Source organism: Microcaecilia unicolor, chromosome 13 (assembly GCF_901765095.1).
Source record: "Microcaecilia unicolor chromosome 13, aMicUni1.1, whole genome shotgun sequence".
In the NCBI taxonomy this organism is placed as follows: Eukaryota; Metazoa; Chordata; class Amphibia; order Gymnophiona; family Siphonopidae; genus Microcaecilia; species Microcaecilia unicolor.
Window position 1 is genome coordinate 88,648,298 of NC_044043.1, and position 550,803 is coordinate 89,199,100.

Below are 550,803 nucleotides of genomic sequence, written 5' to 3' on the forward strand. Positions count from 1 at the left end.
GGCTACCAGCATCTGCAGCAAGGTGACCGCAGTAAGTCTTATCAAATACCTTTTCCCCTTGCCCCGCCACAGCAAGGGCAAGTTAACCGAACCCCCAAGCCTAGATCTCTAGGCTTAAGTTGACAACAAAAGCCTAACATTCACTGACGGGTGAAAGGTAAGGTCTCCTTCAAGGACCTCCTTGAAGGGCCTAAGCTCCGGTACCCCCCCATGCTGCGACAAACTACTGAGAAAAACACGTATATATATATTTTGGGGGGGGGGGATTTTCTTCCCTCCGCTCAAGCAGGAAGACTTTCTCCACCTCCACGGCTCCGCGACTCTACTTCTTCAACTCCTCCCCTCTCCAAGCAGGAACCGTCACTGATTGTTCAGCGACTCGCACCTAAACGCGTTTAAAAAGCACCAACCAATCAGCCCAGCTCCTAGGAACTCATCATCACTTCCCCTCCCCTGTCTGCCTGACGCCGTGAGTCGCTAACACAGCGCCTGCCACTTCACGTGGGCACATTCAAAAAGGGGATGGCACTCACCTCCTCGTTAAAGGCAGGCTCCGGAAGGAGCGGTTCGCCTTATTTACTTATGGCAGCCTCATTTTTGCAACCTATTAAAAGAACCACAGTAGCTGTGCCTGGAAGGCAGCTGTTTTATAATTTCAAAGGTCACAGGCTGATTGCTATTAATATTAGCATAAAAAGCTAAATTTAACTCAAATCTTGCTGCTGTCCCTTGTGATATTGGGAAAGTCATTTAACCTTTCATTATCTCAGGTACTAACTTAGGCTCCGATGCTCAGAAGTAAACGTGGGCGCGAGAGGCCATTAGCCCCAGACTAGCACCTGTGTTTAATGGCATAGTATGCTGGAAGACCCCTGTCATGGGAAACAAGCGCGGCCAAACAAAAAAAACAGCACCATTTGGATACAGAAAGTGAAAGTGCCTTGGTGCTTTGTAGCTTTTACTATATGAGACGTGGGGTAAGGAATAATATATTGTAGAGGAATATATTCGAGTTATTCCCCAAGTTTTCCACGTCATCACTGTGACCCCTGACGCAGGTGCTAGTCACCGAAACACGGCCTGTGTCGGGTCTTTTTGTCAAGGCTCATTCATTAAAGAACTGTGTTCCATTTTAAAGGCCCGTGGTGCTGTTTTTTTTGTTTGGACTTTAGTTTGTACTTTGTTCCCTCTCTTTTGTTATAAACAACCGCGGCCACCATCTGTGCAAGTAGCATGCAAATGCATGCAAACAGGAGTCATTACCTGTTCACTCCGATGCTCGTACAACCACTGATTCCACAAGCCCGCCCATTCTGCTGCAAATCCTACACTAGCTCGAAGTCAGCGTAAAGGCAGGAGAAGATTCAGATTTTGTGTTGCAGCATACACGGGTGAGCCGGGAGCATCTCCACTAGAGCTGCGGCGAGAAAAGGCTGCTTTGAGTTCAGTCTACCACTGCATTCCCCTCCTGCAAAACCCGGTCCTGGAAGTTTGGGCTTACTTACCACAAACAGCAAAGCTGTGTGTACTTCATCAGCAGTCAGGGATTTCAAAAGGGGCTCCGTATTTCAGCCAGTGGTGCGTGCACGCTCCAGGCACCCTCTCTTCCTTCCCCAGAATTCTGGCACATGTGTTAACGTAATCACCTGGGTCAAAACAGGAACAGGAGAGAGACAGACTCCAGCGCCAGGACCCCCTTAGAGGCTGGGGAGGAGCAGACAGGATTCCAAATTTATTTATTTGTTGCATTTGTACCCTACATTTTCCCACCTATTTGCAGGCTCAATGTGGTTTACATAGTACCGTCAAGGCGTTTGCCCAGTCGGGGGATAACAAATACAAAGTTGTATAGTGATCGTATGAGGTAAAAGCGGAGGGTCGGAATGGATGAAGATTGCGTGATGTCCTGTGCGATCATAGTTATGCTGGGTTGGTAGGTGAAGAGGGTTACGTGGGGTCGTTGGGGTAGGCCTTTTTGAAGAGGTCGGTTTTTAGTGATTTCCTGAAGTTCAAGTGGTCATGGATTGTTTTCACAGCTTTTGGGAGCCCATTCCATAGTTGTGCGCTTATGTAGGAGAAGCCGGCTGCATAAGTTGTGTAAATTGCATTCGGGGGCTCTGGTTTGGCTGGCGGAGGTCCCCAAGCGCCAACTTCCTTCAGCGCTGTTCTTCACCGTATTGCCTGCCCTGCTCTGCTTTCCCTCACGTTACGCATGCTCAGTTTTGATGAAATTGAGCATGCGTGATGTGAGGGGAAGCAACTGCAGGGCAGGCAATGCGGCAGAGAACAGCGCAGGAGGAAGACTTCTGCTGGCGGCAGGGCTGCTGAGAGACTAGGCCGCCTCCTGCCTCCACCCCCCCCCCCCGCCGCTGCCACCTCCTGTTGCTTCCCCCCCTGCTGCCGCCCCCCGTCGCTCCCCCCGCCGTTGCCATCCCTCATCGCTCCCCTCACCGCTGCAGTCCGCGGTCTCACCTGCCTGCCTCCACGGCTCTGGGCCCCCTGCATTCAAGGCAGCAGTTGCAGATCACCTCTCTTCTGGCCTTCCATCCCTGTGTCCTGCCCTCATCTGATGTAACTTCCGGTTTCTGTGAGGGGGACACAGAGAGGGAAGGCCCGAAGGGAGGCGGTCTGTGACTGCCGCTTCGAATGCAGGGGGCCCGGAGCCGAGGAGGCAGGCAGGTGAGACCGGGAACTGCAGCGCCAGCAGCCTGACCCCAGTGCCGGGCCCCCCTTGGAGGCCTGGGGAATTTTGTGCCCCCTGCCCCCCCCCTTTCGGTGGCCCTGGCTGGCGGGGCTTGGGGACCCTGCCAGCCAAGATATGTGGAGTTGTGTGGGGAGCAGGGAGGTAGGGCAACATATACCCCCACACACACTTTGGGCTCCAGCTTCCCCCTCCCCTCCCCAATTTTTGAAGTCTGGCTACTGGGCGTCCTGGGGGGGCAGTGGCTGTCCTGCCCAGGGGGCAGCAGCGGCGGTCCTGTCCCGGGCCCAGCTCAAGCTCTTGCCCGCCCTGGCCAATTCTCTGCACTGATTGGCTTGTTAAACAATTTATTTGCATGCACAACTTTAGAATCTAGGGGTATACATTTACACTGGTCGTGCATGTGCTTGTGATCAGCTTGGCTTTCCTTTCATTCTGCACTGACGTGAGCTTTAGCATTGTCCCATGCTTGATCAGTTGCCATTAGGTGCTTTCTTGGGTGTATATTCCTGCTAAATACCGATTTAAGATTTGGTTTCCTGTAGACGTGTGCTTGGCTAGTCACAGTTAATTCTGTGGTAACTACTTGTGGTTGTATGCTTAGTTGGTTGCAGTCATGTGTGTAAGGCTTTTTTTCTTCTTGGCTCTAGATATGGCTAATTGCACAATGTTTTGTTATGGTGGGTGTTCTCTGTGGACTGTAACTTGAAGTTTATTTGTTCCATTTTGTAACCTCTCACTTGAAAATCCCTGGACATCACGCCCTATTTTTTAAAAATAAAAGTCAACCTAAAGTGTCAAGTTGATATCTTTTTATACTTGCATTTAGCACACGTCTGACCAGTGTTCTAAGAAGCATAACCCCTTTGACATGGCTATTGCAGACCTGCTGTTGCTGACCAGAAGGGAGCTTAGCTCTCAGAAGCTAATCAAAAGTGAAGCAAGTTATTCCAATAAAAAGTTTTCCTCTATAATGTTTTTCATACCTACCATTTCTACATATCCAAGTGCACCAACATGAGTGGAGGAGTAGCCTAATGGTTAGTGCAGCGGACTTTGATCCTGGGAACTGAGTTTGATTCCCACTGTAGCTCCTTGTGACTCTGGGCAAGTCACTTAACCCTCCATTGCCCCTGGTACAAAATAAGTACCTGAACATATGTAAACTGCTTTGAATGTAGGTTGCAAAATACCACAGAAAGGTGGTATATCAAGTCCCCATTTCCATTCCATCAGGCCACTTATAATCACAGGCTTAAGTGATGGGGAATAACTAGACCCACATAGGGGTCAACATTCAAAGTGATTTAAACGACCAGGAAAGAAACCTGGACATTTAAATTCCTTGTCTGGGGATAACCGCAGCTATTCCGCTGTACTTAGGGGTCATTTTACTAAGGTGCGCTGAAAAATGGCCCTGCTAGAGTAGTCGCGTGTTTTGGACACGTGCAGATCCATTTTCAGCGCACCTGTAAGAAATGCCTTATTTTGTGAGGGGGGGGGGGCAAAATGGACATGCAGCAAAATGAAAATTGGCACGCGTCCATTTTGGGTCTGAGACCTTACTGCCACCCCGTTCACATAGCGGTAGGGTCTCACGTGTTAACTGGGCGGTAATCGTCATATGCGCGTACAATGCCAATTACTGCCCACGCACCAGAAAATAAAATATATTTTACGGCGCCTGTTGTGGATGTGTGGTAAAAAATGTAAATTACCGCCCGGGCCACGTGGTAGCCGGGCGGTAGTTCAAAATTGATGCCCGTTGGACGCGCCTAGGCACCTACGTGGCTTAGTAAAAGGGTCCCTGTATTAATTGGCATTTACGTACCTAAAATTTGCACGCCATCTGAAAAAGGGGGTGCAGAAATGGGAGGGTCACGGGTGTGTTTCTAAAATGAATGCATGTTGTTATAGAATAATGGGGATAGACGACTAATGTAGGCACGTCATATTTCAATTGGCGCAAATGGCCACCACGATTCCCGGGTGTATGCGCTATTCTGTATACTGTGCCTAACTTTAAGTGCGGCTTATAGAATAACGCTTTTTTTTTTGCGCCATATCTAGAACCTGGCCCTATGTGGATAACGGTATTGATACTTTAGGTATAGAGATACCCAGTACCATTATCCTGGTATTTGGCATCATTCAGAAACATTACTTGAATTACTATCTGGGTAACTTCACACAGCTTTTTTGTCGTCCTAAGTTAACAGGCCATGAATATGACTGGTATCCAGATAAAAGTTTGCTTTCCCCAGGCTCTGCCCCCACCACTGTACTAGCTGGATAATGCTGAAGAGGTCTGTCAGCATTATCCGGATACTGCCGCTGAAAATCCGAGAATGGCCTCAATGAGTGGGATTCATCCAGGTAGCGGTGGCTGCCTCCCAGGTATGTCCTACTGAATACTGGGCCTGTGGTTAACATACAGAAAAACTTTCATAGAATTAGCCCTTACAAGTGAAACATTTTGAGAAATGATTTTTCAACCCTGTGGAACTTTTTCTTTTCCAGAAGCTACGGGAAATTACGGGCCTGTTTTACAAAGGCATGCTGATGTTTTTAGCACGTGCTAACAGGGTAGATGCTCATAATATTCCTACGGGCGTCTATACGGTTAGCGCGTGCTAAAACGTTAGCGCGCCTTTGTAAACAGGGCCCTCAATCCTCGGACAAAAGATATTTTAAGTGAGCTGGTTTGCAAGTTTTCAATACTTTTGTGCCCAGGACATAAATTTCACCCGTAGGATATTAAAAGTAAATGTCACTCTTACTAATGATGTAAACACTTCATTTTCATTGTCTGGAATCTGCCCAGTATCCCTTAACTTCCAGATTTATTTTCTTAAGTTTGCAACATAACTCTTAGCTTAAAGTAGGATATTTTTTTTCTCTTTGTTTAGGGCCTGTTGTGGGAAGATTTATAATATCATTAATTTTGTATTGAAATATTTTCCATGTTAGTTTTGGCACGGGAAGAAGGCGCCTCGCAAATGGCCTGGTTCCTACAGGTCGAGGCACAACAGTTAGGCTTATTTATTTATTTTATTACTTTGTACCCCGCGCTTCCCACTCATGGCAGGCTCAATGCGGCTACATGGGGCAATGGAGGGTTAAGTGACTTGCCCAGAGTCACAAGGAGCTGCCTATGCTGGGAATCGAACTCAGTTCCTCAGGACCAAAGTCCACCACCCTAACCACTAGGCCACTCCTCCACTGTTGCTACTATTTGAGATTCTACATGGAATGTTGCTATTCCACTAGCAACATTCCATGTAGAAGTCGGCCCTTGCAGATCACCAATGTGGCTGCGCAGGCTTCTGCTTCTGTGAGTCTGACGTCCTGCAGGACGTCAGACTCACAGAAACAGAAGCCTGCCGCAGCCTTCTACATGGAATATTGCTAGTGGAATAGCAACATTCCATGTAGAATCTCCAATAGTAGCAACATTCCATGTAGAATCTCCAATAGTATCTATTTTATTTTTGTTACATTGTACCTGCGCTTTCCCACTCATGGCAGGCTCAATGCGGCTTACATGGGGCAATGGAGGGTTAAGTGACTTGCCCAGAGTCACAAGGAGCTGCCTGTGCCTGAAGTGGGAATGGAACTCAGTTCCCCAGGACCAAAGTCCACCACCCTAACCACTAGGCCACTCCTCCACCCCGCTTCCAAACAGGACTAGATTCTATCTATGGCACAGTTCCTGCAAATCAATTTAGTTGCAGCCATTTATGTCAACTAAAATCTGCTGTAAAAGCACACAACTAATTTACGCCTGGATCGGGCATATTCTATAACACTGTGCATATGTTTTAGGAACGCCCACAACCTGCCCATGCCCCTCCCATGGCCACGCCCCCTTTTGAGATCCATCACTTTCTAGAATACGCTTAGCGAGTTCTGCGCATAAATCCTAATTAGTCCCAATAATTGTTGTTAACATCCAATTATCGGCGTTGATTGGCTTGTTACCAGGTAAGTTCTGCGTGCAAATCGGCTACGCATGCCGATTTGCACGTGGAACTTTAGTCGCTGTTTATAGAATCTGGGATAATGTGTCACAGGAAAAACGTGGCACAGATGTTTGATACCTGCTATTTCACAATAAAATCACCATTGGGTCTATCTGTAGGTCACAACAAAACTGCCTGTATTTTCACAGCCACCATCACTTGTGTGGCATTTGAGACATGTGATAACTCACGGCAACAGTAGTAGGGGTTACCGTGCTTTAGTGAATCAACCAGGGCCACTCAGAGGGGGGCAGAGGGACAAAATTCCCCAGGCCTGGCTTCCAAGGGGGGCCCAGCACCGGACCCCAGGATCTGTCTCTCTCCTGTTCCTATCGGGAACTTGTCCCGGCACACTTGAGCAGGTGAGAGACAGACCGCAGGCCCATGCCCCCTTTGGAGGCTGGGGAAGAGTAGATGCACTGATGTAGGGGGCGGGGGCCACCCACGTCAGTGCGTCTGCTCCTCCATGGCCTCCAAGGGGGGCCCGGCGCTGGGATCTGGTGGCAGTCCGAGTGTGACTGAGGGGCAGCAGCGGCGGCTACGCTCTCGGTTTGTTACCGTGCTTTAGTGAATCAACCAGGGCCAGTCAGAAGGGGGCAGAGGGGACAAAATTCCCCAGGCCTGGCTTCCAAGGGGGGCCCAGCACCGGACCCCAGGGTCTGTCTCTCTCCTGTTCCTATCGGGAACTGGTCCCGGCACACTGGAGCAGGTGAGAGACAGACTGCAGGCCCATGGAGGCTGGGGAGGAGCAGATGCACTGACGTAGGGGGCGGGGGCCACCCATGTCAGTGCGTCTGCTCCTCCATGGCCTCCAAGGGGGGCCCGGCGCTGGGATCTGGTGGCAGTCCGAGTGTGACTGAGGGGCAGCAGCGGCGGCTACGCTCTCGGTTTGTTACCGTGCTTTAGTGAATCAACCAGGGCCAGTCAGAAGGGGGCAGAGGGGACAAAATTCCCCAGGCCTGGCTTCCAAGGGGGGCCCAGCACCGGACCCCAGGGTCTGTCTCTCTCCTGTTCCTATCGGGAACTGGTCCTGGCACACTGGAGCAGGTGAGAGACAGACCGCAGGCCCATGCCCCCCTTGGAGGCTGGGGAGGAGCAGATGCACTGACGTAGGGGGCAGGGGCCATCCATGTCAGTGCGTCTGCTCCTCCATGGCCTCCAAGGGGGGCCCGGCGCTGGGATCTGGTGGCAGTCCGAGTGTGACTGAGGGGCAGCAGCGGCAGCTACGCTCTCGGTTTGTTACCGTGCTTTAGTAAATCAACCAGGGCCAGTCAGAAGGGGGCAGAGGGGACAAAATTCCCCAGGCCTGGCTTCCAAGGGGGCCCAGCACCGGACCCCAGGGTCTGTCTCTCTCCTGTTCCTATCGGGAACTGGTCCCGGCACACTGGAGCAGGTGAGAGACAGACCGCAGGCCCCCCTTGGAGGCTGGGGAGGAACTGATTACCGACGTAGGGGGCGGGGGCCACCCACATCAGTGCGTCTGCTCCTCCATGGCCTCCAAGGGGGGCCCGACGCTGGGATCTGGTGGCAGTCCGAGTGTGACTGAGGGGCAGCAGCGGCGGCTACGTTCTCTGTTTGTTTCAGTATATTACCATGCTTTTATTATGGCTGCAGATTATCACAAAGACTGTCCACCATTCTGACTTCCATGAGAAATTCCTGTTTTAGTATGACAGGATCTTATCTTTTGGAATACACTTTCTTTGGAACTTTGTGCAGACAATCCTTTTAAGAAATTAAGGCCCTCCTTACAGCTCTATATATTCAGGCTTTCTCCCCTTAACCGTAGTACGGATGACAGTCTTCCAAACTGGGCCATATCTTCACCGCTTCACACAGCATACCCTTCGCTTTACAGTTGTTCGCTTTCCACTACCTGCCCTCCTCTTGTATCATGGAGTAATGATTTCCTTTCTTATCTTTTTCCAAATTATACCATTTTAATTGTATTCTAGGTTCCCTGATTTGATATTCCTTTCCAACCCTCTTTTATGATTCTTTTTATTGCAAATTGCTAGTGGTTAGGGTGGTAGACTTTGGTCCTGGGGAACTGAGGAACTGAGTTTGATTCCCACTTCAGGCACAGGCAGCTCCTTGTGACTCTGGGCAAGTCACTTAACCCTCCATTGCCCCATGTAAGCCGCATTGAGCCTGCCATGAGTGGGAAAGCGCAGGGTACAAATGTAACAAAAATAAAATAGATACTATTGGAGATTCTACATGGAATGTTGCTACTATTGGAGATCTACATGGAATGTTGCTATTCCACTAGCAACATTCCATGTAGAAGGCTGCGCAGGCTTCTGTTTCTGTGAGTCTGACGTCCTGCACGTACGTCAGACTCACAGAAGCAGAAGCCTGCGCGGCCACACTGGTGATCTGCAAGGGCCGACTTCTACATGGAATGTTGGAATAGCAACATTCCATGTAGAATCTCAAATAGTAGCAACAGTGGAGGAGTGGCCTAGTGGTTAGGGTGGTGGACTTTGGTCCTGAGGAACTGAGTTTGATTCCCGGCACAGGCAGCTCCTTGTGACTCTGGGCAAGTCACTTAACCCCCCATTGCCCCATGTAAGCCGCATTGAGCCTGCCATGAGTGGAAAAGCGCAGGGTACAAATGTAACAAATAAAAATAAATTATTTGTGGTATATGAATAAAATTGAAATGCAACATGTTGTGAAAGCATCTTTTGCATATCCCAACATTTCTACTTCTTGAAACACCAAGAGGGATATTGAAGATATACCAGATGTGTCTCTGCTTAATGCTAAGGAAAGTGAGCCATCTAGTGGTTGGAGGATTGTTGATTCAGGAGAAGTTTGGGGAATTGAGTTCAGGACATTCCTTCCCCCACCACTTATTCGCTATTTGGCCCTGGCGCAAGACACCTCTGCTTCAGGACTAAAAATAAAACTGGTGGGGCAATTGTATAAGTGGGCGCCTCCTTTTAGATGCTCCTGATGTGGTTGGTGAGAGCATATTCTACAGCTGTATCTGGGCACCCGGATTCTGTTATAGAGGACCATCGAAACCTGGCCCAGAGTTAACCAAAGACAAAGAGTAGGAAGGGCCAGTGGACTTCCACAAAGGAACCCAAACCAGAGGTCATTATTTATGAATTTATTTATTTAGCCCACATTTTCCCACCAATTTGCAGGCTCAATGTGGCTTACATTATGCCGTAATGGCGATCGCCATTTCCGGATAGAGAGTTACAAGTGGTATTGCATTAAGGTGCATAAATGGTAAAGTAGAATACAAAGTGATATTGCATTGAAGTTCCTGAATGATAGAGTGAATTATAAAATAAGTTAGATAATCAACTATAGAAAGTTCATTTCCGGCATGAGAAATAAAGTGGTAGTGCGTATTGCGTAACTTTCATTAGTAGCAACGAAGGTTATCAGTCTAGTGTAAAGAGTTCGATTTTGTCTAGTTCATGTAAAGTCTAGTTGTCTAGTATTTAGGATGGATCGTTATGGTGTGCCTTCTTGAACAGGTTGGTTTTCAGTAGTTTTTGAAAGATTATTAGGTCGTGCGTTGTTTTTATGGCCATTGGTAGTGCGTTCCTTATTTGCGCGCTTATGTAGGAGAAGCTGGATGCATATGTGGATTTATATAATATCCAAGTTTATTGTCCAAAACAATCAGATACAAAAGGACTCTATCTACTTCAGGAGTCGATATATCTGGAACGTGATTAAAACGAACCTGGTAAGAGTCCCTGGAGCCACACAATAGATACGTATGGAGATCCAAAAGTGCAAGATCTGTTCCAATGTAGCGGTGCCATGTGGCCCCAGTGATTCTTATCAGGTTCATTTTAATCACTTTTCAGAGATATCGACTCCTGAAGCAGGCATTGAATTCTGTGTCAAATCTGATTGACTCCTTTTGAATTTGATCATTTTTGGACAATAAAACTTGGATATTATTTTTAATGACCTTCCTAATGATGGTTATCCACTTCTACACTAGCTGAGATAACATTTTATCATCTCTCTGATCTCATGTGCAACTTTCTTTAATCCTCTTTTCTAACCTTACTAGTAAAAGAGGCCCGTTTCTGAGCAAATGAAACGGGCGCTAGCAAGGTTTTCGTCGCCAACACCCCCCCTCCCTCCCTGGCCAACCCCTTCGTTGTTCTGCCATTGCTCCCCCCCCCCCAACGTCATGACGTTGACGCGAGGGCGGGGCCCGGAGCGATTTCCCACCCACCCACCCCCCGCCTCCCTCCCTGGCCAACCCCTTCGTTGTTCTGCCATTGCTCCACCCCCAACGTCATGACGTTTGACGCGAGGGCGGGGCCCGGAGCGATTTCCCACCCACCCCCGCCTCCCTGCCTCCCTCCCTGCCAACCCCTTCGTTGTTCTGCCATTGCTCCGCCCTCGAGGGCAGGGCCCGGAGCGATTTTGGTGGCTTCACCACCACGAACCTTCGAACCTTTTTGAAGGAAGTCAGGGCTTGGCTTCATTGACGTCAGTGTCCTCAGAACGTTGAGGGTGAGTTTTATTATAGTAGATTTTCTAACTCCTCTTACTCTCTTACCTATCTATATGCTCCTTCTTTGCTTACACCTTACACTGTCTATCAAAATGTTCTATTACGTACTGTGTTGGCATGTCAGTAGTATGAGAAGAGAGTATCAATAGATCTACTAAACAACTCTTCACTATACAAGGATCTTGCACTTTTAAACTTAGTAATTCTGCGAGTATCTATTTGAGGAAGGAAACAGCCCGGGAGCCCAGGCCTTACTGATCAGAAATGTCAACCGGCTTATGGGGCAACTACGTCATAGACATAAAAAAAAAAAAACCTTCCACAAAAGTTCAAATACATTCAAACGTGCATACCCGAACACAAGTGAAACAACTGATTTTGCTCAGAATGTGGTCCCACATCTGTGAGTGCAATTTTTGCCACACTCTGAGCACAGATCAGTTGTTTCACTTGTGCTCAGTTATGCGCTTTTGAATGCATTTGAACTTTTGTGATTGCCCCATAAGCCGGTTGACATTTCTGATCAGTAAGGCTGGGCTCTGAGGCTTTTTCCTTCCTCAAATAGATGCTCACAGAATTACTAAGCGTGAAAGACCCTTGGATTTGAACCAGGCATCCCCGAAGTCAAGCGCTGTACCAGTGACGATCCTAGGTCGGCTGCCACCCAGGGCGGATCGCCGCTGTGCACCCCCCGCCCCGGGTGCAGCGCGACACCCCCCCCCCCCGGTGCAATGACACCCCCCCGGCGCATCAACCCCCCCCCCCCCCCCGGGTGCCTTCTTAGCTGCTGGTAGCAGCCCTGCAGCTGTCGGCTCTGCTGGCTCTCTGCTCCCTCTGCCCCGGAACAGGAAGTAACCTGTTCCAGCAGGGCAGAGGGAGCAAGGAACCAGCGGAGCCAACAGGCGTGCGGCCGCTCTCTGCACCCCTCCAGCAGTGTGCACCCGGTGTGGACCGCCCCCACTGCCCCGCCCTCGATACGCCACTGCACTGTAACAACTAGGCTACACCACGGACAGCTAGGTTATTCCTCCACTCCACACGCATGCTCATGTGGTATGTAGATTCAGACACCCAGTTATTGAATTGCCCTTAAAGCAGGGATGGACTGACAGTGATCTGGGCTCCCGGGCAGTAAAGGTCATTGGGGCCCCCTCCCACACACTCCCGAGCCTCAGTGGACCCTTCCCGGTCTTACCTTGAAGAGCCCTGGTGGTCTAGTTTCTTCTGTGAGGGCAGGAAAGAACCCCACTCCAGTGGCGTACCAAGGGGGGGGGGGGGTCCGCCCTGGGTGCACGCCGCTGGAGGGGTACCGCGTGCCTGTCGGCTCCGCTCGTTCTCTGCTTCCTCTGCCTCGCAACAGGTTACTTCCTGTTCCGGGGCAGAGGGAGCAGGGAACGAGCGAAGCGAGCACTCTGCTACAGCATTCACAGGGAACCGGTTCACAATTTTCGCTTTTCAGTTGTCCGTAAGGCTCACCTGGCACATAAGTTAACGGAGAGGAAGCAATGAAATAAGAGGGGAGGGGAGGATTTAGGAATCAACAGGATTCCTTGTTATTTGCTGCTCATTGTGAGCTGGTTATGCCTGCCTGTCCTCTGCTATCTCACATCTTGCGAGACAGCTCTGTGGGTGCTGCACCCCCCCAGCAGGTTAAAAATGCACCCGGGGGGGGGGTGTCCTATTGCCGGGGGGAGGTGTCCTTTCGCCGGGGGGGGGGGGGGGGGCGCATCGGCGATCCGCCCCGGGTGTCAGCCACCCTAGGAACGCCACTGCCCCACTACCATTATTCTGCCCGGTGCTGCCGTGTTTTCAGAATGAGTGCCAAGACTTCCCACGGTACTTGCCAGTGCTGGGGGGAGGGGGAGAAGAGCCTCTGAGTCCCCTAGAGCCTCTGGGCCCTCGGGCACTGCCTGGTTGCCCGAATGGTCAGTCTGCCCCAGCCTTAAAGTGCTTTTTACTCTAGCTTGGCTAGATATTTGTGGGGGTATTTTTTCCAGAGCCTGATGACTCCTTGCCAATATTTGCAGCTCATTGCTCTCAAAGTCATTGTTCTGTCTGGCAGCTGTTAATGGTAACCTGTAATCAGTCAGTTAAGGGTGGTGGAGGAACAGCAAGGTCACACAAACACATCTTTGTGCAAGACCACAATGATGGGGTTAAGAGTGGATTATCCTTATTTCCTCTTGCAACAGCAAAACCGCATTTAAAAAAAAAATTTACTTCATGGTGAAAGTAGTAGGGGGGGGAGCTTAGACTTACATGCCTGGAATGGTCAAGAGCAGAAGCTTCTAGGGGGAAATTATTACCTTCAAGAGGATCAGAATATGCCAAGGCATGGATAAACTGCAGATCGGATTGTCTTTTTCCAATAGTTCTGTGCAATCGATGTTTCATATCTAACGTCTTTTAATTTACAGGTAAATCCTCAGTGGTGCACCTAAGTTAGGAGCATACTTTTAAGCACACCCAGAAAAATGTCATTTTCAAGCAGAAGGTACCCATATAATTTGTTCTTGAATATCAAAGTTTGCCTAGGGCTCAATGCCGGCAAATGACTTCAAGTGATTTAAATGATGGTATAAATTAAAACAAACATGCTGGATTTTCATTTATAATTTTGGATACTGTTATTTTGGTAAGGTCCAGAGGAATTTATTTATTTTAAACAGTTCTAACCCATGTATATACTAAGCACTTTCCATAAAAACATACATATTAAAATGGCAATTGCATCTTAATAAGATTAAGAGTTAGGAGCACCTCAGTTGATTAGAACATACCTTTGAAATGAGTCTAGAAGCAGAAGTGTGGAGGATGAATAATGTGTTGAGTCATTGTACTATGTAGAAAAACATAGCAAATCTGTTCAAAAAATGGCTCTTCAGGGCTTTTTATTTTTGTTACATTTGTACCCTGCGCTTTCCCACTCATGGCAGACTCAATGCAGCTTACATGGGGCAATGGAGGGTTAAGTGACTTGCCCAGAGTCACAAGGAGCTGCCTATGCCGGGAATCGAACTCAGTTCCTCAGGACCAAAGTCCACCACCCTAACCACTAGGCCACTCCTCCACTGTTGCTACTATTTGAGATTCTACATGGAATGTTGCTAGTGGAATAGTAGAAGTCGGCCCTTGCAGATCACCAATGTGGCCGCGCAGGCTTCTGCTTCTGTGAGTCTGACGTCCTGCAGGACGTCAGACTCACAGAAACAGAAGCCTGCCGCAGCCTTCTACATGGAATGTTGCTAGTGGAATAGCAACATTCCATGTAGAATCTCCAATAGTAGCAACATTCCATGTGGAATCTCCAATAGTATCTATTTTATTTTTGTTACATTTGTACCCTGCGCTTTCCCACTCATGGCAGGCTCAATGTGGCTTACATGGGGCAATGGAGGGTTAAGTGACTTGACCAGAGTCACAAGGAGCTGCCTGTGCCGGGAATCGAACTCAGTTCCTCAGGACCAAAGTCCACCACCCTTCTGACCATAGGGCTTATTGACACTTGATCATCTCTACTATCTCATCTCCTGACATTTGTTATATTGACCATGTGCCTATTATCCTTTTTGCTAGCCCCATATCCCTTCCTTTCCATCTTCCTACACCTACCTCCCAACGCTCAATTCCTTCTGCTCTCAGTTTCTCCCATGATTAATTTACTTCCGTTAACCCCATTAATTTCGCATTTACTACAAACTGTATATTCTTCTTACGACTTTGTAATTCTTTATATTGTTACTACGTAAGCCGCATTGAGCCTGCCAAGTGTGGGAAAGCGCGGGGTACAAATGCGATAAATAAATACATTTGAACTGCCAGACCTGTTGACTATTCTTCTAATATCTGGAAATCCCTTCTCACAGTTTCTACTCCCTCCAGGGTATCCACTCTCTTGACTATCTTCATGTCGTTGTTACATTTGTACCCTGCGCTTTCCCACTCATGGCAGGCTCAATGCGGCTTACATGGGACAATGGAGGGTTAAGTGACTTGCCCAGAGTCACAAGGAGCTGTCTGTGCCGGGAATCGAACTCAGTTCCTCAGTTCCCCAGGACCAAAGTCCACCACCCTAACCACTAGGCCACTCCTCCACTGTTGCTACTATTTGAGATTCTACATGGAATGTTGCTATTCCACTAGCAACATTCCATGTAGAAGTCGGCCCTTGCAGATCACCAATGTGGCCGCGCAGGCTTCTACATGGAATGTTGCTAGTGGAATAGTAGCAACATTCCATGTAGAATGTCCAATAGTAGCAACATTCCATGTAGAATCTCCAATAGTATCTATTTTATTTTTGTTACATTTGTACCCTGCGCTTTCCCACTCATGGCAGGCTCAATGTGGCTTACATGGGGCAATGGAGGGTTAAATGACTTGCCCAGAGTCACAAGGAGCTGCCTGTGCCTGAAGTGGGAATCGAACTCAGTTCCTCAGTTCCCCAGGACCAAAGTCCACCACCCTAACCACTAGGCCACTCCTCCACTCCCACAATCACAAAAAGGCAAACTTTTCCTTCTAACCCCTCTGTGCCTCTGTTTAGGGTTGTATTTGCCACTCCGTGCAGGTTCTACCTATCTACGCCCTGGTTAAAGTGCGAAGGTAATTTAAGTTTGCTTTGATTCCATTCTTTTTCTAATGCCTCTAGAGCTCCATTACCTCCCTGGTCCTATAAACCACCAGTACATGGTGGATTATATGAGAGCATTTGTTAGCCTAACATATGGTTTTTCATTGAAGTGACTAAGCCTAAAATTGGCAAGCTGCAGTGAAAGCATTTCAAGAAGTTGAATAGGTTTAGCGTTTTTTTGAGTGCTATCAAGATGCCAACTAGCTGATACTTTTGTTTATCTGGATTAAAGCTCTTTATTTTTTTTCTCAAGAACATAGATGTTAAGTGCAAGAGGTGAGGCCATTTCATTTTCTCCAGAGGGCCAGGCTTTGCTGTATCTTTCAGCCTTGGCCATTTTTGCTTAGGTGTTCAAGTTACACTAAAGAAGCCCGTAGGCAGGACTGGTTTAACTATTAGACAAGCCTAAGGCGGAAGCAAGTAGTAGCTGCAATGTAAGAAAATCCTTACACCACACTAACTCAAAGAACCTGCAGGTAGATGGACCAGGTTTTAAATAGCCCCCATTCACCTAGATAAATGGATTTTGGAAGTTGCCTTCATTACGTGTGATCCCACTTCAGGCACAGGCAGCTCCTTGGGACTCTGGGCAAGTCACTTAACCCTCCATTGCCCCATGTAAGCCGCATTGAGCCTGCCATGAGTGGGAAAGCGCGGGGTACAAATGTAACAAAAATAAAATAAACAAAAAATAAATTGTGTGTATAACTGTACAACTCTATATTTACAGTGAAACATAGCAGCTAGGGCATTGCTCCATTGAAACTGCCTCTCTAGACAGATTAAAAGATATACATACACACACATGAAATGTGTTTCCTGAAAACTTGGATTGCCTAAGGGTGTCCCAAGGACCAGGTTGATAATCTCTGGTCTGTGGTGGTGCTTCTCAATCCAGGACACACTCAGCCAGTCAGGGTTTTCAGGCTATCCACAATGAATACGCACAAGATAGCTTTGCATACCATGCAAAGCTATCTCCTGCACATTCATTGTATTTTTAAAAATCATTGAACATTATCTTTGTTCATATGTATTTATTTATTTGCTACATTTGTACCCCACATTTTCCCACCTTTTTGCAGGCTCAATGTGGCTTACATTATATTGCAAAAGATATAGTTATGAACAGAGTAAGAGGTTTGTTCTAAATTAACATATTACTATGTAAGAATTAAGGAAGATATGCCTGTGGAATAATTTACATAACACATAATGAAAAAGAAAAAAAATATGATAATATGGCTAATATAATCAGTTTAGAGGGATTATTAGGTGGTTGGTTTAGATATAGAATAATCAAGTTCTAAGGAGGATTCTTATGGTACGTTTTTTCAAACAAGCGTGTTTTCAGTAATTTCCTGAAGTTTGTTAAGTTACGTGTTATTGTTATAGTGTTTGGTATCAAATACAACTTTAATAAACATTATTACAAACTTTCATAGAACATGTAACATTAAAATTAAGCGTGATAGGTGTCACGGAGTGAAGGTGATAGACAAAAATATTTATGTTGCATGTAAAGTCGGCTCAAAGCAGATGACCTCGTTAACAACCTAGCACTTCAAAGTTCCTCTCGGTTACTAACAGTTCGCAAATGTCCATGCTGAAAACAAACTGCCATCATTAGAAGTTCTCTGTTTTTATCTTGATTCGTTCTGCCAAAGAAACCTCGACTCTGTGATAATATTGCTGGAACTCACAATATCAAACATATAAACGGCGAGTGACCGAACTCACTTGCAAATGCGCAGTAGAGACTTCCCTCTCTGTCCCGCCCCCACGTCAATACGTGATGACGGGGGCGGGACAGAGAGGGAAACTGCGCTCCCCCCCCCGAGATCGCCGCCACTGGTAAACCCCCCCCCACCCGGGCCCTCTGATCGCAATGAATTCAACTTACATCGCCGCAGCACGCAGATCAGCTGAGCTCCGTTCGGCCTTCCTTCCCTGCCTGTGTCCCGCCCTCGCTGACGGTACGTCACACGAGGGCGGGACACAGGCAGAGAAGGAAGGCCAGGCCGACGGGAGCTCAGCTGATCTGCGTGCTGCGGCGATGTAAGTTGAATTAATAGCAAACAGAGGGGCTGGGCCGGGTAGAGGGGTGGCGGCGGCGGCAACTCCAGGGGGGGGTACCGGTAGCGGCAACCTCGGGGGGGGGGGGGGGGAGGGGGCAGCGGCAACCTCGGGGGGGGGAAACCCTTGGAAAACCCCCATTCCAATAGTAGCCCGTTTTAACGGGCTCAACGGCTAGTCACTTAATAAGGCAAAGGATGCCACACACTGGATGCCACTCAACACTCTTAGCATTCCAGAGTGGGCTGCATTAGTCCCTAAACAACTGTGTGTTTTGCAAAAATATGCGTCATCAGGAGACTAAACCGCTGTACTTATAACCTCAATTGCGACCACCTCAGTAAGGATATTCTACCGGTGGGGCTGGTGCAAGTTTGCTTTTTTCCATCTTATTGGAATTGAGAGCCCCCGAGGCAGCCCTTTGATTGGGCAAAACTTGGGCACAGCTTTCTACCCCTCTACGTCTGTTGCCAATAAAAGTACCATTGAAATTTGATTGGATCTCGTCTACTGGACGGTCTGTTTTTTGGCTGGATCTGTTCTTGATTTTCTGCCATAAAACTTGTAGGATAGGACTTCCATCTATGCACCATCAAGGTCACTAAGATCTCCCCAAGGTGTGTCCCTGACTATGCCCTCTCCAAAGGTCACATGATTTGTCACCCATCAAAAGGCCTTCTCAGGAGTCACCTCCAAAATTCTGGAATGCACTAATGCAAGACTATCAAAACTTCCGGAAGCAGGTGAAAGCCCGGCTCTTCTCCCAAGCCTTTAATGAGAGGCAACCAATGAGCGAGTGCCACAGACAAGGACTAACATTATCTGCGCCTACTGCAGCAGGACTTGTGTATGACACATACACCTCATAGGGGGAAATTTTATAAAGTGTGTAAAAAGTAGACCCCAAATTTCTGCGCACTAAGCAGAAATTTTACAATGGGATCTTGATGTCCAGATTCAGTTACTGAATACAGAACACAGTTGAGTGCCCAAGTAGCATTGTATGTGCAAATTTGTAACAATACACAAACAAAAAAAGCAACACTGGGCCTTCAAGACTGAGGCAACAGGAGTATTTTTATTGACAATTGACCCGACATAGGCCGTGTTTCGGCGTTAAACAATGCCTGCCTCAGGGGTCAGGGTTTTAATTGTAAAATGTATGAAATGTATATAGTTGTCCAATGCCTCTGAGAACGGATGTAGAAAATCTTTGAAATCGAGCGTTCCTTTCGGAAAAGGCAACTGCAATGTGGAAAACGAACTCCTGTATTAGCCTTTTCTTTTGCAAAAACAGATTTTACAAAGAAAAGGCTAATACGGGAGTTTGTTTTCCACATTGCAGTTGCCTTTTCCTGAGGCAGGCGTTGTTTGACCCGTGTTGGGTCAATTGTCAACAAAATACTCCTGTTGCCTCAGTCTTGAAGGCCCAGTGTTGCTTTTTTTGTTTGTGTACTTTCTATGTATGCTGGTTACCCTCTCTGTTTGGCTTGTTCAAATTTGTAGCAATCACATGCATCACACGCATATGTGCTAGTATTCTATAACGAGGGTTTTTTAAAAAAAAACATTTGTACCCCGCGCTTTCCCACTCATGGCAGGCTCAATGCGGCTTACATGGGGCAATGGAGGGTTAAGTGACTTGCCCAGTCACAAGGAGCTGCCTGTGCCTGAAGTGGGAATCCAACTCAGTTCTCCAGGACCAAAGTCCACCACCCTAACCACTAGGCCACTCCTCGTCCAGAAACGGCTCCTGACCGGTGAAATCATTTGTATGGGGCTATCCGCTGGTACTTAGTGGCACTTAAGAAGCAGCTCGGTCTATAGCAGCTTTGTGGCCACAAAGAACAAAGCAAGGAAGTGTTTTAATGAGCAATTCATCTTGTCTTGTTTTATTTAACATCCCCTGTTTTAGTTAGTGTATAAAATGTTTATGGCAGGATATTAAGAAATCTGTTTAATTATTGCATTCATAAGGCGGATAACCTAAGACTGTTTGATCCTTAAACACATAAAAATATTGTGGGTGGGAGAGCTGTAAAAAAAAAACACAAAACCCAACAACATCTTGAATTCCAAGAATACATTAAGATCCATCCCATTTACTCTGCACTGTGTTAACACTCTAATAACAACTTACCTCCATTGTCTTTTTCTTCTGCTAGGTTGGTGCCTTCGATCACTGAAGCATAAAGTCACTGTGACAGCCTTCAACGTATATTACGGGGAAAAACGTAGCCAGCAAACCAAAGAGATATTCTAGAAGGCAGCACTAGAGGGCAGCAAACAACTCAAAATCATAATAAGTGCGGCCGGAGTATTTAACAACTGGTCCATAACTAATTTGCCATTTCTATCAAAACTGACAGAAAGGGTTATTGCAGATCAACTCCCACAATTTCCAGAGGACAGTAAATTCCCTACATCCACACCAAACAAGATTTTGTAAATACCACTGCGAGACCGCTCTCTTAGGCGACCTCTCTTTCATTCAAACCAGCCGAGATCAAGGTAAACCAGTGCACTGGATTTCCTGAGACCTCTCATCTGCCTTCAACCTGGTGGATCATGGCTTATTACTCCAACAACTTCGGGACAGAGATATTGCAGGGACAGTAGTTTCACGGTCTCATTCACGTTTATCCGATAGATAAAACACAGTTCTCAGGGAAAATTCTTCACCCCCAGCTTATTCAAGCACCTTTGGAATTTCTTAAAGACTGATTTTGGTGATAACCTTGTTTAATATTTTTATGGCAACACTGTCCACCTTAATGCAAATATTAGAAATAACCTCTTTCAAATATGCAGATGACATCCAGCTCTTGTGGATCGAAGCCCATTCACAACATCAGGCCATTCCCTCCTTAAACAGCCAGCGTAACAACATAGCATCCTGGTTACCGTCACAAAAAAAAAAAAAAATTAGTAACCCTCTAAGTTTTGCACTTACTACACATTTAACACAAAATTGAACACGTGAAAAGTGCAAAGCCTTTGCGGTAAATGAAGGAGGCATGGCTGCCATTTGCCCTACACATACCACATTAGGAAGAGGGTCATCACCCAGGCACCACGTGTAACGCAGTGTGGGCCCAGAAATCTTAGTGCCATTGAGGGTTGCCCCCCACTCCATTTTCGCGTGTTGCACATCCTTCCACCCTAACTGTGCAAACCCTTCCATTTCCAAAATCCCGCCCCAACAAGATTCCACCTCCAGAACATACCAGGGGGGTCTCATGGTGGAATAGGGGTACCCCAAAAGGCAGTTAAGCCCTTCTGTTCTTGCCTGGGACTGCACCAGGATCCAAAATGGGCACCATAAACCCTAGCAGTCGACTTGCAGCAGGTCAAATGAGAGGCGGCTGTGTCTTATGGAGGGCACCCTCAACAGTTTGGACCCAGTCATAACGGCATTTTTATCTACTTAGAACTAAAATGAAGGTACCCAAATTCACGGATACAAACCCATTTAATCTCTAATGTTGGGAGGTTTCGGGAGTTACAGCTTAAAGGCTGACTGAATTTCAGCTTCATCACCGAAACCAGCCCAAAATTTGGATTCGCGTTTCAGCCAAAATACCAGTGCATTTTTGGCTGAAATCGATACTCCCCCACCCGCTGCCACACACAGCCTCCCTTCCCTCCTCCTGGACCCCACCTGTCAGCCAGTTCCTCTCCTCAGGCAGTCTAGCAGTTCAGGTGGGGCAAGAGCCCCAAGAATCTCTGCTGACAAAATGGCTGCCGTGAGACTGCTGCTGAAGGTCCGGGTGGTCATCCTTTGATTGGAGCCAGTATAGGCAGAAGCAATTTGTTGTTCCTGCCTACAAGATGGCCTCCGAGACCTTTAGCAGCATTGTTGCGAGAGTGCGCTGAAGCTCATGGCAGCCATTTTGGCAGCAGGGATGGCCAGGATGAGAGCGACCGTGAATCGCTCTTGTCCCGGTTAGGCCACTAGACCATCAGGACATCTGAGGGGGGGGGGGGGGGGGGGGAGAGCTGGCTTACAAGTGGGTCCGGAAGGGAGGCTGTGTGATGGCAGCAGAAAAAGAGGCGGGGTGAAGGCTGGCTGTGTGCGGTAGTGGTAGCGGTGGCCTGGCGTTTTGTTTTCAGCTTTGGCAGCAAACAAAGATTCTGGGTTCGGTCGGGCTCTATTACAGCTTCCTTTTCTAACTCAATATTTCAAAATACCAGTTGCTTGCTGGCCGAAAACTGGAGCAGATATAAAATGAGGAAGCAGAGTTTACTGCTAGGGCAATTCAGTGACCCCCCCCAGAACGAGATATAATAAAATGTGAATTTATTATGTGTTCTCTATTGTAACTTAACTTGTAATACATTTGTAAAAAGCTGTAACCGAGCCCTGCTGCTCTCTGGCTCAGGAGTGCTGTTCAGAGGTTTCTCTCTCATCTAAATCCTGCTATGCTTTCAACCACAGCAACGTAAGAACAAGAACTGATTTTATTTGTTATGCTATTGCCTTTTTGAACATTTTCTGGAGGATCAAAGGCTACCTGCAGAGCTTCTGTATTCTTGTTTTACTTAGAACAAAGGTAACCTGGTTGGGAGTAGCAGGTACAATCATAAAACAGAGGCAGAGGGGAGTCGCTGGTACAACTGATGGCTCACGTTGGTCTTTAGCTGCTGTCATTTAGGCTCACGTTGGTCTTTAGCTGTTGTCATTTAGGCTCACGTTGGTCTTTAGCTGCTGTCATTTACATATGCTGCTTATGAAGGTACGGGCGCTTAGCTCCCTATATTAGAGGGCAAGTTGCTTGAATGTTCTGGATCATTTGTGCATAAAAGCCCTTTACTGTACAGTCTGCTCTTGTTCTTGGCCCTCTGTATTTTCTTCTTGGGAAGACCTCAGAGCTTCAAGTTCTCTCTTCTTTCTTTGCCTTTCTGCATTTGTGATGGTCATCGGATGGAATGGGAAAAATCCACAAAAGCCTAAAAGTGAGCAGGATTTTGCAATTAACACAGGTGAAACAAACACACACAAACACGCTGCCACTAACAACAGAGCCAGAGGTGTTTGCCGTTTGCTAAGCAGCAAATATTTCCTTAAAAACACTACCTTCTTCTTGGGGTAAATATTTTCCCCCACTTTCCTGCAGCCTCCCCCTCACAATGTGCAGACTTGGACATTCAAATAGTTCTTTTCTTTCCTCTTTATTCTTTAACAAGCAATTGCACTAATTAAATGTAATTGAACTTTATGCTTAACAGGAGAAGCAGCAGCGGCTGGACAGCGTTACCAGTGACAGCTGTGGGTGGCGAGGGGGGTGATGCGCCGAGGGGGGCAGGGGAGAGAGGAGGGACGCTGCACATGCGTGGCTGCAGGGGGAGAGGATCGATGGACATGGGAGAGAGGAGGGTCGCTGGACATGGGTGGCTGAAGGGGGTCCTGAGACCACTCACTCACTGTCTCTCACATACACTCTCTCTGACACACTATCTCTCTGTCACACACACACAGTCTCTATCTCTCTCTCACACACACAGTCTCACACACACAGACACTCTGTCTCTCACACACTCACTCTGTCTCTCTCTCACACACACACTCCATCTCTCACACACACAAACATACACTTCGAGGAAAACCTTGCTAGCGCCCGTTTCATTTCTGACAGAAACGGGCCTTTTTTACTAGTGTACAATAAAATGGTATTAGCACAAAGCTCATGGTAACCAAAAGAATAAGAAGTACAGACTTTATAGTTAGGTGTTAATCTTGCTTTATAGTTTTTTTTTCCCCAAAAATCTATTTTCAGAATTTAACCTACAAAAACAAATGAGAAAAAAAAAAAAAAAAGGAGAGGAACAGAAAAGAAGCTAAAGCACAGGTTCTTAAAAATAAAAAGCTATTACTCAGAAAGCAGTATGTTAGAAATGTTGTACTTGCAGAGTAATACTTAACTACATAAGTATTGCCATGCTGGGAAAGACCAAAGGTCCATCGAGCCCAGCATCCTGTTTCCAACAGTGGCCAATCTAGGTCACAAATACCTGACAAAATCCCCAAAAAGTACATTTTATGCTACTTATCCCAGAAATAAGCAGTGGATTTTCCCCCAAGTCCATTTTAATAAGGGTCTGGTGACTTTTCCTTTAGGAAGCCGTCCATACCTGTAAGTACATAAGTATTAGTAAATGTAACAGAAACCTTCAAAACTAATTTAAACAAAACTTGTCACTCTCATTATTCATATATGTATAATGTTTTTCTGGAATAAAATCCAATAAAATTGTTTTATATATATATATGTGTATTGTGCTCAGTTTTTGGTGCATTGCTGTGGATTGATAATCCAAGTTTAGCAGGAACACCACCCTTACATCATAGCACATCCTACCTCCATCCTATTACTATTGTTCAATAGATGGGTAAAATTCAAAAAAATGGTAAACTTGATGTTCAAAAAGTATATAAATAGCAGTTACTTAGCTTAAGTAGAGATGTGCTGAAAAAACCTTCTTCCTGCCAAATTCTTGTCCACTGCAATGTTTTTTACAAAAAAATCCCTCCGTGCAAAATATAAGACCATAATGGCTCCTCCCTGGTACTGCTGAATAATCAGTTCCCCTGAAGACGCCATTAGTTTGGCGAAACATGGTCCATGTAGGGAATTGAAACCGCTGAACTGTGACCATTATGGTCTTATATTTTGCACGGAGGTCTTATATTTTGCACGGAGGGATTTTTTTTGTAAAAAACATTGCAGTGGACAAGAATTTGGCAGGAAGAAGGTTTTTTCAGCACATCTCTACTTAAGCTAAGTAACTGCTATTTATATACTTTTTGAACATCAAGTTTACCATTTTTTTGAATTTTACCCATCTATTGAACAATAGTAATAGGATGGAGGTAGGATGTGCTATGATGTAAGGGTGGTGTTCCTGCTAAACTTGGATTATCAATCCACAGCAATGCACCAAAAACTGAGCACAATACACATATATATATATATATAAAACAATTTTATTGGATTTTATTCCAGAAAAACATTATACATATATGAATAATGAGAGTGACAAGTTTTGTTTAAATTAGTTTTGAAGGTTTCTGTTACATTTACTAATTTCATAATTTGAAACCGTTTCTTTAAGAACACCCAGAATTACGTTTGGTATTAGTACATAAGTATTGCCATACTGGGACAGACCAAAGGTCCATCAAGCCCATCCACTACTCAAATCACCACAATATCACCCAAAATAAACTTGATGGAAAATATATATTGAAAGCAAAATTTGTACAAAAAGGTTCAACAGTAGGAATTACCTAAAAGTTTTGCAACCGGCAATGTGGGAATTGCTCCTTTACCAATCCAATGTGCGATCCTCTCAAAGTTCAAGCTGACGAGCTTTTCGTTGTAAATATTTGGCATGGGATCGTAGGAGCCTAGCTGTTCAAAATATTTGCCATCCCGAGCTCGCTTATTGAATGCGGCTACAATGCGATAGAAGGGCCTGTTAGTGCAGCCGCTCAGTGCCATTCGAATAGCGACATGGCCTCCGTAGTATCGCTTCAAAAGGAGAGGCGCTGAAAGAAGGGAAACAGAAAATCAGATGCCAGGAAAGCCTGATTATAGGCAATTTGAACTTTTGGCAGCGTTTCATTTAATGGTTGGAGAGCTTTTGGTTGCATCATTCATAGAAGAAACCAAACACATCTTGACTTGACTATTATCAATTAGTGAGAGCGTGGATGTGAACAAATCAATTAATAATGAATCCTGATCAGACTGCAGTATTATGACTGGGCAGCAACACTCAAGCGATGTCTTCTGAGTGAATTCTGATAGGGGATGTCAGTGTTTCTGTTCCATCCAAAATTAGAAGCTCAGGGGTGATTACTGACTCCTCCCTTCCTCTGGGGGAACAAATTTCAGCTGTGTTTAGAAAGACTTTTGGGAACTGATCTGAGCATTTAGGGCTTTTCTAAGACAGACTGCAGACAAGTTGCAGAAGTACTACTTTCTCACACCTGATAGATTATATATATATATATATATATATATATATATACACACTGTATTTTTCGGACTATAAGACGCACTTTTTCCCCCCCAAAATTTGGGAGGAAAATGGGGGGTGCGTCTTATAGTCCAAAGGTAGAGATTTGGCTGGCTGGCTGGCTGCCCGCCCTCCCTCCGAGTTCAGGATCGCCCACCCCCCGGCCCTGTCACCACTTCTCCCCTTACTCACGCGATCTTCCCTGGTGGTCTAGTGACGTCGGGGCAGGAAAGAGCCCCCTCTTTCCTGCCCAGCGCGCTGCTCTCCATCCTCCTGTATGCAGCCTGACGGTCTCGGCGAGATTCAAAATGGCCGCCGAGACTTCAATTCTCGGCGGCCATTTTGAATCTCGCCGAGACCGTCAGGCAGCAATGCATACAGGAGGATGGAGAGCAGCGCGCTGGGCAGGAAAGAGGGGGCTCTTTCTTGCCCTGAGCTCTTTCTTGCCCTGACATCACTAGACCACCAGGGAAGATTGCGTGAGTAAGGGGAGAGGTGGTGACAGGGCCGGGGAGGGGGGGAGGAGGTAACCCTGAGGGCGATCCCGAACTTGGAGGGAGGGATTCGGACAAGACGCACCTAGGTTTTAGAGGAGGGAAAAAGCAAATTTTTTTTTTCCTATTTTCCTCCTCTAAAACCTAGGTGCGTCTTATAGTCCGAAAAATACCTGATGGTATTCATCCCAGAGTATTAATAGAACTAAAAAATGAACTTGCGGAGCTACTGTTAGAAATATGCAATCTGTCCCTAAAATCGAGTGTAGTACCGGAAGACTGGAGGGTAGCCAATGTTACTCCGATTTTTAAGAAGGGTTCCAGAGGAGATCCGGGAAATTATAGACCGGTGAGTCTGACGTCGGTGCCGGGCAAGATGGTGGAGGCTATTATTAAGAATAAAATTGCAGAGCATATACAAAAACATGGACTGATGAGACAAAGTCAGCACGGATTTAGTGAAGGGAAGTCTTGCCCCACCAATCTAATGCATTTTTTTGAGGGGGTAAGCAAACATGTGGACAATGGGGAGCCGGTTGATATTGTATATCTGGATTTTCAGAAGGCGTTTGACAAAGTGCCGCACGAAAGACTCCTGAAGAAATTGCAGAGTCATGGAATCGGAGGTAGGGTATTATTATGGATTAAGAACTGGTTGAAAGATAGGAAGCAGAGAGTAGGATTGCGTGGCCAGTATTCTCAGTGGAGGAGGGTAGTTAGTGGGGTCCCGCAGGGGTCTGTGCTGGGTCCGTTGCTTTTTAATGTATTTATAAATGACCTAGAGATGGGAATAACTAGTGAGGTAATTAAATTCGCCGATGACACAAAATTATTCAGGGTCGTCAAGTCGCAGGAGGAATGTGAACGATTACAGGAGGACCTTGCGAGACTGGGAGAATGGGCGTGCAAGTGGCAGATGAAGTTCAATGTTGACAAGTGCAAAGTGATGCATGTGGGTAAGAGGAACCCGAATTATAGCTACGTCTTGCAAGGTTCCGCGTTAGGAGTTACGGATCAAGAAAGGGATCTGGGTGTCGTCGTCGATGATACGCTGAAACCTTCTGCTCAGTGTGCTGCTGCGGCGGCTAGGAAAGCGAATAGAATGTTGGGTGTTATTAGGAAGGGTATGGAGTCCAGGTGTGCGGATGTTATAATGCCGTTGTACCGCTCCATGGTGCGACCGCACCTGGAGTATTGTGTTCAGTACTGGTCTCCGTATCTCAAAAAAGATATAGTAGAATTGGAAAAGGTACAGCGAAGGGCGACGAAAATGATAGTGGGGATGGGACGACTTTCCTATGAAGAGAGGCTGAGAAGGCTAGGGCTTTTCAGCTTGGAGAAGAGACGGCTGAGGGGAGATATGATAGAAGTGTATAAAATAATGAGTGGAATGGATCGGGTGGATGTGAAGCGACTGTTCACGCTATCCAAAAATACTAGGACTAGAGGGCATGAGTTGAAGCTACAGTGTGGTAAATTTAAAACGAATCGGAGAAAAGTTTTCTTCACCCAACGTGTAATTAGACTCTGGAATTCGTTGCCGGAGAACGTGGTACGGGCGGTTAGCTTGACGGAGTTTAAAAAGGGGTTAGATAGATTCCTAAAGGACAAGTCCATAGACCGCTATTAAATGGACTTGGAAAAATTCCGCATTTTTAGGTATAACTTGTCTGGAATGTTTTTACGTTTGGGGAGCGTGCCAGGTGCCCTTGACCTGGATTGGCCACTGTCGGTGACAGGATGCTGGGCTAGATGGACCTTTGGTCTTTCCCAGTATGGCACTACTTATGTACTTATGTACTTATGTAAATACGGTATATATATATATATATATATATATATATATATATATATATATATATATGAGACAACAACCACTTTGCGAAATCTATATATATGTATATCTAGATATAGATATATTTCGCAAAGTGGTTGTTGTCTCAATTACAGCTACTGCAAAACATAACAGCGAAGAAAATTTTGGCTGGGAAAAGATAAGAGAGAGCGACATCTTTTTTAATCACTCTGAGGCCCTTTACTAAGCTGCGGTAAAAGAGGGCCTGCGCTAGCGTCAGCGCGTGTTTTTGATGCGCGCCGAGGCCCCCATTTACCAAAGTGGGTAAATGGCTGTCTTTTTTTTGTTTTTTAAAGAAATGGCCATGAAGTAAACCACTCACCGTATGGCCATTTCAAGGGGGAGCACTTAGTGCCACCCATTGAACTCTTACTGCCTACAAGACAGGTGACGGTAAGTGTTCACACAGTAAATTTTGAAAATGGCACAGCCGTTAATGAAATAAATAGAACAAAAAAAAAAAAAAAAGAGGACTGTTTACAGCTAAGGTTAAAATGACCTAACGAGCAAGAAAGACCTGTGTAAATACGACCAGCTTTTACCGCAACTTTGTAAAAGGACCCCTAAATGCCATATAACGAGGTGAAAAATATTCTAAGTACATCTGTGTATATAGAAGAACCTAAATTTAAGAGCAGCCAGCAATCCAGCAAAATTTACCACTATTTCAGTTCACTGAAGAATTCTTCTTACAGTCTGATATTTATATTTGAGGAAATATCTGGGGTGCAACCTTAAGAGAGACCCTAATGATAAAAATAACAGGGTCCTGGTCAAACACAATGTCAAAGAAATTATTGCTTATTACTTAATGTGATCTGACTGCTTTCTGCTTGTATGATCGATCATACTACTACGCGGTTGCTTTACTATGCAGCTGATCAGAAATTTTAAAAAACTTTTTTCAAAGATCTGTAACAGCAGGCTACTCACTGACATGAACCATGTTGCCATCTGCCAAACGAACCTAGAAAACAAAATTAATAATTATAGTTAGGGCTTCTGTTCTTAGATGTTTATAATGTGTACATTTAGGTGTTTTTATTTTCCAGCTACTTAGGAGTTCTTCGAGGTCCCAAAATATGGGGCCCTTTTACAAAGGTGCAGGAGGGCTTACGTGTGGGTAGCACGCGTCCCAATTGGCACTAATGCCGAAGTAGCGCACGACCTGGCAGTAATTCCAATTTTGGTGCGTGCCTAATCCTGCGGTAGAAAATAATTTTCTATTTTCTTCTACGGGGGCATTTCTGGCAGTAACCGGCAGCGCACTAACGTTGGCGCACGCTGCATGGTTACCACACGAGTCCTTACCACTCGTGGCGGTAAGGGCTCAGGCCGTAAATAAGTAAGTGCTAGTTTTAATATTAGCACAGGCCCATTTCCTGACCCATTAAAAAAAAATGGCCTTTTTTCCAGCCATGGTTAAAAAGTGGCCCAGTATGCGGCCAATAGACGCGTCCACACTACCGCGCCTTTGTAAAAGGACACCTTAATGTTTGTTGGTGTTTTCATGCCACAGGTGTTATTGGCAGAGTATCTTTTCTGGAAGAATCCAATATGTATGTTTGTGTCACTTAGGAGTCGTCGGTGCAGAAAAGACAAAAACTGTGTGCAGTATTCAAGACAAGCCGGGGGAGGGGTAACAGAGCTTACAGGAAGTGGTGTTTAATTATGTATTGATAATGAGCGTGACTGCTGGGCAGACTGGATGGACCATTCAGGTCTTTATCTGCCATCAATTACTATGTTAAATCCGTCTATTTTGGGACTCGATATGGAAGCAAATCCAGCGTATTTTACCCGTTACTGAAAATATTGGTTTCCACATAATCACGTTCAGATCTGCTGCTTTAGAAATACCTTTGGATAAATGGAATGCTAAATTATTTGATACACAATTGGCCTTGGATATTCAACTGATTTATGCCAATTGGAAAAATGTCTTAAAATATTAATTTTTGGTGGAATGTGTTTTTTTTGTAATACCACTGTTAATATATATTTCAATCAAAAAATGGAGGTCTAAGAATAGTTTTTAAACCATCAATTCACAGCAAAGCAGCTTTTTCAATATTTAGCTTCAAGGAAATGAATTCATCCAAGCAGAGATTTCAGTCAAAAGATATTGTAACAATTGAGATATCACAGGGTAAATGATTTGTAAGCAATATTGCTGAAGGGCTGTCTGGTAAGGTTTGCCTCTTTGTGGATGATACAAAAATCTGCAATAGGGTAGACAACCCTGATGTGTGGATAACATGAGGAAGGACTTAGCAAAGATAAAGGAATGGTCTGGAATTTGGCCAGCTTAAATTTAATGCTACAAAAATGCAGGGTCATGCATTTGAGCTGCAAAACCCCAAGGGAACAGTACAGTTTAGGAAGTGAAGGACTTTTGTGCACGAAAGAGGAGCGGGACTTGAGTGTGATCATATGTGATGATCTTAAGATGGCCACCAGGTAGAAAAGGTGACAGCAAAAGCTAGAAGGGTGCTTGGGTGCATAGGGAGAGGAATGTTCAGTAGGAAAAAGGAGATAGTGATGCCCCTGTATAAGATTCTGGTATGCACAATTCTGGAGACGGAACCTTCGAAAAGATATAAACAGGATGTAGTCAGTCCAGAGGGCGGCTACTAAAATGGTCAATGGTCTTCAGCATAAAGCATATGGAGACAGACTTAAAAATCTCAATATGTATTATTTGGAAAAAAGGCAGAGAGGGGAGATATGACAGAGTCATTTAAATACCTATGTGGCATAAATGCACAGGAGTCAAGTCTCTTTGAATTGAAAGGAAGCTCTGGAACGAGGGGACATAGCATGAAGGTATAAAGGGGACAGACTCAGAAGTAACCTGAGGAAATACTTCTTCACAGAAAGGGTGGTGAATTTGTGGAACGGCCTCCCAGTAGACACAGTGGAGACAAAAATAATATCTGAATTTAAGAGAGCTTGGGACAAGAACATAAGATCTCTAAGGGAGTGACAGGGAGAGTAGATGGCTTGGAGGGGAAACCTGGATAGGCCATATGATCTTTATCTGCTTACATTTTTCTATGTATCTATGCACGTCATCTGCATAAATGTAACATGATAACCCTAACTTATCTCTGCCGAAAATATTAAGAAAGATATTGAAAAGAACAGGAGACAAAGGGGAAAGTCTGAGAGACACCACAACCCAGTGCCCGACTTTTAGCAATTACTCCTTGGTATGAATTAGGGAAGAGAAGATGCTGGGTTATGGGGGAAGGGCACATGGCTGCAGGCTCATCTCTCTGGGGCATTAGATACCCTTAGGTAGGAATTAGGGAAGAGAAGATGCTGGGTTATGGGGGAAGGGCACATGGCTGCAGGCTCATCTCTCTGGGGCATTAGATACCCTTAGGTTGGACCGGCAACAAGCAAAGCGCTTATGAATGGCTCTCTCATTCTCCCTGTCTCCTCAGCTCAAAACCTTGGGGTCATCTTTGACTCTTCTCTCTCCTTCTCTACTCATATCCAGCAGATCGCCAAGACCTGTCGTTTCTTTCTTTACAACATCTGTAAAATCCGCCCCTTTCTTTCCGAGCACTCTACCAAAACCCTCATCCACACCCTTGTCACCTCTCGTTTGGACTACTGCAATCTGCTTCTTGCTGGCCTCCCACTTAGTCACCTCTCCCCTCTCCAGTCGGTTCAAAACTCTGCTGCCCGTCTCGTCTTCCGCCAGGGTCGCTTTACTCATACTACCCCTCTCCTCAAGTCGCGTCACTGGCTCCCTATCCGTTTTCGCATCCTATTCAAACTTCTTCTACTAACCTATAAATGTACTCACTCTGCTGCTCCCCAGTATCTCTCCACACTCGTCCTTCCCTACACCCCTTCCCATGGATAAATCCTTCTTATCTGTTCCCTTCTCCGCTACTGCCAACTCCAGACTTCGCGCCTTCTGTCTCGCTGCACCCTACGCCTGGAATAGACTTCCTGAGCCCCTACGTCTTGCCCCATCCTTGGCCACCTAGACTGAAAGCCCACCTCTTCAACATTGCTTTGGACTCGTAACCACTTGTATCCACTCGCCTCCACCTACCCTCCTCTCTTCTTTCCTCTACCCATTAATTGATTTGTTTGCTTTATTTTTTGTCAACTAGATTGTAAGCTCTTTGAGCAGGGACTGTCTTTCTTCTATGTTTGTGCAGCGCTGCGTATGCCTTGTAGCGCTATAGAAATGCTAAATAGTAGTAGTGGTAGTAGTCTCTTGTAACCAGAGCTAATAGTGTGATGTCATAATGCCTCAGTCCACCAATAAGAGCCAACCTCATCAGTGATGTCACAATGGCTTGATTGTCCTATACTTGGCTCACTTTTATTACATAGCTCTTTGAGCAGGGACTGTCTTTCTTCTATGTTTGTGCAGCGCTGCGTATGCTTTGTAGCGCTATAGAAATGCTAAATAGTAGTAGTAGTCTCTTGTAATCAGAGGTGATATTGTGATGTCATAATGCCTCAGGCCACCAATAAGAGCCAACCTCATCAGTGATGTCACAATGGCTTGATTGTCCTATACTTGGCTCACTTTTATTACATAGCTCTTTGAGCAGGGACTGTCTTTCTTCTATGTTTGTGCAGCGCTGCGTACGCCTTGTAGCGCTATAGAGATGCTAAATAGTAGTATGAATACACTACAGGAAATCATATTTAAAAAAAAAAAGGAATGCCATTTCCTTTTCTTTAGTGACTTCTTGAAACCGCTGCTTAATAGAGAACAGAAGGCTGCCAGGATAAGAAGTCGCTCCACTGCAACAGACAAGGTCAGCAGCATGCAAGTTGCAACGGCCAAGGTACACTCACTCACCTCAAGAGAGCAGAAGAACAAGCAGACTTCTCCGCAGTGCACGCGCAATCGTCGTCTCACGCTGAGGGCGTCGGCCTTTTACGCAGCCGTCGCAGCTGATTGGCCAACGTCCTTTACGTCACCCAGCTACGCCTCCAGCACCACCCCCCAAGCTGGAGGCGGAAGAGCGTACTGTACCTGGGACTTCATGCCGCCGTCGTGTACAATACGCCCCGTTTTGTCTCCAGGGGCCGCTAGCACAGTTCAGTTTCCTGCTGTTGCCAGAGAGGACTTTCTGCACAGCTGAAGTTTCGATGGTTCCATGTGGCTGTTGCTGCTTCTTCATCACTCCTTGTCCGGAAGAAGGTTAGTGACGTAATGAGAAGGTTTCCCCCAATCCCGGGCTCTTTGGTTTCCCCCTCCCTCACCTCTGCCCTCGATTGTGCGGCGCCCCCGGTGGTTCTGTGAGCATGGAGGAAACAAGCCGCAAGTTCAGGTGAAGTTGCTGTTCCGGCTGTGGCGTGGGAGGTGTTGGCGGAGTCCAGGGCCTCGTACTTGGGAGGAGGTCAGAGTCTGGGGGTGTGGCACTATTTCTGGTTGTGTTGTTTTGGGGGGGGGGGGGGGGGAGATGCTCTTGTGTAGGAGCTGGTGTATCACAGTTGGCTGATAAAGAGTGTTTCTCTTTTAGGTGTTGCTGAGATGACCTGTTTCTTGAGATCCTTCCCCTGACTTCCAGTGTTTGTTTATGACACTAATGTTTTGGTGAGTGCTAGGGCTACAGGTGATAGACGAAAATTTGAGTTGGTAAATTATTGTAATTGATGCTTTTGAATGTTAAGGGAGACATTAATGTACTTCCAGTTTAGGTATATTTACCCGAATAAACATTTTAGGACACAGAGTTTTTTTGCTTATTTCCGATCTGAGGAAGAAGGGCAACCTTCGAAAGCTAATCAAGAAATGTATTAAGTTATGTCCAATAAAAAAGGTATCATCTTATTTTCTTTTCCATGTTTTATTTTGTTTGATTTCTATAGATTCTACATGGAATGTTGCTATTCCACTAGCAACATTCCATGTAGAAGTCGGCCCTTGTAGATCACCAATGTGGCCGCGCAGGCTTCTGCTTCTGTGAGTCTGACGTCCTGCACGTACGTGCAGGACGTCAGACTCACAGAAACAGAAGCCTGCGCAGGAATGTTGCTAGTGGAATAGCAACATTCCATGTAGAATGTCCAATAGTAGCAACATTCTGTGTAGAATCTCCAATAGTATCTATTTTACTGTCATAGTAATGCTTGAATGTTTTCACTTATATACACTGTCAGCTAGCACATTTGCTTATTTCCGATCCGAGGAAGAAGGGCAACCTTCGAAAGCTAATCAAGAAATGTATTAAGTTATGTCCAATAAAAAAGGTATCATCTTATTTTCTTTTCCATGTTTTATTTTGTTTGATTTCTATTGATAACCTTAAGAGTGGACTAACACGGCTACCACACTCCTCTACTTAGGACACAGAGGAAAGCTGGTTATTTAAGCAAGAAAAGAGGGAGAAGCTGGAAAACTTAGTGTACTTTGTCATGGCTCTTTAATTTTGCTAGAATTGTTTTTCCTCTAAAAGTGTTAGTCTGAACTTTGTTTACTTTTTAAATAACATGTTGTGCATTCCGTTTTTAAATGTAAACGTGTTGTATTGATTCATAAAAACAAATGTGTAAAAAGAATTCCCTTATATGATAGGTATTGTTCTTGTCCTGCTTCTTATAATATGCCACTTTATTCACTATACTGTAGTTTGCTAACTACTGTACAGGTAGCATTTCCATCTTCAGTGAAGATCTTTGCTTTTCTTCCTTCAGAATCTCTGCCTAAACTGATTAAAAATTTGACTTTTGCCTTTTGTTTGGCACCAGTAAATTAAAGATCAGCCGATTAATTTCACTTCAGTTGGTTTTTACAGGATCATACTTGGATTAAGGAACTGAGCAAAGCTGTCACTTTTTAAAACATGTTTCTTTTTTTATTATTTTATTTATTAATTTTACATTTTAATTCAAACATAAATCTTGAAGTTAGAAAAAGATGATTTTAAGTCAAAACATTGTCAAAGGAAATAAAAGATATTACATTAATAATCAAAGGATTGATCTATTACTCATCTTTAGTCCAATATCAGGAGGCATTACACAATACTTAAGGAAATTAGAAACTTAGAATAATAGCTTCTAAACTAAGAAAAAGAAAAGGCGGCTGAGAAGAGCTCTCAGGAATAATTACACTTGTTACGGAGTTGAAGTTGTTATAGTCCTTGGATGTAGCATAGGTGACTCAGCCAGTTTAGCTTCCAGTAAAGAGTTTAGCTGTTTTGATTAAAAAAAATAAACAAACGTATTTAACAGAGTTAAGTTTTAAGACACATTTACAGGGAAAGTTCAACCAAAATAAGGCGCCCAATTGCAAAGCTTTCGGGCGAAGTTTAAGAAACTCTTGTCATTTCTTTTGTGTTGTTTTAGAGACATCTGGGTAAATTCTTATTTTCCAGTCCAGGAAAACTTGTTCTCTATGAAGAAAGTATTGTTTAAGTACCCAGTCTAGTACTACTACTACTACTATTAAACATTTCTAAAGCGCTACTAGACTTACGCAGCGCTGTACAAATTACCTTGAAAAGACAGTCCCTGCTCAACAGAACTTACAATCTAAATTGGACAGACGAACAGACAGCTAGGGGTGGGGAAATTGCAGTGGTAGGGGTGATAAGTGAGGGTGTTGAGTAAGAGAGTCATGGTTAGGAGTCGAAAGCAGTAGCAAAGAGGTGGGCTTTAAGCCTAGACTTGAAGACAACCAGAGACTGAGCCTGACGTACTGGCTCAGAGAGTCTATTCCAGGCATAGGGAGCAGCGAGATAAAAGGAACGGAGCCCGGAGTTAGCAGTGGGGGAGAAGGGGAACGACAGGAGACATTTACCCAGCGAACGGAGTTCACGGGGAGGAGTGTAGGGAGAGATGAGAGCGGAAAGGTACTGAGGAGCTGCGGAGTGGATGCACTTGTAGGTCAAAAGGAGAAGTTTGAACCGTATGCGGAAGCGGATAGGGAGCCAGTGAAGCGACTTGAGGAGAGGGCTAACGTGAGTATAGCGACTCTGGCAGAATATAAGACGCGCAGCAGAGTTTTGGACAGATTGAAGGGGAGAGATGGTTGAGCAGGAGACCAGCGAGAAGCAAATTGCAGTAGTCTAGGCGAGAGGTGATAAGGGTGTGGGTAAGGGTTTTGGTAGCGTCCTCGGAGAGGAAAGGGCGAATTTTGTTAATATTATAGAGAAAGAAACGACAGGTTTTGGCAATCTGCTGAATATGAGCAGAGAAGGAGAGAGCGGAGTCAAAGATGACTCCAAGGCTGCGCGCAGACGGGACAGGAAGGATGAGAGTCTAACACAAACATATCAGTGTTGTAGAGCACAATTTTCTCCTTCAGATGATACTGTTCACAAGCTGATTCAGGCAGACTCTTTTTAAATAATTGGCTTTGAACTTTGGTACATTTTACCATTTGCGCTGACAGTGCCAACTTTGAAGAGATCCTGCAGGGCGGTTATAGATGCTGGTTAGTTGCAAATCTGGCAGTATTATGTCCAGCACAAGCATAATGCTTATTCAAAATTTCAAGTCCGCATCTTTGTTTGCATGGAAGTTGTTGCAGTCTGAATATTGGTCCAAATATGTTCCGATGAGTCGCGACCAATTTTGATGCACACTTTGAGTCAACTTGTTTGACTGGATTTTGCATCCATAATGTTAAAATGTATTTCATCGGAATTAGCATCAAAAACTGTACAGGATTTGAATTTTTTAGTCATTCTTGTGTTTGGATTTTATTAGACCCCAAAAATGGCATTTTGGTAAATGTCGCGCGCTCATGGACTGACAACCTTTCAGAAAAGGGGGGGTCTAGATCTGCAACTATTGCAGTTAGAGACCTCAAATTTTGGGAAACTTTGTTTAACACCTGACTCGCGCAACAGATAAAATTTGAACAAAATTGGAGACATGATGGTGGGAACTTTTTTTTAATTTTAGACCACTTGGCATGGAATGACCCTTTAGTTTTAATCACATGATTACTCGTAATTAAAAATTTTAATTGAACTGCAGCCCTACAAATGACCTGAAATAAATAAAGCAAGCACCTCAAAAGTACATGTGATTTCCTGCAAGTATTTTAGGAATGGAGCCTTTTCTAAAATGTTGCTGGAGTTGAGCGTGTCCTGACCTGGACATCTCAATTCTTATCTCTGTGTTCTGTGTACATGGTGTCTGGAAAAAAAACGGGAACCCCACAACATTTCTTCCAAATAACCCCAAACCAAATGTACTATTATTAAAAACAAATATATTACTGTTATTGAGAGGTGTTTCTGCAAGCTGCTGTAAAAAATGGATGATCCCTGTTTTCAAAATGACATCATTCAGGATGTGACCATTAAAATCCTTTTAGCAAAACGTCTTTTAATCAGTGGGGTTGAAGACTTTTTGTGAATGTGTCAAGGATGAAGGCAGACACTTTGAACACAAATTATAAATTGACCAAGAACCCTCCCCTCCCCCCATTATACTAATGTATTTGCAAAAATCATACTATGGCCCTGTTTACTAAGCTGCGCTATAGGCATGCTAGTTAAAAACGCTAGCATACCTTAGTAAACAGGGCAGAGTATTTTGAAACTAAGGAGTCCTGGGGGTTTTTTTTCCTGGACACCATGTATAATGAGCACATTGATCTTAGTTACTTGGCCATTTTTATTGCGTTTAAAGCTAAAGCCGGTATTGTGCTTTTCTTTTGAGAAGCTCTCAGGTTAAAAAGAAAAGATGCTATCTGGTTGTTGAACGAAGTCTCTATTGCTGATGGGTATCTGTGGCACATATGCATTATAGATGACAAACAGAGCTCTGTATCTGTTTGTTCTTAGAGTTCATAAATATAAATAGGAAGGAAAGCGAATAGAATGTTGGGTGTTATTAGGAAGGGTATGGAGTCCAGGTGTGCGGATGTTATAATGCCGTTGTATCGCTCCATGGTGCGACCGCACCTGGAGTATTGTGTTCAGTACTGGTCTCCGTATCTCAAAAAAGATATAGTAGAATTGGAAAAGGTACAGCGAAGGGCGACGAAAATGATAGTGGGGATGGGACGACTTTCCTATGAAGAGAGGCTGAGAAGGCTAGGGCTTTTCAGCTTGGAGAAGAGACGGCTGAGGGGAGATATGATAGAAGTGTATAAAATAATGAGTGGAATGGATCGGGTGGATGTGAAGCGACTGTTCACGCTATCCAAAAATACTAGGACTAGAGGGCATGAGTTGAAGCTACAGTGTGGTAAATTTAAAACGAATCGGAGAAAATTTTTCTTCACCCAACGTGTAATTAGACTCTGGAATTCGTTGCCGGAGAACGTGGTACGGGCGGTTAGCTTGACGGAGTTTAAAAAGGGGTTAGATAGATTCCTAAAGGACAAGTCCATAGACCGCTATTAAATGGACTTGGAAAAATTCCGCATTTTTAGGTATAACTTGTCTGGAATGTTTTTACGTTTGGGGAGCGTGCCAGGTGCCCTTGACCTGGATTGGCCACTGTCGGTGACAGGATGCTGGGCTAGATGGACCTTTGGTCTTTCCCAGTATGGCACTACTTATGTACTTATGTACTTATGTGGTAGCATTTCTCGATAGACTACAGTAAAAGTGACTGTGCATTTTCATCCTGTTGTCCAGAGGATTTACAAGTTGTCAGTGGTACTAAATGGCCAATCTCAGCATAAACCCAGAGAGAATATTACAAAAGAAAAAAAAAAGCAGAGGGTAACTGTTGTGGAGGGGCATAATCGAACGAAAACGTCTATCTCCATGGGCGTTTATCTCCGAGAACGGGTCCGTGAAGGGGCGGACCGAACCGTATTTTCGAAAAAAATAGACGTCCATGTTTTATTCGACAATTTGTGAGCTGGGCGTTTTTGTTTTTCAGTGATAATGGAAAATGAAAGCGCCCAGCTCAAAAACGAATAAATCCAAGGCATTTGTTCATGGGAGGGGCCAGGAGTCGTAGTGCACTGGTCCCCCTCACATGCCAGGACACCAACCGGGCACCCTAGGGGGCACTTTTACAAAAACAAAAAAAAAGGTCAAAGAGCTCCCAGGTGCATAGCACCCTTCCCTTGTGTGTTGAGCCCCCCAAATCCCCCTCAAAATTCACTGCCCACAAGTCTACACCATTACTATAGCCCTAAGGGGTGAAGGGGGGCGCCTACATGTGGGTACAGTGGGTTTGGGGGGGTTGGACGACTAAGCATTAAGCAGTACAATTGTAACAGGTAGGGGGGGATGGGCCTGGGTCCACCTGCCTGAAGTCCACTGCACCCCCTAACAACTGCTCCAGGGACCTGCATACTGCTGCCAGGGAGGTGGGTATGACATTTGAGGGTGAAAATAAAACGTTGTGAAACATCATGTTTTGTGGTGGGAGGGGATTAGTGACCACTGGGGGAGTCAGGGGAGGTCATCCCCGATTCCCTCCGATGGTCATCTGGTCATTTAGAGCACTTTTTTGGGACCTGTTCGTGTGAAAAAAGGGTCCAACAAAAGTGTCCTAAATGTTCGCTAAAAACGCCTTTATTTTTTTTCGATTATCGCCCTAACGCGTACATCTCTCCTCGGCCGATAACCACACCCCAGTTCCACCTTCGCCACACCTCTGACACGCCCCCATCAACTTTGTCCGCATCTGCGACAGAGTGCAGTTGAAAACGTCCAAAATCGGCTTTCGATTATACCAATTTATTCGTTTTTGTGAGATAAACGTCTATCTCCCGATTTGGGTCAAAATCTAGGCGTTTTTCTCTTTCGATTATAAGGTGGTTAGTCTTTGGCAAAAAAGGCTCCTTTGACATTACTTCTAAACAATATTTTCATTGTAAACTCAAGGTAGCCATGCAACTTGAAGATTTTGATACTGACTCCCACTATACAATCTGTAATACTTATTGAATAATAATGATGATCAAAAGCTTAGCTGTCGGAATTAAATCTTCCAAAATCCTGACAGGGACCCCATTTCACTTCACTACTGTTCCAAGGGGATATTTTTGGCCAGTTCTTTTGGACCTAAGGATCCTGCTAAGCCAGATGATTGTCACTGTAGTGGTTGGGCTAGGATAGTGGGGGTCGTGGGCAGAGTTGAAAGGGCATAAAACATGGATAAGTCTCCTGTGGCTGCAAATTAAGTCATATTGGTGATAAATGAAATTGAGTGGCATTGGAGTGGGTTATGATTGGGCTGGAAGAATAAGTATGGAAGAAGTTTGAGTAAAACAAAAAAAAAAAAAGAGAAAATACTTGAAGTTCACCTGACAACAGGTCAACAGATTGTGTAAAGTATGCGCAATGCTGATTCATGTAGCGTTCCTCCTATATTGTATGCTGGAAATGTTGCTTTGCTTTTAATTCTCTTTGTTTTCTCTTGCAATAGAGTTCCAACTATGGTGGAGTGAAAGAACGTAGACCAACAAAGCACAAGCCGCCCGTGCCCCTCATACAGTCATGCTAGAAGGGCTGGTAGCTTGGGTTCTTAACAACTACCTGGGCAAATATGTCAATAACCTGAACACAGACCAACTCTCTGTAGCGCTTCTTAAAGGTAAGATGGGATTATCTATCTTGAACGTTGAAAGACGGATATAGCTTTTTGAAGCCCTGCCCTATTTTAGTCTATTCTAGCACAGAAGTTTTAAAATAACACACAGTACAATGACTTTAATGCTAGATTTTGTTTTCAGGTTAAAAGAATGTAACGGGCCCAGCCCTATGCAGTATACTGCCTTCATGTATCTGTCAAGAACAGCCAAGTCTTTGGTTGGGTGGGGGGGGGGGGGGCACCATGCTCAGTACTAGGAAGGGAAAATGGTTGCCAAAGGAGTAGTACCGAGTCTCAAATAGGGGCCAGTATTTTCAAGGTGGTCAAAGAAGAGGCCAAAAAGACAGCAGTTGGGGACACATGAAGTTCCCAAGTTTTCCAATGAGGTTTTGGGTGCCCATACTCTAGTTACACTGATAAAAGGTTGGTTAAGCTGGTTTTATCAGAGATGAGCCCATATTCCCTTGGTCTAGGTTTGCTCACCCCCCCCCCCCCCTTTCCAACACCTTTTCAGACTCCTTCCTGTTGGTCTCCTCAGAATCTGGATGCAATAAGGTCAACTTTAGACAGGTTACTGTGTCTGGAGGCCATGGTTTGGATACGGCCAGAAGACTGGGGTGTCTCCAGGTACGCCATCTAATTTGAAGTTCCCAAGAAGGAAAGAATGTTTTGTCCAGTATTAGATTTCAAGGAGGTAAACAAGCCTTTACAGGTGCCTAGATTTCAGGGGGAGACCCTGAGGTCTTTGATGATTGTCATCTAGTGAGGGGAATTTCTGATTTCTTAGATTTCACAGATGCCTATCTACAGATCAAGTGTACCTGAATGTAACTCACCTTGAGCTACTACTGAAAAAGGTGTGAGCAAAATCCAAATAAATAAATGCATATTCCAATTCAGGTGGAATAACAAGAGATACTTGCTTTTTGTGGTCTTGGAAGAATACTTTCATTTCAAGGCTCTGTCTTTTGGATTGGCGACCTTACAGAGGATCTTTTCCAAGATAATGGTGATGTTGATGGTGGTTTGTTCAGCTCTGCTTGGACGACTGACTGGTATAGGCAAAGTCCTTCCAAGAGAGCAAAGACTGTAACAGTGTAGATGGTGCATTTCCTGCAGAACTTGGGTTGGGTAATCAATTTTGCCAGTAGCCACCTGATCCCATCTCAGTACATGGAGTAGTTTAGGTGTTTAATTTGACCCCAGTTGGGGAGAATGCCCCTGACTGAGGAGAGTAGTCTGCAATTATGGTTGCAGATCTGGAGCCTTCTTGGGGCGATGCAGGCCTGGGATTATTTCCAGGTTCCAGGATTGATGGTAGCCGCCTTAGACTTGGTTCTGTGGGCTAGAGCTCACTTATACCCATTGCAGAAGACACTCTTAGACCGGTGGTCTGCTCAGTCCTAGAATCTGTATGTGGTTCAGTCCAGTATGTTTTGGTGGTTGATGAAGGAAAATATGTTGCAGTCATTCTGAAGGTGGAGACTGTCTTGGGCCTAGTGGTCTTAGTGGCTCTGGATTGGCCAAGAAGACCTTGGTATGCGGATCCTCTAGATTCAAGGTTCTAAGAGACAATAGGACTCTTGCATCAGGGCTCAATTCTGATTCAGGACATGTCTGCATTTAACACTTGAGAGGGTAAGGCTGAGGAAGAGAAGATACTCCACTTGGACTATTTTGAATCTCTTGCAGTACAGGAGGAGGTCAGCCTCCTTTGTGCACGTGTGGAGGATAGATGAGACCTAGTATCATGACTAGTTGTCAGGCCATTTCAGCTTAATGTAACTGACATTCTAGCTTTTCTTCAGGATCGTCTGGAAAGAGTTTGATCTTGAATTTCTTGTGGTTTCAGGTAACGACCATTGCTTGTTTTAAGGGTCCAGTTCAGGGTTGCACATTTTCATCACGTTGAATATCAGTTGTTTTTTGAGGGGCATTAAGCAACTTTGGCCTCCTTTCCGTCCAGTGGTCCTGCTTTGGTAACTCAACCTCATCCTTTCAAGGTGTCATTTAAGCCTATCTTGGAGGTATCTTTGAAGGATGTAACGCTTAAAGCAGTGTTTCTTATACCAATTTTTTTGGCCAGAAGGATCTCGGAGTAGCAGGCTCTTTCTTGCCAAGAATCTTTCTGGTGGTGTCGAAAGAGTGTGGTGATCTTGACGTTGTCTTCTTTTAAGGCCAAGATCGATTCACATGAAAAAGGGAAACTGTCTCCCTGCTGGTGTTCCGGGATATGGGGGCTTACAGCAGCTTGGCAGCTCTGTGTAGGCTGCATGCTCGACTGGCCTTGTGGACTTATTTGAAGAAGACTAGAGAGTTATGGAAGTCAGGCCAGTTTTTTTCAGTGGGCCTTGGAAAGGGAGGTGGCATCTAAGGTGTTTGTAGCCTGGTGGACTAAGGAGGCAATCATGTCAGTGTAGTTTTTTTGAAAGGTACGAGATGCCTCTTGGTTTGAGTGCTCGTTTGACTAGAGTGCTAACGTCTTGGGCAGAGTATGGTCTGTTGCTGCTGTACGACATCTGTTAAGCAGCCACCTGGGCATCCCTACATATTTTTGCTATACATTTAGGCTCAGCAGACTCATTGGGTTCCTGTTCTTATTAACTACTACTTTGGTACTTCTCTTGCGCCTGGACTGATCTGGAGGGATGAAAAGGAAGGAGAAATTAGATCTCATCTGCTAATGTTCTTCCTTGAGCACCTCCTGACTAGTCTAAGAACCCAGCCTTTGGGGTTTGTGTCCTGCAGGCCTATGAATGTGTGTTAAATGTGTGTGTGTTTGTGAGAGTCTGAATTGATGCAGAAGAGTTGCTTGATAGGTTTAATAAAACTTTTTTTTTTAAACTCCTCTTGGTGGTTTGTATCTGTGGGCTGAATTGGGGCTCAGTTTTCAGTGATTCCATTGCCCTCTTGTTTTTTTGAGGGGAAATGTTTGGTAGTTTGCCTTGTTACATAAATGCTTGAGGGCCATGGTCTGCACTGATCCTTATGTAGGGTGATGTCTTCAAGCCAGTGGTTCTCAGCTTCGATCTAATTGCAAGAGAGTGTAAACCCATGAGCCTGGACTGATCTGGGAGAGACTCAAGGAAAGAAAATTAGAAGGTACGGTCTAATGTTTCTGTACTGTGAATAATGAGATTACACTTTGTAGTAATATAGTTTCTACTCTACCTATATTAGGAGTATAAGCATTCTAGACTAGTATTGGATCCCATGTAGTATTTGTACCATGTTCTGTAGACAATTTTGCCTTACATTTCAACTGATACTTTTTTTTTCTCCTCTCATTTATGGTGTACTGGTTTAAAAATATTAGAAATTATTTTGCCTCTGCTTCAAGTATACTTCCTTTGTCTCGGTGCTGTTGTTCTTCTAATTTTATTCACTATCTTTGCCTTCACAGGTGCTGTTGAGTTGGAAAACTTACCCTTAAAGAAAGATGCTTTGAAGGAACTTGAGTTACCTTTTGAAGTAAAAGCAGGTGTGTGTTTATATGAGAGAGAAACAAAATAGGTCGACATTCAGCTTCCGTAGTCACAGCCAGCAACACCGGTATCTGGCTTGCAGTTGGCGCTGAATATCCTCTTAGTGCGGTCAGTTCCGACGCTCTCCAGATATCTAATCTGATAAAGTTAGGACTTCTTTTGCTATCCTAGCTTTATCCGGATAGTTTTCCAGATAGCAGGTTCAGTTTCTGCACTCTACAGATAACTTCCCAATCCACCCCAACACCGCTCTGTCACTTCTGGATATCTCTGAAGTGGCCTATAAGGATATTTAGTGATAGCCTCTGCAGAGTGACGCTGAATATTCACGGATAACGGCAGCTAAAGGAACTGTCCTGTTATTGGTGGCTGTAATTCAGATATTTACCTTTGAATATTCCCTTGAATGTGTTTTATTACGTTACATAGTAACATAGTAGATGACGGCAGAAAAAGACCTGCACGGTCCATCCAGTCTGCCCAAGAAATGTGCCACTTTTTTGTGTATACCTTACCTTGATTTGTACCTGTCTTTTTCAGGGCACAGACCGTACAAGTCTGCCCAGCACTATCCCCGCCTCCCACCATTGGCTCTGGCACAGACCGTATAAGTCTGCCCGGCACTATCCCCGCCTCCCAACCACCAGCCCCGCCTCCCACTACCTGCTCTGTTATCCAATCTCGGCTTGTAATAATTTGTAGCTTGATACAGGCCTCGGATACTTATTTAGTCTCCATGGAAATAGCCTTAAAACCTCATGCTGTCCAAGGATGATTGACCCATCAATTTAGCTTGTCTTCTTTTTTTCATATGGATCAGCTCTTTCAATGGAAATGGAAGAGTTCAATATCCATACTCCATCCAGTTTCTGGCATCTATAATGACTTTGATAGCAAAGTCTGTAATTCAGTGGTTTTAAGGAATATGGACTGTTTTTTTTATTTTTTTATTATTTATGCATTTACAATTATATCAAAACAAGGTTAAAACACTTGTCAAGAAAATAACTATACTGTTCAGCAATATTATAGCAAGTTACAAACATCAAATAACTAAAAAAAAAAAATTACACAGCAAGTTAATCAAAGTCCTCATTAATAGGATTCAAAATTTACCATTGTGGAAAAAGAAAAGAAAAAAAATTTCTCAAGTAAGCTAAACTAGGCCGGATTTCCATTAGGAAATTCAAAGTGCCCTTACTTCACATAGAGCTCATACTAATTGCTCCCCTGACCTTTTGCAGCCAAGAAGGAGGAGAGCTGAGAAGGATCATAGAAGACATACTTATTAGACTGATATTTAATCAGGCATTTACAGGGGTACTTTAAGAAGAAAGAAGCACCTAACTGAATTACACCTGGATGCATAAGTAAAAATCTTTGTCTCCGTTTTTGAGTTTCTTTAGTCACATCTGGGAAGAGATGCACCTTCAATCCAAGAAAGCTTTTATGCTTATTCTGGAAGAAAAGCCTCATCAGCCAGTTTTTATCTGGTGATAAGGCTACAGTGGCAATTAACGTAGAAGATTTTATTAAATCAGTATCTGAGGATTCCAATATGGACTGCTTTTAACTAAGCGCCAGACTAAAATCACCACATCCAGTTTCTTTTTTTTTTTTTTCTAATTCAGTGTTTTCTCAACCGATGTGTCACAAAAAATGTGGTATAGACAATAGGCCTATTTTTCCTTTATAAAAATCAGTGCCTGCAACTGGGGGAGACCGGTAATCCTTGAGAGTCGAGTCCTTAAAATTCCCATAATTGGTCCCTATTACTGCTTCCCCACTACCCCCAATAATAACTGCTGCCTCCAGCCCCAACCTAAAATATTGCAGGTCTGCTGTCCATAGGTTCTGTTTGCTTCACAGTATCTGGCAGCAGAGGGCTTTTGTGTTGATGTTACTGAGGTGGCACCAGAATGTGAAAATAAGTGTGGGTGTGGTTCGTTGTATAAGTGAGAAATCCTGGAGTAATGTGTTGTTATGGGGTAGGCAGATTCATACTAAACTTAGTCAAACAATGAAATATTTAGGCATGATTTCCTCAGCTGTAAATTTTAGTGTTCCGTGTGTCACATGCATGAATCTTGTCAGTTGTGTCACATCCAGGGTTTTTTTGAGGGGGTACTTGGGGGTACTGAGTACCGGCACCTTTTCCATTGTCTGCTAAAATTGACCTATGGTCCCCTAGTTTTTAGAGCTCAGGCTCTATACACCAATTCTGCCTGGTCATAGATTATGTGACTGGTTGCAGGGGGCCTGTCTGTTGTGGGGTGGGGTCCCTTAGTGATCACCCCACCCCTGAAGGGTGGCCTGACATTTGAGTACTGGCACCTTTTTCGCTAGAAAAAATGCACTGGTCACATCAGAAGAATGGTTGAGAACCACCGTTCTAATTAGATGGTCACAGGCCATTACTGTCTTGGTTTGCTGATTTTCCACCTATTACTATCGGCATCAAAGCAGAATACGATTGTATTGTATCAAAAGTGAATGAATAAATTTTTGCTCTCGTTCCTAGGCTTTATTGGCAAGATAACTCTACAGATACCATTTTATCGGCCACATGTCGATCCTTGGGTGATCTCCATCTCTAAACTTCACTTAATTGGAGTGCCGGAAAAACAAACAGATTTTGATGCGGAGAAAGAGGAACAGTTAGAGAGAAACCATAAGAAAGCTCTCTTAAAAGCGCTGGAAGAAAAATGGAAGGTAAATCTTATTTATTTATTTGTTGCATTGGTATCTCACATTTTCCCACCTATTTGCAGACTCAATGTGGCTTACATTATGCCGTAATCTTGCACCTTATGCTCTATTAAGCAGTTGTGCTTGGGAAAACATTTATATCTTTTGATATGGCACAAAGCAGCTGTTGTTTATCCAAGAAAACACCCCATAGAAGAACAGGCAATCATCCAATTTCCTATATATGAGTGACAGAGAGTGGTATTGGATAAAAAAAAAATCAAAATTCTCAGAACCAAAACCCATACCAAAAAGCCACATTTATATCTAATTTAACATAAATCATATAAGTTAAACAGAAAAGGTTAAAATCTGCAATAAAGTTCAAGTGAAAAAAAAAAAAAGTTAACCTCATAGAACCCACATGTGCAGAGAGGGTCCAGTGGAGTAGGAAAATTGTCTAGAGACAAAATTCTCCAAATACCACTTTAAAAAGGGGAAACATGGGGGAGGGGGCATGCAATGTGGACTCTTTTTAATTTAGTTCTTTGCTTTCCCATGGTGTCTTGCTGAGCTTTGTATGATTTATTTAGCTCATCAGAGGTTTTTCCCACTTCATGCACAAAGTTCTGTAAGTGAGTTTCAGTCAAGAAAAACAGTTTGAGATAAGATGTTCCACAAGAAAACGGGTAATGGTAATGCATTTGATAGAGAAACGGAGAAAAAACGAAGGTAGATAAAGACTATATGGCCTATCCAGTCTGTGTATCCATGCCATATACTATCCCTTCCTCTCCCTTAGAGATCCTATGTACTCGTCCCAAGCTTTCTTAAATTCAGATACAGTTTTCATCTCCACCATCGTCGAGAGCCGGTGGTGGGAGGCGGGGCTGGTGGTTGGGAGGCGGGGATAGTGCTGGGCAGACTTATAATGCATGTTTTGGAGGAGATGACAATGGTAACGGAATTCAAACATGCATGGGTTAAACATAAAGGAATCCTGTTCAGAAGGAAGGGATCCTCAGAAGCTAAGCTGAGATTGGGAGGCGCGGGGCTGGTATTTGGAAGGCTGGGCTAGTGCTGGGCAGACTTCTACGGTCTGTGCCCTGAAAATGGCAGATACAAATCAAGGTAAGATATACACAAAAAGTAGCACATATGAGTTTATCTTGTTGGGCAGACTGGATGGACCGTGCAGGTCTTTTTCTGCCGTCATCTACTATGTTACTATGAGAGGCCATTCCATGAATTTACCACCCTTTCAGTGAAGTATTCTCTGAGGGCAAGCGGGCCAGTTATATTCTCACAGCTGGGTGATGTCAGAGCTCGGTGCGGATGCTGACTAGCGAGATTAATGTAGAATTTTCTAGCAGCATTCCACCACACATGCGCTGGTGCCTTCCTGCCCAATGCTTGAGTGCAGGTCCTTCAGTCTTTGTTTTTCCATGGAGCAGGGAGAATGCATCATCGCGTTTTTGTGTGTTTTTTTTTTCTCTGATTCTCTGTGCCTTCCTATATGGGTACTTTTGTCCCTCGTAATTATTATTATTCTTTCTGCACCCACTAAAACTGCTCCAGGGACCTGCATACTGCTGTCATGGAGCTGCGTATTAAATTTGAGGCTGGCATAAAGGCTGGCAAAAAAATTTTAAGGTTTTTTTTTAGGGTGGGAGGGGGTTGGTGACCACTGGTGGGAGTAAGGGGAGGTCATCCCCTCCGGTGGTCATCTGGTCAGTTCGGGCACCTTTTTGAGGCTTGGTCGCAAGAAAGAAATGGACCAAGTACAGTCGGCCAAGTGCTCGTCAGGGACTCTCTGCCCTGATTGTGTCTGAATAGATTTGGATGGGCTGGAGTGGAACTTTTCAGGAGCTTTGACAACTTCAAAATTTAGAACAAGGGTAGTGCCAGGCAGACTTCTACGGTCTATGCCCTGAAAATGGCAAAGACAAATCAAGATCATATGAAGTATCACATCATAAACTCATTACATATGGTATCTTGTTGGGCAGACTGGATGGACTGTTATCTACTATGTTATTATGACTCTAACTTCACCCAAAATCACAACCCTGGCTATATATTTTTGTTATATTTGTAGAACACTTTTTATTTATTTATTTAAAATACAGCTGTACAGTGTTGAGGTCACTTGATGCACTTTCAGTTTTTATACAAAATACACAATTGTTTTCATGGATTGAAATGGCAATAATTGCTCAGAATTCAAGTCTGCTTTACAATTGCTTGACCATCTGGAAAAGTTCACTCTGGTCATTTTTTTTTTCTTCTCAAGATACCAGAAGAAAGACTGGACTGGTTTGTGAAATGTTCTGTTCTGTAATGGAGGAACTTGTTTCTATACATCGTTATTTTATCAACCTCAGAATTTTGCAGTGTAGAAACTGACCTTTAGCAGCTGCAGTGTGTAATTAGTTATGTGTGTTTGTTTCAGAATGAGCAGCAGCAGAAGGGTGAATCCTACTGGTATTCTGTCACTGCCTCGATTGTCACTCGGATAGTTGACAATATCGAAGTAAGCAAGAAGGTTTATGTGCTGGGGACTTGAGATTGTTTACAAAGTTACCTTCGTCAGTTAAAATATATTTTATTAATAGGGTGTCTAGGTCTGTGTGGTCAGAATCCCTTAGTTTTTAATAAAAGGCTCGCTGTGCACAATTTTTATATTCTAATTTTGAAAAGTAAAAGTTACTGTTTTACTGCAGTGATTAGTGGTGTAAAGCTATGAAAGTTCTAAGGGTTTTTTTTCTTCTGGGCCTGATTATTTTGACAAGTTTTGTGTGACTATGTGCTGTTTTATTATTTCAATAGATAAAGAAATGTGGAAACTCAATTAAAGTAAGCCACTAGGTAAGTAAACTTTAATATAACAGGAGGAAAAACCTCCTGAAGCTAATTAAATCTTAGCGTCTAAAAGTTCATAACATCGCTGATATCCAAATCTAAATCCGATGTTCAGAAAAAAACTTTAGAGTCTCAGCCATTGAAAGCTAAGTGAAGTTTTTTCTGAACATCGGATTTAGATTTGGATATCAGCGATGTTATGAACTTTTAGACGCTAAGATTTAATTAGCTTCAGGAGGTTTTTCCTCCTGTTATATTAAAGTTTACTTACCTAGTGGCTTACTTTAATTGAGTTTCCACATTTCTTTATCTATTGGATTGGCCATATATGGAAACTGATTCCCTGACTGTTTGAGTAGGTTATACTAAATATCTGTTTAATTATTTGCCACACATTTGTACTTTTCTTGTTGAAGTAATTTTATAAAGTTATTTTTGCACACATGTGACCACATATATGAATAAATTCCTTCTTATAAATACCGACCTGTGTAAAAGTATGTGCTTTGACATGATGCTGCGTACTTTGCCATTAAGGAGTAAATGTCTGTGCCTTCAAAGGCTCCCCATGTCTTTATAAAAAAAATTAAAAAAAAACAGCTTTAGAAAGGATATGATGAGGCGGGGGGGGGGGGGGGGGGGGGTTCAAATGTTCAGATTAGGACGTGGAGAACTGCCACGGTATTTTTATAAGAGGCTTAGCCATTGTTGAGTCTCTTCTAAAATAGATCCCGGTCTGCACATGTATGACTCTCCCTGTCCAGTGGGAGCAGCAATTTTTTACTCATGTGAAGCCCCCCCCCCACACACACACACATACGCATGTATGTGGGAGCAGCTTTTTAAAATTACTGCAACCTCCGTCCCCTGATCCCCCCCCCCCCCCCCCCAGCTCTTATTGGGGGTCCTTGGTGTACTGGAAGCAGGAGCAAAACCCATTCACTCCCTCTCCTTGGCCACAGGTCAAAATGGCTGCCATGACCTCTAGTGGTAATCTCATGGTATTTACTAGGGCTGCATTTCGATAAAAGATTTTAATTGCACAATTAAAGGCAGGGCCATAGCCATCTGTTCATTGGGGAGGGGCACACATTCCCTTCCTCCCCCTCTATTAGAAATCATACATTTTCTGGTGGGGATACCGAAGCCCCACCAGTTGAAGAAATCTGTTGCCAAAGCTGTCCCCTTCCTCCACATACTGCCTTATGGTCCAGGAAGTCAGCGGCATACCTCCAGCTGCTGATGCCAGCACATCCCGAGCATGCTCAGTTCATGCACAAATTGGGCATATTTGAAGAGTGCCACTGTCGGCGGCTAGAGGCATACTGCCAATTTTCTTGCTTCTGAGGCAGTACGTGGAGGAAGGGGGGAAGTGGATTTCTTTGGCTGTCAGGGCTTAGGCTACCCCACCAACCGCTGAACCAGGTACTGCAGCTTTGGAGGGGGCCCAGATCCCCAAGGCTGCCACCCCCCACCCATTGAACAAGTACTGCAGCTTTGGAGGGGTCCTGAACCCATAGGAATGGGCCCAGATCCCCAAGGCTGCTGCCGCCCCTTCCCATGGCTACACCACTGATTAAATCTCCCTCTCTTCCCTTCTCTCCCTCCCTGTCTCCTTCCTTCCTCTGTTATGCGTCTTTCCCTTTCTTCCTCTAACCCCCTTCCTCCATTTAGGGTCCGGTAGATCTCCCTTTCCTTCCCGGCCTCACAACGCTCTCGCAATTCCCTTCCTGCCACCCCCCCCCCCCCCCCCCCGGTTGCTATATGTACAAGTCTTTCAATAAAAATGATTTAAACATAAAATCATTTCCAGTCTTCATCTGGCTGCCTGTGGCTTGCACCGTGGCTTTATCTTTGAATCGTCCTGTCCCGTTCTGATGCAACATCCTGTTTTCTGAAGAGCGGGATGGTTCAGAGAGAGAGAGAGCTGTAGTGCAGGCCATAGGCAGCCTATGAATGTCGCTTGCGCTGCTCGGGCAAAGACTGGATTTTTAGGTGTGGGGGGAGGGAGGGAATTGCAAGATCTTTGCGGGGCCGGGAAGGGAGAGATGCCAGACCATGTACAGAGGGTGGGAGGGAGATACAGGTTGGCACCATTAGTTAATTGCGTTTAATAATGCATTAATTTCAGCGTTAATCACGTTTAACATTAAACTCTAGTATTTACCTCTAGAGGTCAGATTTCTGTGGGTGGTTTCTCAGGATCCAAATATGGGGACTGAAGACAGAGCCACTGTTCTTATGCTGCATGACACCTCTTTAGCAGGCATGGAAAAGCCTTTATTAAATTGTTTACTGCTTTGATGAGTGTGTTTCATAACGAAACCAACATGCCTATTGCTATGTCCGTTCCTCTGAGCACATGTATAAGCAACATTCCCAGTTTCTGCTCTGTGATCAGTAAGCAGTTCCCCAACTTGTTTTTGTTGATTAAGGCGTAACCAAACCAGGCATGGTAAAATATTTTGGACAGAAGATTAAATGGCTCTTGAAGTCTATTTTTGAAGCGTTTTTAAGATATGCAGGAGCTTGACTCTGGCTTGGTTCCCAGTGCTGATGGGGGGCATTGCAGGTCACATTATTTCACATTTCACCTTTATTTAATATAAAAGGATTAGCTAAACTGTTTTCAGAGAAAATAGGGGTGAGGAAAGAGCAGGAAAAGGCACAAAATGGGAACCTAGTTTATAATATTGATATAAAATGTACAATATATTTATTCTTTTCTGATACCAGCTGCAGACTGGTGTGTGACTACAGCGTCATACCAGTGCCATTCATGCTGAACACTGACCCCATATCTTTTTATGGGGCTGGTATTTTTATAACTGGATGTCTAGGCAGGATGGTACAGAGGTTAATAGTTTCTTAAAACTTGATATACCGTCAAAGCTGATTCACAGAACTGAGGTGTTTACAAATTAAAAACAAAATAGTAAGAAAGGAACTGCAATAATATGAGAGGAAAGCAAGAGAGTAATCACACCAAGACAGTTATAGCAGCACTACAGAAGGGGGGAAGGAAAATTTGGGAAGAGGAAAGGGAAAAGGCAAGGCAGGGGATGGCGACACTAAATCTGAAACCTCTCCAAAATTCATTGTAAAGAAAAAGCTTGCTTAAAAAGGTGCGTTTTTAAAGCTACCTTAAACATTTTAAAAGACAATTCAGCTCAAAGAGGAAAGGGACAGGGAAAAAGAAAGCACAATGACGTGTATGTTCAAACTGTGCGGCCTTAGGGTTAGGAAGGACTAAGCGATAGTCGTTAGAACGGAGGAGATGAATAGGAAAAAAGGGAGTGGTCAATTTTGTGAGAGACTCTGGAAGACCAGCCCGAAACGCATTGAAGGTAAGGATAAACAGTTTGGAAATGATACGTTGTTCAGTTGGTAGCCAGTGCAGTTTTTGAAAGAGAGGAGAAACATGATCAAATTTATGGGCATGACAGATGAGTTTAATCGCCGTAGTCTATACTGACTGAAGATTTTTTCGGGTTTGAATGGGAACTTCCAAGATAAATAATATTACAATAATCAAGACGATTAATAGTAATGACAAACAAGGGTATGAAAAGTGGATTGATCAAAACACCTACAAAGTGTTCAACTGGCATAAAACAAACTGGCAATTTGTGGGGAAAAAGAGAGTAGGGAATCTAAAATAAACTCCCAGATAATGGCATGAGCTTACCGGGTATGTTTGAATTCCAAAGAGGCGCATATGTTGTTTTTATAAAGGCAGCAATCTTGTGTGACCCAGCGTCTTGTACTTCCAAAAACCAAAATTAAAGGAGGTTTTTTTTTCTTTTTTGGAATAAAAAGTCATAGACCTCAGTGACGACTCATTTCATAAGAGCCAGATCAACTCTTAGCTCGCCTTGCCTCTTCACCGGTCTATAATGACTTTGATTTTAACTCATTTTATTGTGTTGTTATAGCTCTATAATCGAGACGAAGACAACATAAGATAAGTAGATTACAAATACAGTGGTGGAAATAAGTATTTGATCCCTTGCTGATTTTGTAAGTTTGCCCACTGACAAAGACATGAGCAGCCCATAATTGAAGGGTAGGTTATTGGTAACAGTGAGAGATAGCACATCACAAATTAAATCCGGAAAATCACATTGTGGAAAGTATATGAATTTATTTGCATTCTGCAGAGGGAAATAAGTATTTGATCCCCCACCAACCAGTAAGAGATCTGGCCCCTACAGACCAGGTAGATGCTCCAAATCAACTCGTTACCTGCATGACAGACAGCTGTCGGCAATGGTCACCTGTATGAAAGACACCTGTCCACAGACTCAGTGAATCAGTCAGACTCTAACCTCTACAAAATGGCCAAGAGCAAGGAGCTGTCTAAGGATGTCAGGGACAAGATCATACACCTGCACAAGGCTGGAATGGGCTACAAAACCATCAGTAAGACGCTGGGCGAGAAGGAGACAACTGTTGGTGCCATAGTAAGAAAATGGAAGAAGTACAAAATGACTGTCAATCGACAAAGATCTGGGGCTCCACGCAAAATCTCACCTCGTGGGGTATCCTTGATCATGAGGAAGGTTAGAAATCAGCCTACAACTACAAGGGGGGAACTTGTCAATGATCTCAAGGCAGCTGGGACCACTGTCACCACGAAAACCATTGGTAACACATTACGACATAACGGATTGCAATCCTGCAGTGCCCGCAAGGTCCCCCTGCTCCGGAAGGCACATGTGACGGCCCGTCTGAAGTTTGCCAGTGAACACCTGGATGATGCCGAGAGTGATTGGGAGAAGGTGCTGTGGTCAGATGAGACAAAAATTGAGCTCTTTGGCATGAACTCAACTCGCCGTGTTTGGAGGAAGAGAAATGCTGCCTATGACCCAAAGAACACCGTCCCCACTGTCAAGCATGGAGGTGGAAATGTTATGTTTTGGGGGTGTTTCTCTGCTAAGGGCACAGGACTACTTCACCGCATCAATGGGAGAATGGATGGGGCCATGTACCGTACAATTCTGAGTGACAACCTCCTTCCCTCCGCCAGGGCCTTAAAAATGGGTCGTGGCTGGGTCTTCCAGCACGACAATGACCCAAAACATACAGCCAAGGCAACAAAGGAGTGGCTCAGGAAGAAGCACATTAGGGTCATGGAGTGGCCTAGCTAGTCACCAGACCTTAATCCCATTGAAAACTTATGGAGGGAGCTGAAGCTGCGAGTTGCCAAGCGACAGCCCAGAACTCTTAATGATTTAGAGATGATCTGCAAAGAGGAGTGGACCAAAATTCCTCCTGACGTGTGCAAACCTCATCATCAACTACAGAAGACGTCTGACCGCTGTGCTTGCCAACAAGGGTTTTGCCACCAAGTATTAGGTCTTGTTTGCCAGAGGGATTAAATACTTATTTCCCTCTGCAGAATGCAAATAAATTCATATACTTTCCACAATGTGATTTTCCGGATTTAATTTGTGATGTGCTATCTCTCACTGTTACCAATAACCTACCCTTCAATTATGGGCTGCTCATGTCTTTGTCAGTGGGCAAACTTACAAAATCAGCAAGGGATCAAATACTTATTTCCACCACTGTATGTTACCAATTTGTTTAAACAGTGTCCACAATTTTAGTTTCCTGTGGATGTGGACATGCGTTTTGTTACTCTGAGTTTTGAAAGGCTGTTCTTTGCACCCTGATAGAGTGGAGTTTTTTTCAGACCCACCATGGTGAGTCGTGCCTAAGCCTTAAAATTCTGATTGGCTGGGTGGCTGTACTGAGGCCTTTTTTCTCCACTTTTTTGTGAATGCTTGGACATTCTCCTCATTCAGTGTATCTTCGCATGTATTATAGAATTTTTTGTGAGATTTTCAGATTTACACATGTGTGCCATTATTCTAATCATTTATGCATGTGATCAGCCCACTTCATAGGATTACTCCCCCTCCCCCCCCAAATATGTTTCTGTACCTACTTTTATGTGTATAAGCCTTGGGTAGTTTATATCCACACCTCTAGCACTACCCATACTCCAATCCTCTCCCCCACGTCTCTTCCTATTTTCCTACTCTATATAACTGGGTTATCTCTGTGATACTTTGTACCATAGCTTGTAAGCCGCGCTGAACCTGCTATCGAGCAGGAAAGAGCGGGGTATAAATGCAATAAATAAATAAAATAAGAGCATAAAACACTGTTTTGCACATGCAAACCCTTAATAAAATTACCTTCTCAAAGTACAGTTCAGATAGTAATCCATCTTTAATCATACTTTCACTCCCATGTGTTTATATCGGCTTATTAAACTACTCGATTGATAGACTACTCCAAACAAAAAAGTAGAAAATGGAAAAGATCAAGGGGATTGTCACAGAGAACCACAATATGAGGCTACCTACCCAACATCACTTTGTAGTCACTTGATATCATGATTGTCTTAGGTGTTCTTTAGGGAAGGATGGCACATGAGCAGGTCACGTCTGTCCATCTGTGAACTAGTATCAGAAGAGAAAAGAAAGAGGAGGGGGAGGGACTACCATTGGCATTTCAGTGTCTAATTGTGGGAGTTCTCACTGCCAACTTGCTTTCTGTTCAGAATGAAAGTTTAGAGCTCATTTCTTCCCTAACTACTTTCTTGATATTACTGCACAGCAATAATATAGAAATAGCTTTCTGACCCATGAAGTAGTTGCAAGGGGCATTTTCCTATACAGTGACAACAGTGGCGTAGCAAGGGTGGGGCGGAAGGGGCGGTCTGCCCTAGGTGCATGCCGCTGGGGGGGGGGGTGTGTCGGCTCCGCTGGTTCCCTGCTCCCTCTGCCCCGCAACAGTTCCTGTTCCGGGGCAGAGGGAGCAGGGAACCAGCGGAACCGACAGCCGCACGGCTGCTCCCACCTCCCAAGAGGTAAGAATGCACTCTGGGTGGGGGGGGGGGGGGGTTGAAGCGCGGAGGGGGGAGGGTGTCATGCTGCACCCAGGGGAGATGATGCTGCTGCAACCGGGGGGGGTGCGTGCGCGCAACGACGAACTGCCCCGGGTGGCAGCCGCCCTTGCTACGCCACTGAGTGACAATTAAGTGCTTCAGTAACACCAGATGAGGATTGCAAATATTGCTTCTTTGTCACAGGATTGGTATAATTCAGCCTCACTGCAGTGTCTGCTCTGGTACTAGAGTTAATAAAATTATATTTCTGTATTGCCCTGTAGTTAAGAATTCAAGATGTGCATTTGAGGTTTGAAGATGGCATCTCAAATCCTAAACATCCCTTTGCATTTGGTGTATGCATTAAAAATGTGTCCGTTCAAAATGCGGTCAACGAGCCGGTAAGTTCAGTACCATTATGGATTTCTGTAGTGGGGAATCATGTTGTGTTCTTTGCTGTCTCTTGTTTTTGTTTATATTGGGTCCTGAACACGTCTTTAATAATACATGGAAAATGTAATTGGATAGCAACAACCATATAAGAAATGTCTTGCTGAACCTTCTACCTTGGCGGCAGCTATGCATGATTCCCTGAAATGCTCTAACTACCATAAAGCAAATGTCTACTTTCAAGTCTGCAGCAAAATGTTTTTCTGTATTGCAACAGGACTGAATTCCATGTTTTTTCTCCGTTCCCAAGGTGGAGAAGTCAATGCGGAAGAAACAGCTGGAGATTGCTGACTTCCGTATTTATTGGGATGTTGACTGCACATTATTGGGAGATTTGGCTCCTGGGGAATTACAGGTATAAAGTGTGAATTAAAAATAAAACAGAAATATGTATACAGATAGAATTACACATCTAAATTTATGTATGCATTGTAATTAGATTTTTTGCCATCCTGTATAGACTGTCTTTATGCTGATGGGGGAAAAGCTCCTTGCACCGAATGAGGAATTAATACTGCATTTAATTAGATTGCATCTTTGTGGCTTTATTTGTCTGGCACATAGTAACATAGTAGATGACGGCAGAAAAAGACCTGCACGGTCCATTCAGTCTGCCCAACAAGGTAAACTCATATGTGCTTCTTTTTGTATATACCCTACCTTGATTTGTATCTGTCATTTTCAGGGCACAGACCGTAGAAGTCTGCCCAGCACAATCCCCGCCTCCCAACCAGCCCCCCCCCCCCTCCCACCACCGGCTCTGCCACCCAATCTCGGCTAAGCTTCTGAGGATCCATTCCCATACTGCACAGAAATGTAGTTACTGTACTCCTGCCGGAATTCTGCACAAAAAAAAATTAAAATTGTGCGGATAAAGTTTGCAAATTCTGAAAAATTCTGCACACACAATTTTTTGCAGCCCGCTCCCACCCATTGCATCCTTTTTTTTTTTTTTACAGCCCCCTCCCATCCACAACATCCATTTTTTTTAACAGCCACCCACATCATGTTTTTTTTTATTATTATTATTTTTACAGCCGCACCCTCCCTCTAGACACCCCTGCACTCATTTGACGTAGGAGGAGTAGGAGCCGCAGCAGGAGTACTCTTCAGGGGCAGGAAAGAACCCCACTGTTTCCTGCCCCGCTGTCACTACTGTCTTGCTGGTGCCGTGCTTTTTCAAATGGCCACTGAGACTTCAAGCGGTAGTCTCACGAGATTACTGCTTGAAGTCGCGGTTGCCATTTTGAAAAAGCACAGCATTGGCAAGAGAGCAGCGGCAGCGGGGCAGAAAAGACTGGGGTTCTTTCTTGCTCCTGAAGAGGCCATTAGACCACCAGGGAATGCACAGGTAGGCCAGGCGGCAGAAGGTCAGCTGAGCGGCGGAGGGTCACTCCTTTTGCGATTCTGCTTGGAAATGTTGAATTCTGCCTAAATTCTGCGCTCTGCAGTTGCGTAGAATTCTGTCAGGCGTAATAGTTGTGTACAGTGAAAAGTGCCTTACATCAGAAAGTGTTCTTGAATCCAGAAATGGTTTGGGAGTTTTAACTGCTTTTAACTCCTAACCAGTACTCACTTGCCCTGTACCCCCACCTCTTTAATTCCCTTTCCTCTTAATTGTTCTGTCTGTTTACCTGTCTTATTTAGATTGTAAGCTCTTTGAGCAGGGACTATCTTTTTTGTGTATGGTATACAGCGCTGCGTATGCCTTGTAGCGCTATAGAAGTGATAAGTAGTAGTAGTTTTATATAGGATTTCTATGGAGAATCAGAAGTGATAGTACAATTGGAAAAAAAATGTCCTTTTACCTCCTTGTGGTTTTCATGTTTGTCTGTGTGCCACTGCTAGAAGAAATTGCATTGTCTGGGCTGACCTAATGGTTAAGTGGTAGTGCTGTGTTTTGCCATGCGGGAGACACGGGTTCAATTTCTAGGCCTAATTTCCGCTTCTTAGCCTGATCTCGCTTGGCCAGGGCTGACGGATGTTGCCATCACCCAGTGGCAACACATCTTCTGGAAGGAGCTCCGATCTGTGGCCCCCTAGCCCATGGCTGTCGCTGCAGTGACTGAGCTAGATGGCTGAGGGGAAAAAACAAGAACTCTCAAGTCACTGTAGCCGAATAGAAATGGAATCTGATTTAAAGAGGAAGATTAAAAAAAATGAAGAATCCAATTTTAAGAAAATGCAGCAGGAGCAACTGTATTTAAAGCTTTTTTGAGAGAAATATCCCAAAGTTGGGTTTGTAAGTAACCAAGTATAATAGGGAAAGAAGATGAATAACAGTGGTCGGCTATGGTAGTGTGTAAGAGTTGTTGTGAAGTAGCCAAAGGGGGAGGGGGATGATAGAGTAGAAGGAAATCTAGAGAAGGAGACAGAGAAAGATGGAAAGCGAGTGTTTTCTAAGGAAGCATCAACAGAGGAGTATATTTAGTTTGATTTGCAGATGGCTACGTAAGATAATAGCAAGCTCTCTTCCTTGGTGGTTCGAGGAGAGGGACCAGAATCCTGGGGTGCAGGCTTGATTTATAAATGCCATATCTGCATCTGAAAGCCAGGTTTCTGTAAGACTTAAAATGTTGAGTTTATGAGAGAGGGCAGTGTCTCGAATAAGAAATTGTCTACCATGAAGAGAACGAAGGCTGACCAAGCCAAGAGAAATATTAGAGAGAGGAGGTAAAGAAGAGGATGCGGATTGAGGTGGTAACAAAGGAACAGCATACAGATATCTGACCTTTAGAGGAAGTGGCAATGAATTAAATGGCTGTGAACGTCCATAGAACTGGAATAGGTGAGGGAATGGACATAGACCGGGCAAAAGAAGTAATAGAATCAGAAAAAAAAGAAAACTGTAGTAAAAACTGGAATGTAGTGACCGCGTTTGGTGCGCACTTAGGAGCTCCTTAGATGTGCGCCACTAGGGGTTCAAATTATGTGGAATACTAACGCAGGTGTTACTTCCAGTAGGGTTGGGGTGAGGCGGCACTAAGCACAGGAGAAGCAGCTGGAGCCTGGGAGCAAGCCTAAAGAGACAGGAGGTAAAATCAACACAGCAGCAAATAAAACAGAGAAAATGAAAAGGTCCTTCATTGTCCATAGCTGCAGGATAGAGAGAAAAGCAATAAAATGATGCTGAAAGTGTCAGTCTATCTCTGTGGCTGCCACCCACATGAGTTTCAGTCCTTAATAGGGTAACAGTAATCGGGATAGGCCTGTTCAAATAGGTAAGTCTTTAAGGCTGACTTAAATCTCAAAAGGATAATTCAGTCCCATGAGTAAGTGGAAGAGAGTAATGGGGATGAACAAAAGAAGGCCCTTTTGACATGTAGTTTCCAAGTGAGCTAAATGCATCGGTGAAGTGTAAAGATGTCCGTCATGAAGGGCATGTAAAGCTCTCAGCAGGGTATGAGCAATAATGTTTAGGAAAAGCTATGGAGATTAAGCCAATAGGACAGCTACTTCCTGTAACCTCTAGCTGTAATCAGGAAGGAAGCATGGGATGCTGGAAAACATGGAGTGGGCCAGGCTTTGATTGAGTGAGGCATCTTTAAAACAAACGGAATTTCCCTGAAGAACAGAAGTGCGGCCTTCTTAATACAATACCTTGTATCTTAACAGGAAGCTATGGATAAAAGCATGGAGAGCCACGCTCACCAGTACATCTTGGAGCCGGTGTGTACATCAGCCCTTCTGAAAAGAAATTGTTCCAAAGAGCCCCTGAGATCCCGACATGCGCCACGGATTGAATGTGACATCCACTTAGAAACAATACCTTTAAAACTTTCTCAGGTAAGAGAATAATAAGAAAGCCTCAGACATGACTCAGAACATGCTGTACATGTCCTGCTTTTCCTGGCGAAGTCGTAACCGTAGTGCTGTGTGTATAATGAGGACTGTCGGCCTCTTCAGGTTGACCTGGCTAAAATGAAAATTCTAGCTATGTGGCAGTCTTCAATTCAGAATACCAGTCTTAAATATCAAATATTGATACTTTCCGCTAGAGCGCAGAAAGCATGTATTTCCAAGCAGAACACCAAAGTTTTGCACTTTGGTAATCTGCATTGTTTACATATGAGAAGTATGGGGATTGAAATTCAAGTTTTTAAATATTGCCCTGAAATAAAGGGGATGGGACTTGATATACCGCCTTTCTATGCTTACAATCAAAATGATTTGTATATTATATACAGGTACTTATTTTGTACCTGGGGCAATGGAGGGTTAAGTGACTTGCCCAGAGTCACAAAGAGCTGCAGTGGGAATTGAACTCAGTTCCCCAGGATCAAAGTCCACTGCACTAACCACTAGGCTACTCCTCCACTCATTCCACCAATAAGAGCCAACCTCATCAGTGATGTCACAATGGCTTGGCTCACTTCTGATATTGTGATGTCATAAGGGAAAGGGGGAAAGGGAAATGGGACTTGATAGATGGCCTTTCTGAGGTTTTTGCAACTACATTCAAAGCGGTTTACATATATTCAGGTACTTATTTTGTACCTGGGGCAATGGAGGGTTAAGTGACTTGCCCAGAGTCACAAGGAGCTGCAGTGAGAGTCAAACCCAGTTCCCCAGGTTCTGAGCCTGCACTAGGCTACTTCTCCACTCCAAGTAAAGTACTTTGACTCTCTCTTTTAAGTACAGAAATCCTCAGATGCTCACGTCCAAAATCTGAATAGGAAAGAAGGTCATTTTCAAAAAAGAAAAATGTCTTACTTTTTTTTTTTTTTTTTTCAAAAATACTATTTTGAACAAGGTTTTGCAATGTGGACATTTTGTTTTTTGATCCATTTTGGGGGGGAAAAAAAAGTCCAAGTGCAAAACGCACAATATCGAGCCATTGGGATGTAGGAGGAGCCAGCATTTTTAGTAGACTGGTCCCTCAGACATCCCAGGAAAGCAGTAGGGCACCCTGTAGGACACTGCAGTGGATTTCATAAAATGCTCCCAGGTACACATCTCACCACTGCTCCCTTATCTTGTCTGCTGAGCCTCCCCAAAACCCACCACCCCCAACCGTACACCACTACCATTGCCTTTATGGGTGAAGGGGACAATTAAATGTGGGTAAAGTGGGTTTCTGGTAAGTTTTGGAGGGCTCACAGTTTCGTCCACAAGTGTAACAGGTAGGGGGAGGTAGGAGCCTGGGTCCACCTGTCTGCAGTGCACTGCACCCACCACTAGACTACTCCAGGGACCTGCTGAATGCCGTTCTTATGGACCTGAGTATAACATCTGAGGCTGGCAAGTAATGTTTTAAATCACATTTTTGGAGGGTGGAAGGGGGTTAGTGACCACTGCGGGAGTAAAGAGAAGTCATCCCTGATTCCCTCCAGTGGTCGTCTGGTCATTTAGGGAACCTTTATGTGCCTTATTTGTTACAAAAACAGGTCTAGCTCAAAACGTCTTAGTTTTAGTCCTGGACGGTTTTGTTTTATTCCATTATGACTGAAAAACGTCCAAGTGCTAGGAATGCCCCGATCTCACCCTTAACACGCCCTTGACACACCCCCTTATGATTTGAATATATTTCTAACGGACTTCATAGAAAAATGTTTAAAAATTGATTTTGAAAATACCAAGTTGGATGTTTTTGTGAGAAAAACGTCCAAATGCAGGTTTATGCCACTTTTTGGATGTTTTTCTCTTTTGAAAATGAGCCCTTAGTGGTAGAAGCTCTAGTCCCAGTTTCCTAGCAGGATCAACCCTATGGTTCCTATAAGCCTTAATTCTGAAGCATTTGTGTTACAGCATCGATAACTTTACAGCATACTGAAATGTATTCATCTTTTATATCGCATTTTGAGTTTTGTCATTCTTTTTTTTTTTTTTTTTAATTTTAAGGTGCAATATCAACAAATAGTTGGATTTTTAGAAGAACTGGATCGTAAGGAAAGACAACTGAAATTTAGAAAATGGAAACCCAAAGTCACCGTAATAGGAAAGTATGTACTTATTTATTTTAATATAAAATTGTTGACAGGGAAAGCCAAATTCAGACAGATTTCCTTGTTTCCAACTGAATTCTTGAGATGTAGTGAGATGAAGTGACTCACTCAAGGTCACACAATCGAAGTCAGAGGTCATTCTTGCACTCAGGTCCGGGACTAGGGGTGCGAGAGGCAGCCAGGTTTGGGAGAAGAGAGATCAAAATAAAGATTTTGAGGATCGGGAGTAGAGGTGGAGTGGAGTTAGGCGCAGGGATCAGGAAGGGGTGCAAATACGCTTGCCTGCCCCAGGTGCTAACATACCAAGTTATAGCTCTGTTAGGACTCATCCTCAAAGTAAGAAAGGGATCGTTTGTACTGTGACAGCGTGAAAGGGATTGTCTGTATAGTGTGTGGTTATTTCGATTTTCATCTTTGGAGGCTTTTATCGCCTATAGTAAAATTTGATTGCAAGCTGCATCTGGAGTTGTTGTTAGAGCGGACCAGTAGCAGGGATCCACCCAGATTATCCTTTTGTCTGGTACACCAGAAAGAATTATTCAGCTAAATTTGTTTTCACTTCTGTTTTTAGTGTTCTGATCGTTCATGGTGGCACTTTTTGGGTCCTTAGGTTTCAAAGGAATATTGATGCACCGCTTGCTCCTATGGGAGAAGGAAATTGTTGCATTGATTACTACTACTACTACTATTTAGTATTTCTATAGCGGTACAAGGCGTACGCAGCACTGCACAAACATAGAAGAAAGACAGTCCCTGCTCAAAGAGCTTACAATCTAATAGACAAAAAATAAAGTAATCAAATCAATTAATGTGTACAGGAAGGAGGAGAGGAGGGTAGGTGGAGGCGAGTGGTTACGAGTCAAAAGCAATATTAAAGAGGTGGGCTTTCAATCTAGATTTAAAGATGGTCAAGGATGGGGCTAGATGTAGGGACTCAGGAAGTCTATTCCAGGCGTAGGGCGCAGCAAGACAGAAGGAGCGAAGTCTGGAGTTGGCAGTAGCGGAGAAGGGAACAGATAAGAAGGATTTATCCAGGGAACGGAGTGCACGGGAAGGGGTGTAGGGAAGGACGAGTGTGGAGAGATACTGGGGAGCAGCAGAGTGAGTACATTTATAGGTTAGTAGAAGTTTGAACAGGATGCGAAAACGGATAGGGAGCCAGTGAAGCGACTTGAGGAGAGGGGTAGTATGAGTAAAGCGACCCTGGTGGAAGACGAGACGGACAGCAGAGTTTTGAACCGAGGAGAGAGGTGACTAAGTAGGAGGCCAGCAAGAAGCAGATTGCAGTAGTCTAAACGAGAGGTGACAAGGGTGTGGACGAGGGTTTTGGTAGAGTGCTCGGAAAGAAAGGAGCGGATTTTACGGATGTTGTAAAGAAAGAAACGACAGGTCTTGATTACAGAAATGCTAGAGATCTGAAGGTTGTACAGAATCTTATGTAGGGTGATATCAGTGCTCTAGTTCTGTTTTCATCTACAGATAAGTTGACAAAACCCTTTTTTCTGGTCTGGTAAGACTCAAGGAAAGAAAATTAGCAGTTAAGAATAAATTTTTCCATTTGCCATTTCAGCTGTCGAGAGTGGTGGAGCTTTGCCTTAAATGCTAACCTTGCAACAATCAGAGAACAAAGACGGCGCCGGACCTGGGAGTTTGTGTTGCATCGGGCACGTGATGCTGTATTTTACACTGATCAATACTACACTAAACTCAAAGGAACTCAGCTATCGGAGGAGGAGGAGGTGTGTTGACTTTGACATGCCTTACTTAGTTGAAGGGTGTCAGAAGAGAAATTAATTTTGTTTTCACCCTAGTGTATAGAGCTGATATACTTGTGCTTGTCCTAGCTACATGTGGTAGGTTCGATGTTTATTCTGTGAAAATTTGTCTTTATTCACTGCCTTTCAATAAAAAAGTAAAAAATGCTGGTGGAGAGATAGTATTCATAAGTTACCCTGTAAGCGTGTATCCTGCTCAGACTCTGCCCATGGAAATACACATAATTAAGTAGTTTAAATTAGGGTAATGCTTTTTCTGGCCTAACTGAGGGCCCGATGCACAAAGCTAACTGTGCTGGGAATGTTTGCTTTTAGAATGGTTGTACTAATGAGCATTCCGGGCAATGTGCACAGCTCCAGAGCACCTAGCTTTAACAAACTAATTTTACGGCTGTTCTGGAGCTGTTGGAGAGGAGGGAATGGGAAACCTAAACAGGCAGCTGCAAAGTCAGCCTGCTTGCTACCTCTCCCCTCCTGAATCAAACATGTATCACCAATTCAGGGACGGTGAAGAAGGTGTTCAAGAGAAGATTTCTTGTCAATTTTTCACGATGAACTGTGGGTTGTGTCTTTTACGAGTTTTTAGTGCTGATAGTGAGAAACAAACGTGTTCAAGTTGGAGCAAAACGAAACATGAAAGCACGCATCGACATCTGTTTTTCTGCAATTTTTGAAAGGGTCATATTTAAATGTGTAGAAGAACAGTGCCCATGCGTGCTTCAAGGGCATGCACCCAAGAGCTGTGCTTACCGCAAAAACTTTGTGCGCATGTGCCAGGCACAGTCCTCCCTTTACTTTTGGCTTGCTAGTGCAAATTAATTTTGCATATCATTTGCATATTGATTTCTTTTAAGCATTGCTTGTTATTTTTTTGGCATTCCTTTTGTGTTAGGGGCTTTTGCGTTATGCACTTTTGCACCCGGCTTTGATCATTGGCCTCTGGGTTTGTAAACTGAACCCTTCCTACCTAATAACATCTCCAGCTCCAGCTGACCCAGGGAGCAAACAAACCTGAGTCAGAATTTAAATGAAGGACTTTCAGACCTGGCTCTGCCTTTTATATATTTTTTTTACCGGAATGAACGAATGAATGAACTGCGAGCTATTGATTATGTTAATTCTTAGCCATTTATTTGACTGATATTTGGTAACTGGAAAAGAAAGGAGTTATAGAAATGTGGTTGTTAAACAGTTATGTGTGTGGTATATTTTTCCCTATCACAGGCTTTGCACTTTGTTAATGGTTTGCTTTGTTTTGCGTGCACAGGCTGAAATAGATCGCATTGAAGAAGAGCAGACAATCGAAGAGCTGAAGATTTTACAAGACATCGCCCATGACCGATTTCGAAAGCAAGAGGAACTAGCTGAGGTGAGGACCGAAAGACAAGAATGCACGTTATAAAACTTTTGGCAAAGAGTACTCCTGGTGGAATTCTGCGGGACTGCGCAGCGCAGAATTTTAGGGTTTCGCTCAGAGTTTGGCTAGCTGCTGGGATTAAAAAACATAAAAGAAGCTGAGATCTTCATCAGTTCGTTTTTCTGCTTTCCCTAATTTCCTCTCTGACCAGCATCATCTTTTTATTTATTTAACAGTTTATATACCACTCTATCTGATATTCTAGGTAGTTCACAACATCACATCCATAATTTTTATATGTGAAAATAACTGTCATTATAAATTCCTTAAAATATCTAAAATACATTCCATTGCATAAAATCCTTTCCCCCCTCCCTTAAAATTCTTGACATCACAAACCCCAATATTCACTGAACCCAATTTCTGCTGTCACTCATGTTCTAAATCAAAGGCTCTACTAAATAAGGAAGCCTTTACATGCTTACGAAATTGTAAATAATTTTTTTAGATCGCAGATTTTCTAAAGAAGCTGATTCCACATTCTAGTGCCCTCTACCTGAAATATTCTTAACCAATTTTCATTTAAACGGATCAGCTTCACTGATGGAACTTCCAGCAACAATTGCCCACTTGAGCGGAAAGACTACTGTGTACAGTGAATCCTCAACATCGCTGATAAAGTTGGAACTACCTCTCTGTTAATGCATTTATAGATTAGAGTCAGAATCTTAAATCTCAAACGTCACTTTACCGGTAGCCAATGAAACCTCATCAAAACTGGGGTAATATGTTCAAATCTATTTACACCAGATAATACTCTTACCACCGCATTCTGGGCAACCTGGAGAGATTGCATCACATACCCAGGAGCTCCCAGCATCAGGGAAAGGCTCAGATTCAGGCACAGCACGAATCTTGCAGTGTAGTCTCCCTCTAATTCTCACGAGAATTAGTTGGACAATACAGGTACCGTAACGCAGTGAAAGCCATTTAGTGGACTACAAAGAACACGCTACAGTGAGAGGAAAGCAGATGAACTGATGAGGAGCCCAGAGACATTTATACTCCGGTCCTGGCAGTTGGCTGCTTTGGCTAGGAACTGTCTGCTTCTTTAGGTGGGGGCCTTTGGGCACACTGGCTGTCTGCTTGTCAGAAGGTGGAGGAAGGCTCACTGACTGCTTGAGTGGGAGAGCAGGCAGGCTATTTGAGAAAGAAGAAGTGAAGCTGGATGATTGCTTTTGGGTCAGCAGATTACTTTCTGGCTGTATGACCAGTGAGGGGTTGGGGAGAATAGGCTGGCTTGTAGGGGTGACTGCCTGTCTTGACAACCCTACTACCTGACTGGGAAAAAACTGGTGAGGACACAAGTTGAGCATGAAGAGGGAGTGTGTATGGAGGGGGGGGGGCAGAGAGCATGGTATTTAGGGCTTCTGATCTTTTTGGATTTTTATTCATCAATTCATGGAGCCTGAGAGAAGATCTGAGCTGCCACCACCCACTGACTGTGAAAGTACTACCATTGTTTCTGCAAGAATGAGCAACTGCAAGCTTCCCTAAGGCTCTACAGATTGCTAAAGTAAAAGCCCTGAAAAAAAACAGGACCTATAGTTATGGTGTGTGTGATGGATATTCTTAGGGTAATTCTGCCCTAAATCCTTGAAACTCTTGCATATTTGAGAAATAACACTTTTTTTGCTATTGCATTTATATGAATTATGGCTCAAGGATAGTTGGTTATATTGAGTTATTGTGACAAAGAGTTGCAGAATTTTAAAATATTGTGCGCAGAATTTTTGTGTGTGTGTGCGGAATATTGTGTTCAGAATTTTAATTTTTGCGCAGAATTCCTCCAGGAGTAAAAGGAGGATGGGGTTCACAGTGGTGATGGACGATGGATATTCAGGAGCTGCAGTTTGTTTTTAGGTGTTCAGCATTGCAAGTCATTTGGTTCTGTTCATACCATTGATAACAGCTCACACTGGTTACTGTGCTGTCTTTTACTGTCCCATAAAAATAAAAGTATGGTAAAAGATTCTTAATGGGCATTGTAGATGTTGGTACAATGGGAAAGTAAAATTAAGGCTTTAAAATGTTACAATAGTATTATTATTAGATTCTTGATATAAAGCCTTAATGTAGTACAACCAAGGCATCAAATTAAGTGGTGACCTGGACTTCGAAGCCCTTTCCATGGGTAAAATTGTGAATTTCTATGCAATTGTTCGTTTTATGGTGGTAATTTTATTTTAGAGCCAGAAAATAACTTTTTATGTGCAGAAAAGGGCTTTTATAAAGTTGTGTGTGTGTGTTTAAAAATATGAACACAGAAATTGTTCCTCGACTTTTGATGTGGTCTGCACTTAGGCATTCCCAGGGGCTGAGTTTGGGGGAGATTGGAGGTGGAGTTGCGATGTACATGTTTGTATTATAAAATCCGCATGTACCCGTGTAAAATATACTCATACGTTTAGGCCCTTTTCAGAGCAGATGTAAATGTGTGCGTGGGCATTGTGTGCTATTGAGGGTGGCTCTCGGAGCCCGTCTATAAAGGCTTAAAATGTGAGCCTTTTTGGACTTCTCATATAGGCATCCTGTTATAAACTTATCCCCTATATGCATAATAATATTTCATACATACTTTAACTTGCTGTGAGAGTGGTGATAGAGAGGGATTTAGAATTTTTAAAAATATGCGTGTATTTTTTACTCAAAAAGGATCTGTATACGTTTACAGGTATAATTGTGTGGTGTTACTTTACCTGGGATCATTTTCAAGGTGATATATGTGGTTTTACTTTGAAGTTCCTGTAAAGTCTGCAGAGTAAAACATGATACCTGTGTTGTTAAAAATAAGTTACAGAATTACCCCCCACTAGAGATTTTTGCTGGTTTTATTTGTATCTCGTATATAAACTTGAGGGTTCTCGAGCTTTGATCCGTCACACTTCGTTGATGATGTTCACAGTTTTAAAGTGTTTGACCCACTTTGCTGCAACTCCTTATCTTTATTAAAAACAAACAAAAAGGGAGCCTCTTACTATACAAATTTTGCTTTACAAATTAGTTATATATTCATAGATGTTCAGGTGGGGAAAAAGACATTTGGAATTTTGTGACATTTTATTCTTTGTGGTACAGCAGCAGCAATATGCAAATTGAACAAATATGATTAGACCACCCGGTCCTTGATGAGCAGCAGCTCAATCCTCTGCTGGTTTGATTTCTTTACTTTATTCCACCACATTGTGGTTGTAGATAAATGTTAACCATTCCTTTTCTGCTAGTCTTGAGCAGGGGCGTAGCCAGACTTTGGCGGGAGGGGGGGGGGGGTCCAGAGCCCGAGGTGAGGGGGCACATTTTAGCCCCCGGTGCCATTGCCGACCCACCATCGCCGTCTGCGATCTGCAGGGCTTTGTTCTGTTTCTGTGAGGCTGACGGAAACAAAACGAAGGAAGAAGATTTCGGCTGGCGGGGTTTGGGGTCCCCCGCCAGCAAAGGTAGCAGACTGCGACGGCGGGTTGGCGGCGGGAGGGGGGGGGGGTTGAGAGGGTCGTCGGCAGGGGGTCCAGGGCTAAATCTACGGGGTGGCCCCATAGTAGCTACGCCACTGGTCTTGAGAGGGTCCGCTTGATTTTTATTTAAATAAGGCATTGTTATTTATCATCTTTTTTATTTTTTACTGACTAAAATAGATATCTGCTGTTTTGTTTGACTCAGAGCTTGAGAGAGCCATTGTCTGACATCCAGGGCCTTTCTCCAGCTACGAGCCCTGAACACAGCAGTAGCAGCGGCATGCTGCAGTATCTCCAGTCTTGGTTTCCTGGCTGGGGAGGCTGGTACGGATACTGCCAGGCTGGTGAAGGTGAACCAGGAGGAGGACAGCAGCAAGATCCATGGAATCCAGAGGAAATGCTGGGTATGATGGTCCCTTGGACTGAATATGGATTTTTCAGATTTGCTTCTGCGTTATAATTGATTTGAATTTGAAGGGCTTAGGGGGGAAGTTATCAAGGTAATGGTAAAAGATCGCCATTTATTGCCAGGTTCAGCAACTGGGGTTTCCTGTTTTAAAAGCATAACACTACTTGCGAGCCATCTCACAAGCAGTGTTATTCCTGCAGCCAGATGCTCCCAGCCCAGTAGAGCAAAGTGGTTCTCCTCCCCCTCCCCCTCACAGCACAGGCCTATAGGAGCTACCTATCAGTGCGTTAGTGGTCCGGGGTGGTCTTCGGGCAGGAGCAAGGTCCAGTCCAGCAACTTCAAGAAAATAACACCCCTAGCAGTAGTCCTGCACAAGAATACTGCTAGGGGATACCATTTACTGGGCCTTGCTCCTGCATGAAGACCACCCCTGGACTATCGGTGCACTTAAAGGTAGCCCCTGTGGGCCTATGCCCGTGGAGGTTGGGGGGGGGGTCGTGTTTTCAGGGATGGGGGCCTCTGCTCTGCCTGCCCAGGAGCATTAGGCCACAGCTTTGCAGCCCAGTGCTTCCGGGCAGTGAAATCTGAGGTTATTTTATCATGATTTTAGGGTCCTAATGTGACTTGCCAGTGTATTTGCATGCACCTGCTGGCCAAACTAGAGAAATGCACTTCAAGGTTTAATAAAGGCAATTTACAGGCTTAAAACACACTGTTCTGTCACAATTATATACAGGTACTTATTTGTACCTGGGGCAATGGAGAGTTAAGTGACTTGCCCAGATTCACAAGGAGCTGCAATGGGAATGAAACCTAGATCTCCTGTTTCTCCGGCCACTGCACTAACCATTAGGTCTTTTGTATATCAAAAAATGGTGACCAGTTGCATTTCTCCCTCATTTTAACCTTTTTTTTTTATTCTCTTAGGTGCTGATGAATTCTTTGATCCAACAACAGATACGTCCTGGATGAATACGTTTACTAAAAGAGACCATGTCTTTGCTAGATTAAATCTCCAGCTGCAAGGGGGCACCATCACCTTGCTGCATAAGGAGAAAGGGTCTTTGCTTGCAGAAGAGATGGCTTTCATGCAGCTGGAATTCTCAGGTATGATGATCATTTCCAGGGGGTTGTTTCTGATCGTTTTCAATCCTTTGATTTCTTAATACACTGGCAGTGGAAGAATAGATGCTAGTTCAGTAGGAAATGGGTGCGGCAAAGAGAAAAAAAATGTGCCCTGACATCGAAATGATCTTTAAGATGACATTTGGTTTGAAAGTTCACACTCCTTAAATGATGTCTTTGGTTACTCTTATGATGAAGGCCTGTGACAGCATGCTCGGTCCGTCAAATATGAAGATTTGTAAGTGGCTTCATTAAGATTTTATGTTACTGTACATTCATATTTGAATCCTCAGACTGCATCCATATTTTCTTTGCTAGAATTAGAGAGATGTTTGTTTATGAAAAGTTTACTATACCGCCCTCTCTAGACAAGCAGGTCAGGGCATTTTACAATAAAACTAAATGACATAAAAACTGAGGACAGAAAGGAAATTCATTGATAGGAAAGAATCACACAAACGAGAACAAACATACCTTAAATTAAAAAATAATAATAATAAAAAAGTTAGCTGAATGTTGCAGAAATAGCCAATTAATTGCTGGAATGGCTGAAACACGGATCCATGTCGAGTCTTGAATATTTGACTTTTAGAATAAAGAATCTTTGTTTGTGAACAGCTCTATTTCATTGTCGTCCTTCACTGCGTCTGGAAATGTCCTGTTGCACACAATACTCTTCTCTTTTTTTTATTCACGTGTGTAGTGTTTTTTTTTTTTTTTGTAAAAAGTTTGGGACACGGTGCATTACAGGATATCTGTTTAGTCCTTAAAATGAGCCCTTGAGTCTGTGACTATTAATGTCCTTAAAAACTACTGCTGCTCCCTCCCCCCATACCATTGCGCAGTTCTGCATATAGAGGGCAATTTCATAACTTGACACCACAATGGATTGCGCTTAGCGCCAATTCTGTAATGGCTTCATAGTGTGTCTACTCTAAAAGCCGTAATGAAATACTAGCACAAAGTAATGTTGATGCCCCCAGTTACGACAGGTCAGTGGCTGGCGTACCTAGATGCACCTTGCAACATACCAGTGGCTTAGCCATGGGTGGGCCCGGGTGGGCATGGTCCCATCCAGTTTGGGCTCAGGCCCACCCAAAATTCTGGCAACTTTGTTATGGCTGGCAGGGATCCCCAAGCCCTGCCAGCTGGAAGATGTCCTTCAGAGGCAAGAACAGGTCATTCCCCTACTTACTGCAACTGGTGGCACTATCCATGCATTGCAGCCGCACCACCCCCCATCCGCGCATGCTCGGTTTAGTTTTTGTGTATGCATGAAAACTGAGCATGTGCAGGAGGGAAGAGGCCAGTGCAGCAGCAGCACGTGGATAGTGACACTGACTGCAGCAACTAGGGGAATGACGTGTTCTGGCTGCTGGAGGAACTCTTCCAGCTGGTGGGGCTTGGGGATCCCCGCCAGCTCAGGTATTTTATTTGTTGGGGGTCGCTGGTGCAGAGTCAGGGGTGGGGGCTGAAAGTGCAGGGGGAGGGGAAATTGTGTGCCCATGTCCATCCAAGATACCACGTCTGGCTACGCCTCTGCAACATACACAGCTGATAGTGTTCTGTAAATTGCGTATGTTGCTTGGCGACATGTCCACGCTCTGCCCCCGCGAACACCCCTTGCAGTTACGCGCTAAGCAACTTTGGCGCATACTAACGCTTGTAACTGCCAATGATTGGCACCTCTATAGCACACACGCACCCTGGGCGTCTAACATGAAGTGCCAGGTTATAGAATGAGGTGCGGTGCATAGGACCCAAGGCGTAGGTAAAATCTCTTTTCATTAGACGGTAGCTAACAACTTTTATGTGCATTGCACTGGAGCGACTGCCTATTTCAGTTTATTCAGAGTGACTCTTCTCCATTTTTGTTTACTACCCCTTTCAGATTCATATTTTCCTTACAGCTTGTACCAGAAAAGTGTCTCATTGTGCAACTGAGAAAACATGGGGCTAAGGTTGCACGTGAAGATCATAGTCTAAGTTTGTGACTCTATACAAAACCCTCACTGAACTCTTGAGTGGGACCATCATTCTTGTGTCTTTCATGCATCAGTTCTGTCGACATTTTTCTCTCTTATCAGGTGTAAAAATCCAAGTGGAGTCTCTTCCTCGTAGAGATTCGTCGCTGCTCTTGGTACAGCTGGGTGGGCTCTTCCTTCGCGATCTGGCAACACAGGGAACCATCTTTCCTGTCCTCGTCTTCCCAAATCCTGTAGGTACCACTTAAATGTTAGTCTATCAGTATGCAGTTGGTTATCAGAGCCTGTGTTTAATTTCTTAAAATTAATTCAGACAAAATATCAACATTTAGTATTTATTCAGAAGTCTGGTGCTACAGATTTAAGCAGGTTGGGACAACAATATCTCTCTAGAGCATTAAAAAAACCCAAAATGGATGTTTAATTTATCTTATAACTTACAGCATAACTGAAGGATAAAGATCCCGAGACACATGCTGAGAGTTGCACTGTATGCTAGTTTAGCTTGTAGCCCAAAGAGACTTGAAATAGTTATAGAATGGGCTGCAATTAAAAAATTTAGAGGCTATTATTCAGAAACAGCTGAGCTCTTCAGTTTAGTAACCCACGTTAAGTCCCTAAACTAGACACCTATTTTAAGCCAGACTTAGGAGCCTAAGGGGTCCTTTCACTAAGCTGCAGTAAAATTTGCAGTAACTGTAGCTTAACATGGGACACTGCTGTGTGGTAGCTGCAGATTTAATGCAGCATGTGTTTTGGCATTCCCAGCACCTTCTTTTACAGGTTGTGTGTTAATATTCACATTAATACCTGGTACAGTTGGGAAGTAAGGCTGGTGCCGGGCAGAGTTTTTTTTTTTAGGGTCTATGATCCGAAAATAACAAGAACAAATCAACAAGTATTTGTGTTTTATATCACATTCATGTTACATGCTCAGAGTGTAAATCAGAGGTGTGTGTGGGGGGGGGGGGGGGGGGGGGGAGAGACACCTTAAGGTAGAGTTGCATGGAACAGAAATTTCACCTTTCTCTGCCTGTCCCCACTGGAATCTCCGCCTGTCCCCCGTACTAAAATAACTAGTAGCTCATGTTGATAACTGTCCCTCTCGGTTCTTATGGGGATTTCAGTGCCATCAACCATATCCATTAATTTTTTTTAGTGCTTGTCTTTGTGAGACTCGCAATTTCTACAGTGTTTGTTCGCTGTCTTACTCTTGGTTTATGTGCGACCAAAATCAGATGCCCGGTTGTACCCAATTTGCATGATTGACTTTGTATTGTACTTGATTCCTGAGGCAGGCGCCTCATGCGCCTAAGCGTAGGTCTGCGTCAAGTCATTTTTGTCAAAGTTACATGTTAATTGACTGTCAATAAATACCCTTAGTTGGAACTGCATTGATCTAACCCCATCTTTTTGGTGGTTATTTTTAATTTTTGTTTAGTTTTCATTATAATTGCTAAGCTAGCTTAGAAACATTAGGCTGGCCTGGCACTACACTTTGCAGGAACCCCACAGGACCTGCGTCCATCCCCACAAGATCCCTGTGGACCTGGCGGGGATCCCCGTGGAAACCATGGGATTCCCACTAACCCCGTTCTCGTGCAGCTCTCTACCTTAAGATTGACAGCAAGTAAAATGTTGTCAGTTTGCAACATAGTTGTGCAGCTGTGGCCTGCCTTTTTTGGGCAGACTTGATGGGCCATGTGGATCTTTATCTGCCGTCATTTACTATGTTACTTTCTCCTGGTTAACATGGAAGCATTTACCCCCAGATTCTATATAGGACATCTAAAGATCCGCACCGAAATCTAAGCGTATTCTGTAACAATGCGCATAACTTAATTGGCTTAACAAGCTAATCAGCCTTGATAACAGCACTTAATAAGCAATGATGAGCACTAATTGGAAATAATTAGAATTTACGCACACAACTCGCTAAGTGTATTCTGTAGCTCAGTGCACCTAAGTTCTAATGCGCGCAGCCAAAAAGGGGCATGGTTAAAGGCATTTTGTGGAAGTTTCAAAATTTACTCACGTAGTTTTTTATCATCCTCACTTTATTATTCCCTTATCTCTTATTTGTCCTGTTTGTCTGTCCTAATTAGATTGTAAGCTCTGTCGAGCAGGGACTGTCTCTTCATGTTCAAGTGTACAGCGCTGCGTATGTCTAGTAGCGCTTTAGAAATGATAAGTAGTAGTAATAGAATATGGCCCAGTGCGTCTAAATCTGCACATCAGAATTCGTGCCATGTTTTCGTTGATGTAAATGGACGTGCATAGTTTTAAGCACTGGAATATCAACTAAGTGTATTCTATATACCTTGCCTAAATCTAGGCACCGCTTATAGAATACGCTTAGGTGAAAATGTTTTTCACATGGATTTTTTAGGCGCCTTTTATAGAATTCCCCCCCTCCCCCCCCCCCCTTAGCGCTTCCTGTTTGGGAGGCAGTAAGTGGTCCTGCGTTAACTGTGCATTACCATGTGGTAAGTGCAACACTTTTGACTACCTAACGCCTTCTACTTCCACTCTCTGCCCAAGCCACATCCCTGACACAAAAAGTACTGTTCGGTAATAGCTAAATCACCGCAAAGCCCCTCAATGCGGCTCTGCAATAGCAGTTACTGCTGACAAATTGCTCGTTAAACTCAGCTTAATAGAAGGGCCCCTAAGTTTTTGGATGAAAATTCACATACATTTAGAATTCTAAATTTAGACCTGCGATTTGTTTCCCTAGATTTAGAATCCTAAATTAGGTGCCTAGTGCTGAAAATTGGTGCTAACTCGTTTGGAACATTGCCTCACAATTGTCCACAGGGTAAGGATTTAGGGAGGTGGCAAAAAGAGTTATACATTTAAAAGGTGACTGGTAAACTATGGCTGCCAGTTTTCAGAGTCTTGGTATGGGTGGTGCCAATGAAGACTGCTCAAACTGCTTTGTACTAGAAGGGCAACTTTGTAAAGAGCGCTCACTTTAATGGGGACACACCTAAATAGCAGTGTCAAAAAATATGCATATTTATCTTATCTAAATTTACATCTTCCCAACTGTAAAGGAATTAAGTACATCCAACTTCTCCGTTATAGGCAGCCAAATCTGGAACGCCTTACCAAGATCTATTCGAATAGTCAATGACCGCTTACCCTTCCGGAAGCTGCTAAAAACTTACCTCTTCAAGCAAGCCTATACAAATGACTTGACTTAAATTAGGAGTCCATCTGCGCTACCCGGATCAGACTATAAGACAGAACCTGAAATATGCTTCCCTACTTAATCCTTTCTGAATTCATCCCTCTTCCAACCCTCATTATACATTCTTCCTTAATTAACAACACACTATCCCAATATACACCCTCTCCCACTCCCTACCTCTACCACCTTCCTCCCTTACCCATCTTACTTACTCACATCTAATTGCCCAACTCTTTATACACTATATTACAGCTGTTATCCATTCTATGTTATCTTGTAAACCTGTCATATTATGTAAGCCGCATTGAACCTGTTAATAAGTGGGAAAGCGCAGGGTATAAGTGTTACAAGTAAATAAATATTCTATGAAGATTGTTCAGGCAGGCGCACCCTTTACAGAATAGGAGAAGTGTGCCAGTTCAGAGAATTCTGTCATAGTTTGGGTTTGCTGCTGCTCGTGTTCAGGGAAAAGAATGTCTCTGCTGTAGAAACTGAGCTATGGTGGCTGGCTGGTGCCTTCTGTTGCCTCGAAGGGTGTCTTAAAGGTTCTAGTGGCAAAAAATGCTAGGTTTCTGGTGAATTTCAAGTGCATTGGCAGGGCCCTAGATCCTCCTGTAGCTGATTGCACAAGTACACAAAAGTCTCCTTATTCAGTCCTGAACCTGCGCATACGATGCTTCTCTGTCATGTCCATGAAATGCGTTCTGGCCTGTGTAATCGCTGCACAGGGGCTGCTCTTCTTCCATAAGCAAGGGCCCAGAAGAGTAACACTCTGATCTCATAAGAGTACTACTACTATTACTACTACTACTTATATCTACAGCGCTGCCAGACATACACATTTTCCCCCTGATTCTGTAAAGGTCGCCGAAAATTGTGCTCGCAAATTTAGGTGCGGTGCTGATTTGCATGTGCACTTTAATAAGATAATGAGCCAATTAATGCCAATAATTGGCTTTTTAACAAGCAGTTATTAGCACTAATTAGGTTTAATTGGGTGTTTTGCACAAAGTTAGGCGCATGATCTGAGCCTAAAATTTGCGCACGGAAAAGGGACAGTCATGGGTGTGTTGGGACAGAACGGGAGCATGGTGTTGAGTTACGCACGTAATTACAGAGTAAGGGTACTTGGCACGTAAATTTAGGCACAGACTGTTGCACCACGTTTTCGTTGGCGCAAATGGTGGCTTCTAAATGTATGCACAAGCATAATACTTAAGCGCTATTCTATAAACTTTGCCAAACTTTAGGTGCGGCTTCTAGAATAACGCTTAAGCGGGTTTTATATTCTGTCATTTACTGAATCTACCCCTATATGCAGGTGCTTTAATCAAACAGTTATTCTGAGCCTGTTTTACAGCATAAATGAATTTCTTTTGTTTTCTTAGCAGAAGGAGGTTGGCAGTGTTTCTCAGGCTTTTGATGTTCATACATCATCTGACACAGCTAATAGAAATAATGGTAAGTTTGTTTATTGGGTAGAGGAGGTCCAGTGGGGGAATACATAGTAACATAGTAGATGACGGCAAAAAAAGACCTGCACGGTCCATCCAGTCTGCCCAACAAGATAACTCATATTTGCTGCTTTTTGTGTATACCCTACTTTGATTTGGACCTGTGCTCTTCAGGGCACAGACCGTATAAGTCTGCCCAGCACTATCCCCGCCTCCCAAACCCAGCCCCTCCTCCCAACCACCGGCTCTGGCACAGACCGTATAAGTCTGTCCAGCACTATCCCTGCCTCCCAACCACCAGCCCTGCCTCCCAACCACCGGCTCTGGCACAGACCGTACAAGTCTGTCCAGCACTATCCCTGCCTCCCAACCACCAGTCCCGCTTCCCACCACCAGCTCTGGCACAGACCGTATAAGTCTGCCCAGCACTATCCCCGCCTCCCAACCACCAGCCGCACTTCCCACCACCGGCTCTGGCACAGACCGTATAAGTCTGCCCAGCACTATCCCCGCCTCCCAACCACCAGCCCCGCCTCCCACCACCGGCTCTGGCACAGACAGTATAAGTCTGCCCAGCACTATCCCAGACATTTGATATATTGTTGAGGAAGACAGATGCAAAATATTGTGGTTGTCGTATTAGTTTTGATGAACACATAGAAACAAGGGTGAAACAATTCTGCCACTAGCTTTTGAGGGCTATGTTCTGTCTAGCATATGCTCCAAAAATAAGCAATTGGAAAAATCTGTGCAAGAACTACTAGGACATGACCCACAACAATATATGAGCAGGCAACCACAGAAGTGGAGAAACTGGATCCGCTACGAGGGGATATGCGAAGACAAAGGAGTAGCTGACGGTGGTTTTCCTGCTCAGTTCTTATTGGACTCGTTTCTTCTTTAGGTTCCCTTTTGTGTTTTTAGATTTGCCACTTGTGTATTCACCATTCATTAGTCTTTTTAAAGGCTTGATTTGGTTTTCTCACTCTTCAGCTGCATCGCAGGCGTTGTTTGCTGAAACACGGTGCTGTGTCGAGTCTTATCTCTATATATAAAACGCACCTCCAACATTCTAATGAAGCCTCCATAAGTCCCAACATTCTAAATCTGTGGTGGTGTAGATCAAAGTTTGCCCATGAATGTTTGCCCTGTCCTCGCCCGTAAGTGAAGGGATGCTACTTTACGTATCATAACGGGGAGAGGGGGGGGGGCAAAGGGGAAGAGAGGAATAGGGGGGGGGGGGAAACACACTCACTTTCTCACACTCACTGTGTCTCACATACGCACTCACAGTCATTCTGAAACACACACACTCACTCACAGATACACAAGCACACAGACACAATCTCTCTCTGACACACAATCACACAGTCACTCTCTCTTTCTCACACTGTCACACACACACTCACTCAAACATACACACTATGAGGAAAACCTGGCTAGTGCCCGTTTCATTTGTTTCGGAAACGGACCTTTTTTACTAGTATATTTTTAAAGAACAATTTTTCCATCTCTCGTCTCCTTGGTTTTGCTTGGAAGTGTCTTTTAGTTTAGTATATTGTATGATTTATTTAGTGTTTCCTTCTTAGATGGTAAAGAAATGTATTTAACACTCTGTAAGAGCACTCCTTGCTTGTTACCCTAATTACAATAACTGGCTATAAATGAAGAGTTGTCTTAGGGGTGGGCAGGAAGACTAAACTAGATCCTGCAGTGCCTGCTAGATTCTATCTGTTAATGCTGGGTACAAAGTTTTTAAAAGTAAGTGGAAAAGACTATGGAGATCAGTTGATAAAATTTGCTTTTTATATTTTTATTTTGCCTAACACTAACCTACAATTCCTCCTTTAAACCCCAATCTTTAACTTCCCAAAGCACAAAGCAAAGTAGCGTTCACTTACCAGAGAAATGTCCTTTTCTCTCGGAACTTCTCAGAAAGGAACGCCATTATCAATAGGATAGTAAACAGTCACATGGAAGAAGGCCACAAAACTTTAGGGGGGGGGGGGGGTTATTTGTAGAGCCAGACTTCGTGAAAACGGAACCCAGAACTGCAAGTATACAGAATAGTATATCAAACTATTCAGAGTAATGGAACAGTACGACCAAAGGACAAACAAAAAAAATGAGTCTTGAGCAGGGTTTTAAATATGGAAAAGGAGAACTCAGCTGTAATTGTCGGTGGATGGTCATTCCAGGATTTGGAAGCAAGGAAGAAAAAAAAGCAAAGGGCCATGTAGATTATAATGGGCAACACGAAGGAAGTACAAGATGATTGACATCCAAAGATCTGAAAGAACGGCAGTGTACAGAATAACCAGAGATGAAAGATACGTAGGGGAGCCGAGATGTAATGCTTTATATGTAAGGCAGAGTGTTTGAAAATAGATCAATATGAAATAGGAAGCCAATGAAGCTTAAATCATAAGTGGAGTGACACTGTCATACCGGCATGCTCCACAGAGCAGTGGTTCCGCAGAGTTCTGAGTCTAGTGAAAGCTGCATTAGCTTTGCGTGGTTGAGGCATTGAATATTATAATATATTTGATCTAGAATTCAGGACAATTTTGTGACTTTTATTTTTTTTTTTCTTACAGCTGCTGATCCTGACGCTCCAGTGTTTGAAATGCTGTTTGAGAATAATCCAGCACATAGTCACTTTGAGAGACGTCTTGAAGTCAGCACTAGACCTCTTAATATAATCTACAATCCACAGGCCATCACTAAAGTTGCAGATTTTTTCTATAAAGGGAAAGTTCACAGCTCAGGTTTCTTGACTTTTTAAAAATATTTTCTCTCCCTTCTCTTTACCATCAATAACCTCTATTGCAGCCATCATTGCTGGCTTACGCAGAAATCAAAATCAGTCTCTCTGAACCACTATGTTCCGTTATCAGAGAGCATCAGAAGTCCAAAGATTTGGAACTTGGTTTCATAAGAAAAGTATTGCTGGAGCCTGATTTGTTACAGGTTTTCTCCTATTTTATAGCTGTAGGGAAAATATATAAATCAGAAACTGAGTTCCTTGAATGTTTTTCTCTCTTAATAACCCCTCACCCTCATTTGTCTACTTCTGTGCTCGGAGAAGACATACTCTTCAGAATCCAGGTGATTTCTTGTTACTGTTGTTTCTTTTCTTTTTCTTTTAGTAATTTCTTATTTGAAAGGTTTTCTCATCAAAGCTAGTGTCTTGCGTAGAAGCATGGTTTGCCCTGAGAGAGGTATACAGAAGCAAACTTTCTGCAAACCTTGTATAAGAACATAAGAATAGCCATACTGGGTCAGACCAATGGTCCATCTAGCCCAGTATCCTGTTTCCAACAGTGGCCAATCCAGGTCACAAGTACCTGGCGGAAACCCAAATAGTAGCAATATGTGGAGGAGTAGCCTAGTGGTTAGTGCAGTGGACTTTGATCCTGAGGAACTGAGTTCGATTCCCACTGCAGCTCCTTGTGACTCTGGGCAAGTCACTTAACCCTCCATTGCCCCAAGTACAAAATAAGTATCTGAATATACGTAAACCGCTTTGAGTGTAGTTGCAAAAACCTCAGAAAGGTGGTATATCAAGTCCCATTTCCCTTTCCCTATTTCAGATTCTAGATGGAATGTTAATGTTGCTATTCCACTACCAACATTCCATGTAGAATCCTGCCCTTGCAGATCAGCAACGCGGCCGCGTAGGCTTCACATCCTCACAGAAACAGAAGCCTGCGCGGCCGCATTGGTGATGTGCAAGGGCAGGCTTCTACATGGAATGTTGCTAGTGGAGGAATAGCCTAGTGGCCAGTGCAGCGGACTCTGATTCTGGGGAACTGGGTTCAATTCCCACTGCATCTCCTTGTGACTCTGGGCAAGCCACTTAACCCTCCATCACCCCTGGTACAAAATAAGTACCTGAATATATGTAAACCGCTTTGAATGTAGTTGCAAAAACCTCAGAAAGGTGGTATATCAAGTCACATTTCCAATATTCTGTGCTACTAGTCCCAGGGCAACAGTGGCTTCCCCTGTGACATGCTGAAAGGTTATTTTAATCATTAACATCCTTATTTTGTAGGAGGAAGGCCTAACACAGGTTCCGTTCTCTTTGCAGGGTTTGGATATCAGTCTGAGCTGGAGCTCAGGGTGGCAGAAGCTGCTCGGAGACAATATAATAAACTAAAAATGCAAACGAAGGCTGAAATCAGGCAAACCATTGATCGGCTGTTAGTGGGAGATTTCATTGTAAGTCCATGGTCAGGAAAAAAAAAGTTACATTTGTTTTTCATTGGGCAAGCCGTTTTTATAAAAGGGTATCCAGGCAGTCAAGGCACATGGATGTATAATTTGCATCTGGTCTATAAAGGCAACATCTGTATGCTTGTGTGCCTTCAAAGAATTGCCTCCCTGAAAGATTCCAAGCATCTGTTCCAAAGCAAATGTTTGTGCTTGAATGTGCTGATAGGAATAGGTGCATATTTCATAATACACACACACACGTGGCAGTCCTACCCCTGGCCATAAAGTAGGCCTTATTTTATACATGTATACCCCCGGGCAATTGTTATAAATGCCTACCTGAGTGTACAAAATGCTGTTCTACAACCTCAAATCACTTAAATTGTCCCATCAATGTTGACTCATCCTTTTTCATCTATATGAACGTGACATACTTAATTGTTATCTTTAATGGTAAACCACACCTGCAGACTCTCTCAGGTCGCATAATGGAAGAACTGGATTGAGACACAATGGAAACGTTGTATCTGCTGTGCTGTATACTGATTTAAGGGGCCTATATGCTAAGGTGTCCTAAGGCAATAGCCAAGGCAGTCATGCAGTTAACAGAAAAAAAATCCATATTGCTTGCAGCAGTGCATCTACTCCTCTTGGAAATGGGATAATACAGCAGTTAACATATTGAGGAGCAGGTTCAATCAAGTGAGGTGAGGGCAGGGCAGGCCAAATGCAACAAGCCCTGTGTGGCCTACGGCAGTCACCGCTCCTCAGTCAGTGCATCAAGTGGATTAAGTTTCAGTTAGCAGCACTAGAGGGAGCACATGCTGCAGAAGAGGAAGCAGGACTGTGAGACAGATGAAGTGCCTGTTAACAGTGATGGGAGTTTTTGGTGGAAACGTCCACCATTTTGACTTTCCTGGTGGAGGGGCCTCGGGTTGCCAATCCCTGTAGGGGCCCAAGGTACAGCAGTGGTGGATTCCTCATGTGGAGGTCAGTTGTGTACGGTAGAAATCTGATTTTCACCTGAGTTTGTACTGCTAATGCACCAGACTGTCAATTCCTGAGGGACTGTTGGCCAGTAAGAAGCCCAGGAAGAAGAAAATGGAGGATGTGGCCTTTCTAGAGTCGGTGAACTCACTCCAGGCTTTAGAGGAGCCTTCCACAGTGCTGGCAGACCTTGGACATATTCCTTGCTGGGGAGGACACCAGTATAGTTCAAATTTTTCACAGAGGGGATGTCTTTGATATTGCAAGTTCTAGAATTCTTAAAGATCTCAGACTATCGTTCCCTTGCTGTCCGCATTAAGGAGGACCCCTGGCTGAAAGAAATTCTTAAGCCATCCTGAGCTCACCCAGTCTATAGGGTGATCAAGGACTTAATCGTGGCAGAGTGGGATGCTGGTCTGAAGGTAGAGAGGTTTTTGACGAGGCTATTCCTAGTTCCATAGGACGAGAGGTTCTGTTTGCCCACAGTGGACACATTTGTGTCTGCCATCACAAAAAAGACTACAATCCCAGTTGAAGGAGCAGCACTTAAGGATCCACAGAGCTGACAGATGGAAGCATTGCTGAAGAAGTCTTATGAAGTGTCAATGCTGGCCTTACAAACGGCCATTTGTGGTGGTTACGTGGCAAGAGGTTGTTTGAAATGCTCACAGTATCTACATGAGGAATCCTTGGCAGAGTCTTCAGAGGGAAATTCGGATGCCACTCAGAGGCAGGTTCTACATTCTTGGCTGATGGCTTGAATGACTTGATTGAATCATCGGGAAACATGGCAGCAGTGGTGGTGAAGTACCATCATCTTTGGCTGAAGAATTGGTTCATGGGCATAGCATTAAAGCAAGACTTAGCCTCCTGTTAAGGGAAAGTTGCTATTTGGGGGTCCTTTTGAGAAGCTGGTGAAAGTTTAGAGGTGCCCAAATTTCTTAAGCTCCTGGGGGATAAATATTAAAGGTCATTTCTCTTTGACAAGAGGTTGTTTTCAGGACCTCAGGAAGTAATGGGCAGGGAAGGTTTCTCAGTGACACAGGTTTCTTTTAAGAGGGCAGACCTTTCAGAGTGGCAGGATAGAAGGTCAGAAAGGTGGTTTTGGTGGCACAGGTGCTGTCTAGGGTGCCCAATTATTTTTTTTTTTGAAGGGGGGGGGGTAATTCTCCATTATAGTAAGTATGTGGATGTCGGATACATTTTTACTAGAAGTAGAAAATTAATTAATTCAGCCAATAACACCGTGGACCAGTGGGTCCAGGAATGTTATGCTTTCGAAGTAGCATGGCCCTTTTATGACTTTTTATTATTATTATTATGAGTACCCTTGTCATTCTCAGCAAAAGGTGGAAGCAGACAGGGAAATCTCTGGAGAGGCTATTGCTCTTGGGTAATTCAGAAGTGGAAAGGCATTCAGGCCTGGTGATTCTAGTAGCCCCAGATTGTCCAAGGAGACCATGGTATGTGGATTTCGTCCACCTAAATGTGGGGAATCCATTGCCATTTCCTGGTGGAAAGTCTATTACGGGGCCAGTTCATATACTGAATAAATCTCCATTTTATTTTACAGTCTGGCTTTTGAGAGTGAGAGATTGAGAAAGAAAGGTAACTCTAGCTTGGTCATTATAAACCTGTTGCAGTCGAGGAAGAGCTGTACATCACTTCTGTCCGAGTGTGGCAGATTTTTGAGGTGTGGTATGGAGATTGTGATTCATTCCTCTTTGCGGTGGCTTTCCTGGTACTTTTAGTATTGTTACAGGAAGGTCTGGACAAGGGATTGGTTTTGAACTTGCTGGGAATACAAATGGCAGCCATTGCCTATTATAGTGGTCATATCCTGGATCGTTCTGTGTCTATCCATCCAGATGTTGGGCATTTCCTGAGAGGTGTGAAGCATTTGTGTCCTCCACAGTATCCAATGATGCCTCCATGGGGTGTTAACCTCATCCTTTCTTCTTTGGTTAAGGCACCATTTGAGTCATTTTGAAAGGCTACACTCAAGGAAGCAACACTTAAGACATTGTCTTTTAGAGGTATTATGCTCTGCCGGGAGGGTTTCAGAGTTACAATGTTGGGAATCCTTGGTGATGTCTGAAGAGAAGACTATGATCCAGCTGGTTCTTTCATTTTTTTTCCCCAAGATGGTATCATCTTTCCACACGAATCAATTTTATTATCAGTGTTTAATAAGGCAAGAGATAGTTAAGATTCGATGGAATTGCATTGGTTAGATGTGCATAGAGTTCTGTAGAGGTACTGGAGGATAACAAGGGAATTCCACAAGCCCAGATCATCTGTTCGTGCTATTAGTAGAGCTCAGGATGGGTGAGGCTGTTTCTAAATTAACTGTGGTTCACTGGATGAAAGAAGCAGTTGCATCGGCATACATTGCTCAAGATCATGTAGTGCTCTTTGCACTGCAGGACATTCCACCAGGTTGCAGGCATCCTTTTGGAATGAGCATAGTCAGATTCTGCCTCAGCACATTTGTAATGCAGCTACCTGGTCATCCCTGCATGCCTTTATTCATCACTATAAATTGAATATTCAGATGAGACAAGACCTGACCTTTGGAGTGAGAGCATTAGAGGCAGGCTTGTCAAAGTCCCACCCCATGTAATTAATTCTTTGGTACTTCCCATCTGTCTGAGCTGGCCTGATGAGGAAGGAGCAATGAGGACAGACTTGCTAATTTTCTTTCCTTGAATCCCTCCAAACTAGTCCAGAACCCAGTTCCAAAGAGTTCATACATTGCAGTTGGGAGTTAATGATCTAAAGACATAGGTGAGAAGAGACAAAGTGCCCTTCTACTGTTTTCTTTTTAAATTTGCTTCCTTTCCCTTCTTATTCTTGGGGTTAGTTCTGACTTGGTTAACAGTTCTTCCAATATCCTCTTGGTTTTAATTTAGGGAGGCATGTTATTACTTGTCAGTTGCTTTGTTATAGTAATACTGGCTTGCTACCTGCACAGAACCCTTATAGGGTGATCTCATCAAACCAGTGGTTCTCACACTCTTATCTGCTGATAGGAACGTAAAGCCACATATCTGGACTGGACTGGTCTGGAGAGACTCAAGGAAAGAAAATTAGCAGGTAGCCCCAGTTTCTCCTTGGAAGTCAGTGGATTATGATTTTTGTTTTCCCCTGTAAAGTTGACTGTATTTTTCTTGACTTTTGAAACACTGCAGGAAAACAGTAAACGGTGGACTGTGCATCTTGATATTTCAGCACCACAAGTGATTCTGCCAGATGATTTTAAAATCCCAGACCCAATGCTAGTAGTTATTGACTTGGGAAGAATTCTACTCACCAATTCCCAAGGTATGACCTTAGGACCGTTTCTTTGCCTGTCATGTTTTCAAGGATGTCAGCAAACATCTTAGTAAACCAGCATATAGCTTGAAACTGTTTAGCAAAATGGGGTTCAAATATGTGCATTTGTGATGAGAAATAATTTAGGGGCCCTTTACTAAAGCTTAGATGTGGGATTTCCCAGGATTTGGCAATTGATCAAATCATTAATAAACGTAAACATAAGTGCAGCGTGGCCTTTATGTATAAAATAGGATATGCAACATTTAGCACACGCTAAGCTTTAGTAAAAGGGTCCCTTGGTTTTTTGTTCTGCTGTGACATTGCAACTCCACTGTACTGTCTGGGCAGAAAAGATCATTTTCTTGTAAAACATGAATTGTGCTATATAAATACTTTTTTTTAAGCTAAATTATAGACACTTCTGAACATTTTATTTACAAATTTCTAATCGGCCTACAACACATACATATTCATAAAGTGACAACCAAAAGTCACTGATCGTACCCAGTCTGTCACAAAGGTAGCAACCCCATGCTTTCACAAACAGGTTTTCAAACCCTTGGCAAACTGCTCCAGACTTTTGCACAATCTCAGTTAACCGGGTAGAGCATTCCAAATCTGTGGACCATCAATCGAAAAGGAAACTGCGTGTTTGCAGAAAGTAGAATGTTGGTAACATATATATTCAGGTCTGTTTTCTGTGTAGGTAGTGGTGCTGAAAATAGAGATAGGATGTGCTGTCTGTTTAGTTTAAACCTGCTATGCAGTAGGCTGAATATTGGCACTGAGTGGATACATTTTTGGCCTGCCTTCACCCTACTCCAAACCCAGACCACAAACATACGGGCAGTATCTGGTCATTCAGTCAGATATTTGGCCTAATATTGTCTGCATATAGTTAAAATAATAAACAGATTGGTGTTCACTAGCTGCTTGTAAACATATAACTTGCCTTGACTATCAGTCCAAATGATTTTATATGTCTCCTTGAAGAATGAAAGCAATTATTTTTATTCATGAATAAGTGGGAGTGGAGGAGTGGCCTAGTGGTTAGTGCAGTGGAACATGGAATGTTGCTACTATTGGAGATTCTACACGGAACGTTGCCAGTGGAGGAGTGGCCTAGTGGTTAGAGCACCGGTCTTGCAATCCAGAGGTGGCCAGTTCAAATCCCACTGCTGCTCCTTGTGATCTTGGATAAGTCACTTAACCCTCCATTGCCTCAGGTACAGACTTAGATTGTGAGCCCTCCTGGGACAGAGAAATATCCAGTGTACTTGAACGTAACTCACCTTTGAGCTAGTACTGAAAAAGGTGTGATCAAAATCTAAATAAATATTAAATATTTGAGGTTCTACATAGAATGTTAATGTTGCTATTCCACTAGCAGAAAACGAATTCACAATATCAATGTCTCTGGTAACATTCAACAGCTTGTATACACAAACCAGGACTCATAGCCACCAACTTCAAGAAAGTGCTATAAAACAGTTCACACCAGCATGATATAGTAAATATATAATTTGTATGTATAGAGTACCCTCAGATATAAACCACTGTAACTGCAGTCAATAATGCTGCTAAAAAGTGGCATAGCACTTCTTTCATTAGGTAACTCTAACAATTTTTGGGGGAGAGCAACATATGCTCGTTTTTGTATGCGTCCCAATCACCACAGTGCTATAAAATCACTTGTTACTTCTAAAAAATATACTGAGTGAAAACTGTGCACTTATCTCGTAAGTTCTTGCCTCCCAGGCAGAACTATCTTGCCTCGCTGAAACATTTGTCAGTTGCCTTCCCCTGGAACCGCCCGACTCCGCGGGGTTTCAATCACTTTCCTCAGGGACAAGGGTTAAGGCTACATAAATCTTTTCTTCCTCCTTCTTTTTTGCTTTTTTCAATCCACAAAACAAGGCAAAACCTGCTTGTCTCTTGTGGCTTATAAAGCTTATAAAGCTTATGAACAAACATAGACTACATGCTATATTTTTGGATACAGAAATATTTAAGGGCAATGGCAGTTTATATACTACAGTTCACCACAAGCCTACGGACAGAAACACTTTACTGCAGTTCAACAGTCATCATCCGCACAGGTTAAAGTGGTCATTACCAGTGGGTCAGTTCTTACGATTACGGAGAATTTGTACCACAGATATATCTTTTAAACACCAAGCTGCTTTATTAATGGATAAATTACGGATTCGTGGGTATCCTGAGAATTGTATTCGACAAGCGTACAAACGAGCATGGTTTGCTCAGAGATCGCTATTGCTGACAGATAAGCCTAAGGAACCACTAAACAGGATGGTATGCGTGTTAGGCTTCTCTACCATGGCCCCTCAAATTGCCCAAATTATCAACAGTCATTGGCAGGTGTTAACTTTCCACACTATTTTTTCAGAACAGCCATGTATTGCATACACGCGAGGGCAGAATCTTAGGGACCGACTAGTGCACACTTCCACTGGATATACTAATCAAAATAGAGAGGGTGGTATACATCAACCTTGTGGTACTTGTCAATTTTGTAGCCAAACTTACCGTATGACACAGTGGACTCATCAACAAACGTCAAGAACATTTAAATTGAGATACAATACGATGTGTACTACGTCTTTTGTAGTATACATTATTGAGTGCCCCTGTCAATTGTATTATGTAGGGCGCACCATTAGACATATGAGGGTGAGGTTAATACAACATAAAAGCAGATTATCTACAAAAACTATGACAGCTCCTCTGGTTGCCCATTGTGAACAATTCAAACATACATTTGCAGATTTACGGTGGTTCATCATTGATCATGTCCCTGTGTGGACGAACAGCATGGATCGGACCACTGCACTAGCTAGACGTGAGCAGTGGTGGATCTTTACTTTGCAGACAATGAATCCTCAGGGGCTCAATGAAAATGTGGAATGGAATACCATAATCTGATCTGGAGTGGCTCTTAGAGAGGTTGGCTATCTGCTATTTGTTTCTTTCTGTCTGTTTTTGAACAGTTTGCATAAAGTTAGTTCAACATTGTGACGTCATTTCCGACCTTACATGGATGCGGATGCTTTATAAGCCACAAGAGACAAGCAGGTTTTGCCTTGTTTTGTGGATTGAAAAAAGCAAAAAAGAAGGAGGAAGAAAAGATTTATGTAGCCTGTTCAAATTGTGAGTTCAATTGGATAAAATAATAATAAGCATACAAAAGATACAGTAAAAATTTTTCTTTTTATTCAACTGTCACTATTATGACAGTGCTATGTAATCATGTTACATAGGAAGCAAGTATGCATCAAGCACAGAGATGAAGTTGCTTACTGACAGTGTTTCCTATCTTCCTTATATACACAGCATGTCTCTAACTTAAGCTATTCTCAGCTATTTTTCCCTTATCTTTTCCCTTGCCCTTTGCTCTAACCACAAATCAGCAGACCCCAGACATTATCTGTTCTTAAGGTAAGGTTTGTTTTTCTCTTGTTTCTGCACTGTTCAGCCTTCCACTGATCAGCACATTCCTTTGTAAGGTCATTCTCTCAGCTTTTTACAAGCCTTCTGTAGTTTTCCATTCTTTTTCTATACAAACCTCCCTTGAACACTGTTTTACAGTGTTCACAACACTATAGTTCTATTAGCGTGTTTGAGCTAGGTTTAGATGTGGTATGTCTCTTCACTCTATTTCCCTAGGCCGTCATAGCTAAAGAACATTTTCTTTCAAGTGTTTTTATTCCTCGTCCTTCCTTTACTGCATTTGTGGTTAGAAGTTTTAAGCATATTACCTTTCCTTTCTATACTTCCCTTTGTTGTACTCTACTGTACATTACGTTTGTCATGTTGTGCATATTATTAATTTTTATTTCTTTCCTTTTCCATTTTCTACAAGTTAGAAAACATATTACTAGTACTATACTATACTAACTAATAACACTACTAACAATGGGTGTGCTATCCTATTCAGAAATTTATTAGCTGAAGGTAAATGTCCAGTCAGTCATTTATTAAGCTCTCATTTCGCCTTTTCAGGAACTCATTACTTTCAATAGTCTCCTTATTTCTTGTTATTAAACAAATTGTTTGTGGTTTCTGAAAAACTTTCAAATCCTGAGCGGAACATAGTAAATGTACAATAAGTGTTTTCTTTATTTATTATTAAACACTGTTCTCTAATGGTACTCTCTCTTAGACATGCTTTTCCACGGGTGGTTTATCTTGTTGTCTAGTTGTACGGTGGGGTTTTTATTGTCCAACTTCCCACTACCTCATTGCCGTGTCAGTGATGTGGCTGGTGTGTAGGTCCAAACATCATTCATTAACCATAAAATGTACCACGACAATACTCCAGATGAGTGCCTTTTCAATCACTCAGTACCAATGACACGTCTTATGTCGGATAAATGTACACAGGTAGTATGATCACTTAATCGTGCAGCAGTATGGGTGAGTTCTTTTATTTCAAATGGTCCGACGTAGATTGGATCTTTCCAAGTCTTGTGTGTGAAGTTTTTCCTCAAGACTTTCTGACCTATTGAGAACTGAGAACAAAAAGTCATGTTAGGCAGTCGTTTTGAATCTCTTATTGCCATGTCTCTGGTCAAATTTATTATTGGATTAATTTGATTCCAGTAACTTGTCACACCTTCAGTCGATTGATCTATATTTGATACAGGTATCCCTCTGGGATCGCGTCCTGTATGTAACTGAAAAGGTGAAATTTGCAATTTTGAACTTGGATGACTTCTTAATTGTAACAGCGCAATTGGCAATACATCTAACCAGGTGTATTGTTTTTCATTATTTTTATTTAGAGCCTTCAAAAGAACTCTAAGTTTTGTTTTGATCAGACCATTGTAGCGTTCCACTAGGCCATTTGAAGTAGGCCTATATACTGCCACTTGTTTATGCAGTATACCACAAAGTTGAGTCATATCTTTTACCAAAGCATTAACAAAATGACTACCATTGTCCGTGACCAACTTCTTTGGGCACCCGTGTGCTGGTAGAATATGATGTAAAAATGAATCAATTACTACCTGTGCCCACCCATTTTGTAAAGGCATTCACCCATACTAACAGATACCTTTTACTTTTTACCGGTATTACCATATCTGTGAAGTCCAAATGCCATTCTACTCCGGGTCCCGTTGGAATTGGAATGGATCCAGGAGAAATAACTGGACCTCGATGTACTATATTTTTGGAACAAACTAAACAGTTTAATACAATTCTTGTGGCATAAGAAAGCATATTTGGATGCCAAAATGAGACTTCCATAGCTTTACTCATGTCAGACGCTGGTAAGTGCAATGTCACATGCCAATTATACAAATTATTTATCAATTCAGAAATAGAAATACATATCTTTCCACTCGGGTGTATCCATTTAGTTTTTCCTGCATCCATTTTAAATCAAGTAATCAAAACAGGGCCTCTATGTAGGCCTCAGGGCATAAATGATAATGATTCACTCAATATCTGGTCAAACCCTTAACAAAATGCCATTAGCTTACTTCTATACTCAAATTTCATGCTTCTTTTGATAGGTAATACAGAATAAAATGAATTGCTATTCTGACCTATCCCCAAACAGTATAGTCCTGTTGAAACACTACCACATATATTCCCTTCCACAACCCTTCTATCTAACTTACAAGTGTACTTTCGTAGCACATAATCATGTACTCCTGCCATGTGGTTATTCACACTATTCACACAACTTGCACATTGGCAGTATATCTTTTACAAGCTTCAAACATCTCAGTAACCTTTCAATGAATGGGAACTTGCTTCCATCTTCTTCATAATGTGATTCCCTATGATTTAAAACTTACATTTAGATCTTTATCATGGTACACCTCACCTCTCTGGACAACCAGGTTTAAGCGTCCAGCTAAAATCATGACATATGATTTATGGAGAAAAGTTAGAACAAGGATGATGTCAGCACGTAGGCAGGTGCCTAGAAATGTTCTATAGCAGCACAAAGCATTCTCATTCAAGGTACATTAACAACTTCTTAATCTGAGCATTCAGCTAAATTCCTTTACCCTGGAGAGGGCAATATCTCTGGAGTCACAATTGCCTAAAGTAACACAGAGATATATTTATCACAAGCATGATGAATTAAACACATTAAGTAGACAAACGGTTCTTTGCATAAATCACATTATTAAAACAAAAGTCTGTAATTGTGAGTCTTATCTGTCTGCCCTAGTCTAGACCGCAAGCTCCTCTGGGCAGGGACTGTCTTCTTTTTTTTTTTTTTTCTCTTTCTTTCCCAAAGCAACTTGTGCATATAATACACACAAAGATCAGCAGAGGGAGCAAGTCATCAATAAAAGAAAGAAGAGTGACATCATAAGTAAACAACTGAACACAAACAACGAAAATCCACATGAAACCTAAAACTTATCTCTCTGAAATCTCAATTACCTGTGGTACAGAACATACACGTGGAATATGTCACTAGACAAACATTTATTGTACAAATCTTAATGAGGTAGATACAGGGAATAGGCAAGAAATAGTCTGCAAATCTCATGAATAACTTAGGAATTTGCATCCCTCCTCTGCAGTGGAGGAAAACAAATTTAGTGCAATACAATTAAGCAGCTGTGATTTGTACTGCCTACGAGACTCATAAGGTTTGCATAAAAGACAAATGAATCATGGCTACAGGCAGCTGATATGTCCCTGAAGAAAAGCACAAACTGGACCCTCTTTTTTTTTTTTTTCCCGAATGCAGGGTTTGTTTAATGTATCTGTGCAAAAGCGGGGAGGAAACAAGCTGCAACAAGCTCTCTCGGTAACTTTGACATAAGCTACAAATCTGAGTTTTAAAATCCAATGTTTTAGCTTTTGGGGTGTGGGATACCTTCTGTGGTTTTCTTTACATTCTTTAGGGACTATAAATCTCACAGTAAATTACAACAGATGCACCGTGCTTTGAACCCAAGTGCAGCATGGAGCTATAAATTAAATCTAATGTAATAAAAGAGAAACAAAGTGAGGCAACCCAGGCAGTTGCCTAGAAGGGCACTGGGATAGCACAAAATACTATACCCATAAGACTTAAAGAAAAGCATGAATTGTCATACCCTTTTTAACAACCAGATTCAAGAAAGATAAACAACATTATCCCCAGCAACGAAATCCTGGTGCTGCATATACAAAGCTTGTACCGTCTGCTGTAGAAGAGACAGGAACCTCAATATCAATATTAATATTAGCCATTTTACAACAAATACAATAATATTGTAAATAGTAACAAAGAATAAAAAGAAGAAAGAAATGAAAAAGGATCACAACAAACAGGGTCAAAAAATACAGAAAAGTATGCAGTATGACGTCAATATACTCACCACCTAAGCAGATACCTCGGATCAAGTAATTGCAACGAACCTCTCACAAGCTGGCCAGTATTGCAAGACCGGGGCGTTGTTAGTCAATCACCGAAACAGGCATCGGGGGTCCCGCTTTTCTCACAAAAAACCAAGCAGTCCCCGTCTACGAATCAGAAGATTGCAGAGCACCTCTCACGAGCTGATCAGTATCGTAAGACCGATGCACCGTTGATCAATCAACCAAAAACAGATAACTTGTCAGCAGTCCTGCCGCTGACGCCTCACACGGGGCACCAATTTGTTCAAATTGTGAGTTCAATTGGATAAAATAATAATAAGCATACAAAAGATACAGTAAAAATTTTTCTTTTTATTCAACTGTCACTATTATGACAGTGCTATGTAATCATGTTACATAGGAAGCAAGTATGCATCAAGCACAGAGATGAAGTTGCTTACTGACAGTGTTTCCTATCTTCCTTATATACACAGCATGTCTCTAACTTAAGCTATTCTCAGCTATTTTCCCCTTATCTTTTCCCTTGCCCTTTGCTCTAACCACAAATCAGCAGACCCCAGACATTATCTGTTCTTAAGGTAAGGTTTGTTTTTCTCTTGTTTCTGCACTGTTCAGCCTTCCACTGATCAGCACATTCCTTTGTAAGGTCATTCTCTCAGCTTTTTACAAGCCTTCTGTAGTTTTCCATTCTTTTTCTATACAAGCCTTAACCCTTGTCCCTGAGGAAAGTGATTGAAACCCCGCGGAGTCGGGCGGTTCCAGGGGAAGGCAACTGACAAATGTTTCAGCGAGGCAAGATAGTTCTGCCTGGGAGGCAAGAACTTACGAGATAAGTGCACAGTTTTCACTCAGTATATTTTTTAGAAGTAACAAGTGATTTTATAGCACTGTGGTGATTGGGACGCATACAAAAACGAGCATATGTTGCTCTCCCCCAAAAATTGTTAGAGTTACCTAATGAAAGAAGTGCTATGCCACTTTTTAGCAGCATTATTGACTGCAGTTACAGTGGTTTATATCTGAGGGTACTCTATACATACAAATTATATATTTACTATATCATGCTGGTGTGAACTGTTTTATAGCACTTTCTTGAAGTTGGTGGCTATGAGTCCTGGTTTGTGTATACAAGCTATTCCACTAGCAACATTCCATGTAGAAGCCTGCCCTTGCAGGTCAGCAACCCGCGCAGGCTTCTGTTTCTGTGAGTCTGATGTCCTGCACGTACGTGCAGGACGTCAGACTCACAGAAACAGAAGCCTGCGCATCCGCGTTGCTGACCTGCAAGGGCAGGCTTCTACATGGAATGTTGCTAGTGGAGGAGTAGCCTAGTGGTTGGAGCACCGGTCTTGCAATCCAGAGGTGGCCGGTTCAAATCCCACTGCTGCTCCTTGTGATCTTGGATAAGGCACTTAACCCTCCATTGCCTCAGGTACAAACTTAATTGTGAGCCATCCTGGGACACAGAAATATCTAGAGTACCTGAATGTAACTCACCTTGAGCTACTACTGAAAAAGGTGTGAGCAAAATCTAAATAAATATTAAATATTTGAGATTCTACATAGAATGTTAATGTTGCTATTCCACTAGCAACATTCCATGTAGAAGCCTGCCCTTGTAGGTCAGCAACCCGCGCAGGCTTCTGTTTCTGTGAGTCTGACGTCCTGCACATTCGTGCAGGACGTCAGACTCACAGAAACAGAAGCCTGCGCGTCCGCGTTGCTGATCTGGAAGGGCAGGCTTCTACATGGAATGTTGCTAGTGGAGGAGTAGCCTAGTGGTTAGTGCAGTGGAACATGGAATGTTGCTACTATTGGAGATTCTACACGGACTGTTGCCAGTGGAGGAGTGGCCTAGTGGTTAGAGCACCGGTCTTGCAATCCAGAGGTGGCCGGTTCAAATCCCACTGCTGCTCCTTGTGATCTTGGATAAGTCACTTAACCCTCCATTGCCTCAGGTACAGACTTAGATTGTGAGCCCTCCAAGGACAGAGAAATACCCAGTGTACTTGAACGTAACTCACCTTTGAGCTAGTACTGAAAAGGTGTGAGCAAAAGCCAAATAAATAATAATAATATTGGATGCTCAAAAGTGTCTTTTTCTCTCTCCCCCCCCCCAAAAAAAAAAAAAAAAGATACCTTTACTTCTTTACTTGTATCACAGAGATGACGGTGAGGGGAAAGGCAGAGGCAGCAAACATAAAGTGATTTAATTCCAAAATAGCTGCCATGTATGACATGGATTGTGTGGATAGCAAAGTACCAACACCTGCCTTTGTATTTTCAAAAGGCGATTTTCCTGTAACTGGGTTAACTCGGGGGTTGTTGTTGAATTCTTTTTATTAACAACTTAGAAGTCATTCATTAGTACTACATGAGGCTGAAGAAACAAAAGTAATTCTAACCATGTGATTTTTATTTCATTCATAGATGACTCTAAAAGGAAAGATGCAGATGACTTATCAGCAGAAATAAATGATCTGAGTGATGAAGAATATAAAACACCCCTGGCTACTCCTCCCAATACCTCACCTTCGGAGTTCAGTATTAACAGTGACATTAAAGCATCCAATTTTCCTGGAGTGGAATATATTGAACAGTTGGAAGCAGACATATTAAACAATAAAATGTATGAAAAATATTCCTTATCATTTATGGATCTTCAGATCATGGTTGGACGAGTGAAGGATAACTGGAAACATGTACAAGATAGTGATGTTGGACCCACTCATGTGGTTGAAAAATTCAACGTCCATTTACAGTTGGAGCGAAGGTTAATGTATACCTCAGATCCCAAATACCCAGGTGCTATGTTATCTGGGAATTTGCCAGACTTGAAAATACATATTAATGAAGATAAAATATCTGCCCTGAAGAACTGTTTTGCAAGCCTGAGCACATCAGAATCAAAACTGCCAGATAATTTGCCTTTGAGAAAGGAGAAAATTTTCCTGGAGACAGATAGCCGTGGAATGTTGCATGATTCTGTGATGAATTTAACACAGAGTGTTGTGACTCTGGAACAACATACGCGTGAGGTTTTAGTGGAGTCCAAGCTTCTGCTAGCTGACTTCAGAGTTAACTACATGCAGCTTGGTGTTGAGAGCTGTGGTCGGTACATTTCTGTGCTTAAGGTCTTTGGTACCAATGCCCATTTTGTAAAGAGGCCTTATGATGCGGAGGTATCCCTGACAGTTCATGGCTTACTGCTGGTTGACACTATGCAGACCTTTGGCTCTGATTTTGACCTTTTGATGGCTTCTCATAAGAATCTTAGTTTTGACATACCAACAGGCAGCCTCCGTGATAGTAGAACACAGTCCCCTGTGTCTCCGCAGAGCAGTGACAAGCCGTTTGATGTGGCAAGTACATCGGATAAATGCACCAGTACTCCCTGGGATGATGTTTTCACGAAAGATCAAGAAGCCCTGATTAGATTGGAGTACCAGTTTGTGAGTTCAGGATGTCCCTCTATGAATTTAGACAGCTCTCTGCAGGTGATGTCATTGCAGGTAAACAACTTGGATATAATTCTTAACCCTGAAACTATTGTTGAGCTAATCAGCTTTCTTCAGAAATCATTTCCAAAGGAGAAGGATGATGTTAGTCCTCAACCTTTAGTAACAGACTTTGAAACAACTTTCAGAGAACAAGAATCATTTCAGTCTACTTATGAACAGAACACAGAGGTAGCAGTGGACATCCACAGGCTAAATGTACTACTGTTTAGGACCATCGGAATAGCTAGTGGGGAAAAGTACGGCAGAAAAATTGCAACAGCCAGTATTGGTGGCACCAAAGTGAATGTATCCATGGGAAGCAAGTTTGATGTTAATGGCTCGCTTGGCTGCTTGCAGTTAATGGATCTAGCACAAGACAATGTTAAGAACCAGTATGTCGTCAGTATAGGTAATATAGCAGGCTACAGAACGCAAGTTAATAGCATAGACTACTGCGAGTCTACATTTGTTGGGGCTGAAGATGCTGGTAACCTCACTGAGGCTCTAAGCTTCACCTTTACTGAGAAGTCTAAAGAGGAATGTTCTCTGAACCTCAAAATGGCATCTTTGCACTACAGCCATTCGGCTAAGTTTCTAAAAGAGATAACATTATCCATGGATGAACTGGAAGAGACTTTCCGTAGCATGCTGCAGAACGCAGCATCAAAAGTTTCCATGGTGCTGGCATCCAAGACTGCTGAATACAGTGAAATGGTTTCTTTGTTTGAAATGCCACGAAAAACTAGGGACCCCTTTCAGTTTGAAGTTGAAAAAGCAGATAAACTCTGTCTCTCAAATGAAGAAACAAATAAGGTCAAGCTGATTTTGAATATAAATATTGAGTCTCCAGTAGTATCCATTCCTCGGAAGCCAGGTAGTTCTGAGCTCCTGGTGGGACATCTTGGACAGATATTCATTCAGAATTTTGTCTCGGGGGAAGAAGATGAATCCAGCAGTAATCGACTGCAGGTTGAGATTAAAGATATCAAATTGTATTCTTTAAACAGCAGCCAGCTCACAAGTGGAAGAGGCTCAAGATCTGACGTGTCAAAAACACTGCACTCCTCAGATAATGCTAGCGTTAGCAGCCAAGAAGAACCCCACTTTACCCGTCATGATTTTTTTGAATCATTGCATAAAGGTCAGGGTAAGTTAATCAAAGAAATAAAGTTCTTTGGTGTTTTTGATGTTAGTCATCATTAAATCAGGAGCCATGTTTTCAAGATTCTAATGATGTACTTAATAATGGTGATCTTGAGATATTGATTCAATTCATCAGTTAGCAGTTGGTGTGTGGCACTGTCTAAGTGCAAGAGTGTCACTGACACATCATTTACAGCACCCAAAAGGGAGGGGAGATTCCTACCCACCTTAAAGTGACTGTCAGAAAGCTGGTCATCTGCAGCATTGGCATTCACTCTGTAAGGATCCATAGTAGGCTTTCTGAGCAACTGGAGGCACTGCAGTATTAGTTACAGGAATATGGGGGAAAATATAGGGAAGAAGTCTGCAAAGTTTAATGAGGTTCTGAACTATAGCAGTGTCATCTTAGTGGTTTTACAAAGGAGCTGGGCTTTAAACAGTGGCGTAGGAAGGGGGGGGGCGGTGGGGCGGTCCGCCCCGGGTGCACGCCGCTGGGTGGGTGTCGGCGCCTCGCTGTTTCCTTGCTCTCTCTGCCCCGGAACAGGTTACTTCCTGTTCCAGGGCAGAGAGAGCAAGGAAACAGCGAGGCGCCGACACCCCCCAGCTGCGTGCACTCGGCGGATTGGCTCTCCCGCCCGCCCCTCACCGCCTTCCAGCAGGTATGTTCTCGGGGTGAGGGGGGGTTGCGCTCCGGAGGGGGGAGGGTGCGTCGCGCGTTGATCATTTTGGATAACTCAGTTGTTGAGGCAGGAGCCAAGTGGTCATCGCTTCCATCCCACTAGACCCCAGGGACCCCCAATAAGCCTGAGGGGTGGGGGAACTCCAACATGCCACCTTAGATCCTTGGTGAGGGGCTTGGGGGAGGGTACCATGTATTGAACTCTTGTCCACATATGGGGGGTGCTGCTATGGAGGGCAATGTTTTGGGATCAGAGCCCTCTATAGAGGGAGCAGCCATTTTAGAAAGCTGCTCCCACATCTACAGTGGTGGAAATAAGTATTTCATCCCTTGCTGATTTTGTAAGTTTGCCCACTGACAAAGACATGAGCAGCCCATAATTGAAGGGTAGGTTATTGGTAACAGTGAGAGATAGCACATCACAAATTAAATCCGGAAAATCACATTGTGGAAAGTATATGAATTTATTTGCATTCTGCAGAGGGAAATAAGTATTTGATCCCCCACCAACCAGTAAGAGATCTGGCCCCTACAGACCAGGTAGATGCTCCAAATCAACTCGTTACCTGCATGACAGACAGCTGTCGGCAATGGTCACCTGTATGAAAGACACCTGTCCACAGACTCAGTGAATCAGTCAGACTAACCTCTACAAAATGGCCAAGAGCAAGGAGCTGTCTAAGGATGTCAGGGACAAGATCATACACCTGCACAAGGCTGGAATGGGCTACAAAACCATCAGTAAGACGCTGGGCGAGAAGGAGACAACTGTTGGTGCCATAGTAAGAAAATGGAAGAAGTACAAAATGACTGTCAATCGACAAAGATCTGGGGCTCCACGCAAAATCTCACCTCGTGGGGTATCCTTGATCATGAGGAAGGTTAGAAATCAGCCTACAACTACAAGGGGGGAACTTGTCAATGATCTCAAGGCAGCTGGGACCACTGTCACCACGAAAACCATTGGTAACACATTACGACATAACGGATTGCAATCCTGCAGTGCCCGCAAGGTCCCCCTGCTCCGGAAGGCACATGTGACGGCCCATCTGAAGTTTGCCAGTGAACACCTGGATGATGCCGAGAGTGATTGGGAGAAGGTGCTGTGGTCAGATGAGACAAAAATTGAGCTCTTTGGCATGAACTCAACTCGCCGTGTTTGGAGGAAGAGAAATGCTGCCTATGACCCAAAGAACACCGTCCCCACTGTCAAGCATGGAGGTGGAAATGTTATGTTTTGGGGGTGTTTCTCTGTAAGGGCACAGGACTACTTCACCGCATCAATGGGAGAATGGATGGGGCCATGTACCGTACAATTCTGAGTGACAACCTCCTTCCCTCCGCCAGGGCCTTAAAAATGGGTCGTGGCTGGGTCTTCCAGCACGACAATGACCCAAAACATACAGCCAAGGCAACAAAGGAGTGGCTCAGGAAGAAGCACATTAGGGTCATGGAGTGGCCTAGCCAGTCACCAGACCTTAATCCCATTGAAAACTTATGGAGGGAGCTGAAGCTGCGAGTTGCCAAGCGACAGCCCAGAACTCTTAATGATTTAGAGATGATCTGCAAAGAGGAGTGGACCAAAATTCCTCCTGACGTGTGCAAACCTCATCATCAACTACAGAAGACGTCTGACCGCTGTGCTTGCCAACAAGGGTTTTGCCACCAAGTATTAGGTCTTGTTTGCCAGAGGGATCAAATACTTATTTCCCTCTGCAGAATGCAAATAAATTCATATACTTTCCACAATGTGATTTTCCGGATTTAATTTGTGATGTGCTATCTCTCACTGTTACCAATAACCTACCCTTCAATTATGGGCTGCTCATGTCTTTGTCAGTGGGCAAACTTACAAAATCAGCAAGGGATCAAATACTTATTTCCACCACTGTACGTTGGGGGTATTTCTACATTTGCATTCCCCACTTGCAGCTTTCTAAAATTGCTGCTCTTTATGTACACGGAGGGACTCTGACGTGCAGCCCTGCACCTGTTTTACAGCAGGCTCTACATTTGGCAAAACCTCTTGTAAAATAAAAAGAGAATTCCTTACATCCTAACCTGGATGTGTGAATTCCCCTCTCCATGTACTGTCTAAAGTCTGCCTGCACATCACTTAAATGCTTGTAAATTATTGCACTGAGCATCATATTTTATAATGGGTCCCCCCCCCCCCCCCCCCCCCCCACTTTAACCTGGTTTTAAAGGTTTGTGACACCTTAATAGCGCTTTTACCAAAGTATAACAACACTATGAGGCATATTTTCAAAGCACTTAGCCTCCCAAAGCTCCATAGAAACCTATGGAACTTAGCCTCCCAAAGTGCTTTGAAAATATGTCTCTATGATGCCATAAATTAATCAACAGTTGCATTTCAACTTTTATCAATGATACTGCTCCTAATTATCAAGAAGGCTTAGTGGAAATACAAGGGAATACTATTGCAGTAAGAGGGTAGTTGATCTGTGGGATAGACTACGAAAAGAGGTAATCAAGCCAGTGACGGAATTCAGGAATAGTTGACAGATATACAGAGATGCTTGTAAGGTAGTGGGATGATGGAATCTCAGTAGGCAGGGGGCAGCTAGGCAGACAGAGAAGGCCATATCAAGTTGACTCGCGTAGAAGTTGGTTATTGATATATTTTCTTCAAGCTTTCCACATTCTGCACAACACCACTATCCAGTTTAAGATGGAGAAGACAATAGACAGAGATTCTGAACTGGCATTCCCCTTCGATATCGATTCCTCAGATGCGGCAAACATCATGAAGATTGAGGGAAAGTTTGTCAACCACGTCCAGGTAAATAATAATTTTACTGGTTATATTTACTGGTCAATATCGATGTGATTTAATCGGCCAGAAATAGCCGCTGACCTGTTAAATCACTTATTTGGGGCTATCTGCTAATTTTCAGCAGCACTTAACCAGTTATCGCTGCTGAAAAATCAGCGGTTAATGCTTAAGTGAGAACCAGCTATTTTGGGGGTGTTCTGGGGGCGGAGTCAGCACTTAACCTGCCAGGGTAACTGCATGAAACACAGTCCTGTCTTTATGCATCAACCCATGGCCGGTTAAGTTCTGAATATCTACTTATTCAGTCATGAGTTATCCCACAGCACATATACTGCATTTTCAGTGCCGAAGCCCGGACATAGCCCAGCATTGAATATCTGGGAATTAAGCCAGTGGCAGCAAAACGCTCACTACCGCCAGATGAATGTTTACCCCTTAATTTATATCCCAAAATATTTTGCAATTTATAACCTTTTCTGTAGTTCTGTAAAGTATGGATTTTTTAAAAATGGCTGTGTCAGATGTCGGTTTAATATCTGAATTTTAACTGTCCTTATTTTTGCATTAAAGAATTAAGAAATACATCTATCTTCATGTTCATTTTTATTATAGGTTGTATTAGCAAAGCATGTTTATGAGCAAGTTTTGCAGACGCTTGATAATCTGATCTACAATGAAGATGTGAATAAACTGTCCACGAGTTTTACTTCTTGTACAAGTCCTAGTCCTCCCTCAGCACCTGTTCTTTCCTCAAGGACTGAGCTCACAAATGAGCAGAAAACAAACGGACTGTTTGGTCATACTAGCTTGACATCAGTTTCCAATAAGTCCATTTCATTTCATGAATCTACATCTTTCACCCAGGTCAATGCATACTTTAGTATATCAGAACTCCAGGTTCAGTTAAGTGGAGATCTGACCCTTGGTGCACAAGGTCTTGTCAGCTTAAAGTTTCAGGACTTTGATATTGAGTTCAATAAAGATCATCCTCAGACCTTATCTATACAAATCACTTTACGTTCTCTACTGATGGAGGACCTGCTGGAGAAGAACCCAGACTCCAAGTACAAGAACCTTATGGTGTCCCGAGGAGCACCCAAGCCGTTTAGCCTTGTTCACAAAGAATATCTTTCCCAGTCTTGTCCTTCCGTATCCAATGTACAATATCCAGAAATGCCACGCTCTCTTCCTTCTCACATGGAAGAAGCACCAAATGTCTTCCAGTTATACCAAAGGCCAGTTGGCACATCCCAGAAAAGACAAAAGGAAGACAGAGATTCAGAATATCCGCTGACCCCACCTCCATCTCCAACATCAAATCGATCCAGGACATCTTGTGGAAAAAACAACTTTGATGATTCCTTGGTTCACATCAATGTTTTCTTGGTGGACAAGAAGCATCCCGAATTTTCTTCCTGCTACCAAAGGGTTAACCGCAGTGTTGATATTGATTTTAACTGTTTGGATGTTCTGATAACTCTGCAAACCTGGGTTGTTATCCTGGACTTCTTTGGCATTGGATCAACTGCTGACAATCATGGAATGAAGCTAGATCCTGGGGATGTTCAGCACACAGCAAAGTCAGGGACAAGTGTCTTAATAAGTTCTACCCAGGAACATGTAAACACCAAGCTGGATCTAAAGGTAAACAGGGTAGTTTGGGAGTATGTCATTTTAGTGTAGAATGTCCTGAAACAAACCAGTTTTTCCTTTTACATTAATTTTACCGAGCTGTAATTGGGTAGTAATTCTACTGAGTAATTAGTAGTTACTGCTGAACCTTGTGTTGTGTCTGCAAAGTAATTTGTGACTCGGCAGTTGCCTTCTGCTTCTTTTGTACACTTCCACCTTAATGAGAACCAGACCTGCAGATCTGGTGTCGTTATCCTTTACTTGCAACTCCTAGGAATATTTCTTTTTCTCCTGTTTCATATATGTTCTGGACCCTTCCCTAGCTCCACAACTTAGTCTGGTTATTGCAGTGATTGTTTTGGGCCAAGGGGCCATGCCCAAGGGCTCCTTCTGGAACCCTGCAATCATGGGCCCTGAATCCTGCCATTAGATACCACCCTTAATCAATGACCAAGATTCCCTTCCATTCGCATTACTTCTCCAGAGGCTGTGAGCCCTGCATCTGCAGCATCAACGGACAACCTCCCCCCCCCCCCCCCCCCCCCACACACACATGCAACCTATCCAGGGAGTGTAAAACTCAGAAATAAAACCAGGGACCTCCTGCTTGTGTACTGCCACTGAACCAATGGGCTGGTCCTGCAGAGAGAAATTTTCAAGTCTAGGCAGTGCCAGTTTGCAGTAATTCTGGATCTAGACAGTGATTTCAGTCCTTGACCTGCCAACCAAAAATGTGTAAAACGCGTTGTCACAAAACCTAGCCCACCTGCCTGGGGTTACCCCGTGGCCACTTAGAGGGTCTATCCCCAGCACAGCTCACATCCACCTGCACCTGCCACTTTTGCTCTACACTAGCACCCTCCTCCATCTGACCGGGTCACAACCGCCTCTGGACAAGTCTTCCGCTTTTTAATTACTCCCAGTGGTACCACAGTTCCCAGAAAGCACTCACAGACCCAATACACAAACCACTAGGATATTAGACAAAGAGAACCTGAGTAAACACATACAGGTTGTTAAAAAATTATGTATTTGTTCATGACATTTATACCCCACATTAGCCCGAAATAGACTCAAATTCAACGTGGCTTACAAACAATAAAGTGAATAAAATATAATAATGTATAGAATATAACACAAATTACAATAACTTCAAAAAGCAAATTAATACATGTGCAGTTAAGTAACCAGGGATTTAGACTATCTCAAGGACAAACGAGTAATTAAAGGTGGATAGGTGAGAGCATAATTAGGCAGGACTAGATGGGAAACAAGATTAAGAAAAGGGTGTGGGTAAAATTCAAATAGAGTTCTTTGTATTCAGAAAGGCCGGACTGAAGAAATGTGTTTTTAGAAGATTTCTGAAAGTTAGGTCATCATCTGTAAACTTGATTGATGTAGGAAGAGAATTCCAAATTTTTGTGCCTTGATAGGAGAAATTAGCAGAGTGAATTGTTTTATATATCACGTTCTTACAGATAAGGAAATGTAAGACAAGATATTCTCTAGATGATGAAACAGCATTATGAGGGGGTAATGCAATAAGATTATTCATATACGATGGGACTTGGCCAAACAGAATTTGATGAATGAAAACGCAAACTATGAAAGATATTCTGTCTCTTATTGGTAACCAATGTAGCTCTTGTAAAAGAGGAGTGGCTTTGGCGAAGCGAGGAGATCTACATATAAGACACCAGCAGCATTTTGAGACCACTTTTAAGTCCAGCATACATAGAATTGCAATAGTCTAATTTGGACAAGGGATTGAACCACAGTATGAAAGATGATTATTAGGCTACTTCTAGTACCCAATACCTTGGCAATGCAAATTTTGTCCTGTGAAAGTATGCAGAATAGGCATTCAAAATCTGTGATGGTGACCCCCACAGCCAGTCATTTTTTTTTTCTGCTTCTGGCTTTCCTGTAGCAAGATTCACCAGATGAATTTGCATATACTGAGCCTCCAGTGGAGGAGTGGCCTAGTGGTTAGGGTGGTGGACTTTGGTCCTGGGCAACTGGGTTCGATTCCCACTGCAGGCACAGGCAGCTCCTTGTGACTCTGGGCAAGTCACTTAACCCTCCATTGCCCCATGTAAGCCGCATTGAGCCTGCCATGAGTGGGAAAGCGCAGGGTACAAATGTAACAAAAATAAAATAGATACTATTGCAGATTCTACATGGAATGTTGCTATTCCACTAGCAACATTCCATGTAGAATGCTGCGCAGGCTTCTGTTTCTGTGAGTCTGACGTCCTGCACGTACGTGCAGGACGTGAGACTCACAGAAGCAGAAGCCTGCACGGCCACATTGGTGATCTGCAAGGGCCGACTTCTACGTGGAATGTTGCTAGTGGAATAGCAACATTCCATGTAGAATCTCAAATAGTAGCAACAGTGGAGGAGTGGCCTAGTGGTTAGGGTGGTGGACTTTGGTCCTGAGGAACTGAGTTTGATTCCCACTTCAGGCACAGGCAGCTCCTTGTGACTCTGGGCAAGTCACTTAACCCTCCATTGCCCCATGTAAGCCGCATTGAGCCTGCCATGAGTGGGAAAGCGCAGGGTACAAATGTAACAAAAATAAAATAGATACTATTGGAGATTCTACATGGAATTTTGCTACTATTGGAGATTCTACATGGAATGTTGCTATTCCACTAGCAACATTCCATGTAAAGGCTGCGCAGGCTTCTGTTCCTGTGAGTCTGACGTCCTGCACGTACGTGCAGGACGTCAGACTCACAGAAGCAGAAGCCTGCGCGGCCACATTGGTGATCTGCAAGGGCCGACTTCTACATGGAATGTTGCTAGTGGAATAGCAACATTCCATGTAGAATCTCAAATAGTAGCAACAGTGGAGGAGTGGCCTAGTGGTTAGGGTGGTGGACTTTGGTCCTGAGGAACTGAGTTCGATTCCCACTTCAGGCACAGGCAGCTCCTTGTGACTCTGGGCAAGTCACTTAACTCTCCATTGCCCCATGTAAGCCACATTGAGCCTGCCATGAGTGGGAAAGCGAAGGGTACAAATGTAACAAAAATAAAATAGATACTATTGGAGATTCTACATGGAATGTTGCTACTATTGGAGATTCTACATGGAATGTTGCTATTCCACTAGCAACATTCCATGTAGAAGCCTGCGCGGCTGCAAGGGCAGGCTTCTACGTGGAATGTTGCTAGTGGAAGAGTGGCCTAGTGGTTAGAGTGGTGGACTTTGGTCCTGGGGAACTGGGTTCGATTCCCACTGCAGGCACAGGCAGCTCCTTGTGACTCTGGGCAAGTCACTTAACCCTCCATTGCCCCAGGTACAAATAAGTACCTGTATACAATATGTAAGCCGCATTGAACCTGCCATGAGTGGGAAAGCGCGGGGTACAAATGTAAGAAAAATATTATGTATGTTCATCTCTTGCATTTTAACTGAGATTATACTGAAAACCAGACTGGCTGTGGGTTCTCCAGGACAGGTATGGGAAGCCTTGATCTGGACTGCCTGTCTTGTATGTGGCAAGTTTCTTTTATTTCCTTAATGCATCAATTTCTTTCTTCTTGTTTTTCTATCAGGTTCATTCACTCTCATTAGTACTAAATAAGACAACCAGTGAATTAGCAAAAGCAAGTGTTTCAAAACTGGTAACACATCTGGAGATGATTGGTGAGTTTTCCAGAATAGATATAAATGAACCTTTTAATTTTTAAAGAGCTTTGCTCTACCTGAATGTACACCGCTTCATTAGTTTTGTATATCCAATTCAACAGCCCAATGGAAAAAAAATCCCTGTTTAAAAGAGGATTTGTTGGCTTGATTTGAGAAGCCTTTGAAAAAGTGAAACTAATTCTCTGCAAACTTGCGTTTCATCGGGGGGGGGGGGGGGGGGGGGTCTTCCTTGAATTCCTGTAAATCCATATCTGAAGGGAGTGGGAGGAGTGGTGGGTATGGCAGCAGTGGCATCTGTGGATTTTGACAAACTGGAGCTAAGCAAAAATGCACAGTTCAAAAAGGTCACCCATCTCTGCATGTAATACAGTTTAATCCTCAGTTTGCATATAAGGAAAATGTTTATTAGTGACTGAGAGTGTGGAGCTTTACTTGGACAGAGTCTATATTAAAATCCAGAACAGAAGCAGCATTTAAAAGGAGCTTTGAAGAGCTAAATGGGAGTGATGTGTATAGAAACAGAGAAAAATGAAGCCAGATATAGACTATATTGGCCTATCCCGTCTGCCCATCCATGCCATCTGCAATCGCTTTCATTTCCTTGGAGACAGGGTTGCCAGATGGGCGGTTTTCCGCTACCCGCCGCAGGAAGCTTTTGCCCGCGGCGGGTTGCGGTTTTTTGGGCGGGTTTTGGGGCGGTTTTTCGGCCTGCGGGGGTGGGGCTAATGGTGACAGGGGCGGGGTTTATGCCGTATTGGGCGGGGCGCTGACGGCGGGGGCGGGGCTGATGACAGCGGGGGTGGGGTGATGACGGAAGGGGCGGGGGTGATGACGGCGGGGGTGGGGTGTGTGCGGTTTTTGGGCTGTTTTGGGTGGGAATTTTTTTTTTATATGGCAACCCTGCTTGGAGATCCTATTTACATGTCCCAAGCTTTCTTGAATTCAGATACAGTTTTCATCTCCACCACCTCCAACTGGAAGCCATTCCACGAATTCACCACCCTTTCCATGAATATGTATTTCCTCAGGTTACTTCCTAAGTTTATCCCCTTTCACCTTCATCTTCCAGAACTTCCTTTCAGTTGGAAGAGACTCGCCACATAGATATTTAAACGTCTCCATCATATCTCCCTTCTTCCACGTTTCCTCCGAAGTATATCACACAACTGGAGAACATCTGTTTCTTTCCCAGCTTCTACTGCCCTGTTAAGAATAGCCATACTGGGTCAGACCAATGGTCCATGTTGCTCAGCTAGAACTTTTTGTTCATTGCAACAGAACAGGCTCAATGTTCCGCCCTTCCGTGAAATTGTACATGTTTCCACCAGGCGCTACATCTTCTCTGTCCAGGGTCCATAACTCTGGAATGCTCTGCCGAATCATCTTAGGCTCTACCCCTTCTCCTCAACTTTTCAGGGCAAATTAAAAAAACAACCTGTTTAGCAATGCCTATTGTTAGACAGTCTCTGCCCGAGGCGGGCCAGGATTGTACAGCTGACCTGATGTGTTTACCCTCCCTTTTATCTTTTCTATCATTATTGTAGTTCTCCCCTCTTTCCCTTGTCTCTCTGTAGTCTTCATTTGCAGTTTTCGTTCTCTTACACTCGATTGTGAGCCACATAGACATCTATTTTGATGGGCAGGGTAGTAAATCTTTAATCTTGAAATGTGAAACTATTCAGGCAAGGTAGGACAGCTATCGCTCTGGCTTAACTTGCCTGGATAACTATCCGGTTATCAGTGCTAAATGGCAGCAGTACCTGGATAACGTCCGCTGTGCTGTTGACCCTCGTATTTTTTTTTTCAAATATTTTTTATTATCATAATAACCAGAACAATAACAATGCAGCAAATCAAAAATGCTTCAAATAAAGGACATTCGTTTGAAACAGTAGTACTGAAATCATTGTGGATATTTGATTAGTTGTCTGCTCTTGGAGTTCTTTCACGATGACTCATTTCTCCTTGTGTTGTGCTGCAGAGGGTGATTTAGTCGTGAAAGGAAGTATTGGAAGCATGTCTCTTAGTGACCTGACCACACATGGAGAGCTTTACAGAGAGCGCTTTACGACCAGTGGTGAAGAGGCTCTCATATTTCAAATTCTTAAGTAAGTGGCTGGCATCTGTACGTCATCTTTTCCAAAGCATGTGTTAAGCATTCACGTCTTTCAAAATGCTTTCTAGCATACTGGAGTTGAGGTTGCATCAGTTCTAGCATGTCTGACCCTACGTATGACTTTGCTATCAACAATTCATAGGAAAAACTATTCTGTTTATCCGTCCATCTATCTATGTGCATCCAGAGGCCCTTAGTCGAGTGGCTGTGCATTCACACCTTGATACAGGAGAGGTTTCTTCTACACTTTTCAACTTGTTATAAGTGATGTGCCTTGTATATGTGTTACAGATAAAAGTCGAATGATTAATATTCACTTTGTCCATCTTTTTCTGTAACATAACATTATAGATTGCAGTCCGCACCTTTAATAAAGCAATGCCAATAACCTGCTCTGTCATTGTTGCTGTACACTGCCACAAGGCCCATTTTATTTCATAGTAACGTAGTAAATGTCGGCAGATAAAAGACTTAAAAGATTTTAAAAAGCATACCAGTGCTTCATAGGGCATATTTCTTCCCATCTAGGGCGTACAGAGTGAGTTGTATTTTATACCCCTGGACATTTTAACAGGGTGGATTAGGGTTCCTTGGTGTAGTAGCTTAGCCGAAATTGGGTGGGGGAAGAGAGGTTGGTGGTTGGGAGGCGAGGATAGTAGAGGGCAGACTTGTACGGTCTGTGCCAGAGCTGGTGATGGGAGGCGGGACTGGTGGTTGGGAGGCGGGAAATACTGCTGGGCAGACTTGTACGGTCTGTGCCCTGAAAAAGGCAGGTACAAATCAAGGTAAGGTATACACATATGAGTTTATCTTGTTGGGCAGACTGGATGGACCATGCAGGTCTTTTTCTGCCGTCATCTACTATGTTACTGTGTTACCTGTGCGATCCATCTATCCTGCCCAAAAAGGTGGCCAGAGTTGTATCCGGCATTCTGTGCAGTTTCTTCATGATTAAACACTAGCATCTTAAACAGGGCAGTCGGTAATATGCCATCTTGGCAACCTCACATAGCCAATTACATGATGCAATCTTGGAACATAATTTAATACTACAATACCAGTAATTTCAATCTTTCTCCTTCCCCCGCTGCTATCTAGCCTCATTTATTCCCTAGTATCAACCTCATGATGTCTACCCTCCCCCATAGAGATACGCAGCACCTGCAATCATAGCATTGAGTGTAATATAATATATATTCACTTTCTTTCTCTGCCATTTTTGGGGCACAGACTGTACAAGTCTGCCCAGCACCAGTCCTACTTCCCAATTACAGAAGCTGCCATCGAAGCCCACTCCAACTTTGATCCTGGTTTGTCTTTGTTATTTACAGGACCTAGACTGTAGAAGTCTGTCAGGTATTGGTCTTCCTTCTTGGTCTTACCTCCCAACCACTGGAGTTGCTGTCAAAGCTTAGTCCAGTGGGTCCTGCAGCAGATAGTGCAGTCTCAGCATTAGCACAAACTAATTGTTAGTAAATGATCCCATTTATGAGATGTTTGGTGGTTCTGAGCAAAACTTACTTGGCTTTGCTGATGCTTAAAAAAAATGGGGGAAAATGGTAATCCATAGAAAAATATACATCGTAATTATGAAGAGGCCAGAAGAGGTCAGCATTACACTGCCTCAGCCTTGTACTCTTGGGCCTTTTAGTTCACATTTTAACGCTCCAATGATAGAAATTGATTGAAGCCCAACAGAAAGTTTTAGATATGTTCTTCAAATTAGTAGCTAGAGGTATAACCTTGATGAGATGCATTGAACAAAGTTGGAATCCATGGTTTAAAGGAGTGTCAAAATAAATGCACACTGATTTGGAATGCTGCTTTGACAGACTGCTTAGATTTAATAATCCTGATGCAGCTCATGTGAAGAACAAGACAATGGCCACCGCCTGCTGTTAAGTTTCAGTTAAAAAGTTTTCCAATGGAGTGAATGAAGAACAAATTAGCAGCATTAAGATAAGTTTACTGTTCATATTCAGCGTTATTTATTTGTGACATTTATATCCCACATTGTTCCAAACAAGTTTGAGTTCAGTGTGTCTTACAATGAACAGTATAGGATACATAACAAAGAATAATTTATAAGAAAGTAGTTTGTTGTAAGAATCGAATTTTACAATACGATATCATAAACATATTGGGATAGCTATGGATGTTTAACATTTAGAAAGTCTATTATGAATAAGAAATTGTACATGAAGCAAAGAGAAAGCTAATGGTAAATAGAGTAATAACCAATTCAGGTAATAATTAATTGTTTGATATATGTTGTTCTGAATATGCAGTGGTCTAAGGGCTCTCTGGCAGGGCTGGTGTGCGGTTTAATGCAGGAGAGCACAGGAATGGGAGCCAATTTGTTGGGGCCACCTGGCAGTGAGGAACAGCCTCTGTCTGATCATGTTCAGACCATGGCCACCATTTTACATCCTCAGGGTCCGACAGAACAATCAGCTGCATCGAGATCTTTGTACAAAATAAGTACCTGTATATATGTAAACCACTTTGAATGTAGTTGCAAAATACCACAGAAAGGCGGTATATCAAGTCCCACTTCCCTTTCCCTTTTCTCCAGAGTTTATATTGCTCTTACACTAGGCCTATTTACTGAAGCAGGGAGTCAGAGTTGCTGCAGGGTGCTTCAGTTTCTCACCCCACTGCCCCTCTGGCTCCTAAGAGATCTCGTTTAGCCCCATCTATCCACTCCTGGAGGTCTATCTCTGCTTCTCCCTCCTTATCTGTTGTGGTCTGTCTGTTCAGAAGAGCCATCATTGAAGGAGCCGTTAGATGAGAGAGAGCTCCCTCTTGAGGAGGGGGATGACATGAAAGTATTTATAGAGAGGAGCTCAGTCAGTACTTTTATTTCTAAGGCATTGGTGGTGCTTTTCATTGAGGAGCCTTCTACTTCGGTGTCAGGAGTTCGATATTTGTCGATCATGAGTGGGTTAGAGGTCCTTCTAAGGCTTTCCTGATTCATCCTGATATTCAGAACCTGATTACAACAGAATGGGTCTCGCCGGACATGGGGCTGAGAGTGGGAAGAGCCATGGCTTGCCTCTACGCATTGGTTCCAGAGGAGAAAGAAATTGCAGTTTCCCAGGATGGCCTCCCTTGTTACGGTGGTAACTAAGAAGATCACCTTGCTGTTGGAAGGGACCATTACCTTAAATGACTTACAGGATAGGAAGCTAGAAGGCTTGCTGAAACAAGCTTTTGAAGTGGCATCAGCAGTCTGGAATACAAGAAGGGTGCCATAATGATCAGCTGGAAGCGAGCTTGGCCTACTTGGCAGATGCTTTTTATGATGATATGGGTTATGGCCCACAGTATGTCTGTGGCTGCCACTGCATATCGGCAACTCTGGTTGCGGCATTGGGCAGCAGATGCAGTGTCGGTCACATCTAGTTAAACTACCCTTTTGGGGCACACAAACCACCAGGATTCTTAGTCCAGACAAGCAGAGGCAATGAACTAAAAATGTTATTGTCATGAAAATATTGAACAGTAAACCATAAAATCAGGTGGAACAAAAACAGCACATAACAGGTAAGGATCAACTATAAAACTATCAAAACAGTTGTTCACTACCTGAATAGTGCCTGGGAAGTATAGGAAATATAGATGCTCACAGTTTACAGAATATAACTGCTCACAGGGTCTCTCTACTTCCAAGCTGAGACTGGAGGAAAAGCCAGTACATCCTAGCTGAATTTTGAGCACCTGGGCCAATCAGAGCCCAGAACAACAAGTTTTAAAAATAGCTGGTCACATCACTGCAGGTTACCTCTTCACTGTGTTAACTAAAGAGGAAACAGTCACTTCTCTGTAACAGCTTTAAATATAAACATGCACCACCTGCTGGCCAAACTAGAGAAGTACACTTCAAGAAATAATACAGTTTTATAGGCTAAAAACCCACTTTTTGTCACAGAGACTATCTTCAAGTTTCAAGTTTTATTAAAAATGTACTATCCCTCCTAACAGGAGGTACCATCTAAGTGGTGTACAGTCTAAATTAAAGAGGGGGTTGGATTGTCAGACTAGACGACAAACAATAGGAAAAAGGGAGGGAGAACTCCAGTTTAATGATAGGAAAGAAGGCGGGGAGGGATAGTAAAAAAAGATACTCAGCAACTGTATCAGGACTCTCAAGAGATTCCATACTAGAATAGTGGGATGATCATGAGATGTTCGAGAAGGCATCTCGAAAAAGGTTAAGTTCAGATTTGAATGTCATCAGAGGATATTTGTAAGGCGGTGACACGGTCGACACTGCATTCCCTTGCTAAGCACTACAAGGTGGATGTTGCAGCGCACTCGTAAGCCAGTTTGGGGGCTTCAGTCCTTAGGGCAGCAATGACACCAGGATCCCACCCACTCTAGGGATTGCTTTTAAACATCCCACAGGTTCTAGAATAGTGGAAAGCTACATAATGGAAGGAGAAATTAGGTCTTACCTGATAATTTTCTTTCCATTAGGCCTTCCCACTATTCCAGAGGCCTTCCAGAGGTTTCTGAAATATTTAGTTGGTGTGAAGTAATGGGTCAGATAACGACTGTCACTTTGCATGGTGCTTCCTGCATATCTCTTGTTCTCTTCAAGTTGTCTAGAGATAAGAGTGGTCCACATGTTTGTTTGTCTGTCTGGTTAGTGTTAGGTTAGCGAGTTGTTTAAGGTTGTGTTTTTTTCTGAGTTTCTTTTTACTGTTTGTCTACATAAATACTGAGGAGCTAGACTGGATTCCAAGAGAGATATGTCTTAGCTTAGTTTTCAGTTCTCTATATTCACCTGCTGGTTGATGGACACAGCTATTCCAGAGGTTCTGGGACAGTGTTAAGGACTAATGGAAAGGAAAGTATCAGGTAAGACCTGATTTCTCCTTACAGCCTAAATGAATTTAATTGGTGTTAGATTCTAACACACTTTACAAAAAATTATTAACGGAAATCTATGAAACAAACTGAAAAAAATATCCTGAAATATGAAAATGAGCTGAATTTATTTTCTTGTATGTCCCTTATTAAAAGCATAGGTATACCTATAACTTATTACATTCTATTAGCCACATATCACAATTCTGTAGAAGTTTTGTAACAAAATAAATACAGCTAGATTAAAGATACACATGGAGGGTAATTTTATGCCTAAAGTAGGTGACAAATGACTGAAAATATGCTTTAATCTAAGACACAATCACCTACACCAGCCCCACACTTAGGTTTTAGCAAGAACACAAATCTACAAGATTTTAGAATATATATATATATAGGTACTTATGTTCTCTGCCTGCACTCCACCCTTCCACACACCCACCATCAAAGTGTGCACCATTGAGCAACACGCATACTCTTATGCTGGTAGCTGCAGCCAGACTCATATTTGGAAAAACAAAATACGAAAGTGCAAAACCCCTAGGAGAAAAGCTACACTGGCTTCCACTTAAAGAATGTATTGCGTTCAAGGTCTGCACTCTAGTTCATAAAATCATTCACGGAGATGCCCCGCCTACATGTTAGAACTTGTTGACTTGCCACCCAGGAATGCTAAAAGATCAGCACGCACATTCCTTAATCTTCACTTCCCCAGCTGTAAAGGACTAAAATACAGATTAACGCATGCGTCCAGCTTTTCCTACATGAGCATGCAGCTGTGGAATGCATTGCCATTTAACGTGAAAACAATGTGCGACCTAATCAACTTTCGGAGATCACTGAAGACTTATCTCTTCAACAAGGCATACCACAATGATCCATCATAGGAACTGTAACGCATCACCGCTTACCTGATATTCCGAATGTGATCTCTCTATACCTGATTGCTTAATTCTATTATGTCATCCATGTTCTTTATGTAATACCAATTGTATCTTTTACTCTGGAATGGCGAATGCCATGACAGAACATTGTAAGCCACATTGAGCCTTCAAATAGGTGGGAAAATGTGGGATACAAATGCAACAAATAAATAATAAGCCATTTGCATATGTATATTACAAACGAAACAGATTAGCAGATATTAGAGAAAATTAAGTTTTATTGCCCGTATGTGTCCTTTTTTAGTTTATTTACCGGTGCAATAGAGAGCTGTTTTGTAATGGTTGTATGCACTTTGTGCATGATTCGTTCACAACTCAGCTAGAATCCACTACATATATTCTGTCCCCTTTCGTAACCTTAGGAACATTGGTTCTTTTATATCATTGTTTGTGTCTTATACAATTTTGATTAATTTACTTAGCGTAAGAAAAGTTATTGTGTACTGTTTATTGACTTTTATGCTTTATTTATGGAGTTGACTGATTTTTATGTGTGTTATTTAATAGATTGGTTTTAATTTTATTTATATTATCTGAATTGGCAGTTTGGCCCCTGATGCAGCCTGGGTGCAGGCGAAACGTGATCGCGTCGGGCACTTTTGATGAATAAAACTTCTTTTCTCTACTATCTGCTGGTCTGCTTCGCTTGTCTGCTGCTGAGCCTTTGCAGATCCTCGCCTCTCTGTGCTTCTGCTGTATCTACATTACTACATATGTGCGCTAATGACAAACATAACCCCCATTAGGCACATTCTTCATGCCTAAAAATACACACCCCCTTTAAAAGATTATCTCCTCATTGACAAATGCTGCAAATCCCCTTAGAAAATTAAGAATCTACTTTTTCAGGACACATGAATGCCTGCAATCCATGAGTATACATGGTTTAAAAACAAAATACACATAAACTCCTTCTATAGTCTTCCAGTCCTTCCTAACATGCCCTGGAAGTTTTGTCTCTGTGTCCTTATAAACTTTCTCTCTTACAAACCCTTGTTCCCTTTGGAAACTAGGCTACAAAGAATGTATGTGTGGCACACAAAGGGTAGTGGATTTGGTATACCGCCTTTCTTTGGTACAACCAAAGCAGTTTACATTGACTGTATGCAAGTACTTTCCTTGTCCCTAGTAGGTTCCCAGTCTAAATTGTGTACCTGGGACTATGGAGGGTTAAGTGACTTGCCTAAGTAGAACACAATATTAAAGAAAAAAACAAAACAAACCCACAAGAAAGTATCATGCAAACATCTTGTCTCGCACTGTTCTCAGGCAAGACATTTAGTTTTATTGTCCTTTTGGATCTGTGGCTTTTCATTCTTTTTAACTATTTTCCCAGGTACGGACTACCTGATCCCTTGTTACAGAGAGAATGTGATATGCGTGTCAGCCTGCAGATGGCATCGGTGCAGTATGTCCATACGCAACGCTTCCAGGCAGAGGTGATAGCTTTTATTCAGCACTTCACGCAGCTGCAGGATGTCCTAGGGCGCCAGAGAGCAGCTGTAGCAGGACAAACAGTAAGCTTCTGTCTTTCTTTTGTGATAGTAGTTAGCTGCTTGATAGGAGCTTTATGAACAGGTATCTTGTTAGTGAGAGAATATGTTTCCACCATGCCAAATAGGCCTGCCCACAGTCATGCGTGAGATTGGGATGCTTTGGAAGCAGTTTTCATAACCTTGGAGAGGATGGAGTTCCAACAATTGGGGTGAAGTACTAGCCTAGGGTCAGAGCAGCCGGCTAAAATATAGGGAAGCATAGCCTACTGATTCTTCTTGTCCACTGGAAACAAGCCAGATTTTCAGAGTATCCCTGATGAATATGCATGAGATAGATTTGCATGTCCACTACTTCCATTGTATGTCAATTTTCTCATGCATGTTCATTAGGGATGTCCTGAAAATCTGACTTGTTTGCAGCCAGTGAGGACTGAATGTAGAGAAGCATGCCTTTGACTAATTAGTTCATCCTTCATTACTTCAGCTACACTCATTGCAATCTCTCTTGGGACATGGAAATGTATTATTGATTAGGATTTATATACTGCCTTTTTAAAGATATTCATTCAAGGCAGTATACAGCAAGAATAAGCTTGGCGTAAGCAATAGACAATTACAGCAATAAAAATATTCAAATAAGAGTATATAGTATTGCACATTATGCTTCTTACAATGTCAACAAAACGTGTATGAAAGCAAGTGTGTAGCTTTGTTTTTGTTTGTTTTCAAACTTTGTAGGCAGTTCTTTCTGTGTATCGCATGGAAAATGACTGTATCACTCGGAATGTACATTTGAGTAGTAATTAGTTCATTAAAGTAACTTTGCATACAATTATCGTTAGTTGCTACCGCGACGGGAAAAGAATCCGCAGAACCCCCTTTGTGCATTTCTTGCTGAACTCCGTTCTCGATTAACTGGCTATAACCAGTATAAAAAGCACGTTGCTGGCTCGTTACGTTTTGTGCATCTGAGCCTGATAGAGAATGGCAAGAAAAAAGCTATCCTTAATTTTATCTATTTTTTTATTTTTTTATTTATTTATTTATTGCATTTGTATTTCACATTTTCCCACCTATTTGCAGGCTCAATGTGGCTTACAGAGTTTTGTTATGTCATAGTCATTACAAGATATCGGATATCATTGGTAGTGTACAGAGTTTTGTTATGGCATATTCATTATAGGATACTAGATACAGATGGTAATATACAAAGGTTAAGTAAGAGAAAAGATAAGGAAGGTTTTAAGAAGGATAGTATAGAAGGTGGATGGTCGAAGCTGGTGGATTCATAGGTATTTTGTGGGTTATGGGTTCTCTTTGTATGCCTTGTTGAAGAGATGTGTCTTCAGAGATTTACGAAAGTTCATTATTTCGGCAGTAGTTTTCAATGCGGTTGGTAATGCATTCCACAGCTGCGTGCTCATGTAAGAGAAGGTAGTGGAATGTATCAGCTTGTATTTTAGTCCTTTACAGCTGGGGAAGTGTAGGTTCAGAAATTTGCAGGATGATCTTTTGGCATTTCTGGGAGGAAGGTCCACGAGATTTAGCATGTAGATTGGTGCGTCTGCATGAATGATTTTGTGTACCATCATTCAGATCTTGAACGCAATGCATTCCTTGAGTGGGAGCCAGTGAAGTTTCTCACTTAGAACCATTTATATAAGCAGCCATTAATAAAATTTAGGAAAGTGTTCATGTATATGACATAGGGGGGTAATCAAGGGGATTAGTGTAGACAACAAGGCACTTCCAATCACACAAGGGAGTCGAATATCAAACACAGGGTTTATTTAAAGAAAGTCTGCTGGTCGACTCGACATGGCACTGTGTTTTGGCAAAAGTTCCTGCCTCAGGAGTCTAAAACAATTAAATAAATATACAAAACATATTACAAAAAAGTATAAAGATAAAATCAATGAAAACTAAAGAATAGTTTGATTGTACTCTCTACAAAAGTATAAAAGCCAAGAATTAAAAAGTACAAAGCCATAGATTATAAAATAAAGGCATTTAGGAAAAATAAAACATAAAAAGAAATCTTTCTCCAACATCTAATGTAATTTACAAATAAGTAAAAACATATAAATAAATGGTGACCAAAATACATTAAAATGCCAATGAATATAATTAAATATTTTGTCAAGAATAAAACTTAACACTGTGACAAAGAAACAGCATTTTAGCTTATTGCAAATACAAATTCATAAAATAGCGTGTCAGACACATCACAGACAACTGAGATGGGGCCGTCTGCAAGAGTATAAAACACCAGATGCACAATGCATGAGAAATAAAGCAATAAATTATATATTAAAAAATTATATATATAGAGGAAGAGAGAGACATTTTGCACGTGCTCGGTTTCAAAACTGAGCATGCGCAGCCTGAGGGGAGAAGCAGCCGCTTGGTGGCAGGCAATGCGGCTGAGTGAAGAGCAGTGCTGGAGGAAGACCTCTTCTGCTGATGGGGCCTGGGGGGGGGGGGGGGAACTCCCACCTGCCAAACCAGAGGCCTTGGCCCAAAGCTCTGCTGTGTCTGCTCCTCCCCAGCCTCCAAGGAGGGCCCGGCGCTGGAGTTTTTTCTCTCCTGCTCCTGTCGGGATGCGATCACCTGGGTCCCATCAGGAGCAGGAAAGAGAGAGAGACCCCAGTGCTGGACCCCCCCCCTTGGAGGCCGGGCCCGGGGAATTTTGCCCCCCTACCCCCCTCTCGGCAGCCCTGGTAGCGCAATGGTCCCTTAATGTTTTTATTTTTTGAAGCTGCTCCAAAGTTGATGTTCATATGTGCGTGTACTTTAGGCATATATCAATGTATTTTAGAAATACACACATACATTGCAACTCTGCTTCCTGCTCCACCCAAACTATACCCGAAGGAATACCTACACGTAATACATACTTAAGTACCCACGATCTTCTGGGCATACCTATGTTTCTACATGACTATTCAGTTAGATATAAGAGTTCTACACATGTAAAACAGGCTTTACAAGCAGATAAGCCTTCATAAAATTAGCTGTTAATTGCATATACCATCTCATTGATTACCATCTCATTGATCCTGCGGGCTAGAGCAGGGGCCCTCAAATCCAGTCCTCAAGGACTACAACCCAGCCTGGTTTTCAGGATTCCCACAATTAGGGTTACCATATTTTGTCTTCTCAAAAAGAGGACACATGTCCCACCCCTGCCCCGCCCCTTTCGCATCCTCGCCCCACACCCTGTCACATATTCCCCTCCCCTGCCCCCCCGTCACCTCCCCTTCCCCAGGTCCCCTCGCCTCCCCTCCCCTTACTTTCTATCTACTGCCCTGGTGGTCTAGTGACCTGTTCGGGGCAGGAAAGAGCGCCGTCCTTGCCCTGCATCCTGTTGCTGTGGCCGCCAAGAGTTGAAGTCTCGCGAGGCTGCTTCAACTCTCGGCAGCCACTTTGAATCCCGAGACCGTCACAGCAACAGGATGCAGGGCAAGGGCAGCGCTCTGGGCAGGAAAGAGGGGACTCTTTCCTGCCCCGGAGAGGTCACTAGACCACCAGGGCAGTAGATAGTAAGTAAGGGAAGGGGAGGCTAGGATAGACCCACCCACCCGTTTGTCCAGAAATCCGTTCAGATGCCCGGACATGTCCTCAAAAAGTGGACATGTCCGTGTAAATCTGTGCATAAGGTAACCCTACCCACAATGAATATGTATGAGATCTGTTTGCAAAGTGAAAATGCAATCGTGTCTACTAGATATATTTAGTACAGGCAGAGAGGGTAATACAGTATACAGTAAGAGAAACACAAAGAAAAAAAGCAACACTGGGCCTTCAAGGGTGGGACAAACATTAGTTCTACAAAATGTTTTATCCCAGGGGCAGCACAATTTGATTGTGAGGTCCAGACTAACCTTTACCTCCATAGTAGCCCACACAGAGCACAAGGTTGGTTGGGTCAAGATTCTGGTAACCCCCTCCTATTCTTCTGCCTCTGTTTTAACCGATAATTATTTATATCTTATTCCTAGGTGAGAGATAAAGCTCAGAGAGCATCCCGTATTCTCCTGGATATAGAAGCGGGTGCTCCTGTACTACTTATCCCAGAAAGTTCCAGATCCAATAGCCTGATTGTGGCTAATCTTGGAAAACTAAAAGTCAAAAACAAGTTTATCTTTGCAGGTAGCCCGGGTACCTTCTCATTGCAAGACAAGGTAGGAAAAATTCAAGGATCTTGTTCTGTGTATGTAGCTGAACGAGGGAGGGCGATTGGGATAGGTATGAATCTACAGATACCTTGGAAATGGGGGTATGGCTGCTATAACTTTAATTCAAAGGGGAGATGGTCTTATTATCAATATACAGGAGCTAAAAACAAGACCATTTGTGGAATTAACTAAAATGATCATAGTTATCTGTAGTCTGTTTATAAACTAGACCCTGCTGCAGCTTATTGACTGGAGAATTACAGCTGGCAAGGTAAATGTAAGTGTCAGCTTAGTAGCATAGAAAATGTTGGCAAAGAGAATACTTGGATCATCCAGTCTGCCCAGACTCTTCCCTCTGGTACCCTTCCAGCTTCAGCAGAAAAGCACAATATTTTATATAACTCAAACAGATATCTTCTCCCTACCCATCTTCTCAACTGTGCCCTTCCGCTGCTCTCCACAGCCTTAGTGAAAGTGAAGAGCATAGTGTCCATAGAGCAGCTACAGGAGCAGCTAATAAGGTGGAAAAGGAGGGAGGGGAGAGGGCCACTTGGAAAGTGCTAAGGAACTGCTGAAGACACATTAAATTGTGAAATTGGAACATATCTAGCAGGTTCTTTTCTGTCAGTGGCGTTCCTGGCCTGGATGGCACCCAGGGCGGAGCGCCGATATGACACCCCCCCCCCCCCCCGGGTGCACGCCGCTGGGGGGGGGGGTGCCGCGGCGTGCACCTGCTCCTCCGCGTTCGCTAAACTTGTTCGTTCGCTGCAGCTCCCTCCGCCCCGGAACAGGTTACTTCCTGTTCCGGGGCAGAGGGAGCTGCAGCGAACAAACGAAGTTTAGCGAACGCGGAGGAGCAGGCGCGCGCCGCGGCACCCCCCCCAGCAGCGTGCACCCGGGGAGGACCGCCCCCACCCCTTGGTACGCCACTGTTTTCTGTACTTCGGTCTATTTCTTGTTCTCATCCTCCACTTCCCTCTACTCCCACCTCAAGCTCTCTCCCTCACCTGTGTAACTGGAGATGCTACTATTTTAATTTAATGTCTCAAGCTTACATTTTGCATTTTATGGATACATATGTGACCATCTCTGTGAAAAGATGACCAAAGTCTCCAAAACAAAGGCTTTAATGAATTCTGTTAGAGCAAACAATTTGTAATACAGCAGTCCAAACGCCATCATTTTATGTGAAATTTTTTTTTTAAAGTTAACTAAGTTCAAACATGTAACTTTTTCATACGGCTTATGGACCCATGAGATGAAAACTCTGGCCATTCTCAGCATTTTGGATCTGCTGCTTATAGTCAGTCACCTTTTCCCAGAGGCAGTCACATTTCAGAACAAAGCAGATTACAGATAAAATTCAATGTTAAACAGATTTTCGTGATCTCAACAATCATGATCGCCTCAATGCCACCCCTGCCAGAATAATCCTGCAGAAATGCATAATTGGACATGATGTATTTAAATATTAAACTTTATTTCATAAGAACATCAGAATAGCCATACTGGGTCAGACCCAATGGTCCATCAAGCCCAGTATCCCATTTCCAACAGTGGCCAATCCAGGTCACGTGTACCTGGCACAAATGCAATTAGCAGCAACATTCCATGCTACCAATCCCAGGGCAAGCAGTGGTTTCCCTCATGTCCAGGAACTTGTCCAAACCTTTTTTTAAACCCAGATACACTAACCGCAGTTACCACATCCTCCGGCAACGATTTCCTGAGCTTAACTATTCTTTGAGTGAAAAAATATTTCCTCCTATTTGTTTTAAAAGTATTTCCATGTAACTTCCTCGAGTGTCCCCTGGTCTTTGTACTTTTTGAAAGAGTAAAAAATCGATTTACTTCTACTCGTTCTACACCACTCAGGATTTTATAGACCTCAGTCATATCCCCCCTCAAACGTCTCTCTTCCACGCTGAGGAGCCATAACCTCTTTAGCCTTTCCTCATAAGGGGCGAGTCCCATCCCCTTTATCATTTTGATCGCACTTCTTTGAACCTTTTTTTATTCAGCTATATCTTTTGTGAGATATGGCGACCAGAATTGAACAGAGGTTGCACCATGGAGTGATAGAGAGGCGTTATAATATTCTTGGTCTTATTTTGCACAATGAGGCCAGTTTTCAAATGCCAGTTGAAGTTGTTTGGAAATTCCCACTCTCCCTGTGTATAAAAGAACAGACTGTTCTTTTGAGTTTGTGGCTGTCAGGGCTATTGCTTTGCTTTGATTGCACCTGCATTTTGCCGCCTCCTTCGAAACTGCAGCCCTACGTGAGCATTTAGTCTCGTCCGATAGAGACAATCTGAGCCTCAGAGCTTCAAAAAGATCATAGGAGCCAACTTTTCAAAATTATTGGGGGTGCTAAGCCCAAAGGAAATAACCCCTCCCTGGACACATACAAGGACTTTTCTCCATATTGGGGTGCTCAAGCACCCACAGCACCCACAGAGTCGGCTCCTATGCGGATAAATATCGTGGGAAATTAAGCAGAGAAAACCAAGCTTCCAGTGATATAAGAGGACTATATTTTCCATTTTTCTTGCTGCCTAGAGCAGGTTCAAATGGCCTGATTTATATCAGCTTGCAATATTTATGCAGCACTAAAATTTATGTTCATGGCATTTTCTGTCTGCCTGTGCCAAACTTATTTCAAGGGTTCAGGCATACCTAGATCGAGCACTATCTGTAGGCCCCTCTGTCTTTCATCTGGACAACCTGATACATGATAGAAGTTGCAACAGCTTCCTACAGAGGAGAAACCCTTGTTAACCAGCCGCTCTCCGACAGGTTTTGGCAGTGAATAATATTGGCAAACCACAGGGCCGCCGAGAGACTGGGCCGGGGCCCCCCCCCCCCCCCCCCCCCCCCCCCACCGAGGTTGCCGCTGCTCCCCCTTCCACCTCCCTCCAGGACATCGCCGCTCCCCCCCCTCCCCCCCCCCCCCGAAGTCGCTGCCACCGCTCCCCCCTCTGTCCGCCACTGGGCCGGGCCCCCTGCATTGAAATCACAGTCTCACCTCCGTGAAAGCAGCGCTGTAGGCAGCAGAACGCCTCCCTTCAGCCCTCCTTCCCTCCTTGTGTCCCGCCCTCGCGGAGGTTACGTCAGACGAGGGCAGGACACAGGGAGGGAAGGAGGGCCGAAGGGAGGTGTTCTGCTGCCTGCAGCGCTGCTTTCACATTGGTGAGACTGCGATTTCAATGCAGGGGCAGACGTTCGACGACGGAGGGTGGATGGGACTGCGGCACCGGGCCCCCCTTGGAGGCCCAGGCCCGGGAAATTTTGTCCCCCCTGCCCCCCACCCCTCTCGGCGGCTATGGCAAACCATGTGATCAACATGGGACCTAAACGGAAGGCATAGAGGTACCACGCAAGGAACAGCAGTTACTACTCGAAAGACCTTACTGGGCAGACTGGATGTCCCATTTTGGCCCTTCTCTGCCAATATTTACTTTCTGCCTCTTTTCAGCCACAGTGGCCAGCATTTGATTTAACGTCAGAGGCTGCAGTTAAAGTTATACCTGAATATTACCTGAATAATGCCATTGAAAATCTGACCATAGCCCCAGTCAGTGGTACTTCATGTGAGTACCATTGACTGTTGGCCCATATGTCATGCTAAGAGTTGTTCCATGCATTGGTGCTGCACCATCCTAGTTATATTACACTTGGTCACACTACTCGCAAAAATGGTCTTCTATTTCAATGTTGTTTTTTCTTGTTTGTCTTCGAGGATTTGATTTTGCATTGCTCTTCATACAAGAATTCCATTCTGATTGAGGTACAATGGCAGTGGCTTGCAGAGTTGTTTAAAGTTCATTATGGAATTTGACAATCACTGTAAGGTTATTTTTAAATTTAACTCGGTGGTCATTAAGTAATAGCCACAGTTGGTATGTTCTGTCTGTGGTTTCAGTTCTTTTGAAAATAAATAAGGCTCAACATCGGGCTGCTCTGATACCATTATTTTGTGGAATTCCATAAGGACTGATTTGTGGTGTTCCTTTTATCTGAAACTTTCAACTAAAATTTTCTCTATTCTCATGATGCTATATCTGCGTATCATAGCCAGTTATAATAGAACTAGCCGTTGAGCCCGTGAAAACGGGCTACTTTTGGAATGGGGGGGTTTCCGAGCCCCCCCCCCCCCTGGAGTCGCTGCCACCGCCCCTCCACCCGGCCCGAGCGGCACTGTAAACTTACATCAGCACGCAGCAGCAGGCACATCAGCAAAGCTGCCGTCGGGGCGGGCTTCCTTCTCTGCCTGTGTCCCGCCCTCGTGTGACGTAACGTCGGCGAGGGCGGGACAAAGGCAGAGAAGGAAGCCCGCCCCGACGGCAGCTTTGCTGATGTGCCTGCTGCTGCTGTAAGTTCACAGTGCTGGGGCCAGATGGAGGGGCGGCGGCGACTCCGGGAGAGGGGGAGCGGTTCCGACGTCTGCAGCATGCCAGTAGAGACTTCCCTCTCTGTCCCGCCCCCATCATCACGTATTGAAGCAGGGGCGGGGCAGAGAGGGAAGTCTCTACTGCGCATTTGCGAGTGAGTACCGTCACTCGCCATTTATATGTTTGATATCATCCTGCTAGACCAGTATAGACTATAGTCTCCATATCAGCAGATGATGATGGAGAAAAATATTAAAGATTCTAATGACATCAAGGTGCAGGCCAGAATCCTGTCTGTATTTTTCTGCCTCCAGGTCAAAGTGGTGCAGCAGGATATCTGTGGTAACAGATTTGACTCCCTAGGATGCAGTCTGTCCAATAGTTGAAGCAGGCTGGTGTAGACTTTCAAGAGTCAGATTGAGATCCTTACCCTAGTTCAACCTGGACGAATTGGCTGCCCCTTCATAGCCCTGAGCCTTGGCCCGAGGACCTTTGCTTAGCAAGGCTACCTGGCATAGGTTACCACAGAGGCGGTTCCCCCATCCCCACTTTTCTCTGAAGAATTAAAAAAAAAAAAAAAGGAAAAATAATTCTATTTTGGTCTTCCTTAACTTTACTCCTTTGCTAAGGGAATATAGTTATTAAAAAAAAAAAAGTTTGTCAGGTAGGTGAAGCAAAGGGATTAACTTACAGCAGGAGCTGTTTCTACATAAATAAGAACTAGGGAAATTCCTGGGCCTCTTGGCAGCAAAAAAGAGGGATCTGCATGACTTAGAGGCATATTTTCAGAGCACTTGGACTTACAAAGTTCTGTAGTAACCTATGGAGCTTTACAAGTCTAAGTGCTTTGAAAATACGCCTCATAGTAACCTATAGAATTTTGTAAGTTTAAGTGCTTTGAAAATGAGCCTCATAGTGTGTAGTTTTAGAAGTGTCTTTTTTACTATGAACGGAGCCATCTTCTTTTGAGCAGCAGCATTTGGGAGAGACCTCCATTCCTGTCATGGTTTTTCAGTTTTTAGCAGGAATGGTGGCCATTTTGTTAGCAGACCACAATTTTTTCCATCAGGTCCAGGGAGGGTAATGTTCACTCTTTTCTTGATCATAGACTGCCCCACCCTGGGCCGTTGAAGGTCAATCATCTGGGAGGGGAATCATGGTGGACCCAAAATTTGTCTGGGACCACAATTCTGTCAGACACTCTTGGAGAGCCTTAAGCAGTCTCTTTCTGGGCTCCTGGCCCTTCCCTTGCTGGGACATCTAAGTCCTGAGTGTCCCAGGTCTGTCCGGGGCCAAGGATCCTGTTGAGGAGCCTTCGGATCCGCTGGTTTGGATTCCAGACACCACTCAGCAGTAGTCCAACCTTTGCCCTCTACAGAAGAATGTTGGGGAGCAAGAAATACAGATGATAACGACCTTCCCTTGGGGATCTCCTCACTGGAGTCCAGAGAACTTTCTCCAGTGGAAAGGGGTAATTCCCTAGTAGTTTGTTTCATCAGCAGGAGATGCAGCCATTTATTGATCCAAGTTGTCTCTGCCCCTTGTATCTCCATAGCTTCAAAAGAATAGATTTCTGATGGTGATCCTATCCTGGAGAGTCTGAGAAAACCTTCTAATGCTTTTTCACTTGACAGAGCTTTGTCACAGTTGGTCATTGCAGAATGGAAAGTCCTGGAGTTGATCCTCAGGTGTTCCAAAATGATGAATAAATTGTACTGTCTTCCTCAGCTGGATATAATTAGGACAGATGAAAGGCTGTCCTAACTTTATCTGCTTATTTATTTATTATATTTGTACCCCACATTTTCCCACCTATTGGTAGGTTCAATGTGGCTTACAGTTATCTAAAAGTAATTAAGTTACAGGTTATGTTGATTATATTGGTTCGAGAAGGATTACAATAATCTCAAAGTGGATAGGTCATACTGTGAGTTACAGACATGTTTGAGTTTACGGGTATTGTGTTATAGGTCCGTTTGGGGAACAGAAGTGTAGTTCGGTTCTGTCCATTGTCAAGATTGTGGAGTATTACTCGGTGATTCGTCTGGCTATGTGGGGTCATCGGAAAGGAATTTCCTAAATAATTGAGTTTTCAGGTGTTTTCAGAAGGTTAGGTAATTGTTCAAGAAGTTAAGGTCTTTTGGTAGTGTGTTCCAGAGTTTGGTGCAGATGTATGAGAATCTGGTTGTGTAAGCAGGCTTGTATTTTATACTTGGAATCTTGGGAAGTGGAGGGTAAGGTAGGATCTTGAGCCTTTGCTAGCATTTTGAATTGGTAGGTTTATTAGGCTAGTCATGTAGCCCGGGGAGAGGACGAAGATCATTCTGTACGCCAGTGTAGTTTATGGAGTAAAGGTCTTGTGCTTTCAAATCATTTTTTTCCGAAAATGAGTCTTGCTGTTTGCTGCATTTTGTGTTGTTTGTAATTTTTTAAAGATTTGTTCCTTACATCCTGCGTAGATTCCATTGCAGTAGTCGACCTGGGTGAGGACCATGGTTTGGACATGGGTGCGGAATGTATCTCTTGGGAAGTAGTGTTTAATGCGTTTAAGTTTCAACATTGTAGAACATTTTCTTTGTGGTGTCTGCTGCCTGGTTGACAAAGGATAAATAGCGATCTGTGGTGATTCCTAGAATTTTCAGTTTATCCCATGGCTTTGGTGGTTTTCCAGCGATCAGTGTTGTGAGGTGATGTATGTATCAGGCAGTGTGTTTTTTCCCTGTTCAGTTTCAGCTTGAAGGCTAATGCCCAGGATTCCATAGTGTTTATACTGTCCATGATTCTAGGTGTAATTTCTTTCTTAAAGTGGATAGAGATTGTTACATCGTCAGCATAAATGACAGGGTTTAGGCCTTGTTTGGTTAGAGATATGGCTAGGGAAACCATGGTGAGCCCTGGGGGACTCCGCACTCCGCTTTCCACGGGGTAGAGATTTCGGCAGAGTGTTGAATGTCTTTTCCCCATGACTTCTTTTGGGTTGAGTATTGAACAAAGTGGAAACTCATCCAGGTTTGATTCTTGTAGCACTGGATTGGCCCAGGCACTTGTGGTATGCAGACTTAGTTGACTTGCAGATGGAATAGAGTCTGCTTCTGCAAGAGGAGAGGCCTTTGACAAGGCCTGGTAATCGTGGGTGACCTGTCTTACTTTTGTCTTATGGTCTGGCCCTTGAGAGAGCTTGTCTAATATGGAAGGGTCTTGCAGACAGGGTGGTTTCTACGCTCTTGCAGGCTAGGAAGTGATTTATTTTGTTATGATAGTCTGGAGAGTTTTGCTGAGAAGAATCTTTCACCATTTCAAACATTGGTGTACTAGATTCTGCCCTTGCAGGATGGGCTCTAGAAAGGGTTAGCTCTTTCTTCCCTGAAATGTCAATTAGTGGTGATGAAGTTTTACTGTTCGCACTTGAAAGTGAATTGGTGAGCTCAAATCCGGATGTTGTTAATTTTCTTTAAGAGCATTGAGTAGTTGTAAATTTTTGTGTTACGAATTGTGGTGGCTGCAGGAGTAGCCTAGTGGTTAGTGCAGTGGATCCTTCCCACTGCAGCTCCTTGTGACTCTGGGCAAGTCACTTAACCCTCTATTGCCCCTGGTACAAAATAAGTACCTGAATATATGTAAACTGCTTTGAATATACTTGCAAAAAGTTCAGAAAGGCAGTATATCAAGTCCCATTTCCCTTTCTCCCTTTCCCTTATGACATCACAATATCAGAAGTGTATCGGGCAATCAAGCCATTGTGACATCACTGATGAGGTTGGTTCTTATTGGTGGAATAAGTGGAGGAGTAGCCTAGTGGTTAGTGCAGCAGACTTTGATCCTGGGGAACTGGGTTCGATTCCCACTGCAGCTCCTTGTGACTCTGGGCAAGTCACTTAACCCTCCGCTGCCCCTGGTACAAAATAAGTACCTGAATATATGTAAACCGCTTTAAATGTAGTTGCAAAAACCTCAGAAAGGCAGTATATCAAGTCCCATTTCCCTTCCCTTTCCCCCTTTGAGCCCCTTAAAGATCTTTCTTTGAAAAGGAAAAATTGCAAGTTGCAATTTCTTCAGCCAGAAGAATTTCGGAATTGCAAGCCCTCTCTTGGTGAGATCCATTTTTGTATTTTACAGACACAGGAGTTTCCATTAGGACAGTGTCCTTCTTTCTCCTGAAAGTGGTGTCTGCCTTTCTAGTTAGCCAAGAGGTGGAATTGCCTTCCTTCCAGCTGGAGGATTAGAGATGAGTTTAAAGTTTTGAGATTTGTAGTCATATGTAGTGTTGTTGTGGTACCTGGAGGTAACAAATGAATTTCATGCTCTCAATTTGGTATCAACTTATGGCGACCCTCTGGATAGTTGCCCTGAACTGTGTTCTGTCTTTAGTCAGGCAGCTAATCGTTGATAATTTAGCTAGAGAATGTGAACAAGGTTATGTTGACCGGTTTTTGGGGGTGATGCATCTGATTAATTATTAGCCAGGCAGATAGGGAGAGGGGCAGGAAATCGCCACCCTTATTTCTGAGAGTGAGCAACAGAGCAAAGAAAATTTGATGGGTATTTCTAAGTAACCTGGATCGGCCACTGTGGGAGACAAGATGGTGGGCTCAATACACCATTGGTCTTTACTTCCTTTGGCTCATCTTTGGTTCATTCTTTTTTTTTTTTTTGTTACATTTGTACCCCGCGCTTTCCCACTCATGGCAGGCTCAATGCGGCTTACATGGGGCAGTGGAGGGTTAAGTGACTTGCCCAGAGTCACAAGGAGCTGCCTGTGCCTGAAGTGGGAATCGAACTCAGTTCCTCAGTTCCCCAGGACCAAAGTCCACCACCCTAACCACTAGGCCACTCCTCCACTGTTGCTACTATTTGAGATTCTACATGGAATGTTGCTATTCCACTAGCAACATTCCATGTAGAAGTCGGCCCTTGCAGATCACCAATGTGGCCGCGCAGGCTTCTGCTTCTCAGACTCACAGAAACAGAAGCCTGCGCAGCCTTCTGTGCAATAGTAGCAACAGAATCTCAATAGTAGCAACATTCCATGTAGAATCTCCAATAGTATCTATTTTATTTTTGTTACATTTGTACCCTGCGCTTTCCCACTCATGGCAGGCTCAATGCGGCTTACATGGGGCAATGGAGGGTTAAGTGACTTGGCCAGAGTCACAAGGAGCTGCCTGTGCTTGAAGTGGGAATCAAACTCAGCTCCTCAGTTCCCCAGGACCAAAGTCCACCACCCTAACCACTAGGCCATTCCTCAGGACCAAAGTCCACCACCCTAACCACTAGGCCACTCCTCCATTTAAACATAACAACCTTTGTGTTACACAACTTTTCTTCATCTTTTCTCTTAACACTGCTCACATTCATTCATTCAGTTTCTCATTTTAGGTTCTCCCATCAACTCCATTTTATACCATCTTTGTGTTCCTTCCAACATCTTGCTTGTTTCCTATGGAACGAGCCCCCCCCAGCAGTTCTTATCCTCTTCCTCAATGACATTTTCTTTTTTCTTCTCCATATTTTTGGTCCTCCCTGGCTGAAGGTCTGCCTGCTTTATATATCGCTGTCTTATATGTCCTTTTAATTCCCAATGATATGGTGCAACTTTTTTTAGAATGTGGCTAATCCTTTTCCTATTGCTGTTGTACATTTTAATTTAAAATAAAATCTGTATTTCAGAGACTATTTGCTTGAAGATGTTTGCAGTGAAACATGAGTCATAGGCTCATGTTATCTAGTTCACTCGTATTTTCAGCATGCAAGCTTTATACCTATTCGTTTTAAAGGGAAAACACTAGTGCCATGTGTGTGGGCTAAAATATGGTGTGGAACTTGCATACAACCCGCTATTGCGGATTATCCCCATATAATAAAGAGTGGAGGAGTGGCCTAGTGGTTAGGGTGGTGGACTTTGGTCCTGAGGAACTGAGTTCGATTCCCACTTCAGGCACAGGCAGCTCCTTGTGACTCTGGGCAAGTCACTTAACCCTCCATTGCCCCATGTAAGCCGCACTGAGCCTGCCATGAGTGGGAAAGTGCGGGGTACAAATGTAACAAAAATAAAATAGATACTATTGGAGATTCTACATGGAATGTTGCTACTATTGGAGATTCTATATGAAATGTTGCTACTATTTGAGGTTCTGTTGCTACTATTGGAGATTCTACATGGAATGTTGCTACTATCTGAGGTTCTGTTGCTACTATTGGAGATTCTACATGGAATGTTGCTACTATTGGAGATTCTACATGGAATGTTGCTACTATCTGAGGTTCTGTTGCTACTATTGGAGATTCTACATGGAATTTTGCTACTATTGGAGATTCTACATGGAATGTTGCTATTCCACTAACATTCCATGTAGAAGGCTGCGCAGGCTTCTGTTTCTGTGAGTCTGACGTCCTGCACGTATGTGCAGGACGTCAGACTCACAGAAGCAGAAGCCTGCGCGGCCACATTGGTGATCTGCAAGGGCCGACTTCTACATGGAATGTTGCTAGTGGAATAGCAACATTCCAAGTAGAATCTCAAATAGTAGCAACAGTGGAGGAGTAGCTTAGTGGTTAGGGTGGTGGACTTTGGTCCTGGGGAACTGAGTTGGATTCCCACTTCAGGCACAGGCAGCTCCTTGTGACTCTGGGCAAGTCACTTAACCCTCCATTGCCCCATGTAAGCCGCACTGAGCCTGCCATGAGTGGGAAAGCGCAGGGTACAAATGTAACTAAAATAAAATAAATAAATCTATTGTTGCTTTACGAGAAAATGATGCCAACCACTCTCCTGTGCTCTTACACAAGCCCTATGTAACAGAAGATCACTAAAACGCCCGTACTTTTGAAATGAACAGATTTAAAGTGCGAAAAAATGTTTTAAATTTCATACAAGTGTCCTTGATGCAGTGACCAATCTGACAGTTGAATTTTGTTTTAAAAATTTAAAAAAATGATCACAGATTTCATATCGATAAGTATTTCGGCACATATAGCTTCAAAATGTATAACTGATCTAACCCCTGTTATTTTGCATTGAACCTTTGAACGTACAGATTACCTGCAGATTGGCTGGCATGATCCTTCCCAGTTTAAAACTCATCACTTTGGCCATATGGAGGGTAGTTTTGTAAACCATTATCATACCTAAAGCACTGGGGTGGACTCGTAATTTCTGCATGCATTTTCTAAAATCCCCATGTAAAGGATGCAATAACATTTACATCTGCTCTTGAGTAGGCGCAATCTGCCGGATTTCTATATATCGCGCCTTCATTTCTGCATTGCAAATTGAAGCATATTCTGTAACAATGTGTGTAACTTAATTGGTTAACTAGCTAATCGGCATGTTAAGCAATTAGCACTAATTGGCATTAATAAGATTTGTGCACACAACTCGCTAAGTGTATTCTGCAACGTGGTGTGTGTGAATTCTAAGTTGCATAGTTGAAAAGGAGGCATGGTCATGGGTGAGGCGTGGGTGTTTCTAAAACCTATATGTCTTGTTATAGAATACACCCGTTCTGCACCTAATTTAGGCGTTGGGATTTACGCCAAGTAAAACATGGCGTAAATGGCCGCGACTATATTTGGGCGAGTGGAAAGGCGCTCGTAATTCTATATACTACACAAATTTAAGCCTATTCTATAAGATTTCGGCGTACTTTAGAGAATACGCCTAGGTGTATTTTTTTCTGCGTGGAATTATCAGGCACCATATATAGAATCCAGCCCCATATCCATGCCTGGAGTGTAGATATTATTTCTGTTGGATTTGCACTATTGTTTTATGAAGTCACATAGGTACCTTCTAGTCTTTATAAAATAGTGCCAAAATAGGCACCTTCCTGCTCACTTTACCTAGGCACCCTGTTATAAAATTACCCCCACAGTCACTTATATGATCACCGGTTATCAATAAACATAAAACACTTATGCTCTCAGAGCTACTACAAGCTACATTAATGCTTTTTGACATTGGGCTCATAATTTTTAGAAAGTGCATTGTAGGATGTACTTCAGTATAAATGAACATCAAGGTGAAGTTTTGTTTTGCTTTGCTTTTTAATCCTTGTCTCAAATTGATTTGAAAGGGGTCTGGAAAGTCATTCTCATCACCAGGAACACCCAAACGCAGCACAAAAAATGAATCAAGCACTGATCAGTCTAAGCCAGAAACAATATCATCAGAAGGGTTGTTCATGAGGCCAACATCGGAAATAAATATTACCCGGCTAAAAAACGAGCCAATACTCAGTCTGTTTGCAAAGCCACGTGGAAAACTGACAAGCCCAGCGGTCTCCAGTACTCCTGAGAGTCCAGGTGAGAGGAAAGTTAACAAGAGTTTATAAATGAAACATCTTAGAACAGTGGAAAGGCCAACTATTTGATGGTGTCTGTTTTTAGAGATTTTGTTGATCTCAAAGTCATTCCAGGGTGAAACGTTTTTCAGAAAATATTGCAGTTTCTGTTTTAAAATGACAAAATGCAGATAGATGTTTGCATTAATAGTGTTCGCATATTGGTTGTATTTTTGTTGATGACCTATTCTTGCTACCTTTAACAGCATTCTTTAATGGTGCACACCTTGTGTTTTTGTAGAGGCTCACATCTGTCTCTTAGACTGCATTGTAGTTGATCTTCAGGATATGGACATCTTTGCTGCAGAAAGATACTCTAGCGAAAGCCCTGAGGCTGCTGAAAAGGTCGGCACCGATCTGATATTCCCCTCCTTCTTTGTTAGACAGAGGGGTGGAAGCTTATTAACCGAGAGCTGCCGACTGAAATTGCAAGTGGAGAGAAACTTGGACAGGTAAGAGTTTCCATTTGTTCGTGTGTGCATACATATGTTTATAAATAATGGAAATAAAACAAATATTTAAAAAGAGAGAAAAATACCTTTTGTATTGGACCAACAGTATATTTGACATGACCCGAAAAAGGTGATTCTGCCTTCAGAAGCAGGTATGAGCAAAAGTTGACATTATCAAAATATAGCTCCCGTGCTGGCAATAATTTCTTCGATTTCCTCTGCTTTGGTGTTTCCTACTTGATGTCTAAGCATAGGGGGAAACTGAGAGGAGTCCCTCCACCTCCTCAGGTTCCTAGCGGCATGCGGCAGAGTGCTGTTAAAGCCTTTGCGGTCACCTCTTCTACACTGGGTGCTTCTGCTTCTGTGGTGGGGAACAGCCCCAGTCCAGAGAGTGAGATTTTGCTGAGCCTGGGAGGACCTGTTACTCCCCCAGTAAATACCTAGAATTGCTGATTAGCCTAGCTTACCACGTGGAGGACGCGGGGGGAAACAGCGTCATGAGGAGAGCTGAGACGCTGGATTCCAGTGGATGTTTGTCATCTGTGGCAACTGTGAGATCTTTCTTGTCACTTTCGGGGGAGAAGGTGGCTGAGATTCCAGAGGCAAGAGTTCCACCTGCAGCTTCGGTGGTTTTACCTCCCTTGAAACCTCTGGTGAAGCCTGTGACAGTGACCTTGGATACAGTTTGCAAGGTCATTGTGAGTTTATACCAGGTTTACTCCTCCTTTATTTCTGTTTCTACAGTTTCTTCAACTAAATTGCTTGACTTGGAGTCTAAGGTTAAATCCTGCACTGTAAAGACTGTTTTGATGGGCAAAACTGTTAGAGTTAAAATCTTCTCAAGCTTCGTTAATACACGATAAGTCTATGATAATAAGGAAAGTGGAGAACCTGGAGAAATATGCAAAGGGGTCTTAATCTAAGTTTTTTGAATTTTTCTTAGACTAGGCTAACTCCAGTGAGGGATTTATTTCATCGTTTCCTACATAGAGTATTGAAATTTCTGGAAGCAGTCTTGCTACCTTTAAGAGGATTTTCTATGTGACTCCTACTGAAAAAAGAATATCTGAGGTTTTTGTAGATTTAAACATCTCCAATTTATTGGAATCTTCAGAGTCTGGGAAAAAATCGTGACTACCAGAGCTACATTATTGGTATCTTTGTTTTCCATCAGGACAGGGACTCAGTCTTGAGATTGTATTTTAAGACTCCTGGCATCTCATTTATAGGTGAGAAAGTGCAGGTTTCTAAGTGGATGCAATCTAGATGAAAGAAGTTTTTGAAATTACGTTCTGAGATTAGGAGTTTCTTTCCAACTAAGATTTCCTTGTAAATGTTGTATTGTTTATCAGAATGTTTGGTACATTTTCTATGAGCCCTCTCAGCTGAAATATTTTCTTGAAGGAAAGGGTAGTCTTTATTTGACTCCCAATTTTGTTTTCCAAGGGTGGTTGCATGAAAACAAGTCTAGTTAATATGGTGAGAGGGGAGTTTCTTACTTTATTGTTTGTACCTTTTCCTTAAATTATCCATCTTTCTATGGATTTACCGTTTTTGGATCCAACTGTTTTCATGTGGACTATATTTCACTTTCATTTTCATTTGTGATTTGTATTTTACAAATTGTTCTGTTTTTTTAATCTGAATTTCGTGTCAAAGGTAGTTGTGGAAATAGTGCAAAACTCCTACCTTTCTCTCAAGTCTTTCATTAGGTTGCGCTTCTTTTTTACATATATATTTTGATATGGCCATGTTTTGCTCATACCTGACTTGCATTCAAACGCTTGTAAAAAAAATTTATATATTTTTAGTCCAATAAAGACAGCCCCTTGTCATGGAACGCCTAGCCACCCGCCTGGGGCTACTCCACTACCACTTTAGAGGGTCTGTCCCCAGCACAGCTCAGGTCACGCCTGCACCTTCTGCTTGTGCTCTACGCTAGCACTCTCCTCCCACCGACTGAGTCCCAACTGCCTCTGAGCGAGTTTCCCACTCTCAAATTATCCCCAATGATTTCTAGGTTACTGGGGCCACATTCCAGTGATTCCACAGTTTCTAAAAAGCACTCAAACCACCAGGATTCTTAGTCAGTCCAGACAAGCAGAGGCAATAAAATATGAATCAATTATAACACTATCTAAACATTTGTTTATTATCTAAATAGTACCTGGGGAGATCATAACATATAGCTGCTCACAGGCTATCAAATATAACTCTTCACAGGACCTCAGCAAAAAGATCTTTCTTTTCTCCCTGGAAAAAAAGCCAGTACATCCTAGCTGAATTTTGAGCTCCTGGGCCAATCAGAGCCCATAACAGCAAATTTTAAAAATAGCTGGCTACATCACTGCAGGTTACCTCCTTTTTGTGTGGTAACTAAAGAAGGAACAGTCATTTCTCTGTAACAGCTTTAAACATAAACATGCACCACCTGCTGGCCAAACTAGAGAAATATATTTCAAGAAGTAATCAATACAGTTTACAGGCTTAAAACCCACAGTTTTGTCGCACCCCTTATTTTCCTCTCATTCCTCCACAAACATTAGTGATTTCATTGCAGTGTGTTTTTGATTCATGTTATGCTTGGTTTAATAAAAATGTGCACAGAACTCATTGCTGGAATTAAAACCTAGATGTGAATGATTTGGGTTTAAACAAGCAAGATAGCCAGGGCTAAATTGTTACAATTGTCCTTTGAAACAGCAAGGAATGAATATTTTTTATTTTAGAATTTGTATAGCACTCTCCAGGAAATAGCATACAGATACAAATCTTTTCTAAAAGAGTTTACAATCTAAATAGGTAAGAGGCAGCCAGAGATGATGACTTGTCCAGGGTCTCAAAAACTGCCAGTGAGAGCAGCGGTATTTGAATCCCAGTCTTCAGGTTTGCTGCCCATTGCTGTATTCATTAGACTACATCCTTTCCTTGGAAAACTGAACCACCAATCTGTTTATTATACGGAAATAGAGAAAACTCCAGTCAACTGAGTTCTATTAATTTGTGGCCTCTGAAGTATATTTTTTCCCCCGTAAGGATAGTTTAATTTTGTAGAAGAAGGTTTACATTTCAAATGAAGGTGTCGTGAACATATGCAAGGTTAATAAAGAACTGAGGGTAAAGAAAACAAACAAAAAACAAGAATATAAAATTTGAAGTCAGACATATAAAATGGTATCTTTTCCTTTCTTAGGGAGATAAGTCATTCTGTCCCTGACATGTCAGTCCATGGCAATCTGTCTTCTGTCCACTGCTCTCTGGATCCAAGTAAATATAAACTGATCCGTGATTTATTGAACAACAACCTGGGAGAACCTATTGAAGATTTCATGCGACCTTATGACTTGCAGGATCCAAGAATTCATGTGAGAATTTTATTTTCCCACAGGTCAAATGTTAAATTGAAATAATACCTCAGCTTTTGTTATAATTCTTGTTTTCTCAAAGGTGTCATTAGAGGCTTTTTTAGTATATTGCTGCTCTAGCTCACTACTTTTGTCCTGCTTTGTGATCATTGTGAATTGTCTTATTGCAGGGTTGTCAACTGGTCATTTTGCAGCCGGCCTGGCTAGTTTTCCTATATATTTTTTTTAATTTAATGTATTTATTTGAAACAATTTATAGACCTATCTACTAGGTAGTTAACAAAGAACATACATAATATAGTACACATAAATTGAAATATATATAAAATAAGGTAAACATGAGGGAACTATCAACGTACAAACAACATTCTGGATAAGAACCACTGACAAACGGCTTATGTGTCATCATACAAACTCAGTAGAGAATTCACAGAGTGCTCAGGTATTGAGGACAGTGATAAGCCATTCTCTAAGCCCTCTTAAACAAGCGATGCTTCAGTTGTTTACAAAAGGAGGCCGGATAACTCAAGCATCTTGAAAAATTAAAGATCGTTATTGCTCCAATTCAAACTGCGGACAAGATGGCACTGATAGCAAACCTTAAGAAATCTAGAAGGTCTTAGCAATGATGCCCCCAGGATAGGCCTAGGGCCAGGCCAGCTGCCATAGAGGTTAAAAACCCAGCAGTAGAAAAGCCAGTGATTGGGCAGGAATAGTTCCTGCAGTGATTTACACTTCAGTAGCACATCAGTCCTCCCATAAGATAAGATAACCTCTCGCTGCCTTTTATAGTTTGCATTTAGGCCCAGGTTTTCAAAACTCTGGCGCTGTTCCTAACAGCGGTGGAAAAATACCTACAGATCAGTGCAGCAAAGGAACTCCTAATGCTTAACGCTAATGAGATGCAAATTTAGATGCACTCATAGTGTTGAGCGTTAGGGATTTCTTTGGGAGGATTGTGCCTGGCATGTGCTCAAGAGCTGTTTGTTTGGGGTGCTTGTCAGCTTAGGGTGGGTTGGGTGACTCTGTGGCTACCCATTGAGGAAGGAGGGGTGGGTATTCCCAGTATGAAATGATACTATCGGGCTGCTAAAGCTTCTAGGGAGCACTATGTGGAGGTTTCAATAGTAAGATAGGTCTCGTTGGAAAAGGCCCATATATACCCTTGTTCCCTGTTTGAGATTGGGAGGGAGGGGGTGGGACAGGTAAGGAAAGGAGGAACCCAGTAGTTCAATCACAGGTATTTATTGCTCATTTTGGTAGCAGTATGGGAGGGGTTGAAGCACCAGTGTAAGGAGAGAGGGTCTAACTACTATAGAGTCTTCCCAAGGACTATTAGCCTTGGTCCTCTTGATACTTTGCTTCATTGCGATCTGAATTGGGTGAGGCAGGGCTCTACTACTATACAGATTTATTCTTCCAGGGAATCTGTTTAGCACATGGGCAATTACAGGAGCTCTTGGGCAGGAAGATTCCATTCTATCAATATTTCCAAGGTTGGGATTTCTTGGTTTGTTCGGATGCGAGAGCCAACCACATTAGAAGTGGCATTTTAAGTCGGACTCCTGCCGCATGCTTCTCTCTTGTCTGTATAAAGATCTGATACAGTTGGTGTCGGAAAGGAGGGCGGGGCGGAGAAGGGTTGGGAAGAGTAGTTGTGTACTCCACTGGGTGCAGACGATTGGGAGAGAACTTATATTTATGCTCATAAATGTTCACGTATCACCCAATACAATCAACTGCATTTTCAGTTACTACATAGGCTTAGTGGGACTCTGGCGCAGAGAGGGAACGCTGATAGTAAGGTTTCCAATCTCAGTTGAAGACAATGTGGGCATATAGGGTCTTTTGAGCACTTGTGGTGGGATTGCCCAGTGGTATATACATTCTGGAAAGTTGTTTGGGAGAAAACCAGGCAATGGAGAGATGACAACTGGGTTGATGACAGAGTGGTCTGTCTGCTGGGAGTTGGGAAACACTGTTCATCTGAAGGAGAAGAGTCGTATGGCATCTCACACCTGCTGATCCTTGCTGGACCTGGAGAGAGAGTGAGGGCCCTGGTTGGCATGTGGGAAGGGGTTACGCACACACAGCTATAGAAAGATGTTTTGATTTGAAGCTCCTTTTCCACTGAGAGGTTAAGAAGTGACCCTTTTGTCACACAGTATGTAAACCCAAGTAGTGTCTGTAGTAATTTCACAGACCATTTCTTGGTACTTATCTAAGTTCGCAGTTTGAAACCTTTATTTTTCTTTGTAAGGATTAGGGACAGGGGGAAGTGGGAGGGGGTGGGGGTAAGTTTTGAATCAGTTAATAGAGTACATACTGTGGGTATCTTGGGAGAATTTGGGAATACAGGGCACTGTGTGTCTCTGTAGGATTATTTGACCCTCTGGTACCTGGGTACTGGTGATATGTTATTGTTTGGTTCAGCTATGCTAGTATCAAAAAATTAAAGTGTATATATATATATAGATATAAACATATAGATAGATATATAGGTATAGATATATATCAATATATATATTGATATATCTTTACTATTTTTTTATTTTACCTCTAACTGTTTTCTAGTGGTTCCAGTTCCCTCATTAGTATTCTGTGCTTTCTAAAATTGACTTGCTCTGCATTGATTCTGAATATCTGGTTAAGGGTATTTATTAAGTGGTGGGTATTAACAGAACAGAGATATGAAATTTGGCTTGATTGATATATATATATATTTTTTTTTTTTGTTTTGTTAACTGTTTGATTTTTCAATTTGCTATTGCAGACTGTGCTGAGTGGAGAAGTGTACACCTCCATGTCTTTTCTCATTGACATGATGAACGTGAGTTTGGAACTCACGGATGCTAAAGGAAAGGATGCTGTCTGCAATTCACTAGCCAGGTGCGGCTTTGGCTATTTCAGTTTTCTTCAGGGCCGAATTTAAAATTATAGTGTACATAGGCAGCACTAAGGGAAGGAAGGTTTGATCCACTTTGAGCTAGCCTTGATTTGCCTGTGAAAGTACAGAAGTACATAAGTAATGCCATACTGGGAAAAGACCAAAGGTCCATCGAGCCCAGCATCCTGTCCCCGACAGCGGCCAATCCAGGCCAAGGGCACCTGGCAAGCTTCCCAAACGTACAAACATTCTATACAATCAAGCCATTGTGACATCACTAATGAGATTGGCTCTTATTGGTGGAATGAGCCACTATGACATCACAATAGGTTAAATCACTGCTCTATGTAATAAAAGTGAGCCAAGTAGAGGACATAAGTACATAAGTAATGCCACATTGGGAAAAGACCAAAGGTCCATCGAGCCCAGCATCCTGTCCCCGACAGCGGCCAATCCAGGCCAAGGGCACCTGGCGAGCTTCCCAAACGTACAAACATTCTATACAATCAAGCCATTGTGACATCACTAATGAGGTTGGCTCTTATTGGTGGAATGAGCCACTATGACATCACAATAGGTTAAATCACTGCTCTATGTAATAAAAGTGAGCCAAGTAGAGGACATAAGTACATAAGTAATGCCACATTGGGAAAAGACCAAAGGTCCATCGAGCCCAGCATCCTGTCCCCGACAGCGGCCAATCCAGGTCAAGGGCACCTGGCAAGCTACCCAAATGTACTAACATTTTATACAAGTTATTCCTGAAATTGTGGATTTTTCCCATTTAGTAGCGTTCTATGGACTTGTCCTTTAGGAAACCATAGTAACTATGGTGTAGTACTGGGTAACTTAGTAGTAGTAGGGAATTTACGGGAACAGCTACAGTTATGTAATGGCATATGCTTCCAAAAATGTTGTATGAGAATTGGCTATCAGAGGAGAACAGAAAAAGATGTGCATAAATGAATGAAGTCTGTGGTTAAAGAATATCCTACTACTACTACTTAGCATTTCTATAGCGCTGCTAGGGTTACGCAGCGCTGTACAATTTTAAACAAGGGGAAGGACAGTCCCTGCTCAAGAGAGCTTACAATCTAAAGGTAATAAACTATGTAGTCAGTGTAGGTATCAGGAATGGGGAAGGTGGTTAGGCGCCAAAAGCAAGGGAGAAGAGATGGGCTTTGAGTAAGGACTTGAAAATGGGCAGGGAGGGCGCATGGCGTATGGGCTCAGGAAGTCTGTTCCAGGCATAAGGTGATGCGAGGCAGAAGGGGCGGAGTCTGGAGTTAGCGGTGGTGGAGAAGGGTACAGATAGGAGTGATTTGTCCTGAGAGCGGAGGTTACGGGTGGGGACATATCCCCAGCTGAACTGTTGTGCATCTCAATAAAAAAAATGTATGAAAACAACAAAAGGGTGTCCTGTTAAAGCATCTTTCAAAAAAATGGGATTCTCATTACAGTCTACCTCTAATCTAAATGTCTAACAATAGAAGCCCTAGTCACGTGTTATATTCTTTCTTTATTTCTTTGTTTACCAGTTCATAATCCCCCCCCCCCCCCCCCCCAATTTTTTTAATTAGGTATCAGGAAGTGATATGAATTATTTAACATTTTTTTTTTATTTAAATTTTTGAAATACTTATTTCCACAACAACAAAAGAAATAAGGGCCCCTTTTACTAAGGCGCGTTATTGTTTTTAACACGCCTACAATTAGCACATGCGCTAACTGTGTAGGTGCCTGTACGGATATTGTAGGCACATACACGGTTAATGTGCGTTAAAAACGCTAATGCGTCTATAACGCAGCTTAGTAAACAGGGCCCTAAGAGAGAAAACAAATGATCCTCATCTCCCATAACAAGAGAGTAAAGGCATGAAAAAAACAAATACACAAAAGACAATCAAATAAACACAGCCCACGTTACCTGGGGGGGGCAAAGGACATTAAAAAAAAGAAGAAATATATATTTAGGCAATCATAAGAACGAATCTTAACAAACTGGAAAATCCATTAGGACTCTGAAGCTCAAATCATTTATGGCTGTGTTTCTGCAAACATTTCTCAACATGTGACGTATCATGGAAAATAATACTGAGTTCCCTGATATGTAATATAACGTTTACAGGGAAATCGACAAAAAAAGTACCATCTAAGGCCAGTACTTGACACATCTGGAAAAATCTGTATGGTTTTCTCGCAGAAAAGAACAGTCCTTTTTTTTTTTTTTTTTTTTTAATCGGCTCTCAAAACAGATCATTTGTCCCCTTCATGCAAAAATCTCACCAGGAGAGGAAATGGTATAAATTCTTATGTGTTTATAGTATTCATGTTGACATGTGTCTTGGTTATGTTTTCACTGAGAAGGAAAACCTGTGTTTTCAAATGTAAAATACCCTCACGTAGGGCCCTGTTTACTAAGCTGCGTTGTAGCAGGGGCGTAGCTAGGTAGGGCCACGGGAGCATGGGCCCCCACATATTTAGCCCTGGCCCCCTCTACTTTTGACCCCCCCCCCCCCCCCCCCGGCCAGGTACCTTTGCTGGCGGGGGTCCCCAACCCCCGCCAGCTGAAGTCTTCTTCAGTGCCGGTCTCTGGCGCGTTCGCTAATCTGTTTCTGTGAGTTGTCACCGAAACAGATTAGCGAACGCGCCGGAGACCGGCACTGAAGAAGATTTACCCCCGCCAGCAAAGGTACCTGGTGACGGGGGAGGGTCGGCAGCCGGAGGGGGGTGGGGGGTCGAAAGTGGTGGTGGGGGGGGGGGGGTTGGTGGCGGGCTAAACTGTGCCCCCCCCACCTCGGACTCTAGACCCCCCTCCCGCCGAGGTCTGGCTAAGCCCCTGCACTGTAGGCACATAGACTTTTTAGCACATGCTAAAAATCAGCACGTGCTAACAATGGAGACACCCATAGGAATATAATGGGTGTCTCCATCATTAGCGCACGCTAAAAACTCTGCATGCCTACAGCACTGCTTAAGTAAACAGGGCCCATAGTCTTCTCTGTTGGTAGCAGAGATCCATATAACTGCCCAAGCAGTTAATTTTTGTGGTAAGATCTTTCTCGGGGATTAGTTACTTAAAGTCCATAATCCAGGTGGATCTTTAAAAATATTAATTGTCAGTTCTAAGAAGTTATTGTTTCCTTTGTCATTAACCTTCTTAGGTTTGACTTTAAGAAGTCAAAGCTGCTTTTTGAGAGCTTTTCTAACCAAACAAAATCTGTAAATCTGGTTTCACATTCCTTGATGGCATTTGACACCCGCTTTGCCGGCCAGAAGTGGACTACGATCCAGAAACCCAATGTCTTTAACTGTATCCTGCAGCCTTCAAAAAGTTCCAGCAATCAAGGTTCTCTGCAGATTGAGTTGCATTTCAGGTAAGAAATCTGTGGAATCTTAGATTAAATATCTCACTTAATCCTCCTTTTTCAGATGGGGTTGGATTTTCTGGTGTGAGGTCCACAGAGAGTCCAGCGATGTCACTCAGGAAGGATTTACATTCTAATTAAGTGAAATAGATAATGCTTTATCCATTCATGGATTTGGATACAGACTGCTCTCTGCTGTGTTTAAAGCAGCATTTGTACATGATCTGTGATATTGACTGACCTTTCTTTGCTTAAGAGAAAAGTGGCTCCCTTTCTTGTATTTTTGTGGTTAATGCATAGTAGGAATTTTTCCTTTGTGACTCTCTGGCATGCGAACAAGCACAGAGAGACTGAATTCTATGAGGCCACATGGCACTTTATGGTGTAACCAAAGGCATCAATCCTTATCGTTACTAAGAAACACAGCATTAGGTGCTGCGTTAAATGGAAAATAACTTTAGCAGTAGACTAGATGTAACTGTGGAGTTTAAGCTTTCTTCTCTGCTGTTTCTCTGTTTGGATTTTTAAACACAAGGCACTAATGCATGAAAATGCAGAAATGCATTCCCCAATATTTTGAAATCCTATAAGCAAATAGCAATCTAATTATAATTTAGAACTATATAGTGCTCCAGTCCATTCAGGTAAGGTATTTATAAAACATGTCTCAACTTTTTTGTATGAAAGCTTCTACCCTGTTTCCCCGAAAGTAAAACATCCCCCGAAAATAAGACCTAGTAGAGGTTTTCCTTAATTGGTAGATTTAAGGCCTCCCCCGAAAGTAAGACCTAGCAAATTTTTGTTTGAAAGCAGGGCCGCCAAGAGCCGGACAAGGCCGCCCCCGGGCCGCCCCCCCCCCCCCACCCGAGGTCGCTGGGCCCCCCTTCCACCCACCCTCCGTCGCTCCCGGAACTAACCTTAAACGCCTCCTTTCACCTTCGCAGCAAGCAGCAGCAGAGCAGACCTCTCCTTCCTTCCATGCCCCGCCCTCGCAGACGTTACGTCAGGCGAGGGCGAGACACGGAAGGAAGGAGTTGCCTGCCCTGCTGCTGCGAAGGTGAAAGGAGGCGTTTATGGTTACTTCTAGGAGCGACAGAGGGCGGGCAGGCCAACCCCGATGTTTCCCTGAAAAATAAGACAGTCCCTGAAAATAAGACCTAGCGCATTTTGGGGGGCAAAAATTAATATAAGACAGTGTCTTATTTTCGGGGAAACACGGTATAAGAAAGAAGAACTAAATATGTAATCTTTATGTAGACCACAAGACTTAAGGGAAAACCCAACATACATGACTTTTGTCCCACCTGCCTGCCTAGATGATTATTTATTTATTTATTATTTTATTTATTAGGATTTATTTACTGCCTTTTTGAAGGAATTCACTCAAGGCAGTGTACAGTAAGAATAGATCAAACATGAGCAATAGGCAATTACAGCAGTAAAAATATTCGAACAACAATGCAAAGTATGGCATGGTATACTACTTGCAATGACAACACAATATGTACTAGAACATTAAAATTGGTAGTGAGGGGTAAGGCAAAGTTGTAACATATAGATGAGTAAGAAAGTAGGAAGAATTAGAAAGTAAGGTGACTGATTTGAAGAAAGTTGCACATGAGGTCAGAGAAATGGTTAAATGTTATCTCAGCTAGAGTAGGAGTGGATAAACATGTCCCGCTGCAGTATGTGCAGCCCGAATCAATCCTTGTGTGTGTGAGTGAGACTAACAAGTTAGTTACTTCTTCCGTTAAAGGCTTGGTTGAAGAGCCAGTGGCGGCCCTACCATTAAGCCAACTAAGACAGGGACCTCAGGTGGACACTGTCCCCTTCCCTCCTCAACCCTCTTCCCACGTTTACCTTATTTTTTTTTTTTTTTCCAAAAGGTGGCAGTGGCAGAGATTCCCATAGGCTGCCCTGCCGCCGACACTGGCCTCTTGTCCCTGCTGCAGCCCGCCTCTTGACATAACTTCCTGTTTCCTCAGAGATGGGATGCAGCAGAGTGAAGAGGCTGGTGCCAGCAGCACCATGGCAGGGCAGCCTATGGGAATCGCTGCCGCCTTTGGGAAAAAAATAAGGTAAATATGGGGAAGGGGGAGATGCCAGACCTGGCAGGGGTGCCGGCGGCTGGGGACTATCTCTTCTCTGCCACGGGCGGCAGATTGCCTTGGTCCGTCCCTGGATTTCCCTAACAGAGACACATGAGGCAGTATTCTCCTTAGGAAAAATTGGAGGTGCTGTTCACTGAGCACAGAATTGTGTGCCAGTGAACCTTCACAGTCCCTGTGAGCAGCCTTCCTACCAGCTTCCACTAGTTTCCTATGTGAAAAGGCCTAGGCCTCTTGCAGGCCTGTGAACATATGGATCCTAAGGAGCTTAGCCGAGATTGGGTGGCAGAGCCGGTGACGGGAGGTGGGGATAGTGCTGGGCAGACTTATACGGTCTGTGCCAGAGCCGGTGGTGGGATGCGGGGCTGGTGGTTGGGAGGTGGGGATAGTGCTGGGCAGACTTACACGGTCTGTGCCCTGAAAAGGACAGGTACAAAGGTAAGGTATACACAAAAAGTATACATATGAGTTTATCTTGTAGGGCAGACTGGATGGACCATGCAGGTCTTTTTCTGCCGTCATTTACTATGTTACTTTGCTAACCTTGAAGAATGCCACAGAGGCCTGGTAATACGGAATTCCAGAAGACAAAGAAAAGTATTACCACAAATAAGCAAGGTCCTTGAAAGATGTAATTCTTAATTAAAAACAGGGCATAGCCAGTCTTTGGCGGGAGGGGGGTCCAGAGCCCGAGGTGAGGGGGCACATTTTAGCCCCCCCCCCCGTCACCTACTTTGATCCCCCTGCCATTGCCGAACCCCCCCGCCACCAACTTTGACCCCCCCCCGCCATTGCCGAAACCCCCCCCCTTGCCGCCAACCCGCCATCGCCTACCTTTGCTGGCGGGGGACCCCAACCCCCGCCAGCTGAGGTCCTCTTCTTCCCAATCCCACGCAAGGCTTCGTTCTAGTTTGACGTCCTGCACGTACAATGAGGGGGGGGGGGGGGTCGAGCGGGTCAGTGGTAGGGGAGTCCAGGGGCAAATCTACGGGGGTCCAGGCCCCCGTGGCCCCATACTGGCTTCACCACTGTATCAAACTGTTCTCATAGTATCTCTCACACAGCGTCACAGCGTGAGTCAGTTTTATTCTGTTACTGAAATCACCTTGTGTTTGACACTGGGATTTGCTGTATCTTGTACCCTGACGCCACATTGGGTTTTTAATAAAGAATTATATCTTTTCAGGACCCTGTTTATCTTTGGTAATACTGTTCTTTGTTGTCTCTATTCTACCCTTGCCAGTTTTTCCTTTGGATAGCAGCGCTCCACACACCACGGCTTTTGCACAATAGACTGTTGAATAGAGGCACATTGGAGGGGGAAGGAGGGCTGGACTGGTTGCAGTCATAAGCAAGTTTATAGTTTATTAAAATTTACTATACCGCTCAACTGACAGAGCAGAGCGGTGTAGAGGCTAAAATATAAAGTAGGAAAAGAACGATTAAAAACGTGACTGTAAGTTCACTCACACAGAGCGCAGAAAGGAAAAATAGGGAGGGGTTAAGGGGAAGTTCTAATGGTCCAGCGCTAGGCGATCTGAGAGTTCAGCAAAGGGTGTTATAGGCTTGGTTGAATAACCAGGTCTTAAGGTCTGTCTTGAAGCTCTTGAACAATATATTATTATGAAGTGCAAGAGAAAGACTATTCCAAGTGAAGGGTGCCAGAAAATACATGGCAGACTGCCTAATGGATTCAAATTGTCCTGCTTTAGGGTTTGGTAAAACTAAGCAGTGGTCATTAAGGGAACGAAGAGTTCTTCTAGGACAGTAGGGTGTAGTAAGGTTAGATAAATAGTCTGGGGTCCCGGACCTAAAAGCCTTAAAGGTAAGAACTGCAACTTTGAACACAATCCTCTGTTTAACCGCTAACCAGTGGTGATTTTTAAGTACCGTATTTTTCGGACTATAAGACGCACCGGACCATAAGACGCACCTAGGTTTTAGAGGAGGGAAATAGGAAAAAAAAATTTTTCCTCTTTCCCTCCTCTAAAACCTAGGTGCTCCGGTGCGTCTTGTCCGGGTTTTGGACCTCCGTCCCGTACTTACAGGATTCTGTGTTCCCTGGTGGTCTAGTGACGTCGGGGCAGGAAAGAGCCCCCTCTTTCCTGCCCATCGCGCTGCTCTCCGTGCTTCTCAATGCTTTCCGACGGTCTCGGCGAGATTCAAAATGGCCGCCGAGAATCTCGGAGAAGCACGGAGAGCAGCGCGATGGGCAGGAAAGAGGGGGCTCTTTCCTGCCCCGACGTCACTAGACCACCAGGGAACACGGAATCCTGTAAGTACGGAACGGAGGTAAAAAAAACGCTACCTTCGGACTATAAGACGCACCCCCCATTTTCCTCCCAAATTTTGGGGGGAAAAAGTGCGTCTTATAGTCCGAAAAATACGGTAAGTGTGTGCCGTCTGTGCAGTGGGTATACCAGAGCAATCTAATAGCTATATACAGCTCACATTTTGTGACTTTCCAAGTTATATTGTTCCATGTTGGCTGACATAAATGTAAAATACATTTTAAGAGGGTGTTTAAGTTTGTCTCAGAACTTTTCAAGATTCATATTTCAGTACCGAAGCCCTTGACTTCATCTTGCCTCTTCATATAATCTGAAACCTGTAACTCCATGTACAGAGTTAAATTGACAAGTATAACTGTATCTTGTTTTCTTTTTCCTTTTGTTAGATCGACCAAGGATGCTTCTTCTTTCACAGCAGTCTTGAATAACCTGCGGGTGTTTTTAATTTTTGACTGGCTCTTTCTGGTTCACGACTTTTTGTACATGCCAGGCAATGTCAGTCAAACAGCTAGGTCTACCTCTCTCGGACAGCGCAAAAGCAGCACTGAAGGAGCTGTGATACCCCAAACCGTCAAGTGTGGTGTAGTGACCAAGCGTTCATCTGTGTCAGTCGTACCCGAAAAACAGCTGGAAGTTAAGATCAATGTGACCGGTGAGTGTGTTTTGCCAGCCTCTTCCTTTTGAAGTATTTTCTCAATTTAGAAGTTTTCAGCTTATATTAAATTTTCACAGAAGGATGACGAGGAGGCTGGAAAAATTACTTCTTAGTGTGAAGTTAGTTAAGTTTTCTGCTGTTCCTTTTTTGTTTAATTTCCTTGATCAAGTCTTTTCCCCTGGCTAAAACTGGGGCAAAATCCAGTACACTCCAAATGAAATTGAGCGCCTGGGCCAATCAGAGCCCAGAACAACAAGTTTGAAAGTATACTGCAGGCTGCCTTTCCAAAAGGCTTAAACAAAGAATCAGCCTTGTTTCTGAGGCAGCTTCAAAACATAAACATTCACCACCTGCTAGCCAAACTAGAGAAATACACTTCAGGAAATACCCTATACACTTCACAGGCTTAAAACACACTGTTCTGTCACACTTGCCTTTGTACCTTTTCTAATTCTGCTGTTATCTTTTTTGACATGCGGTGACCAGAATAACACACAGTTCTCAAGGTGTGGTTGCACCATGGAATGATACAGAGGCATTATAACAGGCCTTGACAAATTCAGTCTAGGAGCCAGCCCCAAAACTTAGGAGACAGAATCCGAAACATCTTAATCTTCCCCAGTCCTCCATTGCCCCGACCGAAGCTCAAGGAGGCATTCTCTCAGAGGTTTTACTTATTTATTTATTGCATTTGTATCCCACATTTTCCCACCTATTTGCAGGCTCAATGTGGCTTACAGAGTCCTTTGTCATTCCATGATATCAGATACAATAAGTGATGTGAGGAGATTAGGTAAGGGACAAGCGAGAAGGTTTAAGCAGATAGGTATAGAGAGTAGAGTTTCATAACTGGGTGGGTTGGCGAGGTGATTTAGTGAGGTTGAGGGTTTTCATTGTAGGCCTTGTTGAAGAGATGTGTCTTCAGAGCTTTACGAAAGTTGGTTATTTCGTCAGTAGTTTTTAAGGTAGTAGGTAATGCATTCCACAACTGCGTGCTCATGTAAGAGAAGGTGGTTGAATGCATCAACTTGTATTTTAGTCCTTTGCAGTTGGGGAAGTGTAGATTCAGAAATTTGCGAGATGATCTTTTGGCATTTCTGGGAGACAGGTCCACGAGGTTTAGCATATAGGTTGGGGGTTCTGCATGGATGATTTTGTGAACAATCGTGCAGATCTTGAACGCGATTCGTTCCTTAAATGGGAGCCAGTGAAGTTTCTCTCTTAGGGGTTTTTCACTTTCATATTTAGTTTTTCCAAATATGAGTCTGCAGCTCCTTGGGGCCCAGTTTACTAAGACTATTTTCCCTTTCTTTCCAAAGGAAAAGAAAGGTTTAGTGAATTAGGCTTGTAATGCATTGCTGCACCAGAAGCCAGCTGTCCTCATAGTAGATAGTAGATGATGGCAAAGAAAGACCTGCACGGTCCATCCAGCCTGTCCAACAAGATACTCATATGTGCTACCTTTTGTGTATACCTGACCTTGATTAGTATCTGTCATCCTCACGGTACAGACCGTAGAAGTCTGCCCAGCACTAGCCCCGCCTCCCAACCACCAGCCCCGCCCCCCACCACTCCTTCCTCCAGTGTGCTGTCATCAGCATTCCAGGGCTCTCTAATAGCTGTGGCAGGGATGATTTTACTTCTTTGGTTCAGTTATCAACTATAACAAAGGGTTTCCATCAGTCTCCCCTTCTCTTTCATCACCCTTACCACCTTGTCGTCGGTACCCACTTGAGGTCAGCCTCCATAGAGGAGATTTGCAAAGCTGCGACTTGTGTCATCTGTACATATATTCACATCTCATTACTGCCTTGAGCCAAGATACCTGATGTGATAGCCAGTTTGAGCAGACAGTCCTGAAAATTTTGTTTGGTGTCTAGAATCAAACTCCAACCCCCTAGGCCCAATTTTGTTTAGTTCCAGGTTGCACTTTCACGGCAAGTATGTACATCTTTTCAGGCTAATTTTGAGGCCTTGACATTTTAAGTCCCTGTTCTCCTAGTATTGTTGTTTTCAGTGAGCCTGGTAGCTAGGGATTCACAGCTGTTAGAATACGAAGACCTGCTTGTCCTCGGAGAAAACAAAGTTACTCGCCTGTAGCAGGTGTTCTCCGAAGACAGCAGGCCAAGTATTCTTACATACCTTCCTACTTTCCTTTGGAGTTTATTCATATCTGACTGAGAGACCCACACTCGCATGGTGGGTGGGATGCTACCAGAAAATTCAGTCTCTATATTCAGTGTGTACACCAGGCTCTGTCAGATGATGTCATCCAGCTGTGAGAATACTTGGCCTGCTGTCCTCAGAGAACACCTGCTACAGGTGAGTAAGTTTGCTTTATGCATATCTAAAACGCAAATAGGGCTTCTAAAATGCACACCCTAATGTCTGCAACAAGTAAATAAAACTTTGTTAGTAAAACACTTTCAAAGGAGAAAAGTAATCAAACATAGTTACGGATTAGTATAAACTGGGAATATGACTTAGCATTTGGTAACAATTGAAACAACTGAAGTGGCTACAGTGCCACAGTCACAGTGTGAACAAAGACAAGAGATAACAAAAGGACTTTAAAAACTTGTCCCAAGATAAGAATTCTCCACAAACCAAGCTCCAGGTCTCACGGCTGCTACTGACATTCTTTGCGATCTCAGGCAAATCAGTTCATCGCTCTCGTTGGCTCAGGTATTCATTTTCTAATGTACATGAATGTTTTAACGTGCATTAATGCACATTAATGTGATTTAACATACATTATTTAATATAAGCCCCCTTACAAATACTTGACCTCTTTTTTTCTCTGTAGTGAGGAAATTAACATGTACCAAATAGGAATATTTCCATTATGTAGCTTCCCAATATTACAGAACCTGTGAGATAGTTGTGTCCATCAACCAGCAGGTGGAGATAGAGAACTGAAAACTGAGCTCAGACATGTCTTTGTTAGCATCTAGTCCAGTTCCTTACTATTTTCTGTCTCCTGCAGGTGGATGGACACACTTTTCAGCCTCTGGTTCTGAATGATTTGCTCTTGGTCCAGTTGATCAGTTGGTCACAGTTGAGCTTTGCAGGTGGCTTGAGTCTGCAGAGTCATATCTGGAGGTCTTCAGATCGCTGTCTGTGGTGCCCCTCAAATTTACTTCTTTCATCTCAACCAGTCTATGGAAATTCATCCTTTCGCAGAAAGAAAGAGAAGCTCAGTATTCTTCCTTGAAGCTTCTTGTTGTATGTAGAGTCCTCATTAGATATCTGGAAGTAACAAATGAGTTTCACAAATCAGATAGACAGTGCATTTTGGTAAACAGAAGCTTGGTCTTTTGACTTCCAAGGCCACAATTGCTAGATGGCTGAAGTAGACAATCGTATTGGCTTATTTGCTTGTGGGGAAGCAGGATCCTCGGGCCTTACGGGCTCATTTGAGGTGTACAGCAACATGCTGGGCGGAGACTGCCTTACTGTCTGTGGCAGATATTTACAAGGCGGTGACGTAGACGATTCTGCATACCTTTGCCAAGCACTGCAGGGTGAATGTTGCAGTGTGCTCAGAAGCCAGTTTTGGTGCTTCAGTCCTCAGGACAGAGGCATCAGGAAACCACCCACTCTAGGGATTGCTTTTAAATATCCCACAGGTTCTGGAATAGTGGGAAGCTACGTATTGGAGAAATTAGATCTTTCCATTAGTCCTTCCCACTATTCCAGAGACCCGTCTGAGGTTTATGAGATGTTTAATTGTTGCAAAGTAACGTGTCACATAATGACTGACACCTTTCTTGGTATTTCCTGCTTATCTCTTGTTCTTTTCAAGTTGTCCAGAGATGAGAGAGGTCCAGACATATTTGTCATCTGGTTAGTGTTAGGTTATCGAGTTGTTGTTGTTTTTTAAATTTAAATCTCTTTGTTATTATACATTTTATACAAGCATATCACTTGCAAAAGAAAAATTCCACTATGGTAATAATTCTAAGGGAAATTATCTCTACACAGATTAAATAATTCTATAGTTTCATATAAGTCCACTACCAGAGTCCAATCAATATATATAAAAGGCGAGTGTCGTACTCACTCGCAAATGCGCAGTAGAGACCTCTGCCCCGCCCCCGCGTCAATACGTGATGACGGGGGGCGGAACAGAGAGGGTCTGTACTGCGCATTTCTGAGGGAGGGACACCGCCGTCTAACGCTCCCCCCACCCGAGTCGCCGTCGCCGCCACCCACCTTCTACCCGGTCGGGCCCTCGCTCCACTATTGAAACAGCGAGGGTCCGGGAACGCAGCACTGAGCTCTGCTGAGCTGCCGACATCGCCCTTCCTTCTTCTCTGCCTCTGTCCCGCCCTCGACGACGTTACGTCACACGAGGGCGGGACAGGCAGAGGAGAAGAATGAAGGCCGATGTCGGCAGCTCAGCAGAGCTCAGTGCTGCGTTCCCGGACCCTGGCTGTTTCAATAGCGGAGCGAGGGCCCGGCCGGGTGGAAGGTGGGTGGTGACGGCTCGGCGGCGGGGGCGGGCCTTTTAACCCCCCCTTCCTATAATAGCCCGTTTTTACGGGCTCAAAGGCTAGTAGTCCTATAAAGGAGAGAAAGGAAAATAATCTTTACATCAAATTGAGTTTCAGACAGGTTTCTGTTCGTTTTTTTCTTATATAAGAGCTCTTCTAGCTGTTATAAAGGAGGACAATTGGTCAGGATCAAAATATACATATTTCACTGACTGGTAGGAAATTAAACATTTGCATGGGTATTTAAGATAAAATGTTGCTCCCATTTGGAGTACCTCCTGTTTCATTTGCAAAAACTTTTTCCGTCGCCTTTGCGTTTCCCTCGCTAGATCTGGAAAAACACGAGTTTGCAAACCCCGAAAAGTTTTATCTTTCTTCTGAAAGAATTTTTTTTTAATCCAGATCTTGTCAGAGGGTAACGCTACTGTAGCCAACAAAGAAGTAGCTGTTATTTGCTCTGTATCTGACATTTCGAGCAAAGCTGAAACATCAAGTGGTTGATCATTTTGAATATTATTCCTTTGTTGATTGTCCTGTGAAAAGGGTGGTATATCTTTGTCTTCTATTTCGGGTTATCGAGTTGTTTTAAGGTTTTTGTGTTTATTCTGAGTTTCTCCTTACTGCTTGTCTCCATAAATACTGAGGAACTGGACTGGATGCCAAGAGAGAGATGTCTCAGCTCAGTTTTCAGTTCTCTATCTCCACTTTCTGGTTGATGGTCACAGCTAATCCTACAGGTTCTGGAATATTGGGAAGGACTAATTGAAAGAAAATTATCAGGAAGTGGCTTAGCCAGACAGCCAATTTTGGGTGGGCATGAGCCCAAATTGGATGGGCACAACATTTTTTCTTCACCTGCCCTACTCCCACTTTTCACCCCCCCCCCCCCCCCCCCCAGTATTTAATAGAGGGCAGAATGGTTTGTCATTTTTAGTTGTTTTTATTTGTGTGTTTTAATTGTGATTTGTAATCTACATAGTTTGATATGTGGACTGTAAGTATTTTTAAATGAATTCCAAATTATTGTCAGTGGAGTCTATTTACTAATAACTCACAGTGCATTAGTGTGTGCTAAATGCAGACTGACATACATTAAAACTACTACTACTACTACTACTTAACATTTCTAGAGCGCTACTAGGGTTACGCAGCGCTGTACAAATTAACAATTAAGGACGGTCCCTGCTCGGAAGAGCTTACAATCTAAAGGACGAAATGTCAAGTTGGGGTAGTTAAGTTTTCCTGAGAAGAGGTGTAGTGATTAGGTGCCGAAGGCGACATTGAAGAGGTGGGCTTTGAGCATTGATTTGAAGATGGGTAAGGAGGGGGCACGGCATATGGGCTCAGGGAGTTTGTTCCAGGCATGGGGTGAGGCGAGACAGAAGGGGCGGAGCCTGGAGTTGGAGGTGGTGGAGAAGGGTACTGAAAGGAGGGATTTGTCTTGAGAGCGGAGGTTACGGGTAGGGACGTAAGGGGAGATGAGGGTAGAGAGGTACGGAGGGGCCGCAGATCGAGTGCATTTGTAGGTGAGTAAGAGAAGCTTGAACTGTATGCGGTATCTGATTGGGAGCCAGTGGAGTGATATGAGTATATCGGTTAAGGCTGAAGATAAGACGTGCGGCAGAGTTCTGGATGGACTGAAGGGGGGATAGATGGCTATGTGGGAGGCCGGTCAGGAGTAGGTTGCAGTAGTCAAGGCGAGAGGTAATGAGAGAGTGGACCCTTTAGTGTCCATCAATCTGTTCCCATATGACTTATTACGGGAACATTGGACACTAAAGGGTTAATGCATTAGCACAAGTTAGTAAATTTAATCCTTAGATTATAAAATCTTGGGTTCCTTCTTCTTAAGAGACCAACTACATTTCCTCATGGACCAAACTTGGGTTTCCCATATGGTAGTTAAATGTGCTTCAAGGGGAAAATGTTTTAATACTTTCATTGTAAGAGATTTCCCCTCAACCTTTTAACAGTTTCTTGCTTATGATTGTTTTAATCAGGTACTGAGTTTGTGGTGGTTGAAGACATGTCCTGCTTGGACACAAATGCGATCATTCTAAAAGGAACCACTGTTCTCACTTACAAACCCAAGCTGGTGGATCATCCCTTCTCCGGTAGTCTGTCTGGCGTTGAGGTGAGAAGAAGTGGTGGATGGTTTCTTCTTGCATCTCTTTGTTTCTGGCTTCTATGCAGTCTTTGAGCAAATACAAACTACCAGGCACTGTCCATATTCTGGCATCCAGTACCTGCACAGTTTTCAAAGAAAAAGTATATGCACGCTTTCTCTTTGAAACTTCTCCAAGATACTGTATGCTTTTTTTTTTCTCTGGGTACTTTATTCATATGCAAAGATTTGAAAAATGCAGTGTATGCATGGTATTTTCTTCCTGCAATCCAAACAATCCCCCTCCTCCCCCATCCTCCTAAACCCCTCCTCTCAATGTGACTGAAAATACATGCATTCCACAGTATTGTCAACATTTTAAAATCTTTTTATTTTGAAGTACAAAGTGTAGATTCATGTGAAGATATGATAGAGGTTTATAAAATAATGAGTGGAGTTGAATGGGTAGATGTGAATCGTCTGTTTACGCTTTCCAAAAATACTAGGACTGGGGGGCATGCGATGAAGCTACCATGTAGTAAATTTAAAACGAATCGGAGAAAATGTTTCTTCATTCAACATGTAATTAAACTCTGGAATTCATTGCCGGAGAATGTGGTAACGGCGGTTAGCTTAGCAGAGTTTTAAAAAGGTTTGGACGGCTTCCTAAAGGAAAAGTCCATACATTATTAAATGGACTTGGGGAAAATCCACTCTTTCTGGGATAAGCAGTATAAAATGTTTTGTACTTTTTGGGGATCTTGCCAGGTATTTGCGACCTGGATTGGCCACTGTTGGAAACAGGATGCTGCAGGGGCGTAGCCAGACAACAAATTTTGGGTGGGCCTAGGCAAGAATTGGGTGGCCACCAAGTGTTCTCCTCCCCCCAAAAAATAATAATTGCAGCTGGTGGGAAAACGCTTCTTTCCACCTTGGCAGCAGGCATGCACTGCAAAATGAGCATGCGCAGGTGCCGGTGTCATGGAGAGTAGCGTTTTCGTTACCATCAGGGGAAAATCTTCAGCTGGCAGAGCTTGGGATTCCCACCAGTTACCACTAAACATGTGCTACTGTTGGGTGGGCCTGAGCCATAAATGGGTGGGCCCTGGCCCACCTAAGCCCACCTGTGGCTACGCCACTTGGATGCTGGGCTTGATGGACCTTTGGTCTTTCCCAGTATGGCAATACTTATGTACTAATGAAGTGTTCATTAGAAAGAGCATGAACAGATATTCAGTTTTTTAGTTTGCTAGGGCTTTAGCTGCATCGAGAGAGAGCTGGTTAACATTGGCAAAGTCACTTAGAAATTGCTCTCCCCAATAGCCTAATGAGTAGAAAGAACTTTCACATTTATCAGTATTAATGACTTCTCACACACATGCAGGGATGAGCACAATGTAAGATGTTTTCTGGTTGTCATTGTATTCTTGACTGTTTAGGTGTTTTCTTGCCGCCTGGGGAACGAGCAGGAGACGGCTCTTTCTATCATTGATCCTGTGCAGGTTCAGGTAGAGCTCATGGGTACATCTTCTGATCAGAGCGGTTTTGGGCTGATGGATGCATTCAGCAGTGAGGATTTCCCCCCTATACTGGAGGTAAAGCTTTGAAATGACATTATTTTTCAAGTTTCTGTTTTTCATATTCTATATAAAGTTATTCATATAACCACTGTGGTCAAGATATTATTTTCTTTATGTATTTTTAAAATGTGTGTCTCATCTAAATATACATAAAATTATCCACCCATGTGCAAGAAATTAAAACTAAAACATTAAAACCAAAACATAACACATTAAAAAAGGAAGACTATTTATGGACCGATGGGATTAGGATTTAGGCCTGGAACTTTCTCAGAGTGATTAGAAGTGGGCGGGTGCTAGAGAAGTACAAAAATCATCTATTTGTGTGTCAATTAAGGAAAATGCATATAAAGTAATCACTGGTTGGTATTATACCCCAGTGAAATTAAAAGCTATGTTTCCCACTACAGTGACAGACATCTGTTGGCAGTGTGTGCAAGTTAAGGGTACATTTTATCATAGCTGGTGGGAATGTGAACTTGTACGACAATATTGGTCTTGAGTGGTACAGGAACTGACCCGAATTTTGGGTACATCTTTCCCACTCACACCTCGAACTTGCCTACTAGGACCGAACAATACAACGGACCATCGCTGGCAGGTTAAACTTAAGACTTTGTTTGGCAGCAACTAAATGTGTTATTGCAGGGTTTTGGAGACAAACATCTGGGCCCACTGAACTGGATTGGCGCATATTCAGCAGATCGCTAAAACCTGTCGTTTCTTTATCTACAACATTAGCAAAATCCGCCCCTTCTTTTCTGAATACGCTACCAGAACCCTTATCCAAACCCTTGTCACCTCTCGTTTGGATTATTGCAATTTACTTCTCACTGGTCTTCCAGTCAGCCATCTCTCTCCTCTCCAATCTTTCCAAAATTCTGCAGCACGACTTATTTTCTGCCAAAATCGTTATACCCACACTAGCCCACTCCTCAAATCAATTCACTGGCTCCCTATCAGCCTCCGCATACAGTTCAAACTTCTCTTACTGACCTTTAAATGCATCCATTCTGCAGCCCCCCATTACCTCTCTACTCTCATCTCTCCCTACATTCCTCCCCGTGAACTCCGCTGTCTGGAGAAATCTCTCTTGTCATCCCCCTTCTCCTCCACCGCTAACTCGAGGCTTCATCCCTTTTCCCTCGCGGCACCTTATGCCTGGAATAGACTTCCAGACCCTGTACGTCTAGCTCCATCTCTACCTGTTTTCAAATCTATGCTGAAAACCCACCTTTTCACCACTGCTTTTGGCTCCTAACTACTACTCAGTTACCTCCCCTTGTTCCTTCTCACCCTGTACTTCCCTCGCCCTTAATTGTCTTGTCTGTCTGTATTATTTTTAGATTGTAAGCTCTATTGAGCAGGGACTGTCTCTCTGTGTCAGGTGTTCAGCGCTGCGTGCATCTGGTAGCGCTATACAAATGTTAATAATAATAATAAAGGTGGCTTGTCTTAGAGACTTGGCCATTCTGACTGATCGGCTTAAGGGATGTTATGACCCCTACATTGGAAGAATGGACACACTTGGCTATGTTGTATCCTGCACCGGAAGTGATTGTTTAGGGAGGGAGGGTGGATGGGAGGGAAGAGTTTGGGGGTGGGGGGTAGGGAGGAGGGTTTATGGGGGAGAGTTGGCGATCTTGTGGGAATGGAGGGGGTTGGTGGTGTTTGAGGGGGCGGAGGATTGGGATGGGTTCATTTATTGTTGCCGTTGTGATATCTTTATTTTGACTGTTTTGTTATACAAATTTTACAGTAAAAATTTACAGATTAAAAAACAAAAAAGAAGATGACAAAAAAAAGTCTGCTGACAAAGACATATAAGTGCATACATCTTTGGAAAACCATACCAATACAACTTCAAAAAGACCTTATTAAATAGGAAACATCCTGCTGTCTTAATACACAATGAGCTTTTACCTAAACATTTTTTTAAAAAGTCTGTATTCCTCAACACGCTTGATTGAGTTATTAGAGAAAGACAACACAAGGAGGAGCACATCTATGTACACACGCTTGCTCAGCACACAGGTATGCTCAGGGTAGGGGGGAGGGGTGGTAGGGAAGCAGGGGGAAGGGAGGGGGGATGGGAAGATCATAAGGTTAATGATGTCTGTAGTATGCATGTTATTCATTTAGAACGGATTGATATCTGACGGATAAAAAAATGGTAGTGATTTTCATTAATGAATATATGGACATTATACATAGAAAGGGGGATAGGGATAAAACAGAAAAACATTTGCTGATGGTGTGAAATATTTGCGCTTCACTGGATACTATATATATGTTGGGCTTTTGTGTATTTAATGGTGAATGTGCTAAATTGGTTTTGTTTTCAATATAAATGTTGAAATATATAAACAAACTAGCCGTTAAGCCCTTTAAAACGGGCGCGTATTGGAATGTTATTTTTCCCAAGGCCCCCCTCCCGTTGCAGCTGCAAGGCCCCCTGCCATCCTCCTTCCCTGCCAGCTCCAAGGCCCCCTCTGTCCCTCCCTCCCAGCTCCAAGGCTCCAGTCCTCCCCCCTTCCCAGCTGCAAGGCCCCCTGCCCGCCGGCCCTCCCCCCCAGCTCCCAAGGCCCCCTTCCCTCCCTCCCACTTCCAAGGCCCCCTGCTCTCCCTCACAACTGTAAGGGGCCCCATTCCCTCACAACTGTAAGGGCCCCCCTGCCCTCCCTCCCAGTTCCAAGGCCCCCTGCCCCCCCGTGCCTTCTTCCCAGCCAGCTGGAAGGCCCCCTTCAGTCCAGCCCTCCCAGCTCCAAGGCCCCCCCTCCTTCTGAGACCTCCCATGTCCCCTCCCCCCCAAGGTAGCCGCTAACGCCCCCCCCCACCCCGGAGTCGCCCCCGCCCCCCCTTCACCCGGCCCGGGCCCTCTCTTCGTTATTCAACTTACAGCAGCGCCAAAACAGCAGCAAGCAGCAGCTCCCATTGGCCTTCCTTCACTGCCTGTGCCTCGCCCTCGTGTGACGTCACGTCGGCGAGGGCGGGGCACAGGCAGGGAAGGAAGGCCGACGGGAGCTGAAGCTGAGCTGCTTGCTGCTGTTTCGGCGCTGCTGTAAGTTGAATAACGAAGAGAGGGCCCGGGCCGGGTGAAGGGGGGGGTGGTGGCGACTCCGGGGGGGGGGGCGGTAGCGGCTACCTTGGGGGGGGGGAGCGGTAGCGACGTCAGCGGTTCCCTCCCTCCCCTTCCGCGCAGTTTCCCTCTCTGTCCCGCCCCCCTCCCCCCGTCATCACGTCTTGACGCGGGGGCGGGACAGAGAGGGAAGTCTCTCCTGTGCATTTGCAGGTGAGTCGGTCACTTGCCATTTATAGGTTTGATTAGTTTTTAAAGCTTTCTTAAATTGTTGTAGCAAATATGTCCTGGAATCCTATTTCACGATACTGATCCTGTTTCTGTTTTCACATACTAGATAGAATTAAGCAATGGTAAATGTGTTATTGTGTGTTGGGAAGACAGATGTGGCTCCCACCTTGCTGCTTTTGTATGTAATTTCATCTTTTATTTTTCTTTTACTGAAAAATGTCCCTTTTTAAACTAAGTGTTTCTATATTTTATTAGGTACAATTGCACACGCTGGACATCCGATTATCGTATAATGACGTTCAGTTATTTCTGGCCATTGCTAAGTCCATTCCTGTGCAGACCAGCAGTGCAGCCTCCGAATCTTCCATTATGGACACTGACAGCCTGTCTAATTCATCCTGGGCAACTGAGAGCTTGGTACCAGCTTCAGACTGCAGGGAAGCAGCTAGGCATACACTGGATCCTGTCCTTGGTGAGCACTGGCTGCTAATCTGGGTTTTTTTTTGCATGACAGAGTACCTTTTATAGACATCCTAGCAATGAAATATTTAAATTGCTGTTAGTGATGGTTAGTGTGATTTTTCTATTGATTATAGTTCAGTTCCATATGGCGAGTTATTTTTTTGCTTTTTGAAATTTGAGATTAATTATTTTCATATAACTGTTGTGAACACCTGAAATTGCCAGTTTAGTTACTTGGTGATCTTACATAAGTGTTTTTATCCGCAACCTTCTGAAAATGAATCTAAATCTCACCAATCAAGACTTAGACCTGCAGTTTTGTCTGGCTGAAGTTATTAGACTACATTTCAACAGCCTAACTCTGCAGATCAGTGCTGGGAAGCAAAATCTTTCTTTAACCCCAGGAGCAGCTCAGTTCTTCAGCAACTAAATGCGGTGATATGAGGTAGCGAAAATGTTACCCCCACTCCTTTCCACACTGTACTACTATCTGTCATTCTAACTTTTTAGTTGGGTAGCTTTATTCTATGAAAATCAGCCCCTTGGAGGGCAATTGTATTGTAGCAGGTAGTCTAGATTGAGAGGTCAAGAAGGTACCTATTTCTCCTGGTGGAGTTCTCTGCAACTGTGCATCGCAGAGCTCCCCACCCCTGCAGAATGCGCAGAATTCTGTCAAGGTGCTGCTACATGGGGGGGCAGAGCAATTGCGTGTATGGGGGGGGGGGCAGAGGAAGGTGACAGTGTGATATGGAGAAGGGGGGGGGGGGGGGAACCGAGCAAGATGACTGTGCCATTGGAAGAGGGGGCAAAGCAAGGCGATAGTGGCTTGGGAGGAGGAGGATACTGGAGCCTGAGGAGGGAATTTCAGGCCTTGGGATGGGGAAATTATGTGGAAAAACACTACAAATAAGCAATATTCAGAATTGTTAAATATTGTGCACAGAAGTTTTGTACCTATGAGGCCGATATTCAGAACGCAGAAGTTAGCCAAACCGGCCAAAGATAGGACTGCCTTGCACGTGGCCAAATATGGCCACTAAAGTTACATAAGTATGTTTGTTGTTCCTATTTACATGATGCTTAGTAGTTGACAATATTAATTTGCAATCTTTTGTCTGATTTTTATTTTTATTTAAGGCTACCCGATCTACTATGGTCTCTTTTTCAACCTCAGGATACCCTATCTTCCCTGTTTTGGTGATATCTTAGAAAGATACCTTATCCCGAACCATGCGCTTTTGAGCGACTGTTGGCCTTCCCCCCGTTTCTGGTTTAAAAGCTGCTCTATCTCCTTTTTAAATGCCGCCACTTAAGTTAAGTGGCGATGTGCCGAAAACGGCGGATAGCCAGTTATATCGCTCGATATAACCGACTGTCTGCTAGCTGCTAGCCACCAATATTCAGGAGGACATGGCCAGCCATGTCATGCTGAATATTGGCAGATAGCTGGCTATGTGGCATTTAACCGGCCAGGTGCCGATCCTGACCAGTTAAATGCCTTTGAATATCGGGGGGGCGGGGGGCATGTGTCTTTATAACATTGCACCAGAAAAGCTGTAGCTATTTTGGCTAAAATTAAGCTGTGAACACTTAACTTGCTTGGTGCAGATGTAAATATTTGTGTGTAAATTATGCGTAAATGCACATTTTATAAAACTACATGTGTTTCTCCAAGGACAGTCAGTACTGTGAATCCTTATGTCACCAGTGGACCTGGAGCGGACAATGGTACTCCAACAGTCTCACCACACATGCACAACTATTCTGCCTGCTGCATTCTACCTATTTTATCTCTTTTTAATTCATTAGAAGGGGGCAACCAATTGCCCTGTTTTATGAGACTGGCAGGGGTGGTAGTCTTCCCAAAGAAAGGGAAAGATCTTTTATCTTGCAGATCATATAGGCTAATTTCTCTGATAAGAGAGTGGACACTAAAATCTTTACCAGGGTTTTCGTGGATCAGCTCAAGAGTTGGATGCCTAGGTTATTTCACCTTGATCAGTTGGTGTTTATACTGGGAAGACATGTAGAAGACAATATTGGGAGAGTGCTAAACTTGATTGACAGGGCAAAAACATGCCAGGGAATGGTTCTAATCTCTGCAGACGCGGAAAAAGCCTTCGATAGGTTGCTTGGCTTTTATTGTTTAATGTGTTGGAGAAAGTGGGCCTGGGCCCTCGATTGAGGGGGGGGGGGGGGTGGATCTAGGTGATCTAGAAGTCACCCTTAGCTTGTTTTAAAATTAATGATAGGTATTCTGATCCCTTCCAGTTATCTAGGGGGATGAGGCAGAGATGTCCGCTCTCACCTATATTATTCACATTAGTGATTGAATCCTTGGCTTAACGGGTGAGGGATCAGGCCCTGATTAGGGGTTTGGGGATGAATGGCCAGGAATACAAACTGAGTTTATTTGCAGATGATCTATTTACTCTGTCCAATCTGAGGGATTCCCTGGGAGTGGTGGTGAGTGAACTTCAGGAGTGGTCTTTCAGGGTTCCAGGTAAATATGGCCAAATCAGAGCTGCTCAATGTTAACCTACCCAAGGAACGGCTAGATACCTTATGGGTACCCATTTAAGTGAGTGCATTCTTCTTTACAGTATCTGGGGATCCAATTGGGGGGGGGATGGGGTTCCAGCTTGTTTGACTTGAATTATGGCCCAATGTGCATAAAGTGCAGAAAGAGTTGAAGAGGTGGGATAGGCCGTTTTTTTCTGGATGGGATGCGTAGAGGTAATGAAAATGATGATTCTGCCCCAATTTTTATTTTTGTTTCAAATTTTGCTAGTTTGGGTGAGGGAGGGAGTCTGGCAGCTACAGTCGAATTTCTAGTTTCATTTGAGCAGGCCATCATCCTAGAGTTGGGAGGAAGATAATGTGCCTGGTGGGGAAATTGGAGGCAGGAAGGACTGGTGGTCCCTAATTTTAAGAAATACTATCAGGTAGCCCAGCTGTGTGCTGTGAGAGTGGAAGGCCAATAAATGTAAGCAATAGGTGGATTTGAACAGGAAGGGACAGTGAATGTCTCTATGCTGCATCTACCGTGGCTGCCAGGTGGAGGGGAGGCTAGGAGGAATGGGGGTCCCTTTCGAGGGCTAACGCTGAGAGTTTGAAGAAGTTCTAGGAGATGGTTGATAAAGGGGCAGAAGTATTCATGGTATACATCACTCCAGTTCATTCCAGAGTTTGACCCAGGGAGAGGGCAGGAGTTTCGGAGAGGGGGCTAGTTTGTGTGGGAAAATGCTGTGACTTTTAAACGGGGCAGGTTAGAAATTTCAGGATGCAGGTCAACCACTAAATTGAATGTTCAGGAATTTTGGAGGAGGTGACTCGGGGAGGAAGACTACTTTTGACAGGTTATTGGGACCTATCCTGCAAAAAAAAGGATGATCTCACAAATCTACAAATGTCTCAATAGCCAGAAGGGAGCAGGGCTTGAGAAGCTGACTTGGGCAGGCAGCTAGAGAATGCTAATGGGAATTGATCTGGCTACAAGTTAAATCAGTGAACTTGGCGACTACAGTAGTTGAACATGGTTATAAAGTTCTCATGAGATTGTACTATACTCCTGTCCAATTGGATAGAATGCAAGGGAAGGGTAGGGGAAATTGTTAGAGGGTCTGTAGAGGAGTTGGTACTTACATTCATACTTGGTGGGAGTGTTGTCATGTCCGTAGATTTTGGACTAGGATATTTTTGTTAGTGTCGCAAATATTGGGTAAAAGAGTGGATGCTACTATAGATATAGTACTTCTTAATAAGCGGTTTGGAGGATGAGGAGGATAAATTCTGTCAGTTGGTGATAATTGCAGCATACATAGTTTTGGTATCCACCTGGAAGCAGCAACTCATGCCGGTTTGGAAGTTGGTAGTGGACAAAAATGGACCCTTGGTAGAAAATATGTAAACTCGCAGCCCTCCAGGGTCATTGAGTGGTGCCATTTGAACAACAATGAAAGATTTTCCAACACTAGTGACAGTGCAACCCCTGACGGTTACAGTGACTGGATTGATACTGGTGGGGGAAGGGGGGAAGATTAGGCTTCAGTTTGGTGTCTGAGTACTGTTGCATAGCAGGAGCCACATGCACCTGCAGGGTGAGAATGTGAAAAATTCTTACAGTATTGTTGTGTTATTCTTTATATGCTTTAATAAAATTTCAGTTATTAAAAAAAAGAGGAATTAATAAAAGCTTCTGTCCTGATATAACACTATGCACCAAAATACATATTAGTAGAAACTAATTCTTTATTCAAACCTTTTCTGTCTCCAGAGGTGCAGCTGGCTCGCTTACAGGAACTGGGCTTCAGTTTGGAGGACTGTCGCAAGGCTCTCCTGATTTGTAAAGGTAACTCTAAAAATAAAGAGTTCCCTTAGTACAGATTTATACCTTGCAGAGACATATAATGAAACTGTCACCTACTTGGTATTCTGTGACTTCTGAATAGCATGAAAGGGGCGGACCCACTTTCACTTCCCATGCCCCTTCCTCATAGGGTCTAGGTTAATATCATCACTTTTTGATCTAGACATTTTTACTTTCTAGTCTCCCCGTTCTAATTTTTGCTTATGAATTGTGATAAATTTTGATTTATTCTTCCTTCTGACTTTTTCCCACTTTTCACTGCCCTTCCCCTCACTTCAGATGACATTCCTGGGTGATTAATTTGTGGGTGCTGCACAGTATTGATATGAAGCACTAAATTAAGTGTGTACCCCTGCATATCTCTTGTTCTCTACAAGTTGCTCAGAGATGAGAGAGGTCCACACATGTTTACTTGTCTGGTTAGTGTTAGGTTGGCATGTCGTTTAAGGTTGTTTTGTTTATTCTGAGTTTATCCTTATTGCTTGTCTACGTAAATACTGAGTAGCTGGACTGGATGCCAAGAGACATATGTCTCAGCTCAATTTCAGTTCTCTATCTCCACCTGCTGGTTGATGGATACAACTATCCCACAGGTTCTGGAATAATGGGAAGGATTAATGGAAAGAAAATTATCAGGTAAGACCTAATTTCTCCGTTTGGGCCAGTAAGAGTCACTGCAGCAGGAGCTCGATTTTCTTTGAAATTACACATCAAGCAAGAAAGACGCTTGATATGTAATTTCAAAGAAAATAAAGCTTAGTGTGCACAGGGACTCCCTGCTCTCACGTTCACCACCTCATTGAGATTTTTAGGAATCCTCCGGTACTCTACTGAATGGGAGGGGGGGGTCTGGGTTATAAAAAGCAGATTCTTTCTTGAATTCTACTAATATCTACATTGGTGAAGTAAATGGTTTCAGAAGCTGGAGGACACCCAGATCTCAGAAGCTCCCCATGGTCAGGTTTGGCTTGAACCTGGGTAAGGGCTCTCCGTGGAAGATTGGTACTACTAGCTGCACTGCCTCTCCCCCTGTTGGAAACCAACATCTCTTCCCCCTCTTCGTTCTTCTGCATCAAAGAATCCAATGTCAATGCAAATTGGATCAGAGAAAGCAGATATCCCTGCCGGGGATTTCCATTAACAGAGACCCAAGCTGTGGGTGCTTGATACAATGCTCTAATCGCTTGTTCAAAGAGGCAGTCAGCGCTGTAGACGCATAAGACTTCAAAGAGAAAACACCAATTAATCCTATCAAATGCTTTCTCAGCGTCAAAGCTGATAAGCAATGTGGAAAGCCCAGCATGATGAACATGTTCCAAAGTACCTAAAATAGGGTGAATATTTTTTAACGGCCTGTTTTACCCATATGAAACCCACTTGTGGTTCTGCTGTATTATAGAGAAGCACCCAGGCTAGGCAATTAGATGAAATGGTAGTCACAAAACACCTAGCCACCTGCCTGGGGTTATCCCACAGTCACTTAGAGGGTCTGTCCCCAGCACAGTTCAGGTCCACATGCACCTGCTATTTGTGCTCTACTCTAGCACCCTCCTCTCATTGACTGCGTCTCAACCACTTCTGGGCAAGTCTCCTGCTTTCAGATTATCTCCAGTAATTTCTAGGTTACTGGGGCCTCACTCCCAGTGCTCCTACCGTTCCTTGAAAGCACTCACAGACCCAACACACAAACCACCATGATTCTTCATTAGTCCAGACAAGCAGAGGCAATAAACTAAATTGTTTATTGTCATGCAAACAATTAGAACAATGAACTGAAAATATGCAAATAGTAACAGATAACTGAAATATGGATCAATTATAAAACTAAATAAATATTTGTTTACTATCTAAATAGTTCCTGGGAAGATCAGGACATATAGCTGCTCACAAATTATCAAATATAACGTTTCAAAGGGCCTCAGCAAAGAGGTCCTGCTCTCTTTTCTTCCTGGCTAAGACTGGAGGCAAAATCAGTAACTCCTGGGTAACTTCAAACTCCAGTACAATCAGAGCCCACAACAACAACATTTGAAAAATAGCTGGCCACATCACTGCAGGCACGTCCTCTCTTTAAGAATCATTCACTTATGTGCAACTATAAACATTGGAAGTGTTTATATTACTTAACAAAAATGAAGTCCCATCTGTCAACTACTGAGCTATTATATAGCAACCCTCTGGGTCCACCTGAATTAATTTATTCTCAACATGCAGATTCTTAAGAAACAGAATGATAATGCTCACTTTCTTTCCTTGTGCAGGAACCTCGATATAATCCATGACCCACCAAGTATTTAATTTCCAGTGTTCAGCAGATGTGTCTATAGACAGGGCCGGTCTTAGACAGGGGCAGTCGTACAGGGCCTCGCGCTCCTAGGGGCCCCGCATCTCTGGCACGTCTGTCCTACTGTCTCAGAACACTTCCCTGCTCCATACCTTAACGTGCATCCACATTTCAGTAGAGAGCATCAGGCAGTGGCAGCGATTATTATATCCTGTCAGCAGCTGAGCCCAAAGCCTCTTCGCTGCTGCGTCCCCTTTTGATGTCACTTCCTGCTTCCACATGGGCAGGATGCAGCAGCAAGGAGGCTCTGGGCTCGGCAGCTTACAGAATATGAAAACTGCTGCTGCTGTCTGCTGCTCTCTACTGAAACGTGGTATGGGGTAAGGTGGGATTCCAAGACCTCTAAATCTCCTTTTAAACTGATACATTATGGCTTATGGTGGTGGGCGTGGGTGCAGGCAGGGGAGTAGGCAGGTACGGGCAGGGGGCCCACTGAACTGGTCTGCACAGGGCCCCGCAATTGCTAAGACCGGCCCAGTGTATAGAGGCACCTTTATGATGTAGACTATGCAAAATCTTCCTATATCATAAAACTCACCTCTAACATTCTAATGTGCTTGGGACCGTGGCTCCCTCGCACGGAGGTGGTCTGCTAGGCAGCATCGAACCCGATGACGTCAAAAAACCCAGCTGATTGGAGGAACTGGCTGCTGGCACACGCAAACAAAAAAAAACGGAAAAACAAACAAAAAGGCTCAGACGCACTCCCGAACCTGCCGTGCTCTACCGTGCTCAACAATCGCCTTCAGAACGCTCGCACCGCACGAGACTGCCGCCCACCTGAGGAGAATACCGCCGCGGCGCCGCCCCGACACTGCCACCCTCCCGAACCTGCCGCACACCATACCGCCGCCTCGAAACGCTCTCTGGACTTGCACTAACAAAAAAGCCTTCAGCAGGCTGCGCAAGAAGCTACAACGAACTGCAGCCTTCTCTGGTCGAGGTTCACGCCGCCCCGAACCGCCCTCCCGATCTTGCAGCACTAACAACAGCGCAAGCTGGATGAGGTTCACAGACAGCAGTGCAACGTCTAAGCGAGCAGGTACAATTAAGGGAGGGAGGGGGCAGAAACTTTAGGGGAGGGGGCCTGGAACTTGAAGGGGAGACAGACAAAGACATGTAGAGGGGGTGAGAGAACAGAACGGGAGGGAAGGGGAGAGGACAAATGTTGCAGATGGATGGATGGAGGGCATGGGAAAGAGAGCACAATCGCTGGATAAAAGAAGGAAAAGGAATTCAAAAACGAAACACGGGCGGGGGGGGGGCACCCTTACAATGCCACTCACAGGAGGGAGGGGGGCCAAACTTCTAACAGAAAGGGGGGACTGCACTTCAGGCAGAAGGAGGGACACACACACACACAGTCTTTCACGCTCTGTGTGTCACTGAGACACACACTGTCTCGAACACACACACACAAACTCTCACACACTCTGTTTCAATGCCCACCACTGTGGTCCTGAAACAGCTTAGCGGAAGGAGAAGGATATGGAGACACACACACACGCTCTCTCTCACACACAACCAGTCTTCCAATCTCTGTGTATCACTGTCACACACACTCTGTCTCACACACACACACACACATTATTTCTCTGTCACACCCATACTCACACATACACATACACTCTGTCTCACCAAAAACAAAAAAACCCATTGCTAGCGCCCGTTTCCTTTCAAACAGAAACGGGCCTTTTTACTAGTTTTATATAAATCATTATATGGGGATAATTCCAAACAATTGGTCCATTATCTTGAATTTTCACCATTTTTATTCATAGCTTGGAAAGAACGTTTAAAGCTTAACCATCCGTTAAGTTAGAAAGATTCAGAAAAAAATCTTGTTTAGAGTCCTCTTTTTCTTGTTCAAGGTGTAAAAATTTGGAATAATTTACCCTTAAGGATTCAGAAAATTCAGATATATTTTGTATTTTGGAAATCTGCAAAGACATATTTTCAGATAAGATTTGACTTAGTGGGATAAGAAATACTGATGCAATTCTCCAGACATGCAGGGTTTCTTTTTATGTTATACTACTACTACTTAACATTTCTAGAGCGCTACTAGGGTTACGCAGCGCTGTACAATTTAACAAAGAGAGACAGTCCCTGCTCAAAGAGCTTACAATCTAATAGATAAGAGTGAGACAAATATAGGACAATCAAGCCATTGTGACATCACTGATGAGGTTGGCTCTTAGGCATTGGTGGAATGAGGCATTATGACATCACAATCTCAGCTCTGGATACCAGAGACTGAAACTCTTCACACTAAGGGGGGAAGTGGGCCAAGTATAGGACAGTCGAGCCATTGTGACATCACTGATGAGGTTGGCTCTTAGGCATTGGTGGAATGAGGCATTATGACATCACAATCTCAGCTCTGGTTAAATCACTGCTATATGTAATACTACTACTTAACATTTCTAGAGCGCTACTAGGGTTACGCAGCGCTGTACAAATTAACAAAGAAGGACGGTCCCTGCTCAAAGGAGCTTACAATCTAAAGGACGAAATGTCAAGTTGGGGCAGTCTAAATTTCCTGAGAAGGGGTGTAGTGGTTAGGTGCCGAAAGCGACATTGAAGAGGTGGGCTTTGAGCAAGGACTTGAAGATGGGCAGGGAGGGGGGCCTGGCGTATGGGCTCAGGGAGTTTGTTCCAAGCATGGGGTGAGGTGACGCAGAAAGGGCGGAGCCTGGAGTTGGCAGTGGTGGAGAAGGGTACTGAAAGGAGGGATGTTATCCGCTTTGAATCTAAATGGAATTTAGTGGATTATAAGAACCAAATACCATAGCATAGCTTTCAATTTGCACATTTGCTGGAATAATTTACGTAGTCCAGCAGTAACATTTGCTTCTTTCTTTGCAGGACAGTTGAACAAAGCTGCTACTTGGTTGTTTAAGAATGCTGAAACTATTAAGACACATTCAGTGAGCTCTAGTGATAAGGATGGGAACGGGGATGTGTCAGTTCGTAAGATCTCTGGCTTAGAGGTGAAAGCAGAAAGCGTATGCATTTGTTTCATTGATGACTGCATGGACTGTGATGTTCCTTTGGCAGAACTGACCTTTTCACGTGAGTACTGACCTGTTTCATTACCTAGCAGGGAAATTACTTCTGGATTATGTGATGAAGTTCCTGTTTGTACCACTGAGGAGTAGCCTGTTGGTTAGAGCAGTGGGCTGAGAACCAGTGAAGGCGGGTTCACATCCCACTGTGACTCCTTGTGACCTTGGCAAGTCACTTAACCCTCCATTGTCTCAGAAACAAACTCAGGGGCCATTTTACTAAACTGTGGTAAAAAGTGGCCTTAGCGCATCCTTACGCGGGTCATTTCCACACGCTAAGACTATTTTTTAGTATTAATGGCCATGCGCAGGGATGGCCCAAAGCAAGATGCTGCCTGAGGCAGGGCTGAGATGCTGCCCCCCCCCCCCCCTTCTTTCCTCCACGATTTTTACCTTCTTTTTATGCTTTTTAAAAGCCAGCGATGGCAGCGATTCCCTTAGGCTGCCCTGCTGCCGGCACCCACCTCTTCTCTACTTCAGCTGCCTCTGAGGAAACAGGAAGTTACCTCAGAGAGTGTCAGCCGCAGTAAAGGGAAGAGGCGGAGCTGACAGCAGGGCAGCGTATGGGAATTGCTGTCACCACCTGCTTTTAAAAAATGTAAAAAGAAGGTTAAATCGGGGAACAGGGGAGAGATACCACTCCCAAAAGAATGCCGCCTGAGGCCCCTACCTCAAGTGGCCTAATGGTCGGGCCACCCCTGGCCACATGCTAATATTTCCATTAGCATGTGAGCCCATACTGCAACCCATTCTGTAGATGGTAAAGTCTCATGTGCTAAGCATGCGCTAATTGGTTATCATATAGCGATGTAGGCATGCTAACCGATTAGCACAGAATATGCCAAGACCTGCTTCCTGTGCGCGCATGGCAAAATTACCGTGGGAACACCTCAACACGCCCCGTGGTAAGCCTTTTTTATTTTTGCTGCACTCAGCACGCATTAATTTTTACCACAGCTTAGTAAAAGGATTTCTTAGATTGTGCCCTCCTAGGACAGGAAAATGCCTACTGTTCCTGAATGTTGTTCATCTTGAGCTGCAGCTTAAGGCGTGAACTGAATTCTAATAAATAAATACATCTGATCACTACTAGGTGGACACAGTACTGTAATGCTCTGGATCTTTCATGGTTTTCAGTACCATCTTTACACTAATGGCTCCCAGATCTACCTCACTACATCAGAAATTTCATCAGTAATCCAGGCCCATTCTTAGCCTGCTTGTCTGACATTATTGCCTGGATGTTTCACTACCATCTGAAACTAAACATGGCCAAGACTAAGCTTCTTATCCTTCCCTGTAAACCTACCTCTCCTCTTCCCCCATTCTCTGTTTTGTATGGATAACGCGTCATCCTCCTTATCTCTTCAGCTCATAAATTTGGGGTAACCTTTGACTTCTGTTTCTTTTTCTGCACACGTCCAACAGACTTCTACAATTTGGCATTTCTTTCTCTATAACAGCACCGGTGTTTGTCCCTTTCTGAACACGTTACTAGATCCTTATCCACACTCTCATCATCTCCCTTTTAAATGACTGCAGCTTATTCCTCACAGGTCTCCCACTGAACCATCTTTCTCCCCTTTAATCTGTTCAAAATTCTGTTGCATGACTTATCTTTCGCCAGTGTAGTTGCATTCACATAACTCCTCTCCTTAAGTAATTTCAATGACTCCCTATCCATTTCCATATTCAGTTCAAAACCCTCTTACTGACTTAAAAGTGCATTCATTCAGCAGCTCCTCAGTATCTCTGTTTTCTTCCCTCTCCCTACACCCCTCCCTAGGAATTCCATCCATCAGGTAAGTCATTCTTATCTGTACCCTTCTCCATTGCCAACTCCAGACTCCAAGCGCCATACACCTGGAATAGACTTTGTGAGTCATTATATCATGCACTTTTTCTGACCCTACTCAAATCCAGGTTAAACACTCATGTTTTTGAAGCTACTTTTAACTCTTAACCCCTTATTCACCTGTTTTAATCATTCCTATAATAAATGAAACTACGTGATCCCTTATTCTATTATGTAGCTTCTCACTATTCCAGAACTTGTGAGGATGGTTGTGTCCATCAACCATCAGGTGGAGATAGAGAACTATCTCTCTCGGCATCCAGTCTGGCTCCTCAGTATTTTCTTTCTCCAGCAGGTGGATTGACACACTTTTCAGCCTCTGGTTCTGGTCCCCAGTTGAGCTTTGTGGGTGGCTTGAGTCTGCAGTCATGTCTGGACACCTTCAGATCCCTGTCTCTGGTGCCCCATGAATGTACTTCTACCCTCCCTTCATCTCTCCCCTGTTTCCTGTGGTGCTCTCCTTATTCTGTCTCATCTGTGGCAAGACTTGCGGAGACTGTGAGCTTGGAGGGTGCAGCCAGCAGTGATAAGTTTGAGAGTGGTTTGACTCAGAACCATTTGGAGGGCTGCAAGTTCTACTTGGTGCAGGGGAGAGACCCTGACTCACCACTTGGGACTGCGTGGTGTGGCGCTTGTGATAGTTGGGATGAATGGCGACTCCCGTGGACCTGCCAGCCGGCATTGGGGTGTTGCAGTGCATGAAAGCTGGGAATCTCTCAGGATGTGGAGGAAACGGCAGCAGCACACCTTCAGATTTGGCGCAGCATCTGAATATGCCGGGGACTTCAGGTTCTCTGACAGGGCCAGTGTACAGTTTGATGCAGGAGAACACTGGAACGGGCACCATATTGTCTGGGCCAACTGGCAGTGAGGAGCAGCCTCTGAATATCTCTTGTTCTCTACAGGTTGTCCAGAGATGAGAGAGGTCCACATGTGTTTGCTTGGCTAGTGTTAGGGTAGCGAGTTGTTTAAGGTGGTTGTATTTATTCTGAATATTGTCCTTACTGCTTAACTACGTAAATACTGAGGAGCTGGACTGGATGCCAAGAGAGATACGTCTTAGCTCAGTTTTCAGTTCTTTATCTCCACCTGCTGGTTGATGGACATAGCTATCCCTATAGGTTCTGGAATAGTGGGACGGACTATTAGAAAGAAAATGATCAGGTAAGACCTAATTTCTTCTTTTTCCTGTTTCTTTGTCTTGACTAGATTGTAAGCTTTCTCAAGCAAGAACTGTCTCTTACATGTTTGTTTACAGTGCTGTGTATGTCGAGTAGTGCTATAGAAATAAGTAGTAGTTGTAACAAATGCATTAGAGATGGTCCTTGTATGGTGTTGCTGTTGGCCACGTTAGTACTTTTCCCCATTGAGGGCCCAAGGCATTTTCAAATTTTGGTGTGTGTGTGTGTGTGTGGGGGGGGGGGGGGGGATAATTTAAGTTTGTGCCTGAGGTCATGGAAGGTTAAGTGAGTTGCCCAAGATCAGCGGGATTTGAAATATTAGGCTACTCTTCCACCTGTTTTGCAAATGTTTGTTTGTCCTTCTTTGAACAGTGTACCACCTGGGGCAGAGCACTCCTCCCTGAATGAAGCACCCCCCCTCCTCTGAGCAGGAGGGCGTGCCAAGCAGGCGCACAGCTGTCAACTCTGCTGGTCCCCTGCCCTGTCTGACGTCGACGTTGACTTCCTGTTCCGGGGCAGGAAACCAGCAGAGCCAACAGCCGAGCGCCTGCTCAGCGCACCCCTTTGCTGCCTTCACCGCCCCACGCTTCGTACACTGGAGGTTCTATTCTCTGGGTCGAACTGAAGCTGATGGTTCTGGATTCACTGGGTGATAGGGTGGGGAAGGGAGGAAGAAATAAATCGTAATTATTACTTAAGAGTGACAGTTCCAGTGGATGAATTCAGAGCCCATAATTGCAGGGTTTTGGAAGGACAGTGACTTTGATGACTTTGATGATACAAAGTAGGCAAAACAAAAAGCTGGGTGAAATAGTTGCAGTGAATTCTGGCTTGTACTTTGTGAAATGTGTTTGTCGTTTCAGCTCCATGTGTTTATGTTCAGTTGCTTGCATGTGCACCCGAGCAGGTGCCCTGTAAATTAATAATAAGGGAATTGCAGCATAGCTGAAGTGAATACAGAGGATGCAGCAAAGTGAGAAGCAAAATTAATTTACCATCTTATGAAACAGAAGACATGGAGTATGAATATTAAACAGAACCAACATACTGAAAGAGGGTCAAGATGTTTTAACAATTATTATGTATTACAGGTTTGAACTTCCGTCAGCATGTGGGATGCAGCCCTGAAGGCTGTGCTCAGTTTACCCTGTCAGGAGATTACTATAATCGGGAGCTTTCAGGTAAATGTTAATACGGTATATTATTGTTGCAGTTTTAGGAGTAGGGGGAATGCAATTAGTCTCCTTGCATTGAACCTATTTTATAACAGACGTGTTATAATAAGGTGAACTCCTGTTCATCCTCAAAGTGAGCGTTATTTATGGAGGTCAAATTCCACCATATTTATTTATTTATTTATTTTTTTGCATTTGTACCCCACATTTTCCCACCTTTTTGCAGGCTCAATGTGGCTTACAGAGTAAGGTTATGATAAAGTCGTTACATGATTTAAATACAGTTGACCATAAGCTGAGGTATAAGAGGATTTAGATGGAAAGGTGTTAGGTAAGGTCGTGTGAGAGGTGTTTTTGGTGTACTTGGGTGGTTTAAGGAATGATTTGTTTCATTGAGGATGACTTTTGTAGGCTTTGTTGAAGAGATGTGTTTTCAAAGCTTTGCGGAAGCTGTTTAGATTGTTCATGGTTTTCAGGGCCTTGGGTAAAGCATTCCAAAACTGTGTGACAAACACTCCGCAGTTAGGGCTGGGGCAGTCTGGGGGCAGAGTGTCGGTGCACCCAGCAGCTGTTCGGGTACCAAACAACTAACCAGGCGTAATTAGGACTGCTTTTTATGCTGTCTTACTTCCCTGGTTAATTATCTTGGCGCTGGCACTGAATATCAGCCAGACTCGGATACATTCTGGCAGCCAAAAGGTCCTGAATATCCAGTTCTAGTACCTGGATATCTGGGTCTGCATCAGCCCACAGGAGTCTGGGTTAAAAAAAAAAAACTCCAAACCAACACTGGCTGCCGTGGGCTGAATATTGCCCCATAAATTTGTATTTCACATTTTAAGTCCCTTTTTCTAAGCTGCGTTAGGCACTAGCACGTGTCTATCATGCGGTAAAAAGCACTGCCATAGGATGCACTGCTAGAGTGCCCATCAGTGCACGCTAATCCCATGCTGAAAAAAATATTTTTTTTTTTTTGGTGCACGAGGGAGTGTCTGTGGTCAGAGAGTAGGCGTGCCCTGCGCTGATCAGGTAGCGCAGGTACATTACCATGAGCTTCCTGATTAACGCAGGAGCCCTTACGACCTGCTAAATAGATGGCAGTAAGGGCTGTCGCGGTAATGGCCACACACTAATTATGAAATTAGCATGTGGCCCATTGATGGACTTATTCATTAAAGAACTGTGTTCCATTTTTAAAGGCCCATGGTGCTGTTTTTTTGTTTGGACTTTAGTTTGCACTTTGTTCCCTCTCTTTTGCTATACCCAAATTGAAAAGCAGCCATTTTACTGTGTCAGCAACCCATGCGCTAAAAGAGTGGGCCAAGTTTTAGCGGGGCTTAGTAAAAAGACCCCTTTATCAGCACAGCAAGGACAAATGAATGTACACATATCAACTCTGCCTGTTAGTTGTAAAAAGTAGCTTGTACCTGGGTTCATTCTTGATAGATCCAAGAGAATCTATCTTAAATACGTTTGCACTGGGCCTGGCCACTTCCAAACCATTATGTTTCACCACCTGTGAACACTGTGTCCCTTCTCAGGCCACATCAGCTTCACATCATTGCATTTCTGGCTTGACGTTTTTGCACATACGATTCTCTGAAGCACACCAGCCCTGTTTGTCTCAGGGAGCAATTTCTCCAAATGGATTAGTTTTGCGCAAACTATGACAGAAACGAACCTCATTCCTAAAGTCGGGGCATGTGGAGTACGGTCTCAGTCTCTCAAATTTACTGCTAACGCTCACCATAGTACTTGGCATGGTGCCAAAGAGAGCTTCCTTCTGAAGTTCACAAGATGTAACATGTTTAGGCAACCTATCCAGGTGTGTTTGAAAATTCTTTTTCAACAAGTCTGTGGCGCCCAAAATAACGGGAAATATATTTTGGTTTCTTTCTGCCACATTTTCTTGGTTTTGGACTGCATTGTTTGATTCTTGAGGATCTTCTCTTTCTCCATTCAATTCACAGAGTAATTGCTTGGGGTTGACTGGCACCTTTGTGATTAATGCCATTCTGGTGGGTTTTTTTTCTTTTTCCACTATGTCTGGTTTTCTTACAGTGTAGATCCATAGATGTAGTTTTGCTTTGCTGTTGGGTTTGATAAGTCTTGCAGCTACGTTACTACTTTATCTTTATGAGGTGGTGCATCGCTATACGGGTATTAGAATAAGTCTCTTGTTCATACTGTGTGGAAGTTCGATCCCCAGCTCTGGCTGCTGCTTCACAGATTGGCTTGGAATGCACTGAAGCTGCCGGAGAGCGGGGTGATTAGCGCAAAATTTGTATGCGCGACCAGACAAAAGCGCACACCTGGGAATACATTCTTTAGCAAGCTATAGCTGACCTGGCTAGTCAGAATAGGTTGTTAAACTAAATAGCATGATGGAGTTGAGGAGAGTAATGGGATAAATTGGGTAAATTCCAGTGCTCGTTTAGTTGACTGTCTGGTACTGTGTAATCAGTATTTGAATTTTATAGACTTAAAAGAATAGACCTCATAGTTAAATATAATCAAATCCTTGGAAGGAACACAGCATGAGTCTCGTTTCACTGGACATTGGCATTTATAAAAAGTGTTTGACACAGCTTTCAGATGACTGCCCAAAAGATGCCATGGTTTCTGTTTTCTTTCAGGCTGGGAGCCATTTATTGAACCGTGGCCCTGTTCACTCTCCTGGCAACGACAGGCAGCTACGTTTCTCCACCCTCCCCGGCTGAAGCTGGACATGAAGGCAAAGAATCGCTTGGATGTCAACATCACCTCTGTATTAATAGGTACATGGCACCTGTTACCTTCTTATGATGGACAATTTATACTTAATATTATTACCACTTAGAGCTCAGCAACAAGTACATTAGGCTGGGTTTGATTCCTGAGCAAGTCTTTCACTTCCCTAGTCAGCTAGTGCCGAGGATGCTGCAAAGGCAGCATTTACAGCCACAGGTGAGGGGTTGGGGGGGGGGGATGTAGGGGAGATTCCCAACCATTGCTCAAAGGTGATATCTATTGGCTTAGAGCTAGGGCACATGTAAACTGCATCCCAGAGAGAATAAGCGTTCTGACTAGGGGGTGGAAAAGGTTATATAAAAAAAAAAGGGAAACATCTACTGGGCAATGGCACTTGAGTGGACTTAAAGTGGAGTTAAAGAATCATAGTTCTATTGCCCAATAGAGGCCAGTTCTGATTAAACTGGAAGCTCAAAAGGAGGAGAAGGAAGAAACTGCCAGGGCAGAGACAGTAAAATAAAGAAAAAGAACACTAAAGCCAAGCATTTGAAAGAGCTGAACTACAGTCCCACTGTCACTGTGTCTCTCAGGGTACTTGTCTCAGGTTATGTGGAATATGATTATAATCTCTCAAATTTACTGCTAATGCTCACTTTATATTTGTATATACAGAGAGTAGTATGACCAGCAAGGCTCTTCCAAAAACACCAGGAAGATGGATATATGTTGGAGAAAACTTTATTCTTGTTCTTGTAATACCTGACACGGCACAGTGTTTCGGCCAAGTGCCTGCCTCAGGAGTACTCTGTGTAATAAGTGGAAGTATATGCGCTTGAAAATCTATAGCACTGGCAAACTTTAAAAGACGCGAAGTGCAGCTATAACAAGATCGCAGTGATCGCTGTACAAACAGTTTTCTCCAACACATATCCGTCTTCCTGGTGTTTTTGGAAGAGCCTTGCTGGTCACATTACTCTTCTCTATATATACCTCTATACGTAGTGGACCTTCTCCTCTCCACTTTATATTTGTATCATGCCAAGAGATCTTCTTTTTGGAATTCATAAGATGTAATACACATAGAGGCGTATTTTCAAAGCACTTAGACTTATAAAGTTCCATGGTAACCTATGGAACTTTGTAAGTCTAAGTGCTTTGAAAATGAGCTCCATGGGGGCTCATTTTCAAAGCACTTAGACTTACAAAGTTCCATAGGTTACCATGGGGCTCATTTTCAAAGCACTTAGACTTACAAAGTTCCATAGGTTACCATGGGGCTCATTTTCAAAGCACTTAGACTTACAAAGTTCCATAGGTTACCATGGATCTCATTTTCAAAGCACTTAGATTTACAAAGTTCCACAGGTTACTATGGAGCTCATTTTCAAAGCACTTAGATTTACAAAGTTCCATAGGTTACCATGGGGCTCATTTTCAAAGCACTTAGATTTACAAAGTTCCACAGGTTACTATGGAGCTCATTTTCAAAGCACTTAGACTTACAAAGTTCCATAGGTTACCATGGGGTTCATTTCCAAAGCACTTAGACTTACAAAGTTCCATAGGTTAATATAAGGCTCATTTTCAAAGCACTTAGACTTACAAGGTTCCATAAGTTAATGTGAGGCTCATTTTCAAAGCACTTAGACTTACAAAGTTCCATAGGTTACCATAGAGCTCATTTTCAAAGCACTTAGACTTACAAAGTTCCATAGGTTACCATGGAGCTCATTTTCAAAGCACTTAGATTTACAAAGTTTCATAGGTTGCCATGGGGCTCATTTTCAAAGCACTTAGACTTACAAAGTTCCATAGGTTACCATGGGGTTCATTTCCAAAGCACTTAGACTTACAAAGTTCCATAGGTTAATATAAGGCTCATTTTCAAAGCACTTAGACTTACAAGGTTCCATAAGTTAATGTGAGGCTCATTTTCAAAGCACTTAGACTTACAAAGTTCCATAAGTTAATGTGAGGCTCATTTTCAAAGCACTTAGACTTACAAAGTTCCATAGGTTACCATGGAGCTCATTTTCAAAGCACTTAGACTTACAAAGTTCCATAGGTTACCATGGGGCTCATTTTCAAAGCACTTAGACTTACAAAGTTCCATAGGTTACCATGGATCTCATTTTCAAAGCACTTAGATTTACAAAGTTCCATAGGTTACCATGGGGCTCATTTTCAAAGCACTTAGATTTACAAAGTTCCACAGGTTACTATGGAGCTCATTTTCAAAGCACTTAGATTTACAAAGTTTCATAGGTTGCCATGGGGCTCATTTTCAAAGCACTTAGACTTACAAAGTTCCATAGGTTACCATGGGGTTCATTTCCAAAGCACTTAGACTTACAAAGTTCCATAGGTTACCATGGGGCTCATTTTCAAAGCACTTAGACTTACAAAGTTCCATAGGTTACCATGGAGCTCATTTTCAAAGCACTTAGATTTACAAAGTTTCATAGGTTGCCATGGGGCTCATTTTCAAAGCACTTAGACTTACAAAGTTCCATAGGTTACCATGGGGTTCATTTCCAAAGCACTTAGACTTACAAAGTTCCATAGGTTAATATAAGGCTCATTTTCAAAGCAGAATTACAAGGTTCCATAAGTTAATGTGAGGCTCATTTTCAAAGCACTTAGACTTACAAAGTTCCATAGGTTACCATGGAGCTCATTTTCAAAGCACTTAGACTTACAAAGTTCCATAGGTTACCATGGAGCTCATTTTCAAAGCACTTAGATTTACAAAGTTTCATAGGTTGCCATGGGGTTCATTTCCAAAGCACTTAGACTTACAAAGTTCCATAGGTTAATATAAGGCTCATTTTCAAAGCACTTAGACTTACAAGGTTCCATAAGTTAATGTGAGGCTCATTTTCAAAGCACTTAGACTTACAAAGTTCCATAGGTTACCATGGAGCTCATTTTCAAAGCACTTAGACTTACAAAGTTCCATAGGTTACCATGGAGCTCATTTTCAAAGCACTTAGATTTACAAAGTTTCATAGGTTGCCATGGGGCTCATTTTCAAAGCACTTAGACTTACAAAGTTCCATAGGTTACCATGGGGTTCATTTCCAAAGCACTTAGACTTACAAAGTTCCATAGGTTAATATAAGGCTCATTTTCAAAGCACTTAGACTTACAAAGTTCCATAGGTTAATATAAGGCTCATTTTCAAAGCACTTAGACTTACAAAGTTCTATAGGTTACTATCGGGCTCATTTTCAAAGCACTTAGCCTCCCAAAGTTCCATAGAAACCTATGGAACTTAGCCTCCCAAAGTGCTTTGATAATATGCCTCTATGTTAACTTATGGAACTTTGTAAGTCTAAGTGCTTTGAAAATGAACCCCACTGGCAACGTATCGAGGTGTGCTTGGAAATTGCTTTTATTAGGCCTGCGACACTCAACACAATAGGAAATATTTCTGTGTCTTTTGGCCACATTTTCTTGGTCTCCAATTGCATTTCTTGGTATTTGAGGATCTTCTCTTTCTCCACACAGTTCACAGAATAATCACTTGGTAATGACATCCTTTATTATCAATACGATCCTCATGTTTTTCTTCTTTACCACTGTGTCCCGTTTTCTTGCATTGAGCTGTTAATGGTTCGGAATGGAAATGTCCCAGGTGATCACAACCTCATCATTCTCCATAATTCTCTTAGGGTCCTGCTGTGCTTTTCCAGTACACTAATTTTGTAGTGTTTGCAAAGTTTCCAATGGATGAGACATGCCTCCTGTGTGAAGACTCTGGTGTGTCTCTTCCCTCCTTTTCTTTTTCTCATATGTGTTTGTGTATATGGAAGGGAAATACACACACACATTTCTCTGTGTATCTCCCTTTTTACATTGTGAATCACAGAACTTGTGTCCCATGAGCTAATTTTCCCTTCTGCGGGTAAATGCTTTTGCCTAATACCACTGTGGTTCCCATCACTGCAAACAGTAATTTAGCTGAAGGTATTTTAGGCTTTAAGTAACATTTTCTCTTGATTATTCTGTTTAACTTTATCTTAAAAATGTAGTATGAATTCATCATCAGATAACTGTTTTAACATATTTCAGAGCAATACATCAGCACCAAAGACTCCTGGATGGCTGATTATTGTAAACAGGAGAAAGAATTGGACACATCCAAGGCTGAAGACTGGATGGGTTCTTCAGTGGATCCTCCATGCTTTGGTCAGAGTAAGTTCTTCCTTTGTTCTGTGCGAGGACAGTTTTTAGCAGCATGTAGCTGTGTTAACAATGATACCCATTTGAAAACTCCCTCCTCCTTCAGTATGGCCAGAAGTATGTGTGTCACTTCAAGCCATGTGTTCTTTTAGCTGGGCCTCAAAGGGGCTGACATGGGGAGTTCATTTTAAATTCCTCCACAAGTAAATTTAAATTAAAAAATATATATATATATATAAAAATAATAATTTTTTTAAAAATTAAATATAAATTTTTAAACATTAGAGTCCCTTTTACCAAACTCCGGTAAGCACTAATGCATGCTTACAGCAGCTTAAAATGGTGTTCCACAGGGCACGTTGAGGCATCCAGCAGTACTTTTATTTAACATGTGCGCACACTACTGGAATTGTAAAATGAAATGTATTTTTTCCCCAAGGGGGTGTGTCTGGGAACAGAGAGCAGGCATGTCTACACTAATCAGCACATCTACATTACTGTGCACTACTTAGCACAGGATTAGTGCATGAGCCCTTACCGCCTACAAAATAGGCAGCAGTATGGGCGTGCGTGCTAATTTTTGTTGTGCCACAGCTTAGTAAAAGGACCCCTTAGAAATTAAAATAAATAATTAAAAAAACAAACAAACATCTCCTACAGGCATTTCCCTGGACACAGGTTCCTGCCTGCTGGCATTATGAAAGGGAAATGTCTGGGTAGTTCCTCTTTGAAAATGTGTTTGCAGGTCTATGAGTAGAAAATATTTGTGAGCCTGCAACCTCAGTGACCGCTTTCAAACTTGTCTTTTATGGGGTGAATATTCAGTGAGACAGAGTGTATAAACTGTATGGATAATTTAGCTTCATCTTGCACATTTCAGTCCATTGTTGTGAACACTGAATCCGTCGGCCTAAATTTATACAGCTAAGTTGCCTGCTGTACGAACAGTGGCTGAATAGCATACGTTTGGCCCCATCCCCAACCTGCACCATTTTAAATCCCCCACATTTTGGTTATGTAAAGGGTATTTTCTAACAGGTCGCCTGATGTGTACATAAGTTGCACAAATGTTACAAAAGCAAAGGAGGTGTATACTTGTCTTAAAAATCCCATGGGGAGTGCATACACACATTTGCACTTGCCCTGAGACACTCGTACACTGTGCTCTCTATCAAGGAACGAATAAACTTCAAAGCCCACACAATGATCCACAAGATCCTCAATGGCGAATCTCCAAGCTACATGTCCAACTTGATCGATCTTCCAGCCAGGAACAGGTCCAAATCTTCTCGAGCATATCTCAATCTTTATCTTCCCAACTGCAAAGGCCTTAAATACAAAACCTACTACGCATCCAACTTCTCAGTTATAGGCAGCCAACTCTGGAACGCCTTACCTAGACATATCTGAAAAACAAATGAACACCTACCCTTCCGAAAGCTGTTGAAGACTTACCTCTTCAAACAAGCCTACCCAATCAACCCAACTTAACTCTCAAACCTAACCCACACCACCAGTACCCATACTCCTATCCTTTCCTCACATCTCTTACTATTGTCCCATCCTATATAACTGTGCTATCTCTGTGATGCATTGTACCATACTTGTATTATCTCCGTGATAATCTGTACCATACTTTGTACTATCCCTGTGATACTCTGTACCACACTTGTAAGCCACACTGAACCTGCTACCGAGCGGGAAAGAGCGGGGTATAAATGCTACAAATAAATAAAATAAAAATAAATAAATACACGTATATCCAAACTGTTCCCTGGGGACACATCTGCTCAGGTCCCAGTAAAGTATGGCTATATAGGAGTATATGAGTAAGTTTACACACATGCGTGGCAGTTCTGTATGGCATGCCTAACGTAAGGTACCAATTTACGAGCCAAGTTTATGGAATAGCTGCACTTATGTGCGTGATCAGTGCCATAAACTGATCCTCTTTGTGCGTTAGACGCTAAATAATGTTTGCTTTAGACCAGCTACAACCAGTCTAAAGCAAATGTTAAAAGCACAGTAAGCTTTGTGCATCGGCCCCTTAACAACTAAAAAATTTTTGCTTGGAAAAACAGTTGTGCATTACTAGTCAGCACTCAGCTTGATGGCCACATGGAAATCCCCTCAGCTGCTATTTTGAGCATGGATGAAACAGTTTATTTGGTGCTCTGTGGTTGTTCCTTTGCAGGAAAGAATTCAGCTTTGAAGAAAGAATGCACACTGCTGATTTTCTACTTTCTTGATGAGCAGTTCTTTAGAATGGCTAGTGATAGTAGAATTCCATGTACCTAAAGCGCCTTGAAAGAAATTACCTTCTTTAGCTTAGGTCCAGGGCTTCGCGTTATTGTTACCAAAGTAAACTCATTTAAGGAAGCTGTCCTTATTTTGTCTTTTAGTACATTCTAACTAGTTATGCTCACAGAACTGTCAGATCACATAACAATTAATATCATAGTAACATAGTAGATGACGGCAGAAAAAGACCTGCATGGTCCATCCAGTCTGCCCAAGACAAACTCATATGTGTATACCTTACCTTGAATTTGTACCTGTCCTTTTCAGGGCACAGACCATATAAGTCTGGCCAGCAGTATTTCCCGCCTCCCAACCACCAGTCCCACCTCCCATCACCGGCTCTGTTACAGACCGTATAAGTCTGCCCTCCCCTATCCTCTCCTCCCAACCACCACCCCCTCTTCCCCCCAACTGCTCCGCCACCCAATTTCAGCTAAGCTTCTGAGGATCCATTCCTTCTGCACAGGATTCCTCTATGCATATCCCACGCATGTTTGAACTCCGTTACCGTTTTCATCTCCACCACCTCCCGCGGGAGGGCATTCCAAGCGTCCATCACCCTCTCCGTGAAAAAATACTTCCTGATATCTTTCCTGAGTCTGCCCCCCTTCAATCTCATTTCATAACAATTAATATCAGTTGCGTGTTAAGTGGCAATTGGCACTGATTGGCTTGTTAACTAATTGAGTTGTGCATGCAAATCCAGAATACGACAGGATTTGCACACACAACTTAAGCCACGCTGTATAGAATCTGGAAGTAAGTGCATTGCAGATCTGTTCAGTTGGTGTTAACTGTGCCATGTTATTTGCTGCATTGTTAATGCATTGTAGCTTTGTGCATGTTAAGTATAAGAGACAGTGCTTGCCCATTCCGCACCCTGGCTGTGCTAACAGCTAACTCAGCATAGTAAATAACACCTCTGGCTTGTTTTCTTTTTACTACTACTACTACTATTTAACATTTCTATAGCGCTACAAGGCATACGCAGCGCTGTACACCATACACAAAAAGACAATCCCTGCTCAAAGAGCTTTTTACCATTTGAAAAGTGTACCTTTTGATTCTGGCTTTAATTATGGCGATATGCTGTTTCTCCAAGTTCATTCCAGATTTTTGAGTTTTATTCACAACTTATTCATAAGGATGCCTGCATCAAATTTTGATGAAGGTCAACAAAGCACAGCCCAAGTTATTTAGCTTCATCATAATGCCACAGGGATAGGTAGGATGGATGTGCAAAGATTTCCAGTACAGATAGAATTTACAGGCTCTGTGCAGAAGGGGTCTTAGCCATTGCTCAGCACAAAAAGAAAATCGTAACTGTTAATTTTAACCCTATAGCATCCTCACCAGATCAGTCCAGAAGCAGATGGGAGTTGGAGCCATTCAAAAATGTGCTGTTCCTTAGGCTACCGTGCAGGCACAGCTAGTCAGTATTGTTCTTTCTCCAGCAAATGGTTGACAGACAAAACATGCAGTGATTCTGGACTGTTCCGCTCCCAGGCCAGCTGGAGAACCAGCTTTCAGTTGAGAGAGGATTTCATGGTCACTTTTTAGAGTCACAATTGAGGGGTCCCAGAGGAGTCTGGAGGTTCTTCCCGCTTTCTGAGTTTTGTGCTTTACCTGTCAATTTGCTGCTTTTCCTCCTCACTTCCTTACCTCCTTCCGTCCCTCTTCTGAAATGTAAAACAAAAAGAAAAGAAAAACTTTAAGGGAAGAATGTGTTAGATATGTCGTTCCTCAGCACTGAAGAAATTTAGGCTGGGAGCAACCAGTTATTGGTTGTGGTAAGTCTTGTACTACTTTTACTATGTGCCAGGTCCAGGAGCAGGTTCGCAGCTGCAAGCAGTCTGTGCTGGCAGGGCCCTCTGGTGTTTTGGCGCTTTGGACGCAAAGTTTTCTGTTAGACTGCAACCTTTTGCTGCAGCCATAGAGAAGGCACCAAAGTGGCAGAGCACTGCTCTCATTTTTGGGAATACTGGAGCATGTCCAGGCAATGCGGTTCATGCTGCAGCAGTTCTGGAGTGTGATGGTCTGGGCATGAAGGGAGCTTCAGCAACCTTCAGCCCCAAAACTTCTCAGAGAATCGAGACTTGCTGCCAGCTTTCCTTCTCCTCACAACTGCATTTGCCCTTCATTGTAGGAGCCGTAGCCATTTTGAATGTGGGGGATCAAATCAGAAGCAGGCCTTAGCTGTTGTGGAGAAAGATCAGATTGTGTATGGGCCTTTCGACCTTGGGGGAGGGAGGGAGATCGGATCAAAGATGGGCCTTTGCTTTTGGGGAGGGAAGGAGAGGAACAGGGATCAGATAAGAGGTGGGCCTTTTGACCGTGGAGGGAGGAGGATTGGATGGGGGGGGGGGGGGGACTTTTGACCTTGGAGAGGGGAAGAAGGAGAATTAAGGGGGAGGGAGATTATATTGTTGTAGGGGATCCAGAAGGGGGATTCAAGTCACATTGGAGGGAGTCACGAGGGGAGAGAAGTTATGTGGGTGCCAGTCTATATTCAGGGCCAGCACCCACTTAACTAACTGGGCCATTAGGACTGAATATTACATTATATACAGTCTTATTTTCCTCAATGACCCACATGGATTTTATGTGGATTACAATAAAAAGAGAATCAGCAATATCTGGTGAACAACAATACTCATTTACAAGATAAATAACCTAATATAACCGTAATAATGAGCTTACACATTCCTTCTTAGGAGGTCATATTAAAACACTTAAAACATATACAAATTTTGTGGCCTGCTGGCAGCTGCATAACTCCGCACTCCTTCCTGACTGTCCCCAGAATGCCTTTCTCCTGCCCAGATTTGATATGGGCGGTTAAGAAGATGGCCGCTTGAGCACCATTTAAGTGGGGAGTAGCCTCTCCTGCCCCTCTTAAATGACTTTGAATATTGGGCCAAGAATGAAAAATAAACCCGCTAAGGTAAGTTGAGGGTTGAACGTGAATAGCACTTCATTTGCTATTTGCACGATACTGCCTGTTGGTGTAATGTTTCCTCACTTTTGTATGTGTTACGGAAATGAAACTACCTCTGCTGCGTGTCTGCTTTTTCTCCCTTTCTTGCTAACTTTGTCTTTCCTATCTGCCAGGCCTTCCCCTTGTCTACCTTAGAACTAGGAGCACAGCCAGTCTGACTAACCTAGAGCATCAGATCTATGCTAGAGGTACAGTACTGAACGTAGAGAGATTGTTTACTCTGCAGATCAAAGAAATGTCAAGTCTGAGAAATTCCCAGGTGATCTCATGCTTTGTTTTTGTAGCTCATTGATCACAAATAACCTGGGCTTCTTAGTCCCATCTTTTGCCTTTTTCATTTAAAATCGAATGAAAGCCCATTACAAAAGAGAGGAATGTTTTGTTTGCCTCTGGTCAGATTTTTTTTTGGTTTAACAAAACCGCATTTAACTTTTTTTACTGGCTTTTCTTGGCCAGCCAATTTTGACCCTGCTTACAAAACCCTCTGATGTGATTCTTCCTGCTCATCTTTGGAAACGTTAGTGCATGACACAGGATTGAGCCTACCTGCACAGCACCCGTAAACGTGGCATTTGGGCACAAGCAGGGAGATTTTCAAATTACCGAATCATGTGTGTGATTAGAGCACAACCAAACCAAAGTACTTTATAGCAGGACCAACATCCTACATGGACATAGCCTGGATTTCTTACTTTTGCAATTATGTTTTGATTGCACCCATAATGGTAGAAAGTGTATCACACAGTGCACTGCATCTGTAGTGGGAACCTCTGGCAGGGATCATTAGTATGTGGCTATTTGCAAAATAGCACTTAGGCATATGTACTTGTAACGTGCACGTAAATGTGAGCACCTATGTTTTAGAATTGCCCCTGCTATGCAGTAACCCACAAGAAGCTTTGCCAGGAAGCTGTCAGCCGATTGAACACCTGCCCAGCAGGATATTTTCTTGAAATGCAGGGCTATCTGTAGTATAAACACATACACAGAGACATGCTTATTTTTCTTACGATTAGTGATGCTTCCACACATTGCAGAAGTCATAGGGCTTCTGACCCTGCATTTTCTATTGTTGAGTTAAGCAATATAATGTAAAACCGAATGTATCTTGGAGTAGAAAGACAAGATGTGAGAGGTCATCCTAACTAGCAGAGCATAATGGAGAGAGATTTTTTCCAACAACAACAACAAACTGACCTTTATTGATTTCCTTTACATCTTTCAAACTGTTCCAGAACTTGTTGTTATTAATATCCATTGACCAGCAGGTAGAGATAGAAAATACATTATGCTACGCTCTATAAGAATTGTGTGCAGCTCCAACAATTGAGTATTTTTCTGTTTCCAGCAAGATGACGTGCTCTCAGCGCGTGGATCATTCTTGCAATCTAGCTCCTAGTTCAGGTAGTAAACTGGCTCCCAGATGAGCAACAGGGTATTCCAATTGCCACTTGGGGGGGTATATCGAGTGTTTTTTGGCAGGGGTGTAGCCAGACCTCAAGGTGGGAGGGGGCCAGAGCCTAAAATGGGGGGGGGGGCACATTTTGGTCTGCCGCCCTGCCGCTCCCCATCCCTCCGCTGCCCTGCCGCTCCTATGTCTTGGCTGATAGGAGTCCCCAACCTCTGCCAGCTGAAGCCTTTGTCCAGTGCTGGTCTCGGGCATTGCCACATTGCCTGCTCTGCTCTCTCTTCCCCTTACAGTCCGGCGTGCTCGTTTTAGTGAAACTGAGCATGTGACGTATCTGAGAGTTCTTTTTGACACAGAACAGGGGATCAAAGACAGATACAACTGCAGCTTCTAATCCATCTCCTCCTACAACAGAGATACCTATTACTATGTAAGCCGCATTGAGCCTGCTTTTAGTGGGAAAGTGCGGGATACAAATGTAAATAAATAAATAAATATCTTGTGCATGGGATTACTCCCAAGTTCTGGGCTTGATGGTGGCTACGTTGGATGTTGTTCCCTGGTGAGAGAGTATATGAGATCCCTTCAGAAGTCAGTTCAGTCATTGGTCTTCTTTTTTTCAAAATTTCCAGCGTCATCGGTCTTGGATGGCTCCAGCCAACCACAGCAGGAAGTAGTGGCTACATTTCAGCAAATCTATGCAAAGGGGTATTGTAATAACTGTAATCCCGGTAGCAAACCTTCAGGGGTGGTAGGCTCCCTTTAGCAGTCCACAAACAAAGTCCTTCCAGACAACACAGCTTTTAGTTCCAAACAGTTTATTTCCCCTCCTCCACAAAATCTCAGTTCAAGGGGTTAAAGTCCCATTCAGTTTCCAAACTAAAGCAACAAGAAAAACACTTCCCTTTAAATCCAAGTTCTCCCCCAGTTCAACAGCCTGGGTTGCAGTTTTAAAAGTCTTTCCACTTGGGTGGTTGCAGAATGGCAGTACACCACCCACAACACAGCTAATTGACTCCTGTGACCACCCACCGCCTTCAGTCCCTGCAACTCTGCCCCAAAGTACAATTACAGTCCATGTCCACTGGTTCCTCCCAACCTGGTGTGTTGGTCTCTCCAGCCTCTCCTTCCTCCAAACACTCCATTAACTCTGCTTCTCTGCTAGGCTGTTGGTTGGAGACCTCCTCCCCCTCCCAGGTGGAAGGAATCTTGTACTGATTTCTAACCCAAGTGTATTGAGCTTTGTCATCCCTGCTCCCCCTTCTGGCCCTCGCCTGCCATCGCAGCTGCTCTCTCCAGTCCTTTTCCCCCTCCCTTCCACGTGGGGGCCATACCGGGTTTTGGGACCTACCACCCCGATCCCTTCTCTCAGGGCCTTGTGGAGAATGTAGTCTGGCCCCATACCTCCTCCTGAGCTGCTTAGACCCTCCAACCTCCTTACAGTATCTATCCCAATAATTATTATTATTTATTATTTATTGCACTTGTATCCCACATTTTCCCACCTATTTGCAGGCTCAATGTGGCTTAATGAATTGGGATGCCAGTTTCTTTGGATGGGGGTGCATTATCAGTCTCGAGTGGCTCAGGACATGTAGTCCATAAATTTACTTGGAGCGAAGGGCAATTCGGTAAACTTTACTGGCATTTTCCTTTAATCTTACTATTACTACTATACTATAAATCATTTCTATAGCGCTACCAGTCGTAGTATTTTCCAAAAATACCACGGTGGTAGCCTATGTAAACAAGCGGGGGGGGGGGAGGGGGGGGACTTGCAGCCATCATTTGGCACTGGAATTATACCTACTTTTCAGCTGGGTGTAAAAGCATCTGATCCAGGGGTGGGCAACTATGGTCTACGAGGACTGCAACCCAGTCACAATTTCAAGATTTCCATGATGAATATGCATGAGATTTATTTGATACAATGGAAGCAGCAACTTCATGGGCAAAGGTGAATGCGGTATTGCCCACTGATATTTGCAGTGGCAACTTGGTCCTCTCTTCACACCTACTTTAAGCATTACAAAGATGATGTAGCAGCATGTTTGGGGCTTCTGTACAGCTGCTTGGTCCCACCCCTCTTTTTGCATCCTGTAAGTTCTGGAATAGTTCGGAGGACTCTAAGGAAGGAGAAATTAGGGCTTACCTGGTCATTTTTTTTTTCTTTCCTTTAGTCCTCCAGACTATTCCAGAAACCCATCCTAAACTGGCTGTCAGTAATTTGCTGTATTTACGGATTTATCTTGCTGATGTCTTCTGCTTCAAGGCTCAAGATTCCTTCTTTTTTCAGAGGTTACTAGTAATACTGATTTTTTTTAAGGTGGTTGTTTTAATTTGTTAGTCATTAAGTACCTAAGGAAGGACTGAAGTTGTTTTTTTTATTGCCTCTTCATTTTTTCCACTGCTTTGTGGTCTAAATACTGAAATGTTGGAGCTGCACACAGGTTTTATAGGGCAAAGCACAATTCCATATTCTCTATCTCCACCTGCTGATTGATGGACATAACACCTGCAAGTTATGAAATACTCTGGAAGACTAAAGGAAAGAAAATTATCAGGTAAGCCCTAATTTCTCCATATTCACAAGCATTCTTCCTCGTGAATGCTTATTTCCTGATTCTATGCTTAAGTTTATTGTTACATACATCATTCATACCTACTGTGTGTGCACAGCATAGTAACCTGGGACATCCTCAGTACCAGAGTGTCACTATTTGCAATGCTTTGAGTGGCCTGGGGACTTTGTAGGATTCAGATGCCCATGTATTGGCATTACAGCATGTCTAAAAGTAAAGGTAAATTTGTTTGTCCCTTTCTTCTTTCTAGTCTTTTGGGTTTTGGTGATGTGCATTTTTTAAATTTGGGGGTGGAGTATACAAAGATCTTATTTTGACTGCATCTTGACTCCATTATATGACAAGGAAGTACTTGGATTCATTTCATCATTTTTTAAAAAATGTATTTTTTAGCAGATATGAAGACTCCAAAGCGTAGACAACCTTTCGTGCCATTTGCTTTGAGGAATCATACTGGCTGCACTCTTTGGTTTGCCACCTTAACTACAACCCCTACCCGGTAAGAAGCCCAGCAAATTATCCTAATACCGTAAGAATGTAAGGAGTGCTATACTGGGTAAGACCACAGGTCCATCAAATCCAGCATCCTCTGCTGAATGTGGCTATGCCAGGTTATTGAAAGTACCCAACAGATCCCAGAAAGTCGATCCGTTCCTTGCTGCTCATCCTATATAATAAAACTCACCCTCAACGTTCTGAGGACACTGACGTCACTGTCAGTACCTGCGGGCACTTCCTTCCGGTTCGAAGGATTCGTGGTGGTGAAGCCACCGAAATCGCTGTGTCTGGGCCCCGCCCTCGCGTCAAACGTGATGACGTCGAGGGCGGAGCAATGGCACCAGTGGCTTTACAACCAACAAGGACTCGGGAGATGAAGGTGGCGTGCGTTGACGAGGTCCGGAGCAATGGTGGTCAGTGGCTTCACAACGCCGAAGGGGTGGGGGGGAGGGGTTCGGGAGGAAAACCTTGCTAGCGCCCGTTTCATTTGCTCCAGAAACGGGCATGTTTACTAGTAATACTATAAATAATTTATATTCCCTTTTATGCAAACAATTCTGTTAATCTGGAGAACTAAGTATAATAAAATTCTGAGGTAGAAAGCCTAGTTACCACTTCTTATACCTAGCCTGTGTGACTCTTTTCAAAGGCTAGACAAGAAGCAACATTATTATTTTTTTCAATTACAGTTGGCACAGGGCAGGTCAAATTGGTGTAATCTAGCGTGAATTATTTTGAGAACAAGATTTAAATCTGTTTCCTTTAATATTGACCCTTGTGTCTTGGCCAGTTGTAACAGGAGACAAGAGGCAAATGGTTCCAGAGGCATGACAGCTTTTATTAGCTAGCTGACACAGTACCAAGTTCAGACTCGGGATACTGTGCCCCGAGCGTCACCTGACACTCGTTCTTATACACTCTTATCAGTAGTCATGCGCAGTTACAGATAGAGGATCTTACACAGAACCCAGGAAACGAAACTTATCTTTGGCTTTGCACACAACCCTCTATTTCCAACACTGGTCTCTAGTCTATTCACAGTCAGGCACTTGGAGTACTAACGCAAACAGTCGTTACTTGGCAACGACCAGTAGCATACCTGTCCTAAAGGCAGACCGATAGCTTGTGCCACCTATGCTGGACAGTGGGGCCTGTCTGACGGGGGAGGGAAACAGGACATGGTACAGGAATTACTGGTGCAGAAAGCTGTCGCACGACTTACCCGACCTGTTCCTCCCCCACCCCTCAATACAGGGGCTAACCGTAGTACTGCTTTACAGTCACAAGTAGGTGTCTTTTCTGGCACGTGTATCATGAGAATATTAAAGATAATGGCCTCTCAAGAGTGCTGGTGGTTGCTGCATATTCATCTGGAAGGCTGGACGGGGCTGGAAAGAGAAGTGTTTGGGAGCAAATGGCAAGTGAGATTGTACTAGGATGACTGTAATTCTGACATTTGCAATATATGATCTTAGTCTTGAGCATAGGCTTAGGAGTAACCTAAGGAAGTATTATTTCACAGAAAGGGTGGTAGAAGCTTGGAATGGCCTCCCGGTGGAGGTGGTGGAGTCAAGGACTGTTCCAGAATTTAAAAAGGCATGGAATAAGCATGTGGGATCACTTAGGAACAGGAAGAATTAGGGGATGGGCAGACTGGATGGGTCATACGGCCTTTATCTGCCGTCATGTTTCTATAAGCATTGCATGACTAAAGCAAAGGGTGAAACTGATGTGATTCAATGAAAGGGAAATGGGACTTGATATACCGCCTTTCTGTGGTATTTTGCAACTACATTCAAAGCGGTTTACATATATTCAGGTACTTATTTTGTACCTGGGGCAATGGAGGGTTAAGTGTTTGCCCACACTCACAAGGAGCTGCAGTGGGAGTCAAACCCAGTTCCCCAGGATCAAAGTCCGCTGCACTAACCACTAGGCTACCCCTCCACCTTTTTTTAATTTTTATTTGTTACATTTGTATCCCACATTTTCCCACCTATTTGTTGGCTCAATGTGGCTTACATAATACCGGAGAGGCCTTTGCAGGCTCCGGTGTGAACAAATACAGGGTGATGTTGTGGTAAGATTAAGTTCATGTGGCACAGCCACATTAGGGAATTGGAGAACGGAATAAATTACTCATCTGTAACTGTCATTCTGCTGAGCAATATTTTGTCGTGTTATTTGCAGAGTTTCCTCTCTTGGAGTTGCATGTACAGATCTCTTTAGTTCTAGTTCTGCCATGATCGTAAAGGAAATGATTATGAGAGTGATGGGAGTGGTGTCAACCGTAGTGGAGTTAAGCCAAGCAATTGGTCACATGATTCATCATTTTTACTTTATTCAGTCGTGTTTCTGAAAACAGATTAATGACTGTGCTTCTCTATGCTGTGATTGCAGGGCAGCCTTGTCTCACAGTAGAAGTCCTGATGTTGTCCCTGAAGGAAACAGAACCTTCCTAGATGATGCACACAACGTTAGTCAGTGGAGAGAAGTCTTCCCTGGGGAAGAGGTTCCTTTTGAGTTTGAAGCCAGAGGGAAACTGAGACACAGGTAAATTTGTGTTCCACTTTTCACTTGCCAGCACCCTGAGGGAGGGTAAGAACAAGAATTGTGCTTCAGAGGGACAGAGTCAGTGGTTGCGTACAAGCTGTGTAGAAAAATTGTGGATAAAATGATCTAGGGCCTGGCAGAAAAATGGCATGAAGACGTGTTTTCATGAGCTATTTTTCAAAAATGTCATAGCTAATCTAATATAAGCATGAAATTTGTTGCGTGCTTTTGTGTCACACCAGTCCTGTTTAATATCAGGCCCAATAAAGTTTTGTGCCCTAGCCTTTTGAGATACTAGGTAGTACTGATATGTTTCCTTATACTCTTCCTCCCTGATTAGGCATACGCATGATCTAAGAATTCATCAGCTGCAGGTGCAAGTGAATGGTTGGGAGCAGGTCAGCCCTGTATCTGTAGACAAAGTTGGAATCTATTTCCGATATGCAGCCCCTGACAAGAACCCTTCTTCATCTACAGTAAGTTCTGCCCAGAATGTGTACTGTTTGACCTCTTTTTCATAAGAGAATTTCCTGGGCTGTGATCGAGCGAGCATGATGCAATTAAAAAAGAAATTCTAAACTTTGTTGTACATAGAGAAACCCCCATTCCATTACATAGTTTTCCACTATTTCAGAGCCTGTGAGATAGTTGTGTCCATCAACCAGCAGGTGGAGATAGAAAATACTGCAGAGGTGGACTGGATGCCAAGAGAAATATGTCTCAGCTCAGTTTTCAGTTCTCTGTCTCCAGCAGGTGAATGGACACATTTTACAGCCTCTGGTCCTGAGTGCTTTGGTCCTGGTCCAGTTGGTCAGCTGGACCCCAGTTGAGCTTTGCGGGTGACTCGAGTCTGTAGAGTCATATCTGGAGACCTTCAGATCCCTGTCTCTTGTGCCCTTCAAATTTACTTCTTCCCTCCTTTCACCTCTCCACTGTTTCCCGTGAAGCTGTCCTTTTCCAGCACAGCAACCTTAAAACAATAAAAAAGAAAGGAGAACGAAAGAGGTTTACTGGAGAGCGTGAGACACAGTATTGATCTTGATTCTTTCGCACTTGGAGTACTACTACTATTACTACTACTTAATATTTCTAGAGCGCTACTAGGGTTACGCAGCGCTGTACAATTTAACAAAGAGAGACAGTCCCTGCTCAAAGAGCTTACAATCTAATAGACAAGTGAACGGTCGGTCCGATAGGGGCAGTCAAATTGGGGCAGTCTGGATTCACTGAACAGTAAGGGTTAGGTGCCGAACGCAGCATTGAAGAGGTGGGCTTTAAGCAAAGACTTGAAGACGGGCAGGGAGGGGGCTTGGCGTAAGGGTTCAGGAAGGTTGTTCCAAGCATAGGGTGAGGCGAGGCACAATGAGCGGAGCCTGGAGTTGGCGGTGGTGGAGAAGGGTACTGAGAGGAGGGATTTATCCTGTGAACGGAGGTTACGGGCGGGAACGTAAGGGGAGATGAGGGTAGAAAGATAGTGAGGGGCAGCAGACTGAGTGCATTTGTAGGTAAGAAGGAGAAGCTTGAATTGAATGCGGTATCTGATCGGAAGCCAGTGAAGTGACCTGAGGAGAGGGGTGATATGAGTATATCGGTTCTGGCGGAATATGAGACGTGCAGCAGAGTTCTGAACAGACTGAAGGGGGGATAGATGGCTAAGTGGGAGGCCGGTGAGGAGTAAGTTGCAGTAGTCCAGGCGAGAGGTAATGAGAGCGTGGACGAGAGTTCGGGTGGTGTGTTCAGAGAGGAAAGGGCGAATTTTGCTGATGTTAAAGAGGAAGAAGCGACAGGTCTTGGCTATCTGCTGGATATGCGCAGAGAAGGAGAGAGAGGAGTCGAAGATGACTCCGAGGTTGCGGGCAGATGAGACGGGGAGGATGAGGGTGTTATCAACTGAGATAGAAAGTGGAGGAAGAGGAGAAGTGGGTTTTGGTGGAAAAACGATAAGCTCGGTCTTGGACATGTTCAGTTTCAGGTGTGCAGACTGTAAGTTTGGGGGAGCAGCTGGCAGTGGTAAGCCTGACTAAAGTTTGATTTAGAATGGCTTGGAGGGCTGCATGTACTAAATGCAATTGAGGGATCCTTACTCGCAGCTTGGTACTGTGTTATGGTGCACTTGTGCCAGTTGGGGTGAATGGTGACTCCTGCGGAAGTAGTTAAGCAGTTTTCCCACTGTGGGACCTACCGTCAGGCATCGGAGTGTTGCAGTGCATGCAAACCGGGAATCCTGCGGGACGTGGGGGAAACGTGCAGTGGCAACACGTCTTCAGATTTGACCCAGCATCCAAATATGCCGAGGACTAAAGGCTGGGGAAAATCCAGTACCTCCTGGCTGGATTTTGAATTCCAGGGCCATTCAGAGCCCAGATCACCAACTTTGAAAGTATCTGGCCAATGGCACTGCATGTTACCATCCCACAGGGCTAAAACTGAAAAAGAAAACAATCTCTGCAACAGCTTTTTAAAAACAGAAAACAAGCACCACCTGGTGGCCAAACAAGAGAAATACACAGTGTGAAAACATTAATACAGTTCACAGGCTTGAAAAATCCTGTTTCGCCGCAGTATCCTTACAAAAGGTTGCAAGTTGGAGTTCTCCCGCCTGGTCGCTCCTTGCAGTCTCCTTGTTGAAAGAGAACCAAGGCAGTCGAGGTTCAAGCCACTGTAGATTCTTTGCTGGTGCTCCAGGCCATTGTTCTAGTTTCCCAGACCAAACCGGGACAAGGTAGATACTCTGTGTACTTTATTGTCCCAAAGAATGAAGGCAGCTTTCGCCCAGTCTTGGATCTCAAAGGTCTAAATTGCTGCCTCTGAGTTCCCCGCTTTCGCATGGAAACACTAAGAGCATCATAGCTTATTTTCAAGCAGGAGAATTTCTCACCACCCTCAAGGCATACTTGCATATACCCATATGTCCACTGCATCAGGGATTTCTGCATTTTGAGGTGTGGAGTTGTTACTTCCAATTCAGAGCTTTGCTCTTCTGTCTTGCCACGGTTATGGTGGTGGTGGTGGTGACAGCCCTCCTGCGCTAGGGAATCACAGCTCACCCCTGTCTCAACAACTGGCTCATTGTGCATCTTTCTACGTGAGCAGTATGGCTGCGATGACAGACAAAGTTGTCTGTCTTCTGTAGTCATTGGAGTGGGTAATCGATTTCAAGAAGAGCAGACTGACTCCATCACAGACAGTGGCGTATCTGGGCATTCTGTTCGACACAGCAAGGGAGAGAACTTTCTCATGGAATGCAGAAGATCAAAGCTGGTTCAGCAGATTCATCTTCTCAGTAAAGGCAGGCCCAGGGTCCGGAACTACGTCCAGGTTTCGAGGTTAATTACAGCAGTGATGGAAGTGGTGCCATTGGCAAGGGCTCATAAGTGGCCATTACAGGAGTGTCTTTTAAGCCGCTGGTCTCCGGTGTCACAGAAGTATGACCTTCATCTTCCCTGGACACTGGTTGCCAGACGGAGTATGCAGTGGTAGTTGTCGCCCAGGAATCTGAGTGTTGAAGCTCCCTTTCCTATGAGAGGTGGTGACAAAGAATGCCATTGAGTTGGGTTGGGGAGCTCAGTACAAGTTCTGTCTAGCACAAGGCACCTGGACAGAACAGGTGTCTTGGTGGTTGATAAATTGCTTGGATCCTCAGGGCAGTGCGGAATGCCTTACACAGCTTCACTCTCTTTGTGGTGGGGGCCCCCATCCAACTTTTCTCCAGCAATGTGACGGTGGTGGCTTATATCAAGAAGCAAGGCAGGACCTGCAGCTGTCTGATGGCAGTGGAAGCAGCCTCCCTCGTGAGTTGGGTGGAGAAAAATAATCTCTGCTTGTCTGCAGCTAACATCGCTGGGTCCTTGAATGTGGAGCTGAATTTTCTCAGCAGACACTCTGAGAATAGGAAATATCCAGCCAAGGTTTTCAGCTGATAGTGGACAGAAGGAGTTCTCCACTTTTGGACTTGATGGCTATGGAAAGGAATGCCAAAGTGTCCAAGTTCTTCAGCCATTGGAGGAACTGGGATTGATGGGGATCGATGCCCTACTACAGCTGTGGCTGGAAGCACATCTACTGTATATCTTCCCTCCCTGGCCCATGGTAGGCTGGGCGTTGAAAAGGATCACATTACACTGGGGTCGAATAATTCTGCTAGCCCTGGATTGGCCACGAAGGCCTGGTATGCGGGCCCGATTCAACTGTGGTATGGTTGTGTCTCAGCTCTGTTTTCAGTTTTCCATCTCCACCTGCTGGTTGATGGACACAACTATCCCACAGGTTCTGAAATAGTTGGAAGGACTAATGGAAAGAAAATGATCAGGTAAGACCTGATTTCTCCATCTAATGTCCAGCTAATCGATAGTGGCAATACAGTTTTAGAAAGCATGTGCAAATATACATGTTTGCTAAATACCCGTTTTCTGCCTCCAGCCCACTTTTCAGGGGGGAAAGCTTATTGGCATTTCACTTTGAAAATGACCTTGCCAGGGGTGGGAGCCCACAGAATGGGGAACAGCTGCGGGCTAGTCAAGATGGTGCAAGAGGCCTCATTTCCAAAATGCATAGTTTGTTATTCTGGAGGGGTTTTGTTAAGTTACTGTATATAGCAGCCTGGAAAGAAGACCTTGGAGAGGAAATCTTGGATTCCGAAGGGCTCAATATTCAGAAAGCTAATAGATTCTCTGTATCAGCTAATATTAAAGAGACAAATTTAAAGGTTTAGAGTATATGGCACCTGACCCCATGTAGATTGCAAAATCTCAACCCTGCTTACTCAATACAGTATTGAAAGGGTTGCAGGAACACAGGGTCGCTTATACGTATGTGTTGGTCCTGCCCATGGGTTCAGCAGTATTTGTCTAGTATAGGTATTGAAATTAATATGTTCTTGGGAAGGAAAATACAGTTAGATCCACTTAGAAGTTTACTAGGCCTCAATAATCTGTTCAGTCTATTCACATCCAAAGTGGGGGGGGAAAAATCTCAGTAGACTATAGGCCACCCCAATTTATTCAGGGTTACAGTTCAGCCATCATAGGTCAAAAAAACCCTCCACTGCTGTAACTGGAATTGAAAGTCTTTAAGGCACTGGCGGTTAAATTGTAACTTGCATGCATGAGATTGGAACAGTACTGCTTTATATATGCATCAAACAAATCTTATATAGACACCTAGCTGATTCATTGCAAGGGTCATTCAATCTTGTAATATCTTCACACACTGTGCCTTCAGAATCTACTTTTGCCATCCAGCATTATGTTCTTTGATTTTGTGTTGTAAACAGTTCCGTTATTCTTTTTCCTTACAGGGGTGGTATATCAAGTCTAATAAACCATAACAACAACATTACCCAGTAGACACTCCCTGTTTCGCCAATAGCTGCTTTGGGGGTTGCTCACTGTTCCACTGCACTTTCCAAAATGGTAATGGGTCCAATAAGATGCCAAGGTTTTACAATCTTTACTTCATTAATGACTCTCCCATATCCCCAACCAAAAAAAAAAACCCATAACATGCTGTCCACTCAACTCTAACATTTATGTTTCAATATTTTTATTGATGCCATAATACAAATGTAATAAACCATATAATTACAAATTTAAACAACGTGGTAGTAACCTCTCGTGCATCAGGGTTAAAGAGAGTGCAAATCAGCCATCAAATTTGTGGTTTAACAACTTTTTTTCCCGACCCCCTTTACCCACCATCCCCCCTTCTCAAGTTTTTATGCTTCTATAGATACATAATGATATTAGCATACATCATCCAGATACTTCCTTGTATCAGAAGGTAACACCTTGGAACATATTGAAACATGAATAATATAGACAATATGAAATCCTTATTAACAGAACCAGAACTTGTCCTTAAACTCTCTAACCCAAAGCTCTTCTTCCCTATCTCCCAGAACCTCCCCACTCCCCTCCCCAAGCATTAACTCTAACATTTAAACCACGAGGTTGCACCATGTGAAAAAAAAAATCCACTTTTGTTCTCACTAATGTTGCCTCGATGTTCTGAATGATATAATTGCTCTAATACCAAACAGTGAAATCATTCTGATAATTCGTGCAATGTTCCACTAGGGACTCTTCAGATCACTTTGTTTTCAGACAAGAGCAGTGTTCCACTAAGCTAATTTTAAATGCTTGTGAAGTCTGTCCAACATAAATGGGCACTGAATCAATAGATCACACACATAGATTGATATGAAGTAAACCCCTTCAGTTCACACCGCTTATTTGTAAAGGGATGAACGTACTCCAATGTCTCTAGCATCAATGTACAAAAAGAACACCGGCCGCAGGGAGATTTCCCTGTTTGGTCTTGTTGGCTATGTTTTCTTTTCTTTGTTGGTTTTACACAACCTGTAACTTGTTCATGAATGTTGTTTCTTTGTGTCATTCTCTTGTTTTGGTTTTTGCTCGGCTGGTTTCTGTTTGACTGATTTATTTACAAGACTTAAATATTTCAAATAAAGATTAAATAAAAAAAGAAAATTACCTTTCTGGCTGCGGAGACAATGTACTTGCAGGTTTGAAACCCCCATGAGCAGTCTCAGAATTTCTCTGTATATCAACTGTAGTGCTCTTTCCTTAGTGCTGTTGCAAGAAATGGGAACGTATTATGCAGTGACATCTGAAATGGAATGGAGGAGTGGTCTAGTGGTTAGGGTGGTGGACTCTGGTCCATGAGTGGGAAAGCACGGGGTACAAATGTAACAAAAATAAAATAGATATTATTGGAGATTCCACATGGAATGTTGCTACTATTGGAGATTCTACATGGAATGTTGCTATTCCACTAGCAACATTCCATGTAGAAGGCTGTGCAGGCTTCTGTTTCTGTGAGTCTGACTCACAGAAGCAGAAAGACTCACAGAAGCAGAAGCCTGCGCGGCCACATTGGTGATTTGCAAGGGCCGACTTCTACATGGAATGTTGCTAGTGGAATAGCAACATTCCATGTAGAATCTCAAATAGTACCAACAGAATCTCAATAGTAGTAACATTCCATCTAGAAACTCCAATATTAGCAACATTCCATGTAGAATCTCAAAAGTAGCAACAGTGGAGCAGTGGCCTAGTGGTTAGGGTGGTGGACTCTGGTCCTGGGGAACTGAGGAACTGAGTTTGATTCCCACTTTAGGCACAGGCAGCTCCTTGTGACTCTGGGCAAGTCACTTAACCCTCCATTGCCCCATGTAAGCCGCATTGAGCCTGCCATGAGTGGGAAAGCGCGGGGTACAAATGTAACTAAAAAACATTTTTTTTAAAAATGTGATCCCTGTACAAGTTGGTCAGTTTCATTTTTAAATTAAGTTAAATAGTGTGATAACAGTGTGTATTGCCTCATGACAATTATAATTTTTCTTTCCTAGTTGGGAAGTCCCATCAGTAAAACCAATATAATTCACCCACAAGTCTATGTAAGTACTTTTGTTTTTCTGTTACATTGTTGAGGAAGATGTAAGAATCAGTGCAATATTTCTTCTCCATGTATAAGGTCAAGTCTTCTTCTACACAGTACTGTAAACTTTCATATGGAATATCTTTGGACAAGAGCACAATAACAGAAAGCTTTCTACTGGGCCTCTTCAAAACAGCAACTTTGCAGGGTTGTGATTACGTGCATTGAGTCAACATAAGATTTTACTAGAGGTGCAGCAGGTTTTAAGACCATAAGATATGCCCTTTTTTCAGATGTCTTTGTCATGTGTTCTCAAAAGATCATTTACATAGTAGATGACGGCAGAAAAAGACCTGCCCAGTCTGCCCAACAAGATAAACTCATATGTGCTACTTTTTGTGTATACCTTACCTTGATTTGTATCTGTCATTTTCAGGGCACAGACTGTATAAGTCTGCCCAGCACTATCCCTGCCTCCCAACCACCGGCTCTGGCACAGACCGTATAAGTCTGGCCAGCACTATCCCTGCCTCCCAACCACCGGCTCTGGCACAGACCGTATAAGTCTGCCCAGCACTATCCCCGCCTCCCAGCCACCAGCCCCGCCTTCCACCACCGGCTCTGTCACTCAATCTTGGCAAAGCTTTGAAAGATTGATCGGATTCTATACCTGAATTCCCTTGATCAGAATTTGCAGTAGAGAGTTGCACAGGGACAGAAATCTTACCCATCCCCGCCCGTCCCTGCTAGAATCTCACCCATCCCCACCCGTCCTCAATGGAATCTTACCCATCCCCACCCATCCCCGCAAAAATTTAATCCATCCCCACCCGTCCCCGCAAGAATTTAACCCATCCCCACCCATCCCCGCAAGAATTTAATGGTACATAAAAGAAAATTCTCATTTGTAAGATCTTTGGATAATTCTGGTGGTTCAGTAAAAGATATCATCCCCTGCAGAGAACCTTTGACCCTGGGTGGACAGCAGGAGTCATTCGTCCAGCGTTATGCTCTCTCAAAGACCTTGTCTACTCAAGAGTCTGAGAAGGTTTCCAAGTATAGCTACTGCTTTCCTTCAGTGCAGTAAAAATATTTTTTGTTGCTTTCCTGTGACTTTACAGTTTTCATCGCTTCCTCCTGTGCGGGTGGTATTTGCTGTCTCTATGGAAGGTAGTGCTCGAAAGGTTATAACTGTTCGTTCTGCGCTGATTGTGAAAAACAAGTTGGAAACGCCAATGGAATTGCGACTGGACAGCCCGTCGGCACCTGACAGTAAGCCTATCACTTACAAGTCTATGTTTGTGTGTGCCACGCTCTCAGATCAAATAAAGTTCTGTTGGGAAAAGTTGCTACTGAGCCACTGTGCTGACCCGTAGAAAGCATTTTTATTCGTTTCTGGTATGTTCAGTACAATAGCTCTTAGGCCTTCAGGGAATCCTCGCCATTTCAGTTTTCCATGTGCGTAAGTGGAAATGGTTTGACTTCATGTGCAGTTAGGTATCCCTAGGCTAGAAGAGGCCATCTGTGCCTGTTTTTACTTCCTCCTCGCTGCCCTCAAATGTGACTTGAATGAAAGCGCTTGATATTTATCATCATTATTATTTATTTCTGAATTAACGTTGATGCTAATCCTGCCTTGCTTCTGAAAACAAAGCGAAGTGTCACTACTTTTGTCTCTTCTCTACAGTGATCTTTGGAAACTTTATTTAGGTCTAAGCCTGAGCTTTCTAGTACTGTTATAGAAAAAGAAGACATCTCACTTGTCTAATGGCCTCTGTCTCCTTTTGGTTCACAGAGCCAGTACTGCTTCCAGCAGTAATGCCAGGGGATTCCTTTGCCATTCCTCTGCATCTTACATCCTGGCGACTACAGGCCAGGCCAAAAGGAATGGGAGTGTTTTTCTGCAAAACCCCCATCCATTGGACTAATGTGATGAAGACAGGAGAAATTTGTAGCAGCAAACGTGAGTGCCATTCCATGGATTCAGAGAACAGTCGATATTTCAGGTAAAAATTCTTTGCCCCTTGTCATACCATCAGTATGTGTGGTGTGCCCTGTTTCAACATGGTTTGCTAGCAGTGTTTTTAAGGGGTTCCATTTTAACAACATTTTGTTTTGACTGGAGGGGGAGGGGCGGGGAGGTTGTGAATTTACAATTTTCTCTTACTCCTTTGGGCCGGCTTGGAACCAGGATTGGGCTGTGGTTCCACGAACTTTTATTGCCAGCAACCTGTACGCTAACTTGAATTCTTCTGAAAATTGCTCCTGTTTTGTATCACCTCCCAACTTACTTTAACCCAGTCAGTGCAGGGCCAGTTCTCAGCCAGGAGCTGTCTCCTGAACTCTTTAATCATGGACCCTAAATCCAGCAGGCCTGATAGTCAGCTGGTGGTGGTCAGTGTTTTGCTGACCACTGCCAACATTAAACCTGGAAATTCAGTGCCTGGCCATTTCCAGGTTTGTGGAGTCAGCTAATGCATTGCCAGAAGTGCAATATTCAGTACTTAACTGGCTATGGGTTATCGCATAAAGATAGGACTGACTTTTATGTGGTCCTGTTTGTGATTAACCTGGCCGTTTAAGTGCTGAATATCAGCACTCAGCTGACCAAGTGATGATTCTGTCCCGAAATAGCCCAAAATAGCTAGTTTTCAGTTTGATTCTACCTTCTTATTTTCAGTGGCACTAACCAGTTAAGTGCCACTGAAAATAATCAGTTAGCCCCGATCAGGCAATTTAACTGGCCAGGAGGTTAAATCATCCACCCCGACCTCTCCCATTTTGGGGTTATAACTGATCCATCCACTCTATCCGCAGCCTTGGTTGACCTGGAGTGCAGAGGGTCGGAGTTTGGAATCAACTCAAGTCTCTCTGCATGAAGGTGCACAACTTTGGCACTGAACCACTGGGCTGAACTGTGCACACTCATAGGCAGAAGGTATTACTATTTTGGGATCCATTATTCTTAAACCTGATGATGAAACCCACTCATACTGGTTATTCCACTGATTTTCACACCTATCTGTTTTCCTCTCCAGGTTTTGTGTGGCTATGAAAAAAGAGAATTATCCATATTATATGCCCTCCAACATCTTTTCTGACAGCGCTAAGCAAATATTCAGACAGCCTGGGCATACCATTTACCTCCTGCCAACAGTGGTTGTCTGTAACTTATTACCCTGTGAGCTCAATTTTTATATCAAAGGCATGCCAATCAGTGGGACATTGAAGCCTGGCAAAGAGGCAGCATTGCACACAGCAGATACATCTCAGAACCTAGAGCTGGGTAAGAGAGTGAGCTGTTAGCTGCTTATAATAGCCAGACAGCTTGATAACAATTCTAATAAAGGTTGCAAATATAAAAATCATGTACCATTTTAGATTTCATGATACTAAAAATACGTGTTGAAATATTTATTCCATAGCGTCCTATCAGACCAGTCCAGACCAATGAATTATGTCCATCTACCAGCAGATGGAGACAGAGAATGAAAATAGTTCTGAAGTGTTTTGCCCCTTAAGAGTATCGTGCTGCACAGTGTTCAGTATTTCTCTGTCACCCAAACAGATGGTTGGCTAACAGCCCTGCTCCTGACCTGGTTTCTAACTAGTTTCAGTTGAGCTATAACTACCCTTTTGCAGTTTTGTGTTCCTGAGCCAGTTTTATGCTGAGTGTCAGTTGACTTGGGGGTGCCTGTTTGTCTTCTCTCCTAAACCAGCTTCTTAGCTTTGCTTCAGTGGAGTTGGGGGTGCCCGGCTTGTTCTCCTTACCCAGTTTAATATCTGGGTTTCAGTTGAGTTTGGGTGACTTCCTTTCCTTGTGGGTTCCATCACCAGTTGTCTGAACAAGCCACTTTAAGAGGCAGCCACGATCTCCCTATTTTTTTCCGATTCTGCTGACAGGACGTTCCAATCCACATCCTGCAAGTTGAAATCTCCCAACAGTAGCGCCTCCCCTTTCATACCAAGTTTATGAATATCTTCTATCATATCCTTGTGCATTCTTTATTTGTGCCTGATGTCTGTAGATAATACCCGTGTGGATACAAGTTCTGTCTTCTCTTTCCAGGATAATCCATATAGCTTCTTCCTTTCCCCAGCTAGCCCACATTTCAGTTACTCTGATATTGTTTTTCACATACAGCGCTACTTTTCCACCTCTTTGGCCCTCCCTATCGTTTGGATAAAATTTTTAGCCTGGTATGGTCGCATTCCATTCATGGGAATCATTGACCCATGTGTCTGTAATATCAACAATATCCAAGTTTTCTTCAAACATCAGGGCTTGCAGATCTTGAACCTTTTTACTTAGACTATAGCATGTTTTTTTTTCCTCTCTGGTATATAATACCGTTCTTCATGAGAAAGATATTCCATTGACAAGCAGGATTGAGTTAGGCACACAGATGGGTGATGTCATCTAACAGTGCAGAGATAGAATTGTTCTCTCACAACTCAGAGCTTCGGTTCGGAGTTCTGAGCATGCACAGTCCTTCCTTCATGTAGTGGTCTCTGTTTCATTTCTTCCTCTCTAGTGAATGCAGGCAAAGTAAAGCTCTTCTTCTTTAAAGTATTTGTGTAAATGGTACAAACATCGCTCCATGAGTGCTTGTAGGGCCCTTTTTATCTGCCAAAACCTTTATAACTCTAAAATTAAGGATGCAAAGAGAACATTCTATTCTACTCTTATTGCAAAATCTTTAAATTCTACTAAAGCTCTTTTCTCGGTTGTATCACAGCTTACTTTCCACCCCCCCCTAAGGGTAACTGCCCTGTTCCGCATGCAGAGGACCTTGCTCAATACTTTACTACTAAGATATCCACTCTATTAAAGTCACTACCATCTGTATCTGTGCCCCCCAATGTCTTTCTGCTATCCTTCCCTTCACCTACTATTTTGCTGTCTTCTATAGTCCTTTGTCTCCTTGGAACTCCTTTACTCAGCCGTGTCTATCCCAACTCACTAGTGCCATCCTTTCTATGATCCTTACAACTTGCCTTCTTGACCCGGTTCCTTCCAAGTGGTTCACTTTCCCCACCCATGAACTTCCCTCTCTCAGTCTTCAAATGATTTCTCAGAATCTTAACTACGGTGTTGTTCCCTTTCCATGGAAGAAAGCAATTATCACTCCTATCCTTAAGAGCCCATCCTTAGATCCCTTGTGTTCTATGAATTTTTATGTAGTTTCTAATCTTCCTTTTGTCTCTAAACTTTGTGAGAAGGTGGTCTTTGAACAACTCTTCAAGCAGTGTGATCAGCATACCATACTTCATCCTCGGCAAACTGGGTTTAGATCTCTCCATAGTACTAAAACAACTATCACTGCCCTTCTTAGGGAGCTCCAATTAATCCTTGACCATGGTCAAATTGCCGTTGTGGTATCTTTGGACCTTTCCGCAGCTTTTGATCTTGTTAACCATTCACTTCTTCTCTCCCGGCTTCGTGATATTGGTATTTCTGGATTAATTTTAGCTTGGTTTACTTCTTATCTTTCCAACTGCTCCTTCACGGTGAAGACTTCTACAGCATTCTCTACTGAACATTCTTTAACCTGTGGTGTTCCTCAGAGGTCATTCCTTTCTCGGCTATTATTCAACATCTACAATATCTACTTAAATTCAGGATCACAACATACATTTCTTCTATCCAACATCTCATCTCTCCCCAGTACTCAATCAGCTTCAGGATTGCTTAGATGCGTTAGCCTCCTAGTTATCCACACATCATCTTGTTCTCAATCCCTAAATTATCTTGGGGCCCATGGAGGCAGTTGGGTTTGCAAGATATCCACAATGAATATACAAGAGAAATTTGCATATCCTGAATTTCTTATGTATGCAGATTTATCTCATGTAGAGTCATGGATATTCTGAAAAGATGACTTGTTATGGGATCCACATGACAAGCTTAGAATAATCTGTACCTAATCACTGTTTCATTAAGTAGGAGATAAGAGAACAAGTATTTGATGGTAATGTCTGAAAGTTTGTGTTTCATTTTAGACCACTTACTGTATTTTGCTGTCTCACAGGGATCTCACTGGAGAATTTTCCCCAATGCAAAGAGCTGCTAATTCCTCCCGGAACACAGAACTATATGGTAAGGATGCGTCTGTATGATGTGAATAAACGGCAGCTGAACCTGACCATCCGGATTCTTTGTCGAGCAGAAGGAGCCTTGAAAATCTTCATTTCTTCACCCTACTGGTTAATTAACAAAACAGGTAAATTCAGTTCATGGAAATTAAGTTTCTTCCCCCCCCCCCCAAAATTGCACCCCACCAGTGATGCCTTCATAGCCAAGAGATGCTTATACTGCAGCTTCAGGGCTCCTAATTTAGTGTCCACAAGCAGGGATGTCTCCAGAGCCCTATAATGTGTAAATCACTTTGGTTGTAACCCAGAAAGGCGGTATATCAAATACTCAATAAACATAAGTATATCAAATAAGGATGGGCAGTCGTTTCAAATAATTGCCGTTCGCCTTTTAAGAGTGTGCAATATTTGCATATAGTGCGCACTCTAACAAAAGTACGTGCTTTTAATGACATTAATTTCCACACAAAAAAATAAACATAAAAATAAAAAAATTCTGGGTTCCCATCCCTTATATCAAATGTACACTAGACCTTAGAGTAATCAATGATGTGAGGGCATATTTCCAGCCAACTGGTGGCTGTAGAATGTGGTCCTGTGGCCGCTTCAGTATGGGAGCAGTGCTTTCTGTGCTCCCGTCATTGGCTTGTTTGTTTTTCTGAGCCAGTAATTCAGGCTCATCACAATTACAGGTGGTTTCATGGTCTATCATCTTATTTTCTTTTCTTTATTTTGTTTTATTCTATTTATGATCTCAACACAAATAAACTAGAGGTGGTTTATATGATATTCTTCTTGTGTTGGTTTGAGAAAATATTGTACTTGTAATTAGTAAATAAACCACATGATGTTAATTTTTTAAAGGAGTTAACCAGCTGCGTAGCATGTTCTCACTGATGAGTAGTATCATCTGATAGAGCTCAGTGTGGTGAGAAGAATAAATAGCTCTTGGAGTTCATGACCATCCGCACAAGTGCTGAATTTATGCTGTCTTCATAATGCAGGATCACCTCGGGTTTTTTTTTTCTTTATGGAACTATTAGACGAATTTGAGTTCAGATCTCTTTATTAAATTCAATATCAACCATAACAACACAAAAACAAATCAAGAAAAACAGTAACTGAGTGCGACTTAAACCTTATCCTCAATAAGTCATGCTCCCATCACAATTATCCATCAGTCTCCATTTATGACACCTATGTTTACTCAGGATTCTCTTGTCCTCTGCGTCCTTTTCCTTTACGATAAAGATAAACAGAGTTCCACCATTGTTTCTGTGAGAGGGAAGAAATATCCTTCCAATTATGCATAATCAACTGTAATGCAAGGGCTATAAGAAAATCAAAATGTTGGTCCACACCTCTGGGCAGAGAACTTTCCAGATCTATGGATTTCCAAATCAAAATTTTGAACATGATTGGCTCTGCGACACGCGAGAGTAATGAAATTTTTTCATCCACACCACAGTCCAAAATGATCGACGAGAAGGGCATACGTAAAACACGTGAATAGGTGCCAACAGCCGTTTTACATGTCCAACACTGAGCGTCTTTAACTGGTCCAGTCTTCGACAGTTTATATGGTGTCCAATATACCTTATGCAGCAGCAGAAATCTGTCCTCCGTACTGTCACAGAGACAGAAGTAGACTGCACGGTTGTCTATATTTTCTTCCATCAGTGCTCAATTTCCATATTAAGCTCCCATTCCTAGCAGAGCTTCCGTTAGACGTGTTTGATTATAATTGATCAATGGATCAGATCAGTAGTTTTCCCTAAATAGACTTATTTGAATTTTTTGTACAGCTTTGGCCTGCACTGGTCTCTGTGGGACAAGAGGTGCCAGTCAAGTCTTTGAACATCAAATGGCTTGATTTTTTTTATTATTTTTACATAGAAGTCCCAGCAAAAAGAAGCACCCTGTAGCAACAGTAAGTGCAGGTGATGTGCCAGGATTATATCAGTTACTGAAAAGTCAAATTGGCAATCATGATTCATCAAAATGTTGGTAGTGCCAGTTTGTCATCTAGAGGCCTTTGTGTCTGCAAAGAGCACAAGTAAGTCTGATCCAGGCATATCAGCACCAGCATTTACCTAAGAGATGCATCCAATCCAGGGGCTGCATCGATGTTGAGACGACATTGGTCAGCCTCGAGACTGACCATCAGTAGAGGCCATCAAGACATATCAATGAGGGGCTTTCCCCCATGAATTAGATGGATTGGCATTCTTCAGTTCAAGCATCAAGGGACTTTAAAGTTGTGTATGAAGCAGAGGCTGTGAAGTATCTGCATTAGTCCTCCGAAGATAACACTGGGAGCATGGAGATATTGGTATCTGCCATCACTCCATTGAAGCACATCCATGCAGAAGACTGCTAATCCTCTTCAATGCCATAAACAAAAGAACTGTCATACAGTCAGATCCAAAGTCTATCAGCCTGGTATCTATTTCTATCTGTGTCCAAATTACAGGTGCCTGGCATGATCCCAGAAAGTAGCTAGATTCCATACCGCTTACACCAAAGGATAAGAAGTGGTTTTCCCCAGTCTGCCTTGATGGTTTATGGACTTTTCTTCCTGGATAAGCATAAAGTGTGCCACCACATAAGTGAGATGATATCATCCCCTAATGGCCTCCCTAGTGAAAGCCCCTCTCAGATTGTGAATCTCCTCAAAACTCAGAATAGCTGCTGTTAATGCTTGGATGTTCCTCCCCCCACCTCCCAGCAGAAAAGTAAGAATAGCAAGTACTTCTCCACAGGTTACTTCCCCAGCACTGCAAGTTAAGGTATATCTGATGCTAGAAGAAGGTTGAAACTGGGGATGTCTCTGGGACTAGAAGAAGGTTGAAGATGGAGGAGTGTCTCTAGGGTTGAGGGTTAAAGATGGAAGAGTGTCTCTGGGGCTAGAAGAGAGTTGAAAGTGGGGGGTTGTCTCTGGGGCTAGAAGAGAGTTGAAAATGGGGGGTTGTCTCTGGGGCTAGAAGAGAGTTGAAAGTGGGGGGTTGTCTCTGGGGGCTAGAAGAGGGTTGAAGGTGGGGAGTTGTCTCTGGGGCTAGAAGAGGTTGAAGGTGGTGGTGGGGTGTCTCTGGAGCTAGAAAAGGTTGGGGGGGTGTTGGGGGCTAGAAGAGGGTTGAAGGGTGGGGGGTGTATGAGCTAGAAGAGGGTTGAAGGGGGTGTCTCTGGGGCTAGAAAATAGTTGAAGCTGGTGTCTGTGTCCCTGGGGCTAGAAGAGGGTTGAAGCTAGGGGGTGTGTAGGCTAGAAGAGGTTTGAAAGGATGGTGTCTTTGGGACTAGAAGAAGGTAGAAGTTGGAGATGGGATGTCTCTGAGGTTTGAAGATGGTTTAAGCTAGAGGATGTCTCTGGGTTGGAAGAGAATTGAAGCTGGGGGGGGGGGGGGGCTGGAAGGGAGCTGAAGCGTGAGGAGAGGGCACATCTTAATCCAACATTAATAACTGTCTCTTGTGCTGGAGTTGATAGATGAGATGAGGTATTAATCACTCTGTTGGTGATACTGTAATCTGGTAATTGTCCCTTGCCAATCTTCTCCCATTTGAGTCCCCACCACATCCCTCTGCCATACAACAGTTTGCCTCTCCATTCTTCCTCCAAAAAAGGAGCACCAGGCAGAGGAGGTTTCTGAACACTGTCTTCCTCACTGCTTACTTCTTAGTCATCTGATTTATCCAAAAATGTTTTTGTTTTTGACTTTAGCTAGTTTGAATTGGAGAACATCCAAGAATAAATCTTTCCATTCTCATAGTCCACCTTATCCCATTTAAACTTTGTAATCTTATTACAGTGAATAGTGCCTTTTAATTGTACCACCCATTGTTCCAAACTTTACATATTTTTATCATATTAAAACTGGGGGTCTTCTGTTTAATTTTATCCTCCGTCCCATCAATTTACTCATTAAGTTTTTTTCTCTACCTCTGAAGCCGTTTCACTGATTTGCAGCATTAAATTCAATGCGCATTTATTCTGAATTATATTCCACTTTGTCATTGGAAAAATGGCTGATTTCTGCTTGGCAGCTGAAACATTGTGTATTTCATCATAAGACTCTGGGATTGAAGTAGATCCGTCTTCCTCAAGAAACAAGTTATTCTTACTTGAATAATTTAGTGATATCAACGAGTTATGGGTGTTTTGATCCGAATTTGAAACAAAAGAAAGAAAAATAGTACAGAATATATGAAATGGACTGATGATTGAGATTGAGAAATAAAAGGCATTGTTGGACATAGATTCGAGTGTCCTTGTTCACTCCTGATGGTCCTATAAAATTAATATTTTAATTTATATTTGGAGTGGGATATGAGAGCTTTTGCGTAATGTGATTTGAATAGTGTCTCATATATTGTGGAGGTGTGAATTTTCCTTTATAAAATAGGCACTGTTTGGAACTTCGTAACAGGGCACTCATGTCAGGCATTCATGTCAAAGTTATCTCCAAGTACATGTCTAGTTTCCCGTTTGGAAAATTGTCCAGGAAGAAAGTAACCTTATTTCTGCAGATGTTGTAAAAAAACCTTTTCATATTATCTGTTGAGCTTTCCAGTCCCTGCTTGTGGTTTCAAAAGTTCACAGAAAATACCTAATGTACCTGAATATAACTTGCCTTGAAATACTTCTGAAAAAAGCATGAGCTAAATCCAGTTGGTGGTCCAATGTAACGTATCGTAACCTGGTAGAGAGTCTTGATTTCTCCAGGACTAATGTAGAAGCTTGAATTCTGCTCAACAAGTTTAGTCAAACGTTTCATAGGCTTAAGTTGTTCCTTATTTTTCTGTCATACCTGAAGAGATTAAGGGCCCTGTGTTTTTTTTTTTTTAAGTATTTTGCCAGAGGCTCAGTATAGCAGAGGATTTGGTTTAATTTGATATACAATGTTTATCTCACATTTTCAAAATCAAATTTACTCAATATGGGTTGCAGTAATGAACTAATGCATGGTTTGAATATAAAAAATAGTAGAAACAGGGTAAAAATATCCCATTCTATTCTGTTCTATTGGGGTTTTATATATCGCCCAATTTCCAAAAGGATTCATAGTGGTTTATAATATAAGAAGGTCTCGACAGCTGAGGGAGATTTACGTCATAGAGGAGTGAGTAGACAATGAGGTGGAAGAATGGGTTACATGAATAAGCCCAGCTGTTAACATAAGTACATAAGTAATGCCATACTGGGAAAAGACCAAGGGTCCATCGAGCCCAGCATCTTGTCCACGACAGCGGCCAATCCAGGCCAAGGGCACCAAGCTTCCCAAACGTACAAACATTCTATACATGTTATTCCTGGAATTTTGGATTTTTCCAAGTCTGTTTAGTAGCGGTTTATGGACTTGTCCTTTAGGAAACCGTCCAACCCCTTTTTAAACTCTGCTAAGCTAACCGCCTTCACCACATTTTCCGGCAATGAATTCCAGAGTTTAATTACACGTTGGGTGAAGAAAAATTTTCTCCGATTTGTTTTAAATTTACTACACTGTAGTTTCATCGCATGCCCCCTAGTCCTAGTATTTTTGGAAAGCATGAACAGACGCTTCACATCCACCTGTTCCACTCCACTCATTATTTTATATACCTCTATCATGTCTCGCCTCAGCCGTCTCTTCTCCAAGCTGAATAGCCCTAGCCTCCTTAGTCTTTCTTCATAGGGAAGTCGTCCCATCCCCGCTATCATTTTAGTCGCCCTTCGCTGCACATAGAACCCATCTACTTAGCGGTCCATCTAATCATTAATAACAATGACTCAGATATTATCTCCTACCAACCTTCTTACCCGCCATGCTCTTCTTCAACTTCTCCTTTATCGCTCCACCTCCTTACCTATCCTGTCCTTTCACTCATACCTCTTTTATCCCATTTACTCCTTGTTTATTTGTCCTATCACATGCCTCCTTTGTTGATTTTGATACTCTAGATTGTATTCTCTTGTTACTATGTAAGCCGCATTGAGCCTGCGATGAGCGGGAAAGCGTGGGGTACAAATGTAATGAATAAATAATAGAACTACTGTGGATTTAACAGGCGAGTCTTCAGATTTTTCCTAAAGGAGGGATAGGCAGATAGATGTCTTAGATCTGGCAGTAGCATGTTCCAAGTCTCGTCCCAGCAAAGGAGAAGGAGTTTCCCATAATGGTTTTGAAGCGAGGGGAAACCCAGTTTCAGCGTTCTGTGAAAACCCAAATTTCTGTTTGTTGATAGCAATAGATCAATCAATTAAAAAAATTAAAAATAAAAATCTACAGCAGATCAAAATGAACCTGCGTAAGTAAGAGTAAAATAGCGTTTCCTTCTACTAACATGTCTTTCCTCAGCCCCTGCCTATCCCCACTTTCCATCCCCAAAAATAAAAATCTACAGCAGATCAAAATGAACCTGCGTAAGTAAGAGTAAAATAGCGTTTCCTTCTACTAACATGTCTTTCCTCAGCCCCTGCCTATCCCCACTTTCCATCCCCCAAAATAAAAATCTACAGCAGATCAATTTGAGGCTGCCAGTTCAAAACGCTTCTCATTTTTCATTAGGGTTGCCGCTGATCTTCAGACAGGACAATGCAAAAGCAGACGCTGCTGGGCAGTTTGAAGAACATGAGCTTGCTCGAAGCCTCAGTCCCTTGTTGTTTTGCTATGCTGACAAGGAGCAGCCCAGCCTGTGAGTAAAAAGAAAGAGAACAGCAGCCCTATGCTCTCAAACACATCTTTCAGGCCACGATGACCTTGTAGACCCTTTGCATACTTCCTACAGTTCTAAATTAATTTCCTCATCTCTTTGCAATTTGTTTTATCTGCTGATTGTCAAGAGACCGTCATTTGGTGGCACTGTTCTGTTACTTTGATTATATGAATATTCCTTCATCATTTAGGTTGTCCTTTTCTGTGTATGTATATATTGCCTGCAGTCTAAGATACTTCCCACAATCTGGGTATTTCTCTGCGGGTGGGTTTATTGGCCACATTTAGGGGTTTTATCATTTTTGCCTTGATTTAGTGATGTTTTTTTTTTTTTTTTTAAAGGAATATGGAAGTATTTGTTTCAGTTCACAATAGTGTTTTAGCCCATTGCTATTAAAATGCATCTTGCAACTCGGAGAGGTTATGCTGTAAATAGCTGGAAATATGGATGCAGAAAGAAGGAAGTTCTTTTTAATTACTAGACTGGGTGTCTCTTTTTGGTGTTTTCTTATGATCCGTTCTATTTTATTGTATTGGGATTTTATGTCCCAAATATCAAGTGTTTAACACGCGGGAGTCAGTTTTCAATGTTCTTTTTCTGTAAGTTAGCTATTTACCTATGAGAAAAGACTGACAGAAAATGCTTCGCTCTCCAGTGCAGGATACGTGTATTTATATGTGTAAAACAGCTGTTTATGAAATTTATGCGGGAGGATGTACTTGCTGCAGACTTACGGTATGATTTCATGTTCCCAGGTGTGATGTTGGCAGCCCTTATGCGTGTATCTTATGAAATGCATATGAGCACTTAAACTTACACAACAAGGGGGTAATTCTCAAAAGGATGCCTAAAGTTAGGCACTGGGATAAAATGCAGTAATTGCATTTTATAGTAATTGCTGTTATACAATATTAACGTAAGTCCGCATTTACACGCCTGGTTTTAGATACGAGCACCCACACTAGATCAATGGCAGGTGCTTTATATGAATTTTAATTACTGGAAGGCACATAAGTTAAGAGAGTGGGTCAAAAAAGGTGCAAGAATATTTCAGTAAGTAAGATATTTTGCGTAGTAAAATAGTCAGAATAGGTGGTGTATTGGACCTTTCGCCAGAAGGAGACTTCCTTAAAGGTTCTTTTCCTAATTAGATAACTGTGTTGGCTTTTTTTCCCCCTGCAGTTGTACAATGCGTGTTGGTAAGGGAATCCACCCTGATGGGATCCCGGGCTGGTGTCAGGCATTCTCGCTGGACGGAGGCAGTGGAGTCAGAGCCCTTAAAGTAATTCAACATGGAAATCGTCCAGGCCTGATTTATAACATTGGTAGGTTTATGCACAGAAATGGCTTCCCTATATGTAGTAAGTGTGTGCACAAGTTTCCCCAACCTGAGCAGAGGCATTCCCAGGGCTGGGAATGGGGAGCCCTTAGTCAGGTTTATGTAAACCATAGATATGCTAGATTTTGACATACATCAAACAGCAGTATTTGTTTCCATCTTTGTGGTAACACTCTTGGAAATATTTTCATTGCAGGTATACAAAGGAATACTCAGTGATTGATCTTTTTCTTAAAGGTGTAGAGGTGGATCCACGTCTGCTCCCATTTTTGTATGAACAGACTAAAATATTCCTCATGCTCTGCCCTGCTTTCCCGCCTCAGCACCCATGCTCGGTTTTAGTGAAATTGAGCATGTGCAAAGCTTGCGTATGCTCAATTTCATTAAAATCGAGCATGTGCACCGGGGCAGGCAACATGGCACCGAGTATCACCACAGCAAGGCATCTGCTGATGGGGCTTGGGGACACCCGCCAGCCAAACCAGCAGACTTTGGAGGAGGTGGCCCGAATCCAAGCCACACCCCCCTGGTGGCTACGCCTTTTGGTGTGCACACTTGCAAACTTTGTCCAAGACACAGAGGAACCTGTGCACGTAGACAGGCATAGTTTACAATCTGTGTGCATCAGAGGCATAGCCAGACCTCAATTTGAGGGGGGGGGGGGGGGGTCAAGCCCCCAATTTGGATTCGGGCCCCCCAAAGTCTGCTGGTTTGGCTGGTGGGGGTCCTCAAGCTCCGTCAGCAGAAGCCTTCCTGTGTTGATACTCGGTGCTGCGCTGCCTGCCCTGCTTTGCTTCCTCGGCGCACGTGCTCGGTTTTAGTGAATATCACTGCAGGAAAGTTTCTGCAGGCGGAGCTTGGGGACCCCCACCAGCCAATCCAGCAGACTTTGGGGGGGTCTGAATCCAAATGGTGGCTACGCCTCTGCTGTGCATACTTGCAAACTTTGTCCACATGCTGCTAGAATTCTGCCCCATGCACACCTAATAGCAAAGTACCTACTATGTCATTGTATGGGGGTTTTTTATTTTGTTTTTTTCATTATTTAATAACAGGTCTTTTATGTACACGTGTCCACATATACACAAAACAACTTTGTAAAACTAGCTTTTTAATGCTTAGGCTGGATTAAGGCCTACATAACTAAGTGATGCTCTAGATTTAGTAGGGCTTCTGCAATGAAAAGAGTGCAACTATTGACAACCTGTCCCAAGCTTAGACTAAAACTATGGACTGTGCTTTTCTATAACCACTGGTTCTAAGTGTTAATAAGCCTTTACCATTTGTGGTGTAAAGCAGTGCCAAGAAATAGTCTCAAGCAAAGTCTCAACATAAAATTTATAGCTTGCCTTACATATTATAATCATGTCTTGCAATCTCAAAATGAAATGGGTATCTAGCACCGAATGTTTCTTTATTTCTCTGAACCATACTGTTTCTTTTCCTTTTTTTTTGTTTGGAATGTATTTTAAAAATCAAATTGAAAAAAAAAAACAAGACCAATTACTCTGTATATGGGGAAGTTTGTTCTCCTAACCAATGGGGGATGCTGTTTCACTATCACATTTTCAATAGTGAGGAACAGGCAAGCTCTGCAGGACTCCAGGGAACCTACATGTCCCTAGTGATTGAAAACACTACTTTGATCCTGGGGAACTGGGTTCGATTCCCACTGCAGCTCCTTGTGACTCTGGGCAAGTCACTTAACCCTCTATTGCCCCTGGTACAAAATAAGTACCTGAATATATGTAAACCGCTTTGAATGTAGTTGCAAAAACCTCAGAAAGGTGGTATATCAAATCCCATTTCCCTTTCCCCCTCTCCCTTATGACATCACAATATCAGAAGTGAGCCAAGTATCGGGCAATCAAGCCATTGTGACATCACTGATGAGGTTGGCTCTTATTGGTGGAATGAGTGGAGGAGTAGCCTAGTGGTTAGTGCAGTGGACTTTGATCCTGGGGAACTGAGTTCAATTCCCACTGCAGCTCCTTGTGACTCTGGGCAAGTCACTTAACCCTCCATTGCCCCAGGTACAAAATAAGTACCTGTATATAATATGTAAACCGCTTTGAATGTAGTTGCAAAAGCCACAGAAAGGCAGTATATCAAGTCCCATTTCCCTTTCCCTATTTGAGATTCTATATGGACTGTTGCTAGTGGAGGAGTAGCCTAGTGGTTAGTGCATCAGACTTTGATCCTGGGAAACTGTCCCACTGCAGCTCCTTGTGACTCTGGGCAAGTCACTTAACCCTCCATTGCCCCAGATAGAAATAAATACCTGTATATACTATATAAACTGCTTTGAATGTAGTTGCAAAAAAACAGAAAGGTGGTATATCAAGTCCCATTCCCTTTCCCTCATTAGTTAAATATTAACAGCTGTTCTTCTGGTCTGTTACTCAAATATCCTTTATCAATATCTGTTGTGATATTAAAATTATTTGTTTTGCACATTCAACTTCAAAGGGTTATTTTTGTTCATTTTTTTTAGCACTAATGTATATTATTGTTTTTCTTTAATTGTTCTAGTATATATTTTTTCTTTTTTTTTTTAAGGTATTGACGTTAAAAAGGGGAGAAGACGATATGTTGACACCTGTATGGTAACATTTGCTCCCCGCTACCTGCTAGATAATAAGTCAACTCACAAGCTGGCCTTTGCACAGAGAGAGTTTGCCAGGGGACAGGTGAATAATTAAAATAAGTAGCCAAATATTGAATCTGTTTTTGCTATGAAGACAGGTAAGAGAAGCACATTTGGGAAGAAGAGAGATTGGAGAGAATACGAGGAAGGAAAAGAAAGAAAATGAGATTATAAAATGATAGAAAAGAGAAAATAAAAAGCAAAAAAAAGTGAAAACTAAATTATCTTTGCAAAAAATTAAAATAATGTTCCTGTTTTTCAACAAAAAGAATATTTTTGAATATTAAATTCAGTGAAACCTCGGTTTTCATTGGTTTCGGATTTCGTTGAATTTTTCAACTAGAAATTTGTCTCGTTTTCGTCGGTTGCCTCAGATTTCGTGGAAAAAGAAGGACATCCATCTCCCAATTTTTATCGGAAGATGGACGTCCTCCCAATTTTGGGCGTCCTCGTTAATTGCCTAGGTTTTCGTCAGTTTCGGATTTCGCCGATTGTTTTTGGACGGATTATCGACGAAAACCGAGGTTTCACTGTAATATATGTGCAGATCCAAAACAGATTTTGTAATGCTGTGAATGAAATGTACAAAACTAAACTCTGGGCCTCTTGAGTATATTATGCTGCAGGTTTTCCTTTTTCTCTTTACCAGGGTACCTCCAATCCTTCAGGCTACATCTCGACACTTTCTGGCTCCAGCGTGGTCTTCCACTGGCCACGAAATGATTATGACCAATTACTGTGTGTCAGACTGATGGATGTCCCTAACTGCACGTGGTCTGGTGGCTTCGAAGTAAACAAAAATAATTCTTTCCATATTAATATGAGGTAAAGTCAAGAAGCACTGAAAGTTGTTTTTCCTGATGTAGGTTAAAGCAGCAGCATCTCTGCATCCCAAAAATGATAGCAATAGATCGGTTGGCACATAACAGGATTCAGAAGGGATCTGAGAAATTTAACGTAACAGGTTGCTTAACACAGTGGTTCCCAAACCTGGTCCTGGAGGCACCCCAGCCAGTCAAGTTTTCTGGTTATCCACAATGAATATTCATGAGAGAGATTTGCATGCACTGCCTCCACTGTATGTAAATTGCTTATGAATATTCATTGTGGATATCTTGAAAACCTGACTGGCTGCGTGCGCCTGGAGGACTGGGTTGAGAAGCACTGCTTTAAAGCACTGGAAAGGCCTGATAACCGATGCAGGCAGCCTTGAAGGAACTGCACAGCTGCCCAACAGCGAGATAGAAAGCTGGACGTTTTTGACTTTTGTTAAAATCAGTCTCTCAGTTTATATTTTTATACATGTCTGTCCCTCTGGTTGCACATATAGGTAGTAATTTTAGAGGGGAAAGTGGAGGAGAAGCCTAATGGTTAAAGCAGTGGGCTGAGAACCAAGGAAGGTAAGGGTTCAAATTCCACTGACACTTCTTGTGATTTTGTCGAATCACTTAACCCTCCGTTGTGTTGGGTACAAACAGATTTTGAGCCCCCCAGAAACAGAAAATGATCTCCTCTACATGAATGTAACACATCTTGAGCTACTCCTGATAAAGATGTGAGCTAAATCCAAAATACCTTCCTTCTTTCTTCTTCCACAGCGGGTAAAAAAAAAAAGCCCCAGCCCACATGGCCATGCGGTGGGGGCCCCTTACCACCACCGATTGAGGTGGCAATAAGAGCCTGACAGTAACTGATTACTGCCAGTTTATCGCCATGCAAGCCATTTCCAGGGGTTTTCTTTCCTTCCCGGAAATAGCGCGCGGTCGGAGCGGGACTACCGCCGGCAGCCACGTTCAGCCGGCGGTAGTCCCGGAACAGCGAGTGGTAAGCCCGCGTTGGGCTTACCACCGCTCTGTAAAAGGGCCTCAAAACCGAGCATGTGAGCCTAAGAGGAAAAGCAGTCACAGCAATAGGCAGAAGAGCAGCGCTGGAGGAAGCTCCAGGTCCTCCCAAGCCTCCAAGGGGGGTCCAGCGCCGGTTTTCTGTCTCCTGCTCCTGACGGGGTGCGATCACTCGTGTCCCATCAGGAGCAGGAGAGAGAGACACCGGCACCGGGCCCCCCTTGGAGGCCCGGGGAACTTTGCCTCCTTGCCCCTCCCCCTCTCAGTGGCCTTGCTGAGTACCTAAACCTGTACATGAGCATACCCCGCAGAAGTTGCTAGTGTGAGTTCAGTTGCGTGCAACTCTCAATCAGCCCAATATAATTGCAGTTCTCTGGTTCGATATTTGCAGCATTCCTCCAGATTCTCTCACATGAATTATCGATTTGACCCCTGATATAGTCGCTGTGATACACCGAAACATGGACCGTGTCGGGTCCCTGAATATATTTATCAATAAAGTAGATTTTGATTACATCTCCTGAGTTGGATCCATCCTTTGATCAGCCTCTACTTTCTCCTGTTTGGCTTTTCTGATGTAGAGATTCTTTCTTGTTTGTGATTTGAGCAGGGGCATAGCCAGACCGGTGGGGGTGGGGGGGGGGGGGGGCAGAGCCTGAGGTGAGGGGGCACATTTTAGCCCCCCCCCCCTCCCCCGTCGCTGCCAGGTTTCCCCCGCCACCGCCAGGTACCTTTGCTGGTGGGGGTTGGGGAAATCCCCTTCAGTGCCGGTCTCCGAGTCCGGTGCGTTCACTGATCTGGATTCTGTTTCTGTGAGTCCTGATGGACGTCAGGACTCACAGAAACAGAATCCAGATCAGCAACGTGCCGGAGACCGATGCTGAAGAGGACTTTGGCTGGCGGGGATTGGGGACCCCCGCCAGCAAAGGTACCTGACGGCTAAATCTGCGGGAGCCCATGCCCCTGTGGCCCCCACTTAGCTACGCCCCTGGATTTGAGTACCTAAACTTAGCTTAAAAACTGGATGGGGACAGGCCAAGGAAAGTAAGTTGGGTGCCTAGCACTGATTTAGTTTCCTAAATTTAGGAAAATAGGCCGAGGAGCTCAAAATTTATGTTCCTCCGTTTCGCAGAGACTTTATTTAACTTCATGTCCTTAAAACTGAGGTACCTAGGTCAGGTGCTCAGCCATCTTTGAATACTGGCCTTCACGGTACTTAGTGAGGTGATGGCAAGATACATAAGTACTGACCGGATTATGCAATGCCAAACTGAGTGTTGATTTGTTACCACAATGTTGCAACAGGACTTAGTAATCAAAGTTGGAGCAAGTGCAGATGTGAACAGGTACCTCTGTACCGTTTTTGTGTCTTGCTGCAGGGACACCCTTGGAAACTGCTCCTTCTTACGAGTTGAAATCTCTCTTCGAGGAGCCACATACCGCGTTTCATTCAGTAACACCGATCAGTTGCCACCGCCTTTTCGGATAGATAATTTCTCCAAGGTAAATGCTTCTTTCTTATGTCTGCATTAGAATCTCTGTAGGCGGTGGTACCTTTTCAACAACCAACAGTGGAGAAGTTCATAAAATTATGAGTGTAATGGAACAAATGAACAGAAAATGGTAATTTTACCCATTCAGATAGTACAAAGATTAGGAAAAGTACCCTGAAACTAACCGATAGTAGATTTTAAATAAATTTTAAAAAGTGTTTCTTTTTTTGTTTTGTTTTGTTTAGTCGATGTACTATTAAGATGTGAAATTTGTTGCCCGAACATGTGGTTGAGGTTAATAGTATAACTGAGTGTTTAAGATCTTGTGCAGGCAGGGCCGTGCCTAGGGTCTCCGGCGCCCCCCTGCAGTTGGCCCTGCCGGCGCCCCCCCCCCCCCCCCCCCCGAAAACGATCCCTACACTACCCGCCCTCTTCTCCCCAGATCCTTTTCCTTTTTGTTTAAATTTACCTCTCCGGCGCGCGGCAGCGTAGCGTTAGTGAGAAGGAGGCGGCGCTCCCCCGCCCCGACGTGTCTTCTTCCCTTCGCTCAGTGTCCCGCCTTCTTCTGACGTCATTTCTGACGTCAGAAGAAGGCGGAACCGAGCGAAGGGAAGAGACTGACACATCGGGGCGGGGGAGCGCCGCCTCCTCACTAACGCTACGCTGCCACGCGCCGGAGAGGTAAATTTAAACAAAAAAAAAGGACAAGGATCTGGGGAGAAGAGGGCGAGGTAAGCATGGTGCGGCGGGGCGCCCCCCAGAGGATGGCGCCCTCCTGCCATGCTTACCTCGCTTACCGTGTCGGCACGGCCCTGTGTGCAGGTTTCTGGAGGACAGATCCATTAGCAGTTACTGTCAGGTAGACCTGGGGAATCACCACTTATTGCTGAGAGTTGGCAGTAAGGAATGGATTCCCCCATTAGGATCTATTGGGAACTTCCCGGAGACCCAAGTTTGCCACTCTACTACTAGTATTTATCATTTCTGTAGCGCTACAAGGCATACGCAGCGCTGTACACCATACACAAAAAGCAACAAGGCACTTTCACTTTCTGTATCCAAACGGAATATATTCAAGTTATTCCCAAAGTTTTCCGCGTCATCACTGTGACCCCTGACGCAGGTGTTAGTCACCGAAACACGGCCCGTGTCGGGTCTTTTTGTCAAGGCTCATTAATTAAAGAACTGTGTTCCATTTTTAAAGGCCCGTGGTGCTGTTTTTTTTGTTTGGACTTTAGTTTGTACTTCGTTCCCTCTCTTTTGTTATATCCAAGTACAATCTGTTACAACATGATTATGGTTACAATGTGAGGAGTTATGTTAAAATAAAGTCCAAGTATCGTTAAGGGGAGCAAAACAGTGGAAAAGAACAACTGAACAATAGAAGAACGACGGATACTGATAGGGCAACAGAGCAATAGCAAGAGAACGTTCGGGTATAATATTTTCTATTTTTACCTGTAAATTAAGGTTTAAATGTGTTACAATTGCGGGGGGATAAAAGTATAGAAGAGAATGTATTGATGCATTGCGAACAGTGTGTGTGGACTTCATGTGTTTTGATCCTTTCGATAGATATGTGGATCTGACCTCGGAAAGTGCAGCAAAATAGGCTTAATGCATTGTTATTAATTGAGTAGTCAGTTGCCACGGCCACTAAAGGCTTGGGAAAAGAGTCGGAATTTCACCTTTCCCTGAAGTAGAGAAAGTCATGAGTTAGGCAGAGTCCCGTCTTGGAGTGAGTTCCACGGTGTTGGAGGCTTGATGGGTAGTTGTCACAACTTGTGATTTCCTTCGGTGAAGGTGTCATTTGGATGCTCCTTGGGAAAACTGTAAAGGGCCCATTTTGTCTGAGGGCCTTGAAGACCAGAGAGAGTTTTAAATTAGGTTCTGTAGGGTATTGATAGCCATTGCAGTTTTGGCAAAAACAGTGGTAACAGCTACCATCTCCAGGGACAGAGCATGAAACGAGTAACAATTCAGTCCTCAGAGCAACATTTTTAAGGTTAATGATGGAATACTTTATTCAATAACGTTCTGAGGATCTTGGTAAAAAGAAACAATTCGTTGACATGGAAATAAAACTCTACAAAACCTGGACATTTTAAATAAGAATGGGCAATTCAAAGTGAAAGACCTCTGTGATTGTGCTTCTTTTAACCATTATATAGTAGAGGAGTGTGGTAGCCGTGTTAGTCCACTCTTAAGGTTATCAATAGAAATCAAACAAAATAAAACATGGAAAAGAAAATAAGATGATACCTTTTTTATTGGACATAACTTAATACATTTCTTGATTAGCTTTCGAAGGTTGCCCTTCTTCCTCAGATCGGAAATGAGCAAATGTGCTAGCTGACAGTGTATATAAGTGAAAACATTCAAGCATTACTATGACAGTCTGACAGGGTGGGAGGAGGGGGGTGGGTAGGAAGTATGCATGGGGACATCAAAGCATATCATTGATATTCTAACAGGGTGGGTGTGGATAGGTGAGGGGAGGGTGATCAACAGAGACATACAGCTTTATGGTTTATAATGGGCTAGGAACCCCAGATCCTTGTTAAGTCCTTTCTGTTGGGTGTTAAAATATTCAATCATTCTGACTTCAAAGGTCTTACGTTCTTGTATGGTTTTAAAGTTACCTTTGAGGATTCTCACTGTGAAATCACTGGTACAGTGTCCTGGTCCTGTTTTCACTTATTTACACTGTCAGCTAGCACATTTGCTTATTTCCGATCTGACGAAGAAGGGCGACCTTCGAAAGCTAATCAAGAAATGTATTTAGTTATGTCCAATAAAAAAGGTATCATCTTATTTTCTTTTCCATGTTTTATTTTGTTTGATTTCTATTGATAACCATTATATAGAAATACAATGTTCTTGTATCAAAATGATACCACCATCGGAAGTGCAATAATTTAAGCATTGCTAAGTGCACAAGATATCAAATAAAATAACAAAAAAAAACTGTGCAGTTTAGGTAGTCATCCATCAAATTATAGTTATACTGTACTCCTCTACGCTCCTTCGGCTGCCTCAAAGAGAGTGCAGTATTAACTGTATCTTGAAGAGTTTTTATATAACAATAAATTGGAAGTTACTCCAATATTCTGTGTGCTGGTGCATTTTCTTTATTTTGGTTGTAAGTCTCAAATCGAAATGAATTAACCACTTGACTTCAAGACATGGAGGTAGTCTGTATATCCATAGATATTTCCTGAGAATTGCTTTGAATTAACTGATTCGTCGTGGGAAAACAGTGACATTCAGCATAACACACAGCCTGCTTTGTAACATTTTTAAACTGGCGTCTTTGTGCTGTTTTTCTGCAAATTCCCTAGGTCCCAGTTGTCTTTACCCAGCGTGGCGTTGCTGAGCCAAGACTCAGCACTGAAGTGAAGCCCCTGACATCATTGGATTATGCCTGGGATGAGCCTACCCTTCTACCTTACATCACTCTGACAGTTAAAGGCGCAGGCTCTTCAGAAATCAGCTTCAACATGAATGAATTCCAGGACAGCCGGCAACTTTACTATGAAAACTTCATTTATATTGCTGCTACCTACACCTTTTCAGGGCAAGTTGGTTTCTCTTCCCTTTGCATTCAGCACTAAAAGGCTGATCATGTGTTGATAATTGTACAGAAACTGAAAGGGCTGCATGCTTGATTCCAGAGCCCAGCGTCTTGGCCAGGCTGAGGCTTCAGCAGTGGTTGTGTCTAGAACCACCCTGGGGAGGGAGTCTCAGCAGTCGCCCAAAGGCGGCACCTAGTGGTCAGTCTTAGGGTATATAATCTATCGGGGGGAATTGCCTTCTATGTCCCTTAGTTAAAGACAGCCATTAATAAGAGAGAAAATCCTTGGGTAGTCAGAAATGAAGGCTCATGGTATTGTAGGTGGAAGCCTGAAGGAGCAGGAGGAAAAGCGGAAGAGAACTCCACTTTGCTTCTTAAGCCGCCCTCTCCTGCTATGCAGGAAATAGAAAGGAGGGGGGAGGAGTGAGGTTCTCATGGCATGACCAAACAGAAAATAAGAGCTAATCTGCTTCCTTATCCTGCCCCTCCCCACCTGTTTTCCCTCCCAGGCAGCTTGTAGGGAGCAAGAAGGAAGGGCCTGAAACCCAGCTATTTCCCTGGCGTCAGAGATTTCATTGAGATTCTTGACTCTAGGTTAAAATTGTAGAGCTGTCTGGTGTTGTAACCAGTATTGCTATGATGCATGCATGGAATAGAGGGTTGGGTCCATCATGTAATGGCATTTATACTGACATCATGTGACACTTTCTAGGTTTCAAGAGGGAGTCAGGCCAGTTGCTCCTAATAAGGATGCTGCACATGCTGAACTTGTCCTGGATGTCCAACCAAAGACACAAAGAATCATACTCAAGAAAAAGGTATAGTGCATTTAAATGTGGCTGTAGAAAATGCTGCTTAAATTGGTATAAGGAGTGTCGCTTTTGAAAAGCAGCGACGACAGCAGACCACCAGACGATTATAAAGCAGTAAGGGTATAATGGCTTTGATGCACAAATAAAATCACAATGCTCGATGTGGCCACATTTCGCCTACAAGGCTGCATCAGGGGCAACTGTTGATCAGACATGAAACAATCATAGAACTATAGAATCATGACAGCAGATAAGGGCCAAAAGACCCATCCAGTCTGCCTTTCCTCAGTAACCAATAACTCCTCCTTTTCCTAAGGGATCCCACGTGCCTGTCCCATGCTTTCTTAAATTCCGACATAGTCTTTGTCTCCACGACCTCCACAAAGGCAAGTGATCATGTATATAACAGCTTTTGAAGTGCAATTGGTAGAGCATTTGACATAGATCCATTTATTTTTTACCGGATCCCAGAATTTGTTAGTCTCTTCCATAACATCGCACATAATACATTTACCACATTTCACATGACCAGTCTTGCTGGTCTGTATATATTTTTTATCAGTCCAGATGTCAGAACGGCACAGAACATCGGCTAAATGCCCTTGTGGCATGAGATATATTGGACAAACTAAATGGATGTTCAAAATCAGATTTACGGAGCATAAACATGAAATTCAAGCTGAGAAACTACACATGCCTCTTGTCAAACATTGTGTCAAAAAAAGCAATACATTTAATCAGTTACGATGCATGATTATAGAACAACTTAGGGAGAATGGAAGAAGAGGAGACATTTCACAAGAACAGAGATGGATTTATTATCTTCAAACAATGACCCCAAAAGGGTTAAATGGTCCATTAGAGTGGGAAGCGGTTTTCTGATATCACCCAATGATTGGAAAATATACGAGATGATGTCACAATAGGGAGGAGTTATTCCTTCTGAAGCCTCATTAAAAATACCTTTTATCTGATTGGGTGTTATAAGATAGGACGTCATTATAGGGATGAGTCACTCCTGAAGGCGTAATGCTTGCACAGTTTTGTTTTTCTTGCCACTGATTAATAAATATGATTGAAGCGTAAATAATCGCCATTTTGAACTATATGTTCGCGAGGATTGAAATGAAAAACAGATATTTGTTATGTTAAATTTCTCCTGAAGAAGTAGCGAAACAGATGGGTCACTTTACCCGTCGAGAAATCCTGTCATTCATTTTGAAGAAGATAAGAGAGATATATTTTGAAGACTATTTTTTGTGAATAGCTATACAGACCCGGTTTGGGGATCTAAGATAATTGAAAAACCAGAACTGATTTGGATTCCTCATGGTCAAAAATATTAGTGGATATAATGGAATCAGTATGATGCATACAGTCATCTAAAGCTAAGTAACACTTAGATTTAAGAGATGCTATATTGAGAAAGTTATAGATCGAAGTAAACCATTATTTAAACGAAGGTTATATAATATACCATTGATTAAAGGAGGGAAGCATCAGATGTTCCATTTTTCACCTAAAGGTTGTCTTTAAGAAGGTGGGGGGGGGGGGGGGGTTGTTCTGTTGTCTTGACTATAGATCATTATCTATATGAGTTTTTCAAGTCCTACATCATTATATGAAGTAGTGATTTGTGCACTTTAATCAAGAAATTATTAAGTTATTACCTCTTCTTCCGTTTTTTACTACAGATTTTTTTTTCCATTTTTGGAAGTTTTTTGGAAGTTTTTATTCTGTAGGTGTTTTCGGAAGGTGGAGGAGCTTATGATGTTAGCCATTACAGTTGGTGTCCTTTTCTAAAGGTACCCTGGGCTTTTGAGGCTATTTTTTTACAATTATATGAATAATTGATATAAGTGCCAAATTCACTAGTGAGATTCAGAGTATTAATTCCTTATTGATAGTTTCTAATTTCTAATACTCTGTTTAGTTTTGAATTTTTTTAAGTAGTATTCTATGCCATACTTTGTATTATTTGAATATTTTTACTGCTGTAATTGTTTTATTCTTACTGTACACTGCCTTGAGGGTGTCTTTTACTAAGCTGCGGAAGTGTGTTCAGCATGCACTAAATGCCACCACGGCTTAGTAAAAGGCCCACTGGGTGAATTCCTTCAAAAAGGCAGTAAATAAATGCAAATAAATAAAATATATCCAGGTAGTCCAAGGGTTCTACTTATTATAGATATCCTGAAAACCCTGACTTGACTAGATATGTCCCATGGACTGGACTGATAGAATATTTTGTGTTCCATACAGGAACCAGGAAAACGTTCACAACTTTTTGTGTTCCATACAGGAACCAGGAAAACGTTCACAACTTTGGCGAATGAGTGGCAGTGGGGAGCTATGTCATGAGGGCTCTTCGGCCCCTCATAACCCAAGTAAGCCATCTACGTCTCGGTCTGCAGATTCCTCCTTAGTGCTGGATATCGCAGGTCTGGCTGCCGTCACTGATAAAGGGTAAGGCTGTTCTTTGTCAATCTTTGGAACTTGTAAGAAACTTTACTTTTGAAATTATTTGTTAAGCACATACATGAGAAGTTGTGTATGCATTAAATCCTTAACATCTGCTCCAGACTAGAGAAGACAGTTACTGGCAGTGTCAGCAATTCACACAGGCCTTCCTTCTGTCAAGTCCCGCCCTCTCTACTGCAACTTCCTGCTTAGTGTCAAAAACAGGAAGTTGCAGTAGAGAGGGTGGCACTTGGCAGGAGGAAGGCCACGGAGCAGGCTGCACAAAAGTGTAAGTGACACCAAAAGATCCTCAAGTAACACGGGTGGGGGGGGGGAGAACATGGGAGAAAAGTGCTGACTGGAGCCGCTGGACACGGGGGGAGTAGGAGGGGAGCTAGAGAAAAAGGAGGTGGGGGATGGCTGGACCCATGGGAGGAGATGGGAGGCTGGGCTCGGGCTCTCTCTCTCGCTGACAACGGCTCGCTCTCTTCCCAGAGCATGGTAGAGGCACAAGCGTGCTGTGCACAGTTAGGTTAGCAGAGGCTAGAAGATGTGCAGGGTCAGCGAATAGCCGGACATGCTGCTACCATACCCCAGCCAGGCCTACTGCCGGCTGCAGCTCAGAGCTCACACTAACTGTTACTTGAGTTTGAAACTTTCTTTTCCAAGCGAGCAATGGGGGAGAGTGGAGGAGGCCATGTGACATGGGAAGAGAGTGGGGCTGGACCCATGAGAAGGGAGGACTGGAGAGCTGGAAGGAAAGGAAAGAGATGGGGGGCTGGAACCATGGGAGGAGGGGGGCTTGAGGAAAAGATGGGGGCTGGACCCATGGGAAAGGTGGGAGCTGGAGCCATGGGAGGAGGAGGGTATAGGGAAAGGAAAGAGTTTCTGGCAGGACCCATGGGAGGAGGGGTGGAGGGAAAGGAGAGAGGTGCTGGCTGGACCCATTGGAGAGGAGAGGGGCTGGTGGGAAAGATGCTGGCTAAACCCTGAGATGAGAGGGGCTACAGAGAAGGGAAAGAGATGCCCAACCAAGGAGAACAAGGAAGAGGGAGTCAAATACTGAACCCACAGCAAGAAGGAGAAAGGGAAAGAGGACAGCCAGGTGAACCAGATGCTGGAATGGGTGGGGGGAGAGAAGCTGGGTTGGGCTGGAGAAGAGAGAAACACATTGGTGTGGAAAAGGAAGAGAGGGGAGAAACAGGTCACAGGGAGGTATCAGAAACAGAGGTGAAATTAAGTGCATGGGGGGGGGGGGGACATAGGGACACAAAGTGGAGATGCAGTGTGGGAATGGTATATGGACACAGAGGGCCAATGCCAGACACAGAAGGGAGATGTTCAACACAGGGGGAGAGAATAGGTGATGATGGATTTGAGGATATGAACACAGGGGAGATAATGGACAGGGAAGTAGAGGGACATAGAAGGGAGATGCTGAACATGGGGAAGACAGGGACACAGAAATGGAAGATGGATGGCGAACATGAAGAGAGAAGAGAAGTCAAATGGACAGGAGAACCTGGTGAGTGAGTTAAGAGAAGACTGAGAGAAGCAGAAATCAGAGCCTGAGACCAACACGATTTTAAAAATACAATGATCAGACAACAAAAGGTTGAAAAACTAATTTTATTTTCCATTTTGTGATTAGAATATGTCAGATTTGAAATGTACATTTTGCCAGAGCTAGTTAGACATGGCTGGGGCCTAGGGCAGAAAATGGGGAGGAGACCGCAAAGCCCACTGCCAGGCTACACTTTCTTCACTTTTCATCAGGCTTGTTGCTCTCTCTGGTCAGGGTCCAGGGGCAATTGCCTTAGACACACTCTCCTGACACCATCCCTGGCATGTGCCATCTTTATATTTTGCACAGTACAGGAGTAAATGCATCTCTTTCTACATCTCTGGCATTATACTAAATAACTGTTTGAGCTTGTGGAGATGGGGGTCAGAGCTCGCGAGGACAGGTCGGGGACAGGGAAAGAGCTTGTGAGAATGGGACTGTCCCCGTGTCATTCTCTACTCCAGACCATTCCTGACGAGAGGATATATGCACTCCTTCCAGCAGAGGGAGACTGAGAACTATTGACTAGAGACACTAAATAAAGAGCTGTGCAACCCTGACCTCAGTATTTCTCAGTCTCCCAGCAGAGGTAGGTGTGAGTGCTATGCAGCCCTAGTTTCTTTTTTAAATCTTGTCGGTTTGGCCCTATTAAAAAAAAAAAAGCTAGCAAATAGGAGAAAGGGACAGCAGTGTGTTAAAAAAAAATCAAACCAAGATGACATGTTTCCTTCCTTTCTTCAGGAGCACTGGTCTTGGGCCGTTGGCCCCTGCACCCCAGGGGTACATATTGTAGTAGCCTGGGTCCCTCCTCCCCCTCATTGCCTGGGAGGAGTTACTTGAGGCGAGGTGAAGGAAGCACCACAGTTTAAAAAAAAAACAACAAAAAACAGGGGAGCCAGGAAACAAGTACCGCTGCTTACAGCGGTTGGCCAGTGTAAAGGCCTTGAGCATCGGCACATGGTCAAGGCCTGCCAGGCCCCGCCCCTTAGGAGGATGCTCAAAGCCTTCATAACAGCTGGACTGGTGACTGGAGTGGAGGAGTGGCCTAGTGGTTAGGGTGGTGGACTTTGGTCCTGGGGAACTGAGTTTGATTCCCACTTCAGGCACAGGCAGCTCCTTGTGACTCTGGGCAAGTCACTTAACCCTCCGTTGCCCCATGTAAGCCGCATTGAGCCTGCCATGAGTGGGAAAGCACGGGGTACAAATGTAACAAAAAAAAAAAATCCAGGGATGCCACTGAGTAAGGGTCTCTGCTGCTCCTCCGCCTCACAACATCTGCCATGTGGGGGGGAAAGTAAGGGGAAAAATGCAGAACAGCCCAGGAGAGGGGGAGAAGGCGAGAAACACAAATATAAACCCAGTTTATATTTGAATTAAGCTTTCCCCCCTCTTTTAGTGGGGGGAAACTGTTATCACGGTTAATGCTCAGATTTATATTTATGGTATTATCTGTTGACTCTGAAGACTTTGTAGTACAGCTGTGAATTAGATGGTAGTGATTCTTGTCTCTGTTCCTAATGAGATGTGCACTGTGTGCTCCTAACCTGCCTACAGCCTTGGCTACAGTCTGGGCTATTAGGCCCTAGGGGAAGTGAGTACAACTCTTTATAGATGGTATTCTGAAAATATTGTGCATGCATTTAAAAAAATTACTCATTTGGATATTAAACTTCAAAACTATTGTAATTATATGACTTAAAATTTGGGATTTTTCCTCAGCTACATTATCCATTCCAGAGTCTTAGATATACCACTCATGATGAGGGAGGGGTGTTAAGGTTAACGAGCAGGAAATAACTGACCTGGAGGGATTTTAAAATAAGAAATAAAAGCAACAGCCATAATTATTCTTGTGGTAGGTATGAACCTCTGATGCTAAGGAAGCCAGACCGTCGGCGCAGCACCACACAGACTTGGTGTTTTCAAGATGGGAAGCTCATCTGCGGTTTACAAGGATTGGTTGTGCAGGTAAAGTATTTGTTGCTAAATGTAAGAACACATTAATTTAGCATTCTGCAAGACAATGAATATGGGTCTTTGAATAGAAAAAAAATGATCTAGCCCTGAAGCGGCTAGACGAAACGCTGGCCATCGTTGGCTTGGGGCGAGGGAGCAAAGTGCTGGCAGTTTGAAAGATAAGTGTTCTTTCAAACTCTTTATATTCACCATATTATAGTATTATCATACTGATGAGCTGTGCTACATTGCAATACTGACAGTGAAATTTAAAAATTAAGCACTACAGTGCGCACATGTATTAATGCGTGAAAGTACATAAGTAATGCCACACTGGGAAAAGATCAAGGTTCCATTGAGCCCAGCATCCTGTCCACGACAGCGGCCAATCCAGGCCAAGGGCACCTGACAAGCTTCCCAAACGTACAAACATTCTATACATGTTATTCCTGGAATTGTGGATTTTTCCCAAGTCTATTTAGTACCGGTTTATGGACTTGTCCTTTAGGAAACAGTCTAACCCCTTTTTAAACTCTGCTAAGCTAACCGCCTTCACCACGTTCTCCAGCAACGAGTTCCAGAGTTTAATTATGCGTTGGGTGAAGAAAACGTTTTTCCGATTTGTTTTAAATTTACTACACTGTAGTTTCATCGCATGCCCCCTAGTCCTAGTATTTTTGGAAAGCGTGAACAGGCGCTTCACATCCACCTGTTCCACTCCACTCATTATTTTATATACCTCTATCATGTCTCCCCTCAGCCATCTCTTCTCCAAGCTGAAAAGCCCTAGCCTCCTTAGTCTTTCTTCATAGGGAAGTCGTTAAAGACGTTATAACACCGCACAACACAGAAGGTTTTTGGCCAATGATGAACAGAGGACCCGTAATAGGTCCGTTTAAGCTCCGATAGATGAATATAATCTAGGAGCTCTTGTGAGGCCTTTTTTCCTTCTTTAAATATAGAACAGTACTATTGTTGGATATTTCAAACGTTTTCATTCAGTGGAAAGTTTTTCTGATTTGATAGTATCTAACGATTATATATTTCCACACCCTAAAATAATTTTCTTGCTTATATATGCACATACTATATTGACAACTTAACATTGTCCTTTTTTAGGACCTCTGTTTTATGTACATAGACAGTTTCTTTTTTCCTGTGGCCCATTGGAATGGGATGAATCATTGATTATGCTTTGGAGTCCAGAAGGAGTGGTATGAGCTGGGGGGGGGGGGGGGAGGAGGGATTTAACATAGTATTGTAAACAAATTGTTATTGGATTGTGCGCCCCCCGGCCTGTTTGATGAACATTATACATCTACGAATGCGATAGGGGATATAAGAGGGAGGAAGGGTAGGATAAAATCTGACAGCTCATTGGCTGTTCTACGCCCTACAGTGGGATGCTATAAGAACCAAAGCACCCCACTTAGTTTAGCCTTTAATTGGTGTATGGCAGTTAGGAAGCCAAGAGTGAACCGTACACATTTACACTGTTGCTATCATTTTCATTGTATAAATCCGTAGCAAGTTTTATCACCATAATGATGATAAAGGGGGGTGGAATTTGGGTAGAGAACGTTACTGTTAAATATTGAACGACACCAGTGTTTATGTGATGGAAGGTATTATTTTTTATATGTTCAATAAAAAATGTTTGAACTTAAAATTATATATATTAATTTGGGGATTTTTGTTTTGTTTTCTGTTAGGTGAAAAATGGGATTTCAGGTTTTTACGATGGAGCAGAAGTTGTCCTGGGCTCTGATTCTTCTATGGAGCTTTTGGGTCCAGTTCCACCTCAACAACAGTTTGTAAACCAGAAAATGAGGCCTGGTTCTGGAGTGCTTTCTGTCAGAGTCATTCCTGATGGACCCACCCGTGTTCTGCAGGTGACAGCATTCTGTTTCTATTTTAATACACCCATGGTTAGCTAAAATCAGTACTAGCTTGTCACCCTTTTCCAATTGTTTTATGAGGGAGAATATGTTATTAACCTTCATTCAAGAAGCAGATAGTTTTTAAACGGCTAGAGGTAGGCCCTTGGGGGGGGGGGGGGGGAGATGTAAAATTTTTCTACTTTTCTGTGAGAAGTTAGTGGAATTCAGATTTTCTTTTCCCCCATAAACATAGAAAATGATGGCAGAAATGACCATATGGCCTATGCAGTCTGCCTATCTGTACTGACTATTAGCTCTACAATCCTTTCATCTCCCTCAGAGATCCTATGTCCCATGTTTTTTTTAATTCAGTTACTCTCCTCAGTTCTACCGCCTCCATTGGGAGGCTATACTACACATTTACCACCCTTTCTCTAAAGAAGTATTTGCTTAGATTACTCCTTAGTCTGTTCCCTTTCACCTTCATCCTATGATCCCTTGTTCTAGAGCTTTCTTGCCTCCTGGGCATTTGTATCATGGAGGTCTCTATCATATCTGCCCTCTCCCAACTTTCTTCGAAAGAATACACATTGAGATCTTTAAGTCTGTCCCCAAACACTTTATTGTTTGTTTGTTACATTTGTACCCTGCGCTTTCCCACTCATGGCAGGCTCAATGCGGCTTACAGGGGGCAATGGAGGGTTAAGTGACTTGCCCAGAGTCACAAGGAGCTGCAGTGGGAATCAAACTCAGTTCCTCAGTTCCCCAGGACCAAAGTCCACCACCCTAACCACTAGGCCACTCCTCCACTCCCTTTTCTACTTGTTAGCCACTTTAAAATCATCAGTTATGTGGCTGATATGCTGTATGATCTTATTCAGTTCTCAGCCAGATCCATGGCAGTCTCTGTCTATGCACGTCACTTGCTTTGGCTCTGCATTTAGTGTCTGGATATGGTTTCTAAGTCTCATCTCATCAGGCTTCCCTTTCGGGATCAGCTTCTCATTGGTAAAGACCTGGAAAAGCTCGTGAAGAACCTGGGGGAGCCTAGGCCCCAGCACTTGCCAGAGGACAAGATATCTACAATGAATATGAATGAGATAAATTTGCATGCACTGCCTCCATTGTATGCAAATCTCTTTCATGAATATTCATTATGAGTATCCTAAAAACCTGACTGGTTTGGTGTGTCCCAAGGACTGGGTGGAGAACCCCTGCTATAGGGTATATATATTCAAGTTTTTTATTTCTATACCTGCTATTATTTGAAAGAGATGAATGTGGAGAGGAGTTTAGAATCTTGAGGCTTCTAGATGCACCTTGAAATTTCTTGCACTACTTAGAACTGTGGTTCTCATTGAATATGCATAAGATAGATTTGCACGCTCTACCTCCTTGCTATGGAAATCTATCTCATGTGTATTCATTATGGATGTCCTGAAAACCTGACCGGCTGGGTGTGCCAGACGGCAAACACAGAAGAAAGCGGACCTCCGCAATGGAATAACCAAGAAAGAACACAGCGAAGGTGACAAGATGGATGACGCCAAACAAACTTCTACTGGACTCAGAAAAAAGTTCACAGCAAGAGTTTATTCTTAAAAAACTGGACTCGACACGAGTCGTGTTTCGGCTGGGTATGCCTTCATTACTGGGTCGAGAAGCCCCGACTTAGAAGATACAAATGATTTCAGAAGGTCAGAGGCTTTCTGTTTTCTTCAAAGGCATTAAATAAGGCTTGGCAGCTTCATAGGCTATTTCTTAGGCTTATTTACTGCAAAGACAGCTGCCTTCTAAAGAAGTAGGTATGCATTCAACCAGAGGGATGTCATCCTCTTGGGTGAATTAGAAGCAGTTTCTCTAGATTTAATTTGAAGAGATGCAGCTTGGTCTATTCCTCATACTTTTGTTAAGCAGTATTGGTTGGATGTGAGTGGCGGAGAAGAGGTAACTTTTGGTATGCAAATGTTACACCAATTATGTGAAAATTTAAACAACTGAAACAACATGCACATATTTTACACTTGCTAGTTCAAGAAAATGTATTTGAAAACCAAAGGTGTACATAAGGTCCAAACGCTTCCCCAGCTGTGTCCTGGCCACCCCTTTGCTTATGGTAGGTAAAGGTATACACAAAATGGCATTGCATAGATTCTTTTTTACCCACGTCTACTCCAGGTAGCTTTATAATAAGCTTCCATTTAATGTATCTCTGTGGCTTTTAAAATTACCCCCTTAGGAAGGAAGAGATAAGGATACAGAGGTGCAGCCAGGAATGAGCCTAGTAGAAGGCATGCTGGCTCCTTTGCCAGGGCCGTGCCAAGGGTCTCTGGCGCCCCCCTGCAGACTACCAGTTGGTGCCGCCCCCCCCCCCCCCCCCCCCCCGCACCTGCCTGGCTCCAAGGCAGCGATTTCCCCTCTCTCCCTGAGCCCTACCCTCCCACCCATCCATGCCCATCTGTCCCCTGCCCCCGCCATTCATCCCGATCAAGCAATTCCCCTCTCTCCCTTCCATGAACCCTGCCCTCCCATCTATGCTCCTCTCTCCCCTGCCCTCCCGCTCCCATGTAGGAACTGCCCGCCCTCGTCTCCCCACCAAGATCCCTTTCCGTTTTTTTTTCTTTTAAATTTACCTTCCTCCGGCAGCGCAGCATCAGTGAAGGAGGCGGAGCTCCCAGTCCCGACGTCTCTAGCCTTCCATTGGTCACTTGCTTTGGCTCTGACGTCAAGGATGATGTCAGAAGAAGGCGGGACACTGAGCGAACGAATGGAAGGCTAGAGACGTCGGGACTAGGAGCGCCGCCTCCTTCACTGACGCTGCGCTGCCGGAGGAAGGTAAATTGAAAAAAAAAAAGGAAAGGGATCTTGGTGGGGAGAAGAGGGCGGGCAGTTCCTACATGGGAGCGGGAGGGGCAAGGTAAGCACGCAGCGGCGGCGCCCCCCAGAGGATAGCGCCCCCCTGCGGCGCTTACCCCGCTTACCGCATCGGCACGGCCCTGTCCTTTGCTATGATGTCACCTTGATAGTTAGGAAACAAGTGAATGGAAATGGGGTCGTAGAATGAATGCTGTAAATATCAGGATATCTTTCTCTTCTGCTACTTGCACATGGGAAGGATTGTTAAAAGCTTTTGCCCCCTCCCCCTTTTTTTTTTAAGGTAACGGATTTTAATCATCGTAGAAGTGATCATTCTTCGACTGAATTGGATGAACTAGTTGACCTTGACGTAAGAAAACTGAGGAATCCAGACCAAGAACAGGAGCTTGAAGTATGATTCTTACTATTCTTTGCAAACGCTGTCTTTGTGTCTGATCTGTTAAGATTCATTCCAGGGGAAGGAGGAAAGAAGTGTGATCATCACTTGAGCAGGGATACGGTTTATGGTTTATTTGATACTTAATATACCGCCCTTAATACATAATGTAGCAAAGTGGTGTGCATACAGAATTAAAATTCTAAAAAGAGGTAAAAAAAAAAAAAATAAATTGAAAACAGAATGAAAAGGGAACACGAAAAATTGATATAACAGAAAAGTTTCCAAACTAACATAGAAGGTACTGACTTGTCCCTGAAAAAAAGCAACAAAACTGTATTTTGCTTGTAACTTTCAGCCAATGGAGAGACCTCAGAGCACTTGAGTAATCACCTGGTCTAGGATGGACACAGAATAAAGGGCTACCAAATGTACCATATCTTTAAAAAAAAAAAAAAAAAAGCATGCATTGCTATTGTTACTGTAAACTTTTGTTTTAGCTTCTGCTAACACAGTACCATTATGTGGTAACAAGCCAAAACAACTTGGCTGGGGGTGAGGGAATACCGTATTTTTCGGACTATAAGACGCACTTTTTTTCCCCCCCAAATTTGGGAGGAAAATGGGGGGTGCGTCTTATAGTCCGAACGTAGAAAAGTTCGACTTCTGGGATCCCCAGCCCGCCCTCCCTCTGGGTTCCGAGATTGCCCGCCCTCCCTCCAAGATCCCCTTCCCTCCCGCCTGCCCTCCCAAGCTCCGAGATCCCCTTCCCTCCCTCCCTCTGAGTTCTAAGTAATTTTACCTAGTCGGGGCAGCAGCAGAAGCGAAAACCATGCAGCCTCGGCACGGCACTCTTCCCTGTTCTGTTTTTCTCAGCTCTGGTCCTCCCCAGTGCCACCCCTTATACTGCCTCTGACTGGTCCACTTTTGACATGCTGCTGAATATTTGCAGTTGGACGGCTCGCCTGCTTAAATCTCTCTGAATATCGGGCCCCCTGAGTTTCTGAGAAAACATGATAGAGCCAGAGAAGCAGTCAGCATGTCTATGTCATGTATCTAGCAAGTGTGGCATGATATGTACATCTTTGCAATGTTTTGCTTTTCACTTGTTTTTCAGGTGCTAGTGAAATTAGATAATGGAATAGGATTGTCTTTAATTAACAAAGTCCCGGAAGAGCTGGTTTTTGCAAGCTTCACAGGGATTAATGTTCATTATATTCAGCTGGCAGCCAATCAAGTGCTTGAACTCAGTATACAGGATATGCAGGTAACAGTGTACTTTTTGGCTTTTATGTCTCTTATTAATTTTCAGTATCCATGTGAGCAGCATTAGGACTAGGGGGCACGCAATGAAGCTACAAATTAGTAAATTTAAAACCGGAGAAAATATTTTTTTCACGCAATGTGTAATTAAACTCTGGAATTTGTTGACAGAGAATGTGGTAAAAGCAGTTAGCTTAGTGGGGGTTTAAAAAAGGTTTGGATATCTTCCTAAAAGAAAAGTCCATAAGCCATTATTAAGATGGACTTTTGAAAATCCACTGCATATTCTAGGATAAGCAGTATAAAATGTATTGTACTGTTTTGGGATCTTGCCATGTATTTGTGACCTGGATTGGCCACTGTTGGAAACAGGATATTGGGCTTGATGGACCTTCGGTCTGTCCCAGTATGGCAACACTTATGTGAAGGGGGGGGGGGGGGCAAAGAGAGAGATGCTGGATGGTGAAAGAGGGAGCAAAGGGAGAGATGCCAGATGGGAGAGAGTGGCAAGGTAGGAGATGCCAAAGGGGAGAGATGCTGGATGGGAGAGAGTGGCAAGGTAGGAGATGCCAAAGGGGAGAGATGCTGGATGGGGGAGAGGGGGCAAGGGGAGAAATGCTGGATGGGAGGAGAGGGGAGCAAGGGGAGAAATGCTAGATTGGGGTAGAGGGGAGCAAGGGGAGACACACTGGATGAAGGGAAAGGTGCCAGGGGAGAAATGCTGCGTGGGGAAAGAGGGTGGCAAGGGGAGATATGCCGGATGGGAAGAGAGGGGGCAAGGGGACATATGCCAGATGGGGAGAAAGGGGGCAAGGGGAGATAAGCCAGATGGGGAGAGGAGGTGCAAGGGGATAGAAATGGGGAGAAGAGAGAGGGGGAAGTGTTGGATGGATGTGTGAAGGAAAGAAAGAGGGCAAATGCTGGATGGAAATGGGGAAGAGAGAGGGGCAAGCTGAAAGTAGGCACAATCAAAAGAGGGAAACTGAAGACTGGATAGTAAGAAAGAACTAAATGTGAACAATGGCAAACAGGAAATCCTGGCAATAGAGTTAAGAGAAGGTGAGGAAAGTAGAAACTAGAAACTGGGACCAACACAATTGAAAAATGTACGTGGCCAGACAACAAAGATAGAAAAAAGAATTTTAGTTTAAGATAAAGTAGTACGGTAGCAATGTTAATTTTGTGTTTGTAGTTATTAATTTGTAATGTAGTGAATTGAATGTATGTATGTCTGCTATCTTTATAGCAGTACAAGAGGAAATATTTTTGTTTTTCTGGTGTTATCCTGAATGCCAGACTCTGGATTTGGGGGGGTTTCTGCTGACTTTTTTTGTCTACATATTTTTAATTTATGGCCACTCTTTAGGGGTTCTTTAGTTGGAACTAGAGACTTGTGTACTATTTTCAATGATGCCGCATCTCAAGAATGATATAGTAGAATTGGAAAAGGTGCAGCGAAGGGCGACTAAAATGATAGCTGGGATGGGACGACTTCCCTATGAAGAAAGATTAAGGAGGCTAGGGCTTTTCAGCTTGGAGAAGAGACGGCTGAGGGGAGACATGATAGAGGTATATAAAATAATGAGTGGAGTGGAACAGGTGAATGTGAAGCTTCTGTTCACGCTTTCCAAAAATACTAGGACTAGGGGGCATGCGATGAAACTACAGTGTAGTAAATTTAAATCAAATCGGAGAAAATATTTCTTCACCCAACGTGTAATTAAACTCTGGAATTCATTGCCGGAAAATGTGGTGAAGGCGGTTAGCTTAGCAGAGTTTAAAAAGGGGTTAGACGGTTTCCTAAAGGACAAGTCCATAAACTAAATGGACTTGGGAAAAATCCACAATTCCGGGAATAACATGTATAGAATGTTTGTACGTTTGGGAAGCTCGCCAGGTGCCCTTGGCCTGGATTGGCCGCTGTCGTGGACAGGATGCTGGGCTCGATGGACCCTTGGTCTTTTCCCAGTATGGCATTACTTATGTACTTATGTACTTGTTATATTCTCCATGGTTGGTAAAATGGGTGTGGCTGCTGTAGGGGTGGAGCCATGTAGTGACCCTGCCCTTATGGTTGGCCCTGTATGAGTACCAGTACCCTTTTTCCTACAAAAAAAAGCACTAAGATCTAACTCATGAATTGAATCCCGGTCCACTGATGCTGAACTTGCTCTGGAAATTTATTTTAATCAAGCCAGTAGCATTAAAGATAATTGGGGCAGTTTTTATGTTTCTTCCACATTTTCTTGATCTCTTATAAAGAAGGGCAAATCCAAATGGGTTAGTTGTGTGCATATCATGACAGGAATGAACCTCACTGCTAACCCAAATTTTCCACCTTCACCACAATGACCTATATGTCTCTGAAATCTAGGCATGCTATAGGGTTGACATGCTTTGGTTGGGGCAGAAAGGGTGTGGCAACCGCAGAAGAGAAAAAAGAAAAACAGAGTTGAGCCGTGACAAGAGGTTTTCCTTTTCATTCTTCAGAATTCAGGTTCATGTCATTTGAGTATTGAGAAAAGATGGATAGATTTGTTTCATCTTCTGTTCGTGGGGTTTATCTGTCCAGAACTGAAGGAGAAAATCAAGAAACCAGCAACTGGTTACTTGTGTGGTTTCCATTTATGACCATGCACTTATGATTCTTTTTGCGTGCAGGTTGATAACCAGCTCATTGGCACCACGCAGCCAGTTATGCTTTTCGTCACTCCCAGAAGCCCAGAAAACGAAGTGGCAGAGACAGGCCCAGCCGTACAGGTTAATTCGATGGAATTCCCCAGCAAGAATGCACTGACCGATTTGTACAAGGTAAGCTTCATTGGGATTGCAGCTTTCAAATTATCTGTGGTCAGTATTGAGCAACACAGCCACCGCGTCTTCATGCCTGCTGTTCATCATCCTATCCATCTATGTAGAACTGATGAATGTGCAATAATAAATTTAAGTTATCCATTTATGTGTTTAAAGTTAGGACTATGATTTGTGTGAGCCACTGAAACAGGTACATTTATTAGGATAATGTTTGAATATCACCATTATGAATAAATTTAAGTTATGCCCCTAGAACACCCCCTAGCCCCCTCTTTTTACTGCACGGATAAATTTTGGATGGACATTTACTTATCTGTCCAGAATTTGTTTGCTGACCTGGCATTCCAAAAGCCCTTATGCAGTCAGTACCTGATGCAAACCATGTAAGTGCTTTTCAATATTATCCCATCTGCATTTGGTTAGTTCTGAGACTAAAGCATGGCAATGTGAGCCGGCAGCTCTGTAATTTGGAAATGCCGTATGCCAGGGAAAGGGAACGGGAGGGTATGAAATGCCTTAAGATTTTTGGCATGATTGAAAAGGAGGAGAAACCATTTGATCTTGTTCCTCATCAGTTAAAAAAAAAAACCTGTATATTTGGCTGAGTTACAAGTTCATAGTGATATTTACCTTTGTTTCTACTCCCTAAATGCATCACTTTGCATTTCTTCGCATTGAATTTTAATTGCCAAACCTTAGACCATTCTTCAAGGGATCTGAGGAAGCTAGAAGAATGGTCTAAGGTTTGGCAATTAAAATTCAATGCGAAGAAATGCAAAGTGATGCACTTAGGGAGTAGAAACCCACGAGAGACTTATGTGTTAGGCGGGGAGAGTTTGATAGGTACTGAGGGGGAGAGGGATCTTGGGGTGATAGTATCCGAGGATCTGAAGGCGACGAAACAGTGTGACAAGGCGGTGGCCGTAGCGAGAAGGTTGCTAGGCTGTATAGAGAGAGGTGTGATCAGCAGAAGAAAGGAAGTGTTGATGCCCCTGTACAAGTCGTTGGTGAGGCCCCACCTGGAGTATTGTGTTCAGTTTTGGAGGCCGTACCTTGCGAAGGATGTTTAAAAAAATGGAAGCGGTGCAAAGAAAAGCTACGAGAATGGTATGGGATTTGCGTTCCAAGACGTATGAGCAGAGACTTGCTGACCTGAACATGTATACCCTGGAGGAAAGGAGGAACAGGGGTGATATGATACAGACGTTCAAATACTTGAAAGGTATTAATCCGCAAAAAAAATCTTTTCCGGAGATGGGAAGGCGGTAGAACGAGAGGACATGAAATGAGATTGAAGGGGGGGCAGACTCAAAAAAGATGTCAGGAAGTATTTTTTCACGGAGAGGGTGGTGGATGCTTGGAATGCCCTCCCGCGGGAGGTGGTGGAGATGAAAACGGTAACGGAATTCAAACATGCGTGGGATGTGCATAAAGGAATCCTGTGCAGTAGGAAGGGATCCTCAGAAGCTTAGCCGAAATTGGGTGGCGGAGCAGGTGGGGGAAGAGAGGTTGGTAGTTAGGAGGCGAGGATAGTGGAGGGCAGACTTATACGGTCTGTGCCAGAGCCGGTGATGGGAGGCGGGACTGGTGGTTGGGAGGCGGGAAATACTGCTGGGCAGATTTGTAGGTCTGTGCCCTGAAAAAGGCAGGTACAAATCAAGGTAAGGTATACACATATGAGTTTATCTTGTTGGGCAGACTGGATGGACCATGCAGGTCTTTTTCTGCCGTCATCTACTATGTTACTATGTAAGCATTTCTCAACGAAAATGGCATACATTGTACAAAAAGCAATCTTTGAGTCTGTGTTGTGATAGATCATGAGCTAATCATTATGGAGAGAATGACATATTGCTTGTCATATGCATGGCAGGGAGCACTTCAAATTCTGTTTTCACAGTACAGATGTTGAAGGTGTCAAGGAAAGTGACTAATTTGTGTGGGGGAGGGGTACTTTTTTAACAGCGCACCTATAAAAAAAAAATGTGACAAATGCACCTCTTTTTGGAAAGGCAACACATGTCCTTATAAAATATGCTCTTAGAGTAATCCCCAGTAGTACACTCATGGAAGGTCTTTTTTGGGGAAAGCAGGGCAGCTTCCTCCTCCTCCAGCCTTTCAGTTCAATTCGAACAGGGACTGGAATTTGGTACCTTGAGCCTTGGATTGTAAGTTAGCTGGTCCTTCCTCCTCCCCCATCCCAAAGCTGACATAACTGTTTGCGTGTAATCAGTGGGGGAGCAAGCTTACGTCACAGTGCTACCCCTCCTCCGCCAGCACTACACTTTCAAACACCTAAGCGCTCTTATTTGCGCATGCATATAGAGCCTTGCACTTTTGCAAAGCCATTCTGCATGTGTAAAGCGTGCTTTTACTTGGAGAAAATGCGTGATAAAATTGTCCCGAAGATCATTCACTTGCAGATAGCCCAAAGACTTAACAGGATCGATATACGGCCCGTGGCAGTAAGCAGCTAGCAAGCCACATCCAGCCGCGGGCTGAACTAATCCCAGATACTCAACGCCAGGGCATGCGTGGCTCCCGGCACTGAGTATCCAGGTATGTCCTAACCTTATTCAGTTACTTAGCTGGTTAGTGAACTGAAAATTACTAACTGGCTAAATTTCCATTCCGCCCCCACCCCGCCCATAATCTAACTGGTTAAAGGAATGGCCGGTTAGCACTGCAGTGGTAGAGGGCCAGCTCAGTGGAGTTTAACCAGGCAGGAGAGTCTCTCCTGCCTGGTTAAGCCCTTTTGAATATCGACCTCAACATTAACAGAGATGAATCAGCTGAACAAATATTTGCTCTCCAGAATTTTCACACTGTCATTTCAACATTCTTCCATCTTTCTAGCATCTGATGATCACGGCTCAGAAATTCACTGTCCAAATTGAGGAAAAGCTACTGCTGAAGCTTCTGAGTTTTTTTGGCTATGACCAGTCGGAGTCAGGTATGGTCGACTGTGGAGTGTTGTGCATTTCATTAATGTCTTTCTGTGTTTAAGAGACTGTGAAAATAGGTTTCTGTGCTTTTCTTTTTTTCTGCTTGTGAATTTGTTAAACTGAAACAGTTAAGAACTTATACAATAGCTAAATGGAACCACTATGGGAAGGAATTTAGTGTTCACTCCTGGTTTCTGTATCTTTCATCTTTGGTTAGCAGAAAAGATGTTATTAATTTGGCGGATCTATCTGTTTATTAAACAAAGCCTGGGCTGAAAATCAATTCCCTGCTCAGTCTTTCCCTCGGGCATTTCTTCTTTGGGTAATTAGGAGGATTTTGGCAGGCTGTGGCCTCCTGTGACATCCATACCCTTGTCTGTAAATCCACTGAAAATAGTTTCCATTTGCTTTGCTGTCAGCTCGAAACACATCATTTTAAATGGTTTGTTTTTTTTAATGTTTTGGGGACTTAGGACTCTCTTCCCATTCTCTGTCTATAATTTTAAAAATTGTGGGTGAATCCGGTCCTCAGTGAATCTGTCTTATTTCTGTAAGTTTTCTTCCTATCACCATTCGTAGAGCCTTTTAGGTAAAATTCTTGCATGTAACAGGTTTTGCTCAGGATCCTAACTCATCTGTGTCATCAATATATATAAATGGCGAGTGTCGTACTCACTCGCAAATGCGCAGTAGAGACCCTCTCTGCCCCGCCCCCGCGTCAATACGTGATGATGAGGGCGGAACAGAGAGGGTCTCTACTGTGCATTTGCGAGGGACACCGCCGTCGCAAATGCTCCCCCCACCCGGAGTCGCCGCCGCCACCCACCTTCCACCCGGTCGGGCCCTCGCTCCGCTATTGAAACAGCGAGGGCACGCAGCACACAGCTCTACTGCTGAGCTGCCGTCGGCCTTCCTTCTTCTTCTCTGCCTGTGTCCCGCCCTCGACGACGTTACGTCACACGAGGAGCGGGACACAGGCAGAGAAGAAGGAAGGCCAAGGCAGCTCAGCAGTAGAGCTGTGTGCTGCCTGCCCTCGCTGTTTCAATAGCGGAGCGAGGGCCTGACCGGGTGGAAGGTGGGTGGTGACGGATCTGGGGGGGGAGGGGACAAACTCGGAGGGGGAGCGGCAGCGGCGAACTCGGTGGCGGGATGAGGGGCCTTTCAACCCCCCCCCCCCCCCCCTCCTATACTAGCCCGTTTTTACGGGCTGAACGGCTAGTATAAACAAGTTTTAATACTGTCACTATAAATGCTACTTACAAAATTGGTTTGAGTGATTCAGATTTGGAGGAAGGGAGTTCTGCTCAAAAACACGTTTGGATTGATGAGCTACAAGAAATGCAAATTATTTCCAAGCCAAAATCGACTGGATCAACCAGACTTTTTTTTTTTTTACTCCTTTTTTTAACTGTCCTTCTAAGAACAAATAGAAGTAGTTTCTAGTGTTCTCCGAGGACAAGCAGACAGTTGTGTTCTCACAGATTTGTGACTAGCAAGATTAACTTAGAACTTTCTAGCAGCAACCCCACCGCACATTCACTGGTTCCTTTCTGCTCCAGTGCAGTCCCTCAGTCTTTGCTTTTCCTCGGAGCAGGGGGATGCATTATCATGTTCTCTGTGTGTATTTTCTCTCGATCGCAGTGCCTTTCCATGCGAGTATTTTCATCCTTATTTTGAGCATTTTTCTTTTTTTTTTAATTTTATTTTGTTTCCCTTTAATTTTAGTAGTTTTTTTTTTTTTTCTTTCTCTTAAGGTTTCCTTTCTTTTTCACAAGTTGCTAGGCCCGTTTAGGCTGGAGCACCAACCTCAGTTTGAACGCTGCCCCTTTTTACTGTTCATAGTTGTGGAGTTTAATTTGGCCACAGTTCTTTTCTCAATGTCACAGAAGACCCCCAGTGGCTTCAAAAGGAGTGCCCAATGTAATCAGGCAATTTCCATGATGGACCCGCACTCTTGGTGCATTGGGCCCCTCGGGCCTAACCATTAACCTAACTTTTCATCTCTGTTTGACAATGCAGTTGAGGACAAATAGGGCATGACAGGTCCAACAGGAGAGACTTTTTGGCTCCTCAAAGATAGGTGCATTGACATGGAGTGGAGGAGTGGCCTAGTGGTTAGGGTGGTGGACTTTGGTCCTGAGGAACTGAGTTCGATTCCCACTCCAGGCACAGGCAGCTCCTTGTGACTCTGGGCAAGTCACTTAACCCTCCATTGCCCCATGTAAGCCGCATTGAGCCTGCCATGAGTGGGAAAGCGCGGGGTACAAATGTAACAAAAATAAAATCTGCACCAGAAGCATCAACCTCGATGGCTGCCATCAATATCCACTAAGAGTACATTGGCATCGAGTAGGTCTCCACCTCTTTTGACATCAGGCGCTGACAGTAGGCCCCAGGACCAGTCGGTATCGAACCAGAAACCGAGGGCATGTACGGGTTCAGCATTGTTCTCATGGGCACTGTAGGACCATGATGCTGAACATCAGGGGAAGACCAAGAAACATAAGCACCTGGGCATCAGCATTGTTCAGTACCAAGAAGCACCAGCACTGAGAAGAGCACTCCCCTTCCTTGGCTTTGAGGTGCTGGTGGACAAATCTTTGAGCATCCAGGTCCCCACTACCAGTTCGGCACCAACGTCTTCTGAGGCTTCCAGCTGATGCCTACCTTTGGTGAGCGGTTCCAAGCCATGCTCAGGGAGGAGTTGACACAGATGCTGCAACTGCCAGCCACAAAGACATCAAGGGTGCTTGTGCCAGATTTTTCCTGAGGCTCCATCCATGCCTGTGCAGAGATCTTCAATGCTGGCACCTCAAAGGATGTCAACATTGACACGTACAGTACTGCTCTCAAAGTGGGAGGAAGGTTCCCCAGAATCTGTACCTCGGTGCTCTTTGAGGTGTGGACATGGTTCCAATGAGCCAAGGCTGGTCTGAGTATGGTGAAGAGTCTGAATGGGACCGTTTATAGGACTCAGAAGAGGACCTTCATTACTTCTCAGAGGAGGAGACTTATGGGATACCTTCTGATCCCTCCCCACCTCAAGAGAGACGTAAATCTCCACCTGAGGGTTTCTCTTTCACCGGTTTTGTCAGGAAGATGGCTTCTGCCATCCCATTTAAGTTAAAGACAGAGGAAGAGTTCAGGGCAGAAATGTTAATTGTCCTTGATTACAAGTCTCCTGAGGACAAGGTCACGGTACCATTGCACCCTATCTGTAAAGATACACTGACGAAGAACTGGGAATCTTCCCTCTCAGTGCAGATCGCACTAAAAAGGTGGGTACGCATTATTGTATCCAGAAGACTCCCGGATTCAAGAAGGCTCCACTGCCACACCATTCTCTAGTGGTCGAATCCTCCCTCAAGCTAGGAGCTCCAGGACTCGTGCCTCATGCCTCAGCACCCCCATTTGAGAGGAAAGCTTTTCAGGCCTCGATGCTCGGTGATACATTTATATAGTCCCATATTCTCATCTGCACATTTATAAGGATGGTGTGAATGAGCACTATCATGTTTTCCTTGGAAAGGAAGGGGGTGTCGAGAAAGTAAAAGCTGTCCTAGACTCAACCTCCTCCTGTAGCTTAAATGGAATAGTCTCTGACATTTCCCTGACAAAATCAGTGAAGGAGAGCTGTTGAGGTAGAGACTTTCTGCTTTCTTGTGGAGAGGAATACAGTGGGAGACTGAGACACTCCCCCTGATCAGAGAAATCTTCTGATCTATATAGGCAAAGTCCCAAGATTACTCAGACTCTCTATCAGAGATGCACCTCCTTGCCAGCAGACAATGTCTCTGTGAGGGTTCCTCTGATTTCGTACAGACTGGTGTCTTGGCAAAACTTGACCTGGCCAATTCTGATTGCTATGGCCTGGAAGACCGGCTGAACTTCCCCTGGAATCAAGAGTCGATACAGTCAGTGTTGATGCATCAGTCCTTGAGCTGACTCTGTGTGCAGTGTCCAGAAAAATAGCAGCCACCACATCAATCAGTGGTCATATTCACTCTCAAGAAAGTCAGATGGAGCAGAATGCACTTTGCAGTATCCCCTGGGGAGGGAGGAGGCACTTTTGTCCTTGAACTTCTTGGAAGGAAATATTTCCAGAATGCTGTGCACAAAGCTTCTCACCAGTACACGCAAAATATTCTGGACAAGGTAGAGGGTTTGCCAGATATCACTCAAGAGAAATGTAATGACCTTAGGTCAACAGTAGACAAGGGAAAAGAATATGAAAAACATATGATCAGGTCAGCCTACAGTATGATTTTGAGATGATACTGAGAGCTTTTGCAGGAGTTTTTGTTCCCACAGACTCATAGCTGTAAGCATCTGATCTCACATCATATTACTGTTTAGATAGGCAGTAGGTTTGGTCAATGTGTCTTGCAGCATCTGTTTCACATTTAGAATTCACCTAATTCCCCCTGGGCCCGTTTTTATTATTGCCAGGTTGCTTTCATTTAAAAAGAAAAAGGAAATTGAAAAGTTCAAATGCCACTAAAAACAACTCGTCTATTGGTGTTCTATTTTTCCCATGAAGGCAACCTGTAACTATGTATATCCATGCGAGAATTATATATCCTGCTTGTCCTCAGAGAAGGCAAATTTGCTTACTTATAACAGGTGTTCTCTAAAAAAGATGCAGGATATTGCTCCTCACGAAACCCACCTGTGTCTCCTAAAAGTTGGCTTCTCCTTTTTTTTTAAAGCTTTATATGAAACTGAGGTGACCCTATCTCTCTATATAAAAGGCAACCCCAATGTTCTGAAGCCTCCACGGAAGTTGAGGCGCCCGAGATATCCGGTGTGCCCTGGAGTGTCTGCACCGCCCTCGCGTCAAAACGTCATGACGTCGAGGGCGGAGCTATAACACTCGGAGGGTCGAAACGCGAGGCGAACGCGAACCCCGAACAACTCAAGTAGCTCGGAGGGACGGAGGGAGGTTCTGCACCGCCCTCGCGTCAAAACGTCATGACGTCAAGGGCGGAGCTATAACACTCGGAGGGCCGAAATGCGAGGCGAACGCCAACCCTGAACAAGGCAAGGAGCTCGGAGGGACGGAGGTAGGGGGCCCCTTGCTAGTGCCCGTTTCATTGCGCTCAGAAACGGGCATTTTTTCCTAGTACAGCAATAATAATGCAACAGGACCTGCTCATGCCCAGTACCATATGTAGAAAGCTCTTTGAGTTTTGTTTCTGCAGCTCGGGCTTCGTGGGTTGATAGCACCCACTTGTCAGGACTAAGATCCTGCTGTCCTTGGAAAACACCTGTTATAGGTAAACAACTTTGCTTTCTCTCCTGTTTTTGTCTATATAAGTGTTTAAAGACTAGAGAAATGTTAACAGATGACATGACTGACTCAGAGCATCCCTTGTGACTTGGGGTTTCTGGCAGCTTCACATCTTGTAATTTGTGTTTTGGCTGTAACAATTCACAGTATTAACAAAAGAATCTTAGAGAAAGAGTAGTAAGGGGTTTTTTCCTTTATTTTTTTTTTCTGAGACATAAAATTTAAATTGGTACTCTGGTGGCTTAGGATCAGATGTAGTAGTAATTGTTCTAATATGTAACCACCTAGTACACCAGCGGTAGCCAAAACAAGTGTTATTTAAACCATTTTTTTTTCAGTCAGTTTAAATCGTAGACCCCATGAGGCTTGTCTTTAAGTGTTTTAATATATTGCATATTATATTGATATCAAATGCTATTGCTAGTATAAATATGAGTAAATCAAAAGAACCGTTGTAAAAACTTAAAAGTAGATGGAGGAAGTGACGTCACGAGGCTGAATGGCTGCTTAATCCCGGGGCTCCGTTCTAGCCTCCACTAAAAAGATACTATTTGCTATAAAACACCCTCTCACTACAGTAGCACGAACGGCTAATTGTTGTTGAACTCACCGACTGCAGAAAGATGAGTAAAAGAAGCGGCGTGCCGCATCGAGAGAGCGAGCGTTTGTCGACTAAACAGCCGGATCGAGGCCTAGCGCATCCCGTCTCCCCCAAGGTATGCAGACCTCCGGAATCGAGCCAGCTTGCGTCCCGCGAAGAGAGCCGCGAATCTGTTCCCGCTCCAGCTCCCTCACAGGAACTGACTAAATGCTTGGAAGCGCTCAGGGCCGAAATTGTGGCATCAAAAGACGAAATTCTGGAGCACGTGGACGCTCTGAGTGCCGATCTGAGAGAGCTGGGGGGGAGGGTTGAAGCATTGGAAGAACGCGCAGACGAGCTGGGGGAGAAGCATGATGAGACAGACAAACGCCTGCATAAACTGGCGGATCAGGCAGAAGATTTGCGTTTGAAATTAGACGACCTTGAAAATAGGGGACGCAGACAAAATCTTCGTTTTCGAGGAGTTCAGGAAAATGGCGACCAGGAAGACGTTCAGACAGTGGTGCGAGCCATATGTGCACAATTGATGGGCCCAGAGTTTGATGCCAGTGAGATAGCGATGGACAGAGCACATAGAGCGCTGGGGCCTGCGAGGGATAACAGACCGCGAGATATTGTGGTGCGTTTTACAACTTATGCTTGTAAAGATCAGATTTGGCAAAAAGCACGACAATCCACAAACCTTGAGTTCAATGGGGCTCGAGTGGCGGTTTATCAAGACCTTTCCTTGTACACCCTGACTTTGAGAAGGAATATGAAACCGGTCATAGACATCTTAACCAAGGAAAAAATCCTCTACAGATGGGCATTTCCGTTTGCAATTTGCTTTGAGCTTCAAGGGGAGAAACTTCGCTGTCGCACTGTGGCGGCAGCATGGAAGAGCCTTTACGAGGTGGGATTAACATCTACAGAAAGTCCGCCGACAGACTTGGCTCCCTCGACAAAAGCACGTCTGCAGAGATGGAAAAGAGTGGAAAAAGGAGCAAAGAAACCGAGAACCCAGACCTGAGAAGAGACAACTGGGCAATATGGTGAAAAGTTAGTCTGGGAGTGTAAAGCCCCAATGGGGGAAGAGATGACTTTGTAATTCACTGAGAGTGAGAGTGACTTAAACAATATCATAAGAAACAAAATAGTGCATTTACATATGTAACTAAAAAGAGATGTGGAGGCGGGAACGGGGGAAGGGGGGATTGAGGGGTTTAGTTTAGTTTGGGTTAAAAACGAGTTCTAACATAAGTTAAAAATCAGCTAGTGGAGTTTCTTCTTCAGGGTCCCAAGTAGCGCCATCTGGCGCTGGTTGGTGGGTTATTAAGAAGGGGGAGAAGGGAGGGAGATGGGAGGAGAAAAGGGGATGGGGGGGCTAGGGAGGGGGGAGGGGACAGTTAGAGTAGGGAATAGTAAGGAAGGGAGGGAGGTAAAGTTAAGGTCAAGTCTTCCCTGGCTTATATTTTATTGTTCTCACTACCGATGTAAAAATGGTCGATTTTAGGGTTTCTACGTACAATATAAAGGGGCTGAACTCTCCCTATAAGAGGCATGCCTTGATGCGGGAATTAAATTTGACGAGACCGCAGGTTGTCTTCTTGCAGGAAACACATTTTCAACCAAGACATGAGGGGCTTTTGAATTATAAGCAATATCCGCAAGTGTACTGTGCCTCGGATGTGGCAGGTTCGAAAAAACGAGGGGTAGCAATAATGTTTCATAAGGCAACTCAAGTGCAAGTTTTGCACTCAAGAAAGGATAAGGAGGGCAGATTTTTGTTACTGCACGTGATGTTGGAGCAGGAGGAATGCACACTGGCTAGTGTATATGCCCCGAACGAGAAGCAAGAAAAATTTTTCCATCGCTTGAGGAGAGAACTACAGGCTTTTGCTAAGGGTAAATTGATTGTGGCTGGCGATTTTAATGCCACCATGCAGCCAGTTATGGATAGATCAGCTCCTCCTGCTCTGACTGATCGTAAAATCTCTTGTGCTTTAAACTGTTTGGTTAATGAGATGGGTTTGTATGATGTTTGGAGAATTGGGAACACCAGGGGGCGGGAATATACCTTTTACTCAACAGTACACCTCTCTTACTCAAGAATTGATTATATTTTCTTGGATAGGACATTGTCGGTTGGAGTGGGGGGGGCCAATATAGGGCATATAACGATCTCTGACCATGCCCCAGTTTGGCTTAATATCCCATCACTGAGGGAGGAACAGCGGGACCGCAGATGGACGATTAACAACTCTTTATTACAAGACCCGGAGCTAGTAGGGAAATTTCTCCCAGTATTAAAAGAATACTTTGACATTAATATTGACTCTGGTCCACCTCTGGGTATAGTTTGGGATGCTTTTAAAGCAGTAGCCAGAGGGTATTTCCTTAAGCAGGCTGGTCAAAGATCTCGAGTTCATAAGGAACGCCTGTCTAAATGTATGCACAAATTGGGAGAATTGGAGCTTAAATATAGAGAGACAGGGGCGACAACAGATTACCGCAGATTGCAGGCTATGAGATTGGAAATAACGAATCTGCATGAGGATAGTTTGAAATTTGTGCATGCAAGGGTTAACCAAGTGTATTACGCAGGTGCTAATAAACCAGGCAGACTATTGGCCACAAAATTACGAAAGATGAGATCAGATAGGCATATATTAAGGATAAGGGGTGCAGGAGGTGAGGTTCTGCACAAATCCACACAGCTCAGAGACTGTTTCGCACAATATTATGAAAAGCTATATCGAGAGGACGCTGCTGTACAGACTGACAAAATAGATGAATATTTGGAGGCGAGGGGTTTGAAGGCTCTTACTGAGACACAACGACTGGACCTTGACAGTCCGGTGGGAGTAGATGAAGTGATTAAGGTTATTAAAACTCTGCCAACGGGGAAAGTGCCGGGGCTAGACGGTTTTACAAGTGAATTTTATAAGACTTTTGCAAACCAACTAGCACCTTATTTGACTTTGATCATTAACTCGGTGAGGGAGGGAGCTGCTCTGCCATCAACTATGTTGGATGCATGGGTGGCAGTAATACCAAAGCCAGGTAAAGATAAAACTGAATGCGCCTCGTATCGCCCAATATCGATACTCAATACAGATGTAAAAATTTTAGCTAAGGTTTTGGCTAATAGGTTGGGGAGAGTGTTGCCTTGCCTAATCCACCCAGATCAGGTAGGCTTTGTAGCCAATAGACAAGCCATGGATAATATTCGGAGAACTGTGGACCTTGTATATGCAACCCGGACGAGAGCCAGTCCGGTGGTCCTATTGGGACTGGACGCCGAGAAAGCCTTTGACCGGGTTCATTGGGGGTATCTTGACAAGGTCCTAGCTAGAGCGGGGATAGGTACCCAATATAGAACCTGGATTGGGGCATTGTATACAGGACCACAAGCTTGTGTGAGGGTGAATGGGGGGCACTCGGCAATGTTCCACCTGGGTAGGGGTACGAGGCAAGGGTGCCCGCTCTCTCCCTTACTCTTCGCCCTGGCAATGGAGCCCCTGGCGGAGGCGATTAGAGAGCACCCAGACATAGTCGGAGTGAAGGTAGGAGGACAGGAATATAAAATAGCGTTGTTTGCGGATGACGTCCTCCTGTCATTGACAAATCCCCAGATCTCCTTACCTAACCTTATGAAAGTGATAAGGGAATATGCTGAAATTTCAGGATATAAACTCAATGCTGGTAAATCCATAGGAATGGCGATGGGGGTGTCATCGAGTGTAATGGAGGCGTTGAGGACATCCTTTCCTTTTAAGTGGGAGGAGAATGCATTAAGTTATCTGGGGGTGAAGATAACTAGTAATATATCCGCGCTGTTTGACAATAACTATCTAGCACTTAAGAGGGAGATACAGAGGGATCTGGACCGGTGGTTGGGTATGGGTTTGTCCTGGTTCGGGCGCATAGCAGCAATTAAAATGAATATCTTGCCCAGACTGCTATACATGTTTCAGGTCTTGCCATTGAGAGTGTCTAGGTCCTTCCTGTCAGGGCTTCAGGACGCTTTGATACGATTCATTTGGAATCATAAAAAACCACGATTGCCCCGAACCTTGTTATACAAGAGCAAGAGGGAAGGTGGTCTGGGAGTTCCCAATCTGACGTGGTACTATTGGGCGGCGCAGGCGAGGGGGGCTATTGACTGGTTTAGGGGTGAGGACCATAAAAGATGGGTGGCTATTGAGCAAGCTTTGGTGGGCTCACGCCCTCTGGGCCATTTAATGTGGCTACCTAGTAAACACAGGGGAAGAGTGGACAGATTCCCTCCCACAGTCCAGGCCACGTTTCATTATTGGGACTCTATGTTCCCGGAACGTTATCCGATAATGTCGGGTTTAGCCCCAATTGCGGATAATCCCCTTTTTATACCAGGTATGTACAGTAGACCTTTTAGTGATTGGGCTGTAACAGGCCTGGAGTTATTAGGGCAACTACATGTGGGTGACAGGGTGACCCCTTTTGAGAATTTGAAGAATGATTACGGGCTTAGCTCCAGCGATCACTATGCCTATTTGCAGCTCCATCATTTTCTTAAGGGGCCCGTGTACGGTACATGTTTAAGGCGTGACACGCATCCGATGGAGGAGGTATGTGTGGACACGAAGCGTACGAGGGGGCTGATATCTTTTATGTATGATTACTTAATGAGGCTTTCAAAACCATATGTATTACATAGACAGAGGTGGGAGCGAGAATTGCAATTTACACTCTCAGAGGCCAATTGGTTGACTTTGGAGAAAAATATCAGGAAGACATCAGGGGCTGTGGCCTTACAAGAAAATGCGGTTAAGGTGTTTTACAGATGGTATTTGACACCCGCTAGGTTACACCACATGAATGCCCAAATACCACGTAGTTGTTGGCGAAATTGCGGGGAGGAGGGAACTGCAGGACACATTTGGTGGAAGTGCCCGAAAGCACAAGCTTATTGGAGAGGAGTTCAGGCACGACTTCAAGGATGGATTGGTAGGTCTGTGCAGTGGCATCCCTCGATCTTTTTGCTGGGGGCGCGACCTGAAGGTCTTGAGTCCCATCAGTGGCTTTTGGTACGTGCCTCCCTTAATGTGGCACGGGTAAACTTAGCTCAAAGCTGGAAGTCCCCCTTGGTTCCCTCAATGGTAAGATGGATAACCAAGGTTCGCCATATTTGTGAAATGGAAAGGTTGACTGCTGTAAAACAAAGAATGTTGCCCAAATGGAAGAGAATCTGGGAACCCTTTTTGACGAAGTGTGTAGAATAACTGAAGTTTTGAATGGGGGACACAAAAAGCGGGAAGACGGGTGGGAGGGAGGAGGGTGGCTTAGGGGGTGAAGGAGGGGGGTAGGGGTTTAAAGTTGGGGTAGATTTAAATGTAAAATTATAAAATGGTTGAAGTATTATAAGCTGCATATTTGACAATGTTAATCTGTTAGTAGTGTTGCAAGTGATATTGAGTAGCGTCACCTGGCTTGATTGTGCATCATCATATTTAGCTGCTGTTATGTAAAGACGGTCAAGCTTGTGTTCGATTGACAAAACTGAATAAAGACTTCTATAAATTAAAAAAAAAAAAACTTAAAAGTAATAATATTGGAAAGGTATGCTTCATGGAATACACAATCTCCAAAGACATTCTATATAATGTACTATATATTACTACTACTACTACTATTTGACATTTGTAAAGCGCTACCAGAGTTGCGCAGCGCTGTACAATTAAAGAAGGACAGTCCCTGCTCAAAGGAGTTTACAATCTAAAGGACAAAAAGTGCAGTCAATCAAGATTGAGGCAGTCTAGATTTCCTGGATAGAGGTACAATGGTTAGGTGCCGAAAACGACATTGAAGAGGTGGGCTTTGAGCAAGGATTTGAAGATGGGTAGGGAGGGGGCTTGGCATATGGGCTCAGGAAGTTTATTCCAAGCATAGGGTGAGGTGAGGCAGAAAGGGCGGAGTCTGGAGTTGGCGGTGGTGGAGAAGGGTACTGAGAGGAGGGATTTGTCCTATGAGCGGAGGTTACGGGTAGGAGCATAAGGGGAGATGAGGGTAGAGAGGTAATGAGGGGCTGCAGATTGAGTGCATTTGTAGGTTAGTAGGAGAAGCTTGAACTGTATGCTCTACTATGTCAAGAAAATTTTGCTTTAAAATGAATTAGAAAACCCAGGGTCATCTTTTGTACAGGTAACACCCATAATGCTAAGAAATTTAATCCCCCCGCACCCCTGTCACCAGTATGACCCAGAATCTCTCTCTCGGGAGGCGGGGATAGGGCTGGGCAGACTTATACGGTCTGTGCCAGAGCCGGTGGTGGGAAGCGGGACTGGTGGTTGGGAGGCGGGGATAGTGCTGGACAGACTTGTACGGTCTGTGCCAGAGCCGGGGTTGGGAGGCAGGACAGACTTGTACGGTCTGTGCCAGAGCCGGGGTTGGGAGGCAGGGCTGGGGAGGTGAGGATAGTGCTGGGCAGACTTATACGGTCTGTGCCTGTGCCAGAGCCGGTGGTTGGGAGGCAGGGATAGTGCGGGGCAGACTTATACGGTCTGTGCCCTGAAGAGCATAGGTACAAATCAAAGTAGGGTATACACAAAAAGCAGCAAATATGAGTTATCTTGTTGGGCAGACTGGATGGACCGTGCAGGTCTTTTTCTGCTGTCATCTACTATGTTACTATGTTACTATGTCTCCATGCACTATTCAGCATCTCAATGCCTCCTTCCCCCTCCCCCCCCCAATTTACCTTCAAAACACTCTTCTGTAGAGCAGCGTCAGTGTACCGGTACAGCTAGGCCTCCTGCAATCTGCTCCCTCTGACTCAGCTTCCTGTTTCCACATGGGTGGGACAGATCGGAAGAAGTGCTTCGGAGCAATATATACAGTATGTATGTGGTGCTGCTACATCTGTATCTCGTTGTGAGAGTGTCAGTAAATTGCTGCTGTTATTGTTGGTTATGACTAGGCATGTGCCTGACTTACATTTATGATATGAGTCTGATTGGCAGGTTTGTTTGTGTATATGTATGTGCACACAATTAATATACATGAGAGAGATTTATATACAATGGAAGCAATGCATATTCATTGTAGATACAGGTACCCTAATGACTAGATTGGGTGTGTTCCTAGGACTGTGTTGAGAAACCCTGGATTAGATAGATGGTACAGTTGGAACAGTTGGAGTGGAGGAGTGGCCTAGTGGTTAGGGTGGTGGACTTTGGTCCTGAGGAACTGAGTTCGATTCCCGGCACAGGCAGCTCCTTGTGACTCTGGGCAAGTCACTTAACCCTCCATTGCCCCATGTAAGCCGCATTGAGCCTGCCATGAGTGGGAAAGCGCGGGGTACAAATGTAACAATAAATAAATAAATAAATACCCATGTGCTGGTTCTATGGAAAAAAGACTAGCTATGGTGAGGGAAAAGGATCCCAGAGGAAAGGAGGCCCCCCTAAAATGTGATATATATATTTCTCCCATTTATTAGGTCTTTGCAAAGATAATTAGAGAACAAACTTCAAGATAATTACTCTATAATCACTACAGTACTGTGCAACTGGCAGTAAAGTATGGGTTTGAGAAAGCTTATAGTTCATCGTCTTTGGCTTCTTGCCAAGACATTCAGATTCCAAGAATTGTCCATATACTATACAAAATAAATATCTAGGTTTCTTCAAGACTTTTACACTGTTCTACACAGAGAGTGTTCAAGTTAACTGAGCGGCTTGAGGGTAACGCTAAAATGGTAATTGAATTAAAAACTGGTTGACTGGTAGGTGACAATGGATAGCGGAAAATTAAGTTTACTTAAAGCAAAGCAGGGTCTTCAGTGGAGTGCTTCAGGAATTCTGTCCTATGCTTAGTTCTGTACAATGTGCTTGTGTTTGTATTAATTTGATATGGCACCAGTTGTATCGTGGTGCTTTACAATAAAATTAGTAATTAAAGCAAGAGAAATAACAAGAATTAATAAAACCTCTGACAACATAGTCATAAATAAGTACTAAAATAAAATTAAAAAAAAGACAAATAAGCAAAATAGACAAAACCACTGGAAAGTACATATAAAATGAGGGTAAGATTCCAATCTTAAAATCAAATTTACAAAGAAAACAAAAGGGTAGATATAAAAACAACTGTTGCATACAGTAGCTGCTTCCGAGAAGCACAAAGGCCCCAAAATACATGAATGCTTAGGTATTTTCATATGCCAGAGCAAACAACCAAGATTTTAAACTAGTTGTAAAGGTCTAAAATACAAACTATTACATGCATCCTGCTTTTCCTACATTGGCACTCAGTTGTGGAATGCATTACCACACTGAAACCTTCTGCCCAGTGTGCTGCTGCGGCTCGGAAAGCGAATAGAATGTTGGGTATTATTAGGAAAGGTATGGAAAACAGGTGTGAGGATGTTATAATGCCGTTATATCGCTCCATGGTGCGACCGCACCTTGAGTGTTGTGTTCAGTTCTGGTCGCTGCATCTCAAGAAAGATATAGTGGACTTGGAAAAGGTGCAGCGAGGGCGACAAAAATGATAGCGGGGATGGGACAACTTCCCTATGAAGAAAGACTAAGGAGGCTAGGGCTTTTCAGCTTGGAGAAGAGACGGCTGAGGGGAGACATGATAGAGGTATATAAAATATTGAGTGGAATGGAACAGGTGGATGTGAAGCGTCTGTTCACGCTTTCCAAAAATACTAGGACTAGGGGGCATGCGATGAAACTACAGTGTAGTAAATTTAAAACAAATCGGAGAAAATGTTTCTTCACCCAACGCGTAAACTCTGGAATTCGTTGCCGGAGAACGTGGTGAAGGCGGTTAGCTTGGCAGAGTTTAAAAGGGGGTTAGACGGTTTCCTAAAGGACAAGTCCATAAACTGCTACTAAATGGACTTGGGAAAAATCCACAATTCCGGGAATGACATGTATAAAATGTTAGTACGTTTGGGTAGCTTGCCAGGTGCCCTTGGCCTGGATTGGCCGCTGTCGTGGACGGGATGCTGGGCTCGATGGACCCTTGGTCTTTTCCCAGTGTGGCATTACTTATGTACTTATGTCCTCTACTTGGCTCACTTTTATTACATAGAGCAGTGATTTAACCTATTGTGATGTCATAGTGGCTCATTCCACCAATAAGAGCCAACCTCATTAGTGATGTCACAATGGCTTGATTGTATAGAATGTTTGTACGTTTGGGAAGCTCGCCAGGTGCCCTTGGCCTGGATTGGCCGCTGTCGTGGACGGGATGCTGGGCTCGATGGACCTTTGGTCTTTTCCCAGTGTGGCATTACTTATGTACTTATGATCTGAAAACTATTTATGACTTAACCAACTTTCAAAAAAAACTAAAAACTTATCTCTTTAATCAGGTTTATCATAATTAATCAATTATAAGAACTGTATAACATTATTACTTCTTGATAGTTTATCTGTTTTCTGATGTCTATATAGATTTTACCCTTCTATGTTACATCTATTTCTTTATGTAATTCATTTGTTTACTTATGATGATTGATGCCTGTCATGTTGTAATATTGTAAGCCACATTGAGACTGCAAATAGGTGGGAAAATGTGGGATGCAAATGCAATAAAATAGATAAATATTCTTCCCTGAGTTCCCGAGGAATCAAATTCCGCAAAGAAGGAGCAAGCACAAAAAATGCTGAACGTGTCACTTCAAGTCAAACAAAAGAAGGTAACAGGATATGAAGACCCGGCTACAAGAATCTCAGTTGACAGAATGAGGAATATGGGATAAAAAGGGAAATTGAGATCAGTCACGCAATGTGAAATAACAAAGGTTTTAAACTTTTAACCCATTGAACAAAAGGGAGCCAGTACAACTCCTTGAGAAGGGAAATAATGTGATCCTCTCTTCTTGGCTCAGGAAAGCATCCTAACGGCAGTATTTAGAACAATTTGTAGGCATCTTCTTGGGTTAAACTTGGATATTGAGAATTACAATAATCTAAGTGGTTTATGATCAAGGCCTGAACAAGTGTACAAAGGTCATTGAATTCCAAAAGGTTTTAGAAGACCTAAGCCTATGAAGTCGGAAAGGAGTTTTTCACAGTTGCTGTAAAATCTGAGACCTGAAGGTGAGGTGGTTGTTCAACAATTCTGAGAATAGTGACTATATCTTTTAGAGAACTACATGAGCCACAAATACAAGGTCCCTCAAGAACTAGATAGCTTTAGAGCTTTAGATTTCTGTGAGGTAAACTTCAGTTTATGATGAAAGAGCCAATTGGTGACGGTGTCAAGGCAGTCATTCGAGATGATTAAGATATACTATATCAATAGAAGCAGGAGCAGACCAGTTGAATGTCATTGTGATATATATATATTTTTTTTTTTTTTTTGACACCCAACAAACAGGACTTAATAAGGATCTGGGTTTTCTGACCCATTATAAACCATAAAGCTGTATTTCTCTGTTTATTACCCTCCTCTCACCTACCAACACCCATCCTGTTAGAATATCAATGAAATGCTTTGATGTTCCCATGCATACCCCCACCCTCCCACTCTGTCAGACTTTCAAAGTAATTCTGTGATGTTTCTCTTATATATACTATCTGCTACCACATTTGCTTATTTCCGATCTGATGAAGAAGGGCAACCTTCGAAAGCTAATCAAGAAATGTATTAAGTTATGTCCAATAAAAAAGGTGGTATCTTATTTTCTTTTCCATGTTTTATTTTGTTTAATTTCTATTGATAACCTTTAAGAGTGGACTAACACGGCTACCACACCTCTCTACTTAAGATGTTAGTGGATAGAAACCAGGATAGTAGCACAAAAGTAAGCACTTGGGCAAAAGAGAAGTAAGATCTTTCAGGAGAAGTTGAATCCTAAAGCAGGAATTCCCAAACTATGGGCCTCTTTTACTAAGCCGCGCTAGCAATTCCCGGCGCGGCAAATGGCGTGGAAGCCCATTCAGTTCCTATGAGTTAGTAAAAGGAGCCCTATATGTGAGAAAGGCAATGTAAAGATGTTGAAAACTTTGTCTGAAGAGCAGGAGGAAATTTTTGTTGTGCGTAATTGAGAAGGAAGAGGATAAGAGATACTTTAGAGTTCGAAGTGAATTAAAGGGAGTAGGGTGAACATTTAAGATGATGAAGCACTCCCTTATTTGACAGACTGACCCCTAGTAGCACATCCTATCATAAATCTAGGGGTCAGGTGCCACCATTTTGGATGATAGTGGTGGGATGGAGAAGATGTCATTGGATTCCCCTCTCCCCAAGACCAAGTAAGTAGTATTGGTCCATGGAGGGGCAAGTTGGAACAACACTAGAGGTTCTATGGTCGAGGGCCTCCCTGTATCAGCTGCCCTGGACCAGATGGCCCTGGAGGAGGAGGGGGCCCTTATTTTGTCCTCCCACTTGGGCCATTGGGGATGGGCTGGAGTTCTGAGATGAACCGTGTCATCTGAGTTAGTGTGTCACACTTCACCCTCAGGTGACCCTTTGCTCCCACATCATCTTTTCTCTAGCCCTAAGCTCAGTGGTTGTGGTTACGGTGGAGACCAAAATGGTAACAATTCATAAAAGTATAAGACAAGGACAGAGGATCCCAACTGACAGTGAGCAGATTAATATGCACGTTATTCCCACGCAAATTGGTCTTACTGATAGAGGTAGGTTTTGAGAATTGGCCCCTCAGTCATCGCACAACAGTGACACATGGGCCTGTGATTGCAGGGTTCTGTCCCACAACTCAGGAGCATTGCTCCGATAACTGAATTAAATAAGTTGTGAGAGGATATAAAGCAGAGGGAAAATCCCTGGGCAGTTACAAATGAAGGCTGGCACCGGATTCCAGCCCTGGTTCTACTTAAGCTTGAAGCTCTATCAGTTTTGGGGGAACAAACATTTACCAGTTGTTTTTGTTCTATGAAAAATATTATCAAGACCTGAATTTTTATTAGTTATCTATCTAATGATTTTGATGCATAGCATATGGCTTTTTTTTTTTTTGTAACAGTGGTTGAAAAGTGGGATGAAAACCTTCATGAAAAAAGCAGCAAAAAGGATGGGACACAAAAGCGATATTACTTTGAAAATCTGAAAATCTGCGTGCCACAAATCAAGCTGAGCGTGTTCACCTCCAACAAACTACCTCCGGACCTGAAGGCAAGCTGGTATACAATGCGAAAGAAATATGTTGTGCCCAAATGTTTCCAGATTAGAACCGATTTATATGACCGGCTTCATTAGCAGGCCTACCACTGCTCATTGGTACTTAGGGGCTCAGGACTTGGGGAATGACATGAGTGGAGGAACTGGATTTAAAAACTAGGCCAGTACTCTGCTGTATTCTGTCTGCTCCAGTTTCTTCCCTCCCCTTCTGATCTCTGCAGGCTGCTGCCTGGGAGGAAAGAACTGTTTTCTGAAGGACACCACCTCCTGGGGCCTGCAGGACTCTGGGCACAATACAGGACAGCAGCAGAACCTGGCAATTGTCTGTTCTATTAGAGCCCAAACGAAACCAGGATCTTTGGTTTCTGCCATAACATAACAATACAATTTATATTCCACAGTCGACCTCGCAATTCTACACAGATTACATACAATATTAAGAAACTGGAGAGTCACCAGGAAGCAGGGGCGTAGTCAGAGAACAGATTTTGGGTGAGCCTAGGCAAGAATTGGGTGGGCACCAAGTGTTCCCCTCCCCCCCCCCCCCAAAAAAAAAAAAAAATCTCAGCTGGTGGGAAAAAACGCTTCTTTCCACCTTTGCAGCAGGAATGCACTGAAAACTGAGCATGCGCAGGTGCCTGTGTTGTGGAGAGTAGCATTTTCTTTACCATCAGGGGGAAATCTTCAGCTGGCAGAGCTTGGGATTCCCACCAGTTACCACTAAACCTGTGCTACTGTTGGGTGGGCCTGAGCCATAAATGGGTGGGCTCTGGCCCACCCAAGCCCACCTGTGGCTACGCCACTGCCAGGAAGTACAGTATCCAAGATAAAAACTAACAATTATTCCCTAATCAGTGTAAACTGAATCTGTGGCTGAAATTAGCCACTCGGTTTTAGCAGAAGCCGAAGCCAAAAACGAAACTGCGCCTCCTGAGTCCCTCCCCCCCCCCTCCTCCTGCGGAAGCCCCCCACCCAGACTCGGACATGCGCACAGCCAGCCCCAGATGAAAATGACTTCTGGGTTTGCTCTTGCTCGTGCTAGTTCCAGTCTTAAGATGGCTGCTGGGACCTCTCGTGGTAGTCTCGGAAGCCATTTTCACCTTGAGCTGGTCGTGCACAGGAGTGAATGGGGATGCTTGTGCACCCACTACCCACCAATGAAAGGTAGACCCAGGAGGGAGCTGCCACTGGGGGAGGGGGAGGGAACGCTCAGGAGGGAGCATGTCTGGAAGGGTTCTGCCGCTGGCAAGTTCATTTTCTGCTTTGGGGAAGGGAAGTTTCAGTTTTAGCCGAATATACACGCATTTTTAGCCAAAAACCGAACCCAAATTTCAGGCCAGTTTCGGAGCCTAATCCAAAACTGAAATTCTGTGAGCCTCTACATGCAATTTAACTATTCTGTATCTTGTAATTTTAATTATTGTTAGCACAATTATTATTTTTTATTTTTAACACGGCTTTCTTTGAGGGGATACTGAGTACCGGCACCTTTTCCATTGTCTGCTACAATTGACCCGTGATCCCCAAGTTTTAACGAAAGAGCTCAGGCTCTACACACCAATTCTGCCTTGTCATAGATTCTGTGACTGGTTGCAGGGGGCTTGGCTATTGTGAGGTGGGTCCCGCAGTGATCACCCCCACCCCTGAAGGGTGACCTGGCATTTGAGTACCGGCACCTTTTTCGCCAGAAAAAAATGACCTGATTTTTAACTACTTTTGTATAGTGCGTCTGTTGTAGAAATCCAAAAAGGTACCTGTTTTATAAAGGAAACATAAGCACGTTTGCGCCCTTACAAAGCAGACTTCCAGAACCAGCCCCAGCCCCAGTATCACGCAAATCTTCACAGCCAAATGTATACCCCCTTTGAAGATTAGGATTTTTTTTTTTACACACAAAATAGTGATTGTAATTTTATTTTACAGTTACAAGCTTTAAAAAGAACACTTCCAAGGTTCTGATGCTGGTCCATTTTGTCCCTAGTCAGAATATGTTTGTGGACTGCTGGCAAAACACAGTTGTCGTCTCCCACCCCCCCTACCCCTCCAATATTCAAAAGCATTCAACGGGCCAGGATTGGCATCTCATAGCTATTCAGCGATATTCAGTGGGGGATAGCCGGCTATCTCCCATTGAATATCGCCAGTTAGCAGCTAGCGTATAGCCGGTTATATCAGACGATATAACCAGATCACCTCCGATTTTCAGCCCCACTTCAGCAGCTATATTTGGCTGTGTGAATACAAGGGATATCTTTGGCCAGTTTGGACAGAACCGGCTAAGTCCGATCGACTTAGCCAGTTATGTTCAAACCAGCCAAAACTAAATCGGATAATCAATGCTGGTCACCAGAAACGGCCCAGCATTAAATATCTGGGGTAAGTACATAAGTATTGCCATACTGGGAAAGACCAAAGGTCCATGCAGCCCAGCATCCTGTTTCCAACAGTGGCCAATCCAGGTCACAGATATCCGGCAAGATCCCCAAAATGTGGCGTTCCTAGGGGGGCTGATACCCGGGGCGGATCGCCGATGCGCGTGCGTTCCTAGGGGTTACACCCGGGGCAGAGAAGAAGCATGGAACGAACGGAGAACAGACGCGCGCGGCACCCCCCCCCCCCCCCCCCAGCGGCATGCACTTGGGGCGGACCGCACCCACCGCCCCCCCCCCCCCCCCCCCACAGGAACGCCACTGTCCCCAAGTCCATTTAATAACGGTCTATGACTGCATAAGTTAGCTTGGTGTTATCTTATTTTCTGTATTTGTTTTATTTCTATTTGTTAATTTGTAAAGTGGTGATTGTTAGTTTTTTCAAATTTACATCTGCTAACTTTATATTTTGCACAATACTGGGGAACATTTTCTGTTTCTGTGGTGTTGAATTGTATGCAGAATCTGGCTTCTTGGGGTTCAGTTTAATTTTTGTCTAAATATAAAGTTTGTGGTTACTTATTCTATAGTGGATTAAGGTGTGTCTGTGAAAAAGACATGGCTTTCAGTTGGCATTGACTGTGCAGGATCGACGATCTATACTATTCTGTCTGGTTTAGTTTTTACAATAGGTGAAATGATGTTCTAATGCTCACTGCAGTGTTTAAGATGCTTCCTTTTCCTAGGTACACCCTTATGTGACTCTTAGAAATTACTGCTTATGGTATGGTAGAATTGCTCTATAGGTCCTGAGTGTTTTGTATTCTCAGTATGACCTAGTAATGGATTTTGGAGGAGAGTGTTAAAAAATGACCGACCCTGGGTGTCAAATGCGCTGGTTGTAGTTCTTTGATTTCTGGGTTTTAGCGTTGGTTTCATTGAGAAGGGTTGTTACATATATGTTTATTTCAGGGTTTTGTGTTAAATTCACAGAGGGGCCCATTTATTAATGTGCACTAAGATTTTGCAGTTGCCATGGGTTAATGGCCAAAATTAACGAGCAGTGACTATGAAGTCTCTGTGTCAACTGTTGGGGGAGTTCCCGACATTTTTTTTCATTTAGTTAACACACAGAAAAGTTCTATACTGCAAGTTAACTGAATAAAGCTGTATCTATTCCCATGATATTTAAAGGCGAGTGGAGGAGTAGCCTAATGGTTAATGCAGTGAGCTGAGATCCTGGGGAACTGGGTTCAATTCCTACTGCTGCTCCTTGTGACCCTGGGCAAGTCACATAACCCTTCATTGCCCCAGGTACAAGAAACACCTTAGATTGTGATCCCACTAGGGATAGAGAAAGTAGCGCTATATAAATGATAAGTAGTAGCAGGGGCATAGCTAGGTGGGGCCACGGGGGCATGGGCCCCCGCAGATTTAGCCCTGGCTCCCCTGCTTCCCCCCCCCCCCCCCCCCCCCCCCGCTACATTCGACCCTCCCGCCGCCGCCGTCAGGGGGTCCCCAACCCCCGCCAGCCGAAGTCCTCTTCAGCACCGGTCTCAGGCGCGTTGCTGATCTGGATTGTGTTTCTGTGAGTCCTGACGTCCTGCACGTAGGAACGAGTGTCTGCATAACTGGAGGTGTTTCTTTTGGAATCGTGACCCATTCTGTATAGTTTAAAGCTGATGATAGACTCCAGTCCTAATTCCCATAAAAGAAGACTGAGTAATGCTGTCAGATAATTGCAGTAGTAGCTTTATGTGGGGGTTGTATTTGTCCAGAGGTTCCTTTGTTGCATATAGGGCTCTGAAAGCTTTTTCCAATACCGATTTTACAGCCAATTCAAGGCGGCTAGATCTAATTAATTTCAAGTCAAGGTATATTTTTGGGGACACTCAACTTTTTGCTTATTTAGAAAGAATTTGAGTTTGTGTTTGAGATGTTGGAGCTTTTCCTGGAAATTGTAACTTGTTTTTACAAGATGGACATGTGAGCTTATGATTTGCAGTTGGTCTTTAACAGTTTTATACTCTCGTAAACCTTCTGGTGTGAGGGATAAAATGACCAGATCCGTACGTGGAAGGAAGTTGATTTATGAGTCATTTAATTTTGGCCCTGGGGCCAAGGATCTTTCATATACTGTGGGGAGATCGTTGATGTAAACATTGAAAATGGAAGAGTACAGACCACACACTTGTCCCACCCATTATTCCTGTCTGCAGCTGTTTGTCCGCAATTTATGGCTATTAATTTGCATTATTCAGTATCCACTGAAGAGCAGTGGTTTTTAAATGCCCTATTTTACACAGCATTGGAAGGTGTTTCTCTGTTTTTTTGTGCAAGTCAGCATGTGCATGGGCGAGTGTGAGAAGTCCCTGTTCTGTTAGTTTTCAAATAAGGCTAGAAATAGTCGTATTTCAGTCTTCAGGTCACTATGAAACTAATCTTTAGAATTCTAAAATGTCCAAATAAGACCTGTTCTAGATATTACAGTGTACCTTTCAAAATATGTATATTGTTGTTACATTTGTACCCCGCGCTTTCCCACTCATGGCAGGCTCAATGCGGCTTACATGGGGCAATGGAGGGTTAAGTGACTTGCCCAGTCACAAGGAGCTGCCTGAAGTGGGAATTGAACTCAGTTCCTCAGTTCCCCAGGACCAAAGTCCACCACCCTAACCACTAGGCCACTCCTCCACTGTTGCTACTATTTGAGATTCTACATGGAATGTTGCTATTCCACTAGCGAAGGCAAAAAAGGAGGTAAAAAATCCTCACGACACCGTGAAGATGAAACAAAAAAGTGAGGAGAATGGATGAGGATACCAACTGTTTTATATTTATTCACTTAAAAAATTATGTACATATAATTTTTTAAGTGAATAAATATAAAACAGTTGGTATCCTCATCCATTCTCCTCACTTTTTTGTTTCAGCTATTCCACTAGCAACATTCCATGTAGAAGTCGGCCCTTGCAGATCACCAATGTGGCCACGCAGGCTTCTGCTTCTGTGAGTCTGACGTCCTGCACGTATGTGCAGGACGTCAGACTCACAGAAACAGAAGCCTGCGCAGCCTTCTACATGGAATGTTGCTAGTGGAATAGCAACATTCCATGTAGAATCTCCAATTGTAGCAACATTCCATGTAGAATCTCAAAGAGTAGCAACATTCCATGTAGAATCTCCAATAATAGCAACATTTCCATGTAGACGTCGGCCCATCACCAATGTGGCCGCGCAGGCTTCTGCTTCTTTGAGTCCTCACAGAAACAGAAGCCTGCGCAGCCTTCTACATGGAATGTTGCTAGTGGAATAGCAACATTCCATGTAGAATCTCCAATAGGATCTATTTTATTTTTGTTACATTTGTACCCTGCGCTTTCCCACTCATGGCAGGCTCAATGCGGCTTACATGGGGCAATGGAGGGTTAAGTGACTTGCCCAGAGTCACAAGGAGCTGCCTGTGCCTGAAGTGGGAATCCAACTCAGTTCTTCAGTTCTCCAGGACCAAAGTCCACCATCCTAACCACTAGGCCACTCCTCCACTCCATGTCACCACTACAAGTAGAAGCCGTCTGGAAGGGAATTCTGGCAGTCCAAGATCTTTTCTACTCCTGCAAATCCATCTGTTTTGCTCTTAAGGATTGAAATCTTTAGTGTTTCAGCTCAGGACTGTACCGAGCTACAGCTGTGTCCTGTGTGACTCGCCCACTTTTCCACCACTGCTAAGAGGAGATGGTGGGGTGGGAGCAATCTTTGCACCTTCTGCAGCCGCACCGCTCACACAGCTGTCAGTATGGCATTGTTTCGGACAGTCATGCTTAGGGTAAACGCTTATTCTTGATTCATATTTTTAATGAACAGGCTCTGAAAAGCACCTTGGGGTTTCCACTGATCCGATTTGAAGATGCTGTCATTGACCTGGATCCATTCACTAGAGTCCACCCCTACGAGACAAAGGAATTTATCATTAATGATGTGCTCAAACACTTTCAGGAGGTGAGTGTGTAGCAAAAGGTAGAACCCAAACGTCCTCTCTTTTAATGAGAATGTTTTCTAATGCACACGTTTGTACGCATTGCACGCATAAAATTAAAAGTGATGGTGTGGCAAAGTTGAACCTTATCTCTTGCTTGGACAGCATGATTTAGCAGGGATGTGTATAGGTAAGAAAAAATGAGTAATTTTTGTTTGTTTTTTGCGAATTGTTCTCAATTTTTGGTATGTTCGTCACTTAGGACCTTTTCTACAAAGGTACACTAGTATTTTTAGCAAGTGCTAACTATGTAGATGCCCATAGGAATATTATAGACATCTACATGGTTAGCGCGCTAATAAGTATATAAGCATTGCCATGCTGGGACAGACCAAGGGTCCATCGAGCCCAGCACCCTGTCACCGACAGCGGCCAAAAGAACAAGCAATTTGTCCTGCCCATCCTAGAAATACTGTATTATTCCCTCGGCCATTCAATAACATGCTATGGCTTTTTCCTCCAGGAAGCCGTCCAACCCTTTTTTAAAATTCTGCTAAGTCAACCGCCTTAACCACTTTTTCCGGCAACGAATTCCAGAGTCTAACTATGCGTTGAGTGAAGAAAAATTTCCTCCGATTCGTTCTAAATTTACTACACTGCTTTTCATCACATGCCCCCGTGTCCTAGTATTTTTGGAAAGCATTAACAGATGCTCCACATCGACCCTCCATTCCACTCATTATCTTATAGACCTCTATCATATCTCCCCTCAGCCGCCTTTTCTCCAGCCTATCCTTTGGCGTTTTTTTCAAGACAGCGTCCAGTTTGATTGAATGCACGTCTGGTATGAGCTAACTACTCTATTTGGAACTAGACGACTTCATACATTTGTCTGATTACTGCTTCTTATACAATACGAAGACCTTAGCTGACCCCTGAGGCAGGCGCTTGTGCGCCGAAACACGGCCCGTGTCGGGTCTTTGTAATAATAAAGGACGGCTGTTATCTCTCTCTTGAAGGCCCAGTGTTGCTTTTTTGTGTGTAAGCTTTAAATGTGGCCAGTCAGAGCCAATATTCAGCATACTTCCCAGTTAAGTGCCAGTGAATACCAGCAGTTGGCCAGCCCCAAACGATTTCCTGCCCCTTTAAATCACTTTGAATATCGGGCAGTTAGTTAAAAAGTGTGACACTAATAGAAAAAAAAATAACCAAAAATTGCTGGTGATTTCTAAAAATGACCTAAAAACAAACCACAGCAGAAAAAAGGCCAAAAAAAAGGAAATGGTGGTGCGGTAAGTAAACATTTGCCGAGCGGCCATTTCAGGAGGAGCCCTTACTGCCTTCTGTGTAGGTGACAGTAAGGGCTCCTATGCAAATCCAGCAGTACCCCTCCGCCCCCCAAAGTGGTTAAAAAAAAAAATTCACACACGCTGGGGACAACATTACTGTTGGCTCCCGCGTTAGGCCGGCGGTAGTGCTAGATTGGCGTGCGACAAAGTGGCGGTAACTTTAAAAAGGGCTCCTTAGAGCAGAAGACTGCTCTAAGATTGCTGCACAAGTTAAATGGGCTTATTTGCCTTTTGAAAAAAATTAAGGGCCCTGTTTACTAAAGTACGCTAGTGTTTTAGCACAAGCTAACTGTGTAGACGCCCGTAGGAATATTATGGGCATCTACACGGTTAGCGCATGCTAAAAAGGCAATTGGGCCCCTAGTATTTCCAATTAGAAGGATTATTTTTGCTGAACATCCTGTTTCTGATACATATTTTTTGAAACAAGCTGCATAAGTTTACATAAGTAATGCCAAACTGGGAAAAGACCAAGGGTCCATCGAGCCTAGCATCTTGTCCACGACAGCGGCCAATCCAGGCCAAGGGCACCTGGCAAGCTTCCCAAACGTTCAAACATTCTATACATGTTATTCCTGGGATTTTGGATTTTTCCAAGTCCGTTTAGTAGCGGTTTATGGACTTGTCCTTTAGGAAACCGTCCAACCCCTTTTTAAACTCTGCTAAGCTAACCGCCTTCACCACATTTTCCGGCAATGAATTCCAGAGTTTAATTACACATTGGGTGAAGAAAAAGTTTCTCCGATTTGTTTTAAATTTACTACATTGTAGTTTAATCGCATGCCCCCTAGTCCTAGTATTTTTGGAAAGCGTGAACAGACGCTTCACATCCACCTGTTCCACTCCACTCATTATTTTATATACTTCTATCATGTCTCCCCTCAGCCGTCTCTTCTCCAAGCTGAATAGCCCTAGCCTCCTTAGTCTTTCTTCATAGGGAAGTCGTCCCATCCCCGCTATCATTTTAGTCGCCCTTCGCTGCACCTTTTCCAATTCCACTATATCTTTCTTGAGATGCGGCGACCAGAATTGAACACAATACTCAAGGTGCGGTCGCACCATGGAGCGATACAACGGCATTATATATAGTTTGAATTTGAATAAATTAAAAAGGAGATATTAGGAGTTTTTTTTTTAAGCCTGTGATTAAAAGAAGGGAACACAAACTTCTTGTTGAGGTAACCCAGTTGTTTTCAGAGGCTTTTTCCTCCCAGGTTTTTATTGTATGTTGTTTCAGTGGGGTATATTTTGAATTTTCTTGTGTCTAATCCACTGTCCACTAATTTTATGTTTGAGCTAAGAAAAAAAAAACAACCATTTTTTTCCATGCACATCTCTAAACTTTACAGTGGTGGTCAGATGGGTAACATGCCAAAACTAATCTCAGCTGCTAAATGAAATACTGTGTTAATCTTCAAAAGTTGGGTTAGTATATGCTTTGATGGCTGCAAACTGCCCTGTTGATCAAGTTTTCTTTTTTTCTTTATTTTACTTCAAAGGAGTTGCTCAGTCAAGCGGCAAGGATCCTAGGATCGGTAGACTTCCTTGGCAATCCCATGGGCCTTCTAAACGATGTATCAGAAGGCGTAACTGGACTTATTAAGTATGGAAATGTTGGAGGTCTTATAAGAAACGTGACTCATGGAGTTTCAAACTCTGCAGCCAAGGTACGATATTCTTTTCATGGTGTGTATGCATTATGTGTAAGAACAGTTGGGAATGTCATGGCTGTTAGGGACGTCTTCCAAATTACCTGGGGTTCTGGCACTTATATGTATGTTGCCTGCATTCAGTCATGCCAAACTAAAGACATGTTTGTTATTATAAATTCTGAGCTCACTCAGTATGTTTGTTTAAAATCAGGGGATAATGATGTTTCATAATATATTAAATCTGTAGTTCCTCCTTCATAATTACACCCTTCTGGCTTTTCCCATAGCCTCCAAGCTCACCGCTATTGGAAAGCCCAAAAAAGTTAAACATATTCATCCAAACCACAGTTTCTGCTGTTGATAACCTGAAAAGCATTTTGGGTACGATAGTTTGGCAATAACTTATAGCATCAAGTGCTTGAATCGGTGGAGCTCCCTGTAGCTGTCAACTTCCTTTCTTAATTTTGTGGCTGTTATAGTACACATAGCAGCAGATGGCAAGTGTTCAGATGGGTGTTTGGTGCCAAGCCTTGTTTTGGTGGAGCCTTCTGGGAGCAGTTCATACAGTACACAGTGCCAGCCTTACCACAGTGTTGGCAGGATTAGCAGTGGGTTAGGTGTGGCTATAAGGCTGGCACAGATCTAAAGTCAAATCAGAAACCATATATAGGTTCATTGTCTTCCCACCCCAAACAATACCACACTTCAAAGAATGGGAAAAGACAAACAGGTATGGATATATCTCAAAACTTATCAAAAAGTAAATAAAAATATCTTTATAGTGTTTTAAATTAATGCATCTACATAAATGTGAAATCTTAGAATCTTACAGGTATGTTTATTAAGGCGCGTTAATGCGCCTTTAAAGTTAAGGCACGTTAAACGCTAACGCTTCAATACATTCCTATAGTTGCATTAGTGTTTAAAGCGCATCAACCATTAACGTTCGTTAAAAACGCTAATGCGCCTATAACGAGCCTTAGTAAACATACCCCTTAAAGTTTTAGGGTATCAGAGAGTCATGCAATTGAAAAAGGTCAAAGGATTTTCCCAGGAATAAATCCTTGACTATGTCTAGACCTACAGCATTGTCTCAATCATCTACCTGTTAATTTTTTAACATAAATTGTGCTTCGGTCAAAAATATGCATGTGAAAACTTAGAAAAAAAATTGTTAAAACAACAGGCAAGTACTTACCTGAAGCAGATCTAAAATGAACACATCGGTTTGTTCGATGGCGCCATTTTTAAATCTGTAGGTGTCTGAAGCATTTATTCATCGTGGTTGAGAGCAATGTGACTCTCTTTGGGGGACAGTGTTGATTGCCATGTCCACACGTAAAACAGCATTTCACTAGCAGAAAGGATCTCTTTGAATATGCAAGTAAAATTCCAAACCAACGATAGTCTCAAGCATGGATGTTCATTCGTTTACTACTTGTTATTATTTGAGAATATAAATTGCTTCTAAAGATGTCCATTTTTTTTAATGTAATATTACCAACTTGTAAATTTGGTGATGTTGAAAATCTGTGCTTGTCACTGATATTCAGTAGACAGTTTCTCATTTGTTTAGCTGACTTCCAAGTTTTGGAGAAATTTGTTTGTTAGTATTTTTTTTTACATAAAACCCTAAAAAAAAATGAGGTTAGTTGAATTAGTCTTGCAGAGGTTTTTTTTTTCTCTTTTAAATGCCCCTTGGCAAAATTCTGTATGAAATCAAAGTCCTTAAAGAATAAAAAGCAGATGTTTAGGGTCATTCTGATTTCACTGGCCCTTATGCTTTTCTTTTACCTTACTTTTTAAGACCTTTGTTCTTTACTTTAAAAACAATGGCACATGCAAGAATTGGAGCAAAAAGCAATTTATAAGATGTTTCTGGTTTGGCCGTTTTTATGACTTCTCTGTTTTATACCAATTATACATGTAATGGTTTTTCCATGGGAGTCAGTAAATGAGATTCAGCATATTTAAGTTGACATGGAATATTTATTTATTTATTTATATCATTTATACCCCACAATTTCCCACCACTGGCAGCCTCAATGTGGCTTACAACATTTAGTTAACAAACAGGGAAGTACAATAAATGGAAAGTGATACGAGGGGCGGAAAGGTACAGGGTTAAGAGAAAGTAGTTAAGTCCACAAGATGTTTAGAGGAGTTGGCGTCCAGGAATCACAGATGCAGGACGGGATCTTAGGTTAAAGTTCAGTTTTGTCTGTAAGACTTAGATCTCAGATCCAGACATGGTGGAATATTATAGTATATGTATGGAGACTTCCGAAAATACAGTATATATGGAAAGGGCTCAGATTCCTGATATTGGACCTTGTCTTTTCATTTTAATTTATTTTCCTAAACTGGATAATAATAAACCGTGAAATAACACAGCCAAACATACATGTTGAATATTGCTTTTAATATGAAAAGGCTGTGATGATTTGAACAGTCTGTCCTCTATATTTAAAGGCTTTGTAGATTTCTTTAATGAATTGTTGTTTTCTGCATGTTATGAGGTACTCTAAAATAAACCACTATGGTTTTGAAACCTGTTCAGAAAATTGTGGCTAATTTTATTACTAACATATATTTACTATGAATGATAGGGACCTATGATCCTAATGCTGTATGTTTTATGATTTCAAATATATATAATATATAACTCCGGGGCAGGGGGGAAGGAGGAGGGAAATCATGCAGGACCTGTTAGGGGAGGAAGAAGAGGGAGAGATATTGGATTTGGAGGGGGGTGATTGGAAATTATTTCAGGACTTGTAGAGGAAAGAGAAAGAGGGGGAGATGCTGGCATCTCACAGCAGGGGAGGGGAGAGGAAGGGAGGAGGGATTGGAAATAATGCCAAGACCTGTTGGGGTAAAAGGGAGAGGTACTAGATTTGCAGGGGAGTGTTGGGGATAGGGACGGGAGGGATTGGAAATTATGCCAAGCTCTAGAGGGGAAAGAGGAAGAAGGAGAGATACTGGCCCCTCACAGCGGGGGGGGGGGGGGGGGAGGAGGGATTTGAAATGATTCATGGGGCCTGTAGGAGAAGGAGGGAGAGAGAGAGAGATACTGAACCTGGGAGAGGGAGACAGGAGAAAGGGACACTTGCAGAATTCCTAGGAAATAGAGGCAGGAGGAAGGGAAGAGAGAGAGAGAGAGAGAGAGAGACATACTGGACATGGGGAGGGATAGGAACACAGACAGAAACAAAAAAAAAGAGAAAAATGAAGGCAGGTAAAGATCATATGGCTTATTTGGTCTTCTCAATCATACCATCTACTATCCTTATCACTCCCTTAGAGATCCTATATACTCATCTCAAGTCAGATGTAGTCTTTGTCTCCACCACCTTCACCAGAAGGCAGTTCCACAAATTCACCACTTATTCTGTGAAGACTTCTGTCCCCTTTCACCTTCATCTTATGGTTTCAATTGAAAGAGGCTCGCCTCCTGTGCATTTATGCCATGGAGGTATTGAAATGAATGTCTCGTATCTCTCTTCTCCTGCCTTTCTTCCATATTGATATCTTTCTTTAAGTCTGTCCCTATACACTTTACGATGAAAACCACTGACCATTCTGTTTATATCTTTTTGAAGGTATGGTCTCTAGAATTGTACACAGCACTCTGAAGAGGGGGAGGGGGAAGCTGAATCTGCTTCAATCACCCATTGGTTCAGTGGCGTTCCTAGGGTGGCTGACACCCGGGGCGGATCGCCGATGCGCCCCCCCCCCCCTCCATGAAAGGACACACCTTCCCCCCCCCCCCCCGGCGAAAGAACACCTCCCCCCGGGTGCATTTTTACCTGCTGGGGGGAGGGGTGCCGCGCACCTGTCTGCTTCGCTCGTTCCATGCTCCCTCTTCCCTGGAACAGGAAGTAACCTGTTCCGGGGCAGAGGGAGCACGGAACGAGCGGAGCAGACAGGCACGCAGCACCTCCCCCCCCAGCAGCGTGCACCCGGGGCGGACTGCACCCACCGCCCCCCCCTAGGAACGCCACTGCATTGGTTGAAAGAGACCATCGTGGAATCCTATAGCTCTCTAGGGACATCAAGGTTCTTGTAGGCTGTAGAGCTCATTCCACCAAAATACAAACCTATTTTCTAAGGTACTCTGGCTCCCTCTCTCATACCGCATACAATTTTAAAGTCCTTCTCCTTGCTCATAAACCTCTTCAGCATAGCAATTCCCCTTACTTGGCTTCACTAATTATTCCGTATACTCTTTCTTGTCCTTAGATCACTGGGTTTATGTATTTATTTACTGCATTTGTATCCCACATTTTCCCACCAATTTGCAGGCTCAATGTGGCTTACATTCTGCATTATTTTTTTGGCCCCTTTTCTCTAGAACAGTTTACCAGCAGATATTAGATCTGAACTTTTCCTGTCCATATTTAAAACAAAACTCTTTTTTTTTTTTTTTCAAAAGGCCTTTGGCTTTGTCCCTAATTAAATACTAGCCCTTTAGGCAAAAGCAGAGACACAATAATCTAATCAAATCCCGTCCCTCTCCCTCTTGTTCTCTGCTATCCCGCTTGTCTATATGTGAACTGTTTATATGGGACATGCAGGTCATGAACCCTAAAATAACTTTATACTATCCTAATGGAGTTCCTTTCTGTTTAATACTCTTTTATTATACACCACTTTTAAGCAAAGGTGATATATCAAGACCGTAATAAACATACACTTCCCAGGCAGAACAGACTACATCCAGAGGAGTATCTGGATGTTCAAGTGAAGCATGATACAATCTGTGGGACAGGAGCCTTTAAGGTACCCCAGTCTTGGGGAATCTTGGCTGCATTCCATACATTTGGGGTCTGCCTAGGACAAAGAGGAATCGTGAAATACTTTACCTGATAATTTCCTTTCTTTATAACAAATCAGACCAGTCCAGGACCTAACCGGGATTGGTCTGAGCCTGCCCGCAAAATCTATGTTATGTGTATTTATTGTTCAAGGGTAATTTAGTTTACATTCCACTTCCTTTTGTTAACTGAAAGCTTCTGGTCTGAAGGCACTCATAGGACTCCATCTTATGGAGTTTTTTTTGGCGACAGGAAAACTGGGGTGCTGATGGACAACTGGGGTGCTGATGGCTGCATGGGCGCCTTTCTATAGGCTGGTATCAGCTGATGGCTGCATGGGCACCTTTCTATAGGCTGGTATCAGCAAGTTGCTTGTTCTGTGCCTCTAGACTGGTCTGGAATTTCTCCTTTCCAGAAGATCTCAAACAAACCAGGTTGAAATCTACCTACTTCGAGTTTAGTCCTTTTTTTGTTTGTTTTTTTGTTTTAATTATTCAGTGTTTACTATTCATTCTAACAATTACAGTAAAGTATTACATAATATTATGTTTCTTCACCATTATTTGCCAGAATGCATTTTGAGTTTACAGAACAAATTAATTCAACATAGTTCTAAAGGAAAAAAAACAATAACAAAAAAACAACCCTAATCAAAGTTCAAAAATACATCATTACTTTGGGCACTGGACTGTGGGATGCCACAGGGATCCATACTGTCTTCCATTTTATTTAATATAATGTAACATAGTAAGTGATGGCAGATAAAGACCTGTACGGTCCATCCAGTCTGCCCAACAAGATAAACTCATTTTACATGGTATGCGATACTTTATATGTATACCCGAGTTTGATTTCTTCTTGCCAATTTCAGGGCGCAGACCGTAGAAGTCTGTCCAGCACTGGTTTTTCTTTCTAATTACAGGTGTTGCCACCTAATCTCCGCTAAGATTCCATGGATCCATTCCTTCTAAACAGGATTCCTTTGTGTTTATCCCAATAAATAAAACAGAATTCTTCCTCCTGAACTAACTCTTCATATGTCTTCTTTTTCTTATTTACCCCCCCCCCCCCCCAATCTCCTTCCCTTTCCCCATCATTAGTCATTAAGTAATGGAATAAAGGAAGCTCTCCCAATATACCTCAGTACTTCCATTGCATAATTTTTCTAGTATGAAGCTCTTCTGATTTATCTAATATTCCTGGACTGTATTCTGTCTTCTGTTCCTCTACATTCCTAAAAATGACTGTACAACAGCATAAAGCCTTGCTTATATACCGTACAATTTTGCTTTATTGGAAGGATGGTACCTTCATGGATACGATGCTCTTTCCTTCTCAACCACATCATTCCCTACATAGATTTCAGAGGTATTACTCTCATAATTATCAGCACTACATCTCTTATGGGAATTTGTTCTCTTTAAATGTCGGTTAAGACCAGAACTTGAGGGATAAAGGGCAAGGTTAGGGAGGAGAGAGTGGTAAGGGGAGGGTAGGGAGGTGAGAGGGATAGGAGGGGGTGGGGGGTAAATATGGTTCTAAAGTTAAAGCATTTGTACTAGTACTGGTGAGGAATGTACACTTAAAGTGCTAATAATAATAATGAGATATGCTAATCAGATGGATCATAGATTAAGTATAGAGATGGAACAGGTCGCTAAGAGGATATGGAATCTGGGGACACGTAAAAGTAGAAAACGAAAAGTGACTTAATTGTATGATGCCAACTTGAATCTGTGTCCATTTTGAAAAGTATACCTGTTATCTATGTTGTTGCTAATAAAGAAGATTTCTACTACTACTACTGTTTAGCATTTGTATAGCGCTACAAGGCGTAGGCAGCGCTGCACAAACATAGAAGAAAGACAGTCCCTGCTCAAAGAGCTTACAATCTAATAGACAAAAAATAAAGTAATCAAATCAATTAATGTGTACAGGAAGGAGGAGAGGAGGGTAGGTGGAGGCGAGTGGTTACAAGTGGTTACGAGTCAAAAGCAATGTTAAAGAGGTGGGCTTTCAGTCTAGATTTAAAGGTGGCCAGGGATGGGGCAAGACGTAGGGGCTCAGGAAGTTTATTCCAGGCGTAGGGTGCAGCGAGTCAGAAGGCGCGAAGTCTGGAGTTGGCAGTAGTGGAGAAGGGAACAGATAAGAAGGATTTATCCATGGAGCGGAGTGCACGGGAAGGGGTGTAGGGAAGGACGAGTGTGGAGAGATACTGGGGAGCAGCAGAGTGAGTACATTTATAGGTTAGTAGAAGAAGTTTGAACAGGAAGCGAAAACGGATAGGGAGCCAGTGAAGCAACTTGAGGAGAGGGGTAGTATGAGTAAAGTGACCCTGGCGGAAGACGAGACGGGCAGCAGCATTCACATTTAAACATAAATGTCGGTTAGGTTTTAAGTGACCAAGAAATCCAGACCCACACAGGCAATTAAAAAGTCTGTTTACTGGCTGACTCCCAGAGGGAGACTAAAGTTCATACAAACAATAACATTCCCAGTTACTTTACGAAAACAAGTGCTGAGTGTGGGCTATATATTAACTTGAAATAATAAGAACTACATTCAGTGTCACAGGGTAAGACTTTTTTCAGTGTCACTGTGTACAGGTGCCCCCAGCCGGCTTACCAGTGAACTCCATTTGTGGCTTCCTCTGCAGGAAGCTGCTTTCTTGGAGCTCCAAAGGAGGAAATAAGAGTGAAAATAATCACTAGTTGGTTGGAAAATATAAATCCATGTCCTTTTTACCCCCAAAGAGTTTTGATTGTGTATTTACCATGCAGAAGATGCTCAGGTTTATCTCTTGAGTCAGGTCTTCTGCTCCTCAGTCAGCTTAGGATGCTATGGAGGCAGCATTCACAGTGCCCAAGGGAAGAGGGTGGGGGAGAGTAGTGGTCATTAGTCAAGGGTGACACCTACTGGCCAGATTGTGGACCCATGATTGCAAGGATCCAGAAAGAGCCCTAGTGCATGGCTTTCTGCTTAGTCCCATCTTACGCAATAATCAGACTAGGTATGTTGAGGGGGATCCCTTAGTAGTTACAAATGACGGCTTGTGATGCCAAATACCAGCCCTGGTTTGGATTTAGTTCTTTGGTAATGCAAGATGAGTTATGTTCAAGGTACACTAGGTGTTTCCCTGGCTCTTGAAGACTTATAATCTAACTTGTACCTGAGGAAGTGGAAGGTTAAGTGACTCGCTGAAAGTTACAAGAAGTATCTAGCATTTGACACCTAGCTTCCCTGGTTCTCAGCCTGCATCTCTAACCACTAGGTTATTTTTTCCTCATTTCTGATTGAGCTAAGAGTGCAAAGGAGCAAGAGGAAACTGCTGGGTCAAAAAAATAGAATTTGTAATGTGGTTACAACAAGCAGAATCATCAGGAATCTCAAGTGTTCATACTTTTGAACTCCTATTTAATCACTCTTCATTATGAATAAAAATGAATAAGGCTTGTTGTGCTGAGTCTTCTTGAAGTTGCATATAAGCATCAAATATACACATATAAAACACAAAAGCTAAGAGCACACGAGTACATATGTACATAAGTTTTGCCACACTGGGACAGACCAAAGGTCCATCAAGCCCAGTATCCTGTTTCCAACAGTGGCCAATCCAGGTCACAAACACCTGACAAGATCCCAGAAAAGCTCAATACATTTTATGATGTTTATCTCAGAAATAAGCAGTGGATTTTCCCAAGTCAATTTAATAATAGTCTATGGACTTTTCCTTTACGAAGCCTTCCAGAGCCTTTTAAACCCCGCTAAGGTAACCGCCTTTACCACATTCTGTGGCAACAAATTCCAGAGTTCAATTACACGTTGAGTGAAGAAAACTTTTTTCCGATTCATATTAAATTTACTACTTTGTGGGTGGTCCGCACAGAAAGAACCATAAAGTGCCAAATGAAGCAGTAAATAATAACCTACACTCTGGTAGTTTAACACGTGGAGAGGGAGAGCTAGGTCAACCATGAAGTAAGTAGAAGTTTTCATCAGAGTAGTGGGGAGGGGGAGGGGGGCACAGTTTTGAGGAGGGTTATATTCCATGGAAATTGGAGGGACATGTGTATTATTAGCCAGGAGAGCAATCCTTTGATAGAATACATTAATGAGGATTTGCCTGCACACACTGTTGGGATAGCACACAGAGTTATACATGGGACATAATTATTAGAGTTTAAGATAAAAGTTTATTGTTAATAGTTATGCAATTGTCCTGTAATTGTACAAATACACATTTACAAAAATATAAGAAGACAAGAGGAAAGGAATAGGGGAGACAAGATTGAAAAACTTGGATGATAGAAATCTCAGGCTTATTAATATGTGACAGAATTATTTGTTCTCAGTTTTATATTGATTGATACGGATTTGTTTACCATGTGAACTCATCAATAAAAATCGTTGAAACATAAATTTACTACTTTGTAGCTTCATCGCATGCCCCCTAGTCCTAGTATTTTTGGAAAGAGTAAACGATTCACGTCTACCCGTTCCACTCCACTCATTATTTTATAGACCTCTATCATATCTCCCCTCAGCCGTCTCTTCTCCAAGCCAAACAGCCCTAGACGCTTAAGCCTTTCCTCATAGGGAAGTCATCCCATCCCCTTTATCATTTTTGTCACCCTTCTCTGTACCTTTTCTAATTCCACTATATCTTTTTTGAGATGCAAACATTAACACTTCAAAAGGCCTCGAATGAAAACTTGTGCATTAAGCAGCCAAACCCGAGAGATGGTTAAATATCATCTCAACTAGGGTAGGAGTGAATAAACATGTCCTGCTGCAGTATGTGCAGCCTGAGTCACTCCTTGTGTGTTTGAGTAAGATTAACAAGTTAGTTACTTCCATTAAAGGCCTGGTTGAAGAGCCAAGCTTTCACCTGCTTCCTGACGTAGAGATAGTCTTGTGTTAAGCGAAGCCTTTCAGGCAGTGCATTCCAGAGTGTGGGGGCTACTCTGTAGAAGGCTCGCTTGCAGCTACTACATCATGTAATGTCTTTTGGAGAGGGTGTGGTTAGTGATAGTCCTTGAGAGGCCCTTAGTGTCCTTGGCGGTGTGTGGAGGATCATCCTATTCTTCAGGTACTTGGGGACCATTTATTTTAAGGGCCTTGAAGATCAGACATAGATTTTTAAATTTAGCCCTGTATTGTACTGGTAGCCAGTGAAGTTTTTACAAAAATGGTGTGATGTGGTCATGTCGCTTGCAACCTTCTATTAGTCTTGCTGCGGCATTCTGAATCCGTTGGAGCTGGTGCAGGCCCTTTGTAGTCAGGCCGTTGTAGAGTGCTCTGAGAGAAATTAGATTAGGACTGGGATTTTCAAGCTCACATTACTACTCACCCACAAAACATCAGAGCATTTCTGTGACCGTCCTAATGATAGTGTATTTTAAAGAAGCAACATCACCACTATAATCTCATAGTAATTTACCTCAAATGGGTACAAATTGCTTTCCCTGCTGGATATAGTCATAGTTTTCTGTGGTGGAGAGAATAATTCATATTTGCATTTACTACAGTAGATCCTTGAAAGTGGTTTTAGTACCGCGTGGGAGATCAGGTGTTCCTACACTGGAGTCAATTGGGAGTTCTCCATTAAGGTTAGATTCCTGTTGTCTAAAGAGGGATGGTGAACATGCTTGGAGTGCTTCTCATCCTCCATTATTGGACACTGACCACCACTTTGGTTTGTAATAGGTTGGTAGAAAAGAGAAAACAATTATGTGCTATGTTTTGAGGCTTTCTTCCTCCACCCCCTCACACCGTGACAAGTCAGATCAATGACAGGCAACCTCCTTCATACCAGCAGCCAAGGTCCCAAAACATGAAATATAGCAATCCCACCATGGAGGCACTCGTAAACTTTACCGAGCAATTATTCCTGTTCTAAACTTTCACCCAAATGAGTAAACACACTTTGGGCAAAGCACTAAGAAATCTTGCCAAACGCAATAAACGTTTGTACATGGTGTTGCTACTTTAAGCCCCTTCTACTGTGTCCTTCAGTGCAGCAAGAGTTAGCTAGAGTAAGTGAGGTCACCTTAACTTTTTTTTAGTTTATTTTTCTTTTCAGTACAGCTGAACGGCTGCACCTTGTTTAGACAAGCTCAAGCACAACTTCATTATTGGATAGTTTTTGAGTTAGTGCAGTAAAGGGCATTGCAACCTGCAGAAGGATTCCAGTTTTGATTCTTTTTTATTATTATTTATTTATTTATTAAATTTCAAATTAATACATTCAAAAAAAAGAAATGTATAGAAAACAGGAAATACATCCAAAGAAATAAAGAACCATCCATTACATTGCCATGGATTTTCAGAAATTATCTTTCTTACTTAGTCCACTATAAACGATCAAGATACAAGGTAATAATCAAAGGAAACCAAAAGAGTAAAGAAACTCTTACAATAAACATAAGGAGGACAGAATCACAAGTTTGCCTGCGGTTTCAACTCCCTACTGGTGCCTCCAAAGGCTTGAAGATCCCTGCTTTCTTTACTTATTAATAGGAGCTTCAATTTTTCTGGATCAAAGAAAACATAATGAACATTGCCAAAAGAAACAAGACATCTACATGCAAATTTCAGCTTAAATGATCCTCCCAAGGAGAGAGTTCGAGGCCTAAGCCCCAGTTTTGATTCTTATTTGTTCAGGGTACTTTTTAAAATTCGTTTTATAAGAACATAAGAGTAGCCATACTCGATCAGACCAATGGGCCAACTAGCCCAGTATCCTGTTTTCCAAACAATGGCCAAGCCAGGTCACAAGTACCTGGCAGAAACCCAAATCGTGGCAACACTCCATATTTTATATCCCAGGGCAAGCAGAGGACCTTAGTGTCGTTGGCGGTGTGTGGAGGATCATCTTATTCTTCAGATACTCAGGGCCATTTCCTTTCAGGGCCTTGAAGATCAGACATAGAGTTTTAAATTTAGCCCTCTATTGTACTGGTAGCCAATGAAGGTTTTGCAAAAATGGTGTGATATGTGCTCACGTCACTTGCAACCTTCTATGAGTCTTGCTGCTGCATTCTGAATCAACTGGAGCTGCTGCAGTCCCTTTGTAGTCAGACCATTGCAGTAATCCAGTCTTGATGGCATGCACAACTGGGATAAGATTTACCCTACTTTGATTTGTACCTATGCTCTTCAGGGCACAGACCGTTTAAGTCTGCCCAGCACTATCCCCGCCTCCCACCACCGGCTCTGGCACAGACCGTATAAGTCTGCCCAGCACTATCCCTGTCTCCCAACCACCAGCCACGCCTCCCACCACCAACTCTGGCACAGACCGTATAAGTCTGCCCAGCACTATCCCCGCCTCCCAACCACCAGCCCCGCCTCCCACCACCGGCTCTGCCACCCAATCTCGGCTAAGCTTCTGAGGATCCATTCCTTCTGAGGAGGATTCCTTTATGTTTATCCCACGCATGTTTGAATTCCGTCACCGTTTTCATCTCCACCACCTCCCGCGGGAGGGCATTCCAAGTATCCACCACTCTCTCCGTAAAAAAATACTTCCTGACATTTTTAACTTTTACCTCTAGGCCTACACTGGTTTCATTTGATTGCAGTTCGATAACTATCATCATTTTTAGGGAAATACACTCAGTCTTCCTTTCTTTTTCTTTTTCTTTTTTTTGGAGAATCACAAAATCCATCTCTTTAATTACATGGCTGGTAGCAAGTGAGTAATGAGCATGAATTTACTGAAACATTTGTTAATGACTCGATATATATATCTTCTGGAATTAAAGCAATCAAAGAAAATCTGGTTTTTAGCTTTTTGTTTTATATTGTCCAGAATATTTTGAATAAGACTATTATGTATGATCCACTGACCCCTTTCACAACCTTCAAAATCCAGTATAAATAGGAAGTGGGTTAACTCATGTGGCCATTCAGTGCTCTCATTCTGTCACAGAGAAGATAAATCTTATAAATACTACAGCCAAAAGAATATGGTGAGGCCATGAGTATGACTTTTTTTGAAAAATAGATATTTCCTAACATGACTTGAAGCATGTCAGAAGTAATTGAATATATAGATTTTAATCATCATCTGTCCTTGGTTAAGCAATAATGCCTGTTTGGACTTCATTTTAAATCAAGTCATCTCCTCCTCTATCTGTCTGGATCTTTTATTACTGTAGCTTTTGGGAATTTTCAGGGGGGGGGGGTTCTTTTTCTGTGTTTTATCTCGTAGTATAAGAAGCAGCAATTACAAGTTATGCAGTCGCGCTTTCCTGTCCCTTCAAAACAGATCTGAAATCCAGAGATGTTTACAACATAATTTAAAGAAGATGCATTAGCCTGCAATACTGTCCTGTTCTTCAGGTAGTACTGAAAGCAGGCAAAGCCTCTGCGGATAAGTGAATATCGCTTTGCTGGGAAATTTAGTAACTTAAAGCTTGGGAAAGAAGACAAATTGTGGGTTTATTGATGAATTCTATGTTTGGATTTCATTCAAAACTAAAAATTAGTTATTAGCTTGTTTAGCATGCTTTAAGACAAATAGTCCTAGGATATTTTGAGCTTAACAGCCTTAGAAGAAAACAGTTATTAGCTTATATAAAGTGCCTAAAGATGAATAGCCTTAAGTTCTTTGTGTCTTTTTCCCACTCTCTCCCCAACTCTCATCCATCCCAAGCATATTCCTTTCGTTTATAATTTGTTATCCCAGTTAAGAGGGCACAAGGGAAATTTTTCACCACATAGGATTTTCATCAGCAAGTAACCAACCCTTACCAACAGATTATTTCCAGGTCCTTTGCAGTTCACTAGAAGCAAATGCAAATAGCATAAAATATACCTAATAATCTTAAGAGACTTTTAGTAGTTTAAGTATCCCTATTTCCTTAGCAAGTTTACTGAAACAACTCACCGGTGGTAAGATGCTGACAGCAAGCAAGATGGGGACTATCCAGTCTTTAGCACCAAATGACACATGTATGATTATCCCCCAGGTGGTGAGAGGTCATATGTGTGCACTTGGTGCAAAGAACTCCTGGCTCTCATAAACTAAGTCCAGTCTTTGAAAGTTAGAGTAGCAGACTTGGAGGAACTGAGGCAGACCTTCAGATCATAGTAGAGCAGTCCCATCCTGCAATCTGACAGCCTCTTTACGGCCTTTAGGAAGAAATGTCACCTGGACGGAGAGCATTACCTTGACGTAGCAAGAAATGTGTGTATGTATTTATTTTTAATTGTTTACATATGGCAATACAGAGCTACTTTGTCTAATGCAGTTTCCAAAATCACACACTCAAAAACACAGAACCCACAAAAATAGATCCCACAACAAGCAGTTTAATCCACAGTTCACCCGCACTATTAACGCTGAAAACTCTGCAGTTGCCTTACCCACTCTCTGGATCAAGAGGAAAGAGCCACGTTTTGATCAATTTACAAAATATGTTCAGATTTAATTCCAGCCTCAATTCCGTAGGCATCTCGTTCCACCAAGTGAGTGCCATAGTAGTAAATATTATTATTATTAGTTACATTTATATCCCAGATATCTAAGTTGCATCTCCTTAACAAAAATCAATCCTTTGCAGATCTCAGTACTCAACTGGGACAGTGTCTCTTCTGTCAGACTGTGGGTGTCCCTCATATAATGCCAGGAAAGTTAGTACCAGCACTTTAAATGTAACCCTGGCCTCCATCAGGAGCCAATATAGAGTAATCAACAAAAGGGTTGCTCGCTTTTATGGATTTACCTAAGATCACCCTTGCCGGTGTATTCTACAATATGTTACGTTTCTTTAAAAGTTTACCCAACACTCCAATTAGTAGTGCATTACAGTAATCTAAATGGGGTAAAACTAGTGTCTGGGTTGCCATCTGCAAATCTGTTAGATTAACATAAGGCCACAGGCCCCCTGCAAGTCTCAATTTTTTATATGCCCTATGGATTGCACCCAAAACATTTCCCTCTAAACTTTTTGTCCAGGAGTGCAGCTCATCCCTGCAGTGTTTAGTAGCACACATTCTTTAATCTCTTTCTCTGAACTCACCTGCAGCACTTCTGTTTTTGCACTATTCAGTTTCAGTCTCTGCTATACCAGTTAGTGTTTTTCCCCAAGCATTTATCTGCTTTCCACAGTATCGCCCTCCTAGCCCCTTCTTGGGGCATCAGCAACTGTACATCGTCTGCATAAAGATGGCATTCAAAGGCAAAGCTCCTAACCGATGTTCCTAGTGGCTGCAGAAAGATGAATGTATATTTATTTATTTACAAAATTTTGTATCCCAACACTATCTCCAAATCTAGGCAGCAAACAAAAGAGCATACATAATAAAATTGACTGCAAAGCATCTAACTTCACAAATAATGTAAATAAAACAGTGTTGACAAAGCTGATCCCTGCAGTACCTCCCCCCCTGTAAATAAAAGTGTTGACAAAGCTGATCCCTGCAGTACCCCCCCCCCCCCCCCCCCCATACACACACACACACACACTGTTTCTTGGAGCTGTGACAATTCGCCTTACTTAGAACTGCTTCTCATGCAAAAATGATGCAATCCAATCAACTACATGCCCCCAGTTCTAACTGCCCAACATCTCTCCACTCATGCTGTATGATTAAACACCATATCTAACAAAAGAATAGCCATACTGGGTCAGACCAATGGCCCATCTAGACCACTATCCTGTTTCCAAAATTGGCCAATCCAGGTCACAAGTACCTTACAGAAACCTAAATAATAGCAGCATTCCATGCTACCAATCCCAGGGCAAGCAGTAACCTCCCCATGTTTATGTCAATAGTGGACTATGGACTGTTCCTCCAGAAATTTGTCCAAACCTTTTTTTTTTTAAACCCAAATAGCTAAACTCTGTTACCAGATCCTCCAGCAGCGAGTTCGGAGCTTAACAATTTGTTGAGTGAAAAAATATTTCCTCCTAATTATTTTAAAAGTATTTCCAGCTGGCACCATTTGGTGCTATGCATCCTTCTGAAACCTGACTGAAAAGGATCTAATTGCTGATAACTGAGCCAATACAACATTATCTAGCACTTTGGCTAGCAAAGGCTGATTCGTCACTGTAACTAGCACAACTCAAATGATCCTGTAGACAGGACCTGCTCTGTGGGTATGTGTGGGGGCATAATCGAACAGGGCCAGCCATCTATATGGCCGGCCCCGTAAAGCGGCATACCCAACCGCATTATCGAAACAAGATGGCCGGCCATCTTTCGTTTCGTTAATACGGTCGGGGCCGGCCAAATCTCAACATTTGGGTCGGCCTTAGAGATGGCCGCCATTGGTTTCCGGCGATAATGGAAACTAATGGCGGCCAATGCATTTGGTCATGGGAGGAGCCAGCATTTGTAGTGCACCTTGGTCTCCTTCACATGCTAGGACACCAACTGGGCACCCTAGGGGGCACTCCAGTGGACTTCAGAAAAAGCTCCCAGATACATAGCTCCCTTACCTTCTGTGCTGAGCCCCTCAACCCCCCCCCCCCCAAAACCCACTCCCCACAACTGTGCACCACTACCATAGCCCTTACAGGTGAAGGGGGGGCACCTAGATGTGGGTACAGTGGGTTTGTGATGGGTTTTGGAGGGCTCCCATTTACCACCACAAGTGTAACAGGTAGGGGGGGGGTGGAATGGGCCTGGGTCTGCCTGACTGAAGTGCACTGCACCCACTAAAACTGCTCCAGGGACCTGCATAGTGCTGTGATGGAGCTGGGTATGACATTTGAGGCTAGCATAGAGGCTGGCACAAAAATGTTTAAATTTTTTTGTGTGTGTGTGGGAGGGGGTTAGTGACCACTGGGGGGGAGTAAGGGGAGGTGATCTCCAATTCCCTCCGGTGGTCATCTGGTCAGTTGGGGCACTTCTTTGAGGCTTGGTCCTAAAAATAAATGGACCAAGTAAAGCCGGCCAAGTGCTCGTCGGAGCCGGCCTTCTTTTTTTCCATTATCGGCCGAAGCTGGCCATCTCAAGACCACGCCCCTGTCCCACCTTCCGTACCCTGCTGACACAACCCCTTTAACTTTGGCCGGCCCTGCGACAAAAAGCAGTTGAAGCAGGCCAAAATCTGCTTTCGATTATACCGATTTGGCCAGGTTTAGGAGATGGCCAGCCATCTCCCGATTTGTGTCGGAAGATGGCCACCCATCTCCTTCGAAAATAAGCAGGATAATATCTTACTACAACAAATCAGGCACTTGGAAAACACAAAATCAAATATAACACCACCAATATAAATACTGCAAGTTGCAGTAGTCTAAGCAAGAGGTAATAAGAGCAGGGGCGTAGTTAGGTGGGGCCTCAGGGGCCTGGCCCCCCCCCCCCCAGATTTAATCTGAGCCCCTCTTTTTGCTGGCGGAGGTCCCCAACCCCCGCCAGCCGAAGCCTTCTTCAGTGCCGGTCTCACCTCCTCCCACCGCCTCACCGCACCCTATCACACCAAATGCCTTTGCTGGCGGAGATCCCCAGCCCCTGCCAACTGAAGCCTTCTTCAGCGCCGGTCTGCGGCGCACCGCATTCGCTGATCTGTGCTTTCTTCCTCCTGACATCCTGCACGTTCCTTTAAGTGAAACTGAGCAACAAAGGTAATTGGTGCACTGGGGAGCGGCGAGGCGGTAGGGGGAGGCAAGGAGACCCGGTATTTGCTGTTGTGGGGTACGGTGAGGCGGCGGGGTGGCAGAATAAAATGTGCCTCCCCCACACCTCAGGCTCTCACCCCCTCCCACCGCGAGGTCTGGCTACGCCACTGAATAAGAGTGTGGATAAGAGTATGGATAGGTGTACTTAGCATCTGCTTTTTGTGGTAGTGGCCGAAAGAGGCGACTTAGCATGCATACCCTTTAGCATTATGCTTGGGTGCTGTTTTATTCCTCAAATCTAAACACACTAAAAGAAAGCCTCTTTTTAATTAAGGACATGTAACAGCTCCCTTAAAGACTAAACAAGTTAGGTCTCTTCAGTTTAAAGACAACTGAGAGGGGATATGATAGAAGTTTACAAAATCTGGAACAGTTAAATGGGGAATGGTTGTGTATTGGGCACCTAGATTCTATTGGATACAACAGCTCAGCCGAAACCTCTAGTGCTTCTAACATTATCAAGTATGTGAACTTTTGAATTAGCAAGACCTCTGTTTCCAGAACTAGATAGTAAATGACGGCAGATAAAGACCTGTATGGTCCATCCAGTCTGCCCAACAAGATAAACTCATTTTACATGGTATGTGATACCTTTATATGTATACCCGAGTTTGATTTGTCCTTGCCATTCTCAGGGCACAGACCATAGAAGTCTGCCCAGTACTGTTCTTATACTAAGTTCTGAAGCTAACGTTGAAGCCCCTTAAAATTTACATTCCAGCCCATCCCTATCTATTCATCACGATCAGGGCGTAGATCGTAGAAGTCTGCCCAGCTCCCATTTTGTTTCCCAATTACTGGCTCCGCCACCCAATCTCCGCTAAGATTCCGCGGAACCATTCCTTCTAAATAGGATTCCTTTGTGCTTATCCCACGCATGTTTGAATTCCATTACCGTTTTCATCTCCACCACCTCCCGCGGGAGGGCATTCCACATATCCGCCACCCTCTCCGTGAAAAAATACTTCCCGACATTACTCCTGAGTGTGCCCCCCTTCAACCTCAATTCATGTCCTCTAGTTCTACCGCCTTCCCGTCTCTGGAAAAGGTTCATTTGCGGATTAATACCTTTCAAATATTTGAACATCTGTATCATGTCACCCCTGTTTCTCCTTTCCTCCAAGGTATACATGTTCAGGTCAGCAAGTCTGTCGTACGGTTTGCAACGCAAATCCCATACCATTTTTGTAGCTTTTCTTTGCACCGCTTCCAGTCTTTTTGCTTCTTTAGCAAGATACGGCCTCCAAAACTGAACACAGTACTCCAAATGGGGCCTCACCAATGACTTGTAGAGGGGCATCAACACCTTCTTTTTTTCTTCTGGTTATGCCCCTCTCTATGCAGCCTAGCATCCTTCTGGCCATGGCCGTTGCATTCTTTTTTCACCTTTAGATCTTCAGACACCAGTACTCCAAGGTCTGTCTCCTGAGTCGCGTTTACTAATCTCTCCCCTCCTAGTCGGTATCTCTCTTTTGGGTTTCTGCACCCCAAGTGCATCACTCTACACTTCTTGGCATTAAATGTTAACTGCCAGACCCTCGACCATTCTTCTAATGTTCGGAGATACCGTCTCATCGTTTCTACTGCCTCCAGGGTAATCCACTCTATTGGCTGTCCTGCTTGATTGACAATAATATGAGACACCCTTTGAAGGGTGCACGAAAAGTCCAGGGTTCGGCAGCTGGAGGCATGCTGCCGACTTCTGCATTAAAGAAGCAGCATGAGGAAGAGGGGAACAGCTCGGGAACTATATTTTTTGGCCGGTGGGGCCTTGCCTTCCCTTCCAGATAAGGCACGTTTAGTGTGCGCGGGGGGGGGGAGGGAGAGGAGGAAGGAGGTATGTGTTGACCCCTCCCCCCCCCAGTCCACCCCTGAGTGCCCCCAAAATTGGAGGGCTGACTATACCCCTACTTCCCTCGGGCTTCTGAGTTCAACACTAGAATCTTGGACATTATTATACGTGTCACAGGTGTTAACTCTTCCACTATTCATGCCATGTTGTAACATTTAAGTTTAATTTAAGCATAGGATGTGTAATATTGTTGAAACGAGGTGGTTCTCGGTAGAGAGCATTTTACTTCTTCAGACATGATAAACTCTTGTATTACTTTGCAGTGCATTCTGTTTTTGCTGTGCAGCAGCTCTTGAGAGAGAGAGAGCGAGAAGGAAGATTTTCCTGTACTTTCGTCATTCCATGCAAAGATTTCAATGGAAGTTATCTGTTAAGAGTATTAGTTGTGTTTAATAAAGCATAGCTGCCCTCCAGATGAACCCACATGACTCTGCAATTGGGGTCATTCCAAGTTCACACTGTGGACTTTTGACTGCCTTCTGTGCATGTAAAAACAGTCAGGGCGGCTCCTGCAGGGATCACTCATTCAATCCTGTAACATAAAACTATTGCCAGTGGGCACCTGCTGGGACAGCTTTGCAGGAGGTCCTTAGAGGGGAGCTACCAACACATCAGGCATCTGTAGAGATAAAAACAGTGGGATATTCCCCTGGGATACTCAGCTAATCAGGCATCCACACCAGACAACCCACGAGGTGGCTTTGCAGATCACCAAACCAACATGCCATTGTCAGAACACATTATCAACCTGGGTTAACGATGGGGATGTGAGCTAATTAAAGGACCTTTGCTTCAAATATGTGAATAAACCTGATAAAAATGTCCCTTAGAGAGGCGATGGTCAGAACCTAACGCTGGTGCTAGAGGCGATTAGCACCAGACTAAGGCTGACGTTAAGCTGAGCAAAACGATCAGAGGGCCACACCACCGCTGTGAGCGTGCGCACCAAAGATGTGCGCAGTATGTATTTTAATATGTATAAATTCATTCAGATGGCTGTTTTAATGAGTTCCGTTGGTATTCCCCCCAATGCTCAGAACACAGTGCAGAAACAGCACAGAAGCAGAACTCAGAACAATTACCGCCAGCTCGGAGATGGCATTCCAGGGTTTGTTGAGAGGATTTCCTTAAGATTTGAAACCGTTGACTGCCAGTTTGGGGGGGGGGGGGGGGAATGAAGCAGACGGGAAGTCCGTGTAACCTCTGCTTCTGACAGCGAAGAGACAAACTTGAGCGAGTCGAGGTAGGACCGAAAGTGAAAGCTCACATCTGTTCCTGTTTTTCTGCACTTAAATATGAGCTTTTCAAAGTTGTGAAAAGCTTATATTTAGTACATAAGTACATAAGTGTTGCCATACTAGGACAGACCAAAGGTCCATCAAGCCCAGCATCCTGTTTCCAACAGTGGCCAATCCAGGTCACAAATACCTGGCAAGATCCCCAAAAAGTATAAAACATTTTATACTGCTTATCCCAGAAATAGTGGATTTTCCCCAAGTCCATTTAATAATGGTCTATGGACTTTTCCTTTAGGAAGCCGTCCAAACGTTTTTTAAACTCCGCTAAACTAACCGCGTTTACCACATTCTCTGGCAACGAGTTTAACTACACGTTGAGTGAAGAAAAGTTTTCTCCGATTCATTTTAAATTTACTACATTGTAGCTTCATCGCATGCCCCCTAGTCCTAGTATTTTTGGAAAGCATGAACAGATGCTTCACATCTACCCGTTCAACTCCATTCATTATTTTATAGATCTTTATCATATCTCCCCTCAGCCACCTTTTCTCCAAGCTGAAGAGCCGTAGCCGCTTTAGCCTTCCCTCATAGGGAAGTCGTCCCATCCCCTTTATCATTTTCGTCGCCCTTCTCTGCACCTTTTCTAATTCCGCTATATCTTTTTTGAGATTCGGCGACCAGCATTGAACACAATATTCGAGGTGCAGTCGCACCATGGAGCGATACACAAAGGGAGCAGAAGGACAGCAGCAGTATGTGCTTGCACTTCCTGTTTTGCCTTGGCATGCACGTAAGAGCTGCAGTTACACCAGGCATGTTCCTCCCCCTTAACTTCCCAATGCTTAATTCTAACAGCATGCATATAATTTGCATTCTATTAGTGTTGAGCATTGTGAAGTTTTTTTCTGTGCTGTTCCTGTGGTGTTTCCTTGCGCTGTTCTCAGAATCGGCCCCTTAGGACCTTAAATACTGTTCCACCTGTAATATTAGATACAAGCACCAGTTGTCTTCTTTGGGATCAGGGAAACTATACAGAATTAAAAGTATTACCTCTAATGTGCACGTGTGGTATCATGGTGATTTCCTGCCTTATTCTTTTAGGAACTATCAGAAACAGTGAAGGAGACGAACACACAATGAATGGAAGATAGGTGTCGCTGTAAATCTTGTATTGGTTGGCAAAACAAGACTTAACACGACTCATGTTTCGGCACTTAGGCCTTCCTCAGCAGTGCTAAATCACTGTCCAAACTGCTTGGAAAGGCTAAAGAGGTTAGGGCTGTTCAGCCAGTAAAGAGATGAATGAGGGGGATCCTGAGTAGTGTAGTACAAGTAGAAGTAAATTGATTTTTTTACTCATTCCAAAAGTACAAAGACTAGGGGACACTCGAGGAAGTTACATGGAAATAATTTTAAAATTAATAGGAGGAGATTTTTTACTCAACTAACAGTTAAGCTCTGGAACTGTTTGAGGAAGATGTAGTAACAGCGGTTAGCATGTCTGGGTTTAAAAAAGGTTTGGACAAATTCCTGGAGGAAAAGTCCATAGTCTGCTATTGAGACAAACATGGGGAGCAACTGCTGCCCTAGGATTGGTAACATGGAATGTTGCTGCTAATTGGGTTTCTGCCAGGTACTTGTGACCTGGCTTGGCCACTGTTTGGAAAAAAGGATACTGGTCTATTTGGACCATTGTTCTGACCCAATATGGTTACTCTTATGTTCTTATGGTAAAGACTCCTGATGAAGGCCTAGGTGCCGAAACATGAGTCGAGTCTTGTTTTGCCAACCAGTGAAAGATTTACAGCAACACCTTGATCTCCCACTCATTGCGTGATCGTCCGCTTCGCTGTTTCTGATATTTTCTGCATAGTTTGAAGGACTGTTCTTTGTGTTCCGGTCAGTCCATTAGGATGCATAGAAAGAAAGGTCAATAAATAAGTTGTAGGCAGTTAATGTAGTACATTTGTGACAACGAAGGAGGTGTTGCTTTTATAGCAACATTTAAGATGGCAGTAAATAAAGTCATAAAGGACCACCTGGATATGGTGTTTCAGATTACTTCAAATGCAATGCTGTAAACTAGGAATATATGGACACCTTCTTTCATTTTGTTTGTTCTTTTATTCCATTTTGTTGTGTTGTCATTTCTGGTACATAAGTAATGCCACACTGGGAAAAGACCAAAGGTCCATCGAGCCCAGCATCCTTTCCACGACAGCAGCCAATCCAGGCCAAGGGCACCTGGCGAGCTTCCCAAACGTACAAACATTCTATACAATCAAGCCATTGTGACATCACTAATGAGGTTGGCTCTTATTGGTGGAATGAGCCACTATGACATCACAATAGGTTAAATCACTGCTCTATGTAATAAAAGTGAGCCAAGTAGAGGACATAAGTACATAAGTAATGCCACACTGGGAAAAGACCAAGGGTCCATCGAGCCCAGCATCCTTTCCACAACAGCGGCCAATCCAGGCCAAGGGCACCTGGCGAGCTTCCCAAACCTACAAACATTCTATACAATCAAGCCATTGTGACATCACTAATGAGGTTGGCTCTTATTGGTGGAATGAGCCACTATGACATCACAATAGGTTAAATCACTGCTCTATGTAATAAAAGTGAGCCAAGTAGAGGACATAAGTACATAAGTAATGCCACACTGGGAAAAGACCAAGGGTCCATCGAGCCCAGCATCCTGTCCACGACAGCGGCCAATCCAGGCCAAGGGCACCTGGCAAGCTTCCCAAACGTACAAACATTCTATACATGTTATTCCTGGAATTGTGGATTTTTGTAATAATTCTTCATTACTAAGCACCACATACTGTTTAGTAATATCACTTGCTGTCTGATAATTGCATGCAAAAAATGAAATAGTATATGCTGTTTCAAAACCAAATGATATAAAAATGTACATTGCTGCTATAGAGCTCCAGACGACCTCCTCTACTTTCCCCTCACTTCATAACTAGAGATTGTCTACCGCCTGTCCCAGGCATTCTTGAATTCTGTTGGTGTTTTTGTTTCCCCCACCTCCACTGGGGAGGCTAGTAACAAACGTTTTAAGTTAGTCCAATAAAAATGAGTCATGACTTGCTTCAAAGGAGAAAACCCGTGTTGGTCTGAGATAGCAAAAACACAGAAGCTGGTAGCACCTTATAGACAGAGGATTTATTAAGATATACATCCAGGACAAGAGTCCAGTTTGGCCCTTTGTTGACCTTTATTTCTACTGTGATTTCTTGAATTGGATAGACTCTGTGTAGTTTAACTTTAAATGCCAGCCCTAACGACTTTTGTTTTTCTGCCATTTGTGATTATAGCACAGCTTTGAACTCAGGGTGTGAGGTCTCTGCTATTGTATAACACATAAGTGATATAAACAGTGCCTTGTTTAATTCCGCAGAATACATAAGATCCCCCCATTGTCCCTCAGGGAATGACCACCAGTCCAATAAGTACACAGACAGTCACAATTAAGGTTTACACTGTAATGTAGGTCTGCATGCATTTGCATATGGCACAGCTAATTTATTTATTTTTCTAATACAAGTGGTGGAGTAAGGTGGGGAAATAAGGTGTGTTAAATGCAGTTAATATATGTTGTTGTTATTTTACATGTTTATACTATATCGTGGCTTAGTAAAATACAAAATAAGTAACTAGTAGCTACAAGTAGCTGGTCTTGTATATGGCATGCCGATTCTAGGATTAGTGGAATTAAGCATGTTTATTTTTGTTTTAAATTAAATTGCAACTACCTGTGTGCAGTCCCGGAGATTTTCAAAACCATTGCAGGCATAAATAATGATTGAGGTGTACAAATTGATTGAAAATTGCCCTTTCTCAGGGGCCCTTTTACTAAGCCGCGTAAGCGTCTACGCGCGTCCAGCGCGTTCCAGAATGGAGTTACTGCCCGACTACCGTGTGGCTCTTGTGGTAATTTCATGTTTGGCACGCGTCTGATACGCGCGTCCGAAAAATAATTTGTATTTTTGGACGCGTGTATCGGACACGTGCCGTGGCATTTGACGCGCATAGGTCATTACCACCCGATTACCCCGTGAGACTTTACCGCTAGGTCAGTGGCTGGCAGTAAGGTCGCAGACCCAAAATGGACAAGCAGCAATTTTGATTTTGCCACATGTCCAGTTCGGCAAAAAATTTTTTTAAAGGCCAGTTTTACAGGTGCACTGAAAAATGGATCGGCGCGCACCCAAAACCCGCACCTACACTACCGCAAGCCATTTTTCAGCGCACCTTAGTAAAAAGACCCCTCAGTGCAGCTATAGGTACATGCTGGATTCCACGTCACATATACTTTGAGGAGCAGTTGAGAGATGGCATTCCCAAGGGTGTTTATTCTTTGGAGGGCTCAACATTAACCACCACAAGTGGAACAGGTAGGGGGGGGATGGGCCTGGGTCCACCTGTCTGAAGTGCACTGCACCCACTAAATACTGCTCCAGGGACCTGCACACTGCTGTCAGGGAGCTGGGTATGACATTTCAGGCTGGCATACAGGCTGGCAAAACCTTTTTTTTTTTTTTTTGGTATGAGAGGATTGGTGACCACTGGGGGAGTAAGGGGAGGTCATCCCCGTTTCCCTCCGGTGGTCATCTGGTCAATTGGGGAACTTTTTTGTGACTAAAAATAAATGGACCAAGTGCAGCCGGCGAAATGCTCGTCTGAGCCAGCTATCTTTTTTCCATTGTGGGGTGAAGCTGGCTATCTTGTAACCACACCCCCGTCCCGCCTTCTGTACCCTCCCTTGAAGGTTGGCCGGCTCCGCAACGAAAAGCAGTTGGGGCTGTCTAAAATCGGCTTTCGATTATACCGATTTGGCTGGGATCAGGAGATCGCCGGCCATCTCCCGATTTGTTTTGGAAGATGGCCGGCGATCTCTTTCGAAAATAAGCTCAATAGCCTGCTTCCCTGTATCATAGAGTTGACCAGACTCTGTTTTACAAAGGTATCAGGGGTCACGTCAGCCATCTTAAGAGAGCTCTCACATCATGAACAGCCATATTATGCATTGCAGAGTTATACACCCTTAATCAAGCAATCTTGCATCATATTAAACCCAGAAATTATCTTAAAATCAAAGGTCACCCCTCTCCCACCATCCAGTATAAAACACAAAGAGTATTCATTAAATTAAAGTAAAATGGTTTTAGGAGTGCAGCAGTGAGATCTGTGTAAAAAAAAAAAAACACTATTTGACAAATGCAAAAGCCTCATAAGAGGCAGTAATTTCTTTATTTTGCATGTTTTGTATACCGTGTAGTGCTGGATGTTTGTATGATGATTGGATTTTTGGGTATGGTCCGTATGTAAGTGCAAAAATAAAAATCAGAAATAATCTATATGGAAGGTGTAGATTAAAATGTATTAGTGCAGTCCAGGGGCGTATCTGCGTGGGGCCTCAGGGGCCTGGGCCCCCGCAGATTTCGCCCTGGACCCCCCTACCGCTGCCAACCCTCCCCCTCCGTTGCTCGCCTACCTTCGCTGGCGGGGGACCCCAACCCCCACCAGCTGAGGTCCGCGTCCTCCTGCCGCTGCCGGCTGCCTTTAAAGAATTCCGTCACTGAAGCTGGCGCCGACGAAAGTTTCTTTTGAGTCTGACGTCGCTGCACGTGCAGGACGTCAGACTCAGAAACAGCTTGTCTGACGTCCTGCACGTACAACGTGCAGCGACGTCAGACTCAAAAGAAACTTTCGTCGGCGCCAGCTTCAGTGGAAAAATGAAAGGACCTCGGCTTGGCTGGCGGAGGTTGGGGGTCCCCCGCCAGCTGACGGAATTCTTTTAAAGGCAGCCGGCAGCGGCAGGAGGACGCGGACCTCGGCTGGCGGGGGTTGGGGTCCCCCGCCAGCGAAGGTAGGCGAGCAACGGAGGGGGAGGGTTGGCAATGGCAGCGCCTGGGGGGAGGGGGAGCGGCGGGGGGGGGGCTATAATGTGCCCCCTCACTCTGGCCCTGGCCCCCCCTACCGCCGCATTTCAGATACGCCCCTGGTGCAGTCTGGAAAACAAAAATCAAATGCTGGTACAGTATTTGTGAAACCTCAAATGACCTTGAAAGTATTAACAACTACTACTACTACTTAACATTTCTAAAGCGCTACTAGGGTTACGCAGCGCTGTACAATATAACATAAAAGGACAGTCCCTGCTCAAAGAGCTTACAATAGTTCTGCTGAGAGAAAGCTCATAAACCCCAAAGTCTTAGCAGGGTACAGTTGGGAGCATTTCTTTGTGCAGAGAGGTCAGGCAACATCTACTTAGCAACATTCAGGGTGCTTTCATGCCACTTTCTGAGGGACCGTCATGTTGCAGTGGTTGGGTTAGATGGGAGCAGAGATAGAGAGAGAGAATGAAAATGGGGTTAGCTGTGAATGAACGTTAATGGTACTATTCCCCTATGGAGCCTGGAATAACTCCTGAGCCAAATAAATTACAGTGGTACATATGAGTGTATCTTACAAGGGTTGATATGTTGCATTCATTGCTTATCAGCTTGAAGGTAGCACAGGATTGATAATGAGCAGCACAGTAATGTCTTCATTTATGATAGTAGATGATCCTTTCAAAACAGAAACCAGAGCAAACTTTATCCTGTATTTTGATAAAAGAAATGCGATTGCTTCTTTGAAATGCGTGATGAATGCCAGTTTAGTTACATTGTGCAAACCTCGATCCACAGGGCAAGATATCATTTGGAGCTTATTGACTCTATTGTGTTGTATGATTTTCTAAATCCGCCATAAATTTTGTGCTTTTTCTTGAAGGAGGGGAGCTACGAGGCAAGTTCAACCATTTTCTCTGCCCCGAAAAAAAAAAAAAGCTGATGACACAATAGTCTGATGAGTTAAGAATAAATTGGCCAACTGCATGTACAATGCGGGCCTGCCAAAACAAACTTATCTGATGCTTTTCTTGTATGCCGGGCGGTTTCATTTCTCGCACATGTGCTACTTAGCTGCATTCCACAAACAGAATCAAGGCGCCACCAGCTTTGTGTTGAGGTGAAGTATTTAGCTTCCACAGTAGAACCTAAATAAGCAAGCAACAGAGACAGCCCAAAATAGAAATGGGCCAAACAGTCTTCCTCAAGAGTCCTTTTGATCAGAGAAACACCAGCAGAGTGCGTAGTAGCTTTTCCCCTGTTACAAGCAGGGTTCTTCAACAAAAGTTTAGCTGTGTGTGAAATATTGTCTTCCTTTTGTGCCAGCACAACATTTCTGAGAGGTACAATTAACCATTAGGCAACACTAGGCAGTTGCCTGGGGTAGCAGCTCCTGGAGGGCAGCCCAAGTGCATTGCAGTCAGAGCTTGAACAAAATAGATCCTGATAGAGAAACTAAAAAAAAAAACTATCGGCATGTACTTTTACTCACTGGAAAAGTAGCAGTTTTCAAAGAGTCATTTGGATTTTTCAGATTTACCCGTGTAAATGACTTTTGTAAACTGCTCTCATTTTGTATGTACGTATATAAATAATTGTATGTGCATAATGTCCCATCATACATTTTTACAAGAGTACTCTGTGAGGGGTAATGTTGGGGCAGTCATGAGTGTGGAGTTTAATTATCGAAATCTGAGGTGGTGTGGACTGAGGCCCAGATGCACTAAACTTTAACGACCCTTTTACAACCCTTTAACGAACAAGTTTTAAATCTGACATGCATTAAAGGCCTTTTTCCGACCGTAGCAGCAAACGAAAACGGAATGCAGATGAGCGAATTGTGTAGAAACCCTATTGAAATGAGATGCATCAAAGTTTACCGCTTGCCCTAACGCTGGAAAACCACCGGAAAGCTAACGAGAGGTTGTACCTCTCGTTAGAGCTGCCCGGCTTCCAAACTGTAATGTAAAAAAAAAAATCAGGAGGGAGGGGGCAAAAACACTCGTCAGGAGCGTCCTTTATGAGCGTCCTTCCCCCCCTCCCCCACCCCCCCGCCTGAGGTTGCCGCTGCTCCCCGCTCCCCCCCGCATTAAAATCACAAAACTTTGGGCAGCCCTGGCCCCCCTCCCTCCCTTTCTCCTCCTTTAAAATGGCGGCCCCCGCCATCCTCCGCCCCCCCCCCCCCCGAGGTCACCGCTGCTCCCCGCTTCCCCCTGCAGCATAAAAATCCAAAATTTACCAGCCCCGGCCCCCCTCCCTTCCTCTCTTCCTTTCTCTATTTCTCCCCAGCTCCGCCTCCCGCCATCCTCCGCCCCCGTGCCCCGCCCCCTCCGCCCCCCCTGAGGTCATCGCCGCCGCTTCCCCCGCTCCACCGGGCCCCCCCTCCGCCTTACCGGGCCCGCGCAGCGCCTCTCACCTCTGTGTGAAGGCGCTGCACGGGCAAGAAGAGCATCTGATCGCCACTGAGTCTTCAGGACGTCTCTCCTTTCCTGACCTGGGCCCGCCCTCGTCTGAAGAAGGGGCCTATATGGTCTCAAAAATTTGTGCTTAGAATATCTTTTTGTTACTTTTACATTGTGGTCGTTGTATCTTATCCCCACTGGGGTTGGGTCGCAGAGCATTCATTGTCCCTATATTTTTTACTGATCAATGTCGACTAAAAGCAGGGAAAGGACTTTTCTCATCTCACATCTGAGATCCTACACTTGGATATTTGCCCAAAAGCCAAGCAGCAGTAAAAGGGCTCAGTTCTGAGAATCCAGTATGCTGTATGTAACCCTCTTTGAAAACTGCTAATGATCCATTAGGAAAGCAGCTCCCATCAAGCTTCTTATGGGAAGCCACCCTTGAAGGTCGTTCCAGTAGGTCAGAAGCTATTTCCAATATAATTTTGAACTTTTTAGATATTGTGTTTCTAAAAGAGAATTTGTTTTCTTTTAAAATATTATTCCTCCCAATACTCAGCCGATGGCAGTCAGCTTCTTTTTAAACACTTAACTGTCGCCGGCTAGATTAGCCCCCAATATTCAGTGCTGGGCCATGTCTGGGCGCCGGCACTGAATTTTGGGGTATAAATGACATGGGGATGGCCGCTGGAGCCTATGTGTGTCGCAGCCGATATTCAGCTGAGGCCTATGTAAAACGGTTGTGTCCCCGGCTGAATATTGTCTGGGACCTGCATAACTCTTTTTGCACCTCAAAGCCACTGCCCCCCTCGATCCCCTTCCCGGCCTCCCAAAGAAGCCCCCCTGCTCCCCCAAGGTCTAGGTAGCCCCCCCCCCACCCGAAGCCCCCTTCGCTCCTGCCCCTTGGGGCGGGCCATTGCAAATGGTTGCCAGTGACCTTTCACTTAGCAATAGGGGTGCTGGCACCCATATAACCCTGAGCTCCTCCCTAACACTGCCCCCCCAGTAGCATGCCTGACCTCATTATCTCTGGGGCTGGTCAGAGACGATATTCAGTGACTCTGTCCGGTTTAGTGCCCCTGAATATCGGGGGGTTAGGTGGCAAAAGGCGATTTAAGCAGGCAGGAGCCTCCTGCTATCTTAAATTGCTTTGAATATCGGGGGGCGGGGGGTATTTGGCTAGATGCATTTCTTTGCCATCATTAAAGATTAAAAAATCAAGATTAGCCGGAGCATTCCTCCCTCTTTGTATGTAACATAAAATGAGCCCTTGTGAATGCAAAACAACAAGTCAATTAATCACATCACGCTGTACTGGCTACTGGGTACTCAGAAGTCTGCTTGTAATGTTTCCAAATCCAGGAATTGCAAATGGATTATCTCAAGCTAAAAACTTTAAATGAACTCGGACAATTTTCTTTTCTTTCACCACAAAATTGTTAGAGAATTTCCTAACTGCCCACAGCTCTGACATGCAGTTCTAATTAGAAAAAGGTGCTCAACCTCAGGCAGTTTTGCTTGGGAAGCTGCTAGCACAGGAAACTCAGTCCAGCCTCTATGTTACAGACGTTAGCGGTTTCATGGTAAAGTGCTCATATTGAGGGTTCTGACATTTGTACCTAGGTAATACAGAGCGAGATACCCTCTTAGTAATTTTTACTACCTTGAAAAATAATAAACTGCACTTAACAGATGATGAAAGCAGGGATATTTTCCCCTTGTTATGGAACCAGCTGTTATAAGTTTATACATTTCTATAAGCAGTAAAGTTATAACTCTTGCTATGGCCTTGTTAGATGCCGTAACCACCAAACAAATTACGTCACCGGCTTTCTGGAGTAATTTTCATATCGTAGAGCAGCAGCGACTGATTCAAATACGGGTTGCTGACCCCTGAGGCAGGCTCACACGCCGAAACCCAGCCGTGTCGGGTCCTTCAATGTGTTGTTATAATAAAGGTCCTTGAATATTGAATTCCTCCTTGTATTCGCCCCACTCATTCGTTTGGTGTCTACTGATCCGTAAGGATTTTGTCTCCTTTCTCCTCCTCTTTCAGATGCATTCACATGTATAATACGGGGCTCATTTTCAAAGCACTTAGCCTTCCAAAGTTCCATAGAAACCTATGGAACTTTGGAAGGCTAAGTGCTTTGAAAATATGCCTCCATGCATGGTCTACCAGATTTACTGTGTGTCTGATATTGCCAACACATTTCAGAGCCATGAAATATATGGTTGTATCATTCTTTACTGTCACTATCCATGTTATCTAAGATCTTTACAGTACCTGGGCCCAAGACTTGGGTTTTTAAAAGTGTTAATTTAAGCTTACAGTATATAAAGATAAGCAAGTCAATAGTAAGCCTGTGGATAATTTTAAAGGTGTTTTTTTTTTTAATGCCAGCTGCCTTTGGCTTTTTATACCTCTACAAATTTGTGGCTTTTCATTCTTATCCTGCCTCTCTGCAATCAGGGCCATGCCCGGATATTGGTGCTGAATATTTGGGTATAATATGGTCGTGGCCACCAGGTAGCAGCAATATTCAGACTGGTACCCAGTTTAGTATCTGTATAAAGTTAGGACTTCTTCCTCTTTTATTATTTTTTTTTTGTGTGTGTGCTGTCCTGACTTAACCTGCGCAATTATCTAGTTAGTAGATTGAATATTGCTACTAACCAGGTAACTCCTGTCTCTTCCCAGATAGAGAATGACACGGGGACAAAGTTAGTCCCCACCCACATCTCCGTGGGTTCTGTCCTCATCTACAGAAGCCTCGAACACTTATGATTTTATATTTAAATCTTTTTATTAAAGTATAAAAAGAAACAATATGCTATGCAACTGTTTATAAATCGTAAATAGAGAAGAATAATAACAAGCAACTATAATAACCGCCCCCACCCTCTACCCTTCCAACCCCCAGACTGCTCCAGCTCTGCCCAGATAGAGCTGAGGTGATTTGACTGGATTTTCGGTTAAGTTCCGCCTAGCATCCAGATGTGACCCGGTCAGCCATTCTGCTTGGATAAGTCCTGCTGAATATTGACCTGCAGTTTTTTCCCTCTTTTTTCCCTTTCCAGCTTTCTTATACTAGCAGGTAGTGTTCAGATTCATGAATTCAATTTTCTTTTTATAATCCCGCACCCTTCAAACCAGCACTGTGTGTCCTCAACACACAGCAAATACATAAGAACTTTACTGGTTTCTGACTGCAGAGAGGCAGTATAGGCATGTAAAGACCAGAAAGTTACAGAGGACTGTTTTTTTGGAAGGTGGCCACAGATTATACTGTCATCAACTGAAGTAAAGAGCTGATCCTGCACATTTTTTCCATGATATACACCTATTTCTGAACAAATTATTTCCTTCAAGCAGGGGCGTAGCCAGACACCCAATTTTGGGTGGGCCTGGATCCAAGATGGGTGGGCAGAACTCCGCCTTGTCCCACAAGTGATTTGGTGTCTCCCTCTCTCGCCTGCATGCCATATGGTCTCTCAAACATCCCCCTCCCCCATACCTTTTAAATAGCAGATTTTCACTGGTAGCGAGCAGCAACTAATGCACACTGCTCATGTTGGCCCCACAGCCTTCCCTCTGATGCAGCTTCCTGTTTACGCATAGGCGGGAATACATGGCTGTGGGGCCGGTACGAGTAGGGTTACCATATTTTGTCCCCCAAAAAGGAGGGCCCTCGCTCCGCCCCTGTCACATTTTCCCCTCCCCCCTGTCACACACCCCGTCACCTCCCTCCCCTTACCTTACTACTGCCCGAGATCAGGAACAGGAAGGATGCATGCAGGGCAGCGTTCCGGGCAGGAAAGAGGGGGCTCTTTCCTGCCCCGAAGGCGGAAGAGGTCACTAGACCACCAGGGCAGTAGTAAGTAAGGGGAGGGGAGGCTAGCAATCTGCCCGTTTGTCCGGATTTCTGGACAAGCAGGCGGGCCGTCCTATAGGATGGCCCACCCACCAGTCTGCCCATTTGTCCAGAAATCCGGACAAACGGGCAGATTTGCAAAACCTGCCCGGCTGCCCGGACATGTCCTCAAAAAGAGGACATGTCCGTGTAAATCCGGACATATGGTAACCCTAGGTACGAGCAGTATGTATCATTCGCTGCTCGCTGCAGGCAAAGATCTGCTGTTTACAAGGTATGCAGGAGGGGACAGTTGTTAGGAGTTTTCAGCTGGTGGGGCTTGGGGATCTCTGCCAGCAACATCATAGGTGTGCTGCTACTGGGTAGGCCTGGGCCCACCCCTGGTTACGCCACTGCCTTCAAGTATCAGATACCTGGTTCTTCATCATATCCTGTTGAACTGGTGGTAGTGGCCGTTTATGTGGGGAAGGAAGAAGCTGTGCTAATTCATCGATATGCATCACTATAATACATGGTTTGGGTTGTCTGTTTTCTGTTGGATTTTAAACAATAAACAGATTTCCTGTAAAAAAAAACATAGAAGGAGATGGATGTGAATTGCTGTTTTATTTGTGTCTGTAATTATTTATGTGCATGTGAGTGTCCTCAGTGTGTTAAATTCTTCGAGCCTGCGTAAATGTCATTTCCAGCGGGCTATCCAAGCTGTATAATGAGTAAACCTAACTCAAGACTCGTATTTGCTGTCACACTATCATTGAGCTTCTCACGGTGTGAAATAGTTAAGTGAAGTGTATTTACTGACTATAACTTTCAATGTCCAGTTAATATTTGCCATAAAACAATGTTACTTTTCAGTCTCCAAACTGGTAGTGTATCAAACAGCCAGAATTAAACAGAGTTTTTTTGTGTTGCATTTTAGGCAACGTCGTTTGAAGTCGGAATCCTGTTGACATGTCTCAAAAGAGAAAAGCTGCATGGCTTATTTTATTAGTAGATTTTTTTTTCCTTTTGATGAACAAGTTACATCTGTCTAAGCAGTGACATGAAAAGTCTCCTTAAATGACTGTCTTAGCAACAATCATAATATTGAAACATAAAGATAGTTGGTGGTTCTATCAACTTTATTTCTTCAGATCAGCGTTGAATTTGCCCTGAGCAAAGTGAACTTGTAACCTGCACATACATGGATTGTTCCGTCTGGCAGGGCTTACTAAGAAAATGCTGGTCTTATCTGGGCTTTAAGCAGGAGTTGTAATTCACTGACAGATGTCCTAGAACAGAGGGCAGAAGTGGGAGTTTGTGCAGACATGTCTTCTCCAGGCAGGAGGAGCTCTTCTGCTCTCACTGGTATTAGTAACTCACCCGTGTACACCAGAGGTTTTCAACCCAGTCTTCGGGGCAGATCCAGTCGGGGTTTTCAGGATATCCTTAAACCTTATAGCAACCCCTCTAATCTCTTTAAAGCAATTATTACTTTTACTAGATGATTGTATGATAGGTCAACTTCAATTTACTGTGCCTTTGCAGCTTGCAATGAATTATGACTTAGTGTCAGAAAGGAGTTGATGTGGTAACCATAGGCGCCGACTCCGTGGGTGCTGTGGGTGCTCGAGCACCCCCAATATTTCACCCACCGGAAGTTCGTTCCCTCCCTCCCTCCGAGTTTCAGGCCCCCTCCCTCCGAATTTTAAAAGTCATCTTGACTTACTTCGTCGGGGTTACGGCGGCAGCAGCAGTAAAAAGCATGCAGGCTCGGCGCTTAGTTCAGTTTTCCCTTCTCTCTCTCAGCTCTGGTCCCGCCCTCATTTCCTGTTTCCGCAAGGGCGGGACCAGAGCTGAGAGAGAGAGAAGGGAAAACTGAACTAAGCGCCGAGCCTGCATGCTTTATACTGCTGCTGCCGCCGTAACCCCGACGAGGTAAGTCAAGATGACTTCGGAGGGAGGGGGCCTGGAACTCGAAGGGAGGGATGACAACCCTGGAACTCGGAGAGAGGGACAACGACCCTGGAACTCAGAGGGGGGATGACCCTGGAACTCGGAGGGAGGGAGGGAGGACCCTGGAACTCAGGGAGGGAGGGGGGACCCTGGAAATCGGAGGGAGAGAGGACCCTGGAACTGGGAGGGAGGGACAACGAGCCTGGAACTGAGAGGGAGGGGGGGCCATGGAACTCGGAGGGAGGAAGGGGGGAACCCTGGAACTTGGAGGGGGGACCCTGGAACTCAGAGGGAGGGGGGAGGGAAAGGAGGGAGGGGGCCTGGAACTTGAAGGGAGGGAGGGGGGCCTGGAACTCGGAGGGAGGTGGAGGGGGGACGAGGGAGGGGGGACAGGGGAGGGGGAGAGGACAGGGGAGAGGGAGGGGGGATGGGGGACAGGGCGTAGGGATGAGGGGGGAATGCACCACCTGTAAAAAAAAAAAAAATTCAGCACCCCTAATCATTTTGAAAAGTTGGCTCGTATGGTGGTAACTCACTACTACTTATCATTTCTTTAGCAGTACTAGCTGTACATAGTGTGTGCAGTTACTGTTTCTGTCCATAGTGGGCTCACAGTCTTAAGGTGTTTATTTGTACCTGGGGCAATGAAGGGCTAAGTGACTTACCCAGGATACCAGGATCAAAGCCCACTACACTAACCATTAGGCAACTCCTCCACTTGCTCAACTAGGAGGCAATTCTATAACTAGGCACCATAAAGGAACACGGATGCCTACGTTTCTTTGCGGAGTGACAGTATAAATATGTGCCTGTAAGTTAAGGTGCGAGCACTTAGCCCAGCCATAGAGCAGGCGTAAGTGTGTTTGCCTGACTAGAAACATGACAGCAGATAAAGGCCATATGACCCATCCAGTCTGCCCATCCTCTGTAACCCCTAATTCTTCCTGTTCCTAAGCAATCCCACATGCTTATCCCATGCCTTTTTAAATTCTGGAACAGTCCTCGACTCCACCGTTTCCCTGTTTAAAAATAAAAAGCCCTTTACCCACTGCGGTTAAAGGGGGCCTCGGCATGCAGCAAATCCACACACTGACACCACCACAGGTCCCCTTTTACCGCAGCTTGGTAAAAAAAAAAAAAAGGCCCTTAGTTATGTTAAATAGTCAATATGTAAATCAATGTATGTCCATACAAATGCAGTAAAAACAAAATAAATCCATCCAACTGAAGTATACAGTCAGGGGGCTATTATGGAACTGGGCCCCGCAATGGGGATTGCTGTTACAGCATCTATGCGCATAGATACCCTTATAGAATACTGGCTTATGCCCAAAAATGAGCACAGTGTTAGGTCCACTCACTCATACCAGGTCAATGGCAAGCATATGTGAGTGTGCCTTAATTAATTCATGTGTAGTAAGTGCAAAGCCTTTGCGGTAAATGCAGGGGGTTTGCCCAGCATCTGCCCTGTGTTTTCCACACAAAGCAGAAAGGTACTGCACAGCCACTACATTACATTCAGCGCCTTATAGCGTAGGAGTACTATATCTCCCTTGTACAGAAGGATGATGACCCCCCGCCCCTGGCGCAGTATTACCAGCAGCGCCATTTTGTATGGAAATAGAGAGTTGGCACTCCTGACTGTGAGTCCTAAACTAACAACGAAGCTCCCATGTAAGATCTGAGGGGGAGGGCTTTAGGGAGCAGGAGTTATGATGTTGGCGGTGGGATTTATTTGAGGGGGTAGGCTTGGTGTGTCATGGGGGGATAGGCCTTTTATGGGATGCTGTTGGAGGGCCCAAAGTATGTGGAGAGATCAGAGGGTGTTTCCATTTAGTGGAAGGGGGGAGGGGGATCAAGGGATGTTGCCATTTTAGATGGTAGGGTCGTAGGAAGCACTGCTGAACTTGTGTTTACATCGTGCTGTGCTACTGGACTTCCAGTAGCTCAGCTGCACGTAGCACCTCCTCTTGGCAGTCATGACTATCTGTCACAGCCAGGGGCCGACTGACCATTTGGGCAACCGGGCAGTGCCCAAGGGCCCAGAGGCTCTGACCGGTCACCCACCACTGCACATTACAGCCCTCCACAGCAATCCTACTTTGAAAGGCCCTGGTGGTCTAGTGGCCTGTACGGGGTCTGGAAAGAATCCCACTCTTTCCTGCCCATTGCTGCTACTCTGCCTGAGCAGGCACCGCCAAGTTTTAAAAATGAGTGCCGAGACCCTCAGCAGCCATTTTGAAAACATGGTGGCCACAGCGCCAGGCACAGGCAGAATAGCGGCAGCGGACAGGAAAGAGTGTGATTCTCTCCTGTCCCTGCAGAGGCCACTAGACCACCTTGGCCCTTCAAGGTAGGAGCCACTTGCAGGGGTCTGAAGTGTGTGGGAGGGGAGCGGCAACTGCGGTGGTGGTGGGGCCACTGAGCAGTGCCTGGGGGGGGCCCAATGGCCCTTACTGCCTGGGGGCCCCGACCACTGTCAGTCCGCCCCTGGTCACAACTGGCCCATTCTTTTCATCCACACGTGTCATGCCCATCTCCTGCCCCTCCTACGTTGAGTAACTAATACAGGATTTTTACCACATGGTGCTGCTTTTAACATAAGAGATTTTTGTGCCGGCTCACACTGCTGTGCGGTAAAACCTGCATTGTCTGCTCTATAGATACTGACTACAGGGAGCCTTAAATATTGATTTTGCAATGTTTTGTGTGAACGTGGCACAGCCTCTCTAGATCGTTCGCTAACATTTGCGTTCTTCTGGAATGTCACCCACATGAAACATTTGTATTGCAAACCATTTATAAAAAAAACCTCTTAGTAAAGAGTCCTCCAGTCTTGCTTTTTCATCCAGAAGGAGTTTTTTTCATTGTGCTTTATACTTTGTATTTTATGGCAAACATATGTCTTAAGTCTCTTATGACTGGAGTATTTGCCTTCCAGCTCTGCAGGTCTCTCTCTCTGTATAGAATGATAGCTTTGCATTTAAGTAACATTCCTGTCAGTTTTCTGAAAGGTTAAACTAGGGTCATTGGAATTTAGTGTACTTCTTTCATTAAAGCCTGCAGAAAGAAAGTGGTTCCTTACATATTCTTGCACAACATTTAATATCTCGGTATGTTGGGGTGCCTGCTTTTGTTTTTTTTTTGACCCTGTGGTCCTGTGGCTCAGTAAGTAGTTCCAAACTTTTCAATCTTATGTTAGACAGTGTCATTATTTTAAACTTTGCATTTACTGTGCCCCAAATATGTCTTTGGGAACCGAGTTTTTCTGCTTTAGATTTATGACCATTGAGAGGAAAACATCTGTCAAACCGCTGAAAACAGCTGGTAAATCCATCATTTAGTATCCATCCATCAGTTAAATAACTTGGTTCAAACAGTAAGTCGAGGTCAGCTCTTGTGATTGCTTACCCCACATTTCGGCAGCGATTTGGTTGTGATGCCCCCGAAGACAGAAAACCTGTGAAACTCCAACAGATTTTTATAGTCTCTAATAGGTTTTGCCTGATAAGACCATAACCATTGTGGAGGAGTAGCCTAGTGGTTAGTGCAGCGGACTTTGATCCTGGGGAACTGGGTTTGATTCCCACTGCAGCTCCTTGTGACTCTGGGCAAGTCACTTAACCCTCCATTGCCCCTGGTACAAAATAAGTACCTGAATATATGTAAACCGCTTTGAATGTAGTTGCAAAAAACTTCAGAAAGGCAGTATATCAAGTCCCAGTTCCCTTATGACATCACAATATCAGAAGTGAGCCAAGTAACAGGCAATCAAGCCATTGTGACATCACTGATGAGGTTGGCTCTTATTGGTGGAAGGAGTTGAGGAGTAGCCTAGTGGTTAGTGCAGCGGACTTTGATCCTGGGGAACTGGGTTTGATTCCCACTGCAGCTCCTTGTGACTCTGGGCAAGTCACTTGACCCTCCATTGCCCCTGGTACAAAATAAGTACCTGAATATATGTAAACCGCTTTGAATGTAGTTGCAAAAAACTTCAGAAAGGCAGTATATCAAGTCCCAGTTCCCTTATGACATCACAATATCAGAAGTGAGCCAAGTAACAGGCAATCAAGCCATTGTGACATCACTGATGAGGTTGACTCTTATTGGTGGAAGGAGTTGAGGAGTAGACTAGTGGTTAGTGCAGCGGACTTTGATCCTGGGGAACTGGGTTTGATTCCCACTGCAGCTCCTTGTGACTCTGGGCAAGTCACTTGACCCTCCATTGCCCCTGGTACAAAATAAGTACCTGAATATATGTAAACCGCTTTGAATGTAGTTGCAAAAAACTTCAGAAAGGCAGTATATCAAGTCCCAGTTCCCTTATGACATCACAATATCAGAAGTGAGCCAAGTAACAGGCAATCAAGCCATTGTGACATCACTGATGAGGTTGGCTCTTATTGGTGGAAGGAGTTGAGGAGTAGCCTAGTGGTTAGTGCAGTGGACTTTGATCCTGTGGAACTGAGTTCAATTCCCACTGCAGCTCCTTGTGACTCTGGGCAAGTCACTTAACCCTCCATTGCCCCTGGTACAAAATAAGTACCTGAATATATGTAAACCGCTTTGAATGTAGTTGCAAAAAACTTCAGAAAGGCAGTATATCAAGTCCCAGTTCCCTTATGACATCACAATATCAGAAGTGAGCCAAGTAACAGGCAATCAAGCCATTGTGACATCACTGATGAGGTTGGCTCTTATTGGTGGAAGGAGTTGAGGAGTAGCCTAGTGGTTAGTGCAGTGGACTTTGATCCTGTGGAACTGAGTTCAATTCCCACTGCAGCTCCTTGTGACTCTGGGCAAGTCACTTAACCCTCCATTGCCCCTGGAGATTCTAGATGGAATGTTGCTACTATTGAGATTGTTAATGTTGCTATTCCACTACCAACATTCCATGTAGAAGGCTGCCCTTGCAGATCAGCAACGCGGCCGCGCAGGCTTCTGTTTCTGTGAGTCTGACGTCCTGCACGTATATCAAGTCCCATTTCCCCTTTCTCCTATGACATCACATTATCAGAAGTGAGCCAAGTAGCAGGCAATCAAACCAGACAAGGTTGTGAAGTTCATTCCCGCTGTGGGTGAACCAAGGCTGGAGGTATGCCTGAGACTTTGTTCATGCCCCTGGGACGAGGCGGATGGCTCCAGCCATTGCTTAATAGTATCACCTACTGGCTAAATGGAAGATACATGCATACAAAGTTCCAGAAGAACCCCGCGCTTTCCCACTCATGGCAGGCTCAATGCGGCTTACATATTGTATACAGGTACTTATTTGTACCTGGGGCAATGGAGGGTTAAGTGACTTGCCCAGAGTCACAAGGAGCTGTGCCTGAAGTGGGAATCAAACTCAGTTCCTCAGTTCCCCAGGACCAAAGTCCACCACCCTAACCACTAGGCCACTCCTCCATTGTTGCTACTATTTGAGATTCTACATGGAATGTTGCTATTCCACTAGCAACATTCCATGTAGAAGTCGGCCCTTGCAGATCACCAATGTGGCTGCGCAGGCTTCTGCTTCTGTGAGTCTGACGTGCAGGACATCAGACTCACAGAAACAGAAGCCTGCGCAGCCTTCTACATGGAATGTTGCTAGTGGAATAGCAACATTCCATGTAGAATCTCCAATAGTATCTATTTTATTTTTGTTACATTTGTACCCTGCGCTTTCCCACTCATGGCAGGGTCAGCAGGGTCAATGCGGCTTACATGGGGCAATGGAGGGTTAAGTGACTTGCCCAGAGTCACAAGGAGCTGCCTGTGCCTGAAGTGGGAATCAAACTCAGTTCCCCAGGACCAAAGTCCACCACCCTAACCACTAGGCCACTCCTCCACTGTTGCTACTATTTGAGATGTTGCTATTCCGCTAGAAACATTCCATGTAGAAGTCGGCCCTTGCAGATCACCAATGTGGCTGCGCAGGCTTCTACATGGAATGTTGCTAGTGGAATAGCAACATTCCATGTAGAATCTCCAATAGTAGCAACATTCCATGTAGAATCTCCAATAGTATCTATTTTATTTTTGTTACATTTGTACCCTGCACTTTCCCACTCATGGCAGGCTCAATGCGGCTTACATGGGGCAATGGAGGGTTAAGTGACTTGCCCAGAGTCACAAGGAGCTGCCTGTGCCTGAAGTGGGAATCGATCCCTAGTTAATGCTGATCCGTTAGATTGTAAGCTCCTTTGAGCAGGGACTGTCCTTCTTTGCTAAACTGTACAGCGCTGCGTAACCCTAGTAGCGCTTTAGAAATGTTAAGTAGTAGTAGTAGTAATTTTGATTGACGTGGCCATCCAAAGGAAGGTGAGAAAGCTGCAAAGAAAATGCATTCGTGTCACAGCGTGGTTTTTTTTTCTCATACAGTTTGCAGGGACACTCTCAGATGGGCTGGGAAAGACCATGGACAACAGACACCAGAGTGAGCGAGAGTACATTCGCTACCAGGCAGCAACCAGCGGAGAACACCTCGTAGCTGGAATTCATGGACTTGCTCATGGTAATGGATGGTTCCATTGAACGCACTAGCAGTATTTAATCACTTTTGTTCTTTTTTTAGTGTGTGTCGTCGTGTTTCTAAGCAGATCGGACAATTTAGTTTGAGTTCTCATTTAAACTGTTAGGGGTGTGATGTAAATTCTGGTTAGGAGACTAATGCTTTTCATTCTAGACAGTCTATTTTTTTGGACTGGACATAGTACTGAATCTCTTCCAATTAAATTGCTTGATGAAGTCTTAACGCATAGAGAAAGCGATAGAGATGTGGTGATTATTCAGTTGGATCAGAGGTGTTCAACCAAGTCCTCGGGCACACCCAGCCAGTTGGGGTTTTCAGGATATCCCTATTGAATTCAATGTTACTTCCTATTGAGTAGATTAATTTCAGTCTAGTTACATTAATTAATAACTCATCATAAAGTAACTGTGTTTAATGCTTCCTTATTCAGCTTTATTTTGTTACAAAACACTTCCAAAATATCTTCTAAGTGATAGAATTAACTGTGCCTCCTCATGTTATATTTGCTCACTCTCACATTCTCAACATAAAAAACCAATGCGTACCCACTCTTATCAACTCTGTCACCATACCAGTGGCATAACCAGACCCAGTATTTTGGATGGGCCGTTCCACAGCTTGGCACTCCACAGCCCCTCACCCCAGAGATTTAAAAAAAAATAGAGATGGAGTTTGGCATTGCTCCAGAGCTTTGATGTTCAGATACTATTGGTGTTTATGATATGTACTATTTCATCTAACGAGTTATTTTAAAGCTTGTGATGTCAATGAAACAGTTGAAATATAATGTTAATAATCGCTGGAAATAAAAGTTGTAAAGAGGGGAGGGGGGGGAGAAAAATGGAAAAGTGTTTGACGGTGCCGAATATGTTGCTGGAATGTTGATTTGTATACTGATCCATGTTGTATGAATACTCCGAGTTGACTTGTAGTGTGCATATCGTCAATAAAAAAGTTTAAACCTTAAAAAAAATAGAGAGATTTTTCCCCAACTCCACATCAACATCTCTCCTCCTCCGCGGCAGCGTCCTGGCATTTGCCTGCTCATTGTTGAGCCCCATCCCTCCCTAGTGTAACTTACAGGTGTCCCCGGCGCCTGCAGTGATTCAATTATTGTTGCCTGCACCAGCCCTGCAGGCTTCCATCGACCAGGTCCTGCCCTCGCTTTCATTATGTTTTCTATTTTGTGGGTGGGATTCAAATTTGAAAAGAAAGTAAGGGCTTTGTAAAAGAAACCCTAAGAGATTAACTTTATCGTGCAGCTCTTTTTGTAAATAAATTTTTCCTGCAGGTTGCCTGAATAACATGGTAAATTTTTAGAAATTGCCTGTAATATGATTAATATAAAATAATGGTACATTATTATTATTAGAACATTTACCCCTTCTAGAAGTCCTTACTGTTTTCGTTTCTGGCATAACATATTGCTTAGTTCTGTGTGCGGTATAAAATCACAGAAGAATGCAGAGAATTAGCACTACAATCTTTGAGCATACAATTGTTTGCTTAATTTTAAAGTACAAAATATAATTGGCACATGATATATAAACCTCACGTGCTGTTGAGAAGCATGAGTTTGATCAATATAATTGGCAGTGGCTTAGCCACAGGTGGGCCAGGGCCCACCCACTTAGGGCACAGGCCCACCCAACAGTAGCCCACGTTTAGTGGTAGCTGGTGGGGATCCCAAGTTCCACCAGCTGAAGACTTCCCCGTGATGCTATCAAAAACGCTACTCTCCACAATACCGACACCTGCGCATGCTCAGTTTTCAGCGCATGCCTGCTACAGACTGCCAAGTTGGAAAGAAGCATTTTTCTGCCAGCTGAGATATTTTTTTTTTTGGGGGGGGGGGGGGGGGGAGAACACTTGGTGCCCACCCACTTCTTGCCTATGCCCACCCAAAATCTGTTGTCTGGCACGTGATATATAAACCTCACATGCAGTTGAGAAACATGAGTTTGAGCACCGAGATGAGTCATAGTAACATAGTAAATGATGGCAGAAAAAGACCTGTACGGTCCATCCAGTCTGCCCAACAAGATAACTCATATGTGCTAATTTTGTGTATACCCTACTTTGATTTGTACCTGTCCTCTTCAGGGCACAGACCGTATAAGTCTGCCCAGCACTATCCCCGCCTTCCAACCACCAGCCCCGCCTCCCAACCACCGGCTCTGGCACAGACCGTACAAGTCTGTCCAGCACTATCCCCGCCTTCCAACCACCAGCCCCGCCTCCCACCACCGGCTCTGGCACAGACCGTATAAGTCTGCCCAGCACTATCCCCGCCTCCCGCCACCGGCTCTGCCACCCAATCTCGGCTAAGCTCCTTAGGATCCATTCCTTCTGAAAAAGAGTCTTCCCTTCTTGTTGAGTAGAGTTGCTCGCTGGTAGTCGGCCATTGATTGTTGATGGTGGTTTCCATGGAAATCCTCTTTTCCAATGAGATTCAAAGAAACAGTGAAAAAAGATTCAATAAACATTTTTGTGCCCTGTTGTTTGTCCCTTATGGTCTTGAATGATTCCTTTCTGAGCAGGCATTCTGCAAGGAAAACCCTGGTCAAGCAAACATTTAATAATTATTTCAATTGGGTTAAAATATTCTGTTTGATTCCAAGGAAAGGAATTGGTTGGAATTTGGGGGCGTTGGTTCCACAGGAGTGCCATTTATGGCCCCTCTGCTCCTCACCCCTCTCCTGCTGTTACCCCCAGCCTGAATGGGTATCAAACAACAACTCACAGCAACATGGGAGGTATATGTGATATCAACATAGCCAAAGCTTTTACTAACAAAACATCACAACTTGAGTACAGCAGTATCTGAGCCAGTACCACGTGTGTTTCCATGGGAACAATAAGGCAGCTGTCATCACTACTGCTCTCGAGCCCCCATCAGAAAGCTGGACTGCCCAGCTATGCTGTTTGGTCGTGCTTACGGCCTCTGCAGCTTTAGTGCTTTGGCCATCATCAGGTACATGGCCATCCCTACCATTATTAAGGCAGTTAAGTGTTCAAATCAATCATCCCTGGCTTGCCTACTAACTGTGACAACCCCCAGATTCCTTATAGGTTGTCCAAAGTTGGGCACGGATCCCAGACCCACATATAAAGGAATAGCCTAGTGGTTAGAGCACCAGTCTTTATATCCAGAGGTGGCCGGTTCAAATCCCACTGCTGCTCCTTGTGATCTTGGGCAAGTCACTTAACCCCTCCATTGCCTCAGGTACCAACTTAGATTGGGAGCCTTCCAGAGATGGCGAAATACCCACTGTTTGAATGTAACTCACTTTGAGCTAATACTGAAAAGGTGTGAGCAAAATCCAAATAAACTAATTTAATTAGGCATTAACAATCAATTAGAGTTAATGAGCACTTAATTGGCAATAATTAGGAGTTATTCGTGGATTTGCCGTATGCCATATTCTATAACATACGCACCTAGATTTCATAGCGCGTAACTCCAAAGAGAGCATGGGCAAGCCGGGAGCATTCCCAGAATTTAGGTGCAATATTATAGAACACCTGCATTTGTGCGCCTAACTGCCATTAGTTGGGCACCAGCATTTACAGCGGCTTTTGGCAGGTGTAATCGATCGTGCCCAAAGCAGGGCCGCCGAGAGACTGAGCCAGGCCCGAGGCCGCCACCCCACCCCCAATCGCTACCACTGTTGCCTCCCTCTCCTGCTCTCAGGCCGCGGGCGCCACAGTCCCCAGTCTCCACCTGCCCACCCCCAGCTCTGTCGACAGTTCCCCTCCGTCCGCCATTGTGCCCCCTGCATTCAAATCAGCAGCGCCTCACCTCCGTGTGAAAGCGGCAGATCGCCTCCCTTCAGGCCCTCCCTCACTGTGTCCCGCCCTCATCTGATGTAACTTCCTGTTTCCGTGAGGGCGGGGCACAGTGAGGGAGGACCTGAAGGGAGGCGATCTGCCGCTTTCACACAGAGGTGAGGCGCTGCCGATTTGAATGCAGGGGGTCCGGTGGCGGATGGAGGGGGGCTGTCAACGGAGCTGAGGGCAGGCAGGTGAGATGGGGGACTGCAGCGCCGGTGGCCTGGGAGCAGGAGAAGGAGAGAGACCCCAGGCCCGGGGAATTTTGTCCGCCCCTGGCCCAAAGTTAGGCACAAAATGCACGGTAATCTAATATCCTACAAAGTGCCCTTTACAGAATACTAGCTTAGCGTGGATCATCTCGGCATCTAACTTCAGGCACCATTTATTGAACCTAGCCCTTTTAAAAGGTGGGCGGGAGAAGATGAAATGGAGTGGTGTGCACCGCAGGCCTACTCTTAACCCTTCAGGCCAACTCCTCGTACAGCAATTAGCCTCAACAGAATCGCAGCTGCAGAAGAATATCCAAGCAGGGCCAACGCACCATGTTAGTGTCAGCTTCCATGCACTCTGGCCCATTGCCTCTCCTTTGATAGGAGGGTCATTGTTGTCCACCCCTGACAAAACTTCATCGTGAATAGTCTAATGCCTTTTTGTGTCTGAGGACTTGAATATGTAAAATGCAAAAACGATCTTGATAACTCACCAAAATTCTTTCATTGTTTGTTCTTAGTTGAATAATAGGGAAGCTCCTCCTCAGTGGGTTTTTTTATTTGTTTGTTTTTGTTGTTTTGCGGAGAAGTGGTTTTAAGAATGTGTGAGGGCTTTGTCGCAGTCAAAAAGATGGCACAAGCCATTTAGTCTGTTTGGCCTTTGAGGTTGCTAGGGCTAAAGATAGAATTCTGCTAAAGGTTTATTTATTTAAATCTATATATTGTCTTTCAACAGAATGTCCAAGGCAATGTACAATACAAAAAAAACCCCTATATGTGATTTTTTGTTATTTATTTTATTTATTTATTGATAAATAAACACATAACTAGCTGTAAAAATGGAAATTAATATCATTGTTGTGATCCCTTTTATGCATTTAGGGCTTCTTTTACAAAGCTGCACTAGCAATTCCTGCATGGCAAATGAGAGGAAGCCCATAGGAATGGGCTTCCTCTCATTTGTCGTGCCGAGAATCGGTAGCGCGGCTTTGCAAAAGAAGCCCTTGCTGTACTTTCTGATCATCTGCTTCTCCTTTGAATCTTTAATGTTGATATTTTTTTTATATTTCAAGCACATTTTTCATTATTAAAATTTTTGCAATATGTTTTGAAATTTTTTTTGTAACTTTGTCTAGTATTCTTGTTGTAACAGGATTTCTTTTGCTCGTTTGTGCTAGGCATCATAGGTGGCCTGACAAGTGTAATAACCTCAACAGTTGAAGGTGTGAAGACTGAGGGAGGAGTCAGCGGTTTTATATCTGGCCTGGGGAAAGGGCTGGTTGGCACCGTAACGAAGCCGGTGGCTGGAGCCCTGGATTTTGCATCAGAAACTGCCCAGGCTGTCAGAGACACTGCTACCCTCAGCGGGCACAGGTTGGCAAGTACTAGTTGTTTGTAATCATTCACTGTAATTTTCAAAGATCCTCACGCTGTTCCTGACATATGCTCTGCAAGTTTAGGGAGCTTTTCCCAAACTTCGGTGAAAGGTGGCCTGTGGCACGTGCTTACATGGGTCATTCCCACACACTGAGGCCGTTTTTACTGCATGGGTAAAATGGCTGAGGGGTCCTTTTGCTAAGGTGCGCTGAAAAATGGCCTGCGGTAGTGTAGACGCGTGTTTTGGGCATGCGCAGAATTATTTTTTAGCGCACCTACAAAAAATGCCTTTTAAAAATTGTTGCCAAAAATGGATGAGCGGCAACGTGAAAATTCCCGCGTGTCCATTTTGGGTCTGAGACCTTACCGCGAGCCATTGACCTAGCGGTAAGGTCTCGCATGGTAACCGAGCAGTAACGGTCCATGCGTGTCAGAAAATAAAAAATATTCGCACACGCGTAGCGGCTGCATGCCAAAATTGAAATTACCGCAAGGGCCATGCAAATTTGGCACGCGTTGGGTGTGCCTGGATGCCTACGCGGCTTAGTAAAAAGGCCCCTGAATTTCCTGTTTTTTTTCAGTTAATGGCCCCTACCGTCACCTACTTTGTAGGCAGGAAGGGCTCACGCGCTAACCACACACTAATCGGTTAGCTTCACGGCAGTGTCAAACGCTAACCAGTTAGAACCAGGGGACACAAGATGAAATTAGAATGTGGTAGGTTTAAAACGAATCGGAGAATGTGGTAGGTTTAAAACGAATCGGAGAAAGTTTTTTTGACTCAGCGCATAGTTGGACTCTGGCCTTGCTGAGTCTGGATAGATTCCTGAAGGAAAAGTCCATTTCTCGTTATTAAATTTTGGGGTTTTGCCAGGTTCTTGGGGCCTGGATTGGCCGCTGTCAGAGACGGAGTGCTGGGCTTGAAGGACCTTGGGTCTTTTCCCAGCGTGGCGATGCTTATGTGCTTAGGGCCAGATTTTATATATGGCGCCTAAAATAATGTGCACGGATTTAAGAGTATTCTATAAGATTTAGGCGTGGTTTATAGAATACACTTAATTGATCCCATAGCGCCTAAATCTACGCCAATAAAACCTGGTGTAAATTCATGCACGTATATTTAGGTGCACTGACCTGTATTCTGTAATTACGCTTGGAAATTTTGGCACGCCTATAAACACGCCCCTTTTAAACTACGCGCATTTATTTTGAACTGTGCAGTTTTCAATGTAGGTGCAGTTCTTTATAGCATATACTTAGCGATTTCCGTGCATAGAGTCAGATAATTGCCAATTAGTGCTTGTTATTGTTTAAGTGCTGTTATCAGTGCTCATTAGCTTGTTAAGCCAATTAAGTTACAAGCGGTGTTATAGAATGAATCTTAAGCGCAATATATAGAATCCGGGGGTTAGTGCAGCACATGCCTACTCTCCGTCCGCAGACCCACCCCCAGTTCTAAAAAATAAATTTTATATTTTAGCGCGTAATGCGCACACATGGAAAAAGTACCGTGGGACGCCTGAACACACCCTGCAATATGCCATTTTATACTGCGGTAAGCACGTGTTAGTGTTTACCACTGCTTAGTAAAAGGACTCTTTAGTGTGTTGTATCTTAAGCAAATACAGTGACTCAAAATAGAAGTTTACAAAACACTTTTTTTAAGTATATTACTATGAAACGTCTCTGCCAAAATTGTGTAACAATGCTTCGTAAAATTATTACTGTCTTGTACATCCACAAAATTAAAATTTTCTACTTCAATCGTAACCAGTACTCAATTCTAAATAGTAGAAATTTTTCACGTCACGATGTGTGTGTTGCTCTCAATTTTCAAAATTAATATTAAAAAGGAAAGGTAGCCTCAATCACCATAGACAATGCGTATTAATCGATTCTAGAAATGCCTTGATCTTCCAGTCATACAAGCATCCACATCTTTCTATCATCAGCCAACCTCCTCCTTATTCCATAATTACTTATTTCACTTCATCAGTCTACTTATTTCTTGTTCACTCTTTTTTTTTTTATATTTTCTTAAAAATCATATTGAGAGAGATTATTTTCCATAACTCTTCTTTAATATACCACATAGCTTATTTCATGTACCTATATAATATTGAAATTAATGTGGGAAGAAAAGAGGCATTTAACTTAGTAGAGACGGTGCCAACGGGGATCCGTTTCACCCTATGCTTCTTCAGGGGACGTCTCTTTGTGCTTCCTCTTATATTAATCTTCTCTCTTCACTTCCTGTCTCCTACTATTCTGGTTTCCAACAACTTTGATGACAGCATGATGACACTAGGCTTGAAGAGCAGTACTTCCTGAGCTGGTGTTTCTTGTCCCTCTCCAGCTTTATGGATATCCAACCTGTAGAGGCTACTTATCTTAACTCATGTTTTTCCTGATCATAACCTTGTTGGTTTTAATTATTATCTTACTAAGTGAAATTCCTAAGGTGACCGAGATGACCTCTCCTTTTTAATATTAATTAAAAAATTGAGAGCGACACACACATGGTGAAATGAAAATGTTCTACTGTTTAGAATGAATTAAAATTATTAACCATTTTAGAAGATACCTTGTAGACTTCTGAGGCAATAAAAAAATGATTTGACCTCTATCAAACCACGTTATCTCCCTTGTGCAGTGACTCTGAATTCCCATAGGATCGGCTACTCAGGACGTGTGCTGTGAATTTCTCTCTGATTGAACTCTTTGAGGATCATAAAACAGCCAGTGGTTTAGAAACTTAAAAGAAGTTTAAATATTGTTATTTTTTTAATGTATAGAAACTTTTTTTAGGAGGATACGTACAGCTGTCTGATTGGCAACACGGTCCAAGGGCTAAACCACAACTGTGTGTTTCATTGCTAAATCAGAGGAGGCCATGTTTACATTGTTGCCTAAAATATTTAGGGAACTGATTTTGCTGCCATTGCAGTTTCTTCTAGTTTATTTCCTGTGTGTGTTGGTTAATTTGCCCTTTTTGTCGTTAAGAGCGGTTAAATTGCTATCCACGTATGTTTTGGATGAATAAATATAGCGGCATACATAGTTGATGGCAGCAGGCAGTGCTTGATCCAACTCCCCAAATCACCATAATGATTCAGACAGACACTTGTATTCATGACATTTATTTATTTATTTATTTGCTTCTTGCATTTGTATCCCACATTTTCCCACCTTTTTGCAGGCTCAATGTGGCTTACTTTATGCCGTAATGGCGATCGCCATTTCCGGAATGAGAAATACAAAGTAGTATTACATTAAAGTTCATAAATGTTGAAATAAATTATAAAGTAAGTTAGATAAACAGTTCATTTCAGGCGTGAGAGATAAGGGGGTAGTGCGTTAACGTTCATTAGTAACAAATTGATTGAAGCAAACAGGTATAGAGAGTTTGATTTTGTCTGGTTCTGGTAGAGTTTTGATGTCAGGTGATTTATGAAGGATCATTAAGGTATGTCTTTTTGAACAGGTTGGTCTTTAGTAATTTCTGGAAGGCTGTCAGGTAGTGCATTGTTTTTATGGCATTTGGTAGTGCATTCCAGAGAAGCTAGATGCATATAATATATTGATTTATATTTAAGTCATTTGCAACTGGGGTAATGGAGGTTCAAGAATGTACATGATCTTTTTGTGTTCCTGGTTGGTAAGTCTATGATATCCGTTGTAATGTATTAACTTTATTGTTTGTGTTCTTGTGTGATCCAGCCTGATCTCTGTTATGTTGGAGGGGTAGGAATAGTTTAAAAAAAATAATACCTTAGCTTTCTTGGGAACTTATTTCTGTGATTCTACTGGACATACACAAAGCTATACAAACACACATAAGAGAGAATCCCTGCTCTATAGAGCCTACAATCTAGTCAAGACAAACACATAGGACAACGAGACTTTCCATTATGTAGCTTCCTTCCCATTGTTCTAGAATCTGTGGGATAGTTGTGTCCTTCAACCAGCAGGAAACGGGAGAAAGGTGAAGGGAGGGAAGAATTAAAATTTGTGGAGCGAAGAAGTAAAATTCGTAGGGCACTACAGTCAAGCCATCCACAAAGCTCAACTGGGGACCAGTTGACCAACTGGACCAGGTGCAAAGCATTCAGAACCAGAGGCTGAAAAGTGTGATCAGCCAATTGCTGGAGATAGGTAATAATGAGGAGCTGGACTGGATGCTAAATATGTCTCAGCTCAGTTTTCAGTTCTCAATCTCCACCTGCTAGTTGATGGATACGATTATCCCACAAGTTTTGGAATAGTGGGAAAGACTAACGGAAAGAGAATTATCAGGTAAGACCTAATCTGTCCTTAGGAATTTCACTTAGTAAGATAATAATTAAAACCAACAAGGTTATGATCAGGAAAAACATGCGTTAAGATAAGTAGCCTCTACAGGTTGAATATCCATAAGGCTGGAAAGGGAACAAGACACACCAGCTCTAGAAGTACTTATCTCCAAGTGTATTGTCATTATGTCATTATCAAAGTTGTTAGAAACCAGAACAGTAAGAAATACACCAAAAGAGACAAGGAGCAGAAGGACCCTAAGATGAGCTTTTATTGAGCAGAGTCTAAAATAAAATACACAAGTAGATGGCACAAGGATCCGTTTTGACACAGCTGTATTTTGGCAGTAAAGCCTGCGTCAGGAGTCAAAAGATCTGAGAATTATAACCTTCACACTTGTCAACAGCTATTTATTCAAATTAGGAAACAGCCCTTGTGTTCCTTGTCTCTTTTGGTATATCTCCCAGTGTTCTGGTTTCCAAAAGATTCCATGGGGGGGGTCCTTCTTTTTGTGTTCACTTTGGTTATCAAAGTTGTTACCATGGCCATTTTGTAGATGTTACCCAATGAAAGTTTATCTTTTTTACAAGTTTTTTTTTTCATTTTCATCTTGATGCCATACTCAGTAATACACAGTATTCAGCTTATGTAATGGCTTTAATTGAAAGTGGATTTGAATAGGCATTACAGCTTCATATTTAATAAACATGCCTACAGCTACCTCTTGGTTGTTAACATTATCTGTCATATTCGTTACTAGTGTGCATGACCAAAACTAAAAAAGAAATGAGAAAAGAAACAACCTAATTACAGTTGGTTAGAGCAGAGTTTCACAAACCAGGCCAATTTTCTGAACTGCCACAATAGATATATAGAAGATACATTTACATACATGGGGTCTTTGGTGTGGTCAGATGTAATGAATATGCTTTGGATATAAGTATATGGAAAACTAGGCTGATTAGTTGTATCTCCAGGCTGGAGTTGGGAACGAAACAGTGAGATGAAATAACTTGCTCACTTTTCACAGGAGCAGTAATTGGAAGAGCTTAGGCTATGACCTTCATATCATACCTCTCACTGGAAGCAGTTGCAATTGAGGGCCTTAGTAAGGGGAAGCGAGCTTGACAAAGCATGAGCAGTTTGCAAGCAGGAATTCACACTAGCTGTTTTTTTTCTTCTTGTGAAAATACAAGGAGCGAGTTGACCATCTGACAGTACTTAACTTTATAGGGTCCTAAGTTCAACGCCTTACATTAAGCCAAGTTGTTCTCCAGTCCAGACCAGGACATTAAATCAGTGTGTTGGATGTTCAGTATGTTTTTTAATGCCCTTGGCTATTAGCATTGAACTTTAGCACTAGCGAACAGGTGTGGTAAGCAACATAATTCTTCCCTTTCAACGTGGAAGGAAATCAGGATTTCAGGATTTCCGGGTTTTTTCATAGCTGTGAAACAAGGAATTGAGCTGAAGCCACTCCATTCTTTATATATTTGATCAACCTATACCAAAGCAATAGTAACAATTTTTATTCATTGGTGATATGGTACAGATAAAAATAATAGAGGAACCAGGGAATGTCAGAAATGCACCTATGTAGGTCATTGGCGAGGACTTACCTCTGACATAATGTATACTGATTGGAGGCAGGCCATAGAATGGTGCAAAGTGGTATTATAAGACTGTTGAAATTCCTAAATCTCAAACTGAAGGGATAAAATAAAAACCCCAGAGGCGAGAATGGATGCATAGTATGATGAAGACTTTCAAATATGTAAATAACGCACAAGAAAGTAGCCTCTTTCTTTGAATGGAAATTCTAGAACAGGAGACCCAGAGGGGATAGCAAGGGTAACATTAGAAAAGATTACCTCATGGACAGGGTGATTCATGTAACACCCTCCCAGTGAAGGTGGAGGAAAGAAATATATTTATTTATTTATTGTTCACTTATATCCCACATTTTCCCACTCATGCAGGCACAATGTGGCTTACAAACATTAAATAAAATATAGAATAGGAAAACTTACAAGAATATACAAGGAGTATGCAGGGGGAGAAGCATCTAACAGGGCGAACTAGCAGGGTAGGAGCCAGGGAGGGTGCATCAAGCAGCGGTATAAAGTGAGGAGTAGGTCTTGGCAAAGAAGTAGGTCTTCAACAACTTCTTGAAGAGGGCGTGGTCCGCTTGAGTTTTAAGGTGTTGCGGGAGAGAATTCCAGTGCTTAGGACTCCAATAGCGGAAAGACGAGGCGAAGATCCTCTTGTACTTGACACCCTTACAGTTTGGGAAGTGAAGGTGGAGGAAGGAACGAGCAGCAGGGTTGGCATTCCTGGGCGGGAGGTCGATCAAGGGGTGCATATACTCCGGGGCAAACCCATAGATAGTTTTATGGTTCAAGGAGCAGAGTTTAAAGGCAATGCGCTCCTGAACGGGCAGCCAGTGTAATTTGAACCGTAAGGGTTCGGCATGTGCAAAGCGTTGCTCTCTCAGGATGAGTCTCGCAGCAGTGTTTGGAACTGTTTGGAACTTTTTCAACAGAGAGGCCTGGCAGCCCGCGTAAATTCCGCTGCAGTAGAATCTCAAATAGTAGCAACAGTGGAGGAGTGGCCTAGTGGTTAGGGTGGTGGACTTTGGTCATGAGGAACTGAGTTCGATTCCCGCTTCAGGCACAGACAGCTCCTTGTGACTCTGGACAAGTCACTTAACCCTCCATTGCCCCATGTAAACCGCATTGAGCCTGCCATGAGTGGGAAAGCGAGGGTACAAATGTAACAAAAATAAAATAGATACTATTGGAGATTCTACATGGAATGTTGCTACTATTGGAGATTCTGCATGGAATGTTGCTATTCCACTAGCAACATTCCATGTAGAAGGCTGCGCAGGCTTCTGTTTCTGTGAGTCTGACGTCCTGCACATACGTGCAGGACGTCAGACTCACAGAAGCAGAAGCCTGCGCGGCCACATTGGTGATCTGCAAGGGCCGACTTCTCCATGGAATCTCAAATAGTAGCAACAGTGAAGGAGTGGCCTAGTGGTTAGGGTGGTGGACTTTGGTCCTGGGGAACTGAGGAACTGAGTTCGATTCCCACTTCAGGCACAGGCAGCTCCTTGTGACTCTGGGCAAGTCACTTAACCCTCCATTGCCCCATGTAAGCCGCATTGAGCCTGCCATGAGTGGGAAAGCGCAGGGTACAAATGTAACAAAAAAAAACCACTGTTATAGAATACGCGCCTAATTTAGATTTCGGGATTTACATCAAGTTTTGGTGTAACTGTCCGCCACTAAATTTACACAGATAACCACTCAGCGTAGCGTATTCTGTAAACCATGTGGAAATTTAGGCTTCTTTTATGTTTCATAATTTTTATTAATTTTTATATACTTATTACAGAAATTATCATACTGCAAAAGTGTAATACAGCCTTTAAATAATTAATACAGAAAAAAAAAAATTAATTAAGCAAATTGTCCTAATAAAGACAAAATATTGGCTTCTTTAGACCCCAATAAATGGGGGGGTAGGAATTAGTGAAGATAACACAATCATAACATATAAATGAAAATAGGTTCCGTTAGTCCCATATATATCTCAACTCTATCGTTATTTATTGTCCAGGAAAGTCTGAAGCTGATCAGGCATATAATATATATATTTAACTTGATTTAACCTGATGACACATTTACAGGGATAAGCCAGGAGGAAAGAACGTTAGGCTTCTTTTATAAAGTACGCCTAAATTTAGGTGTCCTTTATAGAATACACCTAGGTGTATTTTGTTTCAGTGCCAGTGGTTTAGGTGTGACAATGTAGATTGTAATCCTATATTCCCTCAGAATGAGAACATAACTTTGTAAATTAAACTTCCCCACCCAAAATGTTTTCTTGGCCCCAATTGACCTTTCAGCTGAGCCCCTGCTGAGCTTCATAGAAAGTAGGGGCATGTAGTTCTGATGGGTGCTGCAGGGGGGCTGAAGCCCAGCTATTGAGTGAATATGTGTTGTCTTTGTATGCTCCGAGCCCCAGATTTCAAAGGCATTTGCAGTCTATATGTTTAAATCTAGTTGGCTTTTAAAGTTACTTCATCTTTGAGACCCATCTGTTAATACTACGTGTAAGTGTTGTATAACTTATGTTAGAAACTTTCCTTGCTGTACAGATTTTAGTAGTTTATGTAAACTAGGATAGTAACATAGTAGATGACGGCAGAGAAAGACCTGTACGGTCCATCCAGTCTGCCCAACAAGATAAACTCATATGTGTTACTTTCATGTGTATACCTGACCTTGATTTGTATCTGCCATTTTCAGGGCACAGACCGTAGAAGTCTGCCCAGCACTAGCCCCGCCTCCCAACCATGCATTTCAGCGTAACCAACATTTTGATTGACTTTAATGAAATTGTTACATAGAGTAGCAGATGGAGAATTGAATCCGTACACTGGGAGTATGTACCATATACTCTTCTTAGCTAACATTTACAGTGACCCTACATAGGCGAGCGTTAGCAGTTAATTTGAGAGGCTGAGATCATAACTCCATATGCCCTGGCTTAGGAGTGAGGTTCATATGGAATGCATATAACTAACCCATTTGGATTCTTTGCCCCCCGTAAGAGAGAGCTTGGGGAATTTTTTTTTCTTCTTTTGTACAGAAAACCTGGCAACACTTTCAGACATTTCTGAACTTTGGACAGCTACATGGGCCAGCACACACAGAACAGAGGCAACCTGAGCCAGTGCAAGGTCATTTGGAAAAGCAGCCTTAGTTCGTTCCAAACCACACATAGCTGAACAGTTAACAAATACACCAAGGGATTTTGATGCGCTCACAGCCAAAACAAGTTAAAACATTCTGCTGTCCTCCCTAGGACCCCTGCAGTGTAGTCCAGTAAATTAGATTTCATATGGGAAACATACTTTTGGAAGAAAAGCACTTTTCCTAGTTCAGATAGAATCAGGGCTTTTTTTGAGGGGGTACTTGGGGGTACTGAGTACCGGCACCTTTTCTATTGTCTGCTAAAATTGACCCATGATCCCCAAGTTTTACTGAAAGAGCTCAGGCTGTACACACCAATTCTGCCTTTGTCATAGATTCTGTGACTGGTTGCAGGGGGGCCTGGCTATTGTGGGATGGGTCCCTCAGTGATCACTCCACCCCTAAAGGGTGGACTGGCATTTAAGTACTGGCACCTTTTTCGCTAGAGAAAACATACTGAATAGAATAGACAGACAAATTTAAGAATTTCTTCAAGGTGCTTTTTTACATGTTACATCTCTTTTCCTACTAACTAAAATAAGTAGGCTCATTCATTTTTCTCATTCTGTTCAGAAATGAGGAAGAAATTACTGACCAAATCATTTTTTCATTGGTTCAGCTCCGAGACCTACATGCCTTTCTGAAATGAGTAGGGTACACCAGTATTTTGGATGGAAAGTCTGGAACTCATTGCCAGAGCAAGTGATGATAAAAGCAGTTAATGTAGCTGTGCTTAAAAATAAAAGGTTTTGACAAATTCCTGGAGGAAAAGTCCATAAACCTTTATTAAGGTAGACCTAGGGAAAGTAATTTAACCCTGAGGTTAAGTAGCATGGAATCTTGCTACTTTTTGGGACTGCAAGGTGCTTATAACCTGCACTGGCCACTGTTGGAAAGAGGATACTGGTCTAGATGGTCCCTTGGTCTGACCCACAAGGTCAATTCCTATGTTGTTCTCTGTATTTATTTAAATAACATATTTATAGACTGCTTCTCCATATTCTCCTCCTTCTCCAAGCATACAGCTAACCTTTCCTAGTTTATACCATGCAGGGTTGTATCTTCAATCCTGTCAACTTACCATATATACTCGAACATAAACCAAGATTTTAGGGCTAAAAAAAATGGCCCCAAAATGGGCGTCTCGGTTTATATTTGGGTCCCCTACCCGATAACCAGCACTACTGTCCCCTCCCTTCCCTGAGGTCCTGCTGCGGTAGGCTCTGCCCCCAGCGCTCCTCCCCCCCCCCCCCCAACATTCAGTCCCTCCTTGTAACAAGAACCCCCCCCCCCCCCCCCCAAAGACCCATCGTAGGCCCCTTCCCCGAGCGTACCTTACAGCCCTGCTGGTCCAGTGGTGAACTAGATCAGGAGTGATCCTCCTACACTCCTGCCCGTGCGTGCAGTCTTCGTAGTTAAAATGGCTGCCACAGTTTATATGCGGATGGGTTTGTATTTGAGTATATACGGTATATCGGTCCCCCTCTCACTAACAAGAGCAAATCTACAAAGGCTGCAGTCCAGCTAAAATGACAGAAATGCCTACAGACCACCCAGCTGAATTAGATACCACAAAAAACAGCAGTTGATTTAGAAACTCAATGAATTTCTAAATCAACTTCTATGCTTTAAGAAAACCAATTCAGAAATCCAGAGCAAAATGTCAGGAAGTGCAGGCTTTTCTCTCATGTGGCTCTCCTAATTAATAACTTGTCTTCTCCTAGTCCAGTTCAAATAGTTAATGGATTTTGGATTCTTGCCTTTTTTTTCTCTCAAATTAAATTGTTCACTTTAAACTTTCCCTTCTACCGTATTTTTCGGACTATAAGACGCACCGGACTATAAGACGCACCTAGGTTTTAGAGGAGGGAAATAGGAAAAAAAAAATTTTGCTTTTTCCCTCCTCTAAAACCTAGGTGCTCCGGTGCGTCTTGTCCAAATCCCTCCCTCCAAGTTCGGGATCGCCCTCAGGGTTACCTCCTCCCCCCCCCCCCCCCCCCGGCCCTGTCACCACCTCTCCCCTTACGCGATCTTCCCTGGTGGTCTAGTGACGTCGGGGCAGGAAAGAGCCCCCTCTTTCCTGCCCAGCGTGCTGCTGTCCATCCTCCTGTATGCAGCCTGACGGTCTCGGCGAGATTCAAAATGGCCGCCGAGAATTGAAGTCTGCATACAGGAGGACAGAGAGCAGCGCGCTGGGCAGGAAAGAGGGGGCTCTTTCCTGCCCCGACGTCACTAGACCACCAGGGAAGATCGCGTGATGTGAGTAGGGGAGAAGTGGTGACAGGGCCGGGGGGAGGGCGATCCCGAACTCGGACAAGACGCACCGGAGCACCTAGGTTTTAGAGGAGGGAAAAAGGAAAAAAATTTTTTTCCTATTTCCCTCCTCTAAAACCTAGGTGCGTCTTATGGTTCGGTGCGTCTTATAGTCCAAAAAATACGGTAATTCATACACAGAATATTGCTATAACATATTTTCACCAACCTTCCTACTGTTTCTGTGAACCAACTGGCAGATCACTAGCTTTTTCATTGCTGCAAAGCCTTCCATTCTGTGCTCCAAGATGTCAGTCAGCTTGTGTTTTCTCAATAGTCTGCTTATTTGGTGCATAAAAGAAAAATTAATAATGCCAATTCTTCTAATCGAAAACAGCTTTACTGAAAACCACAAAGTAATCCCCTATTCTCGCCCACAATTTGACACATTGTACGAAACTAAAATGGTGAGAGGACTTGTTTGTGGTTTACAGCTGTTGATGCTTAGTTTATGATGGCTGTTGTCGGTGACAAGATGTGCAGTGATAATAGACAGGTAAAATATCTTTGTTTTCCTTATAAGCTTGGCTGAAGTTGCAAAAATCTCCTTATAAATGTTGAATGTTTTTCCTTCTGTTTGGCTGAACTCTAAATACTCCTTAATGCTCCAAAGTCCCCAGAACAATACATTTTCTCATTAAAGCACAGTTATGAGGTCCACCTCACCCGACCCTGAAACGTTTACACAGTATTTTCTTTGAATTGAAACTGCAGTCTTGGGAGTGCGTGACTCAGGCCACATTTTTCTCTCTCTTGCACACTACGCTGGAAATAAAATAGCTTGGGAGTGATTGTACTATACATGTCTTTTCATGGCTTCAAGCATACACTTTCCCTGGGGGAGATTTGTGGTCCAGCCTTGCTTTTCTGAAGCAGTAGCACAAGCAAAACAAATCATGTTGTATCGTTCATTTGTTAACTATTGGACATAGTTACTTAGTTTTTCCCCAACTTTTTTTTTTGGGGGGGGGGGGGGGCTGATTTATGTTTTGTTGCTGCCGTGTGATTAGTGTTTAAATGTGTGATTCTCTCCTCCTGCCTAGCCAGTCCCACACTATAACCCTGAGAAAGTGAGTGGTTGTTATCATGAGCCGCCCTTCAGCTCCATGGTGGCATCACACTGGTGCATGAATTTAGGTTTTACAGGAGAAAGACGGGAAATTATTTTATATATAGAAATGAGGCCATCGGTAATAGTGACAACCTTTTACTAATCAGTAGGACTCAACCACGATATTCAATATCAAGGTTACTTTTAATGCCCAAAGAGTGGTTGTAAATAGTCAGTTCCAGTGCTTAAGAGCCAAAATTAGCTCTGAGTTTCAGGATATGCAACATTTATTTAGGGGGTCTTTTACAAAGCTGCGCTAGCATTTGTAGCGCGTGCTAAAAGTCAGCTGGTGCTAAACGCTGAGACGCCCATAGGAATATATACGAGCTAAAAATGCTAGCCCACCTTAGTAAAATACCCCCTTAGTTGGATAGTTGTATTTACCAAATACTGCTTCCTAGGAACTTGCAGCAATGAAATTATAATAAATATATTTAATTAACATGATACATACAGAATGTATAAAATGCCATAAACTCAAAATCCGTGCCTGTACATAAAAGTTTAAAACATCAGCTTCATGAACCTTCCAATTCTTTAATTTTATTTATTGCATTTGTATCCCACATTTTCCCACCTATTTGCAGGCTCAATGTGGTTTACAGAGGTCTGTTATGGTAATGCCATACCAGGATGTCAGGTACAATTATTGATGCAAAGAGATTAAGGATGGAAAGAATTATTAATAAAATAGGTATAGAAAGATGATTTTCGGATTAGAGTGGATTGGTGAGGTGGTATAGTTAAGCTATGGGGTCTCTTTGTAGGCCTTATTGAAGAGGTACGTCTTCAGGGATTTGCGAAAGTTGGATATTTCATCGATTGCTTTCAGGTTAGCTGGAAGTGCGTTCCACAACTGCGTACTCATATAGGAGAAGGAGGTCGCGTGAACAAGTTTGTATTTTAGACCTTTACAACTGGGGAAGTGTAGATTAAGAAATTTTCGGGATGATCTTTTGGCATTTCTGGGAGGCAGGTCCACGAGGTTTAGCATGTAGGACGGGGCGTCTCCGTGGATGATTTTGTGTACTATCGTGCAGATTTTGAACATGGTCCGTTCCTTAAGTGGGAGCCAGTGGAGTTTCTCTCTTAAGGGTTTTGCACTTTCGTATTTTGGTTTTGCAAATATGAGTCTGGCAGCGGTGTTTTGGGCTGTTTGTAGTTTCTTAATGGTCTGTTCTTTGCAGCCAGCATACAGTGCATTGCAATAGTCCAGATGACTTATTACCATTGATTGTATCAGGATACAGTTGGCGGAGATGTTTATTTTAGAATGTCTATGATGTTTGCAGTGCATCCTCTTTTTAAACTTTTTCTTTTGTATTTTTGAATACTGGAACATGTTTATTTCTTTCTTCCATTATGGACTTGGCGTTTGTAGATGTTTTGTTTCACCATTTGAACGTCATCTCGAAAATGCTCCTCCACATCTCACAAGAACAGAGTTAAACAGTGTTACAGTAATCACAGCGTGAAGTAATAAGGGCAAGGACCAAAGTATGCCAGGCAGCATCATCAGTGTAACTTTGTAGCATATACAATGGCTTCAATCCTTTAAAAAAAAAAAAAAAAAGCTTTTGCAACAGAAGATACTGAGGAGCAGTGGAAAGGTGGAAGCCAATACTTTGAGAGTCTGCTACAGCACTGTTTCCCAAGTTACTACTACTTAACATTTCTAAAGCGCTGCTAGGGTTACGCAGCGCTGTACAATTTAACATAGAAGGACAGTCCCTGCTCAAAGAGCTTACAATCTAAAGGACACGTGAACAGTTAGTCTGATAGTTGGGGCTTCAGACTGGAACAGTCAAATTGGGGCAGTCTGGATTTCCTGAAAGGTAAGAGTTAGGTGTCGAACGCAGCATTGAAGAGATGGGCTTTAAGCAAAGACTTGAAGATGGGCAGGGAGGGGGCTTGGCGTAAGGGCTCGGGAAGGTTGTTCCAAGCATAGGGTGAGGCGAGGCAGAATGAGCGGAGCCTGGAGTTGGCGGTGTTGGTGGAGTTCAGTCCTGGAGTACCCCTTGGCAGTCAGGTTTTCAGGATATCCACAATGAACATGCATAGGGTTGCCATATGTCTGGATTTACCCGGACATGTTCTCTTTTTGAGGACATGTCCGGGCAACCGGGCGGGTTTTGCCAATCTGCCCGTTTGTCCGGATTTCTGGACAAACGGGCAGGCTGGTGGGCGGGCCGTCCTATAGGACAGCCAGCCTGCCCGTTTGTCCAGAAATCCGGACAAACGGGCGGATTGCTAGCCTCCCCTCCCCTTACTTACTAGTGCCCTGGTGGTCTAGTGACCTCTTCCGCCTTTGGGGCAGGAAAGAGCCCCCTCTTTCCTGCCCGAAGCGCTGCCCTGCATGCATCCTTCCTGTTCGTGATCTCGGTGCCGATTCAAAATGGCCGCCGAGAGCTGAAGTGACCTCGCGAGACTTCAACTCTCGGTGGCCGTTTTGAATCGGCGCCGAGATCACGAACAGAAAGGACACATGCAGGGCAGCACTCCGGCCAGGAAAGAGGGGGCTCTTTCCTGCCCCAAAGGCGGAAGAGGTCACTAGACCACCAGGGCAGTAGTAAGGTAAGGGGAGGGGGAGTGATAGGGTGGGTGACAGGGGGTGGAGTGGGGGTGTGAAAGGGGCGGAGTAAGGGTCTTGCTTTTTGGGGGACAAAATATGGTAACCCTAAACATGCATGAAAGAGATTTGCATATAATGGAGACAGTGAATACAAATCAAGCTCATTGATATTCATTGTGGATATCCTGAAACCCTGACTGGCAAGGGGTACTCCAGGACTGGACTTGGGGAAACACTGTGCTAGAGTAATGGGGGCACCGAGAAGGAAGAGCGTAAGTGACGGACAAGAGGCTCCCGTCTGTAAGAGGCAAACACACAGGGGTTGTTGAGTCATCTAGGACCAGACATTTCTTTGTTCTGCTTTTAAAAATAAGTCGACTTTCAGACTGGTTTACAACATTTAAAAGATATTTGTTACATTATGGTGAGGTAGCTTTGGAAATTGGTGTGCCTTAATGGGGGGGAGGGGGGAAGAAGATATGGAAAAAATTACTTTCCATTCTGTTGTTGCAAAATATGCATTATTCAGTGTAGGTGAAAAGGTGAGCCTAATCCGTTCTTTTCACTGAGATCTGTATGTTTCCAGTGCAGCGTTCAAAAGTTTTTAAACATTAATCTTTCTGTAAGAGTTTTTTTTGCAGAATCAGGGGAAGGGAAGGAAGCTTAATCTTGTTTGTTTCAACTGTCAACTAAAATAGCTACAAAGTATCTAATTCTGCTGCTGTAACTGTTTGAAGGGATAAGGAATACCAGGCGCTTTGTTATAATTGTTGTTACTCTTGAGTGGGTTGCAGGGCACAAGGCTAGAGAAGAGCGCCTGCCTCCAGCCAACGAGCGATAATATTCTAAATAAAGCACTGCTTACGCAAACTAGTTTTCTGATCCAGATATAAAATGAGGTGTTTTGTTTTTTGTTTTTGTATGCTTGTTTCTGAAAGCTTGACAGCATTAATGCCTTGGATAAAAAAAAAAGAGAGAGAGAAAATGATGTAGTTAACATATAATAGATTATGGCAGTAGCTGTATTAATTTTCATATGCCATTTTGTTTAATCTGTTTAGTTTTAGAATGGGTGGAATATAAATTAGAACTAATTAAAAAGTAAATAATCCAGGCCATCAAGTTATACTACTACTACTACTTATCATTTCTATAGCGCTACTAGACATACGCAGCGCTGTACACTTGAACATGAACAGACAGTCCCTGCTCCACAGAGCTTACAATCTAATTAGGACAGACAAGCAGAACAAATAAGGGCTAAGGACAAAGAGTACCAAGATTCTGGAATCCCAAAGAGTAGCAAGATTCCAGAATCCCAAAGAGTAGCAAGATTCCGGAACCCCAAAAGAGTAGAAAGATTCTAGAATGCCAGAGAATAGCAAGATTCTCTGCAGAATCCCAAAGAGTAGCAAAATTCCTGAATCCCAAAGACTACTACTACTACTTATCATTTCTATAACGCTACTAGACATACGCAGCGCTGTACACTTGAACATGAAGAGACAGTCCCTGCTCGACAGAGCTTACAATCTAATTAGGACAGACAAACAGAACAAATAAGGGATAAGGACAAAAAGTAGCAAAATTCCATGCAGAATCCCAAAGAGTAGCAAGATTCCAGAATCCCAAAGACTACTACTACTACTTATCATTTCTATAACGCTAATAGACGTATGCAGCGCTGTACACTTGAACATAAAGAGACAGTCCCTGCTCGACAGAGCTTACAATCTAATTAGGACAAATAGGACAAACAAGAGATAAGGGAATATTAAGGTGAGGATGATAAAATAAGGGCTCTGAACAAGTGAATAAGGGTTAAGAGTTAAAAGCTGTAAATAATCCAGGCCATCAAGTTATAGTTCAGTTGTCCTGTCCACACTTGAAAGGATACATCCCAAGCTATCAGCTACAATATGTGACCGACCTATAAGATTTCTCTTTATCCAGGGCAGTCTTTGTCTTCCTACTTCATAGTCCACCATCTTGGGAAAAAGAATATACAAGGTCCCCACTTACTTACCGTCATCACCCACCTTCACCAGGCCTTAAGCACAAAGCTCCGTTGTAATCTAAATATAGCCAGCAGTACTAGTGCTGCTGTTGCTCAGACGTCTGCCTTCATCAGGTCCCCATAGTGCCTTCCAGGTAGATCTGGTTATGTGCGTCTCGGTTTCTGTTAAGACTTGTAGTTTTCATAGACCTTTCCTAGTTCGTTTTTGTACTTGAGAGTCAAATCTTCTCTTCATATGGATGTGTGACAAACTTACAAAAGAATTACATGGAAAGCGGAAAGACCATGAAAAGCATTGGACTTCCATTCCTGATTAAATGGACCCCGGACCACATATCCACGCACACTGAACAATTTCAGGATACTACTGCATTCAGATGTGCTTGTTAAATTGTGAACATGAGTAACCAACATGCATTGTGAACCTTGAGAATATAAAGGGGGAGGGAGATTAAGGGCAAAGGGTCCAAGGACAGACATAGGTTGTAAAGTTCTATTGTCCATGTTTGGAAAAGTTGAAAGTTCCTATGTTCTTTTTTTTTTTCCACTGTTATCCAAGAGTGTTTCTAAGTTGATGTAATCGCTCCACAAATTGCACTTTGATGATCTTTTTGTTTAACGTTTGTACTGTCTGGTCGAATAGATGGAAAATTTAGTAATAAAAAGTTCAAAGTTGAAGAAAAAATCTCTTCCTAAGATCAGTGCAGGATGAAAAGCAAAACGGTCCTTGATGTTCTACTTCATATCGTAATTATTATCTACAATTGATCAAATCACTAAAAACCTGAAGCTCATATATAATAATATTGAGCTCAAACACACAAATTTTAAACCACTAAATATTAATCATTCTCAATAATATTGAAGTATAATCTGTACGCTGTTTACTGAATATGTAATATGTTATTATGTTCAGGAAAAATACTTATTATTTGTGTGTCATTTTTGTGTTCAAATCTAAAAACTAGTGGCGAGCGGTACGAGAATGTAAAAGAACCTTAACTCAGTACCATTAATGGACTGGTACAAAAAATGCATTCTCCATATTGTGCTGTCTTTTAATAATACAAAAACATAAAAAAGCACTTTCTCCGAGATAAGCAGCCATAATATTCTCACATGTAGGGGACATCATTCATCATTTAGGTGGTGCCCCCACCACGCAGGCTCGAATGTGGGACCAGCAGTCTTGTGTTTTGCATGGAGCAGAAAGATTGGATTGGCCACTGTTGAAAACAGGATACTGGACTTGATGGACCTTCGGTCTGTCCCAGTATGGCAACATTTACGTTCTTATGACAAAATGAAGAACAATGTATTGGAGGATGCCTCTATTACATCATAATTCTTTACGTTGCAGAAGAGAGCCATTACAAAGGCACTGTATCAAAAACCTGACTAGATACCAGAGGGGTTTGATGTCATTTTAGAAGCAGGATCGTCCACTCGGCTGAATGACGAAATATCTGAATGCGTTGTCAATATGATTGCGCCTCCTGCCCCGTTGGAATGACACAGGTTCAGCGCAATGCTCGCCGTGCAGCTCAGTTGAGAGTGGGGCTGAAGCAACTGTAGGGGGTCCAGACTGATGTCTGCCGAAGAGTGACTTGGGGCACTGTGTTGCAAATGTCGCCAATTTCGGGGAAGAGATACAGAAGAACAGGGCAAGAACAGTAAGGAATGTAGTCTGCAGAGCTGAATGAAGGAGGTAGCAGCCCTGTCTCTGCATGAGGTCCAGCTTTACCCAAAACAATGCTAAAATTGTTAGCAACAGTGGCATAGCCAGACCTGACATTTTGGCTGGGCCCAGAGCTAATATGGGTGGGCACTATATATATATACAGTACATGTATGTGTGTGTGTATATATATATATATATATATATATATATATATATATATAGCATTTTTCCTCTCTCTCCCTCCTTTCATCCAGTATTTCTCCTGTTTCTCTCTCCATCTGACCAGGGTCTCCCCCTTGCTCCCCTTCCTTCTCCCCAACAGCTTGTCTCTCCCCTGCCCTTTTCCATATCCCCTCTTTCTCCCACCATCTTTCCATTCATCTTTCTCTCTGTACCCCTCTTCTATCCAGCATCCCAACTCTTCTTTCTTTCCATCCAGCTTCTCCCCTCTCACCTCCATCCAGCATGTCCCCTTTCTCTCTCTCTCCCTTCCACCAACATCTCCCCTCGCTCTCCACCTTCTGTCCAGTGTCTCCCTCCTTTCATCCATCTCCTCTCTCTTTCTCCTTTCATCCAGTGTCTCCCCTTTTTCTGTCCCCATCCAACATATTTGACCTCTCCCCCCCCCCCCATGCAACATACACCCTGACACACTTTCTTCCTCCTCCCCTTCCAAACAAAATATTTTTTTCTACGCTCCTCCACCCCAGCATTTTTTGTTTCCACGTTCCTTAGTTCCCCAAGCACCCAAACGGCTGCTGAGATCAGCCAGGGAGCTCAACTGCATCCCTTCTACACGCTGCCACTGTGAGCAGCCTCAACAAAAGAAGAAAATGAAGCGTGGGGCCGCCGCCGCAGCAGCAGCCTTCAGGCATGCGCTGTCGGGTCTGCCGGTCCTCAGCCCTCAGAACAGGAAATTGACATCAGCGGGGGCAGAGGACGGCAGAGTCGACAGCGCATGCCTGAAGGCTGCTGCGGCCCCGCGCTTCATTTTCTTCTTTTGCTGAGGGCGACTGCTCACAGAGACGCAGCGGCGTCGGTAGCAGCGGAGGATCATCTCAGCGGGAGACTTTCCCGCTTTTGCGGGAGTGCGGGAGATGACCTGCCAAAGCGGGAGTCTCCCGCTGAATGTGGGAGACTTGGCGGGTGGGCGGGCGGGCCTGAGCCAAGATTGGGTGGGCCTAGGCCCACCCATAGCTACGCCCCTGGTTAGCAAGCCTCACAATATTATCCTGGATGGTTCTAGCCTTACTTTCTAGTAAGATTGGCTTCCTCTTCAGCAGCAATTTCCATACACATTCATCTGAGACTTCAGGCTCAGGAGAATAACTAGTCTGACAAGGTCACTTTGACCCAGACAAGTTTAATACAGGATGGGAATATCACTCATCACAAGACTGAAAACTTTCTTAATCTTTGTGTATTACAGTTGTATACAAATTTTAGATACCTCTGTTAAGATTGTGTGTTTCAGTCAATCCCTAAGTGAATAGAAACAGACACAGTTTCTACATGGTACAAAGTTAATTATCTTTCCACCATTTTTATTACATAATTACTGTTTACTTGCAGTTTTTTCATATTGAAAATAATAAAACCGTGAATATAAATTTGGACACATTTTTCAGCTAGCACTTTGTGATATCTCCTTTGTTACAGCTTCCAAACATTTCTTGTAGCCAGCTAAGAGTCTCTCTGCCTTATTTTCAAAAGTGATGGGCGCCCAGATTTCGACCCAAATCAGGAGATGGGCGCCTTTCTCCCATGGGCGCCCAAATCGGTATAATCGGAAGCCAATTTTGGGCGTCTTCAACTGCAATCTGTTGCAGAAACGGGCAAAGTTGATGGGGGGCGTGTCGGAGGCGTGGTGAAGGCGGGACTCGGGCGTTCTTATCGGCCGAGGAGAGATGGGCGCCCTCGGCTGATAATCGAAAAAAGAAAGGCGTTTTTACTGCGAATTTGGGGTATTTTTTGGACCCTTTTTTTTCACGAACAAGTACCCTAAATGACCACCGGAGGGAATCGGGGATGATCACCCCTGACTCCCCCAGTGGTCACTAAACCCCTCCCACCATAAAATAAACTTTAAGAACTTTTTTTTCCAGCCTGTATGCCAGCCTCAAATGCCAGACCCAACTCCATCACAGCAGTATGCAGGTCCCTGGAGCATTTGTTAGTGGGTGCAGTGGACTTCAGGCAGGTGGACCCAGGCCCATCCCCCCCTACCTGTTACACTCGTGGTGGTAAATGGGAGCCCTCCAAACCGCCCCCAAAACCCACTGTACCCAAATGTAGGTGCCCACCTTCAGCCATAAGGGCTATGGTAATGGTGTAGAGTTGTAGGGAGTGGGTTTTGGGGGGGATTTGGGGGGCTCAGCACCCAAGGGAAGGGAGCTATGGACTTGGGAGGTATTTAACTTTTTTTTTTTTTACTTTTTACAAATGCCCCCTAGTGTGCCCGGTTGGTGTCCTGGCATGTGAGGGGGACCAGTGCACTACGAATTCTGGCCCCTCCCACGACCCAATGCCTTGGATTTGTTCGTTTTTGAGCTGGGCGGCTTCGGTTTCCATTATCGCTGGAAAACGAAACCGCCCAGCTCAAATCCGCACAAATCCGATGCATTTGCCCGGCACAAACCGTATTATCAGAAAAAAAAAAGATGGACGCCCATTTTTTTTTTTTTTTTTTCGAAAATACGGTCTGTCCCGCCCCTTCACGTACCCGTTCTCGGACATAGACGCCCATGCAGATGGGCGTTCGATTATGCCCCTCTCTGTATTCTTGCTTTTGACATTTTTTCCCACTCTCCTTGCAGCAGAATGTTACAACTATTCTTAAGTCTCCTTGAATACACTGCATGTTTGAGATCTCCCCACAGATTGTCAAGTCTGGAGACTGAAGGTCATTCCAAAATCTTCATCTTTCTTTCCTTTAAGAACCTCATGTTAATTCTGAGGTATGTTCAGATCATCGTCTTGTGGGAATATCCTTCTCTTTTCAGCTTCAATTTGTTCACTGATTGGGGGCCATTAGTGTCTAGGATTTGCTGATATTTAGTTGAATCTATTCTTCTTTGCATCCATTTAATATTTCAAAACCCAGAACTTAATAGATCCACCTCTATGTTTTTTTTTCTCCAAATGTATCTTGTATAGCTGTGGCCAAACAATTCAGTTTTCAATTTCATCAATCTAAAACACTTTGTTCCAAAACGTTTCAGGCTTATTAAAGTTTTCTTTTGAGATAAAGTAATAGAAAAGATTGCCTTCCGACAACTCTCCCATGTAGATTATCTATATATATAAAACTCACCCTCAACGTTCTATTGTCTGCTGACGTCACTGAAGCCAAGGTTCGTATGTTCGAAGCTCTGAAGCCACGAAAATCACAGTCTCTGGGCCCCGCCCTCGCGTCAAACGTTATGACGTTGAGGGCGGAGCAGATTCTCACCTCCAACGTTCTACTCAGGCCACAAACTCCGGATTTCCACACTGTAGCTCTGCTCCGCCCTTGCGTCAAAACGCAATGACGTCGAGGGCGGCCCACGAAAACCGCCACCCACACAGAGCTACAACGGAAACAACAGCGGTGCACGCCACGAACCAGGTAAAACCGCGACGAGCCATGCAGCCATGAAACCCTTGCTAGCGCCCGTTTCATTGCTCTCAGAAACGGGCCTTTGTTTACTAGTTGTTATATAAGCAACAGCCTACTGTGGACATCCACAGATCATTTTTCTTGGTCTTTCCTTAGCTTGAACAGTTCCATGTAACATCCATGTCTTACCAGTGTTTGTAGCCATTGAAATTGATAACTGGAAGCATTTCAAGATTTGTAACTAGTTTTTCCCTGTTTTATAAGTGAGTTATCTTCATTTTCAGATGTTCAGACAGCTGCTTAGAGAAGCTCATGGTGTTGAAAGTAGACAGAAAATAATCTCCAGCTGAGAGATTAGAAGAGTCAAAGTATTTGTTTTAACTGGAGAATTGTATTCACCTACCTAACTGAAGGTTTGACAAGTCGGTCAACTTTTTTAGCCTTAACAAAACATAAATAGTAATGAGTCAACTGAAATGGTTTCCAAATCTTTGCACATGTGATATTCACATCATTATTTTCAATATGTTAAAATAAGCAAAAAAATTTTCTTAAAAAATAAATAAATACAGAAAAGCACATTTAACTTGCAGTATGTAGAGGTTGTGTCTGCTTCTGTTTGCTTAGAGATTAATTGAAAAACGTTTTGCCGAGAGGTACCTACAGTTTTGCACACAACTGTATATTTTTATCAAATTCCTTTTATGTCTATGATTTTCTTTCAGAATTATCTATGAGAAATACAATGGATACTTGAGGATGCTCTCACTTCCCTTCCCCTCCCCCTCAACCCACCATTAGTAGAGACGTTGTCTCCCAGGTGTGAGGAAAAGTAAAGGTAGATTCCATGGGATTGGGGAAGAGCATATGTGGTCCACAAAAGTAGTAACTGAAGAGGTGGGAATCTACAAATTGGTATCTTGGTGTTTGGAAAACTAATAGAGATTCTGCTGAAGGAAAGCACAGTGAACTTTCTAAAATCCAATGGGTTGCAAGATCCAAGCCAAAGAAAAGTCATCTTATTTCTTTATATTCTTGCTTTTGGAGAACAAAATCAAGGACATGCATTGGATATATTATACTTGGATTTCAGCAAAGCCGTTGATATAGAAGCTCATATGAAGCTCATGATCATCCTGGGCTGGGTCCCAAAATTCTGATTAGAAATTGGTTGATTGACAGAGGGTGGTGGTAAATGGAATTCACTCAGAAGAAAGAAAGATGCGTACTAGAGTGCCTTAGAGATTGGTCCTAGATTCCATTCAATATCTTTGTGAGGAATATTTCCAAAGAATTAAAAGGAAAAGTTTGCCTTTTGCAGTTGACTTGAAGATTTGCAACAGAGTGGAATCCCCAAATGAAGTGGACAACATGAGAAGTGATCTACAAAAATTAGAAACATGGGCTAATGCTTGGTAATGAAACTTTAATATGAAGAAACGCATTTTAGGTTTAGAAATCCAAACAAACTGTACACAGTAAGAGATGAGGGACTGATGTGCATTGATCGGGAGAGGGACCTTGAGCTGACAATGTCCAAGGATCTCAAGGTGACAAGTCAGTAGCCAAACACAGAAGGCTACATAGAAAGAAGCATAGCCAGAGGAATGGAGGAAGTGATAATGCCTCTGTACAGATAGTCGATGATATCCCACTTGGAGTACCATGTTCAGTTTGGGAGGCCGCATCTCCCTATAAAGACTTGAAGAAGTTCAGAGGAAAGCAAGAAAAATGTTATTGGGTCTGTGCCAGAAGATATGAGACTTGAAGACCTGAATATGTGTACCCTAGAGTATTGGTTCTCAACCAGTTTGTTGGGACACACTGGTGTGTCACCAATAATTTAATGTACACAGTAAGCCCATGCTTTCATTAATAAGCATGTGTGCCTGCAGGCTGGCAAGAGTACAAAGCAGGAAGCCAAGTACTTGAAAGCCCCATAACTACTCTCTGTTTCTCTTGGTCCTACCTGAAGCTGAGAGCAGTGCTGGTGTTGCTGCCCCCTCTCTTTCTCCCACTGGCAATAAGCAACATTGCATCCTGAACTTAACTGTGTTTCCACCACAATCACTGCTGTCATCAGCCCAGCCTGGAAATGTTGTATGCAAATTAATTTGTAGGTATACATGCATGCAAGCAATTTGCATACACTTTAAACTTTTAGGATGGAATTTTCTGCAACTTCTATTCACAGGATTGGACAATGCTGGCTGATCTCAGGATTACCACACTTAATGTGGATGGCATTCACTTCCCAGTCAAGCACACCAAAATTCTCACTTACCTGAAAAAGTTGCACACAGATGTTGCTTTCTTTCAAGAGACACATTAGACTAGTGGAGAACTTGATAAATTTAAGGAGGGGGTGGATTGGAGCAGCTGCGGTTTATTATTCCACCTTCAATAGCCGCCAGCGTTGAGTAGCCATTTTGTTGAACAAGCAACTGCCCTTTAATTTATATAAAGAGATTCAGGATAGGGAGGGTCGATATGTTGTGTTATTGGGGGAATAGTGGAGTACTAAATACCTTTTTTGTTACTTGTATGTTCCAAATGTGTATAACCATAACTTTTTTTCACAGGTTCTCTCTCTTCAAGTGGGACATGCGGATTATAGACTCGTCATTTGGGGGGGGGGATTTTAATATTACCGTTGATCCCACTCTGGAGAAGAGTGGTAAGGACCATGATGTGAGGGGCATCAACTTTTTTATTCATCACCTCGATCTTCTGGATGTTTGGTGGGTAAACCACCTTTTGATCTTGATTATACTTTTTACTCCCATGCCCGCAATGTGTATGCCTGCTTGGACTATCTCCTCATACCTAGCACGCTTTTTTTCCAAAACTCAGCCTTATGGTCTCGGATCATACGTCTGTGGTTCTTCACTTAGGTCCTGATCAGCCGGCTCGTTCATGCTCCAGGAGGTTTGCTCCTCCTCTTTACCAGGACCCAGATTTTAGTGTGTTTTAGTGAGCTAAATGGTTAGATTACCATCGGTTTAATGCTGTACTGGAGGTGGGCGCAGTATCTTTTTGGGATGCCTCTAAAGCAGTCATGAGAGGACGCATCATAGCTTATACCTCTCACCAAAGGGAACAGGAGGTCGGTTATCCCATGAGTTGGCTTCTCTGTAACACCGCCATGCCAGTACTCTGGACCCCATATCTAGTTGAGGGTTATAGTTGGATGGTGATGTAAGGATTGAAAGAGAGCAACGGTGGGGTATGTGGAAGAGGATGGTCAAAGAGAGCTATGGGAGTGTGTATGGTGAGAGGCAAGAGGGATTTAAGAAAAACAGCTAGAGTGTTTGTGCTCACACTGGGGCACAAGAGTGATTTTAGGGAACAAAAAAAGCCAGTGGGTATGTGGGCTAGAGGGGAAGTGTAACAAGAGCTTACGAGTGTCCTTTTGTGAGGTGGATTGAGAGAGAGCTATGGGGATATGTGTGCCCAGGAAGGGATTTGAGAGAGAGATGAAGAGGGAACTAGGGATGGGGGGAGGGAGAAAAAGAAAGCCGGGGAGGGGCAGAGAAAACTGGGGATTGAACCTTTTAGGGGTGGCAAGGTGGGAAGGAAATCAAGCTTAAGGAAGGGTTCAGGCTAGTTGAGGCGTGAGAGTGCCGAGGAAAGGTGCAAGGTTTGAGCTTGAACTGGGGGAAAGTTGTTTTTAGAGGGGAGGGGTCGGTTTTAAGGTACAGAGGAGCCCGACTTTTATGCTGGGTGAATGCTATGCCAAAGAAAAGGCTGAATTTTAAACTTTTTTTCAACAGAATTCCTCCAATAGTAGATATTGAACTAGCATAAAATCTTGGCGCCTTTAAGTTGACCTTAAGGGAATGTCTGCTGCCCCATTCAAAGGTGTGCAATAATAGTTTTGGTATAAGGAAATTTGTATTCCCATTAAAATGCTCAGTGGGGGGCCACTAAATATTTGCCACTCCCACTTCCCACACCATTTCTCAGATTCATTTGTCAAGAATATTGGTAAATCTGTTTTCCATGAGGATTTTTCACATCCTTAACATTTAATAAATGGACTCCTTGACACAGCCCATTTTTCACTGCTCTTAAGAGCCCTAGATTGTCCAGAGATTTAGTGCTTGGTTACACAATGAGCTGAACGGCAAGGAATCCCAGAGCTTTCTGTTCCCTGAAAATGAATGCATTGTTCAGAATCACGAGTTACCTCATTTTGAAGAGCCAATTACAATCCGTTCAAACCGAGACGTTGAAAAGGTTATAAGAGAATTTCTTATTTTTCTTAAAAATTCCCCTCCTTTTCTGTTCTTGCATAACATATTTTTGGAGTGAGGGGGGGAAGTGAAACAATCTAGACAAAAGCCTTCTGTAATATAGGTGTATGTGGCCAGAAGCCCTGGGCAATTCCAGGTTTTGAGCTACACAAACAAACTTAGCTTTACTGAAAATGTATCTGAATCAAGCTCTTTATTCTCTATAATGCCCTTCAGCACAGGGGAATATTTTGACCAAAGTCAGTAATGATTTATGCCTCCCAAAAATCGCTGTTTAGTGAATGCCATCTGAATGTGTATTGTGGTGGTGGGGGAGGTGGGTAGCTCAAACCTATCTGCACCCTCGTCAAAATAAGTTGCATCGTGTGATACCTGCCAGCGAACCTTCTCAGGAGTAGCCTCCATATTCTGGAACTTCTCCCAAGCCTTTAATACATGGGATGACTGACTATACACTCACTACACACCCTGAAACTTAGACCAGCCCCTCACCTCGTATTTAACTATACATATAATTTGCTTTTAGTTAGCCACCCAACTATTTATCCCAATTGGCTTTGTACTTCCCATCTTGTCCCCATCTTTATATAAGCACTCGGACCCCCGGCTACATAGTAAGATGCTTCATTTGTATTCTAGGAACAACATTAATATCATACCTGTTATTTTAATGTTATAATGAGGGGCATAATCGAACGCCGCGGGCTATCTCCGGGGCCAGCGCCTTAAGTGGGCGGAGCCAAACATCTTTTTCTTCGCTGATACGGTTGGGCCCTGCCAAATGTCAGAGCTCGCCGGGTTTGAGATGGCCGGCATCGGTTTTCGGCCATAATGGAAAATAATGCAGGCGATCTCAAACCCGGCCAAATCCAAGGCATTTGGTCGTGGGAGGAGCCAGCATTTGTAGTGCACTGGTCCCCCTAACATGCCAGGACACCAACTGGGCACCCTAGGGGGCACTTCTAAAAAATAAATAAATAAAAATCGCTCCTAGCTGCATTGGGTGCTGAGCCCCCCAAAACCCACTCCCCACAACTCTACACCATTACCATAGCCCTTATGGGTGAAGGGGGGCACCTACATGTGGGTACAGTGGGTTTGGGGGGATTTGGAGGGCTCCCATTTACCACCACAAGTGTAACAGGTAGGGGGGGGGGGTGGAATGGGCCTGGGTCCACCCGTCTGAAGTGCACTGCACCCATTAAAAACTGCTCCAGGGACTTGCATACTGCTATCAGGGAGCTGGGTATGACATTTGAGGCTAGCAAAAAAGTTTTTTTTTGTTGGGTGGGAGGGGGCTGGTGACCACTGGGAGAATAAGGGGAGGTGATCCCCAATTCCCTCTGGTGGTCATTTGGTCAGTTGGGTCTACTTTTTGAAGCTTGGTCGTGAAAGAAAAGGGACCAAGTAAAGCCGGCGAAATGCTCGTCAAGCCTGGCTTTTTTTTCCGTTATCGGGCGAAGCCGGCCATCTTGTGAGCACGCCCCCATCCTGCCTTCACTACCCTACCCTTGATGTTTCGCCAGCTCTGCGAAAAGCAGTTGGCGCCGGCTAAAATCGGCTTTCGATTATACCGATTTGGCCGGGTTCAGGAGATCGCCAGCCATCTCCCGATTTGTGTCGGAAGATGGCCGGCGATCACTTTCGAAAATGAGCTGGAATGTGTGCTTATTAGATGTTCCGTTGCTATTGTGCTGACGTCATGTTATGTGTAAATCATTTTTACTAAGTGCATTAACAAAAGAAACAAACAAAGCAATGGTAAACGAGCAAAGTGCTTCCAAGAATTAATGAACAACATCCTGTTTATATCGTTTTGAAGGTCCAGTCTCCAGAATCGTATACAGTACTCAAATAATGTCCCACCAGCGACCTAGTCAGCCTTCTTTTTTTCCTGTTGGCCATTCCTCTCCCTGTGTACCCAAGCATATTTCTGGCTTTGCCATCACCTTTTCTATCTGTTTGTCCACCTTAAGATCATCAGATATAATCAGCCCCAAGTCCCACTCTACTTTTTTGCACAAAAGTACTTCATCCCCTTTACTGTACCACTCTGTCTGCAGCCCAAACTCATGACTCTGAACTTTTTAGCATTAAATCTTAGCTGCCAAATTCTGGACTATTCTTCAAGCTTCACAAGATCCCTCATTATCTATTCCCCTGCGGTATCTACCCTATTACAGATTTTTGAATCATCGTTACCAGACAGCCCTTCTACAATATCACTTACAAAAATGTTTAAAAGAATTAGACCAAATACTTTTGGGGTCTGGGAACTGCTAACTAATCTTAAAGGCATAAGAACGTAAGCGTTTGCCATACTGGGACAGACCGAACATCCATCAATCCCAGTATCCTGTTTCCAACAGTGGCCAACCCAGGTCACAAGTACCTGGCACGATCCCAAAACAGTAAAATACATTTTATGGTGCTTATCCTAGAAATAAGCAGTGGATTTTCCCCAAGGCCATGTTATTAATGACTTAAGGACTTTTCTTTTAGGAAGTTATCCAAACCTTTTTTAAACCCCACTAAGCTAACTGCTTTTACAACATTCTCTGGCAACAAATTCTAGAGTTTAATTACATGTAGAATGAAGAAATATTATCTCTGATTTGTTTTAAAATTACTACTTTGTAGCTTCATTGCATGCCCCCTAATCCTAGTATTTTTGGAAAGAGTAAACAAGCGATTCACGTCTACCCATTCCACTCCAGTCATTATTTTATAGATCTCTATCATGTCTCCCCTCAGCCGTCTTTTCTCCAACCTGAACAGCCCTAGCCACTTTAGCCTTTTCTCATAGGGAAGTCGTCTCATCCCCTTTATCATTTTTGTCGTTCTTCTCTGTACCTTTTCTAATTCCACTATCAGGCTTATTTTCGAAAGAGAAGGGCGCCCATCTTCCGACACAAATTGGGAGATGGGCGTCCTTCTCTCAGGGTCGCCCAAATCGGCATAATCGAAAGCTGATTTTGGGCGTCCTTAACTGCTTTCCGTCACGAGGACAACCAAAGTTCACGGGGGCGTGTCGGCACCGTTGCAAAGGCGGGACTCTCGCATGAATATTCATTATATATACTCGGGTTTAAGCAATTACAATAACTGTACTTTATGTTTATCCTAAATTGATCCCAACAGTTATAATGAATGTAATCCTTTATTTTCCAAATACTTAATACATTAACAAACTCATAAATACCCCAGGATCATTCAACCACACTCACAAGTATACAGATGCATATCCCTACCCTAACTAATACATCAAATACTAACTACCCTTAAGCACTTCTGAACAACCTGCCAGCCTGGACAGTTCTTTAACATTTAAATCTGTTCCCAACCACAGCAGTTTTAGAGCAGAAGACTTGCCCAATGCAGTCACCAGATCTTCTTATCATCAGTACTCCTAAAGTTCCAACTGCTCAAATCACAAACCAAATGCTCTTCCGTTGTGCAAATTATTCATCGTAAAGTCTTAAAGTCTTCTACTCATTTGTAATCCTTGAGTTCAGACTACTCTGCAGACCATTCTACAGCCCAGATAAGTGTATAGCGACTATATAATAAAGTATGCAAAGTACAAAGAATATACTATATGCAAAGAAATATAAATAGAGAATAGCGGAGGTTTTTTTAGACTAATGACGATTCTGCACCTGATCCTAATCAGAGCAGACCATTAATCTGCAGAGGAGAGGTAACAGCTCATAAGATACAAGTGAGGGCGCTACACAGAGAATCTGAAGTCTTTTCCTCCGATAAATGAAGAGAGAATTATTTGAAGAGAGTATTACTTGCTTTTATATTGAGATAATTTGAAGGATTTTCTACTAGCAGGTACCAACTGAGAGATTAATGGACTATGTTTGAGCAACATTGTCACGCCCTTGTTCCTGTAAAACACTTACCGTCTTCCTTAGTTGTGCGTTTGAATAAAAAGCTTTAAAGCAAAAGTTAAAAATGTGATCCCACAACAAAAAATGACAGTAGGGTTTTGCAAGAATTCCACAACGAATGTGCACGAGATTGATTTGTATGTATTACTTCCATTGTATGCATCTTCATTGTGGAAATCTTGAAAACCTGACTGGGTTGTAGTCCTTGAGGACCATGGTTGCCCACACCTGATCCTAAGGCATTGTACCGGCAAAACAATTTGGACAGACTTGCAGATGAGGTGTTACCTAACATATTTTCTGTTTCTGTTTTGAGGCCTCTGGCTAGCACCTTCTTTTCTAGGGGATTTTCACGCTATGCTTATTGTTTCCTTCAGAGACCAAAGAGGATTTTATCTTGTTCCCACCCTCCTACCCTACACACTTTCCTTTCCCTGTGCTCAACAGCCTTCATGCAGAGTCTTGGTGACATGGCAAGTTATTTACAGTACATTGCTTAAAGGAACTCGGTCTAGATGGATCTCGTTAATTCCAGACCATAATGAAAGGCAGACACACAAAGGATTAGTGATAAGGTGCTGTCACCACCACCTGCTTAACTGTAAAAGATGTTTAGAAGGGGAGCAGTAAATTGTCTGTACCACTGGAAAAAAAAGTTTAGATTTTTTTTTTTAATATAAATGCAGTAAATTGCAGCGCTTGTAAAAGTGATAGAGACGGGTGGTAACTTGAGCTAGAAGTGAGATGTACAGGGACACTACAGCTTTATACACACACTAGCCGTTAAGCCCGTAACAACGGGCTAGTTTTTTGTTTTCCTATGGCCTCCCCCCGTCCACCAACCCTTCTCTCTCCCCTGTCCTCCCCCCATGTCCAGCAACCCTCCTCTCCCCCCTCCCATCCGCTCCATCCACCTGTGTCCATCAACTGTTCTCTCCCCTACCCTCCATCCTCAGGCTCCCATCCACCGTGATTGTGACCTCCTGTGCCCTGCCATCCCCGCCGCCGCCATTTCGCCGTCCTCCCCCAGCGCCGTCCCCCCCCCCCCCCTCTTTCCACCGTCGGCATGTCGTCAGTTCTCCATTGCTGCGTCTGTTTCCCTCAGTTCCGCCCCCTCCTTCCCTCCCTGCTCCCTCCTCCTCCGATTTCCACACCCATGTCCAAGCCCTCCTCCCTATTGGGCTGTACTGCTGGTGGAGGCGGGGCTTGGACTTGTACACTCTCAGCGTTCCGACTCTACTGCGCATTTGCAGGTGAGTCGGTCACTTGCCGTTTATATGTTTGATATCTGTTGTAAGCATAATTTCTTGGAACTCAATTGTAATGCTTATTTGCTATTGATAAAGATGGCATATTCTCATTCATTTACAAGTTAATTATGCTAAATGGTTATAACCAGGGCCCCTGGTTTCCTGTGATGCCACAGAAAGGGCCACAAAATCCACCCCTACCTGAAAAATGTGCTCATTCTCATTGGATCATCATGGGAGGCCAGTGTTAGCCAAGTTAAGGAAACTGAAGCTGATCCATGATTCTTTTTAGTCCCTCTTACTGGCTAATATTCCCCCTCTAGCACTGATGTCAGCTGTGTAAAGAGGAGAAGAGTAGCAGTGCATTGAGTCGTGTGGTGCTCAGCTCAACACAAATTACCCCAGCCTAGGGGTGGACTGACAGTGTTCTGAGCCCCTAACCACCTAACGAAAGTGATACAATTAGATGAAAGGAGGGGAAAGTGGGCCCCCTACTGCTGTGGGCCCCCGGGCACTGCCCTATTGTTCCAATGGTCAGTCCGCCTCTGCCCCAGCCCATAAAAGAGAAACAAAGTATGATGGGACATGGGCAAAGCTGGGCAGTCCATATTTAAACTACAGCACAGCAGGTGGTGCCCACAAAGGAAAGACTCATATGGCCCAAAAAATGAGCGTTGTATCAGGGGAGGCAGGACATATCAGAACGGTGGCTCCAAGGCTGGCCACAGGTGCCTGGGACCTCTACAAATAAATGACAAGTTTTATGGTTGGAACACTGAAAGAGAGGAGGAGCATCTGGATTATGGTCTGTGGGAGGGAAGTGGAGGGAGAGAGGCACAGTGCGATGATGTTCACGGGTTATTGGGCTGTATGCTGTTACCACATACAATGGTAATTAAACACCATAACAAACACTGAGCACTGCATATTTAAAAATATTAAAAATATATACAGGTAAAGCCATAGAAGTATTGAGTGAACAATTTTATACTGGTGAGAAGATATATGGAATTTATAATTCCCAAAACCAGTTTGATCTAATAGAACCCGAATGGTAGGTGTGAATATTAAATTTTAACCATTCTTCTAACTTTCGGAGATCCCTTCTCATCGTTTCTACTCCCTCCAGGGTATCCACTCTATTGGCTATCTTCGTGTCATCCGCAAAAAGGCAAACCTTTCCTTCCAACCCTTCAGCAATATCTCTCACAAATATATTAAACAAAATGGGCCCCAGCACCGACCCCTGAAGAACCCCACTGCTCACCATCCTTTCCTCCGAGCGGATTCCATTTACCACCACCCTCTGCCACCTGTCGGTCAACCAGTTTTCCATCCAGTTCACCACTTTCGGTCCTAAGTTCAGCCCTTTCAGCTTATTCACAAGTCTTCTGTGGGGGACCGTATCAAAGGATTTGCTGCAATCCAAGTAGATTACATCTAGCGCACGGCCTTCTTCCATTTCTTTTGTCACCCAGTCAAAGAAGTCAATGAGATTCGTTTAGCAGGATTTTCCTTTGGTAAAGCCATGTTGCCTCGTCCTAGCCTAGGCTCTTTCACTGAATCCGCATAGAGCTGAGAAATGTGGTGTAATGTCAAACCAACGTTTTGTGAAAGCTGTGCATGCAATGTGCCACATATGTGAGCATCATCCATCTGGTGTGTCCCGACTTAAAAAAAAGGTTGAGAACTACTACAGTAGAACCTCAGCAGCATTTAGAAAGCAAAACAATGTGCAGATCTTTGTAAATTTATACCCCGAATGCATTGCTGGAAAACCTCGCTCATTGACCATGAATCTCACCTTTGGAATGGGGCCACTCTTGGCATCTCTGTGAGCCCAGCTGTTCCACCACTGCTGCCTCCTAGTGGAATATATTGGGGGATGGGGGGAAATGATTGTTTAATTTCTATACATCCCCCTCTATATTTGAGGCCTGCCTATAAGCCTTTTCCATAAGAGAGCTTCCAAAGAGGAATTGTTTTTAAGAGATTTTTCAGACAATGGGTCTGCTTTACATACTGACACAATCCCCTCCTGCTTCTCCGTGCCCTTTCAATAAAATACCTTGTTTATCCTAGTGACCACAGGCTGGAGGAGAAAGGCAATATACCAGCTACTCCTCACCTTTTGACAGCTCAGAAGTCTTCCCTAAACTTAAGCAATTTTCTAACCTGTAGTTTGATTTTTGACCACTGTCTCTGCTTGCTCTTGGACTTAAGAGTTCTCTTTGCCTCCACATTCCTTCCAAAAATTATTTACCTGTCTTCCTCTAAAGTCTATCAAAAAAAATCACCCACTACATTTCTATGAGAGAGGGAGTTCAAGCACCTGCAGCATAGAACCTTTTAGTACATTGAAACAAAGGTATTGGAGGATTGCTCTTCTTAAGCAGCTCCTTCCCTCTCCTGATCAGACACACACACAAGCACATACACATAGAGGGGTTGAAAGTTATTCTCTGAGGTGTGCTCTACATGCTTTCCCCCCCCCCCCCCCCCCACCCCGTTAAATACCCCCTCCCCCATGCTGACATACCATTTAGCCCTGATGAGCTGGGTCTTATTCTGATATGTATTTAATTTTCTTTGTTGTAAATTCTACTGTGAAACCTACTGACTGAACCCTATACTTTCTTAATGGTTGCTATGCATGGGACACATAGTTTTCCTACTAGTTGCTATGTGATGCCTTTCTAGTGGTGGAAGAATACAGCAATACCTCTTGCCTTTTGTACACAAGAACCCTCTGCTTAGAACATAACATAACATAGTAAATGACGGCAGATAAAAACATCCTTTGAAATGTGACAGTTTCATCTTACGATTACATATGTTATGTCACAGCTTCACTTTCCATTAGTTTGGAAAGAATAATAATATTTGAGAACCTTCCCATTCAAACCGCCCCTCCATCTCTCCTACAAGTCAGAGATACACACATACATGCAAACTGTTAGAATGAATTTCATGAGCCGTGCTTCTCATGCTTTCCCCACTTGTTCTGTTTAATCACCATGAAACACTCAGGTTCGATAAGATCACTATGACATACCTAACACATCTGAATTCCCTTGATGAGATTAATGGAGATATTCAAGATTTGAACATTGAGGATCAGATATCTCATGCTACTTGAGAGTGCTTCATTCATAATAGATTTTCTAAATGTTAAACTTCCATAGTTATCCCAGTATGTTTATAATACTGTACTGTAAAATTGGATTCTCACAACAAATTACTTTCTTATGCATTATTCTTCATTATGTATCCTATACTGTTTCTTGTAAACCACATTGAACTCAAACTTGTTTGGGATAATGTGGGATATAAATGTCACAATAAGTAAATAAATCATTTATCATGTCTGTACCACCTTTTATTAATCACAAATCTCACAGTCCTTTAGAATGAGCAAATAATTCAAAAAGGGTATAAAATAGGAAAAAGCTGTACCAAACTTTCACATATAGAGTAGTTAAAATCCCAAGCTTTCTGCCTTTGGCAGTAATATAAATGATACCATGAGTGAGAGAATAAAAGCACTCATGTCTGTTGCAAGGATAAAATCAGTGCACTGTCCTATCACAAGGAGCATTTCTGAAAACAATCCATTCTCGGAATAGAAAATTGAAAAGAATAAGGCCTTCTAGAGGAGGAATGTGGTGATTTATTAATCAGCATGGAGTGTTTAAGTAGCTTGATAAAGGGCATCATATCAATACAGTATGAGTAAATATTTATTTCATTTTTACTAGCAGCAGACTGTCGCCAGCAGTAACGGAACACCTACATCCTGAGTTGGCAGGTACTTTGCAGCTGCTGCCCAATCTTCAATCTGCACAGCCTGTGCTTAGGAGCATTGTGTTGTAGGGACCGCAGAGAAGGAAAAAAGGTGTGTAGGGACACGAACTTGCTTTGAACCCTCTTGTCTGTAACAGGTGATCTGCAGTACAATTGCTAGTGTGTACTGAAAATGATAAGCCTCTGGGTTCAAGCAAAGTTCAGCCAACAGCCTCACATGAGAGTACAAATGCCCTTCCAGGACATTTTTACTAGTAACACCAGGAGGCTACGTATCCCTGAACAATCTTGATCAGCCTGTGAAATTACTGGAAGGATTCATCTAGAAAGGCTGTTCTTAGAGCACACCTTTTGTTGGGGGAAAAAGAACTGGTATAATATTTGAAATGCTGCCTCTCTGAGAGTACAACGGCAGTGGCTTATATCAACAAGCAAGGCGGGACCTGCAGCCGTCCAATGGCGGTGGGTCCTTGAATGTGGACTTTCTCAGCAGGCCCTCCTTAGACACAGAAGAATGGGAATAATCCAACCAGGTTTTCAGCTGATAGCAGGCCAATGGGGTTCTCCGCTTCTGGACTTGATGATGATGAAAAGGAATGCCAAAGTGACTAAGTTCTTTGTCCAATGGAAACAACCGGGCTCAATGCCTTACTGTAGCCCTGTCCAGAGGCACATCTATGGTATTGTTGCAGGAATTGATGCATAAATTTATGATACTTCAGGAGTCAGACAGCACACCAGAATGAGAGAGTAATCTTCTTTATTTGCCAGCAAACAAAGCAGGACATCAGCATTAAGTCTCTTCTTCTCTTTCTCAGCTCTCTTTGTCTCTCTCTCAGCTCTCTGTGTCTTTGTGGCTTCTGTCTCAGCTGCTTCTCTTCTTATGCTGTCTTCTCCTTCTGTCTGTTCCTTCTGTCCTTCTCTTCCTTCTGAGCTCCTTCTGACGTAAACTGCTTCTGCTCCTACTTAAATACTGTTCTATCTAGCCTAGCCTAGCCTAGCCCAGCCCCCTTACTCTCCAATTGGTTAAGGAATAGATTGGTTACCTGCCTCAACCAATCATTACCTTAAAAATATCAGTTACATAGGTTTCAGACATCCTAAACTGACCTGTGACCTGGGGCCCCTTACACCAGACATTTGGTCTCCAGAACTCTTATATTTTCCTTATGATTAATGTCTCATCTATAGCTTAAACTGGGTTCCCTTAGAGACCAAGAGGCCCTAGTGAGATTGGTTATTCTCATATTCCTAGTCTGGTTCATACTAACTGCTAACTAAACTCTGGCATTCATTAAAGAGGTCAAAAGTCAGTCTTACTTAATAGCATACGGCTATGGTCTGTTATTACTTTCAGGAGGCCAGTCCTACACTTAGCTATAATTAATCAAGGAGAAGAGAGCTGACTAGTCCTGACCTCTTCACCTATCAGCTTATACATTGAACCAGCCAGAACTATGGCTAAGTCAAACCATATGCTGATCTCCTCAACTGCAGTCTTTGCTTAGAAACATCAGACAAAGAATTGATACAGAATTTAAAAAGGTTTCCTACCTATTAACTACACAGAATACACAGAATCAGTATTTCTTATAAGACATATTCTAAATATCAGGAATATCTACATATTAAGCACTTCTAAATAGTATTTCAGCCTATTCTTAAACTACAATATGTCTAACAGTATACAAATGTTGAGCTAGCATTCATTATTCACAAGGGTGAAAGAAATTCCTTTCTCTGACCTTTCTAACCCAGCCCGGCAAACGCTAGAGTTCAATATAATCTGAACCATCTGGCATACCTTCACTTCACTTACAGAGTAAAGAGTTGAAATTTGAAATAAGAATTCAATTCAAATACCAAGCTTTTAATATCATTTCTTATGTATCAGAGTTAACACTTTCTTTGCCCACTGCCTCAGTATATCTTCCCTCTTTGGCCCATGGTAGGCTGCATGTTGAAAAGGATCTTATTGCACCGGGGTCGGCTGTGGTACATGGACCTGATATGACTGCTAGATGGAGGTCCTCTCTGTCTTCCATAGCTACATGGCCTATTGGAGCAAGTTCCAGTGCTCATGGAGGATCTGTGCCCCTTTGGTCTTACAGCATGGCCATTGAAAGGGCTTGGTTGAGACAAAAAGATTATTCTGATTCAGTCATTTCTACCTTGCTCCAGGCTCAGAAACACTCTTCATCAATGGTTTAGGCAAGGGTGTGGAGGACTATCAAGGGCTGTTGTTTTTAATCCTTCAGGCGCTTCATAAGCCTGCTTTTGAGCAACTCTGGAAGACCTTCTTGAAAAATCTTACATTAAAGGCAGCATTCTTAGTGGCTGTTGTGTTGGCACGTATGGTTTTGGAGTTTCAGGCTCTCTCTTGTCAAGATCCCTTTCTCTGCTTTTCAGAGGAAGGGGGTCTCCCTGCTCACAGTTCCTTCCTTTCTTCTGAGAGTGGTATCAGCATTTTATTTCAACCAATCTGTGGAGCTTCCAACCTTTCGCTGAGAGGATGATGGGGCTCAGTATTCTTCCTTGAAACTTCTAGATGTGTGTAGAGACCACATTAGATATCTGGAAGTCACAAATGAGTTTCGCAAATTGAACAGACAGTGCTTTTTGGTAAACAGAGGCATGGCCTTATGGCTTCCAAGCCCACAAATGCAAGATGGCTGAAGGAAACTATCACATCAGCTTATTTGTTTGCAAGGAAGCAGGCTCCTCAGTCCTTGCGGGCTCTTTCTACGAGATGTACTGTGACATCCTGGGCAGAGACTACCTTACTGTCTGTGGCGGATATATGCAAGGAGGCGTGACGTGGTCAATTCTGCATACCTTTGCCAAGCACTACAGGGTGGGATTTGAAACATGTTCAAAGCCAGTTTTGGGGCTTCAGTCCTCAGAGTGATGGTGCTAGGATCCCACCCACTCTAGGGATTGCTTTTGAACATCCTACAAGTTCTAGAATAGTGGGAAGCTAAGTAATGGAAAGAGAAATTGTGTTATCTGATAATTTCCTATCAATTAGTCCTTCCCACTATTCCAGAGGCCCACTCGAGGTTTCTGAGATGTTTAATTGGTGTGAAGCAATGGGTCAAATAATGACTGTCACCTTATGTGGTGCTTCCCACATATCTCTCTTGTTCGCTACAAGTTTTGCAGAAATGAGAGGTCCACACATATTTGCTCATCTGTTTGTTGTTAGGTTAGCGAGTTGTTTAAGGTTGTTGTATTCTGAATTTCCCCTTACTGCTTGTCAACGTAAATACTGAGGAGCTGGACTGAATGCCAAGAGAGGTATGTCTCAACTCAGTTTTCTATTCTCTATCTCCACCTTCTGGTTGATGGACACAACTATCCATAGGTTCTGGAATTGTGGGAAGGAGTAATGGAAAGAAAATTATCAGGTAAGACCTAATTTCTCCTGCTCATGGCTTGGGCTCAAATTATAATTTATAGGGTCAGTAGTCCAATGTAATGTAACTGTAATGTAAGTTTGGTTAACTCATTCCTTTATACTGGACAAACCTGCATCAAATGTTGTTACAACTGGCCTAGTATCTCATGCAGACATTATAAATCAATGCAATATCTATGAAATAGATACATCAAAATAAAAGTCCTATCATTCCTCTAAACCCTTATTCACTTGTTTAATACCCACGTTATTTTCATCATCCCCATAAGAAATTAAATCCCCTCATTTATTTATCCAGTTTGTCTTGGATAATTATAAACTCTATCAAGCAGAGACCATCTCTTATGTCTTTATGTACAGCGCTATGTATGTCTAATAACACAACACAACTGCCTAATTATTCTTCCGTTCCGCATTATTAGCCTTGATATCATTAGAACAAGAATATTTAGCATAGTAGCGCCTACACTTTTTAGAACTCCTTGTCCCTGTCCCTGAGATTAGAACGTTCTCATTTGAATTTTAAAGAAAAGACTTCTTTTTTTATTTCGTGATGCATATAGCCTTTTCCCCCTTTTATATTTCAACATTTTTATTGGTGATTGACAAAAATAACTATATCCAGTATCTGGCATAAACATAAATGCCACCATCAAACTTTCAAAATAGAAATACAGTGGTAAAGTCCATCATCAATCTTTTTAACATTTTCTCCCGTCCCCCCTAACCCACCCTCCTTCCCCTCTGCCTTTATATTTCAACATTTTTATTGAAAACCGTACAAATTTGGCATCCTCACCATTGAATACACAAAAGTCAAACATGAACTGTATCCAGTGAGGCTAAGTATTTTAAACCATCATCCAACTTTTATCATTTTTATCCCCATCCCCTGTTCTGAATGTTGTTTTCCTCCCTCAATTTTACTGAAAAAAAAAAACAGTTCAAATTCAGCACATTCCCCAGGAAATACCCATGTTAAACCTATACTGTGTCCAGTGAAGCGCATATATCTCATGTTATCATCGAACTTTGAACATTTTTAGCCCCCCCCCCTTTCCCCTCCCCCTACCTCCCCACCACCCTACCCCTCCTGCAGCTTTTCCCCCTTTTAAACAATCCTACCTTTGCCATTCCTGAGGATTGGGACACAAACAACCACTGAATGTTTTGTCTTTGTTTTATTTGTTATTTTAATCATTTTATAATTGTACCCTCTCTCGGCTATTCCTTTCCTGTCAAATGTTTTGTGAGTCCTTTCCACACTTCTGTGGTAAAGCATCTCCTCCACCCCCCCAACATCCAACATGTGGTCCAGCATCTCTCCCTCTCTTCTCCCTTCCCTCCTGTGGTCTTGAATCTGTCTCTTTCCCTTCCCTCCCCCTTTCATGGTCCGGTTGCTTTTCCTCTCCCTTCCCTTCCTGTGGTAAAGCATCTCTTTCTCTCCCTTCCCCCCCTCCCGTGGTTAATCATCTCTCCCCTCCCAATCCCGTTGTCGAGCATCTCTCCCTCTCTCTATTCTTCCCCACTCCCACATTCTGCAGTCCAGAATCTCTCCTCTAATCCCCCCATGGTCCAGCATCTCTCCCTCTCTATGCCCTCCTGTCTCCCCTCTTACATGCCAGCATCTCTCCCCCTCTATTTCCTTTTTCCCTGCCTGCAGTCCAGCGTCTCTCCCTCTGTCCTCTGGCCCTCATGCTCCCCTCGATCCACCTTCAAATTTATCTTTATTGCCTGTGGTCACCAGCAGCAGTTAACACACGCTGCTTCCTGCAGGCCCTGGAGACTTCCTTCTGCCACATCCCGCAAAAGGAAGACTCGGGGGGGGGGGGGGGGGGCTAGCCAATCACTGACAGTAAAGACAAGTTTTAAGGTAGATCGGGAAGAGGGTGATCGGAGGAGGGGAGAAAAATACTGGACCAGGGAGAGCAGAAGAAAGGTGAAGAGATGCTGGAATGTGGATGCGCCGAGCCGGTGAATGTATGAGAAGAGGGTGCTTGGCGTGTAAGGACAGCCAAATGTGTGTGACTTTGGTATCTGTTTTATGTCGCCCATCCAACTGAGCGCAGCCATCACTCTGGAACCAATTGTCAGCATTGATTTGCTGGCTAACACTTCTCCACCCTCGGGAGCTTCGAACCCCATCTCCACAGTTTTCCCACTCCTCACCAGCCTGGGGAGCAGAAGAGCTGACTCCAGAATCAAACTCAGATTCTGTACATGGCAATGCACAGCTTCAAGGCCCTGTTATTGCTTTAATTGGTGAAATATAACCCTGACCAAACAGCCTGTAAACGATGTTGAACAATGTTCAAACCAGAAAATAAGCTGTGTGATATTCCACCCACAGTATCTTAGTTTGTGAACATAGGAACTCTCCATATAGGAAAAGATTGTTGTTATCTAGGGAAATGGAAGCTCTTTCTAAGAGTGCAGAACAGGGATGGCAGGGGGTATTCCAATAGCTAAAAATCTCTGAAAATCTGAAAGTGTTATTAGCTAAGATTTGGCATGAAGTTTAACAGCCTCTGCTGTTTAGCTGCCATTCTATGTTTACCACTTGGCTAACATCTCTTTATTTGATGCCATTTTAACTTACGTCCAACCATCATAAACAGGATCCATGTTTTAGAAAGAAGGGTGGTGGACTTTGGTCCTGGGGAACTGAGTTTGAGTCCCACTTCAGGCACAGGCAGCTCCTTGTGACTCCGGGCAAGTCACTTAACCCTCCATTGCCCCATGTAAGCCGCATTGAGCCTGCCATGAGTGGGAAAGCGCGGGGTACAAATGTAACAAAAAAACAAACAAAAAAAGAAGTCATGCCTGCAGGGAAAGCAAATGCTGATTCTGCTGCTCTGTTAGAAATTCTTTATCATTATTCTGTCTACAGAATTTAGTGGTACCGGGACAGGATTTGAAAGGATGGCATCTTTCCAGGGCTTACTTTCACGTCTGTTCTTGCTGGCCTGTCGATGCTGGAAAATGTGAGAGAGTTAGTTTATATTTTTGCAAATCATTTTTGATTATTCTGATCCAAAGACTGGACCTGTGTTCTCAAAAGCTCATGAATTTTTGTTACTCCAAAAAAAAAAAGGTATCACAGCTTAATACCTACAGTCATTTTCCTCTCTTTATGCCTCATGTTTACCTAAACGTGTGACGTGGCAATAATATTATTCATTTCCCTCTTCCCCCCCCCCCCCCCCCATCCTTTAGAAACTTACCAGAAGAATATTGCCAAGCCATTTGCTGTATGGGTGATTGCATATATTCACAGTGCTATCCAGATAGCACCTAGGGCAGATTTTGGGCATTGCATCTAGCACTATGGATAGATAGTTATCTAGATAGCGGCTGATATATTGCCATTCAGATAATGAGGCTGTTCTGTCTTAATCCAGGTAGCTACACTAAATATCACCGCTGTCAGTAGAACTAGCTCAGGGCTGTGTTTACTAAGCCACGTTATAGTCGCGGTAGCGTCTTTAATGCGCGTTAACCTTGTACATGTGTTAACTGTGTAGATGCCTACAATATCCCTATGGGCACCTACACGGTTAGCGCATGCGCTGATTGTAGGCACATTAAAAACGCTAACACGCATTAGTAAACAGGGCCCTCAGTGTTTCCCAAGTCCAGTCCTGGAGTACCCCTTGCCAGTCAGGTTTTCAGGACTTCCACAATGATTATATGCATGAATTTGATTTGCATACACTGCCTCCATTATATGCAAATCTCTTTCATGCATATTCATTGTGGATATCCTGACTAGCAAGGGGTACTCCAGAACCCGGACTTGGGAAACGCTGAACTAGCTTACCTAAATGTCGGTATTCAGTACCACTCGCTGTCCAGATAGTGAGGCTGAATATACAGAATAGATTTAAATGAATTAAATACCGTGACTGTCGCTGATCTTGAAATGTGGTTATCCCATAGGTTTTTGAGGGATTTTTTATCATAGTTATATATCTACTATAATAAAACTCACCCTCAACGTTCTGAAGACAACGTTCTGAAGTCACTCAGTCACTCCCTGAAGGGTTCATGGATTCATGGTAGTGAAGCCACAACACTGACCATGTCTCTCTGCCCCGCCCTCGCATGACGGACCAATCAGAAAAAACACCCTCAACATTCTGAAACACAAAGGACCATCACAACACCGTTCCCAGGCAACACTAGGCAACGTAAGACGGACCAATCAGAGGAAACTACGTGACAATAAGGGAGGAGCATTCCCCAGCAGAATGGCTCATTATCTGTGCAGCACGGAGAGCACAGAACCACCGCTGGAACGAGAGAAGAATATTCCTGCTGTGGGTATGTGCAAAAATAGACTGGGGGGGGGGAGAAATTTTTAAATGCCTAATGCCAGTACTGAAGAGTGCCAGAAGGCCTATAGCACAGACTACATTTGGGATCGCTTGACATGAAGTTAGAGGAGCCGGAAAACAACGTGCCCGTCACCATCTGGGACGTGGGCAAACAGGACACGCTGCGGCCCAGCTGGAAGGATTACCCGCGACCCAGGCAGCAGGAAACAGCGACCAAGGACAGCACAGCACATCCCCCAACCCCCAAGCAAAAAACAAAAAAAGACACACATCAACAACCTGCACACACACCGCACCCTCACACACTCACACAAAATAACTCTGTGACACATACACACACACACAAAAAAAGCCACATGCTAGCGCCCATTTCATTGGTTTCGGAAACGGGCCTTTTTTACTAGTGTATATATATAATATTACATTTTCATATATAAAACAATTGTTTAAATTAGCATTGATTAGAGAGAGGTATATTAGGATTTTTTTCTGAATACTGTTTCAATCAGGTTGACTGTGGTGTGCTAAATCTAGCTCAATATTATTATCATGAACATTTTACTAGGGTCCAGTGCGGATTAGATGTCCATTGGCATCATAGGAAAAAGAAAGGAAACTTTTATGCTTATAAGACCACTATTTTCAGCATAGTAACTTGACTTCAAAATTTGATAATACGGGGAAGCTAGTAGTTCATACAGCTATAAAAAAAAACCTTTCCAACTCTTAGTTTCAGTTATGAAGAGGCAGGTTACTGCTGGGAGATTTCAGCCTTCAGCTCCAAATTTGTTCTCATAGTCACACAAATTACAGTATTGAAAAGGAAAGCAGGGGGTGTTTGTTAGCATGCCCTCGATGTTTTTAATTGCGAGTGATGCTGTGCATGTTATTTGTAAAGAGATAAGCCATTCATTGTTTTGGTTAGAAAATGATGAATCTCTTTCATGCCTTAGTGCTGAATAATAATAAGCACTTAGGTGTTGATGAAAGATAGGTTCTGTGGTGTTTGCTAATGGCGCTGCTTTTGTGATATCACACGGTTAGCTTTTTTTATATGCACAGTCAGGAAAATCCTTTATAGCAAATAACATACTTGTTATGCCAGATAAAGCATTGTTTGAAATAATATGATTCATATGAAATGATAATGCAGTAAAATAATATGGTATTTTCACTCACTGACTATTTAAGCTTCTTCAAAAGATTCTAATGAAATTATATTGGCTGAACTTCTCGGCATGCACAAGAGACTTTTAGCAGGATCCCCCTACCCTTTTGTCCTCACTTCCCCAGGACCAACATCTCCCTTCCATCTAGCATCTGCCCTATTTCTCCACCCCATCCACCATCTGCCCCTTTCCATCAAGGGTGTGTCCTCTTTCTCTTCCCCCCTTTCCATCCAGCATCTGCTCTCCTCTCTCCCCACTTCTTCCGTCTAGTCTCTGCTCCCGCCCCAACACCTCTGCTCTGCTAGTGTTGCTTGTCTAGACGAGCAGCAATGGCAGCAAAAGAAACCACACACAAAATCTCGTGCATTCATAATGGCATTAGCACCAGTATACCAATTAAAATCTGCAAACACAAAAGACCTACCTCCCCAAAATATACTATGCGTACAGATGTCCAGTAGATCATCAGTAGCTTTGTCTGCTGATGGAGCACAATAGCAAATAGGAAAAGTCAACTTCCAGGGATTCTCCCAAATAATTCATAAACATTCAAACATTCAATCTTGTTATCTCAAATAGAAACAATTGTATTATTTACAGAATGAGTATTAATTTTTTTTTTATTTTTTGTTACATTTGTACCCCGCGCTTTCCCACTCATGGCAGGCTCAGTGCGGCTTACATGGGGCAATGGAGAGTTAAGTGACTTGGCCAGAGTCACAAGGAGCTGCCTGTGCCTGAAGTGGGAATCAAACTCAGTTCCTCAATTCCCCATTTGGCCATTGCAGATCAGCAATGTGGCCGCGCAGGCTTCTGCTTCTGTGAGTCTGACGTCCTGCACTTACGTGCAGGACGTCAGACTCACAGAAACAGAAGCCTGCGCAGCCTTCTACATGGAATGTTGCTAGTGGAATAGCAACGTTCCATGTAGAATCTCCAATAGTAGCAACATTCCATGTAGAATCTCCAATAGTATCTATTTTATTTTTGTTACATTTGTACCCCGCACTTTCCCACTCATGGCAGGCTCAATGCAGCTTACATGGGGCAATGGAGGGTTAAGTGACTTGCCCAGAGTCACGAGGAGCTGCCTGTGCCTGAAGAGGGAATCGAACTCAGTTCCTCAGGACCAAAGTCCACCACCCTAACCACTAGGCCACTCCTCCACTGTTGCTACTATTTGAGATTCTACATGGAATGTTGCTATTCCACTAGAAACATTCCATGTAGAAGCTGGCCCTTGCAGATCAATAATGTGGCCGCGCAGGCTTCTGCTTCTGTGAGTCAGACTCACAGAAACAGAAGCCTGCGCAGTCTTCTACATGGAATGTTGCTAGTGGAATAGCAACATTCCGTGTAGAATCTCCAATAGTAGCAACATTCCATGTAGAATCTCCAATAGTATCTATTTTATTTTTGTTACATTTGTACCCTGCGCTTTCCCACTCATGGCAGGCTCAATGCGGCTTACATGGGGCAATGGAGGGTTAAGTGACTTGCCCAGAGTCACAAGGAGCTGCCTGTGCCTGAAGTGGGAATCGAACTCAGTTCCTCAGTTCCCCAGGACCAAAGTCCACCACCCTAACCACTAGGCCACTCCTCCAATCAAGGGAAAACATAGATCATCTGTAAGAAAACATAGATCATCTGTAAGAAAAGATTCATTCGTGAAGCTTAAGATTCACATAATTATAAAACCCAGGGAGAATCCCTTTTCACCAACTTCCTACCAACCCACCAAAGCACTACTTCAGTCAACAGGGGGATCTGTACGAAATGTTGATTAACCACTACCTGAGATGCAGGTGAAAACTTTACCCCATACCACCTTCTCCTTACTAATTCTGGGATGGGGCATTAATGTTAACGTTTTTTAAAGAAAAATCTACAATAAAAACTCAAGAGGACTTAGTGCGGTACTTATAACCCCCTCCATGCCTCCACCCCCCAAATATTTTATTACAATAATTACTCCTATCTAAAATAACTGGAACACATTCATTCCTCCCTCCTTCCCCACCATTGCTAACCCAATAGCAAATTTCAAAAATCTCAGTAACAAAATACAACAAAATTTCAAACTCCATCCCACCCCAAAATATACTCACTCTCACACACACAAAATTAGCAACCATTCTATTCAGCTAAGAATGTTCAGGAGCATTCCAAGGGATATACTAAGGGCCAACACCCCTTAGCCATGCCCCTTTGCCAGGATTTGCCTGACAGGACCTGTCTTTTTTGTCTGCCTTTTCTGCACTGCAAATGATGATCTTTGATGTCATGGCCAGATGAGTCCTATCCCTACCCTTTCAAGTTGCTAATAGGAGTGGGTATGGGCAGTCCACCTCCAGGTTCTCAGCTCATTACCTACAAGGGTTGACACTACAAATTCCTTCTCACTTCCAGACGGCTGAGGGGAGATATGATAGAAGTGTATAAAATAATGAGTGGAATGGATCGGGTGGATGTGAAGCGACTGTTCACGCTATCCAAAAATACTAGGACTAGAGGGCATGAGTTGAAGCTACAGTGTGGTAAATTTAAAACGAATCGGAGAAAATTTTTCTTCACCCAACGTGTAATTAGACTCTGGAATTCGTTGCCGGAGAACGTGGTACGGGCGGTTAGCTTGACGGAGTTTAAAAAGGGGTTAGATAGATTCCTAAAGGACAAGTCCATAGACCGCTATTAAATGGACTTGGAAAAATTCCGCATTTTTAGGTATAACTTGTCTGGAATGTTTTTACGTTTGGGGAGCGTGCCAGGTGCCCTTGACCTGGATTGGCCACTGTCGGTGACAGGATGCTGGGCTAGATGGACCTTTGGTCTTTCCCAGTATGGCACTACTTATGTACTTATGTACTTATGTACTAATGTTGCTACTATTGGAGATTCTACATGGAATGTTGCTATTCCACTAGCAACATTCCATGTAGAAGGCTGCGTAGGCTTCTGTTTCTGTGAGTCTGACGTCCTGCACGTACGTGCAGGACGTCAGACTCACAGAAGCAGAAGCCTGCGCGGCCACATTGGGATTAGATAGATTCCTAAAGGACAAGTCCATAGACCGCTATTAAATGGACTTGGAAAAATTCCGCATTTTTAGGTATAACTTGTCTGGAATGTTTTTACGTTTGGGGAGCGTGCCAGGTGCCCTTGACCTGGATTGGCCACTGTCGGTGACAGGATGCTGGGCTAGATGGACCTTTGGTCTTTCCCAGTATGGCACTACTTATGTACTTATGTACTCCTTTCTCCACTTCCCACTTATAAAGTAAAGCAATGCTTATAGATACTGTAGATCTATATTTAAAATGTTTGATGGCTTTGGTCCTGCTTATATTCTTGATTATTTTAAATTTCCTTCCTTTAGCAGAATGAGGGACCCATTTCACTTGTTTCTGCCTTCTTTTTTTTTAAGAGTCAGATACAAGCGTTATCTTCAGGCTTTTTTCATTAATCAAGCTCCTCATTTTTGGTCATCTCTTCCATTAAAATTATGTTTTTTGGGTTCTTATTCTTTTTGTAAAGACTTAAACTTTTTTATTTAAGATATTTACGGGTTCATTTTTCATTTTTTGTTACCTGCTTTGAACCACTTTTGTGGGAGTTAGTGGGATACAAGAGCCATGTTATGTTACATTACATTTCTTTATCCAGTTTGTATATTGCCTCTTTCTTTGTTGTTTCTGGGACATAGACCGTAGAAGTCTGCCCATCTCTGTCCTTGTGTTCCAACTACTGGAATTGCCGTCAAATCCTATCCGAATCTGTCTTGTCATTTGCGGGACACGGACCGTAAAAGTCTGCCCAACACTGTCCTTATGTTCCAAATTACTGGAGTTTCTGTCAGTTCTCTCCAGCCTATCCTAAACTGCATTACATAGTAACATAGTAACATAGTAGATGACGGCAGAAAAAGACCTGCATGGTCCATCCAGTCTGCCCAAGACAAACTCATATGTGTATACCTTACCTTGAATTTATACCTGTCCTTTTCAGGGCACAGACCATATAAGTCTGCCCAGCAGTATTTCCCGCCTCCCAACCACCAGTCCCGCCTCCCATCAGCGACTCTGGTACAGACCGTATAAGTCTGCCCTCCCCTATCCTCGCCTCCCAACCACCACCCCCTCTCCCATCAGCGGCTCTGGTACAGACCGTATAAGTCTGCCCTCCCCTATCCTCGCCTCCCAACCACCACCCCCTCTTCCCCCCAACTGCTCCGCCACCCAATTTCAGCTAAGCTTCTGCATTGCTAACATGCAGCACTCAGACCGTACAAGCCAGCCCAGCAACAGCCATAGTTGATACATCCAGAGTTGACCTCTAAGCACCACTTGATATGTAAACACATATGCAACCCCTTTTAAGTTTTGTGTTTTTTTTTATACCATTCATTTTCTAATTAGAGATCCTTTGTGTTCATCCCACACCATTTTGAATTCCACCACAGTTTTTCTTTCTCCACCACCTCCCAGTTATATCAGAGGAGGATGGGACGAGTCCCAGGGAAGGCTGAAGCTCCGAGGCAGCCCTTGCATTAATCTCTGGACTGTCGCTACGGAGATACGGTAGAGGTACTGTGGGGAGGGAGAAGGAGAGGTGCCTGTATCTCGTGGAGGGAGAGAGTGGGAGGGGGGTGTTGGATCCAGGGAGTGAGAAGTGGTACTCTGTTGGACCAGGGAGAGAGGTGTGCTGAACCTAGGGAATGAGAAGTGCCCCTCTGCTGGATGGGAAGGAGGGAGGAAGGAACAGACAGGAAGAGGTGCTGGACCCTGGAGGGGAAGGAAAGAGAGAAATTGGACTGAGGGAGGGGAAGAGGGGGGAAAGAAGCTGAATAGAAAAAGTGGTAGGGATGATGAACTGTGAGGGTGGGATGGGAGGGAAGGAGAAAGAGAGTGGTCCCAAGGCGGGGGATGCAGACTATAGAGCAGAGGTTTTCAACCCAATCCTCAGGGCACACCCAGCTCCAAGGACAGCAGGCCTTATGTTCTCACATACCGTCCCACCTCCCCTTGGAGTTGTATCCTTTTTACATTTTTTATATTGTACTGCTGGTCCCGTGCTCTCGCGGCAGGCGAGAAGGCACTCGCACTTGTGTGGTGGAGCGCATCTCACACTCAAAGACCTATTTTAAGCTTGTTACAAGCTCCAGACTGGCAGCATGAACCCGCGTTACCCACATGTGAGAATATAAGGCCTGCTGTCCTTGGAGAATACCTTCTACAGGTAAGTATCTTCGCTTTACTGAACTGTGGTCCCTTATTTCGTATATGCTGAGTGTCTGTGTATTGAGTGTGTGATCATGGTTCAGTATTCTGCTAGGATGAAATGCCAGTGTAGAGATCTTGTTGCAGTTATGTTTGTTTTTGTGTTTTTTCACTAGGTGGTGAATTGGTGTTTTAGGGCCTAGTGTAATATTTACAGTGCTGCCTTTTCATGGATAAGGTTGTTGTTGCTCTTTGAGTCCTGGGAGTTAGTGCTGTTATGGTATGGTAAGTTTAAGTGTGTTTTTTCAACTTTGTATATAGTGTTTTGTAGTGGAGGCATTGTGTGTTAGTCTTATTGAGGTGACATCAAAACTTTAACTTCAGTATGTCGTAACATCAGACATGGTTTTAGAAAATTTTTCTGGGTCTGATGTGGGTATCTTTATAGCGGATTTGTGTGTGATCAGGTTTAAAATATGGGACACTGCCTCTTGAGGGATCTTTAAATACAATTGAATTGTTTCCATAGATGTGTAGTGTTGGTAAGTGCTTGAAATAATTGAGTTTAAAATATGTAGTATGTCACCCATGAAGCAGAAATCCAAATTTAGGTGCACATGAAGGTATTACTTGTCAATAAGAATAGTCAGCAGCCCTTCCTTGGACCTTCACGGCCATGCTGAATTTCTATACCAAGAAAAACCTCACTCATTGGTCTTCAGTGTCACTTATTAGGGTGGTACGTCTCACTCTTTGGGATAGGCCACCTTTGGCATCTCTACACTGTAGCATCTTTCTTCCCTTCCCTACCCCAGTATCCAGTTTCCTTACCCCTACCCCATGCACAACAAAAGTATCGGATATCTATTCATTGCTTTATGCGTTAAAGTAGGTTCATATATTTCCAGAATACTGTTCTGTTTATAAATGTTGTATTATTTTGATGCATAATTCCCTAGAGTGTTAGAGTAACTATTGGTTAATGTATGCTTATTTGTCTTTTGCTGATAACTATGGATCTGTTGATTCGTATGCTTATAGTATGAAATGTTAGACATATATAGGTCATTCAAGTCAAGGCTCGACAAATCCTGAGCACCAAATTGCCATGATGCCTAGAAATTGAACCTTGGCAATGGCAAATTTGTACCTTCCAAAAGTCCTGGCTGTCTACATTGCAAAAATGTACTTTCCTTCCAGCTGCACTGTGCAGCCACCCAGCTCTTGTTTTGAACAACAAGGTTCATTAAGAACCTGATCTCGCAGCTTCCAATCTCATGGGACAGGAAAATCAACAACCTCTCTGAGGGTGGGAAGGAGAGAAGATATGTGAGAGAGAGGCTTTTGGGTTTCTGACGGGCACTTGTGACCTGAATTGGCCACTGTTGGAAAGAGGATACTGGGCTAGATGGACCATTGTTCTGACCCAGTATATCTATTCTTATGGGTAGATTGGCCGTTCAGAGGTAGGATATTATAGGGAGGGAGACTGGCTGCAGGCCTCTAGGGAGGTGTAAGCATCATCTTTGAACAATTTTTTGAATCCACTGTAATTCTGTTGAAGTTTGCACTGTACTTTTATTCATTGACATATGTTCTCAGACAATTATTGGCTCAGACTCTGCCCCAGCCCCTCCCACTTTAGCCTCCCCAAACAGCTGAGCCACTGACCACCTATGATGTTTGTTAATGTCCTGAATTATTATGTATGTAATTTGTACACCGCATTGAACTATGGATAGCGTAGATTAGAAATATGTTTGGCCGTGGAGGAGGCGTCGGGTTACTACTCTCGCCCTCCTGTAGCTTCCAACCCCTCCTCCTACCACAGTCTCACTGCTTCTCATCCTTTGAAGTCCACTCCATCCGTCTATTCTACCCGTTGCCACTCAGAGTGGCAGTCATTTACCGCCCCCCTGATAAATCCCTCCCTTCCTTCCTCACCGACTTCGATGCCTGGCTTTCTGTTTTTCTTGAACCCTCATCTCCATCCCTCATTCTCGGAGACTTCAACATACACGTTGATGACCTGTCCAACTCTCACGCTTCTCAGTTCCTCACTCTAACATCATCCTTCAACCTCCAGCTTTGTTCCACCACCCCTACTCACCGCGATGGCCATTGCCTTGACCTCGTCCTCTCCTCTTCCGGCTCACCCTCCAATTTCCACACCTCAGCTCTTCCTGTCTCTGATCATCACCTGATCACCTTCACACTTCTTCACCCTCCCCCTCAGCCCCGCCCAACATTAACCACTACTTCCAGGAATCTCCAGATTATTGACCCTCCCACCTTATCATCTAGTATTTCTAATCTCCTCCCCTCCATCATGTCCTCCGAGTCTGTTGACGAGGCTGTCTCCGCTTACAATGCCACTCTCTCCTCTGCTCTGGACACCCTTGCACCATCCACCTCCCGTCCCACAAGGCGTACTAATCCCCAGCCCTGGCTGACCCCTTGCATCCGTTACCTTCGCTCCTGCGCCCGATCTGCTGAACGCCTCTGGAGGAAATCTCGCACCCAATCAGATTTCCTTCACTACAAATTCATGCTATCCTCCTTCCAGTCCTCACTATTCCTTGCCAAACAGGACTATTACACCCAATTGACTAATTCTCTCAGCTCTAACCCTCGTCGTCTCTTCGCCACCCTTAACTCCCTCCTCAAAGTGCCCTCCGCTCCCACCCCCCCGTCACTCTCTCCTCAATCACTGGCTGACTACTTCCGCGACAAGGTGCAAAAGATCAACCTTGAGTTCACTACCAAGCCACCTCCTCCTCTTCACCCTTCAACCCTCTCCCTCAACCAACCAACCCAGACCTCTTTCTCCTCCTTTCCTGATATCTCCGAGGAGGAAACCGCCCGCCTTCTTTCCTCCTCAAAATGCACCACTTGTTCCTCTGATCCCATCCCCACCAACTTACTTAACACCATCTCTCCTACTATCACCCCCTCCATCTGTCATATCCTCAACCTCTCTCTCTCCACTGCAACTGTCCCCGACACCTTCAAGCATGCTGTAGTCACGCCACTCCTCAAAAAACCATCACTAGACCCTACCTGTCCCTCCAACTACCGCCCCATCTCCCTCCTACCCTTCCTCTCCAAGACACTTGAGCGCGCAGTCCACAGCCGCTGCCTTGATTTTCTCTCCTCTCATGCCATCCTTGATCCGCTTCAATCCGGTTTTCGCCCTCTTCACTCGACAGAAACAGCACTTTCTAAAGTCTGTAATGACCTGTTCCTTGCCAAATCCAGAGGCCACTACTCCATCCTCATCCTCCTGGATCTATCCGCTGCTTTTGACACTGTCAATCATGACTTACTTCTTGCCACACTGTCCTCATTTGGGTTCCAGGGCTCTGTCCTCTCCTGGTTCTCCTCCTATCTCTCCCACCGCACCTTCAAAGTTCACTCTCATGGATCTTCCTCCACCCCCATCCCCTTATCTGTTGGTGTTCCCCAGGGATCGGTCCTTGGACCCCTTCTCTTCTCAATCTACACCTCTTCCCTGGGCTCCCTGATCTCATCTCATGGTTTCCAGTATCATCTCTATGCTGATGACACCCAACTGTATCTCTCCACACCAGACATCACCGCGGAGACCCAGGCAAAGGTATCGGCCTGCTTATCCGACATTGCTGCCTGGATGTCCAACCGCCACCTGAAACTGAACATGTCCAAGACCGAGCTTATCGTCTTTCCACCAAAACCCACTTCTCCTCTTCCTCCACTTTCTATCTCAGTTGATAACACCCTCATCCTCCCCGTCTCATCTGCCCGCAACCTCGGAGTCATCTTTGACTCCTCTCTTTCCTTCTCTGCGCATATCCAGCAGATAGCCAAGACCTGTCGCTTCTTCCTCTTTAACATCAGCAAAATTCGCCCTTTCCTCTCTGAACACACCACCCGAACTCTCGTCCACGCTCTCATTACCTCTCGCCTGGACTACTGCAACTTACTCCTCACCGGCCTCCCACTTAGCCATCTATCCCCCCTTCAGTCTGTTCAGAACTCTGCTGCACGTCTCATATTCCGCCAGAACCGATATACTCATATCACCCCTCTCCTCAGGTCACTTCACTGGCTTCCGATCAGATACCGCATTCAATTCAAGCTTCTCCTTCTTACCTACAAATGCACTCAGTCTGCTGCCCCTCACTACCTCTCTACCCTCATCTCCCCTTACGTTCCCGCCCGTAACCTCCGTTCACAGGATAAATCCCTCCTCTCAGTACCCTTCTCCACCACCGCCAACTCCAGGCTCCGCTCATTCTGCCTCGCCTCACCCTATGCTTGGAACAACCTTCCTGAACCCTTACGCCAAGCCCCCTCCCTGCCCATCTTCAAGTCTTTGCTTAAAGCCCACCTCTTCAATGCTGCGTTCGGCACCTAACCCTTACCGTTCAGTGAATCCAGACTGCCCCAATTTGACTGCCCCGATCGGACCGACCGTTCACTTGTCTATTAGATTGTAAGCTCTTTGAGCAGGGACTGTCTCTCTTTGTTAAATTGTACAGCGCTGCGTAACCCTAGTAGCGCTCTAGAAATGTTAAGTAGTAGTAGTAGTAGTAGTAAAAACAAACTAGTGCACAGCATACATAAAACACAAAAGACAGTATATAAACAACGAGAAATATGAAATCAGTCCTCTGGTTAGAGGACAGTATGTTGGAACTGATATCATTTGTGAAGGTAGGTTTGATTGGTTCTCCTTTTGCACGGGTGCCTATTTGCTGCCACTGTCTTAAGTTTAAGCAATTATTTCTGAGACACGATGGTATTGGTTTTGGTTTTCTTTTCGTTTTGGTTTTGGTTTGGTCTGGTCTGGTCTGATTTTCATCTCTTCCTTCTGTCCCCTTCATAAAGTTTATTGACAAGTTAGTCCTGTTGCCGGGTACTCAATGGCAATATTATATTACAGGTCAGTGGCGTAGCTACGTGGGGCCACAGCGGCCTGGGCCCCCTTAGATTTGGCCCTGGACTCCCCCCTGCTGACAACCCTCTCGACCCACCCCACCCCCACCGCCAACCCTCCCCCGCTGCTGCCGTCGCCTACCTTTGCTGGCGGGGGACCGCAACCCCCCAGGACATCAGACTCACAAAAACAGAACGAAGCCTTGTGCCGGAAGAAGAGGACCTCGGCTGGCGGGGGTTGGGGCCCCCCTCAGCAAAGGTAGGCGACAGCGGGGGAGGGTTGGCAGCAGGAGGTAGGGGTGAGAGGGTCATCGGCGGGGGGGGGGGGGCCAAAGTTGTTGGTAGTGGTAGTGGTGGTGGTGGTGGCGGGGGGGGGGTCGGCGATGGTGGTGGCGGGGGGGGGGGTCGGTGGCACCGGGGGGGGGGCTAAAATGTGCCCCCTCACCTCGGGGTCTGGACCCCCCTCCCGCCGAAGTCTGGCTACGCCCCTGTTACAGGTATTATGTTCCGCAGAGGTAAGCATGGCTTCTTCTCAAGCACACAAGGAGGTCAGAAGAAAAACCTCTTCAGAAGGTATAGAATGTACTGTTGCTTAATCTTAATGGAGGGGGGTTACCTTTTATTTCAAAATGGGGAGCTTCCCGCAGTATTACTCAGACTATGAGGATATGCAGCTATAGAGTTTAAATATGGTATATAGTGCATGATAATGGAGCCGGTATGTAAATTTCAAAGGTCAAGCCAGAGCATTGCTAATATCATTTTCTGAGTGCCATTTCACAGCAAATTCTTCTTAAACACAGGATCCAAGCAAATAGTTTTCCGAAGTCAAGGTGTCAAATAGAAGGCTGAATAGTGATAAAGGCTACAAGCCTCTTAAATCATTTTAGTCCATAAAAACACTTCAATATTTGGGTTCATAAACATACATTAAAAGTGACTGCAAATCTCATGGAAAGTGCATCTTATTTTATCCTAGTGGAAAGTCTTACTACAGTGTTTTTTGCAACTGGCTTGTTTTCAAAGGTGCTCAAAGAACCCATGCTTTAAAAACATTTCATTTTTCCCCCCCAGCAATTATTCATTTTCATCTGCTATGGTATTTCCTTCAAGTAGCACCAGAAAATGTAGTCTCTTTATTTTACATTTTCAAAGTTACATTTTGTTTGAAATTTGCATTGAAAATGATTTGAGCTTACAACTAAGTAGGACTCGTTGAAAACAAATGAGAAAAAGATGGATCTGTTAAGTAAATTAAGTGTTGACCACGTTTAAGGGTTTTTTTTTCCCCCTGTAGATTTAGGGGCCTTTCTGTGTCTGTGGGGGAAAAAGGCATTGTGCTTTCTCAGCTATTCATTTAAGTGAGTCCCGTGACATTTAAATTAACTGGTTGGACTTCTTTTTAATAGTTCAAAATGCAGAGGTTTTACTTATGTGTTAAGTGAGGGAATGTGCTGTTTATTTTCAGCATCAGTTCAGATCCTGTATCTGAGAGCCTAGAGCTTGCTGGGATAGGGTTTACACTTGTACTGTCCTTTTGCCCTTCCACTGAACTTGCTTAATTTCAGTCATAAGCAAACAGCCCGGTGCCTGAACTAACAACCTTGCAATCCTCCAGAGCACGGCTCGCTTACAGTACCAAACAAAGGGTGGCCCGCGTGGGCCGGCTCAGGCCAAGGAATGCAGCTTTGGGGTTCTGCTCCATAAATTTAACCAGCACAAGGAGAACGAGATAACTTGATGATCTGAAAGCGGGAGTTCTGTGTCCCATTGATTGCGGTCTGGCCCATCGCCAGGCCCCCAAGCCTGACCGAAAGTTGAACTGTATCGTTAAGGCGTGTAATACAGCTCGAGTCTTGTACAGCAGCCAATGACTACACATCCAGAGGGCAAAAGTTTAAAAGGAGCTGAAGCTCTCCTAGTTAACCCTCTCACACTGCACTGTAACATACACTGCAGCCATTCTGAAATAGAGCAACTGTTAGTATTACAAGAAAACTGTGTACTTTACGTTTTCCATCCAGAGAAAGCCATGAGGTTTTGGTAAAATGTAAAAGTACTCGTCTGTAATAGAGAAATACAGTCTCCCTTTTCGTTAACGGAGGAAATTGGGCTTGAATACAGTGTTCCTGTTAGTGTTTGAAAAATGAAGTAAGCTGTGCAAAGCTGAGGAAGGGCTATTTGTTATCGAAATGCACAAGCTTAGGGGCAGCGTGAAGCCCGACTCATGTTTCGCTAGATTGAGTTTGATAGAGTCACCTTGTCCCCCACTGTAGCTGTTAAGTTGCCGGCATACAGTACAGGGCAGGCATCATTCATGGAGGCTCACAATGCTGACATTGGTATTGGAAACAAAAAAAAGGCAGCCACTTCCTCATGCAGATTGGATTTCTCTGATATGCCTCGCTCTACTTATTTGCAGCTTTACCTTTTACTCTGTTGGTCAGACTAGCGAGTAGCTTACTTAAAAGCTGTGTTTCACTTTCCCTTATATATCTTGATGCATAAATCTATCTTAGTGCTGCTTCTTGGTTGTGTCGCTGAAGTCTTGTATTTCAAAACTGGTTCCAGCCTCAATGTGTGCCCGATAGAACCTTTCTGGGTTGTGAAAAATAGGGAAACTGTACAAGTGTTGCCTAAATGATAACAAAATGAGCCTTTGTGGAGATATTTAATGATCTTGATACACCCTTCTTTCCCATTTGATGTCTACTGTGTTTTTGTTTTGGAATTTTTTGTAGCAAGCATAGATGGAAGGGGTCCAAGGCCCCCCCCCCCCCCAGCCCCCTACATAAAAAGGCACATGAGCAGTTAATTTGAGTAACACACAGTCCACTCAAACAGTACCCTAACTACTGTAGTCAAAATAGTTTGACACTGAAAGAAACCATTCGCCATATTACTGATGAATGACGCCCTGTCAGCCTCAAGCTACCCAAGTTAACTCAAGAAAGTACCACATTACAACCCGGATCCCCTACTATATCATAAGCTAGGGTTCCATCACTTGAGGTATGACTTGTGTTCAGTGACCATGCAGTAGTAGGTCCTGTGGCTCTGCACCACCAGCCGGGCAGCTACACGAATGCCATGTGTTGACATCCTTCTATATTCTTCCAAATATGTTAGTTCAGATTACCTGTCATAACGTAGAGCAGTTTTAAACCTTCCCTGAGCAACCTCCCCCCCCCCCCCCCACACACACACACAATAAATGCTATAACCTACAGGCTCTGTGGTCAGACAGTCGTCTCTAAGGTGTTCTTCAAACCAACCCCATATCAGACAAATGCACTTTGTCTTTTCCATACACACCAGCATATTCTGGATCTGCCCAATATGCCTGATTTGCTACCACTAAGCTCCTAAATCAGCTTCCCAAGTTGCCTATCAGTATTGATCAAACCCTTGATCTGCTTTGTCTTCCATCTGCAGTAACATCTCGGAATAATGTATGACCAACCAAGCGTAATACTCCCCCCCCCTGCCGGCAAACGCTTCCACCAACAGAGTGAAATCTTATTGCTTAGAAGTCCATTTCTGCTGAGATGCACCACTGTCACCCCTAAATATTCAGATGCAGCAGCCTGATGTTGCAGGAATGGGAACTCACACCATTGCATCCTCTGACTTCCCAGCCATTTAATGCAGACACCCTTCACTGCAAACACCAAGCCGTACCTATATGGCTATAGTGCTGCTCCAGAATGTCTGCGGTTTAAAATTAGAGTTTTTAATCATCATCCAACTCTTCTCTACCCTGTAACCCACATAGGCTTCCTAATATCCTTGCAGATGCACTTAATCAACGTGTCCCCCAAATCTGCATAGCTATATTTGTTGCTTCACCAATGCAAAATAAGTAGGCGCAAAAAGGAAGCCTCCAACAAACAACAGCTCAGCCAGGGCCCACTGTATCTACCTGACTTAGCACATTCTCATCCACCCTGGAACAGGGTCCTGGTTCATCTGGCAACTTTCCTAGCAGCCTGGTCCATGATCAGGTTGAAATACTGTACCACACACCAGAGGATGCGCTTCGTCTACAGTGTCCAACACTTTAGGCTGAACTACCGACTTTTGGGAATCTCTATAAAATTTACTGGCCAACAAAAGAAGACACCACACTGCCTAAACCCCATACTCCTACTCCCCTGACTCAGGTCCTCTCCTCTAACTCCTTGGCCACCACTTGACCATTCACAGAGGTAGACAGAGTACTGTTAGATACCTGGTCAGCCTATCATCGACATACAGAAAGCTAGCTAACAAAGCCCCAGCTATGATTTCCCCACCCACTCACTACCACCAGAACTCTGAAGCCCTTTCCCCAAGCATAAGCTGGTCCCACAGACTCACTTGACTACTTCAGAGCACTACCTGGAGCATTTTGAGTGCTCACATGCCCTCGACCTACTCAACCAAATGCTTTCTAGTACTTAGTTCCACTGGATTCACTCTGCTACCCATCATCACTTTCAAAACAACTGCAGATACAGCTCTGCATTCAATCCAGCAGTGCCCTGCTAAGTTGAGTCCTTTCTGCATACCATCCCCCCCACCACCACTTCCGCCTTGCTTGCTGCCCCGGTTCAGACTGCCACTGTGCTTGCTGGACCAGTGTTTAGCCCTGCACCCATGACTGACTGTTGCCCCTAAGGTCTTTCCTTTAACCACTGGCTTTACAACACATTCCCCAGCACCCTCATCCTGTTCCGCTAAGCTTTTGTTCCCTGTCTTCCTGAACGTTACATGCCACTGCAGCATAGTACTGCTCCAGGCTTGTCCTTCCTGGATAGAGATGCCAAGGGGGTACAATTTTTGAGACAGATTTTAGCAGGTGCTTCAGCTTTCGCCTGCTCTGCCTCCTAGCTCCAACCCCTGCCCCACCTCAACCCCACAGTCATTCTAGAAAATCCCTTATTTGCGTCAGTGACAGCAGGGATTGATGAGAACTACTGATAATTTCTTCTGTTCTTCCTTCTTTTTTTCTCACAATTAATCTTTTCATTTAGCTTCCCTATCAGTTACTTTCCTTGTCATATTATGTAGGACAACACACTAAATATTATACCAGGCACTAGAGCACAAATACAGCTACCGCTGGGAAGCTAAAACAAGCTGGACTGTACAGATCCCTACACAGGAACTACACCTGTAGCACAGTGGTTCCCAAACCTGATCCTGGAGGTACCCCAGCCAGTCAGGTTTTTGGGATATCCACAATGAATATTTGTGAGAGAGATTTGCATGCAGTAGAGGCAATGTGCGGGTGTGGGGTGGGTTTCTTTTCTTTTCATTTGTTGGTTTTGTTGATGCATCTGTAGTTATGGACAGGGTAACCGTTAGGGGTGGAGGGGTCCTGTGCTTGGTCTGCTTTGATTTTTTTGCTTGATGTGCCTTGATTTTTCTTTGTATGGGTTTACCTAGATGAGGCTTGGGTGTGCGATTGGTTCAGTTTTTGTGTCACTGGCTACTGGGGGCAATACCTTCCTTGGAGCGTTGTGGGAACACCGAGTGAGGGAGTCATGGGGGGCTGGGGGTAGTTATAGTTGGGATGGGAAGTTTGTCTGATGAGTGGAAAGGGGTTAATTTTGTCTCCTATAGTATATGGAGTTTGAACTCTCTACATAAGTGCAAGGGTATCTTTCGGGAACTTGCCCGGGTGCTGGCTTCTGCTTGCTTTGTCCAGGAAATGCATTAAGTGTGAGCCTTTGAGCACTATGTTAAAGACCCCCGGTTTCCGTTGACTTTTTGGGCTTCTAGGGAGGGTTTATTTATTTATTTATTGCATTTGTACCCCACATTTTCCCACCTATTTGCAGGCTCAATGTGGCTTACATAGTACCGTCAAAGGCGTTTGCCCAGTCGGTGGATAACAAATACAAAGTTGTATAATGATCGTATGAGGTATAAGTGGAGGGTCGAAATGGATGAAGATTGCATGTTGTCCTGTGCGATCATAGTCATGCTGTGTTGGTAGGTGAAGAGGGTTACGTGGGGTCGTTGGGGTAGGCCTTTTTGAAGAGGTTGGTTTTTAGGGATTTCCTGAAGTTCAAGTGGTCGTGGATTGTTATTTTAAGAGAGTAGGGGTTGGGGTTTTGTTTGCGAAGGGGATGGCAGGGGAGGTTGATAAGGTAATAGGGGATCTGCAAGGCCATTTTCTCATAGTGATAGGGACTGTTAATGGGGAGCAACTCAAATTGGTGAATCTTTATGCTCCAAATGCAGGACAGAGTGATTTTTTTATCTCTCTTCCCCCTCAGCTTCTTCAGTTGCAAAAGGGGGCTCTTGTGGTTGGTGGGGATTTTAATTTGACTATGAAGCCCCATCTTGATAATTGTATGGCTCAGTGGCTTATAATAGGTGGGATAGATGAAATTTCTGTGCCTATGTTCAGGAGTTGCATGTGGCCAATGGGTGGAGGTGGCTCCATCCTTTGACTAAGATCTGTACCCATTTTTCTCAGGACTACCAATCTTACTGTAGAATTGACTATCTCCTGATGGGCAAGGACCTGTTGCAGCGGGTTCAGCAGGCAGGCATGGAACAATTTATGTGGTCTGACCATGCCCCCATCTGGTTGACACTAGCCCCATGGTCGATGATGCTGGAGAACAAATTTCAACGCTTTAATGATGGCCTTCTGAATGATCTTGCTGTGGTTGAGCGGTTGCGTCAGCTGATAACAGAGTATGTGTCATTAAATGTGGGCAGGGAGGCTTCTCCTGAAGCTATATGGGAGGGGCTGAAGTCTGGACCTCCTCTCCCCTTGGCTGAACTGAGTCCCAGTGCCCTCTACTGGGGAAACCTTTAGTAGCATCTGCTTTTCTCCACTTATCTATTTTCTTTGACCGAATAAGAGGGAAAGGTGGCAGGACTTGCAGGGTTCCCTTTAGATCCCGTTTCCCTCTTAAATCACAAATCGAGCTGTGTCTTTATGTACCTATCACACCTCAGTGTTCAATGTAGTGGGCCCCACTTTGTGGAATGTCCACTCCTGCCACTAGCTCTGTGAACAGTAGATACCCTCCGTGAGTTTAAAGCTATGATTAAAGCCCACCTGTTCCATGCAGCCTTGAATTGCTGATTCATTCTTACCCGAGAATGAACGGTTAATCTTGTCGGAGTCTGCTGCGCTACAGCAGAATTTTGTTTTGTTTAGTCTTTGTGCATCTGGTTTATAATTCCCTTGGTTTTGTGTTGTTTATATATTTTGTTTTACTACTATCCTCCTCTTGATTTTATCCATGTACACTGTTTTGATTGTCTGACCCTTAAACGGGATATCAAATAAACCTAACCTTGAACCCTGAAGGGGAAGAAGGATCTTCTTCCCCTCCAGCACCCGGTTACCCTCGGCAGCAGGGACTCATCCTTGTCATTTTTTAGTTTTTGCTATTCTTGTGCTTTTCTGTATTATAGTCACACTGAAGCATTAAAGAGATTATATGGGGGCCATACAGGGCCAGCCTTAACACTAGGCAGATTGTGTCCGCCTAGGGTGACGGAATAACCAGACAGCGACACCATAGCTCCAGCACAGCAAGAGAGGCACTTTAAAACTGCTCTCAACATGGTGCGGTATCAGAGGGGTTGGACACAGCAGCGCTCAAATGCATTGGTTGTTCTGAAAGGTCCTATGCTGCACAGATTTAACTTTTGCTTCTTCCGCTCTGAGCTGCCCAACAGGGGAAGGGGGAAACATGCCAAACATGGGGGCAGGCAGAAGGGAAGGAGATATGAGATGCCAGACATCCCTGGGGAATAGGAATACGAAAGGGAAATGCTGGTCAGGGGTTAAGGAAAGAAAGGAAGATACTGAACACCTTTTGGGTGAAGGATAGGATAGGGGAGATGCTGGCTGTGGGATGGAGAGGAAGGCAAGGGTAGGGCCTTGGGGTATTCCTGGGGCTGGGGGCACATGGCTGGAATTTCGCCTAGGATGTCAGATAACCTTGGGCCTCCCTGGGGCCATATATTAGAGAGAAAAGTCAATGAATTTGGACCATAGAACTGAGAGAAAGATTTCCTGCTGGGGGAGAAATATTATATTGCCAAGTATTGGAAGTATTTGGGTGTGGAAAGAAGAAATAAATATAAGGTTAAATATGTTTCTCATGCCTGTTTCTTGACTCTAGCTCATGCTGTACTGGTTTACTGCTTGGTTTCCTTTTATGTCTTCTTTATTTCCTCTAATAAACATTTCTTCTTATTTTTATTTATTAACATTTATAGACTATGAAATCTTAACATAGTAGATGACGGCAGAAAAAGACCTGCACGGTCCATCCAGTCTGCCCAACAAGATAACTCATATTTGCTGCTTTTTGTGTATACCCTACTTTGATTTGTACCTATGCTTTTCAGGGCACAGACTGTATAAGTCTGCCCAGCACTATCCCCGCCTCCCAACCACCAGCCCCTCCTCCCAACCACTGGCTCTGGCACAGACCATATAAGTCTGCCCAGCACTATCCCCGCCTCCCAACCACCAGCCCCGCCTCCCAACCACTGGCTCTGGCACAGACCATATAAGTCTGCCCAGCACTATCCCCGCCTCCCAACCACCAGCCCCGCCTCCCAACCACTGGCTCTGGCACAGACCATATAAGTCTGCCCAGCACTATCCCCGCCTCCCAACCACCAGCTCTGGCACAGGCACAGACCGTATAAGTCTGCCCCGCACTATCCCCGCCTCCCAACCACCAGCCCCTCCTCCCAACCACCGGCTCTGGCACAGGCACAGACCGTATAAGTCTGCCCCGCACTATCCCCGCCTCCCAACCACCAGCCCCACCTCCCAACCACCGGCTCTGGCACAGGCACAGACCGTATAAGTCTGCCCCGCACTATCCCCGCCTCCCAACCACCAGCCCCACCTCCCAACCACCGGCTCTGGCACAGACCGTACAAGTCTGTCCAGCACTATCCCTGCCTCCCAACCACCAGCCCCACCTCCCAACCACCGGCTCTGGCACAGGCACAGACCGTATAAGTCTGCCCAGCACTATCCCCACCTCCCAACCACCAGCCCCACCTCCCAACCACCGGCTCTGGCACAGACCGTACAAGTCTGTCCAGCACTATCCCTGCCTCCCAACCACCAGTCCCGCTTCCCACCACCGGCTCTGACACAGACCGTACAAGTCTGTCCAGCACTATCCCTGCCTCCCAACCACCAGCCCCTCCTCCCAACCACCGGCTCTGGCACAGACCGTATAAGTCTGCCCAGCACTATCGCCGCCTCCCAACCACCAGCCCCGCCTCCCGATCTTGACTAAGCTCCTGAGGATCCATTCCTTCGGCACAGGATTCCTTTATGCTTATCCCACGCATGTTTGAATTCCGTTACCGTTTTCATTTCCAATCTTGGATAGTAAATGCAACGATTTCACTTTTTTTGTGGGAGGAAATGGATAAAAATGCCATGTGCCTTTTTGTTGTGACTGAGCATCTGTTCTTTAAAAATCATTCTCTGAAATGTATTTGGCATGCATCAACAATATACTTGAAGGGATCAGCACTGCAGCATCCCTACTTACTTAAGATTGATTATTGGCGTGCACCCCTACCTAGGAAGGAGCATTTCACAACATCAAAAAAATTAAACTCCAATATCCCTTCAAGAATATCCACAAGATATGCTCTTTTAAGAGCAGAATGATTTATCAACAGCTAGCACTTACAATACGTGCCAGCAGCATTAGCAACGCTAATGGGGAGTTCCTTCATAAAATCGTGCTAGAGTACACAACAGTCAAATTGTTGACATCTATATTTCTGATAACTTTGTGCATAGAACTCTGATACAGGCACTTGCTGAAACACGGCTGTGTTGGGTCTGTGAATGATTAAATTCAGTTTCTGTGACTTCTGTGGCACCCTAGTCTCCTTGGCTGTCTCTGCTCCATCTTTGTCTACACAGATACCACGCATCACAGTTCATTATTTTACAGATTTTCGGCTTTTTTTATTTCATCAGCATTATTTATTTACTGAATATGACTTGAGACACCATCACAGTGTCTTCTTTGTTTTCTCCCTTTCCAAAAAGTCTAGTAGTGGGGGAATGTATTTTGCAGTCCAAACCAAACAAACCAGTTTGCCGAGTACTGAAAGACCACAATAATCAGTGCCTTTTGTGGAAGCACTAGGGAGAAGGGTTACTGGGTGGCAGTTCATGAAAAGGTGCTGAACTATTTGCCGTTTCGATGAGACTGACTAACAGGGCTGATGCAAAGGTATTAGGTGCCGTAGGGGGCTTTCAGCTTTGCAGATTCAGATAACTTAATTGGCATAGCAATTTTACTTGTGTTGTAGAAGTAATACATTTACAATTTACCGCAGTAATGAGAGTTTTTGGTCCCTGAGCTCTGGAAGATTCAACTGTTTGGTGACTTGGACACCCAACCATCAGGAGCATGATCTAAGATTGGTATGTGATTTTGTTAGGCCATCAAACTACCACCAAAAAGCAGTGCCAAGAAGAGAAGAAGCATTGATGCAGCTTATTGGAACAGAAGGGGGAAAGGGAAATGGGACTTGATATACCGCCTTTCTGAGGTTTTTTGCAACTACATTCAAAGCGGTTTACATACATTCAGGTACTTATTTTGTACCAGGGGCGATGGAGGGTTAAGTCACTTGCCCAGAGTCACAAGGAGCTGCAGTGGGAATCGAACCCAGTTCCCCAGGCTCAAAGTCTGCTGCACTAACCACTAGGCTACTCCTCCACTCATTCCACCAATAAGAGCCAAACTCATCAGTGATGTCACAATGGCTTGGCTCACTTCTGATATTGTGATGTCATAAGGGAAAGGGGGAAAGGGAAATGGGACTTGATATACTGCCTTTCTGAGGTTTTTGCAACTACATTCAAAGTGGTTTACATATATTCAGGTACTTATTTTGTACCAGGGGCAATGGAGGGTTAAGTGACTTGCCCAGAGTCCCAAGGAGCTGCAGTGGGAATTGAACTCAGTTCCCCAGGATCAAAGTCCACTGCACTAACCACTAGGCTACTCCTCCACTCCCTACCTGTCTACCGACATCTCTTCTGGCTAGGGATTGAAGTTTGACACCCCCCCCCCCCCCCCCGATGTAACATCATCATCATCTGGGGTCAGCTTCACTGTTTAAAAGCAAATGCTACCGCAACACGTAGCCACACAGTATGGCCCAAGGAGCGGTCTCCTCAAGCAGAGCAGAGCTCTAAGGAGCTACTAAAGATCACACTAAGCCATTTCTTTCTTTTGTTGTATTTTTTGCTTTGAATACTTGTTGTGCTTTTTTAATATGGAGAAGAGAAAAATCATAAGTAAGCAACTGGTATCTATCTTGTTGCTCATAGTGATACCTATGAACAAACATAATCATGTCTGGTCCAGCAGATATTAGTGAACGTCACCCTGATATGGGAACCTCCTTGAATTCCACTGAACAAACCCATACTCCTGCCTGTTGTTTCCTCAGTTGTGTGTGAATCATGAGAGTCTAGAAGTTTGCTTCCAACTCCTTCAAATGTGCATTGAGCTTTTCTGGAGGTAGTTCCTCTGTTCCTGTCCCTTGAGACATTTGCGCCGACTCCGTGGGTGCTGTGGGTGCTCGAGCACCCCCAATATTTCCCCGCCGGAACCGGAAGTTCCCCAGGAGCCAGCCCGCTGCCCGACCTCTTCTGCTACTCCCACAACAGTCCTTCGCCTGCCCCTCGCCTTCCTGCATGCCGCCCATAACTTAAAAGTCATCTTACCGGGGTCCCAGCGGCAGCAGTAGTGAAAGGCGAGCACGAGCAGGCTCAGCGAGTTGGTGCTAAGTTCAGCCTGCCTTCCCTTCTCGTTGCTCTCAGCTCTGCCTCTGGTCCTGCCCTTGCAGAAACAGGAAATGGGGGTGGGACCAGAGGCAAAGCTGAGAGCAACGAGAAGGGAAGGCAGGCTGAACTTAGCGCCAACTCGCTGAGCCTGCTCGTGCTCGCTTTTCACTACTGCTGCCACCGGGACCCCGGTAAGATGACTTTTAAGTTATGGTGGCATGCAGGAAGGCGAGGGGCAGGCGAAGGACTGTTGTGGGAGTGGGAGAAGAGGTCGGGCTGGAACTCGAGTCGGAGGGAGGGAGGGAGGGAGGGGCTGGAACTCGGAGGGAGGGAGAGAGGGTGGTCTGGAACTCTGAGGAGAGGGAGGGAGGGAGGCATGGAACTCTGAGGGGGGCGAGGGGAGGGGGACAAATGCACCACCTGTAAAAAAAACAAAAAAATTAAGCACCCCCAATCATTTTGAAAAGTTGGCTCCTATGCCTTGGGACATTTCACTTCCTGAGACTCAGAGCATTGGAGAGACGGAACCAGACAGTGTTTCCCTATTAAATTTTTGGAGGATTGTTAACGCAATGGAGCAGTTTGTGAAAAGGACAGTTAAGCAACTGTGTGAGTAAACTCATGAATCAGCCACCAAATTTGTTGAGATGGAGACCAGGATTACATCAGCTGAGACTCATATTCATACCTTGGATTCGCAAATTCAAGCCCTATAGTCTCCTGGTGCTCCTGTAATTAAAGGCAATTTGGTGATTCATTGCAAGCTGGAGTAGAATGTTGCCCATGGGAAAAGTCTTCAATTTCTGAATTTTCTGATTATTTGTTTACTTATTATCCCAGAGTATTTGCTTAGAAAATATTTTAAGGTAATTCTCATGTTCCTTGATTCAGAGGAAGTGGGAATTTCTAAATGTTATTACCTTTCTAGAAATGAAGGCCAGATTTGGCAGTACCAACTGGTGATTTTAATTGAACCAGATTTCTTGAAATATCTCAGGAGGCTATACCAGAGAGCACCTTAGTTGTTTCTTTTCTTAAAGAACAAGATAAAATTTGATTCTTAAATTTTTAAGGTAAAAAATCTTTTGTCATTTGGGCAAAAAATTCACATTTTTCCAGATATTGCAGAAGTTATTCAGCTGTGCAGGAAGTCTTTGCTACAGAAGAGGACCTATGTCTATTGAGACATAGTGGAGTGGAGGAGTGGCCTAGTGGTTAGGGTGGTGGACTTTGGTCCTGGGGAACTGAGGAACTGAGTTTCATTCCCACTTCAGGCACAGGCAGCTCCTTGTGACTCTGGGCAAGTCACTTAACCCTCCATTGCCCCATGTAAGCCGCATTGAGCCTGCCATGAATGGGAAAGCGAGGGGTACAAATGTAACAAAAATAAAATAGATACTATTGGAGATTCTACATGGAATGTTGCTACTATTGGAGATTCTACATGGAATGTTGCTATTCCACTAGCAACATTCCATGTAGAAGGCTGCGCAGGCTTCTGTTTCTGTGAGTCTGATGTCCTGCACGTGCAGGACGTCAGACTCACAGAAGCAGAAGCCTGCGCGGCCACATTGGTGATCTGCAAGGGCCGACTTCTACATGGAATGTTGCTAGTGGAATAGCAACATTCCATGTAGAATCTCAAATAGTAGCAACAGTGGAGGAGTGGCCTAGTGGTTAGGGTGGTGGACTTTGGTCCTGGGGAACTGAGGAACTGAGTTTCATTCCCACTTCAGGCACAGGCAGCTCCTTGTGACTCTGGGCAAGTCACTTAACCCTCCATTGCCCCATGTAAGCCGCATTGAGCCTGCCATAAATGGGAAAGCGCGGGGTACAAATGTAACAAAAATAAAATAGATACTATTGGAGATTCTACTAACTGGCAACATTATGAAGTATTCTTCTGCCACTCCAACAAGCTGTTCTGTGTCATTTGCGACTTGAAATCACAGGAGGATCAGTTCTAGCATCTGCTTCCCTGTTTCTGCCAGATACAAGCAATCAGTAGAATGCTTTAAAGCCAAACCTTGGATAGGAGGTTTTAAAAGATCATGGTCAGAGACAGTAGCTTGCAGTATTTCACTACATTAAAAAAAAAAAAAATCTGAACTACATTTAAAATTTTGTCTCTGGCTTTTGTTGCCTGTGCAGGATCTGAGTCAATTTATCTAAGAGATATGTATCAATCTCACTAGATGCCTACTAGGTCATTGTGCCTCACCCAGGAATGTTGGCTAACCATACCTTTCATAAGGTCATTAATAAGGTAAAGTCCAGAATGAAAGCATTTGGGAGGGGGGGGGGTGCCGCCCATTTGAAGAAATATGTAGCCTTTGAGTGTTAAGAATATGTGAGACTTTGTTCAGACACACTTTATAAACTTGTTGTTTGACTCCATGGAAGGCAAAATATGTTGAGAGTTTCTGGAAATGGAGATGACTATGGCAGCTTCTGTTTTATGCTAATTTGAATTGCAAGTCAAAATATGGGATTGAAGTGCCTTATAAGATTCTCAGCTTAGTCCTTGGAGCACACCCAGTTCAGTTTTCAGGTTGCCACAATAAATATACATGAGGTAGATTTGCATGGACTGCCTTCAATGTCCGTAGCTCTTATCTCATGGCCACTGTTGGAAGCAGGATTCTGGGCTAGATGGACCATTGGCTATTCTTAGATTCTTAACAGACTGCTTGAATGTACCCCAAGGACTGGATTGAGGGCCATTGGATTAGTGGGGTAAGAGGTTTACATGGAATAATTAAGCTTTTTAAAATATGGGAGATGGATGTGACTTGATTGAACACAGTTAAACGATGGATTGGGAAATGGCGTTGAAAATGCAAGATGATTCAGAAGCAGTGAGGATTCGTTGCTTTGAAGTAGTTATGGATGGACATGGCATTATAGGATTATTTTGTAATTACGTTTTATTATTGTGAAATATAGTTGAAAGGGGAGGGGGCTGCTTTTGTTAATGCTGGTATTTTAAGTCGTTTGTATGTATATTTTGATTGATAGGTGCTTTGTATAGGCAATGGTCCAAAAAGGCAGATTATAAATGCTGTATTAAATTATTTCTAAATCATTTCACAAAACAAACTTGTTTAAATTATTTTGTAATCAGGATTGTCTTTAAGCCAAAGCAAGGAGGAAGGGAAGGTGATGATGAGCAGGTGAGAGTTGGGAAAGGAGAAAAAGGAGTAGACATATCCTTTGTGGTAATGAAATGAGGAGCCCCATTCCAGTCTTAGATAACTTTGTTTGCAATGGCGTAACCAAATAGTTTAAGCAGTAATGCCATGGTGTCAAACAATTTGCAAAGAACTATGGATCTCTTATTTTCTGGATAAATGGACTTCTGACACGGTGCAGAGATAGTCATCTGGATTCGCCTGCTAGGAAAAAAGTGACGACATTGTTTGAACCGAGTAATGGATGATAGGGGGGGATTAGGAGACCACCATAGTAATATAGTAAATGATGGCAGATAAAGACCTGTACGGTCCATCCAGTCTGCCCAACAAGATAAACTCATTTTACATGGTATGTGATACTTTATATGTATACCCGAGTTTGATTTGTCCTTGCTTTTCTCAGGGCACAGACCGTAGAAGTCTGTCCAGCACTCTTCTTGTACTAAAAGTTCTGAAGCTAACATCGAAGCCCCTTAAAATTTACACTCCAGCCCATCCATATCTATTCAGTCACAATCAGGGCGTAGACCATAGACATTTGGCCAGCACTGGTTTTGCTTCCCAATTACCAGCGTTGCCACCCAATCCCCGCTAAGATTCCGTACATCCATTCCTTCTAAACAGGATTCTTTTGTGTTTATCCCACGCATGTTTTAATTCCTTTACTGTTTTTATCTCCACCACCTCCCACGGGAGGGCATTCCATGTATCCATCACCCTGTCCGTGAAAAAATACTTCCTGACATTACTCCTGAGTCTGGCTCCCTTCAACCTCAATTCATGCCCTCTAGTTCTGCCACCTTCCCGTCTCCGGAAAAGGTTCGAATGCGGATTAATACCTTTCAAATATTTGAACGTCTGTATCATATCACCACATTTCTCCTTTTCTCCAAGGTATACATGTTCAGGTCGGCAAGTCTCTCCTCGTACGGTTTGCAACGCAAATCCCATACCATTTTTGTAGCTTTTCTTTGCACCGCTTCCAGTCTTTTTACATCTTTAGCAAGATACGGCCACCAGGAAAGCTAGATTAAGATTGTTGTTTTCACAAAGGTGTACCAGAGGTCCTGGGATATAAAATCATTCATCCATGGTAAAAATTATCATTTTTCTCAGTCACAGCCTTGGTGGTCTAAGGACATTTAAAAACATCGAGGGTGTGACTAAGATCAAAAAAATATTTCATTCCCTGTTTTCTTACCGAGTTGTGCTATGTTGAAACTCTCTTTCTACCAATGTTGAACCAGAAAGAAATCACATGGGTTGTAGGGGGAAACGAAGTTTTTAGTCCAAACATTTTTAGACAAATCTTGTTTTCTAATATAATCTTTCATATTTGATGTTAGTCCTAGAAATGACCAGCTTCTTATATTGTAGTCCATACTGAGCTTTATAGGATAGTAGCAGAATATGAATGCAATTATTGTATATATTACACTGTATTGTGTGTCCCATCTGTCTGCCCGGACTAAAGGTGGGGACAGTCCATTATGAGAATAAGTACATAAGTAATGCCATACTGGGAAAAGACCAAGGGTCCATCGAGCCCAGCATCCTGTCCACGACAGCGGCCAATCCAGGCCAAGGGCACCTGGTGAGCTTCCCAAACGTACAAACATTCTATACAATCAAGCCATTGTGACATCACTAATGAGGTTGGCTCTTATTGGTGGAATGAGCCACTATGACATCACAATAGGTTAAATCACTGCTCTGTGTAATAAAAGTGAGCCAAGTAGAGGACATAAGTACATAAGTAATGCCACACTGGGAAAAGACCAAAGGTCCATCGAGCCCAGCATCCTGTCCACGACAGCGGCCAATCCAGGCCAAGGGCACCTGGCCAGCTTCCCAAACGTACAAACATTCTATGCATGTTATTCCTGGAATTGTGGATTTTTCCCAAGTCCATTTAGTAGTGGTTTATGGACTTGTCCTTTAGGAAACCTTTTGGAGTTTTCCAAGTCCGTTTAGTAGCGGTTTATGGACTTGTCCTTTAGGAAACCGTCCAACCCCTTTTTAAACTCTGCTAAGCTAACCGCCTTCACCACATTTTCTGGCAATGAATTCCAGAGTTTAATTACACGTTGGGTGAAGAAAACTTTTCTCCGATTTGTTTTAAATTTACTACACTGTAGTTTAATCGCATGCCCCCTAGTCCTAGTATTTTTGGAAAGCGTGAACAGACGCTTCACATCCACCTGTTCCACTCCACTCATTATTTTATATACCTCTATCATGTCTCCCCTCAGCCGTCTCTTCTCCAAGCTGTATAGCCCTAGCCTCCTTAGTCTTTCTTCATAGGGAAGTCGTCCCATCCCCGCTATCATTTTAGTTGCCCTTCGCTGCACCTTTTCCAATTCTACTATATCTTTCTTGATTTTATACTCTTTTTTTTGTTTGTTTGTTGATTTTTGTGTGTGTGGGTGCATAAAACATTTTGCACACAGAAGTATAGACGCTTATAAAATCACCAGGGTGGGGGCGGGGGAGAGAGAGATGTGCATAAAAGTATGTTTCTGTAGACATTCCAAGAGTTGGCAAATGGGCAAAGTTCTAGGATACAAGATCAGAAAAAGCATCACAAACTAGCTTCGGTTCACGAAAGAACGAAAAACCTACCTTTTCAATAAATTCTGTGGCTAAATAAACATGAAACTGTTAGCCCAGACTAATCTGTAACTGTAATGCATCACTGTAATCTCTCATAACTGTTAGTTGTAATTGTAAGCCACATTGAACCGAAACCTGTTTTTGGATAATTGTGGGATACAAGAATGAATGAATAAATACATAAATAAAATAGATACACATGTCTACTTCTAGACTTTAACCAATAAACACCCATAACCAACCCCCCATGCAAAAAAGCAAACAAACAAAAACCTAAAATAGGTGCTTCTTAAATTACACTTGAAAAACACCAGTTCACCTAGTAGTCTCTCATCTCTTTCCTTGTTTGCCTTGGGCCCTCAACTCTGTTTTTGTGCAATTCCTGTGCTCACAACTTCTCAAATACACAAATATATGTATTGAATTCAAGCAGAAACATTTTCCACCAATAGTACCAATACCACAAAACAACAATAAACATAGATATTGTTTTTTCTTGTCCCCATCCCCACCCCTGCATGTTTTGCAGTTTTTATATATTATGTCAGGCCTTTTGTAGGCCTATAACCAATATAATCCAAGAAAAACATTAAATATGTATATTTCTACATTTTAATCAAAATACTGTTAGGATTTTAATCTGTGGATGAATAATAAGCCATCAACAATCTCTGGATTCTGATTACTACTACTACTAATAATATTCATTTCTATAGCGCTACTAAATGTACACCTTATATGCTGGTACTTTCTCTGTCTGTAGTAGTTTTTGTACCTGGGGCAATGGAGGGTTAAAGAGTTCTTTTACAAAGGTGCGCTAATGATTGAGGAGAGTCTTAAACTCATATCCCATAATTTCTCTTACACCATAGTCTACTGCTTCCATATTGGGTGGCCTTAAGTAAATTAGTTTAGGTAGGGTTACCATACATCCGGTTTTACCTGGACATGCCCTCTTTTTGAGGACACTGCAAGACGTCCGGGTGGGTTTTGCCAGGCTGCCTGTTTGTCCGGGTTTGTGGGTGGGCAGGCAGGCTGGCTTGTGGGCGAGCGGGCCTCAGGGTGTCCTGTCCTCCCCTCCCCTCCTGCACCTTATCGTCGTGCACTGGTGGTCTAGTGGCCTCTTTGGGGCAAGAAAGAGCCCCCCCTCTTTCCTGCCTTGCGCTACTGCAGACCTCTCTCTCCCTGCGCTGCTTCAAAGACAGATATAAAATGCTTACGCTTAAATGCAACAGTTACGCGCATCACTGACCATATTCTAAAATCTCAGCATGTAAGTGCATGTCCCCCGCCCCTTTTGCAGTTATGTGCTATAGAATTTAGGCGCCAACGTTCTAAAATAGCGCCTAATTGCAGGTAGCGTGCCAGTTAACTCCAGTTATTGCTGATTATTGGTTTTGTACCAATTTGCACCCAATCAAATAATTAAATTATGTTCATAACTGCTAACTATTGTGCAACCTACATGTGCAAATGCTTGTGTGAGACTATAAAATGAGGGTGTATGTGTGTAACCCATTACCTCACTATGACTCTATCTTGTGTTGGGATAGATGCAGATATATAATGAGTTTCACTGTACAGTCCCAACTTACTTTCTCTTTCCCCTGTCTCTTCCTCTAACAAACCAGCATCCCCAGGTCTTTCTCTCCCCTCAAGCTCCCTTCGCTCAACATTTTCATCCCTTTCCTGTCTACATTCCCCTTTCCAGCCCAGCATTTCCATTACCCTTTCGTTCTCCCTTATTTCCAAAGTCTCCATCTCTATCCCCTTCCAGTCCAGCATCTCCACTCCCTCTCCTCTGTCTTCCCCCTTCTGGTCCAGCATCTCCCCTTCTTGCTACTATCCCCCTAAGCCTTCCTTCACTGTACAGTCCCAACATATAACAATAGATTTTGGACTAGGTTAAAGATCTCTGGTAAAAGAGACTTCAGATTATATCTGAAACAAATTGCCTGGTTACTGAGGACTTGATTGACTTTAGCTATGTTTATTCAAGAGAAACTTTCCCTAGTTTTCAGAAGCGTTTTGGAGGTCTCTAATAGTCCTGGACAAGCATGAGTCTTAGAAATAGATTTATTTTGCTTGCTTATTAATGGTCCCAATTCCCTAAGACTTTATTCCTATTCTGTTTGAGAAAAAAAATGTACGAAATCAGGCCTTAAATGTGCTTTATGATTCTCTTGCATTCATTTCTCACGTGTCTTAATGCTAAGTTAAGCTGTTGTTGAGGATGAACATTCTTGTGGAAAATGGAGCGGAAGCTAGCAAAACACCCTCTAGAGATTGCAAATAAGATTAAGACTAAAGTTCCAAGCATGACCATCGTCATGTAAAAAGGAAAAAAAGCAAAGATAAAATGAAGGCCAGCTGGAGTTCTATGGGAAAAGATGAGCAGATAATTGGAAATATGCGTGTGAAAAAATAGATGCCCCAGTAGCAATAAAGTTCAGATTACTTATGAATGAAAGCTGAAGGATTAGGAGGGGAGAGGGCAACGAACAGTTTGGAAAATAAACAGACACAAGATGATGTGAGAGCAGCATGGAAAAGGCTTATAAAAGATAGGTGTTAACAGCTGGTGGGCAGAAGGGTCGGTAGTAAAATGTTTAATGGGCAAAATATAATACAGTGTAAGAAACTATGCTTTCAAAAAGCTAGGTGGAATAATCAGTTTGCTATCCTTTAAGTTGATAGATACATAAGGCTGTTCCATAGACAGGAAAGGTTTAAAATAAGGGATCTGATCTGTGCTAATCCTGCTGAGGCTAGATTTAAGCCTATGTTGCTGTAACTGCCGTCGGCCCGCTGTCAGGGATGGCCTAAGGCGAGGGATGAGATGACGCCTCCAGCACTCTGCCCCCCCCCCCCCCCAAAGTCCAATATCTCTCCCTTCACACTTTCTCTTTCTCCCTACTCCCTCCCTCCCCCCACCAGCCACAGTCCGGCATCTCCCCCCTTTTCTTCCTCACCCCCCTTCCCCTAGTCGACCTTCCTTTTTTGTTTTCCAAAAGTCATCATCAGCAGTGATTCCCATACGCTGCCCTGCTACCTGCACCGGGTTCTTCTCTCTACCATGGCCCGTCTCTGAGAAAACAGAAAATTACATCAGAGAGGCGGATCACAGCATTGAGAAGAAGCATGTGGGAATCACTACCGATGATGACTTTTTTTGGGGAAAAAAAGAAAGTAGACTCGAGGAAGGTGGGGGGGGGGGGGTGAAACCAGATCACGGCCGGTATGGGGGAGGTGGTAAAGCAATGCCAGCCTTGGAGGAAGGAGAGATGGAAGGTGACAAGATGCTGCTCCATGAAGAGCTCCACCTGAGGCCCCCCGCCTCAGTTGGCCTAATGATAGGGCTGCCCACTACCTGCTGTGATCGGATAGCACTTTTGAGAACAGGCAGTGGCGTTCCTAGGGGGGGCTGACACCCGGGGCGGATCGCCGATGCGCCCCGCCCCCGGGTGCAGTGCCCCCCCCCAGAACAGCGCGACACCCCCCCCCCCCCCCAGCGAAAGAACACCCCCCCCCCGGGTGCACGCCGCTGGGGGGATGCCGCGTGCCTGCCGGCTCTTCGTTTTCATGCTCCCTCTGCCCCGGAACAGGTTACTTCCTGTTCCGGGGCAGAGGGAGCATGAAAACGAAGAGCCGACAGGCGCGCGGCACCCCCCCCTCCCCCCCCAGCGGCGTGCAACCGGGGCGGACCGCCCCCACCGCCCCCCCCCCCCCCCCCTTGGTACACCACTGAGAACAGGACAGTAATGAAAATTGACAGAAGGACATATGTCTGTGAATAGGAAGTCTTGTCATAGTTGCAGTGTGGGCATGGGATGCTTGTCCTTGAAAATCCAAACTAGTCCAGAAAGTTTCTCATCGAGAGATGAACTATCAATGGTGTCTTCCGCATTTGTCGTATTCTGTAGCTTCTATAGCAGTGGAAGTAGATGACCAGATACTGTTGCAATGTAGAGGACTCATCTACATCTCTTCTCAAGCCTTGAAAGCTTACAAACAATACTTATTAAGTATTCCCTTATCAGTTTATATATACTTAACTGGGAAAATCGTAGTAACAAGAGATTAGGTATCCCCAGAGGCCAAGCCAATACCTCACCTCATTCTCATCAGAGGTTGAAGTTTCCTTATCAGTACCCAGCCTCTCACTACTGCACCTAAAACACAACTACAGATGCAGCTCAAAGGGTCAGATGCAATACTCAAAAGAGACAACGGACTAGATTCACCAAACAGCGGCCGAATTTGGGTGCTGAAAAAATTACTACTACTACTACTTAACATTTATAAAGCGCTACTAGGGTCACGCAGCGCTGTACAATTTTTAAACAATATTTTTAACAAGGAAGGACGGTCCCTGGTCAAAGGAGCTTACAATCTAAAGGACAATTATGCAGTAAATCAAATGGGGCAGTGTAGGTTTCCAGAATAGAGGTAGGTGGTTATGTGCCGAAAGCCACATTGAAGAGGTGGGCTTTTAAGTAAGGATTTGAAGATGGGCAGGGAGGGGGCTTGGCGTATGTGCTCAGGAAGTTTATTCCAAGCATAGGGTGAGGCGAGACAGAAAGGGCGGAGCCTGGAGGTGGTGGAGAAGGGTACAGATAGGAGGGATTTGTCCTGTGAGCAGAGGTTTCGGGTGGCGAAAAAATCCGCACGGAGCGCTATTCCGAGTTGTGCGCTATTTATAGGATTTACACCAACTGAAGCAACCTGGTGTAAATCCTGGCACAGATCCCCCGAATTCTGTTAATACTGCGCTCATCTTTAGTGAACACCCCCCCCCCCCAAGCCACCCATGCCCCTCCCGTGTCCACTTCCCTTTTTGAGTTACGCACTAAGAGGTCATAAGTACATAAGTAGTGCCATACTGGGAAAGACCAAAGGTCCATCTAGCCCAGCATCCTGTCACCGACAGTGGCCAATCCAGGTCAAGGGCACCTGGCACGCTCCCCAAACGTAAAAACATTCCAGACAAGTTATACCTAAAAATGCGGAATTTTTCCAAGTCCATTTAATAGCGGTCTATGGACTTGTCCTTTAGGAATCTATCTAACCCCTTTTTAAACTCCGTCAAGCTAACCGCCCGTACCACGTTCTCCGGCAACGAATTCCAGAGTCTAATTACACGTTGGGTGAAGAAAAATTTTCTCCGATTCGTTTTAAATTTACCACACTGTAGCTTCAACTCATGCCCTCTAGTCCTAGTATTTTTGGATAGCGTGAACAGTCGCTTCACATCCACCCGATCCATTCCACTCATTATTTTATACACTTCTATCATATCTCCCCTCAGCCGTCTCTTCTCCAAGCTGAAAAGCCCTAGCCTTCTCAGCCTCTCTTCATAGGAAAGTCGTCCCATCCCCACTATCATTTTCGTCGCCCTTCGCTGTACCTTTTCCAATTCTACTATATCTTTTTTGAGATACGGAGACCAGTACTGAACACAATACTCCAGGTGCGGTCGCACCATGGAGCGATACAACGGCATTATAACATCCGCACACCTGGACTCCATACCCTTCCTAATAACACCCAACATTCTATTCGCTTTCCTAGCCGCAGCAGCACACTGAGCAGAAGGTTTCAGCGTATCATCGACGACGACACCCAGATCCCTTTCTTGATCCGTAACTCCTAACGCGGAACCTTGCAAGACGTAGCTATAATTCGGGTTCCTCTTACCCACATGCATCACTTTGCACTTGTCAACATTGAACTTCATCTGCCACTTGCACGCCCATTCTCCCAGTCTCGCAAGGTCCTCCTGTAATTGTTCACATTCCTCCTGCGACTTGACGACCCTGAATAATTTTGTGTCATCGGCGAATTTAATTACCTCACTAGTTATTCCCATCTCTAGGTCATTTATAAATACATTAAAAAGCAACGGACCCAGCACAGACCCCTGCGGGACCCCACTAACTACCCTTCTCCACTGAGAATACTGGCCACGCAATCCTACTCTCTGCTTCCTATCTTTCAACCAGTTCTTAATCCATAATAATACCCTACCTCCGATTCCATGACTCTGCAATTTCTTCAGGAGTCTTTCGTGCGGCACTTTGTCAAACGCCTTCTGAAAATCCAGATATACAATATCAACCGGCTCCCCATTGTCCACATGTTTGCTTACCCCCTCAAAAAAATGCATTAGATTGGTGAGGCAAGACTTCCCTTCACTAAATCCGTGCTGACTTTGTCTCATCAGTCCATGTTTTTGTATATGCTCTGCAATTTTATTCTTAATAATAGCCTCCACCATCTTGCCCGGCACCGACGTCAGACTCACCGGTCTATAATTTCCCGGATCTCCTCTGGAACCCTTCTTAAAAATCGGAGTAACATTGGCTACCCTCCAGTCTTCCGGTACTACACTCGATTTTAGGGACAGATTGCATATTTCTAACAGTAGCTCCGCAAGTTCATTTTTTAGTTCTATTAATACTCTGGGATGAATACCATCAGGTCCCGGTGATTTACTACTCTTCAGCTTGCTGAACTGACCCATTACATCCTCCAAGGTTACAGAGAATTTGTTTAGTTTCTCCGACTCCCCCGCTTCAAATATTCTTTCCGGCACCCCAAAGCTGCAGTAAAAGGGGACCTTAGCGTCAGTGTGTGCTTTTGACGTATGCAGAGGCCCCCTTTTACTGCAGTGGGTAAAAGGCTGTCTTTCCCCCCCCCCCCCCCCCCCCCCCCCGAAAAAGAAATGGCCTTGCGGTAAGTGAACCACTTGCCATGTGGCCATTTCAGGGGGAAGCACTTACCGCCACCCACTGAGGTGGCAGTAAGGGCTCCCTTGGTAACTGGGCAGCGCTGATTACCACCAGGTAAGCACCGGCGCTACAAAAATAGAAAATATTTTGTGTTTCAACAATTTTATTGATGAATCAACAGAATTAAACATTCAATGGCACAGTATGCAAAAAAAAAAAAAAATTTGCAAACACCACATTCTGAATAAACCAGTGCATTTTTTCTAGTGAAAAAGGTGCCGGTACTCAAATGCCAGGCCACCCTTCAAGGGTGGGGTGATCACTGAGGGACCCACCCCACAATAGCCAGGCCCCCTGCAACCAGTCACAGAATCTATGGCAAGGCAGAATTGGTGTGTAAAGCCTGATCTTTTTCATTAAAACTTGGGGACCACGGGTCAATTTTAGCAGACAATTGAAAAGGTGCCGGTACTCAGTACCCCCTCAAAAAAAGCCCTGGAATAAACTGAATAAAAAAACAAAATAATAGTGTTGTTCATCAAAGTTTTAACAATTTTTCTCCCCACCCCGCCCCTTCCCATACCGCACCCCACCCTCAAAAGTTTTAGCTTGTAGTTCAATTGTTTTTATGGTTAACATTTTTTGTTATTAAGCATGACACATCAATACACACTGTCTTAACTTTTTATAATACCTCCCATCGCCCATAGAAAATATTTTTGTAGCGCCAGAAATGGCGCACTCTGTGGATGGAATCTTCCGCTGGGCTCCTTCTGTAGCCCGGCAATAGTTGCAGATGGCATTCAGCAAGCCTGTTGCCGTGTGCCAGCCCTTTAGTAAAATGACCCCTAAAAGGTTTGTGTGTGGATCGTTCTAGAATAGCACTTAGCAAGATGCGTGCACAAATCCTAATTAGAGCCAATTAACTGCAAAAATTGGCTATTAAAACCCAATTATTGCTAGTTAATGGCTCATTACTCAGTTAAGATACGTGCACAACTTGGGATTCACGTTTGGGCACCATATATAGAATTTACAGAAAGCAGGCATTCCAGCAGCCAAATCCATGTCGCCTGATGCTGGCTGACTATGGAAATATGTAAGTTTTCTACATACCAGAAAGGTCTGTTCCAAGGAACTTTTTGCAACATTGAACGTCAGACTACACAGCACCTGCTCAGGTGCCCACTCTCTGAGATGCACGTAGGGTGACAAACCTTGCAGAATATGATAAAGTATCTGACGTGAGAACATGATGAGAAGCTTACAGACATTCTTGCACCCTAAGGCTTCTCGTCTCCCACGATTACTTTCCCAGACGAAAAATAGCACAAAACTGATAAGGGGAGGCCCAAAATATGTGAGAGAATAAAGTATGTGCAAAAAATATACAAGGAAAATAAATTAGAAAATGAATAATGTCTGTGGCATTTTACGCCTACACTGCTTTCAAAGAACTTCTGAAGACCTGGCTAGTCAAGCAAACGTATTCCTCTAGGAGCACCTAACTGTACCCTTTTTCCTTCTGGACGATTTTATTTTTGTAACCACTTTGCTGCATTTTTATTGCAAACTGCAGTATATCGAGCACATAGAAAGCATTTCAGTGACAGTCTGACAGGATGAGGGTGGATAGGTGAGAGACAGGAAGACCTTTGAAGTCAGAATGATTAAATATTTTGACACCCACCGGACAGGACTTAACAAAGATCTGGGTTTTCTAGCCCATTATAAACCATAAAATTGTACTGCTTTGTCACCCGCCTATCTCCATGCATATATCTCCCTGTCCCTCATCCACCCGACTCTTCCTGTCTCTCACCTATCCACCCTCATCCCAACTGTCACTGAAATGCTTTGATGTTTCACTTATATATACTGTCATCTACCAACATTTGCTTATTTCCAATCTGACGAAGAAGGGCAACCTTCGAAAGCTAATCAAGAAATGTATTAAGTTATGTCCAATAAAAAAGGTATCATATTTTCTTTTCCATGTTTTATTTAGTTTTATTTCTATTGATTACCTTTTTAATGTTGAAACTATAGAACAAACAGGAAGCCGAAAAAGAAGGTTTGAGGGGAGGGGGCAGACCTTGGGGGTTGGCAAGAGGGTGGAGCTGCTGAACCACATGAGAGGGAGACACTCCATCTTGCAGCATTTTCCCATGCTGTAGTTTTGTCCTTATTACTGGAATCGGGGACAAAATATTTGCCAGAGAGGAGGGAATTGGAGACACAAGTCTGAAAATCATGACATCTGGTAACCTTAGAATAAAGACCTAGGGCTGGATTCAATAAATGACGCTGACAAGTAGTCACTGGGAAAACTTTGTGCTCAGTGCAATTCGATAAAGTGCGCTCGCTTTATAGAATAGCACTTAGCGCGTAGTCCAGCGCCCAACTTTGGTTTCGAAGACTTAAACCAACTGCAACCTGGTGTAAATCCTGGCATACAGCCCCCAAATTCCCTAACACTGCATGTAATTCCTGCTTCTCTCATAGCCACGCCCCATTTTGGATTATACACAAGAAAATTTGGACACAGATCTTTATAGACTTGCACGCAGCCAGATTGTCTCTAATTTGGATTTGCGCATGGATCTGGCTAATTGTTAATGGCTCTTTGACAGGCCGTTTTACAAAGCAGTGGTAAGCCCAACGCAGGCTTACCGCATGCTGATCTGGAGCTACCACCAGCCCAATGCAGGCGCCATTAGTAATTCCAGCCCCAGCATGCACCATTTCCATGCTAGGGAAATTCGGCCCGTATTTTTTAGAGCGGCACTAACCCAGTGGTAATTGGGCAGCGCCGCTTGGTACCCTGTTACTGCCGGGTTAGTGTGGGAGCCCTTACCGCCACCTCAGGGGTAAGTGCTCCTCCCCTGCATGACAGCAATCTTACCGCATGGCCATGGCCCTCTTCAGCCTTTTTCACCCGTTGCGCAACACACTACAAAAATGACCCCCACCTCTAGCGCAGGGCCCATTTTACCGCATCTTATTAAAAAGACCCCAAAATAATTTATTTGTGCATGGATCTCAAGGTCATGTGCAAATCTGGACGCCATTTATAGAATCCAGGGGCTAGTACTTATTTTAAAATACTTTAAAAAGTGCCTTTCCTGCGTAGTTTCTGGATTTGAAAGGTTCCAGCATATATGAAGTCTTTTTTGGTTTTTTTCTTTTTAATCCTGAAAGATGAAATGGGTATGTTGTCACTAACTTGGATTTCTTGACTTGTTCACTTAGGATGCAAGCCCAGAGAGTAAGACGACCACGATGCTGTGCAAGTCCTCAAGGACTGTTGCCCAGGTATTCAGATATCCAAGCTGAGGGCCAGGAACAGTTATTTCGACTGATAGACAACATTCGGGATGAGTTGTGAGTACAGAACCATTAAATTTACTAATTTATAAGGGACCGCGAACTGGATCTTTTAAAAAAGGAAGACTTTTTTTCCCACTTTCTGAAAGAAAAAAAATGCTATATATCTGTGTGTGAGTACCTCCCCCTGAACAACTTTTATTTGGGGTCCCGTGTAGGCCAGATTTTCAGACTTTGTCCTGGAGGTAAATGAGGACCCTAACAGAGGTATTTCTTGTCAGATCCAAACAAGCAGACAATGTGCCCTGGAAAATGGGATCTTTTAGTTCTTCTAAAATTAATGAATTTGGCTCCCATTGTACCTGGTACATAGTAGAATCTGTGTCTTTAAGAGAGGGGCTGCTTTCTGGAGAGTTGGGAATTCCTGACAAGTACTACAGTCCTGGAGACTGGGTGGCTAAATAGCAGATGACATTTAATGTGAGCAAGTGCAAGGTGATGCATGTGGGGAAAAAAGAACCCGAATTATAACTACGTCCTGCAAGGTTCCACGTTAGGAGTTACGCACCAAGAAAGAGATCTGGGTGTTGTCGTCGATAATACACTGAAACCTTCTGCTCAGTGTGCTCCTGCGGCTAGGAAAGCGAATAGAATGTTGGGTATTATTAGGAAAGCTATGGAAAACAGGTGTGAGGATGTTATAATGCCATTGTATCGCTCCATGGTGCGACCGCACCTTCAGTATTGTGTTCAATTCTGGTCGCCACATCTCAAGAAAGTAGAATTGGAAAAGGTGCAGCGAAGGGCGACTAAATGATAGCGGGGATGGGACGACTTCCCTATGAAGAAAGACTAAGGAGACTAGGGCTTTTCCGCTTGGAGAAGAGACGGCTGAGGGGAGACATGATAGAGGTATATAAAATAATGAGTGGAGTGGAACAGGTGGATGTGAAGCGTCTGTTCACGCTTTCCAAAAATACTAGGACTAGGGGGCATGCAATGAAACTACAGTGTAGTAAATTTAAAACAAATCTTAGGAAATATTTCTTCACCCAACACGTAATTAAACTCTGGAATTCGTTGCCGGAGAACGTGGTGAAGGCAGTTAGCTTGACAGAGTTTTAAAAGGGGTTAGACGGTTTCCTAAAGGACAAGTCCATAAACCACTACTAAATGGACTTGGGAAAAACCCACAATTCCAGGAATAACGTGTATAGAATGTTTGTACGTTTGGGAAGCTCACCAGGTGCCCTTGGCCTGGATTGGCCGCTGTCGGGGACAGGATGCTGGGCTCGATGGACCCTTGGTCTTTTCCCAGTGTGGCATTACTTACGTACTTATGTATCCTGAAAGCTAAGCTTTTCTGAATTTATATATTTTCAGATTTTTACGTTTGGTTTGATACGTAGATTCTATACTGCTCTCTTACCTGCTTGTCTGTCGCTAATTTCTTCCTAGAACATTGCTGACTTTGGGGCTCATTTTCAAAACAAAAAAAAGTCCAAAAAAATGTCGTAAGGTGGTAGATGGATGTTTTTCTCTCAGAAACATCCAAGTTGCGATTTTCGATGCTCTATGTATTTTTAAACTTTTTTTCTCCACATTTCATGAGGGCGTGTAGGGGGCATTTTTTGGGCGGGACATGGGCGGCACCAAAAGATAGATGATTTTCTACAATAATGAAACAAAACAAAAAAAAACCATCTAGGGCCAAAATTAAGACGTTTTTGGCTAGACCTGTGTCAATCACAAATAAGTGACCTAAAGGTGCCCTAAATGACCACTGGAGGAATCAAGGCATAACACCCTCCCACCCCCCTATGATGACAGTACATACCAGGCTCTATGACAGCTTCAGATAGGATGGCCATTCTTGTTAGACCAGCAGACAGGTCCCAGGAGTAGCCTAGTGGTCAGTGCAGTGGACTGTAAAGAAGGGAACCTATGCCCTGGTATAGTCGTGGTGAAATGTGTGAGCCTTCCAAAAACCACTAAATACTTACTGTACCTACATATAGGTGACACCTGCAAGCTTGAAGGCTATTGTGTAGAGTGAGGTAAGCAGGATTTCTGTTCCTGAAGGGCTCGCCATACAATATAAGTGGGTTATGGTGAGATGTGTACTGGGTGGTAATCAGCAGTTAGCACGTGCTTTACAGTTACCATGCAGTTAGCGCGTGAGCCCTTACCGCTAGGTCAGTGGGTGGTAAGGTCTCAACCCGTTAATAGACGCACACTAGTTTTAATTTTAGCACGTGCCCATTTCCCGGCCCATTAAAAAACGCCCTTTTTCCCGGCCGCTTTATACCACGGCTTAGTAAAAGGTCCCCTGTATTTGATACATAATTTCAGAGCAGCAGGTAAGCTGGGAAAAGGAAGAAGCTATATGGATTGTCCTAAAAACTTTGGAATATCCTATATAATAATTTGCACCTCCAACATTCTACGTCTGGATGCCTGGGTTCGTAGCATCCATTCCCACTCATTGCCCCGCCCTTGCGTCAAAACGTAATTTATTTTATTTATTTTTATTTTTGTTACATTTGTACCCCGCGCTTTCCCACTCATGGCAGGCTCAATGCGGCAGGCAATGGAGGGTTAAGTGACTTGCCCAGAGTCACAAGGAGCTGCCCGTGCCGGGAATCGAACTCAGTTCCTCAGTTCCCCAGGACCAAAGTCCACCACCCTAACCACTAGGCCACTCCTCCACCAATGACGTCAGAGGGCGGAACAATGAGAGGGACAATTTATATAGTAGATAGATTTATATAGTAGAAACTTAAAAAAAAAAACGCAACTGGAACCCTGGGAAATAGTCGATGGGCTGAGCTCCAGGGGAGGGGCGTCGCACGTGGCATGGCGTCGGGTTACCTTGCTCACCTAGGATGTGATCGGCCTTGCCATATGCATTAATGAGCGCCGTGTCAAACTCAGAATGGCTGCGAGGCAGGAACTCGCGCCACAACTGGCCGTTGATGTCCAGACTCCTGCGCCACTCAAACTCTGTCATAACCAGCAGGGTGGCGGGAAGTGGGCGAGTGCGGAACTCGCACCACAACTCGCCGCTGACGTCCCAACTCCTGCGCCGCACGGACTCCATTGTACCCACTCTGTCTCTCTTTCTCTCTCACACACGCTGAAGCCGGCGTCTGGGATGGCCAGCACACCAGTTGCTTAGTTAGTTGAGGGGTTTATATATATATGTGAAAATTAAGGATAACCTCTAAAAAAGAAAAAGAAAAGGAGACAGAACACACAGAGACTGAACTCACTCTCACACTCTCTCTCTCTCTCACACACACACTCTCTCTCGCGCACACACACACTCTCTCTCTCATACACACACACACACACTCTCTCTCTCTCACACACACACATTCTCTATCTCTCACACACACATTTAGAAAAAGATTTGCGGAAGGTTTGGGAGGCCTGGCTCCCTGAGGCTGCAGCACTTCCAGAAATAGCGGGAGACTTTCTGGTGGAAAGGGCACATCGGCTGGGGCAGCGCTCAGCGGGGGAGATCGCCCCAGAGTGACTATTTTCAGGCTGCTTAACTATAGGGGAGAGAAGAGATCGCTGCACAGGAGGGGAAGGCAGAGGAGAGAGGAGAATTGCTGGACATGGATGGATGGATGGAGGGGAGGGGAGAGAGAATTGCTGGACATGGGTGGATGGAGGGGGCAGGGGAGGGAGCAAATTTGCTGGATATGGATGGATGGAGGGGAGGGCAGGGGAGAATGAAGAGTTGCTGGACATGGATGGATGGAGGAGGGGAGAATGGAGAGTTGCTGGACATGGATGGATGGAGGGGAGGGCAGGGGAGAGAGGAGAATTGCTGGACATGGATGGATGAATGGGGGCCGGGGAGAGAGGAAATTTGCTGGATATGGGTGGATGGAGGAGAGGGCAGGGGAGAATGGAGAGTTCCTGGACATGGATGGAGGGGAGGGCAGGGGAGAGAAGAGAATTGCTGAACATGGATGGTTGAATGGAGGGGGCAGGGGAGAGAAGAAATTTGCTGGATATGAGTGGGTGGAGTTGAGGGCAGGGGAGAATGGAGAGTTGCTGGACATGGATGGATGGAGGGGAGGGAAGTCAGGAAGGAGATGCACATGGATGGAGGGGAGGGAAGAGAGGAGACATGCTAGACATGGATGGAGTCTGCGTACTCTTTATCTTTTAAAAAATACTGTAAATAAAAATCACAAAAAAACCCCCACAGATAAAACAATCTGTATCTCATACCCCTGGAGCATACTTAAATCTCCATTACCCAAGCTGCAAAGGTCTCAAATACAAATCAACTTATGCATCCAGCTTCTCCTACATAAGCACACAACTGCAGAACGCACTACCAAAAGCCGTGAAAACAACGTACGACCACCTAAACTTCCGGAAATCACTAAAGACCAACCTGTTCAAAAAGGCATACCCCATTGACCCAGCTTAAGTGCCTGAACCCTGCAACACAACAAAACCAAAGCTCGTATTAACATTACAAAACTCTTCCTCTCTACGATTCCCCAATGTGTCGGTAACACATTGAACCTTATTCGACCACAACATCACTTTGTATTTGTTTCTGTACCGGAATTGGCGAATGCCTTTATGGTACTATGTTAGCCACATTGAGCCTGCACATAGGTGGGAAAATGTGGGATACAAATGTAGCAAATAAATAAATTATACACCCTTCCCAATTATGACATCATGACAGAACATTTCTCCTAACAGTTCCATTAAAAACATAATCGCCATTACATGATAACCTTGCTAGCGCCCGTTTCATTTGTGTGAGAAACGGGCCTTTTTTTTTACTAGTAAGCAATATGATGCTAAGACCAAAAAAAAACAAAAAACCCACACTCCGATAAATAGGTTCCAAGGAGAAAGAAACTGAATTATGAAATAGGGCAGTGAGCTTTTGAGAAATCTACTTAGTGTCATTTTAATCTTCTCAGACCATTTTGATAGATATTAATTAGCAGCACGCTGGATGCGCAGTATTGTAAACCGCTACTAATTTGCATGGTCTTGGCATATAAAAATTTTCAGTTCACCTTCCAGCTTATAGACCCGAAAGACTGTTATGAATATTTGTTATGTTGTAATTTTTGGAGCAATGCGTGTTTGGCAAAGAAGGTATTAAAAATACTGTTTTGCAAACTGTCGGGAGCTAGGGAACTGGTTTATCAAGAGTTTTCTCCTGTTTACTGCTCTTGGGGTGAAAAGTTCTCAATAAATTTAGGCCTTAAGATTAGTGAGCATGAGCTGGAGAGCTACAACCTCCAGACAGCCCTGCTGCATATGATTACAATGCCCCATTGAAGCACAGATGGAATCTATTAAACTCGTTTTCATCATTAAACGAGCTCTGCCTGCTTCATGTACCAGATTGATGTATAAATTGATCTATAAATAAGCGGAGTCATTAGGAGCAACACAAAATGTAAGCTTAAATGTTGATCTAAGATACCCTACCCTGACCTTTCTTGTATGTACACCAGATGTCTGCCTCTCATAACATACATGACAAAAAAAATGGTGTAAATATTTATGGCTAAGCCTAGGAGAGAAAGTGTAAAGATTCCGCAGGTAACGAAATATTAAGTTGTGGCATTGGCCTGAACATCCTGTCAATTAAGAACATAAGAATAGCAATACTGGGTCAAACCAATGGTCCAGCTAGCCCAGGATCCTGCTTCCAACAGTGGCCAATCCAGGTCACAAGTACCTGGTACAAACCCAATTAGTAGCAACATTCCATTCTACCAATCCTAGGACAAGCAGTGGCTTCCTCCATGTTCAGCTCAATAACAGACTATGGACTTTTCCTCCAGGAACTTGTCCAAAACTTTTTTTTTTTTTTAAACCAGATATGCTAACCGCTGTTACCACATCCTCTGGCAGCAAGTTCCACAGCTTAGCTGCTGTTTGAGTGAAAAAATATTTCCTCCTATTTGTTTTAAAAGTATTTCCATGTAATTTCATCGAGTGTCCCCTGGTCTTTGTACTTTTTCAAAGAGTGAAAAATTAATTTGCTTCTACCTATTCTAAACCACTCAGGATTTTATAGACCTCGATCATATACCCCCTCAGCCATCTCTTTTCCATGTTGAAAAACCCTAACCTCTTTAGCCTTTCTTGATATGGGAGGAGTTCCATCCCCTTTATCATTTTGGTCGCTCTTCTTTGAGAGATCGTAATCGTTTAGCTGATCTCTTCAACCAGTGAATAGTGCCTCTCCACGTTCAAGAATCCTGCAAACTGATTATATAAGGGCTGGCATTTTTTTCATGCCACTGTGTGCAACATCCCAGGGCCAGCTGAGGGTACAATAGAGACTATTTCAAACTCCTACAGAGAAGGATTTCCAGTCATCCCACAACTACAAACCTACTGACTATACTCTGGGCGCTTCCATGCTGAGTTCCAGGGAAAACCGATTCTCTGGCCCCTGGCCATGGACTGCTGCTGTTATGACCGGGCTACATGGATCGTGGATGGAGAAGATAGAACCCTACTACTACTACTACTAGCATCAGACCCACCGAGGAAGTGTATAGGTTCAACATTGTCCTCATCAGCACCGAGGGACCGCGATGCTGAGCACGGATGGACCGCTCATTGGAATCAGATGAAGATCCACATTACTTCTGGGAGGAGGAGTCATATTGAGTCCCTTCTGACCCCTCACCACCTCAAGAGAGGTGTAAATCTTCCCCTGAGAGTTTTGTGAAGGAGATGGATAGGCTTCACACCCAGAGTGTGTGATCTGCTCAGGAGTCAGATCTCTACATCAACCTTCTAGAGCTAAGGGCTATTGGAACTCTCTAAAGACTTTCAGAGATCGGCTACAGAACCAAATTGTTCTCATCCAAACCAACAATCAGGTTGTAATGTATTATGTGAACAATCAGAGGGTATGGGATCTTACCCCTTGTGTCAGGAGGCAGTACAGATGTGGCAGTGGGCCCTCCTTCATGGTACTACGAGCAATGTACCTGGTTGGCAAGACAATAGCCTGACAGACAGACTGAGCAGGATAATGCAACTTCACGAGTGGTCTCTCAATGTAGGCATAGCCCGCAGGATTTTCCGAGGGTGGGGCACCCCCTCGGTGGATCTTTTCACCACTTATCTCAACAACAAGGTCCCTCCATTCTGCTCCAGGCTTAGATCATACAGTAGACTGGCATTAGATGCCTTTCTCCTTCACTGGAAGGAAGGTCTTCTGTATGCATATCCTCTGATACCTCTCATAGAGAAGACTCTGCTGAAACTCAGGCAGGATCAGGGAACAATGAACCTGATTGCTCCATTCTAGCTGAGACAGATCCCTCTCCTTCTTGAGTTGTCTTCTGAGGAGCCGTGGAGATCAGAGTGTTTTCCAACCCTCATAACGCAGAATAGGGGGTCCTTTCTGCATCCCAGCCTCCAGTCCCTCACGGCCTGGATGTTGAGAGCATAGAATTTCAGTCCTTGAATCTGCCTGAGGGTGTCGCCAAAATCTTGCTTGCTTCCAGGAAAGATTCCACTAAGAGGTGTTATTCTTTTAAATGGAGAAGGTTTGGTGTGAGGGCAAGGCCCTAGAATCCTCTCTCTTGCCCTACACAAAAACTGCTTAAATACCTCCTGCACCTGTCTGATTTTGGTTTAAAAACCAACTCTGTAAGGGTATGTCTCAGTGTAATCGGTGCTTACCATTTCCATGTAGGGGGTAATCCCATCTCTATGCAGCTTCTAGTTGTTAGATTCATGAGAGGTTTGATGTTGTTAAAGCCCTCGGTCAGACCTCCTACTGTGTCATGGGATCTCAATGTCATTCTCACTCAGCTGATGAGAGCTCCTTTTGCGCCACTTGACTCCTGTCATCTGAAGTATTTGACCTGGAAATTCATATTTTTGGTGGCAGTCGCTTCAGCTCGCAGAGTCATTGAGCCTACACAAAGTTTCATAGTTCTTTCTTAAGGTAGTGTCAGAGTTCCATCTTAACCAGTCAATTGTTCTGCCAACATTTTTCTCAAAGCCACGTGCCCATCCTGACGAAAGTATACTGCATACTTTAGACTGCAAGCGAGCCTTAGCCTTCTATGTGGAGTTGACTAAAGCTCATAAAGAGTCCACCCAGCTTTTTGTTTCTTTTGACCCAAACAAGATGGGGGTAGCCATCAGCAAATGCACTATTTCCAGTTGTCTAGCAGATTGCATCTCCTTCACTTATACCCAGGCTGGGCTGACTCTAGAGGGTCATGTCAAGGCTCATAATATCAGAGCCATGGCTACGTCAGTAGCCTGCCTGAGGTCAGCCTCCACTGAAGAGATTTGTATGGCTGCGAGGTGGTCTTTGGCCCACACATTCACATCTCACTATTGCCTTGAGTAGGATACCCGACATGACAGCCGGTTTGGTCAGACAGTACTGCAGAATTGTTTTGGTGTCTAGAATCCAAATCCACTCTTCTGGGCCCAGTTTTGTTCTGTTCCAGGCTGCACCTCCACAGTTAGATTGTATATAGTTGATTGGATGCAAGACCTCGACATTTCAAGTCCCTATTGTCCTAGCATTATTTTCGATGAGCCTGGTAGCTAGGGATACACAGATGTGAGAATACCAACAGCCTGCTTGTCCTGAGAGAAAGCAAAGTTACTCACCTGTAGAAAGTGTTCTCTGAGGACAGCAGGCTGAGTATTCTCACATACCCTCCCATCCTAGGATTTGTGTTATGTTATCCTACTGAGGAACCTGCACTCATGCATTAGGTGGGAAGGCACCCGTGCATGCATGGTGGGACTCTGCTAAAATTTTCTAGTAGCTATATATGCTAAGTAGCATCCACACCATGCTCCATTGGATGACGTCACCCAGATGTGAGAATACCCAGCCTGCTGTCCTCGGAGAACATCTGCTACAGGTGAGTAACTTTGCTTTCACACTGGAAGAGCAAGATTATTTATTTGGACATATCAGTATGCCAAAAGAGCCTCAAGATACACAGCTGTAAACAAGGAGCATCACCACATTAGATACTCTCTTGGTGTGGATGTGTGATTGAATAGCCATTGCATCACTTCTTCCATCTCATCAACAGCTGTGGTTTCCAGTGTGGCGAAAACAACATAACGACTACCAGATTTCATAAGTAGGTCAAACAGTGGCTAAAACCACTTAGTCACTCAGTACATGGTTATGAAACAAGTTTAAATCATTCCTAAAGCCTTTTCCTATAGGTTAGTCAATTGCAAATGAGGTCTCCTCCCTAGCAAGGTCTGTCTTAAGGGCCTAGAAGGTAGATGAAGTGAAGTGAATCTTGGGTTCTGATGTCTGACCTGAACACCTTAAATATACTAATCTATAAGCCAAAAATCATAATGTGTTCTTATATCAATAAAATGGAAATGAATGCCATGGGAAAGCTCACCATGAGGCAGATCATATTTGTATGACTTTCGCAATCCGATGATGTGTTAGTTCTCATGCTATGTAAAACTGTATCCGTGAAATTAACCAAGACTCTCTGCTATGAATCTTCAGCTGTCACATTGCTCATGCACAATGGTCTAGAATTGCAACATCGCTTAAGAAAAGAAAATTCTAACACACAGTTGTGCCCTTGGCTTTTTGGGTTTTGTTTTTTTTTTTTTATTCCTTCCAATCAAATTAAAACATTAGGGGCCAAGAGTGTCTATCCATATTGGGATAATTCACTGAAGATTTATCAGAATGAGACGGATTTGAGATGAGGAAAAGACAGAGCAAATTCAAAAATGGGCCATATCGGACCGGGGGGTTCCAGAGAAATAATCATCCAAAAAATGGCCCAATGCATTTCTTTCAGAGAGGAGGTTCCAGATGCAACAGCTTAGAAACATAACAATTAGGGAATTGCTTCTTTCACATTACCCTCCTCCTCCTCCTCTGCAGTCCCCTTCCAGTCACATATATACATACATTACAAAGAAAACACACATGCACAGTGCAAAGGGGGTGGAAAGAATTCATGAGCCACGCTTCACAGCATTGTAATTAAAAACAGATTCCTAATTATTTGCATATTTCCTTCAGAGTTTAAATTGGTAAAGGAGTCTTTAATACCTTGTTCTACTGTTCTGTCTAAATGGTTCCATATTTTTTCCACTTAGGCTCACTGGTTCACTTCTGGAAAATATGGTGCAATTACTTTCCGATGCTGTTAAAAATTTTGTAAACTCCCAGCCATATGAAGGTTTCTGCTTTGTTCTGCTGGCTCACATTCCAAGTTTCATTATTTTCTTATTTATTTCATTCCTAATCGTGGAAACGTAATATCACAAGAAGGGCATGTGACTATCCAAAATGGAACACAAGACACACAAGGGGTGAACTATACAGTTTGCATCAAACCGATAAGAATTTGCCTGCAAAGAACTTCAAGCCTTCTCCTCTTTTAAAAACAGATTTTCTTTGGATATATAATGAGGATAATTTTTATTTGTGGATGGCAAAAAAAGGACCGATTTGTCATATATTTTATTAAAACACTCTTTTACAAAGGCGTGCTGAAAAATGGCCTGCGGTAATGTAGATGCATGTTTTGGGCGCGCGCAGAAGTTATTTTTCAGCGCACCTGTAAAAATGCGTTTTTTTAATCTTTGCCGAAAACGGAAGTGCGGCAAAATGAAAATTGCCGCGCGTCCATTTTTGGTCTGAGACCTTACAGTCAGCCATTGACCTAGTGGTAAGGTCTCACACGGTAACCGGGCAGCGTAAAATGCCGATTACCACCCTCTGTAGATAATAAATAGAAATAAACCTTTTTTCTTTTCTATCATTTTATTTTATTTTCTATGTTTTGATTTATTTCTATTTATTACTTTTAAAAATGCACTAACACGGCTACCACACCACTTTCCTCTGTAGGCAAATGCCTTTCCCTACCAGACTTTTTGTACTTCTGGAACTGTCAAGGATAGGGATTCCTTGATCATTTCAACCTCCTCCCATTTGTGCCTTGAAGCTGGATGGCACCTTTGTCCTTCTCAGTAATGTTCTGTATTAACTGTGTTTTCCACTTTCTCCTAAAAATAGCTACTGTTTGGTTTTGTCCTTCAACATAACGTATACAAATATTATTTGGTACAAGAGCTGGAGGAAGAATAAGCTGACACTATAGGATGGTGTAAGGGTCAACCACATTTAGCCATTTGTCTTTGATGTGGTTTATTCTCTGTACAGACTATAAATTGTTAAACCCTATGATTCAGCCTCTTCCCTATATTTATCATCCTGCAAGCTAGCTAATCTGTCCCTACATATCCCCTGCAGACTCCTTAACCTTTCACCCTTAATGTGTTCAAGAACTCATTATACTTTTTTTGCTTTTAGCCTCAGGCAGTCTTTCACTTTTATATCTTCACATGTTATGGTGGTAGACAAGATTATAACAACGTCAGGAAAAGGGCAGCCTCTTGAAATTTATGTAACAAAAAACAAAAATAGTATTCTAACATAAAATTCTTCACTACAAATAGAAAACATATTTGTGTGTTCTGCTCTACCCATTTGGTTTTTCTGTAAATTTACGTTGCCATTCTTTGAGGAAAACAAATGTTGATAGCAGAGTGGAGGAGTAGCCTAGTGATTAATGCAGTGGACTTTGATTCTGGGGAACTGAGTTCAATTCCCACTGCAGCTCCTTGTGACTCTGGGCAAGTTACTTAACCCTCCATTGCCCCTGGTACAAAATAAGTACCTGAATATATGTAAACCGCTTTGAATGTAGTTGCAAAAACCTCAGAAAGGCAGTATATCAAGTCCCAGTTCCCTTTCCCCCTTTCCCTTATGACATCACAATAACAGAAGTGAGCCAAGCCATTGTGACATCACTGATGAGGTTGGATCTTATTGGTGGAATGAGGCATCATGACATCACAATATCAGAAGTGAGCCAAGTATCGGGCAATCAAGCCATTGTGACATCACTGATGAGGTTGGCTCTTATTGGTGGAATGAATGGAGGAGTTGCCTAGTGGTTAGTGCAGTGGACTTTGATCCTAGGGAACTGAGTTCAATTCCCACTGCAGCTCCTTGTGACTCTGGGCAAGTCACTTAACCCTCCATTGCCCCTGGTACAAAATAAGTACCTGAATATATGTAAACCGCTTTGAATGTAGTTGCAAAAACCTCAGAAAGGCGATATATCAAGTCCCAGTTCCCTTCCCTTCTAAGATACCAAATTAAAAATGCTAGCTCAGTTGCTCTGTAGCAGTGCCGTGTGCAGCCATGCAGCAGATCTAGTGTAGGTTCAGGTTTGCTGATAATAATCGTCGCTGTACTGGAACAGACTGGGGATCCACATACTCACTATTCTGATTCCAGCAGTAAGCAAACCAGATCACCAGTACCTGGCAGGATCCCAAACGAGTAAAACAGACTTCCTAGTGCTTTTATCTCTCCAGTGGATGTTCCCCATAGGAGAAGTGGAAGTGCTGAAAGCTGCTATAAATATGGCAACGGATATTTGTATAAGGAAAGTAAACAAAAACAAGAGAAACAGGAAGCCTATTTGGTTCTCCAAGCAAGTGGCTGAAAAAATAAGGGCAAAAGAGACCATGTTCAAGAAATACAGAAGAACGCAACAAGAGGATCACAGAAAAGATTACCAGATCAAACTCGAAGAGGGAAGTATGGCCAGCGAAAGTACAGGCAAAAGAAAAAAATGGCTAAAGATGTAAAGAAAGGTGACAAGAACTTTTTCAGATATATTGGGGAAAGGAGAAAAGCTAGGAATGGAATTGTAAGACTGAAAGATGCGGAGAGTGATGAGGATAAAGCAAACGTGCTAAACAAATACTTCTCTTCATTGTTCATGGAAGAAAATCCTGGAGGAGGACCGTGGTTGGCTGCCGAGGGTATATCTGGGGATGGAGTTGATATTGCACCGTTCATGGAAGAAAGCATTTTTTTTTTTTTTTTTTTTTGTTACATTTGTATCCCGCGCTTTCCCACTCATGGCAGGCTCAATACGGCTTACATGGGGCAACTTGAAAATCTGAAAGTAGACAAAGCTGTGGGGCCAGATGGGTTACATCCCAGGATACTGAGGGAGCTCAGAGAAATTGTGGCAGGACCTCTTAAGGATTTATTTAATAGATCTTTAGAGATAGGAGCGGGTCCACAGGATTGGAGACCAGTGGATGTGGTCTCTCTTCACAAAAGCAGGGACAGGGAAGAAGTGGGAAACTTCAGGCCAGTAATCCTTATGTCAGTGTAGGAAAAATAATGGAGTCGCTGCTGAAGGAAAAGATAGTTCATTTTCTAGAATCCAGTGTGGTTGCTGGATTTAAGTCAACATGGCTTTACCAAAGAAAAATCCTGCCAAATGAATCTGATTAAATTCTTTGACCGGGTGACCAAAGAACTGGATAAAGGAGATGTGCTAGGTGTAATCTACTTGGATTTCAGCAAAGTCTTTGATATGGTTCCTCACAGAAGACTTATCAATAAGCTGAGAGGGCTGAACTTAGGACCCTAATTGGTGAACTGAATTGGAAACTGGTTAACCGACAGGTGACAGAGGGTGGTGGTAAATGGAATCTGCTCGGAGGAAAGGAAGGTGAGTAGTGGAGTGCCTCAGGAGTCGGTAATGGGGCCGATTCTGTTTAATATATTTTTGAGAGACATTGCTGAAGGGTTACAAGGAAAAATTCGGATGACAAGAAGATAGCCAGTAGAGTGAATACCCTGGAGGGAGTAAGAAACCATAAGAAGAGATCTCCCAAAATCAGAAGAATGGTCAAAGTTCTGACAGTTAAAATGTAATCGAAGCACCCAAAAAAATCACGAATACTACTTACAACTCTGTATGTTCAATGCACCAGGCTATACATATAAACAATAAAGGAAAAAAAACCTGGCCTCAAAGCTCCCGGGAGCAGTTTCCAAAAAGTGAAGACACATTGGTTCTATATTCCGTTAATTGATTTAATGTGATTGTCCAGTTTATCGGAGTTATTATGTAAATGGTATTATATCCAGATTTTTTTTTATTTTACTGCACACTGCCTTGGGTGAATTTCTTCAAAGAAGCAGTAAATAAATCCAAACAAACAAACATAAATAAATAATGTATGTATTTCTTATTCTCCACCTAGAACAAAGTTGATAAGCAGACTATAAATTTTAAACCCAGCAGTGTATAAGCCACGATACTCCTAATGGATTGTTTCTGGAGTTTTCATTTTGTTTTTGTTAAATTTACTGTTGGACAAACAATAAAAATGTACAGATTTGGACAAAAAGTTTGAATCCTGAAAAATATTGAACTTCTAGGTGTAACATTAGCTATCAGTTGCTCTGTCTTCAGTTCTTGGGCATTACCTCTGAATTCTTGGCCTTTTTTCTTTGCAGTTTCATAGCTGTGGAGCACATAGACAGTTACTGTGTACTCATCTCCTCCAAATCGGTCTATTTCCTGAAGTGGGGTGACTACGTGGATCGAGAAGCCATTTTCCTTGAAATCAAGTACGATGATCTCTTCCACTGCCTAGTCCTGAAGGATCATGGGAAAGTCTACATCCAACTGACTAAGAAGGCTGTGAATACAAGTAGTGGTTTGGCAGTTCCAGGACCATCTCATCAGAAGCCTATGGTGAGGGGACTAACTTATACTGCTCTGTTGGTGTCCGTACATATACAGCAATTTTAAGATTTAAATTATGACCTAGATGTGCTAAAGGGTTTTTCTCCTTTTTTGTGTCTATGGGAAAATACTTTGTATAGCTGCTCCTGTAGGTACACAGAGGTTTTATTAAAATTAGGTCAATCTCGTACATGTGCTGGGAGGGGCTATAAGAGTTCAGGCCCCTTCTGGCACTTCTTAAAGCGAAATAGAATTTAAGGCAGGGGCTAATCAGGAGGAGGGGGTGGGGAGTTAGTTGGAAAGAGTCGAGAGGGGTGGATGTTGATTTCATTCATCACTAGGGTTCTCGATTTGCTGGTTGTATGTTTTTATAATTATGTACTTTGTTACGCATACCAGACAGTTGTACAAAATGCTCTGGGATGGTGAGAGGATCGGGGGAGTGAGGGAGTGCAGGAGGGTGGGAATAAAAATGGAATGTTATACTTCTTCCAACTAGAGATGGTTGGATACCAACCTACGCCTAATGTTAGCTTTGTTAAATTGTGTTATTGTTCTAGGTATTTTACTGCTTCGTTGTACCATGCTAATTTCTCAATGAAACAGTTAAATCTTACATTGTGAAATGGCATTGCAGCAGGCTGTTTGAAAAAAAAAAAACAGTTAAATCTTACAGAGTTAGGTCAATTCCCAGCATGGTTTAAACAGGCCAGAAGAGGCTCCTGCCCACTTAAACCAAACTGAGCAGGCCAACCCTCGATATTTAATGTCACTTAACCAGGCAGTGCCATTGAATATCGTCTCTAACTTCCTAGGTACAATCTGGGCAGTCTAGGGGCAGAGTCAGGGAGGAGCCATAGATAAGGGGCTGGGGAAGATCACTCCAAGGTGCAGGCGCTGAGTATGGGCATCCACATAGCTTATTCTGGTAGGTCCTCTGCCCCCCTCCCCCCCCCCAATCCTCTTTCGAGCTCCTCCATGCTGATCCCCCTCTCACCAGATGTTTCTTCCAATGCCCCCCTTCACGGGATCCCCCACCCTGGAATTTACCCAGAGGAGATCCCTGATGCTCTAGTGGGATGAGTCAGGTACAGTCAGTGACGATCTTAGGTCAGCTGCCACCCGGGGGTGGTTCAGTAACTTGGGTCATTTTATATAATATTGATATACAATTTGAGCGATGGATTTGTATTAGCTTGGGTACCATCTATGTGAGGATAAACATTTAAGAGATGGAGCTGGGAGAATATTAGTCTTCAGATCCACAGCTGTTATCTGAATGTGGGGGGTAGAATGTTTATTCAGTAAAACGATGCTCATTTACACATTGGTATGCAGCTGATCTGACTTAGACTTCAGTGCAAGGACGGACTATTTTTATCTAGAAATAAAGGTTAAAAAATACATTGTCGATAATATTTTTATTGGACTAACTTAATACGTTTATGACTATGCATTAATGATGAGAGCTTAGTTCTGAAAAGCAAGTTAGTCCAACCTTGATTTCTGGGAATCCAACCAATCTTAAGAGAGCAACTACAGTACTGTAGTCAAACATTTTTTTCAAACATGGTTTCATAGAGAGGTCTATAGTGAAAAGCAGAATGAAGAGCATAAAACAAACTGAAATGTGCTACAACGATTTCCTATTACTGTTGCTATTTTTGACGTCCCCGTTCTCTGGGCTCTCAACTGTGGGAAAGCTTATATGGCTATGTTTTTCCTCACATTTTTTTCATATGAGGCACAATTACCTAGATCCTGGAACAGCATCCTTTTCATTTTCCTTCTTGAGATTCAAGTGACTGCATTGACAGTTGAAGCCCATAAAGTATGATTTCTACATCATATTTTTCCTCATGGAAGCAGTGGCATAGCCACAGGTGGGCCTGGGTGGGTCAGGGCCCACCCACTTAGGACTCAGGCCCACCCAACAGCACACGTTTAGCGGTAGCTGGTGGGGAGCCCAAGCTCCGCCAGCTGAAGACTTCCCCCTGGTGGTAATGAAAACGCTACTCTCTACAATACCGGCATCTGCACATGCTCAGTTTTCAGCACATGCCAAGGTGGAAAGAAGCATTTTCCCGCCAACCGAGATATTTTTTGGGTGGGGGGGGGAGGGGAGAACACTTGGTGCCCACCCACTTCTTGCCTAGGCCCACCCAAAATCTATTATCTGGCTACACCCCTGCATGGAAGAGGTCGACTTAAGAAGAAAAATCCAAGTACAAGCACAGATCTTCTGTACAAGAACTGAGTTAGGGAGAAATAAGTCTAAAAAAAATTGTATCAAATTTATTAAGAACTTACTATTCCGCGTATCAGCAATGCCAGCCAGGCGGCTTACAGGCTAGAGAAATGTAGAAAAGACGAAGGAAGCAGAAATAAGACAGAGTAGAAGAGGAAGTGGAGAGAACTGCAGTAATCATGATAGGAATGCAAGGGGGTGAGGAAAACGCACCAGAAAGGGGTCATACCCAAGAGCCCTGTGACACCTGCATCTAGTATCAGCGAAATGCCATCAGAAAAAGATAAGTTTCGAGGTCAACCTTAAACCGGTCTAAAGATGACTGAGATACTCTGGAAGCTGATTCCAGCGCTTACAGCGCCTAACTCTAGCATGAGTGATATCTCTGATTGTATGAGTAATCGAACGTTGTTATGTCAACGAACGGAGAGAACGAGTGGGGATATAGGAAGTCAGCAAGCAGGCAAGAAAGGCAGGGTCCCAGGTAGACCTCATTTTAAATACCAAGAGTAAGGTAAAGATCAAAGCGTAATGATTCCTGTTCCCACTGGGGACATGGCGATAGTTTCCCCACTGTGATTGAATTGTCAGTTCAATGGGAATCTAAACCGAACTGCCTGTTACTAGCTGTCTTGGATTGATCTTTGCAGTTGCGTTATATTAAAGGAAATATCTTTGCTTCTGCTATTCATGATGTGATCCGGTAGCACATGCATTGTTGAGTGGGCAGACATTGTCTTTATGACTGTGGTCATACAGGGGGTAATTCTCTACAGGTCGCCCAAAGATAGGAACCAGGGATGCTCTGCACTCAGCGCATGTAAATGCCATTATAGAATACTAGCGTAAGTCCGCAGTTAGGCACCTGATTTCAGGCGCGAGCTCAATGGATGGTGTAAACGTTTCTGCCTAACTACTAGTATTCTATAACCTGTGTGTGTGAGGTCTGGGGATACCCCTGCCCCACCTGTGCCCCTCCCAGGTCCACGCTCCATTTCTAGAATCCTGACTAAGGGCAGCTACATATGTAAATGCTACTTAGTGCCAATTATGGCCAATAATTGGTTAACACCAATTAGCAGCTAATTGTTACATGAAGTTGTACGTGTAACTGGCGGTAGTCTAAAAATTACATGTGCAACTTTGCGCTGTTACTGCCGGATTCTATATAGCACGCCTAGCGTTTTGCACTGAAACCTAAGCAGATTCCATAACAACCTTAACTTAATTGGCATAACAAGCTAATCAGCATTGATAACAGCTCTTAAAAAACAATAATGAGCACTAATTAACATCCATTAGAATTTACACGCACAACTTGCTAAGCATATTCTGTAATGAACCGCGCCTAAATTCTAATGCGCGCAGTTCAAAAGGGGCATGGTTATGGGTGGGGAAATGGGCATTTCATGAGCATTCCAAACTTTACACATGTCGTTATAGAATACGGCCCAGTACGCATAAATCCTACGCACAGGGATGTACACCACATTTTTGTTGGTGTAAGTGGAGGTGTGTAGTTTTAGGCACTGGGATATCAACTAAGTGTGTTCTATATACCGCGTCTAAATCTAGTTGCCACTTATAGAATACCCTTAGCCGGAAGTGTTTAACTTGTGGATTTTGTAGGCACCTTATATAGAGTCTGACCCTTAGTATGAAATTGCGTGCGCAAGTTTATAGAATTAGGGGTTCAGCTTTGGCGCTGGGCATTGCATTGGTGGCATTGCCAGGTTAATGAGCCACATCTCTTGGTTTGGTACAGTGTCCACATATCGCTCTTAGTTTTGGTGCCACAGCTGTTATATTGTGAATGGCCAAGAGGATTTCATTGTGGTAGCATTTGTGGCTTTGCATTGTTGTTTGTTCCTCGATACATTGTCATTGATTACACAGCTTTTATTTGACCTTTTTCAGGTTCATGTGAAGTCGGAGGACCTTGCAAACAGGATATCTCAAGAAATAAACTATGCAAAAAGCCTTTACAATGAGCAACGCCTGATGTTAAGGCAAACGAAGGATCAAGAGCTTTTGGAGTTGGATTCCTGACCATCTTTCCGCCAGTGTTGATCTTCCTTCCACTGTTCCCTTCCCAAACTGACAACGCCCCTCAAAACTGGGTTTGCGGATAAATGAAAGAAGAAGAAAAGATCATTTTAGACAAATCTTGCACTGGTGTCACAAAAACATTAAATAGTGTTAATATCCTAAAATAAGGGTATTTCATATACGGGAGTCATTTAGATTATGAGAAATCAAGATTTTTCTTAAGAGAGTGAGTTGAATAATGTAAATTACAGACATTAAGGGCCAGATTCAGTAAATGGCGCTCAAAAATTGGTGCAGAAAAAAATCGTCACGCAACGCTGTTCTGTGTTGGGCACTAAAAGATGAGCACCTGTTATAGAACAGCATTGAGTGCGGATTTACGGATGAAACCAGATGTAAATCTTGGCGCACATCCCCGGTATTCTATAACAGTGTGCGCAAATTTTAAGAATTCCCCTGACCCGCCCAAGCTCCTCCCTTGGTCACGCCTCCTTTTGGGTCACACACTACAGTATGTGGGCGCCCATTGTTATAGAATATCTCGTAATTCCAAATGGTGCCGATTAGTGCTAATTAGTACCCACTTACTGGCACTGATTAAATCGTACGTCAATTTATTTGGGCACACGTCTTGAATCGGTGCCCAATGTTGGGCGCCGTATATAGAATCCAGGGGTAAGCTTAATAGTTCTTAGGAAGCTGTTTATTTTGTTAACTTGTATATATGTACAACTGTGGTTTTGATGTAAATACCTAAAAAAAAAAAAAAGTACCAAATAGGGGATTAGGTATCTTTAAAGAAATGTTTACTACTGCACTGTAAAGTAACAAAAGAGATATATGTTGCGTCTCATTGCACTAATTTTATGCGTCTAGTACAGACTGCGTTCTGTATAGAAAACCGAGGAATGCACTACAGTAAAAACGCATACAAGAAATAGCAGCCGTGTCACTTGGGGGAACTTAGTTAAATGAAATTGGAAGTGTGATAGATGTAGGATTCTGGGTATAGTCAGTAGAAGTCTTATTTCTATTTTAGAGAAGTTCAAAACCAAACAAACAATAGTTCAGCTCTTCAAAGCAAAGGGTCATTGGTTAGCCTTTTTATAAGGACGCGTGGATTGCAATAAAAAATAAATGATCCTAGTTTCCAACGAGACTGAACTCCAAATATTTTCTGTGTACAGTCTGGATTTTGTAGCTTCCCTCCTTTAGAGCCCAGGGTTTGTTTGTTTTCTGCGTTGTTTCTTGTTCTCCAGACCTCTTTATCCTAGAAGTAGAATTGTTTGGACAAATTTAATGCCAAGGACTCCGTTCCTCTCCAAGAGGAGGGATTGACTGGACAAATCCAAAGCTGTTCAGAAGCTAGAAAAAAGAAAGTTTGAACTGCATTGACATGGTTGATCTTGTGCATATCTACTGAAATTTTCATTTTTTTTTTTTTTTAGTATGCTTTGTAATTAAAGATATAAGGAGTATATCGTCTGAAGGTCGATGCGTTAGTGTCTTCTGAAACCGTGGTTTTCTTTGCTGCAGTTCAGGCGCTCACCCACATCATCGATTCAGCCTGAAACGCCACATCTCCCAAACTCATTCTGTCTCACAATCCTTGGCAGTGTTGTTTTCTCTGGAACTCTGTATAAACATTTGCAGAAGGAAGGCGCTTACATATTTAACATTATTAATTGAAAAAGAACAATAGACATACAAGAATGAGCGACAGCACCAGCTGCAGAGACTTCAACCTTTCTGAGAAAATGGATAGCAGGCCTTAGTGTTTCTGGATTTGGTACCCTACAGATATGGACGTCAGGTTAACATCAAAGAGCTACTGGTACTTTCTGAATTTAAAGCCTATAAATTAGGTCTTCATTAATAAAGTGAAAACATTTTTTAAATTCTGTAGCATTATCAATCCATTTTAGTTCAGATAGTTGAAAAGGGTCAAGTAAGTAGACCAGGCTTTCACATAGAAATATATGTATATTGTGTGTCACCTAGGTACATTCTGTGAGAAAAACAAATCATTTAATGGAGAAATGTTCTACACATTAAAAAAAAAATATATATATATATATATATAATTATTTTTACACATAGATATTATTTTGAAGTTTTAAATGTAAAGCTCAAAATAATTTTTTTAAACTTCCAAGCTGTATGTGTATTATAATGTAGAAGATAAATGAAGTGTAGATGGAATAAAAGGATTACACATTAATTATTTGGCCTACCACACAAATGAAACTGACCTCTAAACTCACCACTGTCAGTATTCCTTTCTATGTATGTTGTGTTTTTTTAAATAAACATTTGAAGGGAGAAAGCAAGTTCGATGGCTGTTATGTGCTTTGTTCCACTGGGGCTTCGTAAAGAGAAAATTAGGTTAATCATCGCGCTCAGAATTCTATATGAATTTTGTTTGCGCAATCAGATTGCAAGATGGTAAAAGTTAACCAAAAATGTGATTAATTTAAGCTTTCAAAACATTCGCTGGGAACGATACATGAAAAGGAAAACAAAGAGTAATTAAACCTTCAAACCAGTACAGTCTAAGCTTTAAAATTATCATTATAATGACATGAATTGCTTGTTTACTCTTTCCAAAAATACTAGGACTACGGAGTTTGCAATGAAGCTACAACGTAGTAAATTTAAAACAAATAGGAGAAAATATTTCTTCACTCAACGTGTAGTTAAATTCTGGAATTTGTTGCCAGATAATGTAGTAAAAGCAGTTAGTGGGGTTTACAAAAGGTTTGGATAACCTCCTAAAAGAAAAGTCCATAGACCATTATTAAAATGGACTTGGGGGAAATCCACTGCTTATTTCTAGGATAAGCAACATAAAATGTACTGTTTTGGGATCTTGTGAGGTACTTGTAACCTGGATTGGCCACTGTTGGAAACAGGATGCTAGGCTTGATGGACCTCTGGTCTGTCCCAGTATGGCAATACTTAAGTTCTTATGTTAAATGGTGCTTTCCTGTCCAAAGACAGCAAGGACACAACTTTAAAACAGACGACATATGTGCCTTTGTATTTTATGCCTATTTTATAATGGCAAAGATGTTCAAAAGCAACTGTTGATCTTTATGATTTTATATTGAGATAGATTTTAGGAAATTCGTATAAATTAGAATTGAAATAAGCAGGTTGGGACATCTCAGGTTCCACTAGTATTTTAGAACAGGATCTGCCAATGTAGAGCCTATTGTAAATATGTGGAGAAATGGACATTTTTACTAGAGCTATCTTCCACAGTATCAATACCTTATGCACAACCAGTTTGCTATGTTCAATGTCAACAAATGTAGAAAATGTTCTACTCAATGTGGAAACTTAAACGAATAAAACCCTTCTTCCCAAGGGAAACCTTTCGAAACCTAATACAATCAATGATCCTAAACCATGCAGATTACTGCAACGCTATCTATGCGGGATGTAAAGAACAACTCGCAAAAAAAAATTCCAGACCGCCCAAAACACAGCTGCCAGGCTGATATTTGGTAGATTATGCTTCGAAAGTGCTAAACCCCTCTGAGAAAAGCTGCACTGGCTACCAATCAAAGAAAGTATCATCTTCAAAATCTGTACCTTTGTCCACAAAATTATCTGCGGCGTAGTCCCAGGATGCATGATAAACCTCATAGGTCTACCAACCAGAAGTAGAGGTGGATCATCACGTTCATACCTAAATGTACATTACCCAAATTGTACTTAAATACAAAACAACTCACGCATCCAGCTTCTCCTACGTAAGTGCACAGCTATGGAATGGACTCCCAAAAGCTGTAAAAACAATCCACAACCATCTAAACTTCAGAAAATCACTGAAAACCAATCTCTTCAAAAAGGCTTAGCCCACCGACCCAACATAACTCCCAACACCTAGCAACATAGCACAACCAATGATCGTAATGGACAATATACAATCTTCATCCCTTTTCAACCTTCAAGGTGCCTGACACACACCTATCTCATTAGATCACTATACAACCTATATTTGTTATCTACCGACTGGTGAACGCCTTTACGGTATTAAGTAAGCCACATTGAGCCTGCAAATAGGTGGGAAAATGTGGGGTACAAATGTAACAAATAAAAATAAAAAACAAGCCTGGGAGGTTCGGGATCTCTGGCACTTTGCCAGATTCCAAATTTTGATTGCTTCTCAGTAAAGTGCCAGAGATCCCGAACCTCCCGGGCTTGTTTTTTATTTTTATTTGTTACATTTGTACCCCACATTTTCCCACCTATTTGCAGGCTCAATGTGGCTTACCTAATACCGTAAAGGCGTTGCCAGATTCCAAATCTCAGTAATCTCTATGGGAACTCAACTGCAAGCACTATGTTCTCCTGACCAAGACAACAAGATAGCAAACACAGTCCAAAATCAATTAAATCCCCACAAATCATTATTGAACGGTCTGATAGTCTGTGCCATATTTGAGGGCAGGTCCTGATCAATCTTTTTGCCTGGTGGCACTGCAACAAGTGTCCCATCTGTTCTAGGAGGCTAGCAAAAACAGGTATTTGCATGATGCCCTCGTCATCGCATGGAGGTCAGGACGTTTCTATGCATTTCTGCCAAAATATGTCTTCTAACCACAGTTGATCAGAAAATACTTCAAGATCAGGTGCATATCATTCTAATAGCCCCACTTTGGCTCTGTAAACTCTGGTTTCTGTGGCTCATAACCCTTTGAAAGGAACAGCATCTGTAATTAGGATGTAGCTTGTCACAGTCCTACCATGACTCCCGAAGTTGTGGTCGACAGGACCGCCATTTCAGGGCTCTCAATGACGCACCCTCCTTCCCTGAGATCAGCAGGAGGACCATGAATGTCTAGCGGGACTCATGGGGGTGGGTGCAGGAGGATGACATCACACTCTGAGACCTACTTAGCCTCCTGTCTGCATTTCAGCACTGACTGCATCTTTACACGCCTGGCCTTGTCTAATCTCTTTAGACGTCCTAGATCCTCTAACGCCTCTGGATTCACTCATAGCTGTGCCCTTCTTCTAGTTCTAGCGAGCATGGGTTTATGATAAGCCTCCTAGCTTCTCTGTGTGTGGGTTCCTGAGAGCCTTTCAGTTCTAGCATGAGTGGGTTCCCGAAATGCCTCCTAGCTTCCGCGTGCATGGGTTCCTGAAAGCCTTCCAGCTCTAGTGTGTATGGGCTCCTGAAATGCTTCTCATTGCTGTGTGCAGGGGTTCCAGAGATCCTGTTTATCTTGGAGGGTGTCCTACCCCTTACCCTATGCATCTCCCTGTTCCTATGTCGCTACTCCTGCTTTCTGGCCCTGTGCTGCTCCAGTCCTGCCTCTGTACAGATCCCTTCGCCTATGACACTACTGGTTGCCATTGTCAGCATTTCTGTTGTCAGTAGTGGCTCTGTCCTGACCCGAGAAGGTAGCTTTACTTCAGAGGCTGCGGTCCAAGGGCTCACAACTCAAACCATAACAGCTCGGTGGGGTGGGGGTGGGGGAATCTTCATCCCAACTTTACAATCCCTATTACTAACAGTTTGTATCCTAAAAGCCAATTAATGGGCTTGGTTCCAATAACAAGAGAGGTGTTAAACATACTTCAGAGTTCTAGAAAACCAACTCCAGGGATGTTTTATGCTTCAAAATGGAAATGTTTCTCCCTCTGGTTTGCTCAGTGATCCCAAAACCCAGCTACTTGTCCTATCCACTTTTTACTGGACCACTTATTGCACCTGTCAGATTCCGAGTTAAAACTCAAATTCAGTATGTGTACATTTAGCAGCAACTGTGGCTTTATCATGAACCTGAACAGAGCCAACCAGTCTCATCCTATCCATTAACAGCTAGATTCATGAAGGAACTGTTCGTCCACCTACAATCTTAGTGTGGAATAGAAATTATTTCAATAACTAAATATGATATCACCAGTGTGACCTCCTTCCCCTAAATATAGTCCTACAGGTCTAATGCAGATGCCTTTCAATTGCTATGACAAATGTGTAACATATCTCTCTTTGAAGAAGCAATTTTTAATAGCTGTCACCTCTGCTAGATGGATACGTGAATTAGAAGCTGTAGTTCATCGTTCTGTTCTCAGTTCTTTCCAGCCAAGTTATGTTATGCTCTCTCGTCTTGCCAATCTTTTTCCAAAAGCCGCACTCCAACAGTGCTGAATCAACCTTGCATATTTTAGATTGTAAGTGAGCCCTGATTTATGGCAACCCAGGACATTAAAAAAAAAACCCAACAACATTCAATTATTCATCTCCTATGAGCACAATAGATGGGATGTGCTGTAAATGAACAATGGTGATCCAGTTGGATAGCAGATTGTCTTGAATTCTTTTATGGAAAAGCTGGCAAAAACCATCATCTGGACACATTACCACTTATTGCCTTTCTGCAAAAGCAACTATTGTAGCAAATCTTAAAGCAATTCTTTCCCATCATAGATGTTTGCAAGGCATCCTACGTGGATCTGCAGTCGCTGTTGCCCCAGCGGTATTCCAAGAACAGGGTGACATTGATAAGTGCTTACAGATGGAGTAGAGTTGGGTCATGCAAGCACATTTAACATTGTAAGTGGTGGGGCTAAAGGGGAGGACTTTAATATATTGTCATGGGAGAGTTTCAGGGGTGGGGGGGGCTTCAGTTGATAGGAGCACTTATTAAAAAAAAAAAAAAAGGAAATATTTCAGGAAGACCTTAGGAAAATGGAAGACTGGGCATCCAAATGGAAGATGAAATTTAACGTGGACAAATGCAAGGTGATGCACATTGGAAAGAATATTCTGAATCATAGTTACCTGATGCTAGGGTCCACTCTGAGGTCAACGCTCAAGAAAAAGATCTGGGTGTCGTAGATAATATGCCGAAATCTTTTGCTTCCTGTGCAGTGGTGGCCAAAAAAGCATATAGGATGCTAGGAAAGGGCTGGTGAATAAGACCGAAAATATTATAATGCCTCTGTATCGTTCCATGGTGTGACTACACCTTGAGTATTGTGTTCAGTTCCGGTTGCTGTATCTCAAAAAAAGTGGAATTAGAAAAGGTTCAAAGAAGAGCAATCAAAATGATAAAAAAGGATGGAATTCCTCTCATATGAGGAAAGGCTAAAGAGGTTCAGCTTGGAAAAGAGACAGATGAGGGGAGATAGATTGAGGTCTACAAAATCCTGAGTGGTGTACAATGAATAGAAGTAAATCAAGGAAGTGACATGGAAATACTTTTCAAACAAATAGGAAATATTTTTTCACTCAACGAATAGTTAAGCTCTGGAACTCTTTGCCGGAGGATGTTGTAACAGCGGTTAGCGTATCTGGGTTTTAAAAAAAGGTTTGGACAAGTTCCTGGAGGAAAAGTCCATAGTCTGCTATTGAGACAGACATGGGAAACAACTGCTTACCCTGGGATTTGTAGTATGGAATGTTGCTACTCTGAGATTCTGCATGGAATCTTGTCACTCTTTAGGATTCCAGAATCTTGCTGTTCGTTGGGGTTCTGCATGGAATGTTGCTACTCTTTGAGGTTCTACATGGAATCTTGTCACTCCTTAGGATTCCAGAATCTTGCTGTTCTTTGGGGTTCTACATGGAATGTTGCCACCATTTGGGTTTCTGCCAGGTACTTGTGACCTGGCTTGGCCACTGTTTGGAAAACAGGATACTGAGCTAGATGGACCATTGGTCTGACCCGGTATGGCTACTCTAATGCTCTTATAGTAGGGCAAATTTTTTAAACATTTTTGTGGAACAAGTTGACTCCATCTACCATTATCCTCTGTAATTTCCCACGCAACCAGTTTCGCAACCAGTTTCACACCCAGTCACTTTAGGGGCCCACCTCAGGGTTTAGAGCCACTATTATAACCACAGTGCTGTAATTAGATCGTTTTGGTCACTAGCCTAGGGTATATATAAAAAAACAAAAGTATAGAAATAGTTTAAATATTAATTACAGTAGTAATTTAAAAAAACAGGTGGTGCAAATGACCCTCCCTTCCCCTGTGCTTTCTCCCCTATGGACACATATCCAGCTCACATTTGTATTTTAGTAACAGTATACACAGAAATTATGTTTTGTTCATTATTGGATTTTTTTATGGTCTAATATTTGGACTTTTGATTGAAGAAGTGAAAGCGGATAAATCAGCTTTAAATATGACATTCCCAGCTTTATTTGCATTGATGTAGAGGTTTTCCCCCAGACTCTACATAAGATGCTCAAAATTGCATGCAGAAATTTTGGGGGCGTGCCCTATTTCTGGAGTGGAGGAGTGGCCTAGTGGTTAGGGTGGTGGACTTTGGTCCTGGGGAACTGAGGAACTGAGTTTGATTCCCACTTCAGGCACAGGCAGCTCCTTGTGACTCTGGACAAGTCACTTAACCCTCCATTGCCCCATGTAAGTCGCATTGAGTCTGCCATGAGTGGGAAAGCGCGGGGTACAAATGTAACAAAAAGAAATGTTTTTAATTTCTGTGCACAATCGTTTAGGTCTTTGCCAACATCTACTATGCTGCTATGAATAACAAACCAATTAGTGCCGATAATTGTGTACTAATAATTATCAGCACTAAATGGCAAAATTTAGAATTTACGCGCACATCTTGCTAGGCCTATTCTATAAATAGTCACACAGATATGAAAAGGGGGTTTGGGCAGGTCAAGAGCACTCCAAGAATTTGCATTCAGTTTATAGAATACACCCTATCCATGCCTAATTTAGGTGTGGGGCTTTACACCAGGTTTCAGTTGCTGTAAATCTTTGCGCCTAAAAGTTAGGCGTGGATTCCTACGCTAGGCGTTATTATATAAATGCACTCAACTTGGAGCGCCATTTATAGAATAACTAGCCGTTAAGCCCGTTAAAATGGGCGAGATTTCCAGCTACCCTCCTCGCCGCCGCTCCCTCCCCCCTCCGTGCCGGGCCCCCTGCACTGACCTGACAGCGCCTCTCACCTCCATGTGAAAGCGCTGCAGGCAGCAGCAGATCGCTGTGCTGCTGCCTGCAGCACTTCCACACGGAGGTGAGAGGCGCTGTCAGGTCAGTCTTGACGCGAGGGCGGGACAGAGAGGGAAGTCTCTACTGCGCATTTGCAGGTGAGTCGGTCACTTGCCATTTATATATTTATTTATTTATTTATTTATTGCATTTGTATCCCACCTATTTGCAGGCTCAAAGTGGCTTACATAGTTTTCTTAATACAATTATTCTTGGATGTCAGGTACAATTATTGCTGTATACAGATTAGTTAAGGGAAGAAGTAAAGAGTAGAAGGAAGGCATTTATTAGGTATAGTAGACGGTAGGTTTTCAGCATGTTTTTGCCGCTGATTTTTCAGCACCATTTATAGAATTCGCTCCTTTTCGTGCATAGAGTTGTGTATTTACCGTGCATTCTTAACTACTACTACTACTTAACATTTCTAAAGCGCTACTAGGGTTACGCAGCGCTGTACAGTCTTAAGCATGTAAACAGTTCTTGAAATGAAACCGGAAACTGAATGCACTTCCCTACATTTACAGTCTTGCACTGTGGCCTGTTCACACTCTTGTCACTCCTCGTACTTATGACCTTGTAGAGGAGATCAACAGAACACACATCTCGGCAGTACTAAAAAAGCAGAAGGCATTCAGCCAGCCATTCTGATGAGTGGGGTCATTGGTTAAAATGTAATTAATAAGTTTCACGTGTTACATTTGATAGAAAATCAGCAAACTAGATCTGTTTGCAAAATGTAATTTAAAACAAATGAGAGAGAGAAAAACACATGAATTATTTCATTTTCTCTTGAAGCAGGTCCATAGGATGCTTGGGTCCGTCTTACAGTGCAGACCAAGAAAGCAGGAAATTGTTCCCGAGAATGTTTTTACTTTGCTCAGTTCTGTGGGTCACCGAGAGGACAGCAATTGTGTTAGGAAGCTGTAAACTGATGTCTGCATGCTGAAAAGCTGAGACAAAATTTCCACCTTGGAATGTACTGAAATCCTTGAATTCTACTTTGGCAAAGGCATTCGATTTGTTAAATATTTTGTGCTCATGAAGGTCATAGATAACCCTCAATATATACTCTCTGCAAGAACAACTATATTATGATCCTCCCTGTGTAACTAAGGGGTCCTTTTACTAAGGAGTGGAGGAGTGGCCTAGTGATTAGAGCACAGGTCTTGCAATCCAGAGATGGCGGGTTCAAATCCCGCTGCTGCTGCTCCTTGTGATCCTGGGCAAGTCACTTAACCCTCCCGTTGCCTCAGGTACAAACTTAGATTGGGAGCCCTCCTGGGACAGAGAAATATCCAGAGTACCTGAATGAAACTCACCTTGAGCTACTACGGAAAAAGGTGTGAGCAAAAGCTAAATAAATAAAATAAGGTGCACTGAAAATGGGCTGTGCCAGTGTAGGCACATGTTTTGGGCGCACGCAGATCCATTTTTCAGCACACCTGTAAAAAAAATGCCTTTTGAAATTTTTGGCGAAAATGGACATGCGGCAAAAAGAAAATTGGCACATGTCCATTTTGGGTCTGAGACCTTACCGCCAGCCATTGACTTAGCGGTAAGGTCTCTCGCGTTAACCGTGTGGTAATTGCCTACATGCGTCAAGTCTGAGTTACCGCCTGATTTTCACCGATTGTGTAAAAACAATTACCGCACGAGCCATGCGGTAGCCGGGTGGTAACTCCAAACTGACGCGTGTTGGGCGCATGTAAGCGTCTACACAGCTTAGTAAAAGGGCCCCTAAATGTTCAACCTTGTTTGCAGCCTCAAAAGACGTCATCTTCTACAGAATGGAAACCGCTAATGTGGAATAGTAGAGCAAGACATTCAAAACCATCATTCTGTAGGTCTACAAAATTCTAACAATTCGCCTACCAAGTTTTAGACGGTTTTATTATTGCAGGGGGGGATTGGCTGCTGTTGTGGACAGGATGCTGGGCTCGATGGACCCTTGGTCTTCTCCCAGTGTGGCATTACTTATGTACTTAAGATGAACAGTGCTGTTATATGGGTGATATGATACAGAACAGGGGTGATATGATACAGACGCTCAAATATTTGAAAGGTATTAATCCGCAAACAAACCTTTTCCGGAGATGGGAAGGCGGTAGAATGAGAGGGCATGAAATGAGATTGAAGGGGGGCAGACTCAAGAAGAATGTCAGGAAGTATTTTTTCACGGAGAGGGTGGTGGATGCTTGGAATGCCCTCCCGCGGGAGGTGGTGGAGATGAAAACGGTAACGGAATTCAAACATGCGTGGGATAAACATAAAGGAATCCTGAGCAGAAGGAAGGGATCCTCAGGAGCTTAGCCTAGAATGGGTGGCAGAGCTGGTGGTTGGGAGGCGGGGCTAGTGCTGGGCAGACTTGTACGGTCTGTGCTGGAGCTGGTGGTTGGGAGGCGGGACTAGTGCTGGGCAGACTTATACAGTCTGTGTCGGGGCTGGTGGTTGGGTGGTGGGGATAGTGCTGGGCAGACTTATACGGTCTGTGCCAGAGCCGGTGGTAGGAGGCAGGGATAGTGCTGGGCAGACTTATATGGTCTGTGCCAGAGCTGGTGGTGGAAGGCGGGACTGGTAGTTGGGAGGCGGGGATAGTGCTGGGCAGACTTATAGGGTCTGTGCCAGAGCTGGTGGTTGGGAGGTGGGGATAGGGCTGGGCAGACTTATTCGGTCTGTGCACTGAAGAGGACAGTACAAATAAAAAAGTAGCACATATGAATTTATCTTCTTGGGCAGACTGGATGGACCGTGCAGCTCTTTTTCTGCCGTCATCTACTATGTTTACTATGTTATCCATTCATGATTATTTAAGGTCCAGTGTATTCTGGGATTTGTTTTTAAATATGAATAGTAGAATTATAAATCTTACAATAAATTGGGGTGAAAATCAAAACCCAGTCAGTTGAGAAAAAAAGACAAACGTCCCGGAATGTGTAGAGTCAATATGTCTTTGTATGAAACATCAGTTGACAATAATTTTTAATCTCTACTTCATCATCAAATCCATTTCAGGTTCATGATCTCATACAGCTGTTGAGGTTTCTTAAAAGTTATGGAAGGGAAATGTATATAAGTAGATTATATGCTTATTGTGCAATCCTAACCAACAAAGAGGTCATGCTAATGGCAAAAAGATTTCACTACCTTCAAAGAGAGTGATTCTTCCCTCATAATGATGTAATCATGGAATGTTTTACCAGTATGATCCCACTATATGTAAAAGGCAGTTAGTTTGGGTAAGGTTTATCGATGAGGCTGTTGTGCATGCAGACAGTGGATCACATAGGGCAGAATTCTATATATGGTGCTGAAAAGTTGGTGTCAGAAAAAAAATCGATGCTAATCACTACTTTCTAAAGGTCTAAGATAAGTGACTCATTGAATAGCACTTAGGGTCAATTCCCATGCTGAAAATTGAGCGCCTCTATTTACGTGAGCTGAAACCTGGAGTAAATTCCGACACCCAACTCATTGACATAGCAATAATGAAATAATGAAACGCGTCACAAACAGTGATTCTTCAGTTGTGGTTTCCCCCTCAGCAGTGTGGTTCATCAACTATAATGTTTTAAGTTAACGAGTCTTGTGCACCCATCTCCTCATTGGTCCAGCATTTTGACATGTAAATGTTGCTATTTTATAACACCGAACACAAATTTCAACATAAGTTTGACCCACCTATGCCCCTCTCCTGGCCATGCGCACTTTTGAGTTGCGCTCTATGGGATTTAGGCACCTGCACGCACAAAACAAAATGAATGCCAATTAACTTCAATAATTAAGGTCAATTCATTGATTGTTAATGACTCATTATCCGATTTGTTTGCATGTGCATCTCAGATCCACGCTGACATTTCTATGCCATATACAGAATCTAGGGGATAATGCATAGAGCTACGTGCCAGCCATGCCTCACCAAAACCCAATACACTACTAAAAAAATACCCTACATGGTCATGTTTCAGCAGAATGCCTGTTTCAGGTGTTAACTTCCTAAACTTCCCAGTGTCCAGCCCTTTCTCAGAGAGACCAGAGTTTCTGAGCCAATCACAGTATGTTTAGCTCAGCTAAACGCGTTGTGATTGGCTCAGGGACTTCCAGATCTCTCAGCTGAGTGAAGCACGGACAAAAAAGTCGTTTTTATTATTGCAGGGGGGGGGGAAGGCGGCCAAAATGGGTGGTTTTTTTGGATGGGCGTCCTCAACTGCACTGTCCTCTGGATCGAGGCGCATCGGAGGGGGTGAGCAGCATGGCATCTTCGGAGGGGGGGGGGGAATGACGGCCAAAATAGATGTTTTTATTATTGCAGGGGGGGAGGCGGCCAAAATGGGCGGGGTTTTTTGGATGGGCATTCTCAACTGCACTGAGCTGCATCGGAGGGGGTGAGCAGCGCGGCGTCTTCGGGCGGCACAGGGAGGCGTATTTGGTATTCGCAGAGCAGACAGCATAACGCTTGGCTGCTCTGCGCATGCTCGACCGGCCGATTGGCCGAGTGTTTAACGATGGAATAGAGAATGCAAATGAGCTACAACGAGCAGCTCATTTGCATTCCTTTCCTTAATGCATGCCCGTTCCTTACCGATTCGCTAAGGGAATCGGTAAGGGAAGGGCTCTAACGATTATTTAGTGCATCTGGGCCAGAGTGTTCAAAAGACCCCTCCTCCCTAGGTCCCCTTCCTACACAACAGTGGCCCTGCCCCCCCCCCCCCCCGGCCTATTTTAGAATCCCAGGCTCCGAGTCCAAAGTGGGAGCTGTGATCTATAGGGTTCAGCTTTCCATAGAAGGCTGTCATTTTGCAGTGCTACTGTTTTTATGTTATTTTGTATTGTAAATCCTGCTTGGGTTTTTTTTTCCAGTTTTTATTCATTGAACGCTGCCTTGATAAGCTTTTTTTTAATTAAAGAAATAAATAACATGCAATAAAAGAATGTTTAAGTACCAGATTACAGAGCAACAATTATTGCAGTTAATTGGCTGCAATTAGAATTTTGCGAAATGCTATTCTAGAAAGATCCATGTGCACATTTTATAGCGCGCGAGTCAATAAGGGGAGGGGCATGGATGGTCAGGGGGCATTCACCAAAGATGTACGCAGTATTACTGAATACTGGGGATCCACCCCTAAAATGGCTGTTCATGCTGGATGTCCTCAGCACACAGACATCCATCTGACGTATTTACGAACAGGAAATCCTGACATATTTCCTGTTGTGAGATGGACTTCCGTTTTGGATGTTATGAGCTGGATGTCTCTATTCTGACTTAGATGTCCTTTTGAAAATGCCCCTCCATGCAGTGCCGTAGCGAGGGCTAATGGCACCCGGGGCAGGTCGCCGCTGCGCACCCCCCCCCCAGGTGCAGCACGGCATGACCCCCCCCCCTCTGCGGCGCACCCCCCCGGACCGCATTCTTACCTGCGGGAGGGCCAATCCGCCCCGAGTGCACGTCACTCAGAGCTGCGTCGGCCCCGCTGGTTCCCTACTCTCTCTGCCCTGGAACAGGAAGTAACCTGTTCCGGGGCAGAGAGAGCAGCGAACCAGCGGGGCCGGCACCCCCGAGCGCGTGCACCAGGGGCGGACCGCCCGTCCCGCCCCCCTTCCTACGCCACTGCCTCCATGTTAACGTGTAATTGTTTGAAAGCTTTGTTGTGACTATGTTTTATGTCCCTTGCCTCAAACCTTGGCAAATAGGCAAGTCACAAATTTAATTTAAATCCATTAAATCAATTTTTACTTCCTGCCAGGCCTCCAAGTATAAGCTGTTCCAAAGCATACGAACAGCAAGGGCAAATGCCCTCTGCCTGTACTTAAGAACATGTAGGCAGGAACTTGGGACATTTCCCCATTTCCTGAGTATTTTACAAAAGGCTTTGCTGATCCATGTGGACACGGATCAGGCTACATAAGTTCAAAAGTGACAGCTCTAATCTTTGTTAGTTATGCTCAGCTGAATTTGGGAGCCTTGATTGTCAACTTTTTTTTTTGTTCTATGATCCATACACCTTTCTGGGATCAAGTTTGGCAAACCATTCAAAAAATAATACTTATCCGATCGTCTTTGCCATTCTCTTTACTACTACTACTACTTGACATTTCTAAAGCGCTACTAGGGTTACGCAGCGCTGTACAATTTAACATAGAAGGACAGTCCCTGCTCAAAGGAGCTTACAATCGAAAGGACAAATGTACAGTCAGTCAAATAGGGGCAGTCTAGATTTCCTGAAAGGTATAAAGGTTAGGTGCCGAAAGCAACATTGAAGAGGTGGGCTTTGAGCAAGGATTTGAAGATGGGTAGGGAGGGGGCTTGGCGTAAGGGCTCAGGAAGTTGATTCCAAGCATAGGGTGAGGCGAGGCAGAATGAGCGGAGCCTGGAGTTGGTGGTGGTGGAGAAGGGTACTGAGAGGAGGGATTTGTTATTCTCTTTACTTAAGTTCAATACTCTCGATGATGGTAACACTGTGGATAAAATTAAGAGTGATGCTTGGAACTGTGCTTTAAGCTCTTTGGGCCTGGAAAGAACAAATGCTTTTCTGGTGGAATTTATATCTTGTCTATAAATTTGAGACATATTTGGCTGGGAAAAGAGGTCGTTTTGACCGTTTTCTGCATATATGGTCCCCACTGAGAAACTTTATAAATAGATAGATTGATTGTATGTTTTAGGCTGTGAATCTCATAAGATGTAACCATGGTTAGTTCTTTATGTGGGGGGGTGGGAGGGGGAGAAGGGTCTCTATGCTCACACAGATCTATGTGTTGAAAAGATTTCAATTGTAAGATGTTCTATGTTTAGAATATATAAAACCTTTAACAAAAATTATTGAACTGAAAAAAAGGCTCCGCTGAAGATGGAGTCTTTTGTAATATACATAGAAGGATGCCGGCAAATACACGTCCCTTTGCCCTTAAAGCAGAAAGAGCCAGTTTACAAAGACATGAGTTCAAGAAAAGATCAGTGTCGCTCTGGGCTTCGCACACGTAAGCACCAGTAAGTGCATGTGTAAGTGTGAATCTTGCAACATACACGTGTATTTGCCATCATTTAGGGCCCTTTTACTAAGCTGCGTAAGCGTCTACGCGCAGTGGCGATCCTAGGTCGGCTGCCACCCGGAAACAGGAAATGAGGGCGGGACCAGAGCTGAGAGAGAGAGAAGGGAAAACTGAACTAAGCACCGAGCCGAGCCTCCATGCTTTTTACCGCTGCTGCCGTCCTAACCCTGACGAGGTAAAATAGATGACTTTTAAAATTCGGAGGGAGGGGGCCTGGAACTCGAAGGGAGGAGGGAGGGAACGAACTTCCGGTGGGTGAAATTTTGGGGGTGCTTGAGCACCCACAGCACCCACAGAGTCGGCGCCTATGCCCATCACATTTCCCATAAGGAAGGGACTTGCCACAAGCACCCCTAAACACCTGAAAGTAATCACTAACAACTTAAGGGGTCCTTTTACTAAGGTGCGCTGAAAACGGCCAACAGAATCATTTTTCAGCACACCTGCAAAAACTGCCTTTTAAAACATTTTTGGCGAAAATGGACGTGCAGCAAAATGAAAATTGCTGCGCATTCATTTTCAGTCTGAGACCTTACTGCCAGCCATTGACCTAGCGGTAAAGTCTCATGCGGTAACCGGGCCATAATGACCCACAAATGCCACTTGGCGCACGTCCAATATGTGCATCTGACATGCACCAAAAATGAAATTACCGCAGGAGCTAGGCGATAACTCCATTTTGGCGCATGTTGGACACATGTAGACGCTTATGTGGTTTCGTAAAAGGGTCCCTAAATTTGATCTGGTAGAAGAGGGGCAAAAATAACTAAACTCTCCTGCATAAAAGAGTCCTCTCCAACGCAGATAAACTATTTGAACTTTATTATGCTTCCAATTCATGAACAGCAAAGTTACTGTACATCCCGTTGATGCAGATTTGCAGTTCAGGGTTCTGGAACACTCCTGGTATCATGTGACAGCAGAGACCACGAGTGAGGTCTGGGGTACTGAGACACTAACTCTTTTGCAACAACCTCTGACTTGTACTGGTGGCTGAGACCATATGGTGTCCTGCCCAAGCTGCTGTGCAAATCAAACAACACCTTCCTTGTTAGACTCAAATGACCTAATAGCTAAACAAATATTCACTTAAGCCATCATGGGAATCCCATCCAGGATCACATTTTCCCACAAAGAACAGAGGGCATGTTTTGTGGGTCTTTTTTTTTTTTTTTAATTATGATTATTTCGTGTAAAGAAGCCAACCAGCAAAAAGAAAATGTTTCAGTTAAAGTTAGACACTGGGAAGAGAACTGATTTCATAGAAGAAACTTTATGTCCCCAAAACAAACCGTAGCATTCGGCCAATTGAGAAAGCTTTCCTGGTTTTATGGTCATTTTAAGAAAAGGTTTGGGTTTTCTGCTGTCTGTGTTGGGTGAGGCCAGGGATGGTGAGGAGAGGGCTGTTCCAGTCCTGGCCAGGGGGAGGGAGATACTACACTGTCACAGTGGTGACAGCTAATGGCTGGATTTCTTTCTTTCTTTATTTATTTGTAACATTTTTATCCCGCATTTTCCCCACATATTAGCAGGCTCAATGTGGCTTACAAATACCGTAATGGTGGACGCCAAGTACGGTAGGTTTTAAACAAATACAATTAGAAAAAGGGTCAGGTAAGGTAGGGGTAAATGGGTACAATAAGGGACAAGGAAATAAGAAATAAAATGTCCATTGCAATGTATGTATAGATGTATTGTAGTGTTGAGGCATTTAAGTAGAATCAATAGGGTAGGCCTTGCAAAACAGATAGGTCTTTAATGTTTGCATTCAAGACCGCTCCTAACAAATTTTAGTTTGTACACTGCTCGGCTCTGCCTTGACAGCTACAGCGGTCTAGAAAATTGTAGTAATAATAATAATTTTTAAAAGGCCATTTTTACAGTTGTGATAATAACAACGGCCTTAGCGCGCAGGACAAACCTGCCTAATGGACATGTTTTACCGCAGCTTAGTAAAAAAGACCTCTTAATTTGCACCCAGCCAGGGAAGTACTCTCATGGTGCCGACTGTGAGGGTGCAGGCAGTTTCCAAATTTGATGGGTTTGATGGGGAAAAGCCAGTGACTGTTGCTTGGATGAAATGCAATAGAAAGTTTGAATCTGTCAGACTTCCATTCCCTTCCTCCATTACTCTCTTTGATTGTCACTTTAATGAGGGCACCAGGGGTCGACCCCCTGCCAGGGGGCTGGTTCATGCCCCGTTTATCTCACAGTCCTCTAAGACTAAAATAGCAGGCCAGGCTGGGTTTCATTTGGCTTCTGATCCAAAGGCCCACCGTGATGGATTGAGTGACTGCAGTGAGTTGGCAGCTAAAGTGTGTTGTAATAGAGTCTTTCTGTCAGCACAACACAATGGATTTGCTGATCTGCCGGTTTTTCTCAGTGGTCACCCGTTACCAAGTTTCGAAAGTTCATTTGCCATGGTGCTGGGAAACGCTAATAAATAAGCCTGCAAAGGTTACGTAGAGCACTTTTCTTTCCCCAGCCGTCCGAGAGCTGGATATATAGGCGAGGCAGCGCCAACGCTGCGGCACACAAAACGAAGTGTACGTTTTGAATGGCCGCTTTTTGGAGTTATTTAGAATTCATGGGACAAAGGTAACAGCTGTGCTGGTATTTTTGTCTGTCTGTGATTTGTAAGGAAAAACATATGCGTGTGAGATCTTTTTTTCCCCCCACTTTTAAATATTTTAGGAAAGAAACATCATAGAACCAGTAAGGCAAGACATTGGGGTTACAGTCATCCTGTAACAATATTCTTACATTAACAGCAACAATCCTCAGACTGACAATGCTGCAATCACTACAAACGAGGGTCTACACTTTCACCCCCCCTCTTACCCCCTCTAACTTAGGAACACATGCATTTGTTTCACTCCCCCTGCGTGTGAGATCTTATGGTTTTACAGAATAGTCTACCCCCCCCCCCCTATAAATTGAACTAACAATTTAACATTTAATAAAGAGTAACTCAATTTGAAAGTTATATTAAAAGATATAAATTAAAACAAGAGTGGTATAACAAACCACTTGGAAGCCCAGCGTTTTTCATCCTGTCTGGTTCTTTCTCATACCTCACATCTTTTGCCATCAGCTCTTCGGAGCAAGTTCCTCCCTCTTTTTGTTGTACCTCTTGTCCTAACCATGAAGTTCTGAGGGAGGTGTCATTTTACAATGAAATGAGATTGAGGGGGGGGGGGGGGGCAGACTCAAGAAAAATGTCAGGAAGTATTTTTTCACGGAGAGAGTAGTGGATGCTTGGAATGCCCTCCCACGGGAGGTGGTGGAAATGAAAACGGTAACGGAATTCAAACATGCGTGTGATAAGCATAAAGGAATCCTGTGCCGAAGGAATGGATCCTCGGGAGCTTAGTCGAGATCGGGAGGCGGGGCTGGTGGTTGGGAGGCGGGGATAGTGCTGGGCAGACTTATACGATCTGTGCCAGAGCCGATGGTGGGAGGCGGGGATAGTGCTGGGCAGACTTGTACAGTCTGTGCCAGAGCCGGTGGTTGGGAGGCGGGGATAGTGCTGCAGGTCCCGCCCTCTGCCCCAGAACAGGTTACTTCGCCCGGGGGGGGGGGTGTTATTTCGCCAGGGGGGGGGGAGCGCATCGGCAATCCGCCCCGGGTATCGTCGACACTAGGAACGCCACTGTGCAAAGGAACCACATTTGTCCTTCTCCAGTCCTCCGGGACCACTCCAGTTTCTAAGGAATCAATGAAGAGGTCAGTCAGCGAGCCGCTAGAACTTCTCAGAGTTCCTTGAGCACCCTCGGGTGTGTCCCATCAGGCCCCCATCGCTCTGTCTACTTTTAGTTTGGCTAGCTCCTCACAAACACAGTTGTTCTTGTCTACTACTCGAATCCCACGCATCTTTGTTAAAAGTTTGGGATTGATCTTCCCACTCTTTTTCTTTGTTGCCTTGCCCCTTCTGTGTGGAACTCATTGCCACCAGATATTAGGGCTGAGTTGTCCTACCCTCGATTTCAATCTTGAATCAAGACTCAGTTATTCTCTTTGGCCTTCCCAGGGGTTGCCTAGACAAGCCTCTGGTATGTTCTCAGCAGTTCTCGACTTCTCCTTCCTGGAACTTATACTTAAAGAACAAAAAAGCAGATATAGAAGCAGTCGAGGGCCAGGGGCGTAGCCAGACTTTGGCGCAAGGGGGGTCCAGAGCCCGAGGTGAGGGGGCACACTCAGAAACAGAATGAAGCCTTGCGCCAGAAGAAGAGGACCTCGGCTGGTGGGGGCTGGGGTCCCCCATCATCAGAGGTAGGCGACGGCGACGGTGGGTTGGTGGTGGGAGGGGGGGTCGAGAGGGTCATCAGCAGGGGGGTCCAGGGCCAAATCTACGGGGGCCCAGGCCCCCGTGGCCCCACATAGCTATGCCACTGGTTGAGGCACAGTTTTAGCTGTAGAGCTGTGCAAATCGCCTCGCCCCCCCCCCCCCCCATTGGCCCTCTATTACTTACTTACACCAATAGCTGTCAAAGCTGGGAAGCCCTCAACAGGTCTGGTTTTTAGGATGTGCACAATAAAGACTCAAAAGACCCGGTTGCATATGCCAGGTCCATGAACCAGGTCCATTCTGAACATTCTGCTCACCCTTCAGAAAAACAAACTTGTTCAGAGTCTTTGGTGTCGAGCAACACACCTACACTTGTTGGCGACAATTTTGAGATCAAGCACATAGCTCTGGTTGTCAGGCATCACCATTTTTTTAAAATAAGCAGGAAGATAAATGATCCACTTTAAGTGGCTGCAGGGACTCTGCCTGTGGATACTGTAACCCCACTGCTTCCTTTTCTCCCTGCCGGGGTGAGCTGCTTTCCATTCTGCTCTCAATCTGACAGGAGTCAGGTCCCAGCAGAGGTGGGCGCACCATGGAGAAAGCCAGAGCTCCAAAGAAAAAGTGAATGGAGAAACTCCTTTGCCGCCTAGCTCCGATTTCACTTTGTCTTTAGACAAGGTCATGTCTTGTTGCCAGTAAGGCTCGAGTTCTCTTTCCATCGCCCTCCACCTGTGCGGGGCCGGGTGAGGAGCAGGTTAGGTGAGTGGAAAGTTCACCATGAGGTGAACTGTCTGTTACTTCTTAATTCGTCCCATATTTGGTTAACCTTGCTCTGAACCCAGGCCTGCAGACCCCTTTTCTCTCAACCACTGCCCCTCTCTCTGAGTCCAATCCCACCCCTGGAGGACATGGCAGCTGGATGCCCCCTTTCTTTCTGAGTCTGCTGAACAAGGTGGCAATTGAAGAAGCAAAGGTGAGCCAGGGGCAAGCACTACAGAAAAGCTTGTTTCACACTGAAAGATTATTTATGTTTCGAACCTCAAAGTTCTTTCCTTACAACAAAAATAAAGTGTAGCAATATATTTTCCTAGTTCTGTTAAGAGTCCAAGAATGTAGAACTATTAATCAGCATTAAATGAAGAGCTGCTCTCTTCGTTCACTGGTCCTTTCTCTGAAAGAATTTCTCAACTCACAACTTAAGCAACACTTTTTCTTTGCACAAGGTTCATAGTGCGATATACGTGGAACACCCCAGGGTCGCCGAGAGACTGGGCCAGCCCAGGACAAGGCCGTCCCTGGGGCCCCCCCACCCGAGGTGGCCGGACCCCCCTCCACCCGCCACCGGGCCCTCTCTTCACCCCCGGGCCCTCTGCACTGACCTTAAGCGCCTCACCTTCGAAAGCGCAGCAACCAGCGGCAGACCACTCCTTCCTTCCGTGTCCCGCCCTCACGGACATTACATCAGGTGAGGAAGGAAGGAAGGAGTGATCTGCCGTTGCTTGCTGCACTTTCGAAGGTGAGGCGCTTAAATTCAATGCCAGGGAGTGACGGAGGGCGGGCGGGCCGGACTGCGGCGGCGGCGCCGGCCCCCCCCCCCCCGGAGGCTCAGGCCCGGGGAAATTTGTTCCCCCTGTCGCCCCCTCTCTGCGGCCCTGGAACACCCCCCCCCCCCAACACACACACACATTTTTATGGATCTAACCAATGCCTATGAGTGTATGATAAAGGAAACTTGTAAGCTGGAGCAGCCCAAGGCTAGGAGTGGAGGCGTAGCCTAGTGGTTAGTGCAGTGGACTTTGATCCTGGGGAACTGAGTTCAATTCCCACTGCAGCTCCTTGTGACTCTGGGTAAGTCACTTAACCCTCCATTGCCCCTGGTACAAAATAAGTACCTGAATATATGTAAACTGCTTTGAATGTAGTTTCAAAAACCTCAGAAAGGCAGTATATCAAGTCCCGTTTCCCTTTCCCTTGTCAGGCAGTGTCTAGGATGGCTAAAAAATAATACTTCTACAAAATATAGGGACCAAACAAGAAAATCCCCAAAAACATAGTTTGGAAATAATTTTTACAGTGCTAGCACCTAATTCACAAGGAAACTACCCTTAAATGAATTATTAAGGACCAACACATAAAGTGATAAATATGCCACTATCGAACATGGGAGTCCTGTAATATTATTGGTCAGAAACGGGGTAATGTCTGATTTACAAATTGCAAATTAAATTCAAGTATTTCTATTTTAATAGCAACAATTACTGCCTGTGAAAGTATGTCTTTCAATTACTATGTATTGGAAACCATTACATTTGCTTACCCACCCGAAGGAAATGCAGTGCAAGCTCACTGGAGCTCCTTACAAACATCAGACTAGCTCTGGTGAGCGGAGGGAGAAGGTTGCTTTGATGCAATGCCTAGTAAGTGCAAATTGCCTTATAACATTGACACCTGAAATATCCTTTACGCAGTGCTACACAGATAATTTTCCATACACAAAAGACAACTGACACTCTCATTTGGAATAACAATGCCTGCAGCTTTATTTTACTCCTACTGTACACAGGGTTGGCGCATGCCAGTGTGGTGCCCTGAGACAACTTTTACATCAGTGCCCCCTCTCCCTCCCAAAATCTGGTATATCTCCCTCTCTTAAGTCTCCTACCCCTTGCTGGTGATAAAGGGTGCCAAAATCCCAAATTCCAGGTCCAGCATCGCTTATCAGTGAGGGAAGAGAGAGGGAGAGATGCTGGACTAGGATCACAACCGGCAAGAACATACTCATACTACAATTCGACATGTCTAGTGCCTTCGACATGGTGGATCATGAAATACTATTACACCTACTAGAGTACTTCGGAATCGGAGGCCCAGTTCTCAAATGGTTTGAAGGATTCCTCACCACCAGATCCTACCAAGTAATAACGAACACGGACAGATCGCCACCTTGGAGACCAGAATGCAGAGTTCCTCAAGGATCCCCCCTCTCACCAACTATCTTCAACCTAATGATGATACCATTAGCCAAACTCCTAACCAATCAAATCCTTAACCCTTACATATATGCCGATGACGTTACGATCCATATCCCGTTCAAAAGTAACTTAAACGAAATAACCAACGAGATCAACCAGAGCTTCAAGACCATGCATTCTTGGGTGGACTCATTCAAGCTAAAACTCAACGCAGAAAAAAACTCAGTGTCTAGTTCTCACCTCCCAATACGGTGTTTTGAGCAGTTTGGTGTTTCTTTATGATTTGTTCTTTGCATCCCACATAGATTCCATTACAGTAGTCTAGGTGGCTTAGTACCATTGATTGTACCAAGTTGCGGAATATTTCCCTCGGGAAGAAAGGTTTTACTTTAGTTAATACTAAGTATAGCGACACGGGGCCTAGTGCCGAAACAGATTTAGGGAACTGAAGGTCATGGAAGAGCTGTTTGGATAGACTTGAATGCCGATAGCTACTTTTCTTTTGATCTAATTTGGAGCAGCCTAACGGTTAGAGCAGTAGGGATAAGAACCAGGGGAGCCCAGTTCAAATCCCACTAGACCTTGGGCAAGTCACTTACCCTTCCATTGCTTCAAGTACAAACGTATCCCCCTGTTTACTAAGCCACACTACACAGCCCATTCAGTTTGAATGGGCCATGTCGGCATTGCCACGCAGTTTAGTAAACAGGGGGGTTAGATTGTGAGGCCTCTGGGGACAGGGAAATACCTAGGGGTCCTTTTACTAAGCCATGTAGGTGCCTACATGCGCCCAACGCATGCCAAATTGGAGTTACTGCCCGGTTACCGCATGGCCCATGTGGTAATTTCAATTTTGGTGCACGTCCGCTACACGCATCTGAAAAATATTTTCTACTAGTAAAAAAGGCCCGTTTCTGACACAAATGAAACGGGCGCTAGCAAGGTTTTCCTCGGCTCCCCTGCAACCACCCATGTCCAGTGACCCTCCTCCCCTGCGCCCACTGCAGCCACCCATGTCCAGCGACCCTCCTCTCTCCCCTGCTCCCCCTCCAGCCACCCATGCCCAGCGACCCCCTGCCCCCCTGCAGCCACCTATGTCCAGTGACCCTCCTCTCTCCCCTGCCCCCCTCCAGCCACCCATGTCCAGTGACCCTCCTCTGGACATGGATCAGCTGTGAGGCATGTTCCCTCCCCCCCCCCCCCCCGGGTTCTGAAGTTGACATCATAATGGCTATGGTGATGTCAGCCTGATCTACGGAGCCTAGCAGACCAACTCGGAATGAGCCACGGTCCCAGGCAGCAAGTCAGAACGTTGGAGGTGAGAATTATTATATAGGATTTTCTAGAGCACAGCATTTGACATGCGTAGACCATTACTGCCCAGCTACCGCGTGAGACCTTACTGCTAGGTTAATGGCTTGCGGTAAGGTCTCAGACCCAAAATGGATGTGTGGCAATTTTCATTTTGCCGCATATCTGTTTTCGGCCAAAAAAAGGGCATTTTTTGTAAGCACGCTAAAAAATAATTCTGCATGTGCCCGAAACACACATCTACACTACCACAGGCCATTTTTCAGCGCACCTTAGTAAAAGGATCCCCTAGTGTACCTGAATGTAAACCACTTCAATAGCTTTTGGGCTTGCAGGTGGTATATAAGAACCATAGGCGCCGACTCCGTGGGTGCTGTGGGTGCTCGAGCACCCCCAATATTTCACCCGCTGGAACCGTAAGTTCCCTTCGCCAGCCCGACCTGCCCGGTGCCCGCCCTCTTCTCCCTCAGTCCTCCGCAGGTCTGCCCTCGCCTTCCTGAGTGCCGCCCAGAATTTTAAAAGTCATCTTACCTCAGGGTCCCGACGGCAGCAGTTAAAGGTGTGCCGCTCAGCGCTTCAGCCATCCCTTCTCTCTCTCTCAGCTCTAGTCCCGCCCTCATTTCCTGTTTCTGCAAGGGTGGGACCAGGGTTGACAGAGAGAAGGGAAGGCTGAAGCGCAGAGCCTGCTTGCCTTTCACTGCTGCCGCCGGGACCCCGAGGTAAGATGACTTTTAAAATTCGGAACTTGGAGGGAGGGAGGGAGGGGAGCCTGGAACTCGGAGGGAGGGGGCCTGGACCTCGGCGGGAGGGAGGAAGGCCTGGAACTCAGAGGGGGAGGAGGGAGGGGAGAGGGGAAGGGGAGGAGGGAGGGGGGAGGAACACCCCCAATCATTTTGAAAAGTTGGCTCCTATGATAAGAACATTATTAAAACATATCTTTAAAACCTGCAGTTTTGATATCAAACTGCATAATGTCTGCTTTGTTGACAACACTACGGTGCTGAGAATCCCTTGGGGGGGGGGGGGGGAAGACAAACCTTTTTCTCAGCACTGTAGATCTACTGGACAGCTGAAATGACTGCCTTCAGCTTAAAGCCTCCATCAAACAGTGGTCTGGTAACTCTCCCCTTTGTTTTATTTTCCCTTGTTCAGCATTTCAGCAATCACACGTCATCCTGTGGTCCATATATAAGCCTCCCACAACCACTCTTGTGAGCCACCACTTTAAAGGGTGGTGACCTCATCCTGTTTTTTTCATTCATGTATTTTTCTTTTAGATGCAGAATGTTTTTGTGGCTTGGTTCTGCATCCTGAGCTTGTCTCCTATCTGTTTGACATGCTCTATTAAAACCCACTGCCTTTTTGGTTCCATTTGTTACAGGCCTTCCAGTTAAAAATTGGCTCCAAGATGATGAAACAGAAACATCCTAGCATAAAATCAACAATGACAACAAGGCGGTGGATATCTGCTGAGGCACCCTAAAGTCTGCTTCGGGGTGGGGGTGGGGGGAGGATATGGACAGGGAGGGCCTTCTTGGTTCTGCAGCAATACTACACATTGACATGTAAAGACCTGGATTTGGTTCCTGTGCCCGTTTTCATCCCCAGGGATGGCAACCACAGTCGTTAGGTGCAGTACCAGCCATCAACTCAACAGTGACACCTATGGGCTAAAATAAGGTAGGGTTCAGAGCACAGGGCACAAATGACACATTCAGGGGAATTTTCGAAAGAGAAGGGCGCCCATCTTCCGACACAAATTGGGAGATGGGCGCCCTTCTCTCAGGGCAGCCCAAATCGGCATAATCGAAAGCCGATTTTAGGCGCCCTCAACTGCTTTCCGTCACGGTACAAAGGCGGGACTGGGGCGTGATTAAGAGATGGGCGTCCTCGGCCGATAATGGAAAAAAGAAGGGCGTCCCTGACGAGCATTTGGCCGACTTTACTTGGTCCATTTATTTTCACGACCAAGCCTCGAAAAAGTGCCTGAACTGACTAGATGACCACCGGAGGGAATCGAGGATGACCTCCCCTTACTCCCCCAGAGGTCACTAACCCCCTCCCACCCCCAAAAAAAGAAATTTAAAAATATTTTTTGCCAGCATCAAATGTCATACCCAGCTCCATCACAGCAGTATGCAGGTGCCTGGAGCAGTTTTTAGTGGGTGCAGTGAACTTCAGACAGGTGGACCCAGGCCCCCTGCACCTGTTACACTTGTGGTGGTAAATGTTGAGCCCTTCAAAACCCACCACAAACCCACTGTACCCACATATGGGTGCCCCCCTTTATCCCTAAGTGCTATGGTAGTGGTGTACAGTTGTGGGGAGTGGGGTTTGGGGTTTTTGGGGGGCTCAGCACACAAGGTAAGGGAGCTATGTACCTGGGAGCAATTTGTGAAGTCCACTGCAGTGCCCCCTAGGGTGCCCGGTCGGTGTCCTGGCATGTCAGGGGGACCAGTGCACTACAAATACTGGCTCTTCCCATGACCAAATGACTTGGATTTGGTTGGTTTTGAGATGGGCGTCCTCGGTTTCCATTATCGCCGAAAACTGGGGGGGCGACCATCTCTAAGGTTGGTGAGCTCAACATTTAGGTCGACCATCTCTAAGGTCAACCTAAATGTTGAGATTTGGGCGGCCCCGACCGTATTATCGAAACGAAAAATGTACGCCCATCTTGTTTCGATAATACGGGTTTTCCCGTCCCTTCGCGGCACCGTCCTTACAGATGGGCGCCCTTAGAGATGGCCGTCCTCGTTCGAAAATGCCCCTCAGTCTCCCCTGTAGTGGTTGCAGTTCAGTGGGGACACTAGGGAGCATGTCACACAGCTTGGGATGCTCCTGGTAAGGTACAACTCCACTGGGTCCTCAAAGGAACCCTGGTTTGTTGTTATAGGTTGAGCAACATCAGCGCCACAGAAACCAGTTCCAAATGAGCAAAGGAGCAGACAAAAAAAATGTAATACAGTTAAAATAAAATTACAGAATTACTTTGAACTTTAGGATTCCTCATCCTCCCTCACCACACCATAAACAACGGCTCAGAAAATCTCACTGCATAAGCTTCCACGAAAATCACAACCGATGAACCAAAACCCTAAAGGCAGATGCAGCTTCTCATTTTCTTCAGCATCCAGAAAACATTGCAAGAATTCTTTCTTGCTGTCCAAGAGAGGAACAGCCAATGTTTTCCTCATTATTTTCTGTTTGCTGCATACCTCTCTCCCACTGTGACTGCTATTTGACCTGATGTCCGCTGAGAGACCTGAGGAAGGGGGTAGCAGGAGGGAAGGCTGGGCTGGCGTTCTGCTGGCTTGTGTTCATTAGGAAAAGATTGAAGGCCCTTACTGTGCGGAAAATAACTGGCACCGCTCCCCTTATTTTTCTCTTTCCACGTACTTGTCCCCTGTAGAATCTGTAGCCTGCCTCTTTCATATCCATCTCGAAGATTGCTTTCATGTGTGGGATCCAGCATTTTCTTTCCTCCTTTTCTTTGGCATCACAGGGTTTCCCCCCCCCCCCCCCTTTCTTTCCCTTTACAATTTTAGCTCAATTGGAACCAGCTTCTGTTGGCATGAGTCTTTGCGTAAAACGACTTGGGTTTTACGCAAAGACTCATGAATCCTGTTCAGAAGGAATGGATCCTCAGGAGCTTAGCCGAGATTGGGTGGCAGAGCCGATGGTGGGAGGCGGGGCTGCTGGTTGGGAGGCGGGGATAGTGCTGGGCAGGCTTATACGGTCTGTTCCAGAGCCGGTGGTGGGAGGCGGGACTGGTGGTTGGGAGGCGGGGATAGTACTGGGCAGACTTATACGGTCTGTGCCAGAGCCGGTGGTGGGAGGCGGGACTGGTGGTTGGGAGGCGGGGATAGTGCCGGGCAGACTTATACGGTCTGTGCCTTGAAGAGGACAGGTACAAATCAAAGTAGGGTATACACAAAAAGTAGCACATATGAGTTTATCTTGTTGGGCAGACTGGATGGACCGTGCAGGTCTTTTTCTGCCGTCATCTACTATGTTACTGTGTATGTTTTCCCCTGTTTTTTCATCCCTTCTCCATCTCATTTAGCCCAGACATTGCTACAGTACTTGACCAAGGATGATACATCATGACTCTTCCCAGAACTCTTGCAATCATGGGCTACTAAGTGTGGCTATTGCATAACTGGGACTCCCTTTCTTCCCCACTGAAACAGAAAATGTAACATTACCAGGTGTCTGGTGGATGAATCTGGGACGTTTGTTTATTTGTAGCATCAGTAACAAGCAAGCTGTTCATTTGCTAGGAGTGAAGGGGCAGGCGGGTGCTCCAGGAGATTATTCCTATGGAAAAATTGCAGTAATATGTTCTGAAAATATACCTGTAAGTTTTGTTACCACCATATTTTGAACCCAGTGGAAACTGGTAAATACATCTTGCATAGAAGAGAATTCGTTATGTACAGGCAAAGTCTAAATTAGTCAACAATACTCTACTCTTCTCAACATGTAAATTCAACGTGGGCGATATGATCAGAACAAAGACTTTGAATTGTATCCAAGAATATTACACTGCTGAATTATTAATTTTCCTTACTAGGCCATAAAAGTTTCCAATCTTTGGTGCTTCTGGCTTGCTCTTCTGTCTCAATGTGTCTTTCTTTCCTCATTCTCTTGTCTTGTTGCTGTTCCTCACTCAAGTCAAGTCAAGGCCCTAGCCCTGGTAGGGCTGTCCCACAGGTGCCATGGCGGCCATGGCAAGAGCATTCATAGCGAGTCTCTTCCAATGCAGTCAGTCTCAAGTAGCTGCAGTAACATCATCCATGCAGAGGTGGAGCTATTTTTCTTCAGCCTTGATTTGCCTATGCCAGGTCTTTCTTGGAGCACTTTTTACAACCTTCCAGCCAGGTGGTCAATGCTGTTGGTACAACCATCTTCACAGCTGGAATATCCATGGCAAAATGTGTCCCAAACGAATCTTTCTCTCTGGTTCCTAGACTTCCTATTTTCTCTGTTCCTTCTACGTTTCCTTCAGTGCTGCATATTGTACTAATGCAATCTCTTTCTCACCCCTTCTCCAACTTCTGCCCATTTATCCTTTCTTTCTTGTTTCATCTTTCTTCTATGCTCTTTCCTCCATTCCTCATCTTCTTCCTCTTATATTACCTCCATGCATTCCTTCCTTTTCACCCTTCAGGGTTCTCTCTCACACACTCCTTAATCCTAGTTCTCTCTCTCCATCCATCTGGTTTCCTCTTTTTCCATCACCCTACCTGCGTCCAGTGTTCTCTCCCTCTCACCTTCTCCCTTTCCATCTTTTCCTTTTACCACTATCCCTAGTTCTTTATTTCTCTTCCTCACCCCAAGTTCTATATCTGATTATCTCTCCATCTTCACCATCATGGGTTCTTTCTAACTTCTCCCCATCCACTGTCCATTCTCCCTTACTCATAGTCCTCTCTCTTCCTTTCCATTTTGGATCTTCTTTTGCTGTTTTCCCGTTTTCTCTGTCCTCAATCCCAAGTATGTTCCCTCACCAATCTATGAAAGCGCTTCCCATATTCCTCACTCTCTAATTTATGGGAAGCTGTGCCACAACCCAGTGGTGTAGTCACGGGGTGGGGGCTTGGGGGCCTGGGCCCCCCACTTTGTGCTCAGGCTTCCTCCATACATGTAGCTCCCATTAAATGGTTTGCAGGGATGCCAAAGCCCTGCCAAATAAATTCTTTGCTGAGATGCTCCTCTTCTCCTCACAATGCTATAGTACAGAAGAAGTCTATGGCGTGCCTCCAGGCACCGACACTGGAAGTCCTCACACATGCTCAGTTTGCACAAGAACTGATCATGCTCAGGGATCCCAGCATCAGTGGTTGGAGGCATGCTGCTGACTTCTTCTGTACTGCAGCAGCACGAGGATGAGGTTTGGCTGGTGGGGCTTCAGCATCCCCGCCAGGAACGGTATTATTTTTGGTGCACCAGGGGAGGGGGATGCATTGCCTCCCCCAGTCCACCTCTGGGCTCCTCCCAAATCGAAAAGCTGGCTACACTCCTGCCACAACCCCCGATCTTTGCAAAAGTCTCCTACATTCTCTTCCTTATTTGGAAAGCGCTCTTCACTCACGTTCTCTCTTCGCTCCACCAAGAAAGATCTCTTCACATTCTCTTCTGCCTCAAGAAAACTCTCCACACATCTCTTGATCTCTCACCTAATCTGGCACAGCCAGACCACACTTCCTCTTTCTCTGCTCAGTAGAGTTTGCATGCCTTATTCCATTTAATCTCTCTGCTCCCCACAACTGGTTTGGCCTACTGTCAAGTAAAACCTAAATGGGCAAAGATAGGCTGTCTTTCGTGCGATGCTATCTGCCTGCTTAGCTATGTGGGCCTGGTACTGAATAGGACCAATGTAGACAGAACTACCAGCTTCTCCCTTACTCTGCCCAAAGACTGCGCCAACACTACCCAGACAGTGATATGGTAGTCAGAACCGATATTAACTTGGCAGTGCTGCTGAATATCAGTAGCCAACTTGCTCAGCATGGTTTAAGCAGCCAAGAGCCTCTCCTGCTCCTTAAACAATGTTGAATACCAACCCTATAATTCTTACTTAATATTTTGATTACTTTTGCAACAGTAGAGTTGCTTCAGTTTTGTGCACTTCCACATCTGTTATTGTACACATCACTTAATGGGAGTGGTCTAGAAAGTGGGATTAGAATCTCGCATTGATTGGCTGATGCCCAACTGACCCTTTCCTTTGTCACATTAGAACATAAGAGTAGCCATACTGAGTCAGACCAATGGTCCATCTAGCCCAACATCTGGCAGAAACCCAAATCGTGGCAACATTCCATATAGAACCCCAAAGAATAGCAAGATTCTGGAATCCTAAAGAGTGACAAGATTCCATGCAGAATCTCAGCGTAGCAACATTCCATGCTACAAATCCCAGGGCAAGCAGTTGCTTCCCATGTCTGTCTCAATAGCAGACTATGGACTTTTCCTCCAGGGATTTGTCCAAACCTTTTTTAAACCCAGACACACTAACCGCTGTTACCACATCCTCCGGCAAAGAGTTCCAGAGCTTAACAATTCGTTGAATGCACATTGTTCAGCTCCAAAGATACTAAAGACTCGAGGTGTATTATCAGCTTTAATAGCATCATTAAGCTGACAGGCATTTTCTAAAAAAAACGTTCTCAACATTCACCGTTCTATGGAGGGCTGAAGGGGGTTGGCCAACAAAGTACAACGGAAAAGCCCTTCTGCAAAACTGACTTTTCCCATTCTGAATGCAAAAAAAAAAATTCTTTATTGAAAAGGTCTATAATAGTGCACTTGAATGTCTCAAGATACAGTGCATTTTTATTTAGTTATCCCTGTCAAGCCAATCATGTAACTATTATTATTATCATGATTGGTACAGCTCATACGAGATGTACACAGAGCTGTACAGTCCCTGCTCCTTGGAGCTCATGATCTAGTCAAAGTGGACAAACAGGACACCTAACAACAATGAATGTGGAACAATGGAAGAATTTTGATTATCGTAAAATATGATGTTGAGGCTGTAAACATTAAGGCAAATTCTATTATGAATGTTGTTACTGATCGATTTATTACTATTGAGTGCACTAAAGTATAAAATATGTACCCCACCTCACCTGCTTACAAACAGGTAGTTACTAAAGGTTTGTCCCAGATATCATGAATAACTTGATAGAGAGGCCATATTTAGGTTACAAACTATAACAGAAAGGCAGTATATCAAATTACCCGTACCCTTTCCAAGTATTACATGTATGAAACCTAGTCATCATTTCTCCATCATCTGATAAAGCCTGATAATTAAGAGTTGGAATTAAAATGGAAGGTACTAGGCTGAACTGGTGGCTGAAGTGATAGGTCCCCTGATTTGATCCTTAAGTTGGATCTGCTGTTCCTCAGATTGGCCGAGGCAGGAAAAACTGTGGTGGCAGCAGCAGCCATAACCCCCTTCGTAAGGTCTTGCTCCACTGCACGATGGTTAACACCTAGTGACCAGATTCAGGGATGATGCTTGCAGGGTTCTGGAAGAAGTTATGGTCCATAATCCCCAGCCTAAATGTCATTGCAATGACCGGGCTTAAGTTGGGATGGAATATAAAATAATAATTAAAAAAAATATATGTCTGGCATTTGGAAATGAAGATCATCCCAACCCTGGTTCCAATCGAGCTGGAAGCCCATAATGGCAGGAGGAAATTGACAAGTCAAAACAACCAACCAAGAACAACATCAAATGCCCTCCCCCTCTCCCAACCAGCAGGACAATCTGGAAGATGCACTTTCAGCTGAGGTATTTAAAGAACAGTTTTATGCAAATTAAACATTGTAATGGATTTCTATGCAAAACCTCTAATTCAAATTCATGCAAAAGACCAATGTCAACAAGAGTTGGGGCTATGAAGTGGGAATTAGACAATAGAATAAGTGTCCTAAGGTGGTTGTATCTTCAAGTTCGTTTCTATACTGTATCTGGTCTTGTGATGCAACACCTGTTTTGGGATAATATATATTAGAGAGAGAATATACCAGGTGATAATCCTTTATTAATAGTGTCCATGAATAAAGTAGCTGCTATCCTAGGGGAAGATTTATTATTTTAATCCTTTTTACACAAAGCATGTTTTATTGCTAAGAGATGTAATGTAATCAAGTGGATGGAGAATTCAGCACCAGATGTTACATGATGCAAAATATAGCTGCACGGTTTGTTAATGGTAGAAAAGGAGAGAAATGATGAAAACAATAATTATTCTTCAATATTTGGGAGATTATCAGGCTTATTTTCGAAAGAGAAGGACGCCCATCTTTCAACACAAATCGTATAATGGAAAGCCAATTTTGGGCGTCCCCAACTGCTTTCCGTCGCAGGGATGACCAAAGTTCCAGGGGGCGTGTCGGAGGCATAGCAAAGGCGGGACTTGGGCGTGCTTAACACATGGGCGTCCTTGACCCATAATGGAAAAAAAAGGGCATCCCTGACGAACAGTTGGACAACTTTACCTGGTCCTTTTTTTCTTATGACCAAGCCACAAAAAGGTGCCCGAACTGACCAATGACCACAAAATGGAATCGGGGATGACCTCCCCTTATTCCCCCAGTGGTCACCAACCCACTCCCACCCTAAAAAAATGTTTTAAAATAGCTTCCATATTTATAAGGTTAAAATATTTTTTGCCAGCCTCAAATATCATACCCAGCTCCGTAACAGCAGTATGTAGGTCCCTGGAGCAGTTTTAGCGGGTGCAGTGCACTTCAGGCAGGCGGACCCAGGCCCATCCCTCCCTACCTGTTATATTTGTGGTGGTAAATGTGAGCCCTTCAAAACCCACCAGAAACCCAATGTACCCACATCTAGGTGCCCCCCTTCACCCATAAGGGCTGTTAGTGGTGTACAGTTGTGGGTAGTGGGTTTTGGGGGGCTCAGCACATAAGGTAAGGCAGCTATGCACCTGGGAGCAATTTCTGAAGTCCACTGCAGTGCCCCCTAGGGTGCCTGGCTGGTGTCCTGGCATGTCAGGGGGACCAGTGCACTAGGAATACTGGCTCCTCCCACGGCCAAAGGGCTTGCATTTGGTCATTTTTGAGAGGGGCGTCCTTAGTTTCCATTATCGTTGAAAATCAGAAATGACCAAGTCTAAGGACAACCATCTCTAGGGACGACCTAAATGTCAAGATTTGGGCGTCCCTGACCGTATTATCGAAACAAAAGATGGACGCCCATCTTCTTTCAATAATACGGGTTTCCCCACCCCTTCGCCGGGACATCCTGCGAGGATGTCCTCAGTACAACTTGGGCACCCCTTTCGATTATGCCCCTCCACATATTACACACAATATTCAGGGGTAGAGAATAAAAACGTATAATCTTGGTATCAACCCAAGAAAAAAACGATTCTCACATTAAAGTGCTAATCATGCTTACATTTGGGAAAAAGAGGAGCAAGCCTCAAAGAGTTCCAGATGAAACATCTGTAGAGCTAACATACTCTAAACTCGTTTCAACTCATCATTGTATTGCTGCCAATCCAGAGTCAACGATAGCCAGGCAGGAGGGAAGTCTGGAGACTTGAGAGACGGCAGAGCCACAAACCTGCAGAGGTGGAGATTTGAGACCAGACAGCAGAGGAAGGGCCAGGCCAGACACCACAGATCTTCCCGGGACTTCCAGCAGTCACCAATCCAGTTGTCCTCTTGGGCATCGTGGGGAGGGAGAATGAGGAGGACAACTAGTGATGGGATATGGAAGCAATATCACAACTCCTTATCTGGATAGCTAATTGCTATTTTATAGGGATGTTACATATCTTATACCCCCTAGCCTCCCATCGCCCGGTGCTGCCCATTACGAATCAACAAGGCACTCAGCATTTTATTATTTAGCCCAGTGGTTCCTAAACCTAGTCCTGGAGGCACCCCAGCATGCAAATCCCTCTCATGAATATTCATTGTGGGTATCCTGAAAACCTGACTGGCTGGAGTGCCTCAAGGACTAGGTTTGGCAACCACCGAGGTAGGCTCTAAACTCTGGAATTTGCCTTCACCTACTCGTACGGAGCACTCCTTTCCAAGATTTAAGACTGCCCTGCGAACCCATTTCTTCAGTTTGGCTTTTGGCAACGTTTCAGTGTGCTCGAGTGGTTTGCCCATCGCCCATATCCCATAGCTCAAAGGTTTGGTGTTCTTTTCCTTATCTTTTAAATGTTGTAAACCGCCTTGACCGTATATTAAATTTGGATTAAACATAAAACATATAATAGATGCTTTTTGTCCTCTAAATGGTTATTTTTTATAAACATTAATATCTCCACTGTTTTATTGCACTTTTTCTACTTACTATACAGTATGTGATTCGGCACCCCGATATAATAGCCCTGACAAAGAAGCCTAGTAACAAAATAGCCCTTGACAAAATGGCCCCTCCCACAAAATAACCCTTGACAAAATAGCCCCCTAGAATAAAAATGCAGTGCCATATTCTGGGCAGTCTGATCGGGCCTTTTGGTCAGGAGGCTAACTTGTCGCAGGATGCAAAGAAAAACCCATTAAGAAACTTCAGACTGCACAAAATACCGCAGCTAGACTTATATTTGGAAAGGCGAAATATGAGAGCCAGGGGCGCATCTGCGTGGGGCCACAGATTTCGCCCTGGACCCCCCTACCGCCGTTAACCCTCCCCTGCCTACCGCCAACCCTTTCCCCGCCTACCGCCGTCACCTACCCCCGAGGTCCGCTCCTGCCGGTTTTTTAAAATATTACTTCAGCTGGTGGGGGCCAGCCCAGCCGAGGTCTTTAACTTCTTCATCCTCGTGCTGTTAAAGCTGAAATGCATCCTTCCAGTTGGACGGAGTTTGACGTTGCAGCACGTTGACGTCCTGCACGTACAACGTGCTGCGACGTCAAACTCCGTCCAACTGGAAGGATGCATTGCAGTTTTAACAGCATGAGGATGAAGAAGTTAAAGACCTCGGCTGGGTTGGCGGGGGTTGGGGTCCCCCGCCAGCTGAAGTAATATTTTAAAAAACCAGCAGGAGCGGACCTCGGGGGTATTTGACCGCGGTAGGCGGGGAAAGGGTTGGCGGTAGGCGGGGGAGGGTTAATGGCGGTGGGGGGGGACGGCGGCCGGGGGGGGGGTTATAATGTGCCCCCTCACTCTAGCCCCTGCCCCCCCCTACCGCCGAACCTCAGATACGCCCCTGATGAGAGCGCCAAACCCCTCAGAGAAAAATTACATTGGCTTCCACTAAAAGATTGTATTACTTTCAAGATTTGCACCTTAACCCATAAAATCATCCATGGAGAAGCTCCTTCATACACGTCAGACCTAATTGACTTACCGGCACGAAACATCAAAAGTTCATCACGTACCTTCCTAAACCTCCACTACCCCAATTGCAGAGGACTCAAATACAAATCATTACACGCATCTACCTTAACATACCTCTGTACAAAAGCATGGAATAAACTACCGAATTCTATAAAAATAACACGTGACTTGACGGACCTCAGGAAATTATTGAAAACGCACTTGTTCGAAGAAACTTACGATAAGAATCCTCCTTAACGATTTAATTAGTCTATATCTAAACCAACCACATACTGAGCCCTCTGAATTGCTTATGTTAATAATATTATCATTACTGGTCATTAAATTTTACTGCTTTTTATTATGTGTTATGTAAATCATTCTACAAACATATCTTCCGTATTTCTTACATAGTATTATGTTAATTTAGAACAAACCTCTTACTCTGTTCATAATTATATCTTTTGCAATATAATGTAAGCCACATTGAGCCTGCAAATAGGTGGGATAATGCGGGGTACAAATGCAGCAAATAAATAAATAAATAAATTAGGGTTATATTGTGGGCCGGCCATTTTGACAGTGGCTGTTATGTCAGGGACTATTTCGTCGGGAGCTTTGCTTGGAGCGTTTTTTGTCAGGGCCATTTTATCGGGGCTATTTTGACCGGGTACCATGTGATTTAGAAATATTTAGACGAAGTAAAGGAAAGGAGGATTCGCTGGCTACACTTATAAGCATAAAAAAAAAGTTAGAGAGAGATATGAAGACATTGGTACCAAAACATAAGTACATAAGTAGTGCCATACTGGGAAAGACCAAAGGTCCATCTAGCCCAGCATCCTGTCACCGACAGTGGCCAATCCAGGTCAAGGGCACCTGGCACGCTCCCCAAACGTAAAAACATTCCAGACAAGTTATACCTAAAAATGCGGAATTTTTCCAAGTCCATTTAATAGCGGTCTATGGACTTGTCCTTTAGGAATCTATCTAACCCCTTTTTAAACTCCGTCAAGCTAACCGCCCGTACCACGTTCTCCGGCAACGAATTCCAGAGTCTAATTACACGTTGGGTGAAGAAAAATTTTCTCCGATTCGTTTTAAATTTACCACACTGTAGCTTCAACTCATGCCCTCTAGTCCTAGTATTTTTGGATAGCGTGAACAGTCGCTTCACATCCACCCGATCCATTCCACTCATTATTTTATACACTTCTATCATATCTCCCCTCAGCCGTCTCTTCTCCAAGCTGAAAAAAAAATGCATCAATGGAATTTTCCAACAAACAGGTTCACTCATCTTTATTTCCATTCACAATCATGATCGAATTAGTTCAAAAGCATCTTTTCCATAAATGACCCACATTTCTCTACAGCTATTGATAAAGACAGTAATGGATCAGGCAGTTCCACCACGAAACAAGTCTCAGGGACTGGGCTTAGTACAGGAGAAATGATGCGACTCCAGCAAGGATGAAAAGACCAATGACCTGCTGTGATTCGGGGTCCATCTTGACACAATTCGCCCATAGCTAACAGCGCACCCTTCATTCTTCAAGGCAGTTCAGTCCCACCTTCGGTCTCAACATTTAGGTTTTCTAGCTCTAACAGGAAGACGTCCCAGAGGTAGAATCCATCTACCAAAGGGATACAGGTATCAATCAGTAAAGAATGCAGCAGATTGTGTAATCTGAGACTCTATAGCACTGTCACCCACAACGCAACTAAACCTGTATCTTAACATACTTTATATCCAGAAAATTCTTCAGCTCATTTTTTAAAAAAAATTTCCATTCTGGTAGCCAAATTTAACAGATCATAAATTTCCAAGTCACAGACAAGCTTCGTAGCACGTTGTGAAATAGTCACCGGAAAAAAAAAACCTGCCGCCAAAGCATAGCAGAATAAAAAAAAATATATATCAACTGAACCTTAATGCTACATGCAAGATTTACTGTTAAAATAAAACTGTAAAAAAATGTTTAAAAAAAACATTCAAAAATGTCATTTCTTCCTCCAAATAGCCACAGTTGCCTTTGGCCCTGAACAGAGGTCTTGGTGCCGGAAGAACTCTTGCCTCACAGGAGCGCTAGTCACATGAGCCGTACGTGTTGAAAGTCAAACTTGGAACATTGGAGTCCTGTCAGACTGGTGTTCTGTTGACCTTCTGCATATCAGAGTCGTCTCTCTCTCCCTCTATGTTCTCCCTTTGAAAGTATTCATGCAGGTGTAGCTTCCCGTGAACTTGTGGATTTCTTCAAGTGCCGACTGAGGGAGTATGCTGTCAGGGAGGAGGGAGAGAAGAACAAGAGAAGTTTAATTCATTTATTGTATTTATGTTTATTCTTGGTTATTTTACTACTGTTAAATGCCTTTCAGACATTGCTGCCTGGATGTCCAACCGGCATCTGAAACTGAACATGGCAAAGACTGAGCTCCTTGTCTTTCCACCCAAACCCTCTTCTCCTCTTCCCCCACCTTCCGTCACTGTTGACAACGCCCTCATCCTCCCCGTCTCTTCAGCCCGCAATCTCGGAGTCATTTTTGACTCCTCCCTCTCCTTCTCTGCCCATATCCAGCAGACAGCTAAGACCTGTCGCTTCTTCCTCTATAATATTAGCAAAATTCGCCCATTCCTCTCTGAACAGACCACCCAAACCCTCGTCCACTCACTCGTTACCTCTCGTCTTGACTATTGCAACCTTCTCCTCGCTGGCCTCCCGCTTAGCCACCTAGCCCCCCTTCAATCTGTCCAAAATTCCGCCGCACGTTTCATCTACCGCGTGAACCGTTACTTTCATATCACCCCTCTCCTCAAGTCGCTTCACTGGCTCCCGATTCGCTATCGTATACAGTTCAAGCTTCTCCTATTGACCTTCAAGTGCACTCAATCTGCAGCCCCCCATTACCTCTCTACCCTCCTTTCCCCGTATGTTCCCACCCGTAACCTCCGCTCTCAGAACAAATCACTCCTATCTGTACCCTTCTTCACCACCGCTAACTCCAGACTCCGCCCCTTCTGCCTCGCATCACCTTATGCCTGGAACAGACTTCCCGAGCCCATACGCCATGCGCCCTCCCTGACCATTTTCAAGTCCTTACTCAAAGCCCATCTCTTCTCCCTTGCTTTTGGCGCATAACCACCTTCTCCATTCAGGTTACCTACACTTACTACATAGTTTGTTACCTTTAGATTGTAAGCTCTCTTGAGCAGGGACTGTCCTTCCCCATCTTTAAACTTGTACAGCGCTGCGTAACCCTGGCAGCGCTATAGAAATGCTAAGTAGTAGTAGTAGTAGTAACAAAATTGTAAGTTTTATGTTAAATTGTACCTGATGTACATCGCCTTGGGTGAATCTCTTCATAAAGGTGGTTAATAAATCTCCCAAAATAAATAAATAATGAAGCGGCCCTTTTACTAAGCTGCGTAGGTGCCTACGTGCACCCAAGGTGCGTCAATTTTGAGTTATCGCCCGGCTACTGTGTGGCTCTTGCACTAATTCCATTTTTGACACAAGTCCGCTACGTGTGCTGGAAAATAATGTTTATTTTCTGGTGTGCGGCAAAAAATAGGCAGTAATCGTCATTCTACGCATGCAATTACCGAATTAGACCTTACCACTAAGTCAATGGCTGACGGTAAGGTCTCAGACCCAAAAATGGACACGCACCAATTTTTATTTTGCCGCACATCCATTTTCGGCAAAAAATTTAAAAAGGCCTTTTTTTTTTTACAGGTGTGTTTATTTTATTTGGATTTTTTCTCACATCTTTTTCAGTAGTAGCTCAGGGTGAGTTACATTCAGATAAGCAAATTTTTATCTGGCCTGGGGAAATTCATACTGACATATGCTGATGACAACTTTTTACTCTATCCCGAATTAAACTCCTTTGAGGTTATCAATAGAAATCAAACAAAATAAAACATGGAAAAGAAAATAAGATGATACCTTTTTTATTGGACATAACTTAATACATTTCTTGATTAGCTTTCGAAGGTTGCCCTTCTTCCTCAGATCGGAAATAAGCAAATGTGCTAGCTGACAGTGTATATAAGTGAAAACATTCAAGCATTACTATGACAGTAAAATAGATACCATTGGAGATTCTACATGGAATGTTGCTACTATTGGAGATTCTACATGGAATGTTGCTATTCCATGTAGAAGGCTGCGCAGGCTTCTGTTTCTGTGAGTCTGACGTCCTGCACGTCAGACTCACAGAAGCAGAAGCCTGCGCGGCCACATTGGTGATCCGCAAGGGCCGACTTCTACATGGAATGTTGCTAGTGGAATAGCAACATTCCATGTAGAATCTATAGAAATCAAACAAAATAAAACATGGAAAAGAAAATAAGATGATACCTTTTTTATTGGACATAACTTAATACATTTCTTGATTAGCTTTCGAAGGTCGCCCTTCTTCCTCAGATCGGAAATAAGCAAATGTGCTAGCTGACAGTGTATATAAGTGAAAACATTCAAGCATTACTATGACAGTCTGACAGGGTGGGAGGATAGGGGTGGGTCGGAGGTATGCATGGGGACATCAAAGCATATCATTGATATTCTAACAGGATGGGTGTGGTGGATAGGTGAGGGGTGGGGTGATCAACAGAGAAATACAGCTTTATGATTCCTAGCCCATTATAAACCATAAAGCTGTATTTCTCTGTTGATCACCCTCCCCTCACCTATCCACACCCATCCTGTTAGAATATCAATGATATGCTTTGATATCCCCATGCATACCTCCGACCCACCCCCATCCTCCCACCCTGTCAGACTGTCATAGTAATGCTTGAATGTTTTCACTTATATACACTGTCAGCTAGCACATTTGCTTATTTCCGATCTGACGAAGAAGGGCAACCTTCGAAAGCTAATCAAGAAATATATTAAGTTATGTCCAATAAAATAAGGTATCATCTTATTTTCTTTTCCATGTTTTATTTTGTTTGATTTCTATTGATAACCTTAAGAGTGGACTAACATGGCTACCAAACTTCTTTGAGGAAACTTTACAAACTTTGAGCCAAACTGTTTCTCCGGCTGACAGATGGTCTCGTTCAAATTGTTTGAAGCTGAATGAATTGAACATCAAAATTTGTATAGTTTGGAAATTTTGAGTCCCTACCAACCAGTGAATTAATGTTAGAGACTGGTGAACTGTTAAAAACTGAGAAAGACTTTTGTGCCCGTCTGTCATTCCTATTTTTGCAGTTGTCCTTCAATCAGTTTGTGGAAATGGGAGAACTCCCGAAATCGTTACAACTGGCTAATGTGATCGTGTTGCTGAAGCAGGGGAGAGACCCGGAGAGTCCCTCTTCTTACAGGTCCATCTCTTTGCTTAATGTAGAGGCGAAACGTTTGGCTAACCCTACGGCTCGGGTGCTTCCTGATCTGATAGCGGATCCTCAAGTAGGATTTATTTGGGGGGCGTACTATTACACACAATCTGCGTAAGATTTTTATTTCCGTGGAACAGGTAGAGAGACTGGATAAACCGTCATTACTGGTTAGTTTCGATGCCGAAAAAGCATTTGACTGGGGATTTCTTTTCGCTACCCTTCACCGATATGGGTTTAGTGGGGGGGTTTTTAGCCGCTGTCAGAGCTCTGTATTCGGACCCTAAGGCGCAGATACAAGTGAATGGTGTGATGTCGTCGGAGTTTGGGATACACCGAGGCACGCGACAGGGCTGCCCCCTCTCTCCGCTACTCTTTGTTCTAACGCCAGTATCAAGAATTTATTATCTTTTACCCTATGTTAAGACACCTACGGAACAGTTATTAACAACGAATTCTGAGATACCATTTGAGGAGTTAAATTTAAACTTATCTCAGACTTTAGAAGATCAGCTTTTGGGAGTACAAGCTGCCACTTTAATTGTAGATTTTGTTCTTCAACCAGACCGAGACTGGATTTTAAAGACCTTTTTTCGCTACAGACTGTAAAGTTAAGGTCTTTCCCGATATATCTAGACAAACTCAAAAAAAGACGTCAATCCTTTTTGAAACTTCGTTCACGTGTCCTCCAATTAGGGAGAACTTCCTGGCTAAATTTCCCCTGCAAGTGTGTTATTAAATTGCAGTCAGTTAAATATGTTTTCTTCGAAAGTGATCATCTGTTGCCTTTTTTGGACTCTAAACAAAACCCGGTCGTGCCTCCTCTGTTAGCAGTTCCTGTAACTCCGTAAAGTGAAATATATACCTGGGAAGTTCTTCCTACTCTTTTCTTTAAACGTAATTATTTAGAGCTAAATCTTTGAATTGTGCCTTGCCGCAATTAATTTGTGGACTTAAGTTATAATTGTCACTTGAAAGATATGTTATTTATATTGATTTCCTCTATTGGGTTGTGACATTATTCTTTCTGTACAAGAAAAAGTTTTTCTTTTTTTCTTGTTAATGTAATGCTAATGGAGGTCCAATGCATTAAAATGGACGCATGCTTTCATAGCGATCTGCGCATCCACCCGTGTTTGTGTACTATTTGTTTACTTATCTGGCTCCAATTAATGCCTTAAGCGCTCTCATTGTGCCATGATTGAACACCCACCTAGGACCACGAATGCTGATTCCACAGCATCCTTAGCCCTGACCAGCTCAGGAAGCTGACCTTACCCAAGAACTAACCCCACGTCCTTCCACATAGCTGTGTCGATTCTCCAGGTTGCCCAAATGAAGACTTTTTTTCTCATGTGATTGAATATTTATTCTGCTTCATCCCACATCTTTGAGCAGGGGGAAGGGGATGTAGAGAGCATAGTTCATGAGTATTTATTTTATTTATTTATTGCATTTGTATCCCACATTATCTCACCTCTTTGCAGGCTCAATGTGGCTTACAATACATCATGGGTACTGGAAATAGAGTGAATATACATTAGTTTTATAGAAGGTTTGTGTTACATGGTGGTGAATTATATAATGGTGTTAAAGCAAAAGACATTATAAGACAGTACTAGAAGTTCAAAAGATTATACAGTTACACATGTTGATCTTTGTGATATATCTTGTCAAAGAGATAGGTTTTTAATAGTTTGCGGAAATTGGTCAGTTCATAGACCGTTTTCAAGTTGCGTGGCAGCGCATTCCAGAGCTGCGTGCTCGTAAAGGAAAAGGTAGTTGCATGCATTGATTTGTATTTCAAACCCTTACACTTGGGAGGATGAAGAATGAGGGGTGTACGGGAGGATTTTTTTGCGTTCCTGGGTGGTAGTTCTATTAGATCTGACATGTAGGCTGGGGCGTTACCATGGATGATTTTATGGACTAAAGTGCAAAGTTTGAATGTGATGCGTTCTTTTAGTGGGAGCCAGTGTAGTTTTTCTCGTAAGGGTTTCGCGCTTTCGTATTTTGGTGTGCCGAATATTAGTCTGGCTGCCGTATTCTGAGCTGTCTGGAGTTTTTTTGAGTATTTGCTCTTTACTCGGCAAACAGTGGGCAAATGTCCATTTTCTCTCCTGATACCAACCTGCTGCAAGGTACATCTGTACAGTTATACACCCACTCGGCTCTACCACTCGTCCATTCCAATAGGCTTCCGTAGCCACATCAAATATACTTACCTTTTCAAAATGACAAGGGCATGCATTGTCCAAGGCAGGAGAAGAAGCGCCTGATTCAACCGAACAGCTTCCACAGTCTTCCGGGCCACCGTCTCTGGCTTTAGAGGAGGAAACAGGTTAGGAAACCTACAAGAAAACAAAATAGACTTTGATATAATTGGGAAGGACAGGCTCTTACCTGGTTAAATCCTGCCGAGCGCTCAGGAGGAGACTTCTGCAAAAGGCAGAAATTCAAACAAGTAACCAAGCTACTGGCCCAGCCTTTTGCAGGAGACCTCAAAGACAAGTTTGAAAAGCCCTGACGCAGGAGGATTCCTGCCAAAGCACGGCCCTTGTTGGGTCAATTTCAAATAAGTATTTCTTGATTGTCCCAGTCTTGAAGGCCCTCGTGTGCTTTTTTTTTGCTTTGCTTTGGAGTCATGAATACAACCATTTGGCAGGTTCAACTTATGTTTCAACAATTTTTTATTGATGAGGTCACATGCTATACAATTCCATCTCAGTCAATATAAATTGTATAACAGCAAAGTCTAGTACATATTACTAAACCTGAAATGTCCATCATCAATGTTTTCCAGACTTTTCTCTCCTATCCCTTCCTTCTTGTCTACTCCTATATCTATAATGTGTACATGTATAATTACTGTGCTGTTGCATAACTATTAACAATAAACTTTTATATGAAACTCCAATATTTATAACTCGTGTTTTACTCAGTGTATTATCCCAACAATATTTACTGGTGGGTCCTCTTAATGTGCTCCTTCAAAGGATTGTTCTATCTAATAATACACATGTCCCTCTATTATGCAATGAACATTACCCTTCCCACTCCTATATTGGCAGGTTCAACTTAAAATGGGAGGAGTCGAAACCTGCATGTGGAGAAGCAGAACCAGGCCGCAAAAGTAGGTCAACGCCTTCAAGAGATTAATGTCTTCTGGTACAAGGAGGCGGAGGAGATTTTTGTACATTTGTTGACGAAGATCTGAACATAAATTACATTCGGGCCTGGTTTAAGCTGTTTCTGCTCTCCCAAGTCTGCCTGTCCTTTGCTATTCTCTTCCTCCACTGTCTTGGATGATATATTTATTTTGCACAACTGCTCCAGGTAGTAGCATACGTCTTACCTTCCACCGGGAACAATTATGTGAAATAACTTTTGTCTGAATGCAAAAGTAGGCCAGGTATAGTAAGCATGCCTTGTAATTATGCACAGCAATGTAAAATCCATTAGCAGACAAAGGAATGCAATATTTAAAGAAACAGAGACGGACAGATCTGTGTTTGGGTGTGAAGAATGGACTCGTCAAAGCTAGTAATAAATAAAGACAGGTGCAGAACTCATGACAAGGCTACATAGGTTGGGGCGATTCTCTTTCTGATCCGTATACTAACCTAACTCTCATGCCCTGGAACATCTCGGTGCTGGTGTGGAAAGGCAGGACAGTGGTGGCATGGACTCCTGGGCAATCTAAGAGTCCTAAGGTCAAGCTCTCCATAAAGGCAAAGGAAGAAGCCTTGGAAGTACAGTAGTCAATAGCTCCAGGGATCGCCGACAAGGCCAGCACGGAGTTCAAACACACGATGTGGCCATTTCGTAATTCCAGCATCCGTGGCAGGAATGCCTTGGTGGTCTGAACAGAAGGAGACATATTTTGCATTAATTTTTTATGAAGAAATGACTTACGTTCACTTTGAAAAGGTTTTCCAGGCAACGTTTTGGTCTGTGCCCTGAAGAGGACAGGTACAAATCAAGGTAGGGTATACACAAAAAGTAGTACATATGAGTTTATCTTGTTGGGCAGACTGGATGGACCATGCAGGTCTTTTTCTGTCGTCATCTACTATGTTACTATGCATTGCTTTCTGCTTGAATTGAATGTTCTCCCATGGTGAAATTATAGCATTCCAAGAACTAGATGTCCGTTCATAAAATTATGTCTATACTCATATCCTGCCTTCTTCTGACAAGAGTACAGGCCAAAGTGATTTACATCAGAGGGAAACAGTCAAATACATTATAATAAAAGATATGATAACAAGGTTGGGGGGAGGGGGATTAAGGGGTTATTTTTCTATACAGTGTGAATTGTATTTTTTTGACGTGCATCACTGTTATTTACAGTTGTTGTATTGCTGTTTGTGTTTTGTATATTTTTGATACTCTAATAAACATTTATTGTTAAAAAATGATATGATAGCAAAATATAATAATGTATCAAAAATAAAGGGGTCATTATTCAAACAGGATTTAACTGGGTAAGAAGGCTCCTACTGGTTAAATTCCGCTGATTAGGAATTATTTACTGGCACTTACCAAAACAGTATTGCTCAATATCTGTGCAGACCACCGTGGCACTCCCTGGTTAGTGTAGGGTGGCACTGAGCCTTCCTACCCAATTAAATCTGAAATTACCACCAGCTTAGTCAAAGGGCCCCCTTTATGTGTTAGCTGGCCAGTGAAAACCCGAATATTCAATGCCACTCACTGGAAACAGGCCGGCATTAAATATCTGGGGTCAGCAAGCAATCAACTGTGCCCCATTCTCTTCTGCCTCCATCTTTTCCGTTCCTAGCTCAGGCTCAGAAGACCTCTTGGAAAATCCTATACGGCCATCAGGACTTAATCCGTCATCCTTTTTATCGGAGGGGGAGTGATGGGGAGCTCTGTGATACCCACAGAAAATATCACCTCCTTTTTTTCTGCTGGCCAGTTTCTTCTTGTAATCGTATTTATGATCTTAAAGTGGCCAGACACCTCCTTTGGTTTTCTGCAACCCAAATACATAGCCCTGCATTGTTATCATTACACCTTAAATGTCAGAGCAGTGGCGTAGCTACGTGGGACCACGGGGGCCCGGGCCCCCGTAGATTTGGCCCTAGACCCCCCTGCCGACGACCCTCTCAACCCCCTCCCACTGCCGCTAACCCTCTTGACCCCCTCCCGCTGCCAACCCCCCGCCGCCGTCGCCTACCTTTGCTGGTGGGCTACCCCAACCCTCGGCAGCTGAGGTCCTCTTATTCCGGCGCAAGGCTTCGTTCTGTTTCTGCGAGTCTGACGTCAGACTCACAGCCTTGCAGATCAGCCAGCGGCCGCATTGGTGGCTGATCTGCAAGGCTTTGTTCTGTTTCTGCGAGTCTGACATCCTGAACAAAGCCCTGTGCCGGAAGAAGAGGACCTCAGCTGGCGGGGGTTAGGGTAGCCCACCAGCAAAGGTAGGCGACGGTGGCGGCGGGTTGGCAGCGGGAGGGGGGGTCAAAGGTGGTGGTGGCGGTGGCGGCTGTGGGGTCGGCGGTGCCGGGTGGGGGGGCTACGTCCCTGTGTCAGAGTCTAAACCATTTCCGAAGCTTAACTAGATCTCTCCGCATGTCTTCCACACCTTCCTTACGGATCCTTTTACTAAGCCATGGTAGGCTCTACGTGTGTGCAGCGCGCCCCCAAATGAGACTACCGCCAGGCCAGTGTGCCCTCCTGGCGGTAATTTCAGATTTGGCGCACGCTCATAACACAGGATGATTTCTTTCCTCCTACGCGTGCCGGTTCCGGCGGTAATCAGCACTTGGCGTGCGCCGACCGGTCACTGCGTCTGTAGCACGTGAGCCTTTACCGCTCGATCAATGGGTGGCGTTAAGGGATGAGGCTGGTTTTTGGAGCGCTGGTTTCATTTTTACCACAAGCCCTTTTCCCGTCCATTAAAAAAAAAGCGCCATTTTTTTGTAGATGCGGTAAAAACTGGCCCGGTTCACACCCTACACTACCGCAGGCCACTTTTTACCACGGCTTAGTAAAAGGAACCCTTAGTGTCAACCCTATTCTGCTTTTGGTACCATCTGCTCAAAGGGAAAGCTATTTTTATCATTTATAAACACATTCATATTTTTCTTCAGCGCTTCCCCAGGTCAACTTCAGGCAGCCCAGAGCGGTGGGGGCATGGCTGAACCAACAACATAATCAAAGCAAACAAAATTAAAATCGACCCCCACTAACAGTCTCCGAATACACAGTTCTGAAAACAACAAAGTCCTATTCACTTTCCTACCATTTGAACACAGTGAAGAAAAACCATGACCGACTTAGACTTTAGCTTCTTAAGAATGTGAAAGCAATTTAACCTTGCTCTAGCCAAAACCATCCTGGCCCTCATCCACACCAGCCACATTTCTTATGTTATGGGAACCACAAATAACAGCTTAAACAACACTCCTGCTCCGGAGATATACCAGCTTGCTCATGCAGTAATACTGGGGTGGATATTTTATTTGGATTTTGCTCACACCTTTTTCAGTAGTAGCTCAAGGTGAGTTACATTCACGTACTCTGGATATTTCTCTGTCCCAGGAGGGCTCACAATCTAAGTTTGTACCTGAGGCAATGGAGGGTTAAGTGACTTGCGCAAGATCACAAGCAGCAGCAGTGGGATTTGAACCGGCCACCTCTGGATTGCAAGACCAGTGCTCTAGCCACTAGGCCACTCCTCCACTATAGCAATGTTCTGTGTAGAATCTCCAATAGTAGCAACATTCCATGTTCCACTGCACTAACCATTAGGCTACTCCTCCACTAGCAACATTCCATGTAGAAGCCTGCCCTTGCAGATCAGCAACGCGGACGCGCAGGCTTCTGTTTCTGTGAGTCTGACATCCTGCACGTGCGTGCAGGACGTCAGACTCACAGAAACAGAAGCCTGCGCGGGTTGCTGACCTGCAAGGGCAGGCTTCTACATGGAATGTTGCTAGTGGAACAGCAACATTAACATTCTATGTAGAACCTCAAATATTTAATATTTATTTAGATTTTGCTCACACCTTTTTCAGTAGTAGCTCAAGGTGAGTTGCATTCAGGTACACTGGATATTTCTCTGTCCCAGGAGGGCTCACAATCTAAGTTTGTACCTGAGGTGATGGAGGGTTAAGTGACTTGCCCAAGATCACAAGGAGCAGCAGTGGGATTTGAACTGGCCACCTCTGGATTGCAAGACTAGTGCTCTAACCACTAGGCCACTCCTCCACTGGCAACATTCCGTGTAGAATCTCCAATAGTAGCAACATTCCATGTTCCACTGCACTAACCACTAGGCTACTCTTCCACTCCTTGCTTGGCAACTAGTCAAGAAAGGCAACCAAGAATGATAAAGGGGATGGAACGACTCCCCTATAAGAAGGCTAGGGCTCTTCAGCTTAGAAAAAAAGACGGCTGAGGGGAGATATGACAGAGATCTGTAAAATACTGAGTGGAGTGGAATGGTTAGACATGAATCACTCGTTTACTCTTTCCAAAATTACAAGAAGTAGGGGGCACGCAATGAAGCTACTAAGTAGTACATTTAAAACAAATTGGAGAAGGTATTTCTTCATTCAGGAGTCCTTTTACCAAGTTTCAGTAAAACAGGCCCTGTGCTTGTGGCGGTGGCCATTTTTGTCGTGCATTGAGGCCCTTTTTACCGCAATGGGTAAATAAGGCTGAAAAAAAGAAATGGCCATGCAGTAAGATTTCACTTACCGTGTGGCCATGCAGGGGAGAGCACTTACCACCACCCATTGAAGTGGCGGTAAGGGCTACTGCGCTAACCCGGCGGTAACTGGGTAGCGTGTGGCGTTGCCTGATTACCACTGGGTTAGCACCTGCGGAAATATTTTTTGACTATTTCTGCTAACGCCGGGAATGCTGCGTTGGGCCGGTGTTAGCTTCAGATTGGCGCGTGATATTAAAAGGGCCTCTCAATGTGTAATTAATCTCTGGGATTTGTTGCCAGAGAACGTGATAAAAGTGGTTAGCATAACAGGGTTTAAATAAGGTTTGGGAAGATTCCTACAAGAAAATTGGATACAGTGGGCTATATTTTTGATAATAATACTCTTTTGGGATCACCAGGTATTTATGACCTGGATTGCCACTGTTGGAAACAGCATGCTGGGCTTGATGGACTTTTGGTCTGTCCCAGTACATCAACGTTTATGTACTTTATGTGTTTATGAATTGTAACCATGGCTACCCAAAAAGAGAGGTCAAAGGGTCAACGTCATTACTATTATTGTGAGTGGGCACTGAGGCTTGGGTTGATGAAAATGACTCACTCAAAGTCATAAAGACAATCAACGTTAAAGCTGTGATTAGAACTCATGGATTCTAGACTGGAATTTGGAATCCATTTTCTCCATGCCAACTGCTAGGCTGGACAGTAGATAGAGCTTCTGACTCCATAACCAGTCAGGTTTTTCAGGATATCACAAAGAACACGCAGGTAGATCAGTGTATGCAAATTTCCCATATATATTCCGTAGGGTCAGAAAGCTTGAGAAACCCTGTGATGGAGCACTGATGTCCTGCCACAAGCCACTCTGCTGCTCTGACTCACCTTGGACAACTCCCCAAATCCTTCCTGTTCCAGCACAGACCCTTGTCACCTCTCGTTTAGACTACTGCAATCTGCTTCTTGCTGGCCTCCCACTTAGTCACCTCTCCCCTCTCCAGTCGGTTCAAAACTCTGCTGCCCATCTCATCTTCCGCCAGGGTCGCTTTACTCATACTGCCCCTCTCCTCAAGTCGCTTCACTGGCTCCCTATCCGTTTTTGTATCCTGTTCAAACTTCTTCTACTAACCTATAAATGTATTCACTCTGCTGCTCCCCAGTATCTCTCCATACTCGTCCTTCCCTACACCCCTTCCCATGCACTCCGCTCCATGGATAAATCCTTCTTATCTGTTCCCTTCTCCACTACTGCCAACTCCAGACTTCGCGCCTTCTGTCTCGCTGCACCCTACGCCTGGAATAAACTTCCTGAGCCCCTACGTCATGCCCCATCCTTGGCCACCTTTAAATCTAGACTGAAAGCCCACCTCTTTAACATTGCTTTTGACTCGTAACCACTTGTAACCACTCGCCTCCACCTACCCTCCTCTCTTCCTTCCCGTTCACATTAATTGATTTGATTTGCTTACTTTATTTATTTTTGTCTATTAGATTGTAAGCTCTTTGAGCAGGGACTGTCTTTCTTCTATGTTTGTGCAGCGCTGCGTATGCCTTGTAGCGCTATAGAAATGCTAAATAGTAGTAGTAGTAGTAGTAGCACAAGAAGTGATCTCAGATTCCCAAGAAACTTAAAATCAAGGAAGCAGATGCTGAAGAAGTAGGCCAAAGAACAGCCGTTGTATCTCAGCTAGCCCTGGACCGAGCGCTATACGAAAACCATAGATGAAAATGAGGGACAGTAATTCTGAAAGCAGGGTGGTTAGTTTGGTTTTAAAAGCTTTGCCTGTTCGGAACTTACCTCCCCTCTTTTTATCATTGTGGATGTACCTGACAGGTCTTGGGAGGGGGCTTAGCTAATTAACATAACAATCGTAATAAGTCCAGTTGACAGTAAATTGTCAGGGACAGGCTAAGTCAATCATGGTTTTGCCCCACTGTGTCAGATGGGTTTCCATTCTTGCCTTTCTTGGAAAAAATGAGAACTGGGCTGATCCCCGATGAACAAAGGTCATCTGCTCACACAACCATCCCTGGCATCCACTGCTTACCCAGAACTGCCCAAGAGTGTTTATGTGTTGGGACTTCAGAAGGGCGTCATCATCGCTTTCCATCAGGCTCTTCCCATGAACCACTGCAGCATTGTTTACTAAGATGGTCACATCGCCCACCTGCATACAAGATCAAGGCTGAATGGTTAAAAACACAATCACAACAGCTGTTTTTAATGCTGTCTTCTAGGGATTTGGCTGCTTAAACCTGTTGCAGCAGGTCAGTGGCGTAGCCAAGGGTGAGGCCCACCCAGTAGCAGCACACCTATGATGTGGCTGGCAGGGATCCCCAAGCCCCACCAACCGAAAACTCCTAACAATTGTCCCTCCTGCATACCTTGTAAATAGCAGATCTTCGCCTGCAGCGAGCAGCGACTGATACATGCAGTACTTTTCAAACCGACCCCACAGCCTTCCCTTTGATGTATTCCCGCCTATGCGGAAACAGGATGTTGCATCAGAGGGAAGACTATGGGGCCAACATGAGCAGTGTGTATTCGTTGCTGCTCGCTGTCGGTGAAAATCTGTTACTTAAAAGGTATGTGGGGGGAGGGGGGATGTTTGAGAGACCATATGGCATACAGACAAGAGAAGGAGATACCAAATCACTCTGGCCCAGGCCCACCCAAAATTGGGTGTCTGGCTACGCCCCTGGTGAGACAGAATCTGTTTCTGAAAAGAGGCTTCCCTCAACCACAAAATACTGTCCAGCTGGCAGAATTAGCCTCAGATATCCAATACTGGGCCACATCCAGCACTGAATATCCAGGGCTAATTCAAACATCACTGGCTACTTCAGCCTATATATATCCCAGCCGATATTCAGCTGCGACCCGCCTAACAGGTGCCTCAGCCCCTCTGATCCCCCTCCCTCCAGCCCAGACTCGATCCCCCGTCCCTAAAGCAATCGCAAGTCACCCTGGAGGCTCCCCTGAAGTTTCCTAGTGGTCGAGACATATGGGGCAGGAGCATGCTCAGTTGCCTCTTCAAAATGGCTGTCGTAATCTCTTCATGTTACTACCTAAGTACGACGAAGCTGCTGCTAAAGGTCGCGACAGCCATTTGATGAGGCTGCCGTGTTAGGCAGGCACGAGTGGGACCATTAGACAGCTTCAAGATTGCCCCCTTAATCCCTCAGTATTCTCCCCCTTAAAATTGATAACACTCCCCTTGGGTCTCAGCCTCGGCCAGCATTCACCCCAGCAGCGCACAGACAGGGAGAAGAAGACGTAAAGATTTTGTTTCAGACAGAGCAAATAAAGAATGAGACTGAAGGGCTCACCACGTCTTTCACCCGCTGGAGACTGAGAATACCAAGACTTGATAGGGCTGAGCTGGGCTCTTATTGGCTCTCTCAAGAAACACTGTTCTCAGTCTCCACCTGCTGGAAGGCGTCACAACTGATGAGTTCAGCTGGGCAGGTCCGGAGGGACGCTAAGGAAAGGCGTTTTTTTTTTTAATTTATAGGTGTTCGTAAAGAAGAACCCTGAACTCTAGTCTACATTAAGACTTCTTCCCCAAAAGATCACTCGGAGTGCATAAAACACGATGTCACATCTAAGCCCTGGCTTTTCAGGAAGTACTTTGCAAGAGTCTAAAATGCCCCCATAAGGCAGGAGGTTTGGCTTTTGGCTTGCCTCTGGCAGAAAGCATGGGACGTGATTCAACTGGCAATCAGTCACCACAAAGGGAAGCCCAAGCACATAAAAACAGCTCAAATAAAAGGAAACAGTTATTGTCGGTACCCAATACAGACTCCAGAGACGTTACCAGCCAATGAGAGGAACGCACTATATTTTGAGTAGCGGAAAACTGATAAACAAGCAGCTTTTTAGATATGGTGTATTGAATGCCAGTTATAATGCACCATCTGCAGGTTAGATAGAAGCGATGTTATCAGCAAACCACAGACTAAGGGCTAGATAGTCAGAAAAAAACCGAGCTTCTATTTAGGATTCTAAGCTTGTGCACTATTTTCAAACAAACTTAGGAGCATAAGTTTTCAGCTGAAAATTCATCTTCGTTTAATAGTTTAAAAGTTATGCTTATAAATTTAGGCCTGCCATCCATTTAGCGCGTGCTAAAAATTAGCGTACGCCGTGTAGATGCCCATAAGAATATTATGGACATCTACACGGTTAGCGCGCGCTGAAAACGCTAGTGCGCCTTTGTAAACAGGGCTCTTTATAATTTAATCAAAGAACAGAACGGATCTCAGTCAATACCCAAATTTAAATATGACTAATTAAAAAATAAAAAAATAGGAGGAAAAAGAAGTAAGCTAGCTTCACGCCAATTGCGCACTTCGAAACTAGGCAGAGGCAGTTGCTGTATGGTTTTGAAAGCGCAGAATTGGAGTGAAGCTAAGTTGCTTCTTTTTCCTCCCTTTTATGAGTCACATTTAAGTTTGGGTCTCCACTCTGATTAAAGAACTTTGGAGAATTTTTTTTTACATTGCATAAAGGAGGTTTTTTATGCAAATGACGTCAACGTCACCCCAGAAGATCCCACCGCCTTACAAAAGCATATATGTGGGGGAGGGGTTCTCAGGCTTTTTCCTCCTGTAGCAGAAACTCTCTATTGGTCTTCGATCTATACTTGAAGTACTACAGTCCAGGGGCGTAGCTACGTGGGGCCAAGGGGGCATGAGCCCCCATAGATTTCGCCCTGGCCTCCCCCCCGCCGCCAACCCCTTCTACCCCCCTCCCCCGCCAGCCGGTCCTCTTCTTCGGCGCGGCCACGTTGCTGATCTGCAAGCGCAGGCTTCTGTTTCTGTGAGTCTGACATCCTGCACGTACATCAGACTCACAGAAACAGAAGCCTGCCCTTGCAGATCAGCAACGCGGCCACGCCGGAGAAGAGGACTTCGGCTGGTGGGGGTTGGGGACCCCCACCAGCAAAGGTACCCGATGGCGGGGGAGGGTTGGCGGTAGCAGGAAGAGGTGGTCGAAAGGGTTGATGCCGGGGGGGGGGGGGGGGGCTAAAATGTGCCCCCTCACCTCGGGCTCTGGACCCCCCTCGCACCGAAGTCTGCCTACATCCCTCCTACGGTCTATATTTTGGAAGACTATTTGCTTGCTGATATTCTGCCTCTTTCATCCTCTATATATTCTGATTATTGTACTAATTTATAGATTTGCCACCTATATCCATAATGACCCTCATGAAGATGGCATATCTTGCTACATCATGAGGGTCATTATGGATCTAGGTCATTATGCTATCATCAACTGCTCTCCCCTCACCATTAAAAAAAAACCCAAATGCACAACGAACCTTTTCCCGCACAGCTTTGGCCTGCTGGTAAACCTCTTCCCGGTTTCCAACGTCGCAAATAAAATAATGGCACTCGGTCCCTGTCTGCTTTATCTCCTCTGTGGTTTCTTTCAGGCATTTCTCTGTTCGGCCCCAAAGAATGATCTGCATCCAAGAAAGGAAAAAAAAATCATACTTAAAAATGTTCTCTTGCAAACGAGGGTCCAGGAACACACAGTGTACTCAACTGTGGCAACTGGATAGTATTTCATTTTGCACAGGCATATTGTTTCATTCAGTGCCGGAAAAAAAACCGAGTGGAGCAGCAATTTTTTTTTTGTTTAGCGACCAACACTCAACACTATCAGTATGCAAATTCTATGCAGGCTTGTTAGTGTTGAACATTGATCGGTAAAGGGCTCAGAACTTTCCGGCGCATGCCCACAAGAGCCGTGCTGTAGATGCAGCTCTTGTGCGCATGTCTAGTGAGGGGGGGGGGGGGGAGAGCTAGAAAACTTTTCGGCGGTGGCTGGAAGTAGGAAGTGACGGGATAAGTGTGCAGGGGAGAGGAAAAGCTGCGGCTGCCGCCTGAGAAGTTAGGAGGCAAGCATGGCTGTAAAAGTCACCCTTGTCTTAACGACTAAAACCTACTGACAGCTAGGTTTTTTTGTTGTTGTTGTTACATTTGTACCCCGCGCTTTCCCACTCATGGCAGGCTCAATGCGGCTTACATGGGGCAATGGAGGGTTAAGTGACTTGCCCAGAGTCACAAGGAGCTGCCTGTGCCTGAAGTGGGAATCGAACTCAGTTCCTCAGTTCCCCAGGACCAAAGTCCACCACCCTAACCACTAGGCCACTCCTCCACAGTCCAGGGGTGTTAGGGCAGGGAGTTTATTTATTTATTAATTGCATTTGTACCCCGCCCTATCCCACACACAGCAGGTTCAATGCGGCTTACATAGTAAAAGAACATTACAAAGTCCTCTAAGATGAATATTACGAACAGTAGTAAACATAATAATAGCAAGGTTTTAAGAATATAAGAAATTGAATTAGAATAAGGGGAGGCAAACAAGGATAGGATAGGTAAGAGGAAAGGGGATTGGGAGGGGTACGGTATAGAAGGATGGAGCAGAAAAGATTGGAAGATGATTATAAGGAGAATTAGGAGACAAGGTCAAAGGTAAAATTGGTATCAGAGTTAGTGCCAGTGTCAGAGCAGGAGTAGTGTAGGTGGGCTGATAGGATTAAGTTGGGTCGTTAGTGTAGGCTTGCTTGAAAAGATATGTCTTCAACATTTTCCTGAAGGGATGATAGTCATTAATTGTTCCATGCATCATTGTTCTGAGCATTGCACGGAACTGCTAATGAGCTTCTTTTAATACAAGTGAGCTTATTCGCATAAGACTGTTGGTCACTGCTTCCGTGCGTTAGCAGCAAAAAAAACGTTTCAGTTAGACTGGCTAAAACGGTGCAAGCCCGGTTTGCTTTGAACGTAGGACCCTCAGACTGAAGAAGATGCACGTTGAGCTTAGTTTGAACTTATGTCTAAATGGATAACAACATTACGTACACAATAAAAATTTTAAAACAAAACATATACACACTCTACACATGACAACAGGACTCTTACCCAGTGCAATAAAAAAAAAAGAAATCCGTCAGCAACTGCTTTCAAATATTTATGAAATTGGAGAAGCGGAGTAACACTTCGTAAATTTCCCACTGTTTCGCTCCCTCAATGTAAAAAGTAGAAAAACGGTATTCAATCAGTCTAATTTGATGAAAAATATTTTATCTGAAGAAAGCAAAGTTCGAGAGGGTCGATAAGATTCTCAAAGGCCTAGCAACAGAAAATGACGAGCATCGAGCATTGTTTTGAGCACGTTTGAAGTTTTACTGAATGCTTTACTTTGAAATAAAAGAGTTGGCTGGCAATCTAATCTTTTTCTTACTGAACATAACTAAAAAAAAATTCCGAATTATGCCTGGTCCCAAGGATTTTGGATAAAAGATTGTATACAAGCTACCGGGAGACCTGCTGGCAAAATTACATATACAAACCATAACTCAAAGAGCTACCCACCCTTCAGTGAAATGTTGAAAGGGACGGGGAGGTCCAGTTACACAACGGGAGGTAATGCAATCAATGCAGCAGCCATTAACAATGTGACAAAAGACAGCCACTTATCACCTGCTGGCATACCTTGAAGAGAAGAAACAGTAGCCCCCAGCCTGTCATCCTGTCCTAAAATGCTACACTCCCCAGCATTCCCACCCCCTGCCAACCTCAGTCTTAGCAAGGGTCAGACTAGCATCCTCTTCTTTAAGCCTTCCAAGCTAGAGAACGGTTTTCTGTATCACTGTATTTATTTCAAATGTACCTCTCTCTTTCCACAGAGGTAGAACAAGAAATAACAGAAAAATACAATTAGCATAATCAAAGCAGTGTACAATAAAACAGTAATCATAAGCAAAAGCCTGCAAATTCTACATCACAGTCTGTGTACAGTCAGGCGTATAAATTTGCTCAGAGATTTTTATTGTTTCAGTTTAATGAAATCTTATGCGTCAACTTTCCGACAGGTTTTATCTGTTTAGATTTAGCTCCTAAATGGCAAACAAGGGGTGAAGTAAAGACAAATATACCGATGTGCAATTCAAAACAGCCTTTATTAAAGGGACCCAACGAGAACGTCGTGTTTCGGCTGTAAAGCCTGCGTCATGAGTCAAACAAACTCAGGCTGATGTTATAGCTAGAGCAACTTTTTTTGTTGTTTTTTTGTTACATTTGTACCCCGCGCTTTCCCACTCATGGCAGGCTCAATGCGGCTTACATGGGGCAATGGAGGGTTAAGTGACTTGCCCAGAGTCACAAGGAGCTGCCTGTGCCTGAAGTGGGAATCGAACTCAGTTCCTCAGTTCCCCAGGACCAAAGTCCACCACCCTAACCACTAGGCCACTCCTCCACTGTTGCTACTGTTTGAGATTCTACATGGAATGTTGCTATTCCACTAGCAACATTCCATGTAGAAGTCAGCCCTTGCAGATCACCAATGTGGCCGCGCAGGCTTCTGCTTCTGTGAGTCTAGACTCACAGAAACAGAAGCCTGTGCACCCTTCTACATGGAATGTTGCTGGTGGAATAGCAACATTCCATGTAGAATCTCCAATAGGAGCAACATTCCATGTAGAATCTCCAATAGTATCTATTTTATTTTTGTTACATTTGTACCCCGCGCTTTCCCACTCATGGCAGGCTCAATGCGGCTTACATGGGGCAATGGAGGGTTAAGTGACTTGCCCAGAGTCACTTCAAGCTAGAAAGGGGTCCTTTTCCTAAGGTGTGCTGAAAAATTACCTGTGCTGGTGTAGACGCGTGTATTGGACACCGCAAGGTCCATTTTTCAGCGCACCTGCAAAAAATGGCCTTGTTTTTTCATCTGAAAATGGATGTGTGGCCAAATGAAATTTGGCGCGCTTCCATTTTGGGCCTGAGACCTTACCGTCACCCATTGACTAAGCGGTAAGGTCTCACACGTTAACCAGGCAGTAATCGTCAGCACGCGTACAATGCTGATTACCCACCCGGTTAGCGCCACAAACCGGACAGTTTTCCGGCGTGCGTAACGGGTGCACATAAACAAATTTCAACTCGGGCCACGCGGTAGCCTGGCAGTAGTTCGAAATTGACGCACTTAGGAAGCGTGTACGCACCTTAGTAAAAGGGCCCCAAAGCCGCAGAACGGCCACCAGAGCCAGGACTGAATACCGTGAATGGTAAATAAACAAAAAACTGGAACGTCATATAGCAAACCAAACACTGGAGCAATAGCCTTAGCTCCTGCCTTTTCACCGAGTGCTCAAGGTGGGTCACTGTTCAGTGGCATAAGTATTTCCCTTTCTCCATAGCATGTTCGCTTACAAAACGTCATAAAGGAACAAGCAAATAAAACAAGTCAGTAAATGAATAACTATCCCAAGCCGTCCGTTATAACAGGAGTCCTCGCCACCAGCGATAAAGCTTCCAAACACTCAAAAAGGAACTTACATGGTCTTAAAGCAAGGCAGTCAGTTTTGTCATTGAGTACACATGATCGATTTTCAAGAGGAGATTTTCTATAGAAGGCATCTCTAGTTGCTTCCAATGGGATGCTAGAGACACTCAAAACCCCATGGCCACTAGGGCCACCAGCTTCTGTGCTCCTTCCTCCAAACCCAGAGGGGGTCCATTTAATAAAAGAATATACATATCCAAAGGTATTGTAACATGTAAAGAATTATATATAATTGTATCACGGTCTCCCAGTAAAGCGGAGTTTTATAGCAATCCCGGGAGAATGTACTGGTACATCCACATCCTCTCCAGCACAAGCCTGCCCCAGTCCCATAAATCCCCTATATTTGCTCTAGGGTTAAGTATCACAAAAATAACGTCTTATGAAAGGTTGGTTGTTATCGAAACTTTGCAAAGATGCCCTATATACATTATCCCACTGTGCCATCGACAGCGGGTAACCCCAGTCACCTCACTCTTCCATACTAAGGGGGGGCAAAGGAGAAGAGCCTTATATATTTATTTAGATTTTGCTCACACCTTTATCAGTAGTAGCTCAAGGTGAGTTCCATTCAGGTACTCTGGATATTTCTCTGTCCCAGGAGGGCTCACAATCTAAGTTTGTACCTGAGGCAATGGAGGGTTAAGTGACTTGCCCAAGATCACAAGGAGCAGCAGCGGGATTTGAACCGGCCACCTCTGGATTGCAAGACCGGTGCTCTAACCACTAGGCCACTCCTCCACTCCATATAACCTAGAAACGAGCCCAACTCCCACCCCCCTTCGAAACACCAATCAGCAGCGCATAATTCTCCTGTTCGTAATGAGGCAGTACTTTCCGAAGCATGAAGTCCTTAAGTTGACAACAGAAAAAATAAATCTATTTATCTATTTCTTAGGATTTATTTACCACCTTTTTGAAGAAATGTAGCCAAGGTGAAGTACGGCAAGTATTACCCACTACATATTAATGCATCTTAATAGACAGCATGGGAACGGAACATATATTTATTTATTTATTGCATTTGTATCCCACATTTTCCCACCTCTTTACAGGCTCAATGTGGCTTACAGTACATCATGAATAGTGGAAATGAGAAGAGAATAGACATTTGGTATTACAGAAGGATTTTGGGTTGCATGGTAATGGGATACATGATAGTGATATAATAGAAGGCATTCTTAACATTTCTGGATATATGTGGGAGTTTCACATGTTTTGATCTTTGTGGTATATCTTGTCTAAGAGATGGGTCTCTAGTAGTTTACGGAAGCTGGTCAGTTCATATGTCGCTTTTAGGTTGCGTGGCAATGCGTTCCAGAATTGCGTGCTCATATAGGAAAAGGTTGATGCGTGCATTAATTTGTATTTTAGACCTTTACAGTTGGGGAAAATGAAGATTAAGGAATGTGCGAGATGATTTTTTTAGCATTCCTGGGTGATATAGACAGATAAGATAGAATAACGGAGTTAGACAGAAGGTGACTTAACTTCAGGAAAAACTGCATGTGGAGTCAGAAAACGTACATGTGTGGTGTCAGTCCTGCAGCAACATTAGTCCTTAAAAGGGCAGTTCTAGAATCTAGATACCCTTATTTATATACCTCTTGCATGCATAATTATCTTGAATACTATTGCCGTGAAAATATCTGGAGAGTGCATAAGCTCTATTCTGTAAATAGTCGAGTATTACTACTACTACTTAACATTTCTAGAGCGCTACTAGGGTTACGCAGCGCTGTACAGTTTAACAAAGAAGGACAGTCCCTGCTCAAAGGAGCTTACAATCTAAAGGACGAAAAGTCGAGTAACTTAAACAGTGCTTATTTGCAGGGAGAGGGGCATACACAGGGGCACGGCATGGGTGGGGCTTCCACTTATGATGTACTGGTCGAAGTTCAAAATGATGTAACCAGCCAGAAATGGCCGCTGACCGGTTAAATCACTTGTTCTGTGCTATGTGCTAATTTTCAGTAGTAATCCTTGCCAGTGGCATGCCTAGGTCGGCTGCCACCCTATCTCCCCTCAGCTGTCTCTTTTCCAAGCCGAAGAGCCCTAACCTCTTTAGCCTTTCCTCATACGAGAGGAGTTCCACCCTGTTTATCATTTTGGTTGCTCTTCTCTGAACCTTTTCTAATTCCGCTCTATCTTTTTTGAGAAAGAGCCAATTAGTTTACGTACATAAATGGCCGTAGTCTATAAGCAAACACCCAACTGCACGTCTATCATTGGGTGCCCTTTATATAACGAGGGGGAGGTGTGCATTTTTCAACTTTTTTTTTGTTTTAGTTTTTTTTTTTTTTTTTTTTTAAAGAGTTATGACTCGAGTAAGAGACAGTCACAAATCAATCTTCGAGTAAGGGACATTAGCAGACTTTCCACTGGCTCGGTTAACAACTTCCACTTAGGTAATTAAATAGGATGTAATACACCCTATCGTTCAGTTCTAGGACAGTTGTTACGATAGTTTTTCATCCTAGAAAGAGTCCAGCAAACATCTCTGCTGTCTCCCCAGACCCCAATTCCATTGCACCAGACACACTTTCTTTTCAAAAAGCTACTGACCAGAAAATTGTCCAGGGCAGTGGCCCAGTGAGGCGGTTAATCCCTGCTGAGGCAGGGCTGCTCTCCGAGGCTTCCTGCCCTGTTGTTACCTCTGGGTGACCCTAGTGGCTGGCAGTCAGGGAGGCAGGTGGAACATTACAACAGTTGCTTGGACAGAAACCTGCCAGGAAGGTGTGGGGGGTGAGTGGATTTCCTACATATCAAATATGGCTTGATTTATGATGGTAGAAGTTTTAACACATATGATCTGGTTCTCTATAATTAACTTGAAAGTAACTACTGACTATTCCAGCTGGGTTAATTAGATCTCAAGAGGATGAGCTCATCAATCCAGCAAATGGTATCTATTTTCAGAAAACTACAACACAGCAGTCGCTCTGAGCGAGGTTTACAGTGATCAGACAATCCTTTTCACTGCCATATATCTTACAATCTGAGAAAAAAAGAAATTAAGACTATCTGAGAACTGTACACAAGTATTGCCATACTGGGAAAGACCAAAGGTCCATCGAGCCCAGCATCCTGTTTCCAACAGTGGCCAATCCAGGTCACAAATACCCGGCAAGATCCCAAAAATGTACAAAACATTTCATACTGCTTACCCAGAATCAGTGGATTTTCTCCAAGTCCATTTAATAAAGGTCTATGGACTTTTCCTTTAGGAAGCCGTCCAAACCTTTTTTAAACTCCGCTAAGCTAGCCGCCTTTACCACATTCTCTGGCAATGAATTCCAGAGTTTAATTACATGTTGAGTGAAGAAAACTTTTCTCCGATTCGTTTTAAATTTACTACATTGTAGCTTCATCGCATGCCTCCAATTCCTAGTATTTTTGGAAAGCGTGAACAGACGCTTCACATCTGGGTTTAATGGTTGTATTTGTTCACAGTTCACAGTCTGCAGACACCCCTGATCTTCCAGTTATGGAATGTTATCTCTTACTGGCTAATGCAGCAGAGAAGGATGAAGAGAAAGCAGTTGGAAGGGTATCACACCTGGGCAAAAATGGAGAAAGAAACACAGCAGCCCCCTCCCTCTACAGGGCTTACCTGGAACAAAAAATACCAGAGTTAAAGAATGAAACAAAAATCCACAAAGAAGTTTTTTAGGTTTCAAAGAAGTGACGACTGACTGGATCCTGAAGAAATCTCTAGCAGGTGCTGCCATTTCTCAGAAGATCAACTAAGATTAGAAGTGACATCTAGAACAGCTGAACTAGGCAGCAAGACATTGGACCCTCCCTGTGCGAATCAAGAGCAAAATACGGAAAAAAAAGCCCGCTTCTCATCCTCACTCTTAGGTGAATAAAGGCTGAGAAATTAAATGGAAGAAAATCAATTAAAGAGGTTAAGGGGGAAAGGATCTGAAGCAGGATGCTCTCCGCGATGGTCCCTACGTGGTGGAATGAATTACCTGGGGATTTACGGATGGAATCAGATTGAAGAAATGTTAGGAAATCACTTCAAAACTTGGCTATTCCTGGTTTAAAGGAGGAGATTTGGGAAATTAGCATCGATTAGATGGGCCTACTGCAATCACAGAAACAGAGAAAAATGAAGGCAGATAAAGATAATATGGCCAATCTAGTCTGCTATTCCTCTCTCTCCCTTACAGAACCTATGTACTTGTCCCAAGCTTTCTTGAATTTGGGTACAGTTTTCATCACCACCTCCACCGAGAGGGCGTTCCATGAATTCACTACCCTTTCATAGATAAGTATTTAGGGCCAGATTCTATGAGGTTCTTTTACTAAGGTGCACTGAAAAATAGCCTGCGGCAGTGCAGGTGCGTGTTTTGGCTGTGCGCAGAATCATTTTTCAGCGCACCTGTAAAAAAAATGCCTTTTTTTGGAGGGGGGGGGGGCGAAAATGGACGTGTGGCAAAATGAAAGTTGGCGCGCGTCCATTTTGGGTCTGAGACCTTACCGCCAGCCACTGACTTAGCGGTAAAGTCTCACGCGTTAACTGGGCGGTAATGGTCAATGCACATTCGAATGCCGATTACCACCCACGTACCAATAAATAAAAATAGTTTCTGACGCACCTAGTGGACGTGCATAAAAAATGAAATTACCACCCGGGCCACACAGTAGCCGGGTGGTAACACAGAACTGAAGCGCATTGGGTGTGATTAGGCGCTTACGTGGTTAAGTAAAAGGGCCCCTATATTTGACACTGAAAAAACAGACACCAATGGAAAACACGCCTACGTGTATTCTATAAACCGTGCCTCAAGTTAGGTGCGGTTCTTAGAATATGCATAGTGCCGTCCACGCAACAAATTTAGTCGCAGCTTTTTACGCCAATGAAAAAGCTGGTGTAAATGTCCACTGCCTAACTTTAGGTGCAGAATACGTTATTCTATAACACAGGGCAAAAGGTTTAGGAACTTCCATGGCTCTTTCAGATCTGCGTGGTAAAATTTACACGGACTACTTCATAGAATACGTTTTGTGAGTAGTGCACGTAAATTCTAATTAGTGCTGATAACTACTTAACATCCAATTATAGGCGCCGGTTGGCTTGTTAACCAATTGAGTTGCGCGTGCAAATCAGAATACGCAAAATTTCCACGCACAACTCTAGCCGTACCATACAGAACTTGGATATGCTAATGACTGCGTGTAAACTGCTGATTAATTAAGGGATGATTTGTTGATCTTCTAAAAGTCTTAATTTTGATTTTATCTTGTGAAGAGTTATTGATAGCGGCTGTATAAATTTTTAAATAAAGTCAGTTATGTCCATTTTCAAGCTGCCTTTTCCTTCTTGCTCATATTAAACCACCCATCGCTTATTTTAGGTTTTTCCTTTCAGTTTTATGTACGACACACTAATGAAGCAATTTAAGAGATATTTGCCAAATTTGTGAATCAGAGATGAAAAGTTGAAGAGGTTCCCCAAATCATACATAATATAAACCCTGGATCACACAGATACATTTGAGGTTAAGAGCATTAAAGCCTTGGCGAGCCAAATTGAAAAGCATTACTCAAAACTCACTATTTCAGGCAGGCCTATCCAACCGCTAAAAATCTGGATTAGCTATGTCTGGGTTTGTACCGATGTGACTTTCAGTTCTGTTGCATGGCTTTCTCTCCTCCTGTGTCCGAGTCGAATTAGTTTACTTCCAGCTTTTTTCCCTATCCCCTTATAAATTGGAAATTGTACGTTAGGTCTCCTTATGCCTCTACTTCCACCTTTTCCACTTACCTCGTTAATTTTATTTATTTGTTACATTTGTACCCCACATTTTCCCACCTATTTGCAGGCTCAATGTGGCTGACATGATACCGGAGAGGTGTTAATAGACTCCGGAGTAAAACAAATACAGATAATGGTTAAGTTGGGGTACGAAAGGTAGGGGGACCACATGAAGGAACATGTGGTGGGACCATAAAGAGGATAGCAAGAACAGATGAGATTGTTTGGTGATCAGTACGGACTGTGGTGTTATAGTGTCGCTTAGATTATTGTATAACAAATAAAGTGAAATGTGATATGTGAATTAATCATGGGTAAACCAGGGGCATAGCCAGACTTCGGCAGGAGGGGGGTCCAGAGCCCGAGGTGAGGGGGCACATTTTAGAACCCCGGCGCCGCCGACCCCCCCAGCCATGATTGACCCCCCCCCCCCCGGAGCTGCCGACACCCCCCTGGAGCCGCCGACCCCCCCCCCCCCCGCCATTGCCGATCCCGCCGCCGCCAACTTTGACGACCCCTGCCGCCGACCCTTGACCCCCCCTCCCGCCGCCAACCCTCCCCCGTTGTCGCCTACCTTTGCTGGTGGGGGACCCCAATCCCCGCCAGCTGAGGAGGTCCTCTTCTTCCCGCGAAGGCTTCCCTCTGTTTCTGACGTAGCCCATGGCGACGGCGGGGGAGGGTTGGCGGCGGGAGGGGGGGGTCGAGAGGGTCGTTGGCAGGGGGGTCCAGGGCCCAGCTACACCACTGGGGTAAACTATTGGACAATTCCCCTTCTCCCAAATGCAACTAGACATATTCCCCTGGATTCTATGTAGTGCGACTTTACAAATCCGGTCATATTCTGCATTTGCAAACGAACCTTAATTAGCTAAGAATCCAATCAGCGCTGATAATTGAATTGAACAAGCAATTACTGACACTAAGGGCTAGATTTTAAGTTGCATAGTTGAAAAGGGGGTGTGGCCATAGGTGGGGCGTGGGTGTTTCTACGATCTAGGCACATCGGGATTTACGCCAAGTAAAACATGGCCTAAATGGACCCAACCAAATCTGGTCACATCGCCATGCTCTCCTGTGCTCAGTGTAATTCTACACACTGTGCAGAAAGTTAAGTCCATTCTACAAAATATAGGCATACTATACAGAATATACCTAGGTGTATTTCTTTACCTCGTGGATTTTTTCAGGCGCCACGTATAGAATCTAGTCCCATAGGGGTATTCTGAAACAAGGTGTCTCTGTTTAGGTACTGCAATGATGTGTGGGAGATCCAGTGGCGTTCCTAGGTCGGCTGCCACCCGGGGCGGATCGCCGCTGCGCACCCCTCCTGGGTACAGCGGTGTCCATCCCCCCCAGGGTGCAGCGCGACACCCCTCCCTGGCGCAATGACACCCCCTCCCCGGCGCATCAAGCCCCCCCCCCCCCCGGGGTGCATTATTGGCTGCTGGAGGGTGCAGAGAGCAGCCGCGTGCCTGTCGCCTCCACTGGCTCCCTGCTCCCTCTGCCCCGGAACAGGAAGTAACCTGTTCCGGGGCAGAGGGAGCAGGGAACCAGCGGAGCCACTCCTTGGCACATATTTGACTTTTTTTTTTAAGGTGCTGAAAAAACGTCTCAGGAGAACACGAAATAGAAGAAACCAACCACCGGCAGAGCATTACTAAGGAAGAAGTTCTCAGCCTAATCAGTTGAGGCCTCAATTTGTTCGTCATGAACATTCAGCAAGTAGTTGTTACAGCCTCTGGAGTCTAGGGCAGAACGTTTTTTCAGAATTCTTCATGCCATCTGACTGCCAGTAACAGTCCTACTGCAGCATAATACCATTGCAAGTTTATATGTAAACTAGCCGTTGCGCCCGTAAAAACGGGCTGGTATTGGAGTTTTCCTTCCCCCCCCCCTGCGAGGTCACCACCGCTCCCCCCCCCTCGGAGTCGCCGCCGCTGCTGCCACCCCTCCACCCGGCCCAGGCCCTCTCTTCGCTTCTGAACTTACACATCCGTTTGCCGAACGCAGCAAGGCACATCAGCTGAGCTGCCGTGGGCCCTTCCTTCTCTGCCTGTGGCCCCACCCTCCTGTGACGTAACGTCAGCAAGGGCGGGACACAGGCAGAGAAGGAAGGGGCAGCTCAGCTGATGTGCGTTGCTGCGTTCGGCGAATGGATGTGTAAGTTCAGAAGGGAAGAAAGGGCCCGGGCCGGGTGGAGGGGTGGCGGCGGCGACTCCGAGTGGGGGGGGAGGGGTAGCAACCTCGGCGGCGCAGTTTCCCTCTCTGTCCCGCCCCTCCCGTCATCACGTATTGACGCAGGGGCGGGACAGACAGGGAAGTCTCTACTGCGCATTTGCGAGTGAGTACGGTCACTCGCCGTTTATATGTTTGATTGACGCGGGGGCGGGACAGACAAGGAAGTCTCTACTGCGCATTTGCGAGTGAGTACGGTCACTCGCCGTTTATATGTTTGATACATAAAGTGAGTGAGGCAGATGGATGAATAGTCTCAACATTTCAAATCCTTTTAGGACATTGGCAGGGTTGCCTGGAGGCCTCCCAAGTTCTGGAAAGCACGAATCCACATAGCGGCCATACACTGAAAAGCATCTTGCCTTGCTCAGCAAAAACCGAATGGTGGTAGCTCTGAAAGAATCTTAAATGAGCAACGCAAATGTGCCGAGGGCCATCTTGTGAGCCTGACAATGATTTTTAACAGCAATATTTTGGATTTCTGGTCATAGCATTGTTGGGCAACAAGACACAACTGCAAAAGGGCAGCATATTTCCTGAATCACTGGTTAGACTAGACGGCAGGTGTGGCGTTTGTACTGGGGTAGTTCTGTTGCTCCGGGAAAAACTGGATTCTTTGCAGGTTGTGGCACTGCTCATCAGAATTAACCAAGAGGTGAAGGTGCTCTCAAGTTCACTAGGGAAGCGATTTTACATGTCGTTCTGGACTGGAGATGACAAAAATGAAATATTTCCAAAATAACAGAAGAACTCCTGAGGTCTCCTCTGCAAATGGAACTATATTCAAGCTTAGCATTTTCATTTCCCAGTTGGGTTTGCTGCTGAGCCGCACAATGATTAGCTAGAATGATCCGAAGCCAACTACAGTTCATAATGTGCTTGGAGATTTAAGGCAGAAGACAGCAGTTAAGAGTCAGGACTAAACGGAACCGGGAACCCATAACTAGCCTTAGCTACAGCAGTGTCTTAGGCGGGAACAGTGCACAAGATGTCAAGGTGATATTTATTGGGAAGAAGTATACGCCTACATAGTAACATAATATAGACGGAAGATAAAGACCTGCAAGGTCTACTCAACAAGGTGGCCAGAACCACAGAATGTGATATAAAACACACATACTTGCTCTTGATCTGCCCTTGCTATTTTGGGGTCATGGACTGCAGAAATCTTCCCGGCACTGGCCTTCCCAACTGTTGGAGCTGCTTTCGAAGCCCACTCCAGCCCATCCAGATCGAGTTTTCTATAGATGTCCGCCCCGTGTTGCCATATTTAGGATACAGACAGAACAAGTCTGGCCAGTTCTGGTCTTACTTCCCAACTACTGGTGTTGCTTCTAAGCATTGCTTTGATTCCATCCTGTATAATCAAAACAACATTTCCATCTGTGGTACCTGTGCGACAGTCTTACATTGGAAGATTTTTAGAACACCAAACATTTTAGTTCTGCACAAAATGTTGTAATGTGCCCAACATATAAGGCACTGCAGACTGGATTTCCAGATTATCTTTCAAAATTAACGATCCCATACACTCCTGTCCTTCTGCTTCGCTCCATTAATGACCATAGACTCATCCTACCCAGTCCATCTCAGACTGGAAATCTGCTAGAAGAAGAGTATTCTACACTGACTACATAGTTTGTTACCTTTAGATTGTAAGCTCTCGAGCAGGGACTGTCCTTCCCCATGTTTAAACTTGTACAGCGCTGCGTAACCCTGGCAGCGCTATAGAAATGCTAAGTAGTAGTAGTAGTTTATGACTCCGTTCCTTGGGAACAATCTCCCTCATACGATCAATGCAGAACCATCTAAAACTCATTTCTGCATGGATGACTTTAGTGATCTATGATGAATCTCTGGTGCTACCTTTCACGGCCGAGATTTATGACTGTTCTCTTGTTATGAGTGGTTTGCTTTTCTGTGACTTGATGGTGTTCTCTTCTAAGCTTTGATTTTATTCTACATCGTCTTGAATTATTTTGTACAAACGGCGAGTCGACAAATCTGAATAAACCATAAGTCCCATTCTAAAGTATTCTGAGATTGGTGACTCTGGGTTCTGGCTATGGAAATCAGAAAAAAAGTATCTGACTGCTGTAAAATATTACAGTACTCACAGGCTCCGTCAATGTAATATAAGAAAATAATTGCCTACGTTTTCATCGACAGAGGAAGAAAGAGTCAAATTTTTGCAATGCAGTGGATAAGGGGGCATCGTGTCCCAGGACCAAGTACATTCAGTCACCTTTGCTAGTCAGTGGTGGCCTGCATTAATTTCCCTATGACATGACACTTGGGAAAAAAAGGTCAAATAGAAATATCTTTGAATTAGATTATAAGAGAACACCGGTTGTTTCCTTGCACATGCTAATATCAGAGCACACAAACACTTTTAAAGAGGGGGGGGGGGGGGGAGCTAAGGGTAAGACTCATTCCTATGCAAATTTCTTTCTATAGAACTGAGACTTAAGTGAGATTAGCAGCAGCTCTATAGCACAATAATTGAAGAGAGGAAAGGGTGGGGAAGGTCCTTTGTAGTGATGAGGTCAAGTAGGAGTCAGCCTGTGTAATCCTATTAATGACTGGAGAGGGTCACCGGGAGTACACCGGTTAACAAAAAGCACTGGCTAACAGCTCTCTCCTCTCCTTACTAATAAGGGCACATCCAAGTCCTGCTCTACTACCACGGCTGGCATTGGGGGGGGGGGGGGGGGGGGGGGGGGTGCAACCAGGACAATACCCCGGGTCCCCATGTCACTGGAGGTTCCCAAGCCTGCCCAAAGCTGAAGGCAGAGCAACCTGAAATTGGGGCTTTGGGATCCCCTGCCAAATTCCTGCCCAAGGCCCCTGCATAGCTACCACCAGCCCTGTCTGCCAGATCACATGAGTACGGGTGGGCAGCTCTGGCCTCTACGTGTTTGGAAGCAGGAGGATTAATCTTCTGGCTTTATCAGTGGCCATATTATCATCACGTCCCCAGTGTGAACGAGAACGGCGGGACACTAAACTCTCCCACCACAAAATATAGTAAAAACTTTCAATTTCAGACAAAAGCCACTAAAGGATTTTTAGTAAGGGGTCCTTTTACTAAGGTGTGCTGGAAAATGGCCTGCGGTAGTGTAGGTGCAGGTTTTGGGCGCGCGCAGAATCATTTTTTCAGCGCACCTGTAAAAAAGGCCTTTTTAAAAATTTTAGCTGAAAGTGGACATGCGATAAAATGAAAATTGCCGTGCGTCCATTTTGGGTCAGCGAAACTTACCGCCAGCCATTGACCTAGCGGTAAAGTCTCACGCGGTAACCGGGTGATAATGACCTAAGCGTGCCAAACGCCACCTGGTGCGTTTCCGATACAAGCGGCAGAAAATAAAAATGATTTTCAGCCGCGCGACAAAAATGAAATTACCCTAAGAGTCGCACGGTAGCCTTGCAGTAACTCCATTTTGGCGTGTACTGGGAGCGCGTAGACGCTTACGTGGCTTAGTAAAAGGGCCCCCAAAATTATTGTGAAGACCTTATACTTAGATCTTAGCCAAAGACGACACTATACGTTCAGAACAGAGAAACTTTTTATCCCCCGTTGTACCCTCATTTAATTACGCGTTGAGTGGAGAAATATTTTCTCTAGTTTGTATTAATTTTACTACTTAGCAGCTTCATTGGGTGCCCCCTAGTCCTTGTATTTTTGGCCTCATTACCCATTTGTTTTAATACAGTGTGTGCCCAGGTCTAACACAGGAGTTGTCTCAGTGAACACCTTTCTGTATCATGCAGCCAGTCCCGTGTGCACACAACGCTCATTAACCGCGTGCGTCCGCTTGCCGTAGCTTTCTGCATCAGCCCCTAAGTAAGGAGCACGACCTGCCGAAAGACGATAACCCTCGCTCCCTACTTTCCCCTCCCACAGCTCCGGCATCTGCTGCTTCCTGCTTCTTCCTCCGCTGCAGTGCTTGCAGCTTATATTTTCGGGCCGTCCGTGATTCACACAGGCATTGTGGGGACTTCCCCCCTCTGCCGTGTCCGGCCCTCGCAGCAGGAAGTTGCATCAGAGAGGGCCGGACGTGGCAGACTGGGAAGGCTCTGGAGTGCCTGTGTGAATCGTGGACGGCCCGAAATTGTAAGCTACAAGCACTGCAGCAGCGGCAGAGAAAGGAGATGGAAGCGGCAGCGATCCTGGACCTGCAGGAAGGTAGCGAGCGATGCTGGATTTAGGGAAGGCAGAGGTGTGCTGGTGTGAGAGAAAGGGGCTGTAGGGAAAGGGAGACCCATGTGGGGGGTGTGTGGAGACCCATGTGGCCAGGGGGTGCCACGGAGACCCATGTGGCCAGGAGGGGGTGCCGCAGAGACCCATGTGGCCAGGAGGGGGTGTCTGCCGCGAACCAAAAAAGTTTGGGAACCCCTGGTCTAGAATGAGGAAATCGCATCCAGGTGTTCCAGGTGATGGTTCTCTGCACAGCTGCTCAGCCACAGAGCCAGGGCCAGACCCCCTCCAGTAAAGTCATGGTAGCATGTGGCATAGGAGTCACAGACCTAGAAAGGGATCTGGGAGTCATCGTTGACAAGACGTTGAAACCTTCTGCTCAGTGTGCTGCGGCGGCTAAGAAAGCAAATAGAATGTTAGGTATTATTAAGAAAGGGATGGAAAACAAACACGAGGATGTTATAATGCCGTTGTATCGCTCCATGGTGCGACCACACCTCGACTATTGTGTCCAGTTCTGGTCGCCGCATCTCAAAAAAGATATAAAGGAATTAGAAAAGGTGCAGAGAAGGGCGACGAAAATGATAAAAGGGATGGAACATCTTCCCTATGAGGAAAGGCTGAGAAGGTTAGGGCTCTTCAGCTTGGAGAAAAGGCGGCTGAGGGGTGATATGATAGAAGTCTACAAGATAATGAGCGGAGTAGAGCGGACAGATGTGAAGCGTTTGTTTACACTTTCAAACAATAACAGAACCAGGGGACACAACATGAAGCTAGAATATGGTAGATTTAAAACAAACAGGAGAAAGTTTTTCTTTACTCAGCGTGTAGTTGGACTCTGGAACTCATTGCAGGAGAATGCGGTGGCAGCGGCTGGCCTTACGGAGTTTAAGGGGGGTTTGGACAGATTCCTGAGGGAAAAGTCCATTGAACATTATTTTTTTTCGGGGGGGGGGGGGGGGGTTGCCAGGTTCTTGAAGACTGGATTGGCCGCTGTCTGAACCAGGATACTGGGCTTGATGGACCCTTGGTCTTTTCCCAGTATGGCGGTGCTTATGTGCTTATATGGCTGTCCGGTGCTTCCACTATTGAACTAAAGAGATCATACACAGTTGTGTAAAGAAGCACAATCCCCTTCTCGCCTTCAACGATGCCCCTGCAATACTGCTAACCACACTGTAAGAGCTTAATTAACTTGCAATCTGCCAGATAAGCAGCTTTTCCCAAGCAAAACATTACCCGAGACTCGGACAAAAATACATCAGAAGTGCAAATCAACACCATTTACCTAGTGCACTCACGACGTGACTCATTTATCAAACAGAGAGCATTATTTATCAAAGGCCGTCTCCCATGCAGCGCCTCTAGGAAGTCACTGACACGTCTGGCCACGTGCTTCCGATTCCAAACAGAGGAGGGAGATTAAGGTTAAAAGGGTGTATGACAAACATTTATCATTCTGCAGATATTCAGCACAAATCTAGAAAACATTCAGGGCAGTTCACTTTCTGCACTAAACTCTCACCTCGCACAAGCACGAGCTGCACGTTTGGGCAGTTTTCCCAATTTAAGTAAATAAAAAGCAGGTCGCAAAGGCTGGCGATTTGACCAGCTCCGTTCGAAACATTCCACGGTCAATAAATCTGCAGAAACGGAAAATTTTCAGGAAGGCAAAAAGCTATGTTCTCAGAGAGACCCATCTCGTATTTCTCTCGAGGGCAGGACTTCCGGATCCTGTCCCAGGTATCCCGCTGCCAGCTGGATTTTCAGGATATCCTCCATGAATATGCACGAGACGAATGAGGGGAGATATAATTGAAGTCTATAAAATCCTGAGTGGTGTTGAACGAGAAGAAGTAAATCGATTTTTTACTCGTTGGAAAAGTACAAAGACTATGGGGGGGACACGCGAGGAAGTTACACGGAAACACTTTTAAAACAAATAGGAGGGAATATTTTTCACTCAACGAATAGTTAAGCTCCGGAACTCTTTGCCGGAAGATGTGGTAACAGCGGTTAGAGTATCTGGGTTTAAAAAGGGTTTCGCCAAATTCCTGGAGGAAAAGCCCATAGTCTGCTATTGAGACAGACATGGGAAGCAACTCCTTGCCCTGGGATTTGTAGTATGGATTGTTGCAACTCTTAGATTCTGCCTGGAATCTTGCCACTCTTAGGATTCCAAAATCTTGCTATTCTTTGGGGGTTCTACATGGAATGTTGCTACTATTTGAGTTTCTGCACGGAATCTTGCCACTCTTAGGATTCCAGAATCTTGCTATTCTTTGGGGGTTCTACATGGAATGTTGCTGCTAATTGGGTTCCTGCCAGGTACTTGTGACCTGGCTTGGCCACTGTTTGGAAAACATGATACTGGGCTAGATGTACCATTGGTCTGACCCAGTATGGCTACTCTTATGTTACGTAAATTTGCAATCATTAAGGAGTCCTTTTTTACTAAGCAGCGCTAAAAGTGGCTTGCGCTAGCCCTGTGGATCCTTCCTGCATGCTAAAGCCACTTTTAGCACCGCTAATGAATGGCCGATTTTTACATTTCTGCGATAAGGGCCACATGTTAATTTTCCCATTGGCACATTGTCAGCAAAGGAGAACTTACCGACACCTATTTTGTACACGGTAAGGGTTCATGTGCAAATCCTGTACTAATTAGCACGAGGCAATGCCCATGCCCACTCTCTGCCCCCCCCCCCCCCCCAAATATTACCCCAGCGTTTAAAAGTAGTACGCGAACATGGAAAGAGCCGGGCTGGGCTGCCTCCTGTGGTCGGTGCTGAGCCAATGCTGGGCCTTTTCCGGTGACCGGCACTGAATATCCAGTTTATTTTTGATCGGTTTAAATATAACCTCTATATAATATGAAAATCGCTTTGATTGTAACCACAGAAAGAAGGTGTATCAAGTCCCATCCCCTATCCTCCGTGGATTGGCCACTCAATTTATGCACCCGATTCTAAAAATAGGAGTTATTTTATTCAAAACGAAATCTTCCAATTCATTTCTCATCAGAACAGAAAACAGCTACCTCGGCTTCAGGAAGAGGCTAAAAACCTTTCTCTTCCCCAAGACTGCTTCATAACAATCCATCAAGACCCCTCCCTCCTCGTATCATCCATTATCCTTTCCTTAATGTATTTAGTCTCATGCATTGATCCAACGGTCTCTAACGTTTCTCAAACCTCACACTAACACTATCTGCTTTTGTCTCACCTAGAATGTAAACCGCACTGAACCCTGGGAAGGGGATATTAGCGCTATAAAAGAATTGATTTGAATAGATGCTATGAATAGTTTTCATAGAAAGCCTGCCTCGTCCAGTACTTTCCCATGTACAAAAGGATTCTCGTGGTGCACCAATTAAAGTTGAAGAAATAACCTCGGCCACTAAATCTCTGGCTAACATCAAGACATTCTGTGGGCAGGTAACTAATTTCCCCGTTTCCTCTTCCTCTCCTTTCCCTTTCTTTTACTATTTATTTATTTATTATTTATTGCACTTGTATCCCACATTTTCCCACCTATTTGCAGGCTCAATGTGGCTAACAAAGACCTGATATTGGTGTTACAAAGAAGTCAAGGAAAACAAGAGGAATTGGTCAGGTAGTTATAGAAAGATACAATCTGATAAAGGTGTGGTTCAGTTAGTTATGGGTTTTCGTGGTAGGCCTTGTTAAAGAGGTAGGTTTTCAGGGATTTGCAGAAGTTACTTAGTTCATTGATCGTTTTCAGGTGAGTTGGAAGTGCATTCCACAGCTGCGTACTCAAGTACGTAGGATGCAAAGAACAGACCATTAAAAAACTCCAAACAGCCCAGAACACCGCAGCCCATCTCATTTTTGGAAAAACCAAATACGAAAGCGCGAAGCCCCTAAGAGAGAAACTGCACTGGCTCCCGCTCAAGGAATGAATTGAGTTCAAGATTTGCACGACCGTATACAAAATCATTCACAAAGAGGCCCCACCCTACATGCTGAACCTAATAGACTTACAACCCAGAAATGCCAGAAGATCAGCCCGCAAGTTCCTCCATTTGAACTTCCCCAGCTGTAAAGGAATTAAATACAAACAGGCATACGCGACTACCTTTGCGTACAAAAGCACACAGATATGGAACGCACTACCCATGGCCCTGAAAACCACGGACAACTTAACCAGCTTTCGCAAATCTTTGAAGACATATCTCTTCAACAAGGCCTACAAAAATAATCCTTGATGAAACAAATTACTCCGTATACCACCCAAACGCTTTAAAACACCTCTAACACGACCTTACCTAACACCTTCCAACTAATTCCTTTTCTACCTCCAGTTTATTACCGACTGTATCTAAGATTATGTAATGACTACACCATATTAACACCCTGTAAGCCACATTGAGCCTGCAAAAAGGTGGGATAATGTGGGGTACAAATGTAATAAATAAATAAGTAAGTAGGAAAAGGTGGTCGTGTGTGTTAGTTTGTATTTTAATCCTTTACAGCTGGGGAAGTGTAGGTTAAGAAAGGTTCGGGAAGATCTTTTAGCATTTCTGGGTGGAAGGTCCACGAGGTCTAGCATGTAAGTCGGGGCGTCTCCATGAATGATTTTATGAACAATCGTGCAGATTTTGAACGTGGTCTGTTCTTTAAGAGGGAGCCAGTGTAGTTTCTTTCTCGGGGGTTTTGCACTTGATGGGGAGTTTCTTTTCTTCCTGTTGATTTTATTTATTGTCCTCCACCTTGATGGCTTTGCTTTAGGCAGTTCATCAACCTTATTTCTTTTTTTAGTTTTATTTTCATTTCTACAGGAGCAAGCCGCGTAGGCGCCTATGCACGCCCAACGCTCGCCGATTCAGAACTACTGCCCGGCTACCGCGTGGCCCGGGTGGTAGTTTCATTTTTTTACGTGCGTCCACTATGCGGGCTTTAAAATGTTCTTAAATCGGCATTGTACGGGCGCAGACGATTACCGCTCGGTTAATGGTGGATGAGACCTTACCGCTAAGTCAATGGGTGGCAGTAAGGTCTCAGGCCCAAAATGGACGCGCGCCAATTTTTATTTTGCCGCACGTCCATTTTTGGCCAAAAATATAAGAAAGGCCTTTTTCGCAGGCGCGCTGAAAAATGGACCTGCACGCGTCCAATACACGCGTCTACAATAGCGCAGGCCATTTTTCGGCGCACCTTAGTAAAAGGACCCCTTAGCGCGAAATGCTGGCGTGCCTACCACGCGGCCCTATATATTGATTTGTACCCTATAGCAATACTTGCACGACATTTCCCATCATCTCACTGTAATGGTTACGGTTTACATTGTTAATGACAATTCTTGTTTTATACTGTTAAGTATTGTTTATATTGTATTTTTCTATTTTTTTTTGTGAAAAATACAGTAAAATTATGTGAACTTAAAAACAAAAGACTGCAGTAGCTAGGAACATTGATACAATTTTTATAGAGATGCTAAAACCCCCTTTAGATCCTGTGTACAATGGGAGTCCACAACCCTGCACTTCAAGGCAGGGGGTGCTGGCACACCCCCAGAAGCTTAATGCGAGTCCCAATGACAGGGGCTCTTTGTACAGCTCAAAAATCAAAACCATTCAGCAAGGGCAAGGCATGACAATATCGGGAGGAGGAGGGTTGAGGGATAAGGCAGAGAGTCTTCTAGAAAAAAAGAACCCGAAAGTAAACCAAAAGACCCATGTCTGGAATGATGCCCTTGTTTCCCACACAAGATAAAGGATCCATTGAAAATGAAGAGTTTTATGTAGGAGAAAGGCCTACAGATGCTAAGCAGGAGGCAGAGAAAGAGCAGTCACACGGTTTAAAAAAAAATAAAGAAATGAAATCAGAGCGTTGGCTGAAACATCATCACCCAGAATGCCCTTCTTTCAGCTCTTGCTTATTGTTAGCAGCCAAGCCACCAAGAGGGGGCGCTGCCTCCAAAGTTCCTCATTGGAGGATCATCCTACAAACTCCTGAGGGGAGTAGGAAGCATGGTCAGTAATCTGGCATTTTTGGGAAGCCCAGATCTGAATGAGTGAGGGGATTTTTTTTTCTCCAGCCTTCCAGCTATAGAAAGCTTGATCCTGAATTTTCTTTATTAAGGCTTGAACAGCAGCTCATACACAAGAAAAAATAATTTAATAAGGGTAATGGAAAATATGCATTGCAATGGCTAATTATGTAACTCAACTAAATTCATGTGTTTTCTCAGCAGTGCTTACAGTCATGACAGGATGAGAAGAACTGGGCCTGCTTCTGTTGACCACTTCTGAAACCAGGGATGTTTTCAAACTTCCCTAAAGTCACAGATGAAGCCTTTCCAGCTTTTAAGCAGCTGCTCCTGAACAGATAAAATCCTGAACAGCTAACCTGTTCTCAACTAACTCTGGAGGCAAATGTTCAGCTATGCCCAGTCACTCTGAAAGTACAGGCTAGACTCGTAGTCAGACCCCTGAAATTCAAACACAGGGTCTGAGTTGCCTTTGGATTAGGAGTGAGGTAACAGAGGTGGCCAACCTTTCATACACCAAGACACCAAGAATCATATTGGACAGTATCAGAGGCTCAGGAGGAGGGTATGGCACAGGGGGCAGAGCCAGCAGCAAGATCTCAACCTCCTCATTATCCCCCAACCCCGGAGGGGGAGGAGAGAAAGTACAGCGCTGCGTACGTCTAGTAGCGCTATAGAAATGATAAGTAGTAGTAGAGAGCCATAGCCATTCTTGCCTGCAGCAAAGTCTTGATCTCTCTTGTACTTAGTCTTCCATCACCTGTGCTATCCCTCCTGCCAGTAAGCAGCGTTTTTTATCTGCTATTTCCTCCTGTACGATTTTTGTCTGACCTCAGAACCATGAGGTGCTAGTGGGTCTCACAAGAATATGGGGTTCCCTGTGGTTCAGATCTAAGAGGGAAGTCCACAGGGGAGCTGCAGCATCTAAGAAAATGCTCACCCAGGGTTTCTTCCTTGTTGGAGGCATTTTGGAAGGGGGAAGGAGAGAATGTGATGTCAGGAAGAATATGGAGGATAGCGGGTGATAATGTAACAGAGAAAACGAACCTACAACCTCTTCAACTTCTGACCTGCTTAATATGGCAGCTGAAAGAGACAATGCAGTCATGCAACTTGCAGGAGCAGCAGTGGGTTCTCAATCCAGTCCTCAGGGCACACCCAGCCAATCAGTTTTCTTGTTAGCCACAATGAATATGCATGAAATCGATTTGTATGAACTACTACTACTTAACATTTCTAGAGCGCTACTAGGGTTACGCAGCGCTGAACAAAATAAACTACTTCCATTGTATGCAAATCTAATTCAGGCACATTTAGTACGCATATCCTGAAAACCTGACTTGCTGGGTGTGGCAGTTTTCTGCAGCTCAATTACATGACCCAACCACTTTTGAACAGCCAAAGGTGGAGCAAAAGGTATTGCACTGAAGAAGGGGAGGATCCTCAGGAGGCATACCGCAGCAGAGAATGACATAGGGACGGGGACCCACAGTAACCGCAGGGATGGGGACAGAGCTGTCCCCGTGTCATTCTTGTCAGACCTGTGAGTTCTTGTACCAAGTACAGCGCTGCTGACCCCGGTACTCGGACCAGGTTCTGCTTGGCGGCCGGACAACCCTAGGTTTCACCTGCGCTGACTGCCATTCCCCAGAGGTTGAGCCCCTAGGTGCGGGTGGCCTGCAGGGCTTACGAGATGGAGCAGGAAGCGGGGTGATGAACGTGACGGCCAGACAGGCAGCAGGCAAGAGAGTGATCCAGGTACAGGCAGAGTCAGTGGGCAGGCAGCAGGTCAAGAGAGTAATCCAGGTACAGGCAGAGTCAGTAGGCAGGCAGCAGACACAAGCGTAATCCAGGTACAGGCAGAGTCAGTAGGCAGCAGTGGCATAGCCACAGGTGGGCCGGGGCCCACCCACTTTGGACTCAGGCCCACCCAAAATTGTGACACACTTGTGGCTGGTGGGGATCCCCAAACCTCACAGCTGAAGATTTTCTCTCCTTGGGCAGCCAGCAGCATTTGCCTTGAGCTGATTCTGAGACTGGCCCTTCTGCACATGCTCAGTTTTTGCACATGCAAAAGCACAGAGCATGCACAGCCTACCAGCAGCAGCATCAGTTTAAGGTAAGTGCTGCCGGCTGCCGTTTGGAAGAGTGCTGACTGCTCGAGGAGGAAGAAATCTTCAGTTGGCAGGGTTTGGGATCTCCGCCAGCTCAAGTATTTCATATTTGGTGTTTCTGGGTAGGGAGGGGTGAAGAGAGGAGCAAACTGGAGGGGGACCGGGGGGGGGGGGGGGGGGGGGAGACGAATTCCATGCCCACCCTCCTTGGTCTCAGGGCCACCCAAAATTGGCCATCTGGCTACGCCCCTGGTAGGCAGGCAACAGACACGAGAGTGGTACAGGCAAGGTCAGTAGGCAGGCAGCAGACACAAGAGTAATCCAGGTACAGGCAGTGAGCAATGAAGAACAAAGTAGAGGAGAAGCACACTACTGAGCAAGTAACACCTAGCAAAGTAGAAGCCAAAGCAAAGAGTCTAGGGAGAGCTCAGCTGATAAAGTGCTGGTGTCTGACATCAGCAGGGAGAAGGGGCACAGCCATAGGACAAGAGCAAGGGAAGGAGGAACCGGAAGACCAATAGAGAAGCAAGGGAAGCCAGGCAGAGGAAGAGCAGACCCAGGTGGGTGGAAGCAAAGCAATTAAGGAGCCTGCAGTCAGAGAACCAAATACACATTTCTAAGGGCTGTGCCAGTCAAGTGTGCGTGTCGACGGGACCCTGCGCAGCCTGAGAACGCCGCATGCGTTGAGGTAGGGGACATGACAATTCTCTAGTTATTATTTTTTAATCTGTGCATGAATAATAAGTCATCAACAATCTCAGGATTCAGTCTAGCTCTCTTGTCTTCCAAAGTCCTTCCTGCAATAGAAAATGTCTTCTCAGAAGATGTGCTGGGAGCAGGATCCCCCATGCAAATTGTACCAGTTGTGGCCAGCACCTTTGCTTGTTTATCCAAAAAAATGAAAACATCATTGCCTGCATCACGTAAATAACTGTCCAATTCATTAAGAGTCACACCAGCCTGCATCATGGCTTTCAACCCAGTTCTTAGGCCTCACTCAGGTTTTCAAAATACCTACAATGAAGGTGCATGAGATAGATTTGCATACAATGGAGGTAATGTATGCAAATTACCTCATGCATATTCGTTGTAGATTTCCTGAAAACTTAACTGGATGGGTGTGTCATAAGGTCTGAGTTGAAAACCCCTAGAATAGAGGCAGGATAGGAGGGGCTTAAAAACCTATTATCCAACTGCAGCAAAGATATTATTATGCCCATTATCAAACCACAAGACTAGATCTGTTATTAAAACACACACACACACACACGGAATGGGAGCTTTGACATAATGATTTCCAAACAAAATCAGACATGACAAAGTGGTTCATCCGAAATGTCCTGATGAAGATGGGGTGGGTACATAAGTATTGCCACACTAGGACAGACCAAAGGTCCATCAAGCCCAGCGTCCTGTTTCCAACAGTGGCCAACCTAGCTCACAAATACCTGGCAAGATCCCAAAAAGTTCAATACATTTTATGCTGCTTATCCCACAAATTAAGCAGTGGATTTTCCCCGTTATTTTAATAATGGTCTATGTATTTTTCCTTCAGGAAGCAGTCCAAACCTTTTTTTTTTTTAAACCCCGCTAAAATAGCTGCCTTTACCACATTCTCTGGCAACGAATTCCAGAGTTTAATTACATGTTGAGTGAAGAAACATTTTCTCCGATTCGTTTTAAATTTACTGCTTTGTAGCTTCATTGCATGCCCCCCCCCCCCCCCATCCCAGTATTTTTGGAAAGAGTAAACAAACGATTCACATACACCCGTTCCACGCCACTCATTATTTTATAGACTTCTATCATACCGCCCTTCAAGCCGTCTTTTCGGACTCTAAGGCTCATTAAGGACCACTGAGCAGGGCTGGACCGACGGATCAGTGGCAAAGCTGACCACTGCCCTGCCGGGTATTTGTGACTTTTTACTTGATTCTGCTCTTTGGTTGGCTGGGGCTACGGGTACAGTGTAGGAAGCATTTACAGTCCCCGAGTATGGCTGTATTTAAGATTCTGGCATCCATATGCCAGACTGCAAAGCAGGGAAGGGTGCCAGAGTGCCATGGCAGTGCCCTTTTGAAGCGGAGCCAGTGCTGAGCCCTTTCCAGGATCACTATTTGGCACCGATGTTCAGGGGCTCTCAGGACACACCTAGCCAGTCAGGTTTTCAGGATAGCCACAATGAAATGAATATGCCCAGAGTACTTGGTACGACTTCTATTAGAGTTAGAAGAGCATTACATATTTCTCCTTTTACGTTTCCTATTTTTTAAGAGGTGTTAAAAGCTTAAAACTGAGAAACTGCTTGCTTATCAGGCTCCCGGAATTTGGAAAGAATTACAGCCATGTTTTAAGATTTTGTTTAATTTCCCTTTAAGAGAAGTTTGAAGACAATGTTTTTTTTTTAAGAAGTTTGTTTTGATGTGATTCCCAAGTGTATGAACCACATTGAACTTTTCAGTATCAGAAGTATAGAAATACAATATAATGTAATGTGATGTGATAAATTTGTATTGCAAATCTGTCTCGTGCATATTCGTTGTGGCTACCCTGAAAACCTGACTGGCTTGGTGTGTCCTGAGGACTGGGTTGAGAACCCCTGGCCTAGGTGTTCAACCTACGCTGGGGGGGGGGGGGGGAAGATAGGGGTTGGTTCCAAACAAGGCTGGTGAAACGGGGAGCTGGGGGGGGGGGGTCAAAATTCCCCAGGCCTGGCCTCCAATGGGGGGAGGGGGGCACCCAGCGCTAGCAAGCTTCTTCTTGCCAGCCTGCCTGCTTCTGCATCTGTCTCTCTCCTGCTCTTGTGTGCCAGGACCCGGATGACTGTATTCATCAAGATAACCTGGCTGCAAAGAACAGACTATTAAAAAACTCCAGACGGCCCAGAATACGGCCGCCAGACTCGTATATGGAAAAACTAAATATGAAAGCGCAAAACCCTTAAGAGAGAAACTTCACTGGCTCCCACTTAAGGAACGCATTGCATTCAAGATCTGTACGATTGTACACAAAATCATTCACGCAGACGCCCCCAACCTACATGCTAAACCTCGTGGACCTACCTCCCAGAAACGCCACAAGATCATCTCGTAAATTTCTCAACCTGCACTTCCCCAGCTGTAAAGGACTAAAATACAAGCTGATGCACGCCACCACCTTCTCTTACATGAGCACGCAGTTATGGAATGCATTACCTACAGACTTAAAAGCAATCAACGAAACAACTATTTTTCGAAAATCTCTGAAGACACATCTCTTCAACAAGGCCTACAATGAGAACCTATAGCCACACTAATCCACTTCACCAACCCATTCAGTTATGAAAGCCCACCTTCTATAAATACCCTAATAAATCCCTTCCTTCTTCTTTCTTCCCTTAATTAATCTCTACACAATACTAACTATACCTGATATACTGGAAGAATAACTATGTTAACAATACTATCTAAGCCACATTGAGCCTGCAAATAGGTGGGAAAATGTGGGATACAAATGCAATAAAATAAATAAATAAATAACCTGGGTGTCCCGGGTTATGGCATTAACGGGCACACAGGAGTTGAAGACAGACTGGGGGAGGATGCACAGTCAGACACAGGAAGGTAAGGAGGTGGGCAGGGTGGCAGGCAACCAGAGGTCCTGCCATGGGCCCTCTGCGTCTCACAGTGGCCCTGGTTCCAAAGCAGTTGGAAGACCAAAGAAAAACAAAAATCACCTATAAACATTTCTGATGCTAGAGGTACTAAGGCCTGCAGCATACTTCTGCATTTTGCCCTGCTATCAGTCTGGCGGCCTTCCTTAGCACTAATCCATAAAGGGCTCAGATCCTTTTAATAGAATAATGCTCACTCAATTGTTCAGCCACGATTTTGTGGCACCGCTAATAGAAGCTACTCCAAAATGGGGAACCCCCTTTTGTCTATTTAGGCATAACTAGCAATTCAAAACCCAGCAATCTAAATCAAGGGGAGAGGAACAGCCAGAAAGCACTTGGCTTGCTTATCTACAGCTGAGAAGCCTAAATATGGGGGTTGGCGTGACCTGCAGTACCCCGATCGGCCGCAAAGGTCGCATGTGCTACGTAAACACACAGGCACACTTTGACTGCTGATCCTTAGTCCAAAAGCTCAGGCAATTTGACTGTTGTTTTGCTGGAAGGAAGGAACAGTCTGCTACCCTCAAAATCAACTTTTACACGTAGGACACGTTTGCTGTCCCTAAGCTCTTACGCACATTTGTGGACTGTGAAACCCCGCCGATCTCCAGCGCAATAAACCCTCTTTTTTTTTTTTTTGCTTCAAGCCCGGATTTACAAATGCAGAGCCCCCCTCCCGTCTGGCACAACTTAAACCACAAACCACGCTTGCTGCTGCTTTTTCGCTTCCTGTCATTAGGGAGGCTCAAGGCAGCGCTTAGCTCTCTCGCTGTTCGCCTGTATTTCCAGCCCATTTCTCCAAGCACGTTGCACACGACCTGGGAGGAGGGGGGACAGATGAAGGACACTAAAGAGGGCTATTTAAAAGGCCGACCCCCCCCCCCCCCCCCCCATGCACGGGTTAGTCTCTGGGAGCATGCATGGTAGGTATGACTGCTTATTAAGAAGAGAGGCGAGCAAAAGCTTGTATCAGCTGGGGGGACTCAGGTCAGGCAGCAGTGTAAACAGCAGCATATGGACCTGGGGGGGGGGGGGGGCAATTCGAGAAACGAAGAGTTAATTAGAATAAGTCATCCCCCCCTTTCCAGTGACCAAGTTTTTGAAAGCACTCCTTGCTCAGCAAAAGACGAGGCAGCAGGCAGGTCTTGTTTTCTGTTTTTCATCAGCAATAACAAGCCTGAGATGCATCACAAGCTGAAATTGGCACACCGTGTACTAACTAGCAAAGCCGAAAACAAATCAAGCCCAACCCGTGCAAAGTGCCTTTAATGTCCCCTCTCAGACGCATTAGGGTTACATAAACGCACAGCCTGGCGACAGCAGCCGGATCACAACACGGTCCCCGGCTTTGCTGGTGGTCTACGGATCTGTCAGCAGTAGAAAGTGCCAGGTGCGCGCCCCCTCCCCTTCCCCCCTTATTTACCTTTTTGGCCCCCTGTTGGGCGAACTCCCGGGCCAGGTGCTTGCCGATGCCTCTGCCCCCGCCGGTGATCAGCACCGTTTGCTCGCTCAGGTCCTTGGGCCGGGCGGGCAGCACCAGGTACACGGCCGCCTTGAGCACGTAATACACCATTTGCACGGGGAAAAGCAGCAACGTGCCCAGCGATCGCCAGTCCATCCTGCCCTGCAGCGCCCCAGTCCACACCAGTACAATTTGCACCACCACTGGCAAGTGAGTCTTCTGGGCTGCAGCAGCGGCTTCTCCGCCACCCCCCCCCCCCCGAAAGCGTGGCGAAATGTGTCAAAGTGCAACACCCCTCCCCCTCACGCTGGTGAACGGGTTCCGAAGGTAAAAGTGAGCTCGATGGTGACGTTGGTAAAATAGGATTAAAAAAAATAATATGGAGATTTAAAAGGAAAAAAAGAAAACTATAGCCAGATGGCTCCTTGCGCCTAAGCAAATTTCAGTCTTCTGCAGTGGCTCACGGCTCATTTCTATTCTTAGATTCAGGAAATTGCTCAAATGAGATAGAGCCGAGGACTGCCAGCACTTAAAAAAAAAGAGGGGTCTATCCAGTGAAGGGATGTACGTATAAGATATCCTACAGTACGTTTCTGCAAGAGCTCACTCGATTAACTGCAGTCTCAGGTTTTTATGTGTCCCTTTATATTTTAAAGAGGATTTTCTAGATTAAAAATAAAACCTCTTATATAGCTTGCTGATAAAATTCTGTCTCTCTCGATCTGGGGTTTGTCCGTCTCTTTTCTGCTTGCCTGGTGGCTGCTGCAGGCAGAGGGAGTTTTTATACTCCATTAAGCTTGATTGACGTTTAAAGTGTTAAGAATATTTCACTACTGTTTCTGTGACTGGCTGCTGCCTCCCCTCCCCCCTCTGCCACTAACTGAGCTCAACAAAGAAGCCCCGGGCGGCTACAAGCAGGAGAGAGAGTGACAGAGCCACCCTCCTCCACCCTCCCTCACTCTGGGCTGCCCGGCATGCAAGGACTTGCTGCTAATGTGCACCGTCGCCACGTTGGGTTTGCAGCTGTTCCTAAAGCCCTGCAAACGAGCCCTGGCTGCTGTGTTATTCTCGAGGTGGGTGGAAGGAAGAGGCAGCTAGAGACGGGGGATCTCTTTGTGGCTTGGTGGGGTTAATTCCCCTGGAACGGTGGGCTTTTTTTTCTTTTCTGGCGTTTTACTTCTGTTTTACGGAAGGGTAGCTCGGTAAGGAAGTGAGTAAGCTGTAACCTGCTTTCCTGGGTGCTGTTATTAAGGGTGGAGTAGGAGACACTTAAAAAAAAAAAAAACCTTTGCATTCATATTTTTGCAAAGAAAAATTAACTAAAAAATGGGTTCTAAACTGTTTTGCACTCGCAGCCAAAGACGTTTGGATGGTATTGTGCCGTGAGACAGTGGGGCCACAGGAGTGAAAGTTTAATTGTAAATGCTAATAATAACATTTTTTGTAAAAAGGGCACTAAGGCATCAAAGGGTTTATGAAAGTCCCTGGTTCATAAATAGTGCAAGTCGTGACTAAAAGAGGACAATCACTTTTGATGTGTCGTCAGTGCACTGCAGTGGCGTAGCCACAGGTGGGCCTGGGTGAGCCGGGGCCCACCCAACAGCAGCACACATATTAGCTGTAGCAGGTGGGGATCCCAAGCTCCGCCAGCAGAAAACTTCCCTCTGATGTTAATGAAAACGCCATTTTCCAGGATACCTGCACCTACGCATGCTCAGTTTTCAGCGCGTGCCTGCTGCAGACTGCTAAGGTGGAAAGAAGCGTTTTCCTGCCAGCTGAGATTTTTTTGGTGGTGGGTGAAGGGGAGAACACTTGGTGCCCACCCACTTCTTGGCTAGGCCCACCCAAAATCTGTTGACTGGCTACGGAGCCGGGTTTTACTTCCATTGCTTTCCATGGAAGTAATTGTCCATTGCTTTCCATGGAAAGCAATGGAAGTAAAACCCGGCTGGCTCAATCCGTCCTCCTTTTTCTGGAGCCATATGGTAACCCTAGCTACGCCCCTGGTGCACTGGACCTCTTTGGTCCCAGCGCACAATAACAAGCTGGGTAGGTAAAGGTAATACACAGAGTTCAAGCAGAAGAAAATTCATTAGTATTCGATCCCCAGAAGGCTTCAGAACAAGCAACTTTCACAGCTCCTGTGTGGGGGAGGGGGGAAAACGGAAGGGACTCCCAAGCATTGCGCAATGGTGACACCTAGTGACCAGATTTGGTTCTGGAAGGAGCCCTGAGGTGATTCACAGCCTGGAAGCAGGGGTGGGACATGTGTCTTTAAAGCACTGCTCTGCTGCCTCCAATGCTGATATTCAGGCAGGCCCACAGCTTCCTACTACTACTACGACTTATCACTTCTATAGCGCTACAAGGCATACGCAGCGCTGTACGCCAAACATGCATCAACCTTTTCCCATACAAGCACACAGCTCTGGAACGCATTGCCACGCAACCTGAAAACGGTCTATGAATTGACCAACTTCCGCAAACTATTGAAAACTTCTCTCTTCGACAGGTCACTCATTCATGCCACTATCTGGGCACAAAAAAAAAAATGCACACCAGTGGCGTAGGAAGGGCGGGGCGGTGGGGGCGGTCCACCCCAGGTGCATGCTGCTGGAGGGTGCAGAGAGCAGCCACGCGGCTGTCGGCTCTGCTGGTTCCCTGCTCCCTCTGCCCCGGAACAGGTTACTTTCTATTGCAGGGCAGAGGGAGCCAGTGGAGCCGACAGCCGCGTGGCTGCTCCCAGCAGCTAAGAATGCATCGGGGAGGGGGGTGTCGTGCTGCACCCTGGGGGGATGGACTGCCGCTGCACCCGGGGGGGGGGAGGGGTGCGCAGCGGCGATCCTTTAGGGCCCGATGCACAAAGCTTACTGTGCTGTGAACGTTTGCATTAGACCAGTTGTTGCCTGTCTAAAGCAAAACGTTATTTAGCCACTAATGCACAAAGGGGTTTTCTGTGGCTCTAACGTGTGCGGTTAGCAGCTACCGAAAAACCTATGCATAAGAGCGTAAGAATAGCTATACTGGGTCAGACCAATGCTCCCATCTAGTCCAGTATCCTGTTTCCAACAGTGGCCAAGTCAGGTCACAAGTACCTGGCAGAAACCCAAAGAGCAGCTCATTAGTATTAAAATGAGCATTCCAAACAATGCACAGATTTGAGTGCCTACCTTTTACTGTGCTAAATTTTATGGCAGGTCTGGAGCTGTCGTTATGGGGAGCACACTGTATAGTGCAAGCAGACTGCTTCTCATGGTAGGTGCTTAGGACCCCCTGACCCCACTCGACCTATAAACTTTCTGGTGGTCCAGTGGACCTTGACCCCAAACCCCTGCATCCCTGGTGGTCCAGTGGACTCCAAACCCCCCTCCCGCATCCCTGGCACCCCCCGCAAAAAATCCACGGTCCAGTAGACCCTCCCCAAGCCCCTGCACCCTCTTCCATCCCCCCTCCCCAAACATGAATCACCTTGATGGTCTAGTGCCCCTCCCTCCTCTCCCCCTTCCTTGTACCTTAAAAATGTTGGAGGCAGGCAGGGGCGTAGCCAGACTTCGGCGGGAGGGGGGGTCCAGAGCCCGAGGTGAGGGGGCCCATTTTAGCCCCCCCCCCCCGCCGCCGCCATTGCTGACACCCCCAGCTGCCGCCGCCAACACCACCACAACCAACTTTGACCCCCCCCCCCCCCCCGCCGACAACCCTCTCGACCTCACCCCCACCCGCCATCGCCTACCTTTGCTGGCGGGGGCCCCAACCTCCGCCAGCTGGTCTTCTTTCTTCATTTGGTTTCTGAGTCTGACGTCCTGCACGTCAGACTCACAAAAACAGAACGAAGCCTTGCGATCTGCAGGGCTTTGTTCTGTTTCTGTGAGTCTGACGTCCTGTACGTGCAGGACGTCAGACTCAGAAACCAAACGAAGGACAAAGACTTCGGCTGGCAGAGATTGCGGTCCCCCGTCAGCAAATGTAGCAGACGGCGACGGCGGGTTGGCGGCAGGAGGGGGGGTTGAGAGGGTCATCGGCAGGGGGGTCCAGGGCCAAATCTACGGGGCCCCGGCCCCCGTGGCCCCATAGTAGCTATGCCCCTGGAGGCAGGTGGGCAGGAACAACACCTCCTCCTCCCTTCTGCCTCTGTGCCGAGCCTGCACAGAATGGCAGCACCCAGCCCCTGCCCAGCACTTCCTGGGATGCACTGGGAGGGGCTAAGCACCATATAAGGAGCTTTCTTTCTTATATGGTGCTTAGCCCTGCCCAGTGCATCCCAGAATGGACCAGGAAGGAGCTGTGGGCGCTGCCATTTTGATAAGGCAGACCTGGAAGCAGGAGGTGTTGCTCCTGCCCCCGTTGTTTTTAAGGTACGAGGAGGGGGTCACTAGACCACCAGGGCAATTCTTGCTTGGGAGGTCAGGGTCCACTGGACTACCAGGGTGTTTTTGCTTGGGGTAGCCAGGGGGGAATGCGGGGTCCACAGTCCACCAGGGATTTGTTGTGAGAGGGTAGAGAGGTGTGGTAGCCGTGTTAGTCCACTCTTAAAGGTTATCAATAGAAATGTTGTTTGATTTCTATTGATAACCTTGTGAGAGGGTGCGAGAGGATCAGGAGGCGGTCTACTGGACCACCTGGGAATTTTGATTTGGGGAGCACTGGGTGGGGGGGGGGGGGGGGGTCAGAATTCTGTGCAAACTGTCAAATGCATTTGACAGCTGAGTCGTAAACAGCAACTGATGAACAAAAGGAGATCCGTGCATCTCATTTGCATGCGATCCCCTTTGTGCATTGGTCGCTATTTGCAACGCAGTATTTTTTTCCCGCGGCAGCCATATTTAACGGATGCCGCTGTGCATCGGCTCCTTAGTGTTTCTACCCATTGAAGGCTATTCTGATTGGGCAGAAAGGACCAAGAAGCAGGATGAACCTATTCCAATGAAATGATTTTGGACATGGGGGGTGGGAGGGAGGGAGGGAGGGAATGAAGAATCGCTACGAAAGTGGTGTCACAGGAAAAGCAATGGAGTTGTTAGAGAAAGAACAGTTGATATTTTAAGGGAGATATTAATATATGAACCTCCTGCGATAAATTGTGTGTTGTATGTTAGCTCTAACACGATGGTTTGTTGGAAGCCGACTAGTGCCACCTATAGGCTGTAGAAAAATATTAGTCAAATTTAAGTCCAAGAAATAGATTTATTTCACAAAGAAAACATTTAGGGTCCCGTTTACTAAGCTGTGTAGGCACCTAAGTGCGCTGAACATGCGCCAAATTGGAGTTACCGTGTGGTCCTTGCGGTAATTTCAATTTTGGCATGCGTCCGCTAGGTGCGTCTGAAAAATATTTTTTATTTTCGGGCGCGTGTAATGGACGTGCGCAGGTCATTATCGTCCAGATTCTTTACTGCTAGGTCTATGGCTGGCAGTAAGGTCTCAGACCCAAAATGGACGCGCGACAATTTTGATTTTGCCTCACGTCCATTTTCGGCCCCCCAAAAAAGAGGCCTTTTTTACTGGTTAACTAAAAAAATGGATTGGCACACACCCAAAACCCGCGCCTACTCGAGCGCAAGCCATTTTTCAGCGCGCCTTTGGAAAAGGACCCCTTCTTTTGGAATAGCTTGGAAGAGTAGATGTACCCTACATTACACAAAATGTAACCCCCCCCCCCCCCCCCCCGGCCAATCGTTCTGAAGTACCCAAGCTAAGTAACAATATCTTTAGCAACCCATGGATCAATTCAAAATTTGACTACCAAATCATTGAAGAGTGACAGCAAGGGATTTGGAATTCTTTCAGCCACTCTCAACAGTCACACAATATATGAACCAACCAGATAGAAACACGTACACGAGATGTTATTTGAAATTAAACTGACAGCTCCCAAGGATGCTGGGAATACGCTGAAAGACATACACAATAAGAAAAACAAAAAAATACAAAAATAACTATTATACACAGTAACATAGTAGATGACGGCAGAAAAAGACCTGCACGGTCCATCCAGTCTGCCCAACAAGATAACTCATATGTGCTACTTTTTGTGTATACCTTACCTTGATTTGTACCTGTCCTCTTCAGGGCACAGACCGTAGAAGTCTGCCCAGCACTAGCCCCGCCTCCCAACCACCAGTCCCGCCTCCCATCACCGGCTCTGGTACAGACCGTATAAGTCTGCCCTCCCCTATCCTCGCCTCCCAACCACCACCCCCTCTTCCCCCCAACTGCTCCGCCACCCAATTTCAGCTAAGCTTCTGAGGATCCATTCCTTATGCACAGGATTCCTCTATGCATATCCCACGCATGTTTGAACTCCGTTACCGTTTTCATCTCCACCACCTCCCGCGGGAGGGCATTCCAAGCGTCCACCACCCTCTCTGTGAAAAAATACTTCCTGACATCTTTCCTGAGTCTGCCCCCTTCAATCTCATTTCATGTCCTCTCGTTCTACCGCCTTCCCATCTCCGGAAAAGATTCGTTTGCGGATTAATACCTTTCAAATATTTGAACGTCTGTATCATATCACCCCTGTTCCTCCTTTCCTCCAGGGTGTACATGTTCAGGTCAGCAAGCCTCTCTTCATACGTCTTGGAACGTAAATCCCATACCATCCTCGTAGCTTTTCTTTGCACCGCTTCCATTTTTTTAACATCCTTCGCAAGATACGGCCTCCAAAACTGAACTCCAAAACTGAACACAAAGCTCCTGAGGATCCATTCCTTCTAAACAGAATTCCTCATATGACAGTAGACGATTCTAGCAGCACATAAAGACTACCAGGGTCCATCTAGACAGATAGGCGGGCGGGAACAGGGGTCTTCCTGTGGGGTTTGGACAACCCAGGTGGCCCCATTAAGATTGGACAGCCCTCTGACCCATGACCCCCATTCCTGCTTTCCCAGCTCCAAGGGAAGAACCCCAGTGTTTAGGCATGAGTGGAGGCAGGCTCCTTTTTGGCCTAGTTATTCGGCATCCTAGCCATGTTGCCTATCTCTAAACTCAGGCCTGCTTTAGGCTTTTTCCTAAAAAATATATTTTCCTAAATGTATAAAAAGTGTCACAGCTCCATCTCTGCTGCTTTCCAGGGCAGTTTCTCTGACTTGGTTTTTAACCAAGGCGCCGTGCCCCCGGGTGCATAGAGCCGCCATTAACATGGCGCCGTGCCCCGACGGGCATGCGTGAAGGTGACGGCGGGGTGTGGAGGGAATTTTCCCTTCACCCAGCAGCACCCCGCTGAGGTGGGTGGGGAGCCAAAAGGGGTTTATAACCCCTGGGCGGAGCCCAGACGTCCTCTTCTGGCGTCTGGGCTTGGGTATACCCTGTGGAATGGTGTTTGTATTTAAAATAAAGCTGCGGCCAAGTTGTGTCATGTTAAGAAATACTGTGAGTCCTGTTGTTATTTCAATATCACAAAATCCCCAGTAGGCCCGAGGGGTCTCGGCTGCCTATGTTATTTATAGATGCAGCAAAAAATTCAGGTGAACAGGCCTTGTCTGTACCCAATGACCCTTATTGAGGTTTCAAGTTTTAGCTTTATTTGATGTATCAGCTGTGAAAAGATACCGAAGTGGTTTACAGTGGCCTAGCAAATAAAGTTCTGCAGACACAAGGTCACTTGTGTAAGCTGTGAAGCACTGTCTGTAATTGAATAAACTGGCAGGTTCTGGATGAGGTGCCTTTTCGCCACACAGGCCGGGGACAGATGGAACAGCTCAACCTCACTTTGGGGTTTTGGTATCCTCCAAACATGGCTGGCTGCTTTTCCTAGCACCTGCAGACCACAGAGAGCGTCTGACGTGTGACAGCTGTAGGCAAGTCTTGCAAATGATGCTGTTTAGTCTAGTTGGGGACATGCGTGTCTGGGAGGTGTCATCATTTTACTTGTTGGTTAGAAAGAAAGTGGAAGTGTCTGGGTTTTCTTTTTCTAAAGATTAATAGGTGGAAACCCTTTTGTTTTTTCTGTAGTTTCATGGGACTCATTTTCAATGCACTTAGCAGGGGTGTATCTGGACTCCGGCGGTATGGGGGGGGCCAGAGCCAGAGGGAGAGGGCACATTTTAGCCCCCCCCCCCCCCCGCCGCCACTGACCCCTCCCCCCCACCATTGTCAGACCCCCCCTGCCAACAACGACTCTCTCCACCCCCCTCCCGCTGCCAACCCTCCCCCGCTGCCGTTGCTTACCTTTGCTGGCGGGGGGGGGGGGGGGCCCCAACCCCCGCCAGCTGAGGTCCGCTTCCAACTGCCGCTGCCTTAAAAACTATTTCTTCAGCTGGCGGGGGACCCCAAACCCCCGCCAGCCGCCCCGAGGTGTTTAAAGTTCATCTTCGGCCTCCGTGGCCGTGCTGTTGTTGATAGGAGTTGTTGAATCCAGTTCAGAGTCTGACGTCGCAGCACGTCGTACGTGCAGGACAATGTGCTGGGACGTCAGACTCCGAACTGGATTCAGCAGCTCCTATCAACAACAGCACGGCCACGGAGGCCGAAGATGAACTTTAAACACCTCGGGGCGGCTGGCGGGGGTTTGGGGTCCCCCCGCCAGCTGAAGAAATAGTTTTTAAGGCAGCGGCAGTTGGAAGTGGACCTCGGCTGGCGGGGGTTGGGGTCCCCCGCCAGCAAAAGTAAGCAACGGCAGCGAGGGACGGTTGACGGCAGTAGGGGGGTCCAGGGCAAAATCTGCGGGGGCCCAGGCCCCTGAGGCCCCATGCAGATATACCCCTGGCACTTAGACTTACAAAGTTCCATAAATTACTATGGGGCTCGTCCAAAAAGTGGCATAAATCTGCATTTGGACATTTTTCTCACAAAAATATCCTAATTGGTATTTTCAAAACCAATTTTTAGACGTTTTTCTATGAAGTCCATCAGAAGTTCATTCAAGTCGCGAAGGGGGAGGGGTGCGCCAGGGACGTGTTAAGGACAGGATCTGGGCGTTTTTCTGCCATAATGGAACAAAACAAGAACACCCAGGGTTATAAATTTGATGTTTTTCTCTAGACCTGTTTCATTAATGAATAAGTCATAGAAATGTGCCCTAAATGACCAGATGACCGCTGAAGGGAACCAGGGATGACCTCCTCTTACTCCCCCCAGTGGTCACTAACCCCCTTCCACCCACCAAGAATGTGATTAAAGACCTTACTTGCCAGCCTCAGATGTTATACTCAGGTCCATTAGAGCAGCATTCAGGTCCCTGGAGTAGTCTAGTTGTGGGTGCGTTGCACTGTAGACAGGTGGACCCAGGCCCATACCTCCCCCCTACCTTTTACAGGTGTGATGATCTCTGCTTGAAAGTGTGAGAAGCCGCTTTGGGTGAAACAGGCAGCTTTGTAGAGCCTTGAGACTGAACCTTTAGAGATAAGTTCGCCACTTGTATTCTTCATTTCAGTAGGATCATGATATGATATGCTATGTTGGTAAAATGTATAGGAATCTTAAATAGGGAGGTTTTCCGACCATTTATGCGGGATGTAAAGAAGAAACCTTAAAGAAACTTCAGACCACTCAAAACACGGCAGCTAGGCTTATATTTGGTAAAACGTGATTTGAAAGCGCAAAATCCCTCTGCGAAAAAACTACACTGGCTCCCAGTCAAAGAACGCATCGCCTTCAAAATCTGCACCATGGTTCACAAAATCATCTACGGAGAAGCCCCAAGCTACATGACAGACATGATCAACTTACCCAAGCTGCAAAGGACTTAAATACAAAACAACTTACGCATCTATTTTTTTGGAGGAGTGGCCTAGTGGTTAGGGTGGTGGACTTTGGTCCTGGGGAACTGAGGAATTGAGTTCGATTCCCGGCACAGGCAGCTCCTTGTGACTCTGGGCAAGTCACTTAACCCTCCATTGCCTGCCGCATTGAGCCTGCCATGAGTGGGAAAGTGTGGGTTACAAATGTAACAACAACAACACCTGTGGAACGCATTACCAAAAGCCTTGAAAAAGACGTACGACCACCTAAACTTCTGGAGATCACGAAAAACCAACCTGTTTAAAAAGGCGTACCCTACCGATCCAACTTAAATGCCTAATCTCTACAACACAACCAAACTAAAGCACGTAATGGACATAACACAACTCTTCCGTTCTCCGATTCCCTAATGTGGCTGTGCCACATGAACTTGATCTTACCACAACATCACCCTGTATTTGTTCACACCGGAGCCTGCAAAGGCCTCTCCGGTACTATGTAAGCCACATTGAGCCTACAAATAGGTGGGAAAATGTGAGATACAAATGTAACAAGTAAATAAATAAAATAAATTGATGGTGGAATTATTGTGAGGCCAGTTATATCTCTAATGAGGGAATGAGGCCACTGAGATTTTTCCTCCCTAAAAGATTTGATGTATTTGTTGATTGAATTATACTGAATAATACATTGAAGTTTGTGAACCTTAGGATAAATAATTTGGTGGTATAAACATTGTTTCCCAAGTCTTAGTTTTCATTGGGTGAAAATATTTGGTACACATGGGCGTTACGTGCACAGGACTCACAAACGTAACATCGAATACTGTAAGTCACAGACATTTCCCCAGCATTGAGTCATGAGCAATTATTCCAGCATCATGGCTGTCTGCGTAGGTTTCAATATCAAGTATTGCTTTTAACATTTAAAGCTATTTTTAGGCAATGTCTTAGCTACTGAGCGTCTTTGATATTCCATTACACCCCATCACATGCTTTATGTCCGCTTGACGATCACCATTTCGTTCTCCGTTGACAGCGCGGCATGAACGGACTATAAGAGCACCTTTTATGTTTTGGCACCGTACTTAATGGAATAACCTCCCAAAGCCTTTGAAAGAATATTTGATTTGATTTAAATCTCTTTTAAAAATTCACCTGTTTCGATTGGCTCACTCAGATTAGGCGCAGGGGTGCAGTTGGGAAATACCTATTTGTGTGATACAAAGAGAGGCATTTTCGATATGACGTCTAAATCCGACATTGGATGTTTTGCTCAAAACATCCCAGGATCCAAGTGGCAAATAGCGAATTTCGAAACTGCAAAATGTCTGTCTTTTTTTTTTTTTTTTTTTTTTTCCAAAAATGGCTACTTGCTAGATGTTTATCTTTTTTGGTCCATTAAAAAAAAAAATCCAAGTGAAAAACGCACAAAATGAAGCCATTAGGGATGACACAAAATTATTCAGGGTCGTCAAGTCACAGGAGGAATGTGAACGATTACAGGAGGACCTTGCGAGACTGGGAGATTGGGCGTGCAAGTGGCAGATGAAGTTCAATGTTGACAAGTGCAAAGTGATGCATGTGGGTAAGAGGAACCCGAATTATAGCTACGTCTTGCAAGGTTCCACGTTAGGAGTTACGGATCAAGAAAGGGATCTGGGTGTCGTCGTCGATGATACGCTGAAACCTTCTGCTCAGTGTGCTGCTGCGGCTAGGAAAGCGAATAGAATGTTGGGTGTTATTAGGAAGGGTATGGAGTCCAGGTGTGCGGATGTTATAATGCCGTTGTATCGCTTCATGGTGCGACCGCACCTGGAGTATTGTGTTCAGTACTGGTCTCCGTATCTCAAAAGAGATATAGTAGAATTGGAAAAGGTACAGCGAAGGGCGACGAAAATGATAGTGGGGATGGGACGACTTTCCTATGAAGAGAGGCTGAGAAGGCTAGGGCTTTTCAGCTTGGAGAAGAGACGGCTGAGGGGAGATATGATAGAAGTGTATAAAATAATGAGTGGAATGGATCGGGTGGATGTGAAGCGACTGTTCACGCTATCCAAAAATACTAGGACTAGAGGGCATGAGTTGAAGCTACAGTGTGGTAAATTTAAAACGAATCGGAGAAAATTTTTCTTCACCCAACGTGTAATTAGACTCTGGAATTCGTTGCCGGAGAACGTGGTATGGGCGGTTAGCTTGACGGAGTTTAAAAAGGGGTTAGATAGATTCCTAAAGGACAAGTCCATAGACCGCTATTAAATGGACTTGGAAAAATTCCGCATTTTTAGGTATAACTTGTCTGGAATGTTTTTACGTTTAGGGAGCGTGCCAGGTGCCCTTGACCTGGATTGGCCACTGTCGGTGACAGGATGCTGGGCTAGATGGACCTTTGGTCTTTCCCAGTATGGCACTACTTATGTACTTATGTAGGGGCATTCTTAGTAGACTGGCCACACAGACATCCCAGCAGAGTAATGGGACACCCTAGGGGTCACTGCAGTGAACTTCACCTAAAAGCTCCCAGGTACACATCTCACTGTTGCTCCCTTATACTTTATAGTGAGCCCTCCAGAACCCACCAAAAACTACTACTACTACTTAACATTTCTATAGCGCTACTAGGGTTACGCAGCGCTGTACAATTTAACATAGAAGGACAATCCCTGCCGAAAGAGCTTACAATCTAAAAGACGCGTGAGCAGTCAGACCGATAGGGGCAGTCAAATTGGGCAGTCTGGAGTTCCTGAAAGGTAAGAGTTAGGTGCCAAATGCAGCATTGAAGAGGTGGGCTTTAAGCAAAGACTTGAAGATGGGCAAGGAGGGGGCTTCGCGTAAGGACTCGGGGAGGTTGCTCCAAGCATAGGGTGAGGCGAGGCAGAACGAGCGGAGCCTGGAGTTGGCGGTGGTAGAGAAGGGTAATGAGAGGGGAGAGGTGTGACTACGGCGTGCTTGAAGGTGTCAGGGACAGTTGCAGTGGAGAGAGAGAGGTTGAGGATATGACAGATGGAGGGGGGTGACAGTATGAGAGATACTGTAGCCAACAGTACACCACTACAATGGCCCTTGGGCCTGCAGGTATCACCTATATATGGGTACAATACATTTTTAATGCGTTTTGGAGGGCTCATATTTTCAATCCCTAGTGTAACACAGTGGCGTAGCCACAGGTGGGCCAGGGGCCACCCCTTTAGTGCTCAGGCCCACCCAACAGTAGCAGACATTTAGCGGTAGCTGATGGGGATCTCAAGCTAGGCCAGCTGAAGACTTCCCCCCGATGGTAACAAAAACGCTACTCTCCACGATACCGGCACCTGCACACTCTCAGTTTTCAGCGCATGCCTGCTGCATACTGCCAAGGTGGAAAGAAGCATTTTCCCGCCAGCTGAAATTTTTTGTTGTTGTTGTTGTTTGAGAGGGGGGAGAACACTTGGTGCCCACCCACTTCTTGCCTAGGCCCACCCAAAATTTGTTGTCTGGCTACGCCTCTGGTGTAACAGTTAGAGAGCGATATGGGCCTGGGTCCCCTTCTCTACAGTGCACTGCACGGATCACTAGGCTACTCCAGGGACCTGCTTTCTGCTCTAATGGGACTGACTGTAACATCTGAGGCTGTCATAGAGGCTGGTATGTACTGTTTCATATCTTTGGGTGGTTGGAGGGGGGTCAGTGACCACTGGGGTAGTCCTTTATTCCTCCAGCGGTCATCTGGTCATTTAGTGCACTTTTTATAGCTTAGTCATTAATAAAACAGATCTAGCTCAAAACTTCATAGTTTTAGTCCTGTAGGTTTTTGTTTTGTTCCATTATGACAGAAAATCATCCAAGTGTTAGGAATGCCCTAATCCCGCCCCCCCCCCCCCCCGACACACCCTCTTATGATTGGATGCACTCCAGACAAACTGCATAGATAAACGTCTGCAAAATAGGTTTTGAAAATAGCGAGTTGAACATTTTGGCAAAAATGAGCCTCAGAGAGGCACAAAACAAGCCGCAGCAATGTCCATATGTCAAAAAGGAGCAGCCAGAGGAACCAACTAGTAGGTAATAAATGGAGAATTTATTTCAAGAAGCAATCTTTCATTTTTTTAAAGTCCATGAATCTTATTTAAACTTGAAATATGCATACAGTATATATACCATTTAAAATAACGGAGAAGGGTAGAAATATATAACACAGTGTAGTAAATTTAAAACAAATTGGAGAAATTCTTCTTCACCCAATGCATAATTAAACTCTGGAGTTCGTTGCCGGAGAACGTGGTGAAGGTGGTTAGCTTAGCAGAGTTTAAAAAGGGGTTAGACGGTTTCCTAAATCACTACTAAATGGACGGTAAAAATCCACAATTCCAGGAATAACATGTATAGAATGTTTGTACGTTTCGGACGCTTGCCAGGTGCCCTTGGCCTGGATTGGCCGCTGTCGGGGACAGGATGCTGGGCTCGATGGACCCTTGGTCTTTTCCCAGTGTGGCATTACTTATGTACAGAACAATATTGGCATAAGGCTTACACATTCAGAAATAATTGAATACTGCTTATTTAGAACCAATATCTAGGATATAAACTAATCAGCAGGACTGAGATTGGAGATAATTGTCCAGCGAGGACCATATTTTAACCACCGAACAAGTCTTTTGACATTTATCTGCTAAAGATAACTCAAATTTGTATATTTGTAAAATCTTGTGCCATCGAAAATGAGGATTAAAATTGGTGTTGCCTTTCCAAGAACCATTTTAACGCCTAGGGTTTACTAAGTGGCGCTATGGGCGCGTTAAACGCTAATGCACCCATAGAAATGTATAGGCGTGTTAGCGTTTAACGTGCCTTAAATTTGCAGGCGCGTTAAAAACGCTAACGCACCTTAGTAAACATAACCCCTAAGTGCAGAAGCAATAAAAACGTTCAGTAGGTTTTGTTGAGAGGGATCTAACTTGGATCGAAATAATAAGGAACCAAAACTATAATTGTGGGTGTGATGCAGGGGCGTAGCCAGACTTCAACGGTAGGGGGGTCCAGAGCCGAGGTGAGGGGGCACATTTTAGCCCCCCCCCCCCCCCGGTGCTGCCAACCCCCCCCCCCCCCGCCAGCCATTGCTGACACCTCCAACAACTTTGACCCTCCCCCGCCGATGACCCTCTCAACCCCCCGCCATCACCATCGCCTACCTTTGCTGGCGGGGGACCCCAACCCCCGCCAGCCGAAGTCTTCTTCCTTCGTTTGGTTTCTGACTGAGTCTGACGTCCTGCACGTACAACGTGCAGGACGTCAGACTCACAGAAACAGAACGAAGCCTTGCGATCTGCAGGGCTTCGTTCTGTTTCTGTGAGTCTGACGTCCTGCACGTTGTACGTGCAGGACGTCAGAGTCAGAAACCAAACGAAGGAAGAAGACTTCGGCTGGCGGGGGTTGGGGTCCCCCGCCAGCAAAGGTAGCAGGCGGCGGGAGGGGGGGTTAAGAGGGTCGCCGGCAGGGGGTCTAGGGCCAAATCTACGGGGGCCCAGGCCCCCGTGGCCCCATAGCAGCTATGCCCCTGATGTGATGGAACCCTGTAAAGGAAGAACAGCTGTTATAAAAAACCATAACTGGGACCAAAAATCATGTGTTAAGCGACATGTTAAGCAATCTTTCATAACGAGGCGTGTCGGGACTTTTGCATTAAAGATTTCTTGAGGGCTCTTTTGAGCTTTTTTATTTTCTGTCTTGGTTCATGTACTTTTGGCCCTCTCTTTTGCTACTTGCCTTATTGGGTAGACAAGATGGACTATACATGTTTTTATCTGCAATCACCATATACTATATTACTGTGTTATTCCTGGAGAAGGAACATTCCTAGAGCTGCTTGCACCATGCATAAGTCACCACTAGATGCCCCTGTTGCATACCTGGTGCAGCAAACAGCTTTACAAGCCTTGGAAATCTATACATAGTCTATATATATAAAACTCACCCTCAACGTTCTATTTGCACTGACGTCACCGAAGCCAGGTTCGTAAGTTCGAAGCTCTGAAGCCACAGAAAATCACAGTCTGTGGGCCCCGCCCTCGCGTCAAACGTTATGACGTTGAGGGCGGAGCACATTCTCAGCTCCAACGTTGTACTGCACTGTAGCTCTCGCACGGAGGCTGCAGGGGGGCCGGCGACACACGGAGACACAAAGGGACGGAGGGGAGCCTTGCTAGCGCCCGTTTCATTGCGATTTGAAACGGGCCTTCGTTACTAGTGATTTTATATTGTCCGTCAGGCTCCTTTCTCTTCTGCCTTCCATCTCTTCCTGGCAGTGTTTCAGTACTGTGAGTTGCCATATGGCTCCAGAAAAAGGAGGACAGATCGAGCCGCTCTGGGGTTTTACATCCATTGCTTTCAATGGAAGTAAAACCCGGGCTGTTAGGGTGGTCGATGCCTGTGGTGGTAGAGACAAAAACAGTGACGGAATTCAAAAGGCGTGGGATGAACACAGTGGAACTCTATTTAGAAAATAGATGGTAGAAAACAAAAATAAATTAAAAAAAACACCTTAAATGGCTGCAGAGGGTGGATGTGTGAGTGACCCTTGGACGGCTAGTCCAGCTGTAAAGAACTAAGCCCGGTGGCAGGCAGACTTTATAGGTCTGTGACTGTATATGGCAAATCCGGTTTACGGTAAGCTGGAAAGGGCTTCAATGGCAACTTCAGTAGCTGGAACCGAGGACAATGCTGGGCAGACTTTTATGGTCTGGGTTACTCGAAAGACAAGATGGATTTGGATAGGCTGAAGTGGACTTCGATGTCAACTCCAGTAGGTGGAACATAAGGATAGAGCCGGGTGGACTTCTACGGTCTATGTCCCAGAAACGCCAAAGAAACACTCGTGGTAAAGTATATAGTATCACATTCATTGTTGATTTAATCATGGATTGATGATGAGTGTGACTGGATGGACCATTCAGGTCTTTATCTGTCCTCCTTTTTCTGGAGCCAAAGGTGCTACAGAACAACGGACATGCAAAAAACTCATGGTCATAGGCATTTGAATAGGTAGACCACTGGGTGGGGGGGGGGGGGGTGGCATGGTCCAACCAATGTTTTGCCCCATGTGGAATCAGCAGCTAAGGATCTTGGGAGGCAGGGTTCGAGGTGAGTTTGTGTGGCTCATGCCCGTCCAACCAAAAAGGTGTTCTCCCACCTCTGCCCGTGGTGAAATATACATGCCAGGGAAAAGCTTTTACAAGCAGCAATTTGGCCAATAGGGACACGCAAACATCTCTTAGAAGTTTGTGGTGCAGAATCCACGTGTTGCGTGACCCTGTTTAAACAAACTTCTGCTGCAAGACACGGACCAGATGCTGATAAACTCCGAAGCGGACTTGTGGAAATCTGTCGGAAGAGATGCTAAAGAAATCAGTTTTGGGTTCCCGCTGTTTTCCTAAAACTCATTACATCCTCTAGACATGTACATACATTCCTGTGAAATTACATCTGGCGCTTTATTGACAACATTTTTTTGTGTGTGGTCGGGCACGATGGAGATGCTACAGCAATTTGTGAATTTTCTGAACAGCCGTCACCCGCAAATTAAGTTTGAGATGATTATCGATAAACAACGTATATCATTTTTGGATGCGCAGCAGGTACAGAAAACAGCCGAAGGGTTCCAGACTACGGTCTTTTCTAAGCCGACTGACTGGAATTCTCTTTTACATTTTTCAAGCATGCACCCTCCGCATACAAAGAAGAACATTCCCTTTGCTCAATTTTTGCGCTATAGGAGGATATGTTGTTCTGATCAGGACTACGAACAATGGACCGAACAACTAGCTTCTAAGTTGCTCCAGCGTGGATATCCTCGGCATTTTTTTTGTTTTATTACATTTGTACCCCGCACTTTCCCACTCATGGCAGGCTCAATGCGGCTTACATGGGGCAATGGAGGGTTAAGTGACTTGCCCAGAGTCACAAGGAGCTGCCTGTGCCTGAAGTGGGAATCAAACTCAGTTCATCAGTTCCCCAGGACCAAAGTCCACCACCCTAACCACTAGGCCACTCCTCCACTGTTGCTACTATTTGAGATTCTACATGGAATGTTGCTATTCCACTAGCAACATTCCATGTAGAAGTCGGCCCTTGCAGATCACCAATGTGGCCGCGCAGGCTTCTGCTTCTGTGAGTCTCGTCAGACTCACAGAAACAGAAGCCTGCGCAGCCTTCTACATGGAATGTTGCTAGTGGAATAGCAACATTCCATGTAGAATCTCCAATAGTATCTATTTTATTTTTGTTACATTTGTACCCCGCGCTTTCCCACTCATGGCAGGCTCAATGCGGCAGGCAATGGTGGGTTAAGTGACTTGCCCAGAGTCACAAGGAGCTGCCTGTGCCTGAAGTGGGAATCGAACTCAGTTCCCCAGGACCAAAGTCCACCACCCTAACCACTAGGCCACTCCTCCACTTGACATATTGTCAAGAAAGCGTCTAAAAGGGCAAGATATAATCCTAGAGAACCTCTTTTACAATATAAAGCTACTCAACAAGGTGGGTTGATCTATGACTATTTGCGCCTCAACCATTTCCCTTGGTGGATACTAAAATTTGAACACTGCGTTCAAATGGTGAGAGCAGCAGGACTATCTGATGATCCCCAAAAAGAAAAAAAACAGTTTAAAAGCAGTTGTTACATTGACTGAGAATTGTTCACTACAGAGAGTTATGCGATTGAAGTGAATTAAAGAAACAAGGAATAATATACATATGAGATCATTGGATGTTTGGGACAAGGTACAGATGATTATGTGAGAGAAGTCCCCACACGTAAAATAATGGTCTGCTAAATTGAATTATCCCAGAAATAAGCAGTGGATTTCCCCCAAGTCCATTTTATTAATGGTCTATGGACTTTTCCTTTAGGAAGCCGTCCAAACCTTTTTTAAAACCCTGCTAAGCTAACCACCTTTACCACGTTCTCTGGCATTACTACACAGGCATGCCCACTTCTTCCTAACGATGCAACCTTGAAGTGAGCAAATGAAAGACATTTTTTTAATGTTTGATAGACTTCTTTGCAGCCTAAGGTAATTAATTACAAAGGCTTAGAAGAGAGGGGCACCTGGATGGTAGCTACTGTTGAAGTCTGAATGATTGGCTCTACTGCTTGCAAATTTGTAATTTCTGCAACTTAAACTCCTTTGTGTGTATTCAAGGGTTTATGTGAATTTGGCTCCTACTGAAAACTGAGTTTCTAGAACATTGCACCTCCCCCAATAGCTGTCACAAGAATGTGGGGTACCATGACCTGCCACTGCTGTTGACATTTGGTAATAGAATTGGCCTGGTAGCGCGGTGGCCAGTGACCTAGGGGTTGATTCCAAGCCATGGCATTCACTCACTGGTCCATGGCAGAGAGAACATTTGCAGCTCCTGGATGGACAAGTCAGCTGTATGTTAACAGCAACGCCTGCTAGCCAGACTCAGAATGCATGTGTAATGGTATTGAGGGGGGGGGGGTTATGGTCTATGGCTCAAGAACTTTTATTGTAAAGGCTGGGTTAAGTTAGAAGGTGGGGGTGGGGGGGCTGAAGAAATCGTTTAATGTGAGCAAGTGCAAAGTGATGCATGTGGGAAAGAGGAACCCGAATTATAGCTACATCATGCAAGGTTCCACGTTAGGAGTCACGGACCAAGAAAGGGATCTAGGTGTCGTCGTTGATGATACGTTGAGACCTTCTGCTCAGTGTGCTGCTGCGGCTAAGAAAGCAAATAGAATGTTAGGTATTATTAGGAAAGGAATGGAAAACAAAAATGAGGATGTTATAATGCCTTTGTGTCGCTTCATGGTGCGACCGCACCTCGAATATTGTGTTCAATTCTGGTTGCTGCATGTCAAAAAAGATATAGTGGAATTAGAAAAGGTGCAGAGAAGGGCGACAAAAATGATAAAGGGGATGGGATGAATTCCCTATGGGGAAAGGCTAAAGCGGCTAGGGCTCTTCAGCTTGGAGAAAAGGCAGCTGAGGGGAGATATGATAGAGGTCTATAAAATAATGAGTGGAGTTGAACGGGTAGATGTGAAGCGTCTGTTTACGCTTTCCAAAAATATTAGGACTAGGGGGCATGCGATGAAGCTACAATGTAGTAAATATAAAACGAATCGGAGAAAAGTTGTCTTCACTCAATGTGTAATTAAACTCTGGAATTTGTTGCCAGAGAATGTGGTAAAGGTGGTTAGCTTAGCAGAGTTTTAAAAAGGTTTGGACGGCTTCCTAAAGGAAAAGTTCATAGACCGTTATTAAATGGACTTGGGGAAAATCCGCTATTTCTGGGGTAAGCAGTATAAAATGTTTTGAACTTTTTTGGGATCTTGCCGGGTATTTGTGACCTGGATTGGCCACTGTTGGAAACTGGATGCTGGGCTCGATGGACCTTTGGTCTTTCCCCAATATGGCAATACTTAGGTACTATATATAAAGACTGAAGACACTGTAGTTCACTGAGAGCTGGTTCCAATCAAGTTAAGAAGTCTAAAGTTTAGAAGGAAACCTGCCAAATCTGAAATAAAATACTGTCATAATCATAAGAGACATAGAGGAAATCTGCTTTTCATTGAGTAAAGAAAGTCTTAGGATACTGAATGGAATATTATTATTCTCGTGCTTTATAAAGCAATGCCAGGTCTACTACTACTACTATTTAGCATTTCTATAGCGCTACAAGGCATATGCAGCGCTGCACAAACATAGAAGAAAGACAGTCCCTGCTCAAAGAGCTTACGATCTAATAGACAAAAAATAAATAAAGTAAGCAAATCAAATCAATTAATGTGAACGAGAAGGAGGAGAGGAGGGTAGGTGGAGGCGAGTGGTTACAAGTAGTTACGAGTCAAAAGCAATGTTAAAGAGGTGGGCTTTCAGTCTAGATTTAAAGGTGGCCAAGGATGGGGCAAGACGTAGGGGCTCAGGAAGTTTATTCCAGGCGTAGGGTGCAGCAAGACAGAAGGCGCGAAGTCTGGAGTTGGCAGTAGTGGAGAAGGGAACAGATAAGAAGGATTTATCCATGGAGCGGAGTGCACGGGAAGGGGTGTAGGGAAGGACGAGTGTGGAGAGATACTGGGGAGCAGCAGAGTGAATACATTTATAGGTTAGTAGAAGAAGTTTGAACAGGATGCGAAAACGGATAGGGAGCCAGTGAAGTGACTTGAGGAGAGGGGTAGTATGAGTAAAGCGACCCTGGCGGAAGATGAGACGGGCAGCAGAGTTTTGAACCGACTGGAGAGGGGAGAGGTGACTAAGTGGGAGGCCAGCAAGAAGCAGATTGCAGTAGTCTAAACGAGAGGTGACAAGGGTGTGGATGAGGGTTTTGGTAGAGTGCTCGGAAAGAAAGAGGCGGTGCAGGACTGAAGAGAGAGCTACATAACAAATGAAATAAAGCTTAGGATCTTGGAAAAGGTATATTTGTGCTGAAACATTCGACACCGTTTCAGCAATGTGAGCCAGTGTGATTAGCTTGTGCCTCCCCTCAGCATCCTACAGAATTTTTCAATGTATGCTTTTATTTGGCCAACCATGCCATTTTCCCCACAGTCTTAAAATTTCCCCTTCCTTTCAACTTTCCCTGAAGCCAAGTGAATCTTTCACTTGCTCATCTTCCAATGTGGTATATATCATTCAGTGTAAAAAATGTAAGGAAGGATGCTATATTGGAGAAACAGGCCAGATGCTTAAGACAAGATTCAATTTACATAGACATCATATGAACAATACTGGTGCCAGCAGGGTTCCCACGCCTGTTGGTCAACATTTTACAGGACCAGGACACTGTACTAGTGACTTCACAGTGAGAATCCTGAAAGGTAACTTTAAAACCATACAAGAACGTAAGACCTTTGAAGTCAGAATGATTGAATATTTTAACACCCAACAGAAAGGACTTAACAAGGACCTGGGGTTCCTAGCCCATTATAAACCATAAAGCTGTATGTCTCTGTTGATCACCCTCCCCTCACCTATCCACACCCACCCTGTTAGAATATTAATGATATGCTTTGATGTCCCCATGCATACCTCCTACCCACCCCCATCCTCCCACCCTGTCAGACTGTCATAGTAATGCTTGAATGTTTTCACTTATATACACTGTCAGCTAGCACATTTGCTTATTTCCGATCTGAGGAAGAAGGGCGACCTTCGAAAGCTAATCAAGAAATGTATTAAGTTATGTCCAATAAAAAAGGTATCATCTTATTTTCTTTTCCATGTTTTATTTTGTTTGATTTCTATTGATAACCTGAAGCCATTAAAGCAACTTCTTTCCTGCAATCACATTCGTTTTTTGTTATTACCCAGGCTCTGTGCAATGCCCCCTTTTTTCAGCTCTACTCCAACGGGCAGGTATAGACAGGACAAGCCGGAAAGAAAATCTACCCAGTCCAGGTGGGGGAGGGGAGACCCCCACCACCACGAACAGACAGCGGTTCTCAACCCAGTCCTCTGGACACAACCAGCCAGCCAGGTTTTTCAGGACACCCACAATGAATATACATGAGAATGGATTTGCAAAATTCCACGCACTATCTCATGCATATTCCTCGTGGCTACCCTGAAAACCTGAGTGGCTGCCTGGATTTGCCCCGGGGTTGAGAACCCCTGGGCTAGTGCAAAGTGAGGCTGCGGGCAGGTTGCACTGTTCCACTACAGCCATGTGACTGGCACTGCCTTTCTCGTCGGACACACGTGATTGACATTGAAAGTCAGTCGGGCTGTAGTGTGACTAGCAGCAGGAAGTTAAAATGGGCCTGGGGATCGCTGTGCTGGTCTTTCTCGTTGCCACCCTCGTCGGACTGGCTTTTCTGCTGGTAGTCGGCGTCATCTACTTTGAGCTCTCAAACTCTGAAATCCCCCCGGGCGTTGCCCACCCGTGGAGACTCCGAGTTCTTCATTGCGTGCTGATCGGCGTCTCGGTTCTGGTGAGTTTTACCAGTCCTGGGGGAAAAAAGCTTCTGCAGAAGAAGCGATCGGGCTGAGGCTATTCGTTTTTCTCAGGGTCAGATCATCAGCTTTGTGCGTTTAAAGAGCACACGGTCGTTTCTCTCTGCCTTGTCTAGTTATATTTATTCCACTGGAACAGCTCTGGGGGTTTCCAAGCGAAACGACCTCAGGAAGTTTGTCGAATGTCAGCCCAGTTTTGTCCCTAGTGCAGATCTGAGCACTTGTAAGGGTTTCTTGTTTCTGTGCCTTCTGCTGCACCTCGACAAATAAATCCTGCATTAGTGTAAGTCAATAATATTCTTTATTTTTAAAATTATTTTGTACTCCAGTTATAAGAAAGAAACCCCCCCCCCCCAACAACCTTCTAGTAACAGTGAATGGCGCCAAATTAAGACCTGAACGGTCCATCCAGTCTGCCCAACAGTCACACTCATTATCAATTCATAATTAAACCAGCAATGAGGGGAGATATGATAGAGGTCTATAAAATAATGAGTGGAGTTGAACGGGTAGGTGTGAAGCGTCTGTTCACGCTTTCCAAAAATACTAGGACTAGGGGGCATGCGATGAAGCTACAATGTAGTACATTTATGTTTCAACAGTTTTATTGATGACACCCATAATGTACATGACTTGTGAGACAATTCAAGTTCTGAACATCTGATACAAATAAACGATACAGCATTATCTGTCATCAAATTTTTACATTGTGTAGTAACCTTCCCAACTCCCCCCCCCCCCCATTCCCTCCCTCCCCCCACGTCTTCACCATACAGATAAAGGAGAAACAACCAATTGAAGAATAACCTCTTATCGGAAACATACCAGAGACCACTCCCCTTCTGCTGCTGCAAGAGTCATGATTTATTTTATCCAACACTGGACCTGCAGTCCCCAGATGGTCGGGTTAGCCCCCCTTCCTGGGGTTCAAGATGGGGAGCCTGTGCTCTGATGACCCCCCATCCCCCCACCCCAACGTATTCTCTTAGCCAAACCTGGTACATTATATTATATTAACTCCCCTCCCCCCTCCCTATCCCCTTCTGCCTGAGTGTTCAATGAACCCACTAATTCTTTAATCACATTCTTACTTAAGTGACACAAGTTGTTGAGGTGTGGCCCTTTAGCGCGCTGAGTTTATTAAGAATGTAACTTCGTGCCTTGGGGGACATCACATTGATATAATCTGTCCAAATTAGATAGAAATGTTTTTGTGTGTTAAAATTAAGCAGAGCATCCTGAAGCTCCAGCAAAAGTAATGTATGCAAACGATTACGCCACTGCCAAAAAGAGGGGGCTTTCTCCAATGTCCAATTCACCAGGATACACTTCATACCAACCACAGATGCCTTATGGACAAGTGCATTTTGGTAAACTGTTCCCCCCTCCACCGGACTTTGGCAACCCAGCAAAATGCTTTTTGGCAAACGCCTAATCCGGGAGCCTCCAACTCTCTCCAAAAACCTTAGTATCCGTTTCCACAAAGCCTCGATTGCAGGGCATTGCCAAAAAGCATGGTAAAAATCACTTTGGTACGCCCCACATCTCTTACATTGAGCCGATTCTAAATATCCCATCCGGTGTAAACGTGACTGTGATGTGTATGCTCTGTAAATTACTCTAGACTGACATTCCCGAAACTCCATACTTCTAGTCCATTTCCCCACCCCTCTCAACCCCCGTAGTAAGTCCCGGGTTGAGACCTCCGACTGAGTGTCTTCTGCCCACCTAGCAGCCACTTTTCTTAAATCTCTCTGTGGTCGTATAACTAACAGACGCTTATATAGCATGGAGATGGAAACAGGATCTCCTGATGGAACCTCTAAAAGCTCTTCCAGCTTGGTGGCCACATCAACACCTAGCGTCAGCTTGGGCAAAGACGCTACATAGTGTCGCACCTGCTCATATGCAAATCTTGAGCTCCAATCTGTAGAGTTTAAACCAAGATCCTCCATCTTTTTGATTGCTCCAGAAGGCTCCAGTACCTGATGTAAAAATACTATCCCCTTCTCTCCCCATGCCCTCAAACCAAGATTTTCAGTGCCTGGACGGAAGGCGTCATTTCCTTGCAGGGGGAGAAGTCTACTACACCCACCATCAAAGGCCCAAATCTTCGCCAGATCCCTCCATAGCGCCCTCAATGGTCCTATCAAAACGCTAGATCTAACATGTGCCTCCAGTTCTTTCCCCCTTGCATGTAACATATAAAAGCTGTGCCTTGGTCTGCACAACTCCTTTTCCATGGTTACCGGAGTATATGCCTCTGTTTGCTGGTACCAATCCCCCAAGTGACGTATTAAGCAAGCTATATTATAAAGTTTAATATCAGGGACTCCAAACCCCCCATCTCTCCCTTGCCCCATGAGATGCTCAAACTTAATCTGAGGTCTCTTAGCCCAGAAAAACTTAGAAAGCATACTATGTAATGCATTTACGTCTTTTTGTTTAAGGTAAATCGGTATTGTTTGCAGGAAATATAACCATTTAGGGAACAGCACCATATTAAACAATGCAATGCGTCCCATCAAAGACAATGGTAACCCTTCCCATCTCCTAAGAGTCTCTCTGGTACTAGTTAGTAAGTGCGCAATGTTTGCCTCCCCAAGTTGTCTAGGGTCTTTAGTAAGTTGAATTCCTAAGTATTTAAAGGCCTCAATGTAGTACATTTAAAATGAATCGGAGAAAAATTTTCATCACTCAACGTGTAATTAAACTCTGGAGTTCGTTGCCAGAGAATGTGGTAAAGGCGGTTAGCTTAGCAGAGTTTAAAAAAGGTTTGGCCGGCTTCCTAAAGGAAAAGTCCATAGACCGTTATTAAATGGACTTGGGGGAAAATTCACTATTTCTGGGATAAGCAGTATAAAATGTTTTGAACTTTTTTGGGATCTTGCCGGGTATTTGTGACCTGGATTGGCCACTGTTGGAAACAGGATGCTGGGCTCGATGGACCTTTGGTCTTTCCCAGTATAGCATGTATTTGTCTTTCTTCTGCATTTCTGGGACAAAGATCGGTATGTCTGCCCCTACTTCAGATCTCTGTTCAAACAAACCCCTCCCCCTCTCCCCAACGAAACCCTCTGAGTAGTTTGCAGTATTTGGGCTTATCTCTAATTTGCTAGCCTGCAGTTGCCAGTTTTGTTAGCAGGGAAACTTCGCCATTGGCCTTAGCAGCAAAACTAACAGTGACCCTTGTTCTTTATAAGGCCAATGGCGAATCCCTCAATACACAGCTCTTGTACCCAGTAGCGTACCAAGGGGGGGGGGCGGCGGGGGCGGTCCGCCCCGGGTGCACGCCACTGGGGGGTGCCGCGGCGCGCGCCTGCTGCGAGAGTTTGCTAACTTCTCTCGTTCGCTGCAGCTCCCTCTGCCCCGGAACAGGTTACTTCCTGTTCCGGGGCAGAGGGAGCTGCAGCGAACGAGCAAAGTTAGTAAACTCACAGCAGGCGCACACTGCGGCACCCCCCCCCCCCCTCAGCGGCATGCACCTGGGGGGGTCCAAGCTGCATCGCGGGGGCACTGCACCCGGGGGGCGGGGCGCTGCCCTGGGTGTCCACCCCCCTAGGAACGCCACTGCTTGTACCTTCCAACCGAGAGCAGCTCGTTCACTTTTCTAGAACTGGGATTTATTTTCGCAAAGTGGCACTGACCGATTTTTAGTACAGTTCAGCTGCGCAGTGTCCAGATTACCGCACTAATCTCGCAAGATTGTTACTTTAAGCTTGGGAGCTAAGTGTTGTGGCCTCTGGCCCCAGGTCATGTGAAACGGCACAGTGCCCCTTCCCCAAACGCTGGCGGTCAGATCCCTAGGAAATATGACACCTGGGAAAATACCCTGGACCTAGGTACCCCGTCTTGTTTTGGCCCCGGTTACCCTGTTCCTGACCTGTGAACCTGTTTGGAACCTATGTCCTTTGAACCTGAATATCGGAAAAGTAACCTGTACAGTCTGTCCTAGGTGGTCTGTACCATGAACACAATACAGGCTAGCTTATCCGATCTTTGTTGACCCGACCATCCGGCATATCCGACAGACCCCCAGTGACATCTGTTTTCCAAACCCGGGACCCTACTTTTACTACCGTTGATTCTGCATTGTTTGAGGGGTTACTATCAGTTACCGTATTATCTGACTTTTCATTTATCAACAGGTTGGTCCAGGGTTGGACTGACCATTTGGGCAACTGGGCAGTGCCTGAGAGCTCAGAGGCTCTAGGGGGCCCAGAGGCATTGCCCAGTTGCCTACCGCTATCACACATTACAACTCTCCCTGGTCCTACCTTGAAGGACCCTGGAGCTCTAATGCAGGGGCATAGCCAGACTTCGGCGGGAGGGGGTCCAGAGCCCAAGGTGAGGGGGCACATTTTAGCCCCCCCCCCTGGCGCCGCTGTCACCCACCCTGCCATTGCCGACCCCCCCGCCACCACCACCACCAACTTTGACTCCCCCTGCCTATGACCCTCTCAACCCTCCGTCCCGCCGCCAACCCTCCCCCGCCGTCGCCTACCTTTGCTGGCGGGAGACCCCAACCCCCACCAGCTGAGGTCCTCTTTTTCCTTCGTTCTGTTTCTGAGTCTGAGGCTCAGAAACGGAACGAAGGAAGAAGAGGACCTCGGCTGGCGGGGGTTGGGGCCCCCCACCAGCAAAGGTAGGCGACGGCGATGGCGGGTTGGCAGCGGGGGGGGGGGGGGGGTTGAGAGGGTCATTGGCAGGGGGATCCAGGGCCAAATCTACGGGGGGCCTAGGCCCCCGTGGCGCCACATAGCTACGCCCCTGGTCTAATGGTCTTTGTGGGGTCAGGAAAGAATCCCACTCTTTTCTGCCTGCTGCTGCTACTCTGCCTGGCGGTGCCGCCATGTTTTAAAAATGGCTGCCGAGACCCGAGAGACTGCTGCGGTAAGTCTTGGCAGCCATTTTGAAAACACGGTGGAGCCGGGCACAGTAGCGACCACCAGAGCCCTTCGAGGTAGGACCGGAGAGGGCCCACTTTGGCTCAGGGTGTGTGTGTGTGGTGGGTGGGGGGGACTGTAGTGTGCGGAAGCGAGACAGCACTGACATAGTAAGGCGCCCCTGGGTCAGTCCCATTTAGGTCAGATAATCAAGACTTTATTGTACTTTCAGTTTACCTGGTTCAGCATTTATACCTTGTATGGGAAGGTCTTAAAACAAGCTGAGATGATGGGGATCTTTAGTTGCCAAAAGTAAGACTCCTCCTTCCTGGTTAAAACTTGCTGCATATTTTCCCCTACATTTTGTTACTTATTTCTTCCTAAATTCTTCTTTAGCAACTGCTCTGGTCCATTGGATGCCCTTTGTGATTTGAACGTTGCCATGCACGAAATGCTTGTAAATAACAACAGCGATGGGAACTTGTAATATGCCTGATTTTTTTCTGTATAACCAGGGGAAGATTGTTGAAAACCTTGGGGTCTGCAGTCAGGTCGTCTTCGTTCGTTGCTTCAGGGATCGGTGGCTCGTCGGGAAAGAAGGAGAGGACCCTAAACTCTTCATCAAGGACCTGACGTTTGACAATGTTCCTGTGAGAGTTTATCAGCCGAAATCACCATCTTCCGGTGGGAGGAGAGGGGTTGTCTTCCTCCACGGAGGAGGCTTCGTGTTCGGAAGCATAAGTAAGATGTTAAATGTAAAATTGTTTGGATTTATTTGGATTTTGCTCACACCTTTTTCAGTAGTAGCTCAAGGTGAGTTACATTCAGGTACACTGAGATTTTCTCTGTCCCTGGAAGACTCACAATCTAAGGGCCCTGTTTACTAAGCCGCATTATAGGCACGTTAGCGTTTTTAATGTGCGTTAACCATGTACGCGCGTTAACCGTGTATGTGCCTACAATATCCCTATAGGCGCCTACACGGTTGTAGGCGCATTAAAAATGCTAATGTGCCTCAGTAAACAGGGCCCTAAGTTTGTACCTGAAGCAATGGAGGGTTAAGGGGGTCTTTCACTAAAGCGCGCTAGCGTTTTTAGAATGTGCTAATATTTAGGGCGTGCTAAACATTAGCGAAGTCATGGATGCCACTAACGTTTAGCACACCCTAGAAATTAGCACATGCTAAAAACGCTAGCCTGCCTTAGTAAAAGAGGCCCTAAGTGACTTGCCCAAGATTACAAGGAGCAGCAGTAGGATTTGAACCGGCCACCTCTGGATTGAAAGACCGGTGCTCTAACCACTAGGCCACTCCTCCACTCCAGAATCTTGCTATTCTTTGGGGTTCTACATGGAATGTCGCTACTCTTTGAGATTCTGCATGGAATCCTCTTTAAGATTCCAGAATCTTATTTATTTAGATTTTGCTCACACCTTTTTCAGTAGTAGCTCAAGGTGAGTTACATTCAGGTACACTGGATATTTCTCTGTCCCAGGAGGGCTCACAATCTAAGTTTGTACCTGAGGCAATGGAGGGTTAAGTGACTTGCCCAAGATAGCTCAATTGTTCAGCGCTGCATGCATCTGGTAGCGCTATATAAATGCTAATAGTAGTAGATCACAAGGAGCAGCAGGGGATTTGAACTGGCCACCTCTGGATTTCAAGACCGGTGCTCTAACCACTAGGCCACTCCTCCACTAGCAACATTCCATGTAGAATCTCAGATAATATCTACATTCCATATAGAATCTCAAATAGTAGCAACATTCCATATATTTATTTATTTAGATTTTGCTCACCCCTTTTTCAGTAGTAGCTCAAGGTGAGTTACATTCAGGTACTCTGGATGTTTCTCTGTCCCAGGAGAGCTCACAATCTAAGTTTTGTACCTGAGGCAATGGAGGGTTAAGTGACTTGCCCAAGATCACAAGGAGCAGCAGTGGGATTTGAACCGGCCACCTCTGGATTTCAAGACCGGTGCTCTAACCACTAGGCCACTCCTCTGCTATGATTAAACATTAGGAGTGTCAGGGGCCCTTTCACTAGGCCGGGAAGGCATCTACACGTGCCCAACGCATGCCAATTTGGAGTTACCGTCTGACTACCGCATGGCCCTTGTGGTAATTTCATTTTTGACATGCGTCTGCTACGCATGTCCGAATATTTTTTGATGCGCATGGTGGACGCGCTTCAATTGGCATTGTTCACGCGTAGGTCATTACTGCCCTTTTAATGCGTGAGACCTTACCGCTAAGTCAATGGCTGGTGGTAAGGTCTCAGACCCAAAATGGAGGCGCGCCAATTTTGATTTTGCCGCCCGTCCTTTTTCGGCAAAATTTTTTAATAAAGGCATTTTTTTTTACAAGTATGCTGAAAAATGGATCTGCGTGTGTCCAAAACCTGTGCATACAAAGCAGGCCGTTTTTCAGCACGCCTTAGTAAAAGGACCTCTCAAAGATTTTACACTGAAGATAATGGGGTAGATATTCACCTACAGCGTTCATTGTATGTTGACCACCATGGGCTGAATTAATTTACTACTATTACTACTACTACTACTTAGCATTTCTATAGCACTACAAGACATACGCAGCGCTGTACACTTGAACATGAAGAGACAGTCCCTGCTCAACAGAGATTACAATCTAATTAGGACAAACAGGACAAATAAGGGATAAAGACAAAGAGTAGCAAGATTCTGGAATCCCACTGTAGCAACATTCTGTGCGGAATCTGAAAGAGCAGCAAGATTCTGGAATCCCAAAGACTACTACTACTACTTATCATTTCTATAGCGCTACTAGATGTACGCAGCGCTGTACACTTGAACATGAAGAGACAGTCCCTGCTCAACAGAGATTACAATCTAATTAGGACAAACAGGACAAATAAGGGATAAGGACAAAGAGTAGCAAGATTCCGGAATCCCAAAGAGTAGCAGGATTCCGTGCAGAATTCGAAAGAGTAGCAAGATTCCAGAATCCTAAAGACTACTACTACTACTTATCATTTCTATAGCGCTACTAGACGTACGCAGCGCTGTACACTTGAACATGAAGAGACAGTCCCTGCTCGACAGAGCTTACAATCTAATTAGGACAGACAAACAGGACAAACAAGAGATAAGGGAATATTAAAGTGAAGATGATAAAATAAGGGTTCTGAACAAGTGAATAAGGGTTAGGAGTTAAAAGCAGCATAAAAAAGGTGGGCTTTTAGCTTAGATTTGAAGACGGCCAGAGACGGAGCTTGACGTACCGGCTCAGGAAGTCTATTCCAGGCATAAGGTGCAGCAAGATAAAAGGAACGGAGTCTGGAGTTAGCAGTGGAGGAGAAGGGTCTTAATCAGGGCGCTGGTGTTGAAATCTGGGTCTTGGGTATCTAGGTGCCAACTGATATTCAGTGTCAGAATTTGAATAACTATCGAGCCATAGGACAGCTGTTTGTGCAGTCGTACGTTGACAGATAGTTATCTAGATATCGGCAGGGCCTGGTTAACTATCGAATCCATCCAGACGCCACCCTGGACCGCCACAGCACTATGTGGAGAGTTAAATGCCCCTGAATATCAGCTACTGGGATGGGCAGAGCTGGTCAAATCACTCTGAATATTTGCTGGAATGTGAATATTACATATTAGCTGTCAAGATTCAGCATCAGGGCTGGATTAACTCTATGTTCAGCTCTAGGCTCTGGAATTCGTTGCCAGAGAATGTGGTAAAAGCAGTTAGCTTAGCAGGGTTTTTTTTTTAAAGATTTGGATTGCTTCCTAAAAGAAAAGTCCATAAGCCATTATCAAAACGGACTTGGGGAAAATCCACTGCTTATTTCTGGGACAAGCAGCGTAAAATATATTGTACTGTTTTGGGATCTTGCCAGGTACTTGTGACTAGATTGGCCACTGTTGGATACTGGGCTTGATGGACCCCCTACCGTAGACCCCCATTTACTACTTCTCACCCTAACCCCTGCTTCAGTCGCAGTCACTTTCAGGTTAATTGCCAGTTATAACCGGAGGTAAAGGCAGTTCAGAAAGTAGAAATATTCTCTCTCAAAAGGCAGAATTGGGAAGAGCATCTTAGCTCCATAGTAAATGAGGGCAGATAAAGACCAGTGCAGCCCCTCAGGTCTGCCCAGTAAGGTGGCCAGGGTTGGAGCTGCCGCTTGGTGCAGGTTCTCTCCTCTTTGGTTTTTTGAAGTATGAGTTATTTATGTTTTGCTTTGAGCAAAAATGCTCTATGCTTCATTGCATGTTTTTGTGTTTGTCCCAGGGGCGTAGCTACGGGGGGCCACAGGGGCCTGGGCCCCCGCAAATTATGTCCGGGCCCCTGGTGTGGCTGGCAGGGGTCCCCAACCCCCGCCAACCGAAGCTTTCTTCAGCGCCGTCTCTGGCGCAGCTGCGTTCCTGCCCTGCTCTTCTTGCTCCTCCTGTCCTGTGCACGCTGACGCTCCTTTACGCGAAACTGAGAAGGCGCGTCAGCGTGCACAGGACAGGAGGAGCAAGAAGAGCAGGACAGGAACGCAGCTGCGCCGGAGATGGCGCTGAAGAAGGCTTCGGCTGGCGGGGGTTGGGGACCCCCGCCAGCAAAGGTATTTGCGAGGCGAGGGGGGGTGCGAGAAAGCGCGTGGCGGGGGAGGTGAGGCGAAGCGAGGTGTGGCAGTGGGGGGGGGGGGGGTGGCGGCGGGGCGGCACTCGACATTTGTCCCCAACCTCGTGCTCTGGCCCCCTCTCACCGTAAGGTCTGGCTATGCCCCTGGTTTGTCCCATGCCTTTTTGAATTCCATCACCAATTTTGCTCCTACCACCTCCGTTGGGAGGGCATTCCAGGCATTCACTACCCTTTATTTCATGTCCTCTAGTTCTGTAGCTCTTTTATGTCTTCTGGCACAGATCCCAACACTATTTTGGTTGCTTTCCTCTGAAATAGTGCAAGTCTTTTATATATTGCAAGATACAGCCTCCAAAACTGAAATTGAGGTCTTACCAATGCCCTGTGCATAAGAACAACCGTCTCCTTTCTGTTGGTAATGCCTCTCTCTATGCAGCCTGTCGTCCTTCTGGCTTTGGCCATTGCCTTTTCACGTTGTTTTTCAGATACCTTCACTCTGAGGCAGTGGCGTAGCCAAGGGTGGGCCCGGGTGGGCACAGGCCCACCCACTTTGGGCTCAGGCCCACCCACTAGCAGCACACCTGTGATGTGGCTGACAGGGATCCCCAAGCCCCATCAGCCAAAAACTCCCAACAACTGTCCTTCCTACATACCTTATAAATAGCAGATCTTCACCTGCAGCAAGCAGCGACTGATACATACTGTTGACACTGGCCCTACAGCCTTCCCTCTGATATATTCCTGCCTATGTGTAAACAGGAAGTTGCATCAGAGGGAAGGCTGTGGGGCCAACATGAGCAGTGTGTATTAGTTGCTGGTCGCTGCTGGTGAAAATCTGCTACTTAAAAAATATGAGGGGGAGGGGGGATATTTGAGAGACCATATGGTATGCAGGCGAGAGAAGGAGAGACTAAATCACTTGTGGGAAAGGGCAGAGTTCTTCTGCACACCCATGTTGGGTCTAGGCCCACCCAGAATTGGGTGTCTGGCTACGCCCCTGCTCTGAGGTCCATCTCCTGCTCTGTGCATGTCAGCCTGTTGCTCCCTAATGAATACTGTTCCTTTAGAATTTCTGCTCCCTAAGTGCATCGTTCTTGTGTTTATTGATGTTAAATTCTTCTGATTTGTTTAGATCTTTTTATGTTTGTCGATTCCCTCCCAGCCTTTCTTCTCTTTCCATAGGCAGGTAGAACTTCTGAAAAAGCTGCAATCCTTACCAAGGAGTGTAGCCCCTCCCCAAGCTTCTGGAAAGTACTACTACTTAACATTTCTAGAGCGCTACTAGGGTTACGCAGCGCTGTACAGTTTAACAGAGAAGGACTGCTCTCTCTGTTACAGCGATGCTGTTTTGGGTCAGGGCATTTGTCCCCTGATGGATTAGAACGTCAACTCTGCTAGCTGAAGATCCTGGAAGGCATTTAGGTTGTTGGAGTCCATGGACGATATTCCTGTTCCCTCTTTTGAGATATTAGGGATGTGTGTGAAAAATATTTTTGGTTCGTTTTCAGGTCATTTTCAGAATTTTCCATTTATTATGCAAATGTATGCAAATGAGCCACATAACTGCCTCATAATGGACAAACTCTTGCTGCTTCGAACATCCTGTACTGTTCATCAGTGTTTGCTGTGAATTGCATAGGGTCCCAGTTTAACATGGTGCTACCTAAAAACCATAGATACCGGTAATAATGCAAAAAGATTGTGTAATTTCTCATGTCAAATCTCTGAAAATCTATCCGGGTCTGTGTACTGTATTTTTTTAAATCCAGATTCCTATGACAGCTTGTGCCGTTACCTATCAAAAGAATCGGAATCGGTCGTTGTGTCTGTTGGGTAAGTTGTACTTCCTCCCGGTCCATCTCTGAGCCAGAAGTTTTTTTTTTTGTTGTTTTTTTTTATAACCATTTAAATTTTTACAAGCGATAAAACAACTTGCCAGAAATACAGAGAAAGTAATATATAGGAATTATTTCAGCCAGGTAATTCTATTCTCTTCCTTAGACCACTAAATAGGGAGAGTGAAACAAGACAAGGAGATCAATTAAACAGTAAACAGAGGAAAAAAAAGTGGTATTAACCTGATTATCCCCAGATATTACTCGTCTAATTCATTATTCCACATTGATCATCTGGTTGGCTTCTTCAAGGCCAATACGGTGTATACAGGGGCGTAGCCACGGGTGGGCCTGGTTGGGCCCAGGCCCACCCAGTTTTGGTTCAGGCCCACCCAGCAGTGGAGGCAGCGGAGCGGAGGGAGCAGGCTGAGCTCCGTTCCCGCATCTGCCTCCCTCACTCTCACGGCAGCGCTTCCCAAACGCTGCCCACCGCCGCCACGATCGCAGGATCTACCTCCCTCCGTCTCAGCACTCAGCAGCAGCGGTAGCGAATCATACATGCTGCCTCCTTCTAACCCAGAAGCGTGCACCCCCTTGCAGCATGCACCTGGACTGCCCCCACCACCCCACCCTTGGTACACCATTGGTCCTGACACACAGGAGCAAGAGAGAGAGAAAGAGACCGAGGGAGCAGAACCTTCTGCCTGCCTCCGGAAGCCTGGCTGGAACCGGGCCCCCCTTGGAGGCTGTGCCCAGGGAATCTTCCCCCCCCCCCCCCCCCCCCGTTCCCCCCTCTCGGCGGCCCTGAAGCAGAGCATCTGCTCCCTAAAATCAGTCAGAATAAATTCTAAAGTGGTTTTTCAGCTTGCACACTGCTTAAGCACACCCTTAAGCAATTATGTTAAGGGCTGTCAAGGAAAAATCTTAACATTGCCTGGACCAGTTTTGTGTGGGGTAGAGGATTCAGACAGGGTGAAATAAATTTTTCCAACAAAATGAGCAATAGCTGACCAACTCCGTTTATCTTATTATTTGTACTTATGCATATATTTGATCATTTTACTATTGTTACGCTCATAACCCTCTAATTCTATAAAGTCACCAAAAATTGCACGCTCAAATTAATTGAACAACGAGCCAATTAGTGGCAATAATTGGCTTTCTAACAAGCAATTATTGGTGCCAATTGAAATCAGTTAACATGTACGCGCGTAAATTTAGGCACGTGATCCACACCTAAATTTTACACGCGTCCCAGAAAAGGGGCACAGAAATGGGAGGGTCATGGGTGTTTCGGGGCAGAGCGTAGACACGGTTTCAAGTTATGTGCACAGTTATAGAATAAGGGGTTTCCACGCGTAAATTTAGGCGAGGGCAAATTTTTGGGAGGTGAGTGAGGATTCCTACCCGAGGAGGCTTGAAAGTTTGTTTTGTTTTTCTCCTGGAGCCACACAGTTATGAGCAGACTATCTTTTAAAACTTTAATGCATATATTAAATGGTAAAATTTAAGAAGAGCGGGACTTGGCGGTGATTGTGTCCGAAGACGTTAAGGTGGCCAAGCAGGTAGAAAAGGCGACGGTCAAAGCCAGAAGGATGACCAGCAAGAAGAAAGAGGTGATGGAGCCCTTCTGTAAGTCTCTGGTGAGGCCCCGTTTAGAGTACTGCGTGCAGTTCTGGAGACCGCGCCTACGGAAAGATATAAACAGGATGGAGTTGGTCCAGAGGGCGGCTGCCAAATTGGTAAATGGTCTCTGTCATAAAACATATAGGCAGTAAGCACCAAATCATTTATCTTGAAGGGAGCTCACAGTATAGCCATTAAATAAACGCTCTGCTTCAATCCATTTTCCAACATACATTTATCAATAACAATCCACTGGGTTCAGAAATCATAGTATTTTTATATATACGGATCTATCAGATCAGCGCACCTTCCCCTAATAAGGCTAAATGAGCCTAGCATATGTCTGAAAAGGGGCGTAGCGCAATCCTCATCAATCCTTAAATATATCTTTTCCAATTATTATATCCAGTATTTCAACATATAGGGACAGGCTTATGAGGCGGGAGAGAGGAGATATGATAGAGACGTTTAAATACCTCGGTGGCATTTTAAAACATTTTTAAATTAATTTTATAAATTTGCAAATGAGCAAACCTTATACTAAGGTACATATTATGTTAAAGACAAAAAAAACATAATATTGTGATAAAGATAATATTTAAACAAAACAGAATTATATAAAAAAGGAGAAAATGATCAGGTTAATGCTATGAACAATTGACCCCCAGAGTCTGAAACAGAAATGAGGCAGAAACCCTAGTGGACATGGGGTTATTTAGAGGTAGCTATGCACTGTTTTTGCAGATACCTCAGTGGCATTAATGTACAGGAGGTGAACCTTTTCCAAATGAAGGAAAACTCTGGAATGAAGGGGCATAGGATGAAGATAATTTATTTCTTTTTGTTACATTTGTACCCCGCGCTTTCCCACTCATGGCAGGCTCAATGCGGCTTACGTGGGGCAATGGAGGGTTAAGTGACTTGCCCAGAGTCACAAGGAGCTGTCTGTGCCGGGAATCGAACTCAGTTCCTCAGTTCCCCAGGACCAAAGTCCACCACCCTAACCACTTGGCCACTCCTCCACTGTTGCTATTTGAGATTCTACATGGAATGTTGCTAGTGGAATAGCAACATTCCATTTAGAATCTCCAATAGTAGCAACATTCCATGTAGAATCTCCAATAGTATCTGTTTTATTTTTGTTACATTTGTACCCTGCGCTTTCCCACTCATGGCAGGCTCAATGCGGCTTACATGGGGCAATGGAGGGTTAAGTGACTTGCCCAGAGTCACAAGGAGCTGCCTGTGCAGGGAATCGAACTCAGTTCCTCTGGACCAAAGTCCACCACCCTAACCACTAGGCCACTCCTCCACTGTTGCTACTATTTGAGATTCTACATGGAATGTTGCTATTCCACTAGCAACATTCCATGTAGAAGTCGGCCCTTGCAGATCACTAATGTGGCCGCACAGGCTTCTGCTTCTGTGAGTCTGACGTCCTGCACGTACGTGCAGGACGTCAGACTCACAGAAACAGAAGCCTGCGCAGCCTTCTACATGCTAGCAACATTCCATGTAGAATCTCCAATAGTATCTATTTTATTTTTGTTACATTTGTACCCTGCGCTTTCCCACTCATGGCAGGCTCACTGCGGCTTACATGGGGCAATGGAGGGTTAAGTGACTTGCCCAGAGTCACAAGGAGCTGCCTGTGCCTGAAGTGGGAATCCAACTCAGTTCCTCAGGACCAAAGTCCACCACCCTAACCACTAGGCCACTCCTTGTGAAAATAGGCTTAGGAAGAATCTAAGGAAATACTCTTTCACAGAAAGGGTAGTGGAAGCATGGAATGACCTCCCGGTGGAGGTCGTGGAGACAACTCTGTCAGAATTTAAGAAAGTGTAGGACAGGTACGTGGGATCCCTTAGGAAAAGGAGGATTTAGTGGTTACTGAGGAAGGGCAGACTGGGTGGCAGTGGCGTAGGAAGGGGGGGGGGGCGGGTGGGGCGGGCCGCCCCGGGTGCACGCGCTCGGGGGGGGGGGGGGGGTGCCGGCCCCGCTGGTTCCCTGCTCTCTCTGCCCCGGAACAGGTTACTTCCTGTTCAGGGGCAGAGAGAGCAGGGAACCAGCGGGGCCGACGCAGCTCCGAGTGACGTGCACTCGGGGCGGATCGGCCCTCCCGCAGGTAAGAATGCGGTCCGGGGGGGGGGTGCGCCGCAGAGGGGGGGTCGCGCCGTGCTGCACCCAGGGGGAGGGGGTGCGCAGCGGCGACCCGCCCCGGGTGCCATTAGCCCTCACTACGGCACTGCTGGGTGGGCCATTTGACCCTTATCTGCCATCGCGATTCTTTTCTATTTAGGGTATTTTTCTTTGGTTTTTAGGCTTATTCCCTAATTGTTCCCCCCCCCCCCCCCCCCCCCCACACACACATTTTTTTCTGGTATTGCTTTTGAAAAAGAGCCATACGTCTTTTGCTTGGGTCAACAAAAGCTTGATCCTTGCCCACCAAGCAGGTCCAGAGAGAGGGAGAGATAAGGAAAATAAAAAAAGATGGTGTTAAAGACGTATAGGACCAGATTCTATATTTAGCACCCAAAAAAAATTGTCGTGGATGAAAAACGCGACTATGCGTATTCTGTAAACCGTGCCTAACTTTAGGCGTGGTTTATAGAATATGCGTAATGCAGTCCAAATGACTAGAATTTAGGTGCAGTTATTCATGCCAAAGAAAACCTGGTGTAAGTGCGCACCCGTATCTTTAAGCACGGAACGGCTTATTTTATAACACTTTAGGAATGCCCATGTCCCGCCCATGCTCCTCCCATGGCCAAACCCCCTTTTAAGATCCTCGCAGTAGAATTTACGCGAACTACTTTATAGAATACGCTTAGCGAGTAGTGCGTGTAAATTGTAATTGGTGCCTATCAGTGCCGATAATTGCTTGTTAACATTATCGTTGCTGATTGGCTTGCTTACCAGTTGAGTTGCAAGCGCAAATCAGAATATGTTCAGATTTACATGCACAGCTGAAGCCGCACTGTATAGAATCTGGGAGATAATGCGAGGAATGTCAGAATGAAATTGTGCTGTAATTGTCACTCTTTTCCTAATACTCCTTTCTTTAATGCTTTAGGTATCGCTTGTCTCCTGAGTATAGGTATCCCATCCCTTTTGAGGACTGTCTCCATGCCACGGTGCACTTTCTAAAGATGGCTGCAGACTATGGTGTCGATCCTGCCTCTGTTATACTTGGTGGGGACAGTGCTGGAGGTAACCTCACAGCCGCTGTTTGCCAATCACTGGTGAGCAGAACCGACCTCCCCAAGCTTTGCGCTCAGGTCCTGATCTACCCAGCTCTCCAGATGGTGGACCTCAATTTGCCCTCGTTTCAGCAGAACCACTCAGTTCCGATCCTCTACCGGGAACGTGTTGCCTTCTACGTTTTGAATTACCTACACGGTGATATGTCAGTAATGGACGAGGTGCTAGAAGGTAAGCACGTACCTGCTGACATGAGACTGAAGTTCAGAAAATGGCTGAGCCCTGACAATATCCCCGAGGAGTTCAGAAGAAGAGGGTTCAAACCTCAGGTGTTCACGTCACATATAGACGAGGTCTATGAGGAGGTGCAAAAATGTTTTGAGCCTTCTTTTTCCCCACTTTTAGCTGAAGACAGCACAGTTCGCTGTCTGCCAAAGGCCTACATTTTGACCTGCGAATTTGATGTGCTGAGGGATGATGGATTGCTCTACAAGAAGAGGCTGGAAGACAATGGTGTTCAGGTGACCTGGTACCATGTCAAAGATGGCTTCCATGGGATAGTTTCCTTCTTCAACAAAGGATATTTGCATTTTCCAGCTGGAAAAATAGCAATTGACGACATTATAAGTTTCATAAAAAATGCATAGCTCTCTTAAAATTCTGTATTTAGTTGTTCACTTAGGGTCCTAGTATGCAACATGTACAATTTTCACTTAAAAATTTTAGATGGACCCTGAACTGTTTGAGAGATGTGGGAGAGACTTGCACAGTGCTGTTCCCAAGTAACGGATAAAGCATAAAATATTTCTTACTAGTAAAAAAGGCCCGTTTCTGAGACCAATGAAACGGGTGCTAGCAAGGGTTTCAGTGGAGTGTGTATGTTTGAGAGAGTGTGTGTGAGAGTGACTGTGTGAGAGAGAGAGACGGAGTGAATGTGCGAGTGTGGGTGTGTGTGACATAGTTTGAGGCTGTCTGTGTGAGAGTGTGTGTGTGAGAAAGAATGAGAGTGTGCGGCAGGGGCCCCCCCTCCGTCAAGGTGTTTTGGAAAAGAAGCAGGAGATCCCAAGGGGTCACGTTGTGACGCGAGGGCGAGGCAGACACTCATGGTGAAAAAGCAATCTACACCATGACACATTTAGAATGTTGGGAAACTTGAGGCTTCATTAGAATGTTGGAGGTGCGTTTTATATAGAGAGATTCCAGTACTTATGCCACAGTTCAGTCATCTGTCCCGGAACAGGAGGGGGGGCAGGGTCAACAGCGCAAGCCTAAGGCCTGCAGCCCTTCGCCTACTTCTTGTTTTGCTGCTGCCGCCACCGCCGCTGCTGTTCGGAAGAAGCAACAGCAGTGGCAGTGAGAGGGAGGTGTTGAAGTGGGCGCCTATGATCCACAGCAAGAGATGGCCTCCAAAACTGAATACAGTTCTCCGCCTGGTGTACTGTGCCCTATTTAGAGGTCAACCATTATATCTGGCAAATAGGTTTAGCCCATATTTGCAGCCCTAAGATCAGCCAAAGAAGAACAGTTGAAGCTGTCTGTGATTTTGGAGGCCTTTTGTGTAACCTAAACCTACACTACCCAAATTGCAAAGGACTGAAATACAAAACAACTTACGCACCCGGCTTCTCCTACATAAGCGCACAACTATGGAATGGGCCTCCTAAAAGCTGTGAAAACAATCCATGACCACCTGAACTTCAGGAAATCACTGAAAACCAACTTCTTCCAAAAGGCCTACCCCAACGACCCTACGTAAACCTCTTCAACCAGAAACACAGCATGACTAATGATTGTACTGGACAACACACAATCTTCATCCCTTCCGACCCTCCACATATACCCAGTGGCGTTCCTAAGGGGGGCTGACACCCGGGGCGGATCGCTGATGCGCCCCACCCCCCCGGGTGCAGTGCCCCCCCCCCCGGAACAGCGCGATGCCCCCCCCCAATGAAAGAACCCCCCCCAGGTGCACGCCGCTGGGGGAGGGGTGCCGCGTGCCCGCCGGCTCTTCGTTTTCATGCTCCCTCTGCCCCGGAACAGGAAGTAACCTGTTCCGGGGCAGAGGGAGCATGAAAATGAAGAGCCGACAGGCGCGTGGCACCCCCCCACAGCGGCGTGCACCCGGGGCGGACCGCCCCCCCCCCCTTGGTACGCCACTGCATATACCTCATTAAATCACTATACAACCTTGTATTTGCTGTCAACCGACTGGGCAAACACCTTGACGGTACTATGTAAGCCACATTGAGCCTGCAAATAGGTGGGAAAATGTGGTATACAAATGCAACAAATAAATAAATAAATAAATAAAACCACGCGAAACACTTTAGCTATAAAGGCTGAATGTTGTGAAAAGCACTCCCAAGAGATTTGTGTGGTGAATTAATCTAGCTTCCACAAGCAACTGAAGATTTGGGAGCTCTTTCGCAGACACGCGGTGGGCCTAACACCGGCTTGCTGTGTGGCGATCCAGTTCTACTACTGGGCTCCCGGGGGAGCTCGGCAGAAGTTCCAGCCCCCACTGTGTGCCAGTTACCGCCAGGCTACCGCCGGAGCTCTTAGGAGGCGGTAAGGGCTTCCTCAGGAAATGGCCGCGAGGCAAATGTTTAGCTTACCGAATGGCCATTTCCTTCCTTAACAAAAAAAGCCTTTTATTGGCTGTGGTAAAAGGGAGCCTCAGCACGCGGCAGACCTTCACGCCGATGCCACCACAGGGCCCTTTTTACCGCTGCTTGGTTACTTGTGTGAGCATTTGAAGGTTGGTTGAAAGAAAATATTTTTTAATGTGTTCTGAGTGGGGTAGTGAGTTTGGAATGATGGGAGGCCAGTATAGTGGGTGAGTTAGGGGGTGTTGGGACAGTGACGATCCTAGGTCGGCTGCCACCCGGGGCGGATCGCTGATACGCGCCCCCCCCCCCTCCGGGTGCAGCACAACCCCCCTGGTGAAATGACACCCCCCAGCGCATCAACCCCCCCCCCCCCACCAGGTGCATCTTTACCTGCGGGGAGCAGCTGCGCTGCTCTCGGCTCCGCTGGCTCCCTGCTCCCTCTGCCCCGGAACAGGAAGTAACCTGTTCCAGGGCAGAGGGAACAGGGAACCAGCGGACCCTACAGGTGCGCAGCATCCCCCCAGTAGCGTGCACCCGGGGCGGACCGCCCCCACCGCCCCGCCCTTGGTGCACCTCTGTGTTGGGACAGTGTGGATGTGGTTTTAACAGTGAGGATGTTTTAGGTTGTATACTGTGGTAATTATAATTGGGGTTGTGAGGTGAAGCAGTGTTGTTTGTATTTTTTTTTTATTGATTATTGTACTATAACTTGTTAACTGCTTAATATGTTTTAATGAGGTGTGATATATCACGTGTTTTAAATAAAGATAAATATTGTTCATGCATTTTCCAAGAAGAAATACCTGAATCACTGTTGCGGACCTGTCAGCTGTGCTACATTTGTGACCATTTCTGGGAAAAGGTGACTAAAGTTATCAGAAAAAAAAAATGAGGTTTTTATGAATTCTGTTAATCCTCATATGTGAAAAAACAAAGGTACAGAAGTTCAAGCCTGTAACTTTTTTCGGACTAATTATGGATCCATGACATGAAAAATCGGCCATTGTCAACATTTAGATTTGCTGCTTTATTCACATTGGACCAATTTTAATGCTGTGTTTCCTCCCTTCCACTTCAGATTTTCTTTAATTCCAGTGGAGGATTAATGAGCATGCTCATGTGAGTTTTATGTCGAGTGAATTTTAGATTTTTATCGTAAGAACTTTTCTCAGAATATTTTAAGCTGGTGAGAGATGACATATTTTGATAGTTAAAGATCAGATTATTTAAATTGTGTGCATATTATATTCAGAATAAAAAAGCACAAAAAGGATCACTTTTAATAAAGAAATATTGCTATAATTGATCATAATTGCATTGTTTTGATGTGTGTGGTTGTTGATAGGGTTTTGAAATGCTTTGTCTGCTTCACAAGGACACCTCCCTTTGCTATGTATCATGGGTAATAAAATATATTGACTACAAAGAGGGCTGGAGGGTGTCTACCTTTTGCAGTGCTGAGATTCCAAGTAGGGCAAGCCAGGTGCTGCCCTTAATTACGTATGAACAAAATGCAACCCATTGCTACTCTGTATTGTGCAAGGTTTGCTGAGGAATCCTGAAAGACAAGAACCCCAAATCAGAATTATTTCCGTGATGTTTTGGCTGCCAAATGAATTTATTGCTACATTTTTGTTGGCATTGATGCTTTGATGCTTCCCTAATGTTCCTAATCATCATTGAGATGAATTGGTTGGTCGCAGCCTGGTATCCTGGAGCCCACAGTGCATACTCTTTGCCTAAAGTTCTCGGCTCCAGTCCTCATGACTTGTAAGTGGGACTGCTTTTCAAGATGAATATATTTAATTACATATTTGTATAACCACTTCTCTGGGTGTCAAAAAATAATCTTGAAGGCGTATATTTGTTATCTAACAAGTGTCTCGGGAGTCTCAGCTGGGGCGGACAACCAACGACCTCATTTCAGTCAGCTCAACCCTTTATCTCCTCACCCTGTCCGCTAGGGCTGGGACTCTCAGTTATTCACCCATAGGGATAATGGCTCCATCCCTCATTGTCATAGTGACCCCCAGAAAACCCTCCCACCTGCCTGCAGCAGATGCACTTTTCAGAGGGGGCCATATATGCAGTATGGCCAGTGGCGTAGCAAGGAGGGCTGCCACCCAGGGTGGTTTGCCGTTGCACCCCTCCCCCCGGGTGCAGCACAATGACACCCCCCCTCAGTGCATCAACACCCCCCCCCCCCGACCCAGTGCCTACCCTCCTCAGCTCCCTCCAACCAGCTGAGCACACTACCTTTAAAGAAATTTCGGAAGCCGTGGAGAGGCGAGGCGCAGCGCCTTGCGCCTGCAAGTAAAAGAAGCGAGGATCATCATCGGGCCTTCCCTCATGCTGTCTGTCCCGCCCTCTGCTGACGCGACTTCCTATTTCCGCAAGGGTGGGACAGACAGCGTGAGGGAAGGCCCGATGATGATCCACGCTTCTTTCACTTGCAGGCACGAGGCGCTGCGCCTCGCCTCTCCACGGCTTCTGAAATTTCTTTAAAGGTAGGGTGCTCAGCTGGTTGGAGGGAGCTGAGGAGGGTAGGCATTGGGTCGGGGGGGGGTGTCATCGTGCTGCACCCAGGGGGGGAGCACTCCCCCCCCCAAGCTGACACCCGGGGCGGACTGCCCCTCCCCCCCCTTGCTACGCCACTGAGTATGGCCCCATCCCGCCTGGCTTCCGTTACCAATTGCTGGAATAGTTCCCCCTGAAGAGAATCCAGGATCTCCCTGCTTCTAAAAGACCCCAATCAACATCTGGCATATTAAACCGAGACAAGGGATTCACCTCGATGCTAGTACTGCTAGACTTCTCAGCAGCTTTTGACACTGTGGATCATGATAACATTCTAGCACGACTGACAGAAACAGGTATCAATGGAACAGTAACTTGCCTGGTTCAGATCCTATCTGACTGACAACAATCCATAATGTTTGGCAGCAGCTCATCACCACCATGGATACTGACCTGCGGGGTATCACAAAGATCGATATTGTCACCTATTCTGTTGAATATCTACCTCAAACCAATGGACACTCAGTTCTACATCTATGCAGATGATGTGCAGCTACTAATACCCATTGAACATGACTTACCTACAGTCTTGAATGAGTAGCTATCTAACATCAATTCAAGAATGGGCTAAACAACAAGCTCTGCCTGAACCCAAGTAAAACCGAATTTCTCAGAGTCCCTCTCCCAAGGGGATACATACCTGACATCAAAATCCTTTTTGGGAAGTACGAACTCCTCCTCAAATCACAAGTCAGGAACCTTGGAATACAATTAGATTCAACACTTACTCTGATCCCCCAAATCTAAGCAACCTTCAAGAGCTGCTTCTTCTATTTGAGACATCTACACTGCCTCTCTCCTTACATCGAGAAAGTAAATCTTATCCCAGTTGTACATGCCATGATAACATCAAGACTGGATTACTGCAATGCACTATACAATGGTCTGAGTACAAAGGCCTTGCACCAGCTCCAGTTGATTCAGAATGCAGCAGCAAGACTCATAGAAGGTTGCAAGTGACGTGACCACATCACACCACTCTTGCAAAAACTTCATTGGCTACCAGTACAGGGCTAAATTTAAAACTCTATATCTGATCTTCAAGGCCCTGAAAGGAAATGGCCCTGAGTACCTGAAAAATACTTCAGGAAACAGGTGAAAGCTTGGCTCTTCAACCGGACCTTTAATGGAAGAAGTAACTAACTTGTTAGTCTCACTTACTCACACAAGGAGTGACTTGGGCTGCACATACTGCAGCGTGACATGTTTATCCACTCCTACATAAGTACATAAGCACCGTCATACTGGGAAAAGATCAAGGGTCCATCAAGCCCATCATCCTGTCTTCGACAGTGGCCAATCCAGGCCTCAAGAACCTGGCAAAACCCAAAAACAAAACAAATTTAAATTAATGTTCAATGGACCAGTGGCGTTCCTAGGGGGGCTGACACCCGGGGCGGATCACCAATGCGCCCCGCCCCCCGGGTGCAGCGCCCCCCGGAACAGCGCGATGCCCCCCCGGGTGCACGCCGCTGGGGGGGGGGTGCCGCGCGCCTGCCAGCTCTTCGTTTTCATGCTCCCTCTGCTCTGGAACAGGAAGTAACCTGTTCCGGGGCAAAGAGAGCATGAAAACGAAGAGCTGACAGGCGCGTGGCACCCCCCCAGCGGCGTGCACCCGGGGCGGACCGCCCCCACCGCCCCCCCCCCTTGGTACGCCACTGCAATGGACTTTTCCTTCAGGAATCTGTCCAGACCCCCTTTAAACTCAGCAAGACCAACTGCTGTCACTACATTCTCCGGCAACGAGTTCCAGAGTCTAACTAAGCGCTGAGTAAAGAAACATTTTCTCCTATTTGTTTAAAATCTACCACATTCTAGCTTCATCTTATGTCCCCTGGTTCTATTATTATTAGAAAGTGTAAAGAAACGCCTCATAACTGTCCGCTCCATTCCACTCATTATCTTGTAGACTTCTATCATATCACCCCTCAGCCGCCTCTTCTCTAAGCTGAAGAGCCCTAACCATCTTAGCCTTTCCTCATAGGGAAGTCCTCCCATCCCTTTTACCATTTTCGTCGCCCTTCACTGTACTCCTACTCTAGCTGAGATAATATTTACCCATCTCTGTGACCTCATGTGCACCTCTCTTTCAATCGGTCACCTTACTTTCTAACACTTCCTACTTTCTTACCCATCTATCCAGCTTATAATTGAAAAAGAAAAACGTCTATATTGCGACCCAAATCGGGAGATAGACGTTTATCTCACAAAAACGAATAAAGCGGTATAATCGAAAGCCGAATTTTGACGTTTTCAACTGCACTCCGTCGCGGATGCAGACAAAGTTGATGGGGGCGTGTCGAAGGCGTGGTGAAGGCGGAACTGGGGCGTGGTTATCGGGCGATCAGAGATGGGTGCCTTTCGCCAATAATGGAAGAAAAATATGCGTTTTTAGCAAGAATTTAGGGCACTTTTCCTGGACCCTGTTTTTCCATGAATAAGGCCCCAAAAAGTGCCCTAAATGACCAGATGACCACTGGAGGGAATCGGGGATGACCTCCCCTGACTCCCCCAGTGGTCACAAACCCCCTCCCACCACAAAATATGCCGTTTCACAACTGTTTATTTTCACCCTCAAATGTCATACCCACCTCCCTGGCAGCAGTATGCAGGTCACTGGAGCAGTTATTAGGGGGTGCAGTGGACTTCAGGCAGGTGGACCCAGGCCCATCCCCCCTCCACCTGTTACACTTGTGCTGGTAAATGGGAGCCCTCCAAACCGCCCCCCAAACCCACTGTACCCACATGTAGGTGCCCCCCTTCACCCCTTAGGGCTATAGTAATGGTGTAGACTTGTGGGCGGTGGGTTTTGAGGGGGATTTGGGGGGCTCAACACACAAGGGAAGGGTGCTATGCATCTGGGAGCTCTTTTACCTTTTTTTTTGTTTTTGTAAAAGTGCCCCCTAGGGTGCCCGGTTGGTGTCCTGGCATGTGAGGGGGACCAGTGCACTATGACTCCTGGCCCCTCCCACGAACAAATGCCTTGGATTTATTCGTTTTTGACCTGGGCGCTTTCATTTTCCATTATCACTGAAAAACAAAAACGCCCAGCTCACAAATTGTCGAATAAAACATGGACGTCTATTTTTTTCGAAAATACGGTTTGGCCCGCCCCTTCACGGACCCGTTCTCGGAGATAAACGCCCATGGAGATAGACATTTTCATTCAATTATGCCCCTCTATATGTTCTATCATAGCTTATACTCTACACAGTCAATTAAAATATTCTATTACGTATTGTGTCGACATTGTAAGTAGTATACTATGCCATACTTAGTATTGTTATTTGAATATTTTTACTGCTGCAATTTCCTATTGCTCATGGTTGATCTATTTTTACTGTACACCGCCTTGAGTGAATTCCTTCAAAAAGGCGATAAATAATTCCTAATAAATAAAATCACCTATTACTAGTACTTCCCCTTTCACACTTA

At 44.3% G+C, this 550,803-nt stretch overlaps 4 protein-coding genes and 1 long non-coding RNA gene across 7 annotated transcripts; 2 read left to right on the plus strand and 3 right to left on the minus strand.

Moving 5' to 3' along the window:
* Nucleotides 1–22,379: 22,379 nt before the first annotated feature.
* Nucleotides 22,380–33,223, minus strand: MRPS16 (mitochondrial ribosomal protein S16). Its single transcript, XM_030185835.1, has 4 exons — nucleotides 33,145–33,223; nucleotides 29,241–29,274; nucleotides 25,225–25,485; nucleotides 22,380–22,886 (listed from the first exon to the last, which is right to left on the minus strand). Exons 2-4 carry the CDS (start codon nucleotides 29,251–29,253, stop codon nucleotides 22,747–22,749), a joined length of 414 nt encoding a protein of 137 aa, XP_030041695.1. The 5' UTR covers nucleotides 29,254–29,274; nucleotides 33,145–33,223; the 3' UTR covers nucleotides 22,380–22,746.
* Nucleotides 33,224–33,327: 104 nt separating this feature from the next.
* Nucleotides 33,328–419,917, plus strand: VPS13D (vacuolar protein sorting 13 homolog D). Of its 3 annotated transcripts, XM_030185614.1 has the most exons (71): nucleotides 33,328–33,619; nucleotides 33,812–33,885; nucleotides 40,644–40,811; nucleotides 44,212–44,289; nucleotides 46,815–47,005; nucleotides 49,434–49,514; nucleotides 57,029–57,145; nucleotides 57,445–57,549; nucleotides 60,810–60,980; nucleotides 63,036–63,136; nucleotides 64,710–64,878; nucleotides 66,182–66,283; nucleotides 69,989–70,187; nucleotides 71,120–71,299; nucleotides 73,405–73,535; nucleotides 77,884–77,956; nucleotides 80,547–80,717; nucleotides 82,043–82,173; nucleotides 86,346–86,478; nucleotides 96,259–98,475; nucleotides 101,805–101,953; nucleotides 102,560–103,591; nucleotides 107,144–107,234; nucleotides 109,219–109,345; nucleotides 116,506–116,686; nucleotides 120,667–120,849; nucleotides 133,307–133,535; nucleotides 133,815–134,025; nucleotides 137,219–137,390; nucleotides 140,164–140,279; nucleotides 143,442–143,654; nucleotides 148,431–148,696; nucleotides 155,196–155,329; nucleotides 156,739–156,894; nucleotides 160,445–160,661; nucleotides 164,928–165,002; nucleotides 170,233–170,439; nucleotides 174,560–174,649; nucleotides 177,280–177,420; nucleotides 181,448–181,570; nucleotides 186,971–187,045; nucleotides 191,241–191,346; nucleotides 193,746–193,898; nucleotides 194,239–194,374; nucleotides 201,268–201,315; nucleotides 202,418–202,568; nucleotides 203,092–203,302; nucleotides 204,335–204,582; nucleotides 207,329–207,520; nucleotides 213,932–214,058; nucleotides 215,262–215,404; nucleotides 217,978–218,108; nucleotides 218,715–218,890; nucleotides 221,286–221,409; nucleotides 224,741–224,976; nucleotides 225,686–225,791; nucleotides 228,088–228,251; nucleotides 231,669–231,777; nucleotides 233,478–233,657; nucleotides 236,803–236,913; nucleotides 238,016–238,165; nucleotides 240,823–240,972; nucleotides 243,832–243,928; nucleotides 261,780–261,928; nucleotides 268,168–268,302; nucleotides 271,128–271,295; nucleotides 312,316–312,448; nucleotides 317,688–317,883; nucleotides 400,103–400,234; nucleotides 414,570–414,810; nucleotides 418,967–419,917. In XM_030185614.1, exons 3-71 carry the CDS (start codon nucleotides 40,715–40,717, stop codon nucleotides 419,096–419,098), a joined length of 13,170 nt encoding a protein of 4,389 aa, XP_030041474.1. In that variant the 5' UTR covers nucleotides 33,328–33,619; nucleotides 33,812–33,885; nucleotides 40,644–40,714; the 3' UTR covers nucleotides 419,099–419,917. The 3 variants fall into 3 exon arrangements, with proteins under 3 accessions (XP_030041474.1, XP_030041475.1, XP_030041476.1); XM_030185615.1 differs by lacking the exon at nucleotides 186,971–187,045 and having other exon boundaries at nucleotides 33,328–33,489; XM_030185616.1 differs by lacking the exon at nucleotides 186,971–187,045 and having other exon boundaries at nucleotides 33,328–33,489; nucleotides 191,244–191,346.
* On the minus strand, nucleotides 90,050–92,249 carry LOC115456497. The gene is made up of 2 exons (XR_003939884.1): nucleotides 91,561–92,249; nucleotides 90,050–91,001 (listed from the first exon to the last, which is right to left on the minus strand). It is a non-coding gene; the product is annotated as an uncharacterized LOC115456497 (long non-coding RNA).
* A 37,409-nt stretch (nucleotides 419,918–457,326) lies between the features above and the next one.
* DHRS3 (dehydrogenase/reductase 3) lies at nucleotides 457,327–503,982 on the minus strand. Its single transcript, XM_030185709.1, has 6 exons — nucleotides 503,355–503,982; nucleotides 473,914–474,057; nucleotides 470,638–470,757; nucleotides 464,514–464,752; nucleotides 463,116–463,241; nucleotides 457,327–457,824 (listed from the first exon to the last, which is right to left on the minus strand). The coding sequence occupies exons 1-6, from the start codon at nucleotides 503,547–503,549 to the stop codon at nucleotides 457,740–457,742; spliced, it is 909 nt and encodes a 302-aa protein (XP_030041569.1). The 5' UTR covers nucleotides 503,550–503,982; the 3' UTR covers nucleotides 457,327–457,739.
* Nucleotides 503,983–525,787: 21,805 nt separating this feature from the next.
* Nucleotides 525,788–543,053, plus strand: AADACL4 (arylacetamide deacetylase like 4). The gene is made up of 4 exons (XM_030222502.1): nucleotides 525,788–526,004; nucleotides 531,428–531,653; nucleotides 537,290–537,353; nucleotides 542,055–543,053. Exons 1-4 carry the CDS (start codon nucleotides 525,828–525,830, stop codon nucleotides 542,827–542,829), a joined length of 1,242 nt encoding a protein of 413 aa, XP_030078362.1. The 5' UTR covers nucleotides 525,788–525,827; the 3' UTR covers nucleotides 542,830–543,053.
* Nucleotides 543,054–550,803: the final 7,750 nt, after the last annotated feature.

Coding starts and splice junctions, on each gene's coding strand:
- MRPS16 (XM_030185835.1), bottom strand. Junction 22,887..25,224: donor GCCGGTTGCAAAACTTTTAG/GTAATTCCTACT, acceptor GCTCACTTTTAG/GCTTTTGTGGATTTTTCCCA.
- VPS13D (XM_030185614.1), top strand. CDS start 40,715: ATGCTAGAAGGGCTGGTAGCTTGGGTTCTTAACAACTACCTGGGCAAA. Junction 77,957..80,546: donor CACAGCTAATAGAAATAATG/GTAAGTTTGTTT, acceptor TTTTTCTTACAG/CTGCTGATCCTGACGCTCCA. Junction 243,929..261,779: donor CTATGACCAGTCGGAGTCAG/GTATGGTCGACT, acceptor TTTTTGTAACAG/TGGTTGAAAAGTGGGATGAA.
- DHRS3 (XM_030185709.1), bottom strand. CDS start 503,549: ATGGACTGGCGATCGCTGGGCACGTTGCTGCTTTTCCCCGTGCAAATG. Junction 470,758..473,913: donor CCAAAGCTGTGCGGGAAAAG/GTTCGTTGTGCA, acceptor TCTTGTATGCAG/GTGGGCGATGTGACCATCTT. Junction 464,753..470,637: donor ACACTCTTGGGCAGTTCTGG/GTAAGCAGTGGA, acceptor CCTTCTGTTCAG/ACCACCAAGGCATTCCTGCC.
- AADACL4 (XM_030222502.1), top strand. CDS start 525,828: ATGGGCCTGGGGATCGCTGTGCTGGTCTTTCTCGTTGCCACCCTCGTC. Junction 526,005..531,427: donor TGATCGGCGTCTCGGTTCTG/GTGAGTTTTACC, acceptor CTGTATAACCAG/GGGAAGATTGTTGAAAACCT. Junction 531,654..537,289: donor CTTCGTGTTCGGAAGCATAA/GTAAGATGTTAA, acceptor TTTTAAATCCAG/ATTCCTATGACAGCTTGTGC.